Source organism: Salmo salar, chromosome ssa13 (genome assembly GCF_905237065.1).
Source record: "Salmo salar chromosome ssa13, Ssal_v3.1, whole genome shotgun sequence".
NCBI classification, from domain to species: Eukaryota; Metazoa; Chordata; class Actinopteri; order Salmoniformes; family Salmonidae; genus Salmo; species Salmo salar.
In genome coordinates this window covers 106,430,526-106,850,525 of record NC_059454.1, presented here as the reverse complement: position 1 = coordinate 106,850,525, position 420,000 = coordinate 106,430,526, and the positions used below count along the sequence as shown (strand labels likewise).

General features: G+C 43.4%; 10 protein-coding genes, 2 long non-coding RNA genes and 1 other non-coding gene across 17 annotated transcripts in view; 6 read left to right on the top strand and 7 right to left on the bottom strand.

Moving 5' to 3' along the window:
• The window catches only part of LOC106568528 (phospholipid-transporting ATPase IC-like), a 48,989-nt gene extending 36,022 nt beyond the window's left edge, over positions 1–12,967 (bottom strand). Inside the window, 3 exon segments of the mRNA XM_014138950.2 lie at positions 6,319–6,416; positions 7,044–7,212; positions 12,798–12,967. Of these exon segments, the coding sequence (XP_013994425.2) occupies positions 6,319–6,416; positions 7,044–7,185 (240 nt within the window). The 5' untranslated portion in view covers positions 7,186–7,212; positions 12,798–12,967.
• A 19,148-nt stretch (positions 12,968–32,115) lies between these two features.
• taf1c (TATA-box binding protein associated factor, RNA polymerase I subunit C) lies at positions 32,116–44,754 on the top strand. Its single transcript, XM_014138944.2, has 15 exons — positions 32,116–32,722; positions 32,888–33,002; positions 33,125–33,177; positions 33,285–33,380; positions 33,490–33,557; positions 34,485–34,732; positions 34,939–35,067; positions 35,876–35,993; positions 37,455–37,526; positions 38,858–38,993; positions 39,201–39,329; positions 40,927–41,107; positions 41,639–41,776; positions 42,021–42,895; positions 43,183–44,754. Exons 1-15 carry the CDS (start codon positions 32,588–32,590, stop codon positions 44,005–44,007), a joined length of 3,318 nt encoding a protein of 1,105 aa, XP_013994419.2. The 5' UTR covers positions 32,116–32,587; the 3' UTR covers positions 44,008–44,754.
• On the bottom strand, positions 44,525–52,175 carry ccng2 (cyclin G2). The gene is made up of 8 exons (XM_014138948.2): positions 52,036–52,175; positions 51,025–51,168; positions 50,704–50,844; positions 50,237–50,487; positions 47,942–48,020; positions 47,728–47,826; positions 47,182–47,378; positions 44,525–45,591 (listed from the first exon to the last, which is right to left on the bottom strand). Exons 2-8 carry the CDS (start codon positions 51,127–51,129, stop codon positions 45,447–45,449), a joined length of 1,017 nt encoding a protein of 338 aa, XP_013994423.1. The 5' UTR covers positions 51,130–51,168; positions 52,036–52,175; the 3' UTR covers positions 44,525–45,446.
• A 1,002-nt stretch (positions 52,176–53,177) lies between these two features.
• On the top strand, positions 53,178–76,114 carry ccni (cyclin I). Of its 2 annotated transcripts, none has more exons than XM_045692633.1 (8): positions 53,178–53,464; positions 53,943–54,108; positions 55,858–55,992; positions 61,056–61,130; positions 61,482–61,622; positions 66,784–67,018; positions 67,901–68,229; positions 75,102–76,114. In XM_045692633.1, exons 2-8 carry the CDS (start codon positions 53,986–53,988, stop codon positions 75,273–75,275), a joined length of 1,212 nt encoding a protein of 403 aa, XP_045548589.1. In that variant the 5' UTR covers positions 53,178–53,464; positions 53,943–53,985; the 3' UTR covers positions 75,276–76,114. The 2 variants fall into 2 exon arrangements, with proteins under 2 accessions (XP_045548589.1, XP_045548590.1); XM_045692634.1 differs by having other exon boundaries at positions 67,901–68,258.
• On the top strand, positions 54,295–54,366 carry trnae-uuc (transfer RNA glutamic acid (anticodon UUC)). Its single transcript has one exon. It is a non-coding gene; the product is annotated as a tRNA-Glu (tRNA).
• A 111-nt stretch (positions 76,115–76,225) lies between the features above and the next one.
• LOC106568524 (ankyrin repeat domain-containing protein SOWAHB-like) lies at positions 76,226–79,489 on the top strand. Its single transcript, XM_014138945.2, has one exon. It carries the CDS (start codon positions 76,583–76,585, stop codon positions 79,130–79,132), a length of 2,550 nt encoding a protein of 849 aa, XP_013994420.2. The 5' UTR covers positions 76,226–76,582; the 3' UTR covers positions 79,133–79,489.
• Positions 79,490–85,266: 5,777 nt separating this feature from the next.
• Positions 85,267–294,670, bottom strand: shroom3 (shroom family member 3). Of its 3 annotated transcripts, XM_014138941.2 has the most exons (16): positions 293,809–294,670; positions 210,674–210,828; positions 165,699–165,893; positions 136,845–136,967; positions 121,144–121,263; positions 120,159–120,902; positions 117,919–120,018; positions 116,541–117,192; positions 112,920–113,759; positions 105,576–105,658; positions 103,596–103,854; positions 102,115–102,758; positions 101,472–101,852; positions 98,624–98,753; positions 98,095–98,379; positions 85,267–86,158 (listed from the first exon to the last, which is right to left on the bottom strand). In XM_014138941.2, exons 1-16 carry the CDS (start codon positions 293,950–293,952, stop codon positions 85,733–85,735), a joined length of 7,281 nt encoding a protein of 2,426 aa, XP_013994416.2. In that variant the 5' UTR covers positions 293,953–294,670; the 3' UTR covers positions 85,267–85,732. The 3 variants fall into 3 exon arrangements, with proteins under 3 accessions (XP_013994416.2, XP_045548586.1, XP_045548588.1); XM_045692630.1 differs by lacking the exons at positions 210,674–210,828; positions 293,809–294,670 and adding an exon at positions 191,364–192,128; XM_045692632.1 differs by lacking the exons at positions 165,699–165,893; positions 210,674–210,828; positions 293,809–294,670 and adding an exon at positions 147,201–147,680.
• Positions 294,671–309,098: 14,428 nt separating this feature from the next.
• stbd1 (starch binding domain 1) lies at positions 309,099–319,834 on the bottom strand. The gene is made up of 2 exons (XM_014138938.2): positions 319,407–319,834; positions 309,099–311,763 (listed from the first exon to the last, which is right to left on the bottom strand). Exons 1-2 carry the CDS (start codon positions 319,651–319,653, stop codon positions 310,109–310,111), a joined length of 1,902 nt encoding a protein of 633 aa, XP_013994413.2. The 5' UTR covers positions 319,654–319,834; the 3' UTR covers positions 309,099–310,108.
• A 9,208-nt stretch (positions 319,835–329,042) lies between these two features.
• On the top strand, positions 329,043–371,093 carry scarb2c (scavenger receptor class B, member 2c). The gene is made up of 12 exons (XM_045692629.1): positions 329,043–329,280; positions 331,293–331,450; positions 332,079–332,223; positions 337,495–337,686; positions 339,925–340,016; positions 345,631–345,750; positions 348,672–348,841; positions 349,119–349,237; positions 352,227–352,300; positions 359,676–359,727; positions 367,379–367,531; positions 368,627–371,093. The coding sequence occupies exons 1-12, from the start codon at positions 329,158–329,160 to the stop codon at positions 368,663–368,665; spliced, it is 1,437 nt and encodes a 478-aa protein (XP_045548585.1). The 5' UTR covers positions 329,043–329,157; the 3' UTR covers positions 368,666–371,093.
• Positions 371,094–371,240: 147 nt separating this feature from the next.
• On the bottom strand, positions 371,241–372,508 carry LOC101448022 (liver-expressed antimicrobial peptide 2). The gene is made up of 3 exons (XM_014138936.2): positions 372,366–372,508; positions 371,806–371,945; positions 371,241–371,654 (listed from the first exon to the last, which is right to left on the bottom strand). Exons 1-3 carry the CDS (start codon positions 372,423–372,425, stop codon positions 371,618–371,620), a joined length of 237 nt encoding a protein of 78 aa, XP_013994411.1. The 5' UTR covers positions 372,426–372,508; the 3' UTR covers positions 371,241–371,617.
• Positions 372,509–380,394: 7,886 nt separating this feature from the next.
• The window catches only part of LOC106568513 (lysosome membrane protein 2), a 65,516-nt gene continuing 25,910 nt past the window's right edge, over positions 380,395–420,000 (top strand). For both annotated transcript variants that reach the window (XR_001320312.2, XM_014138934.2), the window contains exons 1-6: positions 380,395–381,007; positions 400,806–400,963; positions 409,123–409,270; positions 409,886–410,077; positions 410,324–410,415; positions 417,039–417,158. Coding sequence is in view for 1 of the 2 variants with exons in the window: in XM_014138934.2 (XP_013994409.1) it covers positions 380,885–381,007; positions 400,806–400,963; positions 409,123–409,270; positions 409,886–410,077; positions 410,324–410,415; positions 417,039–417,158 (833 nt within the window). In the remaining variant the exon portion in view is untranslated. The remainder of the gene's footprint in view (positions 381,008–400,805; positions 400,964–409,122; positions 409,271–409,885; positions 410,078–410,323; positions 410,416–417,038; positions 417,159–420,000) is intronic.
• Positions 412,276–412,589, bottom strand: LOC123726116 (uncharacterized). Its single transcript, XR_006758436.1, has 2 exons — positions 412,486–412,589; positions 412,276–412,315 (listed from the first exon to the last, which is right to left on the bottom strand). It is a non-coding gene; the product is annotated as an uncharacterized lncRNA (long non-coding RNA).
• Positions 413,645–413,958, bottom strand: LOC123726115 (uncharacterized). Its single transcript, XR_006758435.1, has 2 exons — positions 413,855–413,958; positions 413,645–413,684 (listed from the first exon to the last, which is right to left on the bottom strand). It is a non-coding gene; the product is annotated as an uncharacterized lncRNA (long non-coding RNA).

Here is a 420,000-nt window from a genome sequence, read left to right as displayed (position 1 = left end):
TTTAATGTCCATATAGAGATGTGAGGCTCCTAGAACTACAAAACACTGCTTTTACAAAGGTTTCTGGGAAGGTACAACTGGGCTTTACGGATACAGACTGGTTTAGACTATTATGGCCATTAACAGTAGGGAGACTTTAGGGAAGTACGACTTCATCAGAAGGTCCTTTGGTTCCTAGTTGAGGTGAATTCCCCTAGCAGTGGCTAGAACACATTTTCCATGTGTGTGGTATTCTCTCATTTGGGTCCGCTGTGGAACAGCTCTCTCCCCCTCTGTCACACTAAGTGGAACTTTTTGTGCTAATTTGCATAAACAAACAAACAAGCCACAATCCTGAGAAGGAGGGGGGGGGCAAATGATAAGACAGGGAAAAAAACTCGGTTTCACACCCTAGTCCCAAATGACAACCTACTGTAGAAGTCGGAAGTTCACATACACCTTAGCCAAATACATTTCAACTCAGTTTTTCACAATTCCTGACATTTAATCCTAGTAAAAATTCCCTGTTTTAGGTCAGTTACAATCACCACTTTATTTTAAGAATGTGAAATGTCAGAATGATAGTAGAGAGAATGATTTATGTCAGATTTTATTTCTTTCTTTCATCACATTCCCAGTGGGTCAGAAGTTTACATACACTCAATTAGTATTTGGTAGCATTGCCTTTAAATTGCTTAACCTGGGTCAAATGTTTTGGGTAGCCTTCCACAAGCTTCCCACAATAAGTTGGGTGAATTTTGGCCCATTCCTTCTGACAGAGCTGGTGTAAGTGAGTCAGGTTTGTAGGCCTCCTTGCTTGCACACACTTTTTCAGTTCTGCCCACAAATTTTCTATGGGATTGAGGTCAGGGCTTTGTGACAGCCACTCCAATACCTTGACTTTGTTGTCCTTAAGCCATTTTGCCACAACTTCAGAAGTATGCTTGGGGTCATTGTCCATTTGGAAGACCCATTTGCGACCAAGCTTTAACTTCCTGACTGATGACTTGAGATGTTGCTTCAATATATCCACATAATTTTCCACCCTCATGACGCCATCTATTTTGTGAAATGCACCAGTCCCTCCTGCAGCAAAGCACCCCAACAACATGATGCTGCCACCCCCGTGCTTCACGGTTGGGATTGTGTTCTTCGGTTTGCAAGCCTCCCCCTTTTAACTCCAAACATAACAATGATCATTATGGCCAAACAGTTCTATTTTTGTTTCATCAGACCAGAGGACATTTCTCCAAAAAGTACAATCTTTGTCCCCATGCGCAGTTGCAAACCGTAGTCTGGCTTTTTTATGGCGGTTTTGGAGCAGTGGCTTCTTCCTTGCTGAGCGGCCTTTCAGGTTATGTCGATATAGGACTCATTTTACTGTGGATACAGATACTTTTGTATCTTTTTCGTCCAGCATCTTCACAAGGTCCTTTGCAGTTGTTCTTGGATTGATTTGCACTTTTCGCACCAAAGTATGTTCGTCTCTAGGAGACAGAGCACGTCTCCTTCCTGAGCAGTATGACGGTCCCATGGTGTTTATACTTGCGTACTATTGTTTGTACAGATGAACGTGGTACCTTCAGGCGTTTGGAAATTGCTCCCAAGGATGAACCAGACTTTCATTTTACCTTTATTTAACTAGGCAAGTCAGTTAAGAACAAATTCTTATTTTTAATGACGGCCTAGGAACAATGGGTTAACTGCCTTGTTCAGGGGCAGAATGACAGATTTGTACCTTGTCAGCTCGGGGATTCAATCTAGCAACCTTTCGGTTACTAGTCCAATGCTCTAACCACTAGGCTACGCTCCAGACTTGTGGAGGTCTACATTTTTTGGGGGCAGATTTATTTTTGATTTTCCCATGGTGTCAAGCAAAGAGGCACTGAGTTTGAAGGTAGGCCTGGAAATACATCCACGGGTACACCTCCAATTGACTCAAATGATGTTAATTAGCCTATCAGAAGCTTCTAAAGCCATGACGTCATTTTCTGGAATTTTCCAACCTGTCTAAAGGCACAGTCAACTTAGTGTATGTAAACTTCTGACCCACTGGAATTGTGATACAGTGAATTATAAGTGAAATAATCTGTCTGTAAACAATTGTTGGAAAAATTACTTGTGTCTTGGACAAAGTAGATGTCCTAACCGACTTGCCAAAACTATAGTTTGTTAACAAGAAATTTGTGGAGTGGTTGAAAAACAAGTTTTAATGACTCCAACCTAAGTGTATTTAAACTTCCGACTTCAACTGTATGTCCTATAAAGTGGTCTACTTTGGACCAGGACTCAAAAATAGTGCAGGTATACAGGGGAATAGAGTGCCATTTGGGTTGCAGAATACGTCTAGGACACCTAAAGGACGAGAGTGGGACATGGCTACCCAGACTATTTGCATTGACCCCCCCCTCTCTTCTACACTGATACTACTCTCTGTTATTATCCATTCATAGTCACTTTAATAACTCAACCTACATGTACATAGGCATGCACGAGAGCACTAGGCATGCATGAGAGCACCAGCTGTTCTGGATGACTGTGTGATAACACTCTTGGTAGCCGATGTGAGCAAGACCTTTAAACAGGTCAACATTCACAAAGCCGTGGGGCCAGACGGATTACCAGGATGTGTACTCAAAGCATGCGCAGACCAACTGTCAAGTGTCTTCACTGACATTTTCAACCTCTCCCTGACCCAGTCTATAATATCTACATGTTTCAAGCAGACCACCATAGTCCCTATGCCCAAGGAAGTGACAGTAACCTGCCCAAATGATTACCGCCCCGTAGCACTCACGTTGGTAGCCATGAAGTGCTTTGAAAGACTGGTCATGGCTCACATTAACAGCATCCTCCCGGACACCCTAGACCCACTCCAATTCGCATACCGCCCCAACAGATCCACAGATGACGCAATCTCAATCGCACTCCACACTGCCCTTTCTCACCTGGACAAAAGGAACACCCATGTGAGAATGATGTTCATTGACTACAGCTCAGCGTTCAACACCATATTGCCCACAAAACTCATCACTAAGCTAAGGACCCTGGGACTAAACACCTCCCTCTGCAACTGGATCCTGGACATCCTGACGGGCTGCCCCCAGGTGGTAAGGGTAGGTAGCAACATTCGCCACGCTGATCCTCAACACTGGGGCTCCTTAGGGGTGTGTAATCAGTCCCCTCCTGTAGTCCCTGTTCACCCACGACTGCGTTGCCACACGACTCCAATACCATCATTAAGTTTGACACAACAGTGGTAGGCCTCATCACCGAAAACGATGAGACGGCCTATAGGGAGGTCAGAGACCTGGCCGTGTGGTGCCAGGACAACAACCTCTCCCTCAATGTGAGCAAGACAAAGGAGCTAATCGTGGACTACAGGAAAAGGAGGGCTGAACAAGCCGCCATTAACATCGACGGGACTGTAGTGGAGCGGGTCGAGAGTTAAGTTCCATGGTGTCCACATCACTAACGAACTATCATAGTCCAAACATACTAAGACAGTCATGAAGAGGCCACGACAAAACCTATTCCCCCTCAGCAGACTGAAAAGATTTGGCGTGGGTCCACAGATCCTCAAAAGGTTCTACAGCTGCACCATCGAGAGCATCCTGACCGGTTGAATCACCGCCTGGTATGGCAACTGCTCGTCATTTGACTGTAAGGAGCTGCAAAGGGTAGTGCGAACGGCCAAGCTTCCTGCCATCCAGGACCTATATACCAGGCGGTGTCAGAGGAAAGCCCATAAAATTGTCAGAGACTCCAGTTACCCAAGTTAGACTGTTTTCTCTGCTACCGCACGGCAAGAGGTACCGGAGCGCCGAGTCTAGGACCAAAAGGCTCCTCAACAGCTTCTACCCCCAAGCCATTAGACTGCTCTACAGTTCATAAAAATCACCACCAGACAATTTACATTGACACCCCCCCCCCCTTGTACACTGCTGCTACTCGCTGTTTGTTTGTTACCTATGCATAGTCACTTCGCCCCCCACCTACATGTACAGATTACCTCAACTAGCCTGTACTCCTGCACACTGACTCGGTACCGGTAGCCCCTGTATATAGCCACGTTGTTATTCTTATTTTGTTACTTTTTATTATTACTTTTTATTTTAGTCTACTTGTTAAATATTTTCTTCTTCTTGAACTGCATTGTTGGTTAAGGGCTTGTGAGTCAGCATTTCACAGTAAAGTCTATACTTTTTGTATTCGGCGCATGTGGCAAATAAAGTTTGATTTGATTTGACATATTACCTCGACTAACTGGTGCCCCTGCACATTGATCCTGTACCGGTACCCCCCCTGTATATAGCCTCGCAATTGTTATTTTACTGCTGCTCTTTAATTATTTGTTACTTTTATTTCGAACTTTTTTTCTGTATTTTCTTAAAACTGCATTGTTGGTCAAGGGCTCGTAAGTCAGCATTTCACTGTAAAGTCTACACCTGTTGTATTCGCCGCATGTGATAAATAAAATGTGATTTGATTTGAAACCAGTGTAAAGGTCAGTGACTTTATAAATAGAGTAGTCTTAAAGGAAAACGGCAGCTAGGTGAAGTACCATTATGGATAAGAGTGTGGTTTAGGATTGGTGCTTAAAAGGTAGTGGCTTCAGCTCAGACTCTCTGCTCTTTATTTAACCAGGGAAAGCAGCACATTTAGTTACACACAGAACACCCTACACTTGCTCTGTCCGTTCCTTTAAGGAATTATTAACAGAAGAAACAGAGAGGCTTGGTTTTTAGGCGAGTGTCTACCGTGTACAAGGAATTTCCAGTGTCATTATCACAATACCTTACGGCAGGTAGAGCACAACCACAGATCACGGGAAAAACAAATGAATAGCTGCGAACAAAAGCTGAGCTATTTTTAGATGTCAGAGAAGACTTAGTCATAGTTTGACATCTGTACTTTGTGCCACCAACGTGCCTGCAGTTAACATTCTAACTAGCCTGAACACAGATCGGTTTGTGACGTGACAATGCCCCATAGAAGTTGGAAAAGACAGGGACTCGATCTGGGACTCGGCAAACTGTTAACACTGACACTCCTCCTCGAATACAGGTCAACTCCACTGTAGAGTCTGTTTCCCACCGTGGGGGGGGGTGACCCCAAACACAACAAACTACTTCTGTCACCAGTTAGACAATTTAATTATTTATCCATTTTTTGTTTTTGTTTGTTTAGACAACTGAATGAGATTGGTGTCACCTCATTTTCATAATGGTAGCCTTGATTTCAGGCTAACTCTCTGATGATCGACACTCATGGTAACATGAGATTATTCTAATGGTGACTAATAAGTAAATGAACACAAAAGAGAAGAAGTTCTATCGCCACAGATGGGAAAGAGAGACAACTACAGACTAACCAGGAGTCCTTTCCTGTCAGTCACTGGTAAATACCTCTGATATTTTCAGCCCAGAGTCTATGTATTTTATGGCGCCGTAATAATACACAGTGTTCAGGCCAGTCTGACAGAAACATCAGCACAGTAAGGAGGAAGTAGGGACAACGAGAAAAAAATAAAAATAAAAAATAAATAACCTACTTCCTTATTGTCCATGATGCATTGGATCTACTACTGCGTCAACAATGACAACACTGGAAAGTGCGTACTAGTATACACAGGAGGGTATGAGGCAATCCAAACCTGATAAAACCTCAACAAAGCACTGGCCTTTTATCTGCTACCGTACTCAAATATGGGCTTGTTTAAAGGACGACACTGTTCTCCTCCTAAGCAATTTACAGCCATCGGTTTCTACCGACCTCAGTGTTTTCCCTTTATTGTCACGCTCCTGCCAGCAACCGTCATTACTCCTAAAAAAAATACACACTTGTTTCATTAGTCAATATTTTGCTTTACTCAGTCCGAAGCTGGTGTTCATTAGGGTTCATGAGGCTGGTGTTCATGAGGCTGGTGTTCATTAGGGTTCATGAGGCTGGTGTTAATGAGGCTGGTGTTCACTAGGGTTCATGAGGCTGGTGTTCATGAGGCTGGTGTTAATGAGGCTGGTGTTCACTAGGGTTCATGCGGCTGGTGTTCACTAGGGTTCATGCGGCTGGTGTTCATGCGGCTGGTGTTCACTAGGGTTCATGCGGCTGGGGTTCATGCGGCTGGGGTTCATGCGGCTGGGGTTCATGCGGGCATGCAACTATAAACGGGTTTAAACCCTTATACAATGAGGAATCTAAAACATGTGAGTTTCTTACTGGACAAGTCCAGGTACACCTTTCCTGTTTCTGTCCATTGCCTTCGTGTGGTGTCTAACGAACAAGACCTAGGCTTGAACCAGTAGTCCTGGGTGGAACAGGGAGAAGGAGGGAACTTACTGCATATTTACTCTTCTTGAGACACAAGAAGTATTTTTTCTGAAACTCTGGCAGGTTACAGAAGGCCCTGTCGTTCGCTTTGACTCTCCAACCAGACTCTGGAAACAGAAGGGCAGACAGTCAGACTCTGGAAACAGAAGGGCAGACAGTCAGACTCTGGAAACAGAAGGGCAGACAGTCAGACTCTGGAAACAGAAGGGCAGACAGTCAGACTCTGGAAACAGAAGGGCAGACAGTCAGACTCTGGAAACAGAAGGGCAGACAGTCAGACTCTGGAAACAGAAGGGCAGACAGTCAGACTCTGGAAACAGAAGGGCAGACAGTCAGACTCTGGAAACAGAAGGGCAGACAGTCAGACTCTGGAAACAGAAGGGCAGACAGTCAGACTCTGGAAACAGAAGGGCAGACAGTCAGACTCTGGAAACAGAAGGGCAGACAGTCAGACTCTGGAAACAGAAGGGCAGACAGTCAGACTCTGGAAACAGAAGGGCAGACAGTCAGACTCTGGAAACAGAAGGGCAGACAGTCAGACTCTGGAAACAGAAGGGCAGACAGAACATGGCAGCTGAATGGTGAAACTGGAACACTTCCAAATGAATCAAAAGGTGGTATTACCACTATTAAGAGAGGTTTCTCAGATAATTGTCTAATGGATGAGGTGTGTGTGTGTGTGTGTGTGTGTGTGTACGGCAGCTCTTCTCTAGTGTCCGCTCCCAGTCTCTTACCGGTGCTCTTGGCCTCTTCCACCTGTGGCCGCTCTTCATCTGAGCCGGGGTCCAACTCATCATCCGTCTCGTCGTCACTATATGGCATGACCTCATCGTCAGGCCCAAGTGACCCCTGGGAGTCTGCTCGCTCCCGACTCATAGTGGAGAAACGTCTGGAGGTCGCTCACTGGGGGGGCGAGGGGAGAGGGAGGGGGATAGGGGTTTGAGAGGACATGAGAAAGAGCATGCAGAGAAGATTGAGGGAGAGAGAAAGGGGAGGGTGGAAAGAGGAGAGAGAGAGTTTTCACCAAGGAGTATTTTGAAATAGCCACTGATTCTTGCAAATTATTTTGCCAACTCATTCTTCCAAAGCAAAACCGGTTTCACATTCACAAAGCGTGTCAGAGGACTTGAAGTGCACTAAAGAGTGAAGTCCACTTAGATTTCAGTCTTTGACAAGGAAAGGAAACTAAAGCACTCGTGTCATACACAAGATAAAATGTTTGTGTCATACTAGATACACTAAATAGCCAATAGTATGTGGACACCCCTCCAAATTAGTGGATTTGGCTATTTCAGCCACACACATTGTTGACAGGAGTATAAAACAGAGTACACAGCCATGCATTGGCAAACACTGGCAGTAGAATGGCCTGTACTGAAGAGCTCAGTGACTTTCAACACGGCACCACTGCCATAGGATGCCACCTTTCCAACAAGTCAGTTAGTCAAATTTCTGCCCTGCTTGACCTGCCCCGGTCAACTGTAAGCGCTGTTATTGTGAAGAGGAAATGTCTAGGAGCAAAAAAGGCTCAGCTGCTAAGTGGTAGGCCACACAAGCTCACAGTGCTGAAGCGTGTAAAAATCATCTGTCCTCAGTTGCAACACTCAGTACCGAGTACCAAAACGCCTCCGGAAGCAAGGTCAGCACAAGAACTGTTCGCCGGGAGCTTCGTGAAACGGGTTTCCATGGCCGAGCAGCCACACACAAGCCTAAGATCAACATGCGCAATGCCAAGCATCGGCTGGAGTGGTGGAAAGCTCGCCGCCATTGAAAACGCATTCTCTGGATTGATGAATCACGTGTCACAGTCTGACGGACGAATCTGGGTTTGGCGGATTCCAGGAGAACGCTACCTGCACCAATGCATAATGCCAACTGTAAAGTGTGGTGGTGGAGGAATAATGGTCTGGGGCTGTTTTTCATGGTTCAGGGTCGTTCCCTTCATTAAATTCTAGACGATTCTGTGCCCCCGTCCACAAAGCGACATCCATACATAATGGTTTGTTGAGAGTGATGTGGAAGAACTTGACTGGCCTGCACAGAGCCCTGACCTCAAGCCCATCGAACACATTCGTGATAAATTGAGCCCGCAGCAATGTTCCAACATGTAGTGGAAAGCCTTCCCAGAAGAGTGGAAGCTGTTATAGCAGCAAAGGGGGACCAACTTCATATTAATGCACATGATTTTGGAATTAGATTTTGACGAGCAGGTGTCCACATACTTTTGTAGCCATGTAGCGTAGAACCAAGAGCAAAAATAAAACAAAACTAAAACTTAAGTAAAAGAATACATCTTTCAACTACATAAAACCTTTAAATATAGACAAACAGCCCAGGTGAATTTCCATTTCCCGTCACTAACCCTACCTGTTTTAAGGAGATGGTGGCTATGAGGTTGATCAGCATTCCTAAAGTTTAACCCATAGACAAAGAAGTGTTCTACAGACAGAAAGCAGCTGCGTCTCAAACAGCACACTATTCCCTTCATAGATGCACTACTCTTGACCAGGGCTAGCGCTCTATATAGAGTATATGTAGGTTGCTATTTGGGATGCAGACAGCCCTTCAGGTGACTACGCTGCTCTGTAGGCTACCTCTTCAACACATGCCAAACTACACCCATCAGAAATCACAGTAGAACCACAGTCAGAAATGTCAAGTCAACATTCTGCCATTATTCCAGCTCAGGTAAAAAAATATATATATATTTTTTTACCTGAGCTGGAATAATGGCAGAATGTTGACTTGACATTTCTGACTGTGGTTCTACTGTGATTTCTGATGGGTGTAGTTTGAGAGATATATATATACACACACATACATAAATACATATATATATACACACACACACACACATACATAAATACATATATATATATATATACACACACATATATACATATCTCAAACTATATATCTCAAACTATATACACATACATACATATATATACACACACACACACACACACACATTTTTTAAATGGATGGAAATGAATCACAGAACTAGACATAAAACTCTTCTCCTCCCAGTCCCATGTCCACTCAACTATACCGCCAAATCCAAAAACAGCAATGGCAGCACAACAACTTGGGGTATTTATTGAGCCAATTATATGTAGGTAAACATTTTGTGCCATGATATAATTTAGATTACTACTACCAATAATACACAGAGCACACTATCATATAGTTAACTCATATGGCTTTCAATGTCTTGTTAGATAATAGCTAAAAAAATAAACAATGGGTAATGGTCAAACATCTTCAAATGTCTGTAAGTAGTCAGTGTTAGCCTTATGGCAGCAAGGTCTTTCAGTCTCTTGGCGAGGAGGTTATGACTGAGGAGTGTTTTGCTTTCTTTATAAAGTTTGAGATAATCCAGTAAATACCTCCTCACACCCACCGAAGCCAAAACCGGTTAAATACCCCAAAACGACTACATGACATCTCTTTAATTAAAATAGAGCACTGAAGGAAAACATTCACACCAAACTGCCACTTGATCCGAATCACAAGTCCATTTTTACAAGCTTTTGTTAAACAGTTACAAAAATCGTAATTAAAAAAAAAATAATAATAAATAAATAGGCTACTTTATATTTACATTTGTTTGATAATGTTATGTACTTTAGTGTTAGGCTGGCACTAAGACAGCATTGAATGAGCTGTATTCCGCCATAAGCAAACAAGAAAACACTCACCCACAGGCAGCGCTCCTAGTAGCCGGGGACTTTAATACAGAAACACACGTTTTACCAAATTTCTATCAGCATGTTAAATGTGCAACCAGAGGAAAAAGAACTCTGAAGTGGGAAGTTTACATACACTTAGGTTGGAGTCATTAAAACTCATTTCTCAACCACTCCACAAATGTGTTGTTAACAAACTATAGTTTTGGCAAGTCGGTTAGGACATCTACTTTGTGCATGACACAAGTCATTCTTCCAACAATGGTTTACAGACAGATTATTTCACTTATAATTCACTGTATCACAATTGCAGCGGGGCAGAAGTTTACATAAACTAAGTTGACTGTGCCTTTAAACAGCTTGGAAAATTCCAGAAAATTAAGTCATGGCTTTAGAAGCTTCTGATAGGCTAATGGACACCATTTGAGTAAATTGGAGGTGTACCTGTGGATGTATTTCCAAGGCCTACCTTCAAACTCAGTGGCTCTTTGCTTGACGTCATGGGAAAATCAAAAGAAATCAGCCAAGACCTCAGAAAAAAAATTGTAGACCTCCACAAGTCTGGTTCATCCTTGGGAGCAATTTCCAAACGCCTGAAGGTACCACGTTCATCTGTACAAACAATAGTACGCAAGTATAAACACCATGGGACCATGCAGCCGTCATACCGCTCAGGAAGGAGACGCGTTCTGTCTCCTAGAGATGAACATACTTTTTATTTTTTTTACTTTCTGCAACTGGATCCTGGACTTCCTGATGGCCGCCCCCAGGTGGTAAGGGTAGGTAACAACACATCCGCTACACTGATCCTCAACACAGGGGCCCCTGAGGGGTGCGTTCTCAGTCCCCTCTTGTATTCCCTGTTCATGACTGCACAGCCAGGTACGACTCCAACACCATCATTAAATTTGCAGATGACACAACAGTGGTAGGCCTGATCACCAACAACAACGAGGCAGCCTGTATGGAGGAGGTCAGAGACCTGGCCGTGTGGTGCCAGGACAACAAGCTCTCCCTAAACGTGATCAAGAGAAAGGTGATGATTACGGACTACAGGAAAAAGTGGACCGAGCACGCCCCCATTCTCATCAACGGGGCTGCAGTGGAGCAGGTCAAGAGCTTCAAGTTCCTTGGTGTCCACATCACCAACAAACATGGTCCAAGCACACCAAGTCCGTCATGCAGAGGCCACGACAAAACCTATTCCCCCTCAGGAGACTGAAAACATTTGGCATGGGTCCTCAGATCCTCAAAAGGTTCTACAGCTGCACCAGAGAGCATTCTGACTGGTTGCATCACTGCCTGGTATGGCAACTGCTCGGCCCCCGACCGCAAGGCACTACAGAGGGTAGTGTGAACAGCCCAGTACATCACTGGGGCCAAGCTTCCTGTCATCCAGGACCTCTATACCAGGTGGTGTCAGAGGAAGGCCCTAAAAAATGTCAAAGACTCCAGCCTCCCTAGTCATAGACTGTTCTCTCTGCTACCTCATGGCAAGCGGTACCGGAGCGCCAAGTCTAGGTCCAAGAGGCTTCTAAACAGCTTCTATCCCCAAGTCATAAGACTCCTAAACATCTAGTCAAATGGCTACTGAGACTACATTGACTCTGTACCGGTACCCCCCCTGTATATAGTCTCACTATCGTCATTTCATCGCTGCTCTTTAATTACTTGTTACTTTTATCTCTCATTCTTATCTGTATTTTTTGAAACTGCATTGTTGGTTAGGGGCTCATAAGTAAGCATTTCACTGTAACGTCTACACCGGTTGTATTCGGCGCAGGTGACTTAATAAAATTAGATTGTGGTGGCAACACTAACCATGTCCAAATGCTGTGCTAGAATGATTCCTTGATAAGCACATCAGGTGCTGTCATTTAATGTGATGGTCAGTCAGTGTCCCAGCTGGCAGAGCCGTGAGGCTGCTGGGTTTGTTTGGTGGCCATAAGCCCTTTCCTTTGGTAGTTTTCCTTTTTGTTCATATGTTTTGTCACCATCGGGACAAATAATAACCTGCTTGGACTGGCCGACCAAGAAGGAGCTGGCCTAAGGAAAGATGGCCGTCTCCTGGGTACATACAGTACATGCAACACCTTGTCGAACACAATTACTTCCTACATTTACAGTTGAAGTCAGAAGTTTACATACACCTTAGCCAAATACATTTAAACTCAGTTTCACAATTCCTGACATTTAATCCTAGTAAAAATTCCCTGTCTTAGGTCAGTTAGGATCACCACTTTATTTTAAGAATGTGAAATGTCAGAATAATAGTAGAGTGATTTATTTCAGCTTTTATATCTTTCGTCACATTCCCAGTGGGTCAGAAGTTTACATACACTCAATTAGTATTTGGTAGCATTGCCTTTATATTGTTTAACTTGGGTGAAATGTTGTGGGTAGCCTTCCACAAGCTTCCCACAATAAATTGGGTGAATTTTGGCCCATTCCTCCTGACAGAGATGGTGTAACTGAGTCAGGTTTTTAGGTCTCCTTGCTCGCACAAGATTTTTCCTCCCCTAACCCGGACGACGCTGGGCCAATTGTGCGCCGCCTTAAGGGTCTCACGGTCGCGGCCGTCTATGACAACAGCCTGGAAACGAACCAGGGTCTGTAGTGACACAGCTTGCACTGTGATGCAGTGTCTGCACCACTCTGGAGGCCCATCAAATCAAATGTTTAAAAGGTGTAGACCTTACTGTGAAATGCTTAGTTACAAGCCCTTAATCAACAATGCAGTTCAAGAAAGAGTTAAGAAAATATATTTTTTGTTTTTAATAAAAACAAGGTAGAACTTACCTTACCTCCACACCCAAGGGGAAAGTTTCACACAGGTAGGCTGTCGGCAGGCAGGTAGGGCGCACCCTTATTTGACTAACTAAGCAAGGTCTCTCTCTCCCTCTCTGCAGTGATGTAACACTAACAGAGAGCTCCACTTCTACCATTCCTTCCTGCTGTGCAGTACTTAGTGGTCTGAATAATCTCTCCTTCCTCCTGAAGTGGACACTCAATGGGTGTGTTCAAGTAGTAAGGCTAACGAAGCCAACTAGACAAAAGCCAAATTAAGTCGGGGGTGGGGGTGCATCTGCAACAGCGGAAAGTCCGACACTGGAGTGGTTTTCCAACAGCAAGGCTATGATCAACATTGCAGTGTCAACATAGCTGCTATTGTTTATAAAAGTGTATTTAAAAAATAAATTTAAATGGAACTTTATAAACCAAATGATACACTCAAATTGAAAACATAATGGGTGTACAATTCATTGGTTAGAGAGAGAGGTCTCATATCACTTCCATTTGTATCCCCGTCTGAGTGATGTCTTTGGTCACGTTCGCATGGGTCACACAAAAACAAAAAGTGATAGATGGACAAATAGGGCCTTCCACTAAGCAGGCGATTTCTGCGTGGTACAGTTGGTGAGAAGCAACTTGAAGGCGTCTTTAAAAACCGCATGACCTTTGATCAAATGGTGTTTGATAAGTTCATGCAGTCGACATGAAAAGGCGCAAGTTGGAACATTTGTATCCCCATAATGCAACACACTTTGAAAGGCAGTGACCAACGATGGTCACTGACGAGACAAAATGTGTCCCACTTAAAAACGTGCTCATTCACTACACCCCACAGACGTAAAAGCATTGGATTGGTCTAAGCATGGACTAGAGTTTCCATATAGCCTAGCAGTCATTTTGTTTCAAATCCATGAAGGGAAGTTAACAAGCCCACACTTGGGGAGAACAGACAGATTATTGGTTATGCAACTCATCTCCATGATCATCGTGTGTAAAGACTAAACTACTAAAGAGACATATTTGATTTATCTGGCAGTCTGTCAGGCAGCAGTCTATGACCATGCTGTGATTTGAGAGAGAACAAGTTCCTGAATACAAAAACACCAGAATGCTTGTGGAGGAGACATTGATCAGCGTGTAGGTCCTATAACATGACTGTAGACTAACAACTGTATGAGGAGTACGTCTATAAATCTCAAATGTTATGATCAAATTCAGGACAAATTTAACGTGGCACATTGAAGTATTTGAGGTTGTGAATTGATTGTGTACAGTACTTGAGATAACGAGTGTTGTGAAAGTTTGTTTACAAATTCTTAAAAGACATTTCAAATATTTTGACAAGAAAATGTGTTTCTGGCAGAGAACAGAACGAGAGAACAGAACGAGAGAACAGAACGAGAGAACAGAACGAGGAATGCACTTCTAAGTACAGCGAGCCTCTGAGCTTACACTGCCACGACCATTCTACTACTCTATGCTTCTGAGAGCTCTAACACATGGATCATCCTGGAGAATATCCACAAATTCATTCAAAACAAAATCAGTTTACCACAATCAAAATCAAAAAGGCAGCAACTATATTTTAGACCCATTGAGACATATTTCCTGAAATTAACTACCACTAAAAATCAGTGGGATGACTTTTGGGGTGCATCCCAAATGGCACCCTTTCATTTATAGTGCACTACTTTATACCAGAGCCCTCTGAGGTGTCACTGTCCTCCTCCACTTCTCTCTACACATACCGCGGTTTGTCGTGATGTCTGGCGGTATCCGTCGGCCTGGCCCGACGCACTGCCATGGCAACAATGAGGAAGAGGGGAGGGAGAAGAGGGGAGGGAGAAGAGGGACAACAGGCATTGGGAACACCTTTCAAAAGGAGCCTCACTGCCTGCCTGCCTCATAAACCTAGCTTTCTGCCTGCCTCACATACCTGGCTCGCTGCCTGCCTGCCTCACATATCTGGCTCGCTGCCTGCCTGCCTCACATACCTGGCTCGCTGCCTGCCTGCCTCACATACCTGGCTCGCTGCCTGCCTGCCTCACATACCTGGCTCGCTGCCTGCCTGCCTCACATACCTGGCTCGCTGCCTGCCTGACATACCTGAGACAAGAAATTCACTAAAGATTGTATGTTTGCTTATTCCATGTGTAACTCTGTGTTGTTGTATGTGTCGAACTGCTTTGCTTTATCTTGGCCAGGTCGCAGTTGAAAATGAGAACTTGTTTTCAACTAGCCTACCTGGTTAAATAAAGGACTTGTTCTCAACTAGCCTACCTGGTTAAATAAAGGTGAAAGCTTTCCACCCCCATCTCAATATTTAACATAGCCCAACTGTCCCTCACCCTGCTGCCAATGCTCCCCTGAATAGAGGGGCGAGGTCAAGGGGTTAAAACACTGCTCTGAGTTAAGCTACCGGCCGACCACAAATCATCTGCTAACTAGTCTGACCCTAACAGGAAACACAGTCCTCTTTACCTACTAGACCCTAAAAGGAAACACAGTCCTCTTTACCTACTAGACCCTAACAGGAAACACAGTCCTCTTTACCTACTAGACCCTAACAGGAAACACAGTCCTCTTTACCTACTAGACCATAACAGGAAACACAGTCCTCTTTACCTACTAGACCCTAACAGGAAACACAGTCCTCTTTACCTACTAGACCCTAACAGGAAACACACTCCTCTTTACCTACTAGACCCTAACAGGAAACACAGTCCTCTTTACCTACTAGACCCTAACAGGAAACACAGTCCTCTTTACCTACTAGACCCTAACAGGAAACACAGTCCTCTTTACCTACTAGACCCTAACAGGAAACGCAGTCCCCTTTACCTACTAGACCCTAACAGGAAACACAGTCCCCTTTACCTACTAGACCCTAACAGGAAACACAGTCCCCTTTACCTACTAGACCCTAACAGGAAACACAGTCCTCTTTACCTACTAGACCCTAACAGGAAACACAGTCCTCTTTACCTACTAGACCCTAACAGGAAACACAGTCCTCTTTACCTACTAGACCCTAACAGGAAACACAGTCCTCTTTACCTACTAGACCCTAACAGGAAACACAGTCCTCTTTACCTACTAGACCCTAACAGGAAACACAGTCCTCTTTACCTACTAGACCAGGTATTCCCAAACTGGGGTACGCACAATATCGTTGCGGGTACGCCAAATAAAAAATGTGATTCACATAATTTTATCCACATTTTCAAACAGTCCATTTATATTTTCCAACGGGGCTATACATTTGGGTGAGTGTTTTTTCCCCCTCGCCCGAGTAGCCTCGTTTCACTGCCAAAAATAAAATTAATCCATCTAGTGTTCAGCGAAATAACAACACAATGTCAAATACAGGTAGCCTGGTCAAATAATGAACATCCAATCACAATAACTGTTACTCTCTCGCGGGAATTCCGTATGAAACCAAACGTAGCTGCTGCTCATGTTGATATCTGTACTGATGGCGCTAAAGCCATGACAGGGAGACATAGTGGAGTGGTAACGTGGGTGCCAGCAGTTGTTCCCGACGCCACTTGGGTCCACTGCAGCATCCACCGAGAGGCTCTTGCTGCCAAGGGAATGACTGACAGCTTGAAAGATGTTTTGGACACTACAGTGACAATGGTTACCTTTGTTAAAGCAAGGCCCCTGAACCCTTGTGTATTTTCTGCACTATGTAATGATATGAGCAGAGACCATGTAACACTTTTACAACATACAGAAGTGCGCTGGTTATCAAGGGGCAAAGATTGAGAGACAAGCTTCAAGTTTTCTTTACTGACCATCATTTTCACTTGTCTGACCGCTTGCATGATGACGACTTTCTCACACGACTGGCCTGTCTGGGTGATGTTTTTTCTCGCCTGAATGATCTGAATCTAGGATTACATGGACTCTCCGCAACTATATTCAATGTGCGGGACAAAATTGAGGCTATGATTAAGAAGTTGGAGCTCTTCTCTGTCTGCATTAACAAGGACAACACACAGGTCTTTCTATCATTGTATGATTTTTTTTGTGTGCAAATGAACTCAAGCTTACGGACAATGTTAAATGTGATATAGCAGGTACTTTCCCGAAACGGATGACACAAACAACTGGATTTGTTATCCCTTTCATGCCCTGCCTCCAGTCCACTTACCCATATCTGAACAAGAGAGCCTCATTGATTCTGTGAACATATTTAAATCAGAAGCCACTGCCAGATTTCTGGATTGGGCTATGCTCAGAGTATCCTGCTTTGGCAAATCGCGCTGTTAAGACACTGATTCCCTTTGCAACCACCTACCTATGTGAGAGTGGATTCTCAGCCCTCACCAGCAGGAAAACTAAATACAGGCACAGACTGTGTGTGGAAACTTATTTAAGACAGACTCTCCTATACAACCCAACATTGCAGCATTATGTGCATCCTTTCAAGCACACCCTTGTCATTATAACCTGTGGTGAATTATTCACAATTTTCTATTAACAAATAAGGTTTTATGTAAGATGGTTAAATAAAGAGCACAATTCAAATCATGATGTGCCCTGGTCCTATAAGAGCTCTCTGTCACTTCCCACGAGACGGGTTGTGACAAAAACTTACACTCATTCTTATGTTTAATAAATGTATCGTATAGTGTGTGTGTGTGTGGCAGGCTTACAATGATGGCAAAACAACAACGTTTGAGAGTGAGCTGACCCTGGTGCTAGAGGGGTGGTACGGCAGCTGGAGGTTGAATGTTTGATGGGGTACGGGACTATAACACGTTTGGGAATCCCAGTACTAGATGATCCCATATCAGCTCATCCCTTGCTGGGAGAGTCAAGACGGGATCCCAATCAAGTTCAGTGTATTTACTACTGGAACAATCAATGACTGTCTGGCTCAACGGGGGGTAATCATTCCATTCATTCAAGAATCAACCGGAAAAAGTGTTCCACCAAGAATATTGTAATAAAAAAATAAAATCAACAACAAACAAAGTATGGAAATGATAGAAGATCCATGTGAAGTCATATTAGCATGGTGTGGAATGGATGTCAGGTTGTTGTTCTCCATAGCAGGAAGTCATCCACAACAATGCAGATAGAGAGATATATATCTATATCTATATATATTGCTCAAAAAAATAAAGGGAACACTTAAACAACACATCCTAGATCTGAATGAAAGAAATAATCTTATTAAATACTTTTTTCTTTACATAGTTGAATGTGCTGACAACAAAATCACACAAAAATAATCAATGGAAATCCAATTTATCAACCCATGGAGGTCTGGATTTGGAGTCACACTCAAAAGAAAACCACACTACAGGCTGATCCAACTTTGATGTAATGTCCTTAAAACAAGTCAAAATGAGGCTCAGTAGTGTGTGTGGCCTCCACGTGCCTGTATGACCTCCCTACAACGCCTGGGCATGCTCCTGATGAGGTGGCGGATGGTCTCCTGAGGGATCTCCTCCCAGACCTGGACTAAAGCATCCGCCAACTCCTGGACAGTCTGTGGTGCAACGTGGCGTTGGTGGATGGAGCGAGACATGATGTCCCAGATGTGCTCAATTGGATTCAGGTCTGGGGAACGGGCGGGCCAGTCCATAGCATCAATGCCTTCCTCTTGCAGGAACTGCTGACACACTCCAGCCACATGAGGTCTAGCATTGTCTTGCATTAGGAGGAACCCAGGGCCAACCGCACCAGCATATGGTCTCACAAGGGGTCTGAGGATCTCATCTCGGTACCTAATGGCAGTCAGGCTACCTCTGGCGAGCACATGGAGGGCTGTGCGGCCCCCCAAAGAAATGCTACCCTACACCATGACTGACCCACCGCCAAACCGGTCATGCTGGAGGATGTTGCAGGCAGCAGAACGTTCTCCACGGCGTCTCCAGACTCTGTCACGTCTGTCACGTGCTCAGTGTGAACCTGCTTTCATCTGTGAAGAGCACAGGGCGCCAGTGGCGAATTTGCCAATCTTGGTGTTCTCTGGCAAATGCCAAACGTCCTGCACGGTGTTGGGCTGTAAGCACAACCCCCACCTGTGGACGTCGGGCCCTCATACCACCCTCATGGAGTCTGTTTCTGACCGTTTTAGCAGACACATGCACATTTGTGGCCTGCTGGAGGTCATTTTGCAGGGCTCTGGCTGTGCTTCTCCTGCTCCTCCTTGCACAAAGGCGGAGGTAGCGGTCCTGCTGCTGGGTTGTTGCCCTCCTACGGCCTCCTCCACGTCTCCTGATGTACTGGCCTGTCTCCTGGTAGCGCCTCCATGCTCTGGACACTACGCTGACAGACACAGCAAATCTTCTTGCCACAGCTCGCATTGATGTGCCATCCTGGATGAGCTGCACTCCCTGAGCCACTTGTGTGGGTTGTAGACTCCGTCTCATGCTACCACTAGAGTGAAAGAATCGCCAGCATTCAAAATTGACCAAAACATCAGCCAGAAAGCATAGGAACTGAGAAGTGGTCTGTGGTCCCCACCTGCAGAACCACTCCTTTATTGGGGGTGTCTTGCTAATTGCCTATAATTTCCACCTGTTGTCTATTCCATTTGCACAACAGCATGTGAAATTTATTGTCAATCAGTGTTGCTTCCTAAGTGGACAGTTTGATTTCACAGAAGTGTGATTGACTTGGAGTTACATTGTGTTGTTTAAGTGTTCCCTTTATTTTTTTGAGCAGTATATATATATATATACATATACATACATACATATCTGCATTGTTGTGGATGACTTCCTGCTATGGAGAACAACAACCTGACATCCATTCCACACCATGCTAATGAAAGCAGCTTAAAGGAAAATGGAGAGTGATAAAGGAGGAGAGGTCTGTCTTCAAGCTAAAGAAAATACTTGAATTTACAACATTTGCCTTACAAGTCAGGATTCAAATCTTGCTTTCTTGGTAACCTTTCTAGGGCTATGTATTTCCATACGGAGAGAGAGAAAAAGGGGACAGACTTGCTTTGCCTATAGTCACCATCACCAGCCTTCACCCTCATGGTCAGCTCGGTCTATCACGTAACTAACAAGACTCAACAACCACAACACCTTATGTCTGACTTAACTGTTTCGCTATCCCAACATAACTTCCTGGGTAAACGCATTAAAACGTGTACAAATCTTTATGAACAAGTATTTGGCATATTGCATGGTTCAACCTTCCATTGTGTAACTGTGCTGTGACATGACTTGTAGCCCTCAACATGTCTGAACTAGAGTGTAGATTTCACATCTATAATAAAACAATAACAATAAGCCCTACCACAGAGTTTTTCAAAACCCAGAGGCACAACATCACGAGACTTCTGGGAGTGCTTGCGAAACAGATCAAGCAGACCAGTTCGGGGTTTAATTAAGAAGTGGAAGAAAAAAAAATCTTCCTTAAAAAAAATTGTTACATTTTCTCAAAAGCTAAAAGTCACAACATAGATTTGAACCAATGTCTTGAATAGTTTAACATGTTATTACTCCAACCCGTGACAAACTGACACAGTTCGGCACAAGATGACTGTTAGGAAAACATAATTGTGTCTGCGCATGAGCTTAGCTTGCCAACATCGCCTACAAGCGTTAACAGAGAAGCAGTTTCCACCTATCTTCATACTGAACCGTCTTAGGCCCTACCTCAGGCTGTCCTCTAAGGAACACATCACTGACTGGCCCTACCTCAGGCTGTCCTCTGAGGAACACATCACTGACCGGCCCTACCTCAGGCTGTCCTCTGAGGAACACATCACTGACCGGCCCTACCTCAGGCTGTCGTCTGAGGAACACATCACTGACTGGCTGGGAGGAATATACAATAGGAGTGGAGGACATTAAAATTACAAGGCGCCTTATTTCATAAATATAATGGACTACTTTCAACCAGACTCCTATAAGCACTATACAGGACATAGGGTGTAATTTGGGATGCGGACTGGAAACATAGAAGAGGAAGTCATCCACAAGAAGGCTGATCTGTTACAATATTACGAGCACTCAGAGCGACACTACTTTCAGAGTTCATCTGTTGTTCCAGTGCACTCAGTAACACTACACCTAAATACACATCTCCGTCACCACATATTCATCAGGACATTAACCAGTGTGTGTTTAACCAGGTCTGCTCCTATTCCTGTCAACCATTTAAACCCTACCTCCTGCTTGGAAAAGCCACATATTCAACCTGAAGCTACCCATGTGGAACACATTCAGGAAGTGCATTGACCCTCAGGTCACCCATTTTATTATCAGTGTTCGAACGGCCAATCCATCACACATAATATCATCCCCCATTTAGCAGAGGTCGAGTAATCTGTGTTCATGACCTATGGCGCTTTTGTGGCCTGAAACTGGACCCCGAGCCACAGGGTAACAAGGTGGTGACTGACACATTGCAGTGGTAGAAAGTGATCAGTGTTTCTCTCTCTCTCTCTCTCTCTCTCTCTCTCTCTCGGACTGCCAAAACACATGCATATGGGTCAAGGCAGCTCTTGCAGTCTTTCCCTCTGCGTGTGTTAGCCTCGGCGGGCAATGGTGGCCTCTAGATCTGCATTCCTAGGAATACACTTGCGTCACCTGTGGACAGGCGTGTACATCAAGCATCCTCCAACCGAATTATTGGTTAAGGGCTTGTATGCAAGTATTTCACAGTAAGGTCGACACCTGTTGTATTCAGCTCGTGACAGATACAATTTGATTCCGTCTGCAAAGGCATTATTTTTCTTCCTTAACTAGCTTTAAATGGAAAGCCGCCTGGAAAGAAAAAGTGGGAAAATACATTGTGGCCAATTTACTAGGTACACCACCAGTGAGTCATATGGCTTTCTATATAAAGCAGGCAGACAGGCATCCAGATACTGTTTGATTGAATGTTAGAACGGGCAAAATAAGTGACCTAAGCAACTGAGCATGGTATAAATGTTTCAGTACCGGGCAGCGCCGGTTCCACTGTCTCAGAAACGGCCTCCTGGGCTTTTCACACACACACGACAGTGTCTAGGGTTAACTGAGAATGGTGCGACAAACAAACATCCAGTCAGTGGCAGTCCTGTGGGCGAAAACATCTCGTTGATGAGAAGTCAAAAGGAGAATGGTAAGAGTCGCGCATCGCCTGGTCCGTCGAATCCCGGCTCCTGATGCGTCATGCGGATGGCAGAGTCAGGATTTGGTGTAAGCAGCATGAGTCTATGGACCCCATCCTGCCTGGTGTCAACGGTACAGGCTGGTGGCGGTGGTGCAATGGTTTGAGGAATATTGTCCTGGCACGTTAGGTCCCTTGATACCAATTGAGCAACGTTACCATGCCCCAAAGAATTCAGTCTGTTCTGGAAGCAAAGAGGGTCCGACCTGGTACTAGATGGGTGTACCTAATAAACTGGCCACTGAGTGTGTGTGCGTACCTCTCTAATAAAACACAATTTTCTTACAATTTAGGATGTTGCACACAGTGTTCAGCCAACGGTGTGCAACATCTTAAATTGTCCGGATAAAAACCAAAATGGTGTGGGAAGGTTTTTGTTGTATTAATTTATTAAGACGGTACACGTTTCCAGTTTTTTTTTTTTTTTTCCCCACCACGGCTCGCTTTTAAATCTAGTTAAGGAAGAAAATTATGCATTTGCAGCTTGAAACAAGGATGCTTTATGTACGAGCCGGTCCATAGGTGACAGGTGTGTATTACCGGGAATGCACATCAACCCAAGACTCCAGCGCAGATCAAGCGGCCGGCCGGCTACTGTCAGCTGTGTGTTTATATAAAACAGAGAGAGTTCTGAAGCAACCCTATAGATTGTGTGTCGTAGACACACTGTCTCCAGGAAGAGTATCAAGACTACAATTAAATGTCATTCACATCCCGTATAGAGAATCATAAGTGTTTACAAACAATTCAAGTGTAAAATAAAAGGACATGGAAAAGTTCAACTACACAGAAACAAAGCAAATCTGTATAAGAACGTCTGGAAATAACATAAGTGGACTGTTCATAGCCAATATGTGATAAATTAAATCGCCGTAAAAATTTGGATTTACTCGATTTGCTTCTGTTTTAGATTTTTAGATTGTCAGTGGATTAAATAACGTCAAAGTGCGAACGTCACACTCCACAAATCCTTGAAAATAACTTTAATTTTGAGGGGGATAATACAGCTAACTACTCACCAGTATTCTTCAATGTCGATAATTTATTTATTTTTTCTTTCCGTGTGGTCTTCCAGTTTCTGATTATTGTACCATGTTTGTTCTGTCCTCGCCACAAACAATTGTGGAGTTTTGTTCACTCCCTTTACCTGCGTAATGGCTACCTACCAACCCTGAAATTTGACAAACTGGTCTGACAGGATGAGTTTTAAATATAACTTCACACAAAAAAAAAGCGCCTTCTGTTTCATTAAAACAAACGACAAAAAATATCATTTCGGAGCTGAAATGACATATAGTTTACACACTAGCCATTTCTGACTGACACACACGTGACCAACCAGGTAACGATGTAATCCCAATCAAACGGAATCAAGATGTTTTGGCTGGAAGGGATACAGTTTGGCAGAATTAACTTTTCGTATCAGGTTAAGAGAATTTACGCAGCAGGTAAGGGTTACTGTAGGTTATGGCAAGGAAATGGGTTAGGGTTTGCTAAAAGGGTAAAATAAAATAATTGACATCAATTTGACAAACTGTATCTCATCTAGCCATGACATTAATCAGTTGCATGATGAACTGCTTTATGTCCGTAAATACAAGTATATGTAAAGACTGCCCACATTGACAACTCACAATGACATTAGCTATATTACTGTATAAGACGTTTAATTGTAAAGTTTTCCTATTATAAACATTTGTACATTAATGTAAATGTCATGCTGTTATAGTTATTTTGCTATTAGCCACATGACTATGAGGCAAATGTATCGATATGTTAAGAATGCAATCAAATACCGAGGTAAAGACCGTTTCAGGTTGGATATTCACCTGTAGTTATCCTTACCTCCACCAACAGCAGTTAGGGACTGTCAACATAGTGACAAATCAATTTTTTCACATTTCAATAGCTATTTAACCATTATTCCTAAAACTTTAAAAAATGGTTCTAACTAACCCGATGGCATAGACACACATTAAACACATTTTTGGGGGGTCGATTTACATCTCGCACTATTTTTTATTATTTATTTACATTTTTGAATTTCAATAGCTCATTGTGCATATGACCTACTGTACTCAAACAAGGTTCAGAATGTCCACTGACTACCCTTCTATATTGCACACCCTTTAGTTTGTCAAGTTTCACCTCACACGTTTTTACATAAATGTTTCAAAATTTTGAATTTCAATAGCTCCTTGGCCATGTGACCTAGTGACTTCAAACAAGGTACAGAATGTCCACTGACTACCCTTCTATATTTCACACCCTTTAGTTTGTCCATTTTCATCTCACATGATTTTACATGAATTATTCTAAATTTAAGTGTAAGCTTGCAGGCCTTCATTTTACATGGGTGTTAAAAAAAATAATTTAAGTTAACAAATGTTCCAGCCTCGTAATAACTATCTTTCACATGGACACTGAAAAGATCCACAAATGGCTGTATGTGGTATGGATCAAGGACAGGAGAGGTGTTCGAACAGAGGTGCTTAATGGAAGGTGCACAGGTAGGCCTCATGAAAAACAATGTTTCATATGCTCTTTTTAATCACAGTAATAGGCAGTGATTTGTCAGTCAGAGTGAGCTTGATAACGTGAAAGAATCCTTTTCATAGCATCACTTTCATATACTGTACATTAAGACAAATCCTTCTACATTGAGTATTAGAACACAGTTTCCATAACCTGATAATGACTTGATATTTGAGTGCATTCACAACAAGCCACCTGCAGACAACTTACAAAATGCAATAGTGCATTTGAGGGTTTGTTTTTCTGATGAAAATAGTTATTTGATGCACAGCCTACTATTTCTAACTGGAAAAATAAATTCCTATGTCTTTTGTGAGTAAAATCCTTTTCCCAAAATTGATTTAGGTACATTTTTGTGAAGTGGTATGAGGGTTGTGATATGGGCCATTTAATAGTAAAATCATTTAATAAGGGATCAATACATTTCTATATTGCTTCCCCAGTATCTGCATGAACCATCAGGCCAAGTGTTTTTGGTTGACCCTGCTGGACAGGAAGAGAAGGAGGAATCGGAACACGCTGCATTCTAATTCAGGTCTTAGTTATTCCATTGTACTGGATCTAATGCATATAAGCATTTTACATACATTCATAAGTATAATGCTTTTTTAGGACCTACTGTGAAAAACTCTCTTGGCTGCTGGCTCTGTCACTTAAAGACATGCGCAGAGCAGACTGAAAGGGGAAGGGTAGCTCTTGACTTGAACCACAAGGGTTCCTCTGTAAAGAGAGAGTAATCCAATAGGCACAGACACACCCCTTGACTTTCAATTGGCACCGTTGACCTGTATGTATTCTCTCCTGATTGGCTCTGTGGTGCACAGTCTGGCAGTCTGACTAAAGTGCCAGAGGTATGAGGAGAGACATCATCCTTTGTATTTATGGGAACAAATATTTCCTAACACTTTGGATCCTATTCTTGGACAGTTAGAAGACACAATGCGTCAATGCAAAAAAAACAAAAAACATTACTAATTACTGTCCATGAGTAACCTCAACCTTGTGGGTCTGTGGGTGTTTGGGCCAATAAAGTGCCAACTCAATTCAAACCATTGACTAGTCTCTCATGCCCCTATGAACGGGGACACAGGGCAATAGTTTTTAATCTAAACCAGCCCTTTTTTACTGGAGTACACTAACCCCTAATTGGGGCTCTTTTCTTGACACATAGTAGCAGTTTACCAGATAAGAAGTCAAGAAGATCAAAAAGTAGATTGTTGTAAGGGTGTATTACATCCTGTAGTGTCATATCCATTCTCGATTCTGAGTGGTAAAATCATAGCTGAAAAAAGCCTCAATGTATGTGTATAAATTTTCCGCCAAGACAGAAATGCCAAAGGGGGTGGAGTTGCAATCTACTGCAGAGACACCCTGCAGAGTTCTGTCATGCTATCCAGGTCTGTGCCCAAACAGTTCGAGCTTCTACTTTTAAAAATCCACCTTTCCAGAAATAAGTCTCACTGTTGCCGCTTGTTTCAGACCCCCCTCAGCCCACAGCTGCGCCCTGGACACCATATGTGAATTAATTGCCCCCCATTTATCTTCAGAGGTTGTACTGTTAGGTGACCTAAACTGGGATATGCTTAACACCCCGGCCGTCCTACAATCTAAGCTAGATGCCCTCAATCTCACCCAAATTATCATGAAACCTACCAGGTACAACCCCAAATCTGTAAACTTGGGCACCCTCATAGATATCATCCTGACCAACCTGCCCTCTAAATACACCTCTGCTGTCTTCAACCAGGATCTCAGCGATCACTGCCTCATTGCCTGCATCTGTAATGGGTCCGCGGTCAAACGACCACCCCTCATCACTGTCAAATGCTCCCTAAAGGTGAGCAGGCCTTTCTAACCGACCTGGCCCGGGTATCCTGGAAAGATTTTGACCTCATCCCGTCAATAAAGGATGCATGGTTATTCTTTAAAAGTGCCTTCCTCACCACCATAAATAAGCATAAGCATGCCCCATTAAAAAAAATGGAACCAGGAACAGATATAGCCCTTGGTTCACTCCAGACCTGACTGCCCTTGACCAGCACAAAAACATCCTGTGGCGTTCTGCATTAGCATCGAATAGCCCCCGTGATATGCAACTTTTCAGGGAAGTTAGGAACCAATATACACAGGCAGTTAGGAAAGCAAAGGCTAGCTTTTTCAAACAGAAATTTGCATCCTGTAGCACAAACTCCAAAAAGTTCTGGGACACTGTAAAGTCCATGGAGAATAAGAGCACCTCCTCCCAGCTGCCCACTGCACTGATGCTAGGAAACACTGTCACCACCGATAAATCCACAATTATAGAGAATTTCAATAAGCATTTTTTTCTACAGCTGGCCTTGCTTTCCACCTGGCTACCCCTACCCCGGTCAACAGCTCTGCACCCCCCACAGCAACTTGCCCAAGCCTCCCCATTTCTCCTTCACCCAAATCCAGAAACCTGATGTTCTGAAAGAGCTGCAAAATCTGGACCCCTACAAATCAGCTGGGCTAGACAATCTGGACCCTCTCTTTCTAAATGTATCTGCCAAAATTGTTGCAACCCCTATTACTAGCCTGTTCAACCTCTCTTTCGTATCGTCTGAGATCCCCAAAGATTGGAAACCTGCCGCGGTCGTCCCCCCTCTTCAAAGGGGGAGACACTCTAGACCCAAACTCTTACAGACCTATATCTATCCTACCCTGCCTTTCTAAGGTCTTCGAAAGTCAAGTTAACAAACAGATCACCGACCGTTTTGAATCCCACCGTACCTTTTCCGCTATGCAATCTGGTTTCAGAGCTGGTCATGGGTACACCTCAGCCACGCTCAAGGTCCTAAATGATATCATAATCGCCATCGACAAAAGACAATACTGTGCAGCCGTATTCATTGACCTGGCCAAGGCTTTCGACTCTGTCAATCACTGCATTCTTATCAGCAGACTCAACAGCCTTGGTTTCTCAAATGACTGCCTCGCCTGGTTCACCAACTACTTCTCAGATAGAGTTCAGTGTATCAAATCGGAGGGCCTGTTGTCCGGACCTCTGGCAGTCTCTATGGGTGTGCCACAGGGTTCAATTCTCGGGCCAACTATTTTCTCTGTATATGTCAATGATGCCGCTCTTGCGGCTGGTGATTCTCTGATCTACCTCTACGCAGACGACACCATTCTGTATACTTCTGGCCCTTCTTTGGACACTGTATTAACTAACCTCGAGACGAGCTTCAATGCCATACAACTCTCCTTCCGTGGCCTCCAACTGCTCTTAAATGCAAGTAAAACTAAATGCATGCTCTTCAACCGATTGCTGCTCGCACCTGCCCGCCGGCCTAGCATCACTACTCTGGACGGTTCTGACTTAGAATATGTGGACAACTACAAATACCTAGGTGTCTGGTTAGACTGTAAACTCTCCTTCCAGACTCACATTAAGCATCTCCAATACAAAATTAAATCTAGAATTGGCTTCCTATTTCGCTACAAAGTATCCTTCACTCATGCTGCCAAACATACCCTCGTAAAACTGACTATCCTACCGATCCTTAACCTCGGTGATGTCATTTACAAAATAGCCTCCAACACTCTACTCAGCAAATTGGATGCTGTCTATCACAGTGCCATCCGTTTCGTCATCAAAGCCCCATATACTACCTACCACTGCGACCTGTATGATCTCGTTGGCTGGTCCTTGCTTCATACTCGTCGCCAAACCCACTGGCTCCAGGTCATCTATAAGTCCTGCTAGGTAAAGCCCCACCTTATCTCAGCTCACTGGTCACCATAGCAGCACCCACCTGTAGCACGCGCTCCAGCAGGTATATTTCACTGGTCACCCCCAAAGCCGATTCCTCCTTCGGCCGCCTCTCCTTCCAGTTCTCTGCTGCCAATGACTGGAACGAATTGCAAAAATCACTGAAGCTGGAGACTCATATCTCCCTCACTATCTTTAAGCATCAGCTATTAGAGCAGCTTACAGATCATTGCACCTGTACATAGCCCATCCGTAAATAGCCCATCCAACTACCTCATCCCCATATTATTTATTTTATTTATATATTTTTTTTATTTTGCTCCTTTGCACCCCAGTATCTGTACTTGCACATTAATCTTCTGCACATCTATCACTCCAGTATTTATTTGCGAAATTGTAATTATTTCCTGACTACGGCCTATTTATTGCCTTACCTCCCTAATCTTACTTCATTTGCACACACTGTATATAGACTTTTCTATTGTGTTATTGACTGTACGTTTGTTTATTCCATGTGTAACTCTGTGTTGTTGTTTGTGTCACACTGCTTTGCTTTATCTTGGCCAGGTCGCAGATGTAAATGAGAACTTGTTGTCAATTCAAATCAAATGTTATTTGTCACGTACGCCTAATACAACAGGTGTAGTAGACCTTACAGTGAAATGCTTAGTTACAGGCTCTAACCAGTAGTGTAAAAAAGGTATTAGGTGAACAATAGGTAGGTAAAGAAATAAAACAACAGTAAAAAGACAGGCTATATACAGTGGCGAGGCTATAAAAGTAGCAAGGCTACATACAGACACCGGTTTGTCAGGCTGATTGAGGTAGTATGTACATGTAGATATGGTTAAAGTGACTATGCATATATGATAAACAGAGAGTAGCAGTAGCGTAAAAGAGGGGGGTGGTGGGTGGCGGGATACAATGCAGATAGCCCGGTTAGCCAATGTGCGGGAGCACTGGTTGGTCGACCCAATTGAGGTAGTATGTACATGTAGATATGGTTAAAGTGACTATGCATATATGATAAACAGAGAGTAGCAGCAGCGTAAAAGAGAAGTTGGGGTGCACACAATGCAAATAGTCCGGGTAGCCATTTGTTACCTGTTCAGGAGTCTTATGGCTTGGGGGTAAAAACTGTTGAGAAGCCTTTTTTTCCTAGACTTGGCACTCCGGTACCGCTTGCCATGCGGTAGTAGAGAGAACAGTCTATGACTGGGGTGGCTGGGGTCTTTGGCATTTTTTAGGGCCTTCCTTTGACACCGCCTGGTGTAGAGGTCCTGGGTGGCAGGCAGCTTAGCCCCAGTGATGTACTTGGCCGTACGCACTACCCTCTGTAGTGCCTTGCGGTCAGAGGCCGAGCAGTTGCCATACCAGGCAGTGATGCAACCAGTCAGGATGCTCTCGATGTTGCAGCTGTAGAACCTTTGAGGATCTCAGGACCCAAGCCAAACCTTTTTATTTTCCTGAGGGGGAATAGGCTTTGTCGTGCCCTTTTCACGACTCTCTTGGTGTGTTTGGACTGAGCACGCACCCCAGAGGGGCCCCGATGTTGAGGATCAGCGTGGCAGATGTGTTGTTACCTACCCTCACCACCTGGGGGGGGGGGGGCCGTCAGGAAGTCCAGGATCCAGTTGCAGAGGGAGGTGTTTAGTTCCAGGGTCCTTAGCTTAGTGATGAGCTTTAGTCAATGAACAGCATTCTCACATAGGTGTTCATTTTGTCCAGATGGGAAAGGGCAGTGTGGAGTGCGATTGAGATTGATGCCACATTGGCAAAGGTGTCATCATTCTGCTCAATGGCCTGCTTTATTTCGGACAGCCTATGTCATTCCTGGCCCTCACTATTTCCACCACTGTCCACTCCTGCTGGTCGTTCAGCACACAGCCACCACCATGGGGTCTTCTGTCAATTCTGAGGGTAGAACAGAGTTTACTGTCAATAGATCATACTCTAAGAATACTGGAACATGTTGTGAATTTACATGCATTACAATATGTAATTTACTGTAAATGTAATGGTAAAGCATAGTGCATATCCTGTAGCCTCCAGTTTTTTGGGGGTGAAATGTCCTCATGATCAAATTGACAATTGATCTTTTCAGATTGGGGTTAACTAATCTGGCAGCCTCTGTTTACCACATTGTCTGCCTCCCTCTCTCTGATGTTCACCTCTATAATGGGGCCCATGCCCACCTCTTTGACGGCTGCTTGTCCACAAGCTCTTTGATTTTTTCCCTCTCCCTCTCCCTTGCTGTCTATCCTGCTCTATGTTGAAAAAAATAGCAAGTGTTCACACACACACACACCCTTTTATATGGTGGCCAATTGTGGTGACCACTATGTAAAATATATTAGCAATAACAAGCAGTCATTACGTATGGTTATCATGTATCATACATGTAATTGAGATGTTTATACTTTACAAACACATCATTTTATCTCTGCAGTTCTCAAAATCAATATATAGTAGACAAACCAGTTTAAAATCTATAGGTCTACCAAACGGTTAAGTGATTAACCATTAAGCGCAGTTGGATTAAGTGATGGTTAAATGTATTTGAAGAAATGAGAAGAGAATCATATGAAAAGTATTGTGAGCATTGCATTTTGAATGGTAATTACTTTATGTTAAAGGTATTTCTAGATGAAACACTGATTAGGTTTGGTGAAAAAGTTGCCGTGTGGTTTTGTGTGTTGTACTTAGTCAATTGAAAATGTGCTTAAAGTTTTTTTTTTAAACAGCCCTTTTGAGGATCTATTTTGAGTTTTGTACAAACATTTGTGAAATTTGACCAGATACTGTACTTGTGAAAATAGTACCAAATCGAAAAAAAATGTAAACTGACCCTCGGTGCACCGGTTTATGGCAAAAGCGGTGAGGGAGGAGCACCCTTTTCGATGGAACAGCAATCTTCCCTGCAGTCATGTTGTCAACAAGGTAGCCTGGTGGATCGTTCAGAAACATACAACATTTCTATTCCATATAATATAAGCCTATATTCGAATTTTCTAACTTGTTTTAATTTGTAAGGCAGATAACGCGTTTGTGAAAACACAGAATCGTAATCATTAACTCACACGTGTTTAATCTAGTTTAGGCTACATCACTTTTGTTTTGAGCCGACTTCGCAGTGGGTTTTGAACTGGGCACCTGGGTCACGCCCGAGAGGCAGCCCGGTTCCCAAACGAATGCAATCACTTTACACCCGGAGAAAACACCTCCTACATGGTAACCCGGGCCAGATAATCGAATCCCCTCATTGTAAAATAGTTCCTTGTGTTAATGCTAGGTCGAAAATATACAGTCATCGACAGTACAGTATAAAGATAGGCTAAAACTGCTTATCCAATAGATCTCCGATCGCACTTTTAGGGGATGTCATGGCGAAGTTGGCTAGGTAAACTCATGACTTGCCTAGTTAAATAAAGGGTTAAATAAAAAAAATAAAAAATAGGGTCTAACGGTCCTCTCGCGGCGAACTGCGCATGTGCAAGCCGTTAACTCAAAGTTACTCCTTCAATATAAAGTTGTTTTTTACGAAAATAAAAACGTATCCGTTTATCTATTCCACAAGATTGGATTAATAACATTGGCTCAAATCAATGTTGTGCCTTTAGATTTCGAAAAAAAAACAACTAAGGAAGAATATTTTACTTCTCAAATCCCAAACCCTGGCCTTGTCTGTTGGAACAGTTTCCTCAAGCCGTCCCGGAAGTCTTGCGATGTTGCGCCTCTGGGTTAAGAAACTCTGTGATACAGCTGTCATTACCAACCGAGGCGTTCCCCCCAAAAATAGTTCTGTCGGTACGCAGATCTCACTGGCCAAACTTCCTGTCATTCTAATGACGTTGGCTATTTTTGACCAATGGTGTGGTCGACCACACCTCCCTTATTTTCCGGTCGTCACTAGTTACCACAGCCACAAAGTCATACCCCGCTAATTTCAGCAATTTATCTTCTTAAAATCTGATTTTAAACCTAACCCTTACCTTAACTACACTGTTAACTTTATGCCTAACCCCAATCTTAATTGAAGAGAAAACAGTTTTCATAAACGTTTACGATATAGCCACATTTGACTGTGTGACTGTTGTAACTTAATGGAAAAGCTTATTTCCTACGTACGCCATTCGCCCTGCTGGAGTGGCACCTATTTTTTTGTTGTTGTGTGTTACACGTGTCCCGTCAATATCGCTGGATTTCTATAGCTGAATTGACTTGACTTTTATTTTCAAATATCGTGTTGGAACGGAAATTTCACATTTTAAAGTGTGGGGGAAATTAAAGTGTAGTTATCTAGCTAGCTTAGACATGTTTACAGTAGCTATCTAACGTTAGTAGAACATGACCAGACTGCTCATACCAGGCCGATAAGGTTACCATTCTTTCAGACATGGATTACATTTTCCCACAGAAACTTTTCCCGGTTTATTTCAACTCTGGGCCGCCCAGTTCTACGTTTAGACATAACGTCGGAGGTTGGGGTTCCTATGGTCAAGTGTTGGAAGTAAACGTCGCTCAACACGAGGTGAGTTGTGATAATGAAATCGATGCTAGCAATGCACTTTCAAGTTCACTGTGTTCCACCTACTATGATATGGATGATCGTAGGCCAGAGAGTCTTGTTTTTAAAATCACTTTTACACTGAAAATCATTTGCTATTTTACTGGAGTTTGTTTTAAATAATTTTAGAAAGACGTTAGTCTACCAAAAGTAGATTGGAAGTTCGAGTCTCAACACCAAGTGAAGGGAGAGCCTTGGGTGCCAGTAGAACCTATAGCAATACCGCTTCTGGGACCAAAAAGAGGTAATGGCTCGTCGGTGTGTTTCCTATCGTTTTGATAAGGATAAGATTCTTAGACAATTGTTACTCTTGTGCATGTCACTCATCAATTGAACTTAAATATTATTATTATTAATTTTCTTTAGGCCACACATGGTCATCAACAGCTCTGTCAGATCCTTTGGACTTTTCAGAACATGTAAGAACTTTTTTTTTTTTCTTTTACTTCCTGATTTATTTATTTTTCCACTGGGAACACACACTGATATAAAGTGATTTATATTTGGATGACTTCTCCTTTTGTAGATGCAGAACTTCTACCAGTATAAGTACAAGGATGCGTTTTGCACAATGAGCCATGTCCTGGGGGAGAAATTCCACTTTGGACAGGGGAGGAGAATGGTGAATGTCCTGATGTCTATTTTTTTAGTTTTTTTTGTTTGATGCTTCATGTGTGTGCAATACTTTTTATATGGAATGAAGTTTAACCACTTGTTTTGTCATTTTCCAGGAAAGTGAAATAAATGCTGTTCACATGTGGCAGATGGAGCACTTCATGCAAACATTTAAATACAAAAAGTAAGTACATAGAGAGGAACTCTAGGCCTTATGTCCTAGCCGAGACACTGCTCAACAGCGAGGCGTTTCACCATCCGCCCTGTATAGTTTTACAGATGTAGGCTGTGCACATCACATTCACCCTGAGGTGATTTTAAAGTCTCTGCTATCCTGATCCTACCATGGCATTTCATGATGTGACGGTCCCATGTTAGTGGCCAGTGCTGTGGTAGCTTTAAGCACCAGCTGTCAGAGCAGATTACTGCACCTGTTCATAGCCCATCTATAATTTAGCCCTAACAACTACCCCTTCCCCAACTGTATTTGTTTATTTTGCTCCTTTGCACCCCATTATTTCTATTTCTACTTTGCACTTTCTTCCACTGCAAATGTACCATTCCAGTGTTTTACTTGCTATATTGTATTTACTTCGCCACCATGGTCTTTTTTGCCTTTACCTCCCTTATCTCACCTCATTTGCTCACATTGTATATAGACTTATTTTTCTACTGTATTATTGACTTTTTGTTTTACTCCATGTGTAACTCTGTGTTGTTGTATGTGTCGAACTGCTTTGCTTGATCTTGGCCTGGTCGCAATTGTAAATGAGAACTTGTTCTCAACTTGCCTACCTGGTTAAATAAAGGTGAAATAAAAATAAAATCCCCTTTTCATCCACCCTACCTAGAAGGGTTATTGCTCATCAAGAAGCTGTTGAGTTTAGAAAACAAAGTATGAAATTATTTTTCCACTACTTATTTTCCTTGGCGGTGCCCTCTGGCAACTAGCTCCCCTTGGCGGTGCCCTCTGGCTACTAGCTCCCCTTGGCGGTGCCCTCTGGCTACTAGCTCCCCTGGTTGTTCATCCATCATTTGCTTTAAAGTTTATTTAAAAGGTTCTCTGTCCTCTACCTGGGTTTATTTAAAAGCTTCTCTGTCCTCTTCCTAGGTGCGAGTTAACTCATTTGGGGCGGCAGGCCAAAAGGTACCACAACCTGTTATCAGATGTGATCCACGACATCCCTCCAGCCCTGCTAGCTGATCATCTCCATGAGGAGCTGACCTATCAGAGAGGGCAGGAGCAGTTCTCTGACCACGCCACAGGGGGTGCCATAGGGTACGTTTCCTTTACCAACACCAGTATCTCTCAGCATGGCTGTCTGGTGTACCCTGGGAAAGCTGGCTTTAACAAGCTTAGTATCCTTCAATGTAATCTATCTGGAATATCTGTCTTGAAATATTTTTACTGGTGGCCTGCCCTTTCCCCCTTTTCATTGAGGCCTTCACAACCTGGATAACAGTCATAGGGACATTTTTGGTGATTTTATATTTTTGCAGTAATTCATTTACTTGTATTACCCATTTCAAGAACCACATCAACGGTCCTTAATTCAGTACCTCAGACTTCCACAGGGTGGTGCTAGAGTTCCAAGAAGGGAAGCCTCCATGTTTTGATGTGAGCCACAAGCCTCTCTCATTCCTGCTCAATGGTAAAATCAGACAGATCACCGTCGGCCTTCAGCAGGATGAATGTAAGCACAGTGACATCATTATCATCCATAAATGCATGAGCAATATTGTATCCTGTTATTTGTTTGTTTTGAGGTTGATGTTTAACTCAGGAAGTAGGTTTAACTGAAATTCCAATTTCCTCATTGCCAAGGGAAAATGTGGAATTTCAGGTTACTTCCCGAATTGAATAAATGAAATCGAGTTGACCCTAATTCAGGTCCTGTTTCTTAGTCTATTTCCTTTGTCTAGTTTGAGTTTACATTTTTTTGTAGTTTTTTCTCATCGCTGCAGCTCCCCAACAGGCTCGGGAGTCGAAGGTCGAGTTATGCGTCCTCTGAAACATGACCTGCCGAGCCGCGCTACTTAACACCCGCCAGCTTAACCCGGAAGCCAGCCACACCAATGTGTCGGAGGAAACGCAGTTCAACTGGCACCCGGGGGTCGGCCCCGCAGGCACCCGGGGGTCGGCCCCGCAGGCACCCGGGGTCGGCCCCGCAGGCACCGGGTCGGCCCCGCAGGCACCCGGCCTGCCACAAGGAGTAGCTAGAGCTCGATGAGCCAATTAAAGCCCCACCAAACCCTCCCCTAACCTGGTTGACGCTGGGCCAATTGTGAGCCGTCCTATGGGACTCCCGAACATGGCCGGTTGTGGCACAGTCTGGGATATGAAACGGGGGACCGTAGTAATGCCTTAGACTGCTGTGCCACTTGGAAGGCCTGTAGTTTGAGTTTTAACCATTTATTTTGCTGTTGAATGGACATGCAGCCCAAACTCTTTACATAACAGTTTGCAGTGTTAAACTGACTGTCGTTGTGTTCCTACCGTAGGTCACGTGGGGGTGCGCTGTGACCACCTGTGTGGTGTCTGGAAGGTCAATGAGAAGAACATCCCTAAGACTCTGGAGGTCATTCAGACCAAGCAGCCTGCTACATGTCTCAGTGTCAGGTAGGTTGGAGCGACGTGAGAGTGTGACTGTGTGCGTCTCCCCTCCTGTAAGAAAGGTAGCCCTCGGCCGGCCCGTCGTGCGAACCCGGCCCGGGCCGTCGTGCGAACCCGGCCCGGGCCGTCGTGCGAACCCAGCCCGGGCCGTCGTGTGAACCTGGCATATATATGTCTGCACGATGTGGGCAAATAATCGAATAGCGATTGATTAAACATTGACCCACTTGGGTGAACTGTTGGAGTCATAGAAATAAAATCATTAATTCATTGTGCACCCCTAGTATGTCTTAACACAATATTTATCATTTTTGATGGTATAACAGTATTTGACGGTAATTTATGTTTCTGTGTTCCGCTATAGAGGTCGTTCTGTGTTCCGCTATAGAGGTCGTTCTGTGTTCCGCTATAGAGGTCGTTCTGTGTTCCGCTATAGAGGTCGTTCTGTGTTCCGCTATAGAGGTCGTTCTGTGTTCCGCTATAGAGGCCGTTCTGTGTTCCGCTATAGAGGCCGTTCTGTGTTCCGCTATAGAGGTCGTTCTGTGTTCCGCTATAGAGGTCGTTCTGTGTTCCGCTATAGAGGTCGTTCTGTGTTCCGCTATAGAGGTCGTTCTGTGTTCCGCTATAGAGGTCGTTCTGTGTTCCGCTGTAGAGGTCGTTCTGTGTTCCGCTGTAGAGGTCGTTCTGTGTTCCGCTGTAGAGGTCGTTCTGTGTTCCGCTATAGAGGTCGTTCTGTGTTCCGCTATAGAGGTCGTTCTGTGTTCCGCTATAGAGGTCGTTCTGTGTTCCGCTATTAGAGGTCGTTCTGCTATTAGAGGTCGTTCTGCTATTAGAGGTCGTTCTGCTATTAGAGGTCGTTCTGCTATTAGAGGTCGTTCTGCTATTATAGGTCGTTCTGCTATATAGGTCGTTCTGGGTTCTGCTATATAGGTCGTTCTGGGTTCTGCTATAGGGCCTTGTAGGTCGTTCTGTTTGCTGTCATAGTGAAAAGCTTTGTGTTCTCCTATACTGTTTTAGCACTGGTTCTGAATGTTTGTGATGATGAAAGTGCTGTCTGGCCCTGACAAGCCGGCGTCTGAGGAGATGGACGCTCTAGCAAGCTGGTCTCTAGCAAGCTGGTCTCTGTTGACTGTAGCTATGAATGTTCGTCACATATATTGTACACCTTATGATAGGTTTTCTCTGCTTATGTCACTCTGATTTTAGGAGTAGTTTTTGGAGTCAAGTTAGTATTCATGATTATGTACAGTTTCTACTACAGACCAGGATTGGGATCAATACCACCCAATTCAGGAAGTATACTGAAATTCAAATTCTCTTCAATGCTTTTTGAAATGAAGAAATGGAATTGAAATTTGATTGTACTTCCTGAATTGACTGGAATTTTAAATGGAATTGACCCCAACCCTGCTACAGGCTCTTTCAAATGTAAACCTTGGTATAAACAGGTTATTTGTTGTCTTTTAGTCCCCATATCCAGGGAGAGCTTCTGGTGGCCAGTGAGAGTGGAGCTGCCTATCTGTGGACGGTGGGAAAAGGGTAAGAGGCTTAGATACCTGTCACTGAACTCATGGCCCTGACCCAATTATCTACCCTTCTCCTGTTCTCCATGACCCCTCTCCCTAAGAAAAGTGTACACTTCCACCATTGTTAAATCCATGAAAGGGACCGTTGCCGGTAATGGGCTACGCCAGCGGTCAGCAACCTTTTTCCATGTGGAGTGCCAAGTTGTCATATCATTTCTACTGATCTGCGTGCCAGTTATGAATTTCATATGCACGTTTTCCTGGAACAGTTCAATTATTAATAGTCTTCATATCTCAAAATCACTTTCATGTGGTTAATCATAATGATACAAATCCAAAAGAAACTTCTATTGACATTGCTATTATGTAAAAATAGCCTACATAAAGCAGCAACAAAAAAGAAAGTAAACATATCCTGGTAGAAAGAATCGGGATTAAAAATAAATATCCTATAAATGACATTGGCTATGCATGGCCTGTCTGCAACATTGTATCAACTATTAACTTGGTCTGGCCCAAAGCAGCTTGTGCTAGCAAACGTGCAACCTTACTGAAGATTGACAGGAGCACTCCAATCAAAAGACAATGAATAAGTTGACAATTCGTAAATTCAATGAAATAAATATTTTTACTTAAAAATGTAGCCACGGTTGTGCTTGTCCTACCCGTGTCGTCTCTCGCCGTGTGGGGCGTTCTACCCGTATCGCCGTGTGGGGGCGTTCTACCCGTATCGCCGTGTGGGGGCGTTCTACCCGTATCGCCGTGTGGGGGCGTGCTACCCGTATCGTCTCTCGCCGTGTGGGGTGTCCTACCCGTGTCGTCTCTCGCCGTGTGGGGCGTTCTACCCGTATCGCCGTGTGGGGGCGGTCTACCCGTATCGCCGTGTGGGGGCGTTCTACCCGTATCGCCGTGTGGGGGCGTTCTACCCGTATCGCCGTGTGGGGGCGTTCTACCCGTATCGCCGTGTGGGGGCGTTCTACCCGTATCGCCGTGTGGGGGCTGTTCTACCCGTATCGCCGTGTGGGGGCGGTCTACCCGTATCGCCGTGTGTGGGTTTGCTACCCGTATCGCCGTGTGTGGGTTTTCTACCCGTATCGCCGTGTGTGGGTTTTCTACCCGTATCGCCGTGTGGGGGTTTTCTACCCGTATCGCCGTGTGGGGGCGTTCTACCCGTATCGCCGTGTGGGGGCGTTCTACCCGTATCGCCGTGTGGGGGCTGTTCTACCCGTATCGCCGTGTGGGGGCGGTCTACCCGTATCGCCGTGTGGGGGCGTTCTACCCGTATCGCCGTGTGTGGGTTTGCTACCCGTATCACTAACAGTGTTCCCTCTTGTCATATTTTAGTTTGCAGAAGTTCCGTCAGGAGAACAGTAACCTGTACTTCAATTCTAAGTCGTCATGGAGATGGTGTGACTTCTCTGGCCACCCCAGGGTGATGGTGTATGCTGACCGGACAGGTGTGGAGCTCTCTGATATCAGGGTAATAGAAGACAGTAAAGCCATTCCATGGGTTTTTGTTGTTTTTGTAACTGTGTTGCTGTGCTGATTTGACAAACCCGTTTCCTAACTTTTCTATTCTGAATGTTTTAACCTAGCCATATGAGATCAACTCTTACGTGTTTACAATTGGAAATGGAACAACATGACTGCTATTAAAAATGTTAACATTGTGTGTCTGTCTTTACAGACCAAAGACCATTGTAGCCACACGCTGTTTCGTATCAGCCAAACCCCTGACTGTAAGAGTGGCGAGAGAGTCATCCTGTCCAATTACCTGAGAGATGTCCACACCTTCCACCACCTCGTCACCACACAGGTACCTTTTTTAATTACATTCTAATTGACCTATCACATCAGGGCTCTACAGTGCCATTCATTTTTATTTGCATATGCGCCTAAATGTTTTGGGTGTGCCAGTTCCTTGTTCACTTCACAGTTCTGGAATGTATCCGGCTGTATTCCAGCTCTAAGGAACAGCTCTTTGTGTCACAAGCCTCACAATGGGCCACATTGACAACAAACGACTCCTGCTTTTCACCTCTAGAGAAAACAAACGACTCCTGCTTTTCACCTCTAGAGAAAACAAACGACTCCTGCTTTTCACCTCTAGAGAAAACAAACGACTCCTGCTTTTCACCTCTAGAGAAAACAAACGACTCCTGCTTTTCACCTCTAGAGAAAACAAACGACTCCTGCTTTTCACCTAAAGAGAAAAACAAACGACTCCTGCTTTTCACCTCTAGAGAAAACAAACGACTCCTGCTTTTCACCTCTAGAGAAAACAAACGACTCCTGCTTTAAACCTAAAGAGAAAACAAACGACTCCTGCTTTTCACCTCTAGAGAAAACAAACGACTCCTGCTTTAAACCTCTAGAGAAAAACAAACGACTCCTGCTTTTCACCTCTAGAGAAAACAAACGACTCCTGCTTTTCACCTCTAGAGAAAACAAACGACTCCTGCTTTTCACCTAAAGAGAAAACAAACGACTCCTGCTTTTCACCTCTAGAGAAAACAAACGACTCCTGCTTTTCACCTCTAGAGAAAAACAAACGACTCCTGCTTTTCACCTAAAGAGAAAAACAAACGACTCCTGCTTTTCACCTCTAGAGAAAACAAACGACTCCTGCTTTTCACCTAAAGAGAAAAACAAACGACTCCTGCTTTTCACCTCTAGAGAAAAACAAACGACTCCTGCTTTTCACCTCTAGAGAAAAACAAACGACTCCTGCTTTTCACCTCTAGAGAAAAACAAACGACTCCTGCTTTTCACCTCTAGAGAAAAACAAACGACTCCTGCTTTTCACCTCTAGAGAAAAACAAACGACTCCTGCTTTTCACCTCTAGAGAAAAACAAACGACTCCTGCTTTTCACCTCTAGAGAAAACAAACGACTCCTGCTTTTCACCTCTAGAGAAAACAAACGACTCCTGCTTTTCACCTAAAGAGAAAACAAACGACTCCTGCTTTTCACCTCTAGAGAAAACAAACGACTCCTGCTTTTCACCTCTAGAGAAAACAAACGACTCCTGCTTTTCACCTAAAGAGAAAACAAACGACTCCTGCTTTTCACCTAAAGAGAAAACAAACGACTCCTGCTTTTCACCTAAAGAGAAAACAAACGACTCCTGCTTTTCACCTCTAGAGAAAACAAACGACTCCTGCTTTTCACCTCTAGAGAAAACAAACGACTCCTGCTTTTCACCTAAAGAGAAAACAAACGACTCCTGCTTTTCACCTCTAGAGAAAACAAACGACTCCTGCTTTTCACCTCTAGAGAAAAACAAACGACTCCTGCTTTTCACCTAAAGAGAAAACAAACGACTCCTGCTTTTCACCTAAAGAGAAAACAAAACCATCAGCTTGTTGTGAGTCTGTTTCTTCAGATGTTCTTGTGATCTTTGTCGTTCACAGCACTCTGCTTACGTCATGGATGAGCGTTTCTCCTGCCTCCCCATGATCCAATGGGATCACATGATGGAGTATCCTCCCATGTTTGCCCAGGTCGTGGCGGGGTTGCCATCGGGGGGCGGGACTACTAAGGTGCTGCTGGGCTCTCAGAGATCACAGGAAGTGATCCTGCTACAGTACTCAGGTGTGTACGGTCGTTCTAGTGTGTGCGTGTGTGTGTGTGTGTGTGTGCGCGTGTGTGTGTGTGTGCCCGGTGGGGTTTTTGTTTGAGTAAATCAGGCTACTGTTGACCAACCAGTCTTACTGTGTACCTGGATTTAAAAATAAAAAATAAACTACTTTGTCATTGAGCCTGGAGTTCCTGGAGCACTTGTAAATAAAACAAATACTATATGAACCCAGGTCTGTCTGTCTCACTGAACAGAGATGCTGACATAATGACTATTTGATCAATGTCATTTTCTTTTATTTAACCTTGGGAGCAAGTCGGTTAAGAACGCTAGCCCTAACCCGGACGATGCTGGGCCAATTGTGCGCTGCCCTATGGGACTCCCGATCACGGCCGGTTGTGATTCAGCACCGGAATGGAACCAGGGTGTCTGTAGTGACGCCTTTAGCACTGAGATTCAGTGCCTCAGACCGCTGCTGCACCACTCTGGAGGCACACATGGCTATTGACTTTCTGTAATGTCTACTGTTCCGTCTGGTTCTCCAGGTGGTAGGGAGAAGGCCTGCGTCACCAGAGGCCCACCTCGGGCCTTGCTCAGCCCCAGAGACAGCCTTGGACACCTGCCTGTCCAACTCCCCCACAGACAGCACCATGCCCAGGACAGACTAGCCAATCCTGCTGCTGGTAAGCAACTGTGTAAATAAAGACTGTAAATAAAGTTGTATTGAAAATGTGTCCCTAAGCATCTTATGTTTGTTTAAGGGATGTGTTTTGGTGAGCTGTAACTGTCCATGCCAAATCCATCATCACTTCAATGTTTACATATCTGCCGAAATTACTTTCAGTTTAGTTTTCTCATAGAGCTTAATTAGTGAAGTTGGTGCTTTATGTTGAATAGGCTCATAAATTCATATTCTGTTCTTTTCAGGTCTTACTGTCGTCCATCAGAGCCAAGCCAAGGAGGAATATATCTGTGTGCTGCAACTCACTGAGGCCGGAGACATCTTTTACCACACGCTGAAGACCCAGACCGACGGCCCACCGGCACCAACCCAGAAATCCGTGGGACCCGAGGGACGTAGCGGAGATGTACAGAGACGAAAACAACCAGTTGAAACATTAAAAAAACTGCTTCATCAAACGTTAGGAACCTCAAGAAGCAGCGTCCTAGATGATACGTGGTCCACTGGACCGCCGTCTCCTGGGGAGGACTCTGGGTTCGAAGGAAGGGGACAGCCGTGGGACCCTCCTAGGGCTGGACTGGAGATGGTTATCAACGACCCTCATGACGACTCGTACCTGACGCTAGCAACAAACGCAGGATTAACTGATACTCAGGAATCCGCTGCTACTGTTCCTCTACCTACAGCCCAGTCTTTGGACACTAATGTTAACAGTAACCCCGTCAGGCCAAAGGTCAAAGTCAGTGATGAGGCTCTGTTGGTTTGGAGGAAGTGGTTCCTCAAACTGTTCAAGTTCCCCCAGAAGCGCCGCAGTCTCCCACACAAGACCACAAAAACCAAGTATCTTCTACCCGACGACAGCCTTCAGAGAGACCCGTTGGAAGATCACTGTCGTCGGACCCTGAAGAAGGACCTGAGGGAGACCATGAGGAATGGAAATGTCCTCGTCCACAGGAACACCTGTCTCAAACCCCTGGCTCTGGTCCCTGTCCCGGCACCCGTGGAGCCTTCTGAGTGGGCTGATGTGCTGAGCGAGAGGATGAGCGTATCGTGGGAGCCTGGGCTGGGGGGATGGAAGAGCTGGTGGGAGGAGAGGCTGGGACTGAACCGAGAGGAGAAGGTAACCCATCTTTATTCTTATTTATCATGTGTGTATCTGGACCACATTGTCCAACACTGCAGATATAAATGGCATCAATAGAGCTGACATGATTCCTTGTTCAACATGTCGGAAAGGCATGTTTTGTTCTGGTCGTTATCTATCTGAATGTTCCAAAACGTTGTGTCCTTCTGAATGCTCTCGTTGAGGTGGTGGTTATTGTGAATGTTGGTTTTCAACCTGACTATACATTTCCCAATTGGGACAATGGAGATATTGATTGACATATTCATTGGTTGATTTTGAAGGTGGCGGCTCTGCGGAGGAAGAGGAGGAGACAGAAACGGGCAAAGGCTCACAGTCGTATCGACCTATCGGGCAGCTTCACCTCGTCCGTCAGCTACCAATCAGACCTGGACAGCGCCTCTCTCTCCGGTTGGTCGTCGGCAGCCAGTCACTACGCCAGCTCCGACGTAGACGGTGTGGCCACAAGCTGCTACAACACCAAGTGGGTCGCCCTGTCTGAACCGGGGTCATCGAGGGCTACCACACCAACATCACAGACCAGTAACTCACAGCCCACAACACCTCATAGGGAGTTTGGTTCAAAACCAACTACATCACTTGAGCAGCTTAGTAGTTTCCTCACCCAGACCTCTATCCCTTATTCACAGTGCAGTAGTCGTTCACTGCCCTCTATCCCCTATTCACAGTGCAGTAGTCGTTCACTGCCCTCTATCCCCTATTCACAGTGCAGTAGTAGTTTACAGCCCACTATCCCCCATACACCGTTCACTAGTTCCGAGCCACTGTTTACACCCCAAAAACAGCCCACCGTTGGTAAGTTGCCGCCCTGGAAAACGGCATGTTCTGACTCCAGCACGACGGACATTTTGAGAACAGTGGTGGCAACCCAGAAGCCCAAGTCACAGAATCAGGATTATTTAAATTCTCTCTTTGGATCCCAGGAGCCTACGGATGCCTCACAGGGAGTAGGGTTTAATGAGAGCAGACATAATACTCCGTTGGCCACCTCTTCTCAGCTATCCTCCAGCTCTACTTCACAGAGGAACCTGAAAGTGGGACTAACCTCCTCACAACCCAAAAGGAAGAAGTCTCGTATGGGTTTTTGATCTGAATATTGGTGGATGTAGCCTTATTTTTCAAATGAGACGATTGTGACGGATGAAACTATGGCGAGGGATCTTTTTTCAACCTTTTTTAAAAATTAATTTCACATGTTACGTGACAGGACTGTGAAGTGTGAATTGGCTATTGAGATTTCTGGAATATTCTAGAAACCAAAAGCATGAAGTCACAGAATATTTGTTTTTTTTGGGGGGGGGTTGTTCAAATAAAATCTATATTCATTAATATTGTTCTAGACCAGCATCTTATTTATTATCTGACTGAAGCAGGTTTGGTTGAGCGACAGTATTGAAGTGTGAATTGGCTACCGACTTTGGTTATAAGACATTTCTGGGAATTTCTAGACCTAGAGCATCACTCAATGTTGTCCAAAGTTATTGCCTCTGGGTTTCTATATTGCAAGTCATTGTGTTCAAATAGGCCAGTACAGGCATAATCTGACTGAAGCAAAACATTTCAAATAAGTAATTTTGATTGTCAAAAAGACCAGAGATTCAGATGTCAAAATAGTATTTTTGTATTTTTTTCATACATTGGCAAAAAATTACAAATAAGTTAATATCTACAAAGGTTCTATTCACAGTTTCTTTTTTTCATTATACAAATTTACATTATGAGATACTCCATCCATCCATTTCTTCCACAGAGCTAGCTACATACCAGCCAAATATAAGTTACTCTACGACCTAAAAAAAAAAAAAGGCAAATTTCAAGGTTAACAAGACCACACACACACACACACACACACACACGTGTTTTTCTGAATAATAACATGCAATAACATGTTTTTTTACAGTTGAACCTTGTAGAGGGATAACGGGACCACCAGGCAGTGAACACAACTCAACGATATCATGTAATACAATGTACATGTTCTAACTCCCCAGACAAGTCTATTGTACCTTGGCTGTGTTCTATAGTGCATCCTAAATGGTACACTATATAGCGCACTACTTTTGACCAGGGCTCATTCGGCTCTGGTTCAAAGTAGTGCACTATATAGGATACCCTTTGGGATGTAGACTGTATGATGTGGCTGGAATGTTACAAATCCAAACATGTACCACCAACACTTTAATGCTACATCTACAACAACAAAAGAAATCAAGTTTAAAACGTTTTATCTTTGAGTTGATGGATTCCGCTGCCTGTCAGGATTGTTTAAGTCTTCCCATAAATGTATTTTTGTTTAGCTTAAAATAAGATAAATACAGTATATTGATTGGTTTGTAACAGGCCACACTGGTAGCCCTATTGAACTAACAAAATGATGTTTTATAGGAAAGTTTTGTTTTCCTGGGTCGTATTCACCAGGAACCAAAATGGGCTGTCACAGGTTAAATGTGTCTAACGCTACGAAACATTTCACTAATGAACATAACCCTACAGTATAAACGGTGGTTGTGGAACCCAGGCACTTCCTTCACAGGGGTTTGGTATGGTGGTATTTGTTTCGCTGGTTGCTTTGGCAGAGGAAGTAAAGAGGGAAGTAAGGTCCCTCTGCATCAGATCCCAGGGAACTGCTCAGGCTCTCCTCCCCAGAACTCATGTCTTCACACGAGTCCTCGCTGAAAGAACAAAAGGGGGGGACACAATTGAATACGTTAATATTTCATTCGTTTTCATCGTTGATCCTATTTTCATCATTATTATTATTGTTTGACTACAGGACTAATCCCAACCATTCAAGTCATCTTTGGAATGTAGAGATCTAACTGGTTGTGCAACAATGTGGTTGAGCAGTTATGGCAACTGGTTGCTAGGCAGGTAGGAAGTGAAAAGTCACTCACCCGCATACATGTCTGAGTAATTGTGAGCAATGCAGACAGGGATAGGCCTCTGTAGAAAGGCTGTAGGGCTAGGCTAACTGATGCAACAGGCAGGGCCGTGATGTCACAGAGCGGACGGAAACCCCCCCCCAAGTCACAGGTTGCCTACCAGGATTACTATAGTATACTGTAAGAGCTGAAACTAGGAGTGGCCATACACTGGATGGGTGGGGCTTAATTGTTGGGGGGAGGTATTTAAAATGTGCCCTTTAAACTGAACAAAAAAATATAAAACGCAACATGTTAAGTGTTGAACTGAAGTATTTCTGTGTAATAAAGCCCTTTTGTGGGTTAAAACTAATTCTGATTAGGTGGGCCTGGCTGCCCAGGGTCTGGCCCTGGGCTGCCCCAGTAGGTGGGCCCTGGCTGCCCCAGTAGGTGGGCCATGGGTTGCCCAGGGTCTTGCCCTGGCTGCCCTGGGTTGCCCAGGGTCTGGCCCTGGCTGCCCCAGTAGGTGGGCCCTGGCTGCCCCAGTAGGTGGGCCCTGGCTGACCCAGTAGGTGGGCCCTGGCTGACCCAGTAGGTGGGCCCTGGCTGACCCAGTAGGTGGGCCCTGGCTGCCCCAGTAGGTGGGCCCTGGCTGCCCCAGTAGGTGGGCCTATGCCACCCATGGCTGCAATTTACTTTTGAAATCGTGGCCCTGGCTGCCCAGTAGGTGGGCCTGGGTTCCCCAGTAGGTGGGCCTGGGTTCCCCAGTAGGTGGGCCTGGGTTCCCCAGTAGGTGGGCCTGGGTGGCCCGGGTTCCCCAGTAGGTGGGCCTGGGTTCCCCAGTAGGTGGGCCTGGGTTCCCCAGTAGGTGGGCCTGGGTGGCCCGGGTTCCCCAGTAGGTGGGCCCGGTTCCCCAGTAGTGGCTCCCATGGGGCCCGGGTTCCCCAGTAGGTGGGCCCGGGTTCCCCAGTAGGTGGCCCTGGTTCCCCAGTAGGTGGGCCTGGGTTCCCCAGTAGGTGGGCCTGGGTGGCCCGGGTTCCCCAGTAGGTGGGCCTGGGTTTCCCAGTAGGTGGGCCTGTTCCCCAGTAGGTGGGCCTGGATGGCACGGGTTCCCCAGTAGGTGGGCCTATGCCACCCATGGCTGCAATTTACTTTTGAAATCGTTGCGTTTTATATTTTGGTTTAGTATAGTATTCAGTTTTCTGGGGATTTTCCAAAGCGTTTTCTGTTGTCATACAGTGTGTGTATATAGACGAATCTCGTAATACTGTGTCCTCTCCAAGAATATATTTGAAAATGTTCTTTTCCGGAATGTATGCCTACTATCTAAATGTGTTTTTGATGAGCATGTTGGAAGTATTTCTTCCTCCTACGGGTACAGTACATCACATTCCTGTTTACCTTTCGTCCCAGCAGTCCTCAGGAATGGTTGGCAGTTCAGGGACGTTGCAGTAGCTGGTGTGAAGGTTCTGAGCTGTCCTTCTCGACACGATCCAGACTAGCTTCTTATTGTTGGGTCTGCTACATTCAGGGGAAGAGTAGTCAGACATACACTTGGCCACCAGCCCCCTCCAGTGTAGCAGCTCAGTGTCAGTGATCTGTAAAAGAAGACCAGGGCATCATAACATTGGACATGATGGTAACATAATTGACAGGGTCAGCAAATACCATTGGGATGGATTCCAGGTGTTGTAAAAGGATGGCAGTCAGGAACTTGAGGCTGAGAGTGTAAAAGGGCCCTTTAAAATGTCCATATGGGTCAGTTGTCATATGAAACCTTATGGACTAGGGCTTTAGGGCAAACCATATGAAACACTGGTTCCAGGGCAAAAAAATATATTTGTATCCGAATATGACAGGAAACTGATTGTGTTACTTTGTTAACCAAAGGAATACTTTATTTTGTGATAAGTCCTCAAGGTTTTTGACACAACAGTAATTGTTTACCTTGAGATGTCTCTGAACACTATGTGCTATTTCTAGCATGTCAACAGACTGCATGGCTTCAATCTCTTGAGTGAGGAGGGACAGGGCCAAGACGGACGGCTGGAAGAGAACAAAGAAGAAAACCATGCATCAAACTGCTGCCTAGAGGTCTACTGGAATATGTAACTAGGCCTATAGACGCTGGGGACTGTTATGCTCTGGGGTCACGCCTTACTTTAGCTTTGGAGAATGTGATGCGGCAGAGACAGGCTTTGAGGTGGGCCTCTAGTGTGTTCAGGTTCAGGGCTTCCTTCCTTTATGAGAGACAAAGGGAAAATACTTAGACACAATTCATCTGAATCAGTTCGAATGGGAAAACAAGGTCATTAGGCTACTTTGTTACATAACTGATGGATATCATAAGGTTGAATGCACCAATTTGTAAGTCGCTCTGGATAAGAGCGTCTGCTAAATGACGTAAATGTAATGGTGGGGAACATATCTGAAAATGTCCAATAACGCTGTACCAATAGATAAAAACCAGTGCTGTCCTTTCACAGTAAGGATTAATGTCACTTTGGAAACAATGAGGGGGGGGGGGGGGAACAAGCTCCGATTGGGATTTGTGTGTGTGTGTGTATACATACACACACTAATCCCAATCGGAGCTTGTTTCCCCCCCTCATTGTATAAACTCAGTAAAAAAAGAAACGTCCCCTTTTCAGGACCCTGTCTTTCAAAGATAATTTGTAAAAATCCAAATAACTTCACAGATCTTCATTGTAAAGGGTTTAAACACTGTTTCCCATGCTTGTTCAATGAACCATAAACAATTAATGAACATGCACCTGTGGAACGGTCGTTAAGACACTAACAGCTTACAGACGGTAGGCAATTAAGGTCAAAGTTATGAAAACTTAGGACACTAAAGAGGCCTTTCTAATGACACTGAAAAACACCAAAAGAAAGATGCCCAGGGTCCCTGCTCATCTGCGTGAACGTGCCTTAGGCATGCTGCAAGGAGGCATGAGGACTGCAGATGTGGCGAGGGCAATAAATTGCAATGTCTGTACTGTGAGACGCCTAAGACAGCGCTACAGGGAGGCAGGACAGACAGCTGATCGACGTCGCAGTGGCAGACCACGTGTAACAACACCTGCACAGGATCAGTGCATTCGAACATCACACCTGCGGGACAGGTACAGGATGGCAACAACAACTGCCCGAGTTACACCAGGAACGCACAATCCCTTCATCAGTGCTCAGACTGTCTGCAATTGGCTGAGAGAGGCTGGACTGAGGGCTTGTAGGCCTGTTGTAAGGCAGGTCCTCCCCAGACATCACCGGCAACAACGTCACTTATGGGCACAAACCCACCGTAGCTGGGCCAGACAGGACTGGAAAAAAGTGCTCTTCACTGACGAGTCGTGGTTTTGTCTCACCAGGGGTGATGGTCGGATTCGCGTTTATCGTCGAAGGAATGAGCGTTACACCGAGGCCTGTACTCTGGAGCGGGATCGAGTTGGAGGGTCCGTCATGGTCTGGGGCGGTGTGTCACAGCATCATTGGACTGAGCTTGTTGTCATTGCAGGCAATCTCAACGCTGTGCGTTACAGGGAAGACATCCTCCTCCCTCATGTGGTACCCTTCCTGCAGGCTAATCCTGACATGACCCTCCAGCATGACAATGCCACCAGCCATACTGCTCGTTCTGTGTGTGATTTCCTGCAAGACAGGAATGTCAGTGCTCTGCCATGGCCAGCGAAGAGCCCGGATCTCAATCCCATTGAGCACGTCTGGTCGAGAGCCATGCATGCTCTGAAACACGACCCTGCCAAGCCGCACAGCTTCTTGACACACTGCTCGTTTAACCCGGAAGCCAACCGCACCAATGTGTCGGAGGAAACGCCGTACAACTGGCAACTGAAGTCAGCTTAGAGGCGCCCGGGCCCGCAACGAGTCGCTACAGTCCAATGGGACAAGGACATCCCGGTCGGCCAAACCCTCCCCTGGGGCAGCAGGTAGCCTAGTGGTTTGAGCATTGGGCCAGTAACCGAAATCCCAGAGCTGACAAGGTAAAAATCTGTCGTTCTGCCCCTGAACAAGGCAGTTAACCCACTGTTCCTAGGCCGTCATTGTAAATAAGAATTTTGTTTAACTGACTTGCCTAGCTAAATTTAAAAAAATGTAAAACTTGAACGACGCTGGGCCAATTGTGCACCGCCTCATGGCTCATGGGTGTCACGGCCAGCTGGAATCGAACCCAGGGGCTGTAGTGACGCTTAAAGCACTGCGGTGCCCCCCCCCACGAGTTCCCAGTTGTCTTGAAAGCACCATTATGATGTCAGGCTGTGACGTTATGAAATTTTGGATGACCGTAATTGGTCAGATATGGTAATTGTGCCAGCCCTAATGATAAGCCAGATATGTCAACAGCTGCTTAAAGTTCATGTCTAGTTCATTATGTCACCATTGCTATCTTCAGAATTGGGCGATTTGTAAGTACTATCTATCATAATGGGTGCCTTACCTGTCTGAGGTTTGTGAGAGTGTGATTCTATGGTATAGGTGCAAAAAGGTTAAGGCTGTGATGGCTTCGAGTTGGAAGTTGAGTTTCTCTGAAATGATCTTCTCCATGCGAGTGAGGTCCGAGACTGTAAACTTGCACTGGCCGATACGAATAAGCTCATTGGTGGAAGACACGTCGCACTCTTCTTCTACTGTTTTGGCTGCGATGTGGAGGCAGCTGATGCTAATGCAGGCTAAATGTTTGGGTTGGACCTGAAGAGGAGTCACACACACACAAAGGCTTGTAATTAGTGGACATATGCAATCATTAGTCAAGCCACCTCTTTCATTTAACTTTTAAATGTCCATGCTCATTTTTACATTGTGTCATGGTTGTTTTTTGTCAAGAAAGGAAAACAAATGTTACATTTTAAAGGGTTGAAATTCTTTCTGAGGTCTGCTTTTATTTTTTTATTTTTTTCATCTCACCTTCATCATGGCCAAAAATCTATCCAGCAGGTTGACTGCCAGAACGAAGGTCTGGGTGCTGTACCCAAAGAAACTGGTCAGGCTCCAGAGGTCTTCCACTTTGACGTCCCTACATTTAGCTGAGATTCCTTGGCTGGCATTCTGTAATTCATAAAACATTTTAGGCATTAAATGTATATTAATATGTAATAGGTGATACTTTAAAAATAATATATTTGTTTAACTATAATGTTATTGTTACAGAATTTATATTAACAATTTATTTAAAAAATAATAATATTGATCGTACAGCGTATTTACTGTACTGCAGTGAATATCTACCTCTCTGGTTGATTCGATCAAGTGGAGTCCCGTTTCTTTCGGAAGATAATAAATCTCCTGTTCAAAATTGGTTTTCAGCTCCCTCATAAGTTTAACGGCTTCCATGTCTAGACTGGATTGTTACAGAAATCTGAAATCCTTCCACTGTAAAACAAACAAGAGTCTGATGTTAATGGTCGTCCGTTAACGTTATATTCATTCACCCAGGCGAATGGTTCAAGGTTTACCCTCTCTCTCTCTCTCTCTCTCTCTCTCTCTCAACAGGGCTACGGTGTCAGATGTCTTAGGTTAACGCTTACACACATCACAACAAATCCTATTTAGCATTTAGAGTGGAAAAACTGCTTTAGTTATGCCAAATGTTTTTGTGTTTGTGAGACACTAGAAAAACGGATAACACAGCAAAACGGCGTTCGCTTGAATCTATTAGATAGCAAATAATGCTTCAAATCGTCGACGAGGGAAGAGGGGAGGGGGGGTAATTCGTGTTCTTGCCTAGGTCAGAGTTCATTCCCTGGCAATTCCCTTCGATTTTTCATAGATCTTGGTTGTTCAATCGATATAAAATTGTAGTCTAATAAAAGCGGGTTGCAGCTACTAGTCGGTGATGTAAAAAAACAACATGTTTTTGTGTAAAATCTCGACTGCTCTATGGGGAAGCAGCGCAAGCTAAACCAGCCATGGTAACGTTAGCTAACACAGAAGATAAATAACAAAGCCAAGGCAGCGAAATGGGTTACCTAGATTTTCTTTCGTTGTGAGAAAATCAATTGAAGATGCCAATTTCATCGACAACCATGAAAAAGCAAAAACGAATAGAGATTTATAGTGCCGTTTTTAAAATCTTAAAACATGATAACAAAAAAAAAAAAACATTTAATCCTGGCTTCAGGAAGGAATTGGAACTAGTCTAAAATAGTCTTAAACAGCATTAGAACATTTCACATTTACCTCACATCTATTCAGTTTTCTTGCATATAATGTACACTTTTTATGAATTTCAATATTTACCTGTTATGTTAGTTACATCGACATATTCTCACGTCCCAAACTATTCTGTTTGTTCCTTTTAATCTCTAGTTTGTAATTCCTTTCTCTTTTTGTTGATGTTGAGAATTTCCACACCCAGAAACGGACGTCAATGTCGCGTTAGCCAATCATGTACGTAGCTGTCCACCTTGTTTTGACTTGTCGAGGAAAGTCTGCCTCCTTTTTGTAGTTTACTACTATTTAGTACTTATTAAAGAGTTGGTAGTGCTAGGACAAATTTAATGTTGTAATAAGTAACGTGATTGAATTTTTACTTATAGATTACAATGGATTTTGTACGGAGTGTTGTTTTTCCTTACACCAGCTCGATATTGACACTTCCACGAGCCAATCATCTTTCTTCTTTATTTCCGTTCAAATAGTCCGCACAATTTTATTTTGTTTCTATTGGATGCCTGGACAAACCCTTTTACTCACGATTGGTTAGAAATAATTAGCTCGGATTGCATGTAGGGCATTTAAACGTAAAACTACCTTTTTTTTCCCCTTCTTTTTTTTCTGGTCCAACCAACGGTCTGCAGAATATTTGGTTATTTGTTCTTAATAACTGACTTGCCTAGCTTAAATAAAGGTTAAATAAATTGATTGAAGGATGACTAGGGGAATTTATGATAATACTGTTATAGTCATGATACTGTATTACTGTTCCTGCACGTCACACAAAACCCCAAGCACTGAGGTGGTTTTATAAAGCAAAATCAATTATTCAAAGAAAAGATGTATACATACATTTAGGTGTGAAGCATTGGCAGTAAATAATTTTCCAGGTTTATTACTGTCAAGAACAAGGTGTAAGTATGTGGTCTCTCTGTTTTATTTGAATGTATGTCCCCTATGCACAGTATTATCACAAATAGTTGTTTATTTATACAAATATGTTTCATATTCAGACGTGGTTGGCAAAGCGAAAAGAAAACGTCTGAAACGTATTACATAACATCATATTGTAATAGGATTCATTCGCAATAGAAAATAGGCCTACCAAAAATCGAATACAATTGAAAACAAATGTAATGTCATAGCTCAAATCTATCATGATAAACCCGAAAACAACAATTGTATTTTTTAATTTACAATAATAAATATATAACATTTATCCAAAAATATTGGTACAATATTCATTTTCGTGACCAGCTACGTGACGCACGTATGCGGATCGATTTCTCTCTCTCCCAAGAGTCTCCTACTCGGAAGTAGACGTATCTGTCTATTCCGTAACATTTTCATATACATTTCATTTGGAAGACCCCTATTTATCCCCAAAATAAAACACAACATGAAATCGAAGATGGAATAATTTAAGACCCGATTTACCTCTTTGTTTTACCTCAGTTTAATGGACCGGATGATTTCCAAGTCAAACTGTGATTCCCACAGCTTTGCAGGGAAGGTAAGCTAATGCTAGCTAGCATGAAGTATAGCTTTCTAGCCATATCGTTTTTTTTATAAATACATTAAGTTATCTTGGATAATATTATTAGCTAGCTAACGTTTACCAACGGTTAGTGTTTGTTTCTGTTCTCGCTATTTCGGTAGCTAGCTAGCTAGCTGTTACGTCAACTAACTGGCTTACTAATGTTACCGTAACTCGCTAGTTTGTTATTCACGGTAACGGTAATATTAGCCTGAATCGTCTCGATATGAGAGAATGCCTCATCGCGGTTGTTACTACAGACAAGAGTTTCGCTAGTTGGGAAAATGAATGAGCGTATTTGTTGGGGACTACTGTCCGTAAACCAGGTTGCAGTAGTATGTATTCGTAAGGAAGTGATTGTTTGGTATCACCTTATAACTGGGGTCTAACTACAATTCATAAACATGTTGTAAAACACAAGTTATCTTTTATGTGTTTTCTCTGGCCTTTACAGGTAGCTGTATCCAGTGGGGAGGGAGGCGTATCCAGGGGTCGCAATGAGGAAGTTTGCCGAACCCTTGGAAAGCCAGAGGCTGTCTTTTCTTCTGGAAAAGGCTGCCTCTAGGGAAGCCCAGATGTGGAAGGCGTACGTGCCCAAAAAGACCTATACCGGCGTTCAGGTGAATCCCACAACACAAAAACACTGTGCTGTTGTCCATATGAAAGAGAAAGCAAAACTTTGTTTTGAGGTGGTATCTTTCTTAGGTTATTTCCTTGGTACAGATATGTGTATCACCTAAGTTTACTGTTATGAGTAGGACCCATTTGCTTTCATTTGTGATTGCAACGGGACATTGACTGAAGGTTCCCATATGGTCTAGCGGTTAGGATTTCTGGTTTTCACCCAGGGGGCCTGGGTTCAACTCCTGGTATGGGAACTCACATATTGGGCTCCCGAGTGGCGCAGCGGTCTAAGGCACTGCATCTCAGTGCTAGAGGTTGGTTCAATTCTGGTTCAATTCCAGGCTGTATCACAATGGGCTGTGATTGGTAGTCCTGTAGGGCGGCGCACAATTGGTTCAGCGTCGTCCGGGTTAGGTTTTGGCCGGGGTAGGCCGTCATTGTAAATAATAATTTATTCTTAACCGACTTGCCTAGTTAAATTTAAAAAAACGAAGCACCTGCTGTGGCTAAGAGGTTCATGCTCACTTACATCCTACTCATTAGTCCAATGGACAGTCCTAACCCTGATCATTGGCTAGCAACAGAAACCTGCTGAAAGTGTTAACAGGATTTCAAAAAGGATGCCTGCCTGCCTGTTAATCTGAGGCTCTTTCCTGCTGACTCACTGCAGCACACTTCTATCTATCTGATTTGCCTAAAAGTACACATGTACACAGTGTGGTCATCAACATGTTGCTAAGATAAGCTATGTACCTCCTGTCCCAAAACAGTGTAATAACAGATACGCCCTGTCCCAAAACAGAGTGCAGTAAAATGTACTACCTGTTCCAAAACAGAGTGCAGTAAAATGTACTACCTGTTCCAAAACAGAGTGCAGTAAAATGTACTACCTGTTCCAAAACAGAGCGTAGTAAAATGTTCCCCCCTGTCCCAAAACAGAGTGCAGTAACAGACACAATCTGTCCCAAAACCGAGTGCAGTAGAAGGGGTAAACCAGTCAGTCAATTCAAGTCAAGACAATAACTTGGTCCTAGTACATTGGTTGTTTTGCTCACTGAGTAATTTCACTTTGAGTCGAGGCACTTTAACAAGGCAACATGATGGTGAGATGTGGCTTTAGGGCAAGGCTAGAGTTCAGGTCACTTTAAAGCAACGCTTGATTTGCATCCCAAATGGCATCCTATTCACTAGTGCACTTGGGCTCTGGTCAAAAGTTGTGCACTAAATAGGGAATAGTGTGTCATTTGGTACGCAACCTATGTCTGAGGAGGCTAAAAGCTTCCAGTGGGTGCTGGTTAGACCAGTGTCAGGTTACAGGTAAGCAGACCAGTTCAGAAAGTCAGTTGGTCCTTCTCTTTTACTTATTTACTGGTTTGGTTGATCTGTTTGCCTCAAGTCATTCTTTGTCTTCAAGGGACAGCTTGACCTTTTAGTTGAAATGTTGACTGTATTTGGTTTTTTAATTGACATTCAGGCTCTCCTTCAAGAAATATTTTTTCTGTACTTTAATCAAGTCTATGATTTGTTGTTTTGGTTGAGACTTTTGTTAGTGATTTTTTTAAGTGAGTGGTTTTGATACATTGGACATTGATATTGTAACCTAATTGGAACTTTTGAGTTTATTTTCCCTGAATGTGAAAGGGTCACTCACTCACTGTTTACTGACGCTCATGCTATGTCTCCTCTGTAACTGACCTGTGAGGTGTCCTGTCATTTTAACTGACCCCTCTGTGATGTATCCCTAGGATACAGACATCTCCCCTGCCCAGCGTAATGAGGCTGTGTGCTGGCTCATTGACCTGCACAGTGACACCAAGCTCTATCCAGAGACCCTCTCCCTAACCATCAGCATTTTAGACCGGTTTTTAGGTGCTATAAAGGTAAGATGGCAACACAATCTTTAGTCTTATCAGCTATAGATCTACATAGAATGTCAACAGCATCTTTAACCTTACCAGCTGTGTAGGCTAGGGTATATTTCTTATCTTCACTGTGACAACTCTTGGACAAGATTTGACGGTTTTATGAGTTAGCTCGATTAAAAAATATATATATATAAAAAAATATATATATATATTAATCTGTAACTTATCAAACCTGATATTTCAGGAAGTAACATACACTCTAGAGTTCACTCAGGAAGTGTCAGTGTGTGATTTATTTAGGCCTGTTGACAGAAGCAGCTCTCCTGTCTCTTCCTGTATCTATCAGACTAATCTTACTTCCCCTAGTATTAGCTCCCTCATAAAGAGCAAGGCTTGGGTGGTATATGGTATACCAGGGTATTTGGAAATCGCCACAGGATGGTTTTTCAGTATGTCAATACCGTTGAAACTATTTATTTGAAGTTTTCCAATACATTTTAATATTTGTAGATACTTTTTAAGTTAATACCTGCAGTCAACTTGTGCAATATGTTAGGAGGTAAAACAGATTGCAAATTTCATAATTTCACCTGTCACATTATTTTACATTATGAAGCTTACCGTAGTTCCCCAGAACAGTTGAGCCTGCCGCTTGAGCAGGTGAGTCCAGCTGTGTATTGACACGGGTCATGTTTTATATTGTAAAGAAATGTTTTTTTCTTCTTCTATAGAGTGATCAGGGGACGTGCAACTATAGTTTCCCTTCACATAAAATACATTAACATTCGACAGAAAATATCTTTGTTTTCATCACATGACAACAGAAGTGCAACGCAATTTGGCTGGCAGCCGCACAAGTAAATGAGATTACAATGAAAGAGCAAATGGTGTTTTTTGCAACAAAAAAAAAATGCATGTTCATCATATTTCTAATGTTTATCACAGGAAATGTAGCTGGCTGCATTCTAATGTTTATCACAGGAAATGTAGCTGGCTGCATTCTAATGTTTATCACAGGAAATGTAGCTGGCTGCATTCTAATGTCTATCATAGGAAATGTAGCTGGCTGCATTCTAATGTCTATCATAGGAAATGTAGCTGGCTGCATTCTAATGTTTAACACAGGAAATGTAGCTGGCTGCATTCTAATATTTATCACAGGAAATGTAGCTGGCTGCATTCAAATGTTTATCACAGGAAATGTAGCTGGCTGCATTCAAATGTTTATCATAGGAAATGTTGCTGGCTGCATTCAAATGTTTATCATAGGAAATGTAGCTGGCTGCATTCAAATGTTTATCATAGGAAATGTAGCTGGTTGCATTCTAATGTTTATCATAGGAAATGTAGCTGGCTGCATTCTAATGTTTTGCTTAAACATCTTGAAAAGTAGGCGGGCTACACCGAGAAAAGTAGCTAGACATCAGTCAGAGTGCTGTCTGCTGATAGAATGCCCGTTCCTGAATTCTCATCCGAGTGGAGAAGTGCAACTGAAGCACAAAATATGTCTGATGTCGAGCAGAAATTACAATAAAAAGAGTTTTAGATCTGCGTTTACATAATGCAGCAAGATATTTATACTTTAGGTCATTTAGTGTATGTTGACACTTTCTCATCAAACATCTCATTCCAAAATCATGGGCATTAATATGGAGTTGGTACCCCCCCTTTGCTGTTATAACAGCCTCCAGTCTTCTGGGAAGGCTTTCGACTAGATGTTGGAACATCGGTGCGGGGACTTGCTTCCATTCAGCCACAAGAGCATTAGTGAGGTCTGATGTTGGGCTATTAGGCCTGGCTTGCAGTCGGTGTTCCAGTTCATCCCAAAGGTGTTCGATAGGGTTGAGGTCAGGGCTCTGTGCAGGCCAGTCAAGTTCTTCCACATCACTCTCAACAAACCATTTCCCTATGGACCTCGCTTTGTGGACAGGGGCATTGTCATGCTGAAACAGGAAAGGGCCTTCCCCAAACTGTTGCCACAAAGTTGGAAGCACAGAATCGTCTAGAATGTCATTGTACGCTGTAGTGTTAAGATCTCCCTTCACTGGAACTAAGGGGCCTATCCCGAACCATGATAAACAGTCTCACACCATTATTCCTCCACAACCAAACTTTACAGTTGGCACTATGCATTCGGGGAGGTAGCGTTCTCCTGGAATCCACCAAACCCAGATTCGTCCGTCAGACAGGGAAGCGTGATTCATCACTCCAGAGAACGCGTTTCCACTGGTCCAGAGTCCAATGGCGGCGAGCTTTACACCACTCGAGCCGACGCTTGGCATTGCGTATGGTGATCTTAGTCTTGTGTGTGGCTGCTCGGCCATGGAAACCCAGTTAATTAAGCTCTCAACAAACAGTTCTTGAGCTGACGTTTCTTCCAGAGGCAATTTGGAACACGGTAGTGAGTGTTACAAGCAAAAACCAGACGATTTTTTACGCGATTCAGCACTCGGTGGTCCCGCTCTGTGTGTGAGCTTGTGTGGCCTTCCACTTCGCGGCTGAGCCGTTGTTGCTCCTAGATGTTTTTTCCACTTCACAATAACAGCACTTACAGTTGGCCGGGGCAGCTCTAGCAGGGCACAAATTTTACGAACTGACTTGTTGGAAAGGTGGCATCCTATAACGGTTCCACGTTGAAACTCACTGAACTCTTCTGTACCAATGTTTGTCTATGGAGATCGCATGGCTGTGTGCTCGATTTTATACTCCTGTCAGCACGGGTGTGGCTGAAATAGCCGAATCCACTCATTTTAAGGGGTGTCCACGTGCTTTTGGTCATGTGGTGTATTTGTTATGCGTTTTCTTTTTTCCCTGCGTGGAAAATGCAGAATTCTGTGTTTACGCGACCCTAAGTTTTTAACTTGCTAGTTATTTAAGTAGGTGTCTGAATTAATAATCAGGAGGATGGAATTGTGGTCAGATTTGCCAAATGGCGGGCGAGGGGGAGCTTTGGATGCATCTCTGTGTGTGGAGTAAAGGTGGTCTAGGATTTTCTTTCCCCCTGGTTGCACATGTGACATGCTGGTAAGAATTTTGTAAAACTGATTTAAGTTTGCCTGCATTAAAGTCCCCGGCCACTAGGAGCGCCGCTTCTGGGTGAGCATTTTCTTCTTTGCTTACGGCCTTATACAGTTCATTGAGAGCGGTCTTAGTGCCAGCTTCGTTCTGTGGTGGTAAATAGACGGCTACGAATAATATAGATGAGAATTCTCTTGGTAGATAGTGTGGTCTACAGCTTATCATAAGGTACTCTACCTCAGGCGAGAAATACCTCGAGACTTATTTAATATTAGACATCGCGCACCAGCTGTTATTGACAAAAGACACACACACCCACTCCTCGTTTTACCAGAGGTAGCGCCTCTGTTCTGCCGGTGCATGGAAAATCCCGCCAGCTCTATATTGTCACGTTTCTTTGTTCAGCCACGTCTCGGTGAAACATATATGTTACAGTTTTTAATGTCCCGTTGGTAGGATAATCTTAATGGTAGGTCATCAGTTTTATTTTCTAACGATTGCACGTTAGCAAGTGGAATGGAAGGCAATGGGAGTTTACTCGCTCGCCTACGGATTCTCTGAAGGATCCCCGATCTGCTTCCCCTTTTCCGGCGTCTTCTTCACGCAAAAGGCTTGGATCTGGGCCTGTTCCAGTGAAAGCAGGATATCCTTCTCGTCGGACTCGTTAAAGGAAAAAGTTTTTTCCAGTCCGCGGTGAGTAATTGCTGCTCTGATGTCCAGAAGTTATTTTCGGTCATAAGAGACGGTAGCAGCAACATTATGTACACAAGAAGTAAAAAAATAAGTTACGCAAATAAAATAACAAAATTGCACAATTGGTTGGGAGAATGTAAAACGTCAACCATGTTCTGTGGCGCCATCTTTTCGTAGGCATTGTGAATTATTGTTGCATGTTCCTTTTTACTCTATGTCCTACCGGAGCCACCATACCTGCCTGCACTAGTTGTTTTGTTAGCTCACGAGCGTGAGGAGGGTTGTAGATACACCTGAGCAGTTAATAAAAGAATTTAGCTAGTCTCGTTCTCTCTGCATAACAGTATTCTCTCTTGAAATTAGTTCTTGAGTTTTCCAGGCTATATGCGATTGAAATCAACACTGGTAGGCTGCAATTGTTTTAAAATATATATAGCCTATTTAACTGAAACCTTGTCTTACAGCCCAATAGATTTTAAACTAGATCTTTAGCTAGTCTACATAGGGAAGGTCATAACAATTTCTCAAATTTCTTTGCTACAAACGACCCACACCATTTATTCGCTCATTTTAGCAGCGTTGCTCTGCATAGACGCAAGAAAAATAGACTTTCTTTCTAATTTGATCCGCATGACGCTGTTGACGTTCGCGGCCCATTTTGTTTCTTATATTTTCCCTTACTTGGGCCAGCCCCTTAGTAATTCAAGTTCCATCCAATGAGGTTCAGCCCCTCGCCATTTGAGTGAGTCCAAGACTAGTAGGCAATTTTTGAGGACCACTTTTGGCTAAAAGGTATACAAAAGTACTAGAGAATGTCTTTAACCTGGGCTGCCTCCCTTACAGAGTAGTAGTCCTGGAGGATGTCTTTAACCTGGGCTGCCTCCCTTACAGAGTAGTAGTCCTGGAGGATGTCTTTAACCTGGGCTGCCTCCCTTACAGAGTAGTAGTCCTGGAGGATGTCTTTAACCTGGGCTGCCTTCCTTACAGAGTAGTAGTCCTGGAGGATGTCTTTAACCTGGGCTGCCTCCCTTACAGAGTAGTAGTCCTGGAGGATGTCTTTAACCTGGGCTGCCTCCCTTACAGAGTAGTAGTCCTGGAGGATGTCTTTAACCTGGGCTGCCTTCCTTACAGAGTAGTAGTCCTGGAGGATGTCTTTAACCTGGGCTGCCTTCCTTACAGAGTAGTAGTCCTGGAGAATGTCTTTAACCTGGGCTGCCTCCCTTACAGAGTAGTAGTCCTGGAGGATGTCTTTAACCCGGGCTGCCTTCCTTGTAGAGTAGGTAGAACCCAGGGTGCTGAGTTTAGACACTGGGTACTAGTGACGTCACTTAGTCCTCCTGACCCAGTCTCTCTCTCTCTCTCCTCAGGCCCGTCCAAAGTACCTCCGCTGCATCGCCATCGCCTGTTACTTCCTGGCTGCCAAAACCAGCGAGGAAGACGAGGTGAATACATCCTAACCTCACACCATCAGTCCTTCCTTAGTGTGCTTCACTATTCACATTGTGTTTCTTTCTATTCAGCTTTGTTATCCAAACATTTGGCAATATGATTTGCAGCTGTATTAAAAACAAACTATGAACGTCCCAAAGAAAATGTATTTTCCAAATGCTGAAATGTTGCTCACTGTGAAGATTAGCTCCAATAGTTGTAATGCTAGATGAAGTCTAGAGAACTACACACCAAGTTGGCAGAAAATGGGTTGAACCCAACTAACCAGAAGTCCTTTTTATCTCTCTTTTTTTTCTGTCTCTCTGTCTCGCTCTCTGTCTCGCTCTCTGTCTGTGTGTGCACAGCGTGTGCCGTTGCTGCGTGACTTGGCCAGCAGCAGCAGATGTGGCTGCTCCCCATCAGAGATACTGAGAATGGAGAGGATCATTCTGGATAAACTTAACTGGGACCTGCACGCTGCAACACCGCTGGAATTTCTACACATTGTGAGTATTGTATTCTGTCACCACATTCATACTTCTGTCCTAGACAGAACCACCACTAGAACCACTAACTAGCCTGCAGTGGAGGATCTGGCTCAGTCCTGCCCATGACTGGATCCACCAGAATACTGCCCTGTATTTTGTTGTTGAGTAAAAGGTAAAAGGCTTGGGCGGTATACTGTATAGCGGGAGTATTTTGAAATACCGAAGGTATGATTTTTAATTACCGGGCCCCCTAAAGTTTGGGGGATGCGTGCTACACCACTGCTTATAAATATAAGTGAAGTATTTTAAGATATGGCAAATGAATGACATCCAGTTAGGGGCTCCATTTGGTTTGTGGCTAGCTTGCAAGATCAAGCTTCCTAGTTACAGCAATCTCTCCCTAGCTCAGGCCGATATACCCACCTGCTTCAAGATGTCAGTTATCATCCCCGCATCCAAGAAAGAGAAAGTAACTGAACTGAATGACTACCAACCAGTAGCAGTCTCTTCTGTCATCATGAAGTGCTTTAAGAGGCTAGTCGAAGATCATATCACCTCCTCCCACCCTGACACACTCCACCCTCTCCAACTCGCCTACCGCCCCGACAGATCCACGGACAAGGCCCATCGCTATTGTACCTCACACTATTGCACTGCATACTCACCTGGACAAAAGGAATGCATATGTGAGGATTCCGTTCGACTACAGCTCAGCTTTTTTACATTTTAGTCATTTAGCAGACCTTCTTTTCCAGAGCGACTTACAGTTAGTGCATTCATCTTAAGATAGCTAGGTGAGACCACCACATCAAAGGCATAGGAAGTACATTTTTCCTCGAAGTAGCTATCAGTAGAGTTAGAGCTGAAAGGGGGGGGGGGTCAAGTGCTGGTTTATATATATATATATATATATTATTACACACACAGTACCAGTCAAAAGTTTGGACACACCTACTCATTCAAGGGTTTTTCTTTACTCTTTTCTACATTGTAGAATAATAGTGAAGACATCAAAACTATGAAATAACACATGGAATCATGTAGTAACCAAAAAAGTGTTAAACAAATCAAAATATATGAGATTCTTCAAAGTAGCCTCCCTTTGCCTTGATGACAGCTTTGCACACTCTTGGCATTCTCTTAACCAGCTTCACCTGGAATGCTTTTCCAATGCTCTTGAAGGAGTTGCCACATATGCTGAGCACTTGTTGGCTGCTTTTCCTTCACTCTGCGGTCCAACTCATCCCAAACCATCTCAATTTGGTTGAGGTCGAGTGATTGTGGAGGCCAGGTCATCTGATGCAGCACTCCATCACTCGTTCTTGGTCAAATAGCCCTTAAACAGCCTGGATAGTCCCACTAAGCGCAAACCAGATGGGATGGCGTATCACTGCAGAATGCTGTGGTTGCCATGCTGGTTAAGTGTGCCTTGAATTCTAAATAAATCACTGACAGTGTCACCAGCAAAGCTCCATCACACCACCTCCATGCTTCACGGTGGGAACCACACATGTGGAGATCATCCGTTCACCTACTCTGCGTCTCACAAAGACACGGCGGTTGGAACCAAAAATCTCAAATTTGGACTCATCAGGCCAAAGGACAGATTTCCACTGGTCTAATGTCCACTGCTTGTGTTTCTTGGCCCAAGCAAGTCTCTTCTTCTTATTGGTGTCCTTTAGTAGTGGTTTCTTTGCAGCAATTCGACCATGAAGGCCTGATTCAGTCTCCTCTGAACAGTTGATATTGAGATGTGTCTGTTACTTGAACTCTTCACGCCGGTGAAGAAGGCACATTTTATAGTGCTTTTTCTATATATATTTTTTTTAATTACCCTTTTCATTATTCTATTTCACTTAGTTCTGCATGTAGGAGCTCGAAGCCTAAGATTTTCACGGTACTTTGCAATCACACCTGCAACCCTGTACATGTGACTAAACACTGAATCTGACAATCAATCCCCTCCTGGATCAAGATTTTAGCGCCCCTTGTGTTCACTGCCGGTATTACCGTATACCCTGGTATAGTACAGGAATGGTATGAAGGTTTGAAAATCTGGATACCGCCCCAACCCTAGTAGGTAATCACTTTAAAACATAAAAATAGTTGACGTGAGTCCTGTTCTTCCACCACCACATTCATACTCCTGTCCTAGCCAGAGCTTCCATTTAGAGGCTTGATGTAAACAGTGGAGGATCTGGCTCAGTCCTACCCGTGACTGTATCCAACAGAATACTGCCCTGTTTATGAGCTTTATGTTACCACTTTATAACACAGAACATGTATCACAACACAGTTTTGTGTTATTCAGCTAAATTCCATCAACTGTTTTTTTTTATTCAATTTTTTATTTCACCTTTATTTAACCAGGTAGGTTAGTTGAGAACAAGTTGTCATTTACAACTGCGACCTGGCCAAGATAAAGCAAAGCAGTGTGACACAAACAACACAGAGTTACACATGTACTAAACAAGCGTACAGTCAATAACAATAGAAAGAAAGTGTGCAAATAGCGTGAGGAGGTAGGCAATAAATGGGCCATAGTAGCGGAGTAATTACAATTTAGCAGATTAACACTGGAGTTATAAATGAGCAGATGATGATGATGTGCAAGTAGAAATACTGGTGTGCAAAAGAGCAGAAAAGTAAATTAAAAACAATATGGGGATGAGGTAGGTAGATTGGGTGGACTATTTACAGATGGACTATGTACAGCTGCATTGGTCTACATGGACAAGTTCTGGCCTGGTTTAGATCTTATCTGTCGGAAAGATATCAGTTTGTCTCTGTGAATGGTTTGTCCTCTGACAAATCAATTGTAAATTTCGGTGTTCCTCAAGGTTCCGTTTTAGGACCACTATTGTTTTCACTATATATTTTACCTCTTGGGGATGTCATTCGAAAACATAATGTTAAATTTCACTGCTATGCAGACGACACACAGCTGTACATTTCAATGAAACATGGTGAAGCCCCAAAATTGCCCTCGCTAGAAGCCTGTGTTTCAGACATAAAGAAGTGGATGGCTGCAAACTTTCTACTTTTAAACTCGGACAAAACAGAGATGCTTGTTCTAGGTCCCAAGAAACAAAGAGATCTTCTGTTGAATCTGACAATTAATCTGGATGGTTGTACAGTCGTCTCAAATAAAACTGTGAAGGACCTCGGCGTTACTCTGGACCCTGATCTCTCTTTTGAAGAACATATCAAGACTGTTTCAAGGACAGCTTTTTTCCATCTACGTAACATTGCAAAAATCAGAAATTTTCTGTCCAAAAATGACGCAGAAAAATTAATCCATGCTTTTGTTACTTCTAGGCTGGACTACTGCAATGCTCTACTTTCCGGCTACCCGGATAAAGCACTAAATAAACTTCAGTTAGTGCTAAATACGGCTGCTAGAATCCTGACTAGAACCAAAAAATTTGATCATATTACTCCAGTGTTAGCCTCCCTACACTGGCTTCCTGTTAAGGCAAGGGCTGATTTCAAGGTTTTACTGCTAACCTACAAAGCATTACATGGGCTTGCTCCTACCTATCTTTCCGATTTGGTCCTGCCGTACATACCTACACGTACGCTACGGTCACAAGACGCAGGCCTCCTAATTGTCCCTAGAATTTCTAAGCAAACGGCTGGAGGTAGGGCTTTCTCCTATAGAGCTCCATTTTTATGGAATGGTCTGCCTACCAATGTGAGAGACGCAGACTCAGTCTCAACCTTTAAGTCTTTACTGAAGACTTATCTCTTCAGTAGGTCCTATGATTAAGTATAGTCTGGCCCAGGAGTGTGAAGGTGAACGGAAAGGCTGGAGCAACGAACCGCCCTTGCTGTCTCTGCCTTGCCGGTTCCCCTCTTTCCACTGGGATTCTCTGCCTCTAACCCTTTTACAGAGGCTGAGTCACTGGCCTACTGGTGTTCTTCCATGCCGTCCATGGGAGGGGTGCGTCACTTGAGTGGGTTGAGTCACTGACGTGGTCTTCCTGTCTGGGTTGGCGCCCCCCCCTTGGGTTGTGCCATGGCGGAGATCGTTGTGGGCTATACTCGGCCTTGTCTTAGGACGGTAAGTTGGTGGTTGGAGACATCCCTCTAGTGGTGTGGGGGCTGTGCTTTGGCAAAGTGGGTGGGGTTATATCCTGCCTGTTTGGCCCTGTCCGGGGGTATCATCGGATGGGGCCACAGTGTCTTCTGATCCCTCCTGTCTCAGCCTCCAGTATTTATGCTGCAGTAGTTTATGTGTCGGGGGCTAGGGTCAGTCTGTTACATCTGGAGTATTTCTCTTGTCTTATCCGGTGTCCTGTGTGTATTTAAATATGCTCTCTCTAATTCTCTCTTTCTCTCTTTCTGTCTTTCTCTCGGAGGACCTGAGCCCTAGGACCATGCCTCAGGACTACCTGGTATGATGACTCCTTGCTGTCCCCAGTCCACCTGGCCGTGCTGCTGCTCCAGTTTCAACTGTTCTGCCTGCGGCTATGGAACCCTGACCTGTTCACCGGACGTGCTTGTTGCACCCTCGACAACTACTATGATTATTATTATTTGACCATGCTGGTCATTTATGAACATTTTAACATTTTAACATTTTGACCATGTTCTGTTTTAATATCCACCCTGCACAGCCAGAAGAGGACTGGCCACCCCTCATAGCCTGGTTCCTCTCTAGGTTTCTTCCTAGGTTTTTGGCCTTTCTAGGGAGTTTTTCCTAGGGAGTTTTTCCTAGCCACCGTGCTTCTTTCACATGCTTTGCTTGCTGTTTGGGGTTTTAGGCTGGGTTTCTGTACAGCACTTTGAGAATATCAGCTGATGTACGAAGGGCTATATAAAAATAAATTTGATTTGATTTGATTTGAGCTGCAGCGATCGGTTAGCTGCTCAGATAGCTGATGTTTAAAGTTAGTGAGGGAAATAAAAGTTTACAACTTCAGGAAATATAAGTCTCCAACTGTAACTATCACTCTTTGTCTATAATCGGCTGTTCTCCCTCAGTTAACTTGAGTGCATAGATTTGAGTATGTTTATTATGTATGTACCACTCTCTTACACACTTCCTAGCCACCGTGCTTCTACACCTGCATTGCTTGCTGTTTGGGGTTTTAGGCTGGGTTTCTGTACAGCACTTTGAGATATCAGCTAATGTAAGAAGGGCTATATAAATACATTTGAATTTGTTCCCCTTCAGTTCCATGCCATGGTGCTGTCTTGCAAGTCCCGGTTCGTGGTGGGTCTGCTGGGATGTAACCCGTCGCAGCACCTGTCAGTGTTGACCCAGCAGCTACACTACTGCCTGGCCGACAGCGCCCTGCTACAGCCCCTCTCCCGGGGATCCATGCTGGCGCTGGCCCTCGTCTCCCTGGAGCTGGAGAATATCTGCCCTGACGGGCTGGCTCTCACTGTCCTCTTGCTCAGGAAAGCACTAAACTAGGTACTAAACTCTCACTGTCCTCCTGCTCAGGAAAGCACAGGTACTGAACTCTCACTGTCCTCTTGCTCAGGAAAACACAGGTACTAAACTCTCACTGTCCTCCTGCTCAGGAAAACACAGTTAGACCTGCAGTACAGTATAATGGCATGTTTGGATAGGGGCCGGTTAGACAGTAAGGGCTTCTGCCTAAAGCGCACACATTTATAAATGTTGACGTGGATTCTAGTCTGACCTACTGCCTATTTGACACTCACCTCCCATCTCTGTTTCTCTCACCATCTGTTCAATCACACTCACCTCACATCTCTGTTTCTCTCACCATCTGTTCAATCACACTCACCGCACATCTCTGTTTCTCTCACCGTCTGTTCAATCACACTCACCGCACATCTCTGTTTCTCTCACCGTCTGTTCAATCACACTCACCTCACATCTCTGTTTCTCTCACCGTCTGTTCAATCACTCACCGCACATCTCTGTTTCTCTCACCATCTGTTCAATCACTCACCTCACATCTGTTTCTCTCACCATCTGTTCAATCACTCACCTCACATCTGTTTCTCTCACCATCTGTTCACTCACCGCACATCTCTGTTTCTCTCACCATCTGTTCACTCACCGCACATCTCTGTTTCTCTCACCATCTGTTCAATGAAATCATAACAAATACAGGAGAGAAAGATATGGATGTTTACATAACATGGATGTTGTAGTCCCTCCCACGTATCGAATCCATGGTTTAAACAAAAGTCACTGGTATTATCAGGATGCCCCTGGGAACCGTTGCTGTCCATTGGTTTCATAATATAGTCTACCTGCATTTTTACGCACAATAACATCATTATAATCAAGATTGTCATTTCACTCCCCCTCTAGATGGATAGTTCTCAGCTCATCCGCTGTCGAGAGCTGGTTTCACGTCGCCTGTCCACACAGGAAGTTTCCCTGCCTCCCAACACTGTCTACATCTACCAGCCCCTGCACCACATCCACAGTCTGGCCCCAGACCCCTGCGACGGGGAAGGAGAGTCCAGCACCAGGCTCCACTCCTCAGTCACAGACCCAGCCCCCAGGGACCGAAGCCTCTCCTGGGTCTCCTCCACCACCACCACCACCACCCTGCTCCAGGTCCACGGTCCGCCCATGCCCCGCCACCAACCCCACCAAGTCCACCTGCGCCACAAGCTCTCAGCCAAGCGCAAGGTGAGAGCTTGGCTACTCCATCAACCGGAGTAAAGTATTTTTAACACCTACCTACTTAGCCTACTATTGCTATTTTACCTGCCTTGATTCTAAATGCATGTTGTTTTTATGGTATGACGAGAATGGCGCCGGAGGGAATGGCTGCCCTTTTTACGGGCTCCTGACCAATGGTGTTATTTTTGTGTAATATTTTTAGAAGACCTAAGATTAAGAATTGTTACCTTGCATAAAACTGGAAAGGGTTACAAAAGTATCTCTAAAAGCTTTGATGTTCATCAGTCCACGGTAAGACAAATTGCCTGTAAATGGAGAAAGTTCAGCACTGTTGCTATCGGTTTTACCTCATTTCTACCAGCACGTCACCTCTGCAACGAGAGGGATAAAACTCTATAGACACCTTTACTCCACACAGAGACGCAGACAAAGATCTCCCTCGCCCTCCATTTGGCAAATCGGACTATAATTCTATCCCCCTGATTCCCGCTTGCAAGCAAAAACTCAAACAGGATGTACCAGTGACGCGCTCAATACGCAAGTGGTCCGATGAAGCGGATGCTAAGCTATAGGACTGTTTCGCTAGCACAGACTGGAATATGTTCCGGGATTTATCCGATGCCATTCAGGAGTTTACCACATCAGTCACCGGCTTCATTAATAAGTGCATTGGGGACGTTGTCCCCACAGTGACCGTACGCACGTATCCCAACCAGAAGCCATGGATTATAGGCAACATCCGCACTGAGCTAAAGGCTAGAGCTGCTACTTTCAAAGGAGCAGGACAATTTTCTGGATGCTTTTAATAATCCCTCTACGGCCTCTGATGAACCATCAAGCATTCAAAGGGTCAATATAGGACTAAGATGGAATCCTACTACACCAGCTCTGAGGCTCGTCGGATATGGCAAGGCTTGGAAACTATTACGGATTACAAAGGGAAACCCAGCCGAGAGCTGCCCAGTGGCGTGGGCCTACCAGACGAGCGAAATGCCTTCTATGCTCACTTTGAGGCAAGCAACACTGAACCATTTGTGAGAGCGCCAGCTGTTCCGGAGGACTGTATGATTACGCTCTCTCCGTAGCCAACGTGAGCAAGACCTTTAAACCTGTTTAACATTCACAAGGCCACAGGGCCAGAAGTAATACCAGGATGTGTACTCCGAACATGCGCTTAACCTCTCTGAGCCAGTCTGTAATGCCTACATTTTTCAAGCAAACCACCATAGTCCCTGTGCCTAAGAATACCAAGGTAACCTGTCTGACTACCGCCATAAAATGCTTTGAAAGGCCTGTCATGGCTCACATAAACACCATCATCCCAGAAACCCTGGACTTACTCCAATTCGCATACCGCCCCAACAGATCCACAGATGACGTATTCTCTATTGCACTCAACACTTTACTTTCTCACCTGGATGAAAGGAACGCCTACGCGAGAATGCTGTTCAATGACTACAGCTCAGTGTTCAAGACCATAGTGCCCTCCAAGCTCATCACCTAAGTTAAGAACCCTGGGACTGAACACCTACCTCTGCAACTGGATCCTGGGCATCCTGACCGGCCGCCACCAGGTGATGAGGGTAGGCAACAACCTATCCGCCACGCTGACCCTCAACACGGGAGCCCCTCAGGGGTGCGTGCTCAGTCCACTCCTGCACTCCCTATTCACCCACGACTGCATTGCTGTGCATGACTCCAACACCATCCTGGCTAAGATGGCGCCGACAGAGGGCGCCTCGCCTTGAACTTTGCAGGTTTAAACATTACAGGTTTCAACAAAACACCTTTTTTTTTTCATGCGTTATTATACACCCGGGTAGAACTATTGGAATACGAATTGCTGGGTACTCACCGTCCACCTGACCTTCCCGAATTCCCTGAGACGGCAAAACAGGCGAGGCGCCGAGCTGCTTGGGAGTCCTACCAGAGAGTATGAAACAAAGATGCCAACGGAGAGGCAGACGTGGATGGGTCTTTTTGAGACGCATGGCGGCCCGTCCTCCATTACCGAGCATACTACTCGCCAGTGTTTAATCATTAATGAACAAACTTGACGAACTCAGAGCGAGGATCCTGCAACATACTCTGTTTTTCTGAGACTTTGCTTTCCTCCGACATTTAAAGGATTATATACAACCAGCGGGTTTTAAGGTTTTTTGAGCAGACAGGAAGCGGGCTCTCTGGCAAGGGTGGTGGGCTCTGCTTTAGAACCAACAACACATGGTGCGATGGGGGAAACGTACAGGAACTTGCGAGCTTCTGCTTCACTGACTTGGAATACTTGGTCATCAAATGTCACCTATTTACTTTCAGAGTTCTCAGGAATTATCGCCATGGCTGTGTACATCCCGCCCCAAGCCGACATCAAAAATGCTCTCAAAGATCTTCATTGGACTTTTTTTTAACCTTTTTATTTAACTAGGCAAGTCAGTTAAGAACACATTCTTGTTTTCAATGACGGCCTAGGAACAGTGGGTTAACTGCCTTGTTCAGGGGCAGAACGACAGACTTGTACCTTGTCAGTTCGGGGATTCGAACTTGCAACCTTTCGGTTACTAGTCCAACACTCTAACCACTAGGCTACGCTGCCGCCCCATTGATAGCTGCCTTGGAGGAAAACTGAAAGAGAGATGCTGCTGATAAACAGGGCAAATTGACCTGGAAAATAGTTTGGTTAAACAGTACAAATATGACTACGGCAGATTGGTAAAGATGGCTAAACACAAGTATAGGGACAGAGTGGAGGAGCAATTCAGCAGGTTGTACACAAGGCGTATGTGGCAGGGGCTCCTAACGATCACGGATTACAAAAATAAAGCCAGCCACATCGCGGTCACCAACGCCACCCTACCGGAAGAGCTAAATACCCTGAGCTGCCGCGGAAAGCACCCAATGACAATGTGGGCTTCACACTCTCTCCACTGAGGACATATGTACAGTGGCAAGAAAAAGTATGTGAACCCTTTGGAATTACCTGAATTTCTGCATAAATTAGTCATAAAATGTGATCTGATCATCTGTCACAATAGACAAACAGTGTGCTTAAACTAATAACACACAAAGTATTGTATTTTTCTTGTCTATATTGAATACATCATTTAAACATTCACAGTGTAGGTTGTAAAAAGTATGTGAACCCCTAGGCTAATGACTTCTCCAAAAGCTAATTGGAGTTAGGAGTCAACTAACCTGGAATCTAATCAATGAGACGAGATTGGAGATTTTGGTTAGAGCTGCCCTACCCTATTTAAAAAATAAATAAATAAATAAAACTCACAAAATTTGAGTTTGCTATTCACAAGAAGCATTGCCTGATGTGAACCACGCCTCGAACAAAAGAGATCTCAGAAGAACTAAGATTAAGAATTGCTGACTTGCATAAAGTTGGAAAGAGTTACAAAAGTATCTCTAAAAGCCTTGATGTTCATCAGTCTACGGTAAGACAAGTTGCCTATGATTGGAGAAAGTTCAGCACTGTTGCTACTCTCCCTAGGAGTGGGCGTCCTGCAAAGATGACTGCAAGAGCACAGCGCACAATGCTCAATGAGGTTAAGAAGAATCCTAGAGTGACAGCTAAAGACAAAGAAATCTTTGGAATATGCTAACATCTCTGTTGATGAGTCTACAATACGTAAAACACTAAACAAGAATGATGTTCATGGGAGGACACCACGGAAGAAGCCACTGCAGTCCCCAAACAAGTTTACTGCACATCTGAGGTTTGCAAAAGTGCACCTGGGTGTTCCACAGCGCTACTGGCAAAATATTCTGTTGACAGATGAAACTTCAGTTGAGTTGTTTGGAAGGAACACACAAGACTATGTGTGGAGAAAAGAAGACACAGCACACCAACATCAAAACCTCATCCCAACTGTAAAGTATGGTGGAGGGAGCATCATGGTTTGGGGCTGCTTTGCTGCCTCAGGGCCTGGACAGCTTGCTATCATTGGTGAAAAATAGGAATTTCCAAGTTTATCAAGACATTTTGCAGGAGAATGTAAGGCTATCTGTCCGCCAATTGAAGGTCAACAGAAGTTGGGTGATGCAACAGGACAACGACCCAAAACACAGAAGTAAATCAACAACAGAAGAAAATACACCTTCTGGAGTGGCCCAGTCAGTCCTGACCTCAACCTGATTTAAAATGAAGTGGCATGACCTCAGGAGAGCGGTTCACACAAGACATCCCAAGAATATTGTGGAACTAAAACAGTTTTGTAAAGATGAATGGTCCAAAATTCCTCCTGACCGTTGTGCAGGTCTGATCCGCAACTACAGAAAACGTTTGGTTGAGGTTGTTGCTGCCAAAGGAGGGTCAACCAGTTATAACATCCAAGGGTTCATACTTTTTCCACCCTTCACTGTGAATGTTTACACGGTGTTCAATAAAGGCATGAAAACATATAATTGTTTGTGTTATTAGTTTAAGCAGACTGTGTTTGTCTATTGTTGTGACCTAGATGAAGATCAGATGAAATTTCATGACCAAATGATGCAGAAATCCAGGTATTTCCAAAGGGTTCACATACTTTTTTCTTGCCACTAAGTAATTCAAACCTGTTAACCCTTGCAAGGCTGTTTGCTCTGATGGCATCCTTAGCCGTCCCTAGCTGGCTGCTGTGTTCTCTGACATTTTCAACCTCTCCCTAGCTCAGGCCGCCATATCCACCTGCTTCAAGATGTCAATTATCATCCTTTTGCCCAAGAAAGGGAAAGAAACTGAGCTGAATGACTACCAACCAGAAGCACTCTTCCATCATCAAGAAGTGCTTCGAGAGGCTAGTCAAAGACCATATCACCTCCTCCCACCCCGACACACTTCACACCCTCTCTAATTCGTCTACCGCCTTGACACATACGGTTGCGTCGTCCATAAGAAATGCATATGTGAGGATGCTGTTCATCGACTGCAGCTTGCCCTTCAATACCATAGTGCAGTAGTAGGCCTGATTTACCAACAACGACGAGACGGTCTACAGAGAGGAGGTAGGCCCTCTGACGGCGTGGTGCCAGGTAAACAACCTCTCCCTGAACGGTAGCGAAACAAAGGAGCTGATTGTGGACATCAGGAGGAACCAGGCTGGACACGCCCCCATCCTAATCAACAGGGCCGCGGCCGTGGAGACAGTCAATAACTTTAAATACCTCTCGCTGTTTTACATCTCAGAGAAGCTGGACATCACAGTTGTTATTTATATTGTTCTATTTCTATGGTTCTATATGACCATTGTCATTATTTTATTTAGTCCTGCATGTTGAAGCCTAAGATTTTCACTGTACCCTGCAATCACACCTGTAACCCTGTACATGTGACTATTAAACACTCTGAATCGTTAAGTTTGCCGACGACACGACGTCGGTAGGCCTAATCACCGACGACGATGAGACAACCTATAGAGAGGAGGTGTGAGATCTGGCAGTGTGGTGCCAGGACAACAACGTCTCCCTCAACGTGGGCAAGACCAAGGAGGTTATTGTGGACTACAGGAAACACGCTCCCATCCACATCGACTGGGCTATAGTGGAGAGGGTCGAGAGCTTGTCCACATCACTAAGGATCTCTCATGGTCCACACACACCCACACAGTTGTGAAGAGGGCACGACAACGCCTCTTCCCCCTCAGGAGGCTGAAAAGATTTGGCATGGGTCCTCAGATCCTCAAAGTTCCACAACTGCACCATTGAGCATCTTGACTGGCTGCATCACCGCTTGGTATGGCAACTGCTCAGCATCCAACTGAAAGGTGCTACAGAGGATAGTACGTAAGGCCCAGGACATCACTGGGGTCCAACTTCCTGCCATCCATGACCTCTATACCAGGCGGTGTCAGAGGAAAGCCCTAAAAATCTCAAGTCAGACTGTTCTCTCTGTTACCGCATGGCAAGCGGTACCGGAGCGCCAAGTCTGGGACCAAAAGGCTCCCGAACAGCTTCTACCCCCAAGACATAAGACTGCTGAACAATTAATCTAATGGCCACCCGGACTATTTACATTGACCCCCTTTATTATTTATTCATCTTGTTTGTTTTGCACTGGCTCTAGGTACACTCACTAGACTCACATACATACATACATACATACATACATACATACATACATACATACATACATACATACATACATACATACATACATACATATTGACACCACTCACACACGTTGCCGCTACTCTGTTTATTATATATCCTGATTGCCTAGTCACTTTTACCCCTACCCAACGACCTGGTACCCCTGCCTATTGACTCTGTACTGGTACTCCTTGTATATGTAACAGTGTATGTTCCGTCCCTCTCTTCGCCCCAACCCGGGCTCGAACCAGGGACCCTTGCACACATCAACAACTGACACCCCACGAAGCACCGTTACCCATCACGCCACAAAAGCCGCGGCCCTTGCAACGCAAGGGGAAACCCTACTTCAAGTCTCAGAGCGAGTGATGTCACTGACTGAAACGCTATTAGCGCGCACCACCGCTAACTAACTAGCCATTTCACATCGGTTACATATATAGCCACGTTACTACCTGGTACCCCTGCACATTGACTCTGTACTGGTACTCCTTGTATATAGCCACGTTATTGTTTTTATTGTTGTTCTATTTCCTTATTTTTTTGGTGTGCAAATATTTGTCTAACTCTCAGTTGTTGGGAATGGGCTCGTAAGAATTTCACTGTAAAGTCTACACCTGTTGTATTCGGTCATGTGACTAATTTGATTGAGCTATTGATATTCGATGCCAATAAAACCATGTGATAGTGTGTCCAGTAACAATTGATTTGTATTATGTTTTTGCCTAAGTAGCTTTTTGAGAACGCCAATAAAATGCGCTATACAAATTAAACGTATTATTGTTGTTATAATCATTATTTTTCAGGTGGAGGAGATGGAGGTCGACGAATTCTACGACGGTATCAAGCGGCTCTACAGCGACGAGAGCGGGGGCCCTCCGGAGGGAGCGGTGGTAACGGGGGAGTGCAGTGTCCTGCTAGTCAGGCAGGAGGGCAACAATTCCCCCTTGCCCCCTCTCCAACCAGTCAGTGTCACATAGAGAAGAGAAAGAAACCAAGGCCTTCTCGTCATCTTATCTGATCTGCAAGGAAGAGGCGTCCAAGTGTTCCCAGTGTTCCAGCAGTCATGGGCATTAACCCACCATACCAGGCACGAAAGGAAAAAAAAAAGCTGCTATTTCATAACTATTTGTTGAATATAAAAGGATTTAAAAAAAAAAAAAAAAAAAAAAAAGTATTGATATAACTCTTGTCTTTCTCCCAGTGATTCTGTGTGTAAGAGATTTTCCTTGACTAATTTAAGGTCATGTCATCTTATTTCTGTCGTTGAACCTAACCTCTTCTGTAGGTTACATATATTTGTTTTCTTTCCATCCTTTCCTCAGCATGTTGCTTTAATCCTTCACAAAACATGTCACTTTAAAGTTTGATTTGAATGTAAATGTGTTTATACTAGATGACTGTTTTAACCTGCCAAAGTAGGAAATAAGTGATTGTGTGAAGTACTGACTGTTGTTTATAATATATGTTTTAACTTAATCTAAATATCCCCTGTCCACAACCTTCATGTATTTGTCTCATCACAGTGTTGTAGTAAAAGCAAAGAAGATAACAGGATCCTATTACTGATGAAGGAGCATTAACTTTACTCAGTGAAACGATACAGATGTTTTGGTTTTTACCCAGTTTGTGTATTGTTTTAAGATGAACAGCTTTTGTTACAAGAGGGATGAAGATGAATCCGCCGTAATACCTTCACTGTTCAGAAATGACATGTTTTGTATTTATTGCAAAAAGCAGCTGTCTTTTTCTCGGGTGCTGGTAACTGCCTATGCTCTGCTGGTACACCTTGTGGCACCAATAAAGAAAAAAAGTTGAACAATCTCATGTAATTTGTTACTCGATATAAAAGTTTTCTTCAGCATTTTACAGAACATATACAATGTACATGAAGTTAATAAAAACACGATGGAAGGGTGACTACCTTAATTGAGGACTAATTCCGGGTCGTTTTTCCCCCAGTCCCTGTCATGTTTCTTTCGTCAACGTGTCTGATAAAAGAACAGATTCCTGCCATGAGTGGACTCAGGCCTGACTGCAGCATGCGTTTTAGGTGATAGGTGTTGGTTATGATTTGTCCTTTCTTCAAATTTCAACGTTGAAATGTAGCCCAGCGTATGGTAGGCCATTTATATAACGTAACATTTCATGCAGCAAGGCTAACGGCATGTTGACTGAAGCTCAGGTGTTCAGGTGGGGTGGAGTTAATTGTTGGGAGACGCAGAAGAAGAAAAAAAAAACGTGACTAATCAATTGAACTTTGAAACTTGAAGCAAACAGACAGAATATGGCTACGGATTTTACTCAGGATTCGGTGTTGCACTTTCTCCAATTCATGGGTGGGAGAGTGAAGAACTCTGAACTGTTGGCGCACTTCAAAACGTTTCTACGCGACCACGAGAACCAGACGCGCAACAGGCAACTGTTTAAAACGTTTGTGAACTCTGTGGCTGTGGTGAAATCAGAGGAGGGAGTATCATACGTTGTGCTAAGGAAGAAATGTCTGGGGCAGGTTGCTGGAGACATCGCCGCCGCATACCACTCACCAAAGCCCCCCGCTAAACAACAACCGGCGCCACAGGCGAGACGGAGAGAGAGAGTCCAGTCACCGAGAGATCCGGTAAACCGAAACCAGCAGAGAGGTCAGAAGGGACTGATTGAGACTCACTTTCATGAATTACACGTTTCACCAGGCGACACCAACCAACTCACCGACGAGGTATTAGCCTCGGCTGGAATTGTTAACAATGTGGAAACAACTATCAATTACGAAAAGCCTTTCCAATGCTCCTCGCCACATGTGCCAGATCATGCGCCACCTCCTATATACAACAGAGATGCACCATTTCTCCCATCGTACAATGCATCAATATCAAAGTGGTCAGAAGATGGGAGTGGTCAGAGCTTTGAAACGGAAGGGGAACTGAATCACAAAGGTATTTACATCAGCGGTTCCAAACTTGGCCAGCAGTCAAAAGAACCAAAGAGGAAGAGGTCCTATCCGCCCCACACAGAGGTGAAACCTCCAGCGCCTCACCAAACACAGGTGCAACAGAATGCAGTGCAGACACAGAGGAAAAGTTCTGAAGCTGACCACAGAAGAGAAGCTACAACATGGCCACTACTCGCCACTCTAGAGCATGCCAGCTCCTCTCCTTGTTTATCTGATGGTTACAGTCCTTCTGCTGCTCCACACGCTCCCCTAACCCCTGACCCCCAGGTGACGCGGAGTAATGGCAACTTGGATGGCAGTTACCACCTCCACCATAGGATCCCACAGCAGCCCAGACCAAAACAAGATGGACTCCCAGCAGCTCCACTGCATGCTACACCTGCCTCTCAGCTGGCGCAGAGCAATGACAGCCTACCTATACCACAGAAGGATGGAGTCCCAGCCCCTGTTCCTGACATCCAGTATCCGGAAGAAGCAACAGCTGCTGTTACCCAGTCCAGAGCCCAGACCCTGCCTTCCCCGTGCAGCTTACCCCTGGACTCTGCCTACCAGTACCACACTCCTGCTGAGTCTACTGGTGGGTCTGGGTACCCTGAGCACCAGCACCTCCAGGGAGGCTCTGACTTCTCCTTCAGCCACAGCAGTCTCTCCCTAGCCCAGTCACTGGACTCCAGAGATGAGTGGCCCCAGCGGTCCCCTAGAGAGGAGTGGGCCAGCAATGAAACCCTCAGCTACCAGGGCCTGAACTACCCAGGTGAGCAGCAGAGGGTCAAAGTGAACGAGATGCTCTGCCGTGCTCAGGAAGCCAAACTGCTCTCTCAGATGCACCGCGCTGAGAGGAGAGCGCCCTGGCCTCACCATCACTCCACCGGTTACCTTGACGATGAGGCGAACAGAGCGTCGTCATGGCACCACTCCACAGGTCATCTCCATGATGACAATGGGTCCAAGTCCATTGAGTCCTTCTCTCTTCCTGGTTCAGACCCCGAGCACCACCTCCGACCCCCTGTTCGGCGAATCAGCAGCCGGTTCCGCAGCCGTATGTGCCGCAGCCTCGGAGCCGACATGGACCAACTGTTCCCGGAGGACAGCGTCTCGGCACGGCACAACCGTCTCCACCTCCTCTCCTCCAACCTCAGCATCAGCCACTCCTTCTCCACCCCCACCTCTCGTTCACCCAGCTACAGAGACCTTAGGCGGGAGATGCACTCCGGGGCCTCCAGTAACAAGAGCCTGAACGGTGCCTCTAACTCTGGCGGCCATGACAGCTCCTACTTCCACCGCCACGATCTGGTCCCCCTGGAGGCGAAGGAACATGACTGGCTGGTGAAGGGCGCCACTGGGACCTGGACCGACATCTACACCCTGTTCAGAGATGAACCCAGCCTCCTCACCAAGAGAGACTTCATCACTGGTTATACCATCCTGCACTGGATCGCTAAACATGGAGACCACCGGGTCCTCAACACACTCTGGTACGGAGTCAACAAAGCCGGGTTGAAACTGGACGTGGATGTGAAGACTACCTGTGGCTACACGCCTCTTCACCTGGCCGCCATCCACGGGAACAACAAGATGATCCGGCTGCTTGTTTATAAGTTCAGGGCCAACGTGGCCCTCAGGGATACCAGTGGGAAGAAGGCCTGGCAGTACCTGGGCCGGAACGGCCCCAAAGACCTGCTACAGATGCTAGGGGCCTCTCACTGCAGGACTTCCACGGGGGTTAGCTCCACACCCCAGTCCTCAGAGGAGAGACCCACAAGGCCCACTGCAACCTCGGCCACGGTAAAGAAGTCCACATCCATCACTGGGTTCCTCAAGCATAAAACCCTAGTGAAGTTCCCAGGATGGGAGGGTTCTCAGTCTCCCAACTCCTTTGTGTGAGAATAGCGTGAACTTTAGGGTGAGTCTGCCTGCTCTGAGGGTGTGGCTACTGACTAGACCTACCACCCAGCTCAAGGCTCTTAAGTAAGCTGTTTAGGGTCTTTACGGCTTTGATTTGCCACTTAAAAACTTTCTTGGTTATTTCAAATGTTTTTCCATTTATATAAAAATAAATAAATGTAAGACCAAATAAATGAATAAGAGGCTGGGGGTTATGTTATTGAGCTGTCTAAATTAACATATTGTGATTTGGATTATGAAGTGGCATCAACTATCACTTGTGAAATCCAAGCAATAGAATCAGTCATGTAAATTGGATTTGTTAAGGGATTGTATTAAACTGATACCTCAGTATAATTGCTTTGCTATTTTGTTTATTGTGGTGAGAAGCTTTTTTTATTTGCTGCTGGGGAAATGGATTCCATTCCAGTGTGCTCGTTTTCAATGACCCAAAGAATACTCTTTCTTTTCTAAATGCCTTTTCTTTAACAAAAGTGTACTGTGTGTCACTTGTTAGTGCTTAAATGGGTTTAGATTACAGGGACGTGACCTGATTCTGGAATGTGGTAGTGAGAGGACATTTCTTTTTTTCTTCTTTGTTCAAAGGCCTTTCAAAGTAGCACTGTGTATTGCATCATGTGACTGGACTAAATCCTTCCTTCCTTCAGTTGCACCAGGTTGCTTATCTTGTACAATGTTGGAGGTATCGATTTCTTGGCTTTATTCGCTTTTGATTGACACTACAAGGCTTAGACAGTACTCACATGAACTGTTTTCTCCTTGTGCACTTAAATAATGTTTTTATGATACCTCATGTCCTGAGGTGCTTAAACAATCCAGACTGGTATTTGATGTAGCTCTGAAGCCATTTCCATGAAGGGATACTTGGGGATTTAGGTAATGAGGTCCTTTATCTACTTCCCCAGGGTCTGATGACGTCTCTGTGTCCAGTATTAAGGAAGTTAGAGGTAGTTTTGCGAGCCAATGCTAACTAGCGTTAATGCAATGACTGAAAGTCTATGGTATCTGCTAGCACGTTAGTAGAAGTATCCCTTTAAGCACTCTTATTTATTTTTGTCTCCAACACTGTTGATCAAAATGAAATGTTTACCTGTGTTAAACTTGTGGAGAGGGCTAATAAAGGCTAATTTACAAATGGAACCCTATTCCCTATATAGTGCACTACTTTTGACCAGGGCCCATATAGGGAATAGGGTGCCATTTGGGGGGGACATACATTTACTGTACATTTGTTTTGCTCTTAATGGAAAAAACAAAAATATATATATATATATTGTCACTGGGTGTTAATGGGAGGCTGCAGTTCTATCAAGCAGTGTATTGTATAACCTGTTAGATATTGTCTACAGCTTTCCTTTTCTATGAATAAAAAGCATATCATTGTATATTAATTGCTATAGTTAGCATTTCTTCAAAGATTGCCAACATAGCAGTTTGTCATCTCTGCTGTTTACTGTTGTAGCATGGGCTCTCGAGTGGCTCAGCGGTCTAAGGCACTGCATCTACAGTCCCTGGTTCGAATCCAGGCTGTATCCAATCCGTCCGTGATTGGGAGTCCCATAGGGCGGCGCACAATTGGCCCAGCGTCGTCCAGGTTTGGCCGGGGTAGGCCGTCATTGTAAATAAGAATTTGTTCTTAACGGAGTTCGTCTAGTTAAAATAAAGGTTACGCATCCCTGTGATCTGATTCCTGTCAACAACCTAGACCTCGTTCAGTGGACAAACCTTCTGGAATTTTGCAGATAGAAACATCATGAATAGAGCAGACATGATTTACCCTACATGTCAGAGGCATGTCTGTTCTACAAAACTAATTTCTATCTGAACGTTCCACAATGTTGTCTCATGCTGAACGCAGATCTGATGAACAAGCATGTTTCTTTTGACTATTTCTCTCCACCTGTAATACAACAGACAGTTAGGAGAGAATGATAGGGATAGTCTATTGACATTACAGACACGTTGGTTTTCTTACCCTGTAGGAGTATATGGACCAGGTATGACAGCAATCCACGCTTTGGTTTAGGGCTCTATTCAATCCGTTTCGCTGAAGTTCAGCGTTACAGCGTGATTGACATTTAAAGGCAATGTCCCCACGATAGCTGAGATAGTATTCATGGTAAACGCTGCATCATGTTCAATTCATCTATAAGTGACTTCGTTGATCTTCACAATCAATTTGAGATACATTTGGATGATTTTGGAAATGATGCGTGAGAAATGTTTTAGTTGTTGTAATTTGGGTGAAATATCCCTTTAACAGTGAAAGGAAGGGTGAGAAGTCATAGCAGCACTCGGACACTGCTATGTTGAGATCTCATGTTACATTGGGTTAGTGTGCTCTCCTCAGGGCAAGTAGTCCACAAGTCAACTCACTAGGACAGTCAGTGGACCAGTCACTAGGACCAGTCACTAGGACAGTCAGTGGACCAGTCACTAGGACCAGTCACTAGGACAGTCAGTGGACCAGTCACTAGGACAGTAAGTGGACCAGTCACTAGGACAGTCAGTGGACCAGTCAGTGGACCAGTCACTAGGACAGTCAGTGGACCAGTCACTAGGACAGTCAGTGGACCAGTCACTAGGACCAGTCACTAGGACCAGTCACTAGGACAGTCAGTGGACCAGTCACTAGGACCAGTCACTAGGACCAGTCAGTGGACCAGTCACTAGGACCAGTCAGTGGACCAGTCAGTGGACCAGTCACTAGGACCAGTCAGTGGACCAGTCATTAGGACCAGTCATTAGGACCAGTCAACTTCTAGGATGAGGAACGTGAACTGCAACACACACACACTTCACACAAGCAGGCTGTATCACATCCATCCGTGATCGGGAGTCCCATAGGGTGGCGCACGATTGGCCCAGTGTCGTCCGGGTTTGGCTGGGGTAGGCCGTCATTGTAAATAAGAATTTACTTGCCTCGTTAAATAAATAACATTTAAAAAAAATAACAATAAAAGCAATATGTTGCAGTATGGCTTGACTTGAATGTCCAAGACAAATGTCCCTAGCCTGAGTGCCAGTCTGTTGGTGCTATCATGCCCACTCTAGCCTGAGTGCCAGTCTGTTGGTGCTATCATGCCCACTCTAGCCTGAGTGCCAGTCTGTTGGTGCTATCATGCCCACTCTAGCCTGAGTGCCAGTCTGTTGGTGCTATCATGCCCACTCTAGCCTGAGTGCCAGTCTGTTGGTGCTATCATGCCCACTCTAGCCTGAGTGCCAGTCTGTTGGTGCTATCATGCCCACTCTAGCCTGAGTGCCAGTCTGTTGGTGCTATCATGCCCACTCTAGCCTGAGTGCCAGTCTGTTGGTGCTATCATGCCCACTCTAGCCTGAGTGCCAGTCTGTTGGTGCTATCATGACCACTCTAGCCTGAGTGCCAGTCTGTTGGTGCTATCATGCCCACTCTAGCCTGAGTGCCAGTCTGTTGGTGCTATCATGCCCACTCTAGCCTGAGTGCCAGTCTGTTGGTGCTATCATGCCCACTCTAGCCTGAGTGCCAGTCTGTTGGTGCTATCATGCCCACTCTAGCCTGAGTGCCAGTCTGTTGGTGCTATCATGCCCACTCTAGCCTGAGTGCCAGTCTGTTGGTGCTATCATGCCCACTCTAGCCTGAGTGCCAGTCTGTTGGTGCTATCATGCCCACTCTAGCCTGGCCTCTAGGATCAGGCTAACATGTCCCTTCAGGGACAATAAAATTGATCTAATCTCATCAATAACATAACAGATACAAGATGGCTGATGACATTATAGAATATTTTGTCAAAGTACAGAAAGACAACAACAAAGGCTCTGTTTAAAAATAGATTTATTTGTAAAACAAGGATCTTTTTTCCAATCAGCCTCCCTTCTCCTACGCTTCGTAAAGCACGATTGATACATGGAATTTTGTTTAGGAAAATCTGTCAAATCTGAGAATGCAGTTATGCTTCTGAAAAGCTATGAAGAAAAATATTGGTGAAAATATTAACATGAAAATGTGCCTGATACAGTATATTTGACTGGAATTAGGATAATCTGTAGATGCTTTAAAAGGTGCTCTCAAAAGGACACAACAATATCAATTGGCATAGTACATTTTGGGGATGGAAAACAAGCAAGGAGTCACAGGACTACACACACACACACACACACACACACACACACACACACACACACACACACACACACACACACACACACACACACACACACACACACACACACACACACACACACACACACACACACACACACACACACACACACACACACACACACACACAAAAAACTGTTTGAATCAAGGTTGTTTCCACGTCATTTCTGAATCCAATGTAGAAAACAGATTAGATTTGCAAAAAGTCATCAACAAAAGGATATTTTTTAGTCTGTTTTTCACCCAACTTTTAACCTAAATCCAATGACATGGTGAAATATTTTGTTGATTTCACAAGTTCTAGAACATGACATCATCTTGCCTTCTCTGAGAGAAATCACATTTGTTTTAAATTTCACATATTTCTTTTCAGTTTCCAAAAAATATAAAATGTGTTTTTTTAAATTTTTATCATCTACATATTAAAAATCATAAGATGTTAGCAGACACCATATGTACAGCCACTTGCATTCCATTTATTATAATATAAATAATTATAGCAGTTGTTGTCAATGACATGGTAGCTTTTATCATAAACTATCATTTTCGAGTCTGAATTAGAAGTGTTTGAAGCATAATATTGCCTTAGATTGTGACTACATATTATTAATATGTGTGAGAGCGTGCTATTATGTTGGTAAAGAAAACAGGCCTTTTTGATTTGATATTTCAGGTCCGGTTCCTCCTGACCAATAGGAACAGAATGAGAAATAGAAGCCATTCTAGTTCTGTGATTCTGACCAATCAGTAGTTAAACTGCCAAAAAAGTGCTCAGCTGTAGTGATGTTATATATATATATAGGGAACAACATTTCTTGACAGGAAGTTGTACAACCACCATCGTTACTCTCAAAGCTTTGATCTACTCATATGAATACAACTAGGCACTTCAACAGTGTATTGAATCAACCAAAAACATGCTGAGTGGCCAGTCAGAATACACATATGTGAAAAAGCTTGAGTAACATAGGAAGCATAAATAGAGAGGCACAAGAATGCATCGATCATGAATGCAATCTGTCTGAATGCAGTCTGTCTGAATGCAGTCTGTCTGAATGCAGTCTGTCTGCCTGTCTGTCTGTCTGAATGCAGTCTGTCTGCCTGTCTGTCTGTCTGAATGCAGTCTGTCTGCCTGAATGCAGTCTGTCTGCCTGTCTGTCTGTCTGCCTGTCTGTCTGTCTGTCTGTCTGTCTGTCTGTCTGTCTGTCTGAATGCAGTCTGTCTGCCTGTCTGTCTGTCAGAATGCAGTCTGTCTGCCTGTCTGTCTGTCTGAATGCAGTCTGTCTGCCTGTCTGTCTGTCTGAATGCAGTCTGTCTGCCTGTCTGTCTGTCTGAATGCAGTCTGTCTGCCTGTCTGTCTGTCTGAATGCAGTCTGTCTGCCTGTCTGTCTGTCTGAATGCAGTCTGTCTGCCTGTCTGTCTGTCTGAATGCAGTCTGTCTGTCTGAATGCAGTCTGTCTGTCTGAATGCAGTCTGTCTGCCTGTCTGTCTGTCTGAATGCAGTCTGTCTGCCTGTCTGTCTGTCTGAATGCAGTCTGTCTGCCTGTCTGTCTGTCTGAATGCAGTCTGTCTGCCTGTCTGTCTGTCTGAATGCAGTCTGTCTGCCTGTCTGTCTGTCTGAATGCAGTCTGTCTGTCTGAATGCAGTCTGCCTGTCTGTCTGTCTGAATGCAGTCTGTCTGTCTGAATGCAGTCTGTCTGTCTGAATGCAGTCTGTCTGCCTGTCTGTCTGTCTGAATGCAGTCTGTCTGTCTGAATGCAGTCTGTCTGCCTGTCTGTCTGTCTGAATGCAGTCTGTCTGCCTGTCTGTCTGTCTGAATGCAGTCTGTCTGTCTGAATGCAGTCTGTCTGTCTGAATGCAGTCTGTCTGCCTGTCTGTCTGTCTGAATGCAGTCTGTCTGTCTGAATGCAGTCTGTCTGTCTGAATGCAGTCTGTCTGAATGCAGTCCGTCTGCCTGTCTGTCTGTCTGCCTGTCTCAATGCAGTCTGTCTGCCTGTCTGTCTGCCTGTCTGAATGCAGTCTGTCTACCTGTCTGAATGCAGTCTGTCTGAATGCAGTCTGTCTGCAGTCTGTCTGAATGCAGTCCGTCTGAATGCAGTCTGTCTGTCTACCTATCTGTCTGAATGCAGTCTGTCTCAATGCAGTCTGTCTACCTGTCTGTGTCTGAATGCAGTCTGTCTGAATGCAGTCTGTCTGTCTGTCTGCCTGCCTGTCTGTCTACCTGTCTGTCTGCAACAAGGGGACAGACATCCTTCCTCCAGTTCTGCTCGATGAACTGTCTCTGTCTCTCTCACTGTATCTAACTCTCTCTCTAACTCTGTCTCTCTCTTCAATCAAGTACTGTTGTATCTTGCTCGCCAGACTCATGGTGCTCCTCCCACTGTGTCAGAGACACAGCAACTGTAGGAGTGTCCAGGAGCAGTGTTGTTGTTGGGGTGATGTCACAGTGATGTCACAGTGGTGGAGCGGACTGTGTGGGTTGGACCAAGGTTAGGGCTGGGAGCCCTAAGGTTAGGGCTGGGAGCCCTAAGGTTAGGGCTGGGAGCCCTAAGGTTAGGGCCGAGGCTGGGGTTCATCCCAGGGATAGGTGAGCTGGGCCGGGCCTGGTGGTCCCCTGGAGAGATACTCTCAGCCAGCCTGCTGAGCTGTTCATCCCACTGCTTAAGGAGCTCATCCAGGTGTCGCTGGCGGATCAGCAGGGCTGGTTTCATACAGACGAAGTGCTGGTAGTCTCTAAGCTGCGGCCCAGTCAGGTACCCGCCCAGGATGTCCAGTACCACACACTCCCGCCGGTCCAGATTCTCCTTCAACTCCCTGGCATCCTGGTGCTGACTACACAGCTGCCTGCGCTTCTGCTGTAAAGACTCCTGAGTTAACAGAGATATATATATATATAGCTTAGTAAAGACATCCTGGTGCTGACTACACAGATTCCTGAGTTAACAGAGATATATAGCTTAGTAAAGACATCCTGGTGCTGACTACACAGATTCCTGAGTTAACAGAGATATATAGCTTATTAAATACATCCTGGTGCTGACTACACAGATTCCTGAGTTAACAGAGATATATAGCTTAGTAAAGACATCCTGGTGCTGACTACACAGATTCCTGAGTTAACAGAGATATATAGCTTAGTAAAGACATCCTGGTGCTGACTACACAGATTCCTGAGGGTAGAGAGAGACTGTTAGTGATAGGTGAATAGAGTCTTTACACAGAGAGACTCCTGGTTAAACTAGAGGAGATAGACATCCTGCCTGCACTTCTGCAGTCCATTTTACATTTACATTTACGTCATTTAGCAGACGCTCTTATCCAGAGCGACTTACAAATTGGTGCATTCACCTTATGATATCCAGTGGAACAACCACTTTACAATAGTACATCTATATTTTTTTGGGGGGGAGGGTAGGGGGTTTAGAAGAATTACTTTAGCCTATCCCAGGTATTCCTTAAAGAGGTGGGGTTTCAGCCTCCTGAGGGGACACTATGACCTGGCACCACCTAGTGGCCATCATGTGACATGTCTACAGAAACATGTTCAGTATTAGTGAGATGGGACACTAGTAGAGGACACTAGATTAGTAAAGCCTTGATAACATGATGATGACATTTGGGTAAAGTAAAGCAACCCAGGCTGAATGACACCCTCTCAGGAGGGCAGAATAGAAGGTCACAGGAATCAATCCGTGTTTCAGAGGGGAGGGAGCCCTGCGGTATCAGTGACTGAAATAAATCACATTTTAACACCGTCACGTTCCTTCATTAAAGGAAGGAGGCTGAGGTAGCGCCATGATGTCACCGCTCCTTAACACAGCCAAACACAAGACGAGTGTAAAGCAACAAGCTGTCTGCCGTTCTGTGACCTCATTCAATACCACAATACGACACAGACTGTCTGGACCAAAGTGTGATTCCCTGGAAGGAGGTCTGAGGTATCTATTAAATGCACATCTTCATGTCAGTGAGGCTGGTAAAATACAACCCTAGAAATAGCCTACGGTGTTCGGGGTCTCCTTCACACTGTGATTCCCAGACTGTAGTATGTAGAGTGGAGAATCTTCACCCTCTTCTGTGCTGTTATGTGTGTAGTGTTAGTGTAGTGTTAGTGTAGTGTAGTGTAGTGTAGTGTTAGTGTAGTGTTAGTGTTAATGTAGTGGTAGTGTAGTGTAGTGTAGTGTAGTGTTAGTGTAGTGTTAGTGTTAATGTAGTGGTAGTGTAGTGTAGTGTAGTGTTAATGTAGTGTTAATGTAGTGGTAGTGTAGTGTTAATGTAGTGGTAGTGTAGTGTAGTGTAGTGTAGTGTTAGTGTAGTGTTAATGTAGTGTTAATGTAGTGTAGTGTAGTGTTAGTGTAGTGTTAATGTAGTGTTAGTGTAGTGTAGTGTAGTGTTAGTGTAGTGTAGTGTTAGTGTAGTGTTAATGTAGTGTAGTGTAGTGTAGTGTTAGTGTAGTGTAGTGTTAGTGTAGTGTAGTGTAGTGTAGTGGTAGTGTAGTGTAGTGGTAGTGTAGTGTAGTGTTAGTGTAGTGTAGTGTAGTGTTAATGTAGTGTTAGTGTAGTGTTAATGTAGTGTTAATGTAGTGGTAGTGTAGTGTTAGTGTAGTGTAGTGTAGTGTAGTGTAGTGTTAGTGTAGTGTTAATGTAGTGTTAATGTAGTGGTAGTGTAGTGTGGTGTGGTAGTGTAGTGTTAGTGTAGTGCTAATGTAGTGGTAGTGTAGTGTTAGTGTAGTGTAGTGTGGTGTAGTGGTAGTGTAGTGTTAATGTAGTGGTAGTGTGGTGTGTTAGTGTAGTGTAGTGTAGTGTAGTGTTAGTGTAGTGTTAATGTAGTGGTAGTGTAGTGTTAATGTAGTGGTAGTGTAGTGTGGTGTGGTAGTGTAGTGTTAGTGTAGTGCTAATGTAGTGGTAGTGTAGTGTTAGTGTAGTGTGGTGTAGTGTTAGTGGTAGTGTTAGTGTAGTGTTAGTGTAGTGTTAATGTAGTGGTAGTGTAGTGTTAGTGTAGTGTGGTGTAGTGTAGTGTTAATGTAGTGTAGTGTGTGTAGTGGTAGTGTAGTGTTAATGTAGTGTTAGTGTAGTGTTAGTGTAGTGTTAGTGTAGTGTTAATGTAGTGGTAGTGTTAGTGTAGTGTTAGTGTGGTGTTAGTGTAGTGTTAGTATAGTGTAAGTGTGGTGTAGTGTAGTGTAGTGTTAGTGTAGTGTTAGTGTAGTGTTAATGTGGTGTTAGTGGTAGTGTGGTGTAGTGTTAGTGTAGTGTAGTGTTAATGTTAATGTAGTGTAGTGTTAGTGTAGTGTTAATGTAGTGTAGTGTAGTGTTAGTGTAGTGTTAGTTTAGAGTAGTGTAGTGTTAATGTAGTGTGGTGTAGTGTTAGTGTAGTGTTGGTGTGGTGTAGTGTTAGTGTGGTGTAGTGTAGTGTTAATGTAGTGTTAGTGTAGTGTTAGTGTAGTGTAGTGTTAGTGTAGTGTTAGTGTAGTGTAGTGTAATGTAGTGTTAGTGTAGTGTTAATGCAGTGTAGTGTTAGCGTAGTGTTAATGTTAATGTAGTGTAGTGTTAATGTAGTGTAGTGTTAGTGTAGTGTTAGTTTAGAGTAGTGTAGTGTTAGTGTAGTGTTAGTTTAGAGTAGTGTAGTGTTAATGTAGTGTAGTGTTAGTTTAGAGTAGTGTAGTGTTAGTGTAGTGTTGTGTAGTGTTAGTGTAGTGTTAGTTTAGAGTAGCGTTAGTGTAGTGTTAGTGTAGTGGTAGTGGTAGTGTAGTGTTAGTGTAGTGGTAGTGTAGTGTTTAGAGTAGTGTAGTGTTGGTGGTAGTGTAGTGTAGTGTTAGTGTAGTGGTAGTGTAGTGTGGTGTGTTAGTGTAGTGTAGTGTAGTGTAGTGTTAGTGTAGTGTTAATGTAGTGGTAGTGTAGTGTTAATGTAGTGGTAGTGTAGTGTGGTGTGGTAGTGTAGTGTTAGTGTAGTGCTAATGTAGTGGTAGTGTAGTGTTAGTGTAGTGTAGTGTGGTGTAGTGTTAGTGGTAGTGTTAGTGTAGTGTTAGTGTAGTGTTAATGTAGTGGTAGTGTAGTGTGGTGTAGTGTGGTGTAGTGTTGGTGCAGTGTGGTGTAGTGTTAGTGTAGTGTTAGTGTAGTGGTAGTGTAGTGTTAGTGTAGTGTTAGTGTAGTGTTAATGTAGTGGTAGTGTAGTGTTAGTGTGGTGTTAGTGTGGTGTTAGTGTAGTGTTAGTATAGTGTAGTGTTGGTGTGGTGTAGTGTAGTGTTAGTGTAGTGTTAGTGTTAGTGTAGTGTTAATGTGGTAGTGTGGTGTAGTGTTAGTGTAGTGTAGTGTTAATGTTAATGTAGTGTAGTGTTAGTGTAGTGTTAATGTAGTGTAGTGTTAGTGTAGTGTTAGTTTAGAGTAGTGTAGTGTTGATGTAGTGTGGTGTAGTGTTAGTGTAGTGTTGGTGTGGTGTAGTGTTAGTGTGGTGTAGTGTTAGTGTAGTGTAGTGTTAATGTAGTGTTAGTGTAGTGTAGTGTTAGTGTAGTGTTTGTGTTGTGTAGTGTAGTGTAATGTAGTGTTAGTGTAGTGTTAATGTAGTGTAGTGTTAGCGTAGTGTTAATGTTAATGTAGTGTAGTGTTAGTGTAGTGTTAGTTTAGAGTAGTGTAGTGTTAATGTAGTGTAGTGTTAGTGTAGTGTTAGTTTAGAGTAGTGTAGTGTTAATGTAGTGTAGTGTTAGTTTAGAGTAGTGTAGTGTTAGTGTAGTGTTGTGTAGTGTAGTGTTAGTGTAGTGTTAGTTTAGAGTAGCGTTAGTGTAGTGTAGTGTTAGTGTAGTGGTAGTGTAGTGTTAGTGTAGTGGTAGTGTAGTGTTTAGAGTAGTGTAGTGTTGGTGGTAGTGTAGTGTAGTGTTAGTGTAGTGTTAGTGTAGTGTTAGTGTAGTGGTAGTGTTAGTCAGTGTAGTGTAGTGTTAGTGAGTGTAGTGTAGTGTTAGTGAGTGTAGTGTAGTGTTAGTGAGTGTAGTGTTAGTGTAGTGTTAGTGTAGTGTTAGTGTAGTGTAGTGTTAGTGTAGTGTTAGTGTAGTGTAGTGTAATGTAGTGTTAGTGTAGTGTTAATGCAGTGTAGTGTTAGCGTAGTGTTAATGTTAATGTAGTGTAGTGTTAATGTAGTGTAGTGTTAGTGTAGTGTTAGTTTAGAGTAGTGTAGTGTTAGTGTAGTGTTAGTTTAGAGTAGTGTAGTGTTAATGTAGTGTAGTGTTAGTTTAGAGTAGTGTAGTGTTAGTGTAGTGTTGTGTAGTGTTAGTGTAGTGTTAGTTTAGAGTAGCGTTAGTGTAGTGTTAGTGTAGTGGTAGTGGTAGTGTAGTGTTAGTGTAGTGGTAGTGTAGTGTTTAGAGTAGTGTAGTGTTGGTGGTAGTGTAGTGTAGTGTTAGTGTAGTGTAGTGTAGTGTGGTGTGTTAGTGTAGTGTAGTGTAGTGTAGTGTTAGTGTAGTGTTAATGTAGTGGTAGTGTAGTGTTAATGTAGTGGTAGTGTAGTGTGGTGTGGTAGTGTAGTGTTAGTGTAGTGCTAATGTAGTGGTAGTGTAGTGTTAGTGTAGTGTAGTGTGGTGTAGTGTTAGTGGTAGTGTTAGTGTAGTGTTAGTGTAGTGTTAATGTAGTGGTAGTGTAGTGTGGTGTAGTGTGGTGTAGTGTTAGTGCAGTGTAGTGTAGTGTTAGTGTAGTGTTAGTGTAGTGGTAGTGTAGTGTTAGTGTAGTGTTAGTGTAGTGTTAATGTAGTGGTAGTGTAGTGTTAGTGTGGTGTTAGTGTGGTGTTAGTGTAGTGTTAGTATAGTGTAGTGTTGGTGTGGTGTAGTGTAGTGTTAGTGTAGTGTTAGTGTTAGTGTAGTGTTAATGTGGTAGTGTGGTGTAGTGTTAGTGTAGTGTAGTGTTAATGTTAATGTAGTGTAGTGTTAGTGTAGTGTTAATGTAGTGTAGTGTTAGTGTAGTGTTAGTTTAGAGTAGTGTAGTGTTAATGTAGTGTGGTGTAGTGTTAGTGTAGTGTTGGTGTGGTGTAGTGTTAGTGTGGTGTAGTGTTAGTGTAGTGTAGTGTTAATGTAGTGTTAGTGTAGTGTAGTGTTAGTGTAGTGTTTGTGTTGTGTAGTGTAGTGTAATGTAGTGTTAGTGTAGTGTTAATGTAGTGTAGTGTTAGCGTAGTGTTAATGTTAATGTAGTGTAGTGTTAGTGTAGTGTTAGTTTAGAGTAGTGTAGTGTTAATGTAGTGTAGTGTTAGTGTAGTGTTAGTTTAGAGTAGTGTAGTGTTAATGTAGTGTAGTGTTAGTTTAGAGTAGTGTAGTGTTAGTGTAGTGTTGTGTAGTGTAGTGTTAGTGTAGTGTTAGTTTAGAGTAGCGTTAGTGTAGTGTAGTGTTAGTGTAGTGGTAGTGTAGTGTTAGTGTAGTGGTAGTGTAGTGTTTAGAGTAGTGTAGTGTTGGTGGTAGTGTAGTGTAGTGTTAGTGTAGTGTTAGTGTAGTGTTAGTGTAGTGGTAGTGTTAGTCAGTGTAGTGTAGTGTTAGTGAGTGTAGTGTAGTGTTAGTGAGTGTAGTGTAGTGTTAGTGAGTGTAGTGTTAGTGTAGTCTTAGTGTAGTGTTGGTGTTAGCGTAGTGTTAGTGTAGTGTAGTGTTATTGTAGTGTAAGTGTAGTGTTAGTGTAGTGTAGTCTTAGTGTAGTGTAGTATAGTGTAGTGTAGTATAGTGTAGTGTTAGTGTAGTGTTAATGTTGTGTAGTGTTATTGAAGTGTAGTGTTAGTATAGTGCAGTACAGTGTAGTGTTAGTGTAGTGTAGTATAGCGTAGTCTTAGTGTAGTGTTAGCGTAGTGTTAGTGTAGTATAGTGTAGTGTTAGTGTAGTGTAGTGTTGGTGTTAGCGTAGTGCTAGTGTAGTGTTGGTGTTAGCGTAGTGTTGGTGTAGTGCAGTTTAGTGTAGTGTTAGTTTAGAGTAGTGTTAGTGTAGTGTTAGTGTAGTGTTAGTGTTAGTGTAGTGTTAGTGTAGTGTAGTGTAGTGGTAGTTAGTGTAGTGTTAGTGAGTGTAGTGTAGTGTTAGTGAGTGTAGTGTTAGTGTAGTGTTAGTGTAGTGAAGCGTTAGTGTAGTGTAGTGTTGGTGTTAGCGTAGTGTTAGTGTTAGTGAGTGTAGTGTTAGTGAGTGTAGTGTTAGTGTAGTGTAAGTGAGTGTAGTGTAGTGTTAGTGAGTGTAGTGTAGTGTTAGTGAGTGTAGTGTTAGTGTAGTGTTAGTGTAGTGTTAGTGCAGTGTAGTGCAGTGCGGTGTAGTGTTAGTGTAGTGTTGGTGTTAGCGTAGTGTTAGTGTAGTGTTACTGTAGTGTAGTGTTAGTGTAGTGCAGTGTAGTGTTAGTGTAGTGTAGTGTTAGTTTAGAGTAGTGTAGTGTTAGTGTAGTGTAGTGGTAGTGGTAGTGTAGTGTTAGTGTTAGTGAGTGTAGTGTTAGTGAGTGTAGTGTAAGTGAGTGTAGTGTAGTGTTAGTGAGTGTAGTGTAGTGTTGGTGTTAGCGTAGTGTTAGTGAGTGTAGTGTAGTGTTAGTGAGTGTAGTGTTAGTGTAGTGAAGCGTTAGTGTAGTGTTAGGGTTAGTGAGTGTAGTGTTAGTGAGTGTAGTGTAAGTGAGTGTAGTGTAGTGTTAGTGAGTGTAGTGTAGTGTTGTGTTAGCGTAGTGTTAGTGTAGTGTTATTGTAGTGTAGTGTTAAGGTAGTGTTAGTGTAGTGTAGTCTTAGTGTAGTGTAGTATAGTGTCGTGTTAGTGTAGTGTTATTGTAGTGTAGTGTTAGTATAGTGCAGTATAGTGTAGTGTTGGTGTAGTGTTAGTGTAGTATAGCGTAGTCTTAGTGTAGTGTTGGTGTTAGTGTAGTGTTAGTGTAGTGTTAGTGCGGTGTAGTGTAGTGCAGTGCAGTGTAGTGTTAGTGTAGTTTTGGTGTTAGCGTAGAGTAGTGTTAGTGTAGTATTACTGTAGTGTAGTGTTAGTGTAGTGCAGTGTAGTGTGTGGTGTAGTGCAGTGTAGTGTAGTATTAGTGTAGTGTTAGTGTAGTGTTAGTGTAGCGTAGTATTAGTGTAGTGTTAGTGTAGCGTAGTGTTAGTGTTGGTGTTAGAGTAGCGTAGTGTTATTGTAGTGTAGTGTTAGTGTAGTGTTAGTGTAGTGTATTCTTAGTGTAGTGTAGTGTTAGTGTAGCGTAGTGTTAGTGTAGTGTAGCGTTGGTGTAGTGTAGCGTTAGTGTAGTGTATTCTTAGTGTAGAGTAGTCTTAGTTTAGTGTTAGTGTAGTCTTAGTGTAGTATAGTGTAGTGCTAGTGTAGTGTTAGTGTAGCGTTAGTGTAGTATTAATGTGGTGTAGTGTTATTGTAGTGTAGTCTTAGTGTAGTGTATTCTTAGTGTAGTGTTAGTGTCGTGTATTGTTATTTTAGTGTAGTGTTAGTGTAGTCTTAGTGTAGTGTAGTCTTAGTGTAGTGTAGTATAGTGTAGTGCTAGTGTAGTGTTAATGTGGTGTAGTGTAATTGTAGTGTAGTGTTAATATAGTGCAGTATAGTGCAGTATAGTGTAGTGTTGGTGTAGTGTTAGTGTAGTGTTTTATAGCGTAGTGTTAGTGTAGCGTAGTGTTAGTGTAGTGTAGTGTTGGTGTTAGTGTAGTGTTAGTGAAGTGTATTGTGGTGTGGTGTGTAGTGTATTGTGGTGTGTAGTGTAGTGTAGTGTGTGTAGTGTAGTGTATTGTAGTGTTAGTGTAGGTGTGGTGTTTAGTGTATTGTGTATTGTGGTGTAGTGTAGTGTATTGTGGTGTCGTGTACTGTGGTGTAGTGTAGGTGTGGTGTGTAGTGTAGTATATTGTGGTGTAGTGTAGTGTGGTGTAGTGTAGGTGTGTAGTGTAGTGTATTGTGGTGTGTAGTGTAGTGTATTGTGGTGTATTGTAGGTGTGGTGTGTAGTGTAGTGTATTGTGGTGTGTAGTGTATTGTGGTGTATTGTAGGTGTGTAATGTATTGTGGTGTGGTGTAGTGTGGTGTAGTGTAGGTGTGTAGTGTGGTGTGGTGTAGGTGTGGTGTGTAGTGTAGTGTAGTGTTAGTGTGGTGTGTAGTGTGGTGTGGTGTGTAGTGTAGTGTTAGTGTGGTGTGTAGTGTATTGTGGTGTAGTGTAGTGTAGTGTGGTGTAGTGTATTGTGGTGTAGTGTTAGTGTATTGTGGTGTAGTGTTAGTGAATTGTGGTGTAGTGTTAGTGTGGTGTAGTGTAGTGTATTGTGGTGTAGTGTGGTATGTAGTGTATTGTATTGTGGTGTGGTGTAGTGTAGGTGTGTAGTGTATTGTGGTGTGGTGTAGTGTAGGTGTAGTGTAGATGTAGTGTGTAGTGTAGGTGTATTGTGTCATGTAGTGTAGTGTGGTGTAGATGTGTGGTGTAGTGTAGGTGTAGTGTAGGTGTAGTGTGTCGTGTAGGTGTGGTGTAGATGTAGTGTAGGTGTGGTGTGTAGTGTAGGTGTAGTGTAGTGTGTAGATGTAGTGTGGTGTAGATGTAGTGTGTAGTGTAGATATAGTGTGTAGTGTAGTGTAGGTGTGGTGTAGTGTAGATGTTGTGTGTAGTGTAGGTGTGGTGTAGGTGTGGTGTAGGTGTAGTGTAGGTGTAGTGTGTCATGTAGGTGTAGTGTAGGTGTAGTGTGTAGATGTGGTGTAGTGTAGTGTAGATGTAGGGTAGTGTAGGTGTGGTGTAGTGTAGATTTAGGTGTAGTGTAGGTGTAGTGTAGATGTAGTGTAGGTGTGGTGTAGTGTAGATGTAGTGTGTAGTGTAGGTGTAGTGTGTAGCTGTTAATCACTATCCAGCACTGTCTGTGCTTTCCCCCGAGATTAGGAGAACCTTGAAGGCTACTCCCGGTTTTCCTATCCGAAGTCTCTTCAGGTCACACACATGTCTACATTTCTCTCCCTCTCCAGCCTCTACTAGACTTTATGGGACTAACGTTCAGTACATTAATTACTCATTATCAATGCTACATAACTACTAATTAATAATGGATTATTGATTAATTTACCTTTATTAGATAATTATCTTATTGGTAGTGTAGTGTAGTGTTAGTGTAGGTGGAGTGTAGTGTAGTGTAGGTGTAGTGTAGGTGTGGTGTGTAGTGTGTAGTGTAGGTGTAGTGTAGGTGTGGTGTGTAGTGTGTAGTGTAGGTGTAGTTTGTAGTGTAGGTGTAGTGTGGTGTAGGTGTAGTGTAGGTGTAGTGTGTAGGTGGAGTGTAGTGTGTAGTGTAGGTGTAGTGTAGTGTGGTGTAGTGTGTAGTGTACTGTATAGTGTAGGTGTGGTGTAGTGTGGTGTAGGTGGGGTGTAGGTGTAGTGTGTAGGTGTAGTGTAGGTGTAGTGTGGTGTAGTGTGTAGTGTAGGTGTAGTGTGGTGTAGTGTGGTGTAGGTGTGGTGTAGGTGTAGTGTGGTGTAGTGTAGGTGTAGTGTATAGTGTAGTGTAGATGTAGTGTAGGTGTAGGTGTAGTGTGGTGTAGTGTGTAGTGTAGGTGTAGTGTAGTGTAGGTGTAGTGTGTAGTGTAGTGTGGTGTAGGGTAGGTGTAGTGTAGGTGTAGTGTGGTGTAGTGTGGTGTAGTGTGTAGGTGTAGTGTAGGTGTAGTGTAATGTGTGGTGTATTGTGTAGTGTAGTGTGGTGTAGGTGTAGTGTAGGTGTAGTGTGTAGTGTAGGTGTAGTGTAGGTGTAGTGTAGGTGTAGTGTGGTGTAGTGTGTAGTGTAGGTGTAGTGTGTAGTGTAGTGTAGGTGTGGTGTAGTGTGGTGTAGGTGTGGTGTAGGTGTAGTGTGGTGTAGTGTGTAGTGTAGGTGTAGTGTAGGTGTAGTGTATAGTGTAGGTGTAGTGTAGGTGTAGTGTGGTGTAGTGTGTAGTGTAGGTGTAGTGTGGTGTAGTGTAGGTGTAGTGTGGTGTAGTGTGGTGTAGTGTAGGTGTAGTGTGTAGTGTAGGTGTAGTGTGTAGGTGTAGTGTAGGTGTAGTGTGTAGTGTAGTGTGGTGTAGTGTAGGTGTAGTGTAGTGTGTAGGTGTAGTGTAGGTGTAGTGTAATGTGTGGTGTAGTGTGTAGTGTAGTGTGGTGTAGGTGTAGTGTAGGTGTAGTGTAGTGTGGTGTAGTGTAGTGTGGTGTGTAGGTGTAGTGTAGGTGTAGTGTAATGTGTGGTGTAGTGTGTAGTGTAGTGTGGTGTAGGTGTAGTGTAGGTGTAGTGTGTAGTGTAGTGTGGTGTAGGTGTAGTGTGTAGTGTAGGTGTAGTGTAGGTGTAGGTGTAGTGTGTAGTGTGGTGTAGTGTGGTGTGTAGTGTGGTGTAGGTGTAGTGTGGTGTAGTGTGTAGGTGTAGTGTGTAGGTGTAGTGTAGGTGTAGTGCAGTGTAGTTGTAGTGTGGGTGTAGTGTAGTGTGTAGTGTAGGTGTAGTGTAGTGTAGTTGTAGTGTAGTTGTGGTGTAGGTGTAGTTTAGGTGTAGTGTAGGTGTAGTTTAGGTGTAGTGTAGTGCGGTGTAGTGTAGTTGTAGTGTAGGCGTAGTTTAGGTGTAGTGCAGGTGTAGTTTAGGTGTAGTGTAGTGTGGTGTAGTGTAGTTGTAGTGTAGGTGTAGTTTAGGTGTAGTGTAGGTGTAGTGTGTAGTGTAGGTGAAGTGTAGTTGTAGTGTAGGTGTGGTGTGGTTGTAGTGTAGTGTGTGGTGTGGTGTAGTGTAGTTGTAGTGTAGGTGTGGTGTAGTTGTAGTGTAGGTGTGGTGTAGTTGTAGTGTGTACAGTGTGTGAAGCCTCATCCTCTCCTCTTGGCTGTCCTCTGTCTCCTGTCTATCCAGGGCAGAGAGGGCATAGTGTATAGTGTATAGTGTATAGGGCATAGTGTATAGTGTATAGGGCATAGTATATAGGGCATAGTGTATAGGGCATAGTGTATAGTGTATAGGGCATAGTGTATAGTGTATAGTGTATAATGTATAGTGTATAGGGCATAGTGTATAGTGTATAATGTATAGTGTATAGTGTATAGGGCATAGTGTATAGTGTATAATGTATAGTGTATAGTGTATAGGGCATAGTGTATAGGGCATAGTGTATAGTGTATAGTGTATAGGGCATAGTGTATAGGGCATAGTGTATAGGGCATAGTGTATAGGGCTTAGTGTATAGTGTATAGTGTATAGGGCATAGTGTATAGTGTATAATGTATAGTGTATAGGGCATAGTGTATAGGGCATAGTGTATAGGGCATAGTGTATAGTGTATAGTGTATAGGGCATAGTGTATAGTGTATAGGGCATAGTGTATAGTGTATAGTGTATAGTGTATAGTGTATAGGGCATAGTGTATAGGGCATAGTGTATAGGGCATAGTGTATAGGGCATAGTGTATAGGGCTTAGTGTATAGTGTATAGGGCTTAGTGTATAGGGCATAGTGTATAGTGTATAGTGTATAGGGCTTAGTGTATAGGGCATAGGGCATAATGTATAATCTATAGTGTATAGTGTATAGGGCTTAGTGTATAGTGTATAATGTATAATGTATAGTGTATAATGTATAGTGTATAATGTATAGTGTATAGTGTATAGTGTATAGTGTATAGGGCATAGTGTATAGTGTATAATGTATAGTGTATAATGTATAGTGTATAGTGTATAGTGTATAGTGTATAGTGTATAGTGCATAGTGTATAGTGTATAGTGTATAATGTATAGTGTATAATGTATAGTGTATAGTGTATAGGGCATAGTGTATAGTGTATAGTGTATAATGTATAGTGTATAATGTATAATGTATAGTGTATAGGGCATAGTGTATAGTGTATAATGTATAGTGTATAATGTATAGTGTATAGTGTAGTTTAATATCTCACCCTTTCCTCTTGGCTGTCCTCTGTCTCCTCCTCTCTGTCCAGGGCAGAGAGAGCGTTATGGACCCGGGCCAGCCGGCCACACAGAGACAACAGAAGGTTGACTATCTTATCCATGTCCCCGATGAACATCTTGTACTTCTCCCTCTCGTTGGGCTTACACCGCTCCTGGACCAGGCTCTCCATGTGGCCCCCTAGGGCCCGGAACCTCCTCTGCTCCTCTGCCAGAACCTCCTTCTCCTCCCGCAAGGAGGTAATGCTCAGAGTCAGGGCCTGGAGTAGCTCCACCTAGTGGACGGGAGAAGTTAGCAACAACGGTGTATTGTGTCTATTGTGTCTCCACTTGTCTTTCACCAGAGATCTTCTGGATCCCCAAGGACCATAGGTTGGATGGGCATTTGTCTTTAATTTTCCTTACTTTTATATCAATCAGTTAATTCAAAGATTCATGTAATTGTATTGCCTTTGATCTGATAAAAACAATTGTTTGCAAAACATAAAAAAAAAAAATGAATTTAAGGTAAATTCAGACCTTCTTCTGATTGAGGTCTGTCTCATCATCATCCAGATCTGTGTCCACCTCTCCTCCTCCTCCTCCTCCTCTTCCTCCCTCTGTTCTCTGCAGCAGATTGGGTCCTATTGAACAGACACCATCTTGACTTCTACAAGAAGAAGAAAAAAAAAAAAGATGTTTTATTGTGACACACTGGATAGGTGCAGTGAAATCTGTTGTTTTACAGGGTCAGCCATAGTGGTATGGCACCTCATGGAACAGAGACACAAGAATGTAGCGACAGTTAGCATTACTACCACTTCAATAGACTGACACATTACATCCTGAAACTCCTTACCGAAACTGACACATACTGCAAAACAAGCAGTCAGCAACAAGCACTAGTCTGTTGAATAGTGTGTCTGATGCCAAAACAATTAGTATGGTATTCTGGGTGTGTGTGTTATTTGGGTGAAACTCACACACACACACACACACACACACACACACACACACACACAAACACACACATACACACACTACTATAAGGAATGTGCTGTGGCTGGTTTGTTTTCATGACTGGCCTATTTGGCAGGATCGATCGGCAGAATAGAATGTTTTAGACCGAACAACATTGGACAGTAGAATCAGGTTTCACCAACCTCTGACACAGAGGATTCTAACAAACCAACTGTCCTCTGGTTCTATTCTCACATACAGTGGGGGGGAAAGTATTTGATCCCCTGCTGATTTTGTTCGTTTGCCCACTTACAAAGAAATTATCAGTCTATCATTTTAATGGTAGGTTTATTTGATCAGTGAGAGACAGAATAACAACAAAAATATCCAGAAAAACGCATGTCAAAAATGTTATAAAATGATTTGCATTTTAATGAGGGAAATAAGTATTTGACCCCTCTGCAAAACATGACTTAGTACTTGGTGGCAAAACCCTTGTTGGCAATCACCGAGGTCAGACGTTTCTTGTAGTTGACCACCAGGTTTGCACACATCTCAGGAGGGATTTTGTCCCACTCCTCTTTGCAGATCTTCTCCAAGTCATTAAGGTTTCGAGGCTGACGTTTGGCAACTCGAACCTTCAGCTCCCTCCACAGATTTTCTATGTGATTAAGGTCTGGAGACTGGCTAGGCCACTCCAGGACCTTAATGTGCTTCTTCTTGAGCCACTCCTTTGTTGCCTTGGCCGTGTGTTTTGGGTCATTGTCATGCTGGAATACCCATCCATGACCCATTTTCAATGCCCTGGCTGAGGGAAGGAGGTTCTCACCCGAGATTTGACGGCACATGGCCCCGTCCATCGTCCCTTTGATGCGGTGAAGTTGTCCTGTCCCCTTAGCAGAAAAACACCCCCAAAGCATAATGTTTCCACCTCCATGTTTGACGGTGGGGATGGTGTTCTTGGGGTCATAGGCAGCATTCCTCCTCCTCCAAACACGGCGAGTTGAGTTGATGCCAAAGAGCTCCATTTTGGTCTCATCTGACCACAACACTTTCACCAGTTGCCCTCTGAGTCATTCAGATGTTCATTGGCAAACTTCAGATGGGCATGTATATGTATTCTTGAGCAGGGGGACCTTGCGGGCGCTGCAGGATTTCAGTCCTTCACGGCGTAGTGTGTTACCAATTGTTTTCTTGGTGACTATGGTCCCAGCTGCCTTGAGATCATTGACAAGATTCTCCCGTGTAGTTCTGGGCTGATTCCTCACCGTTCTCATGATCATTGCAACTCCACGAGGTGATATCTTGCATGGAGCCCCAGGCCGAGGGATATTGACAATTCTTTTGTGTTTCTTCCATTTGCGAATAATCACACCAATTGTTGTCACCTTCTCACCAAGCTGCTTGGCGATGGTCTTGTAGCCCATTCCAGCCTTGTGTAGGTCTACAATCTTGTCCCTGACATCCTTGGAGAGCTCTTTGGTCTTGGCCATGGTGGAGAGTTTGGAATCTGATTGATTGCTTCTGTGGACAGGTGTCTTTTTTACAGGTAACAAGCTGCGGTTAGGAGCACTCCCTTTAAGAGTGTGCTCCTAATCTCAGCTCGTTACCTGTATAAAAGACACCTGGGAGCCAGAAAGCTTTCTGATTGAGAGGGGGTCAAATACTTATTTCCCTCATTAAAATGCAAATCAATTTATAACATTTTTGACATGCGTTTTTCTGGATATTTTTGTTGTTATTCTGTCTCACTGTTCAAATAAACCTACCATTAAAATTATAGACTGATCCTTTCTTTGTCAGTGGGCAAACGAACAAAATCAGCAGGGGATCAAATACTTTTTCCCCCGACTGTAGCTCTAACATGGAGAGAGAGACAGACAGAGAACTATAGTTTACAGCCAGGATATCAGCAGTTTTTAACAGTTATCATTCTGTGGCGTCAGAGACAACTGTTATCCTGTCTGTGTTAACCATTTCTCTCTAAACAATTTGTTCATGATGAAAACAAAACAGATTGACTTTAAAATATTTCTTGCAATTTCACCTTGAAACCCCTGAGATATGATATCCTTTCCCTTGCTTACCTAGCTTCTCTGATGTCATGGGTTATTTTAAAAGCGAAGAGTTGTCTTGGGATAACAGGTGTCTGTAATAAACTGAGCCATAATGTTATCAGCCTCAACAAAGGTCCTATGTTCTGTCCGCTTTCCTGGTAATGAACCCTGATCAAACAGTCTAACCTTTTATTTAGCTACATAACATGAATAAAACACACACACACTAAGCACACAAACGAATGCATGAACGCACACACACACGCACACACGCACTCACTCACTCACTCACACTTCCTCATTCCCTCTGGATAACCAGACCTCCCTAAACACCCCCCCCCTTCCTCCCCTCGCTCCTCTCCGTCCCTCACCTGTCCTCCAGACAGGTGCTGCTCCTGCGGCATTGCCACAGCAACCTCCCTCCCCCCGCGGGGAAGATCTCCTCCATCAGGTCCATGGTCCGTCCGCCCTCTGCCCAGCTGTCCAGCATCGGGGTCAGGGTCTTATCCCCCCGGGACACCAGCTGTCTGGCCAGGGCCTCCACCCTCAGTTCCCCAGCAGACCTCTCCCTCCTGGCCGAGAGATGGTACTCTTGCCCCAGGCTTTCCTCACAGCTAGGCCCCTGCTGGGTCTCTGGGAAACTGCTGCTGAGGGTGGTGGGTGTCTCAGGCTGGGGCTCAGGAGAGACAGACAGGGGGATAGAGGGGGGTGCTGTCTGACGGTAGGAGGAGGGGAGAGATGGGAACTCACAGCTGCATGTACAGAAACACAAAAAGACAAGAGGTTCACAACAACGGATGGAGAAATGGTCTTCGTTTTTCAAAACTTTAACATTGATGATTAGAATATTTTCAGTGTTACTATGTCCCTTTGCATGAGATAATGTAAATATATAGTGCAAGTACTATGGCTCTCTGTAATCAATGCACCATTCAATATCACTGATGTTTTATTATAACTTGTCACTGTTATTGTGCCATAATGTGTGTTGGTGGGAGCCAGTGTTGTGTGTACCTGTTGAGGTGCTTTAGCCCAGGTCCATGATGATTCTCCTCCTCCTCCTTTCTGTCTGGGAGTGAGGAGGGGGGCAGGAGAGGGGGTGGCGGCGGGGGGAAGTCCTCTGTGATGTCCGTCTCCCTGATTGGGAGCGGGGGAGGAATAGGGGAGGGAGGGGCCGGTTCCTGTAGGAACACCTCGTCATAGTCCTTTAGTGAGATTGTGGGAGGGGCTAGGTGTGGAGCTACTTGTAGGGGCGAGGTCTCCTGCAGAGTGGACTCCGAGATGCGGAGGGAGAGCAGGGCGTGTGGTCTGTGAGAGGTTTTAAATGGGGGTGGTGGTGGGGAGGCTTTGGGTAGGACGGGGGGTGGGTTGGTCTTTGGTGTAACGGCTGAAGCTTGCGGGCAGGGCCCCTCTTTCTGTCTGGGGAAGTCTTTCAGGGTCTCCTCTGAGGTGCTGGTGTCTGAGGAGCCCTGTCTGGTCCTGGTCTGCAGACCCTGGTTCTGGCCCTGGGCCATGGTCTGCTGTAGATGTTCTGTGGGGCTTCTTCTGACCTCTGGGTGAACCTGGGCCTCTGGGGACATGGTCCTGGATGTGGCGGTCTGCATCAGGGTTGGGAAGGCTATGGCATCCAGGTTGGCCTGGCTCAACCTCTCATTGGCCTGAATAGATGAATGGATGAATGGATGGATGGATGGATGGATGAATTCATTCATTCATTAATACTTTATTTTCCTCATAGAGAAACTTTTCTGCCAATGACACAGGCATTCTTTGCAAACATATAAAAATACATCAAAAGACAGACAACCCTCCAATTACATAAACCCTCCAATTACATAAACCCTCCAATTACATAAACCCTCCGATTATATAAACCCTCCAATTATATAAACCCTCCAATTATATAAACCCTCCAGTTACATAAACCCTCCAATTACATAAACCCTCCAATTATATAAACCCTCCAATTACATAAACCCTCCAATTATATACAACCCTCCCATTATATACAACCCTCCGATTATATAAACCCTCCAATTATATACAACCCTCCGATTATATACAACCCTCCGATTATATAAACCCTCCGATTATATAAACCCTCCAATTATATACAACCCTCCGATTATATACAACCCTCCGATTATATAAACCCTCCAATTATATACAACCCTCCAATTATATACAACCCTCCGATTATATAAACCCTCCGATTACATAAACCCTCCAATTATACACAACACATATCGCAGGACATACTTCAGACAGAATGGACTACTTGCTCTTCAATGTTTGACCTGTTATGTTTTGTTGATGATGCTGTTCCCCTGGTCCTCTTTTGAATATCATAAAGTGTGTTGTGACCCCTGTTAAATGTACTTCAAATAAACTCTGAGTTGACTTGATTTTACAGACAGACAGACAGACAGACAGACAGACAGACAGACAGACAGACAGACAGACAGACAGACAGACAGACAGACAGACAGACATACCTGCCAGTCCAGGCTGATAGTAGGGCTGGTGCCTGGGGGGGAGAAGGGGCAGGGGAGACCTACAGAGGCAGCCAGGCTGGAGGCACTAAGGGCCCGCTGGCGGTCGGGGTTCTTCAGCTTATCTCTCCTCATCACAGGGGTGTTGCTTTGGAACGGACTTTGGTTCAATAGGTAGTGGGTATCTGCACACTGGGACTGGGACATGGACTGGGACATGGAGGCAGAGACGGGTCTGTCAGGATGCTGGTTGTCCATGAACCTGGAACACACACAGAGGAGGCAAACACACACACAAAGACCGGACACACACACACACACACACACACACACACACACACACACACACACACACACACACACACACACACACACACACACACACACACACACACACACACACACACACACACACACACACACACACACACACACACACACACACACGAACACGGACACACACACACGAACACAGACACACAAACAAAACTGATAAGTGTGTGAGCTTCAACATCTCTTTACCAAACAATTACTTCCCTGGTATGTTAACTCTCCCATCCACCATGGGGATATTATTAAGAGAATGGACCGTGAGGATATTATTAAGAGAATGGACCATGAGGATATTATTAAGAGAATGGACCATGAGGATATTATTAAGAGAATGGACCATGAGGATATTATTAAGAGAATGGACCATGAGGATATTATTAAGAGAATGGACCATGAGGATATTATTAAGAGAATGGACCATGAGGATATTATTAAGAGAATGGACCATGAGGATATTATTAAGAGAATGGACCATGAGGATATTATTAAGAGAATGGACCATGAGGATATTATTAAGAGAATGGACCATGAGGATATTATTAAGAGAATGGACCGTGAGGATATTATTAAGAGAATGGACCATGAGGATATTATTAAGAGAATGGACCGTGAGGATATTATTAAGAGAATGGACCGTGAGGATATTATTAAGAGAATAGACCATGAGGATATTATTAAGAGAATGGACCATGAGGATATTATTAAGAGAATGGACCATGAGGATATTATTAAGAGAATGGACCATGAGGATATTATTAAGAGAATGGACCGTGAGGATATTATTAAGAGAATGGACCGTGAGGATATTATTAAGAGAATGGACCGTGAGGATATTATTAAGAGAATGGACCGTGAGGATATTATTAAGAGAATGGACCGTGAGGATATTATTAAGAGAATGGACCATGAGGATATTATTAAGAGAATGGACCGTGAGGATATTATTAAGAGAATGGACCGTGAGGATATTATTAAGAGAATGGACCGTGAGGATATTACTAAGAGAATGGACCGTGAGGATATTATTAAGAGAATGGACCGTGAGGATATTATTAAGAGAATGGACCATGAGGATATTATTAAGAGAATGGACCATGAGGATATTATTAAGAGAATGGACCGTGAGGATATTATTAAGAGAATGGACCGTGAGGATATTATTAAGAGAATGGACCGTGAGGATATTATTAAGAGAATGGACCATGAGGATATTAGCCTTTTACTGCAGTGGGCTAAATCAGGGTCACACAGAGTGATTCTTGGTAGTCTTAAACAAATCTACTTTGAAACAACTGTATCCACCTCACACACATGGTTATGGGTTTAAAATAAATAAGACACCTGTACTATATCAGATGTATTATATTTTGAGTTAGCATCCAAATATTACACTTTATATACATCATAGAAGACTGAAATATAATAAAACAGTTTGACATAGAAACACCAGATTTTCTGCGTTTAAAAAAATGTATTGTCCCATAGCACCATATTCCCTATTTAGTGCACTACTTTTGACCAGGTCCCATGGCACCCTATCCCCAATGTAGTGCACTACGTTTGACCAGGTCCTATGGCACCCTATTCCCTATTTAGTGCACTACTTTTGACCAGGACCTATAGCACCCTATTCCCTTTATGGAAACAAACCTGTTGTTGTCGTTGTTTGTGAAAAGCCTGGGCTCAGTAGAGAATATCCCATACATCCTCAGATCTCCTCCTGCCATGTAGTCCTGGAATGAGAGAGGGGTGGAGAGAGAGGGGGGGAGAAAGAGAGAGAGAGAGAGAGAGAGGAAGAGAAAGAAGAGAGAGAGAGAGAGAGAGAGAGAGAGAGAGAGAGAGAGAGAGAGAGGGAGAGAGAGAGACGGAGAGAAAGAGAGAAAGAGAGAGAGACGGAGAGAAAGAGAGAGAGAGAAAGAGAGAGCGAGGAAGAGAAAGAGAGAGAGAGAGAGAGAGAGAGAGAGAGAGAGAGAGGAAGCGAAAGAAAGAGAGAGAGAGAGAGAGAGAGAGAGAAAGAGAGAGGGGAGAAAGAGAGAGAGGAAGAGAAAGAGAGAGAGAGATAGAGAGAGAGACGGAGAGAAAGAGAGAGAGAGAGAGAGAGACGAAGAGAGAGAGAGAGAAAGAGAGGGGGGGTTTACTTGGTGAGAGGAGGATGATGAGGTACACCCAGGGGCGGACTAGGACAAGAATTCGGCCCTGGCATTTTATCCACATCACTGCGGGCACCGCCAACTCACCCAGCTAATGACTTAGGCTATATTGCAAATGAGTGCCTGTCATATGTGTTCCCCTGAATCAACAGCTACCATAAGTGTTAATTACGTGTGTGTGTGTGCGTGCGTGCGTGCATGCGTGTGTTGTCCTGACTGGTATGTGTTCTGTGAGAAGCAGTCACAAGATCCCCCTTTGAGATCCTAAATAAATACACGACAACATATACTACATTATACTGTAGGACCTCTGACAGCATAGCTACATATATACTACAGTATACTGTAGGACCTCTGACAGCATAGCTACATATACTACATTATACTGTAGGACCTCTGACAACATAGCTACATATACTACATTATACTGTAGGACCTCTGACAGCATAGCTACATATACTACATTATACTGTAGGACCTCTGACAGCATAGCTACATATATACTACATTATACTGTAGGACCTCTGACAGCATAGCTACATATATACTACATTATACTGTAGGACCTCTGACAGCATAGCTACATATACTACATTATACTGTAGGACCTCTGACAACATAGCTACATATACTACATTATACTGTAGGACCTCTGACAGCATAGCTACATATACTACATTATACTGTAGGACCTCTGACAGCATAGCTACATATATACTACATTATACTGTAGGACCTCTGACAGCATAGCTACATATATACTACATTATACTGTAGGACCTCTGACAGCATAGCTACATATATACTACATTATACTGTAGGACCTCTGACAGCATAGCTACATATATACTACAGTATACTGTAGGACCTCTGACAGCATAGCTACATATATACTACATTATACTGTAGGACCTCTGACAGCATAGCTACATATACTACATTATACTGTAGGACCTCTGACAGCATAGCTACATATATACTACATTATACTGTAGGACCTCTGACAGCATAGCTACATATATACCACATTATACTGTAGGACCTCTGACAACATAGCTACATATATACTACATTATACTGTAGGACCTCTGACAGCATAGCTACATATATACTACATTATACTGTAGGACCTCTGACAGCATAGCTACATATATACCACATTATACTGTAGGACCTCTGACAACATAGCTACATATATACCACATTATACTGTAGGACCTCTGACAACATAGCTACATATATATACTACATTATACTGTAGGACCTCTGACAGCATAGCTACATATACTACATTATACTGTAGGACCTCTGACAGCATAGCTACATATATACTACATTATACTGTAGGACCTCTGACAGCATAGCTACATATATACTACATTATACTGTAGGACCTCTGACAACATAGCTACATATACTGCATTATACTGTAGGACCTCTGACAGCATAGCTACATATATACTACAGTATACTGTAGGACCTCTGACAGCATAGCTACATATATACTACAGTATACTGTAGGACCTCTGACAGCATAGCTACATATACCACATTAAACTGTAGGACCTCTGAGAGGTTATCCTATAGTAGGGATTATAAACTAGATTCAGCAGCGGGACGATTTGTTCTTGAGCGGATGGTCAAGGGGCCAGAACATAATAATAAAACATTTGTAGACTGCAAATTGACTTCAGGGAGCCCTAAACGATATATTGTTTGATGAAAACAATCATTTTAAACCTTGCTTACATTTATATACGATAACGTCTCTCTATTATGTGTGGGAATACTTGGGAACAGATTTCCTAAATTAAAATCACTTGGAGCTGAGTTCCTGGTGTTTTTAGTCTTTTACATCCAACATAATTATTATTTTTTTGCTCAGATAACTTGGGGGGCCAAATAAAATCACCCACGGGCCAAATTCGGCCTGCGGGCCGCCAGTTGGGGAACTCTGTCCTATAGGCTGTGTGTGTTTGCTTCAGCTGTCTTTCTGTTTTCAACAAATATTATGTTAGTGGAAAAAGAGAGGAAAATGTTACAAATCTCTTTCATTCCTACCCATGATAAAGCAGTTTTATTCACACCCACAGAGTGAGAGACAGTGGTTATGTGAAAAGCAGTGTGTGTTTATGCTGGCTGTAATCGCTCTGGGAGATAAGGACTTTTTAATATCCATCCATCCTCAGGACCCAGCAGTGGTTTCCTGACTGACCTAACTGACCTATCAGCTGCTGTGGCCCGAATGGAGCTTCTAAAGACGATCATAATTGTCTGTAGCTTGCTCCTCCTTGGACCACTGCAGTGTGTATGTGTGAGGGTTATGTGTATGTGTGTGTATGTGTGAGTGTTATGTGTATGTGTGTGTGTGTGTGCGCATGTGTCTGCGTGTGTTTGTTTGTCTGTCTTATCAGTCTGTGATCAGTCAGTGTTCTGCCAGTCCTGGCCCAGTGGCACCACACAGGAAGTCAGAGGATCTTGGGTATTTCCTGTCTGTGGAGCTGCTGGCCAGGCCAGGGCGAGGGGCACCATAGAGATAAACTTATTTAACTATTTATCACTATGAGGTCACTATATAGACCCGCCCTGTCACCCCTCAGGGTTAGGTAATATTCACATGGAAAAGTCCATAGACCCACTACAAAAGGCTTTCGGAGCCATCATCGACTCAGTGGGTTTTGTCCAACATGTCTCTGGACCTACTCACTGCCACAGTCATACTCTGGACCTAGTTTTGTCCCGTGGAATGAATGTTATGGATCTTAATGTTTTTCCTGTTAATCCTGGACTATCGGACCACCATTTTATTACTTTTGCAATCGCAACAAATAATCTGCTCAGACCCCAACCAAGGAGCATCAAAAGTCGTGCTATAAATTCTCAGACAACCCAAAGATTCCTTGATGCCCTTCCAGACTCCCCCTGCCTACCCAAGGACATCAGAGGACAAAAATTAGTTAATCACCTAACTGAGGAACTCAATTTAACTTTGAGCAATACCCTAGATTCAGTTGCACCCCTAAAAACTAAAAACTTCTTTGAGGAAAAGATCATCATCATTAGAAAGCAAATTACAGACTCCTCTTTAAATCTGCGTATTCCTCCAAAGCTCCGTTGTCCTGAGTCTGCACAACTCTGCCAGGACCTAGGACCAAGGCAGACACTAAAGTGTTTTAGTACTATATCTCTTGACACAATGATGAAAATAATCATGGCCTCTAAACCTTCAAGCTGCATACTGGACCCTATTCCAACTAAACAACTGAAAGAGCTGCTTCCTGTGCTTGGTCCTCCTATGTTGAACATAATAAACGGATCTCTATCCACCGGATGTGTACCAAACTCACTAAAAGTGGCAGTAATAAAGCCTCTCTTGAAAAAGCCAAATCTTGACCCTGAAAATATAAAACACTATCGGCCTATATTGAATCTTCCATTCCTCTCAAAAACTTTAGAAAAGCTGTTGTGCAGCAACTCACTGCCTTCCTGAAGACAAATAATGTATACGAAATGCTTCAGTCTGGTTTTAGACCCCATCGTAGCACTGAAACTGCACTTGTGAAGGTGGTAAATTACCTTTTAATGGCGTCAGACCGAGGCTCTGCATCTGTCCTCGTGCTCCTAGATCTTTGTGCTGCTTTTGATACCATCGATCACCACATTCTTTTGGAGAGATTGGAAACCCAAATTGGTCTACACGGACAAGTTCTGGCCTGGTTTAGATCTTATCTGTCGGAAAGATATCAGTTTGTCTCTGTGAATGGTTTGTCCTCTGACAAATCAACTGTAAATTTCGGTGTTCCTCAAGGTTCCGTTTTAGGACCACTATTGTTTTCACTATATATTTTACCTCTTGGGGATGTCATTCGAAAACATAATGTTAAATTTCACTGCTATGTGGATGACACACAGCTGTACATTTCAATGAAACACGGTGAAGCTCCAAAATTGCCCTCGCTGGAAGCCTGTGTTTCAGACATAAGGAAGTGGATGGCTGCAAACTTTCTACTTTTAAACTCGGACAAAACAGAGATGCTTGTTCTAGGTCCCAAGAAACAAAGAGATCTTCTGTTCAATCTGACAATTAATCTTGATGGTTGTACAGTCGTCTCAAATAAAACTGTGAAGGACCTCGGCGTTACTCTGGACCCTGATCTCTCTTTTGAAGAACATATCAAGACTGTTTCAAGGACAGCTTTTTTCCATCTACGTAACATTGCAAAAATCCGAAACTTTCTGTCCAAAAATGATGCAGAAAAATTAACCCATGCTTTTATTACTTCTAGGTTGGACTACTGCAATGCTCTACTTTCCGGCTACCTGGATAAAACACTAAATAAACTTCAGTTAGTGCTAAATACAGGGCTTTCTCCTATAGAGCTCAATTTTTATGGAATGGTCTGCCTACCCATGTGAGAGACACAGACTCGGTTTCAACCTTTAAGTCTTTATTGAAGACCGATCTCTTCAGTAGATCCTATGATTGAGTGTAGTCTGGCCCAGGAGTGTGAAGGTGAACGGAAAGGCTCTGGAGCAACGAACTGCCCTTGCTGTCTCTGCCTGGCCGGTTCCCCTCTCTCTACTGGGATTCTCTGCCTCTAACCCTATTACAGGGGCTGAGTCACTGGCTTACTGGTGCTCTTCCATGCCGTCCCTAGGAGGGGTGCGTCACTTGAGTAGGTTGAGTCACTGACGTGGTCTTCCTGTCTGGGTTGGCACCCCCCCTTGGGTTGTGCCGTGGCGGAGATCTTCGTGGGCTATACTCGGCCTTGTCTCAGGATGGTAAGTTGGTAGTTGAAGATATCCCTCTAGTGGTGTGGGGGCTGTGCTTTGGCAAAGTGGGTGGGGTTATATCCTGCCTGTTTGGCCCTGTCCGGGGGTATCATCGGATGGGGCCACAGTGTCTCCTGACCCCTCCCGTCTCAGCCTCCAGTATTTATGCTGCAGTAGTTAATGTGTCGGGGGTCTAGGGTCAGTCTGTTATATCTGGAGTATTTCTCCTGTCTTATCCGGTGTCCTGTGTGAATTTAAGTATGCTCTCTCTAATTCTCTCTTTCTTTCCTTCTCTCTCTCGGAGGACCTGTGCCTTAGGACCATGCCTCAGGAACTACCTGGCATGATGACTCCTTGCTGTCCCCAGTCCACCTGGCCGTGCTGCTGCTCCAGTTTCAACTGTTCTGCCTGCGGCTATGGAACCCTGACCTGTTCACCGGACGTGCTACCTGTCCCAGACCTGCTGTTTTCAACTCTCTAGAGACAGCAGGAGCGGTAGAGATACTCTCAATGATCGGCTTTGAAAAGCCAACTGACATTTACTCTTGAGGTGCTGACTTGTTGCACCCTCGACAACTACTGTGATTATTATTATTTGACCATGCTGGTCATTTATGAACATTTGAACATCTTGGCCATGTTCTGTTATAATCTCTACCTGGCACAGCCAGAAGAGGACTGGCCACCCCTCATAGCCTGGTTCCTCTCTAGGTTTCTTCCTAGGTTTTGGCCTTTCTAGGGAGTTTTTCCTAGCCACCGTGCTTCTACACCTGCATTGCTTGCTGTTTGGGGTTTTAGGCTGGGTTTCTGTACAGCACTTTGAGATATCAGCTGATGTAAGAAGGGCTATATAAATACATTTGATTTAGATTTTTTTTTTTTAGGTCACTATATAGAACCGCCCTGTCACCCCTCAGAGTTAGGTCACTATATAGACCCTCCCTGTCACCCCTCAGGGTTAGGTCACTATATAGACCCTCCCTGTCACCCCTCAGGGTTAGGTCACTATATAGACCCTCCCTGTCACCCCTCAGAGTTAGGTCACTATAAAGACCCTCCCTGTCACCCCTCAGGGTTAGGTCACTATATAGACCCTCCCTGTCACCCCTCAGAGTTAGGTCACTATATAGACCGGCCCTGTCACCCCTCAGGGTTGGGTCACTATATAGACCCTCCCTGTCACCCCTCAGGGTTAGGTCACTATATAGACCCTCCCTGTCACCCCTCAGAGTTAGGTCACTATAAAGACCCTCCCTGTCACCCCTCAGGGTTAGGTCACTATATAGACCCTCCCTGTCACCCCTCAGAGTTAGGTCACTATATAGACCGGCCCTGTCACCCCTCAGGGTTGGGTCACTATATAGACCCTCCCTGTCACCCCTCAGAGTTAGGTCACTATATAGACCCTCCCTGTCACCCCTCAGAGTTAGGTCACTATATAGACCCTCCCTGTCACCCCTCAGGGTTAGGTCACTATATAGACCCTCCTGTCACCCCTCAGAGTTAGGTCACTATATAGACCGGCCCTGTCACCCCTCAGGGTTGGGTCACTATATAGACCCTCCCTGTCACCCCTCAGAGTTAGGTCACTATATAGACCCTCCCTGTCACCCCTCAGAGTTAGGTCACTATATAGACCCTCCCTGTCACCCCTCAGAGTTAGGTCACTATATAGACCGGCCCTGTCACCCCTCAGGGTTAGGGTTATGTACAGTAGAGGGCATAATAAATCCATATGGTGATAAACAACATCCTTGTTTAACATCCCACAGAAACTGACTTTGCAGCGGAATCCTCAGCTATCGTAGACAGTATATTTTAGCTGCTATCTTTCTAGGTTAGTTTATGTGCCAGCTGTAGTCAAGGCCCTGTCAGTCGGAGGGAGAGCTGGGGTATAGAAGCCAGCGGTGTGTGACCTCTCCTGACCTCTATGACCTCTCCTACCCCTGGGACACTCATCATCCAGCCCTGGGTTTACGTGCCTGCTCCCAGTCAGGCCAGCTCAGACACCAAAGTTAGATTAGTAAAGAAGTCTACAAAGTGTAAAATCAGAGAGTGTATTGTACTCTACCTGATTGAGTCTCTCGCCAGAGGGCGAGGAGCGGGATCTGAAGTGCTGGGGTGCAGGCCTCTCAGAGCGCTCCAGCAGGTCCTCCGCAGAGGCTGACTTGCCAGAGTTCCGGGCTGGAGCTGCCCTCTCAAAGGCTCCATCGCCTCGCAGGAAAAACTCCTGGCTCCGGAGAGCCTCATAGGCCTGGGCTGGATCTTCTCTACCAAGGCTGGATCTGGGCAGCTCTCCCTCCAGTAGCCCTTGGAATCCCGAGGTGTCTGGTTGGGTGGTGGAGATAGAGGCTGGGGCCTTGGCCTGGATGCGTGGTGCAGTGACCCTGCCTGGATAGAAGCCCTGGAGGCCAGGAGGCAGTGTGGAGCAGAGCCTTCCCTCACCAGAGAGACTGCTGTCTTGGCGAAGAGGCTCCTGAAGAGAGGCTAGGCTGGTGGTGGAGGTTGAGGAAACACTCTGGGTGTCTGTAAAGGGCTGCAGGTAGGCACTGTGAGGGCGGTCACGGTGGGCGCGCCCTCCCTCTGACCTGTCCCTATCCCTGTCTGTCCTCCAGCCTCTCTTCCTCTCCATGTAGTCGGCCAGGGCGTCCTGCTGCAGCTGCCGGAGCTCCGGCCGGGACACGGCTAGACTAGCCTGGTGGCCCTGGGGAGCCTGGGAGCCCTGGAGGCGCTGGGGAGCCTGGGAGCCCTGGAGGCTCGGGAGAGTCTGGGAGCCCTGGGAGCTGGAGCTCAGGCTGCGACTGGCAGCCATCTCAAACATCCTCCTGCGGTCCGCCACGCTGGTCTCTGTACCTGGGAACAGGAACAGCTGGTGCTGGCTAGTCCTCCTTGGGTCAGGCTCCAACCCCACCTAGAAGAAGAAGAAGAAGAAACCTTTATTTTCCATTATCTTGCAGAAAACAGAAATGTGTCTCTTGCATTCTAACCCACCCCCCTGAGACACACACACCCAGTCGCAGTGCAGCGCTATGAATGTAGAGCCTACCAGATGGGCGAAATGCCTTTTATGCTCGCTTCGAGGGAAGCAACACTGAAGCATGCATGAGAGCACCAGCTGTTCCGGACGACTGTGTGATCACCCTCTCCGTAGCCTTTAAACAGATCAATATTCCCAAGGCCACGGGGCCAAACGGATTACCAGAGCATGCGTGGACCAACTGGCAAGTGTCTTCACTGACATTTTCAACCTCTCCCTGACCGAGTCTGTAATACCTACATGTTTCAAGCAGACCACCATAGTCCCTGTGCTCAAGAAAGCGAAAGTAACCTGGCTATATGACTACCGTCCGTAGCACTTACATCTTTAGCCATGAAATACACTGCTCAAAAAAATAAAGGGAACACTTAAACAACACAATGTAACTCCAAGTCAATCACACTTCTGTGAAATCAAACTGTCCACTTAGGAAGCAACACTGATTGACAAGAAATTTCACATGCTGTTGTGCAAATGGAATAGACAACAGGTGGAAATTATAGGCAATTAGCAAGACACCCCCAATAAAGGAGTGGTTCTGCAGGTGGGGACCACAGACCACTTCTCAGTTCCTATGCTTTCTGGCTGGTCACTTTTGAATGCTGGCGATTCTTTCACTCTAGTGGTAGCATGAGAAAGAGTCTACAACCCACACAAGTGGCTCAGGTAGTGCAGCTCATCCAGGATGGCACATCAATGCGAGAAGAAGGTTTGCTGTGTCTGTCAGCGTAGTGTCCAGAGCATGGAGGTACTACCAGGAGACAGGCCAGTACATCAGGAGACATGGAGGAGGCCGTAGGAGGGCAACAACCCAGCAGCAGGACCGCTACCTCCGCCATTGTGCAAGGAGGAGCAGGAGAAGCACTGCCAGAGCCCTGCAAAATGACCTCCAGCAGGCCACAAATGTGCATGTGTCTGCTCAAACAGTCAGAAACAGACTCCATGAGGGTGGTATGAGGGCCCGATGTCCACAGTTGGGGGTTGTGCTTACAGCCCAACACCGTGCAGGACGTTTGGCATTTGCCAGAGAACACCAAGATTGGCAAATTCGCCACTGGCGCCCTGTGCTCTTCACAGATGAAAGCAGGTTCACACTGAGCACGTGACAGACGTGACAGAGTCTGGAGACGCCGTGGAGAACGTTCTGCTGCCTGCAACATCCTCCAGCATGACCGGTTTGGCGGTGGGTCAGTCATGGTGTGGGGTGGCATTTCTTTGGGGGGCCGCACAGCCCTCCATGTGCTCGCCAGAGGTAGCCTGACTGCCATTAGGTACCGAGATGAGATCCTCAGACCCCTTGTGAGACCATATGCTGGTGCAGTTGACCCTGGGTTCCTCCTAATGCAAGACAATGCTAGACCTCATGTGGCTGGAGTGTGTCAGCAGTTCCTGCAAGAGGAAGGCATTGATGCTAAGGACTGGACCTCCCGTTCCCCAGACCTGAATCCAATTGAGCACATCTGGGACATCATGTCTCGCTCCATCCACCAATGCCACGTTGCACCACAGACTGTCATCAGGAGCATGCCCAGGCGTTGTAGGGAGGTCATACAGGCACATGGAGGCCACACACACTACCGAGCCTCATTTTGACTTGTTTTAAGGACATTACATCAAAGTTGGATCAGCCTGTAGTGTGGTTTTCCACTTTAATTTTGAGTGTGACTCCAAATCCAGACCTCCATGGGTTGATAAATTGGATTTCCATTGATTCTTTTGGTGTGATTCTGTTTGGCATGGGTTTTGGCATGGGTCCCCAGATCCTCAAAAAGTTCTACAGCTCCAACATTGACCAGTTGCATCACCGCCTGGTATGGCAACTGCTCGGCCTCCGACCGTAAGGCGCTACAGAGGGTAGTGCGTACGGCCCAGTACATCACTGGGGCCAAGCTTCCTGCCATCCAGGACCTATATACTAGGCAGTGTCAGAGGAAGGCCCTAAAAAATTGTGAAAGACTCCAGTCATCCAAGTCATAGACTGTTCTCTCTGCTACCGCACGGCAAGCGGTACCGGACAGCCAAGGTCCAAGAGCTCTCCCTTTGTTTTTACACTGCTGCTACTCGCTGTTTATTATCTATGCATAGTCACTTTATCCCTAACTAAATATACATATTACCTCGACTAACCTGTACCACTGCACATTGACTCGGTACCAGTATCCCCTCTATATAACCTTGTTATTGTTATTTTATTGTGTTTAAAAAAAAAAAATACTTTAGTATATTTAGAAAATATTTTCTTATCTCTATTTCTTGAACTGAATTGTTGGTTAAGGGCTTGTAAGCATTTCACGGTAAGGTCTACACCTGTCGTATTCGGCACATGTGACAAATAAAATGTTGTTTTATTTGAGTAAGGTTTTGGAAGTACAGGGTCAGCCGCAGTGCAGCATCCCTGAATGGAGAGCAGTAAGGGTTTGGAAGTACAGGGTCAGCCGCAGTACAGCATCCCTGAATGGAGAGCAGTAAGGGTTTGGAAGTACAGGGTCAGCCACAGTGCAGCATCCCCTGAATGGAGAGCAGTAAGTCTTACATCGCACTCATCTCAATATCTGCGATGCTGTTCACTGCAACACCATCTCACTGAGTCTACCTTTAAGTGCCTTGCTTAAGGGCAAAACAGCAGGAGATAGGATCTTGGATACTTTGACTCACCTCATGCATGTTCTCAGGCTCGGAGTAGGACCTCTTCTTCTTCTCCATGGTGAGTCGCTTACGCCCACCGATACGGGCCGGGACTGGTGGGCCCATGGCCAGGACGCTGAGGAACTCTGGGGGGCCGAACCTCTCAGGCTCCGGAGTGACAACGTGCCTCTCTTTGGGGGTGTGAGGTGAGGGAAAGGTGGCTAGAGCTGGGTCTGGGACTGCATCTGGGACGGTGACCGTGAGCCTTTCTTTGGGGGTGTGAGGTGAGGGAAAGGTGGCTAGAGCTGGGTCTGGGATTGGGACTGGGTCTGGGACGGTGACCGTGAGCCTTTCTTTAGGGTTGTGAGTGGAGGTAGCTAGGGAAAGGGCTGGGGCGGAGGCTAGGACAGTAGTGGAGACAATGGAGGGTTTGGGGCTGGTCTTAGGTGCCACCGCCTTCCTCTCCAGAGATAAGTGCTTGGCGGGGATGGGAGGGGAGTTGTTGTTGACACTCCCGCTGACGCTGATTCCCAGATCCCTGCGTCTGAAGGAGGTGGATCGGAGCACCTTGGACTGGGCGTCCTTGATACTGTCCCTGTAGGCCCGGTTAAAGGACGTGTCCTGGATGGTCCCCAGTAGGTCATGCAGGCCATCCCTCCAATGGAACTCTCTGTCCCCATCCCTGTCAAAATCACAATGACAATCCATTTTATTCACCAAGTACATTAACCTTTGACCTGGTGAAATGGTGGTGACAACAATAAACAGAATATACAGACAGAATATAGACAATGTAATATACACATCATTTACACAATCTATACACAATCTATACACTAACATACACTGAGTGTACAAAACATTAAGAACATCTGCTCCTTCCATGACATGGACTGACCAGGTGAATCCAGGTGAAAACTATGATCCCTTATTAATGTCACTTGTTAAATCCACTTCAATCAGTGTAGATGAAGGGGAGGAGACAGGTTAAAGAAAACATGTTAAGCCTTGAGACAATATGACATGGATTGTGTATGTGTGCCCTTCAGAGGGTGAATGGGCAAGAGAAAATATTTAAGTGCCTTTGAATGGGGTATGGTAGTAGGTGTCAGGCACACTGGTTTGTGTCAAGAACTGCAACGCTGCTGGGTTTTTCATTCTTAACAGTTTCCTGTGTGTATCAAGAATGGTCCACCACCCAAAGGACATCCAGTCAACTTGACACAACTGTGGGAAGCATTGGAGTCAACATGGGCCAGCATCCCTGTGGAACGCTTTCGACACCTTGTAGAGTCCATTCCCCGATGTATTGAGGCTGTTCTGAGGGGAAAAGGGGAGGTGCAACTCAATATTAGGAAGGTGTTCCTTATGTTTTGTACACTTTGTATATACAATATTGAACAGTTACCTGTCTCTGTCGTGGCCATTCTCCTCCTGGCTCTCCAATTGGAAGGTGCTCCTGCTCCTCTGCAGGGCTGAGCCAGGGTGAGGGTCCTGGGGATTAGGGTGGTGTTGATGGGGGTACCTGGAGCTCTGAGGCTGGGTCTGGTCACAACTCCCTTGCCTCTGCTGCTCTGCGTAATGATGACCCTCGTGGGCCACCGTTGTTTTCCCATGATGTGAACTAGAGGAGGAGCTCAGTGTTCTGCAGGTGCTGCTGGGGCTGTTGCTTCTCTCCAGCATGTTACGCAGGTCATCCATACCAGCACCATAGCTCATGGCCCTCTCATGGTGCTGGGGCTGAGGCTGTGGCTGGGTTGGACGGGAGGAGGAAGGCCTCGGGTTGGTGTGGCTGGCGCTGGTGCTTTTACTCCTCTGCTTCCCCTGCCCCTGGTCCTGCTCGCGGCGCTCAAATCGGTTCACTTTCTCCAGAACAGAGAGGCTCCTCTGGTGGCTGCTCTGGCTGTTGGCGGAGCTCTCTGGACTGTCACAGCGCTGGACATCTGCTAGGGCGTTCTCCAGCTGGGTCAGGGGGTGCTCTGGTCCCCTCTGGTCCCTCTGCCGCTGGGGGGGAATTGGATCGCTGTAGTGCCAGAGGGGGGACCTGGATCTCTGGTCATTGACCTGAAGGTCAGGCCCCTGGGCCCTCTGCTCCACCCGCTGGTCAGGCCCCTGGGCCCTCTGCTCTACCTGCTGGTCAGGCCCCTGGGCTCTCTGCTCCACCTGCTGCTCAAGCCCCTGGGCCCTCTGCTCTACCCGCCGGTCAGGCCCCTGGGCCCTCTGCTCCACCCGCTGGTCAGGCCCCTGAGCCCTCTGCTCTACCTGCTGGTCAGACACCTGTGCTGGGGTACTACTGCTGCTGCTCCCCATGGGAACATGTCCCTGGGCGATCTTACTGGGCATGGTGGTGCCTGCCACTGGGTGACTAGTGTGGTGACTGGGCTCTGTGTGTCTGACCTGCCCTTCCTCCCTGACCTGGCCCTGTCGGTGGTGCTCAGGGTAGCTCTCTGAGCCCTGGGAGTACCTGGGTAGCCTCTCTCCCCGCGGCTGGACTGGAGTGTATGGGTCCCTTCTCTCCTGGCCTATAGACTGGGCTGAGCAGGGTCTGGACACCTGGCCTTGGCTCTGACCCTGTCCCTGGCCTTGGCTCCGATCCTGTCCCTGGCCTTGGCTCTGACCCTGTCCCTGGCTCTGACCCTGTCCCTGGCCTTGGCTCTGACCCTGTCCCTGGCTCTGACCCTGTCCCTGGCCTTGGCTCTGACCCTGTCCCTGGTCTTGGCTCTGACCCTGTCCCTGGTCTTGGCTCTGACCCTGTCCCTGGTCTTGGCTCTGACCCTGTCCCTGGCCTTGGCTCTGACCCTGTCCCTGGCCTTGGCTCTGACCCTGTCTCTGGTTCTGAACCTGTCCCTGGCCTTGGCTCTGACCCTGTCCCTGGTCTTGGCTCTGACCCTGTCCCTGGTCTTGGCTCTGACCCTGACCCTGTCCTTGGCTCTGACCCTGTCCTTGACCCTGGCTCTGACCTTGTCCCTGACCTTGGCTCTGACCCTGTCCCTGTCCTTGGCTCCGCTGGCTCTGCCTTTGGGACACGGTCTGTCCCTCCCCCTTCAGATGAGACCTGTAGAGACCCAGTTTAGTTTGGGTCTCCTCGTACCCTGACTTTTCCCCCACTCTGTCTGCGGGTTGAGTTGGATGAGCTGGCTGTTTGGGTGGAGGCTGAGTAAAGTCAGGATGCTGAGGCTGGCCAGAGGAAGTGACATAGGAGGATGAAGAGGGGTTGCTTTGGTATCCATTCTCCACCACTACCCCCATCCCTGTATCCACACTGACCCCCAGCCTTAATCCCTGGAGCTCTCTCAGGCTGCTCAGACCGCTCTCCCTGGCCAGGGCTGGGTACACGCTGCTGGGGTTGGGGCTGCTGGTGGGCATCTGGGCATAGTGGGGCTCAGGTGGGGGTACAGGGTAGATGCCCTGGGGCAGCATAAGGCAGCCAGACTGGGCGGATGTTTGCTGGGGCTCGGGGGGCGGCGGGAAGCCCTGACCCACGCCCTGTTTGGGCTTGGTGGTGGGGCTAGAAGAAGAATAAGACATGTTTTATAACAACAACATACACATGCCTACATCAGAGACACAGAGACACTGATGACTGGTGAAACAAACACAACTCATGATGTCCATGGGTTTGCTAATAGATACTAATGGACTTAATACCTGCTCTCAGGACTCTTCTCTATGACGGTGTGGAGCTGGCCCTCTGCCCCGAAGGAGCCCTTTCCCGAGCTGGAGGCCATGGAGCCAGAGGAGTGGTACCAGGAGGAGGTGGACCCCTTGTGGAGAGCCCTGAGGGAGCGAGCCTGATCCAGGCTGGACCACGAGTTTGGCCTCTCATGGTTCCTGATAGCCGCGTAGCTGTCGCTCCGCATGGGAGGAGCCGGCGCCCCCTTCAGGCTCTCGTAGGAACTGCGGCTGGTGCTCTGACCCCAAATGGGCCCAACACTGTGACGGTTGGGGTTAATACCATGGTTACCACCACCGCTGCTTCCGCCACTGCTGTTACTACTGCTACTGGTGCCGCGGTAACAGGCGGCCCCGCCCACACTACAAGACCCCGCCCTGCCAGCCTCGTGGTTGCGTAGCAACGCAGCAGAGGCGGAGCTAACCTCGTGCTCCTGAGCACCGCCCTGCTGGGGGTCGTAGACCGTACGGACATATCGGATATCAGCTTGCTGCATTCCCTCCGCCCCAGCCCCGCTCCCACCCCCTCCACTAATCCCGCCCCTCTGCGGAACCGTCTCCATGGAGTACGACCTCTCCTTACCAAAGGCCGGAGCGGCAGCAAGGTACTCTGGGATACTAGAGCTGGTGGAGAAAGAGGAGTAGGCTGAGTCTCTCTTACTGTGAAGGTGGTCCATACTGTTGGAGGACTTGGAGGCAGACAGCTGATGGCAGGAAGAGCTGGAGAGTACAGAAGTACTTTATTTATCCTTACTTGATTGATTGAATTTATTAGCTAATTAGCAGTAGTAGGCTGCTCCAGCTGGAGACAGCATAACATATTATGTAGGGAAAAAACACCATCAACCTGGAGGGTTATTTCCATTGTGGTCCTCTCTGGAAATGATGATTACAAAGACAAGACAAGGATCAATAAGGCATAACAAAAACGTAATAAAAAGCCCATGTTAAAGAGCAGCACCTGTAGGCTGGGTGGCCGTGGTGCTCCCCAAGGCTCTCCATACTTCCTCTAGAACTGTACTGGTCTGGACTCTTCCTCAGGTAACCTGGGTCGTAGCCCGACAGGTCTGTAGTGGACGCACTGGGGAAGAGAAAGAGAGAGAGTGTAAAAAGGAGAGAGAGAGAGGAAGAAGAGAAAGGTGTAAAGGAGAAAGCGAGAGAGAGAGACAGAGAGAGAGAAAGAGGGAGTAAAGGAGGAAGAAACAGAGGAAGAAGAGAAAGGTGTAAAGGAGAAAGGGAGAGAGAGTAAAGGAGGGAGAGAGAGGAAGAAGAGAAAGGTGTAAAGGAGAAAGGGAGAGTGAGTAAAGGAGGGAGAGAGAGGAAGAAGAGAAAGGTGTAAAGGAGAAAGGGAGAGTGAGTAAAGGAGGGAGAGAGAGGAAGAAGAGAAAGGTGTAAAGGAGAAAGGGAGAGTGAGAGAGAGAGAGGAATAAGAGAGAGAAGAAGAAATGATCAACATCACATCTTACTGTCACTCTACTAACACAACAGACAGATGTTAAACTGGACAAATAGGAACTACAATACAGTATTATAGGATACTTTTATTGTTCATTTGCATGGAAAATAATTAAGTGAAGTCAGCAATAGATTTATAACCAAATACTTACCGGTTAAAACAGCAGTCATAGGTTTCTGTTTAATGTGAAATCACTATCATCAGTACCAACTGTCCAGACTATATCTACTGACTATATGTCAATGGTATACATAAGTAGTGACTTGATGATGTTGCAACACAACCTTGAGGGATATCATTACTGTGTTCATTGTCATAGAAGAATGGATCATTAAACACTTGGAGGGACATGAGATCAGAGAGACTGGGACTGTGTCCCTGATGGAACCTAATTCCATTCATAGCAGGTTTGGGCCCGTGACTTATCAATAAACTGAAAAGTAGAACCGATTTACTTTAAAATGTTTTTTTTTTTTTAAATGTCTGATAAAAAAAAAAAAAAATTTAAAAGAATAATCACTTCCTGTATTGACTGCCTTCAATTCGAACCAGGATACATAGTGCACTACTTTTGACCAGAGCCCTGTAGTACAGAAGTAGACATGTAGAAGAAGTGCACTATATTGAGAATAGGATGCCATTTAGAACGTATATGTGAATGTGGAGCATCAATAAAATAATTTCTGTATTTTCACGGTATCATTACCAGCTCTTTCATCTTTCCGTTACTATTTTGATTTATTGTCTGTGATGGGGGCTACATGGTACATACTTGAAACTAGAGGTCGACCAATTAATTGGAATGGCCGATTAATTCGGGCCGATTTCACGTTTTCATAACAATCGGTAATCGGTATTTTGCCGATTTTTTTATTTATTTATAAAAATAAAAATAAACATTTAACACCTTTATTTAACTAGGCAAGTCAGTTAAGAACGGCCTAGGAACGGTGGGTTAACTGCCTTGTTCAGGGGCAGAACGACAGAATTTGACCTTGTCAGCTTGGGGATTCAATCTTGCAACCTTACGGTTAACTAGTCCAATGTTCTAACCACCTGCTTTACATTGCACTCCACGAGGAGCCTGCCTGTTACGCGAATGCAGTAAGAAGCCAAGGTAAGTTGCTAGCTAGCATTAAAATGATCTTATAAAAAACAATCAATCAATCAATCATAATCACTAGTTAACTACACATGGTTGATGACATCACTAGTTTATCTAGCCTGTCCTGCGTTGCATATAATCGATGCGGTGCGCATTCGCGAAAAAGGACTGTCATTGCTCCAACGTGTACCTAACCATAAACATCAATGTCTTTCTTAAAATCAATACACAAGTATATATTTTTAAACCTGCATATTTAGCTAAAAGAAATCCAGGTAAGCAGGCAATATTAACCAGGTGAAATTGTGTCACTTCTCTTGCGTTCATTGCACGCAGAGTCAGGGTATATGCAACAGTTTGGGCCGCCTGGCTCGTTGCGAACTAATTTGCCAGAATTTTACGTAATTATGACATAACATTGAAGGTTGTGCAATGTAACAGGAATATTTAGACTTAGGGATACCACCCGTTAGATAAAATACCGAACGGTTCCGTATTTCACTGAAAGAATAAACGTTTTGTTTTCGAGATGATAGTTTCCGGATTCTACCATATTAATGACCTAAGGCTCATATTTCTGTGTGTTTATTATATTATAATTAAGTCTATGATTTGATAGAGCAGTCTGAGCGGTGGTAGGCACCAGCAGGTTCGTAAGCATTCATTCAAACAGCACTTTCGTGCATTTTGCCAGCAGCTCTTTGCAATGCTTCAAGCATTGCGCTGTTTATGACTTCAAGCCTATCAACTCCCAAGATTAGGCTGGTGTAACCGATGTGAAATGGCTAGCTAGTTAGCGAGGTGCGCTAATAGCGTTTCAAACGTCACTCGCTCTGAGACTTGGAGTAGTTGTTCCCCTTGCTTTGCATGGGTAATGCTGCTTCGAGGGTGGCTGTTGACGATGTGTTCCTGGTTCGAGCCCAGGTAGGAGCGAGGAGAGGGACGGAAGCTTTACTGTTACACTGGCAATACTAAAGTGCCTATAAGAACATCCAATAGTCAAAGGTATATGAAATACAAATGATATAGAGAGAAATAGTCCTATAATTCCTATAATAACTACAACCTAAAACTTCTTACCTGGGAATATTGAAGACTCATGTTAAAAGGAACCACCAGCGTTCCCATGTTCTGAGCAAGGAACTTAAACGTTAGCTTTTGTACATGGCACTCTCACTTTCTTCTCCAACACTTTGTTTTTGCATTATTTAAACCAAATTGAACATGTTTCATTATTTATTTGAGGCTAAATTGATTTTATTGATGTATTATATTAAGTTAAAATAAGTGTTCATTCAGTATTGTTGTAATTGTCATTATTACAAAGGGAAAAAAAATTGGCAGATTAATTGGTATCGGCTTTTTTGGCCCCCCAACAATCGGTATCGGTGCCGAAAAATCATAATCGGTCGACCTCTACTTGAAACAATCAGAAAGTAGTCAAAAATAAAATAGCAAAATAACAAAATGGAGTCTTTAGTCGTTGATATTAGCACACATAGCCATCAGTGAAATGAGTGTCACACAGTAACAAAAAGTATTACATTGGAACCTTACTTTTAATGTGTCTATCTGCATATTTCAAGACATGGCATATGGGGGTGTAGTGAGATGCCCAATGGGCTGGACGAATCTCTTCTCATTACTCATCTTGAAAAGAAAATGTATACTAGAAATGTGTAAATCAACCAATCCGCCATTATTAAAATCTAATGGTGAATTATTTACATATTAAAACAGCATGGGTGACTGAGAAAAACTCATTGGTAAAGTTTAAGGCCATGTTGCAAACAATAATGCAGGTACTAAGGATGGAGGTGTGACCAGGCACTAGGGATGGAGGTGTGACCAGGCACTAGGGATGGAGGTGTGACCAGGTACTAGGGATGGAGGTGTGACCAGGCACTAGGGATGGAGGTGTAACCAGGCACTAGGGATGGAGGTGTGACCAGGTACTAGGGATGGAGGTGTGACCAGGCACTAGGGATGGAGGTGTGACCAGGCACTAGGGATGGAGGTGTGACCAGGCACTAGGGATGGAGGTGTGAACAGGCACTAGGGATGGAGGTGTGACCAGGTACTAGGGATGGAGGTGTGACCAGGCACTAGGGATGGAGGTGTGACCAGGCACTAGGGATGGAGGTGTGACCAGGCACTAGGGATGGAGGTGTGACCAGGCACTAGGAATGGAGGTGTGACCAGGTACTAGGGATGGAGGTGTGACCAGGCACTAGGGATGGAGGTGTGGCCAGGCACTAGGGATGGAGGTGTGACCAGGTACTAGGGATGGAGGTGTGACCAGGTACTAGGGATGGAGGTGTGACCAGGTACTAGGGATGGAGGTGTGACCAGGTACTAGGGATGGAGGTGTGACCAGGCACTAGGGATGGAGGTGTGACCAGGCACTAGGGATGGAGGTGTGACCAGGCACTAGGGATGGAGGTGGGACCAGGCACTAGGGATGGAGGTGTGACCAGGTACTAGGGATGGAGGTGTGATCAGGTACTAGGGATGGAGGTGTGACCAGGCACTAGGGATGGGGGTGTGACCTGGCACTAGGGATGGAGGTGGGACCAGGCACTAGGGATGGAGGTGTGACCAGGTACTAGGGATGGAGGTGTGACCAGGCAGGTACTACGGATGGAGGTGGGACCAGGTACAAGGGATGGAGGTGTGACCAGGCACTAGGGATGGAGGTGTGACCAGGCACTAAGGATGGAGGTGTGACCAGGCACTAAGGATGGAGGTGTGACCAGGCACTAAGGATGTAGGTGTGACCAGGCACTAGGGATGTAGGTGGGACCAGGCACTAGGGATGGAGGTGTGACCAGGTACTAGGGATGGAGGTATGGACAGGGATGGAGGTGTGACCAGGTACTAGGGATGGAGGTGTGACCAGGCACTAGGGATGGAGGTGTGACCAGGTACTAGGGATGGAGGTGTGACCAGGCACTAGGGATGGAGGTGGGACCAGGCACTAGGGATGGAGGTGTGACCAGGTACTAGGGATGGAGGTGGGACCAGGCACTAGGGATGGAGGTGTGACCAGGTACTAGGGATGGAGGTGTGACCAGGCAGGTACAACGGATGGAGGTGTGACCAGGTACTAGGGATGGAGGTGTGACCAGGCACTAAGGATGGAGGTGTGACCAGGCACTAAGGATGTAGGTGTGACCAGGCACTAGGGATGGGGGTGTGACCAGGCACTAGGGATGGAGGTGGGACCAGGCACTAGGGATGGAGGTGTGACCAGGTACTAGGGATGGAGGTGTGACCAGGTACTAGGGATGGAGGTGTGACCAGGTACTAGGGATGGAGGTGTGACCAGGTACTAGGGATGGAGGTGTGACCAGGCACTAAGGATGGAGGTGTGACCAGGCACACTAGGGATGGAGGTGTGACCAGGCACTAGGGATGGAGGTGTGACCAGGCACACTAGGGATGGAGGTGTGACCAGGCACACTAGGGATGGAGGTGGGACCAGGCACTAGGGATGGAGGTGTGACCAGGCACACTAGGGATGGAGGTGTGACCAGGTACTAGGGATGGAGGTGTGACCAGGCACTAGGGATGGAGGTATGACCAGGTACTAGGGATGGAGGTGTGACCAGGTACTAGGGATGGAGGTGTGACCAGGCATTAGGGATGGAGGTGTGACCAGGTACACTAGGGATGGAGGTGTGACCAGGTACACTAGGGATGGAGGTGTGACCAGGTACTAGGGATGGAGGTGTGACCAGGCACTAGGGATGGAGGTGTGACCAGGTACTAGGGATGGAGGTGTGACCAGGCACTAAGGATGTAGGTGTGACCAGGCACTAGGGATGGAGGTGTGACCAGGCACACTAGGGATGGAGGTGTGACCAGGCACACTAGGGATGGAGGTGTGACCAGGCACACTAGGGATGGAGGTGTGACCAGGCACTAGGGATGGAGGTGTGACCAGGTACACTAGGGGATGGAGGTGTGACCAGGCACACTAGGGATGGAGGTGGGACCAGGCACTAGGGATGGAGGTGTGACCAGGCACACTAGGGATGGAGGTGGGACCAGGCACACTAGGGATGGAGGTGTGACCAGGCACACTAGGGATGGAGGTGTGACCAGGCACTAGGGATGGAGGTGTGACCAGGTACTAGGGATGGAGGTGTGACCAGGTACTAGGGATGGAGGTGTGACCAGGTACTAGGGATGGAGGTGTGACCAGGCACTAGGGATGGAGGTGTGACCAGGCACACTAGGGATGGAGGTGGGACCAGGCACTAGGGATTGAGGTGTGACCAGGCACACTAGGGATGGAGGTGTGACCAGGTACTAGGGATGGAGGTGTGACCAGGCACTAGGGATGGAGGTATGACCAGGTACTAGGGATGGAGGTGTGACCAGGTACTAGGGATGGAGGTGTGACCAGGCATTAGGGATGGAGGTGTGACCAGGTACACTAGGGATGGAGGTGTGACCAGGTACACTAGGGATGGAGGTGTGACCAGGTACTAGGGATGGAGGTGTGACCAGGCACTAGGGATGGAGGTGTGACCAGGCACTAAGGATGTAGGTGTGACCAGGCACTAAGGATGTAGGTGTGACCAGGCACTAGGGATGGAGGTGTGACCAGGCACACTAGGGATGGAGGTGTGACCAGGCACACTAGGGATGGAGGTGTGACCAGGCACTAGGGATGGAGGTGTGACCAGGCACTAGGGATGGAGGTGTGACCAGGTACACTAGGGATGGAGGTGTGACCAGGCACACTAGGGATGGAGGTGGGACCAGGCACTAGGGATGGAGGTGGGACCAGGCACACTAGGGATGGAGGTGGGACCAGGTACTAGGGATGGAGGTGTGACCAGGCACACTAGGGATGGAGGTGTGACCAGGCACTAGGGATGGAGGTGTGACCAGGTACTAGGGATGGAGGTGTGACCAGGTACTAGGGATGGAGGTGTGACCAGGCACTAGGGATGGAGGTGTGACCAGGCACTAGGGATGGAGGTGTGACCAGGTACACTAGGGATGGAGGTGTGACCAGGCACTAGGGATGGAGGTGTGACCAGGTACTAGGGATGGAGGTATGACCAGGTACTAGGGATGGAGGTGTGACCAGGTACTAGGGATGGAGGTGTGACCAGGTACTAGGGATGGAGGTATGACCAGGTACTAGGGATGGAGGTGTGACCAGGTACACTAGGGATGGAGGTGTGACCAGGCACTAGGGATGGAGGTGTGACCAGGTACTAGGGATGGAGGTATGACCAGGTACTAGGGATGGAGGTGTGACCAGGCACTAGGGATGGAGGTGTGACCAGGTACTAGGGATGGAGGTGTGACCAGGTACTAGGGATGGAGGTGTGACCAGGCACTAGGGATGGAGGTGGGACCAGGCACACTAGGGATGGAGGTGGGACCAGGTACTAGGGATGGAGGTGTGACCAGGCACACTAGGGATGGAGGTGTGACCAGGCACTAGGGATGGAGGTGTGACCAGGTACTAGGGATGGAGGTGTGACCAGGTACTAGGGATGGAGGTGTGACCAGGCACTAGGGATGGAGGTGTGACCAGGCACTAGGGATGGAGGTGTGACCAGGTACACTAGGGATGGAGGTGTGACCAGGCACTAGGGATGGAGGTGTGACCAGGTACTAGGGATGGAGGTATGACCAGGTACTAGGGATGGAGGTGTGACCAGGTACTAGGGATGGAGGTGTGACCAGGTACTAGGGATGGAGGTATGACCAGGTACTAGGGATGGAGGTGTGACCAGGTACACTAGGGATGGAGGTGTGACCAGGCACTAGGGATGGAGGTGTGACCAGGTACTAGGGATGGAGGTATGACCAGGTACTAGGGATGGAGGTGTGACCAGGCACTAGGGATGGAGGTGTGACCAGGTACTAGGGATGGAGGTGTGACCAGGTACTAGGGATGGAGGTGTGACCAGGCACTAGGGATGGAGGTGTGACCAGGCACTAGGGATGGAGGTGTGACCAGGCACTAGGGATGGAGGTGTGACTAGGTACTAGGGATGGAGGTGTGACTAGGGATGGAGGTGTGACTAGGGATGGAGGTGTGACCAGGTATAAATTTGTATCTGAAGAGATTTTTTTCATCATGTAACTACCGATTAATCCAGTATAAAACAACAGCAGTTCCCTGTTGATTAATCCAGTATAAAACAACAGCAGTTCCCTGTTGATTAATCCAGTATAAAACAACAGCAGTTCCCTGTTGATTAATCCAGTATAAAACAACAGCAGTTCCCTGTTGATTAATCCAGTTTAAAACAACAGCAGTTCCCTGTTGATTAATCCAGTATAAAACAACAGCAGCTCCCTGTTGATTAATCCAGTATAAAACAACAGCAGTTCCCTGTTGATTAATCCAGTATAAAACAACAGCAGTTCCCTGTTGATTAATCCAGTATAAAACAACAGCAGTTCCCTGTTGATTAATCCAGTTTAAAACAACAGCAGTTCCCTGTTGATTAATCCAGTATAAAACAACAGCAGTTCCCTGTTGATTAATCCAGTATAAAACAACAGCAGTTCCCTGTTGATTAATCCAGTTTAAAACAACAGCAGTTCCCTGTTGATTAATCCAGTATAAAACAACAGCAGCTCCCTGTTGATTAATCCAGTATAAAACAACAGCAGTTCCCTGTTGATTAATCCAGTATAAAACAACAGCAGTTCCCTGTTGATTAATCCAGTTTAAAACAACAGCAGTTCCCTGTTGATTAATCCAGTATAAAACAACAGCAGCTCCCTGTTGATTAATCCAGTATAAAACAACAGCAGTTCCCTGTTGATTAATCCAGTATAAAACAACAGCAGTTCCCTGTTGATTAATCCAGTATAAAACAACAGCAGTTCCCTGTTGATTAATCCAGTATAAAACAACAGCAGTTCCCTGTTGATTAATCCAGTATAAAACAACAGCAGTTCCCTGTTGATTAATCCAGTATAAAACAACAGCAGTTCCCTGTTGATTAATCCAGTATAAAACAACAGCAGTTCCCTGTTGATTAATCCAGTATAAAACTACAGCAGTTCCCTGTTGATTAATCCAGTTTAAAACAACAGCAGTTCTCTGTTGATTAATCCAGTATAAAACAACAGCAGTTCCCTGTTGATTAATCCAGTATAAAACAACAGCAGTTCCCTGTTGATTAATCCAGTATAAAACAACAGCAGTTCCCTGTTGATTAATCCAGTTTAAAACAACAGCAGTTCCCTGTTGATTAATCCAGTTTAAAACATCAACGGGGCCCCTGGGCTTGTTGCCCTTCTATGGTTATATAGGTGGAGGAGGGGGGATGGCAGGCAGAGTGTGTGTGTGACGTGTGTGTAGTCTGCATGCCTGTGTGTGTGTGTGTGTGTGTGTCTGTGTCTGTGTGTGTGTAGTCTGTGTGTGTGTCTGTGTGTGTGTGTGTCTGTGCGTGCGTACATGTGACGTGTGAGTAGTCTGCATGCCTGTGTGTGTGTGTGTGTGTGTGTGTGTGTGTGTGTGTGTGTGTGTGTGTGTGTGTGTGTGTGTGTGTGTGTGTGTGTGTGTGTGTGTGTGTGTGTGTGTGTGTGTGTGTGTGTTGGGGGATGGTAGAGGCTCAGTATTGGTTGATATTTCTACAGCAGTAATGAATATGAGGAGGACGTAACAGCTCTGAGATCAGCACTAATCGCTCTTATAGCAGCGCAATTACCTCCAGTTCTCTCCGACCAATTACCTTCATTTCTCTCCTACCATACTCTCAGAACTGGACAGGCCGCTATTTACCTCTCCCTCTCTCTTCTCTCTCTCCTCCACCCTCTCTCCCTCTCTCTTCTCTCTCTCCTCCACCCTCTCTCACTTTCTCTTCTCTCTCTCCTCCACCCTCTCTCCCTCTCTCTTCTCTCTCTCCTCCACCCTCTCTCCCTCTCTCTTCTCTCTCTCCTCCACCCTCTCTCCCTCTCTCTTCTCTCTCTCCTACACCCTCTCTCCCTCTCTCTTCTCTCTCTCCTCCACCCTCTCTCACTCTCTCTTCTCTCTCTCCTCCACCCTCTCTCCCTCTCTCTTCTCTCTCTCCTCCACCCTCTCTCCCTCTCTCTTCTCTCTCTCCTCCACCCTCTCTCACTTTCTCTTCTCTCTCTCCTACACCCTCTCTCCCTCTCTCTTCTCTCTCTCCTACACCCTCTCTCCCTCTCTCTTCTCTCCCTCTCCTCCACCCTCTCTCTCTCTCTCTTCCACCCTCTCTCCCTCTCTCTCTCCTCCACCCTCTCTCACTTTCTCTACTCTCTCAGCAAATAACTGGCAACATTGGACGACCCGAGAGGGAGTGGGAGCTGCCATGGGAACGGTAGAGGGGAGGTGTCACCAGGAATGTCCATCCATAGCAGACAGATGACGTCAATACCCCCCCCCTCATTATTTTCTGACATCACTGACTGATAGGGCCTCAATGTCCTGGTCTGAACTGGTCTGAACACAACAACAGTCTACATACAGACAGGTTGGTTGTTTAGCAACAAAACCGACGCGAGTGCAACTATGGTGCAAAACAGACGGGGTTGGCCTTGATTGTTGACAACATGTAAACTATATTTAGTCTCCAAATGTTTACTGAAAACATAAATAAATGTGCACAATGAACACAATGCCTTCTGCCTCATTGAAGCATGTGCATCGTTTTAGTGACGTTGTCGGCTAATCCATCTACAAACAAGCTGTCCTAAACACATCGACTTCACAGGCAGTTGACTGGTGGATCAAATGTCCCTTCATCCGTCTGTCTAAGATAAAATACTACTGTTCTCAATGAGTCTCAGTCTAAGATAATACACTACTGTTCTCAATGAGTCTCAGTCTAAGATAATACACTACTGTTCTCAATGAGTCTCAGTCTAAGATAATACACTACTGTTCTCCAAGAGTCTCAGTCTAAGATAATATACTACTGTTCTCCATGAGTCTCAGTCTAAGATAATATACTACTGTTCTCCATGAGTCTCAGTCTAAGATAATATACTACTGTCCTCCATGAGTCTCAGTCTAAGATAATATACTACTGTCCTTTCATGAGTCTCAGTCTAAGATAATATACTACTGTTCTCCATGAGTCTCAGTCTAAGATAATATACTACTGTTCTCCATGAGTCTCAGTCTAAGATAATATACTACTGTCCTTTCATGAGTCTCAGTCTAAGATAATATACTACTGTTCTCCATGAGTCTCAGTCTAAGATAATATACTACTGTTCTCCATGAGTCTCAGTCTAAGATAATACACTACTGTTCTCCATGAGTCTCAGTCTAAGATAATAGACTACTGTTCTCCATGAGTCTCAGTCTAAGATAATATACTACTGTTCTCCATGAGTCTCAGTCTAAGATAATATACTACTGTTCTCCATCCGTCTCAGTCTAAGATAATATACTACTGTCCTTTCATGAGTCTCAGTCTAAGATAATATACTACTGTTCTCCATGAGTCTCAGTCTAAGATAATACACTACTGTTCTCAATGAGTCTCAGTCTAAGATAATATACTACTGTCCTTTCATGAGTCTCAGTCTAAGATAATATACTACTGTTCTCCATGAGTCTCAGTCTAAGATAATATACTACTGTTCTCCATCCGTCTCAGTCTAAGATAATATACTACTGTCCTTTCATGAGTCTCAGTCTAAGATAATATACTACTGTTCTCCATGAGTCTCAGTCTAAGATAATATACTACTGTTCTCCATGAGTCTCAGTCTAAGATAATACACTACTGTTCTCCATGAGTCTCAGTCTAAGATAATATACTACTGTCCTTTCATGAGTCTCAGTCTAAGATAATATACTACTGTTCTCCATGAGTCTCAGTCTAAGATAATATACTACTGTTCTCCATGAGTCTCAGTCTAAGATAATATACTACTGTTCTCCATGAGTCTCAGTCTAAGATACTCCACTACTGTCCTTTCATGAGTCTCAGTCTAAGATAATATACTACTGTTCTCCATGAGTCTCAGTCTAAGATAATATACTACTGTTCTCCATGAGTCTCAGTCTAAGATAATATACTACTGTTCTCCATGAGTCTCAGTCTAAGATACTCCACTACTGTCCTTTCATGAGTCTCAGTCTAAGATAATACACTACTGTTCTCCATGAGTCTCAGTCTAAGAAAATACACTACTGTCCTCCATGAGTCTACGTCTAAGATAATATACTACTGTTCTCCATGAGTCTCAGTCTAAGATAATATACTGTTCTCCATGAGTCTCAGTCTAAGATAATATACTACTGTTCTCCATGAGTCTCAGTCTAAGATACTCCACTACTGTCCTTTCATGAGTCTCAGTCTAAGATAATATACTACTGTTCTCCATGAGTCTCAGTCTAAGATAATATACTACTGTTCTCCATGAGTCTCAGTCTAAGATAATATACTACTGTTCTCCATGAGTCTCAGTCTAAGATAATATACTACTGTTCTCCATGAGTCTCAGTCTAAGATAATATACTACTGTCCTCCATGAGTCTCAGTCTAAGATAATATACTACTGTTCTCCATGAGTCTCAGTCTAAGATAATATACTACTGTTCTCCATGAGTCTCAGTCTAAGATAATATACTACTGTTCTCCATGAGTCTCAGTCTAAGATAATATACTACTGTCCTTTCATGAGTCTCAGTCTAAGATAATATACTACTGTTCTCCATGAGTCTCAGTCTAAGATAATATACTACTGTTCTCCATGAGTCTCAGTCTAAGATAATACACTACTGTTCTCCATGAGTCTCAGTCTAAGATAATAGACTACTGTTCTCCATGAGTCTCAGTCTAAGATAATATACTACTGTTCTCCATGAGTCTCAGTCTAAGATAATATACTACTGTTCTCCATGAGTCTCAGTCTAAGATAATATACTACTGTTCTTTCATGAGTCTCAGTCTAAGATAATATACTACTGTTCTCCATGAGTCTCAGTCTAAGATAATACACTACTGTTCTCCATGAGTCTCAGTCTAAGATAATACACTACTGTCCTTTCATGAGTCTCAGTCTAAGATAATACACTACTGTCCTTTCATGAGTCTCAGTCTAAGATAATACACTACTGTTCTCCATGAGTCTCAGTCTAAGATAATATACTACTGTTCTCCATGAGTCTCAGTCTAAGATAATATACTACTGTTCTCCATGAGTCTCAGTCTAAGACAATATACTACTGTTCTCCATGAGTCTCAGTCTAAGATAATATACTACTGTTCTCCATGAGTCTCAGTCTAAGATAATACACTACTGTTCTCCATGAGTCTCAGTCTAAGATAATACACTACTGTCCTTTCATGAGTCTCAGTCTAAGATAATACACTACTGTCCTTTCATGAGTCTCAGTCTAAGATAATACACTACTGTTCTCAATGAGTCTCAGTCTAAGATAATATACTACTGTTCTCCATGAGTCTCAGTCTAAGATAATATACTACTGTTCTCAATGAGTCTCAGTCTAAGATAATATACTACTGTTCTCCATGAGTCTCAGTCTAAGATAATATACTACTGTTCTCCATGCGTCTCAGTCTAAGATAATATACTACTGTTCTCCATGAGTCTCAGTCTAAGATAATATACTACTGTTCTCAATGAGTCTCAGTCTAAGATAATATACTACTGTTCTCAATGAGTCTCAGTCTAAGATAATATACTACTGTTCTCCATGAGTCTCAGTCTAAGATAATATACTACTGTTCTCAATGAGTCTCAGTCTAAGATAATATACTACTGTTCTCCATGAGTCTCAGTCTAAGATAATACACTACTGTTCTCAATAAGTCTCAGTCTAAGATAATATACTACTGTTCTTCATGAGTCTCAGTCTAAGATATTACACTACTTTTCTCCATGAGTCTCAGTCTAAGATAATATACTACTGTCCTTTCATGAGTCTCAGTCTAAGATAATATACTACTGTCCTTTCATGAGTCTCAGTCTAAGATAATATACTACTGTTCTCAATGAGTCTCAGTCTAAGATAATATACTACTGTTCTCCATGAGTCTCAGTCTAAGATAATATACTACTGTTCTCCATGAGTCTCAGTCTAAGATAATACACTACTGTTCTCCATGAGTCTCAGTCTAAGATAATATACTACTGTTCTCCATGAGTCTCAGTCTAAGATAATACACTACTGTCCTTTCATGAGTCTCAGTCTAAGATAATATACTACTGTTGTCCATGAGTCTCAGTCTAAGATACTCCACTACTGTCCTTTCATGAGTCTCAGTCTAAGATAATATACTACTGTTCTCAATGAGTCTCAGTCTAAGATAATATACTACTGTTCTCCATGAGTCTCAGTCTAAGATAATATACTACCGTTCTCCATGAGTCTCAGTCTAAGAAAATACACTACTGTCCTTTCATGAGTCTCAGTCTAAGATAATATACTACTGTTCTCCATGAGTCTCAGTCTAAGATAATATACTACTGTTCTCCATGAGTCTCAGTCTAAGATAATATACTACCGTTCTCCATGAGTCTCAGTCTAAGAAAATACACTACTGTCCTTTCATGAGTCTCAGTCTAAGATAATATACTACTGTTCTCCATGAGTCTCAGTCTAAGATAATATACTACTGTTCTCCATGAGTCTCAGTCTAAGATAATATACTACTGTTGTCCATGAGTCTCAGTCTAAGATAATACACTACTGTTCTCCATGAGTCTCAGTCTAAGATAATATACTACTGTTCTCCATGAGTCTCAGTCTAAGAAAATACACTACTGTCCTTTCATGAGTCTCAGTCTAAGATAATATACTACTGTTCTCCATGAGTCTCAGTCTAAGATAATATACTACTGTTCTCCATGAGTCTCAGTCTAAGATAATATACTACTGTTGTCCATGAGTCTCAGTCTAAGAAAAACTGTCTTCATGAGTCTCAGTCTAAGATAATACACTACTGTTCTCCATGAGTCTCAGTCTAAGATAATATACTACTGTTGTCCATGAGTCTCAGTCTAAGAAAATACACTACTGTCCTTTCATGAGAAACAGTTGGGTTCAACTGAGCAACAAGAGAGTGGTATCTTCGTCCCAAATGGCACCCTATTCCCTATATACTGCACTACTTGGCACCATATTCTCTACATAGTGCACTACTTGGCACCCTATTCCCTATATAGTGCACTACTTTCTCCAGAGCCCTATAGAACCCTATATAGTACACTACTTTCTCCAGAGCCCTATGGAACCCTATTCCCTATATATATAGTGCACTACTTTTGTAGGCTGCCATTTGGGAATCAGCCATAATCTATAGAAACCATAGTTCTTACGTAACCAGTCGTAAAGGCATGACTCACCAGGCTATATAACCTTCTATAGAATTACACACCTGCTTTTTGTTGAAAGATCATGGCATTGAGCGGATATGGTTAGCAATCTTTACTCTGGTCTTGGTAGCGTCTGAATTCCTTTATCTTCAAGACTCCAGTGTCCATGTGGTAGACCAGATAACTCTCTCCAGTCAATACAGCCCTACACAGTCCTTATGGTTCCACAGGGATGCTGGCCCACGTTGGCTGCAATGCTTCCCACAGTTGTCAAGTTGACTAGATTGTGGCACTTTTGGCGTGGCAAGAGTGCAAAGCTGTCATCAAGGCAACAGGTGGCTAGTTTACAAAATCTCAAATATCAAATATATTTTGATTTGTTTAACACTTTTTGGGTTACTACATGATTCCTTATGTGTTATTTCATAGTTCTGATGTCTTCACTATTATTCTACAATGTAGAAAATAGTAAAAATAAGGAAAAACCCTTGAATGAGTAGGACCTGGTCAGTCTATGGATTCACCTGGTCAGTCTATGTCATGGAAATATCAGGTGTTCTTAATGTTTTGTACACTCATTATGTAATATGAACAATACATCCCTCATACTTAAAATGTTTAAGGATCAAAATATTTCCATGTAAAATGTATAAAACCCACTTAAATAATAAGCCCTTTATAGACTTTCTGACAGGGGCCCTGTGTTCACCACACCACAGCTTCAAAACTGTGACAACTGTAAAAAAATGGATTTAGAAATATATTTGATTGATCACTTGATTGATTGACTAACCTGGAGGGGTAGGTGTGATGCCAGGGAGGGTCCTGGGATATTTGCATCATGCTGGGGTCTGGCTGGCCCTCGCCTAGCTTGGTGGCGTGCCACGAGTGAGGTCTGGAGACAGGCTCACTGCGTCTGTAGAACATAGATTTAGAACATAGAATTAGAACATAGAAGAGAGAGTGAGGTCTGGAGACAGGCTCACTGCGTCTGTAGAACATAGATTTATAACATAGAATTAGAACATAGAAGAGAGAGTGAGTTCTGGAGACAGGCTCGCTGTGTCTGCGGATGGAAGTTTAGAGTGGAGTGAGGTCAGGATCCAGGTCCACAATGAGATGGAGTGAGGTCAGGATCCAGGTCGACATTGAGATGGAGTGAGGTCAGGATCCAGGTCCACATTGAGATGGAGTGAGGTCATGATCCAGGTCGACATTGAGATGGAGTGAGGTCATGATCCAGGTCGACATTGAGATGGAGTGAGGTCAGGATCCAGGTCCACATTGAGATGGAGTGAGGTCAGGATCCAGGTCCACATTGAGATGGATGGAGTGAGGTCAGGATCCAGATTGACATTGAGATGGAGTGAGATCAGGATCCAGGTTGACATTGAGATGGAGTGAGGTCAGGATCCAGGTCCACATTGAGATGGAGTGAGGTCAGGATCCAGGTCCACATTGAGATGGAGTGAGGTCAGGATCCAGGTCCACATTGAGATGGAGTGAGATCAGGATCCAGGTCGACATTGAGATGGAGTGAGGTCAGGATCCAGGTCCACATTGAGATGGAGTGAGGTCAGGATCCAGATTGACATTGAGATGGAGTGAGGTCAGGATCCAGGTTGACATGAGCTGTCATGTGCCTTTTACTGCGGAGAGATGCTAAATCATTAGCATCTCATACCAAATCATACCAAATCTTTACCATCTCATACCAAATTTTTACCATCTCATACCAAATCATTAGCATCTCATACCAAATCATTAGCATCTCATACCAAATCATTAGCATCTCATACCAAATCATAACCATCTCATTCCAAATCATAACCATCTCATTCCAAATCATAACCATCTCATACCAAATCATTAGCATCTCATACCAAATCCTCCCATCTCATGCCAAATAATTAGCATCTCATAACAAATCATTAGCATCTCATACCAAATCATTAGTATCTCATACCAAATCATTAGCATCTCATACCAAATCATTAGCATCTCATACCAAATCATTAGTAACTCATACCAAATCATTAGCATCTCATACCAAATCATTAGCATCTCATACCAAATAATTAGCATCTCATACCAAATAATTAGCATCTCATACCAAATAATTAGCATCTCATACCAAATCATTAGCATCTCATACCAAATCATTAGCATCTCATACCAAATAATTAGCATCTCATACCAAATCATTAGCATCTCATACCAAATCCTCCCATCTCATGCCAAATAATTAGCATCTCATAACAAATCATTAGCATCTCATACCAAATCATTAGTATCTCATACCAAATCATTAGCATCTCATACCAAATCATTAGCATCTCATACCAAATCATTAGTAACTCATACCAAATCATTAGCATCTCATACCAAATCATTACCATCTCATACCAAACCATTAGCATCTCATACCAAATCATTAGTATCTCATACCAAATAATTAGCATCTCATACCAAATCATTAGCATCTCATACCAAATCATTAGCATCTCATACCAAATCATCAAGTCAAACTGGTAATGCAAAGTGACATTGATAGCCTTATTTAATGGGTCTGAACTCAACATCAACAATGAAAAGAGAAGTTTAGAAAGGTTGTTTTACACAAAGTCTATTTATATGGAATAGTGTCCAAAATACTATATAGCCCAAAGCCATAAACAGTTCAAGTCAGAAGTTTACATACTCTGAGGTTGGAGTCATTAAAACTCATTTTTCAACCACTCCACAAATTTCTTGTTAACAAACTATAGTTTTGGCAAGTCGGTTAGGACATCTACTTTGTGCATGACACAAGTAATTTTTCCAATAATTGTTTACAGACAGATTATTTCACTTATAATTCACTGTATCACAATTCCAGTGGGTCAGAAGTTTACATACACTAAGTTGACTGTGCCTTTAAACAGCTTGGAAAATTCCAGAAAATGACGTCATGGCTTTAGAAGCTTCTGTTAGGCTAATTGACATCATTTGAGTCAATTGGAGGTGTACCTGTGGATGTATTTCAAACTCAGTGCCTCTTTGCTTGACATCATGGGAAAATCAAAAGAAAACAGCCAAGACCTCAGAAACAAAATTGTAGACCTCCACAAGTCTGGTTCATCCTTGGGAGCAATTTCCAAACGCCTGAAGGTACCACGTTCATCTGTACAAACAATAGTACGCAAGTATAAACACCATGGGACCACGCAGGCGTCATACCGCTCAGGAAGGAGACGCGTTCTGTCTCCTAGAGATTAACTTACTTTGGTGCGAAAAGTGAAAATCTATCCCAGAACAACAGCAAAGGACCTTGTGAAGATGCTGGAGGAAACAGGTACAAAAGTATCTATATCCACAGTAAAACGAGTCCTATATCGACATAACCTGAAAGGCCGCCCAGCAAGGAAGAAGCCACTGCTCCAAAACCGCCATAAAAAAGCCAGACTACGGTTTGCAACTGCACATGGGGCCAAAGATCGTACTTTTTGGAGAAATGTCCTCTGGTCTGATGAAACAAAAATAGAACTGTTTGGCCATAATGACCATCATTATGTTTGGAGGAAAAAGGGGGAGGCTTGCAAGCCGAAGAACACCATCCCAACCATGAAGTATGGGGGGGCATCATGTTGTGGGGGTGCTTTGCTGCAGGAGGGACTGGTGCACTTCACAAAATAGATGTCATCATGAGAAGGAAAATTATGTGGATATATTGAAGCAACATCTCAAGACATCAGTCAGGAAGTTAAAGCTTGGTCGCAAATGGGTCTTCCAAATGGACAATGACCCCAAGCATACTTTCAAAGTTGTGTCAAAATGGCTTAAGGACAACAAAGTCAAGGTATTAGAGTGGCCATCACAAAGCCCTGACCTCAATCCCATAGAAAATGTGTGGGCAGATCGGAAAAAACGTGTGTGAGCAAGGAGGCCTACAAACCTGACTCAGTTACACCAGCTCTGTCAGGAGGAATGGGCCAAAATTCACCCAACTTATTGTGGGAAGCTTGTGGAAGGCTACCCAAAACATTTGACCCAAGTTAAACAATTTAAAGGCAATGCTACCATATACTAATTGAGTGTATGTAAACTTCTGACCCACTGGGAATGTGACGAAAGATATAAAAGCTGGAATAAATAATTCTCTCTACTATTATTCTGACATTTCACATTCTTAAAATAAAGTGGTGATCCTAACTGACCTAAGACAGGGAATTTTTACTAGGATTAAATGTCAGGAATTGTGAAAAACTGAGTTTACATGTATTTGGCTAAGGTGTATGTAAACTTCCGACTTCAACTGTACGTATAGGGGTCTGGTATAGCCTAATGAAAAGGGAGGTTCATATATTGTTATACTGTATATTGTTACATAATATGTACAAGCTGGAAGATATTAGTGTTTGGAGGGAAGCCCAAAGAGATTCACAGAGCAGAGTGAACCAACATCTGAATGTAGTTAGTCACATCAAATCACAATGCCTCGGAGAGTTTATGACAACTTGTTTGTGATTCATTAAGCCTGTGAGTGCTGCCTGTGAGTGCTGCCTGTGAGTGCTGCCTGTGAGTGCTGCCTGTGAGTGCTGCCTGTGATTTCTGCCTGTGAATGTGAACGCCGGTGAATGTCCAACACAACGACAGCAGGTGGGTTTATTTGTCACTATGCAGAATTAAAAACTCCCCCCCAACTGAGTGAGATGGAGGACATTGGTCAATGGCATTTGGTCCTTGTAGGAGCCAAGGGCTCCAAGAGTCAAGAGGGTAAATCATGTGTCATGAAGTAGTCGTATCGTCTCCTTGTTTTTAAAACAAGTGTTTTCATGCTTGATCACCAGGCAGACTGCTACTTCTGCTGCCGTTCGTCCCAGAAAACACAACACAAACCCCTAACGGCAACCAGACCGCAACCAAACTGTTTACTAAGACATAACATAAACATTCCTCTCGGTTATTTGCTAACCATGGCAACAGAAACAAACGCAAAACCCCCTAAACAGGGAAATACCCCAACACACCATTTATCCAATAAGCTGCCTACACCACACGCAGCTTGCATTGTACATTGTGTGCTACTGCTGCTGCTAAGAGAACATTGTGGCAAGATATCTGGTTTAAACCCCCATTGTACTGCTAAGAGAACTTTGTGGCAAGACATCAGGTTTAAACCCCCATTGTACTGCTAAGAGAACGTTGTGGCAAGACATCTGGTTTAAACCCCCATTGTACTGCTAAGAGAACGTTGTGGCAAGACATCTGGTTTAAACCCCCATTGTACTGCTAGGAGAACATTGTGGCAAGACATCTGGTTTAAACCCCCATTGTACTGCTAAGAGAACATTGTGGCAAGACACCTGGTTTAAACCCCCCATTGTACTGCTAAGAGAACGTTGTGGCAAGACATCTGGTTTAAACCCCCATTGTACTGCTAGGAGAACGTTGTGGCAAGACATCTGGTTTAAACCCCCATTGTACTGCTAAGAGAACGTTGTGGCAAGACATCTGGTTTAAACCCCCATTGTACTGCTAAGAGAACGTTGTGGCAAGACATCTGGTTTAAACCCCCATTGTACTTCTAGAAGAACGTTGTGGCAAGACATCTGGTTTAAACCCCCCATTGTATTGCTAAGAGAACGTTGTGGCAAGACATCTGGTTTAAACCCCCATTGTACTTCTAGAATAACGTTGTGGCAAGACGTCTGGTTTTAACCCCCCATTGTACTGCTAGGAGAACGTTGTGGCAAGACATCTGGTTTAAACCCCCATTGTACTGCTAAGAGAACGTTGTGGCAAGACGTCTGGTTTAAACCCCCCATTGTACAGCTAGGAGAACGTTGTGGCAAGACATCTGGTTTAAACCCCCATTGTACTGCTAGGAGAACGTTGTGGCAAGACATCTGGTTTAAACCCCCATTGTACTGCAAGGAGAACGTTGTGGCAAGACATCTGGTTTAAACCCCCCATTGTACTGCTAGGAGAACGTTGTGGCAAGACATCTGGTTTAAACCCCCATTGTACTGCTAGGAGAACGTTGTGGCAAGACATCTGGTTTAAACCCCCATTTTACTGCTAGGAGAACGTTGTGGCAAGACATCTGGTTTAAACCCCCATTTTACTGCTAGGAGAACGTTGTGGTTTAAACCCCCAAACCTGAATACTATTTGACAACAGCTACCTCCTGACCTTCAGCGCCAGTCAAGCAAATGATTGACTGAGAGGTTAGCAGTTCAGTATGTGTTTACAAATGACAAGTCATTGCTGAGCTAAGACCATCCCCATAGCCAATCCCCTCAACCCGTCCATCATAACAGACTGGAAAGACCCAGTAGTCTTGGCCTGAGCATGAGCCACAGGAGAGTCCAGCTGCATGCTATCACCGTGCTGAAAGCAGATTGACTGCCTCCCCCTCTCTCTGACTCACCCTCATCCTCCTTCGTCGCTCACTGCTCACCAGAAATCGTGAAGCAGGGAGGCCTAGCTATCATCACTGTGGACTCACAAACAAGCTTTCACAGTAGTCTGATTTACACACAGTGAAGACCAGGAAGTCTCTACTCTCTACATTCAGACCAGGACGTCTCTACTCTCTACATTCAGACCAGGACGTCTCTACTCTCTACATTCAGACCAGGAAGTCTGTACTCTCTACATTCAGACCAGGAAGTCTCTACTCTCTACATTCAGACCAGAGGGTCTCTACTCTCTACATTCAGACCAGAGGGTCTCTACTCTCTACATTCAGACCAGAGGGTCTCTACTCTCTACATTCAGACCAGGAGGTCTCTACTCTCTACATTCAGACCAGAGGGTCTCTACTCTCTACATTCAGACCAGAGGGTCTCTACTCTCTACATTTAGACCAGAGGGTCTCTACTCTCTACATTCAGACCAGAGGGTCTCTACTCTCTACATTCAGACCAGAGGGTCTCTACTCTCTACATTCAGACCAGAGGGTCTCTACTCTCTACGTTCAGACCAGAGGGTCTCTACTCTCTACATTCAGACCAGGACGTCTCTACTCTCTACATTCAGACCAGGACGTCTCTACTCTCTACATTCAGACCAGGAGGTCTCTACTCTCTACATTCAGACCAGGAGGTCTCTACTCTCTACATTCAGACCAGAGGGTCTCTACTCTCTACATTCAGACCAGGAGGTCTCTACTCTCTACATTCAGACCAGGAGGTCTCTACTCTCTACATTCAGACCAGAGGGTCTCTACTCTCTACATTCAGACCAGAGGGTCTCTACTCTCTACATTCAGACCAGAGGGTCTCTACTCTCTACATTCAGACCAGGAGGTCTCTACTCTCTACATTCAGACCAGAGGGTCTCTACTCTCTACATTCAGACCAGGAAGTCTCTACTCTCTACATTCAGACCAGAGGGTCTCTACTCTCTACATTCAGACCAGGACGTCTCTAGACAATTCCTCCTTGGAATCAAGCTCTCCAACCTCTCCTATTCCAAAAAAACAGCTTGTGTCAGTTATGCTATTCTTCCCGCTGGCTGCCAAATGTCTAACAAACAGACATCATATTTCATGTTTGGCAGCTTAGAAGATCTTCCTGATCCCCAAACACAGTACTTAGCTTAGAAGATAAACAGGAAATGATGCTATCTTCACCTTCGTCCAGCTACAGAAACATGAAAGAAGCCATTGTTTACACCCCCATAGTGATGCATCACGTAACAAACATTTTTTTATAACATTCCAGTATTTTTGACCATTTATCCAACTTTGCTCAACAAAACTGCAAACTCACTCCACACACCACACCTGAGTACGGAACGCAGTCCGTAAACTGGAGAGATAACAGATTCTAAGATGAGTCTGTAGGTCCCAACGTCTCCTTAGACGACCAGCTGTGGAACAGACAGACCACAGACTACAGAGCAGGTGAAACCTCTAGAACCAACCCTACCCCCAGAACGTTACCCTAGAACCAACCCTACCCCCAGAACATTACCCTAGAACCAACCCTACCCCCAGAACGTTACCCTAGAACCAACCCTACCCCCAGAACGTTACCCTAGAACCAGCCCTACCCCCCAGGTTACCCTAGAACCAACCCTACCCCCAGAACGTTACCCTAGAAACAACCCTACCCCCAGAACGTTACCCTAGAACCAACCCTACCCCCAGAACGTTACCCTAGAACCAGCCCTACCCCCAGGTTACCCTAGAACCAACCCTACCCCCCAGGTTACCCTAGAACCAACCCTACCCCCCAGGTTACCCTAGAACCAACCCTACCCCCAGAACGTTACCCTAGAACCAACCCTACCCCCAGAACGTTACCCTAGAACCAACCCTACCCCCAGAACGTTACCCTAGAACCAGCCCTACCCCCAGAACGTTACCCTAGAACCAACCCTACCCCCAGAACGTTACCCTAGAACCAACCCTACCCCCAGAACATTACCCTAGAACCAACCCTACCCCCAGAACGTTACCCTAGAACCAGCCCTACCCCCCAGGTTACCCTAGAACCAACCCTACCCCCCAGGTTACCCTAGAACCAACCCTACCCCCAGAACGTTACCCTAGAACCAACCCTACCCCCAGAACGTTACCCTAGAACCAGCCCTACCCCCAGAACGTTACCCTAGAACCAACCCTACCCCCAGAACGTTACCCTAGAACCAACCCTACCCCCAGAACATTACCCTAGAACCAACCCTACCCCCAGAACGTTACCCTAGAACCAGCCCTACCCCCAGGTTACCCTAGAACCAACCCTACCCCCAGAACGTTACCCTAGAACCAACCCCTACCCCCAGAACGTTACCCTAGAACCAACCCTACCCCCAGAACGTTACCCTAGAACCAGCCCTACCCCCAGAACGTTACCCTAGAACCAACCCTACCCCCAGAACGTTACCCTAGAACCAACCCTACCCCCAGAACATTACCCTAGAACCAACCCCTACCCCCAGAACGTTACCCTAGAACCAGCCCTACCCCCCAGGTTACCCTAGAACCAACCCTACCCCCAGAACGTTACCCTAGAACCAACCCCTACCCCCAGGTTACCCTAGAACCAACCCTACCCCCAGAACGTTACCCTAGAACCAACCCTACCCCCAGAACGTTACCCTAGAACCAACCCTACCCCCAGAACGTTACCCTAGAACCAACCCTACCCCCAGAACGTTACCCTAGAACCAACCCTACCCCCAGAACGTTACCCTAGAACCAACCCTACCCCCAGAACGTTACCCTAGAACCAACCCTACCCCCAGAACGTTACCCTAGAACCAACCCTACCCCCAGAACGTTACCCTAGAACCAACCCCTACCCCCCAGGTTACCCTACCCCCAGGTTACCCTAGAACCAACCCTACCCCCAGAACGTTACCCTAGAACCAACCCTACCCCCAGGTTACCCTAGAACCAACCCTACCCCCAGAACGTTACCCTAGAACCAACCCTACCCCCAGAACGTTACCCTAGAACCAACCCTACCCCCAGAACGTTACCCTAGAACCAACCCTACCCCCCAGGTTACCCTAGAACCAACCCTACCCCCAGAACGTTACCCTAGAAACAACCCTACCCCCAGAACGTTACCCTAGAACCAACCCTACCCCCAGAACGTTACCCTAGAAACAACCCTACCCCCAGAACGTTACCCTAGAACCAACCCTACCCCCAGAACGTTACCCTAGAACCAACCCTACCCCAGAACGTTACCCTAGAAACAACCCTACCCCCAGAACGTTACCCTAGAACCAACCCTACCCCCCAGGTTACCCTAGAACCAGCCCTACCCCCAGAACGTTACCCTAGAACCAACCCTACCCCCAGGTTACCCTAGAACCAACCCTACCCCCCAGGTTACCCTAGAACCAACCCCTACCCCCCAGAACGTTACCCTAGAAACAACCCTACCCCCAGAACGTTACCCTAGAACCAACCCTACCCCCAGAACGTTACCCTAGAACCAACCCCTACCCCCAGAACGTTACCCTAGAACCAGCCCTACCCCCAGGTTACCCTAGAACCAACCCTACCCCCAGAACGTTACCCTAGAACCAACCCTACCCCCAGAACGTTACCCTAGAACCAACCCTACCCCCAGAACGTTACCCTAGAACCAACCCCTACCCCCAGGTTACCCTAGAACCAACCCTACCCCCAGGTTACCCTAGAACCAACCCTACCCCCCAGAACGTTACCCTAGAACCAACCCTACCCCCAGAACGTTACCCTAGAACCAACCCTACCCCCAGAACGTTACCCTAGAACCAACCCTACCCCCAGAAGTTACCCTAGAACCAGCCCTACCCCCAGGTTACCCTAGAACCAACCCTACCCCCAGAACGTTACCCTAGAACCAACCCTACCCCCAGAACGTTACCCTAGAACCAACCCTACCCCCAGAACGTTACCCTAGAACCAGCCCTACCCCCCAGGTTACCCTAGAACCAACCCTACCCCCAGGTTACCCTAGAACCAACCCTACCCCCAGAACGTTACCCTAGAACCAACCCCTACCCCCAGAACGTTACCCTAGAACCAACCCTACCCCCAGAAGTTACCCTAGAACCAACCCTACCCCCAGAACGTTACCCTAGAACCAACCCTACCCCCCAGAACGTTACCCTAGAACCAACCCTACCCCCCAGGTTACCCTACCCCCAGGTTACCCTAGAACCAACCCTACCCCCAGAACGTTACCCTAGAACCAACCCCCAGAGTTACTCTAGAACCAACCCTACCCCCCAGGTTACCCTAGAACCAACCCTTCCCCCCAGGTTACCCTAGAACCAACCCTACCCCCAGAACGTTACCCTAGAACCAACCCCCAGACGTTACCCTAGAACCAACCCTACCCCCAGAAGTTACCCTAGAACCAACCCTACCCCCAGACGTTACCCTAGAACCAACCCTACCCCCAGAACGTTACCCTAGAACCAACCCACCCCAGAACGTTACCCTAGAACCAACCCTACCCCCAGAACGTTACCCTAGAACCAACCCCAGGTTACCCTAGAACCAACCCTACCCCCCAGGTTACCCTGCCATAGGAGAATACTACAACCACGTTACAGCCCCTAGGATGTTACCTGGCTGTAAACCTCAACCTGCACCACCCCCAGAATCCTACCCTAACCTTGACCCTAACCCTCAGGTAGGAGGTGTTCCAGTTACCTGGTGAAGCGTAGCACCTTGGAGATGAGTCCGGTGGCCAGGCGGTTGACGCTGGTCTCAGAGGGGGACTTGCACAGCGCCCTGTCTGACCGCCTCAGCTCTCCCGGCCCCGGCCCCAGGCCTACATCCTCCTTCTTCTGCTTCCTTCGGAGCTTCCTCCTGTAGAAGGCCCCTAGCAGCTCCATGGTACAGTACTGTACGACACAACACCCTGCTTGGTCCGCTAACGTTACCGATCAACTCTAAAATGGCAGGCGGTGGGCAGAGGCTGGCGGGGTAGGCTAGCGAAGGAGGGTTAGAGACGGACGTCGTTAAACCAGCACGCAATTAGACGTCATTACCTCGCTAGCATACGATAAAGCATGAAGTAAACATCCTGCCCTGCGATGTTCTGGACACTGGGAACTAACAGAGAGAAGGAGATGGAGGGAGAGAGCGAGAGAGAGAGAGAGAGAGAGAGAGAGACTCAGTCCTTATTCAATATCTAAGGCCCAGAAATGAATTTGAACGCTCAGAGGGGAAACCCACCCCATGATAGCATGTGATCACACAGAACAATGATTCTAATCTTTTCTCTTCTTCTCTCCTCTTATGCATCCCAAATGGAACCCTATTTCCTCTATTCCCTACTATTGACCCTATTCCCTACTGTTGACCCTATTCCCTACTGTTGACCCTATTCCCTACTGTTGACCCTATTCCCTACTGTTGACCAGGACCCTATTCCCTACTGTTGACCAGGGCTCTACATGAAATAGGGGGCCATTTGAGGGGCACCCTATCAGTCGACACGTGACTCGCGACCTAGTCATCGAGCGGACACACACCCAGAGGCCATTAGGCAGGCGCTGAGCAAACATGTAGTACAGGAGAATCATCATCTAGCTACAGCGATCATCTGTCATTATTCAGGGTGTGTCTGGCTTCCTGTCATGGGTGTTGACATGATGGGTACACAGTCCTTTGGCTACTGGAGGAGATGGATGTGGTCTGTACAGTGAGTGAATGAGATGTTTTTAATCAGAGATGGATGTGGTCTGTACAGTGAGTGAATGAGATGTTTTTAATCAGAGATGGATGTGGTCTGTACAGTGAGTGAATGAGATGTTTTTAATCAGAGATGGATGTGGTCTGTACAGTGAGTGTTTTAATCAGAGATGGATGTGGTCTGTACAGTGAGTGAATTAGATGTTTTTAATCAGAGATGGATGTGGTCTGTACAGTGAGTGTTTTAATCAGAGATGGATGTGGTCTCTACAGTGAGTGAATGAGATGTTTTAATCAGAGATGGATGTGGTCTGTACAGTGAGTGAATGAGATGTTTTTAATCAGAGATGGATGTGGTCTGTACAGTGAGTGAATGAGATGTTTTTAATCAGAGATGGATGTGGTCTGTACAGTGAGTGAATTAGATGTTTTTAATCAGAGATGGATGTGGTCTGTACAGTGAGTGAATGAGATGTTTTTAATCAGAGATGGATGTGGTCTGTACAGTGAGTGAATGAGATGTTTTAATCAGAGATGGATGTGGTCTGTACAGTGAGTGAATGAGATGTTTTAATCAGAGATGGATGTGGTCTGTACAGTGAGTGAATTAGATGTTTTTAATCAGAGATGGATGTGGTCTGTACAGTGAGTGAATGAGATGTTTTAATCAGAGATGGATGTGGTCTGTACAGTGAGTGAATGAGATGTTTTTAATCAGCGATGGATGTGGTCTGTACAGTGAGTGAATTAGATGTTTTTAATCAGAGATGGATGTGGTCTGTACAGTGAGTGAATGAGATGTTTTTAATCAGAGATGGATGTGGTCTGTACAGTGAGTGAATTAGATGTTTTTAATCAGAGATGGATGTGGTCTGTACAGTGAGTGAATGAGATGTTTTTAATCAGAGATGGATGTGGTCTGTACAGTGAGTGTTTTAATCAGAGATGGATGTGTTCTCTACAGTGAGTGAATGAGATGTTTTTAATCAGAGATGGATGTGGTCTGTACAGTGAGTGAATGGGATGTTTTAATCAGAGATGGATGTGTTCTCTACAGTGAGTGAATGGGATGTTTTAATCAGAGATGGATGTGTTTTCTACAGTGAGTGAATGGGATGTTTTAATCAGAGATGGATGTGGTCTATACAGTGAGTGTTTTAATCAGAGATGGATGTGTTCTCTACAGTGAGTGAATGGGATGTTTTCTCCTGAGGTGAATAAGGGCACTAGGTAATATAGGAAGGATTGGGTATCTGTTTGTGAAGTAGCCGACTAGATGATGAATAAGAATATGAACACACACACACACACACACACACACACACACCCCCCCCCGACTGAAGTGTGCAACAAAGCTACTGAACAGCCATGACACCCAATTAAACCTTGTACAAAGGGATGTGTCCCATTATCCCTCACTTTCCCTTGGGAGGACGGATTCTCCTGCCTGCTGACACTCCCATGAAACACAACCGTCGGGAATTTAACCCAACAACGTCCTGAGCGCCGAGAAAAGAAGAGGAACCCAGAGTGAGTAGTGGAGGAGAGAAGAGAGAGAAACACAAACACCATTATTCACAAAGTGTCTTAGGGAGGGCTGATCTAAGATCAGTTTTGCATTTCAGATCCTAATTATATGGACCCAGGGGGACCTGATCCTAGATCAGCACCTTTACTCAGAGATGCTTTGTGAATATGGGCCTAGCTGACCAGCTTCATTCTCAACAACATCATCCCCCCCATTGAAAAGCTGTTCATTGTAATCTGTGGTCAGGCCATAGAGAGAGAGAGAGAGAGAGAGAGAGAGAGAGAGAGAGAGACAGGGTGTGTCTCTGAAACAGAAACTTTATCTCCACTGTGGGAATGAACACAGTCTGTCTGGATAATCTTTTGATCTGAGAGGAAACTGAAATTGGAGAGGGGATTAGACGGAGCGAGGGGAGAGTAGGATGGAGGGGGAGAGGAGGAGGGAGAACGAGAGGACAGGTCAGAGGAGTACCTCAACACTGTACTATCTGACCAGACTAGAGGGAGGAGGAGGAGGAGGAGAAAGAGGAGGAGGAAAAGGAGGAGGAGGAGGAGGAGAAGGAGGAGGAGAAAGAGGACAAGGAGGTGAGGCCAGAGGAACAGCACCTCAACACTGTACTATCTGACCAGACTAGAGGGAGGAGGGGGAGGAGGAGAAAGAGGAGGAGGAGAAAGAGGAGGAGGAGAAAGAGGAGGAGAAAGAGGAGGAGGAAAAGGAGGAGGAGGAGGAGGAGGAGGAGGAGGAGAAGGAGGAGGAGGAGGAGGAGAAAGAGGACAAGGAGGTGAGGCCAGAGGAACAGCACCTCAACACTGTACTATCTGACCAGACTAGAGGGAGGAGGAGGAGGAGGAGGAGGAGGAGGAGGAGGAGAAGGAGGAGGAGAAAGAGGACAAGGAGGTGAGGCCAGAGGAACAGCAGCTCAACACTGTACTGTCTGACCAGTCACCTCACTTCCTGGGCATGCTGCTATAGCCTATCACCATCTGGGGTTGTTTTAGAGTGGGGAGTTGTGGGGGATTCCTTAACTTCCAGAAGGACTGTGGGGTGGGGAGTTGTGGGGGATTCCTTAACTTCCAGAATGACTGTGGGGTGGGGAGTTGTGGGGGATTCCTTAACTTCCAGAAGGACTGTGGGGTGGGGGGTTGTGGGGATTCCTTAACTTCCAGAAGGACTGTGGGGTGGGGGGTTGTGGGGGATTCCTTAACTTCCAGAAGGACTGTGGGGTTGTGGGGGATTCCTTAACTTCCAGAATGACTGTGGGGTGGGGAGTTGTGGGGGATTCCTTAACTTCCAGAATGACTGTGGGGTGGGGAGTTGTGGGGGATTCCTTAACTTCCAGAATGACTGTGGGGTGGGGAGTTGTGGGGGATTCCTTAACTTCCAGAATGACTGTGGGGTGGGGAGTTGTGGGAGATTCCTTAACTTCCAGAATGACTGTGGGGTGGGGAGTTGTGGGGATCCCTTAACTTCCAGAAGGACTGTGGGGTGGGGAGTTGTGGGGGATTCCTTAACTTCCAGAAGGACTGTGGGGTGGGGGGGATTCCTTAACTTCCAGAAGGACTGTGGGGTGGGGAGTTGTGAGGGATTCCTTAACTTCCAGAAGGACTGTGGGGTGGGGAGTTGTGGGGATTCCTTCACTTCCAGAAGGACTGGGGGATACTAGATCATAGTGAGCACCTATTAACAGTTATGACAGAGTGAGAGTGAGAGAGAGCAAGAGAAAGATTGTAAGAAAGATGGGAAGACATTGGGAGGCAGGACCATGAGACAGAAGGGAACTCTGAGTGGCCAACAGGACATTGAGACAGAAGGGAACTCTGAGTGGCCAACAGGACAATGAGACAGAAGGGAACTCTGAGTGGCCAACAGGACAGTGAGACAGAAGGGAACTCTGAGGGGCCAACAGGACATTGAGACAGAAGGGAACTCTGAGTGGCCAACAGGACAATGAGACAGAAGGGAACTCTGAGTGGCCAACAGGACAGTGAGAGAAGACAAACAGCAGAGCAGAGATCTCGGTTGGTGAATTACATTTTTTAATAATGTTTTGGTACGATTGTCTTATTTCAATGAACTAGCTGATGCTCAAATAAACACTCAATCACTTAATTTGCATAGAAATCCAAATAAAAACATTTAGATAGAAAGATGTATGTGTCATGTACGACAACTGCAGATGCATATCAACCAGCAGAGCATATCCTACGTATACACGTTTCAATAACAAATCTTCTTTAAAAAGAAAAACAGACAGCTGAGCTAAATGTATACAGCGTGCTCTTCAATAAGGGGTGGCAGGTAGCCTAGTGGTTAGAGCGTTGGACTAGTAACCGAAAGGTTATAAGATCAAATCCCGGAGCCGACAAGGTAAAAAATCTGTCGTTCTGCCCCTGAACTGTTCCGAGGCCGTCATTAAAAATAAGAATTTGTTCTGAACCGACTGCCTAGTTAAATAAGATGACCAGAGTTTGATTTCTAAAATCAGATTAGTTCTTAAATGTCATTAGCTGCCCAATACCATGGTAGGCATGTATAATGTTGGATGCATTGGACTATAAAGGTCTCTGAAGAATGATGTAGGATTATATGAGAAAGCAGTTGGGAAATATATGCTTAAGTTTCAAATACTCATTGTTCAGTGAATCAATCAAATGTATTTATAAAGCCCTTCTTACATCAGCTGATGTCACAAAGTGCTGTATAGAAACCCAGCCTAAATGTGTGTTACGCTCGTCCATGGAAGGGTTGAAGCGAGGTGGTAGGCGTACATCTTTCTTTATTAGATGACACTGGGGAAAAACAACAAAAACGAAACGCACAGTTCTGTAGGGCTGGAAAGCAACAGTACAAAAACAAGATCCCACAAACTAAAGGTGGAAAAAAGTCTGCCTAAGTATGATCCCCAATCAGAGACAACGATAGACAGCTGCCTCTGATTGGGAACCATACCCGGCCAACAAAGAAATAGAAAACATAGATTGCCCACCCTAGTCACACCCTGACCTAACCAAACAGAGAATAAAAGGGATCTCTAAGGTCAGGGCGTGACAATGTGAGTATATTTATGTGGTTTAAATGATTAGCCAAATTTTTCTACTAACCTTCTAAAAGTTGACGGTGGCAAATTCTTGCCCATCTATTATTATTTAACTAACTATGACTGGGTGAGGTATGTCTTCCATAATGTACATTTCATGTATATACTGTACATTCAAAACCAAGAACAACATCACTTTAAGTCTTTCACCATTTATTGAGTACGAGAACAAACAGCAAAAGTGTCTCTCAGCAGGCAGTATTTTTAAGTATCTAAATATATTGGAACTTACCAATATGTAACCTTACCAATCAACGTACTGTGTATAGAGAGAGAAGTGTCGTGGGGGAAACAATCTTACAATGTTTCAGTCCAGAAATGAGAGCTTTACTTTATTCTAAATGGAGACGGTAGAACTTCCATCAGCGCATGCTTCAGCATTCCCCACCTCTCTATAAGAGCATTTGTGTGCCCACCACCTACACAAGCAATTTTAGAAGCAATCCCATTCCTCAATCCCATTAACAATTTGAATTGCCCTGAGGCACCAGAGCATTAAGGTGCAGAACATTCTACAGAGTTCTCTGTCAGGGAGGGACGAGGGATGTGTGTATTTACATGGGAGTGCCAAAAAACATGTCACTTTGTTACAAGTGACTTTTCGTGGCAGGTTAGGACAGCATTTTTGCTAACCCTAACCCTTTTCCTAACCTTAGACAAATTCTCCTAACCTGCTACGTTAGTTATCCTAACCTGCTACGTTAATTCTCCTAACCTGCTAAGTTAATTCTCCTAACCTGCTACATTAATTCTCCTAACCTGCTATGTTAATTCTCCTAACCTGCTACGTTAGTTCTCCTAACCTGCTAAGTTAATTCTCCTAACCTGCTACATTAATTCTCCTAACCTGCTACATTAATTCTCCTAACCTGCTATGTTAATTCTCCTAACCTGCTACGTTAGTTCTCCTAACCTGCTAAGTTAATTCTCCTAACCTGCTAAGTTAATTCTCCTAACCTGCTAAGTTAATTCTCCTAACCTGCTATGTTAGTTCTCCTAACCTGCTAAGTTAGTTCTCCTAACCTGCTACATTAATTCTCCTAACTTGCTACGTTAGTTCTCCTAACCTGCTATGTTAATTCTCCTAACCTGCTACGGAAAGTTATAGCTGTATCGAAGAGGTGTGTTTTCAGGGAGCCAGTTCTGATCCTACCACCCAGTCCCATGAGGGTACCATGGCCCACTTCCTGTCCCCTGCCCAATCTCCCTTCTGGTCCCTCTACACCCCTGTCCCAGGCTGTATAGCTCCGCCCCTGTCCCAGGCTGTTTCTGCTTCCTCTGGCCGCCTGGCTCTATCAGATCACGGCCCTCTGCTCTGCCTCACACCCATCAGATAACAGGCTGGAGCCCAGGGGCTGATGGGATACCTAACTAACGTCATGACCATGAGATGAGCTCCACTGGCCGTATCGGAGGGAGCAGCGACATCTTGGGACCAGAGTGTAACCTGTCAGACACTCTACAACTGCCTGGTTGTAATTCATACTACACCTTATAATGTCCTGACTAACAAGACACACAATACCCTGAAGAACTCCTTATTTTCCTTTATCGATAACTAAAGCAACTTTGAGTCTCACACAAATAAAAAGGCATGTGCTCCTAGAAGATAACACAGTTCAGACCGCTAACCCAACTTCCCTGTCCGCTAACCCAACTCCCCTGTCCGCTAACCCAACTCCCTGTCCGCTAACCCAACTCCCTGTCATCTAACCCAACTCCCTGTCCGCTAACCCAACTCCCTGTCCGCTAACCCAACTCCCTGTCCGCTAACCCAACTCCCTGTCCTCTAACCCAACTCCCTGTCCGCCATCCCAACTCCCTGTCCGCTAACCCAACTTCCCTGTCCGCTAACCCAACTTCCCTGTCCGCTAACCCAACTCCCTGTCCGCTAACCCAACTCCCTGTCCGCTAACCCAACTCCCTGTCCGCTAACCCAACTCCCTGTCCGCTACACAAAATAGCTATACTGACAATCTTGTTTTTCGGCCTACACATTACATCCAGGCTTGGTTGATCCAGCGTTGCTTTACCGTTTTGGCTCTAACACTGATCTGGGAAGCCTTCCAACCAGGACCAGTCCAGCTGTAGGATGGTGTTCATCTAACAACGAGAAGTTCTGTGACAAGAGGTGATGCATTCTATTGATGAAATTACACTGGCAACCTTAGTGACATATTCAATTAAACGAAGTCAGAGGACAACCTTGGCCTTACCTCACCTCGGGCTGGTCTCCGCTCTATCAGATAAGAGTTTAGAAACAGACCCATATACATTTCATACATGTATGGCTCTGGATTAAAATAAGGAACACAACGCATGAGGTCATTCAGTTTATGTACCATAAATCAGACTAGATAAATATACAATATTGTGTAATACATTTGTTAAACTAGTTTGTAAAGCTTGTCTCAATTCCATTTGATTAAAGTATTACGGTTCTATAACTGTTTACATTCTGTGAGAGAGAGAGTCTTCAGTAAACTCAAGAATATCCCATTTAGGAGGAGAACAGAGGAGATCACCCATAGCAACTGGGTTTTAAGTTCAAACTGCCAAATGACATACAGTAGATGGAGAAACTAAGCTCCAACTAGTCTGTTCTACACTGCTCTGATCTACCCTACTAGGTTCTGCCCTGCTATGTTCTACCCTGCTCTACCCTGCTCTGTTCTACCCTGCTATGTTCTTCCCTGCTCTGAACTACCCTGCTAAGTTCTACCCTGCTCTGTTATGTTCTGCCCTGCTCTGTTCTACCCTGCTTTGTTCTACCCTGCTATGTTCTGCCCTGCTCTGTTCTACCCTGCTCTGTTCTGCCCTGCTATGTTCTGTCCTGCTATGGTCTACCCTGCTATGTTCTGTTCTACCCTGCTCTGTTCTGTTCTACCCTGCTCTGTTCTGCCCTGCTCTGTTCTGCCCTGCTCTGTCCTGCCCTGCTCTGTTCTGCTCTGTTCTACCCTGCTCTGTTCTACCCTGCTCTGTTCTGCCCTGATCTGTTCTACCCTGCTCTGTTCTGCCCTGCTCTGTGCTACCCTGCTATGTTCTACCCTGCTCTGTTCTGTCCTGCTCTGTTCTGTCCTGCTCTGTTCTGCCCTGCTCTGTTCTACCCTGCTATGTTCTACCCTGCTATGTTCTGCCCTGCTCTGTACTACCCTGCTCTGTTCTGCCCTGATCTACCCTGCTATGTTCTATCCTGCCCTGCTCTACCCTGCTCTGATCTACCCTGCTACGTTCTACCCTACTCTGATCTACCCTGCTCGTATCTACCCTGCTCTGTTCTACCTTACTCTGAACTACCCTGCTCAGTTCTACCCTGCTCTGCTCTGCCCTGCTCTCTTCTACCCTGCTCTGCTCTGCCCTGCTCTGTTCTACCCTCCTCTGCTCTGCCCTGCTCTGTTCTGCCCTGCTCTGTACTACCCTGCTCTGTTCTGCCCTGATCTACCCTGCTATGTTCTATCCTGCCCTTCTCTACCCTGCTCTGATCTACCCTGCTATGTTCTACCCTACTCTGATCTACCCTGCTCGTATCTACCCTGCTCTGTTCTACCTTACTCTGAACTACCCTGCTCAGTTCTACCCTGCTCTGCTCTGCCCTGCTCTGTTCTACCCTGCTCTGCTCTGCCCTGCTCTGTTCTACCCTGCTCTGCTCTGCCCTGCTCTGTTCTACCCTCCTCTGTTCTGCCCTGCTCTACCCCCCCCTGTTCTGCCCTGCTCTACCCTGCTATGTTCTACCCTGCTATTTCCACCCTGCTATGGTCTACCCTGCTATTTCCACCCTGCTCTGTTCTACCCTGCTATTTTCTACCCTGCTATTTCCTACCCTGCTATACTACCCTACTCTGTTCTACCCTGCTCTGCCCTGCTCTACCCTGCTTTGTTCTACCCTGCTCTGTTCTGCCCTGCTCTGTTCTGCCCTGCTCTGTTCTGCTCTGCTCTGTTCTGCCCTGCTCTGTTCTACCCAACTCTACTCTGCCCTACTCTACTCTACTCTGCCCTACTCTACTCTGCCCTACTCTACTCTGCCCTGCCCTACTCTGCCCTGCCCTACTCTACTCTGCCCTACTCTGCCCTACTCTACTCTGCCCTACTCTACTCTACTCTGCCCTGCCCTACTCTACTCTACTCTGCCCTACTCTGCCCTACTCTACTCTGCCCTACTCTAGTCTGCCCTACTCTGCCCTACTCTACTCTACTCTACTCTACTCTACTCTACTCTACTCTACTCTGCCCTACTCTACTCTGCCCTGCTCTGCTCCCACAGTAAAGAGGCCAGTTTGTACAGAAGCAAAAACTTAAGACATTGTTAGAAAGTCCTTTTTTCTCTCTACATACTCTGCACTGCGCAGCCGTAACACAGCGAGGCCCTAGACTAGGTCTACACAGAAATATTTGGCTGGTAGTGTTGTGTACACAATGAAATTACAGTGCCATGGTTTTACAGACGGTTTCTATGGCAATGCCTTCACTAGGCCTCCAATAACGACCATCTATTTATCAGAGTCTGACTCCCAAATGGCACCCTAGTACCTTTCTAGTGCACTTCATTTGACCAGGGTCCATAGCCACTTTATACAGTGCCTTCGGAAAGTTTTCAGAGCCATTGACAGCTTTCTTCTAAAATGTATTAAATAGTTTTTTTCCCTTATCAATATACACGCAATACCCCATAATGACAACGCAAAACCAGGTTTTTAGAAATATTTGCTAATTTATTAAAAATAAAAAAAACGGAAATTATAACATTTACATAAGTATTCAGACCCTTTTCTCAGTACTTTGTTGAAGCACCTTTGGCAGCGATTACAGCCTCAAGTCTTCTTGGGTATGACGCTGCAAGCTTGGCACACCTGTATTTGGGGAGTTTCTCCCATTCTTCTCTGCAGATCCTCTCAAGCTCTGTCAAGTTGGTTGGGCCACTCAAAGACATTCAGAGACTTGTCCCGAAGCCACTCCTGCGTTGTCTTGGCTGTGTGCTTAGGGTTGTTGATCTGTTGGAAGGTGAACCTTCACCCCAGTCTGATGTCCTGAGCGCTCTGGAGCAGGTTTTCATCAAGGATCTCTCTATACTTTACTCCGTTCATCTTTCCCTCGATCCTGACTAGTCTCCCAGTCTCTGCCACTGAAAAACATCCCCACAGCATGATGCTGCCACCACCATGCTTCACCGTAGGGATGGTGCCAGGTTTCCTCCAGACGTGACCCTTGACATTCAGGCCAAAGAGTTCAATCTTGGTTTCATCAGACCAGATAATCTTGTTTCTCAGGGTCTGAGAATCTTTAGGTGCCTTTAAGCAAACTCCAAGCAGGTTGTCATGTGCCTTTTACTGAGGAGCGGCTTCCGTCTGGCCACTCTATCATAAAGGCCTGATTGGTGGAGTGCTGCAGAGATGGTTGTCCTTCTGGGAGGTTCTCCCATCTCCACAGAGAAACTCTAGATCTCTGTCAGAGTGACCATCAGGTTCTTGGTCACTTCCCTGACCAAGGCCCTTCTCCACCCATTGCTCAGTTTGGCGGGGTAGCCAACTCCAAGAAGAGTCTTGGTGGTTCCAAACTTCTTCTATTTAAGAATGATTGAGGCCATTTTGTTCTTGGGGACCTTCAATGCTGCTGAAATGTTTTGGTATCCTTCCCCAGATTTTAGAATAAGGCTGTAACGTAACAAAATATTGAAAAAGTAAAGGGTTCTGAATAGTTTCCGAGGGAACTGTTGGTAATAGGGTGCCATTTGGGATACATACAGACAACAGAAGGAAGACAGAATGTTTAGAACACTGTTGAATTATTCAGTTCACTTTGAACATTCCACTGAAACGGTACTGAAATGGCCGGTGCTCCACTCCACTACGTCCTGGACGGCTTGATCTGATCTGTTTGGTCCTATTTATCAAAATGGTCTGTCTGTTTTTAAAGAGCCCTGCTTCTATTTATGCACAGAAGATACTTCGGGATTTTGGCAATGAGGCCCTTTAACTACTGACCCAGAGTCAGATGAAGCCCTTTATCTACTGACCCAGAGTCAGATGAGGCCCTTTATCTACTGACCCAGAGTCAGATGAGGCCCTTTATCTACTGACCCAGAGTCAGATGAGGCCCTTTATCTACTGACCCAGAGTCAGATGAGGCCCTTTATCTACTGACCCAGAGTCAGATGAGGCCCTTTATCTACTGACCCAGAGTCAGATGAGGCCCTTTATCTACTGACCCAGAGTCAGATGAGGCCCTTTATCTACTGACCCAGAGTCAGATGAGGCCCTTTATCTACTGACCCAGAGTCAGATGAGGCCCTTTATCTACTGACCCAGAGTCAGATGAGGCCCTTTATCTACTGACCCAGAGTCAGATGAGGCCCTTTATCTACTGACCCAGAGTCAGATGAGGCCCTTTATCTACTGACCCAGAGTCAGATGAGGCCCTTTATCTACTGACCCAGAGTCAGATGAGGCCCTTTATCTACTGACCCAGAGTCAGATGAGGCCCTTTATCTACTGACCCAGAGTCAGATGAGGCCCTTTATCTACTGACCCAGAGTCAGATGAACTCATGGACATTATTTTAATGTCTTTGCGTTCAGTTTGAACAAAGTTGCTAACTAGCACAAGTGCCAACTAGCGTTTGCGCAATAACTAGAAGTATATGGGTATCTATTACAATGACTGGAAGTCTATGGTTATCTGCTAGCATACTAGTAGATACCCATTGGCTTCAAGGCATTGTGCTAACGCTAGTTAGCATTGTCTCACGAAACAACCCCCAACGTCCTTCCTGTACTGAATGCAGGGACATAAAAATGGTATTTAAAAAATGTTATTTATAACAAAATCCCTTTAAAAATGTTCTGTTGTGATGGGGATCTAGGAGAAAGGTAACTGTTCTGTTCCGATGGGGATGGTGGAGAATGGAAACTGTCTATTGTGATGGGGATGGAGGAGAATGGAAACTGTCTATTGTGATGGGGATGGAGGAGAATGGAAACTGTCTATTGTGATGGGATGGAGGAGAATGGAAACTGTCTATTGTGATGGGATGGAGGAGAATGGAAACTGTCTATTGTGATGGGGATGGAGGAGAATGGAAACTGTCTATTGTGATGGTGATGGAGGAGAATGGAAACTGTCTATTGTGATGGTGATGGTGGAGAATGGAAACTGTCTATTGTGATGGGGATGGAGGAGAATGGAAACTGTCTATTGTGATGGGGATGGAGGAGAATGGAAACTGTCTATTGTGATGGGGATGGAGGAGAATGGAAACTGTCTATTGTGATGGGGATGGAGGAGAATGGAAACTGTCTATTGTGATGGGATGGAGGAGAATGGAAACTGTCTATTGTGATGGGATGGAGGAGAATGGAAACTGTCTATTGTGATGGGGATGGAGGAGAATGGAAACTGTCTATTGTGATGGGGATGGAGGAGAATGGAAACTGGGTAAGGAGCAGTGTGTAACTGTTTTGTGTTGCCTGGTTACCTCAGACTGAATGCTGCTCTCAGTCTGGTTTAACCAGGTTAGTAGGAGGATGTCCTCTGTAGAGGTCCTGCTTTGTTTTGATGAGAGATGAGGCCAGGTAGTTAAGATGCTACACTCTTAGAAAAAAGGGTTCCAAAAAGGTTATTTGGCTGTCCCCATAGGAGAACCCTTTTTAGTTCCAGGTATAACCCTTTTGGGTTCCATGTAGAACCCTCTCTGGAAAAGGTTTTACATGGAACCCAAAAGGGTTCTACCTGGAACCAAAAGGGTTCTACCTGGAACCAAAAGGGCTCTACCTGGAACAAAAGGGCTCTTCAAAGCATTCTCTATCTGGGCAGCCGAAGAACCCTTTTAGGAAAACAGCAGGAGAGCTCCCGGGCCACATGCTATGTTATGGTATCCCCACACAGCCATGCACATACTGTGGCATTACCAGTCTTAAAACACACACGATGAGCCATCAAAACACACACACACTGATTACTCCACTCCGCTAGAAGCTAAAGCCAATGCCAATGTTTTCTCAAACTGCATGCCACACACAGCAGAGGACAGGACAGAGTCTCAGTCTTCAGGACGCCCCCTGGCCTGTGTGGTCTGACAACTGTAAAACTGTCACTAACTACCATGTCTTCCTGTTACTGCCATGTCTTCATGTTGCATCTCTATTGCTGTCTGTCTGTCTGTCTGTCTGTCTGTCTGTCTGTCTGTCTGTCTGTCTGTCTGTCTGTCTGTCTGTCTGTCTGTCTGTCTGTCTGTCTGTCTGTCTGTCTGTCTGTCTGTCTGTCTGTCTGTCTGTCTGTCTGTCTGTCTGTCTGTCTGTCTGTCTTGCACTCCACACTGCCCTTTCCCACGGATAAAAGGAACACCCATGTGAGAATGCTGTTCATTGACTACAGCTCAGCGTTCAACACCATAGTGTCCTCCAAACTCACCACTTAGCTAAGGACCCTGGGACTAAACACCTCCCTCTGCAACTGGATCCTGGACTTCCTGACGGGCTGCCCTTAAGTGGTGAGGGTGGGCAGCAACACATCTGCCATGCTGACCATCAACACAGGGGCCCCTCAGGGGTGCGTGCTTAGTCCCCTCCTGTACTCCCTGTTCACCCACGACTGCACGGCTAGGCACAACTCCAACACCATTATTAAGTTTGCCGACAACACGGCGTGGTAGGACTGATCCGCCTATAGGGAGGAGGTCAGAGACCTGGCAGTGTTGTGCCAGGACAACAACCTCTCCCTCAATGTGAGCAAGACAAAGGAGCTGATCGTGGACTACAGGAAACGTAGGGCAGAGCACGCACCCATTAACATCGATGGGGCTGAAGTGGAGCGGCTCTAGAGCTTCCTCTCTGTCCACTTCACTAAACATTTTGACTGGCTGCATCACTGCTTGGTATGGCAACTGCAACGCCCTCGATCGCATGGTGCTAAAGAGGGTAGTATGTACGGCCCAGTACATCACTGGGGCCGAGCTCCCTGCCATCCAGGACCTCTATACCAGGCGGTGTCAGAGGAAGGCCCTAAAAATTGTCAAAGACTCCAGCCACCCAAGTCATAGACTGTTCTCTCTGCTATCGTACGGCAAACGGTACCGATGAACCAAGTCTGGATCCAACAGGACCTTGAACAGCTTCTACCCTAAAGCCACACCACTGTTAAATAGTTAAATAGTTTACCAAATATCTACCCAGACTATCTGCACTGATCCTTTTAGCACAAACGTTTTGGACTCATCACATATCTACTACCTCAATTACCTCGTATCCCTGCACTGCACCTGTACATAGCCCATCTATAATTTAGCCCAAACTACTACCTCTTCCCCTACTGTATTTATTTATTTAATTTATTATTTTGCTCCTTTGCACCATATTATTTATATTTTAACTTTGAACTTTCTTCAAATTATAAATCTACCATTCCAGTGTTTTACTTGCTATATTGTATTTACTTTGCCACCATGGCCTTTTTTGCCTTTACCTCCCTTATCTCACCTAATTTGCTCACATTGTATATAGACTTATTTTTCTACTGTATCATTGATTGTATGTTGTTTTACTCCATGTGTAACTCTGTGTTATTGTATGTTGTCGAACTGCTTTGCTTTATCTTGGCCAGGTCGCAATTGTAAATGAGAACTTGTTCTCAACTTGCCTACCTGGTTAAATAAAGGTGAAATAAAAAAATAAATAAAACATCGACACAGTACTGGTACACCTTGTATATAACCTAGTTATCATTACTCAGTACTGGTACCCCTTGTATATAACCTAGTTATCATTACTCAGTACTGGTACCCCTTGTATATAACCTAGTTATCATTACTCAGTACTGGTACACCTTGTATATAGCCTAGTTATCATTACTCAGTACTGGTACACCTTGTATATAGCCTAGTTATCATTACTCAGTACTGGTACCCCTTGTATATAGCCTAGTTATCATTACTCAGTACTAGTACCCCTTGTATATAACCTAGTTATCATTACTCAGTACTGGTACCCCTTGTATATAACCTAGTTATCATTACTCAGTACTGGTACCCCTTGTATATAACCTAGTTATCATTACTCAGTACTGGTACACCTTGTATATAGCCTAGTTATCATTACTCAGTACTGGTACCCCTTGTATATAGCCTAGTTATCATTACTCAGTACTGGTACCCCTTGTATATAACCTAGTTATCATTACTCAGTACTGGTACCCCTTGTATATAACCTAGTTATGATTATACATTACTGGTACCCCTTGTATATAACCTAGTTATCATTACTCAGTACTGGTACACCTTGTATATAGCCTAGTTATCATTACTCAGTACTGGTACCCCTTGTATATAACCTAGTTATCATTACTCAGTACTGGTACCCCTTGTATATAGCCTAGTTATCATTACTCAGTACTGGTACCCCTTGTATATAACCTAGTTATCATTACTCAGTACTGGTACCCCTTGTATATAGCCTAGTTATCATTACTCAGTACTGGTACCCCTTGTATATAGCCTAGTTATCATTACTCAGTACTGGTACCCCTTGTATATAACCTAGTTATCATTACACAGTACTGGTACACCTTGTATATAACCTAGTTATCATTACACAGTACTGGTACCCCTGGTATATAACCTAGTTATGATTACACAGTACTGGTACACCTTGTATATAACCTAGTTATTGTTACCGTAAATTCCGGGCTATAAGCCGAAACTTTTTTCCCAGGCTTTGAACCTCGCAGCTTAAACAATGACGCGGCTAATATATGGATTTTTCCCGTTTTCAATTTTCTTTCTCCAAAAAAACACATTCTGTGACGTGCTCAGTTTTTTGGCGGCATGAAGCTTTCATTAGACCAATGAAATTGCCGAACGGGTTAAGGTCAAACAACTTTTTTGTTTACTGTTTAGATTAAATCGAGCGCTCTCAAATTTCCCATCATTCTGATTACGGTAGTCATTTTGTCACCCTCATCATGGCAAAGACACAGAGAAATGCATATGATGTAGCTTTCAAGTTGAAGGCGATTGATCTGGCTGTTGGAAAAGGAAATAGAGCTGCTGCACGGGAGCTTGGTCTTAATGAGTCGATGATAAGACATTGGAAACAGCAGCGTGAGGAATTGACTCAGTGCAAAAAGACAACTAAAGCTTACTGCTAATGTTTTATTTCTTGTTACAAGCCGTGTTTCGTTAAAGCCTATTTATTTTTGTTACAAGCCGTGTTTCGTTAAAGCATATTTATTTTTGTTACAAGCCGTGTTTCGTTAAAGCCTGTGTAAAGTTAATTTGTTTCAATGTACCGGTAGGCACCTGCGGCTTATAGACATGTGCGGCTTATTTATGTTCAAAATAATATATATTTTTAAATTCAGTGGATGCGGCTTATATTCAGGTGCGCTCAATAGTCCGTAAATTACGGTACTCATTTACTCAGTACTGGTACCCCTTGTATATAGCCTATTTATGATTACTCAGTACTGGTACACCTTGTATATAACCTAGTTATCATTACTCAGTACTGGTACCCCTTGTATATAACCTAGTTATCATTACTCAGTACTGGTACACCTTGTATATAACCTAGTTATCATTACTCAGTACTGGTACCCCTTGTATATAACCTAGTTATCATTACTCAGTACTGGTACCCCTTGTATATAACCTAGTTATCATTACTCAGTACTGGTACCCCTTGTATATAACCTAGTTATCATTACTCAGTACTGGTACACCTTGTATATAACCTAGTTATCGTTACTCATTGTGCATCTATTATTACTTATTTTACTTTTCTATTATTTATCTATTTTCTTTCTCTCTATTGTTGGGAAGTAAGTATTTCACTGTTAGTCTCTACCTGTTGTTTATAAAGCATGTGACGAATACAATTTGATTTGATTCCTGTCACTAACATGACTTCCTGTATAAATTCCCCCTTATTTCCTGCAGCGTGAGAGATTGTAAGTGGTCATAACAATGGTTGTGGACAGGAGCATCCCCTAAGAGCTTCCTTCCTATGTGGGCCCTGGTCAAAAGAAGTGCACCATATATGGAAAAGAGTACCATCTGGGACACAGCCCTTCTCTTCCTGAACCAGACAGGAAAAGCTGACAGGGCCGATAGCTATGAATATCTATCCCCTCTCGCTGAACTTTTTACCTCTCTCTGTCTCTCTCTTATTCTCTCTCTCTCTCTTTCAATCTCTCTGTCTTGATTTCTTTCTGTTTCTCTACCTCTTTCAACTCTCTCCCTCCCTCTCTCTATCTGTCTGTCTCTTTCTCTCTCTTTAACTCTGTTTATATCTCTCTCTCCCCCATCAAAACAAAGTCTGACTCAAATCTCAGTTCAAGTAGAGTCAAAGATGTGCCACGCCCAGATACACAAACACAGACACAATGCAAACATTACCCACACAGACCCAAAACACTTGTACTGTTCAGAAACACACCCAAACAGACATACTGTACAGACAGTATATCCAGCCAGGCTACTGTATGTGGAACCGCTGTGAAATGCCTAGCTAGTTAGCGGTGTGCGCTAGTAACGTTTCAATCAGTGACATCACTCGCTCTGAGACCTTGAAGTAGTTGCTTCCCTTTTCTCTGCAAGGACCGAGGCTTTTGTGGAGTGATGGGTAACGCCGTTTCGTAGGAGGCAGTTCAGAGGGTCTCTGGTTCGAGCCCAGGTTGCGGTGAGAAGAGGGACAGAAGCAAACCGTTTACAGAAGTACTCACTACTCACACAGAGCCTTGTAGGGCTGGTTTTCCTGACCAAGATTAAACCTAGTCGTGGACTAAAAAGCATGTTCAATAGAGAATATCTTTAAAAAAAAGTTTTTTAGTCCAGGGTTAGGTTTAATCTGTGTCCAGTAAACTTGCCCATAGAGGCATACAGAGACTGGCCCAGGACTGACCTGTTCTTGATACGGAGTTTAACTCCTCCAGAACATCCTCCTCGGGTCTCTCTGGGGGGTCCGTGGCTGGAGGAGAGGGGGGTGTGGTGGTCCGAGGGAGGGCCGATGGTGGGTAGGGGGGTGAGGGTGGGCTGGGTGGGCAGGGTCAGTGGGGTGAGGGTGGGGTCACCACAGCAGGAGCCTGGGCAGCTCTCCCTGAGGAAGAGACAGAGATAGTCAGAGCAGTGAGAGGGAAAACACTACTACTTACCACTGTCAGCTGACAGAGTAGCCTACCAACCCGGTACCGACCCAGTACCGACCCAGTACCAACCCAGTACCAAACCGGTACCGACCCAGTACCAACCCAGTACGGACCCGGTACCGACCCGGTACCAACCCGGTACCCGACCCAGTACCAACCCAGTACCAACCCAATACCAACCCAGTACCAACCCAGCATGTACCAACCCAGTACCAACCCAGTACCAACCCAGCATGTACCAACCCAATACCAACCCAGTACCAACCCAGCATGTACCAACCCAGTACCGACCCAGTACCAACCCAGTACCGACCCGGTACCGACCCAGTACCGACCCAGTACCAACCCGGTACCGACCCAGTACCAACCCAATACCAACCCAGTACCAACCCAGCATGTACCAACCCAGTACCGACCCAGTACCAACCCAGTACCAACCCGGTACCGACCCAGTACCAACCCAGTACTGACCCGGTACCAACCCGGTACCAACCCGGTACCGACCCAGTACCAACCCAGTACCAACCCGGCATGTACCAACCCAGTACCAACCCAGCATGTACCAACCCAGTACCAACCCAGTACCAACCCAGTACCACGGGAGTACCAACCAGTCGTACCAACCCGGTACCAACCCGGTACCGACCCAGTACCAACCCAGTACCAACCCGGCATGTACCAACCCAGTACCAACCCAGCATGTACCAACCCAGTACCAACCCAGTACCAACCCAGTACCAACCCAGCACGTACCAACCCAGCATGTACCAACCCAGTACCAACCCAGCATGTACCAACCCAGTACCAACCCAATACCAACCCAGTACCAACCCAGTACCAACCCAATACCAACCCAGCATGTAGCAACCCAGCATGTACCAACCCAGTACCAACCCAGTACCAACCCAATAAGTACCAACCCAGTACCAACCCAGTACCAACCCAGCATGTACCAACCCAGTACCAACCCAATACCAACCCAGCACATACCAACCCAGCACCGAACCAGTACCAACCCAGTACCAACCCAGCACCGACCCAGTACCAACCCAGCACCGACCCAGTACCAACCCAGTACCAACCCAGTACCAACCCAGCACGTACCAACCCAGTACCAACCCAGCACCGACCCAGTACCAACCCAGCACCAACCCAGTACCGACCCAGCACCGACCCAGTACCAACCCAGTACCAACCCAACACATACTAACCCAGTACCAATCCAGTACCAACCCGGTACCAACCCAATACCAACCCAGTACCAACCCAGTACCAACCCAGCACCGACCCAGTACCAACCCAGCACCGACCCAGTACCAACCCAGTACCAACCCAGCACCGACCCAGTACCAACCCAGCACCAACCCAGTACCGACCCAGCACCGACCCAGTACCAACCCAGTACCAACCCAACACATACTAACCCAGTACCAACCCAGTACGTACCAACCCAGCACGTCCCAACCCAGCATGTACCAACCCAGCATGTACCAACCCAGTACCAACCTGGCATGTACCAACCCAGTACCAACCCAATACCAACCCAGTACCAACCCAGCACGTACCAACCCAGTACCAACCCAGCACGTACCAACCCAGTACCGACCCAGTACCGACCCAGTACCAACCCAGTACCAACCCAGCACGTACCAACCCAGTACCAACCCAGTACCAACCCAGTACCAACCCAGCATGTACCAACCCAACATGGGTTTTTATACAGTGAATGCTCCCATACTTAAAGTGAACCACTAAACCAGAAGAGGTAATTGTGTATAATGTGTCACATCCAGACCCAGCTAATTCTTTCACAGCACTCCCACCTTATCAACATCAAGGAAAGCAACCAGGATTTTAAACTGATCTGAGTTAAAGGTCAAGAGGAGGTCAAATGGATCAGCTCTTGGTTGTGGCATGGCATTCATACCTAGCAAAATCCTTACTAACTAGCTAAATCCTTACTAACTAGCTAAAACCTTACTAACTAGTTAAATCCTTACTAACTAGCTAAGTCCTTAATAACTAGCTAAATCCTTAATAACTAGCTAAATCCTTAATAACTAGCTAAATCCTTACTAACTAGCTAAGTCCTTACTAACTAGCTAAGTCCTTAATAACTAGCTAAATCCTTACTAACTAGCTAAGTCCTTAATAACTAGATAAATCCTTACTAACTGTTTCCCCAGCGTATCTGTCTAATAAGAAGCAACCAGTTTCCTCAAACATGTCCCATCTGCAAAAAACAGCCGGTGCTATTAAACAGTATCATGTGGCCTGGTGTAGTGGATGGTTACAGCCGGTGCTATTCAACAGTAGCGTGTGGTCTGGGGTGGTGTAGTGGATGGTTACAGCCGGTGCTATTCAACAGTATCATGTGGCCTGGGGTGGTGTAGTGGATAGTTACAGCAGGTGCTATTCACCAGTAGCGTGTGGTCTGGGGTGGTGTAGTGGATGGTTACAGCCGGTGCTATTCAACAGTATCATGTGGCCTGGGGTGGTGTAGTGGATAGTTACAGCCGGTGCTATTCACCAGTAGCGTGTGGTCTGGGGTGGTGTAGTGGATGGTTACAGCCGGTGCTATTCAACAGTAGCATGTGGCCTGGGGTGGTGTAGTGGATGGTTACAGCCGCTGCCTTCAGAACATATGTAAAATCAAATCAAATCAAATTGTATTAGTCACCTGCGCCGAATACAACAGGTGTAGACCTTACAGTGAAATGCTTACTTACGAGCCCTTAACCGACAGTGCAGTTTAAAAAAATACGGATAAGCTTATAAGAGATAAAAGTAACAAGTAATTAAAGAGGATCATTAAAAAATAACAATATATACAGGGGGGTGCCGGTACAGAGTCAATGTGTGGGGGCACCGGTTAGTTGAGGTAGTAGGTACATGTAGGTAGAGTTAATTAAAGTGACTATGCATAGATGACAACAGAGAGTGGCAGTGGTGTGGAGAGGAGAGGGGAGGGGAGGGGGGTTGGCAATGTGAATAGTCTGGGTAGCCATTTGACTAGATGTTCAGGAGTCTTATGGCTTGGGGGTAGAAGCTGTTTAGAAGCCTCTTGGACCTAGACTTGGCGCTCCGGTACCGCTTGCCATGAGGTAGCAGAGAGAACAGTCTATGACTGGGGTGGCTGGAGTCTTTGACAATTTTCAGGGCCTTCTTCTGACACCGCCTGCTATAGAGGTCCTGGATGGCAGAAGGCTTGACCCCAGTGATGCACTGGGCTGTTCGCACTACACTCTGTAGTGCCTTGCGGTCGGAGGCAGAGCAGTTGCCATACCAGGCAGTGACGCAACCAGTCAGGATGCTCTCGATGGTGCAGCTATAGAACCTTTTGAGGACATGTAAGCTGGTCTGTTGGAGTGGGTTTAAATCTGAGTCATTCTACCATTCTAACACACTCTCTCCTTCCTACTTTCCTGTCACTCTAGATTGTCACTGACCAATAAACACGAAAAGGAGTAGCTTTCCCAGTCAGGCGTCTAGGCTGAAGCCAGGACTCCAGACTAAGTTTTTCAGTTGGTTGTGCCACCAACTGGTTTGGTTGCACCAATTTTTTTTCTCACAGTTTCATGGAAAATCTTTTTTTTTTTTAAATCACCTTAGTCATTCACAGAGCTTTAGATGGTGTAATATAACACTGAGAAGGAAGACTAGTCAATAAATGTTTGTTGTTTAATTGTTTGTTTAATCTTCTAACAGGAACACATGATTCAAGATATTTTGATGTTCAATCTAATAACAGTGATTTTCATCAATTGTTGTTCAATAGAGATGAATTTGCCTACATCTTTACGTGCACTAATATCATAGGCTAATTCACCACGAGGAAGTGAAAACTCTAAACACTTTAGCTAGATCGCTAACACTCAATATAGTACCCAGTGTCAGTGGTCATGTCCTAATCTATCAGTAAATGTATTGTCATTAAAAAAAACGGTTGCAGTTGTTGCCTATAATGCATGTGCACTATAATGCACTAGTTCTGAAAAGTCATACGGGAGACTATGGGATGCAGACAATGCCTCTAGTCTTGCTCTCCTTTCTCCAGAGCAGTACAGTACTTAACTAGGCTAATGAGATGTGTTTTTGTTTATGAGGTTAACCCTTCTCTGATTGGTTCATATACACATCATTGTTTATGAGGTTACCTCTTCTCTGATTGGTTCACATACAAATTATTGTTTATGCGTTTAAGTCTTCTTTGATTTGTTCATATACACATTCCACACATATGACCTCAAATGACACAATATATGAATAAATGACATTTTATTTTTGTGTCAAACTGGCAACCCATCCCTTATGGGATTAATTGAGACATAAACAATCATTACAACAATTCAGTATGATAATTAAATGATAATTCTTCTTTCGGTGTTCCCTGCAATGCATAAAGAGTGAAAAAAATAAATGTTAATCAGAATATTGGCCCAATAGTCGATAGCAAGCAAGATGTCTTACATTTTGATTGGACAGATGAGCCGTTTACTATATTAGTTTCACTTATGGAGTCTATTCATACAGTTGGATAGAAAGGGAAATCAGACTAGGTTGTAGTTCTTGTGTACTATGTCACAGTGGTGCTATAGTTCTAGGTTGTAGTTATTGTGTACTATGTCACAGTGGTGCTATAGTTCTAGGTTGTAGTTATTGTGTACTATGTCACAGTGGTGCTATAGTTCTAGGTTGTAGTTATTGTGTACTATGTCACAGTGGTGCTATAGTTCTAGGTTGTAGTTATTGTGTACTATGTCACAGTGGTGCTATAGTTCTAGGTTGTAGTTATTGTGTACTATGTCACAGTGGTGCTATAGTTCTAGGTTGTAGTTATTGTGTACTATGTCACAGTGATGCTATAGTTCTAGGTTGTAGTTATTGTGTACTATGTCACAGTGGTGCTATAGTTCTAGGTTGTAGTTATTGTGTACTATGTCATAGTGATGCTATAGTTCTAGGTTGTAGTTATTGTGTACTATGTCATAGTGGTGCTATAGTCATAACTGTGTTGCTGATATCTACTGATTGTTGACACCACTCCTGGAGTCAAAACTGTGTTGCTTGATTTCTACTGATTGTTGACACCACTCCTGGAGTCATAACTGTGTTGCTTGATTTCTACTGATTGTTGACACCACTCCTGGAGTTAAAACTGTGTTGCTTGATTTCTACTGATTGTTGACACCACTCCTGGAGTTAAAACTGTGTTGCTTGATTTCTACTGATTGTTGACACCACTCCTGGAGTTAAAACTGTGTTGCTTGATTTCTACTGATTGTTGACACCACTCCTGGAGTTAAAACTGTTGCTTGATATCGACTGTCTACTCTCTTATTATCTCCATTAGAAAAAAGAGAACTAACAACAAACACTGTGGATAATCTTATATCCCTCACTTGCTCATTGAGGACATATATGTGAAGGCAATCCGGAAATACAGTATAATAAAATACAGTATCATATAATACAGCGTCATATAATATAGTATAATATAATAAAGTATCATACAATACAGTATGATATAATACAGTATGATATAATACAGTATAATTATCTTATGTCTAAACTGTACCTACTACCAAAAATGAATATGCATGAAGCTGACCTGGATAGGGCAGTAATTTAAAACCCACCCCACAGTCACTGTGTTAAAACTGTGCTGCTTTGCATCCATCTATAAACAACCGCTCTCTCATCATCTGCATCAGAAAACAGACAAACAAAAGAAAGCAAGCCCAGCTGAAAACCTCTGAGTGAGACTGAAAGGCTGTGGAGGGTGTGATGTCGCTCTCTTATAGAGCCAGAAGACAGGCATTATCAACCAAGAGAATGCTGCAGACAGACAGTAAGTCATTATCAACCAAGAGAATGCTGCAGACAGACAGTAAGTCATTATCAACCAAGAGAATGCTGCAGACAGACAGTAAGTCATTATCAACCAAGAGAATGCTGCAGACAGACAGTAAGTCATTATCAACCAAGAGAATGCTACAGACAGACAGTAAGTCATTATCAGCCAAGAGAATGCTGCAGACAGACAGTAAGTCATTATCAACCAAGAGAATGCTGCAGACAGACAGTAAGTCATTATCAACCAAGAGAATGCTGCAGACCAACATAATGCTGCAGACAGACAGTAAGTCATTATCAACCAACAGAATGCTGCAGACAGACAGTAAGTCATTATCAACCAAGAGAATGCTGCAGACAGACAGTAAGTCATTATCAACCAACAGAATGCTGCAGACAGACAGTAAGTCATTATCAACCAAGAGAATGCTGCAGACAGACAGTAAGTCATTATCAACCAAGAGAATGCTGCAGACAGACAGTAAGTCATTATCAACCAAGAGAATGCTGCAGACAGACAGTAAATCATTATCAACCAAGAGAATGCTGCAGACAGACAGTAAGTCATTATCAACCAAGAGAATGCTGCAGACAGACAGTAAGTCATTATCAACCAAGAGAATGCTGCAGACAGACAGTAAGTAATTATCAACCAAGAGAATGCTGCAGGCAGACAGTAAGTCATTATCAACCAAGAGAATGCTGCAGGCAGACAGTAAGTCATTATCAACCAAGAGAATGCTGCAGACAGACAGTAAGTCATTATCAACCAAGAGAATGCTGAAACAGACAGTAAGTCATTATCAACCAAGAGAATGCTGCAGGCAGACAGTAAGTCATTATCAACCAAGAGAATGCTGCAGACAGACAGTAAGTCATTATCAACCAAGAGAATGCTGCAGACAGACAGTAAGTCATTATCAACCAAGAGAATGCTGCAGACAGACAGTAAGTCATTATCAACCAAGAGAATGCTGCAGACAGACAGTAAGTCATTATCAACCAAGAGAATGCTGCAGGCAGACAGTAAGTCATTATCAACCAAGAGAATGCTGCAGGCAGACAGTAAGTCATTATCAACCAAGAGAATGCTGCAGGCAGACAGTAAGTCATTATCAACCAAGAGAATGCTGCAGACAGACAGTAAGTCATTATCAACCAAGAGAATGCTGCAGACAGACAGTAAGTCATTATCAACCAAGAGAATGCTGCAGACAGACAGTAAGTCATTATCAACCAAGAGAATGCTGCAGACAGACAGTAAGTCATTATCAACCAAGAGAATGCTGCAGACAGACAGTAAGTCATTATCAACCAAGAGAATGCTGCAGGCAGACAGTAAGTCATTATCAACCAAGAGAATGCTGCAGACAGACAGTAAGTCATTATCAACCAAGAGAATGCTGCAGACAGACAGTAAGTCATTATCAACCAAGAGAATGCTGCAGACAGACAGTAAGTCATTATCAACCAAGAGAATGCTGCAGACAGACAGTAAGTCATTATCAACCAAGAGAATGCTGCAGACAGACAGTAAGTCATTATCAACCAAGAGAATGCTGCAAACAGACAGTAAGTCATTATCAACCAAGAGAATGCTGCAGACAGACAGTAAGTCATTATCAACCAAGAGAATGCTGCAGACAGACAGTAAGTCATTATCAACCAAGAGAATGCTGCAGACAGACAGTAAGTCATTATCAACCAAGAGAATGCTGCAGACAGACAGTAAGTCATTATCAACCAAGAGAATGCTGCAGACAGACAGTAAGTCATTATCAACCAAGAGAATGCTGCAGACAGACAGTAAGTCATTATCAACCAAGAGAATGCTGCAGACAGACAGCTAGCTAACCGACCAGGCCTGTGTGACAGACAGTAACTAGCTAACCGACCAGGCCTGTGTGACAGACAGTAACTAGCTAACCGACCAGGCCTGTGTGACAGACAGTAACTAGCTAACCGACCAGGCCTGTGTGACAGACAGTAACTAGCTAACCGACCAGGCCTGTGTGACAGACAGTAACTAGCTAACCGACCAGGCCTGTGGGACAGACAGTAGCTAGCTAACGGACCAGGCCTGTGGGACAGACAGTAGCTAGCTAACGGACCAGGCCTGTGTGACAGACAGTAGCTAGCTAACCGACCAGGCCTGTGTGACAGACAGTAGCTAGCTAACCGACCAGGCCTGTGGGACAGACAGTAACTAGCTAACCGACCAGGCCTGTGTGACAGACAGTAGCTAGCTAACCGACCAGGCCTGTGTGACAGACAGTAACTAGCTAACCGACCAGGCCTGTGTGACAGACAGTAGCTAGCTAACCGACCAGGCCTGTGTGACAGACAGTAACTAGCTAACAGACCAGGCCTGTGGGACAGACAGTAACTAACTAGCTAACCGACCAGGCCTGTGTGACAGACAGTAACTAGCTAACCGACCAGGCCTGTGGGACAGACAGTAGCTAGCTAACGGACCAGGCCTGTGGGACAGACAGTAGCTAGCTAACCGACCAGGCCTGTGTGACAGACAGTAGCTAGCTAACCGACCAGGCCTGTGTGACAGACAGTAGCTAGCTAACCGACCAGGCCTGTGGGACAGACAGTAACTAGCTAACCGACCAGGCCTGTGTGACAGACAGTAGCTAGCTAACCGATCAGGCCTGTGTGACAGACAGTAACTAGCTAACCGACCAGGCCTGTGTGACAGACAGTAGCTAGCTAACCGACCAGGCCTGTGTGACAGACAGTAACTAGCTAACGGACCAGGCCTGTGGGACAGACAGTAACTAACTAGCTAACCGACCAGGCCTGTGGGACAGACAGTAGCTAGCTAACCGACCAGGCCTGTGTGACAGACAGTAGCTAGCTAACTGACCAGGCCTGTGTGACAGACAGTAGCTAGCTAACCGACCAGGCCTGTGGGACAGACAGAAGCTAGCTAACCAACCAGGCCTGTGTGACAGACAGTAACTAGCTAACCGACCAGGCCTGTATGACAGACAGTAACTAGCTAACCGACCAGGCCTGTGTGACAGACAGTAACTAGCTAACGGACCAGGCCTGTGTGACAGACAGTAGCTAGCTAACCGACCAGGCCTGTGTGACAGACAGTAACTAGCTAACCGACCAGGCCTGTGGGACAGACAGTAGCTAGCTAACCGACCAGGCCTGTGGGACAGACACCGCCTTCACCCCTCCTTTAACCCACATAATCACAGGACCCCCCTTCAAGCTAATGAGCAGTCATTCTAACAGTGTAATTAATACATTTCATATATGCTTTCGAAAAAATAATAATTAGGCTGTGTTTATGATTAGAATACGAAAAAATATATACTTCAAATAACACAATAGTATTTTCATTATTTTCATTAAAACAACAATGGCATGATAATGAATATAGGTGTCGATACGACAGCAGTCACAAATTGTCAATTACTATCAGCCTGTTGTCATGACGTTGGCCTGTGGGTAAGGTTTATGACCCCCCCCCCATAAATACCTTTCTCCCTTCCCCTCTCTGACCCTACTGAAGGACTTGAATAGCCTGTGTTAAATATAGAGAGTCTGGGAACATCAAACAAATGGGGAAAAGGAACTATATTTTGGTAATAAAACCAGTTGGAAATATGCTTGGGAACGTAATGAGTATGTATGTCAGTTCGGTTGTCATCTGAGACATTATGACTGATGACAGGACGACATAAACTGTACCTGGGAAAGTATACACCCTCTAGTTATCAGAGTCACATGGAATTGTTATGCAATTGAAATGTTTGATATTGAAATTGTTTGTTAGGAGATTAAATGTAATTTTAGCTTCTAAATGAGAGAATTGGTTTTTCATAAGGAAAGTGCCCTGCTTGATCAGTGGCCCACCCCTGTGAAGAGACAGGGGTTATAAACGATGAAACACCTCCTTCCCCCTCTCCACTATATAAGCCTTTGATGAAAAGATAACCAGGTTGTTCCAGTACGTGAGGTCTGCAGCCTCTACGTTAGAAGGACACACGTCAAGTACAGAACTAAGCCAACCTCAGCGTGAGCTTTGGTGGCGAATGGTATGAACTTTGAGCTTATTCACTACAGAAGTGAGACTTCCTAGCCGTTGAGTTAGCAGCGGCCGCTGTAGACGGGGGCTAGGAAAGGACGGGCGACGGATCCAGTCTAACAGACAGACAAAGATACCACCATGTATCCAATTTACCACCAGAGACATTCTTCCGAGGACAGGAAGATCTGTTGGCCAACACGGCCAGCATCTACGACCAATCTACCGAAGCGCAGCTCAGAGTAAATATTTATTGCATTTTCCTTTTCCAAATGGGCGGTAATTTAGAATGCATAAGATCATGTATTTATGATAGCATAGCTGCTGTTTCTTCGTTCCTAAGTCTTCCCGCTCTTTCATTCAAGCCCAACCCCCTTTCCTTTGTGTAACCAGCCATGATACAGGTTCCGTCCACCAGGACGTTTTCTGTATGACATCATTTTATTCTGTGTATATGTAATTCTGTGTGATTAGTTTAGGTATTTAGTAAATAAATAATAAAACCCAATTTGGTATTGCTGATTCAACTTGTTAGCCAGGGTTCGTGAAGATAGCCAAGAATTTACAACTTTCATTATGAGACTGAAAATAAGATAAGGGTTAATATTGACTGCTATCGATGTAAAGTATTACTAAGTATTTTAAGAGTTTATTCGGAAGATAACGGCTCTATAAACGTTCTTCCGTGGTGCCCCGACTTTCTAGTTAATTACATTTACATGATTAGCCTAATCAGGTAATATTAATTAGAGAAAGAATTTTATAGGTTAGCATGTCATATCACTTAATCCGGCATAGCGAAAGACACGACACTGTGCTTACATGGTGTGCGTCTTCACGCAATGGCATCAGTTGGAGCATGTCCATGTCACATACACAACGAGAGCTTGTGAGTGCGTTGCTGATGTTGTTTTTTGCCTGAGATGTACTGTAGAGCCTGTTCTCTCAGTGATGACATTTTGTGCTGATAATCGGCCCGTAGCATTGTCACGAGCTTGTTCTATCTAAACGTTGACCATCCCTTCCTCTCTCCCGTCTCAGCGTTTCATTTGGTAGTGGCGAGGATAACTGCTCAGAACCAGAAGATGAATCATCAGAGGTGGAGGTTCAGGATGAGGCTCAGAACCAGAAGATGAATCATCAGAGGTGGAGGTTCAGGATGAGGCTCAGAACCAGAAGATGAATCATCAGAGGTGGAGGTTCAGGATGAGGTTCAGAACCAGAAGATGAATCATCAGAGGTGGAGGTTCAGGATGAGGGTCAGAACCAGAAGATGAATCAGAGGTGGAGGTTCAGGATGAGGTTCAGAACCAGAAGATGAATCATCAGAGGTGGAGGTTCAGGATGAGGTTCAGAACCAGAAGATGAATCATCAGAGGTGTCATGATCCATTTCTTCCATCCGAGTCGTTTTCTTTCAGATTTTGCAGCAGTGCTAACGCAACATGTGCATCCATTCGTCTTGCTCTTCTTGTCATTCTAAATGACGCACACGTTCACTGTGTAGCCTTCTCCAAGTAGGCCAGAGGAGACTGATGAGACTGCTTTGATTCGGGGGACTGATATAGGGTACATACCATTTTAAGATTAGAATTACAATAGATCAACACAACAGAATTGCCTGCCCTGTTCTTTATTCACTATTGGTGATTAAACAATTCTGCATTGTTCACTTCCCCCTCACTCATCAATATCACTCATTTTCCCCCGTCATACTTCACTTCATTTATTTCATCTGTGGTTATATGTGTGAAATTAGATTTGGTATAGTTTAGGTTCGGTTTTGAGGCAATTATCGGGGCGGTTATCAACTGGGCATGGCACCTTCAACTGTCTGGAGGAGGAGGGGAGCAGGCCCTACTGTCTGGAGAAGGAGGGGAGCAGGCCCTACTGTCAGGAGAAGGAGAGGAGCAGGCCCTACTGTCTGGAGAAGGAGGGGAGCAGGCCCTACTGTCAGGAGAAGGAGGGGAGCAGGCCCTACTGTCAGGAGAAGGAGGGGAGCAGGCCCTACTGTCAGGAGAAGGAGGGGAGCAGGCCCTACTGTCTGGAGAAGGAGAGGAGCAGGCCCTACTGTCTGGAGAAGGAGGGGAGCAGGCCCTACTGTCTGGAGAAGGAGAGGAGCAGGCCCTACTGTCAGGAGAAGGAGAGGAGCAGGCCCTACTGTCTGGAGAAGGAGGGGAGCAGGCCCTACTGTCAGGAGAAGGAGGGGAGCAGGCCCTACTGTCTGGAGAAGGAGAGGAGCAGGCTCTACTGTCTGGAGAAGGAGGGGAGCAGGCCCTACTGTCTGGAGAAGGAGGGGAGCAGGCCCTACTGTCAGGAGAAGGAGAGGAGCAGGCCCTACTGTCAGGAGAAGGAGAGGAGCAGGCCCTACTGTCTGGAGAAGGAGGGGAGCAGGCCCTACTGTCTGGAGAAGGAGAGGAGCAGGCCCTACTGTCAGGCGAAGGAGGGGAGCAGGCCCTACTGTCAGGAGAAGGAGAGGAGCAGGCCCTACTGTCAGGAGAAGGAGGGGAGCAGGCCCTACTGTCAGGAGAAGGAGAGGAGCAGGCCCTACTGTCAGGAGAGGAGCAGGCCCTACTGTCAGGAGAAGGAGAGGAGCAGGCCCTACTGTCAGGAGGAGGAGGAGAGCAGGCCCTACTGTCAGGAGAAGGAGGGGAGCAGGCCATACTGTCAGACAAAGGAGAGGAGCAGGCCCTACTGTCAGGAGAAGGAGCAGGTTCTACTGTCAAGAGAAGGAGGGGAGCAGGCCCTACTGTCAGGAGAAGGAGGGGAGCAGGCCCTACTGTCAGACAAAGGAGAGGAGGAGAGCAGGCCCTACTGTCAGGAGAAGGAGGGGAGCAGGCCCTACTGTCAGGAGAAGGAGGGGAGCAGGCCCTACTGTCAGACAAAGGAGAGGAGGGGAGCAGGCCCTACTGTCAGGAGAAGGAGGGGAGCAGGCCCTACTGTCAGGAGAAGGAGGGGAGCAGACCCTACTGTCAGGAGAAGGAGAGGAGCAGGCCCTACTGTCTGGAGAAGGAGAGGAGCAGGCCCTACTGTCTGGAGAAGGAGGGGAGCAGGCCCTACTGTCTGGAGAAGGAGAGGAGCAGGCCCTACTGTCAGGAGAAGGAGAGGAGCAGGCCCTACTGTCTGGAGAAGGAGGGGAGCAGGCCCTACTGTCAGGAGAAGGAGGGGAGCAGGCCCTACTGTCTGGAGAAGGAGAGGAGCAGGCTCTACTGTCTGGAGAAGGAGGGGAGCAGGCCCTACTGTCTGGAGAAGGAGGGGAGCAGGCCCTACTGTCAGGAGAAGGAGAGGAGCAGGCCCTACTGTCAGGAGAAGGAGAGGAGCAGGCCCTACTGTCTGGAGAAGGAGGGGAGCAGGCCCTACTGTCTGGAGAAGGAGAGGAGCAGGCCCTACTGTCAGGAGAAGGAGGGGAGCAGGCCCTACTGTCAGGAGAAGGAGAGGAGCAGGCCCTACTGTCAGGAGAAGGAGGGGAGCAGGCCCTACTGTCAGGAGAAGGAGAGGAGCAGGCCCTACTGTCAGGAGAGGAGCAGGCCCTACTGTCAGGAGAAGGAGAGGAGCAGGCCCTACTGTCAGGAGGAGGAGGAGAGCAGGCCCTACTGTCAGGAGAAGGAGGGGAGCAGGCCATACTGTCAGACAAAGGAGAGGAGCAGGCCCTACTGTCAGGAGAAGGAGCAGGTTCTACTGTCAAGAGAAGGAGGGGAGCAGGCCCTACTGTCAGGAGAAGGAGGGGAGCAGGCCCTACTGTCAGACAAAGGAGAGGAGGAGAGCAGGCCCTACTGTCAGGAGAAGGAGGGGAGCAGGCCCTACTGTCAGGAGAAGGAGGGGAGCAGGCCCTACTGTCAGACAAAGGAGAGGAGGGGAGCAGGCCCTACTGTCAGGAGAAGGAGGGGAGCAGGCCCTACTGTCAGGAGAAGGAGGGGAGCAGACCCTACTGTCAGGAGAAGGAGAGGAGCAGGCCCTACTGTCAGGAGAAGGAGGGGAGCAGACCCTACTGTCAGGAGAAGGAGGGGAGGAGGCCCTACTGTCAGGAGAAGGAGGGGAGCAGACCCTACTGTCAGGAGAAGGAGAGGAGCAGGCCCTACTGTCAGGAGAAGGAGGGGAGCAGGCCCTACTGTCAGGAGAAGGAGGGGAGCAGGCCCTACTGTCAGGAGAAGGAGGGGAGCAGGCCCTACTGTCAGGAGAAGGAGCAGGTTCTACTGTCAAGAGAAGGAGGGGAGCAGGCCCTACTGTCAGGAGAAGGAGGGGAGCAGGCCCTACTGTCAGACAAAGGAGAGGAGGAGAGCAGGCCCTACTGTCAGGAGAAGGAGGGGAGCAGGCCCTACTGTCAGGAGAAGGAGGGGAGCAGGCCCTACTGTCAGACAAAGGAGAGGAGGGGAGCAGGCCCTACTGTCAGGAGAAGGAGGGGAGCAGGCCCTACTGTCAGGAGAAGGAGGGGAGCAGACCCTACTGTCAGGAGAAGGAGAGGAGCAGGCCCTACTGTCAGGAGAAGGAGGGGAGCAGACCCTACTGTCAGGAGAAGGAGGGGAGGAGGCCCTACTGTCAGGAGAAGGAGGGGAGCAGACCCTACTGTCAGGAGAAGGAGAGGAGCAGGCCCTACTGTCAGGAGAAGGAGGGGAGCAGGCCCTACTGTCAGGAGAAGGAGGGGAGCAGGCCCTACTGTCAGGAGAAGGAGGGGAGCAGGCCCTACTGTCAGGAGAAGGAGGGGAGCAGGCCCTACTGTCTGGAGAAGGAGGGGAGCAGGCCCTACTGTCAGGAGAAGAGCAGGCCCTACTGTCAGGAGAAGGACAGACCCTACTGTCAGGAGAAGGAGGGGAGCAGGCCCTACTGTCAGGAGAAGGAGGGGAGCAGGCCCTACTGTCAGGAAAAGGAGAGGAGCAGGCCCTACTGTCAGGAGAAGGAGAGGAGCAGGCCCTACTGTCAGGAGAAGGAGGGGAGCAGACCCTACTGTCAGGAGAAGGAGGGGAGGAGGCCCTACTGTCAGGAGAAGGAGGGGAGCAGACCCTACTGTCAGGAGAAGGAGAGGAGCAGGCCCTACTGTCAGGAGAAGGAGGGGAGCAGGCCCTACTGTCAGGAGAAGGAGGGGAGCAGGCCCTACTGTCAGGAGAAGGAGGGGAGCAGGCCCTACTGTCAGGAGAAGGAGGGGAGCAGGCCCTACTGTCAGGAGAAGGAGGGGAGCAGGCCCTACTGTCTGGAGAAGGAGGGGAGCAGGCCCTACTGTCAGGAGAAGGAGGGGAGCAGGCCCTACTGTCAGGAGAAGGAGGGGAGCAGGCCCTACTGTCAGGAGAAGAGCAGGCCCTACTGTCAGGAGAAGGACAGACCCTACTGTCAGGAGAAGGACAGACCCTACTGTCAGAGGCAACGAGGGAAAACCATTCAAAAAATGACATGCCCTCCTAAAACTGGTTGTAACTCCAGTTCTGTTTGTGATATAAAGATTCGAACAATGACAGTGTTATATAGACTTATTTAGGACAAGTCAAGGACAAAGAGGATCATGACTTAAAAAATATATTAAAATGTTTTACTTCACTACATCCACAGTACAATGACTGCTTTAGCGGTTCTAGTGTTAATTAACCCTCATAACTACTATTCACATGTCACGCCCTGACCATAGAGCGCCCTCGGTTCTCTATGGTGTTTGGTTCAGAGCGTGACTAGTGTTCTAGTCATTCTATTTCTATGTTGGTGGTTTATATGGTTCCCAATTAGAGGCAGCTGGTAATCGTTGCCTCTGATTGGGGATCATATTTAGGAAGCCCTTTCTCCCACCTGCTTTGTGGGATATTGTTTTGAGTCACTGCATGTAGCACTACGGTACTTCACGGTCGTCGTTTGTTTCTTGGTTTGTTTAAGTTGCACACAAAAAAAAAGATGTGAAACTCCAATCACGCTGCACCTTGGTCCGTCTCTCCTCAGGACGTGACATCACACTGTTCACACCTCTCCTCAGAACGATGGCTGCTACATAAACTGAGCCAGCTAACGGCTTATAGACAATAAGTGGGGGAAAAAAAACATTTTCCGATTGTCCTGTTGTATCATATTTAGGGTAAAAAGTCTGTGTTGAAGACTCATCTCTGAAGAAGAATTTGTTAAATCTTCCTGTGATTGTCTTTCCGCCACGCTTTGTCACGTTTACATATTTAACGAGTCTAATTAAAACCAGACAGCAGGTATGAATGGGTGGGGTGGGGGATGTCTGCTCTGCAGGGGGAGCGATGCGCCACTCACCCCTCCAACCTTCTCTTCAAGCCTTCCCTTCCCATTCCTCGCATGCCAACCCGCCCTGACGACAGGACAGGGTAACCTGGGTTGTATCCATAGCGACAGAGCCAGGAACACACACACACACACACACACACACACACACACACACACACACACACACACACACACACACACACTAGGTCACCCCTCTCAGTGGTGGGGGTTGGGACGTCTAAAGTAGGTCTACACCCTGCAGTAGGACTACAGTACCACCCTGCAGTAGGACTACAGTACCACCCTGCAGTAGGACTACAGTACCACCCTGCAGTAGGACTACAGTACCACCCTGCAGTAGGACTACAGTACCACCCTGCAGTAGGACTACAGTACCACCCTGCAGTAGGATTACACCAACACCCTGCAGTAGGACTACAGTACCACCCTGCAGTAGGACTACAGTACCACCCTGCAGTAGGACTACAGTACCACCCTGCAGTAGGACTACATCCACACCCTGCAGTAGGACTACATCCACACCCTGCAGTAGGACTACAGTACCACCCTGCAGTAGGACTACAGTACCACCCTGCAGTAGGACTACATCCCCACCCTGCAGTAGGACTTCAGTACCACCCTGCAGTAGGACTACATCCCCACCCTGCAGTAGGATTACAGTACCACCCTGCAGTAGGACTACAGTACCACCCTGCAGTAGGACTACAGTACCACCCTGCAGTAGAACTACATCCACACCTTGCAGTAGGACTACAGTACCACCCTGCAGTAGAACTACAGTACCACCCTGCAGTAGGACTACAGTACCACCCTGCAGTAGGACTACATCCACACCCTGCAGTAGGACTACATCCACACCCTGCAGTAGGACTACAGTACCACCCTGCAGTAGGACTACAGTACCACCCTGCAGTAGGACTACAGTACCACCCTGCAGTAAGACTACATCCACACCCTGCAGTAGGACTACAGTACCACCCTGCAGTAGTACTACAGTACCACCCTGCAGTAGGACTACATCCACACCCTGCAGTAGGACTATAGTACCACCCTGCAGTAGGACTACAGTACCACCCTGCAGTAGGACTACAGTACCACCCTGCAGTAGGACTACAGTACCACCCTGCAGTAGGACTACAGTACCACCCTGCAGTAGGACTACAGTACCACCCTGCAGTAGGACTACAGTACCATCTACGCATCTGCCTGGTGCTGCCATCATACAGCAGTTAACAGGGCTAACACTGATAATATCATGCTACATTAATGCTTTTAGTATTATGATGAATGCTTTTAGTATTATGATGAATGATTTTAGTATTATGATGAATGCTTTTAGTATTATGATGAATGATTTTAGTATTATGAATGCTTTTAGTATTAAGATGAATGCTTTTAGTATTATGATGAATGCTTTTTGTATTATGGTTTACAAACATGATCTACCCGTGGTTTCCTCACATATTTATTCAGGGGCGCAACTTTGATTTTAGAAGAAATAAAGGGAACACTTAAACAACACAATGTAACTCCAAGTCAATCACACTTCTGTGAAATCAAACTGTCTACTTAGGAAGCAACACTGATTGACAATACATTTCACATGCTGTTGTGCAAATGGAATAGACAACAGGTGGAAATTATAGGCAATAAGCAAGACACCCCCAATAAAGGAGTGGTTCAGCAGGTGGTGACCACAGACCACTTCTCAGTTCCTATGCTTCCTGGCTGATGTTTTAGTCACTTTTGAATGCTGGCGGTGCTTTCACTCAAGTGGTAGCATGAAACGGAGTCTACAACCCACACAAGTGGTTCAGGTAGTGCAGCTCATCCAGGATGGCACATCAATGCGAGCTGTGGCAAGAAGGTTTGCTGTGTCTGTCAGCGTAGTGTCCAGAGCATGGAGGCGCTACCAGGAGACAGGCCAGTACATCAGGAGACGTGGAGGAGGCCGTAGGAGGGCAACAACCCAGCAGCAGGACCGCTACCTCCGCCTTTGTGCAAGGAGGAGCAGGAGGAGCACTGCCAGAGCCCTGCAAAATGACCTCCAGCAGGCCACAAATGTGCATGTGTCTGCTAAAACGGTCAGAAACAGACTCCATGAGGGTGGTATGAGGGCCCGACGTCCACAGGTGGGGGTTGTGCTTACAGCCCAACACCGTGCAGGATGTTTGGCATTTGCCAGAGAACACCAAGATTGGCAAATTCGCCACTGGCGCCCGGTGCTCTTCACAGATGAAAGCAGGTTCACACTGAGCACGTGACAGACATGAGAGAGTCTGGAGACGCCGTGGAGAACGTTCTGCTGCCTGCAACATCCTCCAGCATGACCGGTTTGGCGGTGGGTCAGTCATGGTGTGGGGTGGCATTTCTTTGGGGGGCCGCACAGCCCTCCATGTGGTCGCCAGCGGTAGCCTGACTGCCATTAGGTACTGAGATGAGATCCTCAGACCCCTTGTGAGACCATATGCTGGTTCGGTTGGCCCTGGGTTCCTCCTAATGCAAGACAATGCTAGACCTCATGTGGCTGGAGTGTGTCAGCAGTTCCTGCAAGAGGAAGGCATTGATGCTATGGACTGGCCCGCCCGTTCCCCAGACCTGAATCAAATTGAGCACATCTGGGACATCATGTCTCACTCCATCCACCAACGCCACGTTGCACCACAGACTGTCCAGGAGTTGGTGGATGCTTTAGTCCAGGTCTGGGAGGAGATCCCTCAGGAGACCATCCGCCACCTCATCAGGAGCATGCCCAGGCGTTATAGGGAGGTCATACAGGCACGTGGAGGTCACACACACTACTGAGCGTCATTTTGACTTGTTTTAAGGACATTACATCAAAGTTGGATCAGCCTGTAGTGTGGTTTCCACTTTAATTTTGAGTGTGACTCCAAATCCAGACCTCCATGGGTTGATAAATTGGATTTCCATTGATTATTTTTGTGTGATTTTGTTTTCAGCACATTCAACTATGTAAAGAAAAAAGTATTTAATAAGATTATTTCTTTCATTCAGATCTAGGATGTGTTGTTTAAGTGTTCCCTTTATTTTTTTGAGCAGTATATATATACACACTATGTTTTTTATCCAGTCGGATAAACACTCCAAACAGCCTACCCGACCGCTCGGAGGTGTCCGCATGGTCCTAAAGCACACCGTTGCCCTGTTTTGTATCACATTCCAAATTATAAAACTGGGTTCGGACAAAAATGCAATTTCAGAATGTGGGAGGGATATGTTCCCCATCCCCAGTGAAAGTAAGCGCCCCCTGTATATATACCTTTTATACTGACACGTTTTCCACCAACTTTACCATGCTGCCAACTTTACCATACCGCCAACTTTACCACGACAAGAAACAAATGGCCGCCTTTTCTATATATCTGAAAGGTTTTGCCGGTATCAAAGCCAAAACCTTTACAGTGCCTTGCGAAAGTATTCAGCCCCCTTGAACTTTTCGACCTTTTGCCACATTTCAGGCTTCAAACATAAAGATATAAAACTGTAATTTTTTTGTGAAGAATCAACAACAAGTGGGACACAATCATGAAGTGGAACGAAATTTATTGGATATTTCAAACTTTTTTAACAAATAAAAAACTGAAAAATTGGGCGTGCTAAATTATTCAGCCCCTTTAAGTTAATGCTTTGTAGTGTCACCTTTTGCTGCGATTACAGCTGTAAGTCGCTTGGGGTATGTCTCTATCAGTTTTGCACATCGAGAGACTGAAATTTTTGCCCATTCCTCCTTGCAAAACAGCTCGAGCTCAGTGAGGTTGGATGGAGAGCGTTTGTGAACAGCAGTTTTCAGTTCTTTCCACAGATTCTCGATTGAATTCAGGTCTGGACTTTGACTTGGCCATTCTAACACCTGGATATGTTTATTTGTGAACCATTCCATTGTAGATTTTGCTTTATGTTTTGGATCATTGTCTTGTTGGAAGACAAATCTCCATCCCAGTCTCAGGTCTTTTGCAGACTCCATCAGGTTTTCTTCCAGAATGGTCCTGTATTTGGCTCCATCCATCTTCCCATCAATTTTAACCATCTTCCCTGTCCCTGCTGAAGAAAAGCAGGCCCAAACCATGATGCTGCCACCACCATGTTTGACAGTGGGGATGGTGTGTTCAGGGTGATGAGCTGTGTTGCTTTTATGCCAAACATAACGTTTTGCATTGTTGCCAAAAAGTTCGATTTTGGTTTCATCTGACCAGAGCACCTTCTTCCACATGTTTGGTGTGTCTCCCAGGTGGCTAGTGGCAAACTTTAAATGACACTTTTTATGGATATCTTTAAGAAATGGCTTTCTTCTTGCCACTCTTCCATAAAGGCAAGATTTGTGCAGTATACGACTGATTGTTGTCCTATGGACAGAGTCTCCCACCTCAGCTGTAGATCTCTGCAGTTCATCCAGAGTGATCATGGGCCTCTTGGCTGCATCTCTGATCAGTCTTCTCCTTGTATGAGCTGAAAGTTTAGAGGGACGGCCGGGTCTTCGTAGATTTGCAGTGGTCTGATACTCCTTCCATTTCAATATTATCGCTTGCACAGTGCTCCTTGGGATGTTTAAAGCTTGGGAAATCTTTTTGTATCCAAATCCGGCTTTAAACTTCTCCACAACAGTATCTCGGACCTGCCTGGTGTGTTCCTTGTTCTTCATGATGCTCTCTGCGCTTTAAACGGACCTCTGAGACTATCACAGAGCAGGTGCATTTATACGGAGACTTGATTACACACAGGTGGATTCTATTTATCATCATTAGTCATTTAGGTCAACATTGGATCATTCAGAGATCCTCACTGAACTTCTGGAGAGAGTTTGCTGCACTGAAAGTAAAGGGGCTGAATAATTTTGCACGGCCAATTTTTCAGTTTTTTATTTGTTAAAAAAGTTTTAAATATACAATAAATTTCGTTCCACTTCATAATTGTGTCCCACTTGTTGTTGATTCTTCACAAAAAATTACAGTTTTATATCTTTATGTTTGAAGCCTGAAATGTGGCAAAAGGTCGAAAAGTTCAAGGGGGCCGAATACTTTCGCAAGGCACTGTATTTCTGCCTAACGATGGTAAAGTTCTGCCTACGGCTTATTATGAAAATGAACCGTAATGCTGAAGCGGTCTTGGTACGCACTATGCTCTTACAGCTCTTGATGTTTCTAGGCAGCGCCCGTTACTACTATCCTCCTGGCAGCTGTAAACTTTGCGAGGCATGTCACTTCACCCATCATCCCATCATAGCCCACCACATGCACTGTTTTCTAACCACTACTGGATGGATCCATAATGAATTACTGTGGGAATAAATATCACTGAATGACACACATATTGGAATAAAGTAGGCTAATGATGTTGAAGGCATCAAATTGTTGCTTACTGAAATTCCCAAAGTCATCCAATCCACGTGTAGTGTGGTAAACTAGATGATCATTCTCCTACAGCTGCTCCACAACAAACATAAGGAAACCATGTTGGACTCCGTTAATTCCAATCCAGCCATTACAATGAGCCTGTCCTCCTATAGCGCCTTCCACCAGCCTCCTCTAATGTCTACAGGTTTTTGGAGAGGTGCGGGGTGCTGCCACACTGGGCGCCCAGGGAGCTATTGTTGAGATGGGTTAAGTGCATTGCTCAAGGGCACAACGGCAGGCAATGGCATCTAGGATTTGAACCCTTCGGTTGCCAGCTCACTTCCTACCGGACCTGGGATTCAAACTGGCAACCCTCTAAATTGCTGGCTCACCTCTCTAACTGCTAGGCCGCCCGCCATGGTTAGATGGCACTCACTGTGTGTTTTGGGGTATCCTTTGTGTAAGCATAAGGAGAAATAATGATCGGTGATAGGCGGAGACATTTGGTACCTCAGCAGCAGTCCTACAAGGCATTGATAAATATTTACAACATTCCTGAATGTCACATTGGACTGGAGGGAGTCAGCAGTTAGCTCTCTCTGCTCTCATTGTTAAATATTTACAGCATTCCTGAACGTCACATTGGACTGGAGGGAGTCAGCAGTTAGCTCTCTCTGCTCTCTACCCACTGGGCACAGACTTCATTTCAGCGTCTAGATTTGGTTTACATTTGGTTGAGTTGTGAACTAATGTGAAATCAACAAAAAAATTCACATCATTGGATTTAGGTAAAATATTTTGTGAAAAAATATGTAATTCCCTTACGTTGATTACTTTTTTCAAATCCAATCAGTTTTCCACGTTGATTCAACGTCATTACATAGTATGTTGGGGGGGAAATTATGTGTTTTTGCCCAATGGGTAGTTTCTGTCTGGAGGCAACGTAGCCCCTGTGCACAGACTGGAGAATGACCTAGCTTAGCTAGCAGCACGGACACGAATCAGGCCCTTAATTGTTTTATTTCTCTGTTTAACTCTGTTGCAGATAAACATGCGACTCACAAAAGGCTAAGGGTAAAATACAGATCTAATCCTTGGTTCACGCATGAATTGTCTGAGAAATTACAGGAAAGAAATGCATCTTGGGCTAAGGCTAGACTGACTGACTCTACATCTGATTGGCTGTCCATCAAACATTTGAGAAATAGATGTCTCCGGTTAGAAAAACAAAATCAACATATTTCTTGAATTGTGTATCGGAGAGTGGTGGTAATCCAGCCAATTTCTGGAAAGTGATCAAATCTTTGAAACAAAACTCCAGCAGGATTTAATAGCCTCTGGTCCCATACTAGACAAAATAATAACCATTTAATAACCATTTTACTTCAGCTGGTCATCTGTTTGAAAGGATAGTCTCTGAAAATACCTCTCATTCCACTAGAGGGAGTCCTTTAGTCACCTCAAAACAGATTGTAGAGAATAATGCACTAAAATACACATACTTTATTTTCATTTCAACCACTTGATGTCTATGACGTACTAAGTGCTAAAGATTGATGTTAAAAAGTTGATTCACTTAATCCCTTCTTACTGCAGCTCTCTGCCCCACTTATTGCAGAACTATTGACCTATATTTTTTACTTGACAATTGGTGTTATCCCTACGATCTGGAAAGAGACTAAGCACCATTTCAGCTGCTACGCTTGTTTAACTTGATGTGTTCAATTGCTTAGATCATAAAAGTCATTGTGCTGCCTTTCAAAAGTTCTTCGACACTGTTGACTGAAATAGGCCTGGATCAGGCTTTTTTTGCAAGTAGTTTGAGAATGATCTGTCAGACAGGACACAATGTGTGATTTCTGATGGTGTTAAGGCCAGTTTCCTGGATATTATAAAAGGTGTACCTCAGGGGTCCGTATTAGGACCTGTTCTCTTTACTATTTATATAAATAATATTGGTCTATCTGTTAAAACATGTTAAATTAATCTGTATGCAAACGATTCTGTTATGTATGCCATTTCCCCAACTGTTGGATATGTTAGAGCTGCAATCTGATATTGTTGCCTTACAGAAAACCCTGGTTGGTTTAAACATTGTACTTAATGTGGGAAAGACTAAATACATGTTGTTCTCTAATTCTCGTAAGAACGTTTCAGATGGACTACATATTTATTCACTGGATGGGTCTCCCATTGATCAGGTTCCCGCCTATAAATATCTGGCCGTTTAGATTGACAAAGATGTAATGTTTAAAAAAAACATACGGATGAGCTTGTTAAAAAGTTAAGATTTAAAGTGGGCTTCTTTTTTTTTTTTTTTTAAATAGATCTTGCCTCTCCCTAAATAGCAGAAAGCAGATTGTAAAGTCAACTTTGTTTCAAATGGACTGCATATTTCCAGCCAGTTCATGGCTATGGTAACACCATTGACCAGATTGCAGCAGCCATCACTCTTAAACTTTTGGATGCCGTCTACCATAGCGCCCTTCACTTTATCACAGGTGACAGTTTTAATACTCTCCATTGCATCCTTTATCAAAAGGTTGGCTAGTCCTCATTGAAGTCCCGTAAATCACCTTTCTGTTTAAAAAGCTCTACTACACAAGCTTCCAACTTACTGAACCTTGTTGCTAAAGTATAAAAGAATGACCTCTCAGGGTTGGTTAGCTCTCAGGGTTGGTTAACTCTCAGGGTTGGTTAGCTCTCAGGGTCGGTTAACTCTCAGGGTCGGTTAGCTCTCAGGGTTGGTTAACTCTCAGGGTCGGTTAGCTCTCAGGGTCAGTTAGCTCTCAGGGTCGGTTAGCTCTCAGGGTCGGTTAGCTCTCAGGGTCGGTTAACTCTTAGGGTTGGTTAGCTAGCTCTCAGGGTCGGTTAACTCTCAGGGTCGGTTAACTCTCAGGGTCGGTTAGCTCTCAGGGTCGGTTAACTCTCAGGGTCGGTTAGCTCTCAGGGTCGGTTAGCTCTCAGGGTCGGTTAGCTCTCAGGGTCGGTTAGCTCTCAGGGTCGGTTAACTCGAGGTCCCTCTGTTCTCGACCAATTTAGGTAAATCCTCCTTTAGTTTTAGTGCCCCCCATTGTTCGAATAACCTGCGAAATTCCTTGCATCTTGATTCCCTGCTGCCGCTAGGGCAGTTTAGGACTCTGGTGTTAAATTAATTCACTGAGGATTGTGGTTGTTTCTATTGACTGTAATGGTTTATTGGTTTACATTGTAGTATTGTAATTGTACCTTGTAGTTTTTTTGTTATTTGTGTTTTATTTTATTTTATTTATTTTCTTGATTATGAAAATGTTTGTATTCAGGGCACCATTGTAAATGAGACCCTTGTCTGTGGGATGGGCTTCACAGTCGACCTCTTGACCCAACATTAGGAGCACACAGTTAAGAGGGAGGGAGGGAGGGAGGGAGGGGGGAGGGAAAGAGAGTGAGAGAAAGAGAGAGTGAGCATATAGCCTTTCTTCCTCTGCAGTACACAGAACTAAACGATGACTACTGTCATGTAGCGTATCTGTTGTTAGGGTCGGTAGGTAGCCTAGCGGTTAAGAGCATTGGGGCAGTAACCGAAAGGTCGCTATTTCAAATCCCTGAGTCGACAAGGTGAAAAATATGTCGATCTGCCCTTGAGCAAGGCACTTAACCTTCATTTCTCAAGGGTCGCCATCAATAATGGCTGATCCCTGGCCATGACCCCGCTCTCTGAGCGTGACTCAGGGGGGAGTTGGGATATGCAAAACAAAACATTTCCATTTCACACCCGTACAGGTTACCCACTTGCAGTGAAACAGGACAAATATAAGCACCCCCTATTTGAGGTATGGAGAGATGACAGAGACCAGTCACATATCTGTTGTTAGGTATAAACAGAGACCAGTCACATATCTGTTGTTAGGTATAAACAGAGACCAGTCACATATCTGTTGTTAGGTATAAACAGTCACACACCTGTCTGAGTCACTACTGATGTCTGGGATCTCATCCATCCTTTGGTGACATACAGCCAGAGTTAAGCCCTAGTGCTCCTGGGAAAAGTAGTTTCTCTTCAGAATAGCCAGGGTCAAGCCCTGGTGCTCCTGGGAAAAGTAGTTTCTCTTCAGAATAGCCAGAGTCAAGCCCTAGTGGCCATGGGAAAAGTAGTTTCTCCTCAGAATAGCCAGAGTCAAGTCATTTAATACATCCAAAGTAGTTCCTCCTTTCTCCTTAGAACGGTCTCAGCTAATCAGCTAGTCCAAAGCTCAGAAAGGATCACGATCAGTTAGGACCAAACAGACTTGAAAATGGCTGTCTTACATCACCGCTGAGAGAGGGACACATGACTAGAGCATGTCAACTGGGCTTCAGATCCAGACTGGAGTCCATCTTGGTTCGTTTCAGGTGGATTCATCTATCTGTCTGCAACCAGTCAATCAGTTGATCCACATGGACTGGTGGGATATGATCGCTCAACCTAACATATACCTGTAATCTTTTACTCACTGTTAACTACAGCAACAATAACCTGTGCTGACTCCTGTCCTCAGGAAATTCTCACGCCTCCTCCTTCATTTCCCTCCCTTTCCCCTCAAGTCCACCCTCCCAGAGAACTGCTGTGTCCAAAGTCTGAAGTTATGCAACTCCTCCGCAGTCTTGTCTTCCCACAGCTGTAGGTAGGCTGACAAGGTCCTACAGTGGCACTCCCTCCATACCGTGGAGCAGTCAGCCAGTCAGTCAGCCAGCCTGTCAGTCAGTCAGTCAGCCTGTCAGTCAGCCTGTCAGTCAGCCAGCCAGTCAGTCAGACAGCCTGTCAGTCAGCCAGCCAGTCAGCCAGCCAGTCAGCCAGTCAGTCAGCCAGCCAGTCAGTCAGCCAGTCAGCCTGTCAGTCAGTCAGCCAGTCAGTCAGCCAGCCTGTCAGCCAGCCAGTCAGCCAGTCAGTCAGCCAGCCTGTCAGCCAGCCTGTCAGCCAGGCTGTCAGCCAGCCAGTCAGCCAGCCTGTCAGCCAGGCTGTCAGCCAGCCAGTCAGCCAGTCAGTCAGCCAGTCAGTCAGCCAGTCAGCCAGTCAGTGTGTGGTAGCCTATAGTCCAGTAGGCAGACTGACAGTTAGGCTGACTGCTGCACACCATTTAGCCTACAGTGGAGCAGTCAGCCAGTCAGCATGGTAATGGTATAGTCCTGCAAGCTCCAGGCTTCGACAGGTGTTTGCCCAGTCAGGACAGCACTACCTAACGCTACCTGTCCTGAACACTCCTGGACTACAGAGCCATCCAGGAAGTTGTGTTTGTTCAGACTTTACAGAGTCAACACTACACTGACTAACCCTACTGCATCTCCACACCACAGCACCGCTGGGTCGAACACTGGACGAAAGGGAAGCTTTGTGGTGTCCTCTCTGCCTCTCTCTCTTGTCTGTCTCTCTCTCTCTCTGCCAACATCTCTTGGACTCTGTACTTGGATGCAAATGAGCATCCTGCCATCCTCTGTGGCTGGGCTCTGTGGCTGAGCTGTTTCCTCCCTCCCCTCTCACATGGCCGGAGAGAGGGAGAGAACAGCCACCCAGTCACGCAGGCAGGCAGGTGAACCTGAGTCCTGTGCACAGTGTAGAGTATAGTCCAGGGTTAGAAACACAAAGCCAGGTGTGAGACAATGGCTGCCATTATGGCCTTTTATTAGGAAGAAGAAAAGCCTGCTCTGTTTGTATCCAGCCAGGGGCAATGGGGACAGACTACAGACTATCCAGCCAGTCAGGGCCAGGGGCAATGGGGACAGACTACAGACTATCCAGCCAGTCAGGGCCAGGGGCAATGGGGACAGACTACAGACTATCCAGCCAGTCAGGGCCAGGGGCAATGGGGACAGACTACAGACTATCCAGCCAGGGACAATGGGGACAGACTACAGACTATCCAGCCAGTCAGGGCCAGGGGCAATGGGGACAGACTACAGACTATCCAGCCAGTCAGGGCCAGGGACAATGGGGACAGACTACAGACTTTCCAGCCAGTCAGGGCCAGGGGCAATGGGGACAGACTACAGACTATCCAGCCAGGGACAATGGGGACAGACTACAGACTATCCAGCCAGTCAGGGCCAGGGACAATGGGGACAGACTACAGACTATCCAGCCAGTCAGGGCCAGGGGCAATGGGGACAGACTACAGACTATCCAGCCAGTCAGGGCCAGGGGCAATGGGGACAGACTACAGACTATCCAGCCAGTCAGGGCCGGGGGCAATGGGGACAGACTACAGACTATCCAGCCAGTCAGAGCCGGGGGCAATGGAGACAAACTATCCAGCCAGTCAGGGCCGGGGGCAATGGGGACAGAGTGGCTGCGTCAATATGTATTTGTTGTCAATGTTTTGGCGTCAGACTGGTAGCAGTTGTGAAAAAAGTAAATAGTTGGACGAGTTGCAGAAGTAATTGAAAATAATGCTATTGTTGATTAATTGCTTTGTTCATTCATTAGTCTATTTCCTGTTGAACCATATGGTCTATCTACTAGAAACTCATGGACAATATGGACACAGATATACAAAATGTATACTATATATGAATATACAGTACTAGTCAAAAGTTTGGACACATTTACTCATTCAAGTGTTTTTCTTTATTTTTACTATTTTCTACATTGTATGAAATAACACATATGGAATCATGTGGTAACCAAAAAAGTGTTAAACAAATCAAAATATATTTTAGATTTTAGATTCTTCAGAGTAGCCACCCTTTGCCTTGATGACAGCTTTGCACACTATTGGCATTCTCTCAACCAGCTTCCTGAGGTAGTCACCTGGAATGCATTTCAATTAACAGGTGTGCTTTGTTAAAAGTACATTTGTGGAATTTCTTTCCTTCTTAATACTTTTGAGCCAATCAGTTGTGTTGTGACAGGTAAGGGGTGGTATACAGACGATAGCCCTACTTTTTAAAATAAAAGTAACAAATAATTAAACAGCAGCAGTAAAATAACAATAGTGAGGCTATATACAGGGGGTACCGGTACAGAGTCAATGTGCTGGGGCACCGGTTAGTCGAGGTAATTGAGGTAATATGTACATGTAGGTAGAGGTAAAGTGACTATGCATAGATAATAAACAGAGAGTAGCAGCAGCGTAAAAGAGGGGTCTGGGTAGCCCTTTGATTATCTGTTCAGGAGTCTTATGACTTGGGGGTAGAAGCTTTTAAGAAGCCTTTTGGACCTAGACTTGGCGCTCCGGTACCGCTTGCCGTGCGGTAGCAGAGAGAACACTATGACTAGGGTGGCATTCTAAAGCCCTATTTTAATAGTAATATACAGTGGTTCCTCCTTTAAAAGTTGTGAGCTTACACCGCGGGACTTAGAGGTACCCAGCGTCACGGCTTCATTGCTCCAGACCACCACAAGGGGGAGTTAGAGCACTCATTATGCATTTGGGTCCCAAGGTTTTTATATGACCAATCATATCGAGTAGTTCCAATAACGAATTTGACGCGAGCCCCCCATCCCTCGTGACTTTCTTCAGCAAAGATGGCTGACAAAACATTACGGAGGAAACAAATGTAAGTAGTTATAACGTCATAACGAATCAAGCAAAACATTTACAATTGAGAGGAATATGTTTGTTAATGATGAGACCAATTTTTGTCATAAAATTAATTTATGAAAATCACTATTTAGCAAGTTTATTTCCAGTCATATCCAATACCAGGTGTATCAAACTCCATTATTTGAATGATGCTGTGTCTGCATGTATATATTACAATTATACACTTCAACAGTGTTTACCACTCCTGCTCCTGGGACATCAATGATAACACATTGTAACTATGCAATAGACTAGAAACATGATTTAAGTAAAGGCTGATTTGTAATTCATATATACAGAATAAAAACAGTACATCCTGCCAGCACGCCCACAAGCTTGCTGAATGATATGTGGAAGAGAGCGAGGAATGAGATGGGAGTAACAATCCAGGCTATTTGCTCGGAGACCGGCATAATAATTGTAATGAAACAACCAGGGAGCAGGCTTTGAACCCTCAACATTCTAGCCCGAAGTCCAGCATGCTATCGACTGTGCCCAAATGTAATAATTGGGGTTGGGGCCGATTGTGGCTAAAAATACTTTATCAATTGAAGTTAGAAGGAAAAGCCTACAACTATTTTAGCACCGTTTTGCACTGCTCTGAGACAAGCATGGGGACTCAGAGACAAGCGTACTCCTTCCTCCCCGTCGGGGATTTGAACCCCGGTCTCTCGTCCACACGACACAGGGATTCTTTCGCTAAATAGCCCAGTACTGTACTGCCGACCGTCACGTTGTACTGCGCCATATATCCCGTTCCATCCTAACATGGAACAGAAACATGGAATAGAAACATCATAATATTAATCAAATGCATTAAGCATGTACCAGTCAAAAGTTTGGACACACCTACTCATTCCAGGATTTTTCTTTATTTTTACTATTGTCTACATTGTAGAATAATAGTGAAGACATCACAACTGTAGCAGGTGTAGCCCATTACGCAAATGTTTCCGATTAGCAGGACAATATACTTTTTATAACCCGGCTACTGTTGTGAAAATCCCTCAACTTGCAATGTATTCGATGCTTAAATACTCTAAAGTGTTACATTTCTAACTCAAACCAGCATTTCTTCATCGTCATCTTTATGCTTTCGTAAATATTCTTGATCTTCTTCCTTTTTTGTGTAGCAATTTTGAGCAAATTGCTCAAGGGCCACGGTTGATTTGTCTGTGAAGATGACGTTATTGAATGTCTCGCCAGCTTTGATCCATGCCAGGGCCTGCAGGACGCAAAGTTCTTTGTTTGTCAGACGAATCATTGGAATCATTGACTCACTCACGCGTTGAAAAGGGCGAGGAACGAGATGGAGTCACAATCCATGCCAGGCACACCTGTGAGCTCTGGAACTCCACCTCCGACAGGCAGAGTCAACATACGTGGCGGGTTCGTCAGGTCTTCGGTTCACCCTGACATTTCCATTCCTCTTCTGACAGCAGAACTTGACCAACTGCTCACCAGGCACAGCAAGTGCCACCCGGACCATTATGCTGTTCTGCTATTTCAAGGACGTGTAAACGAAGAGAGATACCACAAATGGGCACAGAATACATAGCCTTCCCGCTGTGGACGTCTATTTCAGCACCGCGTGCCCTGCATTCTGTAGTACAGACATGGCCTGCTCTCCCTTATGTAAGGAATTAGGCACTTTCCCATGTTTACTACGGTATGTATTGTGCACAGTAGCCTAATAAATAAATAAACACATTTCGTTAATAAAATAATAAGGTATAATAAAATAAAAAAATACTCTTTCAAAATGCAGATGTTGATTTAGTTATGGATCCATAACGAATTACTATTGGAATAAATATCACTGATTTACAGAAATATTGGAACAAAGTTGCCTAATGAAGGCAAACCATTTAGAATCCTCCAATCCTGTAGCCTATTCCAGACCGTCACGTTGTACAGCGCCATATTTTCCATTCAATCCTAACGGAAACCCCGAGGGTTTCGTTTTTTGTTTTTCTCTGACTACAAACACCATAATATGAATCAAATTAATTAAGCCACATTTCTTAAAATCAATCCCATATACTATGTTATTACAAAAAAAGGTTTTAAATTCTCTGATAATGCCTAATACGGAATAGTATCAAATGCTTCTCAAAGATGCCCTCTGGTGGTAAAACTAGCAATAACTTGCAGTAACAGAACAAATGTCTGACAATTAAATAACGTGCCACAGAATGCTGCAGCAGCACGCAAGGTGTGTCGCAGAATGATGCAACTTTTAATGGAGGATCCACTGTATAACAACAATAGCCTAATTGTCAACCCAACATGCATGACAATCACTGGATTAGGTTGCACATTAAAATATTTTGAATCACAACATGAAAATAATATTTTTTATTTAAAGGTGCACTATGCTGTAATCGCTCTGCCATTTCCTGGTTGCTAAAATTCCAATAGTTCACCTAATTTCAGTTTATGTAACAAACCAAGCATGTATAGTGTAGCACATGGCTCTTCAACCCTGTTTCTGGAGAGCTACTGTCCTGTAGGTTTTCGCTCCAACCCTAATCTTTGTTATAATTAGCTGGTTGATGAGCTGAATCGGGTTAGCTAGGGTTGAAGTGAAATTACGGTCGGAGTGAAAACCTACAGGACGGAAGCTCTCTAGGAACAGGGTTGGAGAACCCCGGTGTAGAGGTCTGAGTGGGACTGATATCTTCACCCTCAGCTTGTCATACAGCATCCAACCACAGTCCCGCAATGTTATTTTAGGCGTATGTGAAGCAGCTCACTTGCCAGCAATGGTCCCAGTAATTTTACAGATACTGTAGTAAACTACAGTCTAATCATATTTAAGTTAATTTCATAGTCATATCATATTTAAGTTAATTTCATATTCAAGTTAACTGCCACTTGATTCTCCATCCATGTAGGCAGCCGACTCAATGAGACCACACATACTGGGCACACTTGAACTCTCACTCCCAACTAGGAGAGGTAGGCTGCTGAAATTGAAGCAGCGAATTCTGAGTGTGAATAATGCCCCCCAAAAATAATTTATAATTTTAATACAACAGGTAGGCTAACACATACAAAGCAGAAAGACGATCATTTCCAAATAATCTGCGGGACAAGAAAAACGTTTTTATCCCATAGTCATCAGTCTGACTGCCCTCAGCATGAAAAATGCCTACCGTGCCACATTTGATAAGAGATAAGAATAACAAATAATTAAAGAGCAGCAGTAAAATAACAATAGCTGGCTTTATACAGGGGTTACTGGTACTGAGTCAATGTGCGGGGGCAATGGTGTTGAGGTAATTGAGGTAATATGTACATGTAGGTAGAGTTATTAAAGTGACTATGCATAGATAATAAACAGAGAGTAGCAGCAGCATAGAAGGGATGGGGGGCAATGCAAATATTCTGGGTAGCCATTTGATTAGATGTTCAGGAGTCTTAGGGGTAGAAGGGGTAGAAGCTGTTTAGAAACCTCTTGGACCTAGACTTGGCGCTCCGGTACCACTTGTTGTGCGGTAGCAGAAAGAACAGTCTATGACTAGGGTGGCTGGAGTCTTTGACAATTTTTAGGGCTTTCCCCTGACACCGCCTGGCATAGAGGTCCTGGATGGCAGGAAGCTTAGCCCCGGTGATGTACTGGGCCGTACGCACTACCCTCTGTAGCGCCTTGCGGTTGAAGGCCGAGCAATTGCCATACCAGGCAGTGATGCAACCCGTCAGGATGCTCTCGATGGTGCAGCTGTAAAACCGTTTGAGGATCTGAGAACCCATGCCAAATCTTTTCAGTCTCCTGAGGGGGAATAGGTTTTGTCGTGCCCTCATCGTGACTGTCTTGGTGTGCTTGGACCATGTTAGTTTGTTGGTGATGTGGACGCCATGGAACTTGAAGCTCTCAACCTGCTCCACTGCAGCCCCGTCAATGAGAATAGGGGCATGCTCCGTCCTCTTTTTCCTGTAGTCCACAATCATCTCCTTTGTCTTGTTCACGTTGAGGGAGAGGTTGTTGTCCTGGCACAACACGGCCAGGTCTCTGACCTCCTCCCTATAGGCTGCCTCATTGTTGTCGATGATCAGGCCTACCACTGTGGTGTCATCGGCAAACTTAATGATGGTGTTGCAGTCATGCCTGGCCGTACAGTCATGAATGAACAGGGAGTACAGGAGGGGACTGAGCACGCACCCCTGAGGGGCCCCTGTGTTGAGGATCAACGTGGCGGATCTGTTGTTACCTACTAGGGATGCAATGGTACACAGTATGTTGTCGAACCGTTCGGTACGCCCCCTACGGTTCAATACGCACACGTCAACCACGGAATTACGATATGCCTGTCATTTTCCTATCATTTCCAAAACGTGCTTATTGCGCAGCATACTACATGCACGTTGTACATTCAGATCCACAGAACCAGACGCTCAGCTTGTGACGAGGCAAGGCAGGCAACTGCTTGGGGCCCCTTGCCATTAGGGGGATCCTGAGGGCTGACAAACTTTACTCCACAGCAATGTCTCAAAATGTGGCAACCGCAGTGACTGCAACCAACTCCTCCTTAACCTGTTAGGGCTAGGGGGCAGCATTTGCACGTCTGGATAAAAAAAATGTACCCGATTTAATCTGGTTACTAATCCTACCCAGTAACTAGAATATGCATATACTTATTATATATGGATAGAAAACACTCTAAAGTTTCTAAAACTGTTTGAATGGTGTCTGTGAGTATAACAGAACTCATTTGGCAGGCAAAACCCTGAGACATTTTCTGACAGGAAGTGGATACCTGATGTGTTGTATTGACTTTAAACCTATCCCATTGAAAAACACAGGGGCTTAGGAATATTTTGGCACTTCCTATTGCTTCCACTAGATGTCACCAGCCTTTACAAAGTGTTTTGAGTCTTCTGGAGGGAGATCTGACCGAACAAGAGCCATGGAACGATGATGTCCCATTAGACACCTGGCGCGAGTTCATGTTGGGTACCCTCGTTCCAATACGTTATAAAAGAGTATGCATTCGTCCACCTTGAATATTATTCATGTTCTGGTTAAAAAGGCCCTAATGATTTATGCTATACAACGTTTGACATGTTTGAACGAACGGAAATATATTTTTCCCCTCGTTCATGACGAGAAGTCCGGCTGGCTTAGATCATGTGCTAACTCGACGGAGATTTTTGGACATAAATGATGAGCTTTTTTGAACAAAACTACATTCGTTATGGACCTGTGATACCTGGAAGTGACATCTGATGAAGAGAATCAAAGGTAATGGATTATTTACATAGTATTTTCGATTTTAGATCTCCCCAACATGACGTCTAGTCTGTATCGCAACGCGTATTTTTCTGGGCGCAGTGCTCACATTATTGCAAAGTGTGATTTCCCAGTAAGGTTATTTTTAAATCTGGCAAGTTGATTGCGTTCAAGAGATGTAAATCTATAATTCTTTAAATGACAATATAATATTTTACCAATGTTTTCTAATTTTAATTATTTAATTTGTGACGCTGACTTGACTGCCGGTTATTGGAGGGAAACGATTTCCTCAACATCAATGCCATAGTAAAACGCTGTTTTTGGATATAAATATGAACTTGATAGAACTAAAAATGCATGCATTGTCTAACATAATGTCCTAGGAGTGTCATCTGATGGAGATTGTAAAAGGTTAGTGCATCATTTTAGCTGGTTTTATGGTTTTGGTGACCCTGTCTTTGACTTGACAAAACATTACACACAACTCTTGTAAATGTACTGTCCTAACATACTCTAAATTTATGCTTTCGCCGTAAAACCTTTTTGAAATCGTAAAACGTGGTTAGATTAAGGAGATGTTTATCTTTCAAATGGTGTAAAATAGTTGTATTTTTGAAAAATTTGAATTTTGACATTTATTTGGATTCAAATTTGCCGCTCTTGAAATGCACCTGCTGTTGATGGAGTGCACCACGGGTGGCACGCTAGCGTCCCACCTAGCCCATAGAGGTTAAACAACCAATGGACAATTTGCAATGATATCTCAGTAGGAAACCTTCCTAAAGGGGCCCCGTGAAGAGAGGGGAAACTAAAAACAAATATTCTCTCAGCTCCAACGTGATAATGGCAAGCGCTAGTGAGACAGAGAGAAGCAAATTTGAAGAGGCACCTCTGTCTTTCAAATCCGCTGTGTGGGAACATTTTGGATTCAGCGTGCAATACGATGACAAGGATAAGAAGACAGTAAACAAAGTACTGTCTGCAAGCATTGCTTTGTCACTGTCGAATGGAAACACTTCTACGCTACTCGAATGGAAACACTTCTAACATGATGTGTCATTTACGTCGCCATCACTCGGCCGTATCCCTTGCCGGTGGAGCTGGAGCAAGGAGAGTCCACTCGTTAGCGAAAACACAACAATCACTCGCTGTTGCCTTCCAACAATAATTTACGACAAATTCAGAAAAACATCACAAAATAACGAAAGAAGTGGGAGTATTCATAGCCAAAGAGTTGCAGCCACATTCGGTGGTTACAGACTCGGGATTTCGTCACCTGATGAAAAAAATGTAACCCCGTTACAATGTCCCCTCCCACACATTTCAGAAGCAAAGTAATTCCCAAACTCTATGAAACATCTCAGAGAGAAATTGAAAAGGAATTGACACAGACATCCTATCTAGCTCTCTCCACTGATAGTTGTACCACCAGAGCAACTCAAAGCTACCTCACTGTGATGGTTCACTATGTTCTGGAAGCTACTTCACTGTGATGGTTCACTATGTACTGGAAGCTACTTCACTGTGACGTTTCACTATGTACTGGAAGCTACCCCACTGTGACGGTTCACTATGTACTGGAAGCTACTTCACTGTAACGGTTCACTATGTACTGGAAGCTACTTCACTGTAACGGTTCACTATGTACTGGAAGCTACCTCACTGTGACGGTTCACTATGTTCTGGAAGCTACCCCACTGTGACGGTTCACTATGTTCTGGAAGCTACCCCACTGTGACGGTTCACTATGTTCTGGAAGCTACTTCACTGACGTTTCACTATGTTCTGGAAGCTACCCCACTGTGACTGTTCACTATGTACTGGAAGCTACTTCACTGTGACGGTTCACTATGTACTGGAAGCTACCTCTCTGTGACGGTTCACTATGTACTGGATTGGGAGATGAAGAGCTACATTTTGCAAACTCGTCCCCTGTATGAGAGTCATACAAGCGCACACTTTTCTTAAATATAAAGATACCGAAACCGTACCGTTACCGTGGCCCACAAACCATGATACATACCGAACCGTGGGCCCACTGTACCGTTACCTTCACCACCTGGGGGCGGCTCGTCAGGAAGTCCAGGATCCAGTTGCAGAGGGAGGTGTTTAGTCCCACAGTCTTTAGCTTAGTGATGAGCTTTGTGGGCACTATGGTGTTGAGCTGTAGTCAATGAATAGCATTCTCATATAGGTGTTCCTTTTGTCCAGGTGAGGAAGGGCAGTGTGGAGTGCAATAGAGATTGCATCATCTGGGGATCTGTTGGGGCGGTATGCAATTGGAAGTGGGTCTAGGGTTTCTGGGATAATGGTTTTGATGTGAGCCATAACCAGCCTTTCAAAGCATTTCATGGCTACAGACTTGAGTGCTTACGGGTCGGTAGTCATTTAGGCAGGTTACCTTAGTGTTCTTGGGCACAGGGACTATGGTGGTCTGCTTGAAACATGTTGGTATTACAGACTCAAACAGGGAGAGGTTGAAAATGTCAGTGAAGACACTTGCCAGTTGGTCAGCGCATGCTCGGAGTACACGTCCTGGTAATCCGGTTGGCCCTACAGCTTTGTGAATGTTGACCTGTTTGAAGGTCTTACTCACGTCGGCTGCGGAGAACATGATCACACAGTCATCCGGAACAGCTGATGCTCTCAAGCATGCTTCAGTGTTCATTGCCTCGAAGCGAGCATAGAAGTTATTCAGCTTGTACAAGGGAGTTTGCCAGTGATTCTAATATTTTTGCAAGGCAAGATAGTTTAGAAATTGGGCAGTAGTTATCTAGGTCAGAATGATATGCAAATTCTTATTTACAAATCCGGACAACGCTCCTGAACACGGCCGGCTGTGATACAGCCCGGGATCGAACCAGTGTCTGTAGTGACGCCTCTAGCACTGAGATGCAGTGCCTTAGACCACTGCCTTAAACCGCTGCGCCACTCGGGAACGAAAGGTAAACAGGAAGGTAAAACATCTAAATCAGAGATAGAGGGACGCACCCTCCCTATCATACAACCCCAGGTCATACAGGAAATGTTGCTCATTGTCATACAGGAAATGTTGCTCATTGAAAGTTGTATCTTTGTAATAATGCACAAACACAATTTAGGTAGCTTAGTATCTCTACTGCAGGCAATGGGATAATGGTCACTGAGCTCGTTAGCAAAGATTCCATTGGCTAGATACTTTTGTCAGAATTATATCCAATATAGTTGATTTTTCAGGGTGTTTTAAGTTGGGGTGGGTTGGTTTAGTTATAAGTTGAGTTAAATTTTGCTCAGTACAAAAATCATTCAGTCTATCTGATACTGACATCAACCAATCCAAGTTAAGATCACCCAATATTTATAATTCAGAATCAGCATAACTAGACAGCAAGTCAGACAATTTGTTAAGAGCAATTGGGAGGGCCGAAGGAGGGCGATAAACTCCCCTCCAGACGTGACTCTTGGCATTCTCATGGTCTGAGAGTGCTTTAGGTGCATTTTGGCAAACTCCAAGTGGGCTGTCATGTGCCTTTTACTGATGAGTGGCTTCCATTTGGCCACTCTACCATGAAGGCCTGCTTGGTGTAGTGCTACAGAGATGGTTGTCCTTCTGGAAGTTTCTCCCATCTCCACAGAAGAACTCTGGAGCTCTGTCAGAGTGACCATTGGGTTCTTGGTCACCTCCCTGACCAAGGCCCTTCTCCCCCGATTGCTCAGTTTGGCCGGGTGGCCAGCTCTAGGTAGAGTCTTGGAGGTTGAATGATGGAGGCCACTGTGTTCTTGGGGACCTTCAATGCTGCAGACATTTTTTGGTACCCTTCCCCAGATCTGTGCCTCAACACAATCCTGTCTCTGAGCTCTACGGACAATTCCTTCGACCTCATGGCTTGGTTTTTGCTCTGACATGCACTGTCATCTGTGGGACCTTATATAGACTGGTGTGTGCCTTTCCAAATCATGTCCAATCAATTGAATTTACCACAGGTGGACTCCAATCAAGTTGTAGAAACATCTCAAGGATGATCAATGGAAGAAGGATGCACCTGAGCTAAATGTTGAGTCTGAAAGCATTTGCACTTATGTAAATCAGGTATTGCAGTTTTTTTTTATACATTTGCAAACATTTCTAAAAACCTATTTTTGCTTTGTCATTATGGGGTATTGTGTATAGATGAATGAGAAAAATAAATAATTTAACCCATTTTAGAATAAGGCTGTAACATAACAAAATGTGGAAAAAGTGAAAGGGTCTGAATACTTTCCGAAAGTGTAACTTGTGTAACTTTATGAGCTGTATGTGTAACTTTATGAGCTGGATTGCCTGTCTTTGCAAATATATATTTTTCGTTTCTGCTAGTTAGCATTTTTAGCTTGCAGCCTCCAAGGAAATTCGCTATTCGCCCAATGGGCTTTTTTGGCATTTTGTCTTGGCGCCCCCTTGTGTACTAAGCCGGTAATACCGTACATTCCCGGGATGAGAGTAGGACTGTAGGATGATATGAACATCTGGATACCACCCAAACCTACTATCAACCACTACATCACGTACAATGGAACTCCGTACGATGGAACTCCGAACGATGGAACTCCGAACGATGGAACTCTGAACGATGGAACTCCGTACGATGGAACTCCGCACGATGGAACTCCGTACAATGGAGCTCTGAACGATGGCCATCTTGGGAGGGAGAGGTCCTGGATTTCCAGGTCGCACGGAGCCAATGACCTGGGATAGCTGCACTCTGAGAGAGAGCTCTAGGGCACATGGAGCTTACCCCAACAATCATTGAGAGAGGTGCACGGTGCAGCAAGGAGCTCTATTGCCTAGAAGGAGAGAGGGGTGGGAGGGGTCGAGCCTAGGAGAGAGGAGGGTGCTTCGCTACACCCGCAATAATCGGTTAAACACGTGTATGTGACCAATAAAATTTGATTTGAGGAAAGGACCGCCCAGGTTACAGCTCCCTCGGACCCCGCTGAACCACCTCGGCCCAGTCTCTGTGGTGAAGTGAAGTAGAACAAGCCACCTGCTCCGAGAAGTGGGGCAGATCGTTTAGCCTGGGGTATAGCTACATTGGTGAACTCGTCAACGAGGTTCTCCATCTGCTTCAGCTCATCGGATAGCCGCTGAACGTCCTTCTGCAGCAACCCAATATCATCCATCATCCGATCACACCAAAGGCACTTTTTCCACATACCCCTGTTCCTTATGTGCTCGGTCTTCCACTCTGTCCCTCTGGTTAGTGAACATTTCACAGCGGTAGCATTGAACAGTCAATGGCTGGCCATTGATATCCATTGGATAGTCATCGGTAGCCATAATGCTAACAACAAAGCAGGCTAGCCACAGCTAGCAGGGCAAGCTTAAAGTTGAAAAAGTCCAATAAGGCGATGTGTTCTGTAAAGAGCTAAAATATGCTACAAAAACAACCAAAAAGACGAGTGCATCGTCACGGACCTGTACAGGCCATCTGTCGATACACTCAAGTAAAGTTAAATATAAAATAGCCTATAAATGAGGATAAAATAGCTCACAGACGAGTTTAACAGACACACATACACATGATAAGACACACACTCCACACACACGTACACATGGATGTTGTATTGTAGAGACGTGATAGTGGAGTAGTGGTCTGAGGGAACATATTAAATGTATTGAGTAAATTGTTATGAAATGTCATGTCATGTAATATTTTAAACTGTATATAACTGTTTCAATGTTGTTGGACCACAGGAAGAGTAGCTGCTGCCTTGGAAGGAACTAATGGGGATCCATAATAAACCCCAGGAAGAGTAGCTGCTGCCTTGGAAGGAACTAATGGGGATCCATAATAAACCCCAGGAAGAGTAGGTGCTGCCTTGGAAGGAACTAATGGGGATCCATAATAAACCCCAGGAAGAGTAGCTGCTGCCTTGGAAGGAACTAATGGAGATCCATAATAAACCCCAGGAAGAGTAGCTGCTGCCTTGGAAGGAACTAATGGGAATCCATAATAAACCCCAGGAAGAGTAGCTGCTGCCTTGGAAGGAACTAATGGGGATCCATAATAAACCCCAGGAAGAGTAGCTGCTGCCTTGGAAGGAACTAATGGGGATCCATAATTAACCCCAGGAAGAGTAGCTGCTGCATTGGCAGGAACTAATGGGGGTCCATAATAAACCCCAGGAAGAGTAGCTGCTGCCTTGGCAGGAACTAATGGGGATCCATAATAAACCCCAGGAAGAGTAGCTGCTGCCTTGACAGGAACTAATGGGGATCCATAATAAACCCCAGGAAGAGTAGCTGCTGCCTTGACAGGAACTAATGTGGGTCCCATAATAAACCCCAGGAAGAGTAGCTGCTGCCTTGACAGGAACTAATGGGGATCCATAATAAACCCCAGGAAGAGTAGCTGTTGCCTTAGCAGGAACTAATGGGGATCTATAATAAATACCAATACAAACTACTCGTCCACTACTCGCTCCAAACATTACTTGCTACCCGTCATCCCAGAATGCTATATGACTGAACGAATGGGTAAAGTACAGCTTTTTGTAATCCAGAACTGAAGGGTGTTCTCTCTCTGATCCTCAGGAGTGGATGGCGAAACAACCTTTGTCTTCAATCACAGTAGTCTATTACACGTTTTAATAAAGCTGGGAATGACTTTAGAACACCCCCTGTTGCCAGGATACTAATGTTTTCTATTGCGTGTCGCCGGGAAAGGAAAATGATTGGTGCGACCAAATCATGGGCTATTTGGTCCCTTAGTGGCACTAGTACCACCAGTGGAAAATATGGGTCTGAAGTTCTGGCTTTAGCCCATGGCAAAATGTGTGGGATGTTCCCTAATGATGAAAGGGTTTGGGAAGCGTTGATTTAGTGTGTTAAAATAGCTTCTATAAAAGATCTTCCTTTAGCAAACCAAAATTCTTGATCCTATCCTAATGTGAATATGGATGAAACAGTAATGCTGCTGTGCAGCAGAATTTACCTGTAACAGACAGCTGATCTAGTCTAGTGGGTACAGAAGGTTATATTTACCTGTAACAGACAGCTGATCTAGTCTAGTGGGTACAGAAGGTTATATTTACCTGTAACAGACAGCTGATCTAGTCTAGTGGGTACAGAAGGAGTAACAGACAGCTGATCTAGTCTAGTGGGTACAGAAGGTTATATTTACCTGTAACAGACAGCTGATCTAGTCTAGTGGGTACAGAAGGTTATATTTACCTGTAACAGACAGCTGATCTAGTCTAGTGGGTACAGAAGGTGTAACAGACAGCTGATCTAGTCTAGTGGGTACAGAAGGTGTAACAGACAGCTGATCTAGTCTAGTGGGTACAGAAGGTGTAACAGACAGCTGATCTAGTCTAGTGGGTACAGAAGGTTATATTTACCTGTAACAGACAGCTGATCTAGTCTAGTGGGTACAGAAGGTTATATTTACCTGTAACAGACAGCTGATCTAGTCTAGTGGGTACAGAAGGTGTAACAGACAGCTGATCTAGTCTAGTGGGTACAGAAGGTTATATTTACTTGTAACAGACAGCTCATCTAGTCTAGTGGGTACAGAAGGTGTAACAGACAGCTCATCTAGTCTAGTGGGTACAGAAGGTGTAACAGACAGCTCATCTAGTCTAGTGGGTACAGAAGGTGTAACAGACAGCTGATCTAGTCTAGTGGGTACAGAAGGTGTAACAGACAGCTGATCTAGTCTTGTGGGTACAGAAGGTGTAACAGACAGCTGATCTAGTCTAGTGGGTACAGAAGGTGTAACAGACAGCTGATCTAGTCTAGTGGGTACAGAAGGTATAACAGACAGCTGATCTAGTCTAGTGGGTACAGAAGGTGTAACAGACAGCTGATCTAGTCTAGTGGGTACAGAAGGTGTAACAGACAGCTGATCTAGTCTAGTGGGTACAAAAGGTGTAACAGACAGCTAGCTGATCTAGTCTAGTGGGTACAGAAGGTGTAACAGACAGCTGATCTAGTCTAGTGGGTACAGAAGGTGTAACAGACAGCTGATCTAGTCTAGTGGGTACAGAAGGTGTAACAGACAGCTCATCTAGTCTAGTGGGTACAGAAGGTTATATTTACCTGTAACAGACAGCTGATCTAGTCTAGTGGGTACAGAAGGTGTAACAGACAGCTGATCTAGTCTCGTGGGTACAGAAGGTGTAACAGACAGCTGATCTAGTCTAGTGGGTACAGAAGGTGTAACAGACAGCTCATCTAGTCTAGTGGGTACAGAAGGTGTAACAGATAGCTGATCTAGTCTAGTGGGTACAGAAGGTGTAACAGACAGCTCATCTAGTCTAGTGGGTACAGAAGGTGTAACAGACAGCTCATCTAGTCTAGTGGGTACAGAAGGTGTAACAGACAGCTGATCTAGTCTAGTGGGTACAGAAGGTTAGCCAGCCTGAGTTCCTATTTTTACCCTCCGCAGGGTGTCAATCATATCACAGAACTGCTGTTGTGGAGATAACAAAAGAGCCTGGGAGTTTATCCATGATCCCCTCATCCAGCGCGCACGCACACACACACACACGCTCACACACGCACACGCACACACACGCACGCACACACACACACACACACACACACACACGCACGCGCACACACGCACACTCACACACTCACACACTCACACACACACACACACGCTCACACACACACGCGCACACACACGCTCACACACACACGCTCACGCACACACACACGCACACGCACACACACACATGCTCACACACGCGCTCACACACACACGCGCTCACACACACACGCTCACACACGCGCTCACACACACACACGCTCACGCACACACACGCTCACACACACGCTCACACACACACACACGCTCACACACACACACACGCTCCACACACACACGCTCACACACACACACACACACGCACACGCATGCACGCACACACACACACACGCGCTCACACACACACCAGACCCCAGCAAACACCCCCTGGCCTGTTATCGTTAGTGCTGCAGCATGACCACTATAGACATCAGGGCGATATGAGACTAAGGAGTACTGTCATATGGTACTGTCGTATGGTACTGTCATATGGTACTGTCATATGGTACTGTCGTATGGTACTGTTGTATGGTACTGTCATATGGTACTGTCATATGGTACTGTCGTATGGTACTGTCATATGGTACTGTCATATGGTACTGTCATATGGTACTGTCGTATGGTACTGTTGTATGGTACTGTCGTATGGTACTGTTGTATGGTACTGTCATATGGTACTGTCATATGGTACTGTCATATGGTACTGTTGTATGGTACTGTCGTATGGTACTGTTATATGGTACTGTCGTATGGTACTGTCATATAGTACTGTCATATGGTACTGTCGTATGGTACTGTCGTATGGTACTGTCGTATGGTACTGTCATATGGTACTGTCGTATGGTACTGTCATATGGTACTGTCGTATGGTACTGTCGTATGGTACTGTCGTATGGTACTGTCAAATGGTACTGTCATATACTACTGTTGTATGGTACTGTCATATGGTACTGTTGTATGGTACTGTTGTATGGTACTGTTGTATGGTACTGTCGTATGGTACTGTCAAATGGTACTGTCATATACTACTGTTGTATGGTACTGTCATATGGTACTGTTGTATGGTACTGTTGTATGGTACTGTTGTATGGTACTGTTGTATGGTACTGTACAGACGGAGAGGGACAGAAGGAGATGGACAGACGGAGAGGGACAGAAGGAGATGGACAGACGGAGAGGGACAGACGAAGAGAGACAGATGGAGAGGGACAGACGAAGAGAGACAGATGGAGAGGGACAGACGAAGAGAGACAGATGGAGAGGGGTGGAAGGAGAGGGACAAATGGAGAGGGACAGACGGAGAGGGACAGACGGAGAGGGACAGCCGAAGAGAGACAGATGGAGAGGGACAGACGAAGAGAGACAGATGGAGAGGGGTGGAAGGAGAGGGACAAATGGAGAGGGACAGACGGAGAGGGACAGACGGAGAGGGACAGACGGAGAGGGACAGATAGAGAGGGACAGATGGAGAGGGACAGATGGAGAGGGACAGAAGGAGAGGGACAGACGGAGAGGGACAGAAGGAGAGGGACAGATAGAGAGGGACAGATGGAGAGGGACAGATAGAGAGGGACAGATGGAGAGGGACAGATGGAGAGGGACAGAAGGAGAGGGACAGACGGAGAGGGACAGAAGGAGAGGGACAGACGGAGAGGGACAGATAGAGAGGGACAGATGGAGAGGGACAGATAGAGAGGGACAGATAGAGAGGGACAGAAGGAGAGGGACAGAAGGAGAGGGACAGACGGAGAGGGACAGACGAGAGGGACAGATGAGGTGGGACAGATGATAAGGGACAGAAGGAGAGGGACAGAAGGAGAGGGACAGATGGAGAGGGACAGAAGGAGAGGGACAGAAGGAGAGGGACAGATGGAGAGGGACAGATGGCCCCGGCATGACAGGGGTATGATGGTTTGTGTTATTTACCTGCGGACAGTGAGTCGGAGAGTCTTGTATGATCCTTTGACCAATGAGACGGCTTCCTGCCTGAATCCACTGAGTTCCACGTCGTTAATGACAACCACCTGGTCTCCTGGCAACAGGGGGTGTTCCAACAGGTCTGCCTTCCCACCTCCCTCAACCTGGAGAAGAAAGAAGAATACATTTTCACTATACACATCTAGTCATCTCCATAAAGCTGACACTCATCAGAAAGCTGTTTACACTGTATAAATTATTCATCACTATTACTGGAACACACGCCATCGATACAGCCATTAATAGTATGACATTTACATGGTTTTGGGGAAACTGAACTAACAGACGCTCAGTTGGTGTTCTTTAGGTTCCTTGGGGTGGGATTGAGCGACGTTTTCATTCTCCAGTCATTTCAGATAGTTTACATAATCCAGTCATTTCAGATAGTTTACATAATCCAGTCATTTCAGATAGTTTACATTCTCCAGTCATTTCAGATAGCTTACATTCTCCAGTCATTTCAGATAGTTTACATGCTCCAGCCATTTTAGATAGTTTACATAAACCAGTCATTTCAGAAAGTTTACATAATCCAGTCATTTCAGATAGTTTACATTCTCCAGTCATTTCAGATAGCTTACATTCTCCACTCATTTCAGATAGTTTACATGCTCCAGTCATTTCAGATAGTTTTCATTCTCCAGTCATTTCAGATAGCTTACATTCTCCACTCATTTCAGATAGTTTACATGCTCCAGTCATTTCAGATAGTTTACATAATCCAGTCATTTCAGATAGTTTACATAATCCAGTCATTTAAGATAGTTTACATAATCCAGTAATTTCAGAAAGTTTACATAATCCAGTCATTTCAGATAGTTTACATAATCCAGTCATTTCAGATAGCTTACATGCTCCAGGCATTTCAGATAGTTTACATGCTCCAGTCATTTCAGATAGTTTACATGCTCCAATCATTTCAGATAGTTTACATGCTCCAGTCATTTCAGGTAGTTTACATGCTCCAGTCATTTCAGATAGTTTACATGCTCCAGTCATTTCAGGTAGCTTACATAGTTTACATGCTCCTGTCATTTCAGATAGTTTACATGCTCCTGTCATTTCAGGTAGTTTACATGCTCCAGTAATTTCAGAAAGATTACATAATCCAGTCATTTCAAAAAGTTTACATAAGCCAGTCATTTCAGATAGTTTACATAATCCAGTCATTTCAGAAAGTTTACATAATCCAGTCATTTCAGAAAGTTTACATAATCCAGTCATTTCAGATAGTTTACATTCTCCAGTCATTTCAGATAGCTTATATTCTCCAGTCATTTCAGATAGCTTACATGCTCCAGTCATTTCAGATAGTTTACATGCTCCAGTCATTTCAGGTAGCTTACGTAGTTTACATGCTCCAGTAATTTCAGATAGTTTACATGCTCCAGTCATTTCAGGTAGCTTACATCGTTTACATGCTCCTGTCATTTCAGATAGTTTACATGCTCCAGTCATTTCAGGTAGCTTACATAGTTTACATGCTCCTGTCATTTCAGATAGTTTACATGCTCCAGTCATTTCAGGTAGCTTACATAGTTTACATGCTCCAGTAATTTCAGATTGTTTACATGCTCCAGTCATTTCAGGTAGCTTACATAGTTTACATGCTCCAGTCATTTCAGGTAGTTTACATGCTCCAGACATTTCAGGTAGTTTACATAGTTTACATGCTCCAGTAATTTCAGATAGTTTACATGCTCCAGTCATTTCAGGTAGCTTACATCATTTACATGCTCCTGTCATTTCAAATAGTTTACATGCTCCAGTCATTTCAGGTAGCTTACATGCTCCAGTCATTTTAGATAGTTTACATGCTCCAGTCATTTCAGGTAGTTTACATGCTCCAGACATTTCAGGTAGTTTACATAGTTTACATGCTCCAGTAATTTCAGATAGCATACATTCTCCATTCATTTCAGAAAGTTTACATGCTGCAGTCATTTCAGATAGTTTACATAGTTTACATGCTCCAGTCATTTCAGATAGTTTACATAATCCAGTCATTTCAGAAAGTTTACATAATCCAGTCATTTCAGATAGTTTACATTCTCCAGTCATTTCAGATAGCTTACATTCTCCAGTCATTTCAGATAGTTTATATGCTGCAGCCATTTTAGATAGTTTACATAATCCAGTCATTTCAGAAAGTTTACATAATCCAGTCATTTCAGATAGTTTACATGCTCCAGTAATTTCAGATAGTTTACATGCTCCAGTCATTTCAGGTAGCTTACATCGTTTACATGCTCCTGTCATTTCAGACAGTTTACATGCTCCAGTCATTTCAGGTAGCTTACATAGTTTACATGCTCCAGTCATTTCAGATAGCATACATTCTCCAGTCATTTCAGATAGTTTACATGCTCCGGTCATTTCAGGTAGCTTACATCGTTTACATGCTCCTGTCATTTCAGATAGTTTACATGCTCCAGTCATTTCAGGTAGCTTACATAGTTTACATGCTCCTGTCATTTCAGATAGTTTACATGCTCCAGTCATTTCAGGTAGCTTACATAGTTTACATGCTCCTGTCATTTCAGATAGTTTACATGCTCCAGTCATTTCAGGTAGCTTACATAGTTTACATGCTCCAGTCATTTCAGATAGTGTACATGCTCCAGTCATTTCAGGTAGCTTACATAGTTTACATGCTCCAGTCATTTCAGGTAGTTTACATGCTCCAGACATTTCAGATAGCTTACATAGTTTACATGCTCCAGTCATTTCAGATAGCATACATTCTCCAGTCATTTCAGATAGTTTACATGCTCCAGTCATTTCAGATAGTTTACATGCTCCAGTCATTTCAGATAGTTTACATGCTCCAGTCATTTCAGGAAGCTTACATAGTTTACATGCTCCAGTCATTTCAGATAGCTTGTATGCTCCAGTCATTTCAGATAGTTTACATAATCCAGTCATTTCAGATAGTTTACATTCTCCAGTCATTTCAGATAGCTTACATGCTCCAGTCACTTCAGATAGCTTACATGCTCCTGTCATTTCAGGTAGTTTACATGCTCCAGTCATTTCAGAAAGATTACATAATCCAGTCATTTCAGAAAGTTTACATAATCCAGTCATTTCAGATAGTTTACATTAATCCAGTCATTTCAGAAAGTTTACATAATCCAGTCATTTCAGAAAGTTTACATAATCCAGTCATTTCAGATAGTTTACATTCTCCAGTCATTTCAGATAGCTTACATTCTCCAGTCATTTCAGATAGCTTACATGCTCCAGTCATTTCAGATAGTTTACATGCTCCAGTCATTTCAGGTAGCTTACATCGTTTACATGCTCCTGTCATTTCAGATAGTTTACATGCTCCAGTCATTTCAGGTAGCTTACATAGTTTACATGCTCCTGTCATTTCAGATAGTTTACATGCTCCAGTCATTTCAGGTAGCTTACATAGTTTACATGCTCCAGTCATTTCAGATAGTTTACATGCTCCAGTCATTTCAGGTAGCTTACATAGTTTACATGCTCCAGTCATTTCAGGTAGTTTACATGCTCCAGACATTTCAGATAGTTTACATGCTCCAGTCATTTCAGGTAGCTTACATAGTTTACATGCTCCAGTAATTTCAGATAGTTTACATGCTCCAGTCATTTCAGGTAGCTTACATCGTTTACATGCTCCTGTCATTTCAGATAGTTTACATGCTCCAGTCATTTCAGGTAGCTTACATAGTTTACATGCTCCTGTCATTTCAGATAGTTTACATGCTCCAGTCATTTCAGGTAGCTTACATGCTCCAGTCATTTCAGATAGTTTACATGCTCCAGTCATTTCAGGTAGCTTACATAGTTTACATGCTCCAGTAATTTCAGATAGTTTACATGCTCCTGTCATTTCAGATAGTTTACATGCTCCAGTCATTTCAGGTAGCTTACATAGTTTACATGCTCCTGTCATTTCAGATAGTTTACATGCTCCAGTCATTTCAGGTAGCTTACATAGTTTACATGCTCCAGTAATTTCAGATTGTTTACATGCTCCAGTCATTTCAGGTAGCTTACATAGTTTACATGCTCCAGTCATTTCAGGTAGTTTACATGCTCCAGACATTTCAGGTAGTTTACATAGTTTACATGCTCCAGTAATTTCAGATAGTTTACATGCTCCAGTCATTTCAGGTAGCTTACATCATTTACATGCTCCTGTCATTTCAAATAGTTTACATGCTCCAGTCATTTCAGGTAGCTTACATGCTCCAGTCATTTTAGATAGTTTACATGCTCCAGTCATTTCAGGTAGTTTACATGCTCCAGACATTTCAGGTAGTTTACATAGTTTACATGCTCCAGTAATTTCAGATAGCATACATTCTCCATTCATTTCAGAAAGTTTACATGCTGCAGTCATTTCAGATAGTTTACATAGTTTACATGCTCCAGTCATTTCAGATAGTTTACATAATCCAGTCATTTCAGAAAGTTTACATAATCCAGTCATTTCAGATAGTTTACATTCTCCAGTCATTTCAGATAGCTTACATTCTCCAGTCATTTCAGATAGTTTATATGCTGCAGCCATTTTAGATAGTTTACATAATCCAGTCATTTCAGAAAGTTTACATAATCCAGTCATTTCAGATAGTTTACATGCTCCAGTAATTTCAGATAGTTTACATGCTCCAGTCATTTCAGGTAGCTTACATCGTTTACATGCTCCTGTCATTTCAGACAGTTTACATGCTCCAGTCATTTCAGGTAGCTTACATAGTTTACATGCTCCAGTCATTTCAGATAGCATACATTCTCCAGTCATTTCAGATAGTTTACATGCTCCGGTCATTTCAGGTAGCTTACATCGTTTACATGCTCCTGTCATTTCAGATAGTTTACATGCTCCAGTCATTTCAGGTAGCTTACATAGTTTACATGCTCCTGTCATTTCAGATAGTTTACATGCTCCAGTCATTTCAGGTAGCTTACATAGTTTACATGCTCCTGTCATTTCAGATAGTTTACATGCTCCAGTCATTTCAGGTAGCTTACATAGTTTACATGCTCCAGTCATTTCAGATAGTTTACATGCTCCAGTCATTTCAGGTAGCTTACATAGTTTACATGCTCCAGTCATTTCAGATAGTTTACATGCTCCAGTCATTTCAGGAAGCTTACATAGTTTACATGCTCCAGTCATTTCAGATAGCTTGTATGCTCCAGTCATTTCAGATAGTTTACATAATCCAGTCATTTCAGATAGTTTACATTCTCCAGTCATTTCAGATAGCTTACATGCTCCAGTCACTTCAGATAGCTTACATGCTCCTGTCATTTCAGGTAGTTTACATGCTCCAGTCATTTCAGATAGTTTACATAATCCAGTCATTTCAGAAAGTTTACATAATCCAGTCATTTCAGATAGTTTACATTCTCCAGTCATTTCAGATAGCTTACATTCTCCAGTCATTTCAGATAGTTTATATGCTGCAGCCATTTTAGATAGTTTACATAATCCAGTCATTTCAGAAAGTTTACATAATCCAGTCATTTCAGATAGCTTACATGCTCCAGTCATTTCAGATAGTTTACATGCTCCAGTCATTTCAGGTAGCTTACATCGTTTACATGCTCCTGTCATTTCAGACAGTTTACATGCTCCAGTCATTTCAGGTAGCTTACATAGTTTACATGCTCCAGTATTGAGTCATTTCAGATAGTTTACATGCTCCGGTCATTTCAGGTAGCTTACATCGTTTACATGCTCCAGTCATTTCAGATAGTTTACATGCTCCAGTCATTTCAGGTAGCTTACATAGTTTACATGCTCCAGTCATTTCAGATAGTTTACATGCTCCAGTCATTTCAGGTAGCTTACATAGTTTACATGCTCCAGTCATTTCAGATAGCTTACATGCTCCAGTCATTTCAGGTAGACATAGTTTACATGCTCCAGTCATTTCAGATAGTGTACATGCTCCAGTCATTTCAGGTAGCTTACATAGTTTACATGCTCCAGTCATTTCAGGTAGTTTACATGCTCCAGACATTTCAGATAGCTTACATAGTTTACATGCTCCAGTCATTTCAGATAGCATACATTCTCCAGTCATTTCAGATAGTTTACATGCTCCAGTCATTTCAGGCATAGTTTACATGCTCCAGTCATTTCAGATAGTTTACATGCTCCAGTCATTTCAGGAAGCTTACATAGTTTACATGCTCCAGTCATTTCAGGTAGCTTGCATGCTCCAGTCATTTCAGATAGTTTACATAATCCAGTCATTTCAGATAGTTTACATTCTCCAGTCATTTCAGATAGCTTACATGCTCCAGTCACTTCAGATAGCTTACATGCTCCTGTCATTTCAGGTAGTTTACATGCTCCAGTCATTTCAGAAAGATTACATAATCCAGTCATTTCAGAAAGTTTACATAATCCAGTCATTTCAGATAGTTTACATTAATCAGTATTTCAGAAAGTTTACATGATCCAGTCATTTCAGAAAGTTTACATAATCCAGTCATTTCAGATAGCTTACATTCTCCAGTCATTTCAGATAGCTTACATTCTCCAGTCATTTCAGATAGCTTACATGCTCCAGTCATTTCAGATAGTTTACATGCTCCAGTCATTTCAGGTAGCTTACATCGTTTACATGCTCCTGTCATTTCAGATAGTTTACATGCTCCAGTCATTTCAGGTAGCTTACATAGTTTACATGCTCCTGTCATTTCAGATAGTTTACATGCTCCAGTCATTTCAGGTAGCTTACATAGTTTACATGCTCCAGTCATTTCAGGTAGTTTACATGCTCCAGTCATTTCAGGTAGCTTACATAGTTTACATGCTCCAGTCATTTCAGGTAGCATACATGCTCCAGACATTTCAGATAGTTTACATGCTCCAGTCATTTCAGGAGAATAGTTTACATGCTCCAGTAATTTCAGATAGTTTACATGCTCCAGTCATTTCAGGTAGCTTACATCGTTTACATGCTCCTGTCATTTCAGATAGTTTACATGCTCCAGTCATTTCAGGTAGCTTACATAGTTTACATGCTACTGTCATTTCAGATAGTTTACATGCTCCAGTCATTTCAGGTAGCATTACATGCTCAAGTCATTTCAGATAGTTTACATGCTCCAGTCATTTCAGGTAGCTTACATTGTTTACATGCTCCAGTCATTTCAGGTAGTTTACATGCTCCTGTCATTTCAGATAGTTTACATGCTCCAGTCATTTCAGGTAGCTTACATAGTTTACATGCTCCAGTCATTTCAGATAGTTTACATGCTCCAGTCATTTCAGGTAGCTTACATAGTTTACATGCTCCAGTAATTTCAGATTGTTTACATGCTCCAGTCATTTCAGGTAGCTTACATAGTTTACATGCTCCAGTCATTTCAGGTAGTTTACATGCTCCAGACATTTCAGGTAGTTTACATAGTTTACATGCTCCAGTAATTTCAGATAGTTTACATGCTCCAGTCATTTCAGGTAGCTTACATCGTTTACATGCTCCTGTCATTTCAAATAGTTTACATGCTCCAGTCATTTCAGGTAGCTTACATGCTCCAGTCATTTTAGATAGTTTACATGCTCCAGTCATTTCAGGTAGTTTACATGCTCCAGACATTTGTAGTTTACATAGTTTACATGCTCCAGTAATTTCAGATAGCATACATTCTCCACTCATTTCAGAAAGTTTACATGCTGCAGTCATTTCAGATAGTTTACATAGTTTACATGTCCAGTCATTTCAGATAGTTTACATAATCCAGTCATTTCAGAAAGTTTACATAATCCAGTCATTTCAGAAAGTTTACATTCTCCAGTCATTTCAGATAGCTTACATTCTCCAGTCATTTCAGATAGTTTATATGCTGCAGGCATTTCAGATAGTTTACATAATCCAGTCATTTCAGAAAGTTTACATGATCCAGTCATTTCAGATAGTTTACATGCTCCAGTCATTTCAGGGTAATAGTTTACATGCTCCAGTCATTTCAGGTAGCAATCGTTTACATGCTCCAGTCATTTCAGACAGTTTACATGCTCCAGTCATTTCAGGTAGCTTACATAGTTTACATGCTCCAGTCATTTCAGATAGTATACATGCTCCAGTCATTTCAGGTAGTTTACATGCTCCGGTCATTTCAGGTAGCTTACATCGTTTACATGCTCCAGTCATTTCAGATAGTTTACATGATCCAGTCATTTCAGGTAGCTACATAGTTTACATGATCCTGTCATTTCAGATAGTTTACATACTCCAGTCATTTCAGGTAGCTTAATAGTTTACATGCTCCAGTCATTTCAGATAGCTTACATGCTCCAGTCATTTCAGTAGCTACATAGTTTACATGCTCCAGTCATTTCAGATAGTTTACATGCTCCAGTCATTTCAGGTAGCTTACATAGTTTACATGCTCCAGTCATTTCAGATAGTTTACATGCTCCAGTCATTTCAGGAAGCTTACATAGTTTACATGCTCCAGTCATTTCAGATAGCTTGTATGCTCCAGTCATTTCAGATAGTTTACATAATCCAGTCATTTCAGATAGTTTACATTCTCCAGTCATTTCAGATAGCTTACATGCTCCAGTCACTTCAGATAGCTTACATGCTCCTGTCATTTCAGGTAGTTTACATGCTCCAGTCATTTCAGAAAGATTACATAATCCAGTCATTTCAGAAAGTTTACATAATCCAGTCATTTCAGATAGTTTACATTAATCCAGTCATTTCAGAAAGTTTACATAATCCAGTCATTTCAGAAAGTTTACATAATCCAGTCATTTCAGATAGTTTACATTCTCCAGTCATTTCAGATAGCTTACATTCTCCAGTCATTTCAGATAGCTTACATGCTCCAGTCATTTCAGATAGTTTACATGCTCCAGTCATTTCAGGTAGCTTACATCGTTTACATGCTCCTGTCATTTCAGATAGTTTACATGCTCCAGTCATTTCAGGTAGCTTACATAGTTTACATGCTCCTGTCATTTCAGATAGTTTACATGCTCCAGTCATTTCAGGTAGCTTACATAGTTTACATGCTCCAGTCATTTCAGATAGTTTACATGCTCCAGTCATTTCAGGTAGCTTACATAGTTTACATGCTCCAGTCATTTCAGGTAGTTTACATGCTCCAGACATTTCAGATAGCTTACATAGTTTACATGCTCCAGTCATTTCAGATAGCATACATTCTCCAGTCATTTCAGATAGTTTACATGCTCCAGTCATTTCAGATAGTTTACATGCTCCAGTCATTTCAGATAGTTTACATGCTCCAGTCATTTCAGGTAGCTTACATCGTTTACATGCTCCTGTCATTTCAGATAGTTTACATGCTCCAGTCATTTCAGGTAGCTTACATAGTTTACATGCTACTGTCATTTCAGATAGTTTACATGCTCCAGTCATTTCAGGTAGCTTATATAGTTTACATGCTCCAGTCATTTCAGATAGTTTACATGCTCCAGTCATTTCAGGTAGCTTACATTGTTTACATGCTCCAGTCATTTCAGGTAGTTTACATAGTTTACATGCTCCAGTCATTTCAGATAGCATACATTCTCCAGTCATTTCAGATAGCTTACATTCTCCAGTCATTTCAGATAGCTTACATTCTCCAGTCATTTCAGATAGCTTACATGCTCCAGTCATTTCAGATAGTTTACATGCTCCAGTCATTTCAGGTAGCTTACATCGTTTACATGCTCCTGTCATTTCAGATAGTTTACATGCTCCAGTCATTTCAGGTAGCTTACATAGTTTACATGCTCCAGTCATTTCAGATAGTTTACATGCTCCAGTCATTTCAGGTAGCTTACATAGTTTACATGCTCCAGTATTTCAGGTAGTTTACATGCTCCAGTCATTTCAGGTAGTTTACATAGTTTACATGCTCCAGTCATTTCAGATAGCATACATTCTCCAGTCATTTCAGATAGTTTACATGCTCCAGTCATTTCAGATAGTTTACATGCTCCAGTCATTTCAGATAGTTTACATGCTCCAGTCATTTCAGGTAGCTTACATCGTTTACATGCTCCTGTCATTTCAGATAGTTTACATGCTCCAGTCATTTCAGGTAGCTTACATAGTTTACATGCTACTGTCATTTCAGATAGTTTACATGCTCCAGTCATTTCAGGTAGCTTATATAGTTTACATGCTCAAGTCATTTCAGATAGTTTACATGCTCCAGTCATTTCAGGTAGCTTACATTGTTTACATGCTCCAGTCATTTCAGGTAGTTTACATAGTTTACATGCTCCAGTCATTTCAGATAGCATACATTCTCCAGCCATTTTAGATAGTTTACATTCTCCAGTCATTTCAGATAGCTTACATTCTCCACTCATTTCAGATAGTTTACATGCTCCAGTCATTTCAGATAGTTTACATAATCCAGTCATTTCAGATAGTTTACATAATCCAGTCATTTAAGATAGTTTACATAATCCAGTAATTTCAGAAAGTTTACATAATCCAGTCATTTCAGATAGTTTACATTCTCCAGTCATTTCAGATAGCTTACATGCTCCAGGCATTTCAGATAGTTTACATGCTCCAGTCATTTCAGATAGTTACATGCTCCAATCATTTCAGATAGTTTACATGCTCCAGTCATTTCAGGTAGCTTACATAGTTTACATGCTCCAGTAATTTCAGATAGTTTACATGCTCCAGTCATTTCAGGTAGTTTACATAGTTTACATGCTCCAGTCATTTCAGGTAGTTTACATGCTCCAGTCATTTCAGATAGTTTACATGCTCCAGTCATTTCAGGTAGCTTACATAGTTTACATGCTCCTGTCATTTCAGGTAGTTTACATGCTCCGAAAGATTACATAATCCAGTCATTTCAAAAAGTTTACATAATCCAGTCATTTCAGAAAGTTTACATAATCCAGTCATTTCAGATAGTTTACATTCTCCAGTCATTTCAGATAGCTTATATTCTCCAGTCATTTCAGATAGCTTACATGCTCCAGTCATTTCAGATAGTTTACATGCTCCAGTCATTTCAGGTAGCTTACATAGTTTACATGCTCCAGTAATTTCAGATAGTTTACATGCTCCAGTCATTTCAGGTAGCTTACATAGTTTACATGCTCCAGTCATTTCAGATAGCATACATTCTCCAGTCATTTCAGATAGTTTACATGCTCCAGTCATTTCAGGTAGCTTACATCGTTTACATGCTCCTGTCATTTCAGATAGTTTAAATGCTCCATTCATTTCAGGTAGCTTACATAGTTTACATGCTCCTGTCATTTCAGATAGTTTACATGCTCCAGTCATTTCAGGTAACTTACATAGTTTACATGCTCCAGTCATTTCAGGTAGTTTACATGCTCCAGACATTTCAGGTAGTTTACATAGTTTACATGCTCCAGTAATTTCAGATAGTTTACATGCTCCAGTCATTTCAGGTAGCTTACATTGTTTACATGCTCCTGTCATTTCAAATAGTTTACATGCTCCAGTCATTTCAGGTAGCTTACATGCTCCAGTCATTTCAGATAGTTTATATTCTCCAGTCATTTCAGAGAGCTTACATGCTCCAGTCATTTCAGATAGTTTACATGCTCCAGTCATTTCAGGTAGCTTACATAGTTTACATGCTCCAGTAATTTCAGATAGTTTACATGCTCCAGTCATTTCAGGTAGCTTACATCGTTTACATGCTCCTGTCATTTCAGATAGTTTACATGCTCCAGTCATTTCAGGTAGCTTACATAGTTTACATGCTCCTGTCATTTCAGATAGTTTACATGCTCCAGTCATTTCAGGTAGCTTACATAGTTTACATGCTCCAGTAATTTCAGATTGTTTACATGCTCCAGTCATTTCAGGTAGCTTACATAGTTTACATGCTTCTGTCATTTCAGATAGTTTACATGCTCCAGTCATTTCAGGTAGCTTACATAGTTTACATGCTCCAGTCATTTCAGGTAGCTTACATAGTTTACATGCTCCTGTCATTTCAGATAGTTTACATGCTCCAGTCATTTCAGGTAGTTTACATAATCCAGTCATTTCAGATAGTTTACATAATCCAGTCATTTAAAATAGTTTACATAATCCAGTCATTTCAGAAAGTTTACATAATCCAGTCATTTCAGATAGCTTACATGCTCCAGCCATTTCAGATAGTTTACATGCTCCAGTCATTTCAGATAGTTTACATGCTCCAATCATTTCAGATAGTTTACATGCTCCAGTCATTTCAGGTAGCTTACATAGTTTACATGCTCCAGTCATTTCAGGTAGTTTACATGCTCCAGTCATTTCAGATAGTTTACATGCTCCAGTCATTTCAGGTAGCTTACATAGTTTACATGCTCCAGTCATTTCAGATAGTTTACATGCTCCAGTCATTTCAGGTAGCTTACATAGTTTACATGCTCCATTCATTTCAGATAGCATTAATTCTCCAGTCATTTCAGATAGCTTACATTCTCCAGTCATTTCAGATAGTTTACATGCTCCAGCCATTTCAGATAGTTTACATGCTCCAGTCATTTCAGATAGTTTACATAATCCAGTCATTTCAGATAGTTTACATAATCCAGTCATTTAAAATAGTTTACATAATCCAGTCATTTCAGAAAGTTTACATAATCCAGTCATTTCAGATAGTTTACATTCTCCAGTCATTTCAGATAGCTTACATGCTCCAGCCATTTCAGATAGTTTACATGCTCCAGTCATTTCAGATAGTTTACATGCTCCAATCATTTCAGATAGTTTACATGCTCCAGTCATTTCAGGTAGCTTACATAGTTTACATGCTCCAGTCATTTCAGGTAGCTTACATAGTTTACATGCTCCAGTCATTTCAGATAGTTTACATGCTCAAGTCATTTCAGGTAGCTTACATAGTTTACATGCTCCAGTCATTTCAGGTAGATTACATGCTCCAGAAATGTCAGGTAGTTTACATAGTTTACATGCTCCAGTCATTTCAGATAGCATACATTCTCCAGTCATTTCAGATAGTTTACATGCTCCAGTCATTTCAGGTAGCTTACATAGTTTACATGCTCCAGTAATTTCAGATAGTTTACATGCTCCAGTCATTTCAGGTAGCTTACATCGTTTACATGCTCCTGTCATTTCAGATAGTTTACATGCTCCAGTCAATTCAGGTAGCTTACATAGTTTACATGCTCCTGTCATTTCAGATAGTTTACATGCTCCAGTCATTTCAGGTAGCTTACATAGTTTACATGCTCCAGTCATTTCAGGAAGCTTACATAGTTTACATGCTCCAGTCATTTCAGATAGCTTGTATGCTCCAGTCATTTCAGATAGTTTACATAATCCAGTCATTTCAGATAGTTTACATTCTCCAGTCATTTCAGATAGCTTACATGCTCCAGTCATTTCAGATAGTTTACATGCTCCAGTCATTTCAGGTAGCTTACATAGTTTACATGCTCCAGTCATTTCAGGTAGCTTACATAGCTAACATGCTCCAGTCATTTCAGGTAGCTTACATCGTTTACATGCTCCAGCCATTTCAGATAGTTTACATGCTCCAGTCATTTCAGGTAGCTTACATAGCTTACATGCTCCAGTCATTTCAGGTAGCTTACATAGTTTACATGCTCCAGCCATTTCAGACAGTTTACATGCTCCAGTCATTTCAGATAGTTTACATTCTCCAGTCATTTCAGATAGTTTACATGCTCCAGCCATTTTAGATAGTTTACATTCTCCAGTCATTTCAGATAGCTTACATTCTCCAGTCATTTCAGATAGTTTACATGCTCCAGCCATTTTAGATAGTTTACACAATCCAGTCATTTCAGAAAGTTTACATAATCCAGTCATTTCAGATAGCTTACATAGTTTACATTCTCCAGTCATTTCAGATAGCTTACATTCTCCAGTCATTTCAGATAGTTTACATGCTCCAGTCATTTCAGATAGTTTACATAGTTTACATGCTCCAGTCATTTCAGATAGTTTACATGCTCCAGTCATTTCAGGTAGCTTACATAGTTTACATGCTCCTGTCATTTTAGATAGTTTACATGCTCCAGTCATTTCAGGAAGCTTACATAGTTTACATGCTCCAGTCATTTCAGATAGCTTGTATGCTCCAGTCATTTCAGATAGTTTACATAATCCAGTCATTTCAGATAGTTTACATTCTCCAGTCATTTCAGATAGCTTACATGCTCCAGTCATTTCAGATAGTTTACATGCTCCAGTCATTTCAGTTAGCTTACATAGTTTACATGCTCCAGTCATTTCAGGTAGCTTACATAGCTAACATGCTCCAGTCATTTCAGGTAGCTTACATCGTTTACATGCTCCAGCCATTTCAGATAGTTTACATGCTCCAGTCATTTCAGGTAGCTTACATAGCTTACATGCTCCAGTCATTTCAGGTAGCTTACATAGTTTACATGCTCCAGCCATTTCAGACAGTTTACATGCTCCAGTCATTTCAGATAGTTTACATTCTCCAGTCATTTCAGATAGCTTACATTCTCCAGTCATTTCAGATAGTTTACATGCTCCAGCCATTTTAGATAGCTTACATTCTCCAGTCATTTCAGATAGCTTACATTCTCCAGTCATTTCAGATAGCTTACATGCTCCAGCCATTTCAGATAGTTTACATGCTCCAATCATTTCAGATAGTTTACATGCTCCAATCATTTCAGATAGTTTACATGCTCCAGTCATTTCAGGTAGTTTACATGCTCCAGCCATTTTAGATAGTTTACATAATCCAGTCATTTCAGAATGTTTACATAATCCAGTCATTTCAGATAGTTTACATTCTCCAGTCATTTCAGATAGCTTACATTCTCCAGTCATTTCAGATAGTTTACATGCTCCAGCCATTTCAGATAGTTTACATTCTCCAGTCATTTCAGATAGCTTACATTCTCCACTCATTTCAGATAGTTTACATGCTCCAGTCATTTCAGATAGTTTACATAATCCAGTCATTTCAGATAGTTTACATAATCCAGTCATTTAAGATAGTTTACATAATCCAGTAATTTCAGAAAGTTTACATAATCCAGTCATTTCAGATAGCTTACATGCTCCAGGCATTTCAGATAGTTTACATGCTCCAGTCATTTCAGATAGTTTACATGCTCCAATCATTTCAGATAGTTTACATGCTCCAGTCATTTCAGGTAGCTTACATAGTTTACATGCTCCAGTCATTTCAGATAGTTTACATGCTCCAGTCATTTCAGGTAGCTTACATAGTTTACATGCTCCTGTCATTTCAGATAGTTTACATGCTCCTGTCATTTCAGGTAGTTTACCTGCTCCAGTAATTTCAGAAAGATTACATAATCCAGTCATTTCAGAAAGTTTACATAATCCAGTCATTTCAGATAGTTTACATAATCCAGTCATTTCAGAAAGTTTACATAATCCAGTCATTTCAGAAAGTTTACATAATCCAGTCATTTCAGATAGTTTACATTCTCCAGTCATTTCAGATAGCTTATATTCTCCAGTCATTTCAGATAGCTTACATGCTCCAGTCATTTCAGATAGTTTACATGCTCCAGTCATTTCAGGTAGCTTACATAGTTTACATGCTCCAGTAATTTCAGATAGTTTACATGCTCCAGTCATTTCAGGTAGCTTACATCGTTTACATGCTCCTGTCATTTCAGATAGTTTACATGCTCCAGTCATTTCAGGTAGCTTACATAGTTTACATGCTCCTGTCATTTCAGATAGTTTACATGCTCCAGTCATTTCAGGTAGCTTACATAGTTTACATGCTCCAGTAATTTCAGATTGTTTACATGCTCCAGTCATTTCAGGTAGCTTACATAGTTTACATGCTCCAGTCATTTCAGGTAGTTTACATACTCCAGACATTTCAGGTAGTTTACATAGTTTACATGCTCCAGTAATTTCAGATAGTTTACATGCTCCAGTCATTTCAGGTAGCTTACATCATTTACATGCTCCTGTCATTTCAAATAGTTTACATGCTCCAGTCATTTCAGGTAGCTTACATGCTCCAGTCATTTTAGATAGTTTACATGCTCCAGTCATTTCAGGTAGTTTACATGCTCCAGACATTTCAGGTAGTTTACATAGTTTACATGCTCCAGTAATTTCAGATAGCATACATTCTCCATTCATTTCAGAAAGTTTACATGCTGCAGTCATTTCAGATAGTTTACATAGTTTACATGCTCCAGTCATTTCAGATAGTTTACATAATCCAGTCATTTCAGAAAGTTTACATAATCCAGTCATTTCAGATAGTTTACATTCTCCAGTCATTTCAGATAGCTTACATTCTCCAGTCATTTCAGATAGTTTATATGCTGCAGCCATTTTAGATAGTTTACATAATCCAGTCATTTCAGAAAGTTTACATAATCCAGTCATTTCAGATAGTTTACATGCTCCAGTAATTTCAGATAGTTTACATGCTCCAGTCATTTCAGGTAGCTTACATCGTTTACATGCTCCTGTCATTTCAGACAGTTTACATGCTCCAGTCATTTCAGGTAGCTTACATAGTTTACATGCTCCAGTCATTTCAGATAGCATACATTCTCCAGTCATTTCAGATAGTTTACATGCTCCGGTCATTTCAGGTAGCTTACATAGTTTACATGCTCCAGTAATTTCAGATAGTTTACATGCTCCAGTCATTTCAGGTAGCTTACATCGTTTACATGCTCCTGTCATTTCAGATAGTTTACATGCTCCAGTCATTTCAGGTAGCTTACATAGTTTAAATGCTCCTGTCATTTCAGATAGTTTACATGCTCCAGTCATTTCAGGTAGCTTACATAGTTTACATGCTCCAGTCATTTCAGATAGTTTACATGCTCCAGTCATTTCAGGTAGCTTACATAGTTTACATGCTCCAGTCATTTCAGGTAGTTTACATGCTCCAGACATTTCAGATAGCTTACATAGTTTACATGCTCCAGTCATTTCAGATAGCATACATTCTCCAGTCATTTCAGATAGTTTACATGCTCCAGTCATTTCAGATAGTTTACATGCTCCAGTCATTTCAGGTAGCTTATATAGTTTACATGCTCCTGTCATTTCAGATAGTTTACATGCTCCAGTCATTTCAGGTAGTTTACATGCTCCTGTCATTTCAGGTAGTTTACATGCTCCTGTCATTTCAGGTAGTTTACATAATCCAGTCATTTCAGAAAGTTTACATAATCCAGTCATTTCAGAAAGTTTACATAATCCAGTCATTTCAGATAGTTTAAATTCTCCAGTCATTTCAGATAGCTTACATGCTCCAGTCATTTCAGATAGTTTACATGCTCCAGTCATTTCAGGTAGCTTACATAGTTTACATGCTCCAGTCATTTCAGATAGTTTACATGCTCCAGTTATTTCAGGTAGCTTACATTGTTTACATGCTCCAGTCATTTCAGATAGTTTACATGCTCCAGTCATTTCAGGTAGCTTACATAGTTTACATGCTCCAGTAATTTCAGATAGTTTACATGCTCCAGTCATTTCAGGTAGCTTACATCGTTTACATGCTCCTGTCATTTCAGATAGTTTACATGCTCCAGTCATTTCAGGTAGCTTACATAGTTTACATGCTCCTGTCATTTCAGATAGTTTACATGCTCCAGTCATTTCAGGTAGCTTACATAGTTTACATTCTCCAGTCATTTCAGGTAGTTTACATGCTCCAGCCATTTCAGGTAGTTTACATAGTTTACATGCTCCAGTCGTCTCAGATAACTTACATTCTCCAGTCATTTCAGATAGTTTACATGCTCCAGTCATTTCAGGTAGTTTACATAGTTTACATGCTCCAGTCATTTCAGATAGCTTACATGCTCCAGTCATTTCAGATAGTTTACATAATCCAGTCATTTCAGAAAGTTTACATAATCCAGTCATTTCAGATAGTTTACGTTCTCCAGTCATTTCAGATAGTTTACATGCTCCAGTCATTTCAGGTAGCTTACATAGTTTACATGCTCCTGTCATTTCAGATAGTTTACATGCTCCAGTCATTTCAGGTAGTTTACATGCTCCAGTCATTTCAGATAGTTTACATAGTTTACATGCTCCTGTCATTTCAGATAGTTTACATGCTCCAGTCATTTCAGGTAGCTTACATAGTTTACATGCTCCTGTCATTTCAGATAGTTTACATGCTCCAGTCATTTCAGGTAGCTTACATAGTTTACATTCTCCAGTCATTTCAGGTAGTTTACATGCTCCAGTCATTTCAGGTAGTTTACATAGTTTACATGCTCCAGTCATCTCAGATAACTTACATTCTCCAGTCATTTCAGGTAGTTTACATGCTCCAGTCATTTCAGGTAGTTTACATAGTTTACATGCTCCAGTCATTTCAGGTAGCTTACATAGTTTACATGCTCCTGTCATTTTAGATAGTTTACATGCTCCAGTCATTTCAGGTAGCTTACATAGTTTACATGCTCCAGTCATTTCAGATAGCTTACATGCTCCAGTCATTTCAGATAGTTTACATAATCCAGTCATTTCAGAAAGTTTACATAATCCAGTCATTTCAGATAGTTTACATTCTCCAGTCATTTCAGATAGTTTACATGCTCCAGTCATTTCAGGTAGCTTACATAGTTTACATGCTCCAGTCATTTCAGGTAGCTTACATAGTTTACATGCTCCTGTCATTTTAGATAGTTTACATGCTCCAGTCATTTCAGGTAGCTTACATAGTTTACATGCTCCAGTCATTTCAGATAGCTTACATGCTCCAGTCATTTCAGATAGTTTACATAATCCAGTCATTTCAGAAAGTTTACATAATCCAGTCATTTCAGATAGTTTACATTCTCCAGTCATTTCAGATAGTTTACATGCTCCAGTCATTTCAGGTAGCTTACATAGTTTACATGCTCCTGTCATTTCAGATAGTTTACATGCTCCAGTCATTTCAGGTAGTTTACATGCTCCAGTCATTTCAGATAGTTTACATAGTTTACATGCTCCTGTCATTTCAGATAGTTTACATGCTCCAGTCATTTCAGGTAGCTTACATAGTTTACATGCTCCTGTCATTTCAGATAGTTTACATGCTCCAGTCATTTCAGGTAGCTTACATAGTTTACATTCTCCAGTCATTTCAGGTAGTTTACATGCTCCAGTCATTTCAGGTAGTTTACATAGTTTACATGCTCCAGTCATCTCAGATAACTTACATTCTCCAGTCATTTCAGATAGTTTACATGCTCCAGTCATTTCAGGTAGTTTACATAGTTTACATGCTCCACTCATTTCAGGTAGCTTACATAGTTTACATGCTCCTGTCATTTTAGATAGTTTACATGCTCCAGTCATTTCAGGTAGCTTACATAGTTTACATGCTCCAGTCATTTCAGGTAGTTTACATAGTTTACATGCTCCAGTCATTTCAGATAGCATACATTCTCCAGTCATTTCAGATAGTTTACATGCTCCAGTCATTTCAGGTAGCTTACATAGTTTACATGCTCCAGTCATTTCAGGTAGTTTACATGCTCCAGTCATCTCAGGTAGTTTACATAGTTTACATGCTCCAGTCATTTCAGATAGCATACATTCTCCAGTCATTTCAGATAGTTTACATGCTCCAGTCATTTCAGATAGTTTACATAGTTTACATGCTCCAGTCATTTCAGATAGTTTACATGCTCCAGTCATTTCAGGTAGCTTACATAGTTTACATGCTCCTGTCATTTTAGATAGTTTACATGCTCCAGTCATTTCAGGTAGCTTACATAGTTTACATGCTCCAGTCATTTCAGATAGCTTGTATGCTCCAGTCATTTCAGATAGTTTACATAATCCAGTCATTTCATAAAGTTTACATAATCCAGTCATTTCAGATAGTTTACATTCTCCAGTCATTTCAGATAGCTTACATGCTCCAGTCATTTCAGATAGCTTACATGCTCCAGTCATTTCAGGTAGCTTACATAGTTTACATGCTCCAGTCATTTCAGGTAGCTTACATAGCTTACATGCTCCAGTCATTTCAGGTAGCTTACATAGTTTACATGCTCCAGCCATTTCAGATAGTTTACATGCTCCAGTCATTTCAGATAGTTTACATGCTCCAGTCATTTCAGATAGTTTACATGCTCCAGTCATTTCAGGTAGCTTACATAGTTTACATGCTCCTGTCATTTCAGATAGTTTACATGCTCCAGTCATTTCAGGTAGTTTACATGCTCCTGTCATTTCAGGTAGTTTAACATGCTCCAGTCATTTCAGAAAGATTACATAATCCAGTCATTTCAGATAGTTTACATAATCCAGTCATTTCAGATAGTTTACATAATCCAGTCATTTCAGAAAGTTTACATAATCCAGTCATTTCAGATAGCTTACATGCTCCAGTCATTTCAGATAGCTTACATGCTCCAGTCATTTCAGATAGTTTACATGCTCCAGTCATTTCAGGTAGCTTACATAGTTTGCATGCTCCTGTCATTTTAGATAGTTTACATGCTCCAGTCATTTCAGGTAGCTTACATTCTCCAGTAATTTCAGGTAGTTTACATGCTCCAGTCATTTCAGGTAGCTTACATAGTTTACATGCTCCTGTCATTTCAGATAGTTTACATGCTCCAGTCATTTCAGGTAGTTTACATGCTCCAGTCATTTCAGATAGTTTACATAGTTTACATGCTCCTGTCATTTCAGATAGTTTACATGCTCCAGTCATTTCAGGTAGCTTACATAGTTTACATGCTCCTGTCATTTCAGATAGTTTACATGCTCCAGTCATTTCAGGTAGCTTACATAGTTTACATGCTCCAGTCATTTCAGATAGTTTACATGCTCCAGTCATTTCAGGTAGCTTACATAGTTTACATTCTCCAGTCATTTCAGGTAGTTTACATGCTCCAGTCATTTCAGGTAGTTTACATAGTTTACATGCTCCAGTCATCTCAGATAACTTACATTCTCCAGTCATTTCAGATAGTTTACATTCTCCAGTCATTTCAGATAGTTTACATGCTCCAGTCATTTCAGGTAGTTTACATAGTTTACATGCTCCAGTCATTTCAGGTAGCTTACATAGTTTACATGCTCCTGTCATTTTAGATAGTTTACATGCTCTAGTCATTTCAGGTAGCTTACATAGTTTACATGCTCCAGTCATTTCAGATAGTTTACATTCTCCAGTCATTTCAGATAGTTTACATGCTCCAGTCATTTCAGGTAGCTTACATAGTTTACATGCTCCTGTCATTTCAGATAGTTTACATGCTCCAGTCATTTCAGGTAGTTTACATGCTCCAGTCATTTCAGAAATTTTACATGCTCCAGTCATTTCAGATAGTTTACATAGTTTACATGCTCCTGTCATTTCAGATAGTTTACATGCTCCAGTCATTTCAGGTAGCTTACATAGTTTACATTCTCCAGTCATTTCAGGTAGCTTACATAGTTTACATGCTCCTGTCATTTCAGATAGTTTGCATGCTCCAGTCATTTCAGGTAGCTTACATAGTTTACATTCTCCAGTCATTTCAGGTAGCTTACATAGTTTACATGCTCCTGTCATTTCAGATAGTTTACATGCTCCAGTCATTTCAGGTAGTTTACATGCTCCTGTTATTTCAGAGACTTTACAGGCTCCAGTCATTTCAGGTAGCTTACATAGTTTACATGCTCCTGTCATTTCAGATAGTTTACATGCTCCAGTCATTTCAGATAGTTTACATGCTCCAGTCATTTCAGATAGTTTACATGCTCCAGTAATTTCAGGTAGCTTACATAGTTTACATGCTCCAGTCATTTCAGGTAGTTTACATGCTCCAGTCATTTCAGATAGTTTACATGCTCCAGTCATTTCAGATAGCTTACATGCTCCAGTCATTTCAGATAGTTTACATGCTCCAGTCATTTCAGATAGTTTACATTCTCCAGTAATTTCAGATAGTTTACATGCTCCAGTCATTTCAGGTAGCTTACATAGTTTACATGCTCCAGTCATTTCAGATAGCTTGTATGCTCCAGTCATTTCAGATAGTTTACATAATCCAGTCATTTCATAAAGTTTACATAATCCAGTCATTTCAGATAGTTTACATTCTCCAGTCATTTCAGATAGCTTACATGCTCCAGTCATTTCAGATAGCTTACATGCTCCAGTCATTTCAGGTAGCTTACATAGTTTACATGCTCCAGTCATTTCAGGTAGCTTACATAGCTTACATGCTCCAGTCATTTCAGGTAGCTTACATAGTTTACATGCTCCAGCCATTTCAGATAGTTTACATGCTCCAGTCATTTCAGATAGTTTACATGCTCCAGTCATTTCAGATAGTTTACATGCTCCAGTCATTTCAGGTAGCTTACATAGTTTACATGCTCCTGTCATTTCAGATAGTTTACATGCTCCAGTCATTTCAGGTAGTTTACATGCTCCTGTCATTTCAGGTAGTTTAACATGCTCCAGTCATTTCAGAAAGATTACATAATCCAGTCATTTCAGATAGTTTACATAATCCAGTCATTTCAGATAGTTTACATAATCCAGTCATTTCAGATAGCTTACATGCTCCAGTCATTTCAGATAGCTTACATGCTCCAGTCATTTCAGATAGTTTACATGCTCCAGTCATTTCAGGTAGCTTACATAGTTTGCATGCTCCTGTCATTTTAGATAGTTTACATGCTCCAGTCATTTCAGGTAGCTTACATAGTTTACATGCTCCAGTCATTTCAGATAGCTTACATAATCCAGTCATTTCAGAAAGTTTACATAATCCAGTCATTTCAGATAGTTTACATTCTCCAGTCATTTCAGATAGTTTACATGCTCCAGTCATTTCAGGTAGCTTACATAGTTTACATGCTCCTGTCATTTCAGATAGTTTACATGCTCCAGTCATTTCAGGTAGTTTACATGCTCCAGTCATTTCAGATAGTTTACATAGTTTACATGCTCCTGTCATTTCAGATAGTTTACATGCTCCAGTCATTTCAGGTAGCTTACATAGTTTACATGCTCCTGTCATTTCAGATAGTTTACATGCTCCAGTCATTTCAGGTAGCTTACATAGTTTACATGCTCCAGTCATTTCAGATAGTTTACATGCTCCAGTCATTTCAGGTAGCTTACATAGTTTACATTCTCCAGTCATTTCAGGTAGTTTACATGCTCCAGTCATTTCAGGTAGTTTACATAGTTTACATGCTCCAGTCATCTCAGATAACTTACATTATCCAGTCATTTCAGATAGTTTACATTCTCCAGTCATTTCAGATAGTTTACATGCTCCAGTCATTTCAGGTAGTTTACATAGTTTACATGCTCCAGTCATTTCAGGTAGCTTACATAGTTTACATGCTCCTGTCATTTTAGATAGTTTACATGCTCTAGTCATTTCAGGTAGCTTACATAGTTTACATGCTCCAGTCATTTCAGATAGTTTACATAATCCAGTAATTTCAGAAAGTTTACATAATCCAGTCATTTCAGATAGTTTACATTCTCCAGTCATTTCAGATAGTTTACATGCTCCAGTCATTTCAGGTAGCTTACATAGTTTACATGCTCCTGTCATTTCAGATAGTTTACATGCTCCAGTCATTTCAGGTAGTTTACATGCTCCAGTCATTTCAGAAATTTTACATGCTCCAGTCATTTCAGATAGTTTACATAGTTTACATGCTCCTGTCATTTCAGATAGTTTACATGCTCCAGTCATTTCAGGTAGCTTACATAGTTTACATTCTCCAGTCATTTCAGGTAGCTTACATAGTTTACATGCTCCTGTCATTTCAGATAGTTTACATGCTCCAGTCATTTCAGATAGTTTACATGCTCCAGTCATTTCAGATAGTTTACATGCTCCAGTCATTTCAGGTAGCTTACATAGTTTACATGCTCCAGTCATTTCAGGTAGTTTACATGCTCCAGTCATTTCAGATAGTTTACATGCTCCAGTCATTTCAGATAGCTTACATGCTCCAGTCATTTCAGATAGTTTACATGCTCCAGTCATTTCAGATAGTTTACATTCTCCAGTAATTTCAGATAGTTACATGCTCATCATAGTTTACATGCTCCAGTCATTTCAGATAGCTTACATGCTCCAGTCATTTCAGATAGTTTACATGCTCCAGTCATTTCAGATAGTTTACATTCTCCAGTAATTTCAGATAGTTGACATGCTCCAGTCATTTCTGGTAGCTTACATAGTTTACATGCTCCTGTCATTTTAGATAGTTTACATGCTCCAGTCATTTCAGGAAGCTTACATAGTTTACATGCTCCAGTCATTTCATATAGCTTGTATGCTCCAGTCATTTCAGATAGTTTACATAATCCAGTCATTTCAGATAGTTTACATTCTCCAGTCATTTCAGATAGCTTACATGCTCCAGTCATTTCAGATAGCTTACATGCTCCTGTCATTTCAGGTAGTTTACATGCTCCACTCATTTCAGAAAGATTACATAATCCAGTCATTTCAGAAAGTTTACATAATCCAGTCATTTCAGATAGTTTACATTAATCCAGTCATTTCAGAAAGTTTACATAATCCAGTCATTTCAGAAAGTTTACATAATCCAGTCATTTCAGATAGTTTACATTCTCCAGTCATTTCAGATAGCTTACATTCTCCAGTCATTTCAGATAGCTTACATGCTCCATTCATTTCAGATAGTTTACATGCTCCAGTCATTTCAGGTAGCTTACATAGTTTACATGCTCCTGTCATTTCAGATAGTTTACATGCTCCAGTCATTTCAGGTAGCTTACATAGTTTACATGCTCCTGTCATTTCAGATAGTTTACATGCTCCAGTCATTTCAGGTAGCTTACATAGTTTACATGCTCCAGTCATTTCAGGTAGCTTACATGCTCCAGTCATTTCAGGTAGTTTACATGCTCCAGTCATTTCAGGTAGTTTACATAGTTTACATGCTCCAGTCATTTCAGATAGCATACATTCTCCAGTCATTTCAGATAGTTTACATGCTCCAGTCATTTCAGGTAGCTTACATAGTTTACATGCTCCAGTAATTTCAGATAGTTTACATGCTCCAGTCATTTCAGGTAGCTTACATCGTTTACATGCTCCTGTCATTTCAGATAGTTTACATGCTCCAGTCATTTCAGGTAGCTTAGATAGTTTACATGCGCCTGTCATTTCAGATAGTTTACATGCTCCAGTCATTTCAGGTAGCTTACATAGTTTACATGCTCCAGTCATTTCAGATAGTTTACATGCTCCAGTCATTTCAGGTAGCTTACATAGTTTACATGCTCCAGTCATTTCAGGTAGTTTACATGCTCCAGACATTTCAGGTAGTTTACATAGTTTACATGCTCCAGTCATTTCAGATAGCATACATTCTCCAGTCATTTCAGATAGTTTACATGCTCCAGTCATTTCAGATAGTTTACATAGTTTACATGCTCCAGTCATTTCAGATAGTTTACATGCTCCAGTCATTTCTGGTAGCTTACATAGTTTACATGCTCCTGTCATTTTAGATAGTTTACATGCTCCAGTCATTTCAGGAAGCTTACATAGTTTACATGCTCCAGTCATTTCAGATAGCTTGTATGCTCCAGTCATTTCAGATAGTTTACATTCTCCAGTCATTTCAGATAGCTTGTATGCTCCAGTCATTTCAGATAGTTTACATGCTCCAGTCATTTCAGGTAGCTTACATAGTTTACATGCTCCAGTCATTTCAGGTAGCTTACATAGCTAACATGCTCCAGTCATTTCAGGTAGCTTACATAGTTTACATGCTCCAGCCATTTCAGATAGTTTACATGCTCCAGTCATTTCAGGTAGCTTACATAGCTTACATGCTCCAGTCATTTCAGGTAGCTTACATAGTTTACATGCTCCAGCCATTTCAGATAGTTTACATGCTCCAGTCATTTCAGATAGTTTACATGCTCCAGTCATTTCAGATAGTTTACATGCTCCAGTCATTTCAGATAGTTTACATGCTCCAGTCATTTCAGGTAGCTTATATAGTTTACATGCTCCTGTCATTTCAGATAGTTTACATGCTCCAGTCATTTCAGGTAGTTTACATGCTCCTGTCATTTCAGGTAGTTTACATGCTCCTGTCATTTCAGGTAGTTTACATAATCCAGTCATTTCAGAAAGTTTACATAATCCAGTCATTTCAGAAAGTTTACATAATCCAGTCATTTCAGATAGTTTACATTCTCCAGTCATTTCAGATAGCTTACATGCTCCAGTCATTTCAGATAGTTTACATGCTCCAGTCATTTCAGGTAGCTTACATAGTTTACATGCTCCAGTCATTTCAGATAGTTTACATGCTCCAGTTATTTCAGGTAGCTTACATCGTTTACATGCTCCAGTCATTTCAGATAGTTTACATGCTCCAGTCATTTCAGGTAGCTTACATAGTTTACATGCTCCAGTAATTTCAGATAGTTTACATGCTCCAGTCATTTCAGGTAGCTTACATCGTTTACATGCTCCTGTCATTTCAGATAGTTTACATGCTCCAGTCATTTCAGGTAGCTTACATAGTTTACATGCTCCTGTCATTTCAGATAGTTTACATGCTCCAGTCATTTCAGGTAGCTTACATAGTTTACATTCTCCAGTCATTTCAGGTAGTTTACATGCTCCAGCCATTTCAGGTAGTTTACATAGTTTACATGCTCCAGTCTCAGATAACTTACATTCTCCAGTCATTTCAGATAGTTTACATGCTCCAGTCATTTCAGGTAGTTTACATAGTTTACATGCTCCAGTCATTTCAGGTAGCTTACATAGTTTACATGCTCCAGTCATTTCAGATAGCTTACATGCTCCAGTCATTTCAGATAGTTTACATAATCCAGTCATTTCAGAAAGTTTACATAATCCAGTCATTTCAGATAGTTTACATTCTCCAGTCATTTCAGATAGTTTACATGCTCCAGTCATTTCAGGTAGCTTACATAGTTTACATGCTCCAGTCATTTCAGGTAGCTTACATAGCTAACATGCTCCAGTCATTTCAGGTAGCTTACATAGTTTACATGCTCCAGCCATTTCAGATAGTTTACATGCTCCAGTCATTTCAGGTAGCTTACATAGTTTACATTCTCCAGTCATTTCAGGTAGTTTACATGCTCCAGCCATTTCAGGTAGTTTACATAGTTTACATGCTCCAGTCGTCTCAGATAACTTACATTCTCCAGTCATTTCAGATAGTTTACATGCTCCAGTCATTTCAGGTAGTTTACATAGTTTACATGCTCCAGTCATTTCAGGTAGCTTACATAGTTTACATGCTCCAGTCATTTCAGATAGCTTACATGCTCCAGTCATTTCAGATAGTTTACATAATCCAGTCATTTCAGAAAGTTTACATAATCCAGTCATTTCAGATAGTTTACATTCTCCAGTCATTTCAGATAGTTTACATGCTCCAGTCATTTCAGGTAGCTTACATAGTTTACATGCTCCAGTCATTTCAGGTAGCTTACATAGCTAACATGCTCCAGTCATTTCAGGTAGCTTACATAGTTTACATGCTCCAGCCATTTCAGATAGTTTACATGCTCCAGTCATTTCAGGTAGCTTACATAGCTTAAATGCTCCAGTCATTTCAGGTAGCTTACATAGTTTACATGCTCCAGCCATTTCAGATAGTTTACATGCTCCAGTCATTTCAGATAGTTTACATGCTCCAGTCATTTCAGATAGTTTACATGCTCCAGTCATTTCAGATAGTTTACATGCTCCAGTCATTTCAGGTAGCTTATATAGTTTACATGCTCCTGTCATTTCAGATAGTTTACATGCTCCAGTCATTTCAGGTAGTTTACATGCTCCTGTCGTTTCAGGTAGTTTACATGCTCCTGTCATTTCAGGTAGTTTACATAATCCAGTCATTTCAGAAAGTTTACATAATCCAGTCATTTCAGAAAGTTTACATAATCCAGTCATTTCAGATAGTTTACATTCTCCAGTCATTTCAGATAGCTTACATGCTCCAGTCATTTCAGATAGTTTACATGCTCCAGTCATTTCAGGTAGCTTACATAGTTTACATGCTCCAGTCATTTCAGATAGTTTACATGCTCCAGTTATTTCAGGTAGCTTACATTGTTTACATGCTCCAGTCATTTCAGATAGTTTACATGCTCCAGTCATTTCAGGTAGCTTACATAGTTTACATGCTCCAGTAATTTCAGATAGTTTACATGCTCCAGTCATTTCAGGTAGCTTACATCGTTTACATGCTCCTGTCATTTCAGATAGTTTACATGCTCCAGTCATTTCAGGTAGCTTACATAGTTTACATGCTCCTGTCATTTCAGATAGTTTACATGCTCCAGTCATTTCAGGTAGCTTACATAGTTTACATTCTCCAGTCATTTCAGGTAGTTTACATGCTCCAGCCATTTCAGGTAGTTTACATAGTTTACATGCTCCAGTCGTCTCAGATAACTTACATTCTCCAGTCATTTCAGATAGTTTACATGCTCCAGTCATTTCAGGTAGTTTACATAGTTTACATGCTCCAGTCATTTCAGGTAGCTTACATAGTTTACATGCTCCAGTCATTTCAGATAGCTTACATGCTCCAGTCATTTCAGATAGTTTACATAATCCAGTCATTTCAGAAAGTTTACATAATCCAGTCATTTCAGATAGTTTACGTTCTCCAGTCATTTCAGATAGTTTACATGCTCCAGTCATTTCAGGTAGCTTACATAGTTTACATGCTCCTGTCATTTCAGATAGTTTACATGCTCCAGTCATTTCAGGTAGTTTACATGCTCCAGTCATTTCAGATAGTTTACATAGTTTACATGCTCCTGTCATTTCAGATAGTTTACATGCTCCAGTCATTTCAGGTAGCTTACATAGTTTACATGCTCCTGTCATTTCAGATAGTTTACATGCTCCAGTCATTTCAGGTAGCTTACATAGTTTACATTCTCCAGTCATTTCAGGTAGTTTACATGCTCCAGTCATTTCAGGTAGTTTACATAGTTTACATGCTCCAGTCATCTCAGATAACTTACATTCTCCAGTCATTTCAGATAGTTTACATGCTCCAGTCATTTCAGGTAGTTTACATAGTTTACATGCTCCAGTCATTTCAGATAGTTTACATAATCCAGTCATTTCAGAAAGTTTACATAATCCAGTCATTTCAGATAGTTTACGTTCTCCAGTCATTTCAGGTAGCTTACATAGTTTACATTCTCCAGTCATTTCAGGTAGCTTACATAGTTTACATGCTCCTGTCATTTCAGATAGTTTGCATGCTCCAGTCATTTCAGGTAGCTTACATAGTTTACATTCTCCAGTCATTTCAGGTAGCTTACATAGTTTACATGCTCCTGTCATTTCAGATAGTTTACATGCTCCAGTCATTTCAGGTAGTTTACATGCTCCTGTTATTTCAGAGACTTTACAGGCTCCAGTCATTTCAGGTAGCTTACATAGTTTACATGCTCCTGTCATTTCAGATAGTTTACATGCTCCAGTCATTTCAGATAGTTTACATGCTCCAGTCATTTCAGATAGTTTACATGCTCCAGTCATTTCAGGTAGCTTACATAGTTTACATGCTCCAGTCATTTCAGGTAGTTTACATGCTCCAGTCATTTCAGATAGTTTACATGCTCCAGTCATTTCAGATAGCTTACATGCTCCAGTCATTTCAGATAGTTTACATGCTCCAGTCATTTCAGATAGTTTACATTCTCCAGTAATTTCAGATAGTTTACATGCTCCAGTCATTTCAGGTAGCTTACATAGTTTACATGCTCCAGTCATTTCAGATAGCTTGTATGCTCCAGTCATTTCAGATAGTTTACATAATCCAGTCATTTCATAAAGTTTACATAATCCAGTCATTTCAGATAGTTTACATTCTCCAGTCATTTCAGATAGCTTACATGCTCCAGTCATTTCAGATAGCTTACATGCTCCAGTCATTTCAGGTAGCTTACATAGTTTACATGCTCCAGTCATTTCAGGTAGCTTACATAGCTTACATGCTCCAGTCATTTCAGGTAGCTTACATAGTTTACATGCTCCAGCCATTTCAGATAGTTTACATGCTCCAGTCATTTCAGATAGTTTACATGCTCCAGTCATTTCAGATAGTTTACATGCTCCAGTCATTTCAGGTAGCTTACATAGTTTACATGCTCCTGTCATTTCAGATAGTTTACATGCTCCAGTCATTTCAGGTAGTTTACATGCTCCTGTCATTTCAGGTAGTTTAACATGCTCCAGTCATTTCAGAAAGATTACATAATCCAGTCATTTCAGATAGTTTACATAATCCAGTCATTTCAGATAGTTTACATAATCCAGTCATTTCAGAAAGTTTACATAATCCAGTCATTTCAGATAGCTTACATGCTCCAGTCATTTCAGATAGCTTACATGCTCCAGTCATTTCAGATAGTTTACATGCTCCAGTCATTTCAGGTAGCTTACATAGTTTGCATGCTCCTGTCATTTTAGATAGTTTACATGCTCCAGTCATTTCAGGTAGCTTACATAGTTTACATGCTCCAGTCATTTCAGGTAGCTTACATAGTTTACATGCTCCAGTCATTTCAGATAGCTTACATGCTCCAGTCATTTCAGATAGTTTACATAATCCAGTCATTTCAGAAAGTTTACATAATCCAGTCATTTCAGATAGTTTACATTCTCCAGTCATTTCAGATAGTTTACATGCTCCAGTCATTTCAGGTAGCTTACATAGTTTACATGCTCCTGTCATTTCAGATAGTTTACATGCTCCAGTCATTTCAGGTAGTTTACATGCTCCAGTCATTTCAGATAGTTTACATAGTTTACATGCTCCTGTCATTTCAGATAGTTTACATGCTCCAGTCATTTCAGGTAGCTTACATAGTTTACATGCTCCTGTCATTTCAGATAGTTTACATGCTCCAGTCATTTCAGGTAGCTTACATAGTTTACATGCTCCAGTCATTTCAGATAGTTTACATGCTCCAGTCATTTCAGGTAGCTTACATAGTTTACATTCTCCAGTCATTTCAGGTAGTTTACATGCTCCAGTCATTTCAGGTAGTTTACATAGTTTACATGCTCCAGTCATCTCAGATAACTTACATTCTCCAGTCATTTCAGATAGTTTACATTCTCCAGTCATTTCAGATAGTTTACATGCTCCAGTCATTTCAGGTAGTTTACATAGTTTACATGCTCCAGTCATTTCAGGTAGCTTACATAGTTTACATGCTCCTGTCATTTTAGATAGTTTACATGCTCTAGTCATTTCAGGTAGCTTACATAGTTTACATGCTCCAGTCATTTCAGATAGTTTACATAATCCAGTAATTTCAGAAAGTTTACATAATCCAGTCATTTCAGATAGTTTACATTCTCCAGTCATTTCAGATAGTTTACATGCTCCAGTCATTTCAGGTAGCTTACATAGTTTACATGCTCCTGTCATTTCAGATAGTTTACATGCTCCAGTCATTTCAGGTAGTTTACATGCTCCAGTCATTTCAGAAATTTTACATGCTCCAGTCATTTCAGATAGTTTACATAGTTTACATGCTCCTGTCATTTCAGATAGTTTACATGCTCCAGTCATTTCAGGTAGCTTACATAGTTTACATTCTCCAGTCATTTCAGGTAGCTTACATAGTTTACATGCTCCTGTCATTTCAGATAGTTTGCATGCTCCAGTCATTTCAGGTAGCTTACATAGTTTACATTCTCCAGTCATTTCAGGTAGCTTACATAGTTTACATGCTCCTGTCATTTCAGATAGTTTACATGCTCCAGTCATTTCAGGTAGTTTACATGCTCCTGTTATTTCAGAGACTTTACAGGCTCCAGTCATTTCAGGTAGCTTACATAGTTTACATGCTCCTGTCATTTCAGATAGTTTACATGCTCCAGTCATTTCAGATAGTTTACATGCTCCAGTCATTTCAGATAGTTTACATGCTCCAGTCATTTCAGGTAGCTTACATAGTTTACATGCTCCAGTCATTTCAGGTAGTTTACATGCTCCAGTCATTTCAGATAGTTTACATGCTCCAGTCATTTCAGATAGTTTACATGCTCCAGTCATTTCAGATAGCTTACATGCTCCAGTCATTTCAGATAGTTTACATGCTCCAGTCATTTCAGATAGTTTACATTCTCCAGTAATTTCAGATAGTTTACATGCTCCAGTCATTTCAGGTAGTTTACATGCTCCAGTCATTTCAGGTAGTTTACATGCTCCAGTCATTTCAGGTAGTTTACATAATCCAGTCATTTCAAGTAGATTACATTCTCCAGTCATTTCAGATAGTTTACATGCTCCAGTCATTGTATTCCCAAGCTGAATTGACCTTCAGACAGAATATAACTGGAGCATGCATTATAGCTATTTCGAAGTTACAGTTCATATAAAGAAATCAGTCAATTGAAAGAAATTCATTAGGCCCTAATCTATAGATTTCACATTAGTGGGAATACAGATATGGATCGTAGATGCCTTAAAAAAATGTAGGGGTGTGGATTAGAAAACCAGTCATTATCTGGTGTGACCACCATTTGCCTCATGCAGCACAACACATCTCCTTCGCATAGAGTTGATCAGGCAGGGTTTTTTTTACCTTTGTTTAACTAGGCAAGTCAGTTAAGAACAAATTCTTTTCAATGACGGCCTAGGAACAGTTGGTTAACTGCCTTGTTCAGGGGCAGAACGACAGATTTTTACCTTGTCAGCTCAGGGATTCGATCTTGCAACCTTTCGGTTAGTAGTCCAACACTCTAAGCACTAGACTACCTGCCGCCCTTGATTGCTGTGTGTGGAATGTTGTCCCACTCCTCTTCAATGGCTGTGCAAAGTTTCTGGACATTGGCTGGAACTGGAACATGCTGTCGTACACGTCGGTCCAGAGCATCCCAAACATGCTCAATGGGTGACATGTCTGGTGAGTATGCAGGCTATGGAAGTACTGGGACATTTTCAGCTTCCAGGAATTGTGTAGAGATCCTTGCGACATGGGGCAGTGCATTATCATGCTGAAACATGAGGTGATGGCAGCGGATGAATGACAAGACAATGGGCCTCAGGATCTCGTCATGGTATCTTTGTGCATTTAAATCACCATCAATAAAATGCAATTGTGTTGGTTGTCCGTAGCTTATGCCTGCCCATACCATAACCCCGCCTCCACCGTGGGGCACTCTGTTCACAACGTTGACATCAGCAAGCCACTCAACCACACGATGCCATACACGCTGTCTGCCATCTGCCCAGTACAGTTGAAACCAGGATTCATCCATGAAGAGCACACTTCTCCAGCGTGCCAGTGGCCATCGAAGGTGAGCGTTTGCCCACTGAAGTCGGTAACGACGGCGAACTGCAGTCAGGTCAAGACCCTGGTGAGGACGACGAGCACGGTGAGGATGACGAGCACTGTGAGGATGATGAGCACGCAGATGAGCTTCCCTGAGACAGTTTCTGACAGTTTGTGCAGAAATTCTTCAGTTGTGTAAACCTAGTTTCAGACGATCCCGCAGCTGAAGATGCCGGATGTGGAGGTCCTGGGCTGGCATGGTTAAACTTGGTCTGTGGTTGTGAGGCCGGTTGGACGTACTGCCAAATTCTCTAAAACGACGTTGGAGGCTTACGGTAGAGAAATGAACATTTAATTATCTGACAACAGCTCTGGTGGACTTTCCTGCAGACAGCACGCTCCCTCAACACTTGAGACATCTGTGACATTGTGTTGTGTGACAGAACTGCACATTTTAGAGTGGCCTTATACTGTCCCCAGCACAAGGTGCACCTGTGCAATGATCATGCTCTTTAATCAGCTTCTTGATATGCCACACCTGTCAGGTGGATGGATTATCTCGTCAAAGGAGAAATGCTCACTAACAGGGATATAAACACATTTGTGCACAGAATTTTAGACAAATAATTTTTTGTGCGTATTGAACATTTCTGAGATCTTTTATATCAGCTCATGAAACATGGGACCAACACTTTACAAGTTGTGTTTATATTTTTGTTTCAGTGTATATAATTGGCATTCTGACAGAATATTACAATTGAAAACGTGGAATATTTTGATTAATCAGAGAAGCAGGCATATTTTTTATTTTTTTATATAACTAGGCAAGTCAGTTAAGAACAAATTCTTATTTTTAATGACGGCCTAGGAATAACTTTTTACACTTCCTTAGTGGTAAATAGAGAAAAGGCCATGGGGGATTTGCTTAACTTAAAAGTGTCTTAAAAGACTACAGATGCTGCCAAGGTTCTGACAATGAAGCTATCAATATGGTCTTCCTCCCAAAGGGCACCCTATTCCCTGTTATAGTGCACTACTTTTGACCAGACCCATAAGGCTTTGGTCAAAGTAGTGCACTATATAGGAAAGAGGGTGCCCTTTGGGAGGTTACCATGGACATGAACAAAAACACTCATTCTCTTAACCTTTCCTTAACCCTCTTCTTCTAGCAGTCCAAGGATAGGCGAGACAGCATGTCTGAGTGTCAATACACTGTCCACAGTATGAGCTTTCAATAACAACCACATAAAATAACAACTTCGAAAAAAGTGATGAAAAATCAACATGCTGTAATGGGTATTTATTGTCTTTAAGTCTGGATTGGGTATCTACTCTCCTTCAGTCTGGATTGGGTATCTATTCTCCTTCAGTCTGGATTGGGTATCTACTCTCCTTCGATCTGGATTGGGTATCTATTCTCCTTCAGTTTGGATTGGGTATCTATTCTCCTTCGATCTGGATTGGGTATCTATTCTCCTTCCGTCTGGAATGAGTATCTATTCTCTTCCAGTCTGGATTGGGTATCTATTCTCCTTCAGTCTGGATTGGGTATCTATTCTCCTTCAGTCTGGATTGGGTATCTATTCTCCTTCAGTCTGGATTGGGTATCTATTCTCCTTCGATCTGGATTGGGTATCTACTCTCCTTCGATCTGGATTGGGTATCTATTCTCCTTCAGTCTGGATTGGGTATCTATTCTCCTTCAGTCTGGATTGGGTATCTATTCTCCTTCAGTCTGGATTGGGTATCTATTCTCCTTCAGTCTGGATTGGGTATCTATTCTCCTTCGATCTGGATTGGGTATCTACTCTCCTTCGATCTGGATTGGGTATCTATTCTCCTTCAGTCTGGATTGGGTATCTATTCTCCTTCAGTCTGGATTGGGTATATATTCTCCTTCAGTCTGGATTGGGTATCTACTCTCCTTCAGTCTGCAATGGGTATGTATTCTCCTTCGATCTGGATTGGGTATCTATTCTCCTTCAGTCTGCATTGGGTATCTATTCTCTTTCAGTCTGGATTGGGTATCGATTCTCCTTCAGTCTGGATTGGGTATCGATTCTCTTTCAGTCTGGATTGGGTATCGATTCTCTTTCAGTCTGGATTGGGTATATATTCTCCTTCAGTCTGGATTGGGTATCTACTCTCCTTCAGTCTGGATTGGGTATCTATTCTCCTTCGATCTGGATTGGGTATCTACTCTCCTTCGATCTGGATTGGGTATCTATTCTCCTTCAGTCTGGATTGGGTATGTACTCTCCTTCAGGCTGGATTGGGTATCTACTCTCCTTCATTCTGGATTGGGTATCTATTCTCCTTCATTCTGGATTGGGTATCTATTCTCCTTCGGTCTGGATTGTGTATCTATTCTCCTTCAGTCTGGATTGGGTATCTATTCTCCTTCAGTCTGGATTGTGTATCTATTCTCCTTCAGTCTGGATTGGGTATCTATTCTCCTTCAGTCTGGATTGTGTATCTATTCTCCTTCGGTCTGGATTGTGTATCTATTCTCCTTCGGTCTGGATTGGGTATCTATTCTCCTTCAGTCTGGATTGTGTATCTATTCTCCTTCAGTCTGGATTGGGTATCTATTCTCCTTCGGTCTGGATTGTGTATCTATTCTCCTTCAGTCTGGATTGGGTATCTATTCTCCTTCAGTCTGGATTGTGTATCTATTCTCCTTCAGTCTGCATTGGGTATCTATTCTCCTTCAGTCTGGATTGGGTATCTATTCTCCTTCAGTCTGGATTGTGTATCTATTCTCCTTCAGTCTGGATTGGGTATCTATTCTCCTTCAGTCTGGATTGTGTATCTATTCTCCTTCGGTCTGGATTGTGTATCTATTCTCCTTCGGTCTGGATTGTGTATCTATTCTCCTTCAGTCTGGATTGTGTATCTATTCTCCTTCAGTCTGGATTGGGTATCTATTCTCCTTCGGTCTGGATTGTGTATCTATTCTCCTTCAGTCTGCATTGGGTATCTATTCTACTTCGGTCTGGATTGGGTATCTTTTCTCCTTCGGTCTGGATTGGGTATCTATTCTCCTTCAGTCTGCATTGGGTATCTATTCTCCTTCAGTCTGCATTGGGTAAATATTCTCCTTCGGTCTGGATTGGGTATCTTTTCTCCTTCGGTCTGGGTTGGGTATCTATTCTCCTTCAGTCTGGATTGGGTATCTATTCTCCTTCAGTCTGGATTGGGTATCTATTCTCCTTCAGTCTGCATTGGGTATCTATTCTCCTTCAGTCTGCATTGGGTATCTATTCTCCTTCAGTCTGCATTGGGTATCTATTCTCCTTCAGTCTGCATTGGGTATCTATTCTCCTTCGGTCTGGATTGGGTATCTTTTCTCCTTCGGTCTGGATTGGGTATCTATTCTCCTTCAGTCTGGATTGGTTATCTATTCTCCTTCAGTCTGGATTGGGTATCTATTCTCCTTCAGTCTGCATTGGGTATCTATTCTCCTTCAGTCTGCATTGGGTATCTATTCTCCTTCAGTCTGCATTGGGTATCTATTCTCCTTCAGTCTGCATTGGGTATCTATTCTCCTTCAGTCTGGATTGGGTATCTATTCTCCTTCAGTCTGGATTGGGTATCTACTCTCCTTCGATCTGGATTGGGTATCTATTCTCCTTCAGTCTGGATTGGGTATCTATTCTCCTTCAGTCTGCATTGGGTATCTATTCTCCTTCAGTCTGCATTGGGTATCTATTCTCCTTCAGTCTGCATTGGGTATCTATTCTCCTTCAGTCTGCATTGGGTATCTACTCTCCTTCAGTCTGGATTGGGTATCTACTCTCCTTCGATCTGGATTGGGTATCTATTCTCCTTCAGTCTGGATTGGGTATCTATTCTCCTTCAGTTTGGATTGGGTATCTATTCTCCTTCAGTCTGGATTGGGTATCTATTCTCCTTCAGTCTGGATTGGGTATATATTCTCCTTCAGTCTGGATTGGGTATCTACTCTCCTTCAGTCTGCAATGGGTATGTATTCTCCTTCGATCTGGATTGGGTATCTATTCTCCTTCAGTCTGCATTGGGTATCTATTCTCTTTCAGTCTGGATTGGGTATCGATTCTCCTTCAGTCTGGATTGGGTATCGATTCTCTTTCAGTCTGGATTGGGTATCGATTCTCTTTCGGTCTGGATTGGGTATATATTCTCCTTCAGTCTGGATTGGGTATCTACTCTCCTTCAGTCTGGATTGGGTATCTATTCTCCTTCGATCTGGATTGGGTATCTACTCTCCTTCGATCTGGATTGGGTATGTACTCTCCTTCAGGCTGGATTGGGTATCTACTCTCCTTCATTCTGGATTGGGTATCTATTCTCCTTCATTCTGGATTGGGTATCTATTCTCCTTCAGTCTGGATTGGGTATCTATTCTCCTTCGGTCTGGATTGGGTATCTTTTCTCCTTCGGTCTGGATTGGGTATCTATTCTCCTTCGGTCTGGATTGGGTATCTATTCTCCTTCAGTCTGGATTGGGTATCTATTCTCCTTCAGTCTGGATTGGGTATCTATTCTCCTTCAGTCTGGATTGTGTATCTATTCTCCTTCAGTCTGGATTGGGTATCTATTCTCCTTCAGTCTGGATTGTGTATCTATTCTCCTTCAGTCTGCATTGGGTATCTATTCTCCTTCAGTCTGGATTGGGTATCTATTCTCCTTCAGTCTGGATTGTGTATCTATTCTCCTTCAGTCTGGATTGGGTATCTATTCTCCTTCAGTCTGGATTGTGTATCTATTCTCCTTCAGTCTGGATTGGGTATCTATTCTCCTACAGTCTGGATTGTGTATCTATTCTCCTTCGGTCTGGATTGTGTATCTATTCTCCTTCGGTCTGGATTGGGTATCTATTCTCCTTCAGTCTGGATTGTGTATCTATTCTCCTTCAGTCTGGATTGGGTATCTATTCTCCTTCGGTCTGGATTGTGTATCTATTCTCCTTCAGTCTGGATTGGGTATCTATTCTCCTTCAGTCTGGATTGTGTATCTATTCTCCTTCAGTCTGGATTGGGTATCTATTCTCCTTCAGTCTGGATTGTGTATCTATTCTCCTTCAGTCTGGATTGGGTATCTATTCTCCTTCAGTCTGGATTGTGTATCTATTCTCCTTCGGTCTGGATTGTGTATCTATTCTCCTTCGGTCTGGATTGGGTATCTATTCTCCTTCAGTCTGGATTGTGTATCTATTCTCCTTCAGTCTGGATTGGGTATCTATTCTCCTTCGGTCTGGATTGTGTATCTATTCTCCTTCAGTCTGGATTGGGTATCTATTCTCCTTCAGTCTGGATTGTGTATCTATTCTCCTTCAGTCTGGATTGGGTATCTATTCTCCTTCAGTCTGGATTGTGTATCTATTCTCCTTCAGTCTGGATTGTGTATCTATTCTCCTTCAGTCTGGATTGGGTATCTATTCTCCTTCAGTCTGGATTGTGTATCTATTCTCCTTCAGTCTGGATTGGGTATCTATTCTCCTTCAGTCTGGATTGTGTATCTATTCTCCTTCAGTCTGGATTGGGTATCTATTCTCCTTCAGTCTGGATTGTGTATCTATTCTCCTTCAGTCTGCATTGGGTATCCATTCTCCTTCAGTCTGCATTGGGTATCTATTCTCCTTCAGTCTGGATTGGGTATCTATTCTCCTTCAGTCTGGATTGGGTATCTACTCTCCTTCGATCTGGATTGGGTATCTATTCTCCTTCAGTTTGGATTGGGTATCTACTCTCCTTCGATCTGGATTGGGTATCTATTCTCCTTCAGTCTGGATTGGGTATCTATTCTCCTTCAGTCTGGAATGAGTATCTATTCTCTTCCAGTCTGGATTGGGTATCTATTCTCCTTCAGTCTGGATTGTGTATCTATTCTCCTTCGGTCTGGATTGTGTATCTATTCTCCTTCGGTCTGGATTGGGTATCTATTCTCCTTCAGTCTGGATTGTGTATCTATTCTCCTTCAGTCTGGATTGGGTATCTATTCTCCTTCGGTCTGGATTGTGTATCTATTCTCCTTCAGTCTGGATTGGGTATCTATTCTCCTTCAGTCTGGATTGTGTATCTATTCTCCTTCAGTCTGCATTGGGTATCTATTCTCCTTCAGTCTGGATTCGTATCTATTCTCCTTCAGTCTGGATTGTGTATCTATTCTCCTTCAGTCTGGATTGGGTATCTATTCTCCTTCAGTCTGGATTGTGTATCTATTCTCCTTCGGTCTGGATTGTGTATCTATTCTCCTTCAGTCTGGATTGTGTATCTATTCTCCTTCAGTCTGGATTGTGTATCTATTCTCCTTCAGTCTGGATTGGGTATCTATTCTCCTTCGGTCTGGATTGTGTATCTATTCTCCTTCAGTCTGCATTGGGTATCTATTCTACTTCGGTCTGGATTGGGTATCTTTTCTCCTTCGGTCTGGATTGGGTATCTATTCTCCTTCAGTCTGCATTGGGTATCTATTCTCCTTCAGTCTGCATTGGGTAAATATTCTCCTTCGGTCTGGATTGGGTATCTTTTCTCCTTCGGTCTGGGTTGGGTATCTATTCTCCTTCAGTCTGGATTGGGTATCTATTCTCCTTCAGTCTGCATTGGGTATCTATTCTCCTTCAGTCTGCATTGGGTATCTATTCTCCTTCAGTCTGCATTGGGTATCTATTCTCCTTCAGTCTGCATTGGGTATCTATTCTCCTTCAGTCTGCATTGGGTATCTATTCTCCTTCGGTCTGGATTGGGTATCTTTTCTCCTTCGGTCTGGATTGGGTATCTATTCTCCTTCAGTCTGGATTGGTTATCTATTCTCCTTCAGTCTGGATTGGGTATCTATTCTCCTTCAGTCTGCATTGGGTATCTATTCTCCTTCAGTCTGCATTGGGTATCTATTCTCCTTCAGTCTGCATTGGGTATCTATTCTCCTTCAGTCTGCATTGGGTATCTATTCTCCTTCAGTCTGGATTGGGTATCTATTCTCCTTCAGTCTGGATTGGGTATCTACTCTCCTTCGATCTGGATTGGGTATCTATTCTCCTTCAGTCTGGATTGGGTATCTATTCTCCTTCAGTCTGCATTGGGTATCTATTCTCCTTCAGTCTGCATTGGGTATCTATTCTCCTTCAGTCTGCATTGGGTATCTATTCTCCTTCAGTCTGCATTGGGTATCTACTCTCCTTCAGTCTGGATTGGGTATCTACTCTCCTTCGATCTGGATTGGGTATCTATTCTCCTTCAGTCTGGATTGGGTATCTATTCTCCTTCAGTTTGGATTGGGTATCTATTCTCCTTCAGTCTGGATTGGGTATCTATTCTCCTTCAGTCTGGATTGGGTATATATTCTCCTTCAGTCTGGATTGGGTATCTACTCTCCTTCAGTCTGCAATGGGTATGTATTCTCCTTCGATCTGGATTGGGTATCTATTCTCCTTCAGTCTGCATTGGGTATCTATTCTCTTTCAGTCTGGATTGGGTATCGATTCTCCTTCAGTCTGGATTGGGTATCGATTCTCTTTCAGTCTGGATTGGGTATCGATTCTCTTTCGGTCTGGATTGGGTATATATTCTCCTTCAGTCTGGATTGGGTATCTACTCTCCTTCAGTCTGGATTGGGTATCTATTCTCCTTCGATCTGGATTGGGTATCTACTCTCCTTCGATCTGGATTGGGTATGTACTCTCCTTCAGGCTGGATTGGGTATCTACTCTCCTTCATTCTGGATTGGGTATCTATTCTCCTTCATTCTGGATTGGGTATCTATTCTCCTTCAGTCTGGATTGGGTATCTATTCTCCTTCGGTCTGGATTGGGTATCTTTTCTCCTTCGGTCTGGATTGGGTATCTATTCTCCTTCGGTCTGGATTGGGTATCTATTCTCCTTCAGTCTGGATTGGGTATCTATTCTCCTTCAGTCTGGATTGGGTATCTATTCTCCTTCAGTCTGGATTGTGTATCTATTCTCCTTCAGTCTGGATTGGGTATCTATTCTCCTTCAGTCTGGATTGTGTATCTATTCTCCTTCAGTCTGCATTGGGTATCTATTCTCCTTCAGTCTGGATTGGGTATCTATTCTCCTTCAGTCTGGATTGTGTATCTATTCTCCTTCAGTCTGGATTGGGTATCTATTCTCCTTCAGTCTGGATTGTGTATCTATTCTCCTTCAGTCTGGATTGGGTATCTATTCTCCTTCAGTCTGGATTGTGTATCTATTCTCCTTCGGTCTGGATTGTGTATCTATTCTCCTTCGGTCTGGATTGGGTATCTATTCTCCTTCAGTCTGGATTGTGTATCTATTCTCCTTCAGTCTGGATTGGGTATCTATTCTCCTTCGGTCTGGATTGTGTATCTATTCTCCTTCAGTCTGGATTGGGTATCTATTCTCCTTCAGTCTGGATTGTGTATCTATTCTCCTTCAGTCTGGATTGGGTATCTATTCTCCTTCAGTCTGGATTGTGTATCTATTCTCCTTCAGTCTGGATTGGGTATCTATTCTCCTTCAGTCTGGATTGTGTATCTATTCTCCTTCGGTCTGGATTGTGTATCTATTCTCCTTCGGTCTGGATTGGGTATCTATTCTCCTTCAGTCTGGATTGTGTATCTATTCTCCTTCAGTCTGGATTGGGTATCTATTCTCCTTCGGTCTGGATTGTGTATCTATTCTCCTTCAGTCTGGATTGGGTATCTATTCTCCTTCAGTCTGGATTGTGTATCTATTCTCCTTCAGTCTGGATTGGGTATCTATTCTCCTTCAGTCTGGATTGTGTATCTATTCTCCTTCAGTCTGGATTGTGTATCTATTCTCCTTCAGTCTGGATTGGGTATCTATTCTCCTTCAGTCTGGATTGTGTATCTATTCTCCTTCAGTCTGGATTGGGTATCTATTCTCCTTCAGTCTGGATTGTGTATCTATTCTCCTTCAGTCTGGATTGGGTATCTATTCTCCTTCAGTCTGGATTGTGTATCTATTCTCCTTCAGTCTGCATTGGGTATCCATTCTCCTTCAGTCTGCATTGGGTATCTATTCTCCTTCAGTCTGGATTGGGTATCTATTCTCCTTCAGTCTGGATTGGGTATCTACTCTCCTTCGATCTGGATTGGGTATCTATTCTCCTTCAGTTTGGATTGGGTATCTACTCTCCTTCGATCTGGATTGGGTATCTATTCTCCTTCAGTCTGGATTGGGTATCTATTCTCCTTCAGTCTGGAATGAGTATCTATTCTCTTCCAGTCTGGATTGGGTATCTATTCTCCTTCAGTCTGGATTGGGTATCTATTCTCCTTCAGTCTGGATTGGGTATCTATTCTCCTTCAGTCTGGATTGGGTATCTATTCTCCTTCGATCTGGATTGGGTATCTACTCTCCTTCGATCTGGATTGGGTATCTATTCTCCTTCAGTCTGCATTGGGTATCTATTCTCCTTCAGTCTGCATTGGGTATCTATTCTCCTTCAGTCTGGATTGGGTATCTATTCTCCTTCAGTCTGGATTGGGTATCTACTCTCCTTCGATCTGGATTGGGTATCTATTCTCCTTCAGTTTGGATTGGGTATCTACTCTCCTTCGATCTGGATTGGGTATCTATTCTCCTTCAGTCTGGATTGGGTATCTATTCTCCTTCAGTCTGGAATGAGTATCTATTCTCTTCCAGTCTGGATTGGGTATCTATTCTCCTTCAGTCTGGATTGGGTATCTATTCTCCTTCAGTATGGATTGGGTATCTATTCTCCTTCAGTCTGGATTGGGTATCTATTCTCCTTCGATCTGGATTGGGTATCTACTCTCCTTCGATCTGGATTGGGTATCTATTCTCCTTCAGTCTGGATTGGGTATCTATTCTCCTTCAGTCTGGATTGGGTATCTATTCTCCTTCAGTCTGGATTGGGTATATATTCTCCTTCAGTCTGGATTGGGTATCTACTCTCCTTCAGTCTGCAATGGGTATGTATTCTCCTTCGATCTGGATTGGGTATCTATTCTCCTTCAGTCTGCATTGGGTATCTATTCTCTTTCAGTCTGGATTGGGTATCGATTCTCCTTCAGTCTGGATTGGGTATCGATTCTCTTTCAGTCTGGATTGGGTATCGATTCTCTTTCAGTCTGGATTGGGTATATATTCTCCTTCAGTCTGGATTGGGTATCTATTCTCCTTCAGTCTGGATTGGGTATCTATTCTCCTTCGATCTGGATTGGGTATCTACTCTCCTTCGATCTGGATTGGGTATCTATTCTCCTTCAGTCTGGATTGGGTATGTACTCTCCTTCAGGCTGGATTGGGTATCTACTCTCCTTCATTCTGGATTGGGTATCTATTCTCCTTCATTCTGGATTGGGTATCTATTCTCCTTCAGTCTGGATTGGGTATCTATTCTCCTTCGGTCTGGATTGGGTATCTTTTCTCCTTCGGTCTGGATTGGGTATCTATTCTCCTTCAGTCTGGATTGGGTATCTATTCTCCTTCAGTCTGGATTGGGTATCTATTCTCCTTCAGTCTGGATTGTGTATCTATTCTCCTTCAGTCTGGATTGGGTATCTATTCTCCTTCAGTCTGGATTGTGTATCTATTCTCCTTCAGTCTGCATTGGGTATCTATTCTCCTTCAGTCTGGATTGGGTATCTATTCTCCTTCAGTCTGGATTGTGTATCTATTCTCCTTCAGTCTGGATTGGGTATCTATTCTCCTTCAGTCTGGATTGTGTATCTATTCTCCTTCAGTCTGGATTGGGTATCTATTCTCCTTCAGTCTGGATTGTGTATCTATTCTCCTTCGGTCTGGATTGTGTATCTATTCTCCTTCAGTCTGCATTGGGTATCTATTCTCCTTCAGTCTGCAATGGGTATGTATTCTCCTTCGATCTGGATTGGGTATCTATTCTCCTTCAGTCTGCATTGGGTATCTATTCTCTTTCAGTCTGGATTGGGTATCGATTCTCCTTCAGTCTGGATTGGGTATCGATTCTCTTTCAGTCTGGATTGGGTATATATTCTCCTTCAGTCTGGATTGGGTATCTACTCTCCTTCAGTCTGGATTGGGTATCTATTCTCCTTCGATCTGGATTGGGTATCTACTCTCCTTCGATCTGGATTGGGTATGTACTCTCCTTCAGGCTGGATTGGGTATCTACTCTCCTTCATTCTGGATTGGGTATCTATTCTCCTTCATTCTGGATTGGGTATCTATTCTCCTTCAGTCTGGATTGGGTATCTATTCTCCTTCGGTCTGGATTGGGTATCTTTTCTCCTTCGGTCTGGATTGGGTATCTATTCTCCTTCAGTCTGGATTGGGTATCTATTCTCCTTCAGTCTGGATTGGGTATCTATTCTCCTTCAGTCTGGATTGGGTATCTATTCTCCTTCAGTCTGGATTGTGTATCTATTCTCCTTCGGTCTGGATTGTGTATCTATTCTCCTTCGGTCTGGATTGGGTATCTATTCTCCTTCGATCTGGATTGGGTATCTATTCTCCTTCAGTCTGGATTGGGTATCTATTCTCCTTCAGTCTGGATTGGGTATCTATTCTCCTTCAGTCTGGATTGGGTATCTATTCTCCTTCAGTCTGGATTGGGTATATATTCTCCTTCAGTCTGGATTGGGTATCTACTCTCCTTCAGTCTGCAATGGGTATGTATTCTCCTTCGATCTGGATTGGGTATCTATTCTCCTTCAGTCTGCATTGGGTATCTATGCACCTTCTTCCCTCTCTCCTTTTGTTGCTTTTCAGACTAGCTGAGCTTTTGGTGCTGACATTCCTCTCTCTCTCACTCTTATTCTCTCTCTCTCTTCTCTCTCTCTCTCTTTTCTCTCTCTCTTCTCTCCCTCTCCCTCTCTCTGTCTCTCTCCCTGCCTCTCTCTTTCTCCCTCTGTCTTTTGTACTCTAGCCAGAAACCTGGGCTACATTCTGGATTGCACTCTTGCCCGGCTTTATAAGAGGTTGTGTGGGGGCTGGGGCCACAGAACAGCAAGGGGCCTGGATAGAGGCTTGATGTCTTGGCACATTCAAATCTGATGAATAAAGCCTACCAAGAAGGAGCATCACAATAGCTGGACACGCAGTAAAGCACAAGCAGGCAGCTAGCCAATTATGACCTATACCACACAAGACTGCCATGCTTAGCTCTCTGGCCCTGCTCTCTGGCCCTGCTCTCTGGCCCTGCTCTCTGGCCCTGCTCTCTGGCCCTGTCATGGTTCTGTTTCTGGCCCTGCTCTCTGGCCCTGTCATGGTTCTGTTTCTGGCCCTGCTCTCTGGCCCTGTCATGGTTCTGTTTCTGGCCCTGTCTTGGTTCTTTTCTGGCCCTGCTCTCTGGCCCTGTCATGGTTCTGTTTCTGGCCCTGCTCTCTGGCCCTGTCATGGTTCTGTTTCTGGCCCTGCTCTCTAGCCCTGCTCTCTGGCCCTGTCATGGTTCTGTTTCTGGCCCTGCTCTCTGGCCCTGTCATGGTTCTGTTTCTGGCCCTGCTCTCTGGCCCTGTCATGGCTCTGTTTCTGGCCCTGCTCTCTGGCCCTGTCATGGCTCTGTTTCTGGCCCTGCTCTCTGGCCCTGCTCTCTGGCCCTGTCATGGTTCTGTTTCTGGCCCTGCTCTCTGGCCCTGTCATGGTTCTGTTTCTGGCCCTGTCTTGGTTCTGTTTCTGGCCCTGCTCTCTGGCCCTGTCATGGTTCTGTTTCTGGCCCTGCTCTCTGGCCCTGTCATGGTTCTGTTTCTGGCCCTGTCATGGTTCTGTTTCTGGCCCTGCTCTCTGGCCCTATCTTGGTTCTGTTTCTGGCCCTGCTCTCTGGCCCTGCTCTCTGGCCCTGTCATGGTTCTGTTTCTGGCCCTGCTCTCTGGCCCTGTCATGGTTCTGTTTCTGGCCCTGTCTTGGTTCTGTTTCTGGCCCTGCTCTCTGGCCCTGTCATGGTTCTGTTTCTGGCCCTGCTCTCTGGCCCTGTCATGGTTCTGTTTCTGGCCCTGTCTTGGTTCTGTTTCTGGCCCTGTCATGGTTCTGTTTCTGGCCCTGTCATGGTTCTGTTTCTGGCCCTGCTCTCTGGCCCTGTCTTGGTTCTGTTTCTGGCCCTGTCATGGTTCTGTTTCTGGCCCTGCTCTCTGGCCCTATCTTGGTTCTGTTTCTGGCCCTGCTCTCTGGCCCTGTCTTGGTTCTGTTTCTGGCCCTGTCATGGTTCTGTTTCTGGCCCTGCTCTCTGGCCCTGTCATGGTTCTGTTTCTGGCCCTGCTCTCTGGCCCTGTCATGGTTCTGTTTCTGGCCTTGTCATGGTTCTGTTTCTGGCCCTGCTCTCTGGCCCTGTCATGGTTCTGTTTCTGGCCCTGCTCTCTGGCCCTGTCATGGTTCTGTTTCTGGCCCTGCTCTCCAGCCCTGTCTTGGTTCTGTTTCTGGCCCTGTCATGGTTCTGTTTCTGTCCCTGTCATGGTTCTGTTTCTGGCCCTGCTCTCCAGCCCTGTCTTGGTTCTGTTTCTGGCCCTGTCATGGTTCTGTTTCTGTCCCTGTCATGGTTCTGTTTCTGGCCCTGCTCTCTAGCCCTGTCATGGTTCTGTTTCTGGCCCTGTCTTGGTTCTGTTTCTGGCCCTGCTCTCTGGCCCTGCTCTCTGGCCCTGTCTTGATTCTGTTTCTGGCCCTGCTCTCTGGCCCTGTCACGGTTCTGTCTCTGTGCTCCCCCGGGCCTCTCTGCTGTGTAGCCGCCTGGGGAAGCATATCTCTGTGTGGCTGCCCTGACCTGGCAGCGTTGCTACTGCTGCTGGTGAGAATGGTAGTGCTGACACAGACGGCCCCACAGCCCTCCTGCAGTAAAGCAGATTAGTAGTGCTGACACAGACGGCCCCACACTCCTCCTGCAGTAAAGCAGATTAGTAGTGCTGACACAGACGGCCCCACACTCCTCCTGCAGTAAAGCAGATTAGTAGTGCTGACACAGACGGCCCCACACTCCTCCTGCAGTAAAGCAGATTAGTAGTGCTGACACAGACGACCCCACACTCCTCCTGCAGTAAAGCAGATTAGTAGTGCTGACACAGACGACCCCACACTCCTCCTGCAGTAAAGCAGATTAGTAGTGCTGACACAGACGGCCCCACACTCCTCCTGCAGTAAAGCAGATTAGTAGTGCTGACACAGACGACCCCACACTCCTCCTGCAGTAAAGCAGATTAGTAGTGCTGACACAGACGACCCCACACTCCTCCTGCAGTAAAGCAGATTAGTAGTGCTGACACAGACGACCCCACACTCCTCCTGCAGTAAAGCAGATTAGTAGTGCTGACACAGACGACCCCACACTCCTCCTGCAGTAAAGCAGATTAGTAGTGCTGACACAGACGGCCCCACACTCCTCCTGCAGTAAAGCAGATTAGTAGTGCTGACACAGACGACCCCACACTCCTCCTGCAGTAAAGCAGATTAGTAGTGCTGACACAGACGACCCCACACTCCTCCTGCAGTAAAGCAGATTAGTAGTGCTGACACAGACGGCCCCACAGCCCTCCTGCAGTAAAGCAGATTAGTAGTGCTGACACAGACGGCCCCACAGCCCTCCTGCAGTAAAGCAGATTAGTAGTACTGACACAGACGACCCCACACTCCTCCTGCAGTAAAGCAGATTAGTAGTGCTGACACAGACGGCCCCACACTCCTCCTGCAGTAAAGCAGATTAGTAGTGCTGACACAGACGGCCCCACACTCCTCCTGCAGTAAAGCAGATTAGTAGTGCTGACACAGACGACCCCACACTCCTCCTGCAGTAAAGCAGATTAGTAGTGCTGACACAGACGGCCCCACAGCCCTCCTGCAGTAAAGCAGATTAGTAGTGCTGACACAGACGACCCCACACTCCTCCTGCAGTAAAGCAGATTAGTAGTGCTGACACAGACGGCCCCACACTCCTCCTGCAGTAAAGCAGATTAGTAGTGCTGACACAGACGACCCCACACTCCTCCTGCAGTAAAGCAGATTAGTAGTGCTGACACAGACGGCCCCACAGCCCTCCTGCAGTAAAGCAGATTAGTAGTGCTGACACAGACGACCCCACACTCCTCCTGCAGTAAAGCAGATTAGTAGTGCTGACACAGACGACCCCACACTCCTCCTGCAGTAAAGCAGATTAGTAGTGCTGACACAGACGACCCCACAGCCCTTTACCCACTGCCACGCGGCCGCACCCCCTCTATCTCTCTACCCCACACCCTCTATCCCTCTACCCCACACCCTATATCTCTCTACCCCACACCCTCTATCCCTCTACCCCACACCCTCTATCCCTCTACCCCACCCCCTCTATCTCTCTACCCCACACCCTTTATCCCTCTACCCCACACCCTATATCTCTCTACCCCACACCCTCTATCCCTCTACCCCACACCCTATATCTCTCTACCCCACACCCTCTATCCCTCTACCCCACACCCTATATCTCTCTACCCCACACCCTCTATCCCTCTACCCCACACCCTCTATCCCTCTACCCCACACCCTATATCCCTCTACCCCACACCCCCTCTATCCCTCTACCCCACACACTCTATCCCTCTACCCCACACCCTATATCCCTCTACCCCACACCCTCTCTCTCTACCCCACACCCTATATCCCTCTACCCCACACCCCTCTATCCCTCTACCCCACACCCTATATCCCTCTACCCCACACCCCTCTATCCCTCTACCCCACACCCCTCTATCCCTCTACCCCACACCCCTCTATCCCTCTACCCCACACCCTCTATCTCTCTACCACACACCCTCTATCCCTCTACCCCACACCCTCTATCCCTCTACCCCACACCCTCTCTATCCCTCTACCCCACACCCCCTCTATCCCTCTACCCCACACCCTATATCCCTCTACCCCACACCCTCTATCCCTCTACCCCAAACCCTCTCTATCCCTCTCTCACTCTCTCTACCCCACACCCTCTCTCTCACTCTCTCTCTCTCTCTCTCTCTCTCTCTCTCTCTCTCTCTCTCTCTCTCTCTCTCTCTCTCTCTCTCTCTCTCTCTACCACGCCCCCCCCCCACCCCCCCCCACCCACACTAGAGGTCGACCGATTAATTGGAATGGTCGATTAATTAGGGCCGATTTCAAGTTTTCATAGCAATCGATAATCTGCATTTTTGGCCACCGATTATGGCCGATTACATTGCACTCCAGGAGGAGACTGCGTGGCAGGCTGACCACCTGTTATGCGAGTGCAGCAAGAAGCCAATGTAAGTTGCTAGCTAGCATTAAACATATCTAATTAAAAAAAAAATCAATCTTAACATAATCACAAGCTAAATACACATGGTTGATGATATTACTAGTTTATCAAGCAAGTCCTGCGTTGTATATAATCGATGCGGTGCCTGTTAATTTATCATTGAATCACAGCCTACATCGCCAAATGGGTGATTTAACAAGCGCATTCACGAAAAAAGCACTGTCGTTGCACCAATATACCTAACCATAAACATCAACGCCTTTCTTTAAAATCAGTTCATATTGCCTGCTAACATGAATTTCTTAAAACTAGGGAAATTGGGTCACTTCTCTTGCATTCCGTGCAAGCAGTCAGGGTATATGCAGCAGTTTGGGCCGCCTGGCTTGTTGCGAACTGTGTGAAGATCATTTATTCCTAACAAAGACTGTAATTAATTAGCCAGAATTGTACATAATTATGACATAACATTGAAGGTTGTACAATGTAACAGGAATATTTAGACTAGGGATGCCCCCCGTTAGATAAAATACGGACCGGTTCCGTATTTCACTGAAAGAATAAACGTTTGGTTTTCGAAATGATAGTTTCCGTATTCGACCATATTAATGACCTAAGGCTCGTATTTCTGTGTGTTATATTATAATTAAGTCTATGATTTGATAGAGCAGTCTGACTGAACGGTGGTAGGCAGCAGCAGGCTCGTAAGCATTCATTCAAACAGCACTTTAGTGCGTTTGCCAGCAGCTCTTCGCTGTGCTTCAAGCCTATCAACTCCCGAGATTAGGCTGGTGTAACCGATGTGAAATGTCTAGCTAGTTAGCGGGGTGCGCGCTAATAGCGTTTCAATCAGTGACATCACTCGCTCTGAGACTTGGAGTAGTTGTTCCCCGGCCGCGGCTTTTGTGGAGCGATGGGTAACGATGTTTCGAGGGTGGCTGTTGTCGATGTGTTCCTGGTTTGAGCCCAGGTAGGGGCGAGGAGAGGGACGGAAGCTATACTGTTACACTGGCAATACTAAAGTGCCTATAAGAACATCCAATAGTCAAAGGTATATGAAATACAAATCGTATAGAGAGAAATAGTCCTATAATTCCTATAATAACTACAACCTAAAACTTCTTACCTGGGAATATTGAAGACTCATGATAAAAGGAACCACCAGCTTTCATATGTTCTCATGTTCTGAGCAAGGAACTTAAACGTTAGCTTTCTTACATGGCACATATTGCACTTTTACTTTCTTCTCCAACACTTTGTTTTTGCATTATTTAAACCAAATTGAACGTTTCATTATTTATTTGAGGCTAAATTGATAGTATTTATGTATTCTATTAAGTTAAAATTAGTGTTCATTCAGTATTGTTGTAATTGTCATTATTACACTTTTTATTTATTTTTGAAATTGGCCGATTAATCAGTATCGGCTTTTTTTGGTCCTCCAACAATCGATATCGGTATCGGCGTTGAAAAATCATAATCGTTTGACCTCTACCCCACACCCTCTCTCTCCCTCTACCACGCACCCTCTCTCTCTCTCTCTCTCTACCCCACACCCTCTCTCTCTCTACTGCACACCTTCTCTATCTCTCTCTACCCCACACCCTCTCTCTCTCTACCCCACACCCTCTCGCTCTCTACCCCACACCGTCTCTCTCTACCCCACACCCTCTCTCTCTACCCCACACCCTCTCTCTCTCTACCCCACACCCTCTCGCTCTCTACCCCACACCCTCTCTCTCTACCCCACACCCTCTCTCTCTACCCCACACCCTCTCGCTCTCTATCCAACACCCTCTCTCTCTACCCCACACCCTCTCTCTCTACCCCACACCCTCTCTCTCTCTACCCCACACCCTCTCGCTCTCTACCCCACACCCTCTCTCTCTACCCCACACCCTCTCTCTCTCTACCCCACACCCTCTCTCTCTACCCCACACCCTCTCTCTCTACCCCACACCCTCTCTCTCTACCCCACACCCTCTCGCTCTCTACCCCACACCCTCTCGCTCTCTACCCCACACCCTCTCGCTCTCTACCCCACACCCTCTCTCTCTACCCCACACCCTCTCTCTCTCTACCCCACACCCTCTCTCCCTCTACCACGCACCCTGTCTCTCTCTCCCTCTCTACCCCCCACCCTCTCTCTCTCTTTCTCTACCCCACACCCTCTCTCTCTCTCTACCCCACACCCTCTCTCTCTCTACCCCACACCCTCTCCCTCAACATCCCCGTTGTCTTACCATCACCCCTTCCTGTTGTCTTACCATCACCCCTTCCTGTTGTCTTACCATCACCCCTTCCTGTTGTCTTACCATCACCCCTTCCTGTTGTCTTACCATCACCCCTTCCTGTTGTATTACCATCACCCCTTCCTGTTGTATTACCATCACCCCTTCCTGTTGTCTTACCATCACCCCTTCCTGTTGTCTTACCATCACCCCTTCCTGTTGTCTTACCATCACCCCTTCCCGTTGTCTTACCATCACCCCTTCCCGTTGTCTTACCATCACCCCTTCCCGTTGTCTTACCATCACCCCTTCCTGTTGTATTACCATCACCCCTTCCTGTTGTCTTACCATCACCCCTTCCTGTTGTCTTACCATCACCCCTTCCCGTTGTATTACCATCACCCCTTCCTGTTGTATTACCATCACCCCTTCCTGTTGTCTTACCATCACCCCTTCCTGTTGTCTTACCATCACCCCTTCCTGTTGTCTTACCATCACCCCTTCCCGTTGTATTACCATCACCCCTTCCTGTTGTATTACCATCACCCCTTTCTGTGGTCTTACCATCACCCCTTCCCGTTGTCTTACCAAAAGTGTTTTCCAAGTATTCTGTATTGAAACAACACGGACACTAGCAGCGCTACAACACTGGATAAGATTCACAATGGAGTTATCTTTATAGGTCAACTGTCCTTATGTGCCAAAGAAGGCAGCGCATAGTGTACAGTGCAGTTTCATGTAATATTTGAATGCTTTTCTAACAGAAATGTAAATGTTACTCCAGCCCTACCTGTTATACTGTACCAGAATGATTTAAAATCAACAACAGAATGAGATCCTCAAAAAAGTGTCGGCCATGACATGCATTGTTGTGATAGCTCAGATCAGACACATACAGTATCCACATTGCCCAGTACAGTATTAGATATGGGTCTATAATCTCCACATTGCCCAGTACAGTATTAGATATGGGTCTATATCCTCATTGCCCAGTACAGTATTAGATATGGGTCTACATCCTCATTGCCCAGTACAGTATTAGATATGGGTCTACATCCTCATTGCCCAGTACAGTATTAGATATGGGTCTATATCCACATTGCCCAGTACAGTATTAGATATGGGTCTATATCCTCATTGCCCAGTACAGTATTAGATATGGGTCTATATCCTCATTGCCCAGTACAGTATTAGATATGGGTCTATATCCACATTCCCCAGTACAGTATTAGATATGGGTCTATATCCACATTGCCCAGTACAGTATTAGATATGGGTCTATATCCACATTGCCCAGTACAGTATTAGATATGGGTCTATATCCTCATTGCCCAGTACAGTATTAGATATGGGTCTATAATCTCCACATTGCCCAGTACAGTATTAGATATGGGTCTATATCCACATTGCCCAGTACAGTATTAGATATGGGTCTATATCCTCATTGTCCAGTACAGTATTAGATATGGGTCTATATCCTCATTGCCCAGTACAGTATAGATATGGGTCTATATCCTCATTGCCCAGTACAGTATTAGATATGGGTCTATATCTTCATTGTCCAGTACAGTATTAGATATGGGTCTATATCCTCATTGTCCAGTACAGTATTAGATATGGGTCTATAATCTCCACATTGCCCAGTACAGTATTAGATATGGGTCTATATCCACATTACCCAGTACAGTATTAGATATGGGTCTACATCCTCATTGCCCAGTACAGTATTAGATATGGGTCTATATCCACATTGCACAGTACAGTATTAGATATGGGTCTATATCCTCATTGCCCAGTACAGTATTAGATATGGGTCTATAATCTCCACATTGCCCAGTACAGTATTAGATATGGGTCTATATCCACATTGCCCAGTACAGTATAGATATGGGTCTATAATCTCCACATTGCCCAGTACAGTATTAGATATGGGTCTATATCCTCATTGCCCAGTACAGTATAGATATGGGTCTATAATCTCCACATTGCCCAGTACAGTATTAGATATGGGTCTATATCCTCATTGCCCAGTACAGTATTAGATATGGGTCTACATCCTCATTGCCCAGTACAGTATTAGATATGGGTCTATATCCACATTGCCCAGTACAGTATTAGATATGGGTCTATATCCACATTGCCCAGTACAGTATTAGATATGGGTCTATATCTTCATTGTCCAGTACAGTATTAGATATGGGTCTATATCCTCATTGCCCAGTACAGTATAGATATGGGTCTATAATCTCCACATTGCCCAGTACAGTATTAGATATGGGTCTATATCTTCATTGTCCAGTACAGTATTAGATATGGGTCTATATCCTCATTGCCCAGTACAGTATTAGATATGGGTCTATATCCTCATTGCCCAGTACAGTATTAGATATGGGTCTACATCCTCATTGCCCAGTACAGTATTAGATATGGGTCTATATCCACATTGCCCAGTACAGTATTAGATATGGGTCTATATCCACATTGCCCAGTACAGTATTAGATATGGGTCTATATCTTCATTGTCCAGTACAGTATTAGATATGGGTCTATATCCTCATTGCCCAGTACAGTATAGATATGGGTCTATAATCTCCACATTGCCCAGTACAGTATTAGATATGGGTCTACATCCTCATTACCCAGTACAGTATTAGATATGGGTCTACATCCTCATTGCCCAGTACAGTATTAGATATGGGTCTATATCCACATTGCCCAGTACAGTATTAGATATGGGTCTATATCCACATTGCCCAGTACAGTATTAGATATGGGTCTACATCCTCATTGCCCAGTACAGTATTAGATATGGGTCTATATCCACATTGCCCAGTACAGTATTAGATATGGGTCTATATCCACATTGCCCAGTACAGTATTAGATATGGGTCTATATCCTCATTGCCCAGTACAGTATTAGATATGGGTCTATATCCTCATTGCCCAGTACAGTATTAGATATGGGTCTATAATATCCTCATTGTCCAGTACAGTATTAGATATGGGTCTATATCCACATTGCCCAGTACAGTATTAGATATGGGTCTATATCCTCATTGCCCAGTACATTATTAGATATGGGTCTATATCCACATTGCCCAGTACAGTATTAGATATGGGTCTATATCCTCATTGCCCAGTACAGTATTAGATATGGGTCTATAATCTCCACATTGCCCAGTACAGTATTAGATATGGGTCTATATCCTCATTGCCCAGTACAGTATTAGATATGGGTCTATATCCTCATTGCCCAGTACAGTATTAGATATGGGTCTATAATATCCTCATTGTCCAGTACAGTATTAGATATGGGTCTATATCCTCATTGCACAGTACAGTATTAGATATGGGTCTATATCCACATTGCCCAGTACAGTATTAGATATGGGTCTATATCCTCATTGCCCAGTACAGTATAGATATGGGTCTATAATCTCCACATTGCCCAGTACAGTATTAGATATGGGTCTATATCCTCATTGCCCAGTACAGTATTAGATATGGGTCTATATCCACATTGCCCAGTACAGTATTAGATATGGGTCTATATCCACATTGCCCAGTACAGTATTAGATATGGGTCTATATCCACATTGCCCAGTACAGTATTAGATATGGGTCTATATCCACATTGCCCAGTACAGTATTAGATATGGGTCTATATCCACATTGCCCAGTACAGTATTAGATATGGGTCTATATCCTCATTGCCCAGTACAGTATTAGATATGGGTCTATATCCTCATTGCCCAGTACAGTATTAGATATGGGTCTATAATCTCCACATTGCCCAGTACAGTATTAGATATGGGTCTATATCCACATTGCCCAGTACAGTATTAGATATGGGTCTATATCCACATTGCCCAGTACAGTATTAGATATGGGTCTATATCCACATTGCCCAGTACAGTATTAGATATGGGTCTACATCCTCATTGCCCAGTACAGTATTAGATATGGGTCTATAATCTCCACATTGCCCAGTACAGTATTAGATATGGGTCTACATCCTCATTGCCCAGTACAGTATTAGATATGGGTCTATAATCTCCACATTGCCAAGTACAGTATTAGATATGGGTCTATATCCACATTGCCCAGTACAGTATAGATATGGGTCTATATCCACATTGCCCAGTACAGTATTAGATATGGGTCTATAATCTCCACATTGCCCAGTACAGTATTAGATATGGGTCTATATCCTCATTGTCAAGTACAGTATAGATATGGCTCTATATCTGTTTAGGAAGCTGAACTGACCAAGAAAGAGACAGAGGCTTTGTACCAAAAGAGTATCCTATTCCCTACATAGTGCACTACTGTTGACCAGAGCCCTATGGAACCCTATTCCCTACATAGTGCACAACTTTTGACCAGATCCCTATGGGCTGTTGTCAAAAGTGGCACACTAAATAGGGAATAGGGTGCCATTTGGGATGCAAGCCAAGGCATTTTCTCAGGGCATAAAGCCCTAATAAGGCTGGCGGAGAGAGAAGATGGTATGCAATGTATTTCTCTCTCAGTCTAGAGTCTGGCCTTTCAGATCAATTACATTGTCCCATTATCTGGTGGGAATGAACTACACATTACCCATCTGGAGGAATAAAGTACACATTACCCATCTGGAGGAATAAACTATACATTACCCATCTGGTGGAATAAACTACACATTACCCATCTGGAGGAATAAACTACACATTACCCATCTGGTGGGTATAAACTACACATTACCCATCTGGTGGGAATAAACTACACATTACCCATCTGGTGGGAATAAACTACACATTACCCATCTGGTGGGAATAAACTACACATTAACCATCTGGAAGAATAAACTAGAGTAAAATAAAGTAGTGTACATAATGTGAAATGCACTTGAAATAAAACTTGATTTGATTTTGATTTATACTCAGTCTGTCTGTTTGTCTGAATGAATTAACCAACAACACACTAACTTGATAAAGGGAAGTGGGAAAACTTGTATGTCAATGGGCTGAAGTAGGTTTGTGGTACGCTCAGCCCGAGTGAATAAACCATTCACGGGCAACAATACACAGAACTTATAGAGGGAAGTAGGAACTAGGAAGAGTAATGTCATGTCATTATGCACTAAACGCATTGATACCCATAATCATTCCTTCTGCATCAAACACACAGTAGCATTGTCAATCAGCATGTTCTTCATGTGGGAAGGAATGTGGAAACCCCAAACGGTACCCTATTCCCTATGTAGTGCACTACTTTTAACCAGGGCCCATAGGGCTATAGTAATGGAGACGCAGGGAGTTAGGAAGCAGGTGTAGTTGGAGAGTTTCATATAAATGAACATGTAATGATACAAAAACAAGAGGCACGTCTGGACATGAGAACAACAGAGAACACCATTGTGTTCGTGAGAGTCTCTTCTTTCTGTAGAGGGGTTATAATAGTTTGATGGCCAAACCGTTTGAACAATACAGGCGATTCTGTGAGAAGACTGATTTTTGGGATGTCTCATAGTCTGACAAACACCGCTCTAGCTCTGTCACCTTTCACCGCAGATGAGGAAGTGCGAAATCGGGGGATGCGGTGGATTGAGACGTATCCAATGCAATAAGATACCTCCAATATAACTGATGGATTTTTATGGGGATTTTTTTTATTACGCGAATTGAATTTCCGCTGGGGAGCGGACATCGACTCTAGGGGGTTTTAAAGATACTATAGTCGTCACATTTCACATTGGTTTTTATCAACTACAAAAACGTAAGATGTGTTTTTAATTCTGGTGCAGCTCTGCACACACAAGCTTGTTAGCTAGCTAGCTCTGGTCTAGCTTTTGAAAACATTATGTGTAACGGAATGGAATGGAACTGAGAGTCATGATCAAGGGCTAGCACTGGTCCAACGTTAGCTAGCTCTGGTCCAACGTTAGCTAGCTCTGGTCCATGTTAGTTAAGCCAACTCTCTGAAGTTCAAAGACATTTAAAGTTCCTTCGTAGAAGCCGCTCCTCCGTAGCTATAATTCTGTGGGACTAATTGAGATAATGCATGTCACAACAACAAAATGCCGAGCGCTTCATGCCCAGTGTGTTTTTTCTGGGTTTGAACTGGTTCAGAACTTTATTTTTCTGGTCGGAACAGTGGAACGGAACAAAGAAAAATATTGGTTCTGTTCAGAATGAAACTATTGAGCGTTATTGGTAATAAGGGTTAGTGTTATTACCATGTTTGTGTAGCCAAACATTGACATGCCTCCAAGATTATCATATTGAATCAGTTGCTCCACTGCAGAGAAGAATCCATTCCACACCCTTCTGGAAGAGGTCTTACAGGGCACTCTGGATTGGAGCATCAAATTGCTGGTTTAATAACTATTCTCCAAACTTTGGCAACTCCCCTTAACTCACTGACCTCTATTCCCAAAATCAAAGAACATATCACGCCCTTCGACAAATCAGATCTGCTCCTCTCCGCCTATAGACAGAAATTAAAGCAGGAAGCAATCGTGGTAAGTTCTGTTCAATGTTGGTCTGACCAATCGGAAATTCATGCTACACGACTGTTTTGATCACGTGGACTGGGATATATTCCGGGTCGCCTCGGGTATAACATTGACGACTACACTGACTGTTACATCAGAAAGAGCATTGAGGATGTTGTTCCTACAGTGACGATTAGAACAGATCCAAACCAAAAACCGTGGCAAGATGGCAGCACTGGCACAAAACTGAAAGCGTGAACCACCACGTTTAACCACAGGACGGTGACTGGGAACATGGAGGAGAACAAACAGACCAGCGACGACCTCCGTAAGTCAATCAAAGATGCAAAAAGACATTACAGGGCCAAATGGAGTCACATTTCAATGGCTCAGAAATGAGATGCATGTGGCAGGGAATTCAGACAATCACAGATTATAAAGGGAAAACCAACCACCTCTCAATCTCTGTAGCCGACTTGAGTAGGTCTTTCAAGAGTGTTAAACCTCGCAAGGCTGCCGGCCCAGACGGCATACCAAGCCACGTCCTCAGTGCATGCGCAGACCACCGGCTGGAGTGTTTACGGACATATTCAACCGCCCCTATCCCAGTCTGTTGTCCCTACTTGTTTCAAGATGTCCACCATTGTTCCTGTACCCAAGCAAGCTAAGCTAACTGACCTGAATTACAATTGCTTTGAGAGACTAGTCCAGGACCTTATAAACTCCACCTTTTCCGACACCCTAAATCCAGTACAATTTGCATACCGCCCCAACAGATCCATGGACAACACAATCGCTGTTGCGCTGCACACCACCCTATCCCACCTGGACAAGAGGAATACCAATGTGAAAATGCTGTTCATCAACTACAGCTCTGCTTTCAACGCCATGACTCCCTCCAAGCTTGTCACTATCCTCAGGGCCCTGGGTCTGAACCCCTCCCTGTGCAACTGGGTCCTAGACCCCAGGTGGCGAGGGCTGGCAACACCTCTGCCACACTGATACTCAACACAGGGCCCCCCCTTTACTCCCCGTTCACCCATGACTGCGTGGCAACGCACGACTCCAACTCAATCATCAAGTTTGCTGATGACACGACAGTGGTAATAGGCCTGATTACCAACAACGACGAGACAGCCTACAGGCAGGAGATTAGAGGCCTGGTACCAGGAAAATAACATCTCCCTCAACATAAAAAAAAACTACGGAGCTGATGGTGGACTACAGACGACAGAAGAGGGAGCACGCCCAAATCCACATCGATGGGGCCGCAGTGGAGATGGTCAAAAGCTTTAAGTTCCTTGACTTCCACATCACTAGGGACCTGAAATGGTCCCACCACACTGCCACCGTGGTGAAGAAGGTGCAACAGCACCTCTACAATCTTTGGCAGATGAAGAAATTTGGCATGGCCCCTAAGATCCTCACACTTTTACAGATGCACCATTGAGAGCATTCTGTTGGGACACCTTCAACTGAATGGCTCTCCAACGGGGTGGTGCAGTCAGCCCGACGCATCAAAGAGGGCACGCTGCCTGTACTCCAGGACATTTACAGCACTCTGTGTCAAAAAAAAACTAAGAAGATCATCAAGGTCCTTAGCCACCAGAGTCATGGTCTGTTCACTCTGCTACCATCTAGCAGACAGAGACGATACAGGTGCATCAAAGCCGGGACCGAAAGACTGAAAAACAGATTCTATCTCCAGGCAAACATGATGTTGAACAGCTTCTACCTCCAGGCCATCAGACTGTTGAACAGCTTCTATCTCCAGGCCATCAGACTGTTGACCAGCTTCTATTACCAGACCATCAGACTGTTGACCAGCTTCTATTACCATCAGACTGTTGACCAGCTTCTATTACCATCAGACTGTTGAACAGCTTCTATTACCATCAGACTGTTGACTAGCTTCTATTACCATCAGACTGTTGACTAGCTTCTATTACCATCAGACTGTTGACTAGCTTCTATAACCATCAGACTGTTGAACAGCTTCTATTACCATCAGACTGTTAAACAGCTTCTATTACCATCAGACTGTTGAACAGCTTCTATTACCATCAGACTGTTGAACAGCTTCTATTACCATCAGACTGTTGAACAGCTTCTATTACCATCAGACTGTTGACCAGCTTCTATTACCATCAGACTGTTGAACAGCTTCTATTACCATCAGAGTGTTGAACAGCTTCTATTACCATCATACTGTTGACCAGCTTCTATTACCATCAGACTGTTGACCAGCTTCTATTACCATCAGACTGTTGAACAGCTTCTATTACCATCAGACTGTTGAACAGCTTCTATCTCCAGACCATCAGACTGTTGACCAGCTTCTATTACCATCAGACTGTTGAACAGCTTCTATTACCATCAGACTGTTGAACAGCTTCTATTACCATCAGACTGTTGACCAGCTTCTATTACCATCAGACTGTTGAACAGCTTCTATTACCATCAGACTGTTGAACAGCTTCTATTACCATCATACTGTTGACCAGCTTCTATTACCATCAGACTGTTGACCAGCTTCTATTACCATCAGACTGTTGAACAGCTTCTATTACCATCAGACTGTTAAACAGCTTCTATTACCATCAGACTGTTGAACAGCTTCTATTACCATCAGACTGTTGAACAGCTTCTATTACCATCAGACTGTTGACCAGCTTCTATTACCATCAGACTGTTGAACAGCTTCTATAACCATCAGACTGTTGAACAGCTTCTATTACCATCAGACTGTTGACCAGCTTCTATTACCATCAGACTGTTGAACAGCTTCTATAACTATCAGACTGATGAACAGCTTCTATAACCACCAGACTGTTGACCAGCTTCTATTACCATCAGACTGCTGAACAGCTTCTATCTCCAGACCATCAGACTGATGAACAGCTTCTATAACCATCAGACTGTTGGACAGCTTCTATCACCATCAGACTGTTAAACAGCTTCTATTACCATCAGACTGTTAAACAGCTTCTATTACAATCAGACTGTTGAACAGCTTCTATTACCAGACCATCAGACTGTTGAACAGCTTCTATTACCATCAGACTGTTGAACAGCTTCTATTACCATCAGACTGTTGAACAGCTTCTATCTCCAGACCATCAGACTGTTGACCAGCTTCTATCTCCAGACCATCACACTGTTGACCAGCTTCTATTACCATCAGACTGTTGAACAGCTTCTATTACCAGACCATCAGACTGATGAAAAGCTTCTATTACCATCAGACTGATGAAAAGCTTCTACTACCATCAGACTGTTGACCAGCTTCTATTACCATCAGACTGTTAAAACAATCAGACTGTTGAACAGCTTCTATTACCAGACCATCAGACTGTTGACCAGCTTCTATTACCATCAGACTGTTGAACAGCTTCTATTACCATCAGACTGTTGAACAGCTTCTATTACCATCAGACTGTTGAACAGCTTCTATTACCATCAGACTGTTGAACAGCTTCTATTACCATCAGACTGTTGAACAGCTTCTATTACCATCAGACTGTTGAACAGCTTCTATTACCATCAGACTGTTGAACAGCTTCTATTACCATCAGACTGTTGAACAGCTTCTATTACCATCAGACTGTTGAACAGCTTCTATTACCATCAGACTGTTGAACAGCTTCTATTACCATCAGACTGTTGAACAGCTTCTATTACCATCAGACTGTTGAACAGCTTCTATTACCATCAGACTGTTGAACAGCTTCTATTACCATCAGACTGTTGACCAGCTTCTATTACCATCAGACTGTTGAACAGCTTCTATTACCATCAGACTGTTGAACAGCTTCTATCTCCAGACCATCAGACTGTTGACCAGCTTCTATTACCATCAGACTGTTGAACAGCTTCTATCTCCAGACCATCAGACTGTTGACCAGCTTCTATTACCATCAGACTGTTGAACAGCTTCTATTACCATCAGACTGTTAAACAGCTTCTATTACCATCAGACTGTTGAACAGCTTCTATTAACATCAGACTGTTGAACAGCTTCTATTACCATCAGACTGTTGACCAGCTTCTATTACCATCAGACTGTTGAACAGCTTCTATAACCATCAGACTGTTGAACAGCTTCTATTACCATCAGACTGTTGACCAGCTTCTATTACCATCAGACTGTTGAACAGCTTCTATAACTATCAGACTGATGAACAGCTTCTATAACCATCAGACTGTTGACCAGCTTCTATTACCATCAGACTGTTGAACAGCTTCTATCTCCAGACCATCAGACTGATGAACAGCTTCTATCACCATCAGACTGTTAAACAGCTTCTATTACCATCAGACTGTTAAACAGCTTCTATTACAATCAGACTGTTGAACAGCTTCTATTACCAGACCATCAGACTGTTGAACAGCTTCTATTACCATCAGACTGTTGAACAGCTTCTATTACCATCAGACTGTTGACCAGCTTCTATTACCATCAGACTGTTGAACAGCTTCTATCTCCAGACCATCAGACTGTTGACCAGCTTCTATCTCCAGACCATCACACTGTAGACCAGCTTCTATTACCATCAGACTGTTGAACAGCTTCTATTACCATCAGACTGTTGACCAGCTTCTATTACCATCAGAGTGTTGAACAGCTTCTATTACCATCAGACTGTTGAACAGCTTCTATTACCATCAGACTGTTGAACAGCTTCTATTACCATCAGACTGTTGAACAGCTTCTATTACCATCAGACTGTTGACCAGCTTCTATTACCATCAGACTGTTGAACAGCTTCTATTACCATCAGACTGTTGAACAGCTTCTATTACCATCAGACTGTTGAACAGCTTCTATTACCATCAGACTGTTGAACAGCTTCTATTACCATCAGACTGTTGAACAGCTTCTATTACCATCAGACTGTTGAACAGCTTCTATAACCATCAGACTGTTGAACAGCTTCTATTACCATCAGACTGTTGAACAGCTTCTATTACCATCAGACTGTTGAACAGCTTCTATAACTATCAGACTGATGGACAGCTTCTATAACCACCAGACTGTTGAACAGCTTCTATTACCATCAGACTGCTGAACAGCTTCTATCTCCAGACCATCAGACTGATGAACAGCTTCTATAACCATCAGACTGTTGGACAGCTTCTATCACCATCAGACTGTTGAACAGCTTCTATTACCATCAGACTGTTAAACAGCTTCTATTACCAATCAGACTGTTGAACAGCTTCTATTACCAGACCATCAGACTGTTGAACAGCTTCTATTACCATCAGACTGTTGAACAGCTTCTATTACCATCAGACTGTTGAACAGCTTCTATTCCAGACCATCAGACTGTTGAACAGCTTCTATTCACCATCAGACTGTTGAACAGCTTCTATTACCATCAGACTGTTGAACAGCTTCTATTACCAGACCATCAGACTGATGAAAAGCTTCTATTACCATCAGACTGATGAAAAGCTTCTACTACCATCAGACTGTTGACCAGCTTCTATTACCATCAGACTGTTAAAACAATCAGACTGTTGAACAGCTTCTATTACCAGACCATCAGACTGTTGACCAGCTTCTATTACCATCAGACTGTTGAACAGCTTCTATTACCATCAGACTGTTAAACAGCTTCTATTACAATCAGACTGTTGAACAGCTTCTATTACCATCAGACTGTTGAACAGCTTCTATTACCATCAGACTGTTGAACAGCTTCTATTACCATCAGACTGTTGAACAGCTTCTATTACCATCAGACTGTTGAACAGCTTCTATTACCATCAGACTGTTGAACAGCTTCTATTACCATCAGACTGTTGAACAGCTTCTATTACCATCAGACTGTTGAACAGCTTCTATTACCATCAGACTGTTGAACAGCTTCTATTACCATCATACTGTTGAACAGCTTCTATTACCATCAGACTGTTGAACAGCTTCTATTACCATCAGACTGTTGAACAGCTTCTATTACCATCAGACTGTTGAACAGCTTCTATTACCGTCAGACTGTTGAACAGCTTCTATTCCAGACCATCAGACTGTTGACCAGCTTCTATTACCATCAGACTGTTGAACAGCTTCTATTCCAACCATCAGACTGTTGAACAGCTTCTATTACCATCAGACTGTTGAACAGCTTCTATTACCATCAGACTGTTAAACAGCTTCTATTACCATCAGACTGTTGACCAGCTTCTATTACCATCAGACTGTTGAACAGCTTCTATTACCATCAGACTGTTGAACAGCTTCTATTACCATCAGACTGTTGAACAGCTTCTATAACCATCAGACTGTTGAACAGCTTCTATTACCATCAGACTGTTGACCAGCTTCTATTACCATCAGACTGTTGAACAGCTTCTATAACCATCAGACTGATGAACAGCTTCTATTACCATCAGACTGTTGACCAGCTTCTATTACCATCAGACTGTTGAACAGCTTCTATCTCCAGACCATCAGACTGATGAACAGCTTCTATCACCATCAGACTGTTAAACAGCTTCTATTACCATCAGACTGTTAAACAGCTTCTATTACAATCAGACTGTTGAACAGCTTCTATTACCAGACCATCAGACTGTTGAAAAGCTTCTATTACCATCAGACTGTTGAACAGCTTCTATTACCATCAGACTGTTGACCAGCTTCTATTACCATCAGACTGTTGAACAGCTTCTATCTCCAGACCATCAGACTGATGAACAGCTTCTATTACCATCAGACTGTTGACCAGCTTCTATTACCATCAGACTGTTGAACAGCTTCTATTACCATCAGACTGTTGACCAGCTTCTATTACCATCAGACTGTTGAACAGCTTCTATTACCATCAGACTGTTGAACAGCTTCTATTACCATCAGACTGTTGAACAGCTTCTATTACCATCAGACGGTTAAACAGCTTCTATTACCATCAGACTGTTGACCAGCTTCTATTACCATCAGACTGTTGAACAGCTTCTATAACTATCAGACTGATGAACAGCTTCTATTACCATCAGACTGTTGACCAGCTTCTATTACCATCAGACTGTTGAACAGCTTCTATTACCATCAGACTGTTGACCAGCTTCTATTACCAGACCATCAGACTGATGAACAGCTTCTATTACCATCAGACTGTTAAACAGCTTCTATCACCATCAGACTGTTAAACAGCTTCTATTACCATCAGACTGTTAAACAGCTTCTATTACAATCAGACTGTTGAACAGCTTCTATTACCAGACCATCAGACTGTTGAACAGCTTCTATTACCATCAGACTGTTGAACAGCTTCTATTACCATCAGACTGTTGAACAGCTTCTATTACCATCAGACTGTTGAACAGCTTCTATCTCCAGACCATCAGACTGTTGACCAGCTTCTATCTCCAGACCATCACACTGTTGACCAGCTTCTATTACCATCAGACTGTTGAACAGCTTCTATTACCATCAGACTGTTGACCAGCTTCTATTACCATCAGACTGTTGAACAGCTTCTATTACCATCAGACTGTTGAACAGCTTCTATTACCATCAGACTGTTGAACAGCTTCTATAACCATCAGACTGTTGAACAGCTTCTATTACCATCAGACTGTTGACCAGCTTCTATTACCATCAGACTGTTGAACAGCTTCTATAACCATCAGACTGATGAACAGCTTCTATAACCATCAGACTGTTGAACAGCTTCTATTACCATCAGACTGTTGAACAGCTTCTATCTCCGACCATCAGACTGATGAACAGCTTCTATCACCATCAGACTGTTGAACAGCTTCTATTACCATCAGACTGTTGAACAGCTTCTATTACAATCAGACTGTTGAACAGCTTCTATTAAGACCATCAGACTGTTGAACAGCTTCTATTACCATCAGACTGTTGAACAGCTTCTATTACCATCAGACTGTTGAACAGCTTCTATTACCATCAGACTGTTGAACAGCTTCTATCTACCATCAGACTGTTGAACAGCTTCTATTCCAGACCATCAGACTGTTGAACAGCTTCTATTACCATCAGACTGTTGAACAGCTTCTATTACCATCAGACTGTTGAACAGCTTCTATTACCATCAGAGTGTTGAACAGCTTCTATTACCATCAGACTGTTGAACAGCTTCTATTACCATCAGACTGTTGAACAGCTTCTATTACCATCAGACGGTTGAACAGCTTCTATTACCATCAGACTGTTGACCAGCTTCTATTACCATCAGACTGTTGAACAGCTTCTATAACCATCAGACTGATGAACAGCTTCTATTACCATCAGACTGTTGAACAGCTTCTATTACCATCAGACTGTTGAACAGCTTCTATTACCATCAGACTGTTGAACAGCTTCTATTACCAGACCATCAGACTGATGAACAGCTTCTATTACCATCAGACTGTTGAACAGCTTCTATCACCATCAGACTGTTAAACAGCTTCTATTACCATCAGACTGTTAAACAGCTTCTATTACAATCAGACTGTTGAACAGCTTCTATTACCAGACCATCAGACTGTTGAACAGCTTCTATTACCATCAGACTGTTGAACAGCTTCTATTACCATCAGACTGTTGACCAGCTTCTATTACCATCAGACTGTTGAACAGCTTCTATCTCCAGACCATCAGACTGTTGACCAGCTTCTATCTCCAGACCATCACACTGTTGACCAGCTTCTATTACCATCAGACTGTTGAACAGCTTCTATTACCATCAGACTGTTGACCAGCTTCTATTACCATCAGAGTGTTGAACAGCTTCTATTACCATCAGACTGTTGAACAGCTTCTATTACCATCAGACTGTTGAACAGCTTCTATAACCATCAGACTGATGAACAGCTTCTATTACCACCAGACTGTTGACCAGCTTCTATTACCATCAGACTGTTGAACAGCTTCTATTACCATCAGACTGTTGAACAGCTTCTATTACCATCAGACTGTTGAACAGCTTCTATTACCATCAGACTGATGAACAGCTTCTATTACCATCAGACTGTTGACCAGCTTCTATTACCATCAGACTGTTGAACAGCTTCTATTACCATCAGACTGTTGAACAGCTTCTGTTACCATCAGACTGTTGAACAGCTTCTATTACCATCAGACTGTTGGACAGCTTCTATTACCAGACCATCAGACTGTTGACCAGCTTCTATTACCATCAGACTGTTGAACAGCTTCTATTACCATCAGACTGTTGAACAGCTTCTATTACCATCAGACTGTTGAACAGCTTCTATTACCATCAGACTGTTGGACAGCTTCTATTACCAGACCATCAGACTGTTGACCAGCTTCTATTACCATCATACTGTTGACCAGCTTCTATTACCATCAGACTGTTGACCAGCTTCTATTACCACCAGACTGTTGAACAGCTTCTATTACCATCAGACGGTTAAACAGCTTCTATTACCATCAGACTGTTGACCAGCTTCTATTACCATCAGACTGTTGAACAGCTTCTATAACTATCAGACTGATGAACAGCTTCTATTACCATCAGACTGTTGACCAGCTTCTATTACCATCAGACTGTTGAACAGCTTCTATCTCCAGACCATCAGACTGATGAACAGCTTCTATTACCATCAGACTGTTGAACAGCTTCTATTACCATCAGACTGTTGAACAGCTTCTATTACCATCAGACTGTTGAACAGCTTCTATTACCATCAGACTGTTGAACAGCTTCTATTACCATCAGACTGTTGAACAGCTTCTATTACCATCAGACTGTTGAACAGCTTCTATTACCATCAGACTGTTGAACAGCTTCTATTACCATCAGACTGTTGAACAGCTTCTATTACCATCAGACTGTTGAACAGCTTCTATTACCATCAGACTGTTGAACAGCTTCTATTACCATCAGACTGTTGAACAGCTTCTATTACCATCAGACTGTTGAACAGCTTCTATTACCATCAGACTGTTGACCAGCTTCTATTACCATCAGACGGTTAAACAGCTTCTATTACCATCAGACTGTTGACCAGCTTCTATTACCATCAGACTGTTGAACAGCTTCTATAACTATCAGACTGATGAACAGCTTCTATTACCATCAGACTGTTGACCAGCTTCTATTACCATCAGACTGTTGAACAGCTTCTATCTCCAGACCATCAGACTGTTGACCAGCTTCTATTACCAGACCATCAGACTGATGAACAGCTTCTATTACCATCAGACTGATGAACAGCTTCTACTACCATCAGACTGTTGAACAGCTTCTATTACCATCAGACTGTTGAACAGCTTCTATTACCATCAGACTGTTGAACAGCTTCTATTACCATCAGACTGTTGACCAGCTTCTATTACCATCAGACTGTTGAACAGCTTCTATTACCATCAGACTGTTGACCAGCTTCTATTACCATCAGACTGTTAAACAGCTTCTATTACAATCAGACTGTTGAACAGCTTCTATTACCAGACCATCAGACTGTTGAACAGCTTCTATTACCATCAGACTGTTGAACAGCTTCTATTACCATCAGACTGTTGAACAGCTTCTATTACCATCAGACTGTTGAACAGCTTCTATTACCATCAGACTGTTGAACAGCTTCTATTACCATCAGACTGTTGAACAGCTTCTATTACCATCAGACTGTTGACCAGCTTCTATTACCATCAGACTGTTGAACAGCTTCTATCTCCAGACCATCAGACTGTTGAACAGCTTCTATTACCATCAGACTGTTGAACAGCTTCTATTCCACCATCAGACTGTTGAACAGCTTCTATTACCATCAGACTGTTGAACAGCTTCTATTACCATCAGACTGTTGAACAGCTTCTATTACCATCAGACTGTTGAACAGCTTCTATTACCATCAGACTGTTGAACAGCTTCTATTCCAGACCATCAGACTGTTGAACAGCTTCTATTACCATCAGACTGTTGAACAGCTTCTATTACCATCAGACTGTTGAACAGCTTCTATTACCATCAGACTGTTGAACAGCTTCTATTACCATCAGACTGTTGAACAGCTTCTATTACCATCAGACTGTTGAACAGCTTCTATTACCATCAGACTGTTGAACAGCTTCTATTCCAGACCATCAGACTGTTGACCAGCTTCTATTACCATCAGACTGTTGACCAGCTTCTATTACCATCAGACTGTTGAACAGCTTCTATTACCATCAGACTGTTGAACAGCTTCTATTACCATCAGACTGTTGAACAGCTTCTATTACCATCAGACTGTTGAACAGCTTCTATTACCATCAGACTGTTGAACAGCTTCTATTACCATCAGACTGTTGAACAGCTTCTATTACCATCAGACTGTTGAACAGCTTCTATTACCATCAGACTGTTGAACAGCTTCTATTACCATCAGACTGTTGAACAGCTTCTATTACCATCAGACTGTTGAACAGCTTCTATTACCATCAGACTGTTGAACAGCTTCTATTACCATCAGACTGTTGAACAGCTTCTATTACCATCAGACTGTTGAACAGCTTCTATTACCATCAGACTGTTGAACAGCTTCTATTACCATCAGACTGTTGAACAGCTTCTATTACCATCAGACTGTTGAACAGCTTCTATTACCATCAGACTGTTGAACAGCTTCTATTACCATCAGACTGTTGAACAGCTTCTATTACCATCAGACTGTTGACCAGCTTCTATTACCATCAGACTGTTGAACAGCTTCTATTACCAGACCATCAGACTGTTGAACAGCTTCTATTACCATCAGACTGTTGAACAGCTTCTATTACCATCAGACTGTTGAACAGCTTCTATTACCATCAGACTGTTGAACAGCTTCTATTACCATCAGACTGTTGGACAGCTTCTATTACCAGACCATCAGACTGTTGAACAGCTTCTATTACCATCAGACTGTTGAACAGCTTCTATTACCATCAGACTGTTGAACAGCTTCTATTACCATCAGACTGTTGAACAGCTTCTATTCCAACCATCAGACTGTTGAACAGCTTCTATTACCATCAGACTGTTGAACAGCTTCTATCCAGACCATCAGACTGTTGAACAGCTTCTATTACCATCAGACTGTTGAACAGCTTCTATTACCATCAGACTGTTGAACAGCTTCTATTACCATCAGACTGTTGAACAGCTTCTATTACCATCAGACTGTTGAACAGCTTCTATTCCAGACCATCAGACTGTTGAACAGCTTCTATCACCATCAGACTGTTGAACAGCTTCTATTACCATCAGACTGTTGAACAGCTTCTATTACCATCAGACTGTTGAACAGCTTCTATTACCATCAGACTGTTGAACAGCTTCTATTACCATCAGACTGTTGACCAGCTTCTATTACCATCAGACTGTTGAACAGCTTCTATTCCAGACCATCAGACTGTTGAACAGCTTCTATTACCATCAGACTGTTGAACAGCTTCTATTACCATCAGACTGTTGACCAGCTTCTATTACCATCAGACTGTTGAACAGCTTCTATTACCATCAGACTGTTGAACAGCTTCTATTACCATCAGACTGTTGAACAGCTTCTATTACCATCAGACTGTTGGACAGCTTCTATTACCATCAGACTGTTAAACAGCTTCTATTACCATCAGACTGTTGAACAGCTTCTATTACCATCAGACTGTTGGACAGCTTCTATTACCATCAGACTGTTGAACAGCTTCTATTACCATCAGACTGTTTAACAGTTTCTATTACCACCAGACTGTTGGACAGCTTCTATTACCATCAGACTGTTGAACAGCTTCTATTACGTCCAGACTGTTGAACAGCTTCTATCACCATCAGACTGTTGAACAGCTTCTATTACCATCAGACTGTTGAACAGCTTCTATTACCATCAGACTGTTGAACAGCTTCTATTACCATCAGACTGTTGAACAGCTTCTATTACCATCAGACTGTTGAACAGCTTCTATTACCATCAGACTGTTGAACAGCTTCTATTACCATCAGACTGTTGAACAGCTTCTATTACCATCAGACTGTTGAACAGCTTCTATTACCATCAGACTGTTGAACAGCTTCTATTACCATCAGACTGTTGAACAGCTTCTATTACCAGACCATCAGACTGTTGAACAGCTTCTATTACCATCAGACTGTTGAACAGCTTCTATTACCATCAGACTGTTGAACAGCTTCTATTACCATCAGACTGTTGAACAGCTTCTATTACCATCAGACTGTTGGACAGCTTCTATTACCAGACCATCAGACTGTTGACCAGCTTCTATTACCATCAGACTGTTGAACAGCTTCTATTACCATCAGACTGTTGAACAGCTTCTATTACCATCAGACTGTTGAACAGCTTCTATTCCACCATCAGACTGTTGAACAGCTTCTATTACCATCAGACTGTTGAACAGCTTCTATTCACCATCAGACTGTTGAACAGCTTCTATTACCATCAGACTGTTGAACAGCTTCTATTACCATCAGACTGTTGAACAGCTTCTATTACCATCAGACTGTTGGACAGCTTCTATTACCATCAGACTGTTGAACAGCTTCTATTGACCATCAGACTGTTGAACAGCTTCTATCACCATCAGACTGTTGAACAGCTTCTATTACCATCAGACTGTTGAACAGCTTCTATTACCATCAGACTGTTGAACAGCTTCTATTACCATCAGACTGTTGGACAGCTTCTATTACCATCAGACTGTTGACCAGCTTCTATTACCATCAGACTGTTGAACAGCTTCTATTACCATCAGACTGTTGGACAGCTTCTATTACCATCAGACTGTTGAACAGCTTCTATTACCATCAGACTGTTGAACAGCTTCTATTACCATCAGACTGTTGAACAGCTTCTATTACCATCAGACTGTTGAACAGCTTCTATTACCATCAGACTGTTGAACAGCTTCTATTACCATCAGACTGTTGAACAGCTTCTATTACCATCAGACTGTTGAACAGCTTCTATTACCATCAGACTGTTGGACAGCTTCTATTACCATCAGACTGTTGAACAGCTTCTATTACCATCAGACTGTTGAACAGCTTCTATTACCATCAGACTGTTGAACAGCTTCTATTACCATCAGACTGTTGAACAGCTTCTATTACAGACCATCAGACTGTTGAACAGCTTCTATTACCATCAGACTGTTGAACAGCTTCTATTACCATCAGACTGTTGAACAGCTTCTATTACCATCAGACTGTTGAACAGCTTCTATTCCGACCATCAGACTGTTGAACAGCTTCTATTACCATCAGACTGTTGAACAGCTTCTATTACCATCAGACTGTTGACCAGCTTCTATTACCATCAGACTGATGAACAGCTTCTATAACCATCAGACTGTTGACCAGCTTCTATTACCATCAGACTGTTGAACAGCTTCTATTCAGACCATCAGACTGTTGAACAGCTTCTATTACCATCAGACTGTTGAACAGCTTCTATTACCATCAGAATGTTGAACAGCTTCTATTACCATCAGACTGTTGAACAGCTTCTATCTCCAGACCATCAGACTGTTGAACAGCTTCTATCACCATCAGACTGTTGAACAGCTTCTATTACCATCAGACTGTTGAACAGCTTCTATTCCGACCATCAGACTGTTGAACAGCTTCTATTACCATCAGACTGTTGACCAGCTTCTATTACCATCAGAATGTTGAACAGCTTCTATTACCATCAGACTGTTGAACAGCTTCTATCTCCAGACCATCAGACTGTTGACCAGCTTCTATCACCATCAGACTGTTGAACAGCTTCTATTACCATCAGACTGTTGAACAGCTTCTATTACCATCAGACTGTTGAACAGCTTCTATTACCATCAGACTGTTGACCAGCTTCTATTACCATCAGACTGTTGAACAGCTTCTATTACCATCAGACTGTTGAACAGCTTCTATTCAGACCATCAGACTGTTGAACAGCTTCTATTACCATCAGACTGTTGAACAGCTTCTATTACCATCAGACTGTTGAACAGCTTCTATTACCATCAGACTGTTGACCAGCTTCTATTACCATCAGACTGTTGAACAGCTTCTATTACCATCAGACTGTTGGACAGCTTCTATTACCATCAGACTGTTGGACAGCTTCTATTACCATCAGACTGTTAAACAGCTTCTATTACCATCAGACTGTTAAACAGCTTCTATTACCATCAGACTGTTGGACAGCTTCTATTACCATCAGACTGTTGAACAGCTTCTATTACCATCAGACTGTTGAACAGCTTCTATTACCATCAGACTGTTGAACAGCTTCTATTACCATCAGACTGTTGACCAGCTTCTATTACCATCAGACTGTTGAACAGCTTCTATTACCATCAGACTGTTGAACAGCTTCTATTACCATCAGACTGTTGAACAGCTTCTATTACCATCAGACTGTTGGACAGCTTCTATTACCATCAGACTGTTGAACAGCTTCTATTACCATCAGACTGTTGAACAGCTTCTATCTCAGACCATCAGACTGTTGACCAGCTTCTATCACCATCAGACTGTTGAACAGCTTCTATTACCATCAGACTGTTGAACAGCTTCTATTACCATCAGACTGTTGAACAGCTTCTATTACCATCAGACTGTTGAACAGCTTCTATTACCATCAGACTGTTGACCAGCTTCTATTACCATCAGACTGTTGAACAGCTTCTATCTCCAGACCATCAGACTGTTGACCAGCTTCTATTACCATCAGACTGTTGAACAGCTTCTATTACCATCAGACTGTTGAACAGCTTCTATTACCATCAGACTGTTGACCAGCTTCTATTACCATCAGACTGTTGACCAGCTTCTATTACCATCAGACTGTTGGACAGCTTCTATTACCATCAGACTGTTGGACAGCTTCTATTACCATCAGACTGTTAAACAGCTTCTATTACCATCAGACTGTTAAACAGCTTCTATTACCATCAGACTGTTGGACAGCTTCTATTACCATCAGACTGTTGACCAGCTTCTATTACCATCAGACTGTTAAACAGCTTCTATTACCATCAGACTGTTGGACAGCTTCTATTACCATCAGACTGTTGACCAGCTTCTATTACCATCAGACTGTTGAACAGCTTCTATTACCATCAGACTGTTGAACAGCTTCTATTACCATCAGACTGTTGAACAGCTTCTATTACCATCAGACTGTTGAACAGCTTCTATTACCATCAGACTGTTGAACAGCTTCTATTACCATCAGACTGTTGAACAGCTTCTATTACCATCAGACTGTTGGACAGCTTCTATTACCATCAGACTGTTGAACAGCTTCTATTACCATCAGACTGTTGAACAGCTTCTATTACCATCAGACTGTTGAACAGCTTCTATTACCATCAGACTGTTGAACAGCTTCTATTACCAGACCATCAGACTGTTGACCAGCTTCTATTACCATCAGACTGTTGAACAGCTTCTATTACCATCAGACTGTTGAACAGCTTCTATTACCATCAGACTGTTGAACAGCTTCTATTACCATCAGACTGTTGGACAGCTTCTATTACCAGACCATCAGACTGTTGAGCAGCTTCTATTACCATCAGACTGTTGACCAGCTTCTATTACCATCAGACTGTTGAACAGCTTCTATTACCATCAGACTGTTGAACAGCTTCTATTAACCATCAGACTGTTGAACAGCTTCTATTACCATCAGACTGTTGAACAGCTTCTATCTCCAGACCATCAGACTGTTGAACAGCTTCTATTACCATCAGACTGTTGAACAGCTTCTATTACCATCAGACTGTTGACCAGCTTCTATTACCATCAGACTGTTGGACAGCTTCTATTACCATCAGACTGTTGAACAGCTTCTATCTCCAGACCATCAGACTGTTGACCAGCTTCTATTACCATCAGACTGTTGAACAGCTTCTATTACCATCAGACTGTTGAACAGCTTCTATTACCATCAGACTGTTGAACAGCTTCTATTACCATCAGACTGTTGGACAGCTTCTATTACCATCAGACTGTTGACCAGCTTCTATTACCATCAGACTGTTAAACAGCTTCTATTACCATCAGACTGTTGGACAGCTTCTATTACCATCAGACTGTTGACCAGCTTCTATTACAATCAGACTGTTGAACAGCTTCTATTACCATCAGACTGTTGAACAGCTTCTATTACCATCAGACTGTTGAACAGCTTCTATTACCATCAGACTGTTGAACAGCTTCTATTACCATCAGACTGTTGAACAGCTTCTATTACCATCAGACTGTTGACCAGCTTCTATTACCATCAGACTGTTGAACAGCTTCTATTACCATCAGACTGTTGAACAGCTTATATTACCATCAGACTGTTGAACAGCTTCTATTACCATCAGACTGTTGAACAGCTTCTATTACCATCAGACTGTTGAACAGCTTCTATTACCATCAGACTGTTGAACAGCTTCTATTACCACCATCAGACTGTTGAACAGCTTCTATTACCATCAGACTGTTGAACAGCTTCTATTACCATCAGACTGTTGAACAGCTTCTATTACCATCAGACTGTTGAACAGCTTCTATTACCATCAGACTGTTGACCAACTTCTATTTACAGACCATCAGACTGTTGAACAGCTTCTATTACCATCAGACTGTTGAACAGCTTCTATTACCATCAGACTGTTGAACAGCTTCTATTCGACCATCAGACTGTTGAACAGCTTCTATTACCATCAGACTGTTGAACAGCTTCTATCTCCAGACCATCAGACTGTTGAACAGCTTCTATTACCATCAGACTGTTGAACAGCTTCTATTACCATCAGACTGTTGACCAGCTTCTATTACCATCAGAATGTTGAACAGCTTCTATTACCATCAGACTGTTGAACAGCTTCTATCTCCAGACCATCAGACTGTTGACCAGCTTCTATCACCATCAGACTGTTGAACAGCTTCTATTACCATCAGACTGTTGAACAGCTTCTATTACCATCAGACTGTTGAACAGCTTCTATTACCATCAGACTGTTGAACAGCTTCTATTACCATCAGACTGTTGAACAGCTTCTATTACCATCAGACTGTTGAACAGCTTCTATCTCCAGACCATCAGACTGTTGACCAGCTTCTATTACCATCAGACTGTTGAACAGCTTCTATTACCATCAGACTGTTGAACAGCTTCTATTACCATCAGACTGTTGAACAGCTTCTATTACCATCAGACTGTTGAACAGCTTCTATTACCATCAGACTGTTGGACAGCTTCTATTACCATCAGACTGTTGGACAGCTTCTATTACCATCAGACTGTTAAACAGCTTCTATTACCATCAGACTGTTAAACAGCTTCTATTACCATCAGACTGTTGGACAGCTTCTATTACCATCAGACTGTTGAACAGCTTCTATTACCATCAGACTGTTGAACAGCTTCTATTACCATCAGACTGTTGAACAGCTTCTATTACCATCAGACTGTTGAACAGCTTCTATTACCATCAGACTGTTGGACAGCTTCTATTACCATCAGACTGTTGAACAGCTTCTATTACCATCAGACTGTTGAACAGCTTCTATCTCCAGACCATCAGACTGTTGACCAGCTTCTATCACCATCAGACTGTTGAACAGCTTCTATTACCATCAGACTGTTGAACAGCTTCTATTACCATCAGACTGTTGAACAGCTTCTATTACCATCAGACTGTTGAACAGCTTCTATTACCATCAGACTGTTGACCAGCTTCTATTACCATCAGACTGTTGAACAGCTTCTATCTCCAGACCATCAGACTGTTGAACAGCTTCTATTACCATCAGACTGTTGAACAGCTTCTATTACCATCAGACTGTTGAACAGCTTCTATTACCATCAGACTGTTGACCAGCTTCTATTACCATCAGACTGTTGACCAGCTTATTACCATCAGACTGTTGGACAGCTTCTATTACCATCAGACTGTTGGACAGCTTCTATTACCATCAGACTGTTGAACAGCTTCTATTACCATCAGACTGTTAAACAGCTTCTATTACCATCAGACTGTTGGACAGCTTCTATTACCATCAGACTGTTGACCAGCTTCTATTACCATCAGACTGTTAAACAGCTTCTATTACCATCAGACTGTTGGACAGCTTCTATTACCATCAGACTGTTGACCAGCTTCTATTACCATCAGACTGTTGAACAGCTTCTATTACCATCAGACTGTTGAACAGCTTCTATTACCATCAGACTGTTGAACAGCTTCTATTACCATCAGACTGTTGAACAGCTTCTATTACCATCAGACTGTTGAACAGCTTCTATTACCATCAGACTGTTGAACAGCTTCTATTACCATCAGACTGTTGGACAGCTTCTATTACCATCAGACTGTTGAACAGCTTCTATTACCATCAGACTGTTGAACAGCTTCTATTACCATCAGACTGTTGACCAGCTTCTATTACCATCAGACTGTTGAACAGCTTCTATTACCAGACCATCAGACTGTTGACCAGCTTCTATTACCATCAGACTGTTGAACAGCTTCTATTACCATCAGACTGTTGAACAGCTTCTATTACCATCAGACTGTTGAACAGCTTCTATTACCATCAGACTGTTGGACAGCTTCTATTACCAGACCATCAGACTGTTGACCAGCTTCTATTACCATCAGACTGTTGAACAGCTTCTATTACCATCAGACTGTTGACCAGCTTCTATTACCATCAGACTGTTGAACAGCTTCTATCTCCAGACCATCAGACTGTTGAACAGCTTCTATTACCATCAGACTGTTGAACAGCTTCTATCTCCAGACCATCAGACTGTTGAACAGCTTCTATTACCATCAGACTGTTGAACAGCTTCTATTACCATCAGACTGTTGACCAGCTTCTATTACCATCAGACTGTTGGACAGCTTCTATTACCATCAGACTGTTGAACAGCTTCTATCTCCAGACCATCAGACTGTTGACCAGCTTCTATCACCATCAGACTGTTGAACAGCTTCTATTACCATCAGACTGTTGAACAGCTTCTATTACCATCAGACTGTTAAACAGCTTCTATTACCATCAGACTGTTGGACAGCTTCTATTACCATCAGACTGTTGACCAGCTTCTATTACCATCAGACTGTTAAACAGCTTCTATTACCATCAGACTGTTGGACAGCTTCTATTACCATCAGACTGTTGACCAGCTTCTATTACCATCAGACTGTTGACCAGCTTCTATTACCATCAGACTGTTGAACAGCTTCTATTACCATCAGACTGTTGAACAGCTTCTATTACCATCAGACTGTTGAACAGCTTCTATTACCATCAGACTGTTGGACAGCTTATATTACCATCAGACTGTTGAACAGCTTCTATTACCATCAGACTGTTGAACAGCTTCTATTACCATCAGACTGTTGACCAGCTTCTATTACCATCAGACTGTTGAACAGCTTCTATTACCAGACCATCAGACTGTTGACCAGCTTCTATTACCATCAGACTGTTGAACAGCTTCTATTACCATCAGACTGTTGAACAGCTTCTATTACCATCAGACTGTTGAACAGCTTCTATTACCATCAGACTGTTGACCAGCTTCTATTACCAGACCATCAGACTGTTGACCAGCTTCTATTACCATCAGACTGTTGACCAGCTTCTATTACCATCAGACTGTTGAACAGCTTCTATCTCCAGACCATCAGACTGTTGAACAGCTTCTATTACCATCAGACTGTTGAACAGCTTCTATCTCCAGACCATCAGACTGTTGAACAGCTTCTATTACCATCAGACTGTTGAACAGCTTCTATTACCATCAGACTGTTGAACAGCTTCTATTACCATCAGAATGTTGAACAGCTTCTATTACCATCAGACTGTTGAACAGCTTCTATCTCCAGACCATCAGACTGTTGACCAGCTTCTATTACCATCAGACTGTTGAACAGCTTCTATTACCATCAGACTGTTGAACAGCTTCTATTACCATCAGACTGTTGAACAGCTTCTATTACCATCAGACTGTTGAACAGCTTCTATTACCATCAGACTGTTGACCAGCTTCTATTACCATCAGACTGTTGAACAGCTTCTATTACCATCAGACTGTTGACCAGCTTCTATTACCATCAGACTGTTGAACAGCTTCTATTACCATCAGACTGTTGAACAGCTTCTATTACCATCAGACTGTTGACCAGCTTCTATTACCATCAGACTGTTGACCAGCTTCTATTACCATCAGACTGTTGGACAGCTTCTATTACCATCAGACTGTTGGACAGCTTCTATTACCATCAGACTGTTAAACAGCTTCTATTACCATCAGACTGTTAAACAGCTTCTATTACCATCAGACTGTTGGACAGCTTCTATTACCATCAGACTGTTGAACAGCTTCTATTACCATCAGACTGTTGAACAGCTTCTATTACCATCAGACTGTTGAACAGCTTCTATTACCATCAGACTGTTGAACAGCTTCTATTACCATCAGACTGTTGAACAGCTTCTATTACCATCAGACTGTTGAACAGCTTCTATTACCATCAGACTGTTGGACAGCTTCTATTGACCATCAGACTGTTGACCAGCTTCTATTACCATCAGACTGTTGAACAGCTTCTATTACCATCAGACTGTTGAACAGCTTCTATTACCATCAGACTGTTGAACAGCTTCTATTACCAGACCATCAGACTGTTGACCAGCTTCTATTACCATCAGACTGTTGAACAGCTTCTATTACCATCAGACTGTTGAACAGCTTCTATTACCATCAGACTGTTGAACAGCTTCTATTACCATCAGACTGTTGGACAGCTTCTATTACCAGACCATCAGACTGTTGACCAGCTTCTATTACCATCAGACTGTTGAACAGCTTCTATTACCATCAGACTGTTGGACAGCTTCTATTACCATCAGACTGTTGGACAGCTTCTATTACCATCAGACTGTTGGACAGCTTCTATTACCATCAGACTGTTGCACAGCTTCTATCTCCAGACCATCAAGCTATCTTCTGTAGTAAGAGACAAAGATACTCACTTACACAAATCACACATCATACACATCTCATACACAAGCTGACTCCTGTACTCACATATACACTCACACACACGCACACACCCATACTCACAAACACACTCACATGCACACACTCACCCTAGCCAGCGCTGCTGTCCCATGTATACAGAGACATTAAACACGGGACACTTCCTGTTTCTTTTATGAGTATTTTTTTATAGCTGTGTATTTATTTACTGTATTCTCACATAGCTCATTCTAATATATCTAATATCTATCTATCTGCATATTGTTACACTGTTATTACACACTGCGTATATACTGGATTCTTGACATAGCCCTCCGACGCTATTATATAATGGCGCCGGAGGGGATGGGAAAGGGAAAGGGGGATACCTAGTCAGTTGTACACCTGAATGCCTTCAACTGAAATGTGTCTTCCGCATTTAACCCAACTGCGCTGAATCAGAGAGATGCAGGGGGCTGCCATAATCGACATCCACGTCTTCAGCGCCCGGGGAACAGTGGGTTAACTGCCTGGGGTGGGTTAAAGCGTCAATACAGGACTAAGATTGTAATATTAGAGCCGGTGTAGTAGGATTCAGACTACAAAGGGAAACCCAGCTGCGAGCGGCCCAGTGATGCGAGCCTACCAGACAAGCTATGTGCCTTTTATGCTCGATTTGAGGCAAGCAACACTGAAGCATGCATGAGAGCACCAGCTGTTCCGAAAGACTGTGTGATCACACTCTCCGTAACCGATGTGAGCAAGACCTTTAAACAGGTCAACATTCACAAAGCCGCTGGGCCAGACGGATTACCAGGATGTGTACTCAAAGCATGCGCGGACTAACTGGCAAGTGTCTTCACTGACATTTTCAACCTCTCCCTGACTGAGTCTGTAATATCTACATGTTTCAAGCAGACCACCATAGTCCCTGTGCCCAAGAAATTGACGGTAACCTGCCTAAATGTTTACCGCCCTGTAGCACTCACGTTGGTAGCTACGAAGTGCTTTGAAAGGCTGGTCATGACTCACATCAACACCATTATCCCAGAAACCCTAGACCCACTCCAATTCGCATACCGCTCCAACAGATCCACAAATGATGCAATCTCTATTGCACTCCACACTGCCCTTTCTCACCTGGACAAAAGGAACACCTATGTGAGAATGCTGTTCATTGACTACAGCTCAGCGTTCAACACCATAGTGACCTCAAAGCTCATCACTAAGCTAAGTACCCTGGGACTAAACACCTCCCTATGCAACTGGATCCTGGACTTCCTGACGGGCCGCCCCCAGGTGGTAAGGGTAGGCAACAACACATCTGCCACGCTGATCCTCAACACTGGGGCCCCTCAGGGGTACGTGCTTAGTCCCCTCCTGTACTCCCTGTTCACCCATGACTGTGTGGCCAAGCAAGACTCCAACACCATCATTAAGTTTGCTGACGACACAACAGTGGTAGGCCTGAGCACCAACAACAATGAGACAGCCTATAGGGAGGAGGTCAGAGACCTGGCAATGTGGTGGCAGGACAACAATCTTTCCCTCAATGTGAGCAAGACAAAGGAGCTGATCGTGGACTATAGGAAAAGGAGGGCTGAACAGGCCCCCATTAACATCGACGGGGCTGAAGTGGAGCGGGTCGAGAGTTTCAAGTTTCTTGGTGTCAACATCACCAACAAACTATCATGGTCCAAACACCCCAAGATAGTTTGGCATGAGTCCCCAGATCCTCAAAAAGTTCTACAGCTGCACCATCGAGAGCATCCTGACCGGTTGCATCAGCGCCTGGTATGGCAACAGCTCGGCATCTGACCGCAAGGCACTACAGAGGGTAGTGAGTACGGCCCAGTACCTCACTGGGGCCAAGCTTCCTGACATCCAGGACCTCTATACTAGGTGGTGTCAGAGGAAGGCCCAAGAAATTGTCAAAGACTCCAGTCACTCAAGTCACAGACTGTTCTCTATGCTGCGCACGGCAAGCAGTACCAGAGCGCCAAGTCTAGGTCCAAAAGGCTTCTTAACAGCTTCTACCCTCCAAGCCATAAGACTGCTGAACAATTAATCAAATGGCTACCCGGACTATTTACATTAACCCCCCCCCCACATAAATTACATTTGGATTAGTGATACAGTGTTATTTGGGTTATTAATTGGATTCGTTCTAACATAATTGATTTCTTGTTTCTAGTTTTTCATTATTTATTTGTGTACTTGTTTGACAGAAGCTAGTAACATAAGAATTATACTGCACATTTGCTATAATTCTGCTATTACATCTGCTGAACTGTCTACGCGACCAATAAACTTTGATTTGATTTAGTTGACATACTTTTGTCTGCACCAGGAAAGAGGTTTACCAGGGAACCATGGTGAATGGCCCCATTCTTCAGCACTGGGTCAGAGAAATAGAATTCAACTCAACTGTGTTTGGTCAAGATTTATTCACTGGATCAGAGTTATGGTGCTGGAATGTACATTTGTAAACATACTTTCCCCCCCCCCTAATGATGAATTGTATTCAGTCTGCTACTAACTGTAAACATGAATCTACTCTTGATGAGGCAGATGGAAAAACACACATCAATATCTGACTGTTCCTCGTTATGATTTGTTGGTACAGGTATTTGTTGCAACATGTAGTGCGGATTTGAATACTATTTGAATCAAAATTGCTCAATCCTCTTCTAGGAAAAAAGCACATTTTATCAGACACACTGTAAATAGAGACATTGTAACACTGTCACAAGACACTCTCCTGGGGAAGTAACAATGTTTCCCTCGGGGACTCCTCATCAATATTATAGACAGCTGTGTTCATAGTAATAGCTATGAGCCATAGGCCTGAACGCAATATAACAACTTGGGGAAGGAGGATAGTTAGGATGGTGGTGGTAGGCTACACTTGACACATATACACACACACACACACACACACACACACACACACACACACACAACTTCCTTACCTTAGAGATGATTAACTCCTCTCCATGTTCCAGACCTCCTTTGAGCTGAAACCCCCAGGGTGCCCCACCCAGGAGTCGAGCCTCCAGGAACAGCGTCTTTCCTCGGTGTATGACTGTGCTGTAGCTTGGGAGACTGCTTTCCATAATCACTAGCACCGCCGAGGTAGCCTAGCCTGGTGGCTCGGTCCTATTCAGTCCAGCAGACCCACTGCATAGAGGAAATGAAGCCGAAAAGATGGAAGAACCGATTTTTCTCTTCTCCTTTTCTTAAAGTTTTCCGAAGAGCATAGCAAGAGGGGAATGTCCGCTCCTAAAGGATAAATCATTTCCTAGCATCACCGAGTCAGCAAATGAAACATGGTTTGCCAATCTAACTGCAGTCTAGTTGAAACAAGTTCACTTTCGTTCCAACAGTCAGCAACAAGTGATGACAATTAAACAGTCCACAAAATAACATTAAATGGATAGAACACACGACAAAATAATCCTGTTTACTGAAAATGTAGATAGCTTGACTTTTGGTCGTTTTGTCAGCCCCTCTCCCTCTTCCGACACAACTTTAGCATCACAATAGAATTTGCTCCAATCCACTGCGCTGGGAGAAAGGGAGCGCTCTTCCCTCGCCAGAGAGCTGGTAGCATTGCGATCAGGTCAGTTTGCCCGGTCAGAAAACAACGTTTTGCGCACCAGACTTCGACACATGATTTACCTACTTTCTCTAAAACTACCCCAAGATTCTCAGCAACCTTTAAATATAGAAGTCTACTTGTTGCCTTGATGCGCTTTACCTCTCCACTCCAGTTCCATGTATGTACGTTTTTCCTCCCACTCCTCTCTCCTCTCAGTCAATGGATGGAGTCGGCTGGTGCGCATGTGTGGAGAGGAACGCCCTTCAGCAGGCTACGCCGCCCGTATCTTTAAAAAGTCCAACTCTGTCGAGACATACGTGCTTTAGTTCATTTAACACCATGAAAGGTCTCTTTCATTTATCCTGACACACATACTGTGAAACGCGAACACAGCATCCCACGCCACGGCCATTCCGTCATTGTGTATTGATTACTTTATCGACTTTCCAAGTCGCGCACGTCAGGGGGGAATTTATTAATAAGAAACAACAGCTTCCGTATGACTTCATCTGAATAAATGTGACACCTGACCCGACGTTACCCCAAAACTATTCTCATGACCTCCCGATGAAGAAGGGAATATAGATGAAGATGGGTATTTATCGCCACAGTAAGATGTTTCCTCGGGTCATTGCTGTCTTATTAAGGTCAGTCAGAGACATGTATGATATCTTCAGATGACGACAAATGCTGGTTAGGTTATCACAGTTCACACACATTGCACCAGATTTCTGATTTAGACGTAGTAGGCCCGAGGCTATGTTGACACTAATCTACATTCCTTCGTTACTGTGTCGAAATGGAAGTCGTCAATCAGCTACAGTATATACCAATTGCCTCGCGTCTAATACTAAGATGTAGATAACCAATCAATCTGACAAAAATAAAAACAATTTTACTATTATAATTCTATTATTCTTGGGTAGATGACCAACACAGACAGGGCTTGATACACCTCTCAGTGGCTCAGATAGCCTCTGTCTGCTTGTCAGTGTTACTGTGTTGATGCAATGAATCATCATGAAGATGCTACAAATGGAAGGCTGTGGATTATGCACCGTGGCGATAAATACTCATCTTCATCCACTGTTAATGAACACTGTTAGAGGGCCTCTACACTCCTGGCTCCTGTACACACAGGATGAAGTCATGAGGTCCTTATGAAGTCAAGAATTGTTCCTCACTGTGAGGTGGTAGATCTGAAGTCAGAGCTTACGTACATACACACACTGGTTCTTAAGTGCCGACTTAGTTGTGACCCAAACTGCAAAAACAACGATGGGCTTTCTATTAATGCTTCTATCACACATAGGCCTGTGTCTGAACAACAAGTAGCGCAAGCCATTGGTGCCGCAATCAACTTTGGAGTTTCAAGTTTTATGGTATACACTGTTCAAACAAATGCTTACTTGCAAGTTCCTTCTAGACAAATCAAATCAAATGTTATCTGTCACATGCGACGAATACAACTGGTGTAGACTTTACCGTGAAAATGCTTGCTTACAAGCCCTTAACCAACAATGCAGAGTTTGAAAATTAAAAATTAAAAAGTAACACAAGAAGAATAAAATAAAATACACAAGAATGGAGCTATATACAGGAAGTACCAGATCAATGTGGAGCTATATACAGGAAGTACCAGATCAATGTGGAGCTATATACAGGAAGTACCAGATCAATGTGGAGCTATATACAGGGCGTACCAGTACCAGATCAATGTGGAGCTATATACAGGGAGTACCAGTACCAGACCAATGTACAGAGGTATTTGAGGTAGATATGTACATAAAAGCAGGGTAAAGTGACTAGGCATCAAGATAGATAATAATGAGGTAGATATGTACATGAAGGCAGGGTAAAGTGACTAGACATCAGGGTAGATAATAATAAGGTATTTGAGGTAGGTATGTACATGAAGGCAGGGTAAAGTGACTAGACATCAGGATAGCTAATAATAAGGTATTTGAGGTAGATATGTACATGAAGGCAGGGTAAAGTGACTAGACATCAGGATAGCTAATAATAAGGTATTTGAGGTAGGTATGTACATGAAGGCAGGGTAAAGTGACTAGACATCAGGGTAGATAATAATAAGGTATTTGAGGTTGATATGTACATGAAGGCAGGGTAAAGTGACTAGACATCAGGGTAGATAATAATAAGGTATTTGAGGTTGATATGTACATGAAGGCAGGGTAAAGTGACTAGGCATCAGGATAGATAATAATAAGATATTTGAGGTAGATATGTACATGAAGGCAGGGTAAAGTGACTAGGCATCAGGATAGATAATAATAAGATATTTGAGGTAGATATGTACATGAAGGCAGGGTAAAGTGACTAGGCATCAGGATAGATAATAATAAGATATTTGAGGTAGATATACATGAAGGCAGGGTAAAGTGACTAGGCATCAGGATAGATAATAATAAGATATTTGAGGTAGATATACATGAAGGCAGGGTAAAGTGACTAGGCATCAGGATAGATAATAATAAGGTATTTGAGGTAGATATGTACATGGTGGCTTGAGTCTTTGGCAATTTTTCGGGCCTTAATCTGACACCGCCTGATGTAGAGGTCCTGGATTGCAGGGAGCTCGGCCCCAGTGGATGTACTGGGATGTCTGCATCACCCTCTGTAGCGCTTTGTGGTCAAGGGTGGTGCCTTTGCCATACCAGGCGGTGAAGCAGCCAGTCAAGATGCTCTTGATGATACAGCTGTAGAACCTTTTGAGGATCTGAAAGCCCATGCCAAATCCTTTCAGCCTCCTGAGGGGGAAGAGGTGCTGCTGTGCTCTTTTCACAACTGTGCGAGTGTGGGTGGACCATGTTATGTCCTTAGTGATGTGGATGCTAAGGAACTTGAACCCGCTCCACAACAGACCATCAACAATACAGCAATGCAACAAGGCAACAACAATACAACAACAATAACAGAATGACCAATGTCAAAGTCCGTAATATAAATATGTATATACTGTATATAAATGGTGTGTATATATGTGGATGTGCCGTGGCGGAGATCTTTGTGGGCTATACTTGGCCTTGTCCCGGGATGGTATGTTGGTGGTTGGAGATATCCCTCCAGTGGTGTGGGGGCTGTGCTTTGGCAAAGTGGGTGGGGTTATATCCTACCTGTTTGGCCCTGTCCGGGGGTTTCATCGGATGGGGCCACAGTGTCTCCTGACCCCTCCTGTCTCAGCCTTCAGTATTTATGCTGCAGTAGTTTATGTGTCGGGGGGCTAGGGTCAGTCTGTCACATCTGGAGTATTTCTCTTGTCTTTTCCGGTGTCCTGTGTGAATTTAAATATGCTCTCTCTAATTCTCTCTTTCTTTCTTTCTCTCTCTCGGAGGACCTGAGCCCTAGGACCATGCCTCAGGACTACCTGGCTTGATGACTCCTTGCTATCCCCAGTTCACCTGGCCGTGCTGCTGCTCCAGTTCCAACTGTTCTGCCTGCAGCTATGGAACCCTGACCTGTTCACCGGACGTGCTACCTGTCCCAGACCTGCTGTCACAGACCTGCTGGAACCCTGACCTGTTTACCGGACGTGCTACCTGTCCCAGACCTGCTGTTTTCAACTCTCTAGAGACAGCAGGAGCGGTAGAGATACTCTCAAAGATCGGCTATGAAAAAGCCAACTGACACTTACTCTTGTGTTACTGACTTGTTGCACCCTCGACAACTACTATGATTATTATTATTTGACCATGCTGGTCATTTATGAACATTTGAACATCTTGGCCATGTGCTGTTATAATCTCCACCTGGCACAGCCAGAAGAGGACTGGCCACCCCTCATAGCCTGGTTCCTCTCTAGGTTTCTTCCTAGGGTTTTTTTTGGCCTTTCTAGGGAGTTTTTCCTAGCCACCGTGCTTCTACACCTGCATCGCTTGCTGTTTGGGGTTTTAGGCTGGGTTTAAGTAAGTAAGTCACAGTTCCATGGGTGTTTTCGTAACTCTTCAACAATGCATTAGATCAAGTGGGGGATATAAGCTACTGCCTTCCACAAGAGGATGGGGAAATTAAAAGTCTATTTGAAATAAACTATTTTAGATCTTGGATCATGATATTTTCAGCTGGGGTTGAGGGGGCAAATTGAAAGAAGTATGGGGTTTTAATCGTATTATATCTGTAAAGGTCCAGTGTACGGGAAAATGAGAAGAATGTTTTTAAAGTTAACGGAGCCATTTATTATTGTGTCTGAACTACAGCTGGGTTGAATTAGCGAGGAGCGAAAAGTCATATTAGATTCTTTTCATGTCCAGGGCTAGATGAAAGACTTGTCTTAGAGAAGAAAATACACATCTTATATAAGAATTGCGCCGTACCGACACACTATTTAAACAATGGACAGATGGAAGGTTTATAATATGCATCTCTCTGCCAAAATTGTAATATTGAAGAAATTGACAACTTCTCGGGTTCCGTTTGTACATCTGCATTCTGTCACCGCGTGTCTTCATGATATCACTATGCAACAATTATGTAGATAGACAAACATATTCCTGTTTATGTTTTACAAATCTTCATATAAAAAAAATACATCAAATACTGTTGCTGTATTGAATACTTTTCTATAAAATAGGGGTTTTCCTTAAACATGCTATGAATTATTACAAAGCTACTACCATGTTATTATCACATTTGAATGCTTCGCTTGTGAAAATATATATATATATTAACTGTGTCCTCCGCTCAATGATGGCCACATGGTGACGGTGTTGAGTTACGTACAATACCAAGCCAGGATTTAGCCAGGGTCTGGGAATGCTGAACGCAGACTGAAAGGAAGTTCTATTGAATTACACATGCCAACATACATTTCGTACTGTTAGTATCAATCCATTGGTATTCCCAATAAATGCCATCTCTGGCTGGTTCAGGAATGAAGGAATTCATCAGCATTTTATGTTTTAGTATTATATTGACTCTACCTGCTTTACGAATCGTGATGGCATTTACTGCACATATATGCATTTCTGACATTCCTATTCATTTATTCGCAATGTTTATGTGATCCCAGAGCAGAGCAGGCCGTCTCCAGTACAGTATGTGAGGTAATCTGGCCGCCCTGCTGACCGACCGGACCAATCAGTCTCCAGTACGGTATGTGAGGTAATCTGGCCGCCCTGCCGACCGACCGGACCAATCAGGCTCCAGTACGGTATGTGAGGTAATCTGGCCACCCGGACCAATCAGTCTCCAGTACGGTATGTGAGGTAATCTGGCCACCCGGCCGACCGGACCAATCAGTCTCCAGTACGGTATGTGAGGTAATCTGTCCGACCGGACCAATCAGACTCCAGTACAGTATGTGAGGTAATCTGGCCACCCGGCCGCCCGGACCAATCAGTCTCCAGTACGGTATGTGAGGTAATCTGGCCGCCCTGACCAATCAAGCTCCAGTACGGTATGTGAGGTAATGTGTCCGACCGGACCAATCAGGTTCCAGTACGGTATGTGAGGTAATCTGGCCGCCCTGACCAATCAAGCTCCAGTACGGTATGTGAGGTGATCTGGCCAACCGGACCAATCAGGCTCCAGTACGGTATGTGAGGTAATCTGGCCGCCCAGACCAATCAGGCTCCAGTACGGTATGTGAGGTAATCTGGCCGCCCAGACCAATCAGGCTCCAGTACAGTTTGTGAGGTAATCTGGCCGCACGGACCAATCAGGCTCCAGTATAGCCACCTCAGCTGCCTTCCATTAGCCTTCTTCTCTATGCAGCTGCAGGTATCAGGGACTGCTAGGACATTTACCTTGTTGGTGGTCAAAAGTATTGTCAGTACTGAAAATGTGCCAATAGAATGGAGTCTATCACTCTGTTGATCCCCTGTAGTGTCTTCTTTACGTCTTTCAGTGAGCCTTGTGACATCAATGTCTCAACACCAACATAGTGGCAGATTACTTTGTAGTTTAGACAGTGCTCCAAGATACTGATATGGTTACATTTTGTTCTTTGAATCTAACAGATACACTAGTCTGTGTCCTACAAACAAGAAAATGTTTCCGAATACAAAACACATTTTATTCTATAATGTTGTACTTTTTGTGAGAGAGAGAGAGAGAGAGAGAGAGAGAGAGAAGGAGAGAGAAGGAGAGAGAAAGAGAGAGAGCGAAAGAAAGAAAGAAAGAAAGAAAGAAAGAAAGAAAGAAAGAAAGAAAGAAAGAGAGAAAGAGAGAGAGAGAGCGAAAGAAAAAGAGAGAGAGAGAAAGAAAGAGAGAGAGAGAGAAAGAGAGAGAGCGAAAGAAAGAAAGAGAGAGAGGGACTCCCAGGCTGTCTCTGGTGTTAGGTTGTTCTCAGAATCACACATGTACCACTTTTAAACTGTACTTGTTGCTAAAACTGGCTATTTATAGCATTACATTAAAGGTAAGATATTAACATGGAATGGAATATGGAACCAATGGAATTGTTTTAGTGATTCTATTTCTGTGTTCTGGATTCCCTTCCTTACTTTCCAAAAGGACCTTTTATAGACTGTCCCCACTGAAGGTCAGTGGTAGCCATAGCGACATCACAGAGGAGGAGGAGTGGTATGTTTTATTAATAGTATGAGAGAGTCGCAGGCAAACAGGCTCCACCGAGGTACACAAAGAGATAGGTTACTCTTAACAATGACAGACAGACACTAACCTACGTGAATGGAATTATACCAGAGTGGTCTGTCATAGAGATATAGCTATTTGTTTTAACTTCTATTAAATTGGGTCTGTTATTTTGTAATGTCAATTTAACTTTCATCTCCAACACTAGATACAAGAGATTGGATATCCTTCTCACCTTGTGCCAGATACAAGCCCCTTATGAAAACTGAGAAGGGGTCAGCATGGTGAGAGGGGTCACATGGTCACATGCCTAATGCTTTAAGATGAAGGCCACTGTCCTGTCAATCAGCCCATGTAGGAAACAGAGACACGATGTGTTGAACGTCAGGGTCGTGTTCATTACTAAATGGAAAAACATTGACTGAAACAGGGAGGGAAACACTCATTTTAGTTTTTAGTTTTAAAAAGTTTTGCTACAGTGCCCCCTATTGAACACAACCAGGGTTTCACTGTATCCTCATGTGACAGTCACATGCTGTAGTCCACCTGTCAAATAGAAGCCAGTCAGTTACTCAGCGTTAAGACCTCTGCCTTAGCAATGAGTGAGCACTGATCCCAGTGCAACTTACCTCTGTGTGAAGTCCTGTAAACAAGGGATTACTCTGACCCTTGAGGGGGAAATTATAGCATACACACTTTTCATTTTCACATTAACACTAAAGATTGGAATTTCTTTCCTGCAAATTATTAATAAGTACGTACTGTACTTCGCAGTGTCTTGTAATGGAATTTTTGATTTGACAATTCAAAACAAATAAAATGTTACATCAGGCAAAATATACCAGAATTGTGGATGGTACATACACAAAACATTCAAGAGATTTGTTTCCATTGTGGTCCTCTATAAAGCTGCAGGGAAAAATCAAGTGCAAACTGATTCATTTGATAATTAGGCAATCATTTTCAGTGTGTGATCCCAATGGAAATTAGGCCCACAACCTCTTCTCACCGATGAGACAGCAATATCTGGGCCCTCAAGGAACTACAATGGAAACTGGAAACCACATATCCTGAGGTCGCATTTATTGTAGCTGGGGATTTTAATAAATGAAATCTGAGGAAAACGCAACCGACGTTCTATCAACACATTCATTGCCTGTAGCTTCAAAAACTCTCGACCGTTGTTACTCTCCCTTCCGGGATGCCAACAAGGCCCTCCCTCAGCCCTCTCTTTGGCAAATCAGATCACGACTCCATTCTGCTGCTCCCTTCCTATGGCTGGAGTGTTTACAGACATATTCAATCTCTCCCTATCCCAGTCTGCTGTCTCCACTTGCTTCAAGATGTCCACCATTGTTCCTGTATCCAGGAAAGCAAAGGTAACTGAACTAAATGACTATCGCCTCGTAGCACTCACTTCTGTCATCATGAAGTGCTTTGAGAGGCTAGTTAAGGATCATATCACTTCTACCTTACCCGTGCTCAGCCCCCACCTGTACTCCCTGTTCACCCATGACTGCATGGCCACGCACGGCTCCAACTTTGCAGACGACACAACAGTAGTAGGCCTGATTACGAGACAATCTACAGGGAGGAGGTGAACTTAGTCACTGTCACTAGCTGGCAACCGCTCGGTTACTCAACCCTGCACCATAGAAGCTGCTGCCCTATGTACATAGACATGGAATCACTGGTCACTTTAATAATGTTTACATACTGTTTTACTCATTTTATATTCTAGCCATGTTCATCCTATTCAACTATTGCTTTATCTATACTATTCTATCCTACGTATTCTACAGATACACTAAATATTCTATCCACATACTGACCATGTCTATACATCCCATCATCGTCAAAAGATTGGACACTTCTACTCATTCAAGGGTTTGTCCTTATTTTTACTATTTTCTAGATTGTATAATGATAGTGAAGACATCAAAACTATGAAATAACATGTGGAATCATGTAGCAACCAGAAAACCAGCCCATCTGTAAATAGCCCACCCAACTACCTCATCCCCATATTATTTTTTTGCTCCTTCGCATCCCAGTATCTCTACTTGCACAATCATCTTCTGCACATCTATCACTCCAGTGTTTAATTGCTAAATTGTAATTATTTTGCCACTATGGCCTATTTATTGCCTTACCTCCCTAATCTTACTACATTTGTCCACACTGTATATCGATTTTTCTATTGTGTTATTGACTGTATGTTTGTTTATCCCATGTGTAACACTGTGTTGTTTGTGTCGCACTGCTTTGCTTTATCTTGGCCAGGTCGCAGTTGTAAATGAGAACTTGTTCTCAACTGGCCTACCTGGTTAATAAAAAATAAAGAAATGAATAAAAAATATTAAAAATATATATAAGATTCTTCAAAGTAGCCATCAAGGCAAAGGATGGCTACTTTGAAGAAACTAAACAATAAAATATATTTCGATTTGTTTAACACTTTTTTGGTTACTACATGATTCCATATGTGTTATTTCATAGTTTTGATGTCATCACTATTATTCTACAATGTAGAAAATAGTGAAAACCCATTGAATGAGTAGGTGTGTCCAAACTTTTGACTGGTACTGTGTGTATATGTTATTTATTAATGTGACCAGTGATTTCATGTCTATGTACATAGGGCAGCAACTTCTATGGTGCAGGGTTGAGTAACCGAGCGGTTGCCAGCTATATATATATATATACATACATACATATACATATATATATATACACACACACATATACATACACAGTCGGAATATATATATATATATATATATATATATATATATATATATATACACACACACATACATACAGTCAGAACTTGACATACACCTTAGCCAAATACATTTAAATTCAGTTTTTCACAATTCCTGACATTTAATCCTAGTAAAAATTCCCTGTTTTAGGTCAGTTAGGATCAACACTTTATTTTCAGAACGTGAAATGTCAGAATAATAGCAGAGAGAATGATTTATTTCAGCTTTTATTTATTTCATCACATTCCCAGTGGGTCAGAAGTTAACCTACACTCAATTCGTATTTGGTAGCATTGCCCTTAAATTGTTTAACTTGGGTCAAATGTTTTGGGTAGCCTTCCACAAGCTTCCCACAATAAATTGGGTGAATTTTGGCCCATTCCTCCTGACAGAGCTGGTGTAACTGAGTCAGGTTTGTAGGCCTCCTTGCTCGCACACGCTTTTTCAGTTCTGCCCACAAATTTTCTATAGGGTTGAAGTCAGGGCTTTGTGATGGCTACTCCAATACCTTGACTTTGTTGTCCTTAAGCCATTTTGCCCCAAGCATACCTTGGAAGTATGCTTGGGGTCATTGTCCATTTGGAAGACCCATTTGCGACCAAGCTTAAACTTTCTGACTGATGTCTTGAGATGTTGCGTCAATATATCCACATAATTTTCCATCCTCATGATTCCATCTATTTTGTTAAGTGCAACAGTCCCTCCTGCAGCAATGCACCCCCACAACATGATGCTGCCACCCCAGTGCTTCACGGTTGGGATGGTGTTCTTCGGCTTGCAAGCCTCCCCCTTTTTCCTCCAAACATAACAATGGTCATTATGGCCAAACAGTTCTATTTTTGTTTCATCAGATCAGAGGACATTTCTCCAAAAAGTACGATCTTTGTCCCCATGTGCAGTTGCAAACCATAATCTGGCTTTTTTATGGCGGTTTTGGAGCAGTGGCTTCTTCCTTGCTGAGCGGCCTTTCAGGTTATGTCGATATAGGACTTGTTTTACTGTGGATATAGATACTTTTGTACCGGTTTCCTCCAGCATCTTCACAAGGTCCTTTGCTGTTGTTCTGGGATTGATTTTCACTTTTCGCACCAAAGTACGTTCATCTCTAAGAGACAGAACTCATCTCCTTCCTGAGCAGTATGACGGCTGCGTGGTCCCATGGTGATTTTACTTGCGTATTATTGTTTGTACAGATGAACATGGTACCTTCAGGCGTTTGGAAATTGCTCCCAAGGATAAACCAGACTTGTGGAGGTCTACCATTTTTTTCTGAGGTCTTGGCTGATTTCTTATGATTTTCCCATGATGTCAAGCAAAGAGTCACTGAGTTTGAAGGTAGGCCTTGAAATAAATCCACAGGTAGACCTCCAATTGACTCAAATGATGTCAATTAGCCTATCAGAAACTTCTAAAGCCATGACATCATTTTCTGGAATTTTCCAACCTGTCTAAAGGCAGTCAACTTAGTGTATGTAAACTTCTGACCCACTGGAATTGTGATACAGTGAATTATAAGTGAAATAATCTGACCGTAAACAATTGCTGGAAAAATGACTTCTGTCATGCACAAAGTAGATGTCCTAACCGACTTGCCAAAACTATAGTTTGTTAAAGAAATTTGTGGAGTGGTTGAAAAATGAGTTCTAATGACTCCAACATAAGTGTATGTAAACTTCTGACTTCAACTGTATATATACATACACACACACACATATATATTGTTTTATACTCCAGACTTTTAAATTGCTCGTCCTAATATTTATATATTTCTTAATTCCATTCTTTTACTTTACTATATATTTTTTAAAGTTAGATGCAATTTATTGCCTCCCATTTAACAGACAAAGTACAAAATACAAAATCTACACTCAAGATGGTACAACCACATGGGCAACTTCATAGTCATAGGGAATGGACTGCATTGTGATGTCATAGTCATAGGGAATGGACTGCATTGTGATGTCATAGTCATAGGGAATGGACTGTATTGTGATGTCATCGTCATAGGGAATGGACTGCATTGTGATGTCATAGTCATAGGGAATGGACTGCATTGTGATGTCATAGTCATAGGGAATGGACTGCATTGTGATGTCAGTCAAAGGGAATGGACTGCATTATGATGTCATAGTCATAGGGAATGGACTGCATTGTGATGTCATAGTCATACACCGGGCCAGCTGGTATCACAGGTCTTGCCCCTGCACACCAACCTGAGGCACACTTGCTGCAGCCGGAGGGACAGCAGTCGCAGCAACTTGCTTTCTGACAACTGGTGCATGCGCAGTTGGAGCACTTGCAGGATCCACCATAGTTGCAAAATCCAGTTTTGCAGCATTCACAAGGATCCATTTTCCAGTTCTTGATCTCCCTTTATCCGAATGGACCGCAGTAGTTCAGCTGGGTTTCAGTGGTGCATTGTCAGCTTTCATTCTAGATCTGTGTGTATTGTTGTGTATTGTTAGATATTACTGCACTGTTGGAGCTAGGAACACAAGCATTTCGCTACACCCACAATAACATCTGCTAAATATGTGTATGCGACCAATAAAATTAGATTTGAATAAAATTTGATTTAAAATAGGCCAATGGGCACTAGGTCACTGAACTTTTAATTTGAAAGTCACTGAAAACCTTTTGATCACGCCAGCTGTGGCAGTAGCTCTGCTTGACCACTGGACTATGGACAGACTTATCTCATAGTGCAATGACCGCTGATCCCTCAGTCCCTCTCCGTCCCGGTCATGGGTGAGGGTTATTAGCTCTCCGTCCCGGTCATGGGGGGAGGGTTATTACCTCTCCGTCCCGGTCATGGGGGAGGGTTATTAGCTCTCCGTCCCGGTCATGGGGGAGGGTTATTAGCTCTCCGTCCCGGTCATGGGGGAGGGTTATTACCTCTCCGTCCCGGTCATGGGGGAGGGTTATTACCTCTCCGTCCCGGTCATGGGGGAGGGTTATTAGCTCTCCGTCCCGGTCATGGGGGAGGGTTATTAGCTCTCTGTCCCGGTCATGGGGGAGGGTTATTAGCTCTCGTCCCGGTCATGGGGGAGGGTTATTAGCTCTCCGTCCCGGTCATGGGGGAGGGTTATTAGCTCTCCGTCCCGGTCATGGGGGAGAGTTATTAGCTCTCCGTCCCGGTCATGGGGGAGGGTTATTACCTCTCCGTCCCGGTCATGGGGGGAGGGTTATTAGCTCTCCGTCCCGGTCATGGGGGGAGGGTTATTAGCTCTCTGTCCCGGTCATGGGGGAGGGTTATTAGCTCCCGGTCATGGGGGAGGGTTATTACCTCTCCGTCCCGGTCATGGGGGGAGGGTTATTACCTCTCTGTCCCGGTCATGGGGGGAGGGTTATTAGCTCTCCGTCCCGGTCATGGGGGAGGGTTATTATCTCTCTGTCCCGGTCATGGGGGAGGGTTATTAGCTCCCGGTCATGGGGGAGGGTTATTACCTCTCCGTCCCGGTCATGGGGGGAGGGTTATTAGCTCTCTGTCCCGGTCATGGGGGGAGGGTTATTAGCTCTCTGTCCCGGTCATGGGGGGAGGGTTATTAGCTCTCCGTCCCGGTCATGGGGGAGGGTTATTAGCTCTCCGTCCCGGTCATGGGGGGAGGGTTATTACCTCTGTCCCGGTCATGGGGGAGGGTTATTAGCTCCAGCTATAGATGCTATTTCCATCCCTTTATGTTCTACAAGGTCTAGGCCTTGTCTTCTTGGAGCCGAGGGTACAGTAGTAGCAGTGGAGAAGAGGTTATGTTCGTACTGACAACTTTCCACATTCAGGCTGCAAAGGCATCGATTTCCACCTTAATTCGATTTAATGGTGAGAAGGCAGGAAAGATATGGAAAATATGTATACTTTTTATGAAATGCCATTTTCCACCACCATGCTATGGTGGCTAATGCTAATTCCTGACTGCATACAGCATTCAGACCAAGGGTAAACAGACTGCTGCAACGTGATTGGCTGAACGTGATACTAACATCCAAGACTAGCATTTAGCCACTCTAGCACGGTGTTAAATCGAGTTGAGGAAAATCGACACCTTTACAGCCTGAATCAATAATGCTTTATGTACAAACCGGTCCACAGGGGATACGAGTGTATAGCCAGCTGCATACATTCCCTTTGGACGTTAAGATGATACAACTCAAGCTGGCCTTTGGGTTATGAGAGAAGGGGGATACCTAGTCAGTTTTATAACTGAATGCATTCAACTGAAAGTCTTAAGCATTAACCCAACTCTGGGTTAATGCATAAAATCGTAAAATCGACATCCACGTCCCGGGGGAACACTGGGTTAACTGCCATGCTCAGGGGCAGAACGACAGATTTTTACCTTGTCAGCTCGGGGATTCAATCTTGCAACCTTTCGGTTACTAGGCCAACGCTCTAACCACTAGGCTAGAGTGGTGTAAAGCTCGCCGCCATTGGACTCTGTACTGAAAACGTGTTCTCTGGCGTGATGAATCGCGCTTCACCATCTGGCAGTCAGACGGAAAATGTGGGTTTGTCGGATGCCAAATCGAACACTACCTGCCCCAATGCACCAACTAAAGTTTAGAGGAAGAGGAAGAATGGTCTGGGGCTGTTTTTCATGTTTTGGGCTAGGCCTCTTAGTTCCAGTGAAGGGAAATCCTAATGCGTCAGCATTCGACATTCTAGACAATTCTGTGCTTCGAACTTCGTGACAACAGTTTGGGGGAAGGCCCTTTCCTGTTTCAGCATGACATTGCCCTCGTGCACAAAGCAAAGTCCATACAGAAATGGTTTGTCGAGATCGGCGTGGAAGAACTTGACTGGCCTGCCCTGACCGCAACCCCATCAAACACCTTTGGGATGATTTGGCACAGACTGAGCCAGGCCTAAATCGGCCAACATCAGTGCCCGATCTCACTAATGTGCTCGTATGGAAACAAGTCACAGCAATGTTCCAACATCTAGTGGAAAGCCTTGCCAGCAAAGCAGGGGGGGGAGCGCGCAACACCATGTCAATGCTCAGGATTTTGAAAAGAGACAGTCGACAAGGTGTTCACCTATATAAAACACAGTATATAATTAGGCAATACAGCCCAAGGGGGATGTGGTATGTTGGCCAATACATCTTAACCTCCACCTCACCAATCCTAATTGCTACTATGAACTTATCAAAGTATTTTTGCATCATACTCTAGGTATATAGTCTGATATACAAAGCTGAAAAGCCCCTTCAGCCAATAACATCCAGGACCCAAACCACCTAGTTTATAATGGCCTCATACCAAATCCATTGTAACAGGCTTTCAGATGAGCCTGGAAATACTTTGGGATGCCTACACTAAGAATGAGAGTCAAGGAAGTACTGCATTCCAGGAAAATATGTTTATTGGGTAATAGGACAGAACACTACTTAAGCTAAATATTCAATAGTAGTACATTAACCACATTGCAATCATAAGACAGTATACTATTAAAAAGACTAACCAATACACCATCAATTGTGATAAAATAAAATCTAAGTAAACCAAACCAAAGTGAGTTAACATGTCAAAACATTTAATAACACTGATAAATGTATTATCAAAAAGGTTAAGGGACTTGGTGTGGATAATAGACAAATATAATTCAAGAAGCTAAGATCAGATGTAGAGATATGACATTTAAAATTCCAGCATCACAGTATTTGCATAATAACAATTCACTGACCTATATCGGTTGATGGTTACGAGTATTCTATTACTGGAAATATAAACAGCCCATTTCACAAATCACAAAGACAGTCTGAGTAACTGCAGTAAAACATGTAAAATACCTGGATAACAACACTTATTGCTGTGATTATTGCTATACTGCCACAGCACAAATAATGCTGGTATAGAAGCCCAAAGTAGTGCAGAGCTGCTCTATTGAAAGTACTGAATCATCATCCTCTGGACAATATCCAAGCACCATTCTATATTGACACTCATCCAACTCTACCTTCTCATTACATCATTCACTTAAGACGGGCAACTTGAGTAATAGTTGTGTTGCTATAATGCAGTACATAAAGGACCAGAGCCCTGATTAGATACTGGGGATTAACACCCCTTTAACCAAAGTGTACACACAATTGGTTCAGGTAAGGAATATGTTGGAAACTGCTTTTTAAAATGCAAAAAAAAAAAAAAAGTGAATTAGTGCACAGGATGAAGAGTAAGAAAAAAATTGGGGCGCAGCCAAGTCCTCTATGATCAACCCTTTGCGCCAGTCAGTCCTCTTCCGATGCGAGAGCCACACTGCCAACACCACTTAGAATAGATTAGTGGCATTCTAAGAAGTATACTAGTAAAGAGAACGACCATTAGCGCCATTCACTCCTCCCACTGGTTGCTCACTCAGAGGAAGCCCCACCACCTGTTGAGGTTCACCGCTCCACCTCCATGACCCGTTTCCAGGTGTCTATTCTCACTTTCCTCCCAGCGTTGGATTTCACCATTCTCCACCAGCACGAACTTCCACTCCACCAGTTTTTCTGCAGGAAGGGCGACCCAGCTGGCCCAGAACCCGTCCTGGCCCCTCTCCAGCGGAACAAAGCCCTTCCAGCTCCCCAGTTCCGGTTGGTTCCCCGTCACAGCCAGCTCCTGCCAGGGAGACAGGGTGTGATAGTGGATACAGAACCTCACCTGCACTGCATGGGGTTCGATAGGAAGCACAGCTGCCATTTTATTCTCCTGCAAGTCTCCAGCTAGTGATACAAGTGTGGTTTCAGTTTCTTTGACCTTTGATGTGGGTGTGTCAGTCATTGTTGAATCGTCTGCATTGTGGTGCGTTTCTGTGGGATGACGCTCCGCCTCGGCAGAGCAGTCGACGGACGAGTGGCTTATCCTCACCCAGGGAGTGTCAGCGTTACCCTCTGCATCCGTGACACTTACAGTCATCCATTCATTGTAGTCCATAGTGGCTTCCATGATGTTTATTTCAACTTCCTGACAACTGCCCTCTACCCGTGTGTCCATGCTCTTATTAACCCCCTCTCCCTTCCACTCGGAAACCACATTGGTGTCTGGCGCTTCCGTCGGCTCCCTGCTTAACCCTTCTATCGCGTTGTCATGAAGGACACAGTCTCTGTCGGGATCACTGCAGAGACTGTCTGGCTGTTGGTCAAACAGTTCCTGAGGGTTGCTCATCATCCTCTCTGTAGGGTCAATCCCTGTTGTATTCCAGCTTTGAGCCAGTTGTCGACCGTTTCCACGGTCATCAAGATCATCTCTTTTCGCCACCCATGCATTTGCCACGTCACAATATACGAAACCTGCTGAACGATCATCCACTTGCGGGAAGTGACTGTAGAGATCCTCAACCATCGCTTCCATGTCATCCTCCATGGTTCTAGTCTTCTCATAGACCACCTCCACACGGTCAGTCATCATGACAGCACCTGGGCATTTTACTTCCTGGATCTCAGTAACAGACAGTTGATCAGGTTCTTGTAGATCAGATTCAGTCAACATGTCAGGGAGAGTTTCATTGATTTCTTCTGGAGCTTCCTGAGGCTCGTTGGCAAAGGTAAGCGGATGGCTAGCCACAGACTCATCGGTGCGCTGACGTTGACAATCATTCCTCAGTTCAACTTCCTTCAAACCCTCCTCTTCTGGATTATACATGTCTGTAGCCTTACTCTGTCCAGATTGACTGTTTATGTCACTGAGGGAATGGTGACTGGTAGCCTGTTCCTCCTTATCCAGGGTATTGTCAGGCCGAGACCGTGTGTCATCCTGACACGAGCCTCCACAGACCTGACATAGGCCTTCATATTGATGACATAAGCCTCTGTGCTCTTCAGGTGGAGAGCAGAGATGAAACTCAGCATAAGGACCGTCGCTCTTCTTGGTCGTTCTTCTCTGTCTAATGGTTTGTAGATCCTGATGGGTTGTTGGGATAACCTCAATGGGTTCTACATCATCGATTGTTGGAATCCGTACCATGGGCTCCCTCTTCCATCCCTCTCCATCCCAGCTCTCCAGTGCCCCTGGAACCACCTCAGTCTCCTCTAGAATAGAAGCAGATGCAAAATGAGGGATCAGTCTACATCCTCACATTCAAAAAAAAAATAACCCATCAAATTAGGAAATACTATAATGACAGGAACCTACAGGACAGTATTAAAAATAGGTCAGCCATTTTGGTAAGGGAGTTGGTCAACCAGTGCTGTGATAAGATCACGTCGAACAACGAAGTGGAAGATTATGTGCACTGTGCAAGCTAACCAGTGAGGAATGATCATTTTTAAAATGATCATTCCAAACAAGGTAGTCAATCCAGTCATACACTGGTTGAAAATCAGTTGGCGATACTTAGACAAGTTGTAAATGCAACAAGTACTGATAATGTATCTATACTGAATAAACAATTTAAGATTTGAATGAGTTAGTTCATAAGGAAAATCAATTCAAATAAATGTATTAGGCCCTAATCTACAAAGTTCACATGCCTGGCAATACAGACATGCATGTTGGTCACAGATGCCTTTTAAAAAAATAAATAAAAGTAGGGGTGTGGATCAGAAAACAAGTCAGTATCTGGTGTAACCCGCATGCAGGGAGACATTTCCTTCAGAGTAGATCAGGCTGTTGAATGTTGTCCCACTCTTCAAAGGCTGTGTGAAGTTGCTGGATAGTAGCGGTAACTGGATCAAGTTTTACACGTCGATCCAGAGCATCCCAAACATGCTCAACAGGTGACATGTCTGGTGCGTATGCAGGCCATGAAGAACTAGGATATTGTTAGCTTCCAGGAATTGTGTACAGATCCTTGCGACATGGGGCTGTGCGTTATCATGCTGAAACATTACATTTACGTAATTTAGCAGACGCTCTTATCCAGAGCGACTTACAAATTGGTGCATTCACCTTATAATATCCAGTGGAACAATCACTTACAAGAGTGCATCAAAATCTTTTAAGGGGGGGGGGGGGGGGGTTTAGAAGGATAACTTTATCCTATCCCAGGTATTCCTTGAAGAGGTGGGGTTGAAGGCGGTGGAGGAATGACATGACAACGGGCCTCAGGATCTCATGGCATCTCTGCATTCAAATTGCATTTGAAAAAATTGAAGTGTTGGTTGTCCATAGCTTATGCCTGCCCATACCATAACCCCAGCATGGGGCACTTCAAAGTTGTCAAACCTCTCGCCCACACGACGCCGGTTGGACGTACTGCCAAATTCTCTAAAACGACATTGGAGGCTTATGGTAGAGAAATTAACTTGGAGTTCTAGCAACAGCTCTGGTGGACATTCCTGCAGTCAGCATGCCAACTGCACGCTCCCTCAAATCTTGAGACATGTGGCATTTCAGAGTGGCCTTTTGTCCCCAACACAAGGTGAACATGTGTAATGACTTCTTCATATGCCACACCTGTCAGCTGGATAGATTATCTTGGCAAAGGAGAAATGCTCACCAACATGGATGTAAACAAATATACGCAAAAATGAATTAACCTCTGTGCATACAGATAATCTTTTAAAAAAAGATTTATTTCAGCTCATGAAACACACTTTCCATTTCAGTGTACTAACTCAGCTTCCAAGAGACGTTTATGGTCTGAGAGATGGCCTCCAATATATTATATTGCTGAAAAGTGGTATAAAACCCACATAATTATAGTTGACATCATTTTAGGCTGACAATTAAACTTGATATATACACCTTTTGTTTTTTTAAACCACCTATCCAGGGGTCTTCAAAATCAAAGCCTGGAGGGCTACTACTGGTTTTCTATCCTAACTGGTGTCCCAGGTCTGAATTAGTTCCCCATTATAATGCTATTAAGAAAGCCAGCAATGAAACTGGCTACACAGGTCAGATTTGAATAGCCCTGACTACGCCTCTGCCATTCATCCCAATTAGACTGGTTTGGATTTCTCCCTGAACAAAATGGCTGCCCTTATCATACCATTCTGGGATTGAGGGTTTATGGCATCGCCCCTCTAGTAATTAAATATATTAGAGGTTCTATTCTCTAACAAGCTGCCTAACTCCATCTGGGCCTGGTTTCCCGATGGAACTTAAGTTTAAGTGATGCATGGTTCCTAAAACAGCCGAACTCGCATGAGTTTCCCAAAACACCACGTAGGGAGAACTTTAAGTGCATTGTTGGAGCATGCGCCAATATAGCTGCGACCTAAAATAGGATATATTCTAGTAGAAAGAAGAAATCCTAAACTCAGCCAAAAAAGAAACGTCCCTTTTTCTTGCAGACAATTCATAATTTTTTTAAATTAAAACTTCAGATCTTCATTGTAAAGGGTTTAAACACTGTTTTCCATGCTTGTTCAATGAACCATAAACAAATAAGTGAACATGCACCTGTGAAGACATAGGAGACTAAAGAGGCCTTTCTACTGACACTGAAAAACACCAAAAGAAAGATGCCCAGGGTCCCTGCTCATCTGCGTGAGCATGCCTTAGGCATGCTGCAAGGAGGCATGAGGACTGCAGATGTGGCCAGGGCAATGAATAGCAATGTCTGTACTGTGAGACGCCTAAGACAGCACTACAGTGAGACAGGACGGACAGCTGCATCGTCGCAGTGGCAGACCACGTGTAACACCTGTACAGGATCGGTACATCCAAACATCACACCTGCGGGACAGGTACAGGATGGTAACAACTGCCCGAGTTACACCAGGAAGGCACAATCCCTCCATCAGTGCTCAGAGTGTCCGCAATAGGCTGAGAGAGGCTGGACTTAGGGCTTGTAGGCCTGTTGTAAGGCAGGTCCTCACCAGACATCACCGGCAACAACGTCACCTATGGGCACAAACCCACCATTGCTGGACCAGACAGGACTGGCAAAAAAAGTGCTCTTCACTGAGGAGTCGTGGTTGTCGCAACAGGGTGATGGTCAGATTCGCGTTTATCGTCAAAGGAATGAGCGTTACACCGAGGCCTGTACTCTGGAGCGGGATCGATTTGGAGGTGGAGGGTCCGTCATGGTCTGGGGCAGTGTCACGTTGTCGGACTGAGCTTGTCATTGTAGGCAATTTCAACGCTGTGCGTCACAGGGAAGACATCCTCCTCCTGCATGTGGTACCCTTCCTGCAGGCTCATCCTGACATGACCCTCCAGCATGACAATGCCACACTGCACGTTCTGTATGTGATTTCCTGCAAGACAGGAATGTCAGTGTTCTGCCATGGAAAGCGAAGAGCCCGGATCTCAATCCCATTGAGCACATCTGGGACCTGTTGGATCGGAGAGTGAGGGCTAGGGCCATTCCCCCCAGAAATGTCCGGGAACTTGCAGGTGCCTTGGTGGAAGAGTGGGGGTAACATCTCACAGCAAGAACTGGCAAATCTGGTACAGTCCATGAGGAGATGCACTGCAGTACTTAATGCAGCTGGTGGCCACACCAGATACTGACTGTTACTTTTGACTTTAACCCCCCCCCCTTTCTTCAGGGACACATTATTCAATTTCTGTTAGTCACATGTCTGTGGAACTTGTTCAGTTTATGTCTCAGTTGTTGAATCTTGTTATGTTGACACATATTTACACATGTTAAGTTTCCTGAAAATGAAACAGTTGACAATGAGGATGTTTCTTCTTGCTGAGTTTAGTTGCATGTCATTCTGGTGGCTAAACAGAACCCTACATTATAGTTCCCACTGTCAACAAAGTAAAATGCAAGTTTATATATAATCTCTAGGAACACTACTAGTCAGTCGTTAGGTAAAACATGTCCGTCGCTGTCAAACGTTGGAATCCAATTCTGGTCCAAACCACAATCCTGCTGTGTTAAGAAGTTGAATGACATTAGGAAGTCTTTCCTGCAGTGCGTGGCCTACAACATAATCTAGCACCATTGACACAGCGAATGGGTAAATCCATTTGAATTCAAATCATTTTTAAGACAGCACCCCTTTTGACTGTTAACAAAAACCTTCCGTACATATTTGCCCATTTTAGAAGTGCTCAGGAAGGGACTTTGGACCTGAACGCTCAAACAGTCATGGGCTCAATGTTGACCTAACGTTTTGCATACTCCACCATACCATGAGTCACTGACCACTTCCACATATGGAAAGTTATTTCAACCAAAAGGAAACTAAAAAGTGGTCGAATTCATATGGATTTACCCAGGAATGCGGTGTGGTTCAGACAAAAGTTGTCAGACTTGTCCCTTTGCTTTCAAATAATCATTTAATATTTGACAACCGATAGTGTTTAGAGATTATAGACATGCATTTGACAGGAAAAACTATTTACAGTTTAGGCTGACAGTGATTCAGGGTCGTTTCATTTGCCAGCCACCAGAACGACCCGCAACTCAACGGATCATGTTGCCATTGTTGAAGACATGCCTCACGGTATGGTTGGGTATGCAGAGATAAAGGTGCTGAAAGGTGACCTAACGTTTTGGCATTCAGGTCCGATAAGTGCTCAGTGACTTTTACAATGGGCAAATATGTATGGCTGCTTTTGTTCAAAATCAAATAAAAAAATAAAAAGGGGTGCTGTCAAAATGTGAATGAATTCAAATCTTTTTATCCCCCAGTTGAATGATCAAATTGATTTCATTTGGACAATGTAGCCTATAATGTATTCTTCTTGGTTTTTAATTTGAAGCATATTTTTAATCCTTCGATTGTGTAACAATTGCAGACATTGGCAACTTTATTTGTAGTTAACTTCAGAACGAAGTTACCTGCAGTCAGAAACATCTTGATTCTATGTTTAGCCGAGATCCGTGTGTAAAGTGATGCAGAAATGAACTACTCAATTAGCTGTTCACAAGTGGTCCGAGGACGTCGGTAAATAAGCGTTTAAGTGCAAGTTTATTAACGATGGTTTGGGGAAACAGCTTGGAGATTTAACCTGTCAAGGTATAGGGGGAAGTATTTTCAATTTCGGATGAAAAGCGTGCCAAAAGTAAACTGCTTAATACTCAGGCCCAGAGTCAAATATGTGCATATTAGTAGATTTGGATAGAAAACACTGAAGTTTCTAAAACTGTTTGAATGATGTCTGAGTATAACAGAACTCATATTGCAGGCAAAAACCTGAGAAAAAAAAAACCAGGAAGTGGGAAATCTGATGCTTGTAGTCTTTTCAAGTCATTGCCTATCTAACAGTGACTTAGGGTTCATTTTGCACTTCCTAAGGCTTCCACTAGATGTCAGTCTTTAGAACCTTGTTTCAGGCTTTTGCAGTGAACAGAGCATGAACAAGAAGGCCGGGAAGTTGGTGACTCAGAAAATGACATGAGTTCATTGGCGCGCATTCACGTGATGAGGTAGCGGTGTTCCATAACGTTTTCCAAGACATTGGAATCGTCCGGTTGGAATATTATTGAAGTTATGTTAAAAAGGCCCTAAAGATTGATGCTATACAACGTTTGACATGTTTCAACGAACATGAATAAAAACTCTTGACTTTGTCGTGACATTTTCAGCACGCTTCCTACATTTGGAGTAGCTTACTGAACGCGCAAACGAGGTATTTGGACATAAATTATGGACTTTATCGAACAAAACACATTTGTGGACCACAGACTCCTGGGAATGCATTCTGATGAAGATCAAAGGTAAGTGAATATTTATAATATTATTAATCAACTTAGTGAATACCATTATTGTTTAATATCAGGGTTTCAGCATGAAACCCTTGTATATACACACACTAAACAAAAACAAAAAAACAATTTTAAGTGTTGTTCACATATGTGCAGGAAATAAAATCCCAGAATTTTCACATATGCACAAAAAGCAACTCAAATGTGCTTACATCCATGTTGGTGGGCATTTCTCCTTTGCCAAGATAAATCCATCTACCCGACAGGTGTGGCATAAAAAAAACCCACTGATTAAACAGAATTATCATTACACAGGTGCACCTTGTGCTGGGACAATAAAAAGCCACTAAAGTGTGCAGTTGTGTCACACCACAGCTCTCAAGTTGAGGGAACGTGCAATTGGCATGCTGACTGCAGGAATGTCAACCAGATCTGTCAGAGAATTTAATGTACATTTCCCCATCATAACCTGCCTCCAATGTTGGAGAATTTGGAATTAGGGCCAACCGGCCTCAACCACAGACCACGTGAAACAACCTCCACATCCAGCTTCTATGGGACCGCCTGAGATGACCAGACAGCTGATGAAACAAGTATTTATGTCTGAAATAAAGCCCTTGTGGGGGGACAACTCATTCTGAATGGCTGGGCCTGGCTCCATGGCTGGGCCTATGCCCTCCCAGGCTGACCCATGCCTGCACCTCTGCCAGTCATGTGAAAACCATAGATTAAGGCTTAATGAATTAGTTTATATAATTATTCCATATAAATTAACTCAGTAAAGTAAAAAGTGAGTTCATTTACTATGTCTTTGCTGCAAATGTTACCAAACTTGTGAAAACCGGAAACAATTGTTTATCTTCCACCTCTGAAGAATGAAGCAGGCTACTAATACAGTGTCAGGAACTGGGGTGTGGAAGACCGTCTTGGTGATTTCCATGTGGAGCGGAAAGACGGCAACAGGGCACCAGAGAGCTGTCAGTGTAGATGGCTAATGTTCTGTTGCAGTTGTATTTTTTTGTGGCACCCGCCAATACACTATAGGAATAGTTGGAAAGAGTAAGATGAATTTCCGGTAATACGGATAACTATTTTAAAAAGTTGGTATAGAGAGATGCGCTATACATTTTAATGGACATGGTACAACCTTTGGTAGGTAGGCTGCTGGCAGGCTTCGCCACAGCTAAGTTTATATTTTTGATTCTGATGGGGTACAAGACTTCACATTTTTTAATCCCAAAAAGGTATAGTTCACCCAGATAACACATTGGTTTTCTTACCCTATAAACGGTCAGGGTATGACATTACCGACTTAACGCTTTGGTTTAGTTTCCCGGACACCGTTTCCACATGCTAACACTGTAGCATTTGTAGAGAATTTTATTAGGACGACACATGCACACCTAACAATCCCATGTGGCACAAAACCCATTCAAGTTATATGACCATTAGCATTTTTCCCACATGTCCAGTCCAAATCATCCAAAATAATCTGAAATTGATTGAAGCTCAAAGTCACTTATAGATTTGTACATGATGCGAAAATACTAATAACCAACACGATATGAATGGGATTTGTGCCACAAATGCTAAAAGTGCCAGTGACACTGAACCAAAGCATGGATTGCTATCACATCGTGTCCATGGACTCCTTACAAGGTAGTCTAGTGGTTAGAGTGTAGAGGAAGCAGGTAGCCTAGTGGTTAGAGGGTTGGACTAGTAACTGAAAGGTTGCTGGATCGAATCCGAGCTGACAAGGTACAAAACTGTCCTTCTGCCCCTGAACAAGGCAGTTAACCCACTGTTACTAGGCCGTCATTTTAAATACGAACTTGTTCTTCACTGACTTGCCTAGTTAAGACTAAAAAGTAATCCAATGTAATTTGGGTGAACCATCCCTTTAGTTCAGTCTCATGCGCACTCAGTTCTAGGAGACCTGCGCACACGTGTGTTTGTAGGCATGGCTGTATTCTAGCATCATGGAGGGTCTTTCAAAAGAAGCTACCGCAAAACATAACGACCAAGATAATCTTACTACACGAATGGTTGCTTATTTGTCTTAATTCAAATCATAACCGATCAGTGAAAATGGGAAGATTAAATAAAATGCTGATTTACCTGTTGACTCGACACAAGAGAGGGGTGCTTCTTCGTTTGTAGTGTCCTTTCCAGTTTCATCTTCAACCTTTCTCCTCGGACCTTTCAGTCTCTGTATAGATCTGTATATGATCAGTGCAGCCCATACAGACATCATGGCAATAATAGCGAGAACCACTGCAATCATCCAATCACTCATACAATACAACGCAGTTAAATCCCCAGCACCGCTTTCAAACGCGACGGTTTTACTTTTCTTGGTGGTCATTTCTGCAGTTTAGGTCATCGATAGGAGAGAGCCAGGTAAAAGCAACGCGATCGGATATAAACACGCGAATACCAACAAGCGTGTGTGTTCTTCTCTACGCGTGTTCCAAATGACCTCTTATTGCGGCACACAAACACATCTCAGATCTGCAATCAGGTGAGCCTGCTGACAATTGGCTGATTCGAATCATGGGCTGCGTTTACACAGGCGGTCCAATACAGATATTTTTTTTTTTTTTTAGTTATTTGACTTTTGACCAATAAGATCAGCCCTGAAAAATATCTGACGTGAAAAGATCTAATGTGATTTGTCAAAAGACCAATTAGTGGATAAAAAAAATTAATATCAGAATTGGGTTCACTGTGTAAACGCAGCCTAGGGCAGGGTTTCCCAAACTGGGTCCTGGGCGTTGATCAAGGGAGGCAATCCAATCAAAAGATTGCACATTTCTTTCACTCAAGCGCCTCCTCAATTAGCCTATATGTTAAACCAAAATGATACAACATGGATCAAACAAACAACAATACAATTAATTGCAGACAGACACACCTTGAAAATAGTTAAATCAATATTTAAATGAGTGTGTGCTGCATTGGTCATGTTGTATGGAAATTGATGCCTCTTTTGTATTATAGTGGACTGGCTCACACTTAGGCCTAGGGCCCTAGGCTATGTAAAATTGCATTATTAGTATGTGGGTGGTATGGTCCTTGATCATGAATAATCCAGTATAATTGGGATCTTATTATTTGACATGGCCATTTATTTCAATACTCGCAATTGACAACTCGTTCCTTTCCAGCATGTCAGCATTACTCATACTGTCAATGAAATGTACGAATCTTCTGCCATCTAGTGCAATAAAGGGGTAGGTCCCACAATCTATGTATTTGGCCATAATATGCTACTGAACTGTAAAACAAATATATAAAAATGTATCAAGAATAAATCATTGACCAGAAACCAGTGTCCACATTCATACCTGAATACGTAAGTTGTTTAATATTGCGTCAGTATCATCATGTGATTAAAAGCCAATCGTTTTTCTGTTTACCGGTAGTTTTGTGTTTGATATCACTCTGGCATAATCCAAATGAATCTCGATGGGTCATTATTGACGTTTAGCGTCGGCAGGGACAGAGTCTGTAAAAAAATAAAAAAAATAACAGACTGTTGTTGTAATCGATATACTCTTCAAATTAGGACACGTTGTTATTACTCGTGAGTAAATTAGCTACTTTAAATCTAATCTTATTTTCCAGTCAATCGATGGTGGAGTCTGTGCATGCGTTGCAGTTGTACATCTCGTTCAGAAAAGTATTATTTGCGCCTGTGTTATACTAGCCACGATAGTTCAATCTGGGGGCCGACACACATTAACATCAATGATGTTGACACCAAGGAACTTGGTAGTTGTTGACCCTCTCTACTGCAGCCCCGTCGACGTGGATGGGGGCCTTCTGCCGCTCTTTTCCTGGACTCCACGATCAGCTCCTTGGTCTTGCTGACGTTGAGGGAGAGGTTGTTGTCCTGACACCACACTGCCAGGTCTCTGACCTCCTTGTAGGCTGTCTCATCGTCGTTGGTGATCAGTCCTACCACTCTCCTATCGCCAGCAAACTTGATGATGGATTTGGAGTCGTGTGTGGCCTCACAGGGGTGGGTAAACAGGTTAAAACTGATCTAAAATATACAAATATTGGAATAATGCCATATTTGGACTACATAAAGTTAAACAATGTTGGAATGATGTTACATAATTTATAAATACAATAATTGATTAATTTGACAATAAACAGTAAAATCCCAGGTCAGAGAGATAATATTCAGTGCTGTCTACTTTCAGTACAGCCTGTTTCTTTGTGATGTTTTCTGTCCTCATGGAAAGCTGTGAAAGTCTGTTTGCAGATGAAGATCGGCATCCCAATGAATGTCCCAAGAGACTAAGGGGCGGTTTCGTGGACACAGATTAAGCCGAATCCTAGACTAAATTGCACTTTTAAACTGGACTAATTGAAATTGCATTACTCAGACACGGTTTAAAATAGACTCTCAGATTTTCCCTAGTCTAGATTTAAAGTCAGATTTCAGGACGAGTTAATTTAGATTTAAGTGAAGGATTAAATTAAACCTGGCCTGAGTCAGGTTTAACTTCAGATTAACAGATATACAATGGGGGAAAAAAGTATTTGATCCCCTGCTGATTTTGTACGTTTGCCCACTGATAAAGAAAGGATCAGTCTATAATTTTAATAGTAGGTTTATTTGAACAGTGAGAGACAGAATAACAACAAAAATATTCTGAAAAACGCATGTCAAAAATGTTATAAATTGATTTACATTTTAATGAGGGAAATAAGTATTTGACCCCCTCTCAATCAGAAAGATTTCTGGCTCCCAGGTGTCTTTTATACAGGTAACGAGCTGAGATTAGGAGCACACTCTTAAAGGGAGTGCTCCTAATCTGCGCTTGTTACCTGTATAAAAGACACCTGTCCACAGAAGCAATCAATCAATCAGATTCCAAACTCTCCACCATGGCCAAGACCAAAGAGCTCTCCAAGGATGTCAGGGACAAGATTGTAGACTTACATAAGGCTGGAATGGGCTACAAGACCATCGCCAAGCAGCTTGGTGAGAAGGTGACAACATTTGGTGCGATTATTCGCAAATGGAAGAAACACAAAAGAACTGTCAATCTCCCTCGGCCTGGGGCTCCATGCAAGATCTCACCTCGTGGAGTTGCAATGATCATGAGAACGGTGAGGAATCAGCCCAGAACTACACGGGAGGATCTTGTCAATGATCTCAAGGCAGCTGGGACCATAGTCACCAAGAAATCAATTGGAAACACACTATGCCGTGAAGGACTGAAATCCTGCAGCGCCTGCAAGGTCCCCCTGCTCAATAATAAATATACAGGCCTGTCTGAAGTCTGCCAATGAACATCTGAATGACTCAGAGGACAACTGGGTGAAAGTGTTGTGGTCAGATGTGACCAAAATGGAGCTCTTTGACATCAACTCAACTCGCCGTGTTTGGAGGAGGAGGAATGCTGCCTATGACCCCAAGAACACCACCTCCACCGTCAAACATGGAGGTGGAAACATTATGCTTTGGGGGTGTTTTTCTGCTAAGGGGACAGGACAACTTCACCGCATCAAAGCGACGATGGACAGGGCCATGTACTGTCAAATCTTGGGTGAGAACCTCCTTCCCTCAGCCAGGGCATTGAAAATGGGTCATGGATGGGTATTCCAGCATGACAATGACCCAAAACACACGGCCAAGGCAACAAAGGAGTGGCTCAAGAAGAAGCACATTAAGGTCCTGGAGTGGCCTAGCCAGTCTCCAGACCTTAATCCCATAGAAAATCTGTGGAGGGAGCTGAAGGTTCGAGTTGCCAAATGTCAGCCTCGAAACCTTAATGACTTGGAGAAGAACTGCAAAGAGGAGTGGGACAAAATCCCTCCTGAGATGTGTGCAAACCTGGTGACCAACTACAAGAAACGTCTGACCTCTGTGATTGCCAACAACGGTTTTGCCACCAAGTACTAAGTCATGTTTTGCAGAGGGGTCAAATACTTATTTCCCTCATTAAAATGCTAATCATTTTATAACATTTTTGACATGCGTTTTTCTGGATTTTTTTTTTGTTCTTCTGTCTCTCACTGTTAAAATTGACCTTGACAATGGAGGAAAATGGATTACCTGAACTATTTCAATGACGATCAAAGACCACCAAGGCCAGGCAGAAGGGCGGTTATAGACAGGAGCAACCCGCTGAATGATTTTGCTTAAATCAATTTCTGTGACCATTTCCATATGTACAAAGAAAATGCAGCTGATATTTGTTTGCTTGAGCCAAGGCTTTCATCTGACTTCTTCGGGGAAGGCCCATCCCTCCTTCCCTACTGATCACCTTGAGGTTTTTGGCATCTGGAACTTTCCATCGTGAAACAGGAGATTTGTGTGGTGTAAGTGAACTGACTGTATGCAGAATAGTCCACAAGGTCTGCAATGCTATATATACATACACACACACAGTACCAGTCAACATTTTGGACATCCCTACTCATTCCAGGGTTTTTCTTTATTTTAACTGGAATGATAGATGAGCAGATGGTGATGTGCAAGTAGAAATACTGGTGTGCAAAAGAGCGGAAAAGTAAATAAAAATAATATGGGGATGAGGTAGGTAGATTGGGTGGGCTATTTACAGATGGGCTATGAAAATAAGGCGATGACAATTAGGCTACAGGAGATGATCATTACAGGTAACATTTGAGGTTCATTTAATTTAATTCATTTTAGCAATGTTGCTTGCAAAATTATTGCAGTTTTTCCCATAGATTGACAGTACATGGTTGCTCTATGTACAGTATCACTGACCCTGGAAAAGTTAGCGACTGAGCTAACCTTTTTAGGTCAATAATATTCCCTTTTTAATAAAAAAAAAAATGGTTGGCTTTAAAATTGTGAGAGAAAGTGAACTAGTTAGTAACTAGTTAGTAACTAGCTAATTAGTTATACCTTAGGCCTTCCCTGTAGCTCAGTTGGTAGAGCATGGTGTTTGCAACGCCAGGGTTGTGGGTTCAATTCCCACGGGGGGCCAGTACGAAAAAATAAAAATGTATGAAATGTATGCATTCACTACTGTAAGTCGCTCTGGATAAGAGCGTCTGCTAAATGACTAAAATGTAAAAAAAAAAAAAAAATGTAAATGTAGGTAGCTTACAACGTTAGCTGACTTTTCTCAAAACAAACCTCATTGTGGCTAGCTACTTCTTGTCCCTTATGTTAGCCTTTACAGCCAAATATCACTTCAGAAACATCAACATTTAAAATATTGGTATAGTCAGCATTGTAGACCATTTTTCCCCTCTTGCTGCAGCTTTAGCTCATTTAGAAACAACAAAGAAATGTGAACATTCTAAAATGGTTTGAAAACCAGTGGTAGTTTTGTTTAGTCCTCTGTTGCTCCTATGGTACAAATCTGCTGAGCAAATTTGGAGCTCCGCCGAAGCGTCACTGACTTACACCAGGTTCCGACCTTCTATGATATGCCGCAACCTACTGTGCTGGAGTGTGCAATCAATCATGGCCTGCCTAATTCTGTACTACTGACAGTTAACCCAGTGTTCCCCGGTAGGCTGGCAGTTAACCCACTGTTCCCTGGTAGGCCGTCATAGTAAATAAGAATGTTTTCTTAACTGACTTGCCGAGTTAAATAAAGGTTAAATACATAAAATGAGTACAGGAGTAGCCATGGAAGCTCCATCAGTCTGCAAAGTAGTTTCCCAATCAGTCTTCCAGCCTCTACATATGATACATCATGACTGATCCTATATCTCTGAGCCTCTCTAGCCTCTCTGTACCAGGCATCTACCTAAATGCTGCACTACCCACAACTACAAAACCTAACCTTCACAATGCACCAACATTCACCATAATGTTCCCCTTCACACTTGGCACATCTTTTCTTTCATTTACATTGAACAGCTACATGTCCTATTCTTTGGAATTTAAAACACCACAATGGGGATGGGACAAATTCTCTGACATAGAAACTAAGGAATCCTATCTGTACTTTTCCAGACAAAACCTTCTCAAACTTCAGCAGCACTGATATGGCATTATTCCACTATTTGGATCCGCTTGGATCCGTTTCAATGGGGGGACTTTTATTTTGAAGGTGAACCGCAAATTCCACTGTTGTGGCTAATCCTTATTGTGGCTAACTTCACACAAGTATTCTTTAAAATGAGTACTCAAAACAAAAAGTGACTGGCAGTGGTTAGCAAGTGCACCATCGTGTAGGAAGAAGATTCCTAGATGTGAGAAGTGTGCAGGATGGCATGAGACAAAGGAATGTGTAGAATCGGTGGGAAAAGTTGTGTTGAAGGCAGTGCAGAGAGTAGTAGAGAAAGAAGCGTCCAGGGTGAAGCATCCTAAGAGGCTCCCTGTAACTAGGCTGAGGCCAATAGAGAGTGATAATGTGCTTCAGTAAGGTTAGTTTCTCAGCGTTCATAGCCATGGTTATCAATTGTACCGCAGAAATGGAATGTAAATCACAGAAAATAAATGTTGTGGTGGCAGCTGCAGAGAAGTACTTGGGTGTACAAGATTTTATTGCAGAAGAGTCACAAGGTGTGTGTTGAACAATAGTGTCCCAGGATCAGATAGGGCCAAGTAGTGGAGTAGTGGTGGGGTTTTAATGGGTCTAGGGTTAGTTGGTATAGTGCTGAGGTTTTAATGGGTCTAGGGTTAGTTGGTATAGTGCTGAGGTTTTAATGGGTCTAGGGTTAGTTGGTATAGTGCTGAGGTTTTAATGGGTGTAGGGTTAGTTGATATAGTGGTGATGTTTTAATGGGTGTAGGGTTAGTTAGTTGGTATAGTGGTGAAGTTTTAATGGGTGTAGGGTTAGTTGGTATAGTGCTGAGGTTTTAATGGGTCTAGGGTTAGTTGGTATAGTGCTGAGGTTTTAATGGGTGTAGGGTTAGTTGGTATAGTGCTGAGGTTTTAATGGGTGTAGGGTTAGTTGATATAGTGGTGATGTTTTAATGGGTGTAGGGTTAGTTAGTTGGTATAGTGGTGAGGTTTTAATGGGTGTAGGGTTAGTTGGTATAGTGCTGAGGTTTTAATGGGTCTAGGGTTAGTTGGTATAGTGCTGAGGTTTTAATGGGTGTAGGGTTAGTTGGTATAGTGCTGAGGTTTTAATGGGTGTAGGGTTAGTTGGTATAGTGGAGGGGTTTTAATGGGTGTAGGGTTAGTTGGTATAGTGGTGGGGTTTTAATGGGTGTAGGGTTAGTTGGTATAGTGGTGAGGTTTTAATGGGTGTAGGGTTAGTTAGTTGGTATAGTGCTGAGGTTTTAATGGGTGTAGGGTTAGTTGGTATAGTGGTGAGGTTTTAATGGGTGTAGGGTTAGTTGGTATAGCGGTGATGTTTTAATGGGTGCAGGGTTAGTTGGTATAGTGGTGGGGTTTTAATGGGTGTAGGGTTAGTTGGTATAGTGCTGAGGTTTTAATGGGTGTAGGGTTAGTTAGTTGGTATAGTGCTGAGGTTTTAATGGGTGCAGGGTTAGTTGGTATAGTGGTGAGGTTTTAATGGGTGTAGGGTTAGTTGGTATAGTGCTGAGGTTTTAATGGGTGTAGGGTTAGTTGGTATAGTGGTGGGGTTTTAATGGGTGTAGGGTTAGTTGGTATAGTGCTGAGGTTTTAATGGGTGTAGGATTAGTTGGTATAGTGCTGAGGTTTTAATGGGTGTAGGGTTAGTTGGTATAGTGGTGGGGTTTTAATGGGTGTAGGGTTAGTTGGTATAGTGGTGAGTTTTAATGGGTGTAGGATTAGTTGCTATAGTGCTGAGGTTTTAATGGGTGTAGGGTTAGTATCTATAGTGGTGAGTTTTAATGGGTGTAGAGTTAGTATCTATAGTGGTGAGTTTTAATGGGTGTAGGGTTAGTATCTATAGTGGTGAGTTTTAATGGGTGTAGGGTTAGTATCTATAGTGGTGAGTTTTAATGGGTGTAGAGTTAGTATCTATAGTGGTGAGTTTTAATGGGTGTAGGGTTAGTTGGTATAGTGCTGAGGTTTTAATGGGTGTAGAGTTAGTATCTATAGTGGTGAGTTTTAATGGGTGTAGGGTTAGTATCTATAGTGGTGAGTTTTAATGGGTGTAGAGTTAGTATCTATAGTGGTGAATTTTAATGGGTGTAGGGTTAGTATCTATAGTGGTGAGTTTTAATGGGTGTAGGGTTAGTATCTATAGTGGTGAGTTTTAATGGGTGTAGGGTTAGTATCTATAGTGGTGAGTTTTAATGGGTGTAGGGTTAGTATCTATAGTGGTGAGTTTTAATGGGTGTAGAGTTAGTATCTATAGTGGTGAGTTTTAATGGGTGTAGGGTTAGTTGGTAGAGAAATGATTCTTCCCTTTTCCCCGTCCTCTGTCCCTTTCCTTTTTGTGTCAGTGTAATTTAGATTTTTAGATTTATTAGGATCCCCATGGCGACAGCTAGTCTTTCCTGGGGTTCGACACATAAGAAAAAAGACAATAGAGACAAAAGAAAATGTGGCAAAGAATTTACATATATTTAAAAACAATGTGTGTGTGTGTGTGTGTGTGTGTGTGTGTGTGTGTGTGTGTGTGTGTGTGTGTGTGTGTGTGTGTGTGTGTGTGTGTGTGTGTGTGTGTGTGTGTGTGTGTGTGTGTGTGTGTGTGTGTGTGTGCATATATCAGTTACACATAAATATCAGTACATACACACAACAAGTAGGTCACATGGGGGAGAGGCGTTGTGCCGTGAGCTGTTCTTTATTTGTTTTTTGATAGCAGGTTTGCTGTTCACTTGCGCAATATAAGATGGAAGGGAGTTCCATGCACTCATGACTCTGTGTAATACTGTACATTTCCTGAATTTGTTCTTGACCTGGGGACTGTGAAAAGAGTTGACTATGCAAAAAATGTGGAATTTCCAACACATTAATGTTTAAAAAAATAAATAACAAGAAGTGACACAATCGGTCTTTCCTCAACTCTTAGCCAATAGAGACTGGCACGAGTAGTATTAATGTTAGCCCTCTGATTACAATGAAGAGCAAGATGTGTCACTCTCTTCTGGGCCAGCTGCAGCTTAACTAATGCTTTCTTTGCAGCACTTCACCACATGACTGGACAATAATCAAGATAAGATAAAACTAGAGCCTGCAGGACTTGCTTTGTGGAGTGTGGTGTCAAAAAAGCAGAACATCTCTTTATTACAGACAGACCTCTCCCCATCTTTACAACCACTCAATCTACAGTATACAGCAACACCTCCCCATAAACATTCCTGTCTCTTCTATAGATGTTATATCCTTGTATTGCTACTGCTTTAGCAAAGTAATTATTTAGGTGAGACTCAGAAATGGCTAGTATATGAATGTTATCTGATGTTAGCAAGTTATTGATTTCATGAACCTTATTTCCAAGGCTAAATATATTAATATGGGCTATTTTCAGCCCTTTCCTGGGGAGATTATTAGAGATAGACATAATATGGAAAAGAGCAAACAAAGCAAGAGAAAAATAAAAAAATGCGTTCAGCAGTCCATTAATCAGTTGGTGTGTGTGTGTGTGTGTGTGTGTGTGTGTGTGTGTGTGAGTGATGCGGGGGTTAAAGCTATGAACCCATAGGCAGTGGTTCCAAACCTTTTTCAGTTACTGTACCACTAACTGAAGTTTTCTCTGCCTGGAGTACATGTGCATTTTACCAGTAGGCTTATGGATTAATGTCTTCTCAAGTACCCCTGTTGATATGCCCGGCACCCCCCAGTGGTCTGTGTACCCCTGGTTGGGAACTACTGGTGGAATGAATTCACACTCCAGAACGGTAGGTGGTGGTGTCTCCACCTTTCAGTTGGTTGCAATCCACCAATACACAGTTAAAGAAGAAGAAGTGGTTAGCAAGCGAAAGATATCTGGCTAGCGTTGGACATACATATCGTTACACTTGAAACTGATCAATCATGTCAGTGAAATCGTGTTGTATTTACAGTACGGGAGTGATTTCTATTCTAACTTTGATAGCAGGCATAGTTCTGGTGCTTTCGCAGGTGTTTCAAAATATCCTCAACGCGAAGATAAAAAAGGTAACGTTAATGCTAGCCAGCGGCTAGCTAGTTAGCAGGCCAACTTGATTGTCCAACCAACTAGCCAAATAGAGGCTAATTGTATATTATATTTTAACGTCCAGTAATCTAATCTAACTAGAGATCGCGTTAGAGTTCAGCTAACAGTAAGGTAGTTTGGCAGTTTAAACTTGCTTGCTAGCTAACTCGTTGTAGCCTACTAACGTTAAAATACTTTGTGTACAGTAAGCTTAGCCCGATTTATTTTTTATTTTTTTTAATCACTGTGAACTTGACAAGCTATTTTTGTCTGAATTGAATGCATTGACATACATAGCCAATCAAAATATCAATGTTGTTTCACTATACAGTACCAGTCAAAAGTTTGGACACACCTACTCATTCCAGGGTTTTTCCGTAATTAAAAAAAAAACTATTTTCTACATTGTAGAATAATAGTGAAGACATCAAAACTATGAAATAACACATATGGAATCATGTAGTAACCAACAAAGTGTTAAACAAATCACAATATATTTTATATCTGAGATTCTTCACAGCAGCCACCCTTTGTCTTGATGACAGCTTTGCACACCCATGGCATTCTCTCAACCAGCTTCATGAGGTAGTCACCTGGAATACATTTCAATTAACAGGTGTGCCATGTTAATTTGTGTAATTTCTTTACTCCTTAATGCGTTTGAGCCAATCAGTTGTGTTGTGACAAGGTAGGGGTGGTATACAGAAGAAAGCTCTATTTAGTAAAATACCATATTATGTCAAGAACAGCTCAAATAAGCAAAGAGAAACGACAGTCCATCATAACTTTTAAGACATGAAGGTCAGGCAATCCGGAAAATTTCAAGAACTTTGAAAGTTTCTTCAAGTGCAGTCGCAAAAACCATCAAGCACTATGATGAAACTGTCTCATGAGGATTGCTACAGAAATGGAAGACCCAGAGTTACCTCTGCTGCAGAGGATAAGTTCATTAAAGTTACCAGCCTCAGAAATTGCAGCCCAAATAAATGCTTTAGAGTTCAAGTAACAGACACATCTCAACATTAACTGTTCAGAGGAGACTGTGTGAATCAGGCCTGCATGGTTGAATTGCTGCAAAGAAACCACTACTAAAAGGACACCAATAAGAAGAGACTTGCTTGGGACAAGAAACACAAGCAACGGACATTAGACTGGTGGAAATTTGTCCTTTGCTCTGGAGTCCAAATTGAAGATTTTTGGTTCCAACTGTCGTGTCTTTGTGAGACGCAGAGTAGGTGACTGGATGATGTGGTTCCTGCCGTGAAGCATGGAGGAGGAGGTGTGATGGTGACACTGTCTGATTTGCTTAGAATTCAATTCACACAGCATTCTGCAGTGAAACGCCATCCTATCTGATTTGCAGTTAGTGGGACTATCATTTGATTTTCAACAGGACAATGACCCAACACACCTTCAGGCTGTGTAAGGGCTATTTGACCAAGAAGGAGAGTGATGGAGTGCTGCATCAGATGACCTGGCCTCCACAATCCCCCGACCTCAACCCGAATTGAGATGGTTTGTGATGAATTGGACCACAGAGTGAAGGAAAAGCAGCCAACAAGTGCTCAGCATATGTGGCAACTCCTTTAAGACTGTTGTCAAAGTGTTTCAGGTGATGCTGGTTGAGAAAATACCAAAGAATGTGCAAAGCTGTCATCAAGGCAAAGGGTGGCAAAAAAAAAAAAATGTTTTGGTTACTACATGATTCCATATGTGTTATTTCATAATCTTCACTATTATTCTGCAATGTAGAAAATAGTAAAAATAAAGAAAAACCCTTGAATGAGTAGGTGTCCAAGCTTTTGACTGGTACTGTATGCTATGTTGTAGTTAGGCGGACAAACAAATGTTTTAACTTCGCTACTACTACTGTTCACGTCAGCTACCTGGTTCAGTCATCTGTCATGGGATTCAAGCTTTCATATTGGCTTTTGTGGTCACAAGTACTTGATCTAGCTATGTGTTTACTAACCCGTGCACGTTGAACCCTTAGGAGATTGTGCTCAGCAATGGCACACATGCATTTGATGTGTGGGAAAACCCACCTCCTCCAGTCTACATGCAGTTCTACTTCTTTAACGTGACCAACCCGGCAGAGGTACTGAAGGGAGAGCGGCCTGCCGTTCTAGAGGTCGGACCTTACACATACAGGTGAGATGTGGAGCAATTCATTGACAATGAGTAAAACTGTCACAGGCTATTAGATGAGATGCAGTCGGAGGAAAAGATGACCACATCCTAAGTCATAAAAAAAAAATATATATATATATCTGTTCTGACAGTTGTCATGTGATAGTTGTTGTCAATAAATAGGAAGGAACTCAGCTGATATTGCCGTAACTCGTGACATTATGTCATGTGCTAACTTAACAGGATCAGGGGGTTTTGTGCTAAATATGTTACTCTGTGAATGAACCCAGCTTAGGATAGGAGGCTTGTTGACCTCTCTCTTGGCAGCATGAACCCTAGCCCCGATAAGACGGTTGTCACTGAGGCCATTAAGTCAGCACTGGGCCTTGGTCTCTATGGCTGCGTTTACACAGGCAGCCCAATTCTGATCTATTACCCTGTTATTTGTCTTTTTGACCAGTCAGATTAGATCTTTTGCCAACAACTGACATGATAACACAAACAGATCTAGGACCAGGCTAATGTTTCCTTACACTTTTATCATAACATCTTATCTGGCTTGCCCTCAACAGACATATCTTTGTCTTCAGCACATTCTTCATTGCTCTTGCCATCACTCACTGTGTTTTTGTAATGTTTCCTTGCTCAGGGAGTTTCGTCCAATGGAGCGAGTGACTTTCCTGGAGAATGGAACCAAAGTGTCAGCTGTCAACACTAAGACCTATGTGTTTCAGTCTGACATGTCCAAAGGTCCAGAGAGTGACCTGATCAGAACAGTCAACGTCCCAGCTATGGTAGGGTACAACACAAACACACTCCCCTAATCAGAAAAGTCAAGGCCCTAGCTGTGGTAAGCTTAGCTACAATAAATCAAACTGCCTCTTTTGTGTATGAAACTTAGAGTGTTCTGATTGAAGAGAGTTGTAGCAGAGGCACCACTACAAGATTTACATAGTACAGTATATACATCGACGTTTCAATTTACATTAGCAACGGAATGTCATGCGCTGAGAGAGGGTTCGTGGACTTAGCTCAAATTTACCGTAAAGATTCCAGTGTGGCCAGTAAAGTGCTCTGCAACGTCGACGCAAACGGATCCGCAACAGATCGGACGGCGCTTCGTTTGCGTAGCTCTCTACGTAGTTCTACATACTTTTGTGCGTCTTAATTTGTTTGGAACATGATACAAAGGGAGCTCCATTTGCGTAGACTGTGAAATCACTATGGAGAGCCCTTAAACATGCTTTTAACCTCTCTTGGGTATGTGGGACGTGACCGTCCCACCTGCGGGACACACTATTCAACAGCCAGTGAAATAGCAGGGCGCCAAATTCAAAACATAAAAAATCTCATAATTCAAATTCCTCAAACATACAACTATTATATGCCATTTAAAAGATAAGATTCTCATTAATCCAACCACCTTGTCCGATTTCAAAAAGGCTTTAGGGCGAAAGCATAGCATTAGATTATGTTAGCACATCACCTTGACAAGAAAAACCACACAGCCATTTTCCAAGCAAGGAGAGGCGTCACAAAAAACAGAAATACAGCTACAATGAATCACTAACCTTTGATCTTCATCAGATGGCACTCATAGGACTTCATGTTACATAATACATGTATGTTTTGCTCGATAAAGTTCATTTTTATATCCAAAAACATTTTACATTGCCGTGTAATGTTCAGAAATGTTTTGCCTCCCAAAACTTCCGGTGAATGAGCAGATCAATTTACAGAAATACTCATCATAAACGTTGATAAAATATTAAACTGTTATTCAAAGAATTCTAGATACACCTCTCCTGAATGCAACCGCTGTATCAGATTTCAAAAAAACTTTACAGCGAAAGCACACTTTGCAATAATCTTGAGTACAGCGTTCAGACACGAAACCAAACCCGCCATTTTGTGGAATCACTAAAACTCAGAAATAATATTATAAATATTCACTTACCTTTGATGATCTTCATCAGAATGCACTACCAGGAATCCCAGGTCCACAATAAATGTTTGTTTTGTTCGATAAAGTCCATCATTTATGTCCAAATACCTCCTTTTTGTTCGCGCGTTTAGTCCACTACTCCAAATGCAGGAAGCGCGCAAAAATGTCACGACGAAAAGTCAAAAAAAGTTATATTTACGTTCGTAGAAATATGTCAAACGATGTATAGCATCAATCTTTAGGATGTTTTTAACATAAATCTTAACCTGTTAGGGCTAGGGGGCAGCATTGACACGGCTGGATAAAAAACATACCCGATTTAATCTGGTTACCACTCCTACTCAGTAACTAGAATATGCATATACTTATTACATATGGATAGAAAACACCCTAAATTTTCTAAAACTGTTTGAATGGTGTCTGTGAGTATAACAGAACTCAAATGGCAGGTCAAAACCTGAGAGATTCCTTTACAGGAAGTGGCCTGTCTGACCATTTCTGGAACTTCTTTGCCATCTCTATCATTTACTAAGGATCTCTGCTCTAACGTGACACTTCCCACGTCGTCCATAGGCTCTCATAGCCCGGGAAAAAAGAGAATGTCGTCATTCCAGCCCCAGGCTGAAACACATTATCGCCTTTCTCAAGTGGCCCATCAAGAGACACTAGCTTATGCGCGTGACCCCGACCGCCCCCGCCTTTGGGATTTTTTCCTCTGTTTGCCGAAAAGGAGATTCCCTGTCGGAATTTTATCGCTTTTCTACGAGAAAAATGACGTAAAAATTGATTTTAAACAGCGGTTGACATGCTTCGACGTACGGCAATGGAATACTTTGAATTTTATTGTCAGGAATTGCGCCAAGCGCGACACTTCTTTACTATTTCGGATAGTGTCTGGAACGCATACGAACAAAACGCCGCTATTCGGATATAACGATGGATTATTTTGGACCAAACCAGCATTTGTTATTGAAGTAGACGTCCTGGGTGTGCATTCTGACGAAGACAACAAAAGGTAATGACATTTTTATAATAGTAAATATGATTATGGTGAGTGCTAAACTTGCCGGGTGTCTAAATAGCGAGCCCGTGATGCCTGGGCTATGTACTTAGAATATTGCAAAATGTGCTTTCACCAAAAAGCTATTTTAAAATCGGACATATCGAGGGCATAGAGGAGGTCTGTATCTATAATTCTTAAAATAATTGTTATGCTTTTTGTGAACGTTTATCGTGAGTAATTTAGTAAAATGTTAGCGAATTCCCCGTAAGTTTGCGGGGGGTATGCTAGTTCTGAACGTCACATGCTAATGTAAAAAGCTGGTTTTTGATATAAATATGAACTTGATTGAACAAAACATGCATGTATTGTATAACATAATGTCCTAGGGTTGTCATCTGATGAAGATCATCAAAGGTGAGTGCTGCATTTAGCTGTCTTCTGGGTTTTGGTGACATTATATGCTGGCTTGAAAAATGGGTGTCTGATTATTTCTGGCTTGGTACTCTGCTGACATAATCTAATGTTTTGCTTTCGTTGTAAAGCCTTTTTGAAATCGGACAGTGTGGTTAGATTAACGAGAGTCTTATCTTTAAATGGCTGTAAAATAGTCATATGTTTGAGAAATTGAAGTAATAGGATTTTGAAGATTTTGAAAATCGCGCCACAGGCTGGCAGTGGATGTTACGTAGGTGGGACGAATTCGTCCCGCCGGTCCCATAGAGGTTAAGTAATATTCCAACCGGACAATTCCAATGTCTTCAGAAAAGAAAAGGAACACAGCTCACTCTCACATGAGTGCGCACCTCCTGAGCTCATGTCATTTCCTCACTCATCTGACTCCAGGCCCTCTCGTTCGCTCAATGTTCACAGTAAAAGCCTGAAACAACGTTCTAAAGATTGTTGACATCTAGTGGAAGCCTTAGGAAGTGCAAAATGAACCCTAACTCACTGTGTAGGCAATCACTTGAAAAAACTACAACCCTCAGATTTCCCACTTCCTGGTTGGATTTTTCTCAGGTTTTTGCCTGCCATATGAGTTCTGTTATATTCACAGACATCATTCAAACAGTTTTAGAAACTTCAGAGTGTTTTCTATCCAAATCTACTAATAATATGCATATCCTACCTTCTGAGCCTGAGTAGCAGGCAGTTTAATTCGGGCACGCCTTTCATCCGGACGTCGAAATACTGCCCCCTACCCTAGAGAAGTTAACCTGTTAGGGCTAGGGGGCAGTATTTACACGGCCGGATAAAAAAACGTACCCGATTTAAATCTGGTTATTACTACTGCCCAGAAACTAGAATATGCATATAATTATTGGCTTTGGATAGAAAAAACCCTGAAGTTTCTAAAACTGTTTGAATGGTGTCTGTGAGTATAACAGAACTCATATAGCAGGAATCTCAGACGATATGAGAGGTTGAACAGACTAGTAATATGGGTTGCGACAATGGCGGCGGATAATTTTAGGAAGAGAGGGTCCAGATTGTCTAGCCCAGCTGATTTGTAGGGATCCAGTTTTTGCAGCTCTATCAGAACATTAGCTGTCTGGAATTGGGTGAAGGAGAAGCTGGAGAGGCTTGAGCAAGTAGCTGCAGGGGGGTGCGGAGCTGTTGGCCGGGGATGAGGTAGCCAGGTGGAAAGCATGGCCAGCCGTAGAGAAATGCTTATTGTAATTCTCGATTATCGTGGATTTATCGGTGGTGACAGTGTTTCCTAGCCTCAGTGCAGTGGGCAGCTGGGAGGAGGTGCTCTTATTCTCCATGGACTTTAGTGTCCCAAACCTTTTTTGGAATTAGTGCTACAGGAAGCAAATTTCTGTTTGAAAAAGCTAGCCTTTGCTTTCCTAACTGACTGTGTATATTGGTTCCTGACTTCCCTGAAGAGTTGCATATCGTGGGGGCTATTCGATGCTAATGCAGTACGCCGCAGGATGTTTTTGTGCTGGTCAAGGGCAGTCAAGTCTGGAGTGAACCTTGGGCTATATCTGTTCTTAGTTCAATTTTTTTTTTTTTAGAAGGGCTTATTTAAGATGGTGAGGAAAGCACTTTTAAAGAATAACCAGGCATCCTCTACTGACGGGATGAGGTCAATATCCTTCCAGGATACCTGGGCCAGGTCGATTAGAAAGGCCTGCTCGCTGAAGTGTTTTAGAGAGCGTTTGACAGTGATGAGGATTGGTCGTTTGACCGCTGACCCATTACGGACGCAGGCACTGAGGCAGTGATCGCTGAGATCCTGGTTGAAGACAGCAGGGGTGTTTTCTCTTGAGATTAGTCATTTCCTGTTTTACTGCAAGATATTAAATGTTTTCAAATTATGTATTTTATTGGCCCTGCTGCTGTGGACACTTAGGGTTAGGAAGCCAATGTGTCATTCATTTTTTTTTACTATCCCTTTAACAGTTTGGCCTGTCAATGAATCACTGTGGGTGGGATTGTCAGGGGAGGGGGCAGGATGTTTGAGTCATGGAGTTGGTAGGGTTTCGGACTTCAAGTTTAAGTTTTGTCACATGCAGAAGTACAGTGAAATGCTTAACATGCATGCGCTACCCAGTAATCAATATAAACATAGTATAACCAGGGCTCTAAAGAGCGACAAAATATTTCACTGTGTGACCTGGAGTTTTATTTTGGGAGCACTGGGCAATTATGAAAAAAAAATCTTCTAGATAATAATTGTTGTAATGATATGGCTTCGCTGTACCATTGTTTTAGAGTGCCCTCGAGAAACAAGTGAGTGCAGATTAGTTATCGTCATGGTTGCACCATTACTACAGCGAAAACATCTTCCTTCATTCATGCATTTATCTGCCGAAGAAGCTAATCGTTTTAAATTGGTAGCACATGAACATTTTTTAATTTAGAGCCCTGAGTATAATTAAATTGTAAAACATATATACATACAGGGCTCCCGTGTGGCACAGCGGTCTAAGGCACTGCATCTCAGTGCAAGAGGCATCACTACAGTCCCTGGTTCGATTCCAGGCTGTATCACATCCGGCCGTGATTGGGAGTCCCATAGGGCGGTGCACAATTGGCCCAGTGTCGTCAGGGTTAGCTTGTGAATGATGAATCCTTCGGTTCTGAGTATTCTCTCTCTCTCTCTGTTCCCAGACGGTGATGGGAAAATTCAAGGATACGTCATTTATTGCCAATATCATCTCATCTTACATGAAGTCGGTCAATGAAGACCTGTTCACTACACGCACTGTGGGAGAACTGCTTTGGGGCTATGAGGATGGCCTTCTCAAAGCTCTGAAAGTAGTGGACCCTACATTAGATGATGTGTTTGGACTCTTCTACAAGGTTTGATACTCACTACTCAATATGGACTGCATGGTTGGTTGTAATATGTTGATTTGGAATTAGATATTTGTATTTGTACGTTTTTTTAAGTGGTTGGTTATTTAAGTGCTGTGGTAATAATGTTTTGTAACCAGTCACTTCCATAAAGCAAGTATAGAATTAGATCTATGAAAGCCTTGTCATGTAAATGTCTATAGAGAACATCGTTTCAGATTCAACACACTGTTTTACAGGTCTGGATAACATTGTTTCAGATTCAACACACTGTTTTACAGGTCTAGAGGATAACATTGTTTCAGATTCAACACACTGTTTTACAGGTCTGGATAACATTGTTTCAGATTCAACACACTGTTTTACAGGTCTGGATAACATTGTTTCAGATTCAACACACTGTTTTACAGCTCTGGATAACATTGTTTCAGATTCAACACACTGTTTTACAGGTCTAGAGGATAACATTGTTTCAGATTCAACACACTGTTTTACAGGTCTAGAGGACAACATTGTTTCAGATTCAACACACTGTTTTACAGGTCTAGAGGATAACATTGTTTCAGATTCAACACACTGTTTTACAGGTCTAGAGGACAACATTGTTTCAGATTCAACACACTGTTTTACAGCTCTGGATAACATTGTTTCAGATTCAACACACTGTTTTACAGGTCTAGAGGATAACATTGTTTCAGATTCAACACACTGTTTTACAGGTCTAGAGGATAACATTGTTTCAGATTCAACACACTGTTTTACAGGTCTGGATAACATTGTTTCAGATTCAACACACTGTTTTACAGGTCTGGATAACATTGTTTCAGATTCAACACACTGTTTTACAGGTCTAGGACAACATTGTTTCAGATTCAACACACTGTTTTACAGGTCTAGAGGATAACATTGTTTCAGATTCAACACACTGTTTTACAGGTCTAGAGGACAACATTGTTTCAGATTCAACACACTGTTTTACAGGTCTAGAGGATAACATTGTTTCAGATTCAACACACTGTTTTACAGGTCTAGAGGACAACATTGTTTCAGATTCAACACACTGTTTTACAGGTCTAGAGGATAACATTGTTTCAGATTCAACACACTGTTTTACAGGTCTAGAGGACAACATTGTTTCAGATTCAACACACTGTTTTACAGGTCTAGAGGATAACATTGTTTCAGATTCAACACACTGTTTTACAGGTCTAGAGGATAACATTGTTTCAGATTCAACACACTGTTTTACAGGTCTAGAGGACAACATTGTTTCAGATTCAACACACTGTTTTACAGGTCTAGAGGATAACATTGTTTCAGATTCAACACACTGTTTTACAGGTCTAGAGGATAACATTGTTTCAGATTCAACACACTGTTTTACAGGTCTAGAGGATAACATTGTTTCAGATTCAACACACTGTTTTACAGGTCTAGAGGATAACATTGTTTCAGATTCAACACACTGTTTTACAGGTCTAGAGGACAACATTGTTTCAGATTCAACACACTGTTTTACAGGTCTAGAGGATAACATTGTTTCAGATTCAACACGCTGTTTTACAGGTCTAGAGGACAACATTGTTTCAGATTCAACACACTGTTTTACAGGTCTAGAGGATAACATTGTTTCAGATTCAACACACTGTTTTACAGCTCTAGAGGACAACATTGTTTCAGATTCAACACACTGTTTTACAGGTCTAGAGGATAACATTGTTTCAGATTCAACACGCTGTTTTACAGGTCTAGAGGACAACATTGTTTCAGATTCAACACACTGTTTTACAGGTCTAGAGGATAACATTGTTTCAGATTCAACACACTGTTTTACAGGTCTAGAGGACAACATTGTTTCAGATTCAACACACTGTTTTACAGGTCTAGAGGATAACATTGTTTCAGATTCAACACACTGTTTTACAGGTCTAGAGGATAACATTGTTTCAGATTCAACACACTGTTTTACAGGTCTAGAGGATAACATTGTTTCAGATTCAACACGCTGTTTTACAGGTCTAGAGGATAACATTGTTTCAGATTCAACACACTGTTTTACAGGTCTAGAGGATAACATTGTTTCAGATTCAACACGCTGTTTTACAGGTCTAGAGGATAACATTGTTTCAGATTCAACACACTGTTTTACAGGTCAATGATTTTTGTTTCTCTAGATCAGTGTTCTGTTTTGATGAACTCGTGAAGGAGCGATAGTTTCATGCTGGTTCTGTTTTTGTATTTCAGCAAAATGCTACAGATGATGGAGAGTATGTGTTTCTGACCGGTCAACAGAGTTATAAGGACTTTGCCGTTATAGATCAGTGGAAGGGCCAAAGGTAAGCCTTCTATAGAACATTCCACCACATAATATGTTATAAACATATAAATACGAAGGTATTATATTGTCAAGGATGACCATAAAAACACAAAACTAATTTAATCTGTAATCTAATTGTTCAGTTTGTGTAACTGCTATACGGTGCATTCGGAAAGTGTACAGACCCCTTGACTACTTCCACATTTGGTTACGTTACAGCCTTATTCTAAAATTGATTAAATATGTTTGTTTTTTTCCTCAACAATCTACACACAATAACCCATAATGACAGCACAAACAGGTTTTTGGATTTTTTAAAACAATTGATTAAAAAAAAAAAACGGATACCTTATTAAATAGCCAGCTGTTAAATTACATTTTTACATTTAAGTCATTTAGCAGACGCTCTTATCCAGAGCGACTTACAAAATGGTGCATTCACCTTATGATATCCAGTGGAACAACCACTTTACAATAGTGCATCTAAATCTTTTAAAGGGGGGGGTTAGAAGGATTACTTCATCCTATCCTAGGTATTCCTTAAAGAGGTGGGGTTTCAGGTGTCTCCGGAAGGTGGTGATTGACTCCGCTGTCCTGGCGTCGTGAGGGAGCTTGTTCCACCATTAAATAGCCATCACTAGCACAGAGAGGCTGCTGCCTAAATATACACTACTGGTCAATAGTTTTAGAACACCTACTCATTCAAGAGTTTTTCATTTTTACTATTTTCTACATTGTAGAATAATAGTGAAGACAAAAACTATGAAATAACACATATGGAATCATGTAGTAACCAAAAAAGTGGTAAACAAATCAAAATATATTTGAGATACTTCAAATAGCCACCCTTTGCCTTGATGACGCCTTTGCACACTCTTGGCAGTCTCTCAACCAGCTTGACCTGGAATGCTTTTTCAACAGTCTTGAAGAACTTCCCACATATGCTGTGCACTTGTTGGCTGCTTTTCCTTCACTCTGCGGTCCAACTCATCCCAAACCATCTCAGTTTGGTTGAGGTCGGGGGATTGTGGAGGCCAGGTCATCTGATGCAGCACTCCATCACTCTCCTTCTTGGTCAAATAGCCCTTACACAGCCTGGAGGTGTGTTGGGTCATTGTACTTTTGAAAAACAAATGATAGTCCCACTAAGCCCAAACCAGATGGGATGGTGTATCACTGCAGAATGCTGTGGTAGTCATGTTGGTTAAGTGTGCCATGAATTGTAAATAAATCACAGACAGCGTCACCAGCAAACCACCCACACACCATAACACCACCACTTCCATGCTTTACTGTGGGAAATACACATGCGGAGATCATCCGTTCACCCACACCATGTCTCATAAATCCATGGCGGTTGGGACCAAAAATCTCCCATTTGGACTCCAGAGCAAAGGACAGATTTCCACTGGTCTAATGTCCATTGCTCGTGTTTCTTGGCCCAAGCAAGTCTCTTCTTATTGGTGTCCTTTAGTAGTGGTTTCTTTGCAGCAATTCGACCATGAAGGCCTGATTCACACAGTCTCCTCTGAACAGTTGATGTTGAGATGTGTGTTACTTGAACCCTGAAGCATTTATTTGGGATGCAATTTCTGAGGCTGGTAACTCTAATGAACTTATCCTCTGCAGCAGCGGTAACTCTGGGTCTTCCATTCCTTTGGGGGTCCTCATGAAAGCCAGTTTCATCATAGCGCTTGGTGGGTTTTGCGACTACCATTGAAGAAACTTTCAAAGTTCTTTATTTTCCGGATTGCCTGACCTTCATGTCTTAAAGTAATGGTGGACTGTCGTTTCTCTTTGCTTATTTGAGCTGTTCTTGACATAATATGGACTTGGTCTTTTACCAGATAGGGCCATCTTCTGTATTACCCCCCCCACCCCCCACCTTGTCACAACACAACTGATTGGCTCAAACACATTAAGGAAAGAAATTCCGCAAATTAATTTTTAGAAGGTTCACCTGTTAATTGAAATGCATTCCAGGTGACTACCTCATGAAGCTGGTTGAGAGAATGCCAAGGGTGTGCAAAGCTGTCATCAAGACAAAGGGTGGCTATTTGAAGAATCTCAAATATAACATTTCGATTTAAAATGTATTTTGGTTACTACATGATTCCAGCAGGGTAGCCTAGTGGTTAGAGCGTTGGGCTAGTAACTGAAAGGTTGCAAGTTCAAATCCCCGAGCTGACAACGTACAAATCTGTCGTTCTGCCCCTGAACAAGGCAGTTAACCCACTGTTCCTAGGCCATCATTGAAAATACTTTTTTTTTTCTTAACTGACTTGCCTAGTAAAATAAAGATAAAATAAAAAAATTCCATATGTGTTATTTCATTGTTTTGATGTCTTCACTAGTATTCTACAATGTAGAAAATAGTAAAAATAAAGAAAAACCCTTGAATGAGTAGGTGTTCTAAAACTATTGTCCGGTAGTGTAGACTTGAACTCATTGGCCACTACCTAGGGCGGCAGGTAGCCTAGTGGTTAGAGGGTTGGGCCAGTAATCAGAAAGGTTGCTGGCTCGAATCCCCAAGCTGACAAGGTAAAAATCTGTTGTTCTACCCCTGAACAAGGCAGTTAACCCACTGTTCCCTGGTAGGCTGTCATTGTAAATAAGAATTTGTTCTTAACTGACTTGCCTAGTTAAGTATAAAAAATAACGTTTTTGAAAATGTCATAAATGGAACACTAATAATGTTTACATATCTTGCATTACTCATCTCATATGTATATACTGTATTCTATTCTAGCCTATGCCGCTCTGAAATTGCTCATCCGTATATTTTATATATTCTTATTCCTTTCTTTTACTTAGATTTGTGTGTATTAGGTATTTCTTGTGAGTTTGTTAGATATTTCTGCGCTGTCGGAACTGGAAGCACAAGCATTTCGCTACATCTGCTAAACACGTAAACACGTATGTAACCAATAAAATTTGATTTGGGTGGTCCAGACGGAAGCCACTCCTCAGTAAAAGGCACATGACAGCCCGCTTGGAGTTTGTCAGAAGGCATCTAAAGCACTCCCAGACCATGAAACCAAGATTGAAGCCTTTGGCCTGAATGCCAAGCGTCACGTCTGGAGGAAACCTGGCACCATCCCTACAGTGAAGCATGGTGGTGGCAGTGTCATGCTGTGGGGATGTTATTCAGCGGCAGGGACTGGGAGACTAGTCAGGATCGAGGGAAAGATGAATGGAGCAAAGCAGAGAGGGATCCTTGATGAAAACCTGCTCAGGACCTCAGACTGGGGGTAAGATTCACCTTCCAACAGGACAACGACCCTAAGCACACAGCCAAGACAACGCAGGAGTGGCTTCGGGATAAGTCTCTAAATGTCCTTGAGTTGCCCAGCCAGAGACCGGACTTGAACCCGATCGAACATCTCTGGAGAGACCTGAATATAGCTGTGCAGCAACACTCCCCATCCAACCTGACAGAGCTTGAGGATCTGTAGAGAAGAATCGGAGAAACTCCCCAAATACAGGTGTGCCAAGCTTGCAGTGTCATACCCCAGAATACTCAAGGCTGTAATCGCTGTCAAAGGCGCTTCAACAAAGTACTCAGTAAAGGGTCTTAATGGTTAAGTAAATGTGTTATAGTTTGTATTTTATTTTGCTTTGTCTTTGTGGGGTATTGTGTGTAGATTGAGTTATTTTTTTCCCATGTAATCCATTTTGTTACGTAACAACATGTGGAATAAGTCAAGGGGTCTGAATTATTTCTGAATACATTGAAGGCTGCTGTCTAGGTTAGTAATGTCTAGGTTAGTGATGTCTACACACAGGCTACTGTCTAGGTTAGTAATGTCTAGGTTAGTAATGTCTACATACAGGCTGCTGTCTAGGTTAGTAATGTCTAGGTTAGTGATGTCTACACACAGGCTACTGTCTAGGTTAGTGATGTCTAGGTTAGTGATGTCTAGGTTAGTGATGTCTAGGTTAGTAATGTCTAGGTTAGTGATGTCTACACACAGGCTACTGTCTAGGTTAGTAATGTCTAGGTTAGTGATGTCTAGGTTAGTAATGTCTAGGTTAGTGATGTCTACACACAGGCTACTGTCTAGGTTAGTAATGTCTAGGTTAGTAATGTCTAGGTTAGTGATGTCTAGGTTAGTAATGTCTAGGTTAGTGATGTCTAGGTTAGTAATGTCTAGGTTAGTAATGTCTAGGTTAGTAATGTCTAGGTTAGTAATGTCTAGGTTAGTAATGTCTAGGTTAGTAATGTCTAGGTTAGTAATGTCTAGGTTAGTAATGTCTAGGTTAGTAATGTCTAGGTTAGTGATGTCTACACACAGGCTACTGTCTAGGTTAGTAATGTCTAGGTTAGTGATGTCTAGGTTAGTGATGTCTAGGTTAGTGATGTCTAGGTTAGTGATGTCTAGGTTAGTGATGTCTAGGTTAGTGATGTCTAGGTTAGTGATGTCTAGGTTAGTAATGTCTACATACAGGCTACTGTCTAGGTTAGTAATGTCTACACACAGGCTACTGTCTAGGTTAGTCATGTCTACACAGGCTACTGTCTAGGTTAGTAATGTCTAGGTTAGTAATGTCTACACACAGGCTGCTATCTAGGTTAGTAATGTCTAGGTTAGTAATGTCTAGGTTAGTAATGTTTACATACAGGCTACTGTCTAGGTTAGTAATGTCTAGGTTAGTAATGTCTAGGTTAGTAATGTCTAGGTTAGTAATGTCTAGGTTAGTACTGTCTAGGTTAGTACTGTCTAGGTTAGTACTGTCTAGGTTAGTACTGTCTAGGTTAGTACTGTCTAGGTTAGTACTGTCTAGGTTAGTGATGTCCACACACAGGCTACTGTCTAGGTTAGTAATGTCTACACACAGGCTGCTGTCTAGGTTAGTAATGTCTAGGTTAGTGATGTCCACACACAGGCTACTGTCTAGGTTAGTAATGTCTACACACAGGCTGCTGTCTAGGTTAGTAATGTCTAGGTTAGTAATGTCTAGGTTAGTAATGTTTAGGTTAGTAATGTCTAGGTTAGTAATGTCTACACACAGGCTACTGTCTAGGTTAGTAATGTCTAGGTTAGTAATGTCTAGGTTAGTAATGTCCACACACAGGCTGCTGTCTAGGTTAGTAATGTCCACACACAGGCTACTGTCTAGGTTAGTAATGTCTAGGTTAGTAATGTCTACACACAGGCTACTGTCTAGGTTAGTAATGTCTACATACAGGCTACTGTCTATGTTAGTAATGTCTAGGTTAGTAATGTCTAGGTTAGTAATGTCTACATACAGGCTACTGTCTAGGTTAGTAATGTCTAGGTTAGTAATGTCTACATACAGGCTACTGTCTAGGTTAGTGATGTCTAGGTTAGTGATGTCTATTGTACTGCACCTGTTATCCACAGCTTCTGGGGTTGCAGTAGAGATTGGCTGAGTGCACTGTAATTAACTAATAACTAATTTAGATGGGTGTTTTTTTTTCTTAGCCTTGTTAAACCTAATCTCACAATCTCACGTTTTTGTTTTACTTCAGGTGAAACAAAATGTGAGTGTTCTGGTCAGTGTGGTTTTGCAAGGCTAAATATAATCTAGACTTCACAGAAGGCGAATACAGTCAGAACTCATTGTGAAATGTAATCCGTGATAACAATGTGTGTTCTCTGTGTGTGCAGCTCTCTGAATTGGTGGACCACAGATGAGTGTAACATGATCAATGGGACCAATGGGGCCTCCTTTCATCCAATCATCACCAAGAACGAGACCCTCTACATGTTTTCCTCTGATCTCTGCAGGTTGGTTTGGGTCTGATCTCTCATGTCTCTGTCATGGGTGTAGGCCTGTTACGGGGTTTGTATTACCGCCACACTGGCGGTCACGAGTCATGGCCGCAGTCAAATTCCACGTGACCGTTTAGTAACTAGGCTTCTCCAAGCTCTGATGCTGCTGATGGTCATTAGTATCTTACCAAACTAGCTAGCTGCCTGGTAGTCAACACTCTATTGTCCCTCTAATCACTCTGACATCAATGGAAATGTAATCGGAAATCTAATCGAAAACGTCATTAGCTCATGTTGCGCAACATTTCTATAGGCTATGCAATTGATTTGAGAATCCAGTTTTGATGGCCTCTATTAGAAAGAAGAGGCTCTTATCAGCTTTCTATAGGCTAGGCCTACTATTTTTATTTCTCTACTTTCCTAATATTTAGCACATTGCTTCTCTTTACAACAGGAGTATAGCCTACCTGGCTGGCATTACGGGCTATTTAAGTACATAGTTGACATGTATTTTTTTGCCCCTGTTTCGAGAAAGGTACATGATAATGGTCCATTCTAAATAAATACAAATGCACACATATATCATTTAGTACATGTAAAGACAAGATGAAATCAAGAATAGTATGGTGGGTGACAATATTAGCCTATCACTTGTGAATGATTATATTATCACTTTTGAACGATGCCCAGCTTGTGTGCAGTAAGGCAAGAAACAGCGCATGCCTGTTCCTCTAACATCTTCAATATGCGCCCCGGATTTCAATAGGGACACGCACAGTTGCATCTCCGACATGTCTGTCTTCACTTGTAGCCTGTGAGAAAGACCTGATCACGTGAAGGGTATTGGCTAATATGAATTTCTGAGAGAGCCATGTGAGGTGAGCGTTCCGCCGGAGCACGCAGTCCCGTGTGGCTCAGTTGGTAGAGCATGGCACTTGCAACGCCAGTGTTGTGGGTTCAATTCCCACGGGGGATCAGTACGAAAACATATATGAATATGTATGCACGAACTACTGTAAGTTGCTCTGGATAAGACCGTCTGCTAAATGACTAAAATGTACATGTAAGGGAATTATAATTATATTCAGCCTAAGGCCACAACGACCATTGGCCGCAAAAGGAATTAATTGTTTTAGGGGGCATTACAGCCCCACAAAGAGCATACCGCCGGGAAATTCGAGGCATTATCAAGTGCCTGTCAAATTGTGAATGAGAGACTGAAGTGTGTACAGCCTTGCACAAAAAACAAAGCAGAGCTTTGCCTATTCATGCAACTTTTTAATAATCATCATTAGTCACATCATACAGCCTTAGAATGTATTATGGGTCTCCCGAGTGGCACAGCGGTCTAAGGCACTGCAACGCAGTGCTAGATGTGTCATTACAGACCTGGGTTCGATCCCGGGCTGTATCGCAACCGGCCGTCATCGGTAGTACCATAGGGCGGCGCACTATTGGCCCAGCGTCGTCCGGGTTAGGGGAGGGTTTGGCCGGGGGGGCTTTATCGCTCTCTAGCGACTCCTTGTGGCGGGCCGGGCGCCTGCAGGCTGACCTCGGTGGTCAGTTGAACGCTGTTTCCTCTGACACATTGGTGTGGCTGGCATCCAGGTAAAGTGGGCAGGTGTTAAGATGCGTGGTTTGGCGGGTCACGTTTGGGAGGACGCATGACTCAGCCTTTGGCTCCTGAGCCCGTTGGGGAGTTGCAGCGATGAGACAAGATCGAAATTGGGGAGAAGAAATATTATCAAAACATAATAGCCCAACGTTTGTATCACGACTAAAGTTGCATAAATAACTCGAAATGAAGCATATAGGGGGACCTATTTCTTTGTTAACCGCTCAATACAGAATAGCCACGCTCCCTCAAATGGTTTGGAGAAAATATCCTTTCTATTTTATTCAGTTTTGTTTATACTATAAAATAATACCACGGAATTCTAAGCAAGGCTTGTCTGTTAAATGAACTAGTGTATCCCACATGAAAAAGAAAAGGAGAGCCACACACACTTAAGAGCTCAGATGCAATAATAACCTAATAACCAACGTTTCAACAGACAAGCTGTTTTCATCAGGGTATAGTGTAGCCCACAGCCATGGCATAGTCAGATCAGGGCCTAACATAAGGACAACTCAGAGTATTCTGTTCTTCTGAAATAGACTACATTTTCTTCATATCATGTTCCTTTAGACCTGTCTAAAATAAATCATGGATTTATTAGACTTTTTTTTAAAATGTAGATGTTCTAAAGGTCTGCGTCACTGGCATGTAAGCTATTCGTGGAAACCAGGAGATGTTAAATGTGTTTGTGTTAAGGGTCAATTACCTTGAGACCCGCAGTTATTTGCTTGACTGGCTGACAATTTCATGACTACCACAGCCCTAATTGAGTGTTCACAAGGATAAAGGCAGAACAGTAGTTTGGAATATACAGGTTAATAGGGCGTGATGAAGTCAAACTGTGAATGCATGAGGTGCCAGGTAGCCTAGTGGTTAGAGCGTTGGACTAGTAACCGAAAGGTTGCAAGATCGAATCTCTGAGCTGACAAGGTACAAATCTGTCGTTTTGCCCCTGAACAAGGTAGTTAACCCCACTGTTTCTAGGCTGTCATTGTAAATAAGAATTTGTTCTTAACTGACTTGCCTAGTTAAATAAAGGTAAAATATTTTTTTTTTAAATGAAGTTCCGGGTTTACACGACAGTCTGTACAGAGTTGTCCCAACAAAGTTACTTCTCTCAATAGCTCAATAGCTTTCATGTTTCAGAATGCTTTTAAAGATGTTTACATTCCAAGATCCACTAAAACTCCTGTAATGAACCCAGAACAAAATCTTGCATGAGTTGGCTAGCTTGCTACTCCCTGTGTTTGTAAACATTTATGCATCTCCTCTTTCACAGTAGATGAATCTATGCTCTGTTCATTGTCCTCTTTGTCAGATCTATCTATGCCATCTATGAGGAGGAGAGCAGTGTGATGGGTATCCCAGGCTACAGGTTCTCTCCACCCAGCACAGTGTTTGCCAACACAACAGAGAATGCTGGTTTCTGTTCCCCACCAGGGAACTGTCTGGGCTCTGGCGTGCTCCAAGTCAGTGCCTGCAAACAAGGTAATAATATATAATGTCTTTTATTTCCAATATTTGATATATGCCACTTGGCATTCAATTTTATACAAACATTGAGTGCGTAAGTTTTTGTGATCCCTACGGGGGTTGAACCCACAACCTTGTCGGTACTAGTCAATGCCACACTCTTATCAACTGAGCCACTCCTAGTCAGGACTGTAACCATACGGATTGAAAACATCATCTGTCCGAGGTCCGTTATTAACTCAATGAGGTGGGAAATCGTCATCTCAATGTTGTGTCATATTTCACTTCCTAGATGCTCCGATCGTCATGTCTTCTCCACACTTCTACCAGGCAGATGAGAAGTTTGTCAAAGACATCTTCGGGATGAAACCAAACAAGAAGCAACACGAAACCATCATAGATATCAACCCGGTATGTAAACTGAACAAAAATATGAATGCAACATGTAACAATTTCAAAGATTTTACTGAGTTACAGTTCATATAAGGAAATAAATTATTTAGGCCCTAATCTATGGATTTCACATGACAGGGAATACAGATATGCATCTGTTGGTCACAGATACCTTTAAAAACAAAAGTAGGGGCATGGATCAGTCAGTGTCTGGTGTGACCACCATTTTGCTTCATGCAGCGTGACACATTTCCTTCACATAGAGTTGATCAGGCTGTTGATTGTGGAATGTTGTCCCACTCCTCTTCAATGGCTGTGTGAAGTAGCTGGATATTGGCGAGAACTGGAACACGCTGTCATACATGTCGATCCAGAGCATCCCACACATGCTCAATGGATGCCATGTCTGGTGTCTATGCAGGCCATGGAGTAACTGGGACTTTTAAGCTTCCAGGAATTGTGTACAGATCCTTACAACAGGGCTGTGCATTATCAGGCTGAAACATGAGGTGCGGATGAATGGCCCGGCAATGGGCCTCAGGATCTCGTCACGGTATCTCTGCGCATTGAAATTGCCATCGTGTTCATTGTCCGTAGCTTATGCCAGCCCATAGCATACATAACCCCACCCCCACCACGGGGCACTCTGTTCACAACGTTGACATCAGCAAACTGCTCGCCCACACGTCTGTCATCTGCCCGTACAGTTGAAACCTGGATTCATCTGTGAAGAGCACAGTTCTCCAGCGTGCCAGTGGCCAAGGGAATGTGAGCAGGTCAAGACCCTGGTGAGGTCGACAAGCACACAGATGAGCTTCCCTGAGATGTTTTCTGTGCAGAAATTCTTTGCTTGTGCAAATCCACAGTTTCAACAGATGGCCGGGTGGCTGTCCTCAACCATCCCGTGGGAGAAGAAGCCGGACGTGGAGGACCTGGGCTGACGTGGTTACACGTGAACTGTGTGTGAGGCCAGTTGGATGTGCTGCCAAATTGTCTAAAATAATGTTGGAGGCGGCTTATGGTAGAGAAATTAACATTCTCTGGCAACTTCTCTGGTGGACATTCCTGCAGTCTGCATGCCAATTGCACGCTCCCTCAACACTTGAGACATCTGTGGCATTGTGTTGTGACAAAACTGCACATTTTAGTGGCCTTTTATTGTCCCCAGCACAAGGTGCACCTGTGTAATGATCATACTGTTTAATCAGCTTCTTCATATGCCACACCTGTCAGGTGGATGGATTATCTTGGCAAAGGACAAATACTCACTAACAGGGATGTAAACAAATTTGTGCACAGAATTTGAGAGAAATAAGCCTTTTGTGTGTATGGAACATTTCTGGGATCTTTTATTTCAGCTCATGAAACATGGGACCAACACTTTACATATCACGTTTTTAATATTTTTGTTTTGTGTATAACCTTTTACCAAGAGTACCTTACCTCTGGCGTCAGCATGTTTTCAGTTTTGACCACTAGAGGGAACACTATTACCACTTTAGTAGAACAGGTCATCATTTTCACAGAGCATTTTATTCTTTGTGATTGGATATTTTTTTTTTACTATAGAAGGATAATAATATCACTAATTCACACAAAGCAGGGACACACACATACTATGATGCTCAGGAGACAAATTACAGTAACTACCTAAATCTAGCCAGTAAGAGAAGAGCAGTTTTCCATTGCAGAACGTTTTGCAACGGTGTGCACTAATGAACACGACCCAGTGCTCTTCCTGAGCCAAGGCCAGTCAGAAGCAGTGTGTATAAAGTCCTTCCTGTTGATAAGCTGTTATTTATAGAGCTGTTTGTGGTGCAGTTGGAGTTTCTCAGTACCAGGCGTAGAGACACTAAAGATAAGCCTAGGGCTGTATCCCAAATGGCACCATATTCCCTATATAGTGCACTACTTTAGACCAGAGACCTATAGAACCCTATTCCCTATATAGTGCACTACTTTTGACCAGAGCCCTATGGAACCTTATTCCCTATATAGTGCACTACTTTAGACCAGAGCCCTATAGAACCCTATTCCCTATATAGTGCACTACTTTAGACCAGAGCCCTATAGAACCCTATTCCCTATATAGTGCACTACTTTAGACCAGAGCCCTATAGAACCCCAATTAATCCCAAAGGTGTTCGATGGGGTTGAGGTCAGGACTCTGCAGGCCAGTCGAGTTCTTCCACACCGATCTGGACAAACCATTTCTGCATGGACCTCGCTTTGTGCACTGGGGCATTTCCATGCTAAATCAGGAAAGGGTCTGTTGCCACAAAGTTGGTAGCACGGAATCGTCTTGAGAATGTAATTTTACTGTTTCTTCTTTTGGTTAATTCACATAATTTCTCAATTTACAGTATGTTTGCCAGTCGTCTGTGCATCCAGACTTATTTGTCATTCCTTTTTCCTCGTCCCTCTCAACCATAACATTTTTCTAATACTCATAAATCCACAGGGATTTAGCAGTTCTAACAGAGAGTTTCTTAACAGGTGCATGCTTATCAATAACTGGAAGAAAAATGTGCCGTATGGTTGCTCCTCACATGAATCACTACAGAACTTCTGGTATGATCTCTTACACTATATTAGGCCCAGGCTTTGGAACTTTGGTCTTCCTACATATTGCTTCCATGTTATGATCACAGATCTGATGGGTGTGGATACTGCTTTAGAGGAAATTCCTGCAGCATTAGTAAAGATGTGATCAATACATGTGGGTGATTTTCATTCATGTGCTGTTTGTAAATCCCTTGGTAGTGGTAGGTTGACTGATAACCTGAACCAGATTGCAGGCACTGGTTACAGTTTGAAGCTCCTTGAGTGGACAGCTTGATGAAAACCAGTCGATATTTAGGTCACCCAGAAAATATACCTCTGTTGATATGACATATATTATCAATCATTTCACACACATTATTCAGATACTGTTAGCATTCAGTGGTCTATAGAATAGGCAACCTGAGAAGTAGTAATAATTCATAACTCTGATTTGTTTCCACAGCTTACAGGCATCGTACTTCAGGCTGCTAAGAGACTTCAAGTGAATGTGTTAGTTGAGAAGATTCCTGTGTTTAGGTAAGCAAAGACTATCTCAAACCAAACTATTCCCTAACTGTTATATCTTCACATTTTACTCACACACTTTTATTTGAACAGGTACAATGTACACCAAAATCATAAGTCTCAGTACACTTGGTAAAATATCTTTGTACCATATTTAGCCAACAGCTAATTTCCCTCTGCAGTCCCCAGGCAGGTGAACATATACAGTGCATTTGGAAAGTATTCAGACCCCTTGACTTTTTCCACATTTTGTTACGTTGCAGCCTTATTCTAAAATTGATTAAATCGTTTTTTTCCCCCCTAATCAATCTACACGCAATACCCTGTGATGACAAAGCGAAAACAGATTTGTAGAAATGTTTGCAAATTTAAAAAACTGACATCACATTTACATAAGTATTCAAACCCTTTACTCAGTACCTTTGGCAGCGATTACAGCCTCGAGTCTTCTGGGGTATGACGCTACAGCTTGGCACACCTCTATTTGGGGAGTTTTCCCTCCTATTCTTCTCTGCAGATCATCTCAAGCTCTGTCAGGTTGGATGGGGAGTGTTGCTGTACAGCTATTTTCAGGTCTTTCCAGAGATGTTTGATCAGCTTCAAGTCCGGGCCCTGGCTGGGCCACTCAAGGACATTCAGAGACTTGTCCTGAAGCCAGTCCTGCGTTGTCTTGGATGTATTCTTAGGGTCGTTGTCCTGTTGGAAGGTGAACCTTCGCCCCAGTCTTTTGGTCCTGAGCGCTCTGGAGCAGGTTTTCATCAAGGATCTCTCAGTACTTTGCTCCGTTCCTCTTTCCCTCAATCCTGACTAGTCTCCCAGTCCCTGCTGCTGAAAAATATACCCACAGCATGATACTGCCACCACCACCACCATGCTTCACCGTAGGGATGGTGCCAGGTTTCCTCCAGACGTGACACTAGGCATTCAGGCCTAAAAGTTCAATCTTGGTTTCATCAGACCAGAGAATCTTGTTTTTCATGGTCAGAGTCCTTTAGGTGCCTTTTGGCAACACTTCAAGTGGGCTGTCATGTGCCTTTTACTGAGGAGTGGCTTCCGTCTGGCCACTCTACCATAAAGGCCTGATTGATAGAGTGCTGCAGAGATGGTTGTCCTTCTGGAAGGTTCTCCCATCTCCACAGAGGAACTCTGGAGCTCTGTCAGAGTGATCTTCGGGTTCTTGGTCACCACCCTGACCAAGGCCCTTCTCCCCCGATTGCTCAGTTTGGTCTGGTGGCCAGCTCTAGGAAGAGTCTTGGTGGTTCTAAAACATCTTTCATTTAAGAATGATGGAGGCCACTGTGTTCTTGGGGACCTACAATGCTGCAGACATTTTTTGGTACCCTTCCTCAGATCTCTGCCTCGACACAATCCTGTCTCGGAGCTCAACGGAAATACCTTCAACCTCATGGCTAGGGTTTTGCTCTGACATGCACAGTCAAATGTGGGACCTCATATAGACAGGTGTGTGCCTTTTCTAAATCATGTCTAATCAGTAGAATTTACCACAGGTGGACTCCAAGTTGTAGAAACAGCTCAAGGATGATCAATAGAAAAAGGATGCCCCTGAGCTCAATTTCGATCTTTATATAGCAAAGGGTCTGAATACTTATGTTAATGTATATAAAACAATCTTGTTTTTACTTTGTCATTGTGGAGTATTGTGTATAGATTGAATAAGGCTGTAACGTAGCAAAATGTGGAAAAAATCAAGGGGTCTGAGTACTTTCCAATTGCTCTGTGAACAAGTAAAATACTTGTTAAACGACAACATACAAAAATGTGACAATTCTAAAAATAAGAAATCAGGACATGCAGATATGTTTCCACACGGAAATCAAGACATTGCACATGTTAATAATTCAACACATTACTATGTTTTTGGAAGAAAAGCTTTTTTTTTTTTTTGTCCATGTTAAAATAACATTAAATTGATCAGAAATACAGTGTAGACATTGTTAATGTTGTAAATTACTATTGTAGCTGGAAATGGCAGATTTTTTTATGGAATATCTACATCGGCGTACAGAGGCCCATTATCAGCAACCATCACTCCTATGTTCCAATGGCACGTTGTGTTAGCTAATCCAAGTTTATCATTTTAAAAGGCTAATTGATCATTAGAAAACCCTTTTGCAATTATTTTAGCACAGCTTAAAACGGTTGTTTCTGATTAAAGAAGCAATACAACTGGCCTTCTTTAGACTAGTTGAGTATCTGGAGCATCAGCATTCGTGGTTTCGATTACAGGCTCAAAATAGCCAGAAACAAAGACTTTCTGAAACTCGTCAGTCTATTCTTGTTCTGAGAAATGAAGGCGAGAAATTGCCAAGAAACTGAAGATCTCGTATAACGCTGTGTACTATTCCCTTCACAGCGCAAATTGACTTTAACCAGAATAGAAATAGAAGTGGGAGGCCCCCGTTGCACAACTGAGCAAGTGGACAAGTACATTAGAGTGTCTGGTTTGAGAATCAGACGCCTGAAGTGTTGCCACCACAAGTTCTCAACTGGCAGCTTCATTAAATAGTACCCGCCAAACACCAGTCTCAACATCAACAGTGAAGAGGCGACTCCGGGATGCTGGCCTTCTAGGCAGAGTTGTAAAGAAAAAGCCATATCTCAGACTGGCCACTAAAAAGACAAGATGGGCAAAAGAACAGACACTGGACAGAGGAATTCTGCCTAGAAGGCCAGCATCCCTCTTCACTGTTGACGTTGAGACTGGTGTTTTGTGGGTACTATTTAATGAAGCTGCTTGAATGCAGAGGGGAGATTATGTTGTTTTGTTTGTTTGCATTTCTGTCTTCCTCTGGTATACTGAGATTTTGGTGTAAATGTGTCAACAAATTTGAGGTGTTGGCAGCTGCATAGGCTATTCTCGTTGACTTTGGCGACATACTACTTTGGCGACTATTCACGTCTTATCCACAACTCTCTGTCCATCGCCGTTGTAATCTACTGGGGAGCCAACATTTCCCCAAACTGGATATTTTAAATGATGATGAAGAATCCTTTAATTCTGGTTTATCGACCCCACCACTTCCCATCTTACAGAACTAGTTCCCGGCTGCGCCTCACAAAAGGACAGTTTGAAATACACCAGTTAAGATTTGAATTTTGATTACAATGTGAGCATAGGCTCTAGTTCAGGGATCTACTAGATTCAGCTGCGGAACTATTTTTCTTGAGCGGATGGTCGGGGGGGGCCTGAACATAATTACAAATAATTTGTTGACAGCAAATTTACCGCCAGAAACCCAAACAGATATATTTTACTAAAACATAATGTCAATCCTTGCTTACCTTTTTGTATACGATCACATACAGTATATCTCTCTCATGTGTGGGAATACTTTGGAACAGATTTCCAAAATGTAAAATCACTTGGAGCTGATTTGCTGGGGTTTTTACAGTCTTTTATATCCAACAATCTTTTTTTTTTAACATTTTTTTTTTTATTATCACCCGCGGTCCGCCGTTAGGGAATCCAGATGTAGTTGTTTTAACAGAATAACTTAGAATGTGTTTTGAGCTCAGATTTACTCAAAAGGGCATAGGCTAGAGTTTTTATATTTTGTTCAACTTTTTTTTATGTATTCAATGGGGTTCACAGTGAGGACGGAACAGAGGTCTCGTACCGAACACCCCTAGAAGCCTGCTATCTCCCATCTCATTGTTCTGAACAGCGTTTTGTGATCCCTCCTGTTTATCAGATATGATCACCTGTAAGATAATATAAACAGTTTAATGACAATGTCCGGTACTTTCGCGACTAAGTTTTATTGTTATTTTTTATTTTTTTTATTTTTAAACCTCCTGCTTTTGGCTGTCTGTGTATTTCATACGTGCATAATCCATGAGCAGATTTACTGGCTTTCCTCGATTAGCCACAAAAATCCCTATTTTTGAAAGCGCCTGTTTTGTTGAAGCTGTGCCGTACCATCCCCCCCAAACGTGGCCCAGCCCCCTAGCAATTTTGAGTTCTAGCCAATGAACTTCAGCCCCTCTAATTTGAGTGACAGCTAGCAAGAGGCCTGGCCAGCGTTATCCAATGAGGTTACAGGGCAGGTCCAACGGAGGGGGAGAGAGACACGTGACGTAGTAGGCAATTTTCGGGGACCACTTTTGGCTACTTTCAGAACTACTGGCTGAAAAGTATACAAAAGTAGCAGAGAATCTCTTTTAATTTATGAAGTATTTCTAATCTATTTCTCAGCTTTTAATATATATATATTTTTTTATCTTTGTAGAGAGAGAAGTGAAACTTGTGTGTCAGAGGTCCTCATCTGCTGGGGCCAAATTTAATGATCCGTTACACTGTTTAAATACACTAGTTAGCTAGTTACAGCAGATTCTGTGTGTGAACAAGCATTGTGTGTATGTGTGTGAGCAGTGTGTGTGTGTTCTTGCCAAGTGCAATTGCTGCAACAGATGGACTTTTGACAGAGCAGAGGGGGAGGAAGTAAATATATCCCACTAAATATATCCCAGATTACGGAACAGTGTTGGAAACTAATGACTCCAGCCCCCCAATGTACAAGAAACAACATGTAGGATATTCTAAATGCCATATTAGTAGAGGAACATAATGACCCCAATTTGACCCCAGAAAGACGTCAAAGGAACCTGCAAGTAAGCATTTCATTGGACGATGTATACCATGTGTATTCTGTACTTAATTGAATTTAACCATGAGCATTACTGGAAGATCTATGGTTGAGATTGCAGTAAGGGAATGTGAGTAAAACAAATTGCCTTCTTAGTCATTTGGCGGTTTCACTGAGTGTGAGCAAACAACCCCCCTCCCCCCACCTATTGACTGTATAGATAAGTCACGTATGCATACCAGAAAGCATACCCAACATTTAACAAGGTATGGGGTCAGAATGTAAACCCTGGCTGAGTTTTTTTCAAGCCTTTGAGATGTAGCATACATATTAGACCCTGGCTGAGGGGTAGTTTCCTCTGAGAGTGGGGTCACGGCCAGGGTCAGTCATTATCAACGTCGACCGTGGAGCAGTTCCTTGCTTAAGGGCACATTGACAGATTTCTCATCTTGTCGGCTCTGGGATTCGAATTCGCGACCTTTCAGTTTACTGGCTCAACGCTCTAATCGCTAGGCCTCCCGGTCAGTACACCCCCAGCATGCTTACACAAACTTCCTGTAGGTAGTCTCTTCCGAACAGTCTGACCTGTTTTTTTTGGAAAAACGAAATTACCAATCAATTAAAGTGATTTTTCTCCAACCACATAACATGCCGACAGTCATCAGACTACAATGTATAGCCTTTAGTTGAGACTGACTGTGCTGAGTCTTTCTGAAGAATTGTTAATTACGCTGTTATCATAACTCCATCGGTGACCTTCGGTCAGTCAAAACGCATCAACATCTGACATGGTCCCCAGGGTGTGAACAACAGTATTCGTAAGTCTGAAGTGCACTCTGACTCTGCCCTGTACACCCTTACAGGTGCTCTTTCCTCACATCATTTATTGTGATGAGGATTTGATATGGACGTACTGGTTGTATCATCGTGATGTCCATCGGACCTGGGTTCAATTACATTTAAAAAAAAAAATCATTTAAATCCATTTAGCTTTTGTTTTAGTCTGCCTGGAGGGCCAGGTGGGCATGGTTTGCGAGCTATTCTATTGGTTCCATTGCACCAGGCAAGCTCAATCAAGCCAAGCTACTAAAGTATTGGAAAGGATTTCAAATAGTATTTGAATCCAGGTCTGGTGTCCACCATGCACTCATCTGACCTTATCGTTTCCCTTATTTTTATTTTTATAATTTGTTCGTCACTAAATTAAGTAATTAGCTAAAAAAAAAAATGTTAAGACTGAGTTAATTGTGTTTTTCTGATGGTTTCTTATAAAACAAAACATCAGTTTGTTGTCTCGAGTTAGTGCTGCTGGTCTAACTAACTACGACCACATTTCCAGGTTAGTTCAGGTTAAATTCATTTAGATGTGAGTGTGTGTGTGTGTGTGTGTGTGTGTGTGTGTGTGTGTGTGTGTGTGTGTGTGTGTCCAGTAGCATGGTACGACTTGGATCAGTTTCAGTGGTGTAACATACATAGTGCTACTCAACTACTGGTCGGCACATGAAATATGGGGTATGGAATGGCTTGCTGGTGATGTTGGCAGGCTTCATCTTGTTCAGAGCACTGACAAACACACCGTACTATAGTAGTGTATTAAGTGAGCGGTTTAAAATGTAAATGGCTAACAAGTAGGTTTTGGGCGGTATCCAGATTTTCATATAGTCATACCGTCCTTCTCTCATCCCGGGATTTACGATATTACCGGCATAGTACACAAGGGGGTGCTAAAAACATAAGAAAAGCCCACTGGGCCTCTATTACCAAAATTAGCACAAACTAATAATAGCGAAATCACATAGACAATGTTAGCTAAATGCTAACGAGTGAAAACGATCAAACTAATTGCGAAGACTAGCAAATCCAGCTCATAACAGTATACAAGCATAGCCAGTGGCTACCAGATGTTATTTTCGGTGATATCTGCCAGAAGTCAAAGAGCTCTAGTTGAGTTATCTGTATAGCTGCCATTTTTGTCCCTACTAGTGTTTTTTTTTTTTTGTTTTTTTTCCCTTCTTCTCTCTTCTGCTCCACGTTCACATGCTCCTCTTCCTTCAGAAAAGCATGCATCACTACTTTGTTCATTTGCACAATTTACCTCGTTCACTTTCACTTGTAAATGTCCACGGCCAAACATTTTAGTAGTGAATTGTATATGTGTAACTTCATCACCTCGTGTGCTGCACCACAGAGATTTCTCCTAAAGTATTACACAAGTTGACTGCAGGTTGTTAACTTAAGTTGCTACAAATATTCAAATTTTATTGCAAAAACTTCAATAAGTTTTGAGGGTATTGAAAAACTATCCTGTGGCTTTCCTCAAATACCACGGTATACCGCCCAAACCTAGTAACAAGCAGGTTCTAAGATTACAGCAGAGTAAATGCATTCTGAAAATAGATTTACATAGTGCGGAATACAAGTCCATTCTTAAGTGATTTCATGCAATGATCATACAGGGGGAAACTAAGGAGGTGTGACTGACTGGCAAACTAATGTTGAATTTGTCAATTGCTTAAAATTAGATCAATGTTAGGGGTTAAAGTTCAGGTTAGGGTTAAGGTTAGGGTCAGTTTTAAATCAAATGTTATTGGTAACGTAAACATATTTAGCAGATGTTATTGCGGGTTTAGCGAAACGCTTGTGTTCCAAGATCCAACAGTGACTTTTCAGGTTTTGATGTCGGAATGTCTGTATGTCACGTCCCTTAAGTCTCACGATGATTAAACAATGGCTTTAGATTCTATAGTTGTTCTAACATTTGTCCTCCATTCTCTTTGCAGCCAAACAGGTGATATCAGGACTCTGGTGTTTCCTGTACTCTATCTCAATGAGGTAAGCTGGGCGTGGTCATTATTTCACGTAATGTATCTGCTATTTACATGCATCTTCATTGTGCCTACTGGCAGACTGACAACACCTCTGATGGCCCAGCATATAGCTTCATTTAGTTCGGGTCCCCTTCTGCTGTTGTTTTCGAAGATGTTTTGGGGTGTCCACGTTCGTATAATGTATTGCTGTTAGTTTGTCATGTGATTTAACTAATTATCTGACTAAGCGATTGTTCCCCACTAGGTCAAAGTAAAAAAAAAATCCTGATCCAAAAACATAAATAGAATGACACATGGCTCACAACAATGCTGAACATTTTTCTTAGATGAGAAAACATGATACATGCTCAGCCAGGAATGTCCTTAAGCCTTACGCCAGTTATCTGGAGCAAAGGTAACTCAATAGCAGACCACTCCTGCGTCAGGCTTCATAACATTTGTTATGACCACCTTATGTAGGCCTTAGACAGAGGGGGTTTTAGGAGGAAGCTTTCAATGGGTCAGTAGCCTACCGAGTAATATGAGAAGAGTGCAGTTGCTGAACTTATGTAGATACACTAGATTACCAAAAGTATGCTCGTCGAACATCTCATTCCAAAATAATGGGCATTAATATGGAGTTGGTTACCCCCTTTGCTGCTATTACAGCCTCTACTTTTCTGGGAAGGCTTTCCACTAGATGTTGGAACTTTGCTGCAGGGACTTGTGGGTGATTAAACCTGTCTCGCAGTCGGCGTTCCAATTCATCCCAAAGGTGTTCGATGGGGTTGAGTTCAGGGCTCTATTTGGCCAGTCAAGTTCTTCCACACTGATCTCGACAAACCATTTCTGCATGGACCTCGCTTGGTGCATTGTCATGCTGAAACAGGAAAGGGCCTTTCCCAAACTGTTGCTACAAAGTTGGAAGCACAGAATCGTCTAGAATGTCATTGTATGTTGTAGTGTTAAGATTTCCCTTCACTGGAACAAGGGGCCTATCCCGAACCATGAAAAACAGCCCCAGACCATTATTCCTCCTCCACCAAACTTTACAGTTGGCACTATGCATTGGGGCAGGTAGCGTTCTCCTGGCATCCACCAAACCCAGATTAGTCGAACGTACGTACTACCGTTCAAAAGTTTGGGGTCACTTAGAAATGTCCTTGTTTTTTTAAAGAAAAGCACATTTAAAATAACATAAAATTGATCAGAAATACATTGTAGACATTGTTAATGTTGTAAGTGACTATTGTAGCTATGGAATATCTACGTAGGCGTACAGAGGCCCATTATCAGCAACCATCACTCCTGTGTTCCAATGGCACGTTGTGTTAGCTAATCCAAGTTTATCATTTTAAAAGGCTAATCGATCATTAGAAAACCATTTTGCAATTATGTTACCACAACTGAAAACTGTTGTTCTGATTAAAGAAGCAATAAAACTGTCCTTTTAGAAAAGTTGAGTATCTGGAGCATAGGCATTTGTGGTTTCGATTACAGGTTAAAAATAGCCAGAAACAAAGACCTTTCTTCTGAAACTAGTCAGTCTATTCTTGTTCTGAGAAATGAAGGCAATTCCATGCGAGAAATTGCCAAGAAACTGAAGATCTCATACAACGCTGTGTACAACTCCCTTCACAGAACAGCACAAACTGGCTCTAACCAGAATAGAAAGAGGAGTGGGAGATGCACAACTGACCAAGAGGACAAGTACATTTGTTTCTCAAATTAGACACTGACGCCTCACAAGTCCTCAACTGGCAGCTTCATTGAATGGTCCAGGCAAACACCAGTCTCAATGTCAACAGTGAAGAGGTGACTCCGGGATGCTTGCCTTCTAGGCAGAATTGCAAAGAAAAAGCCATATCTCAGACTGGCCAATAAAAATAAAAGATTAAGATGGGCAAAAGAACACAGACACTGGACAGAGGAACTCTGCCTAGAAGGCCAGCATCCCGGAGTCGCCTCTTCACTAGTTTATTGCATAGTTACAATGTGTAATCATTGATGTCCCAGGAGCAGTAAATAAGTGTATAATTGTAATGCATACATGCAGACATAGCATCATTCAAAGAATGGAGTTTGATACACCTGGTATTGAATAATGACTGAAAAAGAATGTCTCACAGAGATTCATACCTGAACCGCACCTTTATTTGCCAAGGAAGAGTTCATTATCAGTGAATATATTCAATGTACAGGCTACAATGTGGGGATCTCATGCGAGGTAATAACTACAGTACATGTATATAGGACTTGTATCCTTGGCACAATAAACTTATTATATTCTACTCTATCCATAGGCTTCATTAATGCCATTCAGACTTGAAGTTGATACAAGAACAATGATAGCTGATGTTCATAGATTGGTATGAATATAGGTTCAGAACCTATCGTTTTTGGGTCCATACACAGATCGGCTACATACTGTAGCTAGCTACACATCTATAGGCAAACAGTTAATTCTATCTTTCACTACACAATAAGCAAGTAAATAGTTAGCTAGCTATGTTACTTCAGCTGCATTGCAAGTTAAGCTTACACAATTGTACATTTGCACTAAATATTTTAGCTAGCTAGATTCTTTACATCCACTGTTTCCCCAAGATGACAGCCTGGTTTGCTGGTTTTCTCAGTGTCATACTCATGTCATAACACCAGCTAGCTAGCTGGCTAATGTTAGCTAGTCAGCTAACTTACTAAATAGCGATTTTCGTAAATTAACTTTATGACAAAAAATATGCACAATCGTTTGTCTCTACATTAACTAACATATTCCTCTCAATTGTAAATTTTTGGCTTGACTCGTTATGACGTTATAATTACTTACGTTTGCTACCTCCGTAATGTTTTGTCAGCCATCTTTGCTGAAGAAAGTCACCAGGGATGGAGGGCTCGTGTCAAATTCGTTATTGGAACCACTCGATATGATTGGTCATATAAAAACCTTGGGACCCAAATGCATAATGAGTGCTCTAACTCCCCCTTGTGGTGGTCTGGAGCAATGAAGCCGTGACGCTGGGTACCTCGGTGTAAGTCCCGCGGTGTAAGCTCGCAACTTTTAAAGGAGGAACCACTGTAAGTAGCTTATGAATGAAATCAAATATCATCGCTCAATAAACATATAGAGAGGAAAAAAATATTTCTGCTTTTATTTTTTATTAATTTGTAAAAATGTTATTCAACTTTTGGTTTTGTGTTACTGGCCTACACACATCTCAATTTAATCCATTTTAAAATCCGACTGCAACAACAAAATGTGGAAAAAGTCAAGTGATGTGACTACTTTCTTAAGGCACTGTATATATATTTTTTTTTTGTGGGGGGGCAACCCCACCACTACGTCACTGCTTATAATTATTATAAGTATAACTATAAGAAATGTAAGATGTGTCCAATAAATTTTATCCAAGTCAGGGCTCCAGCTATGCATTTGGTTTGCTAACTTGCTAGCTTCTACACCTGCATTGCTTGCTGTTTGGGGTTTTAGGCTGGGTTTCTGTACAGCACTTTGTGACATCAGCTGATGTAAGAAGGGCTTTATAAATACATTGATGGATTTTTTGGACAAAATGTTGGATTTTTATTTTTTTTTGCGATGTTGAGAAGATGGAAAAAAGCTGTCTTTGATATATTCTTTATGTTCATCAAAAGAGAGATCAGGATTCAGAGTAACGCCGAGGTCCTTCAGTTTTATTTCAGATGACTGTACGACCAAGATATGTCAGATCCAACAGCAGATCTCTAGAACTAGCATCTCCCAAAAAAATATATATATATTTAACATTTTCCGGGTCAAGGAAAATGTTAAATATGTCAAGGTTTGGCTTTTTCAAGAGAGGCTTTATTACTGCCACTTTTAGTGAGTTTGGTAAACATCCGGTGGATAGAGAGCCATTTATTATGTTCAACATAGGAGGGCCAAGCACAGGAAGTAGCTCGTTTAGTTGGAATAGGGTCCAGTAGGCAGCTTGAAGGTTTAGAGGCCATGACTATTGTCATCAATGTGTCAATAAATACAGGATTTAAAAACTTGAGTGTCTCCATTGATCCTAAGCCCTGGCAGTGTTGTGCAGACTCAGGACAACTGAGCTTTGGAGGAATATGCAGATTCAAAGAGGAGTCGGTAATTTGCTTTCTAATTATATTTTCGTCAAAGTAGTTCATGAATGTATCACTGCTGAAGTGAGTCATCCTCTCTTGGGGAATGCTGCTTTTTAGTTAGCTTTGCGACAGTATCAAAAATACATTTTTGGATTGTTCTTATTCTCCTCAATTAGGTTGGAAAAATAGGGTGATCGAGCAGCAGTGAGGGCTCTTCGATACTACACGGTACGGTCTTTCCAGTTTTCTGGAAGCTTGCTTCATGGCTCGTGTATTTCCTGTATACCAGGAAGCTAGTTTTTGTTTTTAGAGGTGCTACTGCATCTTGGGTATTACGCACTACATTTAGATCCTAGGTCTGATCAGATTATTTGTTGCGATTGCAAAAGTAATAAGATGGTGGTCCGAGAGTCCAGGATTATGACGAGAAACACATAGATCCACAACATTTATTCCACGGGTTAAAACTAGATCCAGAGTATGACTGTGGCAATGACTTGGTCCGGAGACATGTTAGACAAAACCCACTGAGTCGATGATGGCTCCAAAAGCATTTTGGAGTGGGTCTGTGGACTTTTCCATGTGAAAAATGTGAATGATCTGCCATGACTACAAGGTCCGATAGGAATTCAGGGAACTCTGTGAGGAACGCTCTATACGGCCCAGGAAGCCTGTAAACAGTAGCTATGAAAAGTGTTTGAGTAGGCTGCATCGATTTCATGACCAGATGCTCAAAAGATGAAAACGCAGTCATTTTTGGGGAGGTAAATTGAAATTTGCTATCGTAAATGTTAGCAACACCGCCGCTTTTGCGAATTGCGCAGGGGATATAGTAACTTGTGTAAACAGGAGGAGAGGCCTCATTTAACACAGTAAATTCATCAGGCTTGAGCCATGTTTCAGTCAGGCCAATCACATCAAGATTATGATCAGTCATTAGTTCATTGACTATAACTGCCTTTGAAGTGAGGGATCTGACATTAAGTAGCCCTATTTTGAGATGTGAGAGATCACAATCTCTTTCAATAATGACAGGAATGGAGGACGGCTTTATTCTAGTGAGATTGTTAAAACGAACACTGCCATGTTTAGTTTTGCCCAACCTAGATCGAGGCACAACAGTCTCAATGGGGATAGCTGAGCTGACTACACTGACTGTGCTAGTGGCAGACTTCACTGGCTGTCTCATTGTGGCGCTAGAGGAATTTGAGCCCTGTCTATGTTCGTAGATAAGATGAGAGCACCCCTCCAGCTAGGACGGAGTCTGTCACTCCTTAGCAGGCCAGGCTTGGTCCTGTTTGTGGGTGAGTCCCAGAAAGAGGGCCAATTATCTACAAGTGCTATCTTTTGGCAGGGGCAGAAAAGTTTTCAACCAGCGATTGAGTTGTGAGACTCTGCTGTAGAGCTCATCACTCCCCCTAACTGGGAGGGGGCCAGAGACATTTACTCGATGTCGATGCATCTTTCTAGCTGATTTACACGCTGAAGCTATGTTGCGCTTGGTGACCTCTGACTGTTTCATCCGAACATCGTTGGTGCTGACGTGGATAACAATATCCCTATACTCTCTACACTTGCCAGTTTTATCTTTAGCCAGCACCCTCTTCAGATTAGCCTTAACGTTGGTAGCCTTGCCCCCGGGTAAACAGTGTATGGTCGCTGGATGGTTCTTTTTAAGTCTAATACTGCGGGTAATGGAGTCGCCAATGACTAGGGTTTTCAATTTGTCAGAGCTAATAGTGGGAGGCTTCGGTGGCTCAGACGGGTGCAGGAAAGACCTGAGAAGGCTCAGACCCCGTAACGGGTGGAGGAAAGACCTGAGAAGGCTCAGACCCCGTAACGGGAGGAGTAGAGACCTGAGAAGGCTCAGACCGCGTAACGGGAGGAGGAGAGACCTGAGAAGGCTCAGACCCCGTAACGGGTGGAGGAGAGACCCGAGAAGGCTCAGACCCCGTAACGGGAGGAGGAGAGACCAGAGAAGGCTCTGACCCCGTAACGGGAGGAGGAGAGACCTGAGAAGGCTCTGACCCCGTAACGGGAGGAGGAGAGACCTGAGAAGGCTCAGACCCCGTAACGGGAGGAGGAGAGACCTGAGAAGGCTCAGACCGCGTAACGGGAGGAGGAGAGACCTGAGAAGGCTCAGACCGCGTAACGGGAGGAGGAGAGACCAGAGAAGGCTCAGACCGCGTAACGGGTGGAGGAGAGACCTGAGAAGGCTCAGACCCCGTAACGGGTGGAGGAGAGACCTGAGAAGGCTCAGACCCCGTAACGGGTGGAGGAGAGACCTGAGAAGGCTCAGACCCCGTAACGGGAGGAGGAGAGACCTGAGAAGGCTCAGACCCCGTAACGGGAGGAGGAGAGACCTGAGAAGGCTCAGACCCCGTAACGGGAGGAGGAGAGACCTGAGAAGGCTCAGACCCCGTAACGGGAGGAGGAGAGACCTGAGAAGGCTCAGACCCCGTAACGGGTGGAGGAGAGACCTGAGAAGGACCTGAGAAGGCTCAGACCCCGTAACGGGAGGAGTAGAGACCTGAGAAGGCTCAGACCCTGTAACGGGAGGAGGAGAGACCTGAGAAGGCTCAGACCCCGTAACGGGAGGAGGAGAGACCAGAGAAGGCTCGGCCTCAGACCCCGTAACGGGAGGAGGAGAGACCTGAGAAGGCTCAGACCCCGTAACGGGAGGAGGAGAGACCAGAGAAGGCTCGGCCTCTGACTCCGACTCGTTGCTTAATGGGGAGAACCGGCTGAAAGTTTCTGTCGGCTGAATGAGCGACACCGGTTGAGCATTCCTACAGCATTTCCCTCCAGAAGCCTTGAGAAAGTTGTCCGGCTGCGGGGACTGTGCGAGGGGATTTAGACTACTATCTGTACTTACTGGTGGCACAGATGCTGTTTCATCCTTTCCTACACTGAAATTACCCTTGCCTAACGATTGCATCTGAAGCTGGGCTTGGAACAACGGCTATCCTCACCATAAGGCAATAGTTATCCTGTATATGAGTACAGCGACTGCAGTTACATGGCATAGTGTTAATGTTACTACATAGATTCTGCTGGTGGAGGTGCTGTAGAACCATGTCCACATAAAGCGTCCGGGGTGAAAAAGTTGAATGACAAAAGTTGAGCGAGGGGGAAAAAAACGAAGACATTGGTAAATGTGTTAAATATAGATTTTCATTAAATGGTTATTAAAAGTAAAAAATAAATAAAAAAATTGGGGCAAGTATCAACAAATAGCACAGCAGCACAGAGACAAGTCCGGAAGTTGTGACTTTGTCACCACAATCTCTGTGGTTTTGTCAACAGAATATCACAGGTTATCTGGCACGCACACACACACACAGACACACTTGATCATGTTGTTGTTAGCAAATCGTCTGACCAGTTTTAACTCAACTCTGCCTCAATATAAGAGAACAGAGCGTTCCTCAGCTATTTAACTCTTTACCTGTCACCTCTTACGTGTTACATTTTAGCCTGCAGATATAATGCATTATGATCCAGTTATAATGCATGGTATGACTTGACATAAGCAGGTATGACCCCATTTATGTCTTCTCTTCTCCCCACAGAGTGTTGTGATCGATGAGGTATCGGCCAAACAGCTGCAGCTGATCGTGGCGGAGGGCAACGTAGTGGTCAACATACCCTTTATGCTGATTGGCTTAGGCATCCTCCTGGGCGTGGTCTTCATGGTGGTCCAGTGTCGTCAACGGATCCCAGAGGTGAGAGGTCATAGCCGTAGGTCATTGGTCATTCATGTGTCGTATGGCTCAGGTCCAAAGTAGTGCACTATATTTTATTATTTATTTGTTTAACTAGGCAAGTCGGTTAAGAATAAATTCTTCTTTATAACGACGGGCTAGGAACAGTGGGTTAACGGCCCTGTTCAGGGGCAGAACGACAGATTTTTACCTTGTCAGCTCAGGGACTTGATCGAGCAACCTTTCGGTTACTGGCCCAACGCTGTAACCACTAGGCTACATGCCGCCCCTATATAGGGCAGGGTCTTCCAGTCAGGCACGGTCCTGGGGACCCCCCTGGGGACCCCCCCTGGGTGCATGTTTTGGTTTTGCCCTAGCACTACACAGCTGATTCCAGTAACCAAATCCTTATCAAGGTTCATTATTTCAATCAGCTGTGTAGTGCTACGGCAAAAGCCAAAACGTGCACCCAGGGGGGGCCCCAGGACCGAGTTTGAACAACCTGACTATGACTTCATGAAGATGTCATCTGTTCCATTTGGGAGTAGTTATGTAAGTCATAAACAACTCCACCCTGTAGCTACATGTTAGTGTAATAATACCAGGAAACTGGAGGAAGAGAATGCTCCCGACACATTATCAGGGGCTGCTCCCACAGAAAAACTGCATTCAGCCAATCAGAATCGAGTATTCAATGTTTTGGTATAAAAAAAGTGACCGTGGCAGCATCCTGAGAACTCCCACACAGCTTTCTATGATGGATACATGTTCCCCACTCAGGATGTTGTCAAAACACTATGTGCTTAAAGAGTCATTACTAGGTATAGTTAGTTGGCTGTTGGTCTGTTTTCTTATCTAACAATGTACGGGGGCGAAATCAACCATCAAGAACACATGTAGGTCTCGTCACTCAAACTTCTAAGTCAGAGTTGAGTCCCTAGACCCTTGCGTAAAACTCAGCCCTTCATACTCAAGTCCTTTTTTCTTGAGCCAAGTCCTTTTATGCTTTATGCTCGAGTCCTGGGATACACAACATGTAAGGCTCATTATCTGAAAACAGATCTGAAATCAGATCGGACTAAATATTGATATATTTTTTCTTAATGTTCTCCTCAGAGCTCTTCTGCCGAACGCCAGCCCCTTCTGAAGTCCTAGTCCCACAAGAAGTAGAATTCACTCCACAGGAAGTGGAATCCTGGGAGGACAGGATTAGGATTGCCATCCATGTTTTGTTAACAATATCAAGGGTTCTGACTGTGTACTATCTCCACTTTACCAGATTTAATCAGCTTCTACCCTGTAACCATACCATCACTATTGACTCTACTGTAAGGCTTGATCAGGAACCAGATTGAGAATTGTTTTAATCTTTGAAAATGAATAGTTAAAATACTTTCTAAAGTCTGACATTTTAATCCGTTTTTATTTTTGTTTTTATCCAAAATTGTTTTGTTTTTTTAAACATGAGTTACAAGGAAGCTGACTGTACTTTTTTTATTTAATATTTTTTGTTGCTTTTAAATGTTGTGTTTTAGGGTCACCCAGAGAGATGCAACACTGATAGTAGGGAATGAGAGAGGATAGAAGCTCGGGCAGATTGCCAAGATCATGTCAGACATTGAGAGGCTGTTGAAAAGAATTGCAATATTATTATCATCTATCTCTATCATCATTAGCATTCGGAATGTTGTAAAACTTCAATTAATAGCCTGGGTGTTTATTTGCTTAAATCACTTAGCACAACAGATGTATATTAGAGACAGGCTTCTATTTGAGCCAGGCGTCTATTTCTTTAATGCACACAACTTTTGTTAATTTCCATAGTTAATTGTTTAATTCCAGCATTCACTTCCAGCATTCTAATCATTTACATACTGTCAAGTTTATTTTCTGTTAGTATGCCTCTATGTTTCCTTGACAGAATAATGATTCTCTTCTTTGACTGTGCATTTTCAGAAGTTCTTATTTTCACCACTAACTAGAGGGGCGATCTGACAGGGGGTCTGTACTCCCGAAGTTGTTCACTGTTTTTGTGCTTGCCAGTTAGTTAGCCGTTCTCAGCTGTTAGCAGCCAATGGCTAGAGGTTTCTTAATGGCCATTTAAAAACGGGTGATTGCTATAATTTGAGTCATTCCTGAATTGTTTAATGTAACAAGTCAAACCTCGTAAATAATTCATTTAGAGCCCAGGCTTATTTGAAATGGCCTTTTTATTTGCTGAAATATGTGCCGTCGCCTGGCTATTAAAACGGACAGGTGGCTATTTGAGACTTTTAATTGAAGTTTTACAGTGTATCAAAAACATCCCCCATTTGGACTGCTGATGTTAGAGCAGGGAAGTTATTCTTATATTACACTCCCCAGTGACATTGTCACTTTTATATATGTTTTTATACTGCTTGTCGGCCTATGAGGAATGATCTGTCTGGTCGGCCTATGAGGAATGATCTGTCTGGTCGGCCTATGAGGAATGATCTGTCTGGTCGGCCTATGAGGAATGATCTGTCTGGTCGGCCTATGAGGAATGATCTGTCTGGTTTGTGTGAAATAATAAGAGCTACAGGGTAGGGGTCAATTCCATTTAAATTCAGGTGGTTAACTGAAATGTAAAAAACAAAACTGACTGAATTGAAATGCAATTGAACCAAACACCTGATGAGGTCATACTACTTTAATTAAAAAAGTTTTTCAGCCCTTCTGATTTATAACTACGTACCTGCATACCTATAGGGGACGTTATCAACATTTTATCAAACAGATCAGTGAATCTGTACGTACATCAGGAAAGGTATTTAGTCAGCAGGCATTGGAATCCACTGTTAAATATATCATCGCTAATTGATACCTTGTCAAAAGAGTACTAAGTAAGAGTATAGACGCATGAGAAAATACAGAATATTTGCATGACAACAATGTTCTGCTGCTGGGCTTGTGATCACTGAGAGAAGTGGTAAATCATATGCTGTGTGATATTCCTGCTTCCAGAATCTGCATTTTAAAACGTTGTTTCCAATTTCTTTATTCGTTTGTGATGAATCAGTTTCACAACAGACAGGCATGTGTATTCTTGTCTATTTTAGAGTGTTAAGAGTATCAGTAACATTTCAACTAGCTATCTCCTAACCTTTATCCTAACCCTAACCTTTGTCCTAAACGTAACCATTACCCTAAACTCTTATTCTAAACCTTAACACTAACTGTAACCTTAGCAAACAGTTGCTTATCAACAGATGGTAGATCAACAGACGGTAGATCAACAGACGGTAGATCAACAGACGGTAGATCAACAGACGGTAGATCAACAGACGGTAGATCAACAGGTAGTTTGTTGGTAGTATGACCATCTCTAGAGCATCCAAGTAATGTTAACAACTCTGATATGCTCCGATCACTCATATGCATAGTTGCAGACTGCTTTTTTCTTATTCATTTTTCTGTCTAGCATCTGAACTAGTATGAATTATAATTGTTATTGGATATGTGTATTATTATTTTGCTCTATGAGAGAGAGAGAGAACCTGCATGGCTTTTGTTGTTGTTGTAAGAAACAATAAAATACTTTCACTACCATGTCACAAAAAAATTCAATAATATATTTTAACATTATTTACATTGTGTGTGTACAATCTTTGACAATATATACAAATAAATAATTTACAAATAAATAACATCTCCACGGCATCATCCACAGACATTTTTTTTTTCTTGTCAATAAACTGCTTCATGTTGGTTGAGTGCATTGTCTGTATTTAGTTTTTAAAACATTTTGTTGATTGGATAGATGGAAGTATCTCCAATGGGAATGGTATTATCTGATTTGTACATACTGACACAGGGTTCACATAACTTTACAACATTTACAGCTTACTTACTGTTAGACTGTACCTGGTACATTTTTTGTTTTATCAGTTAGGAAGGGGTTATTGAGCTGTTCAAATTTAGTTGGTTAGCTGTTTTTTTTTACCAAATATTTGGTGAGCCAACTGAAGTCCTGTGACATCAGTTGGTACAGGTAGGCATTCTGTTGACAGGCTCCACTGATTGTTGCTTATCCACTGGTCGTTGTTCTGGCTGTGTCCAGAGTTATAGCAGAGCTTATATTTCAGTTCAAGATGTAAAAACCTGGAAAGAACAGATCTTTTTCCTGTGAGAAATGGGACAAAAAATATCCAAAGATTAAAAAAAAAAAGTGTTACAAATGGAAATAATTGTTTTGAATAGGAGCATAGCACTGGAAATTAGTATAAGCTAGTGTTATGGTTTGAATTATAGCTCTCCCTATTCAAATCCAGTACCTGCAGTATTTGGTCCCACACTCGTCGTGCTCTCTGCAGCTTGCGCCAACAGGCTTCAGAGTATTCCATCGCCAAAGGAGAGAGCGCTTGGCTCGGGTGATCAGGCCTGTCCAATCCTCGGGCACAGGAGCGGTCTGCACCTTAGGAAGGTGGAGGAAGACGTAACGTCATTCTCCTTTCTAAACAGATGCAGTGTGCAGGATTTTCTTTTAAGTCTCATTGAAACATGGCTCGTTGACTGAAACAGCCTGACGGAAGTTATTCTGTAGATAGCCTGTTACAACACAGACAGACCCTGAAGCTACAACCTGCAGTAATCTGAACCTGCAGCAATGCTAGCAAATTTCCCAATTCAATTTTAGATCTTGATCCAAAAGGCAAAATCCCCCCAACATTCCAGGGAGAGTGAATGAGGACTAAATAAATGTAATGTTAATGCCAAGCTGATATAGCATCAGTTCAGATATAGGCTAACCTCTTCCCCCCTCCCTCCCAGGCTCCATTGTATATTGCATAGAGTGAACAGGCTGGTGGACAAGATCAAAGACCTAGCATCCTACCTGGATTGGGCAAAGCAGAGTCAGGAACATGAAGAGGGCAATGTACTGTGCTGTCCTCATGTTGAAGAGAGCAGAGACTAAACTCCTGAATTCCGTGTAAATGAGACTAGAGGAGCCTCGAACGGCCACTTATAATAGAGGTGCTAATCTATCTGATAAGGGTTGCCAAGGGCAACGATCATCGGTGGTGGAAGGGGGAGGGGGGGGGTGTGTTCTAAGAACACTTTACTCGGGGTCAAAATGAGGGCAACTCCACGTCTGCAGGGTAGGTCGCTGACACCTTTTTACCATGCTATGGCTCCTATCCTCTCAGAGCTGGGTGGGTCAGACTTAGGTTCAAATAGTATTTGGAGTTTTTGTTTTTCATTGATTTTTTTTCTTTATTGAGTCTGCCTGGAGTTCCAGATGGATGGTGTTTGTACTTTTGGGACTAGACTATTCCATTGCACCAGACAAACTCCGTCAATAGTAGCTAAATTATTTGTAACAAATCAATTACTATTTGAAACCAGAACTGGTGTGGACCGAGAAGCACTCTCACATATGCAGAGTTCAGGAGCACAGTGGTCTCACATATGCAGAGTTCAGGAGCACAGTGGTCTCACATATGCAGAGTTCAGGAGCACAGTGGTCACACATATGCAGAGTTCAGGAGCACAGTGGTCACACATATGCAGAGTTCAGGAGCACAGTGGTCACACATATGCAGAGTTCAGGAGCACAGTGGTCTCACATATGCAGAGTTCAGGAGCACAGTGGTCACCCATATGCAGAGTTCAGGAGCACAGTGGTCACACATATGCAGAGTTCAGGAGCACAGTGGTCACACATATGCAGAGTTCAGGAGCACAGTGGTCACACATATGCAGGGTTCAGGAGCACAGTGGTCTCACATGAATTCAGCAGCAGTACTGTATATTGGGGGTGGTTCAGTTTATAGTCTGGTGTGTTAGTGGCCAAACCTGGGCCAATTGTGCGCCGCCCTATAGGACTCCAAATCACGGCCGGATTTGATACAGCCTGGAGTTGAAGAATTAAGAGGTTTCATTGTAACACAGAGAAAGGAAAAGTCCCCGAATCAACAAGCCCATAAACACCTTCTGTTGCAGTATAATAGATAAGGGGTCAAGACAGGGGTCATGGTCTGGTGCAACAGCTCTAGTCCTCTCTCATCATGCCCATCCTGCTATTCACATAGAGTACAGTAAACAGACATATGCAGTCATCTAGCCTGGTCCTAAGCCTGATTGTGTTTTTGCCAACTCCTTCGCTGTCATTAGTCAAGCCAAACATGGCAGCCTGGTTAGTAGTCATCCGTGCCAGCCACAGAAGGTGAGCCAAGACTTGGAGCTTGGGGTCTGACTAACAATATGAACTAGTGAATGGAGCATTCTCAAATCACCCCCAACCTCATCTTTCGTTAATCACACCGTTTGTGACTTACAGTGCGTTCGGAAAGTATTCAGACCCCTAGACCTTTTTCACATTTTGTTATATTACAGCCTTGTTCTAAAAATTTTAAAATTGTCCCCGTCCCCCCCAATCAATCTACACACAATACCCCATAATGACAACGCAAAAACAGGTATTTAGACATTTTGCGAATGTATTAAAAAAAAATCATATTTACATAAGTATTCAGACCCTTTACTCAGTACTATATTGAATCACCTTTGACAGTGAATACAGCATTGAGTCTTCTTGGGTATGACGCTACAAGCATGGCACACCTGTATTTGGGTAGTTTCTCCCATTCCTCTCTGCAGATTCTCTCAAGCTCTGTCAGAATGATGGGGAGCGTCGCTACACAGCTATTTTCAGGTCTATCTAGAGATGTTAAATCTGGTTCAAGTCCAGGCTCTGGCTGGGCCACTCAAGGACATTCAGAGACTTGTCCCAAAGCAACTCCTGCGTTGTCTTGGCTGTGTGCTTAGGGTTGTTGATCTGTTGGAAGGTGAACCTTCACCCCAGTCTGATGTCCTGAGCACTCTGGAGCAGTTTGTCATCAATCTCTGTACTTTGCTCTGTTCATCTTTGCCTCGATCCTGACTAGTCTCCCAGTCCCTTCCGCTGAAAAACCTCTCCACAGCATGATGCTGCCACCACCAAGCTTCCCTGTCGGGATGGTGCCAGGTTTCCTCTAGAAGTGACACTTGGCATTCAGGCCAGAGTTCAATCTTGGTTTCATCAGACCAGAGAATCTTGTTTCTCATGGTCTGAGAGTCTTTAGGTGACTTTTGGAAAACTGTAAATGGCCTGTCAAAAAAATAAATAAATTGTACCCTTCCCCAGATCTGTGCCTCGACACAATCCTGTTTAGGAGCTCTATGGACAATTCCTTCAACCTCATGGCTTGGTTTTTGCTCTGACATGCACAGTCAACTGTGGGACCTTATATAGACAGGTGTGTGCCTTTCCAAATCATGTCCAATCAATTGAATTTACCACAGGTGGACTCCAATCAAGTTGTAGAAACATCTCTAGGATGGTCAATGGAAACAGGATGCACCTGAGCTCAATTTCGAGTCTCATAGCAAAGGGTCTTAATACTTATGTAAATAAGGTATTTCTGTTTTTTATTCATTTTCAGACATTTCTAAAAACCTGTTTTCACTTTGTCGTTATGGGGTATTGTGTGTAGATCGCTGAGGATTTTTTAAAATCCATTTTAGAATAAGGCTGTGATGTAATAAAGTGTGGGACTGTCAAGGGGTCTGAAAGACACTGCACAGAATGTGTGTTTGGATTTCCATCGTTGTCGGGGGAGATAGGACAGTGGTTCTGTTCCAAATGACAACCTATTCCCTATGTAGTGCACTACTTTCACTAGGGCCCACAGGGCTCTGGTCAAAAGTAGTGCACTATATAGGGAATAGGGTGCCATTTGGGACACTGAGAGTGGTTGTTGACAGAGATAGCAGGGTGGTTAGTGACCTGTAATAACAACAGCTCCAGATTTCTATAGGTCATGTTCCAAAAACCACATGAGGATAGATATGTAGTCTATACGCCAATTAAAACAAAGGGTTTGGTCTTGACCTAGTGATTGACCTTTTCATATTTTGGGTGTAAATGCTCTCTTCAGTCAAAATGTGCATTGAATTTGATGTACATTTTAAGAAATTATAATATTTTAACTAGGAAAGTCAGTTAAGAACAAATTCTTATTTACAATGACAGCCTACCGGGGAACAGTGGGTTAACTGCCTTGTTCAGGGTCAGAACGACAGATTTTTACCTTGTCAGCTCTGGGATTCATCCAGCAACCTTTTGGTTACTGGCCCAACGATCTAACCACCTGCCACCCCTACATACTTTGGTTGATTTGATTATGGTCAGGATACAAATCAATCAATTTAAGAAATTGTGCAAAAATCTAAATCCGGAAAGAAAAGTCAGCAGCAGATATGTGGTGATACCAGGAGTTTCACACCTGTCCTGTTTTGATATACAGTAGGTATCACTAGCTACTGTAGTGTGTAACATGTACCTCTTTTAGTGAGAAGACTGTCATGTGTTGTGCAGTCCACTAGATGGCGATGACCTTGTTACTGTAGTCTCACTGACCAGACGTGTTGCTCCACACAGCAGCGGTGGGAAGATCATATGTTATACTATTGGCCGCTGTTAGCAGTGTTAAGAGATGGGGTCTATATTGATTAACCCTTTGTGCTGATACTCTCAGTAACCACTAGGCTAATTTGACATTTATAAGAGTTCCCAGTTACAACCCTAAATTGCACTTATAGTTTGATCGTTAACAGTTCATTTTAAGACATCCTTATTACATGTGTAATTACACTGTAACAAGTATTTATTAATTTAGTGGAAACTTGCCCGTTGGTGACGAGCATGGTAACAAGCACATGTCGTCCAATTTAGTGTTTTGTTTCTTCTCAGCTGCATCCGATTTCGTAATAACTGTCACAAGGTTCTAATCTCTTGTGGACAGATTTGCTGGGTGTCCGTGATTAAAAGTTTGGAGGCTCAAAAGGGTCTAATTATCTACCCGTGAATGCCCACTCTTCATAATCTCTACTCAATGTTGTTTCTAGCACTTGTGCCCAAAAAGTCTTCCATCTGGGTTAACTTGGTTGAGTTTACAAAAACAGATCAGATATAGGTTAACCTCACTGACAGGGGTCTACCATACAGGTCTCATCCCAGATTATTAAAAAAGAATTTAAACATAGAATGAATGTGTACATTATCCATTAGGACAACCTGAGCCTCCTTGCCATCCAAGTAAGAGGCTAAACCCACGAGTACATCACAGTGTACATGTAATGTCTATCAGCATAAGTACAATGTACTCACTTGGTGTTACACCAGTTAAAATGAAGTGTATCTTCAGGGCTACTTGTAATTCATTGTGTATTTAATGCGTATTTATATAGTACATTACCCATCCTGACAACTTGGCCCTTATTTTATGGCTTCTGGAAGCGCCATCCAATTGACAAAATAAATCAGATTAGTACATCACAGAGTACATGTAATATCTGCATAAGTACAATGTAATTACTAGGTGTTACACAGGATTTAGCTAGTTCAAATTAAATGTATCTTGAGGTGTACTTACTTGTAATTATTGTGTACTTACAAAGTACGTCACCCATTCTGACAATCTAATCATCTGTTTCTAAAGGGGAAAACCTAGTCAGTGGTACAACTGAATGCCTTCAATTGAAATGTGTCTTCCACATTTAACCCAACCCCTCTGAATCAGAGAGGTGCTGGGGGATTCCTTAATCGACATCCACGTCTTCGTCGCCCAGGGAACAGTGGGTTAACTGCCTTGCTCAGGGGCAGAACAACAGATTTTTACCTTGTCAACTTTCAGTTACTGGCCCAACACATAGCCCTACTCAATAACATAAAATAATAGTTACTTGTATTTAGTTATTGAGTAGGGCTATATCTTTGTTTAATCAAAGTATTAATATATTTTGTCTTTTTACATGTGGCAATAAAGTTGACTAAAGTAGAAGCTCATCTTTTGTTTGTAGGTATTTTCCCTTGATGATGAGTAATAAGTAATTGCATAGAAATTGCTCATTGGTACAGTGAGGGAAAAAAGTATTTGATCCCCTGCTGATTTTGTACGTTTGCCCACTGACAAAGAAAGGATCAGTCTATAATTTTAATAGTAGGTTTATTTGAACAGTGAGAGACAGAAGAAAAACAAAAATATCCAGAAAAACGCATGTCAAAAATGTTATAAATTGATTTGCATTTTAATGAGGGAAATAAGTATTTGACCCCCTCTCAATCAGAAAGATTTCTGGCTCCCAGGTGTCTTTTATACAGGTAACGAGCTGAGATTAGGAGCACACTCTTAAAGGGAGTGCTCCTAATCTCAGCTTGTTACCTGTATAAAAGACACCTGTCCACAGAAGCAATCAATCAATCAGATTCCAAACTCTCCACCATGGCCAAGACCAAAGAGCTCTCCAAGGATGTCAGGGACAAGATTGTAGACCTACACAAGGCTGGAATGGGCTCGCCAATCAGCTTGGTGAGAAGATGACAACAGTTGGTGCGATTATTCGCAAATGGAAGAAACACAAAAGAACTGTCAATCTCCCTCGGCCTGGGGCTCCATGCAAGATCTCACCTCGTGGAGTTGCAATGATCATGAGAACGGTGAGGAATCAGCCCAGAACTACACGGGAGGATCTTGTCAATGATCTCAAGGCAGCTGGGACCATAGTCATCAAGAAAACAATTGGTAACACACTACGCCGTAACACACTGTCTCCTGCAGCGCCCGCAAGGTCCCCCTGCTCAAGAAAGCACATATACATGCCCGTCTGAAGTTTGCCAATGAACAGCTGAATGATTCAGAGGACAACTGGGTGAAAATGGAGCTCCTTGGCATCAACTCAACTCGCCGTGTTTGGAGGAGGAGGAATGCTGCCTATGACCCCAAGAACACTATCCCCACCGTCAAACATGGAGGTGGAAACATGCTTTGGGGGTGTTTTTCTGCTAAGGGGACAGGACAACTTCACTGCATCAAAGGGACGATGGACGGGGCCATGTACCGTCAAATCTTGGGTGAGAACCTCCTTCCCTCAGCCAGGGCATTGAAAATGGGTCATGGATGGGTATTCCAGCATGACAATGACCCAAAACACACGGCCAAGGCAACAAAGGAGTGGCTCAAGAAGAAGCACATTAAGGTCCTGGAGTGGCCTAGCCAGTCTCCAGACCTTAATCCCATAGAAAATCTGTGGAGGGAGCTGAAGGTTCGAGTTGCCAAACGTCAGCCTCGAAACCTTAATGACTTAGAGAAGATCTGCAAAGAAGAGTGGGACAAAATCCCTCCTGAGATGTGTGCAAACCTGGTGGCCAACTACAAGAAACGTCTGACCTCTGTGATTGCCAACAAGGGTTTTGCCACCAAGTACTAAGTCATGTTTTACAGAGGGGTCAAATACTTATTTCCCTCATTAAAATGCAAATCAATTTATAACATTTTTTACATGCGTTTTTCTTGATTTTTTTGTTGTTCTTCTGTCTCTCACTGTTCAAATAAACCAACCATTAAAATTATAGACTGATCATTTCTTTGTCAGTGGGCAAACGTACAAAATCAGCAGGGGATCAAATACTTTTTTCCCTCACTGTAACTGTTCTAGAGGTGACTCAAATCTGTAGCCTATAGTATTGTGAGTAGCCTAGATAGCTAATTTAGAAAAATGGGGTTGTCTTTTTCTTCTCTTTTTAACATTACAAGTAACAATGGAAATCGACAACTCTGTATCTGTCTTCATCTGTTTCTTTCTTATAAGCATTTTCCAATCCTGGAGTATGAGACAAAGAATGTATGTCAATTTAACATAGACACTCTACATAACCCCTAGTTATAATCATGATTTCTATAGTTTAGGCATATAACTACTAGATCGGAGCCAATGTCTTAAGTAGTCGAACATGTTATTTCTCCAACCTTCGTGAAAGTGACAAACTGACACGTTTTCATTTTAATCAAAAACAACTTTATATCGAAAGTAGTGCGTTTGTTTTGATGGCCTGCACATGAGCAGTTCGGCGCTAGACGACAGTTAGACCCAATGACATGTTTCTACACATGAGCTTAGTTAGCCAACGTCTCCATGACATCGCCTACAAGTGTCATCTGGGATTTCTATAGAGCTCACTAGCTTGTAGTCTGGTTCGTCCAGCCATCCCTTTGCGAAAAATGAATGGGGAAAGAATAGGGGGTTTGGAATAAACGCAGAAAATAAGGTCTGAGGTTAACACAGGCTTAGGAGATTTTATAAGTTTTGTTCTATGAAATAATAGCACTCAGTTAACACAACCTTTATTTAAATGTTACATTTTAGTCATTTAGCAGATGCTCTTAACATGAGTTGATACATTTTCATTTTTTTGAATGAATTATAAAGTCTTTCTGTTTTTTTTATGTGATTTTCTTATGACTCAAATTCTTCAAAATTCACAAAAATTGATGAAGATTAACTCATAGAACAACCCAAAGTTTGCGATTTCGAATCTCATCACTGACAATTTTAGCCAATTCATTTTTTTTTTTTACTTCATACTACTTTTTTTTTTTTTAGCTACTTTGCAAATAGCTACTTAGCATGTTAGCTAAACCATGCCCTAACCCTAACATTAACCCTTTTAGCTAACCCTTTCCCCTAACTTTAACCCTTTAACCTAACTCTTAAACTTAACCCTAACCCCTAGCCTAGCTAACATTAGCCACCTAGACACCTAGCTAGAATTCGTAACATATAGTATGTTTAGCAAATGTATAACATATTGTATGTTTTTCTAATTCGTAACATATTATACGAAATGGGTGATGGACATCCACAAAGTAATACATTCCATAGAAAATGTAAGATCATACTAAATGGAGTGTCTTGGATGTATGTACAGAATAATCCGACATGCTCTGAGACCACAGCCCCAGCCTGTAACAGCACTGACACACGTGTTGGGGGGAGACAACAGCCGTTAACTTGTGACCAATCAACATTCGCTAACGCACGGAGGGCACAAGTGTGACCTTGTAGGACGCTACAAATATCCACTGGCATGTTTTATACAGTTTACTACACCTTCACCACCTCGGACTGCAGCCGAACTTCTTCTGCTGTGAAATATCTTTTTCATTATTAACCAGAAAGCGGATAGCTAAAGTTAGCTTAATTCCCCTTTCTTGGACCGCCTTATAAACTAAGAAGAATAAAGAAACGATTACCGTTATTATTCATTTGTCGACTAAAAAACGCTCCTGCAGAATAGAAGTTCTGCAAACATCTTGCAGAAACCTGCAGAAACCATCGAGAAAACGGACCACAAAGATCAGTCAACAAGGTCAACTTTGAATACGTTTCTTTGTTACTGTTTGCACAGTGAAGGGAACTTGCAGATAAAAACACAGCAGGCTCAGTAGCCACGTTTCAACGGCATCAATCCTCCGCTTCTTCTAGGCTGTGGTCGAACTTTTACGCACTGTTGTCTCGGGAGTCACCTTCATCATGACGCGAAGATCTTGTGCGATATATGGAGTCGGGATTGTCTGCGCCAGTCTGCTGGTCATCGGGATTAGTTTGACTGTGGCTCAAGTATTTCAAACTTTAATCCATAACCGGTTAAAAAAGGTAAATGTATTTATTATACAAAAGTTAAGTCATTTTGTATTTTTATATTTTCTGTGTTATAACAATGTTTTAAGTCATGAGATGTTTTCATTCATAGGCCTACAGCTTCAGTGGAAATCATATTTATAGAGGCAGAGAATCCTCTGGTCAGAGTATCAACATTGATGAAAGCTTCTGCATGAGCTAGGTTCTGTCTCTCTCTCATATATCAGCCCAGGGTAGCTATGGTATATCAGCCCCGTACTGAAAAGCGAAAATAGGCGTCAACATTTATCTCTGCAGTAACCTATACTATTATTTACACAGATGATGTTGAAATTATACTGTATGTTGACAAATACTAATTATTTTTGGATATCATGGAGGGCACCTTGTTGTTGAACAAGAGGGTAGCTAGGTACATGCATGTGAATATGCATTATATACCCTTTATCGTCATTACATTGTCCCAGTTTTCAGTCAATCTTGTCACAAAGGGTGTATAATTAGACACACTAAACTATCCAGGAAGCTTAACAAGCAAAACATTTACTTATCTAATTCAATAATACAGATTTGAGTCCTTTGTTTACAATAACATTCAGTCCCTATTGATATGATAAACATTGTGAACCCCTGTAAGATTACATGATATATCATCACTTTGTTGTTGTTGTTGTTGTTGTTGTTGTTGTTGTTGTTGTTGTTGTTGTTGTTGTGATTAGTGCTACTGGTCAGTGCTATCACGTTTCAAGACCCAGATGCAGACAATGTCGAAGTATCAACAGTTTATTAATCCCACAAGGGCATGCAAAAGACAGGTCAAGGGCAGGCAGGGGTCAGTAATCCAGATAGGTGGGGCAAAGGTACAGGACGGCGGGCAGGCTCAGGGTCAGGGCAGGCAGAAATGGTCAACACCGGGAAAAAATGGAACAATCGAGAGACAGGAACAGAGAGAAAAACGCTGGTAGGCTTCGCGAAACAAAACTAACTGGCAACAGACAAACAGAGAACACGTGTATAAATACACCGGGGATAATGGGGAAGACGGGCGACACCTGGAGGGGGGTGGAGACAATCACAAAGACAGGTGAAACAGATCAGGGTGTGACAAATGCCACTGATATGCATTTTCCATGCTCTCATTGAAGAACCTCAGTCAGAAGCGTTTTCCTGAGCTGGATAAGAAGGATGAGGCATCTCCATATCTCCTCTGTGCATCCCCAAATGGCACCCTGTTCCCTATATAGTGCACTATTTTGTGACCAGAGCGCTATGGAACCCTATTCCCTATATAGTGCACTACTTTAGACCAGAGCCCTATGGAACCCTATTCCCTATATAGTGCACTACTTTAGACCAGAACCCTATGGAACCCTATTCCCTATATAGTGCACTACTTTAGACCAGAGCCCCTATGAAGTCCTGTTTAAAAGCAGTACACTATGTAGGGAATAGGGTGCCATTTGGGACACAGGCCTGTCTCACATGTGGCAAACAGCATGGCATTATATGTACAATTGTCCACCTGTTGTGTGTGTGTGTGTGTGTGTGTGTGTGTGTGTGTGTGTGTGTGTGTGTGTGTGTGTGTGTGTGTGTGTGTGTGTGTGTGTGTGTGTGTGTGTGTGTGTGTGTGTGTGTGTGGTCAATCACATATAATACTGCATGTTCCTTTTCACAATTCAACCTCTTGTAGTTGAAGAACTATACAATGACAACATTTCATATAACTTAGAATACGTTTACAGTAATGCCTTTTATTAAAACCATTTTACAGTTTTTAGTACGGGATGTAGAGAATGAGAGTGGAGAGTTCTGTGTTCCAAATATTTATGATTCTAAGGTGATTTTGTTTAAATCTGTTCATACAACTTTTCCCATGTGTCAGAGGAGGTTCCTTGCAGTTGGTTGCAGAGGATGGATTCCACAGCTAAGAATAACTAACCGTGCCTTAGCCCATGCAGACAACCCTCTGGTGCTCCAACCCACAGCTAGGCCACCGCCCAAACAAATTACTTTTAGGCAGAGATAGGCAAAGGGAGGCAGAGGGAGGCAGAGGGAGGCAGTGGGAGGCAGAGGGAGGCAGTGGGAGGCAAAGGGAGGCTGAGGGAGGCAGAGGGAGGCAGTGGGAGGCAGAGGGAGGCAGTGGGAGGCAGAGGGAGGCAGTGGGAGGCAGAAGGAGGCAGTGGGAGGCAGTGGGAGGCAGAGGGAGGCAGTGGGAGCCAGTGGGAGGCAGAGGGAACGATAAAAGGGATAATACACCCCTTGAGTTAAGCAGCTGTTGATTGAATCAAGATGCTACACAGTCTGTGGGTTCAATGGTGGGAAGGACAGGATGCATAGTGTGACTGAAGCTAGGTTCATGGAAGTATGGGTGCATCTCAAATGGAAGCCTATTTCCTATATAATATAGTGCACTACTTTTGACCAGAGCCCAGCTGTGGTCAAAAGTAGTGCACTATAAAGGGAATAGGGCTCCATTTGGGACACAGCCTATAGCATACATAGTGTGACTGATGTTTTCAAATCCTCTCCATCTGGCTTCAAATTCCACAGAGACTTCCTTCCTGGTTTTGCATGTGGGGATTGGGGTGTGGGGGTAGGCAACTAGATTCAGCCACGGGCCGTGGTTTTGTTGGAACAAATAGTCCGGGGGGCTGGAAAATAATTGTAATCATTTATACACTGCAAATTGACCACAACTTAGATTGTATTTGAAAATAACAATAATTTCACACCTTGATTACATTGAGACATGATCACATCTCTTTTTGTATTTGTGGGAATAGTTTTTATTTTATTTGTATTTATTTAACCTTTATTTAACTGGGCATGTCAGTTAAAAGCAAATTCTTATTTAAAATGACCCGGACAACATGTTTCCTAAATTATTTAGATTTTTTTGCTGAATCCCTAGTGATTTGATACTTTTTTGACCAAAAACTAGAATAAAAAATTAAAAATAGATTACAAACTTTGGGGTAGGGGGGCATAAACAATCACACGCGGGGCAGTTTTGGCCCACGGACCCACCTGTTGCCGTCCACTGGTGTAGAGGATTTCTTGGCCTGGTTACAGAAGTCATAAGTCAGTCGCAGTTGTAAAACAGTGGATGTACAAGATGAAAGATAGCATTTAACTGTACATAAATATGTATGTATGACTATAACCGTATGTGCTTTACTCACATACACAATGTCCTTCTCACTCCTTTAAGTGCCAAACCATCTGGATGTGACAAGTGATTTGTAACGGTTAGTAAGCATGTGAGGAAAGGTTCCTGGAAAATCTTTGGGTGAGAACTGGAGTGTAGGACGGGTTTAATAAATAATTGAGTTCAGAGGTTAAATTGTAACATATTCCACTAATCTCTGCACACTTAATCTATTGAAATATACTGTACTGTATATATGGTACAGAAAGGTTTAGCATAAATCATTTAGTTTTTTTTTTACTGTACAGAGTACCTTCATAAACACCTGTCATCATTAATCACAGTAAGATAAACACAGTAACGTTCTATCTTCAGGGCATCTCTGTTTATTGATGTTAGAAGCCCATGAAATTCTGTTTCCAGTAACGTTCTATCTTCAGGGCATCTCTGTTTGTTGATGTTAGAAGCCCATGAAATTCTGTTTCCAGTAACGTTCTATCTTCAGGGCATCTCTGTTTGTTGATGTTAGAAGCCCATGAAATTCTGTTTCCAGTAACGTTCTATCTTCAGGGCATCTCTGTTTGTTGATGTTAGAAGCCCATGAAATTCTGTTTCCAGTAATGTTCTATCTTCAGGGCATCTCTGTTTGTTGATGTTAGAAGCCCATGAAATTCTGTTTCCAGTAATGTTCTATCTTCAGGGCATCTCTGTTTGTTGATGTTAGAAGACCATGAAATTCTGTTTCCAGTAACGTTCTATCTTCAGGGCATCTCTGTTCACTGTAAAATAAATCTAGTTGATTCAACTAATAATTATTTAGTAACTGGTTCCACAGCCTTTTTTAGTTTACTCAACGTTTTGGTCAAAGTGTTACTTGAACGTAACATTTTTAGTTGACCAAAATGTATCTCCAACTTCAGAAAACACAGTGCTTTTAACATACAATATTTTCATTATACATATTTGACACACATTGAAGCTGTGCATTTATACAGTAAATATTATTCAGCACGTGGGTTTGGGATTTGAAGTCACAACCACTTGGTTCACGGCATTCCGATCCTCCTGCTACGCCACCATGCCTGTGTCAGTTATCAGTTATTATGAGAATTTCCTCAGTTCCAAACTGCCTCTGGAAGCAAAATAACTGTTCGTCGGGAGCTTCATGAAATGGGTTTTCATGCAGCCTAAGATTACCATGCGCAATGCCAAGAGCTTGGCTGGAGTGGTGTAAAGCTTGCCGCCATTGGACTCTGGAGCAAGCATTTCGTTACACCCGCAATAACATCTGCTAAACACGTGTATGTGACCAATTGATTTGATTTGAGCAGTCGAAACGCGTTCCCTGGATTGATGAATCACGCTTCACTACCTGGCAGCTCGACGGACTAACCTGGGTTTGACGGATGCCAGGAGAACGCTACCTGCCCCAATCCATAGTGGCAACTGTCAAGTTTGGTGGAGGAGGAATAATGGTCTGGGGCTGTTTTCCGTGGTTCGGGCTAGGCCCCTTAGTTCCAGTGAAGGGAAATCTTAATGCTACAGCATACAATTACATTCTAGATGATTCCAACTTTGTGGCAACATTTTGGGGAAGGCACTTTCCTGTTTCAGCATGACAATTCCCCTGTGCACAAAGCGAGGTCCATACAGAAATAGTTTGTCGAGATCGATGTGGAAGAACTTGACTGGCCTGCACAGAGCCCTGACCTCAACCCCATTGAACACCTTTAGGATGACTTGGAACACCGACTGCGAGCCAGGCCTAATCGCCCAACATCCGTGCCCGACCTCACTTTATGCTCTTGTGTCTGAATGGAAGCAAATCCCCGCAGCAATGTTCCAACATCTAGTGGAAAGCCTTCCCAGAAGAGTGGAGGCTGTTATAACAGCAATGGGGGGACCGACTCCATATTAATGTCCATGATTTTGGAATGAGATGATCGAGAAGCAAGTATCCACACACTTTTGGTTATCTTGTGTGTGTAGTTTGAAAATATTGTATGTTAAAAGCAGTGTGTGGGTGCTACTCACAACATTTGTAACTACATTTTCTCAAGTTGGAGCTAAATTTGTGCCAAACTAAATATTTAAAACAAAAAAAATGCCTGTGGAACCCATTACTAAATAATACATACTTGAATCAACCAGATAATTTTTGAGTGTTTGTTGGTTTGAGAATCCCGTGAGATTCTGTTTACAGTGGTGTTCTATCTTCATGGCACGGTTCTAACCTGCATCATAACATTACTACTTTGTTGCCTTTCTCACATTGAGTTCACGCTCAAGGTTGTGGTTATGGTCACATGCAGTGCATAACAATCCACATTGTCACAGTTCCCACCGAATGGAATTTCATCCCGTGCAAACTGTCAAGTACTGTGCCTTCCATATATCCAGGAAGAGTGAGAAAGAAAGACAGAGAGAGGGAGGGATCCTGAGAATTTAACACAATATGAATAGAATATATTGTATTAAAGGATTAAATACTGTTAGCTGTCCAGTAGGACTAAGCTGTTAGCTGTCCAGTAGGACTAAGTTATTAGCTGTCTAGCAGGACTAAGTTATTAGATGTCCAGCAGGACTAAGTTATTAGCTGTCCAGTAGAACTAAGTTATTAGCTGACCAGCAGGACTAAGTTATTAGCTGTCCAGCAGGACTAAGTTATTAGCTGTCCAGTAGGACTATGTTATTAGCTGTCCAGTAGGACTAAGTAATTAGCTGTCCAGTAGGACTAAGCTGTTAGCTGTCCAGTAGCACTAAGTTATTAGCTGTCCAGTAGGACTAAGTTATTAGCTGTCCAGTAGGACTAAGTTATTAGCTGTCCAGCAGGACTAAGTTATTAGCTGTCCAGCAGGACTAAGTTATTAGCTGTCCAGCAGGACTAAGCTGCTAGCTATCCAGCAGGACTTTGTTATTAGCTGTCCAGTAGGACTAAGTTATTAGCTGTCCAGCAGGACTAAGTTATTAGCTGTCCTGTAGGACTAATTTATTAGCTGTCCAGCAGGACTAAGTAATTAGCTGTCCAGCAGGACTAAGTTATTAGCTGTCCAGCAGGACTAAGTTATTAGCTGTCCAGCAGGACTAAGTTATTAGCTGTCCAGTAGGACTAAGTTATTAGCTGTCCAGCAGGACTAAGTTATTAGCTGTCCAGCAGGACTAAGTTATTAGCTGTCCAGTAGGACTAAGTTATTAGCTGACCAGCAGGACTAAGCTGCTAGCTGTCCAGTAGGACTAAGCTGTTAGCTGTCCAGTAGCACTAAGTTATTAGCTGTCCAGTAGGACTAAGTTATTAGCTGTCCAGTAGGACTAAGTTATTAGCTGTCCAGCAGGACTAAGTTATTAGCTGTCCAGCAGGACTAAGTTATTAGCTGTCCAGCAGGACTAAGCTGCTAGCTATCCAGCAGGACTTTGTTATTAGCTGTCCAGTAGGACTAAGTTATTAGCTGTCCAGCAGGACTAAGTTATTAGCTGTCCTGTAGGACTAATTTATTAGCTGTCCAGCAGGACTAAGTAATTAGCTGTCCAGCAGGACTAAGTTATTAGCTGTCCAGCAGGACTAAGTTATTAGCTGTCCAGCAGGACTAAGTTATTAGCTGTCCAGTAGGACTAAGTTATTAGCTGTCCAGCAGGACTAAGTTATTAGCTGTCCAGCAGGACTAAGTTATTAGCTGTCCAGTAGGACTAAGTTATTAGCTGACCAGCAGGACTAAGCTGCTAGCTGTCCAGCAATATTAATCTGTTAGCTATCCAGTAGGACTAAGCTGTTAGCTGTCCAAATTTTCTGTATTAGAGGACTAAGCTGTTAGCTGTCCAGGTTTTCAGTATTAAAGGAGGACGAATCTGTTAGCTGTCCTGGTTTTCTGCATTAAAGGAGGACTAAGCTGTTAGCTGTCGAGGTTTTCTGTATTAAAGGAGGGCTAATCTGTTAGCTGTCCAGAAGGACTAATCTGTTAGCTGTCCAGGAGGGCTAATCTGTTAGCTGTCCAGAAAGACTAAGCTGTTAGCTGTCCAGGAGGGCTAATCTGTTAGCTGTCCAGCAGAACTAAGCTGTTAGCTGTCCAGGAGGACTAAGCTGTTAGCTGTCCAGTAGGACTAAGCTGTTAGCTGTCCAGTAGGACTAAGCTGTTAGCTGTCCAGCAGGACTAAGTTATTAGCTGTCCAGCAGGACTAAGTTATTAGCTGTCCAGTAGGACTAAGTTATTAGCTGTCCAGTAGGACTAAGCTGTTAGCTGTCCAGCAGGACTAAGTTATTAGCTGTCCAGCAGGACTAAGTAATTAGCTGTCCAGCAGGACTAAGTTATTAGCTGTCCAGTAGGACTAAGTTATTAGCTGTCCAGCAGGACTAAGTTATTAGCTGTCCAGCAGGACTAAGTTATTAGCTGTCCAGTAGGACTAAGTTATTAGCTGTCCAGCAGGACTAAGCTGCTAGCTGTCCAGCAATATTAATCTGTTAGCTATCCAGTAGGACTAAGCTGTTAGCTGTCCAGGTTTTCAGTATTAAAGGAGGACGAATCTGTTAGCTGTCCTGGTTTTCTGCATTAAAGGAGGACTAAGCTGTTAGCTGTCGAGGTTTTCTGTATTAAAGGAGGGCTAATCTGTTAGCTGTCCAGAAGGACTAATCTGTTAGCTGTCCAGAAAGACTAAGCTGTTAGCTGTCCAGGAGGGCTAATCTGTTAGCTGTCGAGCAGAACTAAGCTGTTAGCTGTCCAGGAGGACTAAGCTGTTAGCTGTCCAGTAGGACTAAGCTGTTAGCTGTCCAGTAGGACTAAGCTGTTAGCTGTCCAGCAGGACTAGGCTGTTAGCTGTCCAGGAGGACTAAGCTGTTAGCTGTCCAGTAGGACTAAGCTGTTAGCTGTACAGCAGAACTAAGCTGCTAGCTGTCCAGGAGGACTAAGCTGTTAGCTGTCCAGCAGGACTAAGCTGTTAGCTGTCCAGCAGAACTAAGCTGTTAGCTGTCCAGCAGGACTAGGCTGTTAGCTGTACAGCAGAACTAAGCTGCTAGCTGTCCAGGAGGACTAAGCTGTTAGCTGTACAGCAGAACTAAGCTGCTAGCTGTCCAGGAGGACTAAGCTGTTAGCTGTACAGCAGGACTAAGCTGTTAGATGTTAGCTGTCCAGGAGGACTAAGCTGTTAGCTGTCCAGGAGGACTAAGCTGTTAGCGGTCCAGGAGGACTAAGCTGTTAGCGGTCCAGGTTTTCACTTCATAACAGAGACGCATTTGATCTGGAGACAGGTCTGGAGGTTGAGAAAGTGTATAGAAAGAGTTGAAAGAGTTGAAAGTGTTTTTGTTTTTTTAATCTTTATTTTGACAGGGAGACAATGCTGAGACCAAGGTCTCTTTTCCAGATGATCCCTGTATAGCACCACAATACACATCAAAATACAATAAACACAGTAAACTACACATTCACACATTAAAATACACATTATTATACACAACATTACACGAAAAGCAAAACATAATCATAAAAAACAGACATTAAAAAGGTCCCCCAACAGTCTGAAATGCCCTAAAGGCACCAATTCCTCCAAATGTAAAGTGCATTGTAGATCATTCCACATGCAAGACACAAGGACATGAAAAGGCTGATCTACCTAACTCTCTAGGCACCAAAGGAGTCTCCAGAGTTAAACAACCATGAGATTAACCATGAGAGTTAACCAACCATAAGATTACTACTTTGTTGCCTTTCTCACATTGAGTTCACGCTCAAGGTTGTGGTTATGGTCACATGCAGTGTATAACAATCCACATTGTCACAGTTCCCACCGAATGGAATTTGGTGACTAAGCTGTTAGCTGTCCAGTAGGACTAAGCTGTTAGCTGTCCAGTAGGACTAAGCTGTTAGCTGTCCAGGAGGACTAAGCTGTTAGCTGTCCAGTAGGACTACGCTGTTAGCTGTCCAGTAGGACTAAGCTGTTAGCTGTCCAGGAGGACTAAGCTGTTAGCTCTCCAGTAGGACTAAACTGTTAGCTGTCCAGTAGGACTAAGCTGTTAGCTGTCCAGTAGGACTAAGCTGTTAGCTGTACAGCAGGACTAAGCTGTTAGCTGTCCAGTAGGACTAAGCTGTTAGCTGTCCAGTAGGACTAAGCTGTTAGCTGTACAGTAGGACTAAGCTGTTAGCTGTCCAGTAGGACTAAGCTGTTAGCTGTCCAGTAGGACTAAGCTGTTAGCTGTCCAGTAGGACTAAGTTATTAGCTGTCCAGTAGGACTAAGTTATTAGCTGTCCAGTAGGACTAAGTTATTAGCTGTCCAGTAGGACTACGCTGTTAGCTGTCCAGTAGGACTAAGCTGTTAGCTGTACAGCAGGACTAAGCTGTTAGCTGTACAGTAGGACTAAGCTGTTAGCTGTACAGCAGGACTAAGCTGTTAGCTGTCCAGCAGGACTAAGTTATTAGCTGTCCAGTAGGACTATGTTATTAGCTGTCCAGTAGGACTAAGTAATTAGCTGTCCAGTAGGACTAAGCTGTTAGCTGTCCAGTAGCACTAAGTTATTAGCTGTCCAGTAGGACTAAGTTATTAGCTGTCCAGTAGGACTAAGTTATTAGCTGTCCAGCAGGACTAAGTTATTAGCTGTCCAGCAGGACTAAGTTATTAGCTGTCCAGCAGGACTAAGCTGCTAGCTATCCAGCAGGACTTTGTTATTAGCTGTCCAGTAGGACTAAGTTATTAGCTGTCCAGCAGGACTAAGTTATTAGCTGTCCTGTAGGACTAATTTATTAGCTGTCCAGCAGGACTAAGTAATTAGCTGTCCAGCAGGACTAAGTTATTAGCTGTCCAGCAGGACTAAGTTATTAGCTGTCCAGCAGGACTAAGTTATTAGCTGTCCAGTAGGACTAAGTTATTAGCTGTCCAGCAGGACTAAGTTATTAGCTGTCCAGCAGGACTAAGTTATTAGCTGTCCAGTAGGACTAAGTTATTAGCTGACCAGCAGGACTAAGCTGCTAGCTGTCCAGTAGGACTAAGCTGTTAGCTGTCCAGTAGCACTAAGTTATTAGCTGTCCAGTAGGACTAAGTTATTAGCTGTCCAGTAGGACTAAGTTATTAGCTGTCCAGCAGGACTAAGTTATTAGCTGTCCAGCAGGACTAAGTTATTAGCTGTCCAGCAGGACTAAGCTGCTAGCTATCCAGCAGGACTTTGTTATTAGCTGTCCAGTAGGACTAAGTTATTAGCTGTCCAGCAGGACTAAGTTATTAGCTGTCCTGTAGGACTAATTTATTAGCTGTCCAGCAGGACTAAGTAATTAGCTGTCCAGCAGGACTAAGTTATTAGCTGTCCAGCAGGACTAAGTTATTAGCTGTCCAGCAGGACTAAGTTATTAGCTGTCCAGTAGGACTAAGTTATTAGCTGTCCAGCAGGACTAAGTTATTAGCTGTCCAGCAGGACTAAGTTATTAGCTGTCCAGTAGGACTAAGTTATTAGCTGACCAGCAGGACTAAGCTGCTAGCTGTCCAGCAATATTAATCTGTTAGCTATCCAGTAGGACTAAGCTGTTAGCTGTCCAAATTTTCTGTATTAGAGGACTAAGCTGTTAGCTGTCCAGGTTTTCAGTATTAAAGGAGGACGAATCTGTTAGCTGTCCTGGTTTTCTGCATTAAAGGAGGACTAAGCTGTTAGCTGTCGAGGTTTTCTGTATTAAAGGAGGGCTAATCTGTTAGCTGTCCAGAAGGACTAATCTGTTAGCTGTCCAGGAGGGCTAATCTGTTAGCTGTCCAGAAAGACTAAGCTGTTAGCTGTCCAGGAGGGCTAATCTGTTAGCTGTCCAGCAGAACTAAGCTGTTAGCTGTCCAGGAGGACTAAGCTGTTAGCTGTCCAGTAGGACTAAGCTGTTAGCTGTCCAGTAGGACTAAGCTGTTAGCTGTCCAGCAGGACTAAGTTATTAGCTGTCCAGCAGGACTAAGTTATTAGCTGTCCAGTAGGACTAAGTTATTAGCTGTCCAGTAGGACTAAGCTGTTAGCTGTCCAGCAGGACTAAGTTATTAGCTGTCCAGCAGGACTAAGTAATTAGCTGTCCAGCAGGACTAAGTTATTAGCTGTCCAGTAGGACTAAGTTATTAGCTGTCCAGCAGGACTAAGTTATTAGCTGTCCAGCAGGACTAAGTTATTAGCTGTCCAGTAGGACTAAGTTATTAGCTGTCCAGCAGGACTAAGCTGCTAGCTGTCCAGCAATATTAATCTGTTAGCTATCCAGTAGGACTAAGCTGTTAGCTGTCCAGGTTTTCAGTATTAAAGGAGGACCGAATCTGTTAGCTGTCCTGGTTTTCTGCATTAAAGGAGGACTAAGCTGTTAGCTGTCGAGGTTTTCTGTATTAAAGGAGGGCTAATCTGTTAGCTGTCCAGAAGGACTAATCTGTTAGCTGTCCAGAAAGACTAAGCTGTTAGCTGTCCAGGAGGGCTAATCTGTTAGCTGTCGAGCAGAACTAAGCTGTTAGCTGTCCAGGAGGACTAAGCTGTTAGCTGTCCAGTAGGACTAAGCTGTTAGCTGTCCAGTAGGACTAAGCTGTTAGCTGTCCAGCAGGACTAGGCTGTTAGCTGTCCAGGAGGACTAAGCTGTTAGCTGTCCAGTAGGACTAAGCTGTTAGCTGTACAGCAGAACTAAGCTGCTAGCTGTCCAGGAGGACTAAGCTGTTAGCTGTCCAGCAGGACTAAGCTGTTAGCTGTCCAGCAGAACTAAGCTGTTAGCTGTCCAGCAGGACTAGGCTGTTAGCTGTACAGCAGAACTAAGCTGCTAGCTGTCCAGGAGGACTAAGCTGTTAGCTGTACAGCAGAACTAAGCTGCTAGCTGTCCAGGAGGACTAAGCTGTTAGCTGTACAGCAGGACTAAGCTGTTAGATGTTAGCTGTCCAGGAGGACTAAGCTGTTAGCTGTCCAGGAGGACTAAGCTGTTAGCGGTCCAGGAGGACTAAGCTGTTAGCGGTCCAGGTTTTCACTTCATAACAGAGACGCATTTGATCTGGAGACAGGTCTGGAGGTTGAGAAAGTGTATAGAAAGAGTTGAAAGAGTTGAAAGTGTTTTTGTTTTTTAATCTTTATTTTGACAGGGAGACAATGCTGAGACCAAGGTCTCTTTTCCAGATGATCCCTGTATAGCACCACAATACACATCAAAATACAATAAACACAGTAAACTACACATTCACACATTAAAATACACATTATTATACACAACATTACACGAAAAGCAAAACATAATCATAAAAAACAGACATTAAAAAGGTCCCCCAACAGTCTGAAATGCCCTAAAGGCACCAATTCCTCCAAATGTAAAGTGCATTGTAGATCATTCCACATGCAAGACACAAGGACATGAAAAGGCTGATCTACCTAACTCTCTAGGCACCAAAGGAGTCTCCAGAGTTAAACAACCATGAGATTAACCATGAGAGTTAACCAACCATAAGATTACTACTTTGTTGCCTTTCTCACATTGAGTTCACGCTCAAGGTTGTGGTTATGGTCACATGCAGTGTATAACAATCCACATTGTCACAGTTCCCACCGAATGGAATTTGGTGACTAAGCTGTTAGCTGTCCAGTAGGACTAAGCTGTTAGCTGTCCAGTAGGACTAAGCTGTTAGCTGTCCAGGAGGACTAAGCTGTTAGCTGTCCAGTAGGACTACGCTGTTAGCTGTCCAGTAGGACTAAGCTGTTAGCTGTCCAGGAGGACTAAGCTGTTAGCTCTCCAGTAGGACTAAACTGTTAGCTGTCCAGTAGGACTAAGCTGTTAGCTGTCCAGTAGGACTAAGCTGTTAGCTGTACAGCAGGACTAAGCTGTTAGCTGTCCAGTAGGACTAAGCTGTTAGCTGTCCAGTAGGACTAAGCTGTTAGCTGTACAGTAGGACTAAGCTGTTAGCTGTCCAGTAGGACTAAGCTGTTAGCTGTCCAGTAGGACTAAGCTGTTAGCTGTCCAGTAGGACTAAGTTATTAGCTGTCCAGTAGGACTAAGTTATTAGCTGTCCAGTAGGACTAAGTTATTAGCTGTCCAGTAGGACTACGCTGTTAGCTGTCCAGTAGGACTAAGCTGTTAGCTGTACAGCAGGACTAAGCTGTTAGCTGTACAGTAGGACTAAGCTGTTAGCTGTACAGCAGGACTAAGCTGTTAGCTGTCCATTATAACCCTCAATATCAGAGTCCAGAATGTCCCCAGAGATCTCAGTCAATACCAGAATGTCCAGATTCCTCTGCATAGCCTAGATCTTGATATAATCCAGTTTAGGAAGTATGCTCCTAATATTCAGATGCTTCAACCCAAGTCCTTTATGATTTTTAGTAAGTCACATGGAGTGTCCATCTCAAACAAACTAAGTTCAATATGCAAATGCTGGCCCTGTCTGATGGTTGATATTGATATCGTTGGTATGGCTATACGAACTGCACCATTTGGTCTATATCCATATTAGTAATAGAGGAAAGAGTAGAAATTGGAATTACTTTTCCTAGGTTGGCACCATAGGGCCCGATGCCACAGCCGATGTCAATGTGAAGAACTCTCAGAGTAACCAATGATGGAACGTTATAAACTGACTTACATGGGGCCCAGGTTGCTATTGGGCATCAGCCCAAGCCCTCTACGTGTTTTGAAATCTGAGGGGGTATTTCATTTCACATCTGAACTAGTAGCGCTGGGTGAGCAGACCCCAGTGGGCTTCTCTTTTGAGCTAACAGTAACAGATCTAAGACTGGAGTTCAAACGAATGGGAACAAGATTACAACTGACAACACTCCATGGCAGTATAGACAACAGTACGACGATAACGCTTAGAAAGGATGGGAGGTACTACCTGAGCGGTGCATAATGGGTAATCTGTGTTTGGTATACTCCCACTGGACATGTGATTAAATGGGTTGGTGTTGCAAAGATCTCAGAAACAACAACTTTCTCCTGCTGTTTCCCTAATGGGTAATTAGTCCTTCTGTAATTTGCCCTTATCGGCTTGTCAAAAGGCTTTCTGTCAAAATATTTTCAAAACTCCTCAACTATAAACCTATAGTGTGGGGAACAACATTTTCCTAAGCTAGCATTACGAGACCTTGGTGTTGCTAGTGCCGTGTCAAGAAGAAATATGTCACACGAGTCTGGCATGAGACATTGACCTTAATGACCTTAAGAATGTCAAATGTCACCTTTGAGATTGACCTTTTAGATTGACCATAAGGATTGCCTCATGCCAACTGAGCAGAGCCACATTGTGACATAATCAGATAATACAGTCCAGAATACAGTCAGATAATACAGTCCAGAATACATTCAGATAATACAGTCCAGAATACATTCAGCTAATACAGTCAGATAATACAGTCCAGAATACATTCAGATAATACAGTCCAGACTACATTCAGATAATACAGTCCAGAATACAGTCAGATAATACAGTCCAGAATACATTCAGATAATACAGTCCAGAATACAGTCAGATAATACAGTCCAGAATACATTCAGATAATACAGTCCAGAATACATTCAGATAATACAGTCCAGAATACAGTCAGATAATACAGTCCAGAATACAGTCAGATAATACAGTCCAGAATACAGTCAGCTAATACAGTCCAGAATATATTCAGATAATACAGTCCAGAATACAGTCAGCTAATACAGTCCAGAATACATTCAGATAATACTGTCCAGAATACATTCAGATAATACAGTCCAGAATACATTCAGCTAATACAGTCCAGAATACAGTCAGATAATACAGTCCAGAATACAGTCAGATAATACAGTCCAGAATACAGTCAGATAATAAAGTCCAGAATACAGTCCAGAATACAGTCAGATAATACAGTCCGGTGGCCTGACATGCTTCCACTCAAAGTAACCTGACCTCTCACCCTTTGTTCCACAAGCTCTTTCAACGACCTAGGCCAAGTTGCTCAAACAAACCGACCCATAGCCCACATTATCTGGAGTGGTGATGAAGTAGTGCTCCCCAGGGTTCTAGATTTCAGGAGTCAGCCAATGAGGCCACAGACAAGGGTTCTAGAACTTAGGAGTCAGCCAATGGCGAGACAAGCGTGAAATAAGCCAGATGTAACTTACTGGTAAGGGTTGTGCCACCCTGACATCATGACATGCCATCCTAGGTGCATCTGCCTTTCCATAAACACACTAGTAGAACAGACTTGGGATCAGGGGTGTAAAGTACTTAAGTAAAAATACTTGAAAGTACTACTTAAGTAGTTTTTTTGGGGGGTATCTGTACTTTACTATTTATATTTTTTACTACTTTTACTTTTACTTCACTACATTCCTAAAGAAAATAATGTACTTTTTACTCCATACATTTTCCTTGACACCCAAAAGTACTCGTTACATTTTGAATGCTTAGCAGGACATAAAATAGTCAAATTCACGCACTTAATATAAGGAATTTGAAATGATTTATACTTTTACTTTTGATACTTAAGTATATTTTAAACCAAATACTTTTACACTTTTTCTCAAGTAGAATTTTACTGGGTGACTTTTACTTTTACTTTAATCATTTTCTATTAAGGTATCTTTACTTTTACTTAAGTATGAGTAAAAACTTTTTCCACCACTGCTTGGGATATTTCCCAAATGGCACCCTATTCCATATGAAGCCCTTGTCAAAAGTAGTGAACTATGTAGGGAATAGGGTGCCATTTGGGAAACAGTATAGTCATACGGTCTTCTGAGCAGACTGAGACAGTAGTGTTTAGTCTTCTCAGGGTTACATGTTCTCTCATGGCTCCCTATACAAATGCTTTAGCTAGTAACTATATAAATATTAATAACTAAGAATAAATGCCAGCCAGGCAAACAAAGGTCCTTCACTCACTATCCTGATGTGAGACACACAAGCACACACACACACACACAGAGACACACACACACAGACAGACAGACAGACACAGATAATACTGATGTGACTGGCCCGATCCAAAATTAGAACACACAAATCAGGACTTATATTTCATGACAGTGTCTTACAAAATATACATGTTGGAACAACTGATCTTTATTTAGCCTAGTTTTAGTATTTGTTTAATTAGGTTACTTATTAAAGGGGGTTTCATCCCAAATGGCACCCTATTCCCTATATAGTACACTACTTTTGACCAGAGCCCTGTTTATGCACTATAGTAGGGTGCCATTTGGGATGTAGACAGTGTAACTGTGTGGCCCCCTTGTCCCATTTGTTGGACATGTATGATCTAACATGGGTTTGAACTGATGAAAGACCCTGAGTCAACTTGATTTGAATGAGCTGTCTGCCATTAAAGTGACAAGGCCATTCCTCGCATCAGGGTTAATGTGGCCATAAAGTGAAGCGGGCAATTCCATGGTAACAGAATGACACTGAGACTCATATCTCTCACTTTAAAATGTCTGTCAAACAAAAAAATTATTATTGCAATTATATATAGAGATAGATATATAGATATAAATAGATAGATATAGATATATAGATATAAATAGATAGATATATAGATATAGATATAGATATATATGTATATATATATATATATATACACTACCGTTCAAAAGTTTGAGTCACTTAGAAATTTCCTTGTTTTTGAAAGAAAAACACATTTTTTTTGTCCATTAAAATAAAAATAATATCAAATTGATCAGAAATACAGTGTAGATATTGTTTATGTTGTAAAGGACTATTGTAACTGGAAACGGCTGATTTCTTTAAAAAAACAAGGACATTTGTTTTTCTTAAAAAAAAAAGAAATTTCAAAGTGAGCTCAAACTTTTGAACAGTAGTGTAGATATAGATAGATATTTATATAAATATATAGATATAACTAAATACATGTATAGGTATAGATAGATTTAGATATATAGATATGGACAGAAATAAATACAATATAGCAAGTAAAACACTGGAATGGTAGATTTGCAGTGGAAGAAAGTGCAAAGTAGAAATATAAATAATGGGGTGCAAAGGAGCAAAATAAATAAATACAGTAGGGGAAGAGGTAGTTGTTAGGGCTAAATTATAGATGGGCTATGTACAGGTGCAGTAATCTGTGAGCTGCTCTGACAGCTGGTGCTTAAAGCTAGTGAGGGAGATAAGTGTTTCCAGTTTTAGAGATTTTTGTAGTTCGTTCCAGTCATTGGCAGCAGAGAACTGGAAGGAGAGGCGGCCGAAGGAGGAATTGGCTTTGGGGGTGACCAGAGAGATATATCTGCTGGAGATAAGCCTAGTCTTGGACTAAAAAGCACTTTCAATGGAGATTCTCTGTTGAGCTTGCTTTGTAGTCCAGGACTAGGCTTAGTCTGTGTTCCGGGAAACCAGCCCGTAATGTGTAGAATATAGATTAACACAAGACTATTCTCAGCGTGCAGAACTGGTTGAAACGTCATTATAACCAGTTAGTTTACAACCGGAGCTGGTAGTAACCAGGTAGTAACCAGGTAGTAACCAGCTAGTAACCAGGTAGTAACCAGGTAGTAACCAGCTAGTAACCAGGTAGTAACCAGGTAGTAACTTGGTAGTAACCAGGTAGCAACCAGGTAGTAACCAGCTAGTAACCAGGTAGTAACCAGGTAGTAACCAGCTAGTAACCAGGTAGTAACCAGGTAGTAACCTGGTAGTAACCAGGTAGTAACCAGCTAGTAACCAGCTAGTAACCAGGTAGTAACCAGGTAGTAACCAGGTAGTTACCAGGTAGTAACCAGGTAGTAACCAGCTAGTAACCAGGTAGTAACCAGGTAGTAACCAGGTAGTTACCAGGTAGTAACCAGGTAGTAACCAGCTAGTAACCAGGTAGTAACCAGGTAGTAACCAGGTATTAACTTGGTAGTAACCAGGTAGTAACCTGGTAGTAACCAGCTAGTAACCAGGTAGTAACCAGGTAGTAACCAGGTAGTAACTTGGTTGTAATTCCGATGATGCCATTTCAACCTCTTTATCTGTTGGTGTGGGTTAAGGTAATGATGAGTGATAGCCATGACAACATGCTGGAAAACATTCAACGGGTGCACAGACACACACACACGCACACACATGTACACACACACACAGACACACACACTTTTGTTATTGTCTCTGACCTCTCGGCATAGCGGAGTCAGACCATTCCTCACATCACCTCATGGCAGGACAGAGGGTTGTCTCTCAAATGGCATCCTATCCCCTATACTGTATAGTGTACTACATTTGACCAGAGCCCACTGTAAAGGGAATAGTTTGCCATTTGGGACAGATTCAAGCTCATTACTGAAACCACAGAACTCAGCAGCAGGCCCTCTTTGTGTGGTAAGCCTCAGAGCATGGCAGGCAGGCTTATTGGGCAACATTGAGAGCTGGTCTGCATTCCAAATGGAACCCTATTCCCTATGGAGTACATTACTTTTCACCGGCGCTCAGAGGGACCAGTGGCCCATAGGGCATCTGGTCAAAAGTAGTGTACTATATAGAGAATAGGGTTCCATTTGGAATGCAGGCCCTGAAGTGTTTTGCAACTCCACAGCTTCTATCTGGGCCACTGTAGTAAAGGGTCACCAGAGGTGACCTTAGCCAGACCAGAACAATGCCTTCCAACACTTTAGAGACGGCTGTGTAGCAGCAGGACTTGCGTATGGTATGAACAACTTTGGTTTCAACCTCTAGCAACATGCCTGTGTAGAATAAGTATGTCCTCACTAATGAAAACATCAAAGCCTAAATGTTTCCTCTGGCGCCAGCAAACGCTGTGTCTTTGTCGAGGTGGAAAGTGGTTTAGAAATAACAAAACTGTAAGCATACTGGTATGCTATAGGTGGATAGTTAACTTCTCATCTTCCATGCTGGAAGACTCCAGTCTCTGTTCTCCTTCTATTTAAGATGACAGGCACATTGTCCCAAGCTGCTCAGCTGGACATTTTGTCGTTGGAGAGGCTGAGAGACTGATCTCTTAACCCCTCACACACCGCCCCTTCCTCAGGTCCCCTGGTGGCTTGGGTCTTTGTCCCTGTGCTGGGGTCTTTGTCCGTCTTTCTTCCCCCCCTCTCTCTCTCTCTCTCTCTCTCTCTCTCTCTCTCTCTCTCTCTCTCTCTCTCTCTCTCTCTCTCTCTCTCTCTGTGTGCTCAGACCTGAGGAATGTGTTCTGATCATGAAGATCAGTGCCATGAATAACGGGTGGCCAATAAACTCACTAATCAATCACATGATCAATCTCTACACACACACACACACACACACACACACACACACACACACACACACACACACACACTGTTATTGTCTCAACAGGGTTGGAGAGCCCTGCCAAAGATAAATAGAGGGTCTTTCCTATTCATCTACGCCTTGCGGTAGCCCCCCCCCCCATCCATCCCCCCCTCCATCCCACATCCCCAACTCCCCAGGCAGGCATGTTTTTGTTCTCCTGTGAGAATTAATTGCATGCAATTCTAAACCCTCATTCACTATTTTCAATAGTATTCTTTTTGAGTAAATGTCTCTTGTTCCAGATTTTAAATTTGTTTTAAATGGCCGAGTACACGCAAGATTTGGTTCTGGTGTCCGAGATCAAGAGAAATTGTATTTTAGAACAGAAACCTGATCAGTTCTAATCAATCTGAATGATATCATAAAGAATACTAATGTCGTCCACCAGCCGTCTCTCTCTGTCCAGCATCTGTCTATAGGTTGGGGGGGGGACAAGGTGAAGAGCGTACTAACTGATGTGGTTCTGTTTCTAGGAGATAACTCTGACAGAGGGTAGTCGTGTGTTTGAGACATGGAAAAACCCTCCTCCTCCCGTCTTCATGCAGTACTTCTTCTTCAACGTCACCAACCCAGATGACTTCCTGGTTGGAGCCAAGCCTATCGTCTCTCAGGTCGGCCCTTACACATACAGGTAGGACTACGCACCTAACAGGTACTTCCTGGATGGAGCCAAGTCTGTCCTCTCAGGTCAAGGTGGAAAAAGTACCCAATGGTAATACTTGAGTAAAAGTAAATATACCTTAATAGAAAATGACTCGAGTAAAAGTGAAAGTCACACAGTTAAATACTACTTTTACTCGGTATCTGTTTTTAAATATACTTAAGTATCAAAAGTAAAAGTAAATCCTTTCAAATTCCTTATATTAAAGCTGCAATATGTAACTTTTTGGGCGACCCGACCAAACTGAAAAGAGGAGCGACCCAGGGATGTGTGTGCTTTGGGGACCTTTAACAGAATGTGACTAGCAGAATGGGTGTTGTATGTGGAGGATGAGGGCTGCAGCAGATATCTCAGATAGTGGGGGAATGAGGCCTATGTGTCACGTGTGCTCCCTCTCTGGCCTATAGGTCACCAGGCTGCTCGTTATGGCGCACACCTGTCCCCATCGTTACGCGCATCAGCGCATTATGACACTCACCTGGACTCCATCACCTCCCTGATTACCTGCCCTATATAAACTCACTGTCAACTGTGTTTATTTTCAGCAAACTTAACATGTGTAAATATTTGTATGAACATAACAAGATTCAACAACTGAGATATAAACTGAACAAGTTCCACAGACATGTGACTAACAGAAATGGAATAATGTGTTCCTGAACAAAGGGGGGGTCAAAATCAAAAGTAACAGTCAGTATCTGGTGTGGCCACCAGCTGCATTAAGTACTGCAGTGCATCTCCTCCTCATGGACTGCATCAGATTTGCCCGTTCTTGCTGTGAGATGTTACCCCACTCTTCCACCAAGGCACCTGCAAGTTCCCGGACATTTCTGGGGAGAATGGCCCTAGCCCTCACCTTCCGATCCAACAGGTCCCAGATGTGCTCAATATGATTGAGATCCGGGCTCTTCGCTGGCCATGGCAGAACACTGACATTCCTGTCTTGCAGGAAATCACACACAGAACGAGCAGTATGGCTGGTGGCATTGTCATGCTGGAGGGTCATGTCAGGATGAGCCTGCAGGAAGGGTACCACATGAGGGAGGAGGATGTCTTCCCTGTAACGCACAGCATTGAGATTGCCTGCAATGATAACAAGCTCAGCCCGATGATGCTGTGACACATTAATTAAGCATGTGGAACAGTGTTCACACCCTTTACAATGAAGATCTGTGAAATTATTTGGATTTTTACAAATTATCTTTGAAAGACAGGGTCCTTTTTTTGCTGAGTTTGTCACTCCCTTTGGTTCCTTCCCCAGGCGTTATTGCAAATCTAATGGCCGAATGGTAAAGAACATCTAGCCGCTCGAGAGCACCTGCCAATCTATGAATTCTGTCTCTGTAATCTAGCATGGGTAGGATGGTCATCTGAATCAGGGTTAGTTTGACAGCTGTGGAGAAAGGGAGCGATTACAATAGAGGAAACCAAGTCTAGATTTAACCTTAGCCTGTAGCTTTGATATGTGCTGAGAGAAGGACAGTGTACCGTCTAGCCATACTCCCAAGTACTTTTATGAGGTGACTACCTCAAGCTCTAAACCCTCAGAGGAAGTAATCACACCTGTGGGGAGAGGGTCATTCCTCTTACCAAGCCGCATGACCTTTGTTTTGTAGGTGTTCAGAACAAGGAGAAAGCTTGTTCCCGGAGAAAGCTTGTTGGACACTAAGAAAGCTTTGTTGTACAGCGTTTGACAAAATCTGGGGAGGGGCCAGCTGAGTATAAGACACATGCATAAATTAGTATCTGATCTTCATCTTAGTCACAAATTATTATATTTTTCTTGTCTATATTGAATACATCATTTAAACATTCACAGTGTAGGTTGGAAAAAGTATGTGAACCCTTAGGCTAATGACTTTTCCAAAAGCTAATTCAAAAAGCTAAGTCCAATCAATGAGACGAGATTGGAGATGATGGTTACAGCTGCCCTGCCCTATAAAAAAAACTCTCAAACGTCTAAGGCACTGCATCACAGTGCTAGCTGTGCCACCAGAGATCCAGGGTTCGAGCCCAGGCTCTGCCGCAGCCGGCCGCGACCGGGAGGGGCGACACACAATTGGCCCAGCGTGGTTAGGGAGGGTTTGGCCAGCAGGGATATCCTTGTCTCATCGCGGACTAGCGACTCCTGTGGCGGGCCGGGTGCAGTGCACGCTGACCAGGTCGCTAGGCGTACGGTGTTTCCTCCGACACATTGGTGCGGCTGGCTTCCGGGTTGGATGTGCGCTGTGTCAAGAAACAGTGTGGCTTGGTTGGGTTGGGTTGTGTTTCGGAGGATGCATGGCTCTCGACCTTCGCCTCTCCCGAGTCCGTATGGGAGTTGCAGCGATGAGACAAGACAGTAACTACCAATTGGATACCACGAAATTGGGGAGAAAAATGGGTAATACATTTTTTTTTAAACGCTCACACAATTTGAGTTTGCTATTCACAAGACGCATTGCCTGATGTGAACTATGCCTCGAACAAAAGAGATCTCAGAAGACCTAAGATTAAGAATTGTTGACTAGCATGAAGCTGGAAGCCTTGATGTTCATCAGTCCACGGTAAGACAAATTGTCTATAAATGGAGAAAGTTCAGCACTGCTGCTACTGTCCCAAGGAGTGGCCGTCCTGCAAAGATGACTGCAAGAGCACAGCGCAGAATGCTCAATGAGGTTAAGAAGAATCCTAGAGTGTCAGCTAAAGACTTATAGAAATCTATGGAACACGCTAACATCTCCGTTGACAAGTCTACAATACGTAAAACACTAAACAAGAATGATGTTCATGGGAGGACACCACGGAAGAAGCCACAAATATTCTGTGGACAGATGAAACTAAAGTTGAGTTGTTTGGAAGGAACACACAACACTATGTGTGGAGAAAAAAAGGCACAGCACACCAACATCAAAACCTCATCCCAACTGTAAAGTATGGTGGAGGGAGCATCATGGTTTGGGGCTGCTTTGCTGCCTCAGGGCCTGGACAGCTTGCTATCATTGACGGAAAAATGAATTCCCAAGTTTATCAAGACATTTTGTAGGAGAATGTTTGGCTATCTGTCCGCCAATTGAAGCTCAACAGAAGTTGGGTGATGCAACAGGACAACGACCCAAAACACAGAAGTAAATCAACAACATTATGGCTTCAACAGAAGAAAATACACCTTCTGGAGTGGCCCAGTCAGAGTCCTGACCTCAACCTGATTTAAAATGAAGTGGCATGACCTCAGGAGAGTGGTTCACACCAGACATCCCAAGAATATTGCTGAACTAAAACAGTTTCGTAAAGATGAATGGTCCAAAATTCCTCCTGACCCCGTTGTGCAGGTCTGATCCGCATCTACAGAAAACATTTGGTTGAGGTTATTGCTGCCAAAGGAGGGTCAACCAGTTATAACATCCAAGGGTTCACACACTTTTCCCACCCTACACTGTGAATGTTTACACGGTGTGTTTAATAAAGACATGAAAATGTATAATTGTTTGTGTGTTATTAGTTTAAGCAGACTGTGTTTGTCTATTGTTGTGACTTAGATGAAGATTAGATCACATTTTATGACCAATTTATGCAGAAGTCCAGGTAATTCCAAAGGGTTCACATACTTTTTCTTGCCACTGGACATTCCTCCCATGAAACCAGACTATGGCACTTCTCATGTCCTCTCTAGTATAACTGATGATTAACAATGTTTAAAGAACCCATCAGTCCCTCTTCTTGAACATTAGCTTCCTACTGTTCAACTTACATAAACTTGGAAATTACTTATAAATGGACAAACAATGATAATAAAACATGAACTAAACATAAACATGATTAACATTCACTGTGAGGTTAACAAACTCAGAGACGTATTGCCTCTGTTCTATAGTCACACCCAATGCACACTCTTATTTCCATTCCTCGTAGAACACTGATAATGACATGACTGCTGGAGCTGTCGACTTCTTCCATTCAAACGTTCTCCCTTCTGGTTCCTAAGAGAGGGATAGCACAAGACTTGAAAAGCAAAGAGAAACACAAAGCATAGCAATACTGTGTTAATAAGCTATGCATAATTATATATATATATGCAAAGAACAATCAAAGTTTGATAACATGACAATTCCTACTCTCTCTTCGCCTGACTCTATGCATACAGGATACTTTCCTGCTGGATTTCACTGAAATGAAGGCCCTAAAAGATACTCATGCTTTCATCCAGTCTTCTCCTTTCCGGCCATAGGCTCTGAGAGGTGTTCCCAAGCCATGTCATTGTCACTTTGCTCCCCTTCTCCTTCATAGCCACCAGATATACATTTACGTTGGCCTATAGCAACTTTACCTCATCTTGAGGTAACTCAACACTGTATATAAGTTTCAACATCAATTTCCCTCATAAAATGATATCCCAATAATGCTACTAAAGGACCCCCTGCTACTACTGACACTGCCCATGACACATACCTCAAAATCCCTCATTTGCGCCGTAGTCCAATTCCATGCTGTTACTATAGCCTCTTTCAGTTACTGTCCCTACAGCGACTACCGTGATAATAACTACTTCCTGGAATCTGTTTCCTGCTCTTTGTACTGTTCGTGGGTTCACTGATAGATCTAGGACTGACCCTTTCAGATACTCCCTACCTGTCTCCCAACTCATACCTGGTCCCCTAGCCACCAACATCTCCAATGACCTCCTGTGTTCTGCTACAGTCGCTACCTGTGGATAACACTCTTGTGCTATGCCAACCCTATCTCTGCTACTCTCACCATGATCTGGGCCTGTGTAACGTTCAACGTTACTTCATAATAGTCTCTATATTGTGCACAGTTAGCTGTCCTCCCTCTCCTACGAGCTATCTCCTATAACAATATACATTGAGGAATGGTATCATCAAATCAAATCACATTTTATTGGTCACATACACATGGTTAGCAGATGTTATTGCGAGTGTAGTGAAATGCTTATGCTTCTAGATCCGACAGTGTAGCAGTATCTAACAGGTAATATCTAACACATTCCACAACAAAACCTAATACACACAATCTAGTGAAGGAATGAGAATATATAAGTATAAAATATATGGATGAGCAGTGACAGAGCGGCTAAGATGCAATAGATAGTATATAATAGTGTAGGATACAGTATATACAGTGAGGGAAAAAAGTATTTGATCCCCTGCTGATTTTGTACATTTGCCCACTGACAAAGAAATGATCAGTCTATAATTTTAATGGTAGGTTTATTTGAACAGTAAGAGACAGAATAACAACAAAAAAATCCAGAAAAACGCATGTCAAAAATGTTATAAAAGGATTTGCATTTTAATGAGGGAAATAAGTATTTGACCCCCTCTCAATCAGAAAGATTTCTGGCTCCCAGGTGTCTTTTATACAGGTAACGAGCTGAGATTAGGAGCACACTCTTAAAGGGAGTGCTCCTAATCTCCGCTTGTTACCTGTATAAAAGACACCTGTCCACAGAAGCAATCAATCAATCAATCAGATTCCAAACTCTCCACCATGGCCAAGACCAAAGAGCTCTCCAAGGATGTCAGGGACAAGATTGTAGACCTACACAAGGCTGGAATGGGCTACAAGACCATCGCCAAGCAGCTTGGTGAGAAGGTGACAACAGTTGGTGCGATTATTCGCAAATGGAAGAAACACAAAAGAACTGTCAATCTCCCTCAGCCTGGGGCTCCATGCAAGATCTCACCTCGTGGAGTTGCAATGATCATGAGAACGGTGAGGAATCAGCCCAGAACTACACGGGAGGATCTTGTCAATGATCTCAAGGCAGCTGGGACCATAGTCACCAAGAAAACAATTGGTAACACACTACGCCGTGAAGGACTGAAATCCTGCAGCGCCCGCAAGGTCCCCCTGCTCAAGAAAGCACATATACATGCCTGTCTGAAGTTTGCCAATGAACATCTGAATGATTCAGAGGACAACTGGTGAAAGTGTTGTGGTCATATGAGACCAAAATGGAGCTCTTTGGCATCAACTCAACTCGCCGTGTTTGGAGGAGGAAGAATGCTGCCTATGACCCCAAGAACACCATCCCCACCGTCAAACATGGAGGTGGAAACATTATGCTTTGGGGGTGTTTTTCTGCTAAGGGGACAGGACAACTTCACCGCATCAAAGGGACGATGGACGGGGCCATGTACCATCAAATCTTGGGTGAGAACCTCCTTCCCTCAGCCAGGGCATTGAAAATGGGTCGTGGATGGGTATTCCAGCATGACAATGACCCAAAACACACGGCCAAGGCAACAAAGGAGTGGCTCAAGAAGAAGCACATTAAGGTCCTGGAGTGGTCTAGCCAGTCTCCAGACCTTAATCCCATAGAAAATCTGTGAAGGGAGCTGAAGGTTCGAGTTGCCAAACGTCAGCCTCGAAACCTTAATGACTTGGAGAAGATCTGCAAAGAGGAGTGGGACAAAATCCCTCCTGAGATGTGTGCAAACCTGGTGGCCAACTACATTAAAATTATAGACTGATCATTTCTTTGTCAGTGGGCAAACGTACAAAATCAGCAGGGGATCAAATACTTTTTTCCCTCACTGTACATATGAGATGAGAAATGCGAGATATGTAAACATTCTTAAAGTGCCGTTATTAAAGTGATTAGTGTTCCATTTATTAAAGTGGCCGATGATATCAAGTCTGTAGGTAGGCAGCAGCCTCTCTGTGCTAGTGTTGGCTGTTTAACAATCTGATGACCTTGAGATAGAAGCTGTTTTTCAATCTCTCTGTCCCAGCTTTGATGCACCTGTACTGACCTCGTCTTCTGGATGGAAGCAGGGAGAACAGGCAGTGGCTCGGGTGGTTATTGATCTTTTTACCTTCCTGTGACATCAGGTGTTGTAGGTGTCCCCCAGAGGTATCATCCCCCAGAGACTATCACCCCAACCTTAATTTATGAGCCTTATGTAAACATTCTGTCTCAAACACAGGCCTTGTATGTACCTCGCCTCCTGCTACAAATACATTTGCACATATAGCATTCCATCTAACCCATAACACAATAGTCACTATTTAGTCCATTTTTTAAAGTAGATCGTCATTTCAACGTCAATGATGAGAGAAGTGGGTTATCGCTGTTAATGCACCAAAGGACGCTCTCTAAAACAAATATCAACGTCCATGGCTAGAGCAAAAAAACATACATACAGCGTACAAAAAACATACAGCTGGCTGTAACACTCGTCGTTGAAGGGGGACCAAAACGCAGCGGGTAAAGTGCTCATCCTCTTATTTATTAAAGAAAACACTTAATCAATACAAAACAAGTGACGAAAACAGTCCAGTAAGGTGCATAGACTATACTAGAAACAACCACCCACAAAACCCAGTGAAAACAAACACAACTAAATATGGCCTCCAATTAGAGACAACAACAACCAGCTACCTCTAATTGGAGGTCATTGACAAAACTCACATAGAACTAGAAAAGCTAGATAAACATAGAAATAAGAAAACTAGAACCTAAACCCACAATACCCAACCACACAAAACAAACACCCCCTGCCACGCCCTGACCAACTACAATGACAAATAACCCCTTTTACTGGCCAGGACGTGACACTGGCACACTTGATGTCAGGATAATCTGTCTTCTTAACCTAACCTAATTACCTAGTCTGGATAATCTGTCTTCTTAACCTAATTACCTAGTCTGGATAATCTGTTTTCTTGACCTAACCTAATTACCTAGTCAGGATAATCTGGTTTCTTAACCTAACCTAATTACCTAGTCAGGATAATCTGGGTTCTTAACCTAACCTAATTACCTAGTCTGGATAATCTGTCTTCTTAACCTAATTACCTAGTCTGGATAATCTGTTTTCTTGAGCTAACCTAATTACCTAGTCAGGATAATCTGGTTTCTTAACCTAACCTAATTACCTAGTCTGGATAATCTGTCTTCTTAACCTAACCTAATTACCTAGTCAGGATAATCTGGCTTCTTAACCTAACCTAATTACCTAGCCTGGTTTATTCGATTTGTGATGGAATATGTTGAAATAGTTATGCATTATATTGCAAAATGTGGATGTTGGGTAAATTTGGCAGTTGCTTTGTCAAGTTGTACAGGCCCAAGGAAATTGTGATGTTTGCAGAGACTGACTTTCCCCTTGTCTGCTCTGTTCCAGGGAGTACAGGGCCAAGGAGAATGTGACTTTTGTAGATAATGGGACCAGAGTGTCTGCCTACCAACCCAAGACATTTGTGTTCCTGCCAGAGCGCTCTGTAGGTGATCCTGATGATGACATGATCACAACCATCAATATCCCAGCTGTGGTGAGTAACCGTGTTTTCAGGTTGTGCTGAGTAGAACAGGGTTTTCAGGTTGTGCTGAGTAAACAGGGTTTTCAGGTTGTGCTGAGTAAACAGGGTTTTCAGGTTGTGCTGAGTAAACAGGGTTTTCAGGTTGTGCTGAGTAAACAGGGTTTTCAGGTTATGCTGAGTAAACAGGGTTTTCAGGTTGTGCTGAGTAAACAGGGTTTTCAGGTTATGCTGAGTAAACAGGGTTTTCAGGTTGTGTTGAGTAAACAGGGTTTTCAGGTTGTGCTGAGTAAACAGGGTTTTCAGGTTGTGCTGAGTAGAACAGGGTTTTCAGGTTGTGCTGAGTAAACAGGGTTTTCAGGTTGTGCTGAGTAAACAGGGTTTTCAGGTTGTGCTGAGTAAACAGGGTTTTCAGGTTATGCTGAGTAAACAGGGTTTTCAGGTTGTGCTGAGTAAACAGGGTTTTCAGGTTGTGTTGAGTAAACAGGGTTTTCAGGTTGTGCTGAGTAAACAGGGTTTTCAGGTTGTGCTGAGTAAACAGGGTTTTCAGGTTGTGCTGAGTAAACAGGGTTTTCAGGTTGTGCTGAGTAAACAGGGTTTTCAGGTTCCCCCTCCCTCCTCCCTCCTCAGGCGGTGATGAACAAGGTGAAGGATAGTTTCTGGAAGAGTTCGATGGTATCTGTATGGATGAACTCCCTGCAAGTCGGCATGTTCATGACGCGCTCCGTCAACGAGCTGCTGTGGGGCTTCAAGGACCCTCTGTTGTCCCGCATCCATCCCATAAACCCAGAGATCGACGAGTACTTTGGCCTAATGTACAAGGTAGGTGTCCACTCGGTGCCAATACAAAATGAAGAATTTGACCTACTCAGTTCCTCACTAAGTTCCGTAAATAAGTATTTGGGTACTGTAGCCTAGGAGACGTTGGATTTACAATGGTCACTGCAACCTGTTGTATCTGCTGGGGGTTGCCGTGGCCACCTAAAGTCCTGTGCGGTGATAAAATAATAATATGAGAAAATAAAATATACACTTTAAAATGATTTTCATTATTTTCCCACTCTGTAGAAAAATGGAAGCAACGATGGTGAATTTGTTTATCATACCGGGGAGGCGGACTTCATGGACTACGGCAGGGTAGCCACGTTTAAAGGGGAAAGGTACCGAAACATATTGGCCCACGATGACACACATGTTTCTGTGTTGTAACTTAGATAATAGACAACGTGATACTCACTCACAGATTATTCTTCCCCAAAAAAAAGTGGAGTGCTGGATCCTCATAAGAAAGTGACTCCAAAAGATAGTGCTGTGTTGTAACAGTCTGCTACATTACATACTGTACCTGCACATCCTCTAACTGTCTGCTACATTACATACTGTACCTGCACATCATCTGTCTGCTACATTACATACTGTACCTGCACATCATCTGTCTGCTACATTACATACTGTACCTGCACATCCTCTAACTGTCTGCTACATTACATACTGTACCTGCACATCCTCTGTCTGCTACATTACATACTGTACCTGCACATCATCTGTCTGCTACATTACATACTGTACCTGCACATCCTCTGTCTGCTACATTACATACTGTACCTGCACATCCTCGAACTGTCTGCTACATTACATACTGTACCTGCACATCGTCTAACTGTCTGCTACATTACATACTGTAACCTGCACATCGTCTGTATGCTACATTACATACTGTACCTGCACATCGTCTAACTGTCTGCTACATTACATACTGTACCTGCACATCCTCTAACTGTCTGCTACATTACATACTGTACCTGCACATCGTCTAACTGTCTGCTACATTACATACTGTACCTGCACATCGTCTAACTGTCTGCTACATTACATACTGTAACCTGCACATCGTCTGTATGCTACATTACATACTGTACCTGCACATCGTCTGTCTGCTACATTACATACTGTACCTGCACATCCTCTGTCTGCTACATTACATACTGTACCTGCACATCCTCGAACTGTCTGCTACATTACATACTGTAACCTGCACATCGTCTGTCTGCTACATTACATACTGTACCTGCACATCCTCGAACTGTCTGCTACATTACATACTGTACCTGCACATCCTCTAACTGTCTGCTACATTACATACTGTACCTGCACATCCTCTAACTGTCTGCTACAGTACATACTGTACCTGCACATCCTCTGTCTGCTACATTACATACTGTGCCTGCACATCGTCTGTCTGCTACATTACATACTGTACCTGCACATCGTCTGTCTGCTACATTACATACTGTACCTGCACATCCTCTAACTGTCTGCTACATTACATACTGTAACCTGCACATCCTCTAACTGTCTGCTACATTACATACTGTACCTGCACATCGTCTAACTGTCTGCTACATTACATACTGTACCTGCACATCCTCTGTCTGCTACATTACATACTGTAACCTGCACATCCTCTAACTGTCTGCTACAGTACATACTGTACCTGCACATCCTCTGTCTGCTACATTACATACTGTACCTGCACATCCTCTGTCTGCTACATTACATACTGTACCTGCACATCCTCTAACTGTCTGCTACAGTACATACTGTACCTGCACATCCTCTGTCTGCTACATTACATACTGTGCCTGCACATCGTCTGTCTGCTACATTACATACTGTACCTGCACATCGTCTGTCTGCTACATTACATACTGTACCTGCACATCCTCTGTCTGCTACATTACATACTGTAACCTGCACATCCTCTAACTGTCTGCTACATTACATACTGTACCTGCACATCCTCTGTCTGCTACATTACATACTGTACCTGCACATCCTCTGTCTGCTACATTACATACTGTACCTGCACATCGTCTAACTGTCTGCTACATTACATACTTTACCTGCACATCGTCTAACTGTCTGCTACATTACATACTGTAACCTGCACATCCTCTAACTGTCTGCTACATTACATACTGTACCTGCACATCCTCTGTCTGCTACATTACATACTGTACCTGCACATCCTCTAACTGTCTGCTACATTACATACTGTACCTGCACATCGTCTAACTGTCTGCTACATTACATACTGGACCTGCACATCCTCTGTCTGCTACATTAAATACTGTACCTGCACATCATCTTACTGTCTGCTACATTACATACTGTACATACATACTGTTTTCTGCACATCCTCTAACTGTCTGCTACAATACATACTGTACCTGCACATCCTCTAACTGTCTGCTACATTACATACTGTACCTGCACATCGTCTGTCTGCTACATTACATACTGTAACCTTCACATCGTCTGTCTGCTACATTACATACTGTAACCTGCACATCCTCTAACTGTCTGCTACATTACATACTGTACCTGCACATCCTCTAACAGTCTGCTACATTACATACTGTAACCTGCACATCCTCTAACTGTCTGCTACATTACATACTGTACCTGCACATCCTCTAATTGTCTGCTACATTACATACTGTACCTGCACATCGTCTCTCTGCTACATTACATACTGTACCTGCACATCGTCTAACTGTCTGCTACATTACATACTGTAACCTGCACATCGTCTAACTGTCTGCTACATTACATACTGTACCTGCACATCGTCTAACTGTCTGCTACATTACATACTGTACCTGCACATCCTCTGTCTGCTACATTACATACTGTACCTGCACATCCTCGAACTGTCTGCTACATTACATACTGTAACCTGCACATCGTCTGTCTGCTACATTACATACTGTACCTGCACATCCTCGAACTGTCTGCTACATTACATACTGTACCTGCACATCCTCTAACTGTCTGCTACATTACATACTGTACCTGCACATCCTCTAACTGTCTGCTACAGTACATACTGTACCTGCACATCCTCTGTCTGCTACATTACATACTGTGCCTGCACATCGTCTGTCTGCTACATTACATACTGTACCTGCACATCGTCTGTCTGCTACATTACATACTGTACCTGCACATCCTCTAACTGTCTGCTACATTACATACTGTACCTGCACATCGTCTAACTGTCTGCTACATTACATACTGTACCTGCACATCCTCTGTCTGCTACATTACATACTGTAACCTGCACATCCTCTAACTGTCTGCTACATTACATACTGTACCTGCACATCCTCTGTCTGCTACATTACATACTGTACCTGCACATCCTCTGTCTGCTACATTACATACTGTACCTGCACATCGTCTAACTGTCTGCTACATTACATACTTTACCTGCACATCGTCTAACTGTCTGCTACATTACATACTGTAACCTGCACATCCTCTAACTGTCTGCTACATTACATACTGTACCTGCACATCCTCTGTCTGCTACATTACATACTGTACCTGCACATCCTCTAACTGTCTGCTACATTACATACTGTACCTGCACATCGTCTAACTGTCTGCTACATTACATACTGGACCTGCACATCCTCTGTCTGCTACATTAAATACTGTACCTGCACATCATCTTACTGTCTGCTACATTACATACTGTACATACATACTGTTTTCTGCACATCCTCTAACTGTCTGCTACAATACATACTGTACCTGCACATCCTCTAACTGTCTGCTACATTACATACTGTACCTGCACATCGTCTGTCTGCTACATTACATACTGTAACCTTCACATCGTCTGTCTGCTACATTACATACTGTACCTGCACATCGTCTAACTGTCTGCTACATTACATACTGTAACCTGCACATCGTCTAACTGTCTGCTACATTACATACTGTACCTGCACATCCTCTAATTGTCTGCTACATTACATACTGTAACCTGCACATCGTCTGTATGCTACATTACATACTGTACCTGCACATCGTCTAACTGTCTGCTACATTACATACTGTAACCTGCACATCGTCTGTATGCTACATTACATACTGTACCTGCACATCCTCTAACTGTCTGCTACATTACATACTGTACCTGCACATCGTCTGTCTGCTACATTACATACTGTAACCTGCACATCGTCTGTCTGCTACATTACATACTGTACCTGCACATCCTCTAACTGTCTGCTACATTACATACTGTACCTGCACATCCTCTAACTGTCTGCTACATTACATACTGTACCTGCACATCGTCTAACTGTCTGCTACATTACATACTGTACCTGCACATCCTCTGTCTGCTACATTACATACTGTACCTGCACATCCTCTAACTGTCTGCTACATTACATACTGTACCTGCACATCGTCTAACTGTCTGCTACATTACATACTGTACCTGCACATCCTCTGTCTGCTACATTACATACTGTACCTGCACATCCTCTAACTGTCTGCTACATTACATACTGTACCTGCACATCGTCTGTCTGCTACATTACATACTGTAACCTGCACATCCTCTAACTGTCTGCTACATTACATACTGTAACCTGCACATCCTCTAACTGTCTGCTACATTACATACTGTACCTGCACATCCTCTGTCTGCTACATTACATACTGTAACCTGCACATCCTCTGTCTGCTACAGTACATACTGTACCTGCACATCATCTGTCTGCTACATTACATACTGTACCTGCACATCGTCTGTCTGCTACATTACATACTGTACCTGCACATCCTCTAACTGTCTGCTACATTACATACTGTGCCTGCACATCCTCTAACTGTCTGCTACATTACATACTGTACCTGCACATCCTCTAACTGTCTGCTACATTACATACTGTACCTGCACATCCTCTAACTGTCTGCTACATTACATACTGTACCTGCACATCGTCTGTCTGCTACATTACATACTGTACCTGCACATTGTCTGTCTGCTACATTACATACTGTACCTGCACATCATCTAACTGTCTGCTACATTACATACTGTACCTGCACATCCTATGTCTGCTACATTACATACTGTAACCTGCACATCCTCCGTCTGCTACATTACATACTGTAACCTGCACATCGTCTCCTAGATGAACACTTGTGTTTGATGATGAGAAACCCATCATTAAGTAACTCTCTTGTGTAAAAGACTGGAATGGAACAGTCCACAGGTTTCCTAAGACCTTCTACATACTGCGAGAGAGTAACAGAGGACAGGGCTTGCATCCCAAATGGCACACTATTCTCTATGTAGTGCTCCTACTTTTGACCAGAGCCCCTGTTGGCCCTGTTTCAAAGTAGTGCTCTGTATAGGAAATAGGGTTCCATTTGGAATGTGGACCAGGAGTCTGCAGCACCAGAGAGAGAGAGAGAGAGAGACTCCCCAGAGGCCCCTAGCCTAGCCAGAACACAGAGCTGTGTGATTGTCACATTCTGGTATTTGGCCCTGTTAGAAAAGACTCAATGAGAACTTCTCGTTAGCTATCTTCTCACGTCCTGCTAGAGTATCAGTATGGACGCAGGGCAGCATCTTTTCCTTCTTCCCCTTTGATTAGATTGATGGCTTCAGACTTCTGAACTTGAAGTGTGAAATATCCTTGATCAATGCTACGGAGAGAGAGAGAGAGGGGAATGCAGAACGTTTACATTCTGTCAGAACATGTTCTTGTTAGACAGCAGGTATCCTATGGAAAGGAGAAGGACCACAGTCTGGTTTCTACACCAGAAGTTAATGGATATCTGTAGGACGTTTGAATATCGTGAGGTCAATTCAGGTTGGATATGAGCCAGGGGAATGTACTGAGTAAAGGAAAGGCAATCACATGGTTTATGTCACTGATAAGTAGTGAGGAATGGGGCCCGAGGTTAGGTCCGGGTCACATTGAGAAGGAACAGTTCACATCAGTTAACTTCCTGCTTATATATACCACACCTAAAGTGGGGTATATATACTTGTGCTGGTGGGAACATGTCTTTGTCTGTTCAGCTGTCAGCTGTCTGACCCATTGGGTGAATAAACTTGGTTCAAGCTTTCCCTAGTTGTCCATGAGTTTTTTTTTACTCTGTTATAGAACCTAACAAGATAAAGCACAAATGTGTATTAACATTGTATCTCAAGGCCATCAGACTGTTAAACAGCCATCACTAGCCAATTACCACCCAGCTACTCAACCCTGCACCTTAGAGGCTGCTGCCCTATATAGACATGGAATTACTGGTTACTTTAATAATGGAACACTAGTCACTTTAATAATGGAACACTAGTCACTTTAATAATGGAACACTAGTCACTTTAATAATGGAACACTAGTCACTTTAATAATGGAATACTAGTCACTTTAATAATGGAACACTAGTCACTTTAATTATGGAACACTAGTCACTTTAATAATGGAACACTAGTCACTTTAATAATGGAACACTAGTCACTTTAATAATGGAACACTAGTCACTTTAATAATGGAATACTAGTCACTTTAATAATGGAACACTAGTCACTTTAATAATGGAACACTAGTCACTTTAATTATGGAACACTAGTCACTTTAATAATGGAACACTAGTCACTTTAATTATGGAACACTAGTCACTTTAATAATTTTACTTTTAGATTTGTGTGTATTGTTGTGAATTGTTAGATATTATTGCACTGTTAGAGCTAGTAACACAAGCATTTCGATACACCCGCAATAACATCTGCTAAATATATGTACGTGACCAATAACATTTCATTTGATTTGATTTAATACATTGTTTGATAAGTCGTATAAACCTAAACAATCAAACATTGGGCTAGACAGTGCTTTTGTATTTTATAGGTATTAGATTCTTCCTTTAATTGAGTTACATTTAGAAATAAATCATTGTGTTTCAGTAAACTGAGCCTGTGGACGTCTGAGCAGAGTAATATGATCAACGGTACAGACGGCAGTGCCTTCCACCCCCTGCTGTCCAAGACGGAGAGACTGTACATCTTCAGTCCCGATCTGTGCAGGTAGGCTACAGCGCACAAAACTGAGTACGCAGTCATGTCAGAACGAAACAGATGAAACAGTATGTGGAAAGGTCACTAAAACACACCATTTTAAAACAGAAGGTTTGGGAGTCGATTCCATTTCAATTCAAGTCAATTCAGGAAGTATTTTCTTTTATATAAGGAAACAGAATTGGTCCCCAACCCTGCTAAATAATATCATAGGTCACTGGAACGCCCACTACACACATTCTCCCTGTGGTAGAAGGATCCCACGAGAATGTTGACTCTCAGTCTCTCACCAATGGCCTGATAGAGCTCTCCTCATGGTTGACTTTTCAGCTGGTTAGGATGTGAGTGCTGATGAGGTAGTGGGACATCAGAGTAACCAGTGCCTTCCATCTCCTGTTGTTCAAGAAGGAACAGAGTCTTCACCACTGACCTGTGCAGGAACAGTACAAAGTACAGAATTCAGATTATGTCCGAACAGAACAGATGCTTTACTAAACGGTAGGATTTGGATAAATTCCATTTCCTGATTTAATAAAAACAATCAAAAGTTTATACATACTTCATTCATTGAAATGTCATTGACCCCAAACAACCTTGCTAAACTGTATATCAAAGGCCACTGAAAACAAAATGTACCTCTTTTAAGTTTAGTGTTCAGTACAGTTTCGCTGTGTTAAAAGGATCTCACTAGAACAGCGATGTTTCATATTGAGCAATGGCCTGTGTTCTTCTGACCTTTCACATGGTTAGGATGTGTGTGCTGATGAGGTAGCGGGTTATTCTGGGCCCTACAACCTCGCCTCAGCAGAAGGGGAAGTAATATTTTATTAGTGTCAGGGGAATAATGTGTTCACATGACAGGGATCTTGTGAGATGGTTATCATCATAACATCCTTGTAACTTACACACTGCTATAGCTATCTTTACCTCCCTACGGCCCTCATCCAGCTAGCTTTACCTCCCTACGGCCCTCATCCAGCTAGCTTTACATCCCTATGGCCCTCATCCAGCTAGCTTTACCTCCCTACGGCCCTCATCCAGCTAGCTTTACCTCCCTACGGCCCTCATCCAGCTATCTTTACCTCCCTACGGCCCTCATCCAGCTAGCTTTACATCCCTATGGCCCTCATCCAGCTAGCTTTACCTCCCTACGGCCCTCATCCAGCTAGCTTTACCTCCCTACGGCCCTCATCCAGCTAGCTTTTCCTCCCTATGGCCCTCATCCAGCTAGCTTTACATCCCTATGGCCCTCATCCAGCTAGCTTTACCTACTTACGGACCTCGTCCAGCTAGCTTTACCTCCCTACAGACCTCGTCCAGCTAGCTTTACCTCCCTACGGACCTCGTCCAGCTAGCTTTACCTCCCTACGGACCTCGTCCAGCTAGCTTTACCTCCCTATGGTCTAATATAAATGTGTAGGATGAGTATTATTCTAGTGAGCTCCGCCCCAAAACAATACCCAGTGTTCTTTGCAGTTAATTTGTCATGTTCCATTTCACATCTACATTTTGGTCATTTAGTAGACATTCTTATCCAGAGTGACTTGCTCAACTAAGGTGTTAAACAACAACATATCACAGTCATAGCAAGGAAAATGTTTTTGTAACTGTTACTGAGAATGCTGTTGGTGTTTGGGCCAGCTACTTGCAAATGTATTTTTGTATTTTAAAATACAAAACACGTGTATTTTAATGAAATGCATTTCAAAATACAAGTATTTTGTTGTTTATTTTGATACATTGGCCTTTATGGTATTTGTTATCTGTATTTAGTCATTTTTACCCATCCCTGCTTGTATTTTGATACGCCCAATTAACCTCTTTGTATCTCTACATGACTTTTCACCTAAATATATGAGACTCTCCCCTTGTTGTTGATTGGTGGAGTGTGTGGGTGGGGGGATCGGTCTATTTTAGCTGGGAACCTTGACCTAAAAAACAGGGACAAGTCGACTACTGCGAACTTCCTCCCCCCCTTTGTTCAGGACGGACGGAAGTAATCAGCTGGATTGGCATGTGCATCTGCCATTTTCATCAGGAGCACAGTTTTAACTCGTCAAAACCTCCAATGAATGTTTGAAAAAACCCTTTCACCTTCTTACACACATAAGTAGCAGCGACCAAACGACTGGTCATCTGTTATTGTGGCTGAAGGGGACATCCCAAATGGCATCCTATTTCCTACATAGTGCACTATTTGACCTTTGGGAAGCAGCCAGTGGCTCCCAGCCCACTTCCTGTTCTTTGTATTATATTTACAATAGGAAGTTGTTGTTCCAGTCATTATTCATGTCCAACAACCTTTATACACACATTGTTTATACACACATTGTTTTGAGTATTACAGACGAGCTGATGCACATCGGCAGAAAGACTATTTGGCAATGATCCAAGTCAACTGTCAACTGGAGGTACCAGTTTTGGTACCTCCAGTTGTGGTACCTCCAGTTGTGGTACCTCCAGTTGTGGTACCTCCAGTTGTGGTACCTCCAGTTGTGGTACCTCCAGTTGTGGTACCTCCAGTTTTGGTACCTCCAAAGTTTATGCACTATGTTCCACTGGGGGAATGTTAATCTCATGAAAAAAAGGTGTAAACATATGTACATTTTGTTAAATAGCTAGCTAGTGCACAATTTGAGATGGTGGGTGGTGAGATTAGGGGATTCTGTGTTGTGAGAATAGGGGATTCTGGTTTGTGAGATTAGGGGATTCTGGGTTGCGAGATTAGGGGATTCTGGGTTGTGAGATTAGGGGATTCTGGGTTGTGAGAATAGGGGATTCTGGGTTGTGAGATTAGGGGATTCTGGGTTGCGAGATTAGGGGATTCTGGGTTGTGAGATTAGGGGATTCT

What these genes read in the sequence shown, in the direction of transcription:
- taf1c (XM_014138944.2), top strand. Translation starts at nt 32,588, where the DNA reads ATGGATTACATTTTCCCACAGAAACTTTTCCCGGTTTATTTCAACTCT. An exon ending in GCTACATGTCTCAGTGTCAG is followed by an intron (nt 35,994 to 37,454) that starts GTAGGTTGGAGC and finishes GTTGTCTTTTAG; the next exon opens with TCCCCATATCCAGGGAGAGC. An exon ending in GACTGAACCGAGAGGAGAAG is followed by an intron (nt 42,896 to 43,182) that starts GTAACCCATCTT and finishes TTGATTTTGAAG; the next exon opens with GTGGCGGCTCTGCGGAGGAA.
- ccng2 (XM_014138948.2), bottom strand. Translation starts at nt 51,129, where the DNA reads ATGGAAGCCGTTAAACTTATGAGGGAGCTGAAAACCAATTTTGAACAG. An exon ending in CTCTCACAAACCTCAGACAG is followed by an intron (nt 48,021 to 50,236) that starts GTAAGGCACCCA and finishes TCTCTCATAAAG; the next exon opens with GAAGGAAGCCCTGAACCTGA. An exon ending in GAGGACTGCTGGGACGAAAG is followed by an intron (nt 45,592 to 47,181) that starts GTAAACAGGAAT and finishes TTGTTCTTTCAG; the next exon opens with CGAGGACTCGTGTGAAGACA.
- ccni (XM_045692633.1), top strand. Translation starts at nt 53,986, where the DNA reads ATGAGGAAGTTTGCCGAACCCTTGGAAAGCCAGAGGCTGTCTTTTCTT. An exon ending in AGACCTATACCGGCGTTCAG is followed by an intron (nt 54,109 to 55,857) that starts GTGAATCCCACA and finishes ATGTATCCCTAG; the next exon opens with GATACAGACATCTCCCCTGC. An exon ending in CGCTGGAATTTCTACACATT is followed by an intron (nt 61,623 to 66,783) that starts GTGAGTATTGTA and finishes GTTCCCCTTCAG; the next exon opens with TTCCATGCCATGGTGCTGTC.
- LOC106568524 (XM_014138945.2), top strand. Translation starts at nt 76,583, where the DNA reads ATGGCTACGGATTTTACTCAGGATTCGGTGTTGCACTTTCTCCAATTC.
- shroom3 (XM_014138941.2), bottom strand. Translation starts at nt 293,952, where the DNA reads ATGGAAAGCAGTCTCCCAAGCTACAGCACAGTCATACACCGAGGAAAG. An exon ending in CTCCGACTCACTGTCCGCAG is followed by an intron (nt 165,894 to 210,673) that starts GTAAATAACACA and finishes TCTCTTCCTCAG; the next exon opens with GGAGAGCTGCCCAGGCTCCT. An exon ending in AGCACCTGTCTGGAGGACAG is followed by an intron (nt 98,754 to 101,471) that starts GTGAGGGACGGA and finishes TTCTTCTTGTAG; the next exon opens with AAGTCAAGATGGTGTCTGTT.
- stbd1 (XM_014138938.2), bottom strand. Translation starts at nt 319,653, where the DNA reads ATGACCACCAAGAAAAGTAAAACCGTCGCGTTTGAAAGCGGTGCTGGG. An exon ending in CTCTTGTGTCGAGTCAACAG is followed by an intron (nt 311,764 to 319,406) that starts GTAAATCAGCAT and finishes CTTCTATTCTAG; the next exon opens with AGGAGACTGAGGTGGTTCCA.
- scarb2c (XM_045692629.1), top strand. Translation starts at nt 329,158, where the DNA reads ATGTCAGTGAAATCGTGTTGTATTTACAGTACGGGAGTGATTTCTATT. An exon ending in TCAACGCGAAGATAAAAAAG is followed by an intron (nt 329,281 to 331,292) that starts GTAACGTTAATG and finishes TTGAACCCTTAG; the next exon opens with GAGATTGTGCTCAGCAATGG. An exon ending in GATCAGTGGAAGGGCCAAAG is followed by an intron (nt 340,017 to 345,630) that starts GTAAGCCTTCTA and finishes CTGTGTGTGCAG; the next exon opens with CTCTCTGAATTGGTGGACCA.
- LOC101448022 (XM_014138936.2), bottom strand. Translation starts at nt 372,425, where the DNA reads ATGAGGACAGCACAGTACATTGCCCTCTTCATGTTCCTGACTCTGCTT. An exon ending in CTCTGCTTTGCCCAATCCAG is followed by an intron (nt 371,946 to 372,365) that starts GTAGGATGCTAG and finishes CACCTTCCTAAG; the next exon opens with GTGCAGACCGCTCCTGTGCC. An exon ending in TGTGGGACCAAATACTGCAG is followed by an intron (nt 371,655 to 371,805) that starts GTACTGGATTTG and finishes CATTTCTCACAG; the next exon opens with GAAAAAGATCTGTTCTTTCC.